A 572,998-nucleotide genomic window follows, 5' to 3' on the forward strand; every position below is an offset into this window, starting at 1 on the left:
CTAGGTTTGAGCCCCTCATTGGGCTCCTTGCTCAGCGGGGAGCCTACTTCTCCCTCTTCCTATATCCCTCCCCCTGCTTGTGCTTTCTCTCTCTCTCTCTCTGTCAAATAAATAAAATATTTTTTAAAATGGGGCTATCTGATCAAGGATTGGGAAAATGCTTCCTCTTGGAGATTCCTATTGCATCTTTGTCATTTAAAGGCTCTGAAAAGTCCTGTGGTAAAGGAACATTTTGATTTTGCTTTAACAGCATCTCCCAGATTTACTTGACTGCCAAGCTGTCCTCTCACTTAAAATTTCTTTCCTCTTTCCTTTTATTACCTAATGCCTACTAACGACACATTTTGGGAAAATGCTGCCAAGGTACTTAAGAAAGGATGTGATATATTGCCTGCCGTGTATTGTATGCCTACCAGGTGCAAAGCACTTGACATGAATTATTTCTAACCACCAAAACAACTTGGCAAATGTTATTATCCCTATTTCACAGATGAGAACAACGAGGATAAGAGTGGGTAAATAACCTGTCCAAGGCCCCTGGGTTAAGTAGTGGCTCAGCCAAGAGTCTCATCATGCAGGCTATTCTGATTCCCAACTCCACATTTTCCAATATGCCACATGCCTCTCTACATGGAATAGAGACTTCTCTTTTTGCCAAAGCGAAGATAAGTTGCTCTTCTTTGGAGACCCTTGTCTCAGAATCCATTCATTCTTCTTCAAGCCTTGCCTGATTCATCTTTCAGCCTGGCACTAGCCCATATCTCCTTCCTTGTGGCTCATGGGAATTCCCATTAGAAAGCAGAACCCAAATCTAAGTAGCCATGGGCAGGAGTCCCAGTTTTGCCATTTACTATTTATGTGACTTTAGGCAATTTACCTAACCCCTCTATACCTCAGTTTTCTTATCTATAAAATTTTAAGTATGCGCAGAACATCTGGCCCGGAATGCTTAATAAATGGCGGCTGTTAAGTTTACTGTTAATAATCAACAGCAAGTCTTCGTGGGGGGCGGGGGGAAGGCTCATTAGGAAAATTTTAGGAATCCCTATTTTAGATCCCCCAAGTATCCTGGTGTGGTAAGATACAGACATTTTTGTGTTGAAGATGAAAAAACTGAAACTTTTTCCAGTGTACAGGTAGCGAATAGCAGAACTGGGACCTGGGCTCCCAGTTCACAGAAATTTAAGACACCCCGATGTATCGAACAGCTAAATGCACCTTAAAAGGCAGAGACATTTAGATTTAAAGCTTTGGGAGCTATTTCCAACTGAAGTCCAATCAGCAATGAGTATGAAATGTCTCTGAAATTGTGAAGTTTGATAAAATTAAATATGAGAAACTTTAATTTTAAAAATTTGATCCAAAATTAGATGGGAAGGAGAGCCCACTTGTCTTACCTACTATCATCTTTTTTTTTTTTTTTTTTTTTTTTTCTGGTTACATACAATTACTCTGGCCAAACCATTTTTTTTCTTTAAAACAACATTTTTGTAAATTGACTGAGGTTTGGATAACAGATGAACACAAGAGCTCCGTGTTAATGTTGTCATACTCTCAGTTGCTTTGCTCTGTGATCTTCTTGGTTTTGTCTAGGCTGCTGAGGCGAGGACACTCTAGGATGAAATGAGCTGTCTTTAGGCACAGTTAGTCACAAAGCTTAAGTTGGAGCATTTCAGCTCGGAATGGGTCTGTTCCCATCAACCCACTGACGTTTATCAAAGGAAATGTAATATTCATCCAGATTGGAATTGGAATGAGTTTTTCTTTTCTATTAGATGAACAGCGACAACACAATGTACTTGGAAAAATAATAAGTTTGAGCTTATGCTAATTGAGGAAGTAGTATTAAAATAAATTGTTTGTGGTTCTGAGACTCACGCCCTGCACTTTTGGGGAGTCAAAAGTCCCCAAGTGACTACTGGAAAATGCTTCTTGTTTTGTTTTGTTTTGTTTTGTTTTTTAAAGATTTTATTTATTTATTCATGAGAGACACAGAGAGAGAGAGAGAGAGAGGCAGAGACATAGGCAGAGGGAGAGGAAGGCTCCATGCAGGGAGCCCAAAGTGGGACTCGATCCCAGAACTCCAGGATCACGCCCTGAGCCAAAGGCAGACAGACGCTCAACCACTGAGCCACCCAGGCATCCCGCTTCTTGTTTTTTTAATTCTCACTCTCAACATATTAGGAGAACGTAATGTTTTAGGTCCCTACTTCTCTGTGTTAGCTCCATATTTACCAAGGCAATTCGTAGCCCAAAGCCCCTAACCCACTGCTTCCCCTACTTGTTTTCCTTAACCCAGATTCTGGGATGGTAGAAGTGAAGTTCTTTTAAATTTAATTAATTCCTCTTTCTTTCACTTACAGTACCAGTTTTCAGCAAATTCAAATCTTTTGCAATTTCTTTTTTTTTAAAGAAAAAAAAATTTAAGTTTATTCATTTGAGAGTGAAAGAGTGAGTGTGAGCAAGAGCACCAGCAGGGGAGAGGGGCAGAGAGAGAGGGAGAAGTAGACTCCCCCCTGAGCAAGGAGCCCGACTCTGGGCTCAACTTGGGGCTCCATGCCAGGATCCTGAGATCATGTCCTGAACTGTAGGCAGATGCTTAACTGACTGAGCTACCGAGGAGCCCCTCTTTTGCAACTTCTATCTAATTGGTTCTCTGTAGGCAAAGAGGGAAATGAGCAGTGTGGTGTGTCTATTTCACAGATGGGAATACAGACTATACCCAAAAGCTGTAGGCAACTTTTCTCCCATCTCATAGTGTAGAAGGGTTCTGGCTTATTGATGTAATAAAGTGTAAAACACAAATAATCAGCCTCTGTTTAGCCCTCAGAGAGGGCTACATCTACAGAAATAATGCTTAAAAAAAACTCTAAAGTTTTTGAATTCTGAGAGCCTTCAAAACATTTTTTTTATTTTAATAGATCCCTTAACATTTCTACCTATGGGAAAATAATATCTCATGTTAGAGACGAAGCTAAAAGGAAAGGAAATTGGCTGGACTTAAAAGGAGGGAATACTATTTAAGCCTTCTTTCTATTCCCACCACTTTGGGGTGTGGTTCTCCATGTGTTCTAGCTTGGATGCACACAGTTGATGAGTTTAACACTAATGGGTGTCAGGTTCATCCAGAGAGCATGACCTCAGTATGTAAATTATTCAGCAATGAGGTTGATGTGACTATTTATAGGTCATAAATCAGTAATAAACTCAGAAATATGAGAACAGGTCCCTAAATAGGCAATTGTTACCTACCTATCCAGGGCTTAATTTAAATATGCAGTGTTGAAACCAGGCAAATTTCAAATCCAATACCCTTTAAATTGGGATTTGGGAGAAGCGAATAGAATAGGTGCATTACTTATAACAAGAAATGAGGGGTAAGTCCAGGTATGACAGAGTAGATTTCTATCTTAAGCAAGCCCCAAACATTTGGTAATGCCTGCCTGATGCCCTGGGTTGAGAAGGATTCTGAGGCCAAGATCAGCCTCTGGGAAACCCACAGGCCACATTGGTTATCCCGAGCTTGGTCATTTCATACCCTTTAGTCATTTGTGACAGATGTTTCATGAGCGTGAGGACACTGGGTCACGTTTGCTCACCAGAATGGTCCTGCTAAATTTTATTTATTGATGCATCCCCTGCAACCAGTCAAGGAAAAAGAAAGCAAATTGCTTCCTCTTAAAGACTTGTAGACCCTTATAAGCTATTTTCAAGATTGAGATAAGGAAGAAGAAATAAGGACACTCTAAGGTCTGGCTGTGACCAGTTAGGTTTCTGGCTGGATTTGGGGCAACTCCTTGTTGTCATCATCTAGAGGGGAGATTCTCCTGCCATGTCTAGTGTCTGAGACTCCATTCTACTTTAGTAGCACCTCTTTCTCTCATTCAGGATCCAAGTCGATTCAAGTGCACAATTACAACTTATTTCAGTGTGAAGGAATGCCAGGCCTGACAGTATCCACTTGAGGTCATTCCTAAGCTATAAGTAGCTCCAGTCCCTTAGTCTTGGATAAAGCCCTAAACGAGTCCCTTCCTTCAGTGCACTGGCCTTTCAAGGCTCTGACCCCTGGGATTAGGGTTCCTATGGCTGCTGCTTCTCTCCTTTCTCTCTCTAGACCCACATCAAACAAACAATCACTCCTAGACCTTACTCTGGTCTCTGAAAAATCAGGTCATGTCCTGTTTGGATGCCAGGCACACCCCTGTGGCTTTCTGTTCATAACTGCACTATCTTTACAGCCCCTTGGTTCATCACCCTGCCTGCTGCCTCTGGCTACTCTCTTCTCAGGTTTCGTGTTCTAGCATTTGCTGGTGCCAGGGTTCAGTGATAGCAACCCTTAGCTGTTCTGATCCAGTTCCCCTTCTGAGCAAAATCACCCCTTTTTCTAAAAGAATTCTTGTAATCTCCTTAACTTCCTTCATATTGTCCCTTGGGAAATCATCCTGAATGGAGAATCATTTACATGTAGGAAGAGCATGTGTTCCAGCATTCCCCCAAAGTTTTACAAGCATTATTTCATCTATTCCTAAAAATAATTCTGTTACTATTCCCATTTAACACATAAAAAGACTGATGCCCTTGAAGTTAATTGTCTAGAATCATACATCAAGTGATAGATGATATCAAAGAACTTTGGCAATCTGATTCCAGTGTGTTATTTTGCAATATTGCCATTTGACAATTCAGAATCACATTTGCAAGGCAAAGTCAGTTGCTGTCTAGTCTGGGAAATCTTAGATATTTTCTTTCAGATTCATAGTGATCTTTTTGGGGGCACCTGGGTGGCTCAGTTAAGCATCTGACTCTTGGTTTCAGCTCAGGTCATGATCTCATGGGTCATGAGATCCACCCCTGTATCCTGGTTCCATGCTCAGGGGGAGTCTGCTTGAAGATGCTCTCCCTCTGCCCTTCCCCTCTCTCCCTCTTTCTCCCTAATAAATAAATAAATATTTATAAAAAATAATTCATAGGAACCTTTTTTAAATCCCTTAATGATAAAACTAATGTTTATTACAGGATTCTCTAACCTTTAAAAACACCCAACAATTACCTAAGTGTGTTTGCTTGTAAAAATTTACTGATACGTACAACTTGTGATTTGTGCACTTCTCTGTATGAATGTTATACCTTAATTTAAAAAGTTTATATAAAGGAGGGGTGCCTAGGTGGTTCAGTCAGTTAAGCGTCTGCCTTTGGCTCAGGTCATGATTGCAGGGTCCTGGGATGGAGCCCGGAGAGGGAGGGAGCCTGCTTCTCCCTTTGCCTATGCTCCTCCCCCTGCTCATGCAAGCTCTCTCTCTGTCAAATAAATTAATTAATTAAGTCTTTTTAAAAAAGTGTACATAAAAGACATTCCCAAATCTCTTTATTTATATTTGAACTTAGGAAACACCTCCCCTGCTCCCCATTTTGGAACTGCAATGCAGTTTGTCAACATTTTTGGGGAAGGTACAACAGTCAGATTTTATGTTCAGCACTGGACATACATTGTGCAAGGTGGATATGCTTGCCTGATCCCATGTGTTTTATGTGATAGGTTGTAAAAAACTTATTAGAACGTTACTTCAATAAGGGGAAGAGAACCTTATGTTATTGCAACAAACCCATGCCCTAACTGATTTAACATGAAAGATGGAAGGTTGCACGCTAGTTTAATGCTGCTTTCACCTGGTTGGAATTGGGGATGCTACTTACTTCTAACAGGGTCTCACTCGTATAGGAATATTAATTGGTTCTTTAGATTTCAAGGTTTCAATGCTCATAGAAAAGAAGTTACAAAAAAAAAAAAGAAGTTACAATAAAACGATATGTAACTTTTGTACAATTTGCCTTATTTGTACAATTTGATGCAATTTACCAAGGCCAGTAATAATATTTATTCAGCACATATGACACATTATCTCATTTAAACTCCATAACAACCCTACGAAATCATATGATTATTTCTGCATTTTGCTTGCAACAGTGCATCATTTGCTCAAGGTCAACCCAGGACTCTATGATTCTAGCGTTCCTAATTCCTCAAGAATAAGCCCTGCTACTTCTCACTAACAGCTTGGACCCTCACAACAATCCAGTAGATTAAGTATTATTGTTTTCCCCATTTTGGACAAGGAAATAGGCCCGGAGGAATAAAGTGATTAACTAGACATTTGCAGAGCTCAGACCCAAACTCAGGTTCTCTGACTCCAAATCTGGGATACCTTCTACTAGATAATGTCATTGCTCAGGCCCACAATACAATTTACTTATGTTGATAATGGATAATCTAAAGGTGGGAATAATAAGGTGATAAAATTCTTTTAACATCCCCAGTCTTAGAGGATCTCCCCTGTGATATTTTTAGCAGCTCAGCAGCTTTAAGGCAGACATTTCTACAGTTCTAATTGCAACCATTTTTGTTTTTAACAACAGGTCCAGCATAGGCCCCCTGATCTATATCAGTTACTTCTGGAAAAGGAATTGGGATCTGCTTCTGTGTGGAAGTCAGAGTCACATGCACACACATACACACCTAAATTTGTGCACGGTGTTTGGTCTAGTTTAGTCGTTTTTACCTTCCCCCGCCCCCCATATCCTCTGCAACTCCCGGTGTGATTTTACCCTCCTTTCCCCTGCCCCATACTCACACGCAGGGGACATCTGGAAATGTCTGGAGATATATTTGGTTGTCATCACTGTCAGGGAGACGCTATCTGCATCTAGTGGGTAGAGGCTAGGGATGCTGTTAAACATCCTACAATGCCACCCATAACAAAAAATTATCTGGCCCCCAAATGTCAATAGTGCCAAAGTTCAGGAGCTCTGGTCTAGTTAATTCTATTAAGCGCGCACACACCTGATATTGCTTAGGATTAAATTGACCTTGGCGATTATGGCAAAGTAATGAAATTGAAGGCATTCTCTAGAGAGTCAACTGCTTATCCACCAATATTTATTTATTTACAAGTTATACCTCATCCATTTATAATTATGATTTTGGCTTTCTGTAAATGCACACACAAGATAGTTAAAGAGATTTTAAAAGATCAGAAACCATTGAGACAGTGGGGAGAAAAGAACATACATTCAACTTCTGCTAGTCACCAGGGATTTTCTGTCATAATTATTTAAAAATCACATTGATAGATTTCCTCTACTTATTTAAGCACCTTGTTGGTACAACCCAGGTTTTCATTTATTCCAGTCCAAGAGGAATTAGAAAAGACCTGGCGAACTTCAGTAGTTACCTCCCTGCTTCAGTGAAGGAGGACCCTCAGGTTTTCAGACAGTTTAAATTTCCTTTAGGCTGACCTTTTAAGAGACAATGGGGTTACTTTTCAGCCTAAGAAAAAAAAGGATGATAGTTGAGCGAGCGAAGGACAGGCAAGGGGAGTTGGATGAGAAAGCTTGTTCACTTAGTCCTTTGTGGTGGTGGTGGTGGGGAGTTTATTACCTTGTTTGAAATACTCTCAAATACTGTCAGAACATCAGAAACTATCAGGTACAAGTACAAAACATCTTACTATCCATGGGTGCAGTGTGTACCAAACTACTACAAAACTGTAAATAAGAAAGTTTAGAAGAGACTGTTTTCTATTATAACACATAATACTCCATATAATACTGTAATATATAAGCTTCTGTTATATTTTTGCTATATTTACAGTATCTCTACATTAGACTGATAATGCTTATGGGGGACTAGCTGTTTTTATCATTTTGAAAGACATTTTATATTATCCAATAGAATCCCAATAGCAAATATTTTCTGTCAAACAGAAGTTATTTAGATTCCTACCTCCTTTATTTTTTTAAAATATTTTATTTACTATGAGAGAGAGAAAGAGAGAGTGAGAGTGCAGGGAAGGGCAGAGGGAGAGAATCTTAAGCAGACTCTCCACTGAATGCAAAGCCTGACGAGGAGCTAGATCCTAAGACCCTGAGGTCAGCACCTGAGCTGAAACCAAGAGTCGGACATTTAACTGACTAGCCACCCAGGTGTCCCTCCTACCTCCTTTCTTACACACACACACACACACACACACACACACAAGCACAAAAATTATATGTAATAACAACGTAAATGTAAAAAAATAGAAACTATAAAAATACAAGAAAAAAATTATATTTTTCTAATCTTGAACTTTGGATGACCTCTTGAAGCATGGACAGAAGGCAAGAATATATAGGAAACCACAGATAAATTTGACTACTTTTATAAAAATGAAAAACTGTACTCCAGTATACAATAACATTCAAAATTTGAGTTTACTTTTGTTCAACAGTGTTTTGATGGCTATTAAATAGCTTTGGAGGAGTAAACAGGTTGTGGGAGAGCAAATTCTAAGTTACTATGCACCTGCTTTTATTGTTGTCATTCATGTCTAAAAGTTGAACAATTTACTTCAAAGGAGCTTCTGATGTAAACTTTCAGTTACAACTTATTTCTGTGATTTTCACTAACTTATACAAACTTTTAGCTTTTTTCCTTTTAGATTTTATTTATTTATTCATGAGAGACACAGCAGGCTCCATGCAGGGAACCCTCTGTGGGACTGGATCCTGGGACTCCAGGATCACGCCCTGGGCTGAAGGCAGACGCTTAACTGCTGAGCCACCTAGGCGTCCCAGCTTTTTTCTTTAGTATTTATGCTATATAACCTTTTAAAAAATCCAATAAAGATTATCTTTAATTTGTGCATGAGAAACACAGGATTCAGAAGGCTTAAGTGTCTGCCTAAGGCCATACAGCTAGTGTGGGTCTACCAAGTGCCTATAACCGGCATGCTTAGAAATTGAGAAACACCCACCAAAATATAAAAATACCAACCCCACCACCTTGACTGAAACAAGAATCCTTGGACTTCATATGCCACATCAGTGGTAGTGTAGACAAGATATTGGGACTCTACTTGTTCATCCTCTCCAGAGTTATGTTAACTCAGTAAATGAATTTGAGGGCAAAGGGAAAAAAGTGTATTATACAGTCCCAGGTACCAGGCATTGTAGTTAGCACTTGATATGGATTATTTTATTCAATCTTCTTGATAGCCCTACAAATAAATATTAATAGCTACATTTTACAGGATATGAAAACTGAGGCATTGAGAGGTTAAGTAACTTGCCCAAGGGGTCTTAGTTGAGAAGGAGTGGTACTACCCAGGTGCCGGAAATCTGGGTCAGTTTGGGTCCACTCCTCCTTATCATCTTAGAGTGGGAAAGAGTATGTAAATGGAAACATCATCTATCAGTGAATCACAGCCATTCTTTTCCATAGGTAGTTATAGGAACGTCAAGAAAATTAGTCAAAATATTTTAATTAAATGTAAATATCTAAAATGCAATTTTTCATGACATTGATGTTTGATTGATACCCAAATATCTTAACGTTTGTCAGCTTGAGTCTTCTTAAAGCCAGGGTTGGTAAGCCATAGCCCCTGGGCCCAGTCCTGCTCACTCCCCTGGTTTAGCCCATAAGCTAAAAATGCTTCAACATTTTTCTGTAGTGGTTGAAAAAAATTAAAAGAATATTTTGTGATACACGAGAAGTAGATGAATGTCAAGGCCCATAAATAAAAGCTTTATTAAAAAGAACACAGCCGGGCTCATAGGTTTACATATTTTCTATGGCTGCTTTTGTGCTACAACTACATAGAGTTGAGAAGTTGTGACTTCTGTGGAGATTCTATGATCTACAAAGTCTAAATATTTACTATCTGGGCTTCTATAGAAAAAAGTTTACTTACTCCTCTTCTATAGCATTTACACACTCAGGCACAATTTAAGTTTCTGGATTTTTTTTCCCATGACATTCTGAAACATTTTTAAGTTCGTTTGTTTGTTTTCCAGAATGTACACTAGAGCAGTCTTGCTCTGAAAAAATTTTGACAGCCCGGGCTGATCTGAAATGACCCTATTAGGTTGCCGTTCCAGTGCCTAGTGGTCCAGTTTGAGGCCCTGCCTTAATTCATCTCTTAAATACATTAGTGTTATCTCTAGGTGGCAAAGCTGGGTCTTACTACCCAACCTGTCCTTCCGTTACTCATCTTGACTGTGTTATGGGTTCAGTTTCACAACATTATGAGTTCATCCAGGCTTCTTGAATCATTTATAGGGATTTTCATTTTTGCTCTCAAACTCTTACTTTCTCCGCTGTGAAATTTTTTAAATATAAAGTTCAGAGTACTAAATGGCCTACACATGTAAAATAAAGCCCATACTTTTTATTTATTGTTTTTTTAGCTTTAAGAAATCAGAATTTTTAAAAATTTCTTTTTCTTGAGAAACTAAACTTAATTTTGCAGGTCACAGAAGTAATAAAACACCTTCATATCCAAGGATCTCAAAGCACCCCTGGTGGAAATGCATAACAAGGTAAAGAACGTCTATTTATTTTTAAACATTGTTTATTTCTTGGAGGAAATACTATTTAATGGGAAAGAGGTGACTAGTAACAAATGCGACTCTAAGACTATTTCTGGTTTTGTCAATGACTCACTTTGACTTTGGGCAAATCATCTCACCACTGTTGCTCTTTATCTGCAAAAACTGGACTTCATGCCTATGGGAGTTGCATGGCTAATCAATGCCTGGAAAATGCGTAGTGGCAGATGCTACAAAAGTGCTGAGCCTTAAAAACAAAACCACCCCCACCCCCCATTTGTATTCAGTTGAGGTTGGGGTTTATTGTTATTTAACATTCGAAGGCCAACACTATGTTAAGTCCAGCGTGCTGCACAGACCAGATAATATCACACTGTCCAGTAGGGATTGTTTTTTTTCTTTAATCTAGGATTTTGGACTTTTTTTCTTTATTGTGGTTGGGGGTTATTTTAGAATCTAGTAGTATGTCCATACAAAGACATTAAGCTTTAAGTTGAAAACTATCGATTTGAAAATCTAAATAAACCTCCTCCTCCAAAAAAAAAAAAAAAAAAAAAAAAAAGGGCCCTCCCCTCCCCGCCAAGAAATCTCTCAAAACAAGAATTCCTCTGATGTGTTTTTTTTTTTTTTCCCCCTCTCCCTGCAGTTCTCCATGTTACAGTCCTTGGAGGTAGAATAGGCATAAAATACTTTCACTAATAAAATATGACAAACCGCCGGATTATACGTGGCCGATTCCCAGTGATTGCCCTGCTACACAAAGCAGAAAAGTAAATGCCATCATCCCCCTTAGAACAAAAGAACTTAGGAATAAAAAACATGGAGAGGGGGGGAGAAAGCAGCAATAAATAAAGGTGAGGGAAGGACCCCGTCCCCCGCCCCTCCCCGACGCGAGTGTGGGACTAAGTGTGGCTAATAAAGTGGTTCAAGGGTAGTTATTTGGAAAGGGGGCGGGGTGGCGAGGGGAGGGAGCGGGCGAGCGGCGGCCGGGGATTGCATGTTGCATTCGACTTGAGGTTGCATCTTTCTCCTGTTGCCTGGACCACGCTCCCCCATTGCAGTGCTTCCCCGTTGCTTCTCTCCGCTCCTGCCCTCGCGGCTTTTTCTTTTTTTTCCCCCCTTAAAACTGCTGTTGCACTGGAGGGAGTTGGGGCCGCTCCGGAGCCCCTTTGCAGCTCCTGCCGGCGGGAGGGGGGAGTTGGGCTCGGGCCGCGGAGTTGGGGGGGCCGCAGCGGGCTCCGGCCTCGCCTCGGCTGCAGCTACACGGGAGCCGAGCTGCGGCGCGGCTCGGGCCCATCATTGCGGCGGCCCCGGAGTTTGGCCGCCGCCGCTCCGAGCTCAGCCCCATCACCGCCGCCGCCGCCGCCGCCGCCGCTGCACTGGAGTTTGGCTGCTGCTGCCCTACTTCACTCTAGTTTAGTTTCACTCACTTTACATCCGGGTTTTTTCCCTAGGCAATGGGGGCCGCAGCACACCCCGTTCCTTAGGCAAAGTGAAATAAATTCGCCGCACCGACACGTCAAGTAGTCCGCCCGCCCGAGCGCCGCCGCGGGCCCCCGCCGCCCCCCCCGCCGCCGCCCCGCCGCCCCCGGGGGGGCCCGCGCGGCCCGGGAGCCGCCGGCGGAGGCGAGGGGGCCCGGGCCGGCCGCCGTACAACTCCGCCCGGCCGCCCCCTCCCTCCCCGCCGTGCCCCTCTACCCCGGCGCCTCCTCTCCCCCCCGCCCTCGTCCCCGCTTTCCCAGCCCCAGTCCCTTTCGCCCGGCTCTCGGGAGCGGCGGGGGCGCGCACGGCGGCGGCGGCGGCGGGCCGGCGGGGCCGCGCGGCGGGCTCCCGCGCGGGCGAGTGTGTCTGGGCCTGGGCGGAGGGATCCCCGGGCTGAGGCGGCGGAGGTGCTGCGGCCCGGGGCCGGGTGGTGAATGGGCTGGTGGTGCTCGCTGCTGCTGCTGAGAGGAGGAGGAGGAGGATGAAGAGTTGGGCTTGTTTGTCTCCCACAGTTTCTCTCCTGCTGCTCTGATTCCCCCCCACCCCGATTCCGGCCCGGGGCCTGTGTGTGTCTCTCCTGGAGGAGGAGGAGGATCCAGTTCCTCCCCCCACCCCCTCCTCCCCACCCCCCCTTGCCTGGGGAAGAGGAGGAAAGAAACAGCCCAGAGAGAGAGAGAGAGAGAGAGAGAGAGAGAGAGAGAGAGAGAGGGAGAGTGAGTGAGTGAGTGAGAGAGAGGAGAGGAGAGGAGAGGAGAGGAGGAGGAGGAGGAGGGAGAAGGGAACAACCTACCATCTTAACACACTAATATCTAAAAAGTGCGAGAGGCCCAGAGCAGCAGCAGAAGCAGCAGCAGCAGCTCCAGCTTCTTCCCTCCCTCCCCATGAAGAAGAGTTCCCTCCTCCTCCTCCTCCTGCTTCTCCTGCTCAGAGTTCCTGCCTCCAGCTGCCAGGGGGGACAACCAGCCAGCAGCAGGAGGGTGCAGTATCCCAGCTTTTCCATTCTCTCTTCTCCTCACTCTCCTCTTTTTTTCTTGAGTAGCTCTATTTCCCCTCCCTCCCCCCTTCCCCCTCTCCCCCTCTCCCTGTCTCCCTGTCTTGTCTCTGGTGTTTGTCTCTGGGAGGAACTGGGGCTGCCTGCTTGGAGTTTGTTGTGGGGGGGGGGAGGGAGGGGGAGGGGAGGGGTGTGTGGGAGGGAGGAGGGAAAGGGGGGTGTTCTCGTCAGGACCCCTCAGTCAACTTGAGATTTGAGCAATAACTTCCCCTTCGGGGCGCCCCCCTGCGTGCCCTTCCTATTCCTCCCCCCCTAAAAAAAAGACAATGGAAAAACCTTGTCTCCCCCTTCCTTCCCTCTGCCCTCCACCCCTCCCCAGGATAAATTGGAAGTAAGTTTATGAGCAGCCTCGGGAGCCTGGGCGCTGAGTGCAGGGCCGGAGCGGGTGACAGAGGCGGCGCGCCGGGGGTGGCGGGGAGGGGGCGTCACATTGTCCCGGCGGGGGGCCGGGGAGGGGGGCCGCCGGCGGGGGCGGGGGGCGCGGAGCCTCGTCCGCCCCCTCGGCTGTCCCTCAGCCCGGGGATGGTCGCCTCGGCTCCCTCACCACCCTGCCCCCGCCCCCCCCCCCCCCGAGATGCTGTCGGGGGGAAGTTTTTATTATGATTATTTAATTAATTTTTTTTTTTTTTTTTTTTTTTTTTTTTTGGAAAACCATCTTGTTTGGTGACTGAGGGATCTGGTTTAAAAAAAAAAAAAAAAAAGCTGCGGCTGCTGACGCTGCCGGGCCCGAGTGTGTGTGTGTGTGTGTGTGTGTGTGTGTGTGTTGGTGCATTTGTCTTGGGTGGCCGGAGCAGCGTTGGGGAAATTCCGCTTATTCTTCTTCTTCTGCAACTTGTTATTCCGGAGAGTCTGCCTGCACCCCTCACCCCGGGGCCGGCCCTCCCGCACTCGCCCCCGCCGCCCGCGGCCGCCGGGGCGCCCCCGGGACCCCGCGCGGGCCGAGGCCGGCAGGCCGCTCCGAGAGGGGCCGCGGCCGCCCCTCCCCCGCCCGCGCCCCCGCCGGGGGGAGGGGCGCGCGGAGTGGGACTCTTTCCGTTTGGTCCAGCCCCGTCGTGCACGCAGTTCCCAACACTTCTCGTCATCCTCTCTCTTTGGTCTCTTTATTCTGCTGAGCGGTGCTGTTAGGATTTCTTTTTTTTCCCCTGACCACGTTCGCGATGGTGGGTAGCAGCAAGGTGGCCCCGGTAGGGGAGGGGTTGATATCGAGATTGGGCACCGGGGGGAGGAATGTCTCGTTTCAACTTTGTCTGTGGCTTGCACCCCCGGAGAAGGCCACACGCCGGTTGTAGGGTGCAGATGTGCTGAGAGTGATTTCTAAGTAGTTGAGTTGTTGAGATGAGGGTATGACTGCTAATGGCAGGCAGGTTTTGTTTTCATTGGTGAATCTGGTGTCATCATATTCGGGGCATATGTTGAAATATTCTTTGTTTAGGTCTTGAAGTAGAGGATCTCACTCCGCACGTCCACATTGTGTTGTTTTTAAATGATGTCTGCAAGTGTGGCTTTCTAGAATTTCAAATGGGAGTTAAGGTCCGGGCGTGTGTGGGCCTCAGCATTGGCCTTGACAGTGAACTTTGTGGCTGTGTTTTTGGATTTCAGAGATTTGCCCCATAGCTGGGGTGTGAGCTGTGCATTTTTTGTTAATAGTAAGTGTCAGGAATGTAGATGCTTAAGCTGGGGACGTTAAAGAGAGAACATTCCTGTATTAATAATTGATAGCTGAATATTAGAATCAGATTAATTTGGGTTGATGAAAGTTGTTTCTTTTTTTTTTTTAAAGCAGCTGTGCACTCTAGGAAGGAAGCCTTTACATAGGCATACTTTATAGGGGTTCTTTAGGGCAGGGTGCTGGAATATCTCCTTTGAGAGAGGATACTCATCAACATCTCTGGCTTCATTGAAGGCCTGGTAAAGGGCCTGAAATTGGGGCTAAGACATCCAAGTGTACTTTTCACTGTTTATGTTGTTTGTTTACATCTGGTGTTTCTCACATTTGGTCACTAGAAATAAATAGGTCAATTTTTCTTTTGGTTTTTGAAGAGTAGCCCCCCCCCCCCTTTTTTTTTTAAGTTTCTTGATTTACTTGGTTTCACAGCATTGTAGGAAACTGTTACTACATTTTTACTGGAAATACTATTTTTCATTTTGATTTTGGTAAGTTCCTTTCTATTTTTTTCTATCTTCACTTGTATATGGAATCTACATTGTGGGATTAAAACTAGCTAATTAGGGGCTATTTAAAATGTCTGAAGAATACATTTTAATATATCAGGACATATTTGATGGCAAAGAGGAAATTTTTGTGTGCAGTTTGCTCTTGTTTATCAAAAAATTTCTATACTTAAAACTTCTGTAGATAGACAACTATCCTTAAAAGGAGCATAGTAATAGTGCAGAAAATTCTCTAACACAAACTTCTGACTAATATGTTAAAAATATTCCAGGTGCTTTTCTTTATGTTAGACTTTTGCTTTTGTTAACATAATGGTATTTGCAATATGACTGGCATTGCTTGGCTGGCCGTAATAAAGTCTTTTGCTCGAGTGCTTTTGAAGGCTTTTTAAAGTAGTTTTTAGATAATTTTGCAAGCTTTATTTAAGCATGTTGTACTTTGGACTCAGGCAGGTCTTATGGAACCAGAATAGTAATAGATTAAAAAGATTCCTACCTACGCCAGATTTTATTTTTAAGAGGTATAAGTGATGGATGGGGCCCTATTTCTTTTAGCTTTGAAGGGTCCATCCTTTTTCCCATTCAATCATCCAGAAGGAGCTGCCTCAGAAATACTCTTCTTCTGCTTACATGAAGAACTCTAAATGCTATCCAGCAGGAGGTGCTACAGCAAGATAAAGCAAATCTCTGAATTTTGAGGGTCTTGCTACTTATTACAGCTCTATTAGCTTCGACTAAGCAACAGGATTAACGCCTTAAAGTTCCAGAAAGATTTTGAGTAAGTCCATTTAAAAGTCCATTAATAAATTACATTTGCTATTTGAAACTGAAATCTTTGATTGCTTTTTACCTGCTTACCGTATTTACCTGAAGTAGATTTGTTATTGTGGATAGTTTAAGAATGCTACGCTTAGGCACAGAGTGCTGTTAGAATTATTTTATTTTGATGAAGAGTTAGTCTTGTATTGGTGAGTGGGGTGTTGAACAGATTATGCGTAATGGCTATAAACAAAAGAAGTTGGTATGATTTGGGGCTTTAGATTTTGTGTCATCCCTATAATATTAAGACAGATAGGATATGGAGATACGAGACTTTGGAAAGGAAGATACTGTATGGGAAAAAATTTAATTTCTTGGGTTTTTTTCCCTCACAATTATGGTCAGTGACCCTAATAGATAAATTCTTATGCACTTAGCTTTATAAATACGTATGGTTGATATATTTGAGTTGGTCTCCAAAGACTGAGATTCTTGAACTGTAAGTAAAGTTGTATCTGTGAGTACAGGTCATTGTTGATATGTCTGTTAGTAACACTTAACAATAACTGCATAAAGATGAAAGTTTCATAGCATTTGCAGCACATGCCCCTTTGAAGCTCTATTAGTGTTAGGTGAATTGATTCATCCCTGGGAATATCATGCTACTGTGGTGGCTTGTAAAGTTTTATATCAAAGTTTTAGGAACTTAGGAATGTGTAGAAAATTTGAAGAAGCTGCTTTGAATTTTGTCGGTTTTCTAGGCATAATACTATACTTTTTTCTCAGTAAGATCGACTGAGATAATACATGTGAAGGTTCTTTGTAAATTGTTAGAAGCCGTGCAGATGTTGAGATAGGTAACTAAATACATGGACAGAAATTTCTATCTTTAAAATACTAACTTTCTCCACATCGTTTTGGAAGTGAGCACCTTACAAGTGTACCCCCAACAAGTGATGAATTTTTTTTTTTAAATGCTACTGTGGTTACCAAAAAGCTCTTTGTTACAGTGTTGAAGCTTTGTTTAAAAAATGCTGTGGAGGCAGTTTCTCATAATTCAAAAAAAATTTTTTTTGTGTGTGTGTGTAGATCCTATGAAATGTGTATCCCCCATTAAAATTTTTTTTCATTTCTTCATTGATGTGATAGTAGCTGATTTTAGTGAATACTTAAGTTTCAGGATTCTTCTATAGACTCTCATTAACACACAGAGTAACAGATGTCACAGTTAAGGTTTTGATTGTTTTGAGTGATTCTGTTAACTTTCTGAAAAATTCTTACAAACTAAAGCTTTCAAGCTTGTTTCAAAGTGAAAAAGATGTATAACTGTATTAGTATTAGGTACACGTGTATGTCATTTTATTTTATTTTTTTTTAGAGGGATGCATGAGGAAATGACTACTCAAATCTAGAGGAGTGCACTGAAACATTTTTGTGTAAAAATAACGCAAAAGTTTAAAACTCAGAGCCTTGATTTGGGGCTTTTCTGATAGACTCTGCTCACAAATTTGGACTAAAACAAAATAAAATAGAGTTAATTGGGAGTCCCTGTGTTTATGAGCATATCAAAAGGTTTAGTATCTTAATATTTTAGAAGCTAATGCTCTTTATGAAATAGCCCCTTTAATTAGAAATTAAATATAGAAACTTATTTCTGTGTGAAGTGAGAAAAACATTTAACTGTTTAAATAAAAATGAAACCTCTTAGGGTAGTATTAACTTTTTCATCCTTCAGATATTGAATACTAAGGTTTTTTGTTTTGTATTGTTTTGTTTTTTGAGGAAATACGGAAGTTAAGGTTATAGTAATGTGCCTTTAAGTTTTGTATTCTTGGTATTTTATTGCTGAAAGCTTTTGTATTTAATTGCTATTCCAAGGGAGAAAAGGAAGGGATTAAAGTTTTAGGGCTCTAACCTTTGACAGAATTCCTTTATTTCTGTATTTGGACCTGATTTCTTGAAATATGTTTGAATCTTCATGTTACTTTGTGCTGGGAAATATTCACAATTTTTGTTGACTTCTCAGGAACTTTTGTACATGGCTTTTTTGTAGGCCCTAAGTATTCTTTAAGAGCACAGCAATATATTTTGATCAGTTTAACTTTACCAGGTGTGTATTTTTGCTGCTTTAAGATTTTTTTTTAAGACAGTAATATGCTAACACTGCTTTAAGTTTATTGTATATAATTACTTTTTAAATAGCATATGTTTTCTTGTTTGTATGTGTATGTGGCTGTGTTATTTTGTAGGCTTTCGTAAAATTTTTGTGCATTAAATTTCTGGAGTTATCTTTTGTGAGAATGTTGACGTAGACTTTTAAGAATAACTTTTATATTACTTGTCTATTGGCTCAGTGTTAAACTGGGGTGGTGGTGAACTCTTCCACCACATTTAGAGATAATATGTGAGATTCAGTCAACCTTTGGGTTTTCTATAGCAACTTTCTCACACTGGAAACTTGTGTGGCAGTTTGAATACCCCTCCACTTCTCTCCTTCCAATACATTGCAAGGCCTCCCCCGTTTAAAAAAAAAAATAGCGTGCAGGTCTCTGTTGAAGGAAACTATTCCTATCTATATTTTGGAATCATGTATAGAAATGTTTTCTGCTTTTTTAAATAGACAAAAAAGTGAACCAGTAATACGGAGATAGGAAGGGGATGGGGCCTAACAGGTTGGTGATCTAGGCTTTATTTTGACTCTGTTTGTAGGCCTAGGGGACAAAAAATAACTTAAACACAGAAGCCAAAAAGATGGGTTTTGTTTTATTGTTTTGGCTGCATTGAGAATACAAACTGTCAGTACTTGAGGAGAAGGAGCAGCAGAAAGGAATTGATTTTTTTCTGCTGCAGATCCAAGTATTGTTAACCATGTGCATCTCTAAAGCAGCATGCTTACAAATGAAATAGTAGTTGATTCTTTCACTCAATTAACAGTCAGACCCTAGATTGTTTTTTTCCAGATTTTAAATAAGTACCAAAAACTTCAGAGTAATGACAATAATTTCCTGATAAAAGTGGGTGATAGTAACCATGGCAACTGCTATCTGGCCTTATGGACAGTATGTTGTATTGATGAAGCTTCAGATCCTGTAGTAGCCTGTCACTTTTATGGTGAAATGTAGTAACATGTGTTGCAGGTGATTTTTAGCTGGATTGTGTTAAATTTGTGTGCCAGCTTATCTTTCCTTGTTAGGAATTTCTTGGACTGTATTCCACAGCATGTTTGTGAAGGTGCTGTTGCCTGAAAATAACCCACCACCTGTGTTAGGCCTCCTGATGCAGATTGCACTTAGTTCTTTCCCAGCCTCCTTCCTTAGTCTTGCAGAAGTAGGGGTGTGTGTAGAAACTGTATATACATAAATAACAGCTCAAAGTTATCTATTTGGACATGTTATTGATAGTTTAAAAAATTTCTTTGTTTTTAGAGGAGGTCAATGGATGAGAGAAATGGATCTCATTTCTATTTTTTTGTAAGTCTTCTTTCTGGCAACGTGTGTGTGTGTGTGTGTGTGTGTGAGAGAGAGAGAGAGAGAGAGAGAGAGAAATGAGGGGTTAGGAGTAGAGGGCATAAATATTGAGTAAGGACTTGACAAAAGAGAAACTTAAGTATTACTGTTTTTGTGTGTGTGATGGTGTTATGTGTGTAAAAATACAAGAATATTTTTCCTAGTAGACATTATTAGAGTATGGGAAATGTTTTTGTATGAGAATTTCCAGGAAGAAAAATTATTTATAAAATATAACTTGAAAGACTGTCAAGAGAAAATCTGGTAAAACAATTAAAACTTTCTTGGGGAAGGGAATAGGGAGCTTTGAAATTGATCCAACCAAACTTTAAATATATGGCTCTAGAAATGATGTTTTAAAAAATAATTTTAAAATTTTATAAAACTTTTTGCTTTTTAAGCATTTCTTTTATATACTTATCCTGTGTCAGGTTTTTCTGACGTGAAAATGTTGATGTAAATATTCATTGATACTTTTTCCAATATGTGCTAAGGAAATTGCCAGAGCAGAAAGCAAACAGATTCGATCTGAATTTTACTAGGCCCTGATAATAAGATCTAGTCAAATTGTGCTTAGATAGTTCAGACTTTCTTAAAACTTGCTGTGATAGGGTGAAGTGGTTTACTTACTACAATTCCCAGGATGCATTTCGGGCTTTTGCTTAACTCCGGATTAGAGCGTTGCATGCTGGGACCTGTAGTTGATTTAAACAGCACAGAGAACCCTTTCCTCTTGTCTACTCCATTTTATACAAACAGCTTCCCAAGCCTCTTAAGAACTTTCTGCTAAGTAAAATTTGATTGCTAATATTATGATTATCATGGTGCTGGTATTCTAAAGTGAGTCTTCAGAAACACCCTAGTGTTTTAGTTTACCTTGGAATAGTTTTTTTTTTTTTAATCAGCTACTATAAGATTTATATGTAAAGTAACTGATACATGTGTATATATGTTTGTGTTTATATATTTAAAACTTGGCAATTGTAAGTTTTTTTTGTCTGTGCTGCTATAGATCACTTTATAATTATAGCATATAGATTGCCAATATGGGCATTAGGAGCTTATTATGGTAGGGCCTGATATATGTGCTATTCTCTTTTCTTTGAATGGGGCCAGTTACTCAGTGCCCATATTTAAATTTAAAGGTTTTTAAAAAATTATTTTGTAATAATTGTCAAAATCTTGAATCTTAGTATTTTTTAAATGGAAGACAGATTCCTGAAAGTAGATGTAGTTTCAGTGTAAATTTAATACTCAAAGATGTCATCTGAAAGGTAGAGGGGGAAAAAAATGAAAGGTAGAGGGAGAGGTAAGGTTTCTTTAATAATTTGTTTATATTTTCCTTTGTAAAATTTAAATTTCTGTTTCTATTCTTTAAAGTTCTGATACTTTATTAATGAATGTCAGAATGTTGTTGCAGGGATTAAATGTCGAAATCTGTGAAAGTACTTAGCACGGTGCCTGGCACATAATAAAGCCTCAGTAAATGTTTAGAATTAGCAGCAGCAGTAGTAATAGTGGTTCCTGTCATTAAATAAATAGCGTGCTTCACATTTTTCCTCTCTTTTTGCATTATTATTTGATCAGAAGCCCAGCCTGTTCTGACAAGACCTTGAAATTTTTGGCTTAAGATCATGATGTGGCAGTTCCTTAGAATTTTTTGCTGTATATAAGATGTCTTTGCACCTCAGTTTCTCCCTGAATGATATATGCCTGAAGTTAGATACTACCCACCAACAGCAGAATTTTGACCAGAATTCAGCCCTCTCTATTCAGTACTCTCTGTCGCTATACCACGGCCCTTGGTTGACTTTGGAAAGTTCAAAATGTGAAAATTTCTTTGTTCATAATATTTGCACTGGTAAAGTATGCAAACTAGTTGATTAAGGAAAATGAGATGCTGCAAAAATGTTCCTCATGTCACAGTGTATGTAACCTTGGAAAGATTCTATTTTGTTTAGAAGCATGAACCAGTCTATCACTACAGTTCACGGTGTTAAGAGAATTGATGTATTGGAGGCCAGTGAGCAGCCCCAGAAAGAAAATAGTTTCAGGTCTGTGGGTTGTACTTAAAATGTTAGCTTCAAAAAAATCTTAAGTCTTTACATTATTTTTCTCTTTTAGGACACTCTTAACTTCTTTTAGGCTCTTGAACTTATAGGATATTTTTATCTCATGGCTGGTCTCTTTTAGCTTTTTGAGAAGGAAAAGGGACATCTGGGAATATTGAAAAATGTAAGCATAAGTTGTGATGTATGTGCCTTAGTTTGAGGGTATACAGAATCAAGACAGTGTCTTTCTTACCTGCTTGCCTGTATCTTATTCCAGCTTTTTTCCTTGTGTAGAGTTCCTAGAATAATATTGCTGATGGCTGCTGTGTTTATTTAAGAGAATCCTGCCTTTAGTAGTGATTATTTAAGTATTTGTTCACACAACAAACCAACCCACTGTAATAATACTAACCTTTTTTTCTCTTATATATATGAATTGAAATTTGTTAATATTTGTGTATTAGGCATTAAATAGATTCTTTAGATGTGTCAGAAATTTGTGAGATGTGATCTGATAATGCTGCCACATTATGAGTGGCTTTATTTATCTTATATTAACTTGACTTTTTAAGACTTAACATTAAAATAAAATAAATTCAGTGGTTACAAAGAAGTTAAATACAGAGGGCTAAGTAGAAGGGGTAAAATCGTCTCTAGTGTTAATTGGCCAATGCTGGAAAGATCAGATTTGGAGGAATTCTCCTTATAGGCGTTATATAATTACACATGTGTAATTCTTGAAACACTAAAGTTGGAAATAAGGAGAGTAAAACTGGGCAGCCATAGTAATCCCTATAGAATCCTCTAATACACCTAAAGTATCGAGCACAGTTTTCTGTCTTTTTTTTTTTTTTTTTTTTTAATGAAATATCCCAGGACAATGGAAATGAAACAATTGTGATGGTGTCAGAGGACTTGGCCTTAAGACCAGTCCTGTCACTACCTGTATGCTCTTGGGAAATTCAGCCTTGCTGGACTTTAGTTTTTGCAGCATTAAGATGGGGATAATGAAGAAAAAAAAAAAAAAAAAGATGGGGATAATGGTAAAAGCCTGCTTCACAATGCTGTTTTAAAGGACTGGGAGAGATAATACTGATGAATATACTTCATAGACTAAAGTAGTATATATAAATTGAGTTTGTAATCACTAGTAAATGCCTGAACTTTAAGATATTTGTCTATATTGTGTTAACAATGTTGATATCTAAAAAATTTAAATAATATGAGTTAGAATCATACTTGGTGATCTGAATACCCCCTGCCCATGGATAACAGACAAGTTCTTAACATGTTTACAGCATAGTCAGTGACAATATACACTGATGCATTTGTGTGTGTGTGTGTATATATGTAGTATATATAAATATCATAAATGTACTAGGGTGTTGTTATGGTAATAAAAACTTTGAATTACGGGCTTTTATGTTGAAAACTACTTTTATGTGTTAATATACAAACTTCCACAAATATATATATTTGTTCTTGGAGAAGTGGCATTGATATAAGAAAGGTTTGGCAAATTATGAACAGTTCTTGTACTCGGGTTGTTATTTTAATAACAATAACAATAAAAGTAATTTAACATTTACTGAGTACTTACTATATATAGTGCTAAGCTTTTTTACATGTAGGATCTCATTTAAATGTAATCCTCCCAGCAATATTCTGAGGATTTACTATTAATATCCTACCCCCATTTTATAGATGAGGAAATGTAGGCCTCCCTGGTATCACATAGGTGTAGCAAATGCTACAACCTGAATTTAAGCCCACGTTTGATTCCAGAGCCTCTCGTGTCCATAGTATTGTACTAAAAACTATGTAATTCCTCTAGAAACCTAGAAAATGAATTACTAAAAAAATTTTCAATTTACTAAAATGGCCACAGCTATAATGTATCATTTTGAGAATGTTTCATGTTGGTTTTGGTTGGGTTAGATTGAATATTTTGGAAATAGTGAGCATTGAAATGGAACGGAAACGAAGGTATTTGGGATAGTGCCTATCTTGTTCATTATTGTATGTTAGTTGTGAAGCATAGTGCCTAGCATGGAGTGGGGACTGATAACTTTCTTAAGGTTGGAATTTGGGCACTTTAGCATGGTAGGTTATTTTATACATTTTCTTAGTAAGTGCAAATATTTTACATTTGCTGTTTTAATTATTATGTAACGATCAACATTTTAGAGGGTTTGATGAGAAATGTCCTTTTTTTAAAAAAGAAACATTACAGAGGCAGTTCATCTGAATAATTCTAGGCATATAGATATGTATAAAGTAGAAAATGAAAGTCGTTCCATTCTACTTTTAAATTTTCCTGTGCATTAAATATATACTATATCCATTTCAAAAATAAATAGAATTATACCATAATACTGTCTTGAAGTTTACTTTTTTCAAGTGGCTATTTAAAAAAGCCTTATTTTTGAAAATAAGGCTCAGGTGAGAAGTGGGAGTGAGGTTGGAAGGAGAGAGGTAAGATTTTATACATTAAGATTATAAACATGTACTCTTTACTGGTTATTACGTATGGGGCAAAAAGCATTTTTAAGTTCTTTTACTTGCGCCTAATGGCTTAGAGATGATCATTGTTATTTTTAAAACTTTAAAAAATGTTAACCAGTATACAATGGCTATACCATTTTCTGTCCTGTGCAAGTGATTTAGGAGGCATCATTTCAGAATTAAGTTCTACTAGTTTATTCTGGTAGCTACTATTTATAAAGAGATCAATTATGGCTTCACATAACTTTTTTTTAAACTGGTGGGCTCTCTTGTTAGGAGGCATTCATTCAACACTTACAAATTAAAATACATTTTAAAGCTGAGAAAATAATTGTAATATTTTAATGGAAATGCAAACCAAGTACTGCTTAATCAGCATACAGATAGATACCCTGCATAGGAATTAGTCCTGGTATTCACATCTTTATGTCAGTAGTGTTGGCTGACCTCACACTCCCATCCCTATCCCTACTCACTCAATCAGTACTAAATGCTATACTGATAGCCCATTGTTTTTTAAAGCAATGAAAAAAGAAAGGAAAATTATTTGAGTGCCATTTGTTTTTCTGGCATTGTGTAAAATAAGACATCCTAAAGGCCTTATAATCTACGTTAAATATAATCTTTTTATTCTGGCTTTGAAAGTGTTATCTTGTTGCTAAGGTTGTTGGTCATAATTCACCTTTGTAATTTTTAAATTAAAAAATTTTATTTCATAGGTAATAAATTTTTCATTACACAAGAAGTTTTATTTGTTTAAAAAGTCTTCCTGGTCCTAGAACGCACTCCTTGTGTCTAAGGTGCCTTAATGTTTCTTTAGACTCATATTTAGTGAAGTGCTGAAGCCTGGCCTTAAAATTCTAAGAACTGGGTCTGACGGGGCATAGCAGTTTATTTGAATTACAGTATAGTCAGTTTATTTATTTATTTGAGAGCGAGAGAGGGAGGGCACACAGGAGTGGGAGTAGGGGGTAAGTGGTAGGGATGGCAGAGGGAGAGGGAGAGAGAATCCCAGGCTGACATCATACTCAGAGTGGAGCCCCTTTTCAGAACCTCGAGATCATGAAATCAGGAGTTGGATGCTTAACCAACTGAGCCACCTAGGCACCCCCAGTATAATCAGTTTTAACAAGCCAATTCAAGGGATTTCTCATTGGCAGCATTCATATGTGCTTTTCATCTTGGTGGCTCAGACCATGCCCTAGGACATATTTTCTTATTTCTCGAAATAGTCCTAAAAGTGTGTAGAGGGCTCAGTTCATGTCATGGATGGTCAAACTGAGGCAGAGACAAGAATTCAAAAAGTGAATGGTAGAGCCTAATTTTCCTCTATTCTACTTTTGGCCTTAGCTTCTTGTCTCCAAACTTTAAAAAAGTACTGCTACCAATAAATATGTTTATATGTAATTTTCTGAATTAGTGTTTTATGCATGTTACAAAATATACAGGGAAGCTGAAATTTTTAAAAGGGTGATATTTAAAAATATAAATTGCAATAATTCTTTCCATGGCCCCCTTCCTTCTCCAGGGTGGGTGCACCCACTTGGAGCTGACAACTTTAGATAGGCCATTCTTCTGCAGAAGAGGCAGTCGTGAGGACACCTGGAGGACAGTTGGCACTAGGTGTGGGCCTTTTAGGTTGGAGTGGTCTTTTGTAGCTTTTTAGTTTTAAAGAAACAGGCTTTCTTTCTGTGAAAGGCTGAAAGATTGAGAGTAAAGGCCTTGAGAGAGGTGAGCTTAAAAGACAGAAATATAAGCCTTATTTGTTTTCTTCAGAGTTGACCAAAGGCAAAAGGCTGCCTACCCCAACAGCTCTTACTCCCACCATAGAGATGGCAGTGCCTTTTTCTGTTGTTGTTAGGCAGTTTATAGAACGCAGGATAGCTTGGTAAGCGTCTTCTCTGTGCCTGATATGACGTAACAGTGTGGAGTATGCAGCATGCATGTTAAGTACAAGTGGTTGTATTTGGCTTGTTGCTGCAGCATTTTTGAGGATGTCTTAAAAAGCAGTTCTCATTCGATAGAGTTGGATATGTACAAATAATTGAAATCATCATTTCATGAAGACCAAACTTTGTAACTCAGATTACTCTATTTAGTATTTGTTTATTTCTCTCCTCTCCTTCTCCTCCCCCCCCCCCCCCCCCCCCCCCAGTACTTCAGAGCTGAATTCTTTTTCTGAAAGGAACAGATGCTGTTAACTTATCAGGACCTGATACTAAAAAGCCTACAAAAGTCTTTGTGCTGCTTATTTTCTTTATTTAATCTATATGCAAAGCATATTGTAATTATTGCTGTTAGAAGGTTTTAAACTGATGGTTCCCCACCCTTTTTGTGCACAGGGGAGATAGATTAGGAATGCCAAATGGACAACTTGGTATAAAGAAATAATGACCACTGAAATAAAACAGGAGTTCAAATAAAAAGCAAACCACATACAAATGTAGAATGAAAATATCTTTTAGTAAAATGTTAGCATGCTGTACTTGGAACAGATGCCACATTAATTCAAAAGAGAGCCCAGAAAATGTGGCAACTTTACGATGTCAATGGAGGGAGCTGCAATAGTTCCTTTTCTCATTGTGTCAAGTTCTTAGTACCTCCAGGTCCAGTTCTGTTCTTCTGTATTTATTTTTCTGTGTATATTACATGTTAGCATAGGAATATTAAATCTATGCTCTTTATTTTTATTTATGTAATTAAATATATTGTCATACTAATAGATATTAGGGTGGAAAGCCCAATGACTTGTAACTAATGATTTTTGTTTTAAATATGTATATCAAAATATTCAGGATCTGAGGTAAAAATTTATTTTTCTCTCACCTTTCAAGGGACATTTATAATAATAAGGTAGTATAAGGATTGAGACTTTCAAAGAGGTCTGTGCCTTTTTTTTTTTTTTTTTTTTTTTGAGGCCCATCCTTTTTTGAATGTAGAATTTGGACAAGTTACAAAACTATGAGAATTTTGCATTTTTTTCTCATTTAAATTTGTAGTTATCATTGGACATTTGTTATGGTTTTTAAGTAGCTTAGATTCATTCATTCCTTTTGCGGTGTTCTTTATGGTGTTTGGGAAGAAGAAGAAAGGGTGTTGGAAGGGTACTACCATACACACTTGGATACTTCCAGACTGACGTTCATTTTATAGAAGATTGCACTGGGACATCTCTGAATTGCCTGCTTCTTGCAGTGCATGGTTAGTGTGATTCTGAGTGTGGAGAGATATGGGCTGGGGGCTCTTAACCAGATTTACAGTGTGCCACTTCCTGAACAGTGCAATGATCTAATCACCGAGGGCATACCCTTTGTGCCTGCAAAGAAGTCTGGTATGCATGCTTAGAAGAGTACTACTAGTTTTTCTATTAGTCAAAGCACGAAGGCTTACAATCTAGTAATTTTGTTGAAAAGGTTAAAAGTTTTGTTTTCATGCAGTTCAGATGAAGGGAAGTTTTTAGCAAGGGAGTAAATAAAAGCTCAATGGTTGAGTATCAGGACTGGAGCTGGTGCCAGTTTGCATGGGCTCAAATCCTGCTTTGCCACATATTAGCTCTGTAATAATGGTCAAATCACTTCACCCCTCTGTGCTTTTGCCTCTGTTTCTTCATATGTGAAATATGAATAAATAATGGTACCCATAGCCTCAGATTGTTAGGAGGAATTAATAATTTAAGGTATAAACTTCAGTGAGTTCTTGACACATAGTATGCACTAAATAAATGGAAACTGTTGTTAGGTATCACTACTTAACCTTAATTCTCAAATCCTTTCTTCTTTTAAGGCTTGAGACAAATGTTGCATAGTGGGAAAAGAGCCTGAGCTTTGTGGTCTGACCCCTGGGTTGAAATCTCTGTACAGCCACTTAAAGTTGAGTGTGTGATCTTAGACTAATTATTTAAGTTCCCTTCAGCGAAGATGTCTCTTATATGTGCTGTATACCAAGCCCTGCGCTGTTCATTTGGATTTCAATTTCTTCATCTGTGATGTAGGGCTGATAACACCAACCTTCTGGGATTGATGTAATGATAAAATGAGGAAATCTTAAGACACTTGATAAGCAATAACTGCTGTTACCATTGTTACGGTAAAAGAGTAAATATGGGAAAAGAGTAAATATGGAACAGCTTAGCTGGAAAGGAGGGTTTTTTCCTGAAATGTCATGGTGAGAAAAGGTATGGATGGGAAAAGTGTATCTAATGAGTTCTTGTTTGTGAAAGTTCTGGGAGAAATAGAAAATATGTGGGAATATGCCAGTTTTAACAGACTTTTTAAAATATTATAAGGCACTTTAAAAAAAAAGCTCTTGGTGATAGAAGTCTCTTCTTATTACCAACATGGTGATGTGGTTTACAGTAGGTCACCTAGCATGGAGTCAGTAGTAGACCAGGCATTATAACTCAAAAGTCTAAAATCCAAAAAAAAAAAAAAAAAAAAAAAAAGTCTAAAATCCTTATCAGCTGGTCAGTCACTTGGGTCAGCTGCTCAGGACAAAGTGTGTGCTTAACCCCTGAGAACACATGCTTGAGTAGAATAACTAGTGGAAACAATTGTAGAGGCACACAAATGCTTTCTAGTAACAATGGACATTATTTATTTGCCTTCTGATTTTGGGCATTTTGCCTTTGTGAAATTTCCTCTCATCTGGTGCTTGGTCTTTTCTTATGGTAATTTTAATTTTCTTTCTATATTTAACTGTTGTATGTTACCTATATTGAGCCTAGAAAGGCCTGAGAACAAGTTGGTTATGAGAAAAGCCACTCTTTTTTTTTTTTTTTAAAGATTTTATTTATTTATTCATGAGAGACAGAGAGAGAGAGAGAGAGGCGCACAGACACAGGGAGAGGGAGAAGCAGGCTCCCTGCAAGGAGCCTGACATGGGACTCAATCCTGAGTCTCCAGGATCACATCCTGGACTGAAGGCGGCACTAAACCGCTGAGCCACCTGGGCTGCCCCAAAAAGCCACTCTTTAAGTTTCTGCCTTACAATGACCTCAGACTTAAGATTTTTTTGTAAAATATCTGAGTTTTTAATATGTCCATTAGTGTGCATGAGTGTGTATGTTTGTGTGTATGTATCTTTCTGTAAGTGAAATCAGTAATTGAGGGAGGGGGAATGATCATTTAGTGTGAAATAGAGTTAATTTTATTCATTCACTACCAATTTGGATTTGAAACTTTTTTGGTCTTTCATCTGTATAGTTTTTTTTTTTTTTCCCTAGGATTCGTCAAATGTATTTGTAATAGCTTACACATGAATATGGCATGTGTAACCACTGATGAGCATTTGAGTTAAAGTAGAATAATAGCTTCCATTAACTTTTTGTTCTTACTTACCCAACTGTACCAGTTCATAAAGGCCTAGAAGGTAGATAGAAGCATTTGCTAGATTTTATTTTGTCAGTGTTCCTAAAACCTTTCTGCTTTCTGAGCAGAAATTCTAGGAAGTTTGTGTTGATAAAGTGCTGTACTTTAGCTCAACAAATATTTAAAAAATTAAGGAGTTTTGTAGTAGACCATATAGTGGGGCTTGAACTCAAGACCCTGAGATCAAGACCTGAGCTGTGACCCAAGAGTTGGATGCTTAACTGACTGAGCCATGCAGGCACCCCTGTATAGTTCCAGTTAAAAAAAATTTAAGGTTACTTTACAATTGCTAAAGTGATCAGTAAGTGAAGCTTTGTAGTTTTAGAATTAGCATAGTGTATGTACAGTATTTTTTTTTAAGATTTTATTTATTTATTCATGAGAATGCACAGAGAGGAGAGAGAGAGAGGCAGAGACACAGGCAGAGGGAGAAGCAGGCTTCATGCAGGGAGCCCGACGTGGGACTGGATCCAGGGTCTCCAGGATCACACCCTGGGCTGCAGGCGGCGCTAAACCACTGAGCCACCAGGGCTGCCCATGTATGTACAGTATTACGTTTTCTTTATGTAGGGCTTACAAAAAATTGCTTCTTTTGGGTGAATGGAATTAAAGAATGTTAAAAGTATACTTCATTTTAATAAATATAGGAGTTAGACCCTATGAGGTCTTTGGGGTTGATTTAAAGAATTGTACGATTTTGAAAATCAGTCTGTCTCTGCCCAGTTTGTAAAAGTTGGGCCATTCATGTCAGGGCTGCACTCCTATCATACTTATGCGGGAACCTGTCTGGTTCAGTGGTACATTAGCTGCTTCGTAGAGAGATGCACATTGATTGCACATACTCCCTCCATGGCCTTTCCTTTCCCCTCTCCTTTACTATCCCTTTGCCATCTCTTCTGTATATATGCTGTCCTGTCTGCTGTGCATCACTCCCTCCAAGGCCACCACCATCTTATTCTCTGTCTTTTAAAAACAAAACACAACACCATTGTAATCATTAGTTTTTAAACAGAGCTGTTATCAAGACCTTAAGGCTTTAACAGTTTGTGGACCTCCTTATTTTGGGCTGTCAGCCAGAAGTTGGATAATAGATAGCTTAAAATCACTTGTGAAGTAACTGAGTATTTGTGAAACATTTTTTTATTTGGACTAAGGAAGGGAATAGAAAAAGACCTGTTTACCTCAGAAGTTGCTATATTTTCTGGTAGGGGGTGAGGTGGGGGCATAGTGGGGAAAGGGGGAGCTTTGTTACTTAAACTAAGGTAAGGGAAATAGGAAGCATTAATTAATTCGATTGTTCTCTGTAGTCCTGTGGACCTAACTGGAGAAGGAATTGGAAATTCTGGTGTTGCTGATTCTAAAAGTATTTTGACTGAATAATAGAGAAGGCTAGTAGAATTTCTTTAATTTGTAAAATGTAAAATACGGCTATAATGCTTTGTTTTTAGGCATTGATTGCATTTCATTAATTGGTAGTTGCAAAATAGCAGATCTTTTCCTTTCCAGATTTCTCCTAGTGGTTTTGAACTGTTAACTGAATTGTTTTGGTAAGAAAAGTGAAACTTGGAAATTAGCTGTGGTTAAATGTTAAGTTAATGGCTATATTGGATTTAAATTCAGTAGCTTCTAAGATCTATATGTAATACATTTCATCTATTATATAGTTATACATATTGAAAAACATTTGAGATGAGAATTTTAACTTTATAAGATTTTAAAAAACTTTTTATAGAAATTTAAAAACATATGCAAAAGCAGAGTGAGTAATATTAGCAAAAGCCACATACCTCTTAACCCAACTTCATGTTATCATTTTGCCAATGTTTACAGTGTGTGAAACATACAAGGAAAGTACTTTTATGTTTTTAAAACATGCAGTACAAAGAGATCTGTTAATATACTCAAAGGAAAAAATGTGTGTGAGAATGTTAACTCTTTTCATACATTGTAAATTTAATACTGGTAATCACCCTTTAGGAGAATACTGCTTTCATTTGTCTTTTAACTTATTGAAGATATCTGAGCCATCAGTAACTTAATGGAGAACCACATCCGCTGGTTTTTTTTAGTTTTCTTACCCCTTTCTGTCTTTGGAAACTCACGATTATTAGTTTTTTGAATTTACTATCCTTCTTACTTGCATCTTATTTTATGTACACTTGTCTATTGGCAACTTTTGTATGGTCTTTTCTAGAGTAGTATGTAGAGCAACTTCTTAAATCTTGTTCTGCATTTTCTCCTTTGAATGTTCTGTGTCTATGTCACATATGTGTATATAACAATTGACTAATAACACATGTTATAACTTGTAAGATAGTTTGTCGAGGAGGGAATTTTGACTATCTGCTATCCCTGGACCTGGTAATAGTGATTAGGAACTTAAGTTATTTGCTCCCTTGTTCACTCCTCTTTGGAGGAGTAGTAAGTTGTATATGTGCCTACGGTTGTGGGGCTTTTCATTACTAATCACTACAAGGTGATGGTAACCTTATTTCTGAATTTCCTTGCTTTTATTAGTTTAAATTAGACCCATAGGGGTAATTATTCCACCCCAATGCATGAGGAAGCATGGTCATTGGGTGTTGTGCATCTAAACCCCTGTGCAATGCATTGAAAAGGTATCTTTAATGTTATGATGCTGTTTGGCATATTTAGTTTAGTGCAAGGAGTGTACTTACTTAACAGGACCGCTAATAAGCTTCCTCTACACCAAAGATATATTTTTAAAAATTATACTTAAGACAACTTTGTAGTATTCCCCAGTAGAGTTCATCTAGAGCAGCAAAGTCTTTCTAAAATAAAACTTATTCCTTTAACCGGTATTCATTTAAGTGGGTTTCTCTGTACTTGGTTTCCATGGAAATAGCGAATAGCTAACGTTATTTATAAGGTGGAAGTAAAATAGGGTGCCTAATGGGACCCCATGCTGCTCTGATGAAGAGACTTAGGAAAAAAAATCCATGCTCATGGGATTTTTTTTTTTTTAACAAGGTTAATGGAAGCCCTGATTTCAGTCTTCTGTAACAGAACATATTTTTGGTTTTAAAGGCTAGCATTAATATCAAACAAACTTCTTTTTTTTTTTTTTTTTTTGGTGTATATTGCTTTCACTTTCAACTTTTAGGACCACTTACTTATCAGCATGTTTGAGGCTTTATGCTTCAGACTCGTGTTTCTTTGTGGTTTTTGTTTCAAAAGTTAAAATCCCCAGCATATTGTAGCTTTTTCAATTTCTCATTGACATTTGAAAGTACAGATAAAATGCTAAATGTTCATTAATGATAGCAGCAATGATAAAGAATCAATATGTTGAACTACATAGCTTTATGTTTTGTTTTTAATGTGAGTATTATGGAACCATGTTTAGTTTTCAGGCCTTAAGTCAGGATTCTCTTTTGCTAAACCTGTGTAGAGAGAAAAGATTCTGATTTTCTCTTGGGGTTAGGAACGGGGAAAATCTTAATTTCTCCTTTTTTTTTTTTTTTTAAGGATTGTTGTCAAAGCATTTTAATTGAGATAAATGTTAATTCTTTTAGTCTTTGAATGTGGATTTGGAGTAAATCTTGGCTCTTTCCTCATTTCTTCGGTAAGGCCTACTCTTAGTTTTCTAGGCCTACAGCAAAGCCTTGCATTTCTTAAGCCCCTTCAAGTGAAAGAATATCATTCCCTTTGTGTTTGTGTTTGTGACTGGGCTGTGTGTGTGTCTCAGTAATTTCTCTATAGCCTGAAAGGCACCTGCTCATTTTCTAGCCTGGTGAGTACAGCAGTGCTATATTGAGAAGTGAGGCGGTATGGGAAGACAATAAGGTGCTATAATTTTTATTTAGTTAGTTTGGTCGTCCTTAACAGCTTGTGATTGTTATCCGTTTTTCTGGAAGTACTCTGTGATTATTCTGGCTATCAATGCAGCAGGAGTTTTCTTCTGTGTTTTAAAAGCAAGGGTTGTAGTGTACTTAGGGCTCCATCAGGGGAGGAGTTTTTGTTTTGTTTTGTTTGTGTGTGTTTCTTTGGACAAGCTTCTGGCTATACTTGGGTTTACTGTGCTCTAATTTTTAAAAATTTGATTAACTTAGTCTTGTTGAATTTTTGTGTGAATTTTTATCTCCAGCAATTCACTAGTTTCTTCTGTGCATGTTGGTTGGTGCTATTTTATAAAATTTCTTCAGTGTGTCAGGTGTTTTAGTTTAGCTTTTTCTTGTATATTTTTAAAATCAGCTGTTTACTAGTGACCTTCCTTAGTGACTTTTACTTGAATTATCTTTGTGCTTTAGAGACATAGGAATTTGGGTCTATAATCCCATTTCTGAGAGAACAAGTCCCAGTAGTTGCAGTTAGTGCAATAGAAAGGGTTTTCACTGATGCAGTGCTGGGCATTGATCCTCCTCCTTGGTGCTTATGGTTTACACCCAGAACTCCCATTAGTGTTAATAGGAGACACTTGCTTAAATCCCTATACACCAGGATAAACCCAAACTCTTTTGTAATGCCTTATAGGTACTGAGTTGTTTTTTTGTTATTGATGGCAAGACAAGATGGACCTGGGTTAACTGATTATTAAGATAAGAATTTGAGTTATCTTGGGATATGGGGTGATTTACTAAGTCTGATCTGTAATTAAGTTTATGTTATGATTAGACTCAGAAAACATTTACAGCTTTGTGAGCTGTGGAAGCTTTTGAATAAAGGATTTTTGTACTTTATAGCATGATGAAGGAAGATTTCTTCTTTCTGTCTATTTCTCCTAATACTTCTCATTTATAAAATAAATGATTTTATAAGTTTTTATACATATTGCAAGAGGACGTGGTAAAAATTATTTTTTAATTGTTAGCCTTCTCACAATTACTCTCTGGCCTTTTAAGTCTTTTGTCAGCTAATGTTGCTCACATTTTCAAACATATAGAAGCTAATAATGCACACTGTCTTAGAACTTGGACATTGTAGGGGATCCCTGGGTGGCGCAGCGGTTTGGCGCCTGCCTTTGGCCCAGGGCGCGATCCTGGAGACCCAGGATCGAATCCCACGTCGGGCTCCCGGTGCATGGAGCCTGCTTCTCCCTCTGCCTATGTCTCTGCCTCTCTCTCTCTCTCTCTCTCTCTCTCTCTGTGTGACTATCATAAATAAATAAAAATTAAAAAAAAAAAGAACTTGGACATTGTAATAACTGGTCAAGTATAAAAAAAAATCACTGTTTACTGTGCCTGTCTGTGAATTGTGGATTTTTATTACTTTCATTTATTTATGCACAGCCTAATGGAAGAATTCCTAGATTGAGAGCAGTAAATCTGGGTTTTAGGTTGGGCTTTACCTCTTACTAACCTTTGTAGAATTTGGCTAGTCATGTAGACTTCTTGGATTGCTGTTCCCCTGTGGAATGAAGGAATGGATTTGGTTCTCTGGGGTGTCCATTCTAGCTGTAGGCTCTTTGAGGGCTTACTTTCATAGGTACTGAAGGACGTAGAGGACTGTAAGGCAATGATTCCCAGTCCCTATCCTTCAGAATCTTCTGGGGGGAATTAAAAAAAAATAGAGATATCTGAGCTCTAAATCAAACATCATGAGTGCAGAATCATTAAGGGTAGGCTGTGAATTTATGTATTTTTTGAAGTTTTACAGGTTTGAGAACTACTTGTGCAAGGCATTATTTGTATTCTACATGTGTGTTTGCGCGCGTGTGCACACATAGGGAGATAAGACATATAAGTTACAATGTGAGACAGTGTGGTTAAATTTTAAGATGAATGTGAGAGATGATAAACTATCTGAGAATTCAAAGAAGGGAAGATCTGGGAGTTGCAATGGTTAGGGAAGGTCTCCATTTATCACTGAATCTTTATCTGGACCTGAATGACTGGCTGAGATTTGGCTAGGTGGGGAGAAGGTAAAAAGGGTATTGTTGGCATAAGAAAGAAGATCCTCACAGTAAGTTTGGGAAGAGAAACAATTCTGAGGACAGTTGTAGTCTTTATTTCAGTATTCTTCTCTCGCAACTGCTGTATGTAGATTTCCTAAACATTTTGAGGGAGTGAACTGTGAAGATATTTTATGGAAAAGACTATTCCAGTCAGAGGGAAAAGCAAATAGAAGAGCCCTGAGAGGGGAACTTGTTTTGAGTTTTTGAAGTACAAAAAAGAGGTGAGTATGGCTGGAGCAGATTAAGCAGTGGGGAGAGGGGAGGAGAGGAGATCTGAGACTAACAGAGGCCCAAATCACTTAGAATCTCTTGAGCTGTTTTAAAGGACGGCTTTTTTTCTGAGTATGGTGGGATACCATTGGAGGAGATTTTGAATAGAGGAGTAACTGGATCTGTCTTGAAATTTGAAAAGGCACTCTGGCTGCTGAGAGAATAGACTGTAGCAAGACAAAGATGGAAAGGAGGGAGGGCAATTAGGAGGCTATTGTAATAATCTAAGTGAAAGATGAGGGTGGCTTGGACCAAGGAGGTTGTAGTGGAGTTGATGCAAGTGGTCCAAGTCTGTATTTTAATGGTGGAGGCAGGGTGGTTGGCTATTAGATTGGATATAAGGTGTGGAAAAAAGAGGAAAAGAGCCATGACTAAGGTTTTGGTCCAAAGGGATAAAGCTGCTACTTACTGAGGTAGGGATGACTCTGAGGAGGAAGTTGGGGGATAGGTGATCAAGAGTAATCAAACCTATTTGACAAGTGTTGAGTGGGCAGTTGGCTATATGAGTTTGGAATTCAGGGGAAAAGTCTGAGCTGGAGATAAAAGTTTGGGAGTCACCAGTGTACGGATCCTTTTATAGCCATGAGAGTGGGTGAGATTACCTAATGGGAAGAGTTCCAAGAACTGAGCCCTGGGGCAGTTCAGCTTTTTGAGGTCTTGAGAGATGAGAAGAAACCAGCATAAGAAATCCAGAACAGTGGCCAGAGAGATTAGGAGGAAAATCAAGATCGAGTGGTGTCCTGGGGGAGAAAGGATTTCAAGAAGGAAGGAATGATCATCTGGGTCAAATACTACTGATCAAAGATGGAAGTGAGGGCTGAGACTTTTCTATTGGCTTTAGCAACAGGGAGGTCATTGGTGATCCTAAGAATAGAAGACCAAAGCCCTAATGGAGTGAATCCAGTAGAGAATGAGAAGGAACTAGGGACAGTGATAATGGAGTTTTCCTATAAACAGGAGCATAGATGTGGGGTAGTAACTAGAGAAGGATATGGAGTTAAGGGAGGCTTTTTTTTTTTTTTTTTTTTTTTTAAGGTGAAAGAAACAGCGGTGCTTGGCTGGCTCCAGTCAGTGGAATGTACAACTCTTGATCTTAGGGTTGTGAGTTCGAGCCTCATGTTGGGTGTAGTAAAATCTTAAAAAAAAAAAGATGGAAGAAACAAACAAAATGATCCAGTAATGAGGGGAAAAATTGATGCTTCTTGAAACTGAGGGGAGAAATGCTAGAGGGATGTCCATGAGAGGGTAAGAAGACAGATGGGGGACACAGGAATGATTATGATATTGGGGCCTAAAGGACTAACTCTTTTCTTCTGAACAGTTATTTGCATTTAAATTTATTTCAAACTTATTATGCTTTCTCTTAGAAGTTAGGAAGGGCAGATAAAAAACAGTAAAACTTATTGTGTATCAAATTAGTGTATCAGCTTGGTGTAGTAGAAGAGCAGAGATTGAATCTTCTGTGTAAGGTGACATTTTAAAGTGTCTTTGAATGACAATTATCTGTGCTATTCTAGTCCCTTATCAAAATTTATGATTGAGCACAGACTATAAACTTAATTGTTCGAATTTGTAGTGGGATGAATTTTAGCTTAATTTAAAACATGATCTAATGTTAAACCTTTTCTCTGCAAAATTTGTTTATTATTTAATATATGTTCTTCATATACAAAGGTTTTAGGTATTTTACAAAGGGTACTTAAGTTGTTATTAATCACCTTTGATTTATTGATGGTATTTTCAATTTTACAACCATATTAGAAATCTGAATGATTCATTTCTTTACCAATTCTAATTAAAGCAACTACCTGTGAAGTTCTGGAGAGGTGAACCATCTTCGGTTGGCAAAAAATCATGGGAAATTATGTTAGCAAGATAATATTCATTTCTAAAAGCAAAAATAATTTTATTTAGTTCACCATATGTGTTTTGAGTGTATTTTTAAAGAATAAATCTGTAGAGGGCAGCGTCGGTGGCTCAGCAGTTTAGCGCCGCCTTCAGCCCAGGTTGTGATCCTTGGAGACCTGGGCTCCCTGTATGGAGCCTACTTCTCCCTCTGCCTGTGTCTCTACCTCTCTCTCTCTGTCTCTCATGAATAGATAAATAAAATCTTAAAAAAAAGAATAAGTCTGTATTTGAAACATTTAAGCAAATACGGTTAAAATTTTTAACCACCTTAGCTCTGAGCGTGAAGAGTATGTGAGAAACAAGTGGACTTTAATCAGCTTAACATGAAGAAATCAAACTTGCATTTCAGACTTAAATACATTTTACATGTAGATAGTGTTAAAATACACATTTATATATACATTTTATTGCTAATTCTTACTAAATTATATAAATAAAATATTTTTTATCAGTTTCCAAATGGTAGTCAAATAGTCATCATCTAATTAATAATCTTTGGTAGTTGTGACACACAGTGTTTAAAAATCATTAGTCTAAAAATAATTGACTCTTTTTTTGGTATCTGAACTTCTTTGCAAATCTTATTAAAGGTATGGGTCCTCTTCCCAGAATTCTTATACATATAGAATTTAGCCAGTAGTATTGTAGGGTTGGCAAATCCCTCTGAAGTCCATTCATGAGGCTCCCTTAGGCATAAAAGGATCTCAAGTTTTAAAACTTGCCCTATATAGCTTACTTATAATGATTTTTCTTTTTTTTTTTTTTTTTTGATTTTTCTTTAAAACTTTGTATGGGGACTTTTTCCAAAAATACTTTGCCAGTATTTATTGTAGTTTGTTTTTTTAGAAATGTTACTAGTGTGCCTGGTTGAGAGGAGGTGAGATTAGTGGAAAGGCCAGCTTGGTCAAAGGAATCTCAGGGTCCGGTCCGTAAGCTTTCTCCAGCTTTACAACCAATTGGTGTGTGACCTTTGGGGAAGTAATTTAACCTCTCAGGCTTTGATTTCCTATGTAATATCTACAGTCCCTGCAAGCAGTTTTATGAATAGTTTTATAATATCATGATTTCATGGTAAAATTCTTTATCAATTTGGGATTAACTCTGCTATTGAGTTTTGGAGAAAATGCCCTAGAGTTAAGATACACATCCATTGTATCTCCTTACTGAATATGACTTTTCAGAAGAGTTAATGTGACTTCACTTTGTCAGATGCCATATATGTGGAAGTAAAAATCCCAATTCTGTCCCGATCACTTTGAGTTTCAACATATTTCATATGTTATGGTTATAAACCATTGTTGTATGTGTTGGAATTGTCATCTCCAATTCTGTGGCTTGTTTTTTCATTCTCTCAATGGTGTTTTTAGGTGAATAGAGGTTCTTAATTTAGTACAATATATCAGTCTTTTTCTTTTCATTACATTTTAAAATGGCAGTATCTTTCTTTCTTTGGATAAAAAACTACTGTTTTTTATCCAAAGTGATTCGTTTAACAAATAATGCTGTGGGGGATTGATGCATAAGACATTATCACGAGGGATCCCTGAGTGGCTCAGCGGTTTAGCGCCTCCCTTTGGCCCAGGGCACGATCCTGGAGTCCTGGGATTGAGTCCCGCGTCGGGCTCCCGGCATGGAGCCTGCTTCTCCCTCCTCCTGTGTGTGTCTCTGCCTCTCTCTCTCTCTGTGTCTATCATAAATAAATAAATCTTTAAAAAAAAAAGACATTATCACCAGCATGAAAAAGCTAACAAGAAATGTCTCATAGGGAAAGTAAGTCATCAGCAGAGTTAAGGGTCCACTCAGTCAATTCATTCATTTAACAAATATTTACTGAACATTTAATCTGTGCCTGATACTGTTCTGAGTGGTACAGAATCCTGTAGGTGCTATCTATAATGTTAAGAATTCACTTTTTAAAAATTGAGATATTACTGACCTATGACATTATATTAGTTTTGGGTGTGCAGCATGATGATTCACTATCTGCATATATTGCAAAATGATTATCACAGTAGGTTCAGTAAGCATACATCACCACACAGTTATAAATTTTTTCCTTGTGAGGATCCACTTTTAAATAATCACATCACTTTATAGACCTTTGCATGATTTTTTTTCTTTTGGTTGGAAGTCATTCTAATCTTGGTGACTAAAATAGCCATTTATATGGACTTGAGAACTTTCAGAAGTACTGCTGCTAAAGAAAAGACAGGATAAAACAGCAAATTTAATTTCTTTTGAAATGTTAACTGCATGAATTGAGGCCCTTTTAAATTATTTTACTTCATGTTTGTTATGACTGTACTTGATTAAATAAAAATTTATAATCTGGATGACATGATTTTTTGAAATAATCCCTTGAAATGAGAACACTACTGAAGTAACATCACTCAACAAATATACTATGTTTAAAACATAAGTTTAGAGCATTGAATGTAGAGTTTAAATACTTAATACTAAAATATTAAGAGAAAAGCCTTGTTTCCTAATGTTTTTTAACTGAAAAAGAAGTTTGGGGTGAGGCAGAGTTAAACGATATTGGGATGTCTGGCTGGCTTCATCAGTAGAGCATGTAACTCTTGATCTCAGAGTCATGAGTTCAAGCCACACTTTGAGTGTAGAGATTACTTAAAAATAAAATTAAAAAACAAAACAAAAACAAAAACAAAAAACAAAACCAGCATAGCCTGACTTGACTTTTCTAACTTTGAAGTCAACTTAATGGAGTTTAGTTAATCTTAAAAAATGCAATTGATAAAAGCATCATTGAGCATTAGATCGAGATCCCAAAATCTTAATTTTCTTTCTGGCTCTATCACTGATTAAATATGTGGCAGAGAGAAAGGCACCCTTGTGTATGTATTACAGTCTGAAGTGGTGAGACTTGAAGAATGTGAATGAAAAGTTTAATTGAAATTACAGTGATACATATAAAATGCTGTGAATTTTAAAGCCTTGTAGAAGTCCATTTCAAGATTAATCGAAAAAAGACACTTTAAATAGACAGAACTAAGTGTCAGTGACGTTACCTTGTTACTATAAAGCAATGAACAATGAGACCCATTTGTTGGGGATGAGCCTGTATTTGTGTGTTACTTAGATAAGGTGCATTTTATTTTTGTGTGTCTCTTAGGAAAGGGAAACCATCATCTTACTTTCCTTGTCTTGGAAAAACTGGAATAGTGAAAAATGGAAAATTAGAGATTTAACTGCCTTTGAATTTTTTCCTTGCTGTGAAAACTACCTCTCTTTCCTTTTTTGAGAGGGTGGGGTGGCGGTTAAAGCTTTGGAGATTTTTGTGTTTTGTTTTTTCATAAAGTCAGAAATCTTTAAGTCTTCAGCTTTTGATGACATGTCGTAAATCTGTGTTTGTAGTCTAATTCTATTTTCCCCTTCTTCTGCTGTAGGGAGCAAGAGAGCTGAAGGAGAGCCTGTTTCCCCAAAATTGGTAAGTACTTTCATGAGGCAGGCGTAGTGTGCCTGATGCTAGTTGGGTAATAATTCAAATGTTCAGTGATTTTTTTTTTTTTCAAAAAAACTCTCTCCCAGAAATGAAGCTTTACTGTTTGCATTGAGTGAAAGTGAATTTTTGTCTAATTTCACGTAACCGTATCTCAAATGCATTTGTGTTTCTAATAATACTGCTAGGCTTGCATGTTCCTACATTTGATAACCTGTTAAAATGTAAAGGTCCCCTTTGCCAAAAATGCCCTTAATGCAGTGGTTAGAGCTGAAAATTCTAAAGTCAGGAATTTCAAAAGTTCAGGTTCCTATTGTGTTTTGTATTACTTAATATGCTGTTAAATTTGATGGCCTTAGTATATGTGCAAAATGGCTAGGTTAATGTAACTATGGGAACCTTGACTTTGAAATTTGGGACTCTTAAGCATTTATATCCTTAAATGTAATGCTGGATTGGCTTCATTTCTGATACTACATTTTTAGTGTGTGTTTGTATAATTCTAAAAGAGGAAAAAATAAGAGAGACAGTGAAATGTAGCAGTGTGGGGGCATATAGGCAAACATATTTTTTTTCCTATTATCTACTTTAGTATCTACTCTAACAGCTTATAAATTGTCACACTTTAATCATTTTTTTGAATGTCTAATTCAAGATCACAGATTGCACAGGGCAGTCTAGTGACTAAGGATCAAACAAATATTAACCTTATTTGGAGAGCATGTATTATGAAAAAAAAAAAAATGAAACCAGAGCTGGAATAGTATCATTCCCTAATACAAGGCTACTTCTTTTTGTTTTTGTTTTTTAAATTCTCTCTCTCAATTTTTAATTAATTTAGTGGCTGGAGTAGATATTTGGTTAGGGCTTCTTTTTGATAATTTACTGTCCTTGAGGTGTCTCTCTTATCTTTTAGGGATTGGGCTTTGAACATGAAAGGGAGGCATTTGAACCAGTTAACCTTGCATTTTACTACCTTTTTATTCTACTTGCTTGTCTCTCATGGAACCTTTTTAAATAAATAATCAAGACCCTATAGCCCTTTTCTTTGAGATGTGATAGAATCACAGAATTTTAGAGAAGAGACCTTAAGGGCTTTTTCTCTTCCAGTCTTTTACCGGTATGGCAATTTCTTCTCCTATATCCCAGACAGATTGTTATTCAGGTACATATTGAATACTACATTAAAAAAAATGTAGCTCATTATTTTCTGTAATGTTTTCTGAGGAATTCTAGTTCCACAGAAGTGAGTAAATATTATTGAGGTGGGGTGGGGGTGGGAAAAATGTTCTGTGGTCAAATAATTTGGGAAATGCTGCGTTAAAGTTAAACAGGTTTCTTTACTGCAGGACTTCTCAGAACCTTTAATATGCTAATGTGCATTGTGAATCTCCAAGAGGGGGATATGATATGCAGCATTCTTGAATACTTCTAATGACAGGGAGCCCACTACCTCATAAGGTAACCCATTCCTTTTTTGTACAGCTCTAATCCTTAGTTTTTCCTTAAATTGATCTGAAATCTATCTTCCCATAACTTCCACTTCTATTAAAGTACTTATTTTGGTTATGCCAAGACCACCACACCTTCTTGTGTTACCCTTTGTGTAGTAAATATTTATATGATTCTGCCCAGGCTTATCTGGACAGTTTTTTTTTTTAATCATTAAATAGCATTCTATAGGAAATGTGGCAATCAACTCTAAAATCTTCTCATTGTCACTGTGCTCTTATACACTACTCTCCAGACTCCATTCCGAATTTCTGTAAGTTTTTAAATTTACTCTCAATGTTCTTGTTGGATATAGTTAGGCTGATTTTAGTAGACGTGCTTGATTTCTGTAAAAACAGGTAGGAAACAGAAAAATGTGTATGTCAGCTAGGCCTGTCCCGGGAAGCTGAGGTAGAAACTACATTATCAGAATGAACATTGGTAGTAGGGTGAGATGCAAGACAGTGCAGCAGACCATGAAGGAAGAGGGTGCTGTCAGGGAGACCCTGACTTGACATTGTGTGGCAATGGTATAACTTCTATTGGTATTCCTTTTCTTTTTCTAAATAAGGATCTGGCCCCTCCCTCCAAAAACAAAACACAGAGGAGAGATACATATTTTATATTCAAACACATTCAGACATTATCATAAATCTAATTGTGTGTGTGTGTGTGTGTGTATGTTTAAATCTAATCTAATGGCTGAGAAACATCAGTCTCACTAGCTCGGGTGATATTTGTCAACAGCTGTTAGTACCAAGATGTGAGCATAGTAGCCTTCCCAGTGTCAGAAGGTAGTCGTCTGAAATCAGGATTGGTAAGTTCTTTGTGTAGTAGCATTTTCTGTTGACATGTGGAGTGTCACCAAAGAGATACCACTATGAAAACAAACATTATATATTTTTTAATGTCATTTTTATTCATGTTAGTAAATATTAGTTTTCAATAAACGCTACTAAAGAGCTTTATTATTTTTAGCATCTATGATTGTTTTTTAGCACTTAATAGCTAGTTAAGTTAAAATTTAAAGATATTGTTATATCTCTTAGCATTTTTGTACAAATTGAAACCTGATATTTTAGTACTTGACATGTGACAAGTAAGGACACATGGATCTAGCAAGACTTTCTACTTTTTTTTTTTAAGGATTTTATTTTTTTTATTCACAGAGAGAGAGAGGCAGAGACACAGGTAGAGGGAGAACCAGGCTCCCCACAGGAGCCTGATAAGGGACTCGATCCCAGACCCAGGGGTCATGCCCTGAGCTGAAGGTAGATGCTCAACCGCTGAGCCACCCAGGCGTCTCTCTACTTTTTTTTTTTTTTTTTTTTTTTTTTTAATTTTAAAGTGATCTCTATACCATTGTGGGGCTTGAACTTACATCCCCAAGACCAAGAATTGCACATTCCATTGACTGAGCCAGCCAGGCACCCCTCTATTTTTTTTTTTTTTAATTGAACATACTCTAAACGTATTCTGTATAACATGTAAGTCAAAAGTAGAGTCTTGAAGCACCTGGCTGGTTCAGTCAGTAGAGCATGAGACTGGATCTCAGGGCCATGAGTTCAAGCCCCACATTGGGTGTGGAGTTTACTTAATTAATAGAAAACAACAACTGGAGTCTTACACCAAATAAATGTTTGGTATAGAGAATACTGAGCTGTCCATTTTTAGAGAATTCAGTCTGAGGGCACAGTGTTTTATGGACTTACTGTTAGTTAAAGAAACTTGGTAGATAACTTGAGTTTTGATGGGAAAAAATGTTTATGCCAATTCAGGAACAGAGCAGTGTTTCTTAGCAGTAAATTCGGAGGTACAGCGTTACTACATTATTAGAATCATAATGAAAGACCTGGAGGTTACATATCTCTAAGCAGAACCTACCCACCAAAATAGTTAAAAGCCCCTTGTTTAGAGAATTTGAAAGTAGGAGTCTTCTCAGCAATATACTGTGGTGAGAAGTTTATTAAAAAGTTTGTTTGTATGAATAAAAGAGTTAAGTATGTTAACAATAGCATAGAACTTTGTAGTTTACAAAGAGCTTTTTGTGTAACTTCATCTCTTTTAAACCTCATAACAGTTTTATGAGTAGATGATACTGTTCCCATTTTTCTGATTTATAAGCAAACAACAAATTAAAAACCCTGAGGCTAAGAGTGGTTGCATAGCAAGTAAATGGAATCCATTTTTTTCGTGTTTTAGGGGGATAGTGAGTGTGCTTTCCAGACATCACAGCTGTTTTTTTTAGTGGGATTTGATTATTATTTTTGTTTTGTTGGTTTGTGGAATTTTTATTTGTTCATGTTTTTGGTTTTATGTTATTTGAAGGTGAGAAGCCATTAGGTGTCCTAGTAGTTTGGCATGTACAGTTCTGAAGATAACAAATGTTGGTATTTTGTACTAGGCCATTGTCCTCTCTGATGGTAGCATTTAGAGCTGTTGGGTAGTAAAAGGCATTGTACCTCAGTAAAGTGTGTCCATTATTGCTTCGTGAGTCTGTTTATATTTACCTTGTAGCAACTGATTTGTTAGTTATAACTTACTGGAATTGGTCAAAATATGATAAATCATCCTTCTACAAATTTAGCAAATAAAACCTTTTTTATGATGCTGTAAACTGCCCCCAAATAGTCATTGTATGATAGCTGCATAAGCTGTCTAAACCCCCAAAATATTTCTTAAAAGGATTCAACATGTGCTTGCCTTGTTTTTATAAGCTGTAAATATACATATATAATGTGTTCCTTTAGGTAGAGATCAATCTCTTAAAACTGCTATCCAGAAAGAGAACTTTTGGAAGAAGTAGGATATAAAATGAATCTTCTAATCCTTCATAAGTTTTTTTTATAACAAGTCACTAACTTTTTTAACCCTTTAGTTTTATTTTGAAATAAAATGAATAATTGGCATTTAGTCATCGCCAAATAAAATTTTGTGTCTCTCTGTGTCTCTAATAAGACAACAATCTGATGAAGGAATAAAAGCTGTCAGCTCCTCATTAAGTTGAGTTACAGGCTTCTTATCGTGCAAGGCACTCTTTGACATTTAGAGCCTCCAGGTTAAGTTCTGGTTTTACTTTTTCTTTTCCTGAACATTTTGTTTCATCAGTATCGAATTTTCTGAGGCTTTAGCAATCCTCAGTTAATTTTTTTACATTTAAAAATAAGTACATATTTTCTGTGGAAAAATGTCAAAACATCAATACTCTGAAAAATTGAAAGTAAATAATCCTTATTGCTACCACCCAGAGATAACCAGTAGCAAATTATGAAAGTGCCACCTGCCCCAAACTTTTGACAGCTCTCAGAGTATTCTTATTTCTACAAATCTTTGTCAGATTGATAGACCAAACTTACCTTCTTAAAATTTACAGTTCTATGACTATTGAAGATGGATGTTTTCCGTGTTTGTTGGTCATGCTTATTCTTCTGTGAGTTGCTTTTTCATATTTTTAAAATTAATTTGTGAGCACTCCAATGTATAAATTGTTAACCCTTTGTTGTATATGTTGTAAGTTCTATATTCTAAGTTCTCTGTTTTTAACTTGCTCTTTATTTCCAGAGTTTATATGTTGAGTTGAACTATGATGTGCTATGTTGCTACCAGTAAAATCAAATATGGCCTTTCTGTTGTTAAAAATGCTTGTTTAACTTCAAGATGATTCTTAATTTGACAAAAATGATAAGGAATCATTTTTGGACATGTTTTCTGATAGAATCTTTCAAAAATGAAAACTAATTCAACTGAGTCAAGTACTGTTTTCAGGAATAACTCTAATATATGTAAGTTACAAATTTGAGTAGGATTATTTTAGTTCTTAAAATTAAGGGAGGAGCGCCTGGCTGGCTCAGCTGGTGGAGCATGCAGCTCTTGATCTCAGGGTTGTAAGATCCAACTGCCCATTGGATATAGGGATTACTTAAAAATGAAACCTAAAAAAGAAAATAAAATAAAAATGAAAGCAATGCTATAGTTTTTTTTTTTTTTTTTTTTTTTTTTTTTTTATGATAGTCACACACAGAGAGGGAGAGAGAGGCAGAGACACAGGCAGAGGGAGAAGCAGGCTCCATGCACCGGGAGCCCGACGTGGGATTCGATCCTGGGTCTCCAGGATCGCGCCCTGGGCCAAAGGCAGGCGCTAAACCGCTGCGCCACCCAGGGATCCCCAATGCTATAGTTTTAACATTTGCTTTTGTATATAGAGTAAACTTATGTGACAACAAAAACCTTAGTCTTGCTAATTTCATGATTCTGATATTTATTACAGTCCATAGATTTTCTGAGATAATAAGTAGCTGAAAAACTGCTTTTGTAGTTTGTTCCTCAAAATATGGTTCCTTTTCAAAATTGTCTCCCTTAAACATACTGCCTTTTTTGTTGATAGTATCATTATATAGTAATCCTTTCCTAACCTCCATAAATGTTAACTTTGAATGAATTTTACATTTTTGAAGTTTGATGTTTTTTGAGTATTTTTATATAATATTTCATAGTATATAAATCCTAGGGGAGAGATTGCCAGTGATGTTTTAAGTCTAGTGAGATTAAGCAAATATAATGAAAAATAAATTCATAGGAATATATTCTATAGTTAATGATTCCATTATAACTGTTAAATATGGTTTTAAAGACATTTTTAAGAAACTTAGGTTGATTATGGACTTGATCCATGGATAAATAATTTTTGGAAATGTAAAGATTATGAATTTCATTTGGTTTAAGGAGTACTGGTTCTTTTATTTATTTATTTATTTATTTATTTATTTATTTATTTATTTTTTAATTTTTTTTTACTGGTTCTTTTAGATTCATGATGGCTCCCTTCCTCAGTTGTTACGAATATTGAAAAGCTGCTCTAGCTACAAGTTTTATAGGTACAAAGAGGAAAAAGAACAGAAGTAAAGTTTAGATTTATTTTGGCAAAAGCAAACTTTTGCTTTGGGAGGGTACCTCAAATCATGTCTGAGGCCACACTCGAGAAAAAAAAAATTAAAAGAGAAATTAGCCATTGAGTTCATCTAAATATTAGTGTTAAGCAGATCAGAATAGGAAGGCTCACATTCACAAATCTAGACTTTTGACATTATTGCCACTTGCAGTTATACATATAGCCAAAAGAGATGGGCTGGCAGGCTTGAAGAAGATGGTGTTCATTATCAAGCTGGAAATTGATAGATTTCCATTGCTAGACTGCCACCTCTATTATACAGGATAGGATTATTATTTAACATTCCTGTCGTAACTTTATGAAAGTTACATTGCATTGTATCTATATAAAGTATTAATTTGTTAAATGTAAACCTTTAAATAATACCAGAATTTTCCTGTTTCGAGGTTTATTTTTAAAATAGAGTAAGAGTCCATCCAAATGAAAGTACTCTGGCCTTCTTTAACCTCTGAGAGACCCTGAACTTTCCAGTTCACTCTGTGTGATGTTTAAAAATGTATGACTCTGTTGTTATGTGTCTCTAAGGACAGTGTGTCCTGGATGGTTGTAGTCTCGGCCTCTAGATTCCCAGCTCATTTAGGAAGGAAGTGGTCTTGTTCAGCTCTGTATCCTCAGAATGTAGTATGTACTATAGTGCTGAGCATCTAAGTGTGCTTATATGTTTTCATGACCAGATTAAACACCTCCCTTCTCCCATTTCTTACTTATTTGAAGTGTTCTGTGGAGGAATGAATGTTCAGAGAATAAAACCCAGAAAATTTTGGTACTAATTCAGTGAAAAATACTCATTTTGGAAAGAAATCTGTTTGGGACATTTCATGCTCTGTGTTAGAGCATCAAATAATTTTCAACTAATGTAATTTCTTTTATTTAACAAGAATATTTCCTTTATGATCCAAAACATTTTATGATCTCCACAGCTGCAGTGAGAAGAGGAGTTTGTTATTTTAAACGGAGGCTGAAGAAACTGTAGAATTAGCAGACAGAAAGTGGAGAAGGTGGAGGATGGAGTTGCAGACTCTACAGGAGGCTCTTAAAGTGGAAATTCAGGTTCACCAGGTACGTTCCATTATTGGTTTCTCCTATGTTGTATTATTAAGTAATGGCTAAGATTAGTAAACTCGCCTATCTCTGAATTTCAGTACACTTTTTAATTGTCTTTCAGACAGTTGTCCAAGAATCATATCTTTTGCCTTTTATTGATAAGTAACAAATTCACTGACAGTACTTTTAAGAACCTTAATAGCATATTCCTGACTTTCTTTCCAGAGAAAAGAATGGAAAATATTTTTTTCAAATACTAAAGGTGTTAAAAAAAAATAACCCACACTCTTTTTTTCTTTTTTTGGTTCATCTGAAAAACTTTGTTCATGTGACGTAACTTGTGTATTTTAAGTAATGAGCCATGTTTTAGTTGACTACCATTTATACTGAAGTTTTTACATGTAACTCAGCTTTATGCCTTGATTATAATCTTTAGTAAAGAAAACATCACTGCTAGAGTGCCTGGTGGCTCAGTCAGTTAAACCTATGATTCTTGATTTCCTCTCAGGTCATGGTCTCAGGATCATGAGATGTAGCCTCGAATTGGGCTCTTCAGTCTCAGCAGGCAGCATGCTTGGGATTCTCTCTCTCTCTCTCCTTCTGCCCCTCCCCCTGTTCTCTCTCTGTCTTCAATAAGTAAATCTAAAAAAAAGAAAAGAAAATGTTACTACCTTCACAGATGTTTACATTTAAAATTTCACAATTTTTTTTTAAAGATTTTATTTATTTATTCATGAGAGACAGAGAGATACAGGCAGAGGGAGAAGCAGGCTCCATGCAGGGAGCCTGCCGTGGAACTCGATCCCAGGTCTCCAGGATCACACCCTGGACTGAAGGTGGCGCTAAACCGCTGAGCCACCCGGGCTGCCCAAATTTCACAATTTTTAATATTTACCTCAGGTGTATAGGCTAACAAACCTTAAAAAATATAAATAAAAGGGATCCCTGGGTGGCGCAGTGGTTTAGTGCCTGCCTTTGGCCCAGGGCGTGATCCTGGAGACCCGGGATCGAATCCCACGTCGGGCTCCCGGTGCATGGAGCCTGCTTCTCCCTCTGCCTATGTCTCTGCCACTCTCTCTCTCTGTGTGTGACTATCATAAATAAATAAAAATTTAAAAAAATATATATAAATAAAAATATGTTAACAATTTATATAATATCGATAAAATATTAAATATGTAGTATATTTTATATGTATAATACATCTTATTTAATATAATTTACCCAGAAATAAAGCTATTCTTAAATAACTGGATCATTAACATATATTTCATAAACAGAGTATCACTGTTTCTATCCCTTTCCTAGACATTAGCCGGAATGTGGTCCCAGGTTCAAGATAAACACATACATACAATCAAAAGTGATAAATGATGATGAATTGACTGCTTTTGAATGTTTGGGGTGTGGAAGTAGAAAGGAGAAGGGAACAAGTTTCTCTTGTTTTATCTGAATAGTTTAAGGTTAATTTCTGAAATTGTTGGAAGCACCCTGTGGGCTTTTGATAACTACTAAATTTGCAAGTTGCTTAGAATTAGGGTGGATGACAGCTAACAAGAAAGCTTCAAAGACATACACACATAGTTTTAATTTTTCAAATCTCTGTATTCAGAAATCCCTGCTTCTGCTTTGGATCTGTTAAACTCTTGCTCAGCAGTAGTCTTATAGTTTGCTGTGTACAGGTGGACTTCTCTATGTGAAGTGTTTTGTTTTATGGTAATTTTAAGAAATTTAGTATATAATAAGTTATGCACATTTTATTTTATTTGGCCTTGCTTCTGTTACTAATTGAAGAGAGTAAAAATCTGTTTATAAAATCAAGCAGTCTTTTTCCCAGATGTAAGTATTTTAACCTAGAGTTGTGTTGAATACTTAATTTGGCTGAATGGCAAATGACAACAGTTAAATTCATAATTTGTTCGAAGTTGACATCATCATAAAAGGAATTTCTGGAAAACAATAATCCATCTGAAATTTGTATGGATCGAAGATATTTAATGAAGTTGTATGTGATTTTAGGAGATATTCCTTCTCTCAAGAAATTTGGAGATGGCAGCATTGACATTCTGCTTTTAGTTCATCCTCACAAGATATGAACAAGTCCCAAATAAGACTTACTGGAAGACTCATCTCCTAAATTGAACTAAATTACTAAAAATGATAATTTTTTTTTTTTTTTTTTTCAGAAAGGTAGATTCAGGGTAGAAGAGGAGAGGGAGATAAAGAGAATCACAAGCAGACTCCACACCTAGTGTGGAGCCCGACATGGGGCTGTATCTCAAAACCCTGAGATCATGACCTGAGCCAAAATTAAGAGTTGGACACCTAACCAACTGAGCCATCTAGGCACCCCTAAAAATGAGAATTCTTAAATATTAATTTGCTTTATATTTTTAATTCAAGCATACCAATTTTATGGAAATTATAATTATGAAAAAATTTAATGTTTATTCTGTTTTAAAATCTAATTTAATTTTTTAAATTACATTTTTTGACTCAAAAGGGATATAATGTTCTTCTGAAAGTTATCCCAGTCTCTTAATATTTACGTTGTTTATTTCCCTATATATTTAACTATTTTTTTAGGATAAAGAGCTTTTATATTCATCCTGGATTATTACATATTTCATTTGTGCAATATCATTTATATGTTGATTTATAATATTTCAACTTATAAAACACATGTAAGAATTTTCACTGTAATTACATTTAGAATACTTTCCTATTTGGGGAAGAATGTTAAATATTAACAGTAAATACAAATGATAAACCTTGTTTATAAATCTGATGTTATTCTGGTTGGATGTGTGGTAATCTACATGATCATTGATTGTGACAAGTTCAGGAATGCCAGAAATGATATCAAAGTAGGCACTGGGTGTTAGGTTGAAGCCAAAGCCAGACCGTACATTTGACTAAATATTGGATCAAAAGCCTCCCTTTTGCATTTTGTTAGGGATGGAATTACGGCTAAAATTGAGCTTGCTGGATAGAAGCGTGTTAAGAAAGTATGCTGTGGTGGAAGTATATTTCTGTTCTTTATGGACAGAGAGATGGCTAAGAAAGTTGCGATGTACACATGGTTGATGTTGAGTAAATGTTAAATAATAATGGCCTGTGATGAGTATCTCCCCCTTTTTGAGAAATTGCCTTTTTTATTATTTTTATACAGATTTGATGGAAGCCATATTTAAACTTTAGGAGTATTTACATGGAACAGAGGATAGTATAAAGCAGAGGTTAGCAAACTTTTTCTGTAAAGAGCCAGATAGTAAAATGTTTTGCACCTTTTGAGTCATTTATGGTCTTTGTCACTAGTACGTTGCTGCCATATAGACAAAGCAGCCAGAGATAATATATAAATGAATGGGTGTGGCTGTGTCCCAATAAAACTTTATAAAAACAGGTGGTAGGCTGGATTTGCCAATAGGCTATAGTTTATGCCAACACTTGGCATAAAGTATATCTTTATAAAAAATGGCTCTATTCTTGCAAAAGAAAGTAGTTTAATTTTGATAACACAGTGTTAGCTTAAAGTCATTAGGGATATGGATGGTCTAGTTAGGTTGTCCAGCTTCTCCTATTCTGCCTCTGCTTGTCTAAAATGCAGCTTGACTACTTATAGATAGGAAAGGTGGTTTATTTCCTCCAGGAGTGGAGGCTTAATGTGGTTATCAGTCAGTTTTTAAGTTCCAGTATCATGGAAGAAAACCTTTTTTTTTGGCTTTAAAAAGGCACCTGGGTGGCTCCATTTGTTGAACATCTGTCTTCAGCTCAGGTCATGATCTTCGCGGTCGCTAAATTGAACCCTGAGTCAGGCTCCCTGCTCAGTGGGGACTCTGCTTCTCCCTTACCCTTTGCCCTTTCTCTGTGCTTGTGCTCGCACTCTCTCGCTCCCCCCCCCCACCAAATAAATAAATAAATAAATAAATAAATAAATAAATAAATAAATAAATAAATAAATAAATAAAATTTTAAAGGCAACTTTAGTGTTGTAGCCAACTCTCTAGTAACTAAATTAAAAAAGAAGGACTTTTTTCATTGAAGAATGAGGCTAACCTTTAGGCTGCACTTGTAAGAATGTCTATGTATAAAGTCGCGTTTCAGTTTCACTGAGCTCTTGGAATGTCTTATTACTGTTTTGTAGATTAAGGCCAGGATACAGAAGAGTTACTACTGTCACATATGAAGTAGAATATAGTTCATATATACCTTGTGTAGATGGAAGTTACATGGTTGGCAACCTCAGCGGTGCATAATGTATCTAAGCACCTGAAGTAAGACTCTTGACCAACTACAATAAATATCAGAAATCTTTCACCAAAGAGTGTACATTTTACTCAAGGGACATTTCTTAAGCTATTATAACCTATTTGTTCATCTTAGAATTAGTTCACTGTGCATATCACACAGTAGATCAGAAGCTGCAAATTTGAGTTGGGGTTCAGGGGCTGTTGGAGGAGACATAATAATAGTAACAAAATTTGCTAGCTGATTCCTTGGCATTAAGAAGTAGATTGAAAAATTAAAATGCAAGGGGACCTGGGTGGTCAGTTGGTTAAGCATCTGCCTACAGCTCAGGTCATGATCCCAGGGTTCTGGGATCTGAGCCCTGCATCAGGCTCCCTGCTCAGGAGAGTCTCCTGCTTCCCCTGCTTGTGCGTGTGTGCTCTCTCTCTCTCTGTGTCAAATAAATAAAGTCTTTAAAAAAAAAAAAGAAAAACTAAAATGCAGACATGAGAACTCTTTAAATCAAAGCAGTTTGGGGCCTTTATTGTAAGGACCTATTGTGCTGTTTATAGAATAGTATATTAATTGATGTAATCGTACCTCTGAGTATCAATCAAAGCTGATTTTTTTTTTGTTTGTTTAAGAAGGCAGGTAAGTATATAAGAAGTATTTTATGACTAAAAATTTTTAAAGTACTTCAACATTCAAAGAGAGGGACAGATTTTTTAGTTATATGAAAAATTCTTTTGGGGAACAGCTTATTCCCAGATGCTTTTAGGAATCAGCCTTCTGATATTTTTTATCCTTCAAATTTTTCTGTCCTAGTTATTATCATCTTTGGGCAGTGATGCTTTTAGAAGTTGAGCTAAGTTAGAATATGTCCATTTTTCTTTCTTTTTCATTTATTTGGACTTCTCTTTTCCCTGGTAAAGGATTTATTAAGTATTCTGGTAGCACTCTCTTTCCCAGAGGAACCCAGGTAGGTAGAGTTTGTGTTGTTGTTTCTTCATTTCCTTACTTTCAAATACTAAGCATCACTGTCCCACTGAGTACACCCTCCTGCAGAGAAGGCAGTGGCAGAGTCAGTAGCTGATACTAGCTTCCTTTTGTGGTAAGAACCAAACCAACAGACTTACCAAATCTGTACTTTGCTGTATACAAACAGGCCTGTTTTGTTATGGGAGCAGCTTCTTTCAAGGCCTTTTGGGACTCTATAAACGATGATAACATTTTAGAGGGATGTTTGGCTTTTAGAGCATCCAGCTTGTTTAAATTGCTTTTTTAAAAGCTCCCATCCCCATCCCATCTCCAGATTTGTTAAAAAGCAGGAGTTATTAATTTCAAACACAAAGTGCTAGTTTGATTTATATATATACACACACACACACACACACACACACACACACATATATTATATGGACCAAATAAGTAATCCATATATATTATATGGATCACAGAAGCTTTTGATCTCTTCTCATTGTGTGGTGGTCCTTTTTTTAGGGTGGACTTAAAACTTTAGATTTTGGGGGACAAGTCTGATTAGCCATAGTGGATTAATATGTAAGACTGATGGCTCTTTTTCTCTCTTTATTACCAGAAACTGGTTGCTCAAATGAAGCAGGATCCACAGGTAAAATACTACTTTTACTTATTTAATTTTTAAATTAAAATAATTTAAAATAAAATACCTGTTAGATACTAAAATACAAACCAGGAACTTAAGTTTTGAAAACTATGTTATTTCTAACAGCAATTATTTTTAGCATATTGATTTTCATGTTACAAAGGTTTAGAAAAATCCAGTAACTCTGTTATAGTGTAGTTACTATTTCATCTTTGTTTCTGTTATTTTATGTTAATTTTTTTGAGTATTTTGGGGAACAAATTGAGTTATTACTCTTCATATAGCTTAAATTTCATTTCTGTAAGCCTGCTTATCCAGAATCAGAGTTTTTGAGGCTTCCTGTAGTCTCCAAATTAATGTATATGGCCCCAAATGATTCTTCTCATAGCTTACACAGTACAGATATAGTACAGAACACTTAAATACTTAATTCCACTATGATTAAATAATTTCAGAATAATTTTCAAAGAACTTTTAAAAAATTATCTTTGAAAGAACTCTTAAAGAGGGTTTAAAACTACCTTATATAATAATCCAACAGATGCTACCTTCTGTTCAAATTCTCATAGGAGTTTTTGACTTAGGTTCATCTCTATCCCTGAAGAGGAATCTTCCTAAAAAGTTATCTTGTCTTTGATGATTACATTTATTGTTCAGGTGGTGTCTCTTTTGTAGCCATTAGACAGTGGGTCCTAAGTTTGAAGAGTGTTTATCAGACTTTCAGGATCTGTGTGCCCACAAATCTGTTCACAGAACACTTAGACTTATTATATATGTGGAAATATATATATATATATATATATATGTTTAATACATATATATATATATTTAACTTTGTTAAACATACCATATACACCTCATTGTAAAGTTAAGAAAATTAATTCTTGGATTAAAGAATGGTACTGAAGCAGATTGATTTTTTGGAAGTGGGAAGCATATTCATTTCTTCAAAAACTTAGTACCCAGCGACCTGTTGGGTTTTAACACAGTCCATGGATTCTGAGGGTTGGCATTGATGGCCCACATTGAACTCCTGTTTGACAGTCCTATTTCTTTGAGAAGCTTCTCTATTTTTATTTTTTAAAGTGTATTAAAATTTAAATTATATTTAGGGAACCAAGAGGCAGTAGACCTTAGATTAGTAGACTCTTATATTTAATTTGGTAACCTACATTGTCAGCAACTGAAATATTATTAGAAAATTTTAGCATTTCTGATAGAGCTGGTAGTCATGTAACAGAGCATCTTAACTCAAAAGAATCTGAAGGGGCAGTAGGTTGTTGGACAATCTTGTGAGTGATCTCATTACGGAAGCTTTATATCAAATATAAGAAAGACAATGTAGAGTAAACATGAAGGGGAGGATGTGTGTCCCAATCCTGGCAGAAGACCAAACAGGGTGAATCGAAAGAAATGCATGTGAAACAATGAAGAAAAAGTAGTCTTTTATTGGAATGGTGCTCAGTCTGTTAGTAGGCTGTCCTGCTACATTAAGCATTTGAAAATTTTAATTTTGGATTTTTTTCCCCACTTGAGTATAAAGCAAGCACGCTCAGTGTATCTCATCTAAAATAGTATTCTTTTTTGATTCCTAGAATTTTAGAACTGAGAAAATACCCTGGTAGTCAGTGTGTTAATTTGAATGATGTAGTGTTAAGGCAGTTGCAGCACTGACAGCTTTTCAAATCTAGGCTAAAATAACAAATGTACTCTACTAAATAAGGGAGAGGGCAAGTGGAGAAAAAACTCTTATCTTTATTGATAATGCCATTAAGCAGTGTATGCATACTTATAACTTCCATTTTCTTGCTTTTGTCTGATTAGTGGAGCTTTAGGTTTTCTGTCAATTGATACTTTCTATAAAGAATAACAATATTTCAATAAGAAGGAATACTACTACAGTATAAGATGCTAAAATATAAAACTTGTAATTTGAAACAATTGCAAAGGAACTGCCCCTATTCTAGTGGTAGGAGCTACATTTAGGACCTGTGTATTAGGTGATGATAATATAACTATAGTTTAATGCATGACAAATTTGATTGGCTAAATGCTTAAGATTGCTTCATCATTTGTAATACAGTATGCATAAAGTCTTCTTGCTACTATTCTGTTAACAAATGAAATATCTTTCTCACAGATATTTTTTCTTTCCAATCAGAATGCTGATTTAAAGAAACAGCTTCATGAACTCCAAGCCAAAATCACAGCTTTGAGTGAGAAACAGGTAGGGGCAAAAGGGGGGGGGGCATATTTTTAACATTGTGTTCTAAAGATATGTCTGCTTGAGGCTTCTAGGAGAACTGCTATTTTTCCTTATGTGTGAAAATAAGTGTGGGCAGCCAGACTCAGTTTTAATTTTGTTGGAGCTCTGTTTATCTATTTTTATTTTTGGTTGAAATCAGTGTCTAGAGTATCCCATGGGTATATGTTACTGGCAAATATCTAAAAGCAATGTGGCGGGCTGCTGTTAACTGTGTTAATTAAACTCTGTAGTTTACCCATAGGGGAAAGAGGTAAAGAAAGTTAGTGGGAGTATGTGATAGAGAATCTTGTAGTTGCTGGATGTGTCTTGTTAACCTGTTTTAAGGACTTGAGATGACATTTAATTTATCGTGGAGATTGGTTGTAAATAAATTGCTGTAAATGTAGGTCTCCCATTCTGATTACTGTCAAACCTGTATGTTATTCTTTATTACATAGTGACCTATTATGTGAAAAAACTTTGGTGAAACCTTGTTAGATTTATTTGTATAGAGCAAGAGAAAAGCATCTTGCTTTTTCCCCAAAGACATCTGGAAAGTATTCTTTGGAATTTCTTGTATAATGACCGCTACTTCCCCAATTCAGGCAGCTCCTGCCACCAGGTGGAGTGTGACAATTGACAGAGCTCTAAGTAAATGTCTATGGTAATCTGACAAAGCATTTGTTTTCTTGTTCCTTCCCTACCACTCTCCCTCTGGTTAAAAGGAGCAGCTTTCTATCTTGGCGTAGATGAATGTTTGAACCAAAAGCATAAGGTGATTTACAATTGATAGTTCCTGCTGGTGACGTATTATTGAAGATTTTTGACTAAATAGTTCTTAATAATTGATTTTCGTGTGGTTTAAAAATTTTTTTTTATTGTGTGCTTTTTAAAAACTTTTATTTAGTGAAATAATAATAACGAGTAATTTGTTTCTGGAGATTTCTGATTGTGTTTGTATTGTGTATTCTATTGTGTTTTCATTTAACTAGGGGGAGAAATAAATTTTGAGAACTGTATGGAATGGATACGAGTTGCTAATTGTTCAGAATAGGATCTTTTTCCAGGCTGAGTGAACAACTGCTTTTTTTTTCTCCCCACTCCTGTTCTTTTGTTTCTGTGTTCCCCATCTTGTCTTCTCTAGAGACAGGAGATACTTTAGATTAGGGAATTGCCAAACTAAAATTGGGAGGAGGTAGCATGGTGGAGAACAATTAGTAAGGAAAAATATAAACAGAGTTCATTAGTATGTATTTGGATCTGAAAGTGATTCAGTTCTCTAAAGTCAAAATGATGTGTGTTAGTGAAAGTATTCTAGCTTTAGAATTCTGTTAGCGCCAAGCTTCCTTATAGTTTCAGGGTTAGTTTGACAAGATGCCAATGAATGAGTCACTTTTGCTGAAAAATTCACGTGTTCCAGCAGGGAAAGAAGGTGAGAACTGATTAGTGGAGTTAGGGGGTGGGGGATGCTGTCACAAAGTGACGACAACCTAAAGCTACATTTGGGGAAAATGGGGCAATTGAAAAAATTTACATTTATTTGAAAATTTTGTTTGTGAGAACTGATGTAAAGATTCATTTATTTCTATAATTTTTTATTCTTTAATTTAGTTTTTCTGCTAGGGACCTCACTTAATAGAAAATTGCATCCATTTATGTTTAGTAGTAAGACATTTCATCAAATGGTAAACTCTGTCATCTGAACTAAGTTTGGATTTTAGAAACCAGAATTTTGGGGTGCCTGGGTGGCTCAGCGCTTAAGTGTCTGCCTTTGGCTCAGGGCATGATCCTGGAGTCCCAGGATCGAGTCCTGCATCGAGCTCCCTGCATGGAGCCTGCTTCTCCCTCTGTCTGTGTCTCTGCTTCTCTCTCTGTGTGTGTCTCATGAATAAATAAATAAAATCTTTAAAAAAAAAAAAAGAAACCAGAATATTAAAAAATGGGCTTGGCATCAGGAAAACCTTAGGTATACAAAGTTAACAGAATAGTCAGAAACTGAAATGCAGTCTTGCAATTTTTAAAATACTTGCTAACTGCTTAAAACAACCTTTTTGATAGAACAGAAAATATATCATTTTTAGGTAGTCTAGTACTTGAAGAAAGCTCAGCGGTAAAGTTCAAAAGCTAGGCCTTCCTCAGGCTTATTTCCAACATAAAACATTGATATTCAGTTTAAAATAGTTTTATTTTACAACAAATGCCTAATGCTAAATGCCTAGAATTTTGTTTTTCTTTCTCAAAAGATTTTCTTAGCCTCTGGCAAAACACTGATTTCCTTCTATTTTGATAGCTGAAATCTGAATTACTTTACTCACATGACAAATATTTTAATTTAACATTAATTTTTTTGGTTGTGAGAAAAATGCTAAATATAGCAAAGTTCAAAGAATATCATATTCCACAATTAACAACTTCTAATCCTTTGTTATTTGTTTCTATTCTTTTTATATTATGTGTACTTTTCTGTTGTTACTTTTTTCTATATCTACTTGAAAACTTACACCAGTAATAAATGCATACATTCTCTTTTTTTGCTTTATTAAAAAAAGAACATTGTAGATAGTCATTAATTCTTACAGTGGGCACTCAGTAGTTCTTATTTTTTATTACTACCTCAGTCTTTGATACTTAATCAGTTTCTTCCTCAAGACTATGAAATGTTATGCTCCATTTGGGAAAATACAGTCTTTAGTGAGCATCTTTTATGGCTAAAACTCAGTGAATTTCATTGAATTCTTGGTTAGAAGGTTCCAATGTTTTCTCTCTTTTTTTTTAATTTTATTTTTTATTAAAGATTTTATTTATTCATAGACACAGAGAGAGAGAGGCAGAGGGAGAAGCAGGCTCCATGCAGGGAGCCCGATGTGAGACTCGATCCTGGGTCTCCAGGATCACACCCCAGGCTGCAGGCAGCGCCAAACCGCTGCGCCACCGGGGCTGCCCGGTTCCAATGTTTTCAAACTGTAACTTGAGATTTTTGAATAAACTCTCCATTGCAGATTTTGAAGTTAGCTTCCTGACTCAAAGGGCTTTAATTTGTGGTTGACAGTTTTAACTCAGGAATCCCCAGATTTGATTGGCTAAACAAATTATATGTTATGGAGCCATTAAAAATCATAGTTTTAAAAATATTTTAATGATATGGAATGTGTTCATGATAAAGCAATTGAAAAAGCACATGCAGCTTTTATGCATTATAGTCCCATTTTTGAGTGTGTCTTATGTATCTATGTATGTGGGCATGTAAATACGTATAGAAACAGTTTCATTATGAAATGTTGGAAGGGGATGAATTTACATATGATTTATTTTTTAATGTCTTATGTACATATTTGCTTTAATCCCTACAATAAATTTGTTTCCCTTTTATAATAAGAAATAGACAAGAAACATTATTTCAAAAATTTTTAACAAACTTTTGTTTGTTCCAGGGAGAATTAGCATTTAAATATCCAGTGACGTTCTCATGGTATATGAAACACTCCAATCAGAGAATCCATCTATTTTAAACACTAGTAATACCGAAGTTTGGAAGCAGCTATTAATTTCTTTAACGGGATTCATTCTCGTTCTGCACCCCTCCCTCCTCATTTTGGCATAATTTTTGCTTGTTGGAATAGATATTACGATATTGGAGCCAACCCACCTATTTGCTTTACTGCTCTGCTTTTATTCTAATTCACTGTATAAACAATCAGTCTTAACATCTCCAAATTTGTTACCTGTTCCTGTGATGATTTACGCTTAAGTTACAGCAGTTGCTTCTTTGATTTCCCCTCTGTGAAGAGTTTGCCACCTCACCTTTCTTCACCTGGTACTCTCCTGGCCAGGTGTGTCAGGTCACAGAATAAATGTTACTTCTTCAGGGGACCTTTCTCCTGTCAAAATGGAACAGTTTCTGTTATGATCTCTTATTGAATCCTTCATTTTTCTTTTATAGCTGTGCCAGTTATGATTAGGTTCAGCTGTGAATGACTGAAAACTAAAAATGAAAATGACTTAAATAAAGTAGAATTTTGTTTCTCTCTCATGTGAAAGGCCTGTAGGTATACAGTTAGTAGTTCCACAGTGTTAGGGAACTCAGGCTCCTCCTGTTCTGTTGCTCTGCCACTCTCAGCATGAAGCTTTCACATTATAGTCCAAAATACCTGCTCCATCTGGTAAGAAGGGGGAAAAGCAACAAAAAGCAAGTCCTTTATTTTTAAGGATGCTTACTAGAAGTTGTATGTACCACTTCTAATTAGATCCCATTGGTCAGAACTTAGTTATGTGGCCCCTCCTAACAGCAAGGAAGGCTGGAAGTGTAGTCCATTTCAGGTGGCCATGGGCAGATAAAATTCGGAGACTCTGGTTCCATGTAAGAAGGGGGAAATAAATGCTGAGGATAATTAGCAATTTCTGCCTCAATAGCTTATTGCAATTTGTAATTACACATATGTGATAACTGATTTTTAATATATATCTTCCTGAATAGATCGTTAGTTTCAGGAAGTTTTAGGGAAGATGCTTGTCTTAATTTACTTCTTTATTCTGAGTATAGTATTTGGTATAATATTTAGCATAAAATAATATTTGGTACAGAAAAGCATTTGTGTTTCTTCAGGGAATTATTTTATTCACCTGATCTTTTTCTCTGTTTGTAAATAATTTTTTTAAAAATAGTCTAGTCATCTTTCTTTTGATGCTTTTTAAACTGAGAGTACTATGAACATCTTACATTTTTGAGTGTTTTTTTTTAATTTTTTTTTCTTTAATTATTTATGATAGTCACACACACACACACACACAGAGAGAGGCAGAGACACAGGCAGAGGGAGAAGCAGGCTCCATGCACCGGGAGCCCAACGTGGGATTCGATCCCGGGTCTCCGGGATCGTGCCCTGGGCCAAAGGCAGGTGCCAAACCGCTGCGCCACCCAGGGATCCCAGTTTTTTTTTTTTTTTTTTTTTTTTTTTAAAGATTCTATTCATTTATTCATGAGAGACACAGAGAGAGAGGCAGAGACACAGGCAGAGGGAGAAGCAGGCTCCATTCAGGGAGCCTGACGTGGGACTTGATTCCAGGTCTCCAGGATCAGGCCCTGAGCTGAAGGCGGTGCTAAACTGCTGAGCCACCCAAGCTGCCTTTTTTTTTTTTTTTTTTAAAGATTTATTTATTCATTCATTCAGAGAGAGCGAAGAGAGAGGCAGAGACACAGGCAGAGGGAGAAGCAGGCTCCACGCAGGAAGCCCGACGTGGGACTCAATCCCAGGTGGCCAGGATCACACCCCAGGCCGCAGGCGGCGCTAAACCGCTGCGCCACCAGGGCTGCCCCAGGCTGCCCTTTTGAGTGTTTTTTAAAAATATGTACATAGGTTCAAATATTTAGTGGCCTAGCTAGGTTATAATTAATTATTCCTCTAATATTTGACAATAGGATGTTTCCAGTTTTTTGCTGTTAGAAATATTGCTATGATAAAATGCACATATGAATCTGTTTCTCTCTGATTACTTTAGGATACATTTTTAGGTGTAAGAATCCTGGGTGTACTGGTCAGATATTGCTGTAATAGTTCTGCATAACAAACCAGTGTTTTATTGAGTGGCTTATGGTGTTCATTTTCATATTGGGTCTGTACATCACCTGGGGTTTTCCTGAATCTAGGCCGGACACATCTACTTTCATGACTTAGGCCCACACACATCTACTTCAGTCTGTGGTGACTGGTCCTGCCTTCAGGCTACATGTTGCGTTAGATCTGCTCTGAACCTGTTTACCCTGAGGCCTACCATGAAGGGGCAGCAGCTACCTAGGGCATACCCATTTCATGGTTTATCACCAGAATACCAGAAACAGGCAAAACTACCAAAATACATTTTAAGCCTCTGCTGGCACCGAGTCTTTTAATATCTCATCGGCAAAAACAAATCATGTGGCCAAGCCCTGCAATGTTACATGACAGAGAGTGTGGATGTATAATTTTATAACAGAATATAAAGAATTGAGAACAATAATCTGTCTACCTTACTTGGTTAAGGTTATATAAAGGAAATTTAGTATGTGTATATATATATATATATATATTTTTTAAACTTTTACTACTTATTTCCAAAAAGCCTCCAGAAAATGCTGTTATCAGATTAACAGCGTATATGACAGTACTTAGTTTTTCCCAGGAGATACCCTGTGGGGGGGGCGGGGCGGGGGAAGCATTTTACTAATGTGGAAGATGGATTAATAAGTATCTAATGCTTTTCTGGAGGTATAGTTTTCAGATAATCCATAGATAATCCTTATAATATACAGATAATCCATAGTATTCCTTAGAATTCCTTAGAAACATATCAGTTTTAGGTTTTATTTTCTTTTACCCTTTCTCCTATTTTTCTTAATCTTTTTTAGAGAGGTAGATACCTTCATAGTCTTTGGTCTTTGCTACTGGTTTGCTTTTCCAACTCTGTGTTTAAAAATTACAGTCTCTATTCTTTACAGATTGCTTAACCTAATATTAAGATGAAATACTTTACTGGGTTTAATAAATAGTTGCCATTTATAAAACCATTCTCATTTTAAGTTTGAACATATTTTACTAAAATGGATTTGAAGCCTTTGGAAGAGAAGTTTCTGTTCCTATCATAACTAATTATGTTTCTGATCCATAGAACAACGTAATTTAAGCTAGGAAAGTGACTTAAACAATGGACTGTGGATGGGGGAGGGGAAACTCAGAGTTTGGGTCTATTCCTGATTCTGTAACAGAATTTTTGATAGATTCTGAATTAATTTAATATGTCTATTTCCTTATTTATGGAATGTTTGGACAATGCCTTTTAGGAGTTAATGAACATGTATCTATTGAGTGCACTGAGTATTTTGGAGGTAAGTTCTATTTAAGTGGAAATGGTTAACTTTAGTCACAGTGATTAACATCTCATTTGGAACACCTTCATCTTACATGTCAAGTGCTACTTTTTTGAAGGACTTAGAACATTTAACACAGTCATGAGTAAGTACATTATTGTGATACATAAATTGGGATGTGGACTGTTTGTGATTTAGCCATGATTATATATATAATGAATCGGTATCTGATTTAAGACTAGAATCCAGATCACTGTATTCTTCATTCAGTTTTATTTAATAAATTCTATTCTGTGGACCTTTATCAAATATTTTTTGAAATAGGACATTAGGCACAATAATTACATTGCCTTTAGGCTTCATTGCTTTGGAGTCAAATAAGTAAATTAGTTCTTGTAGTCTAATAATGGTAACCTGATACATGACTATCTCCAGTCTCTGATGCCAGTGACCAGAGAATGTTACCCTTTTCCATTCATAATCAAACTAGTGTGATTGGCTCATCACATTAGAATTTAGAATTGTTATTTTCTTAGAGTAGAGATTCCTAAATTATGGTGGGAATCTGACCTCATCTTTGTCCAGAGTTTAGTAGTTCCCTAGGATTTAGTCAAGTTCATCCCTACTGCACAATATTTATGGGAAACCTTTGGTCTAGTTGTTTCTTGAGTTTACTACCTCTTGTGTACATAGGGCATCAGTTTCTTCTCCCTTTTTTTTAACCTTTATTCTCAGAGTACAGTTGTCACTATTGCCAGTAGTTGTACCTAACTAATCAAAGATTGATAAAGAAGCTTGATAAAGGGAGATCCCTGGGTGGCTCAGTGGTTTGGCACCTGCCTTTGGCCCAGGGCGTGATCCTGGAATCTCGGGATCGAGTCCCACATCGGGCTCCCGGCGTGGGGCCTGCTTCTCCCTCTGCCTGTATCTCTGCCTCTCTCTCTCTATGTCTATCATGAATGAATAAATAAATCTTTAGAAAAAAAAAAGAAGATTGATAAAGGAACTCATATTTTAATAATGGGTACCATGTTATTGTAGGATGTTTTAACGAGTGTGGTGGAGGAAATCAAATAAGTTGGTGATTTCTGCCAAACGCAGCAATCTACTTCTCTTAGTAGGTTTGGGCAGTCTTCTTAGTTCATTCTAATCATTTATTTTTGATGCTAGCACATGGGATGACTTTTTATTTTATTTTTACTCTTTCTGAGAGGCAGAGAGAGATGGTGGGGGAGGGGAAGCAGGAAGGTTGCAGAGAGGATCTTAAGCAGGCTCCATGCCCAGCACAGCCCACAACACAGGGCTCGATCCCACAACCCTGAGATCATGAGCTCAGCCAAAAATCAAGAGTTGGACACTTAACTTACTGAGTCACCCAGGCACCCCATGGAATGACTTTAAATTCAATTTGAAATTCTTAATGCTCATTATCAGATGTTACATGTCTTGACACTGAACTATTAGAATCTACTGTATTTTTTCTTTCTATGCTCATCTCTACTTATCAAAGAGAATTTGCCTCAAGCAATGAAAATCTAGTCAAAGTCTAAGTTTTTGGAACTTTTTTCAAGCATGTAGGGACTCTTCACTTTGACACTTTGGAGAACGTTAATCTTAACTTTTGACGGGTAGATGATGCATACAACAAACACTTTTTTAAACAGGGCCTTAGCCAGTATAACTGTGACTTCATTAGTAAATTAGTTTGTGCTTTAAATACTCCGTTCCCTTCAATTCCCTTCTCCTTAGGATCTGTGTTTTTTCAAATATTTTTATCATTCTAAGATTCTGACTCTTCTGTTTATTCCACATATATTTATTGTGAGTTTTCTATAGTGAAAGGCCTGCCTGGTACTAGGTCCATGGAAGGTGCAAAGAATGAAAATCTTGCAAATGATGTATCCGATAAAGGGTTGGTATCCAAAATGTATAAAAAACTTATAAGACTCAACACCAAAACCCAAATAATTCAATTAAGAAATGGGCAGAAAACGTGGACAGACTTTTTTTTCTAAGATACCAACAGACACATGAAAAGATGCTTGACATCACTCATCATCAGGGAAATGCAAATCAGAATCACAATGAGATAGCACTTCACATCTGTCAGAATGTCTAAAATCGATTAAACTCAAGAAACAAGTGTTGGTGGCAATATGAAGAGAAAGGAACCCTCATGCACTGTTGATGGGGATAGAGGCTGGCACAGCCACTGTGGAAGACAGTATGGAGATTCCTCAAAAAATTAAAAATGGAACTACCCTGTGACCCAGTAATCTCACTACTGGCTATTTTCCCAAAAATATGAAAACAGTAATTTGAAGGGATATATGTGCCCCTGTGTTTATTGCAGCGTTATTTAGCCAAATTATGGAAGCAGCCCAAGTGTTCATCAGTAGATGAATAGATAAAGGTATGGTATTCATATACAATGGAATATTATTCAGCCATTAAAAAGAACAAAATCTTGCCATTTGCAGTAACATGGATGGATCTAGAAAGCATTACGCTAAGCGAAATAAGCCAGTCAGAGAAAGACAAATATCATGTGATTTCCCTCATATATGGAATTTAAGAAAGGAAACAGATAAACAAAGGGGAAAAAAAAGAGACAAACCAAGAAACAGACTCTTAACTATAGAGAACAGATGGTTACCAGAGGTGACATGGGTAGGGTGACTGGTGAAATAGGTGAAAGGGATTAAGAGTACACTTACCTTGATGAGCATGGGGTAATATATGGAAGCATTGAATCACTGTATTGTATATCTGAAACTAATATAACACTTGAATGTTAACTACACTAGGAATGAAATTTAAAAAAAAAGTAGCATGGCATGTCATGCACAAGGATGACATGCAAATTCATGAAGCAATCCATATATTTAGGGCGCTTGAGTGGCTCAGTCATTTAAGTGTCTACCTTTAGCTCAGGTCATGATCCCAAGGTCCTGGGGCCGAGCCCCGTGTGTGTGTGTGGGGGGGTGGAGGTGGGGATGGGGGGGGTCCCTACTCAGCAGGGAGTCTGCTTCTCCCTCTCCCTCTCCCTCCCGCTCCTGTGCTCGCTCGCGCTCTCTCTCTCTCTCTCTCTCTGAAATAAATAAAATCTTAAAAAAAAAAAGAGAGAGAATCTTGCAGTGTTACTTCCCTGTGACTGGTCATCACCTTCAAGATGTTCAAGCTCATTAGCACTGATGGTTTTAGCAGCTCACTCTTGATTGCTCTCTTGTGTCCTTTCCTGCCTTACATACCCCAGAAGTTCCCTGGTGTCGCTTCTTTATACTAGGCTCTCTCATTTCTCTGTGCCTTTACATATGCTGTTCTCTACAGCAGGAGTTTTCTTTCCCTTTACTTGGTAAATTCCTACTTACTCTTTGAAGACCCAGGGTAAGCAGAGATCCTTGACTTCTTTCCACTCTCCAGGCAAAGCTATATAGCCCTCTTCTGTGTACTCATGGTGTTTGTGCCCACCTCTCTTACTTGTTTTCATTGCACTGTGTTGTAATTATTTGTAAGCTCCTTGAGAATAGAGAATGTGTCTTGCTTGTATTTGTACCCCTCGAGCCTAGTATAGTAGTTATGTAGCAAGTGTTTTTGAATATATAAATTCATTATGCTTTCAAGGAGCTAGTAGTCTGGTAAGGTGGCCTATGATGTCCACGCTAAGGCATTTTACCACTAAAAGATTTCCCATTCAGATAGGGAAAAAATATTCTCAATATTGTTTCCTACTTGAATATTTTAAGAAAGTTCAATAACATTTTTAACTGTTTCAGTTCAGAGCAGCTTTATCTTAATTTCAGAAAAGGAAAACTTTTATGAAGTGAAGTAGTATAAACCAGTAAATGAGTTGAGCCAGCAGTCTGGAAACCTGGTATATCTAGAAACAATCTCCTTTGTGATGTTTCTACATCACTTATTTCTGTCTGTTTTATCTTCTTTGGGTTCTCTTTAAACTTATTCTGACCTCATAAAACAGGCTTACATTTCTTTTATGCTTTAAAAATATTTTTATAAAGATTGTATTTATTTGAGAGAGAGAGACTGTGTGCACGCACAAGCAGGGCTGGAAAGGGGCAGAGGGAGAGGGAGAAGCAGACTCCTAGCTGAGCAGGAAAGCCCGATTTGGGGCTTTGGGGATCATGACCTGAGCTAAAGGCAGCCACTGAACTTAACTGGCACCCAGGTGCCCCTTATCCTTTTAAATAATAAGAATTTCTTTGTTTCTTAATTTCTTTCTGCCATTGCCCTCTTTGTCTCTTCATCATTAAACTTCTTAAAAAGCTTAATCTTTGGTTAGTCTCTATTTGATGTTATTTTTCCTTACTTATATCCCTTTATCAACCAAGTGCAGTCATTTTCCATCTACGTTCTACTCTAGTGAGCTCACTGAAAGTTTTAGTAATATAATTGCCAAATCTAAAGTAAATTTTCAACTTCATTTTACTTGAACTAACTCTAGCATTTCAGATTAATGACCATTTCCTTAAGGTTTTCTTCTTCAGAGAACCAAGAACCTTCCTTTCTTTGTTCTTTGACCTTTTTGAATGCACCTACTCACTTCTCTTCCTCAGCCTACCCTTTAAAAATTAATATTCTGTGGTGTTTTATGTTTGTCTTCCTTCTCATCTTGCTTTGTTTTTTTCCCCCGGGAGTGGCATACAGCCTCAAATCATCCCTAAATGTCAGTGACCTCCAAATCTTTATTTCCTCCTCCCCTCTCTCCTGAGTTCTAGACAGATGTGCATTTTCAGCTTTTGCCTGTTGGATGTTCCAGAGCTCCATATTCTCCAGATAGAACACCAAATCCACCCCCCTTCAAATCCTACTTCTTCTATCCCTTTTTGGTTAATGACACTCGCATTTATCCAGTGACCAAGTGAGACATGGAAGTCATCATGAACCTTTAGTCTCACTCTGAGTCTCTTATCCAGTCCTGTTTATTCAAGCTCCTTAACATGGCTCATGCTCACCTGCTCCCTTGGATGCAGTTCTGTCTTTATCATCCAGCCTTTCACTATTAACAGGAAGATATAAAAGACCCCCCTTATATGTTGGCTTTCCTGGTTGTGACTCTTCAGTAGCTCCTTTTGCTTTGGATTCTAGGAAAAAATCCAAATTCCTTACAGTGGCTCAGAAAACCCCTTATTATCTTTAACCATGAGCCTCTCCGTTGAACTCATACACACCTTGTCCTTCAGATTTGACACATACTTAAGTTTTCTTGGTTATGCTCTATCATTTCTTCGACCAGAAATATTCTTTCCTATCTTCTCTTTTTAGTATCAAACCTGACTTAATCGTCTGCCCTTTGACCCACAGGCTCATTTACAGGACACTACAGTACTGAAATAGCCACACATGAAAAGTTGAAAATAACTACAAATATATCAGCGTGCATTGGCAAGTAATACATAAGAGTTAACAATACATGCATATTATGAAGTAGTTAACTGAGTAGAAAGATGAATGTAAGGTAAAAAATCAAATTGTAAAACAGATATAAAATATGATTTATTATTTAAAATAAAATGTTTTAAAAAAATGTGTATATGCATCCATGGCCATTTATACTCGAAAATACATGGAGGGGTTACTGGGTGGCTTAGTTGGTTAAGTGGCAGCCTTCTGCTCAGGTCATGATCTCAGGGTCCTGGGGTTGAGCCCAGTGACTGACTTGCTGCTCAGTGGGGCGTCTGCTTCTCCCTCTGCTTCTCCTGCTCCCCCCATGCTGTCTCTCTCTCTTCATCTCTCTCTCTCAGATAAATGAATAGAATCTTAGAGTGAGAGAGAAAATATGTGGGGAAAGTTGTAGATTATTTAGAATTATTTACATGGAACTGTTAATAGTGATTTCCTCTCAGAAATGTGGGATTCCTGAGAGATGACCAAGGAATTTGGCACTTTTAATTTTTTTGTACTCTTTCTATCTATATTTTTTATAAGAACATAGTTTTTTTAAACTACTGAAGTGTAGTATAAATACAGAAAATTACACATGTGTATATATTTATGTGTATGTATATATGGCTCAGATACATTTTTGCAAGCTGAAACACCTGGATAACTAGCACCCATGTCAGTATCAGATTTTACTATAGAAACTACAGAAACTTTTTTGTGCTTTCTTCATTTCATTATGATTCTCTTCTACCAGAGAAACCACTATTGTGACTTCTAATAACATAAATTAATTTTGCCTATAAATGAATTCACATAAGATGTATTTTTTTTGTCTTAATTTATTCAACATTATGTTTAGAAGATTACATCTGTTTCTTTGGAAGTTTTTAAAAATTTATTTTGAAATGTAACAGTCATAGGAAGTTGTCTTTTGAAATTTTAAGTCACTAAAGAAAAGAATTTGCTATCTCTCAGATATACTTATCCCTAACATCTTTTGGGATAGTTAAATGTTTTCTCTTGTGAATTGATAGCTTCTTGCTCTGTTTCTCTTTATCACATTTCTTTCCTTTTTTTTTAAGATTTTATTTATTTATTCATGAGAGACACAGAGAGAGACAGGCAGAGACACAGGCAGAGGGAGAAGCAGGCTCCATGCAGGGAGCCTGATGTGGAACTCGATCCCGGGACTCTAGGATCATGCCCTGGGCCGAAGGCAGGCGCTAAACCGCTGAGCCACCCAGGGATCCCTCTTTATCACATTTCTTTAACTACTTTTTTGTATGTTTATATCCCTTCTAGATTGTGAGTCTCTAAGATCTGTGTTCCCTTCACACTTAAAACCCATTGTATACCTAGTGCTTCATGCACAGTGTTATTTAGAGATTTGTTAAAGAAAAGCAAGAAGTTCTAATCGTGACTGCCATTTACTGACTGGCCTTGTGTCTGTTGAATTTCTCTGAACTGGTTTCCTCATCTGTAATATGGGCATTGTAATTGCCAGTTCAGATGCTTTTGACTGTATGTAACTGAAAGGCTAACTAAAAGTAGCTAAAACAATAAATAGCTTTATTCACCTAATGAGTTCCTAGAGTCGTCAAGTTCAGCTCAGCAACACCATCAGAAACCATGTTCTAGTCCTCTTCCTGCTCTGCTGCCCTCCACGTGTCAGCAAACGTTGCTCATGGTCATTGCTGTAACTCGAGGCTTTATATCCTCACCTATGAACATTCTGGGGCAAAAAAAAAAAAAAAAAAAAAAAAGGACCAGTTATTCTTAAATGTCTCTTTTTAAGAGCAGGGGAAACCTTAGAGGCCTTTCAACAGACTGCATCTCATTGACCGACCATTTTTGTCACATGCCAATGCTTAAAGTAGTCACCAGCAAGAAGAATGGATCCAAGACTGATTGAGGTTCAGGAGCTGAGGATTTGCCTCGCAAACATTTGGAGGCTAGTTACCCAAACAAAATTGGTTTTTGTTAGCATGGGAAGCAGAAGGGATAGAGAATAATGGATGTTATAGAAGCAATCAACAGTGTCTGTCTCCATGTATAACTATAAGTTTTTTCTACTAATGTAAGTTAATTATAATGTATATCTGAAGATGTGTGAATCCTAAAATATTATAAAGTTAAAATATCCATTAGTACTTATTACTAGTTTTAGAAAAGTTTCCCTTTGCCACCTCAGCTAGCAACCTTCTTTAGGGCAAGGAATGCAAAAATAATTTTACTATTTGCCAAAGCAATTTATTATAAGAAGATAAATCTATTATAGAAGATTATGTAATTTATTTCAAATGTGAACTATAAATTGTTTTTAAAATTGATATTTAAAATCTTTGTTTATAAACTATATTGTCACCATTGTTATTAATATTCCATGCCTTTGAAGCATAGCAGCCTTGATGTCCCTTTGTTATAATACTTTCATACCTACATCATTCAGGAAAACCAAGTTTACCAAAACCCAGTGGTATTTAAGGATTTCAATTTTTTAAAATGTTGAACACCGTGACAGGCCAAATCACAGATTCCTGCATTTCTTTCTCCCAACAGATGAGGGTGAGAGAACCAGACAGGAAAAAGAAGTTGACTGTTGGGCTGCTGTCTTCACATGGTAGCTGGTTAGAGAGGTTGCCCTATAAAATTATCTTCACAGAAGACATGTTCCCCAAAATTGATTTACTCTGAGTTCAGGAAGCAAATGTTTGTGTGAATCAGCAGGGATTGGCGAACCTCTCTCTGACTAGCTCTGTCTGAAAATGACAAGAGTGATTATTAGTTTCTGTCAGGTACACCAGACATTCCTTTGCTCTGAAAAATGAGGCCCTAGAAATCTTCAACTAATATGTTTAATTTGTCACCTTTTCTCCCACTCCCACCTCAATCACCTTTTAAAAAAACCTTTCCACCTTTTGTCAAAAAAATTTGTATCATTTTGACCAAGAAGAAAACGAAAGATAATCAATTCCAAACTTAGTTCTTTTTATGAACAGTCAATGATTATTGCTGATCTCATTTTATCTAGTGCTTCTGTCATCTCATATCATAATTGGAAAAGAAATCAGGACTCCTGTTCCTGTGGAGTCAGGAGGCACAGATAAACTTATCCTGAAAAGTTACAGTGCCTGAAGGAAAAGAATTTAGTGAAATTGGGGGAATGTGTTCATTGATATAACTTGAGTTTTATTTTCTTGAGTGTGTATCTCATTGTAGATTGTGAATGTGAGACAATAGAAGTGTAAGTTAATTCACCTTTTAATTATGAAGGAGATTGCAGCCTTTATTTTTAAAAAAGTATATTACTTTACAGTTCACCTTTTTCATGGAATGTTTATTTGACTTTTAAAATAATCTGGAGTGACTTCAGGCAACCGAAACAAAAGCAAAAGTAAGCTATTGGGACTACACTGAAATAAAAAGCTTCTGCACAGCAAAAGAAACCATCAACAAAACGAAAAGGCAACCTAGTGAATGGGAGAAGATACTTGCAAATTATATATCTAATAAGGAGCTAATATCCAAAGTATGTAAAGAATTTATACAACTCATCACCAAAAAAAAAAAAAAAAAAAAAAAAAAAAAACACACAAAAAAACCCAAAACCAAAAATCCCATTAAAAAATTGGCAACGAACCTGGATAGACATTTTCTCAAAGATATGCAGATGTCCATCAGACAAATGAAAGGAGGTTCAATATCACTAACCATCAGGGAAATGCAAATCAGAACCACAATGAGATACCACCTGATATCTGTCAAAATGGCTAGAATCAGAAAGACAAGAAATAAGTCTTAGAGAACATGTAGAGTGAAAAAGAACTTTTGTCTACTGTTGGTGGGAATGTAAATTGGTGCAGCCACTGTGGAAAATAGTATGGAGGTTCCTCAAAAAACAAAAATATGCTCCCGTAATTCCACTACTGGATATTTACCCAAAGAAAACAAAAACACAGGATGCTTAGGTGGCTCAGTGGTTGAGCATCTGCCTTTGACTCATATCATGATTCTGGGGTCCTGGGATTGAGTCCTGAATCAGGCCGCTGGCAAGGAGCATGCTTCTCCCTCTGCCTGTGTCTCTGTCTCTTTCTGTGTGTCTCCCATGAATAAATAAATAAAATCATTTAAAAAAATAAAACAAAAACAGTAATTCAAAAAGATATGTGCACCTCTTTGATTATTGCAGCATTATTTACAATAGGCAAAATATGGAAGCACCCCCAAGTGTCTATTGACTGAGGAATGGAACACACACACACACAGGAATATTACTTGGCCATAAAAAGGTGAGATCTTGCCATTTGTGACAGTGTGGCTAGACCTAGAGGGTATAATGCTAAGTGCTGATCTCATTTTATCTAGTGCTTTTGTCATCTCATATCATAATTGGAAAAGAAATCAGACAGTATAGCAGTCTAGGGCAGAAGGAAGCACCACACTGAAAGACAAATACATGTGATTTCACTTATATGTGACATCTAAAATGCCACATGAACAAACAAGCAGAAACAGAGCCATAAATACAGAGAACAAACTGATGGTTGCTAGAGGGGAGAGAGGTGGGAGGCTGGTCAAAATTGGTGAAGGGGAGTAGGAGGTATAGGTTTCCAGATATAGAAAAAAGTCCCAGTAATAAAACATAGAACATAGGGAATATAGTCAACAGTATTGTAATAGTGTTGTATGGTGACAGATGGTAGCTACACTGGTAGTGAGCATAGTGTAACATATAGACTTATTAACTCACTGTTTAGAATACCTGGAACTCAATGTTACATTGTATGTCAGTTATACTTCAATTGAAAAAAAAAATCTGAAGCAAAATCTCCCAGAGTATTATTCACATCTTAAAACCTCCAACTAAAGTCAAGGTAGGCAAAATAACAGTTGGAAGCCATTTATAAACACCTGTCACAGAAAGTTCTGAAGACATACTTTTCCTGCTCTGATGATATCTGTTTGTCCTGCATATGAGTTCGTCAGATGGAAACAGTTTTTGCAAGCTATCCGAAGTATTGCCCCTGCTGCTAATAGCTGATAAGATTATATAGAACTCTTTTTAGATTTTCAGTATCCTTTTTCATGACTTCCCTTTCCCTTTTTATTTGCTTATTTATCTTCTTTAGGTATAAAGCATTTTATAGCCATCACTTTTGAAGAGAAATTGATTAGTTCTCCCAAAATGGAAAGACTAGTATGATTCTCTAGAGCAGGGATTGGCAAACTATGGCCTGCACCTGGGCCAAATCTGGCCTGCTGCCTATTTTTATAAATAAAGTTATTGGAACACAACCACGTCTTTCATTTACATATTGTCTATTGCCGTTTTCCTGCTACAATGGCAGAATTGAGTGGTTGTGGCAAAGACCTGGCTGTTTATAGAAAAAATATGCCAGCCATTACTCTAGAGAAATTTACCCAGGTTGACGCTTGACTCAGATATGTTAGGCACAGTATAGCAGTCTAGGGCAGAAGGAAGCACCACGCTGAAAATAGGGTATATACTGAATAATGAGAAGACCTTCTTGTATACACATCAGCCCTGTGGTTTTCAGTTCATTTTCAGTACCTCATTTTCTAAAAGCCTCTTTTATTTTGGATACTTTTTCTCTGCTCATTTCTGTTCTTCTCTCTTCTAGATTTTTTGAGGTATAATTAATATGAAACTCATTTTTAAAAGGGTTTTATTTTGGGGGCAACACCATCAAATCAAGATAATGAACTATCCATCTCCTCTAAAAGTTTCCTTGTGTTCCTTCCTTCCTCCACCCCCTAACCCTGTCCCCAGGCAGACATTGGTCTGCTTTTTGTCACTATAGATTAAGTTTATGTATTTTAGAATTTTTAAAAAACAGGCTTGTACAGGATCTACTCTTTGGATTGTTTCTAGTTTCCAAATTTTAGTAAAGCTAATATGAACATTCATATGTAAGCCTTTGTGTGGAGATATTGTTTTCATTTCTCTTAGGTAAATACCTACATGTGGGTGGGTGGTATGATATGTATATTTTTAACTTTAATGGAACTACCAAAATATGTACCGTTTACATTCCCACCAACAGCATCTGAGAGTTTTAGTTGTTCCACATCCTTAGTCCTTTGTTCTTAAATATGAACATAACAGCCAAGAATCTCAGATATATAAGGGAAGGCACTAAAATGAAAATCAAAACAGACCCAGAAAATTGGAAGGGACAATTCAAAATAACTACAACTTTAGGTCCTCAGATCAGTAAGAGAAGGCATTGCATCTGTGGAACAAGAACAGGATGCTAGGAATAAGAGAACAATTAGAAAACAAAAAAGAATTCTTGATAATAAAAAGGTTTTGAAGATAAAATTGGAATACTCTCTTAATAAAGGGAAGAATGAAGGGATCAATGGTGGAAGAGAGAAAAATTTTAGGGGATCACACCAGAAGGTCTACTGCCTGACAATAGAAATTCTGAGACAAGAGAACTAAAAATGGAGAGGAGAAAATCATCCAGTAACTAATATAAGGACGTTTCTCAGAACTGAAGACCATACATTACAGATTAATAGAATTTATTGAGTACCAAACACTGCAAATGAAAAAAGACATAACATCCCCATACTGGGAGCCACATTATTGCTAAACTTCGGAACAATAGGAGTAAGAGATGTTAAAAGCTTCCTCAGAGGAAAAGCAATTGCAAACAAGGTTTGGGAATCAGATGGCATCAAACTTGTCATCAGCAGCACGGGAAGCTAGAATGGAGAATGATGCCTTTGAAATTCTGGAAAACAGTAATTTGCAATGTGGAATTCTGTTCCCAATCCAACTCTTGATCCAACTCTTGATCAAGTCTGAGGACAGAACAGAGACATTGTAGACCTGCAAAGTTGTAAGACTTAACCTCCCATACACCGTTTTTGAGGAAGCTACTGGAGGATGTTCCAGTAAAGATTAAGATATGAATCCAGAAGATAGGGAATCCAAAACAAAAGAGAGATGAAGAAAATCCCATTTGATAAAGAAAAAACCCAGATGACTGTTGTACAACAGATTTAGAGACCAACCAGTTTAGTTTGGACAAGAGTGTGGAGGACACTAAGAAAGATGTAGCCAAGGGGAAAAAAATATATTCTGTGATGTGTTTTGAGCCATTTAGAGGGATTGTGTAGCTTCTTTGGAAAGTATGAGGAAGAATTAATGATGGGAATATAGAAAACCAAGCAAATAACAAAGCAAGGCATTTTTAGTTCCAGGAACAACAAAATGTACAAAAGAAGTATAATTGCTGTATATTAATTGTTTCATCAATTAATGTTTTTTATTTTTTTTTAAATCTATTTCTTTTTTTTTTAAGATTTTATTTATTTATTCATAGAGACACAGCTAGAGAGAGAGAGGCAGAGACACAGGCAGAGGGAGAAGCAGGCACCATGCAGGGAGCCTGATGTGGGACTCGATCCCAGGTCTCCAGGATCACACCCTGGGCTGCAGGCGGTGCTAAACCACTGCGCCACTGGGGCTGCCAATTAATGTTTTTTAGCTGAGTGAAGTAAGTCAATCGAAGGACAAACATTATATGTTCTCATTCATTTGGGGAATATAAATAATAGTGAAAGGGAATATAAGGGAAGGGAGAAGAAATGTGTGGGAAATATCAGAAAGGGAGACGGAACATAAGGACTCCTAACTCTGGGAAATGAACTAGGGGTGGTGGAAGGGGAGGAGGGTGGGGAGTGGGGGTGAATGGGTGACGGGCACTGAGGGGGGCACTTGACGGGATGAGCACTGGGTGTTATTCTGTATGTTGGTAAATTGAACACCAATAAAAAATAAATTTATTAAAAAAAAACAAAAAAATTAATGTTATTTACATGGCTCTAATAATACAAACCTTAAATACAGATTTAACTAAAAATTGTGGATGACGTAATGGTAGTAGGGATGGGATGAGAGAAAGTAGTATAAGAACTAAATTTCAGTTATCTTTAGTAAGAATTTAGTAGGTAATGATTAAGGTGAAAAGTTGGGAAATCACAATGAGCATATATTTTAAAATAAGATACAAAAATACCTTCCTCAGAGAAGAAATCTCTAACAGACTTGCAAGTGGTTTCCTGAGAGGAACAGAACTAGAGATTTGGAAAGAGTTGGTACAAGGAACTGCTATTTGTATTGTAAGCCTTGTATTACTACTGTCTTTTAAAGCTATGTGTGTATATTACTTCAGCTTAAAAATTAGAAAAATGAAAGTCGGGACTTAGCATTAGATAGGATCTTTAGTCTTTGTGTAGTATCCTGGACTCCTGAGACATGTCACCGGCTGACTAAGTCTTTGGACTTCCAGCCATCCCCAGACTGTGCTAGGAACTCTTTTTTGGGCCTCTCTAATTCTCCCTTGTTATTTTTCTTAGTACAAGCCACATGCAGCTCTCTACAGTTTGGTTAAGACATTCTTTAGGAGTCTACCAGAGAGGTGAACATATTCTTTGGTTGCACTTCTTTTCTGGGTGGAAAAAAGATGTAGGCCCTGATAATTATAATATAAAATATGATAAATGCCTATTACTAATGAGTTTAGTCCCATGGGATATTATGTCTCTTCTCCCCTTAAACTGATACTTTCTGGTACCACACTCAGCTCAGAAACTCTACACTCTATGAGGCCAGGAATTTTTTACTTGTTTCTGTCTGTAAACGTTTGTTGAATAAATAAGTACTCCCTGAATTATTTAAGTTCCAACAAATGTATATCTGGACAGTTGCTGAGCTTAGGCTTTTATAGGGAATATGAACATGAAACCAATTACAAAAAATTTGAAGTCAATATACATGGTACCCAGAGAAGAGATTCTCTCGGTGAGAATAACTTAATGGAAACCTTCACAAATGAGCTGATACTGGAGTTGAGTATGGAAGGATGCATAACAGTTTGGTAGGTAGACAGAGGCTTTCCAGGCAGAAAGAACAGTGTGTACAAAGGTATAGGAATAAGATACAACAAAGATATTCAGGGACTACAGGTAGTTAGGATTGCTAGAGCAGAGGTTCTGTCGGGTGAAGATTAGAAGGTAAGCTTGTATGATTTGAAAACAAAGCAGTTTGGACTATTATTTTTCCTTTTAATGCTCAATAATATAGTATTAGTACTGTTATATAGCACTTCCTATTTGCCAGATACTTCTCTCTGTGCTTGAAGCATACTAATTTAATTATTTAATCATCACAGTAACCCTAGGAGATAAGTACTGTTATCCTCATTTTAAGAAGGAGAGGTTACGTCACTTGCCCAAGGTCACAGAGCCAGTAAGTGGTAGAGCTCTGTATGAATCCAGGCCATGTGGCTCAAACTGTTTTGAATTTCAAATAACATCAAGGAAAAATACGAGATTTACATTTATTTAAAGGGGTAGATGGATCATACTAGTTGAGAACACTATTAGATTGTCAAGAGAGAGGGAAAGCATTGGAAAGTATATAAGTAAGACAAAGCTAAGGGCAGCCCTGGTGGCTCAGTGGTTTAGCGCCGCCTACAGCTCAGGGCGTGATCCTGGAGACCCAGGATCGAGTCCCACGTCAGGCTCCCTGCATGGAGCCTGCTTCTCCCTCTGCCTGTGTCTCTGCCTCTCTCTCTCCTCTCTGTGTATTCTCATGAATAAATAAATAAAATCTTACAAAAACTAAAATTAAAAAAAAAAAAGCTAAATCGCAGGGGGGCCTTGTGTACCCATTTCTTTGACTTTTGTTTGCTCTTTCTGCTTTGGTTTCAGGACAGCTTCATATCTGAGGCTCTATCTCCCTGAATTTTTACTAAATTCTAAATAATGGCTGAGACGTCATCTTTTCACCTCAGGGGAATGAGGACCTTCCTCCTCAACTCCATCTACTTAAAAATAGTCTCTTTTGTTTAATATCAATGAGTTCATTTTTAAATAAAATTTGTTACTACAGCATAACTTTGTGTATGTATGTGTATATTCCTACACCTTAGCTTTAAAAGGAGACTAGCAGGGAACCCTGGGTGGCGCAGCGGTTTGGCGCCTGCCTTTGGCCCAGGGCGCGATCCTGGAGACCGGGGATCGAATCCCACATCGGGCTCCTGGTGCATGGAGCCTGCTTCTCCCTCTGCCTATGTCTCTGCCTCTCTCTCTCTGTGTGACTATCATAAATAAATGAAAAACAAAAACAAAAAAAATGTAAAAGGAGACTAGAATATTGGCACTGGGCAGTTGCAGTCTAGCATTTCTGTAAACATTTTTTTTTTTTCATTTTTAGAAAAGTCATGAATGTTCATTTGGAAAATTCAGGGGCAAAAAGTCAAATTTTGCTGTGATCTCACTTGCATGTTTTAGATCCTTTTCTTCTTTTTTTCTATGCTGTATATTTGTATTAAAAATAAAATTCAGAGTGGTATTATGCTTATTATTTTGGAAATACCTGTTTTGTAATGTGTCTGGCACATTCTTTTACATTTTAAAATATTCTTACGTTTTAGAATATTAACTTTTAGTGACTTGATGGTATCCTATCATATGGGACAGGTTTTCTCTGCTAATTGAAAATAAAGCATTCCTGTGAAACCTTTCATAAGCCAAAATGATGGCATAAAGTGAAGCATATCCCCCGCTTGTAGCATATCCCCCGCTTCGTGAAAGTTTGCAATTTACCATCTTGCTTTTATGAAAGACCACATTAATATGGTAATGGCTTTTTTCTTTGGATTTGTTTCAGTTAGTGAAAACAGATAATAATGTAGGTCTTTTGTGACAGCAAAGTGGCATAACTCAGACTTTCGGAGCATAGGAGATACCTGTATAGGGTTAATTTAGTCCAGTCACTATTTTTAGACATTTGGGTTTTCAGTTCTTTACTGTTTCATATCTAGCTCTGACAGTATTTATCCTTGAACATCAATTTTTGCACATAATTTGATTATTTCTTGGAAGTAAAAAAAATGACAAGATCGGGAGAAAATAAATGTTTTTAACATGTTTTTGTGAAGATTTTGATCTGCATAAAGGAATCTACCTCAAAAGCTTACACATAAAGGAAAACTTGTTGGAACCATGTTAGAATAACTCAGGAACCCAGGAGCACCTTTTGGGACTAGAACTGGAGAGTTTTTGTCTCTTGTCTCTTTCTGTGCATCTGCTTCATTTCCCCCCTCCATAGACCAGATTTCTCAGCTTCTCTGTACACTTAGCAGACAGAAGTCTTCTGGGCACCATACAGCCTTGAAGAGACCATCCTAAGCTTGCTGACATGTTCTCATTCCAGATATTTACAAAGACTAGACCAGATATCTAGTCCTTGTCCAGTCAGCTTTGGCCAGGGGGACCCTGTCACTAGTACAGACGTGGTTAGATGAGGGAGCCACCTCTCAGAGAAAGGGAGTTGTATCAGGCCAACATCCCCAAGTTTCTGAAGCCTTGTATATTGCCTCCGTGCTCTGTGGAAAGATTGTGCCCATTTTTAGGATCATTTTCTTAAAGGATAAGCTATTTCACATGCCAGATGGACTTCTACCTTGAATGTAATGAAAAGCTTTAACAATTAATTGATTTGGCAAATATTTATTATGTTTCTATATACCAGGTATCCTTTTAGATGCTGAGAATATAGCAGCCCAGCAAGACCAAGTCAAAGCCTTTCTTTTAGTCATGTATGACAAGTTTGATATCTCTTTAAAAAAAAAATATATATATATATGTTTTAATTTATTCATGAGAGACACAGGCAGAGGGAGAAGCAGGCTCCCTGCAGGGAGCCCAATGCAGGACTCGATCCCAGGACCCCAGGATCACGACCTGAGCGGAAGGCAGATGCTCAACCACTGAGCCACTCAGGTGTCCCAAGTTTGACATGCTTTGAACTGACCTTCAAAATAGCCTTTTAAGTCAGATTTCATTTTACCAAGAGTATAGTATAATTAAGCATACTTTACAAAGGAATCACCCATGATGTTTCATTTCTTTCTTTTTTTTTTTTTTAAGATTTTATTTATTTATTCATGATAGTCACAGAGAGAGAGAGAGAGAGAGAGAGAGAGAGAGAGAGAGAGAGAGGCAGAGACATAGGCAGAGAGAGAAGCAGGCTCCATGCACCGGGAGCCCGATGTGGGACTCGATCCCAGGTCTCCAGGATCGCGCCCTGGGCCAAAGGCAGGCGCTAAACCACTGCGCCACCCAGGGATCCCTGATGTTTCATTTCTTGGAGATATCCCTAACTTTTTTTCTAAGTAAGTGGAAGTTGTGAGGTTCTGCTACTTGACATCTTAGAATTTTAACAGTTAACCTTCCTCCTTTCCTTACCCCTGTGAGAGGATAGAGATGGAGTGCAGGGTGGCTTTCAGCCTCTTCAGTTTCTGTTCTCTGCAGATTTTAGTGAGATCTTTATGTTTAACTAGACTTTCTTATAGGTGAGTTATTAGAGGACTAGAGTTCTTTGTGTTGGAAAAATAACTGACAGAATAAAACCTCTGCAAAGTAGGAAAAGTGGTATGTTTGGAATTTCCATCAAAAACAGATTAGACTTTTTGAAAGATAGTGCTTTGTACCTATCAGTCAGGTTAGCAGTTAAGTCATCCAGTGACAAACTTGAAAATGTGCAGTTTAAGTCTGGAGTTTTAGAGGAAAAGCCCCTTAAGAATCATATTTTTATATTTTTTGTGCTGTGAGTTGGGTTTCACCAGAGTTAGTGGGTGCTGCCTTCTCTGAGACCTGATTTCATTTTGGCTGGGGCAAGTTCTAGAACAACCTACTGACTGACGGCACTTGTGAGACCCCCTTGCTGCTGTTGGAGTTAGTGTTAGTTGGTTTTCCTTATTTCACCTTGAGCCATATTATATTTGACATTTTTAAGGACACACCAATTTTTCTTTTTTTCTCTATTTAGAAAGCAAAATATGGAGAGAAGTGTTAAATTTTCCTGTGTAATTTGAGAAATTTCATTCTTTTCTACAGTTTCTAAATAAGACTAGGTTTGGTGGGAGAAGTAAGCCCTAATGCTGTCGGCATCTGTTATGTGTATTGAATTATATTTCAATGGGTTTAGAATGATACTAGTTACATACTATACTTGTGGTAATTGAGAAAATAGTCACTGAAACAAGTTTTTGTGTTCTATGGTTCAAATGAGGAATCTTGGTTGAGAAAGGCTATTCTAAAAACGATAAGGAAACCCTGGCCTGTAAAACTCGGAGACCCTCAAAAGATTATACCTGTGTGAATTGTACAGTGATACGGTAACTGCTTATATTGTTCTAAGAAGGGAAACAAAAAGGTCTGAAGCATTAATAGCCCTCTGGACATGATCTAGTGAAAAGAACTATTCTTTTCCTTAAACAAGCACAATATGAACTCAGGAAAAATCCTTAGTTATGTTTTTTATGTAAACCAAAACAGATTAATACCCATAATATTTTTATTTATTTTTGGTGCTAACCTTTGGAGGTTTTTTTTTTCCTAACACTTTATCCATCTTGATTTTTTTTACTCTGTTTAAAGCAAATAAAATCAGTTCTCTTTATAAGATGTGGCACTTGATTAGATTTTTAAAAATAGATAAGTAAAAAGCCCATCAGCTTAGCAGAAAGACTAAACTATTTGTGCTTGTAAGTAATGTAACTGCTTTATGGAACTAAGCCCTGAGGGTTAGGGACAGCACAGGATTTGCTTACTAACACAAAGCACAAAGATTCTATAGCTAATCTTAAAATTTCCGTGTCTAAAGGTCTTTTAAACAGGAGCATCTATGAAATCTATGCTACATGTTTACAGCCGATTCCTGATTCATTGATTGGGAGAGCTGTTGTGGCGAAATAAACAGACACGCTAAAAAATGTTTCATGGACAATGGAAGTGACATGTCCATCTTGAACAAGTTTAGATTCCTCGAAATTGACAGTTGTGACATGTAGCCATTATCTTTTTTTTTTTTTTAAGACTTTTATTTATTTAATCATGAGAGACACAGAGAGAGGCAGAGACATAGGCAGAGGGAGAAGCAGGCTTCCTGTGGGGAGCCCAATGTGGGACTCGATCCTGGACCCAAGGATTACGCCCTGGGCCGAAGGCAGATCCCCAACCCCTGAGCCACCCAGGCACCCCTATCCATTATCTTTTTTAAAAGTATGTAAACAGGGACCTATTTTTTTTTAATTATTGTCTTTTTTTTTTCTTTTTTTTGAAGTTTAGACTGTGATACTAGCTGAGAGTAATTTGAAAACAGTCAAGGTTTACAAACCCTTAAAGTCCTCCTTTTGCCATTGTCATCACTTCCATATTAACCTAGAAATAATTTAAATTAATTTTTTGCGAATGCTGGCCCACACAGCCCCAGCCGGTGTAAATGCAGTTTATTTTGCTTTTGGAGTCTTCTGCCAGATGTCCCATGGAATAAGGTTAGAGTTGTCGGCTTTGTTGGAAAAGGCTGAAATAAAAACAAAATTGCTGCCTACTCTAAAAACATTTCTAATAGTTCTGTTTTCTTCTTATAAGATAAAATTCAAAATCTGAGGCTTTATCACTTAGGAGTAGGGAGCAGAAATGCTGTAACTACTAAAAACAACTTTCCATGGAAAACTTGTGTATTTGAAAAGGTATCACATTAGCTATAGAGAAGCAAGACTATTTTAAATTTTAAGACTTTCAATAAAAGGTACATTGTAGAGCCTCCTGGTGGCAGCAGTTCTTTGTTGCCAGAATGTCCTCATTTGAGACACCTGCCGAATGGGAGCTGATTGTGAATTAGCAAAACAGACCTATTATACTTGTCTATATCCTTTTGAGGCTTTTACTCCAAAGACTCTAAGTAAAATAATGTGTTGAGCATTTAAAAAATTCTGATTTTAGGCTCATTTTCCATTACATTTTAAATGGATCCCCCAATAGTTAACTTATAAATGCCTTACATCTGAATTAGAGAGTCTGGATATACATTAAGGGGTTTTGTATTAAGAGATTCCATGACTACTGCTGCCTCTATACTTGAGGATCCTCTGATGGTGCAATATATAGACCTGGTGATACTTTTTCATTGCATTTCAGTTCAGATGATCTGCTAGTGAAGAGATGAACTCACTGCTCTAGGGAATTGGAAAGGTCAATGGGAAGAAACTTGTGGCTATCATTTGTATAACAATAAAAGCTCTATGCAGAGAAAGGTCTTAACTGACTCATTGGCTTAACTGTCTCTTGTCACTCCCTCTGAATGCCTGTGGCCAATAGGTTGCTGTCTGAGGTGCTCACATACATCTCCCATCAGTTGTAGAATGCTTATCAAGAATGAGTGGTGTTTGTTCCCAAGCCTGTTTATGCTACTTGTTCTTGTTACTGTAATTATGTAATTGAACTGTTACATAAACCAGTGACTTACGAAAAAGCAAGTTGTTCCCATGAAAACCAAGTTAAATGCTTTGGAAAGAGCTGATAAAGAGTTAGTAAAAAAATTTCTGCCCAATATATTTGGGTAAGACAACTGTAAAAGAATGGGGTAAATTATTAATTTTAGAAGGATTCTACATTTAGATTACTTCAAAGCATCTTAAATCCTCACCATAATTTAAAAGTCACAAAAAAAATAAATAAATAAAAGTCCAAGTGGAGTTGGTGGCAATGCAAGCTGGTGCAGCCACTCTGGAAAACAGTATTGGAGATTCCTCTAAAAATTAAAAATAGAGCTATCTTACGACCCAGCAATTGCACTACTGAGTATTTACCTAAAGGATACAAAAATACTGACTCGAAGGGGTACATATACCCCAATGTTTATAGAAGTATTATCCACAATAGCCAAATTATGAAAAGAGCCCAAAATGTCTATCAGTTGATGAATGGATAAAGAAGTTTGGGTGTATGTATACACACACACATATATACATATATACATACATATGCATATACATACACATATACACATACATATACATACATACACAATGGAATATTACTCAGCCATCAAAAGAATGAATCTTGCTATTCGCAGTGATGTGTGGGTGGAGCTAGGGAGTATCATGCTATTTGAAAAAAATCAGAGACAAATATGATTTCACTCATGTGGAAATAAAAAACAAAACAGATGAACATAGGGGGGTAAAAAAAGAAAGGCAAACCATAACAGAGACTCTTAACTGTAGAGAACACACTGAGGGTTGCTGGAGGGATGGGTAAAATAGGTAATGGGTATTAAGGAGGGCACTTGTTATGAGCACTGGGTGTTGTATATAAATGATGAATCACTAAATTCTACTCCTGAAACTAATATTACATTGTATGTTAACTAACTGGAATTTAAATAAAAACTTGAAACTACAAAAAAAAAGTCACAAGTGGAAATGGTAGAGGATGCATTATGATTATAATTTAGGAAAGAGGGATCCCTGGGTGGCGCAGCTGTTTGGCGCCTCCCTTTGGCCCAGGGCACGATCCTGGAGACCCGGGATCGAATCCCACGTCGGGCTCCTGCATGAGCCTGCTTCCCCCTCTGCCTGTGTCTCGGGCTCTCTCTCTCTCACTGTGTGCCTATCATAAATAAATAAAAATTAAAAAAAAATTTAGGAAAGACGTTTTGACATTCTTTAAGGTGTAGATCCATACAAACAAAGACCTAGTCTTATCTTACAACATTAGCAAATGAATGTTCATTTAAGTTAAAATACTTAGATATGTTTATAAATTTTTATGGTTTACTGATTTAGAGACCCTCTTTTTTTTTTTTATTGATCCTGACCTGATCATTATTGATTTAAGAGAGCCTCTACTGTATTTCTTCAAGCTACTAAAACTGAAGTGTACTTTTTAGCTTTTAATTCATTCACAGATATTTATGGAGTAACTATTCATGTGCCAGGCATTCCACTTGGCTTCAGTGCTGAACAAGGCTGATAGGGATTTCTCTTTTTAAGGATCTTATCTTCTGGCATATTAGTGAAAGTATAGTGATTTAAATAGTAATGATTTTCTCAGGAGTTATAGAATAGATATTAAAATAAAATCTAGTTTTTGTATTGAAGGCCAGACCCACATCTACCTATTGACTAGTGATTCTCAACCCTAGCTTGTACCCTAGGATAACCTGAAAAATGCTAGGATAATTTGAAAAGTGCTACATCTGGGGCCCCATCTTAGACCAATTAAGTTAGAATCTCTGTGAGTGGAGCCCATACGTACAAAGACATATAGGAAAAAGCAAGTCGAGTTTAGTTAAAAGCTGTTTGATATTGTCCTAACTAAATCTGATAACCTCAGGCCAATTTGACATAGCATTTTTATTCCTGAATCATCTAGGAACAAATGTATATGGTGTTGGTTTGTCAGAGTTAATGATTTGTTTGAATCTTGCTAGAGAAGGAACTTTATATAATTTAGTTCATAAGAATAACTATTATATTAATACCCGGGCTTTCAGCTTTTCCTTTTGGAAAAAAATTTTTAAGGAAGATGAGTTGACTGAAATTATCTTTTGACTCTTCTCTATAGTTGGAAGTGTACAACATTTACCAATATATTTTAGCTTTCAGAAACATTTTGGTGAATTAGAAACCTGAAGAAAAGCGTCGTATCTTTTATTTGCTTTAAAATATTAATGTTTAGCTTACATGAAACACTGATTAAGGTTAGGAAATGCTGAGCCATGGGGTTCTTTTTTTGCCAGGCATAGCATGTAGTTATAATTTCATGTGTAATGAAAAAGCTAATTGATGTCAAAGGTACTGAAAATATCTTGAAATAAAACCTCCTTTTAAGAATGAATTCATTCATGCCTAATCTTTAGGCCCAGAAACTTTGAAAGTTGAAAGTGTAGTGCTTTCATTATTTTTCTTCCTAGTTCTTGGAAGTATAGTTGAAAAATATAGTTGTGCTCTTTTGGTTTATCTTCCCACTTACATCACTCAAAAGAGGACTAGATGTTAGTTAGTACTTTTACATTTAAGTGTTTGTTTCACTAATAATCGTTCTTTTCCTATAGATGTTTTATACACCAGGTACATTTTTACAGAAAGTTTTTAATTCTGTTATTCATGGGAGATGTGATCTAGTTTTCTGTGAAACCAAATGTTTATCAGAACACTATAACAAATTCCAAATACACATTAAATTACGAATTTTGACTTGAAAATGTAATCTTAAATAGTTCAGTTCTGCTCTTAGAATACCTATGCCTTGGGGAAGGGGATCATTTAACATATTAGTTGAGGCACTTAGATTTTCATCTTGTGTAGGGGTAGCTCCTTTTCATCCTTAATTATCTTCATGTGAGAATTATTACTTTACCTCTTCTCCCATTGACACTACTCTCTCTCTTTCTCTCTCACTCACACACTTTCTCTCTCTCTCTCTCTCTCTCTCTCTCACACACACACCCATGATACTGTTATTTTCCTTTACTATGATCCCTTTGCCTATCCGTAATGGTAAACTATTTAGGTAGTTTGGTCAGAGAGGTCCAGGAAGGTGGAAAAGTCTTGTCAACTGAAAGTCAAAGAGAAAATACTTAAAGATTTACTAGGTGATTAACAGGTTTGATAAAGATTCCACGGGTCCCACTAGGGCAAATGATGAGAAAACTAATAGAAGTAGAATGTTATCTTATCAGCACTAGCAGCTAGGAGCAATTTAGCCCCATGAATATCTTATTTCTTCTATCTCTCCCTTCTGTTTTAGTTAAAATATCAATGCCTCCTGTGTAGTACTTAGCAGTTTTCAATTCTATAAGGTAAACATGGTTTTTTGCCTCCTCTTTTGAGTTCAGAAAACTGATATACAATGAGATTGAACAATTTGTCCAAGGTTATTTGGCTGGTTTAGTAATGTGAGGACTTTTAGTTTCAAATGATGGAAATTAAACTCAAAGTTATTGATGCAAAAAAGATACTTTATTGGCTTGTATAACTAGTAAGTTTAGGTATGTAGCTGGTTTCAGACATGGCTGGATTTAGGGGCATCAACTATGTTTTAGTTTCTCCTTCTTTTGGCTTCATTTGCATATAGGCTGTTTAGTACCAGCAGTGGTTCCCTCTAGCAGCTTTTGACTATAGCCTACCATTTTGTCAACATCAATGAAGAGGGAAAGTTTTCTTTTTCTCTGGAAGTACCAGCACAGATATGGGTATGATTTTCAGTCCATGAACCAGTCATCCTTCATGTGACCAGGGAGCCAGAGTTGTCTCATTGGCCAAACCAAACCTCATTGACCAAACAACCATGCCACCTCTGAAGCAGGATTGAGATCATCCCTCTACGAGCTACATTTACTGAGAGCAGGGAAAGAGTAGTTCTCTAAAAAGGTACAGGGAGGCAAAAAATAACTGGTACGTTATTGAGTTTGGACTTCTGATTCTAACTAAAGCTGATGTTACTTTCTATTTTCTACTATTAAAAATGGTAAGAGGACAGCCCTGGTGGCTCAGCGGTTTAGCGCCACCTTCAGTCCAGGGCGTGATCCTGGAGACCGGGGATCGAGTCCCGCATCAGGCTCCCTGCATGGAGCCTGCTTCTCCCCATCTCTGCCTGTGTCTCTGCCTCTCTCTTTCTCTCTCTCTCTGTCTCTGTGTCTCTCATGAATAAATAAATAAATAATATTTTAAAAAATGGTAAGAAAATTACAATCACAAAAATATAGTTGTCTAAAGATGGAACATATAATCTTGAAATTTGTAAATTTTTTAATATCAAAATCCGTTTTCCTTCTTCCTGGCAAGTTGAGTATTATCACCTTATAACATCTTAGAGTTCAGATACTATTAAATAATCTGATCTCATTTGACTATATCATAGGAAGAAACTTTCAGAGACTCAGTTCTTTAATTCTACTACTACTATGAATATATAGGGGGAAAGGAGGCTGGATAGAAGAGCTGTTGGATTGTTTGAATGTTCTAGCATTGCAAGAGGCTCACCTTTCTGGATAGAAGGATTTTTCTCCCAGTTCACCCTGTCTTCTGCCTGTCTCTCCATTCCCATCATTCTTTTTTTGTGTTTGTTTCTTGGCTTGTGTCCACTCCTTCCTCCAATCCTCCCTACTCCCAGAACAAAGACTGGAAGGTTTCCTCACCCCCTTGAGTAGAGGCATATGGCTCTTCTCTTCTTTCAGGGAAAGTGCTATAGAATGCACATTGATGTGCTTAAAAATGATTAAAGAGAGTTCACTTTGTGTGGAAAAGAAGCTTTGTGTCTCTTAGGACCAAAGTCCCAGTATCCTGTCCCAGCTATCTTGGGCAGCTTCAACCTGGGTGTCTTCGAAGGCCCTAGAAGCAGCCTAGATGCTGGATATGTAGGCTTAGGGGCTTCTGTCAACTCTTCTATGAGAGTAGAGGCGGGAGGTAATGTTAAATGCTCTGGTTTTCATTCCTGCTGTCACCAGAATAAAAATGACCTAACTGTATTTTGGGCCCCCAGGCAGCCCTGAAATGACATGCCACCTGCTGACCTAATCCATTTCATTTCTGGTGCTAGGATAGCCAAAGCAATTTGCTCAATTTGCAATTGACTATTTACTCTTAAAGCAGCAACGATTAGAATCTAGTGTAAGAAATCACAGACTCCATTTGTCAAGAATTAAAACTTTAAAGATGGAAAGTTACCTTTTTTTGGAAGAAGTCATTTGCTTTTAGAAAACTACGTTTTGCTGTTGTTCCCTAGGAAGAAGTACAATCCGATAATGAAACTTACAGAAGTGGTTCTCAGTAGTAACTGAATGGAACAGAGAACTAGGAGACTGCTGTATTTATTTTTAGGTAAAATTTGCAGTTTACTAGGGAAAAAAATCTAAATAGCATATAAGCAGATTAATTTCTGTTACTCTAACAGCTGTTTCTTTGGCAGATAGGAGAGATATGCTTCTGTAGTCCTGCACAGACACACACACACACACACTCAGGTGCTGGACATACTTCCTTTGTCTCAAAAACTACGCTGATGAGTTCCTGGTTTTGTGGGGGTTTTTGTTTTTTTTGTTTTTTTTTTCAAATTTAATTTAAAAAAACTTAATTCCTTTTTTTCCTCCCCCTGCCCCCAATCAAGACAAAATGATTAAAATGTTTCAGAATGATGGTTTCAGGAGCTTGGAATCTGGTCTTGAATATGGTGTTGAACAGTTATGTATAGTACTACAACTGATGAATTAGAGTCAGAATTAGAGATTTAGAAGCACCTACTTCATTGCCCTCCTAGAGATCCTTATATCCGTAAGTAACATGCTGGCAGAATTAAGGTGTCTGCTTCCAGTTCAGCCCTCTTTTATTTTTTGTTGCTTTCTGTGATTCGGCAGCTATGGAATTTGCTTCCCTGCATGGGCCTCTCAGAAGCCAGCTCTCCTGCTCTCCCCAACACGCTCACAGTCAGCAGAACAGGGAAATCACACTGATCAGCACACCACTCAGTTGATCAAAGGAAGCCAGCTACTTTTCTTCAACAAGACCCAGCGGTATTAGTCACTACGCCTTCTCCTGCAGTGAGCAAGGCCACTGGAACTCTGCTGGCAACATTAGTCTGTGTGTAAAAAGCTGCTTATATTCCCTTTGCCTCAGCTTTGGCTTAGGCCTTGGAAAGTTGGGGAGAAAGAGAAAAAAATGCCCCCAAGAGCCAGTGTCTCTCCTTTCTAAAATTTGGTGTGAAGCATTTCCCTCCACTGGCAATCTTTAGTGGCAATCCCTAACTCTGCTGGGGAAAGATTTGCTAATTTTCCTTTAATTGTAAAAGAGTGGAGCCCCATAGCATACTGAACATGTGGTGTCTATGTGAAATATATGACACAATGCCATCTTATGCTGATTGAGTTAATCATAAGGTCTGACAAATCTACAAAATTAAAATAAGCTGCATCTTTAAGCGCTTAATCTTTTGATTCTGTTGCTTTTTAATGTTTTCTGGGTAGTCTTATGTTATTTTGTAGGGAACCTGTGGGTCTCAATGCTAATTTTTTGGCTATAGGCAGCAGTTTGCTGCTCGTGGCTTTAATGGGTGTGTAATTCCCTTTCTTGTAAGCTGTTGGCATTTCAGTACAGTTTACAGTATGGAACATGGAAGGGACCCCCTGAGTAGGACAGTGGCTGCTCTTTGTCACTTGCAGCTGTGTTTGCAAGGGAGCATGCTGGCAACCAGCAAGGAGAGTGCTGTGACAGGTGGGAAGAGCAAAACCAGAAAATATGCTTCTCCTTTCTCTTATCCTCTTTCCAGTCCCTTCTTTCCCCCACCCTTTCCTACCTGACCTTCTGTTTTTCTTCTCTTCCCCTTTTAGAAGCCATCTGTTTCCCTCTACCAGTTCTGTTTGGCTTGCAGATGCCACTGTACAGGAATACACTGTGCTGGAGCTAGCGTATGCTTGACCTGTGTTGAACGTATGTATTTGGGCTGGGCTTAGCCTGGTGCACTGAAGGGAATGGTGAGGGCCTGGCATACCAAATTTCATAAATTTTGCATACCGATCCTAGAGACTCAAAAGGGCAACATTATCTTACCACCTGGATCTGAGAGATGATAGAGGGTTTTTTAAAGCCTTGTTCTGCAAGTTCTGTACTACTTTCTATTACTTTCTAGTAGAGATAGGAGCAGCATTAGTCTGCATGTAAAAAGCTGTTTATGTACTCTTGGCCTTAGCCTGGGCTTACGCAAAGAGGGGAAAAAAGGAGGACGATATCCCAACAGCTAATTTCTTCCTTCTGAAACTTGATATGAAGCATTTTCATTCCTGTTGTCAGGAATACAAATTGTCACCATGTAGGGCTAGTTTAACTGCTCCCTGAGCAGGCACCAGTTCATGGTCTCCCTGCTGTGGTCCCCCTTCAGTTTCTTTCTCCTCAAGCACTTCTTGGGGGGGGGGATGTGTGATGGTGCAGCCACTTCAGGAAACAGCCTGGCAGTCCTTCAGAATCTTAAATATACATAGAGTTACCACGTGACTCAGGGTTTTTACTCCTAGGTATATATTCAAGAGCAGCAAAGACCTATGTCCAGGGCAGCCCCGGTGGCGCAGCGGTTTGGCACCACTTGCAGCCTGGGATGTGATCCTGGAGACCCAGGATCGAGTCTCATCTCGGGCTCCCTGCATGGAGCCTGCTTCTCCCTCTGCCTGTGTGTGTCTCTGCCTCTCAGTCTCTCTCTCTCTCTCTGAATAAAATAAATAAATCTTTTTAAAAAAAAGACATATGTCCAAACCAAACTTTTACACAGATATTCATAGCAGCACTGTTCATGATAGCCAAAAAGTGGAAAGAACCCATTGACTGATAGATGGTTAAATGATATGTGATATACCCATACAATGGATTATTGTTTGGCAGTAAAAGGAATGAAGTGCCGGTACATGCTACCACATGCATGAATCCCAAAAGCATTTTGCTAAGTGAAAGAAGTTAGTCACAGAAGGCCACGTATTTTATGATTCCACTTAGATTAAATGTCTGGAATATACAAATCTATAGAGATAGAAAGCAGATTAATGGCTGCCTAGGGTGGAGAGGTGCATGTGCATATGAGTGAGAGAGGGTGATGGGGTAATGGGAATGGGTAGTGGCTGCTGATGTGTTTGGAGTTTCTTTTTGGGGTGACGAAATGTTCTAAAATTGATTATGGTGATGGTTGCACAAATCTATGAATATGCTGAAAGCCATTGAACTGTATACTTTAAATGAGTGAATTGTATGATGTATGAATTATATCTCAATAAAACTATTTTTAAAATTATTATCACATATTTCATTTAGTCTGAGGGCACTGAATTGTCTTTCCTAAAGTTGTGGAGGTTAGGAGAACACATATTCTCCAGAATATTGAGATGTAATAAAGGTAATAACTTATTTGCACTGTGTGTCATTGCTTGCCCATACTTTATGTAATTTAATCCCCACTGAACCCCAGATGGAAGTGACACACATAAAGGAAAAGTAACTTCTTTTAAGATTATACGAGTAAATGGTAGAGCACAGTTTTCCTAGTCACTGCACTCTTGTCAGAACAATGTCAGGGTTTCAAAGAACACAGTAGTGACCCTTGATGTTTTCCAGATTCTTAATTATGCTTAACTCTCTCACCTTTTGAATGTGACTGGAAAAGCCACTCACCTTCCTGACTTGCTTTCCATATCTAGAAAATGGAGATAAGAACGCCTCCCAACTCAAAAGTCACTGTCTTGGTTTCTTTATGTAGAAGAGGGAACTAGGAATGTTTCCTATCTCCTGGGCATGTAATAAAGACTAATAAAAGACGATTATAAAGTGTCTTGTCAGGCTATAAAAATTCTTCATAAACTATCTAAACTATCAAAGAGTTGTTTTTCTCTTTTTTTAATGTTGCACAACCTCACAACCTGAGTGGGATGTAATAACCACTTGTATCACTTTTCTCTAAGGAGCTCAAAGCACTTTACAGACATTATCAAATTAAACTTCCTGCCATCCCTATGAGTTACATAGGGACCTGGTATTAGAGGAGCTAGAACACAGAGAGGTGGAGTAACTTGCCTGAAGCCTTCATCTCAGGCTGGGTTTATGCTATACTGATGGCTCATTTATTTGCCCCTGGTGATATTTATTTGGCCAATTACATTTATTCTCTATGGGTTTGTCACTTGTTAAACATGAAAAAATGCTTGTATAGCCCTCCTGAATCACTGTAGATCAGCTTAAACTTTATTGAGGATAAAGTTGTTTATTTTGATCTATGTCATCCTTGATCTAGACTAGAAAACAGTTCAACATTCCTGAATATACACTTTTGACTTCAGTATTCACTATGGGAGCAGTGCCAACTGTGTGTCCTGCTGTGTAGACAGGAGAAATCTTTGATGAGTCTTTGGAAACTACTCTCATTTGTCCAGACACTCTTCACAGAGTGAAGGCAGACTTCCTTCCAAGTCGTTGAGTTTTACAGTGTGTCTACATGTAGAAAGCTCATTTACCATCTGGATTACAACCTAGATCTTTACCACTGCCATCATAATTTAATATTGTTTTGGTCTTATGGCTTAATCCCATTACCAACCCTCCTGACAAAGAATATTATATGAAGGGAACGTGTAAGATGATTAGAAAGGTCTGTGTGAGACTGCCTTAGAGTGGTTTCTAATAACCCATTAGAAAGCAGAGTAAACCTGACCCATCCACTGGAAAACACTGAATTCTGGCTTTTCTCTTTGTGTTCAAAGAAACTGGTTTTCCTGTTGAGACTGTCCTGGCAAAGTTTTTGAGTTTGAGTGTGTTGCGGGGTTTTTTGTTTTTTTTTTGGTTATTCATATTTTGTTGTATTGGTATCCTCCTTGATGGGGACACTCCCCCCCACCCCAGCAGAAGTGGATTTTCCTTGCATATTAGCCTTGTTGGTGTGCTACCTCAGGGGAGTTGGCCCCAGTACTGTGGGCACTGCCCTGTGTACAGTTAATTAAACCTCCTGCTGTGGACCTTAGTTTCTGCTGCCGCTGTTCACTGAAGTGTGTGAATTGGGTGAAGCAAATGTACACAAGCTCAGGCGTATTCGTGGAAACAAACCCTGAAAATAGCAAAAGATGAAGTTGGGGCAAAGCCTTCAGCTTTTAAATAAGCTTGGTAATCTGGCTAAACTGAATGCCAGAGCTCACAAAGCTGAGAATTGCATTTCTGAAGATAAGACAGACCCTTTTTGTGTTTTTATCTTTTCTTCCCCAAATATATTGAGTTTTAATATGGTGTTTTATCTTTCTGAGCAAGAGAACAGTCAGTGGTGCACTCATGGATCATTGAGTCCAGTCCAAAGAGGAATTTCTCCTTATTTCTGTGGTGACCACATTCCAAGAAGGTAAACCTTGACCAGAGTCTTCTTCCCAAGACATGTGGCTGCCATATCCTCTGCAGCATGAAGGGATCAAGCAAGTGACAGAAGGTGAGAGTAGGGCTTTCTAAAAGTCTAGTAATCTGTACATTGTAGAGAATAACAGAGATTTCCTTTGAAGTTGGGCCTGTGCCCTTTTTCATTAAACGTGCAGAGAGAGAATCTTGATTTCCAACTATTCTTTTTAAAAATGCTTTGTAGTGCTTTGGCTCTTTCTTGTAATTCTGTTTACTAGGACCTAAAATGGTTATTTAAGAAGCTCTGAATAAATTTTGTCTAATTCTTGGCTTGTTTAGTTGGGTACAATATAGCAAGTAATCAAGCCAGGGTAATAATGGACTTTTAAAAACGTACCAGGCAATCTCTCTTGTTTTTTTCTCCACCCGTCCTGACTCCCCTCAACAAATTTTAACTGGGTATATTTAATATAAAAAATCTATCAACCAGAAAATGTTTTTTCAGCCTTTCCTTTGTGTTAATGTCTAATATGTGTGCTAATGCTTATGATCTTTAGTAGGAAGAAGGGAATAAACACATGGCAGAACAGGACACCATATAATAAAAGTCAGTATGTGGTATAGATAATGAGAAGAGAGAGGGCAGGGGAAGGCTTGGGAACCCAGGTGGGACTTGGGTCCAGAAAGGCAGAGAGAATGGAAGTATTCTCAGTCAGAGGAATCCTGTGAACCAGGGCAAGGATAGAGCAATGAACATGATTGATACATAAGAGCAAACATAAGAACTTTGCTGCATGCTAAAAATTTTTCATAAGTGTTGGGAAACAAACCAACCAGATTGAGATTCAGTTGTTATGCTAGAGCCTGGTACTCAGAGGCTTTGATTGACTACAGTGTTCCTTGCCTGCAACTAGACTTGATCAGTACCTGCCTTTGTGATCTTTGATTAGCACCTATAAAATGCTTTAGCATTTGAGGGGTGGAATGTGTTTGTATTTGGAGAAAATAAGATTTCATTGGCCTGTTTGCTTTTTTTTGTTTGCTTGTGTTGCTAAAACAACATAGGGAACTAAATCAATTCTCTATCTCGTAGAAAGGAGTAATGTCTATAGTTAAGAGAGCAGGGTTTTCTTCCTTAAAAGGAATTTTGTTCCTAATTGTGAAATCTTGGCCTGTTTGTTTACAAATGAAAATGTTTGTGAGTGAAAGGGCAGGTTTAATGTTTAAAAGAGTTTGGATAGCTGTTGCAGAAGCAAAATTGATTTATAGCATTGCTTCTTCATCTGGGGTTGCCTGAAGGAATAAAAATCCTACATTTACTTAGGATAAGTTGCACAGGCTGTTACTTAGAAAAACTCTGTTTGAAAGATAAATGAGATCCAAATGGGAGTGGTGAGGGTTGGGGAGGTAGTAGTCCAGGAGGCCATGGCAGTGTAAAGATTGGGAGTTTCTGTTGTAAATTATAATTATAGATTTGAGTAGGAACAGATGACCCTAAAATTTCCAGTTATATCTTTTACCTTAATATGAGTTTCTGATAGTTATTTTTCCACCTATTTAAATTATATTTCATTTAATAATGTCTTCTCAGTAAAACCAAAGAGAACCTATAGCTGTAATGTAGGTAGGCTTTTGAATAGCAGTTTGATTTATTTTCCAGTTCATTTTTCTGTATCTTGTGTTATATTGATAGTTGCTATTATTTATCTCATTTAAACAGTAGTACTTAGGTTGAAACTTGATTCTAGTCAATTTTATTATGATGGGTTTACCATTGTCTCAAATGGAGTACTCCTCTTATGTATTGTTACTATATCATGAAGGTAAAAACAGATTTACAGCTGTTATAACCACAAACCTAACCTTTCATCAGTTTGCTTGATTTACTACAAATTAAATTATATTATGCCTGATATAAATCATTAAGTATATAATTTAAAGGAGTTGCTGTGATCCATCTTTTACTGTTTTCTGCCCTCACATCCAAATCTGGAATTTGAAGTCTGAAAGGCAGTAAAATGATTAGAAAGCTGCCCTTCTGGAGCCCTAAGTGAGCATTCATTTCCATGTTGGTATATGACAGTGGGATTCTTTCAGCTCTGAACTGGAGTTGCACGCATTGCATTCAGGATGGAATGTTTGCTCCTTGACTTGTCTGCCTGATTTAAATATTCATACTTCACCAGAAGGAAAAAGCTGCTGACTTCTAAAAGTGGGTCACTTTTTTTTTTTTTAATGGCCCTTTTGGCACTTTGTAACGTGTTAATACTGCTTTAGAGCTGGGGAATAGTTTGGCAGAGCTCATCTTTATCACTTCAGGGGCCAAGGCTTCACTAGGCCATTGGAAGGAGAGAGCGTTGCAGATATTAATAGCTAATAGACTATGATATGGGCTTTATTTGCCTTTCCATTTGCTTTTATGGATGTAGAATATAATATGTTAACCAGAAAGGATTAATTTGAGAAAAATCTTCTATGTGTAGATGAATGATAAAAGTGATAATATAAGTAAACAGTAGTAGCCTGTCTTCAGATGCACAGTATTTCAGAATAAATTCCACAATTGCATAAATTTGTTTTTTTCCCTTGATTTAAATATGCTAACTTTCAAAAGAAGTCTTTGGATAAAATGGGATCATTGGTAGGTTTTGACTCTTACTCTTATTTCAGCTTAATGATTATATAAAGTGTACTTTATATTGATTTGGGTAACTTACGTCTAAGGGACCCAAATAGCATTTTAAACTTGAGTGTTCTGTTTTTCCTCACAAAATTAAGAATGTAAATATCTTTTATGGAAAGGAGGAAGAGCAGGAGGTAGGATGAGAACGGGAGAATTAGAATAATAGGAGGTACTAGAAGAAGGGGAAATTTCTGGAGATCCTGATTACCATGTCTTAGTTATAGGACATAGGTGAGATTGAAAGAGTTCAAATTACTTGGTCAGGAGAAATGTTATACATTACACTAGTTTCCTCCTTCAGTTCCTCAGGATTTGCAAAACTGAATCAATGGTTTCAGTCTAATCTTACAATGTATCCATGGCCTGTTCTGTACCTTACCCTAGACCAGCTAGGTGGTGATGGATTTTTGTAGATTGTGCTGATCACACAGACTAATGTGGCTTCTTCTAGGATCTTCTTGATCACCGTCAAATTCTGACTCTTGCTTTAAAATGTCCAAAGACTTGTTTAGGTCATTACCTGAAAGCTTTTTAGGTATCTCTCAAAATCTGGAATATGCCCTGTTGAGGGATATGGCCGGTTGTGTGGCTCTCCCACAGGCCCAAGATGTATTTGCTTTTATCATAATGATATGGACTACATTTAGTTGCCTGGCATCCTGAAAAATACCAAAATATTATTGAACTGGCAGTTCTGAGGAATTATTGTTTACCCTCCATAGACACTAATTATGTTCCAGAAGATTGTTCTGTAAATCTCAAAACATATTAAATATAGTAGGGTAAATTGCTATTTTTAATAAATAGACTTACAGGATTTAAAAAATAAATTGGATGAATCCTGTTATCAGAGATCTCTTAGTACAGAAATTTAAAGAATTCCAGGGTACATCTTTACTATTAGGCACAGAAGCCTTTTTGTAATAGAGATGCCTGCTACTGAAATATGTTAAGGATTAAAGTCCTCTTGACTACTTTCAGGTTGTTCATGAGGAAAAAAGATACATGATGATTCAGAGGAAGGTGGAAGGATATATAGGTATTTGAAGGGATCATTGTACTATTTGAATAATACTATATGTATGTTTGAAATTTTACAAAATAAAAGGTTATAAAAATAAAAACAAATTCTTCCCAATTTATTTTAAATCTGGATCTTCATGTATTAGATATGCTTATAAAGCAGCAAATTGAGCAGAATCTGTACCTTTGGAATCCTGACATGCGTGCTTCACTAAGTAGATCACACTTCCCCTGAAAGAAGCAGGTGATCTTGGCCCTGCCTATAATTGGAACCAAAGAAAAGAGACTTGTAACTTTCAGATTAACCCTTTGGTTGATGTTTCCAAGATAAATTTGACCCAGATGACTAAAAAATAATATGTGTTTAGTAGTGTGCAGCAAAAATGTTATTGCTCAAAAGAAGTAACCACAACATTCAAATCATTGTTAACAGTACTTTCTCTGTACATGCCAGATGTTTCTAAGATCTCATTTATTACCGACTTCTCTTTCCATCCTCCTGACTTTTTTTCTTTCTTAGTGACTTTTACTGTGTGTTCTAAAAACCATATGTGTGTGTTGAGAAAATTGAGGGTTTTTTTTTTTAAGATTTTATTTATTCATGAGAGATACAGAGAGAGGCAGAGACACAGGCAGAGGGAGAAGCAGGCTCCATGCAGGGAGCCCAATGTGGGTCTCAATCCCAGGACTCCAGGATACAGCCTGGGCCAAAAGAAGGTGTTCAACCACTGAGCCACCCAGGCATCCTGAGAAAATGGAGTTTTTAAGCATATGACCAGTTCTGCTTCTGTGTTTGAAACTATTTTGCGGGATCCCTGGGTGGCGCAGTGGTTTAGCGCCTGCCTTTGGCCCAGGGTGCGATCCTGGATACCCGGGATCGAATCCCACGTTGGGCTCCCGGTGCATGGAGCCTGCTTCTCCCTCTGCCTGTGTCTCTGCACCCCCCTCCTGTGACTATCATAAATAAAAAAATTTAAATAAATAAATAAATAAATAAATAGGACTACTTAAAAAATAAAAAGGACTATATAAAAAAATGAGACTATTTTGCGGGGTGGTTGGTGAAGAAAGACATGATGGAGAAAAGAGGGAGAGTAGGAGGTTGGATCTTTGTACATGTTTCAAGGAGAGAGAAAGAGAGAGATAAGTTCATGTGTCTAGTGCTCACTGTATCATCTTCAGCATGAGAAGTCGGCAAGAATGACCTATTTACTGTGTATAGTCATGTTCAAATCTAGTACACTGACAAAAGATGGGACCAACCTAGGAAATTCTTACTCTGGCTAGATCAAAAACCTTCATCTTTTGAATGGGCGTGTGTGTGCGCGCGTGTGTGTGTTTTGTGTGTGTGTGTGTGTGTGTAGTGTCCTATAAGCTCTGTCAGTGTACTTCTAAGGGTGAATAGATTAAATTTAACTCAGGAGGAAAGGGGGAGATATTCCTGAGTTTTTATTATTTAAATGATCAATTCATGAGAGAGAATCAGCTAAAAGAAAAACCACAGTGGTGTTTAAACTTGAACATACACAAAACCTTCCACTCCCCAGCATGGTATGTAGTTTTGTATAAGATACTTCAGGACTGAACTGTAAGCAAGTATTTGTTTACAGCAGGACCTCTTAATGCAGTCCTTCAGCATATATACTTATTTTTCATATATTAGATCGTGTTAGTTGCTAAACCCTAATTTTCTATACCACAATGAATAATCCAACTATTTTGCTCTCAAAGTCCTCTTAGATTGGACAAGGCTGCAGAGCTCCAAACCTTTACTTCTCCCTAGTTTTTAAAAATCAATATTCAGACATCGTCTCTTCTATTTATAGGCTGCTAAATTATTTTGGGATTAAAGAATCCCTAAAACATTTATTTTATAGTCTGCATAACATAGTATTTTTCTTTGTTTGTAACTATAAGTAGTATTATCACTCTGTAGTGTAGATCTTTCCTTCCACCACCACCTCACCCTGCCTCCATTCTTCCACTGAGGTGGGACCACTGTATTTAATGAAATTCCATTTCCTATGTGACTTGTATTATGTTCTACCCACTAAAATACAAGAGTCTAGTGAAAAGTCACTTGGGATTACTGCCAGAGGTTGTTCAGAAGAAACCACGTCTAGTAACCCTGTTATATCTGGCAGAGTTCATACTCAGAAGCCAGCACAAAAAGACTTGGAAGGTTAAATTCTCCTACTGGAACATTTTCAGTTACATGTGCTTTAGGCTTATAAAAGACCTAATCTCTTTTCCAAAAAAAAAAAAAATGCTGTTCATATCAAATAATAGTAAACTTATTTGAGGGCTTTTTTTTTTTTTCCCATAGATGTGTTGCTTGAAAGTCTTGGGAAGCGGCAGAAAAGGAAACAGATTGATAAGCACTCGGTATTTTTCATTCATGCAGATATTTTTAATCACAGGAAAATTTTAAAATTATTTTCTCTGACTTTAGTCAAGGACTCTAGAAAGCTGCAGATTGTGCAGTTTTGACTGAGATCTTGATAGTGATCTGTAATTTTAGTTTGCTCTTTATAATCTTGACCTTTTGTCTTTACTACTGAGGAATGAAACACAGAACTGAATTCGGTCTTTGAGATCTGTGTTGAGCCTGGTACCTACCCTGATTTTTAAGATATTGACTCAGATGATGAGTGTGATGATTAGCATATAGGTCTCTAAGTTTAAGTTAGAACTCTCCATGCTAACCGTGCATGCTTCCTAAGAATTAATATCTAATAAAAATTAGAGTGAACTGCTTCCTTCAAGATGGGCCTTGTAACTTATCTGTTCTCAGACTTACCCACACCTTCATTTTGCCTGGGACAAAGCCCTTTGGACTTTCATGGCCAAAAATTAGTTGGTTTTAGCTAAAACTTGATTTGGAAGTATAAGCAGATAAGAAGAAATGACCAGTTATATGAAATCAGCAGCTTGAAAATGGGGAATGAAGCTGAGCAATCAAAACAAAACAAATTTCCCCACCCCACCCCTACTTAAACAGCCAATGCAAGAAAATGGGAGATAAGTTTTTAAATTTTTCATTAGAATTCTCAGTGAGGTTTGAGAAGATATTATTTCATTGGTAAAACAAAAACAGGCTATCCTTCTTACCCCCAGAATAAAAAGTCAGGTGTCTGCAGTGGTCCAGTAAAACCTCAGGGCTTGTCTGCATTTTCTACTCTATCTACTCCAGCCACCTTGTTGTTTTTTGAATGTGTTGGGGCTGCTCCCAACCTCCAGGCTTTATAATGGCCATTCTCTCCCTGTGGTAAATTCTTTATATAGTCACAAAGCTAACTCCTTTACCTCCTTCAAGAACCTAGAATGGTATCTTGCACATGGTAGGCACTCAATAAATAGTTTTTGAAAGAATTAAATAGGAATATTCTACAGTAAACTCAGCAGAGAGATGAATAACAAAATGGATTTCTGCAAGGGACACCTGAGTGGCTCAGCGGTTAAGCGTCTGCCTTCGGCTCAGGGCATGATCCTGGGATCCTGGGATCGAGCTCCACATCGGGTTTCCTGGGAGCCTGCTTCTCCCTCTGCCTGTGTCTCTGCTTCTCTGTCTCTCATGAGTAAATAAAGAAAATCTTTAAAAGAAGAACAAGAAGAAGAGGAAGAGGAAGAAGAAATTGTATAACATAGTGAAGAGCTAGAGAGATGGAAAATATAAAAAAATAAACATGGAGATCAGGTTGAAGAGATTTAATATATAAATAATAGGAGTTTCAAAAGAAAACCGAAGATTAAATTACAGAAGAAAAAATTACTGAGCTGCAAAATAAAGCCCTAGATCTTGGGATCAAGCTCTTAGCATCAGGTAAGATTATTTGGGGGGAGAAAAGATCATCTTATCACTAAAAATTTTAAGTTCTTAAATAAGGAGAAAAATAACCCAAACTTCTCAGTGTTTAATAACAACAACCAGAAAAGTTACTTATAAAGGAATGAGACTCAGATAAGGGTGACATTTTTTTATCAACAGCTCTGAATGCTAGGAGATAGTGGCACTTAATAGCATTCTGAGGGAACAGGATTGTGACACTAGAACTTTATATTTAGGAAAGGAATAATGTGAGTGAGAGGGTAAAAGACGCTTTTGGTCTCACAAAGTGTACTGTTCACATACCCTTTCTGAGAAATTGTATGTTTGAAAAATTTCGGTTGGATGCACTCCAACTGAATTAAGTCAGAATTAAAGAATCAGTAAACAAAAGTTGATTCTTTGAAAAAGATAGACAGAATTAACAATCTAATAGTGATACTGACCAAGGAACAAGAGATTATTCTGGATATTTTAGATAATACAACATAGGAAAAGAAAATGAAAAGCCCTATTGGAACAATAGAGGTTTATTGTCATTATTTGCAGAGGATTTGATTGTCTACCTAGAGAAACTAGGGAAAGTCAGTGAATGTTGTTACATGTAATAACAGTTAGGAGGGTGGCCATATACAAGGTAAAGTCAAAATCAAGAACTTTCGTTTATATCAGTCGTATCCTTTGAGAAAACAATAATGGGAAAAGTTAGTCACAAAAGCAAGTAATCTTTCAAAACAAATAAATTTAATAAGAAAATGTATAATACCCATACCTTTATTTTTACTTTGAGATATAAAAGAATTTGAATAAATGAAGATCTACACCTTCTTTCTGGATGGAAAGATTCGAAGTTTTTTTAAAGAAGCTAATTCTCCTGAAATCTGTGAATTTAGTATTCTTCCATTCAAAATTCCAATGGATATTTTGGGGAATGTGACAGATTGATTCTAAAGTTCACCCAAATATAGCCAGGGAAACTTTGGAAAAGATAGGGAATGCTACATTTCTGGCCCAGACCTGTAATCCAGCTGCTACTGAACAACTTCACTGGAATGTCCTACAGGCTAGTCAAATTCAGTGTGTGTCCCAAGCTTGAACTCATTTTCTTCACCTGTTTTCCATGATGTTCCTTATTGTAAATGTTACTACTATCTGCTGTAATAATCAAGCCTGAAGCCTGAAAGTTCTTTTTGACTCTGAGAGGCAGCCTTAGTTGTTCTCTTTCACTCATTCCCAAAATTTAGTCATTAGGTCCTGCCAGGACCTAATATCCTAAGTATCCTCTTTCCATAATCACTGCTTTAGTCCATGCCATCATCTCTTGGCTGGCTTATTGAGAGCCTCTGTGTGGCTATCCTTGCTTCCAGTCTTCATCCCTTCCAATTACTGTAGCTAGGGGTAGGTCTTCAAAAATGCAAATCAGAATCATGGCTTAAGATGCCTCAATGTCTTTGCTCTTAGGGCCAAGTACAAAAATCCCAGAATGTCTTAAAAACCTGTATGATACTCACTTTTTCCAACCTCTTTTCATTCACTCTCTTTCATTTCAAACAGCAGCCATTTTGGGGCATCTCCACGCCTTTGAACTTACTAAGGCACTTTTTCTTCCCAGCTTGATGAATTCATATGTATCTTTCATGTCTCTTTGAAAAAAGCATATCATCCTGGAGGCCTTCCCTGACCTCTAGATCAGGTCAGGTCCAACTGTTGGATATTCACCTACTGCATACTATTCCTTTTAACCTAACATTCATTATATTTTAATGTCACTATTCATCCTTTCTTACTTCTAGTTTTAAACTCCATGAGAGTCAGGACATCATCTGTTTATTCAAGGGGATATTCTCTGTGTCTAGCACAATGTAATGTATTCAGCAAATATGTGTAGTGAATGAATTAGTTGCCAGAGTCAAAACATACTAGAAAGTTTTAATAGGTGAAACAGTGTGATGCTGGCAAGAACAAACAGATCAGCAGAACAAAACAAACTCAAAAATGAAACTTTCATATAAATTGGAATTTAATGAGATAGAGGAAGATGGATTATTTGATAAGTGGTATTAGAACACTTGACCCTCTACTTTAAGGAAAATATCAGGTGAGATCCTTAAACTGGTCAGAACTGTTTTGATTGCAAATTACAAACTCAACTCAAACTAGCTTAAGCCAAAAAGAGGATTTATTGTAAGAATTTTAAAGTATCGGTGAATGGGAGGAATGGCTGAGCAACTAAGCTTCAGGAATGCAATAAGCAGCAAACTTTTTCAGTCCTTACAGACTCAAAGGCTGCTAAAATATTCTTCTTATTACATCTTATGTCTCAGCTTCATTTTCTCCTACTGTAGACTGTGTGTGGCAGAGAATGTAACCTATAGCAGTTTTCAGGCTCAGAACTGTCACTTTTTGAAGAAAAGCGTTCTCCACCTTTACCTCCATGTTGAAAATCCCTCAGGAAGTACTTTGATTGGTGTGGCTGGAGTCGCATGTTTGCCCACCATCAAAGGAGACAAGGTAGTATAAGCTCCTGCATTGACTACATCTTGGTTTCTGTGGATGAGTGTGGGTGTGCGCACACGTGCATTGTGGGGAGGATAATGGTGAGAAGGCTTCCTTAAGAAAAGGAGGTGGGTAACACAGCCTAGCCACAGAGGGACTTGTGATAAATTGATTAGTCAGTGTAATTTTTGCCTGTTCTTATTTCATATGATACTCAAAAAAATACATTTAAAGTAGATTAATCCCTGAACTCTGCCACAGAAATCAATAATACACTATGTTAATTAATTGAATTTAAATAAAAATAAAGTGGATTAGAGATAAAATATAAAATTACAAAAATATTAGAAGAAAGCCAAGTTTTATTTTTTTAAAAAAATCTTAAACTATAAAAAACCTTCTTTAGCATGATAAGACCAGAAACTACATGGGGAAAGACTTAACATAAAGGAACAAAAGAAGAAAAACCTTCTTTAAGGCAAAAGCAGTAAAACAAAATTGACAAAATTTCAAGAACAACAGTAAAAAACCCAAGAAAAAATATTTTCAACACGTGTCTGACAAAGGGTTTTTAGTCTTTATATGAAGAGTTCTTAGGAATCTCCAAGAAAAGGACAAGCATCCCAAGAGAAAAGTAGGCAGTGGGCATTAACAGTTCACAAAAATAAAAATGTTAGTGTATGTCACAGAGAAGGAAACATGAATGAACAAATATATGAAACTTCATCAACCCTATTAGTATTTAGGGAAATGATATTCAAAAACTAGAGAGATACCATTTAGCTTCTGCCAGATTGGCAAAAATCATAATATCCAACAACAACAACAACTGTTGGCAAGAATAGAGCAGCAAGAAACTGTTGGATGAAATGTAAAATGGTTTGACTGCTTTGGTAAACAATTTTGTATTTCTACCAAATTGGAAGATAAATGTACATTATAACCCAAAAGTTCTCCTAAATGTATACTTTAGAGCAACACTGTCCAATAGAAATAGAACAGAAGCTGTATATGTAATTTAAAAATTTCTAGTAGCTGTATTACAAAAAAGTGAGCAGATGAAATTAATTTTAATTATTTCATAATTTTAATTATGTTTTTATTAACTATATGTTAACTAATTAACTAATTTTTATTAACTATATGTTTTATTTAGGTATAAATATATCTAAAATATTATCATTTCAACATGTAATCAATATTAAAACTTACCAGAGATATTTTATATTCCTTTGAAATCTAGTGTTTATATTTTACACTTAGAACATATCTCAGTTTGGAATAGCCACATTTCAAGTACTCAATAGCCAAATGTGGCTAGCAGGCGCTGTATTGGACAGTGCATCTGTAGAGACACTCTTAGACTAGAATATTCAGAGCAGGCTTGTTAATCATAACATAAATTTAGGAACCCATTTAAGTGTCCTTTGACAAGATAGATGAATTATAGTGAATTCCCACAGTGGAATACTATATTTCTTTTATTTATTTTTTTTACTCTCTGCTACTTTTTAAAAAATGAATGAAGTACAGAAAAATGTTTCAATGTGGAGGATTTCACAATATTGGGCAAAAAAATACAAGTCATGGAAGATACAAAAAAACTAATAAAACATTGTGTATAGATAATTACATAAATGGTAAAGGTATAAAGGGGAAAAAAAGAGTGGCAAAAAATAGTTCGGAACAGTAACTACCTTTTGCACAGAAGGAAAGGGATGCAATGAGAGAAGGGCTCACAGGAATGCAAAGATGTGGATAATGGCCTGTTTCTTAGAGATACATGTATGTACATACACATATGTATATATTCATATATATATTCATACATAGACACATGTATAAATACCCATATAAATCACACCCATATAAATCATTGGCCATATTAAAAAACCATTACTGGCTAGTATATATGAAGTGATATTTTCACTGATCAAAAAAATTATGTTAGTACAATAATGAAATATTTTTTGCTTATCAAACTGGTAAAAATTTCTAAAGTTGTCAAGTCCATGTATTTGTGAGGGATAGACTAGTAGGCAGTTCACACACTGTGGATGATAATACATAGCTTCTCTGGAAAACAGTTTAGAAATAGGAATACAAGTTCTAAATTGGATTATCTTTTAACCTAGCAACTTCTAAAAATTTATTCTTAATAGAGATTCAGTAACGAATAAAGATATAAGAATATTCATTAAAGCTTTTAAAAATAATATTGGAGGGGCACCTGGATGGCTCATTTGGTTAAGGGTCTGTCTTTGGCTCAGGTCATGATCTTGGGGTCCTGGGATTGAGCCCCACTTCAGGTTCCCTGCTCAGTGGGGATTCTGCTTCTCTCTCTGTCCCTTCCTCCCCACTCATGCTGTTTCTCTCTCTTTCAAATAAATAAGATCTTTTAAAAAAATAATACTGGAAAATTGAAAACATTCATTGTAGAGGATTGGTTAGAGTGGTGTATTCATGAGTGTAGTTGTTAAGATAAAGAAGTGGATGATGCATGTACTGATGTAGAAACATGTCCATGACACATTGTTAAATAAACAAAATAAGGGCAAAACAATGTTCAATATATAAACCTAGTATTGTTACATAAAATCAGAAAAACATCAGAAAGAATAAAACCTCGGTGCTTATCTCTGAGGCCGTTGAATAATTACACAATATTTTGAATTCTTTAAAAAGTCCAAGTGAAATTTATTACATTTACAAATAGGAAGTCAAAGGATATTTCCCCCTTGTCTTATGAAATTGGCATCATTTGGCGTAGTAGGATTCTAAGGATACTGGATATTGCTCTAGACTTACTTAAGTCAAACGTTGATGCCTTTCAAGAAATTTATAGATTAGGACAATTTTCTTTCTTTTCAAAAAATTTTATTTTTTAATTGAAGTATAGTTGATATATGATGTTACATTAGTATCAGGTGTACAACATAGAGATTGGATGGTTGTATAGGTTTAGGATACACCATGCTCACCATAAGTGTGGTTACCATCTATCGCCATACAAGGCTATTATAATACCATTGACTGTATATTCTATAATGCTATACCTTTCAGTCCTGTGACTTACTCATTCCATAACTAGAAGCCTGTACCTCCTACTCCCTTTCCCCATATTGCATATCCTCCAACCCTCTTCTCCTCTGGTAACCGTCAGTTTGTTCTCTGTATTTAAAGCTGTTTCTTTGTCACTTTTTTCTTTGTTTGTTCATTTGTTTTGTTTCTTAAATTCCACATGAGTGAAATCATATGGTATTTGTCTTCATTTGTCTGACGTCAATTAGCATTATATCCTCTAGGTCCATCCATGTTCTCACAAATGGCAAGAACTTATGTGGTTTTTCTTTTTTTTTGTGACTGAGTAATATTCCATTGTGTATATATACCACATCCATATGTTGCCTATTCTAGGTAACGCTGCAGTAAACATATGGGTACATATATCTTTCTGAATTAGTGTTTTCATTTTCTTCCTTATTTTTTTTAAAGATTTTATTTATTTGAGATAGAGAAAGTGAGAGACAGAACACGAGCAGAGGAGGAGGAGCAGAGGGAGAGGGAGAAGCAGGGAGCTGGATGCAGAGCTCAGTCCAGGGCCCTGGGATCATGACCTGAGCCAAAGGCAAATGCTTAACCAACTGAGCCACCCAGGCACCTCAGTGTTTTCATTTTCTTTGGATAAATACCCGCTACTGAAATTACTGGATTGTGTGGTATTTCTGTTTTTAACTTTTTGAAGAAAATCCATACCCTTTCCGCAGTGACTGAACCAATTTATATTCTCACCAACAGCACATGAGGGTTCCTTTTTCTCACATTCTCACCAATGCTTGTTATTGTTTCTTGTCCTTTAAAAAAAAAATTAGAACAAGTGTGGATGTGAACATGTGTGTGGGGGGAGGGTCAGAGGGAGAGAATCTTCCAGCAGACTCTCCCGTGAGCATGGAGCCCCCCATGGGGTTTGATCTCATGACCCGTGAGATCATGACCTGAGCAGAAACCAAGAGTCAGACATTTAACGACTGAGCCACCCAGGTGTCCCTCTTGTCCTTTTGTTTTTAGCCATTATGACAGGTGTAAGGTCATATCTCACTGTGGTTTTGATTTGCATTTCCTTGATGATTAGTGATGTTGAACATCTTTTCATATGTACCTGTATGTCTCCTTTGGGAGAACGTCTATTCAGGTCTTCTGCCTCCCCCTTTTTAAAATTGAGATAGAACTCTATTTCTTCTTCTTTTTATTTATTTACTTTAAAAAAAAAAATTTTAGGAGGGAGGAGAGATGTGGGGGAGGGGAAGAGGGGGAGGGGAGAGAGAATCTTAAGCAGGCTCAATGCTCAGCTTGGAGCCCAATGCAGGGCTTCATTTCACAAGCCTGAGATTGTGACCAGAGTCCAAATGAAAAGTCCTGTGCTTAACCGACTGAGCTACCTAGGCACCTTTGCCCATTTTTAAATCAGATTTGTTTTCATATTGAGTAATGTAAGTTCTTTATATATTTTCTTTCGCTGTGCAAAAACTTTTATTTTTGATGTAGTCCCAAAACTTTGTCTTTGCTTTTGTTTCCCTTCTGAGGAGATTTAGATAGAAAAATGTTGCTAAGGCTGATATCAAGGACATTACTGCCTCTGTTTTCTTCTAGAAGTTTTATGGTTTTTCAGGTCTCACATTGAGGTTTTTAATCCATTTTGAGTTTATTTTTGTGTGTGGTGTAAGAAAGTGGTTCAGTTTTACTCTTAACATGTAGCTGTCCAATTTTCTAGACCTTTTATTGAAGAGACTATCCTTTCCCCATTGTATATTTTTGCCTCCTTTGTTATAGATTAATTGACCATATAAGTATGGGTTTATTTCTACACTCTCTATTCTGTTCATTGATCTATGTTTTTATTTTGTGCCGGCACCACACTGTTTTGATTATTATAACTTTTTATGGTATATCTTGAAATCTGGGATTGTCATATCTCCAACTTTGTTCTTTCTCAAGATTGGTTTGGCTATTTGGGGTCTTTTGTGGTTTTCTTTTTTTGTGTGTGGTTTTCTATATAAATTTTAGGCTTATTCTAGTTCTGTGAAAAATACTACTGGCATTTTGAATAGGGATTGTTTTGAATCTTTATTTTGCTTTGGGTAGAAGAGCACTTCAACGACAATAAATATTCTAGTCCATGAGCATGGTATATATTTCCATTTGTGTTGTCTTCGATTTCTTTCATCAGTGTTTTATAGTTTTAAGAGTCCAGGTCTTTTATTTCGTTGGTTAAGTTTATTCCTAGGTTATTTTATTCATTTTAGTACAATTATAAATGGAATTGTTTTCTTAATTTTCTGCTACTTCGCTATTATTAATGAATAGAAATACAATAGATTTCTGTATATTAATTTTGTATCCTATACCTTTGCTGAATTCATTTCTTAGTTCTAATAGTTTTATGATGGAGGACAGTTTTCTTTTTAAAGCAGCATTTAACATTTGGGTTGTGTCTTTGATTTAAACTATCAGCCATTAGAACTATGATTTTCGTTTTGGTGTGGAAGAGGATAGAAAAAGATGTGCATTGGGAGAAATTGTGGTAATTCTGTGACCCAATCCAGTTTAGGACCTTGGACCTATAATGGTATCCCTAACTTTAATCAAGCATTTATGTCTCACCCCATTTCCACAGTCTCTGAGCAAGTGTCACTCCTTAATACTTAAGGATAATTTCAGCTTTTGAGTATGGTGTTAATAAAGTCTCTGGGAAAAAAAAATAAGATTATTGCTTTCTTTTCCAGACACCGTTAAGCCTTATATATTTTTTTTAATTTTTATTTATTTATGATAGTCACACAGAGAGAGAGAGGCAGAGACATAGGCAGAGGGAGAAGCAGGCTCCATGCACCTGGAGCCCGATGTGGGATTCGATCCCGGTCTCCAGGATCGCGCCCTGGGCCAAAGGCAGGCGCTAAACCGCTGTGCCACCCAGGGATCCCAGTTAAGCCTTATAGACAAAATCAGAGGAAGAATCACAGCCAAACCCTTTTGATTTGACCTGCCTCAGAGGGCTTGTTAATCTAAAGAGAAAAGAATCTGCTAACTAAACAATTTAAAGTGTATACTGCCTTGTTATGAATGTTTTTTATAAACTTTTTAAGAAAGATGATGAATCTGTGCAGTCTGTGTGAACAGTTAGGTTAAATACAACCAGGCCTCTATCTTCATTGGGTTCTGTGGACTGTCTCTGGGTTCCTGTTTCTAGGCTCCAGCTCCATTACCTTCCCTTCCCCCTCTCTCTCAGCAGATGGTTTCAAGGACCACTAGGGCCCTTTCCAACTGTAACAGCCTATGATTCTTGTGTGTTTTTTTTTTTTTAGCCAAGGATGTGATATAATCAATCTGAGTTATGCTTTCTTGAAATTAATTTGGCAACCATGTATGTAAAGGGAGAAATGGGGTCCCAAAGTATAGTTAGAATCATGTTATTGCAGTTTGGGGGTAAGGAAATTATTTCTGACACAGTCAAGTAAGGGGCAAAAGGTAGGAGGAAAGATTGGAATGAACAGTACTCCAGATACAGAACAAGAATCAACAGGATTAGGAATTGATTGAAACTGGGCCACAAGGCAGAGGGAGAAAGACTGAGATGATTCTGGGACTTTGAGCTCGGGGAGCTAAAAATGTATGGCACAAGAGCACTTGGTTTAAGTGCTCCCTTATATATAAATTTCTTGTAGAACTTCACTCACTGGTACAGTCTCTAGCCCCTATAGTTCTGCATTATTTGCTATTTAAAACATTTATTTACTTGTGAGCTAATAGGGATACATGCTGCTGTTCTTTTTCTGGTTGGTCCTCCCATTCCACCTCAAAATAGAAATTGCTAACAGAAACACACATGCATACACACACACACACACACACGCACAAAATGTGATTCAAAAAAATAATAAAAGTCTGAAAATTGCAGGTATAAAAAATGTAAGCAAAATAGTTGAATGAGAGCATAAAATATTACTTGAGTGCAAATGTGGGATTTGCTGAAAAAGTGGTTTATTATGTTTATGATGCAATTGTTTCTTTAAAAGATCTAAAAAGAATGCATCTTAGGGTTAAAAGATCTTTCTGGGTTTTGTGTCCAGTGTCATTTAAAATTTAAATTTTAGTGACACCCAGAGAGTAGACTAATGAAAAGTAGCCTTTTGATACATTTTGGGATGAAATAAAGAGTACTCTTCCCATTGTTTGGTTTTTTGCAGATTTTTTTTTTAAGTGCTAGTATTGAAATCAGAGTTTAGTCCCCACTGGTTGGTTCAAGGAAGCATCTCATGATCGTAATGTTAGACAAATGTTTAAAATCTGGGCAAATCATATAATTAGAATAAAAGACTGTGCAATTGTCCTCTTATAATGAAAGAAGCATTCTTGATTGAAGCAAGAGAGCTTACAGAGAGAAGACTAATTTTTGGTTGTTTGACACGCAAGTCAGAGAATAAAAAAAAAGAGAGAATGAAAACCAAAATATAGCTTGGTCATATTTTCTGGATAGTTCTTTTCAGAGGCTGGGATTTTAACCTGCAGTAGCTTTTAATGTATTAGCAAGATGTTCTCCAGATAGAGTCAGCACTTTGCTCCATTGTTTAGTAGTTGATTCTTTTTCTAAAGCCTGTAATGAGTAACAGCCTACTGTATTAGTTATATGTGTCAGAGCTTTCTTCTTGTAGCAGAAGGGGTAGTGCATTAAAATTTCGGTTTTGAGAGCAAATTTCAGCAAGAAGGATGATTACCAAATCAAGTTATAAAACACCATCCAAAGGATAAGTCTTTTATACTTTCATTAAAAATTTGTATTTTATCTGCCTCTCCCTCCCAATTTGGGGATTCACATTCCTATTTTCTTATATGCCTTTGTTGTTATTTTTGCTGTAACTGCAAGATAGGTAAAGTGAGTAAAGTTGAAATACTTTTAACTAAAAAAAGCATTCCAGTAGTGATTTGTTGTTTTTATTTCAGGTACATTATTGGAAAAGACATGGAATTTATTGCTAGATTTCTAGGTTATACTTAAGGAAATATAGTTTAACAGTGAAGACAGTGAAAACCTTTTGAACCTTAAGCTCAAAGGGAACAGTCTGTTTTCAGAAGTTACTTAGTTGGGCATCTAAACAGAATAGAATATTGTTTGGGAACCTATTATGTGAGGAAAAATTCAACTCAAGTAATGTTAGACTTTATGAAACTCGGTATCAAGTAGAATTAATCAGTGAAAGAGAATCTCAGTGCAAAAAAATTTGCTGAAGATTATGGGACAAGAGGTTAACTTCTTGAGTTAATGCCTTAATTTCCCTAAAGTTTAGTCTGTCATGGCAGACACCACTCCTTTAGGAGCTACATTTTGCTTTGAAAGGATAAGGTTCAGATTAATAAACCATGGTCACATCAACAATGGACTTTGACTCAATTTGGATATCCCTTAGGATTGAAAGTGCATTGAACAGTCTTCAGTCATCCTGTGTTCGTGTGTCCTTCAGGGGTGTAGTAATACACACTTAAAGCTAGTGACTAGGGATCCCTGGGTGGCGCAGCGGTTTGGCGCCTGCCTTTGGCCCAGGGCGCGATCCTGGAGACCCGGGATCAAATCCCACATCGGGCTCCCGGTGCATGGAGCCTGCTTCTCCCTCTGCCTGTGTCTCTGCCTCTCTCTCTCTCTCTCTGTGACTATCATAAAATAAAAAAAAAAAAAAAAAAAAAAAAAAAATAAAGCTAGTGACTAATTTAAAACACTTTTAAAAAGATAAGCTTTTAAAGTATAAAGTATTTTAGCATATAGACTTTAGCATTACAGGAAGCCTTAAAGTGTAAGGAGGGAAAAATATTTTTTTTACCAAAAATAAATAATGGGGATCCCTGGGTGGCGCAGCGGTTTAGCGCCTGCCTTTGGCCCAGGGCGTGATCCTGGAGACCCGGGATCGAATCCCACATCGGGCTCCCAATGCATGGAGCCTGCTCCTCCCTCTGCCTGTGTCTCTGCCCCCCCCCCCCCTCTCTGTGACTATCATAAATAAATAAAAATTAAAAAAAATAATGTAATTACTATTCTAATTATGAAAATTATATATAGGGGGTGGGGGAGGAGCAGAGGAAGAGAGGGAAAGATAGAATCTCAAACAGGCCCCATGCCCAGCATGGAGCCTGACACAGGGCTCTATCCCACAACTGCAAGACCATGACCTGAGCCAAAATCCAGAGTCTCATGCCTGACTAAGTCACCCAGGTGCCCCCAAAACAATGTATTTTTATTGTAAACCTTCAAGTAATTTAGCAAATCAAAAATTGCCTACAGGCTCAGCACTCAGCTGTTAATATTTCATTGTGTGCAGTATTACTATTTTTGTAGAAATTAATGTGAGATTGTTCCAAAAGAACCAAGACTTTCCAGTTAAAAGGTCAGGGACAATTGTATGTGCATGTACTTGAAAATAGAAATAATTTTGCATCCTGATGCCAAACAAATACTGGAAAGTATGTTTTCTTGATAATTACAAGTGTAGCTTTCAGATAGAACTTTTTCAAATACTTTTTTTTTTTTAAGATTTTATTTGTTTATTCATGACAGACATACACAGAGAGAGAGGCAGAGACACAGGCAGAGGGAGAAGCAGGCTCCATGCAGGGAGCCTGACGTGGGACTCGATCCCGGGTCTCCAGGATCACGCCCTGGGCTGAAGGCAGGCGCTAAACCACTGAGCCACCGGGGCTACCCTCAAATACTTTTTTGTTAACCCCCACAACCTACCCTTTATACATGTATACCTTCAAAAAATTTGTTCCCTGATATTCTCAACTCAGGTATTTAGAGAATTAACTACCAGCCTATTAAATAGTTGCAGCTGTAGTAAACGTTATCCTGTTTGTGTTATTAGGCTGAAGTGAACTGAATTCCTTATTGACAAATAAAATGGTAGTGTAGGCTCCTTTCCTCTGGCATAATATAGAGTCTATCATGAATAGGGATTGACGTTTCTGTGGTAGCCAAATAAGATTTCTTAATGTACTTACTACAAGCAAGAAAGTAATATATTGGCCACTTTGCTTATTAAGTATCTTCCCAATGTGAATTATATACTGAAAGCAGGATAGAGAGAAGATAGGAATCATTTTTGAAAAAGTGTCCCCTGAATACTGATTTCTGAGAAGGTAGCTTTTCCATCTGGGAACAAAGGATGTCTCCTCATACCTTTGGCTGTTAGTCCTTATGTGATGCAAGATGAATTGGGAATGTCTTTAGCACTTGGGTATTTTAAAGATCTTAAGCAGTACATTTACTTGATTGGTTTGCTTCATTCTTGAAAGAGTTGTATGCATTAAGGACTTCATCAAATTGCATTGTATTTTGTGTGTTTCCTGTGCAGGCGTCTGCATTCAGGTGTAGGTAGTACTGTTTTCCAAGCCTAGAAAGGGCAGGGTACTCAGTTGCCTTTATAAAGGCAATTTCTTGGTTGACTGCGATTGAGTACAGAATTGTAATACTGAGGGCCTAATTTATAACAGAAAATGCAGGAGTGCAAACCTGTTAAACCTCTTATACATGTATAAATAAGGTAAACAATGGCAGATTAGCATGGAATATCATTTGATGTGAATAATCTTAAAAACAAATTTCCTTGGCCTGTGTCTGTTGTACCTGTTAACATAGAGAAAACTTGTAGAAATCTATGCATCATCTTTGAAATACAATAAAATCAGAGAGAAAAAGCAGAACGATGTGAGGCAGCTGCTGCTTGGATTGGCAGCCTATTTATAATCTGGGAGGCTCGTAGCTAGATTGCTGTGCTGTGTGCTGTGCTCTCACACATCAGATAGGAATGATGATTTGCGTGCATATGTGCGTGTGTTCCTACTCTCAGACTTTTAATTTTTCAGAAAAGGATTCCTTTTCCTGCATAGAAATGGAGCATGCTACAAAAAGCAGATTTTCTGAGTTCCAAATACTCAACAGTCTCTCCCCAAGACCTCTTGGGCACTTATCAGTACTGAGGGGAAAGACCTTTGGTGGGCTAGGTATTTAAAGATGTAAGGCCTTCTCAGCATTCTTCATGAGGCTGCCTCTGCTGAGTGAGTGAGTCATGTGGGACAGAATGTCGCATTTCACTACCTTTTGGCTATCTGTGCACGTTAGACAATAACGATTGCCAAGCCAACGCATCTCAGGTTTTTTAATTACGGATTTAAATGCCCACAGGAGCTCTGCTCATATGTTAATTCCACTGTTTGACTTTAAAGGATTCTTTTTTTTTTTTTTTTTTGCATTTTCTAATTCTGATTGTAAAAGGCAATCAGCCATTCAGTATGGAGACAGTTTACCACACAAACTTGTTTGAGGGGCAGGTAGGTATAGAAGAGGTAACTAAAGCTTATCCCTATTTTTATTCTGAAACGGGGAAAAATCCTCCTCAGTACTCTTCCTCAGTTTTTATTTTAAAAGGCCAAAATGAGGTATATTAATAAAAATAACCTTGACATTGTTTCTGCAAAGGATCGTAAAGCGTTGGGATGGCATTCTTAAGTACACGTATTGTCAGCTTTCAGGCACCTTGTGCTATGTACATCATAGATTGTCTGCAACTGAATTTTCTACCCAGGGCAGTTTTCCCCGAGGCATACTTTACTACAAAAACACTTCCTATGCCACAGAGCCTTGGGTGTTTCAGAACATTCTAATGGAATTTTAATTTTAAAACTCCGTCAAAACACAATTATAAAGATATATCGAACCTCAACAGCACTGACAATTTAAAAGCCAAATATAAAAGAATTTTGAATATTCTGATATTTTGATTTATCCTTAGTCCAGTTTGCTCACATAATCATGAATAATCACAAAGCTGACTTCCTCTGATGCCCCATCAGAGAAATAGAGAAAACAGGATACATTTAAATAAGTAACAAGGCATCATCTGGGATTTTCTTTGGCTTAAAGAACATTATTGGTGCCATGGCAAAATCTACTTTTGAATAAGGTCTGTAGATAATAGTATTGTATCAACGTTGATTTTCTGATTTTTTTCTTAACATTTTATTATGAAAAGATTCCAAACATAAAGTTGAAAGAAGTTTATAATGAACATCTGAACAGTCGTATACCCATTACCTATACTTGTTCCATCACACATCCGTCTTTTAATCTATCTTACTTATTAACAAAACAGTAGTAAAAACATATCATACCTGCAGTTTACTTGAAAATGGCTCAGGGAAAAAGTGTGTGTGTGTGTGTGTGTGTGTGTGTTTAGGGAGAGAGAAGAGAATAAAACAAATGTGGTAGAGTTGATATTTGAGAAGTCTGGGTGAAAGGTATACAGGTACTCTGTGCCATTAAACTTTTTTTATAAGCCAGAAATTATGTCAAAATGAAAATTTTAGAGAAAAATTAGATTATAAGAAAAACATAATTAATTGAATCAAAATGTCCTCGGATACCAAAGAATTGATTACTCCTCAGATAAAAGGATTTTTGTAGCTCAGAACTATAAATGGTTAGAGTTTTATTGTTGCCTTACCAGGAGGATGATATCACTACTAACTTAACCTGTTATGGAAGGTGTGGAGTTAGTGCTAAAATAGGAATAAAGGGGATATCTATTTCAATAGTAAGAATTTGACTTTTACCTAAAAACCAGCTGTAATGTTCACCTGCCAGTTGGTCATGTCTGAATGAGGAGGACACAGTAAGTTTGGGCAAAGAAAAAACTCAGTGGTGATAAGCCATAAAAACTCCTCCCATTTTTTTTTTAAGATTTTATTTATTTATTCATGAGAGACACAGCGAGAGAGAGAGAGAGAGAGGGAGAGAAAGAGAGAGAGAGAGGCAGAGACACAGGCAGAGAGAGAAGCAGGCTCCATGCAGGGAGCCTGACGTGGGACTCGATCCCGGGTCTCCAGGATCATGCCCCAGGTTACAGGCAGCGCTAAACCGCTGAGCTACCGGGGCTGCCCACTCCTCCCATTTTTAATCTATGGTATAATATTGTACTCTATTGGGAGATGGAGAAAGTTTTAAAAAATAAACTTTATGGGATCCCTGGGTGGCGCAGCGGTTTAGCACCTGCCTTTGGCCCAGGGCGCGATCCTGGAGACCCGGGATCAAGTCCCACGTCGGGCTCCCGGTGCATGGAGCCTGCTTCTCCTTCTGCCTATGTCTCTGCCTCTTTCTCTCTCTCTCTCTCTCTCTCTCTGTGTGTGACTATCATAAATAAATAAAAATTAAAAAAAAATAAACTTTATATGTGTGCCTGAGAGAAAATTCTTACCCTTCAGCATACCCACATCCGTGTTCTGTCTTTCAGAGAAAACTCCTTTTGGGTAGGCAAGGTGTGCTTATATCCATAAAACGTTTATAACACCACTACATAGTTGATGAGTGTTATCTAATAATGACAGGATAAAAAAGCAAGAATGGAACAGCACAGCCTAATACTCATCTTGAACAGCTTCCTGTGAGGAATTATTTATTGGAAAGGATGGATGTTCAATAATAAGAGATGGCGGCTTTATAAACTAGCCTAAAAGTATAGGGAGTCATGGTGGTAGAGAACAGGGAGATTAAAGAATCATCAGAGCAGCAGGTTCAGTCTCCGAGAAGTCCCCAAGTCTTATACACGTAAATTAAAGCAGAGAGTAAAAAAATAGAGGCAAATCAGAACTGAGAGAGTTACATCAGAGAGAAATTTAATATTAAGTGAAAAGCAATGACAGGGCACCTGGGTGGCTCAGTGGTTGAGCATCTACCTTTGTCTCAGGTCATGATCCTGGGGTCCTGGGATCAAGTCCCGCATTAAGCTCCCTGCAGGGAGCCTGCTTCTCCCTCTGCCTGTCTCTGCCTCTCTGTGTGTCTCATGAATAAATAAAAATAAGTTCTTAAAAAAAAACAATGACTGGGGATCCCTGGGTGGCACAGCAGCTTAGCGCCTGCCTTTGGCCCAGGGCGCGATCCTGGAGACCCGGGATTGAATCCCACGTTGGGCTCCTGGTGCATGGAGCCTCCTTCTCCCTCTGCCTGTGTCTCTGCCTCCCTCTCTCTCTCTCTCTCTCTATGTGACTATCATAAATAAATAAATTAAAAAAAAAAACAATGACAAACATTTTTTAATGGAAGAAAAGTGATGTTGCTTATTGATAAGTGGAAAGCACTTTAATGGGAGAAAGAGGTCTACTAATTAAAAGGAGAAAGAGAAAGGAAGAAAGGGATGTAGGGAGAGAGGAAGGAAGGGAGGGAAGATTCTGATAGTATAGATGAATAAGTGAAAGAATTAGAAAAACAAGAGAAGATAATTTAGTGGTAGGTAGATTTAAAGTGTTTATGTCTGGATCAAGGCATAAATTGGAAGGAAGAGAAAAAAAGCAGTCAGTATCCCAGTTGGCCCAATATATATAAAATCATGAAATTGGAAGGTATCCTCAGACACCACCTTGTCCTTGCTTTCACATTCAGTTGCACCTGAACCAGCATTTCCCAAACTGTGTTCCTTGGAACATTAGTGTTGTAACAGTGTTTAACAGATTTTCCATGCAAAAGGCATTCTGTAATAAGAAAATTTTAAGAAATGTTATATACTCTTTGCCTCTCAGATATTCTTAATGCACATTATCCATTGAAGATTCTGGAATTCTATAAGAAATTGTTTAACTGCATTTAACTTGATATTTAGCAAACTCCTTTCTAGGAACACACCTTCTCATACCTCAAGGGATACCACTGTTCCTGATTACACCGTTTGGGAATGCTGACCTAACCCTTGAGAGCAAGAGCGAGAGCGAGAGTGAGAACAGTTTTCCTCAATTTCCTCACCTGTTTTTGGAAATGGATTTTGGCACTTCCCAAATGTTAGTCTGGTTTCTGACATGTTGCCCAAATCCCTTCTGCTTAGGTCCTCTGCCTCTGTGCAGAATAGCCTTGTGCAGGACAGACTCACACGCTGTTCAGAGTGGGAAGGATCTGAGTATCAGCCCCTCTGTTGCCCCCCACCCCCATCCCCGTGAAGGCTAGGAAACCGGCAACGCTCACGCTTACACTGGGGCCTTTCTACCTCACTTTTTTCTTTCCCAGACCAAATACTACAAATTCTTTTAATTTCTCCTCTGTTTATTTTCTCATCTTTTCTCTCATTTTTGTTACACTCAGCCTAGGTAAACTGTAGTAGAAACTAACAATGTGGTTTTAGTGTAAACTGTAGTAGAAACTAACAATGTGGTTTTGTTGTGCAATAGAAACATTATAGAATCATCTGCGTATGATGAATTTTTACTTTTTATGTCATTCTCTCATTTATTCCTCTTCTTTACAGCATTTGTGTCTCTTTAAAGAGCACATTGACTTCTGATTGTCTGTTTCACTAGCACACCTCACATGCACATGAGGGTCTTTTCCATTCCCAGTTAGCATGGTGCCTGCATTTTCTATTCTTGTGCTGTTTTTTTTTTTTTTTTTTTCTTTTTTTTCCTCTCCTGAAGAATTCTTGAAATGTGAGCTCAAAGAAGATAGAGGTCTCTGCCTCTTGACTATTTTCTGTAGCACCTTCTGTGATGTGTGGCCCAGCATGATACCATTCACAGATTAACAACACTGATGGAGGTAGTGGTGTATGCTTGCTAATAGTTAAAATTTTAGTGGAGGTATTGCAAAAATCTAATGGTTCTTTCCATGTATTTGAAATGCTTAGTTTAGGGATCATCTTTTTAAATTATGATTATCATGGATTTGGTACATCAGCATTCAAAGCAGGTTACCTTTGGTTTTAGAGTCTGTACACTTGATGCAAGTCCTAAAAGCTTAAGATACAGGGAACTTGGAGTCATGTTCATATTAGAAATTTCATAACTTGTGGAGATAAATAGGACCAAAGAGAATATTATTTTATATTCTAGATCATCAAATGGTGTTAGAAACACAGGGAACAGAAAAAGTGAAAGTGGAGCCAGTTGTGTTGAGGGCCCGCTTTAAAAGACATGGCGGTAATACACACGCCCCGTGAGACTCTCGCCCACTGCATATGTACAAGGTGCTTCCTTCCTGCTGCTGCATGAAGACCAATCGAACAATGTCAGAGCCACCTCTCCTGCTCCTTGGTGGCAGTTCTAATGAAAAATTGGTTTGCTGCAGGATATCAACAGCCACTTAAGGGAATTCTAGTATTGTCCCCAAACATGTCACAGGATCTTACTCTGCAGATGCAATATGTGTGAATGAAATGCCATGTCTGGGAATGTCAACAGGGAACAAAAGGAGACATTAGGAAATGACTCCTCTGATGCCACAGAATAGGGATCAGATCCAAGAAAAAGTAATCCTGTTGGCAATTAGAGTATTTTTGAAGGGCAGAGTTGCCTATTTACTGGTAGTAAATAGCCAGGATGAATAAAATGGAGTCATGGAAAACCTGCTTTCACTAGAGTCTCTTTGCTTTTTGGAGTTGGCCTGAGTTCCTATTATTCATGTCAAGCCATGTCTTCAAACTGATGACCAAATAAAGGGAGTTAAAACATTGAAAATGCTGGTCTTCCCTTGAAGGACAAGGATTTAAGAGGCTGTGACGAGAGCTAAGATTATTAGGAACTCCGGAAGTCAAGTGTGTGCTGGGTTTCCCACTGCTGCTGGTTACGGGGTCCTTTTCTGCTTTGGAGGTGTAACTTACAGTATACTTGCTTCTATAGTTCAGTGTTGTGCTATCTGTTTTAGAGCATAGCTGCTGTTTAACTCTCAAGCAGAAATACAGAAACAAAGGAGCCAGTCAAATCCAGACTTACGGGACTCCATTTCATTGCTAAGACTGGAATGTAGTCTAACTGCCTAAGAAGTTAATTCAAAAGCAAAGCATTTAGATCTTGAAAAAAATTTGTTTCAAGTGGATTGAGTACAATTTATAGCATCAGTAAGAGCATGATACTTTGTAATACCAACTCCAGAACTTATTCAGGAGTATGACAGTGTCTTTAAATTTCTCTGATCCCTACTTTAGGCAGACTTTGCCTGGATTGGCTATATATGGGTGCTGTGTGGGCCTGGTTTAATTCTACTTAGTTTATAAAGGTCATCTTACTTTTTTGGCATGGCATGCATATTTACCAATAAAAGCTTCTAGGCTAATTTAGATCTCAAATGAAAAAAAATTAAGATTGATTTGATGTGATGCTTAATTTTGGTATGACTTTATTTGAAACTCAGAGCACAAACTCATCAAAAAGTGCCTTTACTGCCAAGTTCAAAAGCTGACAGTCTTTTCTCCTGTCTCCTGGAAAGCATTAAAAAGCAGATCTCTCTTTTCCTCTTCAAAGAAGATAAAGCAAAAACCGATAACTGAGAAGTTAGCATCCACAAAAGTTCAAAAATAGAGTATGCGAGTTTCAAAGGCTCCAAATTAAAAACAAAAACAAAACAAAATACCCAAGTAGATTAAATTTCCAGAATGAGAAGGGCTTATTTTATTCTTTCTTTTTCTTGCCTTATTTTTGACCAACTGAGTTTGTCTTTAAATACCATTTTAGCTTCTTACATGATTTGTGTGTTCTTGCTGCTTACAGTGATGATACATTGATTTTGTCATAAAGTCTTGCACTGGGTTGCATTGCTCTGAGATGTTATTTTAGAAATTGGTGATGTGCATCTGTGAGATCGTGTCATGGTATGCAGTAAGCAGTGCCATTAAGCGGGTTATTACCATCTGCTCCTACCTGCAGTCATTCTCAGTACAGCATCATCATTTTTTTCCCTACAAACATCAATTGTTGTCTGTTTTCTTTTTCTAATATAATTTGGTGTCCATTTCAGGATTTTACTCATATTTGCCAAATTGTCTATTGCCAAGTCATGTGATACATATTTATAATTGTACGGAATCCCTTCCATAAGAAAATGAGTCAAATAGGTTAGTGAGATTTTAAAGGCATTTGAATGGACACATAAATTAAATTATGCACAGACAGCTATTTCAGGATAGCTGTTTTCTCTGAATTGACAAGAGATGAAGTCCTCGAACAATTTTCTTTCAATTTTAGGAAGGTTCCTTTCTTTTCCGCTATAGGTTGCCCAGCTGTCCCAGTACATCAGAGGCTAAATGGTAATAGTATGTGTTCTTCTGAAGGTGGTGATGTACTTGAAGCCAGATCTTGAGGATGCCCAACCATCAGGTCATAGGGCATTCTGGAAAAGTACATTTTGATTCTCTTATAAGGGAGCTTTTGAAGCATAGGATTCATTTTTTTAATCCCTACACTTAGAGTTATGAATTTAACTAACCAGAGTAGTGAATTTTCCTTTTTTTACCAGTTGAGATTACAAAATTGAAAACGAAAAGTATAATAACATGCAATTTGGACAGCCGATTGCATTGTACTTTGCTATTTGATAGTCTTTTCTATTGAATCCTGCCTTATTTTTAAGGAAAAGATTAGTTTTTCCTGTCAGTCTGCATATTTATAATTAACAGTTTTGAGGGACAAAACCATTGGCATTTTGATTTGTGTAATCTTTGTTAATATTATAGAAATTAGAAAGAAAACATTGTAGTGAATAAAGATAATGATCTCTTTCTCAGTTTGTGTGTGTGTGTGTGTGTGTGTGTGTGTGTGTGTGTGTGTGTTTTAGAGAAAATCCTGAAGTGTTTCTTATTAATTTAGAGTTCTTCATTGTCAGGGATTTTAGCTTACCAAATAGCTTCATGGAGCCCCTCCACCACTGCAGGTAAACAGAATATCCTCTGTCCATATGCACAGGCAAGAAAAGAGTATGTCCAACTACTGTCAGCAGTAGTGGTCTGCACTCTTGTTAGCTTTAGTATATACTCTGATATCTCCTATATCTTGACTCATTCTGAGTTTTGCTAAAATCTCATTTTTCATTGTACTAGAGGTATGAGAAGATAGCAGATGTATCCTGTAAAAATCAACAGGTATACATTTTCATGAATTGAAATTTTAGTTTCTTTTTCTCTACATGTTTATTTAATTTTATTTTTGCTGACTTTTGTAGGCAACATGATATTTCAACTCTAAATACTTTAGGACTTATCTCCAACATGGCCACAGTATTGCACTTAGGACATTTAACATTGCTACAGGGGCTCCTGGATGGCTTAGTTGTGAGTTCAAGCCCCATATTGGGCCTGGAGCCTACTTAAAAAAATTTCCAATCCATTGTTTATACTTTTGTAAAATTTGATAAAATGAATCCACTAGAGAAAAGAAACTTTAAAAATAGTTTATATAATACAAAGTATCTTATTAGAGTTAACAGACACAAGGTTATTTTGTCACATTTTTATAGACATTTATAAATGTTTACTATCAGTTTTTGTTCTTAATTACCTTACCACATATCAATAACAGTTTACAGATGAGCAGGAGTCATGGACTGTACTTTTGGGTAGCTCTAATCTCTGTATTTACATTTCCCTAGGAGGCAACCATTATGTTCTCTAAAAGCCTTTTTACTTTTAATCCAGGATCTAATCAAGAATCACACATTGCATTTGATTGCTGTTTCTCTTAGATATTTAACCTACAACAGTTCCATGGCCTTTTGCGGGGGGCAGGAGGTGGGGGCAATAGATGGGAATGTTTCATTTGTTGACATTTATGAAGAGTCCAGGCCAGTTGCAATGCTGGTCGTTTCTTCATGATTAAATCCTTATTATTATTATTATTATTAGTAGTAGTAGTAGTAGTAGTAGTAGTAGTAGTAGTAGTAGGAGTACTGCTTAGAATACATTGTGCCTTCATCACAGCGGGCACATCATGTCCATTTGCCATTAGTCATTCGTGATCATTGGTTGGAATAGTGTCTGTTTAGTTATTTAAGTGCTCTAGATCTGCATTCTAGATGATAGAATCATATAATTGCTCTGTTCAGTTTAACAAGCATCTGTGAGAGCTACCAGCTTCCAAGCAATGGACTGCAAAAGTAAAACCTAGACTTCCTTGTTCCCAAGGCACAGACAGCATTGAGGAGACAGATGTTTAAACTACAAACTGAAGGATCATGATACATATCATCGTAGAGTTATAAGCAGGGTGTTCTGCACATACAGAGAAAGGAGATAGTAATCCTGAGTAGGGGATTAGGAAAGGGCTTGTGTTAAAAATGGTGTTTGTTCTGGGTCTTCAAGAATGGATAAGGTTTGGACAGGTAGAGAAGGTGCTGGGTGGAAGGGAGGGAATAATTTAAGCAAAAGTGCAGAGGCAAGAAAAAGCAATTCAGGTTCCAGAAATAATGAATAGTTCAGAGTAGTTGAAGGAATGGATATAGTGGGAGATGAAATACAATTGTTAGGGGCCTTTAATGCTTCACCTAGGAGTTTAGGCTTTATTTCATAGTTACTAGGGAGAAGACATGGGAAATTTTAAGCAGAGAAATGACATGGTGTGAGATCTCCTTTTTGAGAAAGACTGTTCTATCAGCAAAGGGATCTATCTGCTTTTAGATGGGACAGATACCGTTTAGGAAGATGTTATAAATTGTCCTGGTAAGAGGCCTGAATTACAGTAGTGGGACAGAAGTACAAAACTGTGCAAGAACTAATTAAATGTAAAGATTGAGGGGGAGGATGGAGTGAACATGCCTAGGACTCCCAGCTTGAGCTCTTAGGGGGTTTATATTAAGATAGGAAACTGCAAGAGGGGGAAAACAATGATATGTTTCATCTTGCGCTGTCAGTGAGGCATTAAGATAGAAATGTCTGTCATACAATTAGAAGAGGGTTCCAAGAGAGACCAGAGCTAGAGATAGATTTGACTCCTTCTATGTCCCAGGCACTGTGGTAGGTACTTTATATAGTGTTATATCATTTAATTATCACAACAGCTGTGAAACACATACTATTAGCCCCATTTAAGAGGTGAGTAAACTGAGACTGAAGTTAATTAATTTGCCTGAAGCCAGCTAGTCATACAGGCCAGAATTCTTTCCATGTGGTCTTCCATTGTTCATGGAGATAATTGCAGCATTGAGATGGACTGTAGTTACCCAGTGAATAAGTATAGAGAAGGAAAGAAGGGGACCTGGGCTAGGAACTTAAAAAGCATCTGAATATAAGATCTAAATTTAAAAGAGCTTTAAGTGCCTTGGGAAAGAGAATCAAGACAATAATGACAGATGAGCAGAGGGTTCCAGGAAGAGCATGGTTCATTGTATAGTTGCACAGAGGTCAAGAAAGACAGAGGTAGCATTTGAGGGAAATTGATAGATGATCACATAAGGGTAAATAGAAGGTGGAGGTAAACACAGCATAAACTCAGGCTCCAGTGTAATGAGCAGCTCAGGATTAGGGATTGTCAGGGTTAAAGGGAAGAGGAGGTCTAATGCAAGGGAGGGAACATAATACAGTTAGTTTACAATGGATCCCAAGATGCATAGGAAGTGCTGAAGCCATGATTGGCTGATAGTCTGGAAGGCTGTACAAAGTGAAGGACCTAGACTGTGCACCTTTCTTCTAATTTTTGTGTATAAAGTTTAAAAATTAATGTTATACTACGGGCACCTGGGTGGCTCAGTCGGTTAAGTGTCTGACTCTTGGTTTAGGCTCAGGTCATGATCTTAGGGTGCTGGGATCAAGCCCCACCTGGGGCTCTGTGCTGGGCGTGGAGTTGGTTTAGGATTCTCCTTCTCACTCTGCCCTTCCCCCTGCTTGTGTGCGCATGCTCACATGGGCACGTGTGTGTGTGTGTGTGTGTGTGTGTGCGCGCGCGCGCGCACGCTTTCTCAAATGAATAAATTAATAAATAAATCTTTTAAAAAATTAATGTTATACTAGAGAAGCTTTTGGTCTTCCTGTTTTGATGGGTTGCTTTAAAATTAAAAGAAGGCAAGAATTAATAGTAATTCCTTTATTTTTGAAGTCAGTAAATAAAACTGCTCTAAAACTGCTCTAAAACTCCCCTCTGCCAAACTCATGGACATCCACATTTTTTGCTTTGGGGAAATTTTGTTAGCTAAAGACATTGCCTGAAATAACATCTTTATTCTGCAGAAGTCAGAAAAGAAAGAGGCTCTCAGCCAAAACTCTTTCATGAATTTAGAAATGAAAAGCAATGTTTAGTACCAAGTGAGAGATGTCATGAAATACTAGACTTTAAGAGCCAGAAGATATCTTAGAAATCTCCAGTCTTCTTATTTCAACAATGGGTTCATTGAATGTGTCTTGAACACCCTATCACTAGCTAGGCTGAAAAGTGAAGTTACCAGTTAAAACAGTCCATTCTTGTCCTCAAGGAGCTCCAAGTCCAGTGGGAAGTTCAAAGCACCCAGTAACTCCGTTAAGAAATTTAGTGAAGCTGCTTAAATATTTGTTAAATGAATGAAAAGATCCATATTTTAATTGATTTCTTCAGGCCACATGGTTTTCAAATTAAGTGATTATATAATCTAATATAGCTATCACATGCTTTCCTAATGAAATTAATATTTAAAAAACAAAAATTTAGCAATGAGGGGGAAAGAGAACAATAATTTAGTGGATACCCATTTTTTTAGGTGCTCTACTTATTGCACACTTCACTTTCACCTCTCACAAAAGAGAAGGAGAGAGTTTTTTTATACAGAAAAGACTTGAACATGCTTATTTATAGTTGGAGGGGAAAGGAGCCAGTGAAGAGAGAGATACTGTACACTGTCTGGTTACTTTCACTGCTCCAGCACTAGCAGGTCAGCCTTACAAATCAACTAATCGTTATAAACCACCCCCCACCCTGCCCTGGGTTAGGGTGGGAAGCTAGTTAAGGGAGGGAGATGGTAAACTTCCAAGATAAAGGGAAGAGAGAGATACAAACATACATTTATTTTGATTTCTTGTTCTCTAATTCCATGGGCCAAGGCTTTGCACGCTGGCTTAAGAAATCTGCTATTTGTTCTTCCAGTGCCAAGAGTATTTTTATTTTTGTTTTACGATTATTGCTGACTTGCAGTATTATAAATTACCGAAAGATGAGACCCCCCCAAAAAAATACTCCAAAGTCAAATATAATTTAATTTTGAGTTATCTACCCCACTATTCCCAGCACTGTTGTAAAGCAGAAAAGAATGTAGATATTAGAGTAGAAAACAAAGATTTGAGTCCTGTTTCTGTCATGTAGCAGTGTAATTTTGGACAAATCATTAAATCTCCTTGAGCTTCACTTTAGTCTTCTTTAAAATAAATAGCTTCCCAGGATTTTTGTGAGGTACAAATAACATGTATTTAAAAGAAAAGGTTTTGTAAACTATAATGTCAGTTATATTTACAGGATGCTGACATTTTTTAAATAGCTGTATATCTGGGACTGGTACTATACCTGTTCCCAGATGACTTAATCACTGAATTATTAAATCTCCATTATTAATTTTCCTTACAAATACTCAAGAGTCTGCTTTATGGATATGGGTATAAATCTCAAGAAAGCATAGTTTTTGTTTTAAAAGGTTATTCTTATTCCTGGAACTAACTCTCAAATCAGATGTAATTTTTTCCATGTTAGTAAGTAATTTATTGTTAAGTGACTAAATGAATGTTCCTCATACATCTCCAGATTTTTTGATTCTGGACTAGAAGTAGGAATGATCTCTTATTGAAAGCTGACCAAATTAGGATATTTATTTAGTGAGAATGCTGAAGTCTAAAATGACTCATTGTAAAACTGAACTTCTTTCCCCAGATTATAGTGACTGATGGTCCATCTCTACTTTCAAAGAAACCCTGAGTAGCTAATTGTATAGCCCAGAAAAATGCAAGGTGGTAGAAGAGTTACACTAGATGAAATACGCTTATCATCAGGGGTCACACATTCTGGGTCAAAAGACAAACACATGCATTTAAAACATTTAATAAGGAGAATCCTTACTGTATGGTGGATAAGAGCATGGCCTCTGGGGGCACTGGGTAGCTCAGTGGTTGAGCATCTGCTTTTGACTCAGGTCGTGATCCCGGGGTCCTGGAATTGAGGACCCTCTGCCTACGTCTCTGCCTCTCTCTCTGTGTCTCTCATGAATAAATAAAAATTTAAAAATCTCTTAAAAAAAAAAAAAAAAGCCTGGGCTCTGGAACCAGACTGCATGGAGTTAGAATACTGCTTTCTGGCTCTGCCACTTACTACCTTTGGAACCTGGGAAAGTTACTTAACTTTTCTGTGCTTCAGTTACTCCATCTGTAAAATTATATACTAACAGTACTATCTTACAAGAATAGCTTTGCAGATTAAATTATATAATACATAGCTAATGTGCTTAGAACTGTGCCTGCTAGTAAGCACTCTATAAATGTTTCAGCTCCTTTTACTGTTAAATGCTTAGATGTTAAATTGTCAGATTCATATTCAGACATTTGGTTCCACAGATCATTCTAGGCAGGTAAAGTGAAGGAAAGTTTGATGGAGGAGGTGGGACTAATTAGAACCCTCAACGGAATAAACAGAGACAGAGGAGTGAAAGAGAAGGGTACTTTAGGCCCAGGAACCATCATCAACAAAAGCTTCAGAATGGGAGCCAGTTTGTTAAGTTCACTGAGCTGGGAAGAGATGGATCTTATTGAATGATCTAATTAAGATGGAGGGAAAATATTAGTCAAATCAGTGATGGAATGAGAGTGGATAAGGTAGATAAGATTATTAGGCTGAAAGTAGCATTTTCCACTTTGCATTCACATTTATTCACTTAAAATTCACTCTTGTTTATATATTTATGTAAGAGAAATAAACACTATGTTATTATTGTTACTATTCATAGTTTCCTTTTACAAATAGGTATCCTGGAACTCAGAGAGGTGTAACTTGTCCAGCAGCATAAGGTTTTCATACTCCAAACCCAGCCCCATTTCATCATATCTTACTGTTTCTTTTCCTTTACTAGATACACAGGTAGATTTGACAGTCAACCTTGCCAGTCAAGGGAAGATCTTTCCCCATCTTCTACCTTTTGACCCATGGAGTATCTTTTAGGCCATTGACATTTTTCTAGTGAAGCAAATCTGGGTCAAGATAGGATATATCACCCAATTCCTGACTCCATCAGGAAAGAAAGAGAGGAGTTTAGATTAAATTTAGCTAATCTTTTCAGAACACAGGCTATATAAATAAGATTCATAGTGACCCAGGCATGCTTTACAATATGGAATTCTGTATACTTTCTTTACTAAGGCCACACATGCATACACAGACACATACATACAAAGGAGAATTTCCATGTCCTTGAAGATCCCACAAATCCTGCTAAATTTGATTGGATTATCGTCTAAGCATTATTATGTATTATTAGTCTAATATTGGCATGGTAGAGTATAAGGAGGAGATGTGTAAACAAATACACAATGCAAGGGAAGATGCCAAAATCTTTAAAAAATTAACATTTTCACTTTGAAGATGGAATACTTTGCAGGCTACTTTTCTGAACTTCACTTTATGTTAATTCCTACCTACCAATGAGTAGATGAACAGTGAACACATTTTACTGGAAGTTCCTGTATGCTCTTACCTAGAGGATGATAATTCTAAGTGCAAAAGAAGTAGTTGAAGCAGATGTGCTATTAGGCAGGTAAATAACATAGTAACACTGATCACTGTGCTAGGACCTGTACCTTATGAGAGAGTCTGATGTTCCACTGAGGAACAAAGTGGAGAAACCCATTATGCTGAGATTTGCAAATAATAAAAATAAGTCACATTTGTGGAAATTAAAGATTATTTCCATTGTTAGGTTATGGGAAGGGTACACATTTTTTCCTCATCAATTTTTGGTTTAAATTATTTAACTAAATCAAAATTGTGATGGATTTAATATGTTAGTGGTTTATTTTTAATGTGAAGAAAATTTACAGTAAACTATGATAAAAAGTAGTTGTAAGTATCTTCTGCAAGGTGCCACCAATTCCTGAATTCAGAGCTCTGCCTGGGCTCCTTGAAAGCCCAGGTCCCTTCATCTCTTAGAATCTCATCATGTTACTTGACATGTTCTTGATAGATAAGACATTCACATTACATAGTAATAAGGAGAGAAATCACTCTTGATTAGTTACTCCATATGTAAGTGTTTTTGTAACAGAAAATCATCTGTAGATCATTGCAAGATAGCTTTAAAGATTAAAACTTTAAATAACTTTAAATAAACCTATTAAATAAATAATAGGTATTATTTTTTAAAAATTGTTATTGACTGGATGTTGTTTTGAATTTGACTGCTTTTTTCTGAGATCTGAAAATAAATTATTAGTTTACATTGATTAATATTTTATGTCTTTGAAGGAAAGAATAGAAATATTATTCCCTTCTAAGTGAGGATCGCTCATCTTAAAATATTTTTTGTGTCATTTTTATTGTAGACAAGTTTACCACAACCTCTTATAATGGGCATTCAAGATAGTACACTTATTAATACAACTGTATATTTTATTTATTTTATTTTTTAACTGTATATTTTAAAACAAGGTATTTGAGCAATTGAATAGATTATAGTAACCTGTAGTCAACTAGATTCAGTTGAAATCTCACTGATCCCACTAGATGGCGTTAATTCATTAAGTGATAACTCCATCCTCTTAACAGGCAGACAGTTGCCTCTGGTTGAACTGATCATGAGTATCTTTAGAGGTTTAGTGTTAGGGGTACGTTCTTAGACTCCTTGCTATTTATATAGAGTGATTTGTTGAGGTAATTTGCATATATCAGGAAGAACAGAAGGCTAAGGGCAGATTTATTCAAACTAAAAAACTGTAATCTACAGTATTTTATTAGGTGCTTGTTAATTCTAGCTTTGACTTAGCTTTTGCCCTAATTGTATATATCCTGCTGAAAGATTATGAACTTACTATTCTCTCATAGTTTATTACCCTGTTATCATACTTCTTATTTGGGCTTCAGTGTTGGAAAACTGCAAGTGGGAAGCAGCTGCTTCTTAAAGCTCAGAGTTTAAACATTTAATTTTAAAATCATTTGGTTCTTATTTATAGGAAAAGGATCAACAATGATCCATTGTAGGTCATTCTGGTTTTTTAGTCATAAATGTAAAATAAAATGAACATCCCAATTCTTTAATTCTTTCTTGTCTGAACTTGAATTATTTATTATCTATAAAGACCTTTTTATGCTATATATTAGTCCATTTTCAACGTTTAAAAATTGTGCTCTACTGCAGTCATTTGTAGGCTCTAAATTATTAAGCTGTTTTATGTTTTATTTCTTTCTCAAGAGTTCTGAAGTGAAAATTTTTAAAGAAATGATGAATATATTTCACATGCAAAAAAGTCGTTCCACATTTCATTAGAAGTGATTTTTTTTCTTTATGATCAGATTCATACAGCTAGAGTAAAATTGTTTGAAAATTGATGGGATGATCTATCTTGAGCCATAGAGGCTTAATTGTGCTACAAATATTATTATTTTATTCATTGCCCATGGGGAGTAAGTGGTTGGTGCTGATGGTTCCCTTAATGTTTATTTAACTATTGCAGTGTGAGACAGTTCACATTTCTTAGTTAAAAAGATTGCCGATAGTTTCATTCACTAGATGTAATAAAAAGCCAAGAACAATCAAGGTCTTTTGCCAGTACAGACAGAATGACCAGTTTTTTTTTTAATTTATTTTTTTTTAAATTTTTATTTATTTATGATAGTCACAGAGAGAGAGAGAGGCAGAGACATAGGCAGAGGGAGAAGCAAGCTCCATGCACCCGGAGCCCGACGTGGGACTCGATCCCGGGTCTCCAGGATTGCGCCCTGGGCCAAAGGCAGGCGCCAAACCGCTGCGCCGCCCAGGGATCCCAGAATGACAGTTTTATAAGTCAGAACAGGGAAGTCTGAATATTTGGTGCCCATTAATCAAATTAATATCTCAAATGAAGGCAGCCTGGGTGGTTCAGGTTTAGCGCCCTCTTTGGTCTGGGGCATGATCCTCGAGACCAGGGATCGAGTCCTGCGTCTGGTTCCGCCCCCCCCCCCCCCCCCCCCCCGTGGAGCCTGCTTTTCTCTCTGCCTGTGTCTCTGCACCTCTCTCTCTCTCTGTGTGTCTTTCATGAATAAATAAATATTTAAAAAATACATATCTCAAGTGAGGATTTTGCTTTTTTTTTTAGGATCTGAGAAAGCTTAAACCAAAAAATAGCAACAGCTTAAAGTTATCTTAGGAATGTAGTATAAACAAGACATAACTTTTTGTGACTTACGAAAATAAGCTCATTTCTTTCTAATCATACCTTATGCACATATTTGTACTTAGGCAGGTCATACACGCATGTATTAAAATTTAGCTGCATAATCTCATTTTCCATATTCAGAGAAGTTTCTGATGACAGAGATATCCTGTTGTAAAGGGGCAAAGTAGGCATTGTTGCATAGCACTTTAGTTCATCTACTTGCCTGTGTTTCTTTTTGGAAGTAGACATAAAAAGAAGAAATTTTGAGTGTATGCAGGTGTATGAGAATAGTGAAAGAGAGGGAGAGGTCTTTTTTAGGAGACATTAATTCTGTTTTACAAACAGATCTCTGAGTGAGAAGTCCCATAGTCTTGAGGAGTTTAATGGAATGCTCTCCAATCCTGGCAGGATATAGCACTCATCCACAGTAGAACTTAAGTACTCTAACAAAATAAATACTTCTGTGTCCTGCAAACCAATATGAAGGAAAATGAGCTTCTGTTGGATAAGAGGTCAAATGAGCACAATTCTTTAAAACTGTTGTGTTGAAGAAAATGATCTAAGATTTCTGTTGTTTTCAAAAAAAAAAAAAAAAAAAAAAATAAGATTTCTGTTGTAGCCATGGATCAAATATTTTAGTTTATGAAATGTCATCACTTACGTGTTTTAAGTAGCTTTTAATATAATCTTGTAACAAGGATTTCTTTCTCCTCTGTCCCTCACCCCCAATATCTCTTCTTTCTTTTTTCTGTTTATTGAGGTACAGTTGACAAATGGCACTAAATTAATTTCTTTTTTCTTGCCTATTAAAAGTGAAATCCTTTTTTCTTAAGTCAAAAATAGAGGGGTTTTTTGCTGTGTCCGAGACACCTCAGCTTGAAACAGTCTGTTGTACAGCAGCACCATCTACAAAGTCAGACTGAGAACATTGACTGTTGTTAAGATTTCTTTTGCATTGAGGTATTTGATTTTTATGAAGATAAAATCTGATGAAATTTCTTACCATATAAGTCATTTGGTGATATTAAGAATGTAAGGAAGATAAATTTTTTAAAATTTACGTGAAACGGTAAGAAAAAGGGAGGGGAGAACTTTAATCATTGGTATGTCTTTTTAATTTTCTACTTTGTGACTCCATTAAAAAAAGAAACCAACTCTGTAATTTTGAAGCAGAGATTCTGAAATTACCACTTTTCTAAAAATACCACTTACAGCTGAAACTTAATATATCTAAGCATTTTAGTTCTGGGGATGATACATATTTTCATAAAGATGTATTTCCAAATGGAAATAGCACTGAGGCTTCTGAAATAGGGAACCTTTCCAAAACAGGCTTGTGGTTGCCTGGGTGAGGAATATTAGGTTGCAACACTCAAAAAGGAAATCCTGGCATAGGAAGCAATTGATGAAGGGCAAATATCCAGAGTCTAATGAAGCTTTTAAAGGGGCTTGTGTGGGCCTGCATGCCAGCCCTCGCCAGTACCTCTCAAATTGAAAACCATGTACTCCGTAGTGTGCTGAGCCATGCTTGTGCTTCCATCTTTGCTTCTGTTCTACATAATATATCATTCTTATTTTTAATCTTCTATAAGTACTAGTCATCATCCTAGTGAGAATTGCAGCCTTTCCTCACTCTGCCCTTCGTGAACATGTCATTATAATAAGGGCAGCAGGGCAGCTTTATGGTGTTTTAAAAATCAAGTTCGTCAGCATCTTCAGACCCTCAGTTTATTATTTAGTGTCATTATCAGGACTAGGAATACTGAATATTTTATCACTCTAATTTTATGAAAGATTTTCTCCTTTTTCTTTGAGCACAGTCAGGGGCAGAGAGGTATATTATCCTCATTTTGTAACAGAGAAAACTAATACTGAAAAGAGGCTGAGTGAAGAAGACTGGAGTCACATAGATGGGGTGAAAGGAAAACCAGCATCCTGGTTTGTAAATTTTTTTGCTTTTAGTGCAAGCTTTTTCATTGTATGATGGCGGAAGTACAATGGAGGTACCGTGTGTTCTGGGCTATTCTTGTTTAAATGGAACTCTTTATATACAGATTTTCTTTTCAAAACAAAAAACATCTGAGTTATAAAAACATTCGACCAAGGAAATTATTCTGGCCGTTTTTACAACCTTCTCCTATCTCAGAATCTTTCAAAATAACTTTTAATTGGGTTTATGCCATTTGGGGGAAGAAGAAAAAGTCACAGGAACAAACTTACCTAATTGTGCAAATCCAAGAGTTGAAACTCATAGTATCCAAGTTTTAGTAAAATTTCTGTAGCAGATACATATTTATTAAACTAATTCATTTTAATGAATTTAACTTGACCTGTGTTTTATTTTATTTTTATTTTTTTATGATAGTCACACAGAGAGAGAGACAGAGACAGAGACACAGGCAGAGGGAGAAACAGGCTCCATGCACCAGGAGCCTGACGTGGGATTCGATCCCGGGTCTCTAGGATCGCGCCCTGGGCCAAAGGCAGGCGCTAAACCGCTGCGCCACCCAGGGGTCCCCTTGACCTGTGTTTTAAATCAAAAGATACTATCAATCTACTTAATGTCAAGAGTATTAAGGAGTTTTGTTTTGGGGACTTCCATGTTTATAAGTATGGAAATTTGACTTTTGGGGAAGAAGAGACCTCTCTTCTGAAGTAGGAACTCTGCTAAGGGCATTCAGAGGAGGGCTGTAAACTCCTTGAAGTATTTGCAAAACATAAGTATGTGCTCATGCACATATGGCATTTTGGGGGGTAGGCTCCATAGTTCTTCATTATAACCTTAAAATACCCCTCTCCCCAGTAGTAAGATCCATGATCTAAATCAATTCTTTTGTAAGGTTTGAATAATGAAACATTTTATTTTTCCTCTAAGATATAGAGTACATTTTTTCAAAATAGTGCTTTAATAGCCGGGAGTGTTTGCTGGGGATTGTTCTCAAATAAATCATAATTTATAAATGGTAAGAGATATGGTGGTTTACTCTTGCATTCCATTGGAAAGTTAATAAATTTCACAAGTTGTAGTAAGTACAGATTACAAATTAGTTCCTTTCTGAAACATTATCCATTTCACAATTATTTTGAGGACTAAGCACTCTAGTTATAAAAGCCAAATATAGAAATGAATCTTGAGGATGGAGCAAAGGAAAAAGTCGCTCAAAGGAGCTCAACTCACCATTAAAACCCAGCCAGTGTGCCAGATTGTAATGATTTAAATCACTAATGAAATTCATGTTATTTGAGAAGGATTTTTTTTAACATTAAGTGAGGTAGTAATTTTCCAGTAGTCAAATTTAATGAAAACATTTACTCATGTAAATTGGAGCTTTATTTTTATATATTAGTTTTACTGTTTTATTTGTTTTTACTAAAAATAGTCACTCTTTTCTTTATATTTGCTCATGAAATCTTTCAGAACCACTTCTAGAAATGGCATCATTTTGCCATAAGTATTTTGTTTTCTCCCCCATCTAGTTTTTATGAAGTAGTGCTAACTCTGCCTTAATTTGATTTGGCATCCCTGCAATTGAACATTTGTAAGTATCGTGTATTATGGCCCATCTGGGTTGTCATAGAAACCAAAGACCTCCATCCTCTTCCCTCTAGTTAAAAATGGAATGCAAACAGGGCTTCAAAGTGACGTTTTTCTAGTACGAGTGACAGCCCTGTGAAGTGCAGAACAGAAAGGTTTCTTATTGGTTTTATTCTCCCATGGCCTATCGTACCAGTTAACTCTGATGCGCAGCTTTTCTCTTGAAAACCTGGCAAGATACTAATGGAATTTTTAAAATGTAAGCATCAGGGGGGAAAAAAGAATGCAGTTAATCCTCTTCCTGCTCTTTTCTTACACAAAAATGCGGTGTTGGCTAGCAGTGTTTTTGTTTTCTTCTCTGTGTTATTAGCTGGTCTGTTGAAGCTGTGGGACACGTGGCAGAAGCATGGATTAGTCACCACAACTGTGGCTTTCATTATTAGTCTTGTTATTTATTTCTCAGGTCAGGTAAATGGGTTTTCTCTCATTAGAACTTATAGGCACATTGGTAAAGTACATGGCAATAATTTATTAGAGTAGAAATTTGATGAAATGGCAAATCTAAGGGCCTATCATTGGACCTGATCATAGAGCCCATTTCTACCACCTGGGTAGTGCCAGAATCCTTGCTTTTGATGGGTTTTCAAACTCTACATTCCCTTCAGGTTTTCTATCAGAGCAGTACATGACTTCTGTGATGTTTCTGCTCCTAAACAGCTGTATTAATAAGTTCTGGTATGTGATTTCAGTTGTGTTAGCAAAATATCTGGGTTTGATGGCTAAAGATATGTCGAACTGTTGGTGTAGCATTACTCAGAATTTAGAGTGTCAAATTCTCATTTTAACATAGGTTTTGAATTTAGGAAATGACACAAATAGTGACCTTTGTGAAACAAATAATGAAAAACTGACATACAAATGTATATCCTAGTAGGATTGTTTCAGAAGGGTTGGATTAAAATGATTAGATAGTTGCACTGGATAAGTTTTTGGTCAGTTTTAAGTCTACTAGTTTTCAAAAGGAAAATATTAAAATCTTTAACATCTATAATTTGACTGTTTGCTTAGTTTCTGGTAATTGTGTACTTTCATCACTTTAGCCCCACATCTCAACTTGGTCATTTTTAGCAGTGAACTCAGAAGTGTTATGAGTAGGGCAGCCCTGGTGGCTCAGTGGTTTAGTGTCGCCTTCAGCCCAGGGCCTGATCCTGGAGACCCGGGGTCGAGTCCCATGTCGGGCTCCCTGCATGGAGCCTGCTTCTCCCTCTGCCTATGTCTCTGCCTCTCTCTGTGTCTCTCATGAATAAATAAATAAAAACTTTAAAAAAAAAAGAAGTGTTATGAGTGCTCTTGGCACCAGGGGGGCTCACTCGGTTGAGCGTCCGACTCTTGATTTCAGCCTCAGGTCATGATCTCAGGGTTGTGGGACCAAACCCCATGTCAGGCTCAGTGCTCAGCGCAGAGTCTGCTTGTCCCTTTTCGTCTGCCCTTCCTTATTCATTCTCTCTCTCTCTCTCTCTCTCTCTCCCCCCCCACTATCTCTAAAATAAATAAAATCTTTTAAAGAAAGAATTGTTATGAGTATTCTCATATATTGATGAGAGACCCAGCAACTCCTAGTAGAGTAAAAGCAAAGGGTAGGGTTTCACTGCTGTCCTATCTGATAAGGTAAGAGAATTCAGTTCCCAAGTAAAACTATATTCCTTGGCATGTAGTGTAGAAGTGAATAATTTGTTTTCATAGCAAAGTGTGGAAAATGAGGTAGCAGTTTCTTCTCGCTAAACATGTTGCTTTCTTCTTTAAAGTATGCTGTCTTTGCTCATGACTTGATGGTGCTGTTTGTTTTTTTTGGTTTTGGTTTTTTTTGCAAGTATCAAGCAGTTGAAAGGGTTAACATGCTGGCCTCAACCCTCCAGTCAGTTTAAACATTAGAATCTTCCCTTGATCGTTATTTCCATTTATCAGTATCTGTTAAAAAAAAAAAAAAAAAAAAAAAAAAGGGATCCCTGGGTGGCGCAGCGGTTTGGCTCCTGCCTTTGGCCCAGGGCGCGATCCTGGAGACCCGGGATCGAATCCCACGTCGGGCTCCTGGTGCATGGAGCCTGCTTCTCCCTCTGCCTGTGTCTCTGCCTCTCTCTCTCTCTCTGTGTGACTATCATAAATAATAAAAAAAATAAAAATTAAAAAAAAAAAAAGACAGGATGCCTGGGTGGTTCAGTGGTTGAACGCCTGCTTTCAGCTCAGGATGTGATCCCAGAGTCCTGAGATTGAGTCCCACATCTCTCTGTCTCTGTCTCTTCCCGTGTCTGTCTATGTCTCTGTCTCTTTTGTGTCTGTCTATGTCTCTGTCTCTCATGAATAAATAAATAAAATCTTAAAAAAAAAAAAAAGACTAGGGATGTTGCTGGTTTAGTAAATGTCATATTGCCACCAGCCTTGCAGAAGGTTGTGACTTTGCCTTTGCACAGAGGAACAGGACAAGCATTTCTATTCACCACGACTATGACGCATCCTCAGGAGAAAAGTTAAGATGTTTGTGTACAGAGGAAACAGTAGGGCCTTGAACAACAAAATGCAGTATGATCAATTTCTCACCCACTAAGAGAAAGAAGTTCTCATATAGCTATCAGTCTTTCTTTCCTCCTTCTGTGTTGGTTGTTAATAAGCAACATAATATTTGCATTTCTCTGACCTGTGTTTTTAGGTATATTTCTGCACAATTCTTCCTCCTCTAAACACCAACCTAGAAGCTGTTCAGCTCCTTTTAAAGTATATATTTTTTTGCGTCCTCTACAGATTTTAAAATTTCCTTTCTAAAAATAGATATGCATTTTTTTTTAAGTATATGTGTTAGAAGCAAGATAGGTTAATTCTGCATTCGGTTCTCAAAGAACAGTCTTCTTAAATGTAAAAAATAAACCCCACTGGAAGTATATATATGTCTTTCATTGGGTACATATTTATTTGAATTAAGGGACCTATAATCAGTCACTGACATCTAAATTTGCCTTATTCCATTTCTCCAAAGTAATAATTTAAAATGATTATTGATAGCTTATCTTTAATTGTTTTCTCCCCCCAAAATTTCCTTGGATGTAGCATTGCTCAAAATGTGCACTCTCCCAGGGTTGATCTTATATTCTATATGTGGCTCCACTTTCTCTATTGCTTGCTTGCTGTCTGTTTACATATTTTTAAAAAATCTTACAATAATTTTGTTTATTAATACTCCACAGGAAATATTACAGTTCTTTTGCATATGCATCTTCTATTTCCTGAAATAGCTATATACACCTCTTAAAGAAATTAACTTTTTATGTTATAACCCCAACAGTTAATACAACACTATATACTCTCTAGGTATGTTCAATAAGTATTGTCTTCAAACCTTATTCTGCTCTCCATCCTATTCATGGCCCTAGTATCCTTTAAAATCTAAGATGAGGGATCCCTGGGTGGCGCAGCTGTTTGGCGCCTGCCTTTGGCCCAGGGCGCGATCCTGGAGACCCGGGATCGAATCCCACGTCGGGCTCCCGGTGCATGGAGCCTGCTTCTCCCTCTGCCTGTGTCTCTGCCTCTCTCTCTCTCTCTGTGTGTGTGACTATCATAAATAAATAAAGAAAAAAAATATTAAAAATAAAATAAAATCTAAGATGAGAGAGTGATCAGCAAAGTACATGCAAAACAGCAAGCAAATTTCAAAGGATGTCCCGAGAACCTTTTCTAATCCTGCTTTAAATTTCTGTGCTAATCACACAGATGGAAACCCATCTATGAATAAGTTGCCAGTCTTTAAAACAAGGCCAGAATGGTTTGTATTTGTAGTTCATGCCCTTGTCTTCTGGGATTCAGTAATCTTTTTAGCCTCTCACCACAGTAGTACATGTATATTCCTGAGTAGCAGGCTGATTGCCACTGATGGTACTAAAATGTTTTGATAGGAGCAGAAATATGCTGCCACCTTCCTCACAAGCCCAGCATTCAGAGATGACCTGTTTGCACGTGGGCCTGTGGTGTATCATTTTTTTGTACAAGAGCAGTAGAATAAGGTCTGACTCTGGTTGATTGAAGTGGTAGTTTTAGATTCCGATAAGAGGACCTATTGCTGGTGAGGGAGGTTGAAATTGCAGAATGAGTTTGCAGCGTGAGGCAGGTCTGCGCAGCAGCAGGTTGATTTGCACTGTGAGACAAGCAGCACACATAAACAGATGGCCCAACAATGAGTCAGAACGACAGATCCTGAACAGGTAGATTGGCTTTTGCCTGATTCTTACCAGGTTATAGAGAGTAGAATTTTAATTTGTCTGCCACTCTTAAAACTAAAAAACAAGTACTTAGTGAATGAAATTCTATTCATTGGGAAATGAAAAATATTCATGATTAGGCAGAGGAGAAATCTGATTGTCACACAGATCTGGACATTGAAAGGCCCAACATTTTCAGGAGCTGCTTCCTTAGGCATAGGTTGGTTTTATCTTTTGGCATATAGTCATTCAACATCATCATGCTAAATACTTTAGCATGTAATATGTAGCAAAAAATATTAAAATTTTATCGTTGATACTGGTGTTTTTTTTTTTTTTTTTGATACTGGGTTTTAAAGAATTACAAAATTTTAGTTGGAAGCCCAGATCTGATACTTGGGTTAAGAAAAGCATTTTTTAAAAGGATACTGTGGTGGTAAGTATCATAAAAACACACAGTAATGTAAGTTTGTAATGGTATTAAGCTAAAGAAAAATATTAATGGAAAAAATCCTTCCGTTTCATACATAAGGCATAGAAAAAAGGAAGAATATAGAATTCCCAGATCTAATCATCCATCTTCAAAATGTAAACAGTCGTTTCTCTGCCAAATGCTTTCAGAAGTACTAAGCATCTCATTAATTTTCAAAAACAAGATTTTGCTGTAGTTTTATAGCTCTAGAACAGTGTTTTAAATATAACATTTGATAAAGGAAATACTGTGCCGCTTGAGTTCCTATGCTTTAATTCTCTGTCAGGTTACATTTTTCATAGACAAACATCTTTAGTATATACATTTGACAAAGAAAGTGAGGTGGTAGTGAGTATCATTGTTAGGATACCTGTTGACCTTCCCTTAGGTCACCATTAGGAGATGTACCCAGAAGCACAAATTAGCATGACCGAAAACTTATTCTGAGATGTGTGAAGACTGTGAATGCCATTAGTTAAGGCAGAAGTATAAATATAGCTACCTTTTGTTTCCCAAATAATTGGGAGCCTATTCAAGATTAATTGTGCCAGCACCTACTTCCCAAATTGGCTTTCGTTTTATCTGCTCAAGCATGTAAAACCTAGTCTTTGCTCAGGGTAGAGAAAAGTACTAATCTACTCTTGGGCATATGGAAAGCGTTCTGGGTGCTACATTAAAAACTCCAGGAGAATGCATTATTAATGGAATAGGTCTCTTTCTCTCTCATAAAGGAAGTCATTTATGTGGCCACTGTCAAGAAGGGTAGAAATAGACTCAGTGCTAGTTCTTAACCATTTTTTTAAAATGAGTTACTGAGAGATGGGTAAGGAGAAATACTTTAGCATGTAAATTACTTTTACACCATGCAGCTTGTAGAAACCAGTGTGATCTAATTGTAATATAGATCACCCCGTATTGTGTCACCCTGTAAGCTTTAGTATCTTGAGTACATTTCTTACAGGATACCACATTATCAAAGGTTAGAAAAATAATAATAAATTTGGGGTCTTAGTACTGTAAAGATTATCAGAAGATTTTCAGATCAACTTCTGGGTTAAGTAAGTGGCCATCATCTGTTTGCTCATTGCAGGCTTTACGTTTTCTGTTTGTTTTTGTCCATACATGTATAATTGAGTTGAGGACGTGTGCCAGTAAGTAAAGGGGCTGTGGGGTTGTGTTGAGCTTCTGCTTAAGTCTGCAGTATTAAAGTGTTCCTTTTGTTGCGTGTGCTGGTCTTGCAGCCTCTGTAGAGCCTTATCAAATGCAGCCAGTTGGTGCTGCTGGTATGAAAGCACAGGGGAGCTCTCATGTGGAAGGTTAATGGAGTGTAATTATAAAGAAAAATGAACTGCTCAACCACTCTATCTCACTCTACCTGCACCAAGAGTGACAAGTGCTCTGATCTTTTATAAACCCTGGAGCAGAGGTTTAACTATCTAAAATTATGACAGTATAACTGTCAGACAAACAAACACCCTGTGAAGTATAGGTATGCACCCCTGTGTAGGAATGATTCCTTCCTGTTACAGGAAAGGAGCACCTTCAACCACCAAGAAAAGCTGCATGTTGAACATTGTACTTCTGCGCCACTTCTTCTTTTCTAGTCAATTTGTTCCATTTTCTCTTCCTAAATATACTTTCTCCCCTCTGATTAGTGGCAAGGCTGACAGCCTGCACAGGGGCAGGTCTATTCCAACGTATCCATCAGACGACAGGTATCCTTGCTTTCTCCAGGAAGATCCCAACCATCCTTAAATCAACTGGGTTCTTTCAAAGGGAATGGAGACAGTCATCTCTCCTCATGCTCAGCACCTGAACACAGTCGACTGTAGGAGGCCCAAGTACCACCTGACAGGTCTTTCTCTTAGGATCTACATGTAGCATAAAGATTACACACATTTCTGCGGGCTCAAGATAAAGTTCAATCCTTACGTCCTTCAGTTGAAAATATCACAGGAAATATTTAGTAAGGAAATTTGTGAAAATTGCAGCTGGGAGAGACAAGGACAGAGAAGGACCAAGGAGACGTTCAAAGGGTGTGATGACTAGACAAATCTGTGTTACTCGTGTGTCACATTGCCAGTGAATGTTGCAAAGTCGTCCTGCTACTGGAACAGCTGAAGGGTAAGCGGAGCTGGGTTGATTTAGTGCTTTTGCCAGCTCAGCAGAGAGTTGAAATAAGGTGTTGTGGAACCATGCAACAACAACAAAACCCATGGCACCTTGTTCTTACTAAGTTTGAAACACAACCACTCTTGGTGAGGCCATGCTGCCTACTGAGATAAGTAAATGCAGCACCACATCCATGAGGCCTGTGGAGACTAAACAGAAATGATGGCCGTGTCACTTGCACAGCAGTCTTATTGATACTGAGCCCTGGTCTTGCATGACGGGTCAGGGAGGAGCAGCCAGGATTTCTAGTAGAAGCTCTGGAAGTGAGGAGGCAGATTTAAAACCTCTCTTTGGGGCAGCCCTGGTGGCGCAGCGGTTTGGCGCCGCCTGCAGCCTGGGTTGTGATCCTGGAGACCCGGGATCGAGTCCCACATTGGGCTCCCTGCATGGAGCCTGCTTCTCCCTCTCCCTGTGTCTCTGCCTCTCTCCCTCTGTGTCTATGAATAAATAAATAAAATCTTTAAAAAAAAAAAAATAAATAAAATAAATAAAACCTCTCTTTGTAGTTTATAATGTTATTTCCCCGGCCCCTTTGCATATGACTTTTGATCATTTGTGCTCTATTTTAAAAGCAGAATAGCTGTATGGTTTTTATGGCAGTAGGATAAATCTGTTAATGAACAAAAATTTTAAATCCAGCTTTGTATTAGTGGCTGATACGTAATTTGCTGTGATATACACCTTTAAAAACCCACTGGAATCCAATAATTTACCAGTTTAAATGTTGCCAACATCCATTCCATTTATTAAATAGAAGTCATTGTTCCAGAAATGAAGTTTTGGCTTGAGATAGAAGGTTAGCAATAGAATCTTAACGTTGTCCATCACACTCCATAGATGGAGATGCATATCGTTCTTGTTGGTTTGGCTGCTAGAAAGGGTATCTTTGGTGACAGAAATATAGTCTCTGGCATTTTGGACCAAGTCATCTAGCACTGTCCAATCCCTTAAAGAACTTTCCCAGTCCTTTTAAGTGCTGAGAGCTGTTTATAGGAAGCGTGCCTCAGAGTGGACATAGTCAGTACAATTTGCTCCAGACTGATCTCTTGAGCTGTTCATGCCTCACCTCTGGCTGTCACATTTCCAACCCTGACCACATCCTCTGGCTTCTTTCCTGCTTGGTCCCTTCAGTTTGTTGCACAGCTTACTTCCTTGGTTTTCAACAGCCTGTCATTGTTTCCTGGCAGTTTACTGTATCTAGAGACTGATGTCCAGCAAAGGACATCTCTCCCCCTTGGCTCATCTCCCCACTCCAGTATATTTTACATTCAGTCAGTCCACTTGGATATCACCCAACCTCCTGTCAGCCCCAGAAGTGTTGGCTCAGACAAATGAGCTCCAGCTCTTTGTTCAGTGAACAGAGCTTCATTCAGACTAGTTTCTAGAGGATGAGGATTCCATATTCTAGTGCCTGTTTTACTGTCAGGTAACTATGCAACTTCTGGTTGGCCATTGGTCACAATATGCCTCACTTTCCCTGTCTGAATCAATGACACTTGCTCTAATCCACCCTACACAGTTGTGAAAATCTTATTTTCTAAGAGGGTATGAAAATTTACATGTGTAAAGTGCTACGTACATGTATGAATGATTACTTAAGCTAAAAATATCACACCATTAGGAAAATTGTGGACAGCAGTACCATCATTTTTCATCTAGGGTTCACTCAGAAAGTAGAATTCTTGAAAGTTTATTAAATAATCCATATTTTTGTAACATGAATTCCTTTTTTTCTTAATCATATAAGTTAAATGATTTTGAAAAGTCTCAGTACTCAAAAACGAGAACCGGTTAAATGTAGGAGATGTTGCTCATGTCCTGGTTGGGTTCCAAGTCTGATGATCACATTTTGCTTACTGTAATTCCCTGGACAGCTTCAACAAGGCAGTTTTCATTTTTCTGACCTCTACAATGCGGCTGTTTAAGCAGCTGCTTTCTCCAGCCCTAGAGGCAGCCACAGTTCAGTGCTTAGATAAACTGATTCCAATTCATTCTTCTTTGGTATGATGTGACAAGGAGGGGGTTAAATTATCTGTGAGGTATTTTAAGCTATTTTGATAAAGTCAGCACATTTCTGGAACACATTATTAATTTTTTCACTCTTCTATATTTTGTATGTAGCTGTTTGTCTCTCTCCTATCTTTGGATATTTTATCCTAACCATACTCTTCTCAGTACCCATTGATTACTTGCTTTGTATGTCTGCACTTCTTCCCACAAAAGTCACATCCCCACCCTTTTACAATAGTAAATTTTAATTAACCAGAAAGCCATATTATTTTTCTGGTTATCTGAAGTCCTTTTTGACTCACCTCCTATTGTTGAAAATATTTCTAAGTAATGGCTGATTTCTCTCCCAGGAACTACACTTCACTGAATGTAATTATTGCCTAGGGATTGAAGACTGGTAGCCCCTGGACTTAATCTAACTGGCAGAGATACTTTGTTTGCCTTGTAGTGTTAAAAGCAGTTCTTACATTAGTGCCTTTAGACAGGGCCCTCCCTCTTGAGTTGACCTTAGTCCTTATCACTCCTTATTATCTCATGGCTGGCCTGTTTCATTCATGTCCATTACCTGCCTGTGAGTTTTCAGTCCCAGAATGAAACATTTTTAATGATTTAGCTTCTTTGTAGTGTGTCAAGATCATCATTATGAGCATTAGTTTTCTGTGTATAGCACTTATAAAAAAGTATAGATCAAGAGATTGTATTCTTGCCATTCAGAGATTCATAGAATTTTAAGCAGAAGAGAATTTTGGAGACTGAGAAAAGCTGAGCCCAAGAATAGGTAGATAATATACCCAAAGTCACAAATGTAGCTTAGTGACAAATACGAGACTAGGTTTTTTTTTTTTTTTTAGCCTTTATATTATTTTTGCTGCATGATACTGCCTCTCTACGTATTTTTCCTAAGGGTGGAGGATATATATATATATATATATATATATATATATATATATATTACAATAGAAATAACAATTTTATCATATATATCTTAAATTTATATATCTTAAATATATATCATATATATCTTAAATATATATTTTTATGAGTTGCTTTTGTGACTTGCTATATTATGTAGTATATAGATGTGAGGGCTCATAGTCCCTTACCAGCAAGTAAAGTAATTAAGGGGGATCAAAGGGGTGGATTTGGAATTAGATATGAGGAACTAGAAGTATTAATTCAGTCTGACTCTACCCCTGGTTTGAGACTTAGGTCAAGTCATGCAGATACTCCAGGGCCGCAGTGTCCTACCTGGCAGGCAATATCTATCTGATAAAATTGCTGTTTCTATTGTAACCATTATAGAATTCACCACTGCCACATTAGACTGTGTCTAAAAGTCAAGAAACTGCTGTGGTACATCCAGACAATGGAATATTGCCCAGTGCTTAAAAGAACGAGCTATCAAGCCATGAAAAGACATGGAGAAACTTGAGATGCATATTACTAAAAGAAACCAGTCTGAAAAGGCTACCTGCTACATGATTTCAACTGTAGGACATTCTGGAAAAGGCAAAATTATGGAGATAATAAAATGGTCACTGGTTGCCCCAGAGGTTGGTGGGAGGGAGGTTTTAGGGCACAGACAGGTTTTAGGGCAATAAAACTATTCCATATACTGTAATAGTGTATACACGTCATTATACGTTGGTCAAAATGCATAGAATATACAGCATTGGGAGTGAATCCTAGTGTAAACTGGATTTTAGGGCCGCCTGAGTGGCTCAGCAGTTGAACGTCTGCCTTCAGTTCAGGGTGTGATCCTGGGATCTGGGATCGAGTTCCGCATCAGTCTCCCTGTGAGGAGCCTGCTTCTCCCTCTGCCTGTGTCTCTGCCTCTCTCTCTGTGTGTCTCTCATGAATGAATGAATGAATGAATGAATGAATGAATGAATAAATAAATAAATAAATCTATCTTTAAAAAAATAAAAAACAAACTGGATTTTATGTGATAATGAGGTGTCAATGTGTAGGTTTATCAGTTTTAATAAATATACTATTCTGATGGGGATGTTGATAGGGAGGGAGGGGAGTGCAGAGGACATATGGGAATTATCTGTACTCTCCACTCAACTTTACTATGAATTTAAAGCTACTCTAAAAAATAAAGTCTAATTTTAAAAATCAAGGGACTGATCTTATGTTCAGTACAGTGCACTCTCTTCTGACCCTGAACCTCGGTAATTTTGTTGGATATGGAAACTGAAGAATAGAGGTGTAAAAAGCATGAGCTCCACCTTTAGTTCTAAGAAGTATGCTGAAAGGAGATAAAAGCAACAAATCATTTTTACTGCAGCCGCAGCCATACCATCTTTTCTAAGCCTTGGAGGGTGTGTGTGTGTGTGTGTGTGTGTGCACGTGTGTGTGTAAAAACTAAATATTCACATAGAGATTCATGGGCTGGATTTAGTGGTTTTCATAGCCTGTGAAAAATGTTTTTCTTCACCCTTAAGATTTAATAAATTACTTAAATTTTTAACCAAATGCTTTTTATTCATTAGATTATTCATGCTTTTCTTCTATGTTGCTGAATCTCTAGCTCTCTACTAAAATTTCTAGTACTGACAAGTTAAAACAAAAAAGCAAACCCGCTCTGAAATTCTGAAAGATGAGTTCAAATTTCTTCTGTCTCTGATGCAGAAAACTCAGACTAAACACAGAGTAGTGCAAATCATCCTTTGTCACGTGTCTTGGAAGATCCAGTCCCTTGAAGTTAACCATCTCTCATCTTGGCAGTGTACATAGGTGATGGAATTGCTTCCTCTGGGTTGTTTTATGTAGAGTCTTGTCAGAAAGCAAATTTGTAACACTGATCATTTTTCTCTTTAAGTGATTGTAACAAATATTTGGTGATAAACTACTGAAATAGCAGATATTTGTGAAATTAAGAGACATTCATTTGGTAGCCTTGGAATCTCTTTTAAATCTATGTGTTTATGATGTTATGGGAGATGATAACAATTATGTTTTTATTTTTATTTTTTTTACAATTATGTTTTTAAACACCAAGAGTGTTGTTCAGAATGTACTTTTGTTAAGATACTTCCCAATTCAACATGTCAATGTTTAGTGATTTGTAAGACTTATTTTTTCACATGCAAGGAAAATACTACATTTCATCATAGAATATTTTCTACTTGATGTAGTCTGCCTGATGTAGTATATTATTCTAATAGTGTTGTCTTTTTCTCTCTTTTAAGGTAAAACTGCAGAATTAAGGATGGTCAAAAGATCCTCACGATTTAGACATGATTGATTCACGTCCATGTATTTTGCATGGAATTTAGTTACCTATTATGTTTACCTCTTCCAGCATCTTACTCTGCCTTGTGTTTTTGTGAAAAGAGGGCATCCTATGTTCTTTCATTGTACCTAGAGCTTGGAATAGGCAAAGCCATCTTTTATCTGAACAGTATCCCATAAAATGATAGAGGTTTTTGGTTTTGTTCCACCTTTTCCCTCCTGTTTTAGGATCATTACTGTGCTCAAATTGTATTTTCATATCCAACTTGTCAGGGACAGCTACTGCACAGCAACCTCCAATCATAATTCTTTTGTGAAGAAAACCAACCACAGCAGCTTCAGTACAGAGCAAAGAGAGAATTTCTATAGTGTATGGGACAACTCTGACATTAACAAGGCAATGCTGCCTTTTAAGTTGTGGAATAGAGCCATGGAATGATGAATGACAGCCTGGTGGTGTGTGCAGGTCTGTAACACATAGTTATAGAGGGGCATGCATTTTGATGAACTGGAGCTTAATTTACAAATTAATAGCCTCTGTGTCATATCTCATTGTGGTACAAACACAAAGATTCAGGCACTTTTTAATATTAGCAAGCAGCTAAATTGTGCAGATTATAAATGATTCTTATGTTTTTTTTTCTGCTGTTCTCATTACTGTGTTTGCTGGGTCAGGTTACATTTAAATTGGACATCTATTTCATGCATTCAGAATATGGCCCTGAATCACTATAGCAGTATAAGAAATCTGGACCATACCTAGATTTCTGTACAGGGAAATACTCCCTAATGTGTTTGATTTTTGAGATAGTCAACACGTAGCATTCTCTTTCTTAATCCTGTACTATTTTTGGTGATTCCCATTTGAAAAACTAACACAAAACTATTTGATGTTAAAAATCAAGTGATTGGGCAGCCCCGGTGGCACCGTGATTTAACGCCGCCTGCAGCCTGGGGAGTGATCCTGGAGACCCGGGATCGAGTCCCGCATCGGGCTTCCTGCATGGAGCCTGCTTCTCCCTCTGCCTGTGTCTCTGCCTCTCTCTTGCTCTCTCTGAATGAATAAATAAATAAATCTTTAAAAAAAATCAAGTGATTGAAATATAACCAACATTGGAAGTAAAAGTCACATTTAAGTAGCTGTTGCTCTCAGTTAAAATTCCTATTAGACAAATTGTATTATTCATTCATTATCATTCCTTATTTTCACATTGCCCTCAACAGTTTTCTAAAGAACTCTTCCATTAGTGCAGTGACCCTCAATATTTTTCTGAAACAGGCAGGACAGTGTAGCTTAGTGCTTCAAAGAAACACAGAGAACTTAATTGTAAGCCAAATAGGTTCTTATTTTGATTTCCTTCATCTTTTATTGTACAGAAATATCTTAAAACCATCATTCCCAGCACACATTGCTCTTTTTAAGACTTGTGTTTATACTATTTTGCCCTTACATCCAGGTATGTTACATGCCAGAGAACCTTAGTGCTCCAAGGGCCACATCTCTCCCGAGTACAACAGCTACACCCTTTCTTGTTGGATGCAAAAAATGGCAGTTCCCAGGTTCTTAGAAGGGTCCCTAGGTTTAGGCAGAGTCTAACTGAGGCAGTCTTAACAGTCTTTCATAGGGGTGGAGTTTATCTTTTAGGGCATGAATGAACTAAGAACCACATTTCAATCAGGTTATCAAATAAAGGATTTAATCCTCTATGGACATGGAATATAAAGCCCATTGTTATGAATAAAACATCTAATTTCCTGTGGAGACAGGATGTGAAACCTATTGATTTAAATACCATTGTGTGTGTGTGTGTGTGTGTGTGTGTGTGTGTGTTGAAGGAAGAGTAAACCCCAACAAATATTTTTTTAATTAAAAAAGTAAGCCAAAGTCTAATCAGTAACATGACATGTGTATTCTCCACCATCTGTTAAGCATCCATGTAGAGAATTTTGAACTTTATTTTTAAAAAACTATGATAATTCCAACTGCTGCTGTCTTTAATTCGTTTATATTGTACTGTAGAAATTCCATGACACTTTGCAGAACTCTAAAGTAAGTACCAGTGTTCCCAACTCTCTAAGATCAAGCAAATCCTCCTTAGTAGACAGCATAAACAGTTCACCACTGTATAAGATGAGGTGGTTGTAGATAATGCTTCTATCAAATGGGTGGTATGTTTAAAGGGTATATTCCTTTTTAAAAGGTTTTATAGGTTAGAAAGTATTTGTCTAATACTAACCCTGAAACTAAGTATCAGAGAGTCTGGGAAAAACTTTCCTAGTGCCTTATAAAACAAATAAAATGCAGTTATTTTTAGCTAAGTATATTTTTATATCTGCTGCTGCCAATATTCCTCCTCCTTCTTCTCTGTCAAAATTCTGTCCTGTTTGTCTCTCCTAGAACATTCATTCTCTAATAACTTCAGTGCATGTTCTTTCCTTGAATTTTACTTACTGCATTAGAAAGGGACTTATTTTGAATTTATTGTCTTTTCCTTGTGTTCTTGTTCATGAAATGATAGAATTTTCACTCAATTTTTGATTTCCCTTTAATAGTACATACCTTTTACCCAAGATTTAATTTTGTCACTAATTTTATGTCAGTAACACATCCCCTGTTCTTTAGAGGATAATTTTGTAGTAGCATTCTGCACACTGATATCATATCTCTTTCTAGTGTCTTCAGTGTTGATGAATATTGGTTTTACTTATGAATGCAGTGGTTGAATTTCACTCAGACAGTAAAGTTTGTTTTTTTTTAATCTGTGAGTAAATTTTGACTACAACAAATATACATTTTTTTTGAGATTTTGTTTATTTATTCATGAGAGACCTAGAGAGAGGCAGAGATATAGGCAGAGGGAGAAGCAGGCTCCATGTAGGAAGCCCAATGTAGGACTCGATCCTGGTTTCCAGGGTCATGCCCTGAGCCAAAGGCAGATGCTCAACCACTGAGTCACTCAGGCATCCCAACAAATATAAATTTCTCTGTGTTAGTTTTCTGCATAACAAAATTTAGTGTCACTTGTTTCATTTGAGCAATTGGTGAGTCTGAAGACCTGGAAATTTTTTTCACTGCATTTTAGGGAGGAAGACAGGTAAGATTTGTTCTTGTCTTGCTGGATTTGTGAAAAGTTACAGTCGTTTTCAGTCTCTGGTATGAAGGGTGCAGATTCTATTTTCAGATTATATGATTGATTCATGGAGGGGACAAAGGATGAATTTTTAAGGCAGTACCATGTAAGAAGATGTTTGAGTGGGTGTTGCCTTATCATAATTGATATAAAACAGATAATGCAGAGTGGAACACAAATAGGTTGAGTGACTGACTGAATCACTGACATGCAATTATAGAGGGCAAGGCCTTGTACCTGGAGCTCCTTTTGAGAGAAGCTTTTTAAAATTTGTGTGAGAATTTGATGAAAATAAAGTGGTGGCTTGATTGGAGGGAGGGAGGAGCTGTCCCACCAGCTCCCCATCTCCGTTCTTTATTGACTAGTGCCATGGAGCTTGGAATGATCGACTTATATAGCTGAAAAACGAACCCAATTTTCTGTTGAGTTGAACCTATAAACTTCTGTATTTTTCCTTGGGATCTATCTTGCTGTCGTGTGAACATGTTGATAGTATCGCTGAATGTCACAATATTGATCACCATGACTACCTGTCTCAGAAACTGTGACTTGAAGTGTTACAGGCTCTGTGAACTCTTCTGCCTGAACAAGTCCTGATAAAACCTAGTGATGTGAATGTCAGAGGAATCTGAAGCTTGGAATTACATGCTGGGTTTATGGAACAGTTCTTGACAGATGAATTGATCGGAGGGGGCGGTACTAGCCATTCGGGACACCAGGCCCAGTGGCCTATTGTTACAGAAAATATATTAAAGATGATAAGTTACTGACCTTTTCTCCCTCCCTTCTGCCTTCATTCTCTACAGCTTTTTCGTTTCTCATCTCCTTTCTCCCTGCTTCCTTTACTTTTTTACTTTCATTAACTTATTAGTCAGTGACAAATGGCCAGTATGTGACACTTAGCCTTTTCTCAAAGCTAAGGTTAATGTTCCAAGGTAATTAGCTCCATTGCAAGATCTCCTTTATATGTGAATAACATTGAAAATACCAGATTGTTTATTTTGTATAACCTTCTTTAATGACCAGCCAAAGTCATGATTTCTTTGTTTAAAACACATACTAATAAAAAATATAGGCTCACTTCCTGTGAAAATGAGAGAATACTTAAGAACTTTGCTTGATAGCACGTAGCTAAAATTTATGAAATTTGATAGCTATGTTCTCTTACTGCCACTTAACTGGTACTGATCCGATGGCCTGCTGGAGTTAAAGTAACTGGTATGTTTGCCAGAGCTGCAGGACTAAAGCTCTAGAACAAGACTGGGTGGTGGGACTTAGAAAAGCCAGCTAAAGCACACGGCAGCTCCTGTATTAGCCAGCCCTTTTTAAAAGAGGGCTGCTGGACACCTAAGGCAGGCTTCCACTGTGGAGCTCACTTAACTTCAAATTGTTGGTTTTAAAAACACAGCGATAGATATTTAAGTGACAGAAGGTATCAATGCTTCCCTCAGACCTTGATTTTTTTAATTTCATAGACATGCACAGCTACACGCTTGGCATTCTTCTAATGTGAATGTAGCAAGGAGGGCAGGGGCAGTGCATTTCTGGGTGGTGCTCAGAAATACACCAAAGCCTTCTTTCAAAGAAAATTTTATCCAGCTCATATGATCTAACCTGTGTCCTATATGCATGGCTTTCTTCTCTTACCCTCCCCTTCTCTCAATGGCTAATATAAGTTTGTAAGTATTTTGATCCCTGTGCCTCCCCACAGGTTCTACAGGCTTTGTTTCAGGCCCTGGGGGAGGAACAGTTGTGAATGCAGTGTGACTCACTGACTCCCACTTTCCTGATCCTGTTTCTGATTGGTCGTCACCTTGTTCTAGCCATATGGCTGCAGAGTACTCTAGCCTGCATCCCTTCCTCGTTTTTTCCCCTACTGTTCCCTTCTGTTGTACGCAACGCTGGGAGTGGGTTCCGGGCTTTGTTTCTTGCTTCTAGTTTACCCCGGTTAGACAGTAAGTAGGAGAGCACTCTGTATTTCCCAGGGATGGCTGTAAAGGAAAAAAAAAAAAAATCTCTTCCTTTTGTGTCTGGTAGAGTAATTATTTCGTTTCCTATGCTGCTTTTGTTCAAAGTTTATTTTTTGGCAGGTGTCACATTGGCATTCTATTATTTCCTCATGATTTCAAATAATCTCTCCCTGATTTGAGCTGGGGTTTTTTGTAGAGGCTCTAGGAGTTCCTTTCTTGGGCTACTGATGGTACACTTCAGTTGATTTGTTACTATGTTTGTTTAATGCAGTTACATGTTAGGGAGGGGGACTGAAAGCAACTCTCAACAATGATTTAATTGTTAAATGTCATAATGTTCTGGCAGTCACCAAGCAATAAAACCTGCCTGTGATACTCAAAATTTTATCTGTAGCACCACTGCCACTACTTGCCCTTCTCCTAAACTGTATCAGTTCAATTACTCTATCTTTTATCCTTGAGAAATAGGATTTTGAAGACTTGAAAGTTAATTTTTTATAAAAATGTGATATTTTTATTAATTTGCATTTTTATTATTCTGCAGATGGTTTCTGCAAAGACTTTGGACTCTGCATCCTTTTTTCTTTTCTTTGTAATATTTAACTATTCAACTATTCAATATTAACTATTCAAAGAGACAGTGCTAGCAGAGTATAAAGTTTAGCAGACTTCTCTCCCTGCCCCAAATTAGCCTTTATATGAAATTTTTATTGCCTAAAAAGAATCAATAAAGGCATAAAAATTCTCTTAATAATATATTTTGTACTGACAAGTCCATTTTATAAATGTTTTAATATTCAGATATGTTAAGCAAGTAACCTTACGTGTTTGGATTCTTTAGAGGATATGTGCAATGAAGTTGGTTAGAATCATAAAGGGGAATTTGAAAATCAACCTGGCCATATGGTTCCACTTAACTCTTTAATAATCTTCATTTACTTCTTTTTCTTCATTCATGATCTATATTAGAAAATGGCCGTCTATTTTATCAGAAATAACAAACCTCAGCTGGTGAACTCACTTGAAAGTATATGAGTGTTGCTTATACTTGCTTTCAGCTATCAGGCCAAGAAAGGCAGCCCAAGTCTAGCCTCAGATGATTTTATATAGCATATTCCCTGAGTCATTTCCTGGTCCCTGGTCCCGGTCACTTTATACGTCCTGTGAAGAGACATTTACTTAGCTGCATATTTCTAGCCCAGAGTATAATTGTGGACAAAATAGGTCCTTGCCCTCATGGAGCTTACATTGTGTTGAAATATATTATAGTAATGGAAGTATCCAAATACACATTTTTCTTAGATTTGAATAAGATCTAGAAAATTCAAGAAAGTTTGGTTTTTAAATTTTTATCCTATGTAACTAAATCCCTACTCAGCCTAAACAGATAGGGTCTGTGTGCATTCCCACAGACCCTATCCCAGCAAAGAGGTCCTGCTCCTGAGTTATATATTTGAGTGGTTTAGAATAAATATTGTTTGGCATATTTCTGAGATCAGATCTATATAAAAGTCTGTTTAACGTTTGAAACCGATATATGATGTTTGTTTAAATAATGAAAATTAGGGATCCCTGGGTGGCGCAGCAGTTTGGCGCCTGCCTTTGGCCCAGGGCGCAATCCTGGAGACCCGTGATCGAGTCCCACGCCGGGCTCCCGGTGCATGGAGCCTGCTTCTCCCTCTGCCTATGTCTCTGCCTCTCTCTCTGTGTGTGTGTGACTATCATAAATAAATAAAAATTTAAAAAAATGATGAAAATTAGTATGGCCAGTGTCTGTAACCAGATACAAAAAGTTAAATGACCAACAATGTACCAGTAACAGTTGTGAGTACTTAACATCCAGCAGCTTTGTACTCATAAAAACCCCAAGGATATGTTAATTTCCTCACTTTACAGAACAGGAAATAGAGACACAGATAGGTTAAGTAACTTGACAAAAACATCAGAGAGCTAGTAAGTAGCAAAACTGAAATTTGTGTCTCCAGAGTCATTCTCATGGCTACACTCTTCTTGCCCTTCCACCACCAAGCTAATAATAGTTAAGAAATCTGAGCTTGACTGTGTGAGCTCCATGATCTTTTCTTTTCCTCTGTATGGCTCAGTTTCCCTTGATATATAAAATGTTTCTAATGCTATTGATTTCTCCTTAGAGGTGGAGTCTGTACCTTTTAGATATAACAAGTTTTAGATTAAGCTGGTTACAGAAAGATGTCAGAGGTACAGAGCTCTGCTGCATATTTCACAAAGTGGATAGAGCAATGTTCTAATAGATATTATTTCTTTTTGTCTTCATGGGGTAGAAAAGAGTAGTTGAACAGCTCCGGAAGAACCTGATAGTAAAGCAAGAACAACCAGACAAGTTCCAAATACAGCCATTACCACAATCTGAAAACAAACTACAAACAGCACAGCAGCAACCACTGCAGCAGCTACAGCAACAACAGCAGTACCACCACCACCACGCCCAGTCGGCTGCACCCTCTCCCAACCTGACTGCTTCACAGGTAAAAGTATGGAGAGAGCCCTGTAGGCTTCCTGCTCTAGGTTGACTTATTATTGGTCATGTAGACTACGGCTTGTTTCAGACCATACTGAGCTCAACTAGCACTAGACAAAAGTTATGTTGATTACTTTTTTATACTATACACTGGGGTAAAAATCACTTGAAATTCATTGGCAAAAGGAAATGATATTACTAAGGAGCAAAAGTTAAATGATTTCCCACCTGTCCAAAGAGGGGAAAGGTAGTCAGTGACAAAGAAAAATCACTACTCTGTGTTAGAACAGAACTAACGTCTTAATTTGAATTTCTGGAAGTATTTGCATTTGTTCTAAAAGTCTGTGTGACTCTGCCTCCTCTGGAATTGTTTTGCTGGAAATTAGCAATTAGGTATGGAGATATTCCAGGAGCAGTACCCTTGGAACCAGGTAGAAAGACATTCAGAAGAAGGGTGATATATTTCCATTATTCAGGGAAACAGAATATTTGCTTCTAAGTCCATATTCATGAGCAGATGAATTTGTTCTAATATACTGAATGAAATCTGAAATGGAACCTACAGGTCCAAACTAGAACTAAGAACTGAAGACTTAATGACATCCTAACTTGGTATAGCTGTGTGGATGTTTTTACTGAAAGGGCCATTGAAACTAGCATTTAAGGATCATAAGGCAATCAAGATGTACAATAAGGACATATTTGGGAATAACATCCAGTTAAGAATACTGTTCAGCCTTGGTCTCCAGACACCTACATGTAATATGGGCATACCTTTTTAAATGGGATGACTGAGCAGTGCTTCCTGTTCCTTAGGGATCACAACCCTTTTAAGACTTGGGTAAGAGCTATGGATCCTCTCCCCAGAGTAATACACATTCACACCTAGTAACACTCATTTTTGTGTATGATTTCAAGGATGTTGAGATCTTCTAAAACTCAAGCATAGGCATCTTTCACCCACAAATATCAAGTCTTCAGTATATCTTTATAACATAGAGGAGATATTATAATTTACTTGTTATTCACTGTTTATGGACAATGGGCTGGTTCACATATAAAATTGTTCAAGTTAAGAATACATTAATTGTAAAAAATGCTAACGATTACTAAAGGTAGTTGACATTTAGTAAAGGTTGCTATATACTGCTACTCTCCTGAGTGCTTTACGTATGGAACATACACAGTCCTTACCCCAACCCTAATAAGGAAGGTATTATTATTATTATTCTATTTTATAAAAAAGAAAACTAAGGTACAGAGAGATTAAGTAATTATCTAAAATCATATAGGTAGTATGTGTGGTAGAGCCAAGATTTGAACCCAGATGTTCTGGTGAAAAAGTCTGTCCATTCACTGCTCTTTTGTACTGCCATACAATACCAAAAAAGAAAATGCCAACATTATGTCAAATGCCAAAGTAGGAAAAAGAGTAATTCCTGTTGTAAATCAGATAGCTAGAGCATAAATTTTACCATAATCTCCAAGGCTATTTGAAAATTAAGCATTCAAACTGACTTCTAAAACCCCCTGACTAGGACTTGTGTTTCTTCTGAAGGATTGCTTATCAGATTACTTTTGTTAGAGTTGATTAGTTTGTTCTCATTGCAAAGTACACTTTCATTAGAAAGTATTTACATGGAAGAATTCATTCTTTCCTGGTTGTTAGGAGTCTTTCTCTTAACCCATGGAAGCTTCCTGTTCAAGTAACATTACATGTCCCACAAATCAGAGGAAATGCTTATATAATTCTTATAATAGCTGTTCCCTTCCCTAATAATCTTGAGTTCTGTGCTGCTTTGGGATGGTGAATGACAGTAAGGGGCCAAGGGCTGTCCCCAAAACAGTGTTGTATGGCATCTCTCCACCTGGTGGCCCACCTGATATATTTAATTGTTGTATCTAAGCTTGTTTTATACTATTTTGTTTTGTTAAATGCAGATGTGTAATGTTAAAAGCTAAAAGACCATCCAAGTTTTTGGTTTCTGTCTTTCAATAAACTGTCCGTATTTATTGGGTGTTCTCAGTGTGCTCGATTCTAGTATACAAAGAGGTAGTGATCCCTGCCTAGAAGCTGGTATATTATCATTGTTTTCATTCATTCTGTAAATATGTATTGGGTCTCTATTATATGCAGACTCTGTGTGCTAGACAACGTGGGGGGTAGATTCACGAATAAGACAGAATTCTAAAAATTTAGAGGAGGAGAGGAAAATGTAAACAGCCAACAAAAAAGAATAAAAGGAAAGTACCAGTGAAGAGCTGTGAAAAGACCAGAGGACAGAGTAATTTTAACTAGAGGGATCAGAAGTGCTTTGTGAATGAGGTGACGCTTGAGGAGGATGTGGACAGATCGGTGGAATTTCAGTGATGGAGCTGAGGGAGAGAGCATCACAGATGTAGAGAACTATGTGAACAAAAGTATGCAGTCACAGAAGTAAATGTGTGCCCTAGGATAGCAAAGAGGCTGATGTGGCTGTAATGTGGATTCTGGGAAATAATGGAGAGGGAGAGAAAGCCAGAGAGGTAGAAAGAGGCTAGCTTGTAGAAGCCCTCCCAATGCATGACAGAACCGTTGGGGTTTTGGACAGTCAACAGGAGTCATTAAAGGTTCATGAGGTCAAGGACAAATGGGAGGTTGTATATGGCATTTATTAAATATCAAAGTTGAGAAAGGAATAACTATTAAGTAGCAATCAGCATGGTCAAAGAGAAGGTGGTAGGAAGAGAACATTTTTTATTCTAAGTTGGATGGCTAGTAGGGACCAAGGCATGGGGAATGGAGGGACCAGTCCCCTTTACTTAGTTAACTCAAAAACTCATCCTTATATGTAGATTTGGAAATTTTTCAATCTACATAAAAGAATGAAAGACTAGAAGAGTTGAATGCAAGTATACCTTTCAACTTATATTCACAATCTTGCCCTTTTTAATGATGTAATACAAATATAAAGAGGCATGTTAATAAGACCAAATAGAAAATAAATCCTTATGGGGCAGCCTGGGTGGCTCAGCGGTTTAGCGCCACCTTCAGCCCAGAGCCTGATCTTGGCGACCTGGAATTGAGTTCCACATCGGGCTCCCTGCATGGAGCCTGCTTCTCCCTCTGCCTGTATCTCTGACTCTCTCTCTCTCTCTCTGTGTCTCTCATGAATAAATAAATAAAATCTTAAAAAAAAAAAAAACTTATGGACAAAAAGAGGAGTAGAGTGTTTCTATTTGTAGTCACCTGAATGTGCAACAGTTACCTGCCATTCAAAATTAAACAAAAATAGTCTAAAATAGATAATGGAAGTTCACTAGAGCCCAAAGTAATAATCCCTCTAAGTTCTGATTTGTTCATCGGAGTCTGTTTTAAATCAACACCTCATGCTCTGCAAGTAAACAATAATAATTTGGCAAAAAAGTAAAAAAGATTTTGCTATGCCATATATTTCTGCATTAACTTCTAGTTGGTATAGTTTAGGTTTTGTCAAAATTAAAAAACCTCTTGATGACATTGTGGCGAAACTGCTCTCTTATCTTGAAGCCAGGGACAATTGAACAGCATCAGCCAGCCAGGGACTAATCATAGCTTCCAGAAAAATAACTTTCTTTTTTGTTGGTTACCTTTCCTCTCCTATGTCTTCTCTTCTTCCTGCCAAACAGGTCAGAGATTTTCATTAGGTTTGGATTTCAAAATTCTAGATTCTCTTTGTCATTTAAACTCTAACACTCCCAAGAGTTTGGTTTATATTCCCAAGCACCTAGAATAGAATAAGCACCAGACCAGAGGTAAAGATTTAAGTAATGCCTATTGATACCTGCTGCAAATAGTCAATGTATTTTTCAAAAGGTTTTCATCAGTGAATACAGTACTAGGCCTATGCCTGTATATACAGAGAATTATATAGATCCTAGAATACATGTTGTGAAATTAGCCGTAAAGAAATATTTATAAAGTAGAATAAAATGCTAACCTAAGATGTCAACAAACTTGTTAGGTTTCGGTTTTTTTTTTTAAGTGTCGCGGGTAATGGTAAGTATATATTCAGGTGAGTTTGAGGTTTCACTGACTTTTTTAGAATAATCACTTTAGGGTGATTCAAAATATTGATAGTGATTTACCTGAACCAAGGATGTTTCAAACAAAAGTACACAACCTCTTTCAAAGCAGTAATAGCATGCACAATAGTTTTTAAAATCCGTGTCAGTGAATTCTGCTGATTAGAGCTTTTATTTCCATGACCTGTGTTGGCACCAAGATTGAATGCCATCTGGTGTGACTTGCTCACCACTTGAAAAGGTCTTTGTATTTTAATGTCTTAAACTGAAAGATAGGGCTAATATCACACTGGGTTAAAAATACTTATTACAAATAGCTGGCAATGCAAAGTCAGTCCTTCCTGCTACACTACTGTAATATTTCTAATGATAAATAGCATTTAGCTTTTATTTAGTTTTCATCATGGGTAGATAGTAGATGACTTGCCACCCCCCAGAATAAATACCAGTGTTCCACTTTTATACTCCCATTTCACATTTGAAAAGGCACTGGCAAAGAGAATGAGACCACACCTGCATTGTTGATTAGAAAAGAGGAGACGAAGATTTGGGTGATTTTAATTACAAGTGTTAATAAGGATTGCTCCTAGGTTATGATCATTAATTGTTTTCATTGAAAGAAAATAAAGATGTTAGAAGATTAGATGATGTATGTGTGTGTTTAAGGCAGAAGATAGAAATAAAGAATTGCCTACAAAAATACAGCTTAGTACATAAGTACCGACACTGTCACTAAAATAGCAATACACAAGGGGATTTGTCCAGATATGTTTCAGGGAGAGTGAGGCCTTGTCACTGGTCTAGAGCAATGCTGTCCAGCAGAACTTTCTGCGTTGGAAATCTTTGCTGTCCAATTTGGTAGCCACTAGCCACAGGTGGCTTTTGAACACTTGAAATGTAGACTGTGTGACTGGGGAACTGATGTTTTAATATTTTTGTTTTAATTAATTTGAATTTAAATAGCCATGTGTGGCTGGTAGCTACCAAATCGGACAGCGCCAGTATAAAATAAGAAGAAAAAGATGGAATAGTATCAAAATCAGAATCAGCATGTTGGAGCAAATCTCTGTGTTCCTGAAACGTTTGGATCTTGAGTGAGTAGTGGCACAGGATAGGTGTGTGTGCCGTGTAAGAAGGTTGTTTGCATTTTTCTTGTTTTGTAACTGGCCCCTTTACTCTAGTAAGAAATCTAGAAACTGCAGCTACAGAGCAGCAGCACTTGTGGAGGATCAGTCAAATCCTATCACCTCTGTTCATCCTCTGAACTATAAGGCCTTTTATAAGGGGGTGGTAAGGAGGGGAGGGAGGGGGAGAGAGAATCTCAAGCAGACCCCACACCCAGCCCAGAGCCTGACTGTCACAACCCCTAGATCATGACCTGAGCCAAAACCAAGAGTCGGACACTTAACCAACTGAGCTGCCAGGTGCCTCTGATCTATAAAGCTTTTTGAAACACAGGTTTTTGTTTCCACCTTGTCATGTTTCACTGGATCTTTGATTGTTTCTGTGGCAGTTCTCCAGAGAAAAGATTTTAGTTAGTGACTCACAGCCTTTTGATATCAAGAGCTGGTATTTACTATACTAGTTGGTTAATGGGTTTTATTATCTAGAGTTTGGGATTTACTGCCTTGAGGCAACAATTGTGCTAATCCTCATGTGAGTTTCCCTTCTTCCTCTCAAGGGTGACACTCAAAAGAATGAAAAGACACTGTCCTTTCATCATAGCTTTTGTGTCACTGGAGGCAGATAACCAGAATTATATGATGGCTTTCTTCATATTGATGAGGTTGTAGCAATTAAAGATAGAGATGGTGTATACTCCATTGATTTCATCTTCTACAGAGTTTAAATTAATTGAGAGCAAGCAGAGAAGAAAAAACACAGATAAATAGGTACACTCATATTCTATATCTGTAAACCCACCCTATTTATTGTTGAAAATCCTGTGCCCATATTTGTCTGCAGTTATTACTATGAACTTGAAGCTAAATTTGAAAACTCTGGCACAAACTAATCTTTCCCTTTAGTAAGAAGTGTGCTGTATGTACACAAAAGAAATGTTGTTATATCGAGAAACTTGATTATAAGAATCACTGCTTTGTTTTCTTCTGGGGATTAGCAGCATATTGTTTAGTGGGATCACACTTCAGTGTCCTAATATCTGTTCTCCATGTCTCCTAGAAGACTGTAACTACAGCTTCTATGATTACCACAAAGACACTACCTCTCGTCTTGAAAGCAGCAACTGCGACCATGCCTGCCTCTGTTGTGGGCCAGAGACCTACCATTGCTATGGTGACCGCCATCAACAGTCAGAAGGCTGTGCTCAGCACTGATGTGCAGAACACACCAGTCAACCTGCAGACGTCTAGTAAGGTCACTGGGCCTGGGGCAGAGGCTGTCCAAATTGTGGCAAAAAACACAGTCACTCTGGTAAGCCAGCAGCTGCTACTCATGTGTGCCCACATGAGAGGGTTCAGGATATGCATTTGTAGAGTATATCCATTTTATGCTCCTGCTGGATTTTTTAGTCTCCATCATTCAGCTGTACCAAGTTTTCCTTCGGGGCTGACAAGGGAATATGGCATTCCTGCTATCTGCTCAAATAATTATAGAGGTGTCCCTTGACACCAAGGACCAAAACCCATTCAGTGCATTATCTGCAATCAAAGTATGACTTGGAGAGGAATGTCCTTCATAGTGGCATGCACACTTTTTCATGTAGCTCTCTCCATCCTATTTGCAGACCTTCCTGTGAAGCTTGAATGCTTACACTCTCTGGTTCTGTATTACCTATTTAGGGAAAACTTCCCACTGAACTCCTGTAGTTCACTATCCCTTGAAATTGGCTGCACCCAGAAAGTACTAGGACAAGCTGAGGCACTTAAAAAATATTTAAGAAACTCACAAATTAGCAGTGTCTGTGTCCAAGGTCTATCAGAAAAAAACAGATCCCTTGAAGAATTACTTGAACAAAAACTGTTAGTGAGATTCTAGGGCAAAACCAGTTAGACTTTGATGCTCTCTGAAGCTTGGGGGAAATATAGCCAAATTGTGGTTTTAAAGTCAGTTCTTAAAATTTCAGCTAAGAGCTCTTGGTGGCTTTTGAATGACAACCAGTGACAAATAAAACTAGATAGCAGTAAAGTGAAGCTTCAGCACTTACTAGGAATCTTGAGAGAAGCAACCAGCTATCTCAGCCAAATGCTGAGAGTTAGAAAATTCTCTACAAGAATAAAGCCATTCACTGCTAGATAAAGCCCTTATATTAGGAAAAAGCCCATTTGGCCAGGCAGCAAGTTTGATTTGACTTTGGGTCCAGTCTTGACTTTTAAAATATGTACATGCAAGAGTTCTTGAATGTCTAAGGAAATTGTCTAAGATTGCCAAGCCTGCTGCTGTGTTTTACATTAGGCATGTAAGGACACAGAAATGCAGTTGGTTCACTTTTGTAGGGCAAAACATGTAGGTGGGAGAGTAAAAAAGTTTTCTTCAGGAAATGTTAATTCAGATGGTTAATTCTACCATGAAAACTTTTAGAAAATATTGTCTGATCCAGAGAATAGTGATGCTAAAAATACTTTAAGAATGCCTAGGTTTGATACCGAACAGTTACTGTCCTCTGTGGTTTATTTATTTTTCCCGTTTTTTAGCAGGTTCAAGCAACACCTCCTCAGCCCATCAAAGTACCACAATTTATCCCCCCTCCTCGACTCACTCCACGTCCAAACTTTCTTCCACAGGTGAGTAAACCAGTGACAAGCCCAATAATGGGTCAGATGAGACAGAAGTGCTCAGGGGCCCTTTCTAAGTAGCCTGAAGTATGCTTATCAGCTCAGCTCTCTACAGATCTTATTAGTTAGCTAAAGGTTGTAGTTGCTGATTCTTATACCAAGAAGAAGCTTATTTGAACACCAGGGTTTCTTAGCAATGACCAAAGGCAGTAGCAAGGGGATGTGACAAAAAAAAAAAAAAAATTAAGATAGCACCATTTTAAACCTTAGGATGTTAACTTACTTGAAGTTTAGCCAAACCTGCTTGCCAGTGGGGAAGGCATGCAATTACTACTTTTTTCTATGTGCCAGAGAGTAGAGAAGGAAACAATAGCCAAACTAACCAGTTGAAACCGAGAAGTTTAGTTTTATTCTGGAAAGTAATGGCATTAAGCATCATACTTAAATGCAAAGCCTTGCCTGTAAAAGCTTAGACTAGCAGTCTATACATAGAACTTTCTACCTAGGCCCAAGCAGCTCTGCTTGCCTGTATTGTCCTGGCAGTATTCTTCTAGCAATTGCAGTGAACTCACCATTCTTACTGCAAGATGTCAGGATTGCCTCAGTCTGGCTTTAGAGGAGTCTTGACTTGCCTAGTAGAAAGGCTAGGAGTTCCCATCTGAGGCCCTATGTTAAAAGAGAAAGGAATTTTGTGGTCATTGGCCATAGGTGATTTCCAAATTGCCTATGCAGTAGGATTGGGCATTGATAACATGAGATAAGGTGATTTCAATCATTTGTCTAGTAGATCCTTAATAAATACCTTGGGTATCAATAAAGGCATTGTATATTGACCAGTTTTCAAGATAGACAGTTCTTTGCCCTCAGAGAGCTTCAGAACTTTGTACAGGCAATTACAGTGTCCATTATGGGAAGTACAGGGTAGTCGGATCACACATAGGGACACTCATTCTTAATAGTATTCTGGAAAGTTCCCTGGAATTGTTGACATTCTATCTGAGACCTAAAATCCTAGTAAAGTTAGGTAGTTTAGGGGGAAGAAGAAAAACATCCCAGGCAGAGGGTAGAGCATATATGCCAATCCAGTATGGAGAGATGCACGTAAGCCTAAAGAACCAAAGGCGATTTGGTGTAGCTGACCTTAGAAGACATATGGCTAACTCAAGCTAGGGAATGCGGTGAGGCTGGAGAAGCCCATTGTGCCAGAGCCTGTGGAGCCTTCTAGACTATGTAGGAATTCAGCCCTTATCCCAGGAATGACAGGGATCCATGAAAACATTTCTACTTGAAATGATGAGGTTTTTGTTTTAGAACATTCCTCTTGTCATTGTGTAGAGAAAGAGAATAGATTGGATATGATCAAGACTGTGGGCAAGAAGAATAGTTAGGACATTATCAACAATAGCAGCTAATGTTTAAAAACTCCTGCAAGGTGCCACTTACAGCACTAGGCACTTTCTGTGGGTATCTATTTTAATCCTCAAAACAGCCCTGTGAAAGTAGGTATTACTTTTTTTTAGATAGGGAACCTAGGGCTTAGTCCATGTTTTCCAAACAATGGGTCATGACATATCAGTGCTCTGTATGAAATCAATTTAATGGATGATAACCAGAATTTCTAAACAAAATGAACAAAACAGAATATGAAACATTAGAGTACATAGCATTTGTGTAATGTTTTGTGAAATTTTTGTTTTATAGAGATACAGATCTATGTCTATATGCATGTACTGGTTACAGTAAGAAATGTATTCCCTACTGTGTGTCTGTAGCAGCCACCACAGGGTCATCTTAAATTCAGTTCAATATTCAGACTCGGAAGACCCTCAGGGCCCACACTTGGTACTAGTCTGCTTGGAACAACACAAGACAGAAACCAGAGCTTACTAGCAAGATAGCATCAGACATTTTTCGTCAGCCTGTATAGCAGTCTCTACAACTGTCTAGTGATAGCTTAGGTGTAGGGAAATGAGATCTTGATCAGGACGATGGGAGAGCCATCCTGGCAGAGTCTTATGCCTCACAGGAACCAGTGTATCTTGTACCAATTCCATAGCTGTGGCTTTCAAGGTCCCCCCAGTGGACATACTCAGTTAAAAGAGTCACCTTACTTCATGAAGCCCAAAGCATGGTGTCCCATCAGGTATTTATAATTCTCCCCATTCAGATTCAGTTTAGCAGTAAGGGATCATTTTTTACCATAAACAATGTTGCCTGGTAACATAGTTGACATTCTTACCCTTAATCAGGTTTCCAGGGGAACAGAGCTGGGGAGTTACCTGCAGGTCAAACTTTCATGCATAAGGGGAAAAGATTTTGCCCACAGGGTCACAGTACAGAAAGTTCGAAAAATGCTGGCTTAAATCAGGTATGTTACTTGAGATTACCTGGCTAGTAAGGGGTAGGAACCAGGATTTGAACCCGGGCAAGGCTGACCCCATGTTTTTAATCATAATTTTTTGTCACTGTTCCAGTAAGCCAAACGTAAGGTAGAACGATGGCACTGATAGAAAGTAGCCATATTTGAGAAGGATTTAGGAAGCAGAGGTGGAGTAGGAAGCATCAAGAATGGTTCTGAAGTTTATGTAGTAAGAAAAGACCATTTACTGAGGTGATGATAATAGGAAGAAGGGAAAGGTTGGAGGAAGAAATAGAAGAATTTTAGACATGTTGATTTTTTATTGTTGTTCTTAAAGATTTTATTTATTTATTTATTTTAAGATGTTATTTTTAAGTAATCTTTACACCCAACATGGGGCTCAAACTTAACAACCCCGAGATCAGGAGTCGTGCTCTTCACTGACTAAGCCAGGAGCTCCTAGACATGTTGGTTTTTAATTTCTTGTGAGCCATCCAAGTAGAGATACATGACAGGCAGTTAAGTGTATGCTTCTGAAGTTCAGGAAATGTGTGGTTCTGAGATACAAGTATGGACATCTTTAGTACACAGGTATTTGAAGCCGTGGGATGGCTGAGAACTCCCAGGAAGATTGAGGAGGTTGGGAAGAAAAGAGGTTCCAGGACGAAACTCTAAGAAATAGTTATGTTTAGGACTGAGCAGAGGAAAAGAAAGCCCACAAAGGTGACTTAAAGAAGGGGTGGCCAAGAACAGGAAGTTAGAGAACAAGAAACAGGGCTGACTTGAAGCCTTGGACATCAAGAAATTTAGAATGTGAATTAAGACCAGCAGAAGCATTATTACCATACTGGGCACAAATTCTGAGTGGGACCAGTCTCTGGATTAGGCATTTGACCTCAGCCCTGAAGAGGCTGCTTGGTATAGAAGAGGGAGCTAAGGTTTGGATTCAGAAGAACCACATTGTAAGGTGACATTTGGGCCCTCTTAAGAGCTGATGCATCTTTTATAAGGTTATATATCCTCATAGCTGTAGAGTTAATGATTCCAAAATGAGTATTAATAAGTATTGGTACTAAATACCATTTCACATCTAAAGTATGAAAGATTTGGCAATGTCTTAGACTTATAAGATTTGAGACATTTAAGTAATATAATAATTATCCTTTCTTTCCCCATAGGTTCGACCCAAGCCTGTGGCCCAGAATAACATTCCTATTGCCCCAGCACCTCCTCCAATGCTTGCAGCTCCTCAACTTATCCAGAGGCCCGTCATGCTGACCAAGTTCACCCCCACAACCCTCCCTACCTCCCAGAATTCCATCCACCCCGTCCGTGTCGTCAATGGACAGACCGCAACCATAGCCAAAACGTTCCCCATGGCCCAGCTCACCAGCATTGTGATAGCTACTCCAGGGACCAGACTCGCTGGACCTCAGACTGTACAGCTTAGCAAGCCAAGCCTTGAAAAACAGGTACAGGCAGAGAGTATGCATCTGCTTTGGGTAGGAGCCTTGCCATTGAGGCCGGCTGTCTCTAACCACATTCTCGCAGGAATGCTGTATCTCAGCACCATTGTCAGTAACCTGTTGCTTATCATGTGATCATTCATCCATAGTGCAAAAGGGCAATTCCTACTGAAAAAAGTTGGGTTGCTTTCCCACCATCCCCTTATGGATGGATTCAGATTCCTGTGGAAGTGAGCTCCCCCTGCTGGTTCTGAGCAGAAATTCACAGATGGGTTCTACTGCTCTCAGGAAGCAGGGAGATACAATACACAGAAAATGGCATATTAGTTTTGGCTCAATAAGAATCCAGATGAGGATATAGCTGTGAAAGTCAGGAAGAGTAAACAAAACAGAGAAAGGGATTTCATTTGAAGGATTTCCGCTGGTTATTACAGATAATGAAGAACCAGATTAAAACATTAAAATTTCTAAAAAGCATTTTTTTTTTAAACTCTAGGGAATAGAGCAGTTTTAGCTCAAATACTGAAGTCTCTCGTTTATATTTCTAAAGTCCGGTTTTCTCTTAGAAATACAAGGCTAGAGAAATACAAGTACCTCCAAAAATACTTAAAGGAAAAAAATACTTCAGGGTTCTGTGACAGAAGACTTAAAAACAAGAAAAAGGATTTATAGGCAGTCACCATATTCTATTTAAAGACCAGTGATGAGAAAGAATTTTGCAAAGAAAAGCATCCTCTTTCAAGAAAGTTGCTTTAAAAAGTCATTGACCTATTTCTAATTGCTCAGGCTTGAGTTCTCATTCATCTGAAAATAGTCTCTCTCTGGTGATCCTGAATCTTCTGCTTCTGGATGGCTGAACATGATTCAGAGAGGCTGGCCAGATGGTAGGGAATGAGAGGCTTCCTGCTGCCTTGGCCTTCTTGAACAGAGGATCCTTATGCATAGAGCACCCGGCTTTCTACCCAGACAGCTCATAAATGCATCAGACCTTGCACTAAAAAGCTCAGTACTAAAATCTCATGCTCAGAAAACACAAGGGAAAACAGATCTCTTTTCCTGGGGAGCCCACTCAAACCCCAGAAAGTGCTTTGAGGAACATTCAGAAATAAATTAGTTACATATGTTTTATGTCCTAAGTTTTCAAACTTAGTATTAGCAGAACTTCATTATTAAAATATGAAAGTAAAATGCTCAAGCTGAGTGAGAAGTTTGGGTAGGGACATGTTTAGAGATCAGGTGCCCTCATGCCCCGTGCTGGCTCTCAGAGAACTGGTGAAGAGTTCCAAAGAATGTGATTTCAAAACACTCTTAGATTGCTAAATATTTTTTTCCCTGACTTCTTTTTGGATAAAGAGACATAGTTTTTTCAGTTTCATTTTATTTTTACATTCCTTATTTTGTCTGATTACATCTAAGATAATACATATTCCTTATGCAAGAAAACTCAAACATTACAGAAATGTATAATGTAAAAAGTACATCTACCCCATAGTCTATGGGAAGAATAAACTTCCTCCATAATTCTAACCCCTGACACTTAAACAGTATAAACAGTTTAGATTATATTCCTCCTTGTATCTTTCTATGCACATACTAACATTTTTAAGCCAAAACCAAAATCAAATAATATATATTTTTAACTTGCTTTTTTTCATATTAGATCTTGAATATCTTTTCATGTTCTGGCCTTACATGTTCATGGAGCTTTTGATTTTAATTATAATACCATAAAAAGGTACCCAGGAATTCTTAATTTTTTAAAAAAAAATTTCTTTTCTGGCAGTAAACTCCACAATCTCTCTTGTCATTGATCAATTAGCAATAATCATGCCTCGGATAAACCTCATTGGCTACGATACTGCCACTGCGCAAAGCTTCTTGTTGTTGATCTAATGGAGGAATCCAGTTGTTGCTATTTTAGTTTAGCAGACCACCTGGCATAACAGCTTTGCAGGTTCCTAAGCTGAGTCAGCAGGGGTGCTCTTTAGACCAGACCCCATTCTCAGAATACTCTGACTTCAGATCTTTCTGCTATCCATCTTTTCTGTATTTTATTTCCAATAGCAATTAGGAGATCTCATAGTTGGGCTAAGAGTGAAGCAATATAAATATTGTGGCCATAGAAGTACTACTTACAGTCTGCTCATAGTTATCAAAACCTGTATCCAACATTCTCTGTGTGACCAGGCTAGATGTGTTCCTTTCTGTTTTCTTCTGTTTCCTTTAGGGTGATAACATTTATTTAATAAAAATATTATGTGCCAGCTGCTATGCTGAATGTGATCCCTGAATATAAGGGTAGATAAAGCCTAAACCCTCACAGACTTCAATGTGTAGAATAGGTGTGGAGGCTGTGCCTCCAGAAGAGGAAGCATGACAAGTTGTGTGCTTTCAAAGGCCTCCCACTTTGGCATAGAAAAGGAGGCAGTGTCAGTTCTAACAACGGTTTCTCACTTCTTCCCCTGTCAGACATTACCAACTTCCTTATCCATCCCAGATAAAAAGCTCCCCTCTCTTACCCTAATAAGAAGCCACATTCCCTTGTGGCTCTGAGAAAGTGAGTGCTAGAGTTTAAAGAGCTTTGAGGTTGGAAACATGTTTTGGGCAGAAAAGTAGAACCAGACAAACTTATATTCTCCATACCATTGCCTTTTACGCCCCTGTCTCTCCAGAGCTCTATGAAATGGGGCCAAACACCTGTTAATGATGCACTGAGCTAAGGTATTTAAATTTAAAGTCTATTAGACTGATGAAGTTAGTTCTCAGGAATTAATGTTTATATCTTACCCACCCCACCTTCCCCCTGCAACAAAGACTTCTATGTATGTCTCCAAGGTAAGCTACTGAAAAAAAATACTGGGTTCTTTGGGAAAAACTGCCAGATTGCTACCCATTCCCTACTTCTATATATATATATATATATATGTATCTTGCATAGGCACTTAAACTACATCTCCTGAAAAAGGAGTGCTTCCAAGATAAGAGTATTATCTTCAAATCCCAGTCTTCTCTCTTAGTAAACATGAGCTGGTGACTCTTCACCTTTCATTTTAGTACTGGTGCACTAGCAGGGAGAATAGATCTAAGTGACCAGAGATAGATTTTGCTTTACCTTCAATCCAAATTCATTTAACCTTGATTGATGAAACTATTTGGGCATGTATTTATTTGCAGGTGACTAACTTTGATTATTCATGCAGCCAAGTTTCAGAAGGTGAATTTGGAATTCAAGGTATACGTGGTTATCTTAGTTTTTCTAATCTTGTTCAGAGTGTTTGATTTCTATCTTTATCCTACCAAGATGAACAGGATTTCTAAATTCAAATAATCATGGGTGCAAAGCAATAAATATAAATGAGTAAAGCAGGCTGGAAGTAAACACTTTTTATTTTTCAATTTTCAATGGAAGCTTGAATACAAGAGCTATCCCACTTTTATTCTTAATCTCTCTCTGAAATAGACAAGCATAAAATCGACAATTTGGTTTTGGTGTCAAGAAGAACATAGAAGGGGCAGCCCGGGTGACTTAGCTGTTTAGCGCCACCTTCAGCCCAGGGCATGATCCTGTGGACCCAGGATCGAGTCCCACGTCAGGCTCCCTGTGTGGAGCCTGCTTCTCCCTCTGCCTCTGCCTCTCTCTCTCTCTCTGTGTCTCTCATGATTAAATACTAAAATCTTTTTTAAAAAAAGAAGAACATAGAAGGTAGAAGAGACTATGATAAGCCAGAAAGTAAATATGCCATCTCAAGGAAGCAACTACTTCTTGACAGTAGCCAATTTTTTTATCGTATGGAAACTTTTCCTTTAAGATAAAGGCCAGAAGCCCAGATATTTTCAGAAATCACCTAGTTTTAAAAATACTGATAACTGTTTAAACACACCAGGTAGGCAAAAAATAACATCTGCAGGGCAGTTTCACCTCTAGATAATGGTTTATAATCTCTAACAAAGACCAAACTTTTAGCTTACTGTGGGTTTTTTTGTTTCCCTTTTTTTTTTCACTTGGGTGAAATTCATGCCACATAAAACTAACCATGTTGAAATGAACAATTCGGTGGCATTTAGTACATTCGCAATGTTTTGCAACCACCCTCTTAATCTGGTTGCCAAACATTTTCATTACTCCCAAAATAAAACCCAATATCTCTTAAATAATTATTCCATTTGCTCCTCTCCCTGCTTTTGGCAGCCACCAATCTGCTTTCTGTATCCATAGATTTACCCAATCTGGGTATTGCATATAAATGGAATCATATAATATGTTACCTTTTGTGTCTGGCTGCTTTTACTTAACATAATATTTTCCAGATTCATCCACGTTGTAACATGTATCAGTACTTCATTTCTTTTAATAATAATAGTCCACTGTATTTATATATCACAACTTATTTATCCATTCATCCACTGTTGGACATGTAGGTTATTTCTACCTTTTAACTATTGGAAATTGTGCTGCTATGAATATTCATGCACAAATATTTGTTCGAATGTCTGTTTTCCATTCTTTGGGAGTTTATACCTAAGAGTGGACTTGCTGGATCATGTAGCAATTCCATTTTTAACTTTTTGAGGAACTGCCAAACTGTTTCCAAAGCAGCTGAATCTTATTCTTATTCCATACTTATTACTTATTTTCCCACAATCATTATTTATTAATAATAATAGCTATTTCATACTTATTATTATTTTCCCTTTTAAAAAATTACAGCCATCCCAGTGAATATGAAGTGGTTTTGTATTGTGGTTTTGATTTGCACTTCATTAATGATTAAAATTGTTGGACATCTTTCCTGTGCTTCTTTGGCCATTTGTATATTTTCTTTAGAGAAATATCCAAGTTCTTTGCCACTTCCTATATTGGATTGTTTGTCTTTTTGTTGTTGAGTTGTAAGAGTTCTTTGTATAATCTGAATACTAGACTCTTATCAGATATATGATTTGTAAGTATTTTCTCCCATTTTGTAGGTTGTCTTTTCACTTTTTATTTTCTGGAAGCCTGTATTTTCCAAATTTTATGAGTAGTGTCCTTTGATAAACAAAACTGTTTAATTTTGATGAAGTCTAGAGTATCTCTTTTTTCTTTGTTGTGTTGTTGTGTCCTATCTAGGAATCCATGGCCACATTAAGAAAATGAAGATTTACTCTTAATTTTTCTTCTAAGAAGTCGTATGGTTTTGGCTTATATTTAGGTTAGTAGTTCATTTTGACTTAATTTTTGTCTAGAGTGTGAGATAAGGGCCCAACTTCATTCTTTTGCATGTGGATATCCGATTCTTCTGGCACCATTTGTTGAAGAGACTTTGCCCATTTGAATGATCATGGCACTATTGTTGAAAACCAGTTGGCCATTGATGTACGGATTTATTTCTGGACTCTCAATCCTGTTCTGTTGGTCTGTAGATCTATCTTTGTGCCAGTACCAACCACACTCTCTTCATTACTGTAATTTTGTAGTAAGTTTTGAAATTGGGAAGGGTGAGTCCTCCAACGTTTTTATTATTCAATATTGCTTTGGCTATTCAGGGTTCCTTGCAATTCTTACATGAATTTGAGAATTGACCTTCTCAATTCTTCTGCCAAGAAAAGGCTGTTGGAATTTTAATAGGAATTATATTGAATCCGTAGATTGCTTTGCATTGTATTGTTACTTTCACAGTATTAAATCTTCCAGTTCTTGAACATGGATGTCTTTCCATTTATTTAGGTTTTCTTTATTTCTTTCAGCATTGTTTTAGAGTTTGCAGTGCACAAGTCTTTTATCTCCTTAAATGTATTCCTAGGTATTTTATTCTTTTGGATGCTATTATAAATATAATTGTTTTCTTAATTTCCAATTACAGTTGTTCATTACTGTTATATAGAAATCAGCTGATTCTTTGTTCATCTTGTACCTTGCAACTTTGCTGAGTTTTCTTACTAGTTCTAGTAGTTGTTTGTGGATTCTTTGGGATTTCTATATATATAAGATTGTCCTTTGATTTGGATGCCACTTATGTCTTTTCTTGTCTCATTGCTCTGGCTAGAACTTCCACTACAATGTTAAGTAGCACTGATGAAAATGGGCATACTTCTCTTGTTCTCTATCTCAGAGGGCAAGCTTTCAGTCTTTCGCCATTGAGTATGATATTAGCTGCGGCTTCTCATTAATGCCCTTTATAAAGTTGAGGAAGTTTCCTTCTATTCCTAGATTTCTGAGTATTTTATCATGAGTGAGTGTTCAGTTGCTTTTTCTTCATTAATTGAGATGATTGTTGTGTGTTTGGGGGTTGCCCTCATTTATTAATGTGGTGTATTCCATTCCTTTCATTCCTAGGATAAGTTCTACTTTATCATGGTGTATCATCCTTTTATTTTCTTAAGATTTTATTTACTTAGTAGAGGGATCCCTGGGTGGCGCAGCGGTTTGGCGCCTGCCTTTGGCCCAGGGCGTGATCCTGGAGACCCGGGATCGAATCCCACATCAGGCTCGCGGTGCATGGAGCCTGCTTCTCCCTCTGCCTGTGTCTCTGCCTCTCTCTCTCTCTCTCTCTGTGACTCTCATAAATAAATAAAAATTAAAAAAATTTAAAAAAAAAGATTTTATTTACTTAGTAGAGAGGGCATGCACACACGGGGATGTGGGGGGAGAGGCAAAGGGGGCAGGAGATGAAGAGGGAAAAAATCCCAAGTAGAGTCCGCACTGAACACAGAGCCTGTCAAGGGGCTCAGTCTCACTATCCTGAGATCACAACTGAAGACAAACCAAGAGTAGGACACTCAACTGACTGAGCCACCCAGGCGCCCTTGTATCATCCGTTTAATACGCTATTAGATTCAGTTTGCTAGTATTTTATTAAGAATTTTTCACTATAGGGACACCTGGGTGGCTCTGGGATGCCTGAGTGAGTCCGCAATTGAGTGTCTGCTTTCAGCTCAGGGCGTGATCCCAGCGTCCTGGGATCGAATCCCACATTGGGCTCCCTTGGAGAAGCAAGGAGCCTGCTTCTCCCTCTGCCTATGTCTTTGCTTCTCTCTCAGTCTCTCATGAATAAATAAATAAAATCTTTAAAAAAAAAAAGAATTTTTCACTATATTCATAAGAGACATTGGTCTGTAATTTTCTTTTTTTGTGATGTCTTTGGTTGGTTTTGGTATCAATGTAATGCTGGCTTCATAGAACAAGTTAGGAAGTGTTAGTACTTTTAAATGTTTGGTAGAATTCACCAGTGAAGCTGTCTGGTTCTGGACTTTTTGGGGGGATTTTAATTACTGTTTCAATTTCTTTTTTTTTTTTCTTTTTCTTTTTTTCTGTTTCAATTTCTTTAGATATTACAGGTTTGTTGAGATTTTCCATTTCTTCTTGAATCAGTTTTGGTAATTTGTGTGTTCATAGGAATTTGCTCATTACACCTACATTATTTAATTTGTTGGTAATTCCTCAGTGTACTCTCTTTTAATCCTTTTTATTTCTATAAGATTGGTAGTAACGTCCCCACTTCTATTTATGATTTTTATGATTTTTGTCTCCTTTCTCTTTTTTTTTTTCTTAGTCTGTCCAACTAAAGGTTTCTCAATTTTGTTGATCTTTTCAAAGAATCAACTTTTGGTTTCATTAATTCTGTTGTTTTTGTGTTCTCCATTTCATTTATTTACTCTGTAACTTTTATTATTTTCTTTCTTCTTCTAGCTTTGGGCTTAGTTCTTTTTCTAGTTCCTTAAGGTTTTTCTAATTGTTTAAGGTTTAAAATGAGGTTATTGGTCTGAGAGCTTTCTTATTTTTTAATATAAACTGTTAGAGTTATAAGTTTCCTCCTGAGCACTACTTTCACTGCATCACATCAGTTAGGATATATTGAGTTTTCATTTTCATTCCTCTCAAAGTATTTTCCAATTTCTCTGGCTATTTCTTCTTTGACCCATTGGTTGTTTTAGGAGTGTGTTATTTAGTTTCCACATATTTTTAGGTTTGATAATTTTCCTTTATCATTGATTTCTAGCTTGTTGATGTTGTGGTCAGAGAAGATACTTTCTGTCTTTTAAATTTTATTAGGATTTGTTTGTGGCCTAAAACATTGTCCTGGAGAATGTTTCATGTGTACTTGAAGAGAATGTGTACTCTGTATTACACATTACATTGTTGAATGAACTGGCCTTTTTGTACATCAGTTAGATCTAGTTGATTTACAGTGTTTTTTAAGTCCTCTGTTTCCTTACTGACTTTCTTTTTTAAAGATTTTATTTATTTATTCATTCATGAAAGACACAGAGAGAGAGGCAGAGACACAGGCAGAGGGAGAAGCAGGCCCCATGCCAGGAGCCGGATATGGGACTTGATCCTGGGTCTCCAGGATCACACCCTGGGCCAAAGGCAGGCGCTAAACCGCTGAGCCACCCGGGGATTCCTGACTTTATTTTTTAAAAGATTTTATTTAATTTCTTGAAAAACAGTAGGAGCTCTCAGTTGGGGGCAGGGAGCAAAGGAAGAGGGAGAAACAGACTCCCCACTGAGTGGAGAGCCCAATGCTGGGCTCAGTCCCAGGACTCTGAGATCATGACCTGAGTGGAAGTCAGATGCATAACCGACTGAGACACCCATGTACCCCTCCTTACTGATCTTTTATACATGTTCTTTCCATTCTTTAAAAGCAAAGTATTAAAGTCTCCAATTATTATTATAGAACTTTTATTTCTTCATTCAGTTCTGTCAATATTTGCTTCATATATTTGAGACTGTTGTTTGGTGCATATATATTTAAAATTGTCATATCTGCTTCATGACTTGACCCTTTTATTAATGTATAATGACTTTCCTTGTCTCCTGTAACAATTTTTGACCTAAAGCGGATTTTGTTTTATATTAGCATAGCCATCCCTGTACTCTTTTGGTTACTATTTGCATGGAATATCTTTTTTCATTCTTTGACTTTCAGCCTTTTTGTATATTTGGCTCTAAGATGAGTCTATTCGAGAAGGCATGTATATCGGATCATGATTATTTGGTTTTTGTCTTTTTATCCATTCTGCCACTCTCTGTCTTTTAATTAGTAGGTTTAACCCAGTTACATTTCAAGTGATTGCTGATGTGACACCTCGGGGGCTCAGTGTTGAGTGTCTGCCTTTGGCTCAGGTTGTGATCCCAGAGTCCCGGGATTGAGTCCCACATCGGACTTCCCAAAGGGAGCCTGCTTCTCTTTCTGCCTCTGTCTCTGCCTCTCTCTGTGTTTCTCATGAATAAATAAATAAAATCTTTAAAAAGAATAAAATAAAGTGATTGCTGATAAGAAAGGACACCATTTTGCTGTTTGTTTTCTACCTGGCTTATGTCTTATGTCTTCTTTGTTCTTCAGTTCCTCTGCCTTCTCTTATGTTTGGTTTTTCTTTCTAATGCACACTTTTGATGCCCTCATTGCCTTTTCTGTGTATATTTTAGTTATTTTCTTAGTGGTTACCATGGGGATTATAGTTAACATTCATAAATTTTTAACAATTAAGTTGATACCACCTCAACTTTAATAGTATACAAAAACTCTGTTCCTATATAGTTCTGCCCCCCCTTATGTTATTGTCACAAATTACATCTTTATACATTGTAATGCCCACTAATATAGATTTATAATTATTATTCTATGCATTTCTCTTTTAAATCTCATAGGAAAAAAAAGAGAAGTTACAAATCAGAGATAAAATAATACTGGGTTCTATTTTTATCTGTATAGTTTTTATACAGATTTTTTTATCTGTATAGTTTCCTTTACTGTAATTCTTATTTCTTTGCTTTAAGTTACCGTCTAGTGTCTTTTCACTTCAGCCTAAAGAACTCCCTTCAGGATTTCCTTTATGTCAGATCTACTAGTAGTTAACTTTCTTAGCTTTTTGCAGGATATAGCATTCTTGGTTGATAGTGATTTTCTTTTAGCATTTTAAATATGCAGTCCCACTGTCTCTGGTCTCTGATTTTGAGGAAAAGTTCGCTGCTAACGATTTTGAGGACCTCTTCTATGTGATCCATCACTTATGTCTTACTGCTCTCAAGATTTTCTCTTTGCCTTTGGCTTTCAACGGTATGACTACAAAGTGTCTCACTGTGGATCTTTTATTTATTTTTAATTTCTTTTTTACGGCAACAGATTTTATTTTTAAAATTTTATTATTTTTGTTTTAATTTTGTTAATATACAGCGTTATATTAGTTTTAGGAGTACGATATAATGATTCAACAGTTCCGTACATCACCTGGTGCTCATCACAACAAGTGCACTCCTTAATCCCCTTCATTTATTTAACTTATCTGCCACCCTCTGTCCTCTGGTAACCATAAATTTGTTCTCTATAATTAAGAATTTATTTCTTCATTTCTCTTTCTCTCTCCTTTGTTCATTTGTTTTATTTTTTTAATTCCACATATGAATGAAATCATATGTTATTTGTCTTTCTCTGACTTATTTCATGTAGCATTATATTCTCTAGTTCCATCCATATCATTGAAAATGCCAAGATTCTTTTTATGGCTGAATAATATTCCATTGTGAATACACACACACACACACACACACCACACTCCTTTTATCCATTCATCCAACGTAGGGATGCATGTTAGTTACCCTTTGAATTCATGTCTTTGTGTTATTTAGATAAATACACAGCAGTGAGATTGCTGGATTATAGGGTAGTTCTGCTTTTAACTTTCTGAGAAACCTCTATACTATTTTCTAGAGTGGCCATACCAGTTTGCATTCCCACCAATGGTGCAAGAAGTTTCCTTTTTCTCCACTTCCTCGTCAACTGTTGTTGTCTCTTGTGTTTTTAATTTTAGCCATTCTAATAGGTGTGAGGTGTATCCTATTGTAGTTTTGATTTATAGGTGATGATGAACATCTTTTCATGTGTCTGTTGGCCATCTAGATGTCTTCTTTGGTGAAATGTCTGTTCATATCTTCTGCCCATTTTTAAATTGGATTATTTGTTTTTTGGATGTTGAGTTTTATAAGTTCTTTATATATTTTGGATACTAACCCTTTATCGGATATGTCATTTGCAAATAGTGAAATTTTTACTTTTTCCTTACCAATTTGAATGACACTTATTTCTTTTTCTTGTCTGATTGCTGTGGCTAGGACTTCCAATACTATGTTGAATAAAAGTGGTGAGAGTAGACATCCTTATCTTGTTCCTGATTATCTTGAAAAAGCTCTCATTTTTTTCCCCATTGAGGGTGATGTTAGCTGTGGGTTTTTCATATACGGCCTTTATTATGTTGAGGTATGTTCCCTCTAAGCCTACTTTGTTGAGGGTTTTTATCGTGAATGGATGTTGTTGTACTTTGTCAAATGCTTTTTCTGAGCATATTCTTAAAAAAAAAAAAAAGCTTTTTCTGCATATGTTGAAATGATCATATGGTTCTTATCCTTTCTTTTATTGATGTGATGTATCACGTTGATTGATTTGTGAATATTGGCCCACCCTTGCAACCCAGGAATAAGTCCCACTTGGTCATGGTGGTGAATTATTTTTTTAAAGATTTTATTTCTTTATTTGATAGGGAGCACAAGTAGGTGGAGCAGTAGGCAGAGAGAGAGAGGGAGAAGCAGGCTCTGTGCTGAGCAGAGTCCAGTGAGGGTCTTGATCCCAGGACGCTGGGATTACAAATTCAGCCAAAGGCAGATGCTCAACCAGCTGAGCCACGTAGGCACCCCATGAATGATTTTTTTAATGTATTGTTGAAATTGGTTTGCTAGTATATTGTGGAGGATTTTTACATCCATGTTCGTCATGGATAGTGGTCTGTAGTTCTCTTTTTAAGTGATGTCCTTATTCAGTTTTGGTATCAGGATAATGTGGATGTCATAGAATGAATCTGCAAGTTTTCCTTCTTTTTCTACTTTTTGGAATAGAGAAGAAGAGTTATTAAATCTTCTTTAAATGTTTGATAGAATTCGCCTGTGAAGTCATCTGGTCCTAGACTTTTGTTTATTGGGAGTTTTTTCATTACTGATTCAGTTTCTTTGCTGATTATTGGTCTGTTCAAACTTTCTGTTTCTTCCTGTTTCAATTTTGGTAGTTAATATAGTTTCTAGGAATTTATCTACTTCACATATAGTTTTTCATAATATTACCTTTAATTGTTTGTATTTCTGTGGTTTTGGTGGTTATTTCTCCTATTTCATTTGTGATTTCATTTACTTGGGTCCTTTATGTTTTTTTCTTGATAAGTCTGGCTAAGGGTTTATCAATTTTATTGATTTTTTTTCAAAGAACCAGCTCCTGGTATCATTGATCTATTCTAATCGTTTTTTGTTTTTTGTTTTTAGTTTCTATATCATTTATATCTGCTATGATCTTTATTATTTCTTTCCTTCTGCTGGTGCTAGGTTTTGTTTACTGTTCTTTTTCTAGCTCCTTTAGGTGTAAGCTTAGGTTTTTTTATTTGAGTTTTTTCTTACTCTTTGAGGTAGACCTGTATTGCTATATACTTCCCTCTTAGAACTGCTTTTGCTGCATCCCAAAGGTTTTGGACTGTTACATTTTCATTTTAATATGTTTCTATGTACGTTTTCATTTCTTCCTTTATTTCCTGGTTGACTCATTCTTTGTTTAGTTGCATGTTATTTAACCTCCCAGGATTCTGTGGTCTTTCCAGATTGTGGTTGACTTCTAGTTTCATAGTGTTGTAGTCAGAAAATATGCATGGTAGAACTACAGTCTTGAATTTGTAGAGGCTTGTTTTGTGGGCTCATATATGATCTATTCTGGAGAATTTTTTGTGTGCACTTGAAAAAAATGTGTATTCTTCTGTTTTAGGATGAAATGTTCTGAATATGTCTGTTAAAATCCATCTGTTCCAGTGTGTTACTCAAATCCACTGTTTCCTTGTTGATTTTCTGCTTGGATGATCTGTCCATCAATGTTAAGTGGGGTATTAAAGTTCCCTACTGCTATTATATTATATGGATTTTATCAATTAGTTCCTTTATGTTTGTTATAAACTTGTGGTATTTGAGTGCTCCTATGTTGGGTACATAAAAAATTACAGTTGTCCTGTCCTTGTTAGATTGTCCCCTTTATTATTATAGAGTGTCCTTCTTTGTCTCTTGTTACAGCTTTGTTTTAAAGTCTTTTATCTGACTCCTGGGTGGCTCAGTCAGTTAAACATCTGATTCTTGGTTTTGGGTCAGGTCATGATCTCAGGGTTGTGAGATTGAGCCCTACATTGGGTTCTGTACTGAGCATGGAGCCTGCTTAAGATTCTCACTCTCCCTCTCCTTCTGCCCCTCCCCTCACTCAATGCACCCAGTCTCTCTCTCTGTCATTCAAATAAGTAAAGAATCTTTAAAGTCTTTCATCTGATGTAAGTATTGCTACTCTGGCTTTCTTTGACATCCATTTCTTTTGCATGATAGATATTTCCTCATCCCCTCATTTTCAATCTGGTGGTATCTTTAGTTCTAAAATGAGTCTCTGGTAGGCAGCATATAGATGGGTCCTTTTTTTTTTTAATCCACTCTGTCACCCTGTGTCTTTTGATTGGAGGATTTTATCCATTTATAAAGTAATTATTAATAGATTACATTAATTATCCATTTATTCCTTGTTTAGTGGTTGTTTCTGAGAATTGTCTCTGATGCCCTCTTGTCTTTCTTTCATGTTCTGCTGATTTCTTTTAGTGTTATATTTGGATTTCTTTCTCTTTATTCTTAGCATATTTATTAGTGGTTTTTGATACATGGTTACCATTAGGTTTGCATACAACATCTTCTGCATATAGCAGTATATATATTAGGTTGACAGGCATTTAAATTTGAACCCATTTTTTTCTCTTCTCCCCATGTTGTAGTTACATGTTATTATATTTTATATCCTTTTTTATGAGTTCCTTGACTGACTTCTTTTACAGAAATACTGTTCCTGTTTTTGCATTTCTTACCTCTATACTGTCACTTTTTATCTCTCCTTTCCACTCAAAGAGTCTCCTTTAATACCTCTTGCAGGGCTGGTTTAGTGATCGTGAACTCTTTCTTTTAGTTTTTGTTTGTCTGGGAAACTCTTTATCTTCCTTCTATTCTGAATGGTAATCTTGCAGGATAGAGTATTCTTGGCTGCAGATTTTTCCCATTCAGCACTTTGAATATATCATGCCACTCTCCCCTGGCTTGCAAAGTTTCTGTTGAAAATCTCCGGCTAGCTTTATGGGTTTTCCTGTGTAAGTTACTGACTCCTTTTTGTCTTGCTGCTTTTAATTTTTTTTCATTGTCACTGTATCTTGCCAATTTAAATATGTCTTAGTGTGAATCTGCTTTTGTTATTTTGATGGGAGTTCTCTGTGCCTCTTGGGAACATTCCATCCCTAGATTAGGGATGTTTTCAAATATTTTTTCTTCAAATAAATTTTCTGCCTCCTTTTCTCTCTTTTTCTGGGACCCCTATAATACAAATGTATTATATTTGATGAAGTCACTGAGTTCCCTAGGTGTATTCTCATTTTGCATAATTCTTTTATCTCTCTTTTGTTGAGCTTGATTACTTTCCATTACTCTATGTTATAGGTCACTGATTTGTTCCCTTGCTTCTTCCATCCCGCTATTCATTACATCAAACCTGTTTCTCATTTCATTTAGTGAACTGTTTGTCTCTGCTATGTTGTTCCTTATCTCTATGTTAAGGGTCTCATTCATATCTTCCATTCTTTTCTCCAGTCCAGTGTGTATCCTTGTGATCGTTGCTTTAAATTCTCTCTCAGGCATATTACTTACATCTGTTTTGCTTAGATCTCTGGCTGTGGCCTTGTCTTATTCCTTCATTTGGGATGGGTAAATGCCTGTCTCCTCATTTTGTCCGTTCCTGTGTGTTAAGAAAGTCAGCTCTGCCTTCTGTTCTTGAAAGTCATGACTTTATGAAGAAGAGGTTCTAGAATGCCCTGCAGTGCAGTATCCCCTGTTTCCCAGAACCGGCACTTCAGAAGAGTATCCTATGTGTTGCTTATGCCCTGCTGTTGAGTCTGAAGTCACTTTTCTTTTCAGTGCAGTCATCTGCCCTGTCTCTCTAGGCTGTGCTTGCTCCCTAAGGTGTCAGTGGGATCCAGGCAGGCTAGTCCTGAGGGGTTGTGCCCACTGGGGAACTTGTGAGGGTGATGGTGGTGGTAGTGCAATTTTCACTGGGCCACTAGTTCTGTGATGAATCTCCCAAAGTGCTGCAGGGCCTGCATGCTGGGGTGGCCAGTGGAGTGAGGCTGGGTGTGGGTGGGCCTGGTGCATGACCGTGGAGCATGCTGCACACAGTGGCTGGGTGGGGCATATACACTAACAAAATCTGTCTCTAGCCTAGGGTCAAGGCTAGCAGGCTTGCAAGTGGGCCAGTCACCTGGAGAACTTTTGGGGTATTGTGCCTTGCTAGCTGATTAGGTAGCATCTGTGTAGCACTGCCTCCTGCAGCTTTGGGGGGGCGGGTGTGGAGAGGTGGAAAAGGCACACCTGCCAACTCCTTTGTTTTTGGAGAAGTCCGCTAACATCTTCCACAATCAGTATGAACAGATATGTCTCCCGTTTGTCCCCTGTATTGTGCAAATTGCCATTTTTATGTTGCCTCTTGGCTCAGGCTTCTGTCTCTTTAAGGGTGTTGACTTAGCTTTCACTCACCCTTCTGGCTTTCTCAGTGCTAAGCCAGCCAATTTCTAAAGCTCCAGGCCCCAAGTCCCACTGGTTTAAAAAACTTAGGGAATTCAGTCCCGTTTTTGAATCCAAACATTGTGGGGATCAGCCTTCCCACATGTGAGCTCCCTGATGCGAGGGCCCATTTCCCTGCCATCTCCACATGCCATCTCCCTCCCTCCTGCAGGCAGCCTACTTCCACCCTTCTGAACCTCCTAACCTTTCAGATCCAGCTGCTTCTGTTTATTTAGTTGTGGACTCTGTTCTTCCAGTCTTCAGATTGTTCTCCAGTTTATTGACTTGGATGTGGTTGGTATCTAGTTGTAAATGTAGGGACAGAGAGAGCTCAGGGTCCTTCTACTCTACTATTGTTCCCCAGACTGCAAATCTCTTTTAGGTTATTCTGTATGGATGTCACTGAGTTTCTTGGATGTGTAGATTCTTATCTTTCATCAAATTGGGACATTTTGAGCTGTTATTCCTTCAAGTATTATTTATGCTGCTTTCTCTGTCTCTTCTCTCCCCCCGGGAGCCCATAACACATATGTTGATAACGTCCCACAGGTCTCATAGGCTCTGTTCATTTTTCTTCATGTTTTTCCTTTCTGTTCCTCAAACTGGATAATTTCCATTGTCCTGTCTTGAAGTTCACTAATTCTTTTGTCTGAACCCATCTAGTGAATTTTTCATTTCAGCTTTTATATGTTTCAGCTCCAGAGTTTCTATTTAGTTCCTTTCACTACTTTCTGTCTCTGTATTGATAGTCTCTTTTTGGTGAGAAATTGTTCTCCTGGGTTCCTTCAGTTCTTTGTCCATGGTATCCATTAGCTTTTTGAGCATATTTAAGACATTTAGTCTTTCTCTAGAGAGTCCAACGTCTGGGTTTCATGAAGGCCAGTTTCTCTTGATTTCTTTTTTCCTACAAATGGGCCATACTTTCCAGTTTCTTTGCATGCCTTCCAATTTTTTGTTAAACTGTTCATTTTGAAATTACAGTGTGATAACTCTGGAAATTAAATTATCCTCCCACCCCAGAGTTTGCTGTTATTGATTGTTGAGGTCTCTTTAGTGCCTTTTCCAAACTGTTTTTGCAAAAAGTGTATTTCTTGTCACATACAGTCTCTGAGATCTCTGTTCTGTTGTCTCAGATCAGCTAGTAACCAACAGATTTCCTTAAACAACTGGAGCCAAAAAGACCAAATAATAATAACTAAATTACAAAAAAAAAAAAAAAAGAAAGAAAGAAAAGGAAAAAACACCTTTCCCAATCTTTGTAGATTGGCTCTGAGCAGGGGTACTTCTTAATGGTAAGCCAGGCCATCTATCACTCTGCCTTAGCCTTCACCTGTTTCTTGGACAGATCTCAAAGAGCAGCCAGAATTGTAAGCCTAGAGTTCTCTCATATCTTTCCTGGGCATACATCTAGCCCTGGGAACGTGCAGTACGCTCTCGATTCCCTGGTATATGTGACATCCCTTCAAAGAATCTTCTTCCTCAACCTCCTCCTTTCTGGGGTTTGGATCTATCTCCTGTATACTCCATCTACCATCCTATGTACTAGATGACTATGGGTAACATATGTCTTCAGATGCTTTTATCAGAGGCCACCCCAAAAGCCACTTTCTAAGGTGGGCAAAACAAAAGTCAGCCTCTGACCAAAATGGGTCAAAATACACAACCACAGGTTGTTGAGAACAAGGTCCATGTTGCTTCCCTTGGCACCAACAATCCACACTAGGAACACAAGTTGCCATCCCCAAAGCCTCTGCCCAAGCTATGGAATAGAGGTTTGTAGGTAGGTAAGGAAAATGCTTTCTTAGTGAAATTTAGCAGCCTCTTTCTTCAGTAAGTATCCCCCTGGTTGCTGTAAGGTTTTTATTAGATTCCAGAATTCTGAAAAATTGATTCTGTTTTTGCCAGCTTAATGATTGCTTCAGTGGAAGGACTAATTCTTAGAGCTCCCTGTTCTGCCATTTCTCACTCCTCAACCCTAATGTTTTTGGTTTAAGCAGCTTAAAACAACAAATATTACTATCCTATATAGCTTGCTAGGGTCAGGAATCAGCTTGCATCCTAACTGGGTGCTTCTGGCTCAAGGTCCCCCACAAGTTTGCATTCAAACAAGTTAGCCAGGGCTGTAGTCATCTCAAGGCTCAACTGGGACTGATTAACTCACTTCTAAACTCAAGTCACATAGTTGTTGGAAGACCTCACTTCACACTGGCTGCTGGCACAGGAGATTCAGTTCCTCACCACATGGACCTCTGCATAGTACTGATCACACAATGGCCTGGTTTCCCCAGAGCAACAGCTCCATGAGAGAAAGACCTCTCTCCAGTGTTTTAATTGTTTTATTTGGGGGAGGGGAGCTGCTTTTGGTGCTCTTTTTCCAACTCTGAGACAATTGTACTCTTATTGAGTGATAGAGAAATTTTGAACCGAGTAATTTCTTAGTAGAGAGGAGTTGGTTTGCCTTTCCTCAGAGACGTCATACATGTGTCACTCAGCCATAGAGATGGAACCAAGAGACCTCAAGGAACTTCATATAGCCTAGGAGTGGAGCAGCAACCCTTCCAGTTGACCTCTTATCCCTCCCTCTCTCAGACTCCTGCCCTTCCTCACTCAGAAAGCCGTGAAAATAAGCTTTCTGGACATCCAGGACCTTAAAGATGACACTAGAAACTACTTTCCCATTGTGTCCCCTTGTAGGTGTGTTTGGTGGTTTGTTTTATGGAGAAATGTGTCCTTTTTGGTTAAAAAACCATATGTGTGTGAGAGGTGAAGTGAATGCTTGTTCTAGAAGGCATTGCAGTAGCACAGAGGACTGCAAATGTGTGTAGAACAATGTGTACTCTCAAGTAGCTTATCGTATAGAGGAGGAAATAGGACAAGGCATTGGTGAAAAATAGATTACCAGGCAGCATTTGTGTCTCAGAACAGTGGCTGCCATAGTACTGATAAGGCAGATGCTGACATAAGGCAGGAGGAAAATATGGAAGTGGCTAGGAAAGAAAGTGAAAGATCTTTATGATTGTATTTGTTTTTCAGATCTGGTAGCATATTTCACAACATGATAATTTTTGAGAACTTTTGATGTCCTGCTTATAGAACCGAAGCTTCCTTCATCAATAATCAGACAGTTTCATTCTCCTTTATTTAATTGCTTGCTGCCATACAGAAAGACAATTAGCATCCACATTTTTTTTAATTTGAAAAAGTAAATTAGGTTCATGTTCACAATTTTATATCCACTGTTCTAATATCATTTCAGTATTTACTGAGGGCTTCATAAAATGAATTACCCATTAGGTCATAATAAGAATAGTAATGCAAGCTCAATTTGCTAGCTGCCATTTGTGCTTAGAGATGATAATGCTATGGGTGTTCTTTTGTTTGAATGGATGCATCTGGAAGACAAGGTTAGGGGTAATCAGAGTGTCAGCCTCTTGTAAGATGACCTTTCCTGGACAAATGCATCTCTCCTCTAACGAATGATACAGGCAGGTGTTAAATATCCCAGGTGAGGGTAGTTCTGCATCTTCTCTTAGGTTATGAATGGAATTAGAAATAGAAGAAAGTGTATGTCCAATTTTTTGTTTACATTATTCAGATCTTAAGCATGCTTGCTGTGGACTGAAGTTTAACCCAAATGTAACAAGAGTGAGTTTGCTTCTGGAAAACTGACCCTATATCCTAAAATACAGTGAAATCAGAGCAACCTATAGTCATTTTTATACATAGGAATTAAACTGTGGACTTTTCTTTTTGTATAATTTCGACTTGTAGTTATAAATTCACATCTACTCTAGTTTTACAGTTATTTCAACTGGGGCCTTACATTTTATTTTTCCCCTTCCAAATTGTAATCCATATTACCTCCTCTATTAATGTTTCCAGTTTGAGTATGTTTTTTTCTTCCTTGTTGGGTACAGTTAAACTGTGTTTTCATTTTTTTTTAATAAAAAGTGAATTCTGAATTTTCGTTTAATTTTCCTTCCCTAGACAATTAAATCCCACACAGAAACAGATGAGAAACAAACAGAGAGCCGTACCATCACTCCACCTGCTGCACCCAAACCAAAACGGGAGGAGAACCCTCAGGTAGGCTTAGACCTCCAAAGGAATGGGTCAGCCTATAAGATGTGACTTATTCTTATAAATCGGGGGGAAGGGGATACTTAACTCTGAATTTCTTGATTTTCCTTTTCTTGTGCTTCCTCACTATTCAATAATATATTGCCAAGTCAGTTTGGCCTAAGGCAGATTAAGAGTGTGACCTGGAGTGAGTATTCATGAGCTGGCATATAGGCATTTCATGAAATGTTACAAATTTGAAATGTAAGATTAATGATCATTTTCCCAGATATCCCATTACATTCCACATGATAATTATGTTTTGTTTGTTTCAGCCAACATTTCTAAGAAGTCCATCCTGTTGACTCAGCTAAGGGCTATTTATGTTATAGGTTATTGTTATTATATGTGCATTTTTGTTACTACCATTGCATTGCACCAGATTCCCAAATGAATCATTAGCCCAAAAGTTGTTCATTGAAGCATAAAAGTAGGGATGAAAATAGTAACATCTATACTACAACTTAGGATAGAATTACAAACTTATGAAGCAAACAGGACTGGTACAAATACAGAATGTGAATTTGTGTGTCCCCCCTTAGACGAGAATTTTTTAGTTTGGCTTTCGCATAAGCAGCTCTAAAAGGAAAATGTGGACAGGTAGTTAATATGATGATGAAGATCTGAAAGTTGGATTTTATTAGACCAGCAATTTGTTTCTTTCTGCCTTCAGTGCATTCTTTTTAATGAAACCATGTCAAATAGTGGCATGAAGCCATCAAAACTTCATGTCATTTTTTTTAAAGCAGTGACTTGTTAAGTTAAACCAGCTCATGTTTTTCTTTTTCCTTTTTCTTTCTTTCTTTCTTTCTTTTTTTTTATTTATTCATGAGAGACACAGAGAGAGAGGCAGAGTAGGCAGAGGGAGAAGTAGGCTCCATGTAGTCCATGTAGGGAGCCCGATGTGGGACTCAATCCCGGGACTCTGGGATCACTCCCTGAGCCAAAGTCAGATGCTCAACCACTGAGCCACCCAGGTATCCCTAGCCCATGTTTTTCCAAAACAAATACAAATTATAATTCTTTCTGATATGAAATGGATTCATTTTAATTTATCTTCAAAGAAGGGACCAAAACTTGAACCAGAAAGAGGTACCAGTATTGCAGATCGCTGAGGAACTAATGAAGTCATCCACAAAATTACCAGAGGAAACCAAAGGATATCTTATATTGGTGGCCCAGTGTGGGCAAGCAAGTACTGCTACCTGTAGGGTGGTGTATATTTCACTTTCTAATTGGGCAAAATCACTGCCATAAAGAAAATAAATTAGTTTTTGGTACATATGTGATGCATAGATGAGGCAAAAGTTCTTGACAACTCTTTATTCTCCTTATCACTAAAAGACTATTCCAGAGAAGAGGAGATTTTTTTTTTCATTTAATAATTGTTTTGTGAGCTCAGTCTAGACTGGCAAAGATGTGTTGGATGTAACTGGCCAAGAAGAGTACTGTCACTTGATTAAAAGAAGGTGCATCTGAATGTCAGTCCACACACTGCTTTATAAACAGAAAAGATTTAGTAGACAGCCTTCTAATCTTGATTAAGTTGTGGAGAATAGGGGATCCCTGGGTGGCTCAGTGGTTTAGCGCCTGCCTTTGGCCCAGGGCACGATCCTGGAGTCCTGGGATCGAGTCCCGCGTCAGGCTCCTGGCATGGAGCCTGTTTCTCCCTCTGCCTGTGTCTCTGCCTCTCTCTCTCTCTCTCTCTCTCTCTCTCTCTCTCTGTCTATCATGAATAAATAAATAAAATCTTAAAAAAAAAAAAGTTGTAGAGAATAGTGAAAGTAGGAATATAATTAATTGGCAGTCACAAAATATATGCCATTTCAATGTGCAGTATGGCAGCAAGTCTAAGAGTAAGAGTGCCTTTTCTTACTAAAGTACCCTGGCTGTCAGGAGGATGGGCTCCTACCTAAGTTTTTGAAATAAGAAATAAAATAAAAACATTTATTCAGAACTTTGAGGATACCAGAAAAGGACACTTCTGTGTTCTCAAGTGGCTTGTTCAGGGACTGTTTCTTTCCAAAACACTCAGTATCTTAAATAGTGTGACCCTATCACTTCAGGCCAAAATATCATAGTATTGGGGACACCTGGGTGGCTCAGCAGTTGAGCATCTGCCTTTGGCTCAGGGCATGATCCCCGAGTCCTGGGATCAAGTCCCACATCGGGCTTCCTGCATGGAGCCTGCTTCTCCCTCTGCCTGTGTCTCTGCCTCCCTCTCTCTCTGTGTCTCTCATGAGAAATAAATAAATCTTTAAAAAAAATATATCATAGTAAAGAAAAAAAAATATATATATATATCATAGTATTGAATGTTGAGGGTAAGCTGTCAAGATTTTTTTTTTTTTCTGTCAGGATTTTTAAAGACCAGACAGTGATATAAACAATTCTGCAAGAATACATCTGCTAATAATTGATGATGTTCCTTATTATCAGAGAAATTGATGATCCATTATTTGGCATATTTAGCAACCACATGCAAATGAGAACATACTTTCCAGACCACGTGCAACCACAGAGCAAAACAGGAATCAGTTTGTTGCTGTCTCCAACTTTAAGCATCTAATGTTCCAACTTTGGGGTTCAGTATTCTAATCAGTTTAACTTATGATGGAGCCCTGAGAGTGGTCTCCAAAGAGAGATTGCTCCATAATTTTTAGGTCCATGTTTGATTTAAAAATCATAGAATTAAACAGAACTATCTGCTGTTATTCTTTTTTTTTTTTGGTATCATTATTTAATCTATTACAAATTTGTCAAATTCTTCTTGAATGCCATTCACATTTCTACATTTTGTCCATGGTACCATGAGACTGTCCAGTGTCTTACTGAAATTACTGAAATTAAGATACTTTATTTCTAGTCCCTACCACAGTGCCAGACATAGTCTGGCACACTGCAGGTACTCAGGTGAGACTTATATTAAAAGATATATCATAGCATTTCAGGACCACTAAGTGTATTCTGAAACATTTTACGCATTCTCTGCTTCCATGTTCTTGCCTCTAAAAAGGGGTGCCTGGGTGGCTCAGATGGTTAAGGCATCTATTTTCAGCTCAGGTCATGATCCCAGGGTCCTGCTGTTATTCTTAAAACTCACTTAGTTCTGAGTTAGCATTGTCCAGTCATTGGTAGTAAAAATGTAAGAAATCATGACCCGTTATGACAAATGAAAAACTTAGAATTTGAAGCTTGTTGTATGGGAGGCTCTTTGCAACCCTCTGCATGTTTTTTGAGTGTGAAATTCTTTTTCCTGTAAGAGGATTTTTCTGGGGAAAAAAAAAAAAAAAAAAACCTAGGCCACTCAAAGATGCTGATTTCTTTCATTGAGAAAGTAGAAGATACAGGCCCCAATCCTTCTCTTTTAATCACTGTAAGTCCAGAAAGCCTCCAGAGTGGCTCTGAAAGATGTCTCTTCTTTGGTCAGCTGAAGCTGACCTTCAAGCAACCAGCCTGTTGGATTTGCTTTGCCAGGGAGTCTAACTAGGATCATCCCATTGGCTTTGTGAGAACACAAACTGAAGTACATTCTTGTTTCTCTGGCACAGAAACTTGCCTTCATGGTGTCTCTAGGATTGGTAACACATGACCATCTAGAAGGTAAGAGAAGATATTCATGGTGCTACCTTGCTTCTGGCCCAGAGTTTTGTTCTTGAAAATGGTGTTGAACTTATTGCTAGACTGTAAAACACTGGAATGCCCATAGAACACCAGAATGCCAGCTAGTATGGACTTTGTTTCCTTTGGACTCAAACTTGTCTTTCCTCTGTTTAACATTCATCTCCTCCCCTTCCTGTTGTCATCCACACTGCTGTCCAGGGGAGACTCCCCAGTTGCCTGGACTAAACTGATTTCCATTCACTTTAGAGGAACTCTTTTTATTTTTCCCCTGACAGCACAAAGTATCAAATGCCCCTCTAACAAGTCTGTGTCTGTATTTCTCAATCACTCTGGGTTATCAGAATCTTAAGAACAGTTATAAAGCTATACCTGTCCTAGTTATTTAACTCCAGAATTGTGAACTATGGTTACTCAGTCTAGGTCTGTGGATAAAGTTCATCCACACCTATATTCTAGTAACCTGAAAAGAGAGGGGGACAGCTCTTTTATACGTATTGTCAGCTCTTGGTCACAGAGAGCTACCCTGTGAAAAAAGCATCGTCTTGCTTTCTGAGAGGTGAGAATAGATGGGCCGTCATATTTGCTCCCAGCGGTGTGCTTGCCTCTGCTGAGGCTGCAGGGGAAAAAAGAGATATGCCCCCATTTCCACCTTGTCATGGGAAAAGCAAAAGATAAACAATGAAGTTCCATTTTTGTGGTTCTCTGTTCCTTCCTTCTAATTCAAACCTTTTACTTTCCCAAGAAATCCAAAGCAAGAGGCAAGAGCGCAAAAGAAGAACAACAGCAAATCCAGTATACAGTGGAGCAGTCTTCGAGCCAGAGGTATTCCTGGTCAGAACTTGGCCCTTCCCTCACTATTCTAGGTTTATTTATGATTTTCATCTCTTTCCATTTGAAAACCTATGGAAGAACAGTACCTTAATTATATTTGGCCAGCTTTGCGAAATGATGGTTTTTTTTTGTCTGGCTAATCATACTGTTTCATTTTTATTATTCACTGCTTTCCCCTTAGTTTTTTCCCTAAGTTTGAGCAAATACAAACCTACCTTAAAAATTTAAGTCCTCTTGGCTTCAACAGAGCTGTCATCTGAAGCAGAGGCAGACCTCTCTGGAATATCATATTCTCTCAGAGCCAAGTATATATAATAAATCCCATTAGCACTGAGACCTTGAGGTGACTGGCACTCACTCATTGGCATGTTGACAGGCATGCTGTGCTTGGTCTATAGCTTGTGCCAATATTCGTAGTAACCGTGCTATTCAACTAGTTAACCTTTCCTTCTTCAATCCTCAAAGCGCAAGAAGAGTGCAGTCACATACCTGAACAGTACCATGCATCCTGGGACCCGGAAGAGAGGTGAGTACTTTTTTGTAGCTCTCCCTTGCTGTTGCTTCTGCTTTCTATGTCGTGTTTCTCCCCCCTCCTTTCTCCCATTGTCCTAGAGCCTAACTCCTAAATCCCTTGAAAATAGTTTTGTTGTTGCTGTTTTGTGAAAATAGAGGGAGAAGAGAGTGAGATTTCTTATTAGAGTCCTGTATACTGAATCACAAGCTGCTTTGCCTCAGATTCTGGCAAAGCTGACTCAAGAAAATGGCTTACTACAGCAGTTCTGCCCCAGGCCCACCAGGCTGTCCGTGAATAGCACAGTGAACAGAACATTGTGTGAAAGGAAGCATTTTAGCATCATTGAGCAGAACAGAGCACTGCTGTTGCCAAGGTGTTCTTAAGTAGTGTCTGAGTCGTCCTGCTGCCAGAGAAACCAGAGCGCGACTCAAGTTTCTGTGAGCTGCAGACTTTCCAGGAATGAGAGAGGTAGCCACACTGAGAACTTAGAATCTATGGAGTTGAAGGTATCTCCAGCTAGGGAAGAGAAGAAGGTCATTGTCAAAACAGGCTCCCTGAAATAGAAGTTCTGAAGAGTACCATCACCATATTTTGGGCCTCCCCAGGTGGGTGGTGCACCTTACTTGTGGGCGGGTCAGAGGCAGCAGCCCTCCATGCAGGACTGAGTAGGTCTTAATAGCTCTGAATTTGAGCTCATGAACAAGGTTCTGAAATTGTTCTTTGATGTCAGTAATACATCCCAGGGTCCCTTTCTCCACATGATAATGTGTCCCTGAATTATAGTTCCAGGCTAGAAAGGTTGCAGAGTGAGTGGAGTAGCATAATAATTTTTGCATAAGCACACACTGTCTCAGAGCTATTGGAAGCCTAGGAGGTCATCCTGACCCTTTTCTTTTGTCTACTTTAGGCAGGGCTGCACCCGTACCATTACTACCTCCTCACCTGAAAGAGATAGCATAACCACCCTCAGTGATCCATCTAATGTTTCATTAGCCCTGTCCTTTAAGTAGTCAAAAATATTTCCTTGGGAAACCCTGAGTCATTGCTTCCTATTGATTCCTGGGCCACAGTAACCAGTGTCATGGGTTATTTTTTGTTTTATTTTTGGTAATTTTTAGTAACTTCTGACCCAGTTCTCAGAAAGGAGTCCCCAGTCATAAGCCACAGTTAATTTGTCTGCTGGTGGGGAGTATTTGCTAAGAGGACAGGGGTTGAATGAGCCAGAAAGACCTTGGCATCAGTGCCAAGGTCAGAGGATGAAAGCCTATATCTACAATGCCTAGGATGTACCTTCTGCGGGTAAACAAAGAGCATTCATCTTTCACATCCCCTTTTGGCAGCACTAAATTCCCCAGAAAAGACAAACCTGTATGATCTGTCTTTGTACCGCAGACATTGCCAGTTTAACACAGGTAATATTTGTGTAATGTCTGACAGAATCATGACTCTGTGCATAATCCTGATATAAATTATAACTGTTGGCAAAGTTGTGATCTCTGTACCATTTACCAGTGCTCGTAGGCAGTTGTGTGCCTCTCTGGCTTTTATTTTTTCCCTTTGGTATGCTGGATATATACTTTTGATCACTGAAAGCTTAGAAGCTTTAATCCTGGCTCTTCTAACAAGGACCCTGGCTTGGATGTATCATAAGGCAGGAGTGGTTGACCAATCTTGCCATGCCCATCAGGGTCCATTTATAGATTCTCTGTACCATGAGGCTTGATTCCCAGGGCTCTTGCTCCAATCAGCCCTTCAGCAGTGTTGCTGATGGCAGGGCCTTTTTGGAGATTTTGTAGCAGACCCTAGTCCTTAGACATGTAGTTCACTAGAGTGTGACAGAAGTGGGGAGACAGTTCTTTTTTTTTTTTTTTTTTAAAGATTTTATTTATTCATGAGAGACACGGAGAGAAAGAGGCAGAGACACAGACAGAGGGAGAAGCAGGCTCCATGCAGGGAGCCCGATGCGGGACTTGATCCCGGGACTCTGGGATCACGCCCTGGGCCGAAGGCAGACACTCAACCCCTGAGCCACCCAGATATCCTGGGGAGACAGTTCTTGAACAGCGGGGAGGGTCTCTGACTCTAGACATACTGAAAATCATTGTTAAGCTCAGAACATCTTTTTAGCTCTTAGGTTCCAGCTAGTCCCAGAACATATTTCTCACCAGCTCTATCGGCAAGGGATAAGAATAGTTAACTTGAATTTTGCCTCCTCGGTTTGCCTTTCTCCATGCTCACAAGCAGTGAAACGACCAATATATAGATAGAGAAAAGGAAAAACAGAAATCCTAAATAAATCCATTTGTGGGAACTGGGAATTATTGATTGTAAGGATGATGGTTACAGAGAAACCTTAGAGAACAACATGTAGAAGTGGAAAAATAAACTCTTTTTTTTTTTTTTTTTTTTTTTTTGGAAAAATAAACTCTATTCCTAGCTGTGGCCCCCCCTTGAGCTTTGACATCTTAATTTCATGCTAGAAGTCTCAAATTGTAATAATCCAGGAGCATCACCAGAATCCACCCAAGGCAAGGCCCTTTAACATGACGTAGCCCTCCTGTCATTCTCCAAGGCTGTCTTATCCTCCTTTCTTTTGAGACTCGTGTAGTTGTTTCTAATGACATTTAAATCTTTGCTTTTCTTCCTCTCTTTGGGACTGTTGTATTAACCTTCTGTCTGCTACCTCACTTCCTTTTCCATGCTAGCCAATGAGGAACACTGGCCAAAGGTATGTAAGATCATTTTTCCCCCTTTCTTTCCCTCCCCCTTTTTTCCTTTTTGTTCCCTTCTCTTGGTATATAGGTCGTCCTCCAAAATACAATGCAGTGCTGGGGTTTGGAGCCCTTACCCCAACATCCCCCCCATCCAGTCATCCTGACTCCCCCGAAAATGAAAAGACAGAGACCACATTCACTTTCCCTGCACCTGTTCAGCCTGTGTCCCTGCCCAGCCCCACCTCCACAGACGTAAGTAACTTGGGAAAAGCGCGCTCTCTTTTCTGAGAGCTTACATTGGGGAAACCGTTATCATGTGTTGTCTCCTTGCCAGCTGCATCTCCTTGACTCACCCTGGAACAGCAGTAACCCCTACAAGACACAGTATACCATGTAAGGCAGCTTTCTACCGGGGCCCCAGGTCCTGCCATGTCCTTGAGAATCATGTACCACATCAGGAGGCTCAGTCAGAGTGTTTAAAATCTGGATTTGATCTGCTGTGAATGAGTTAATTCTCAGGAACAGGGAGGGACAGGAAGTCACCTCCTGTAATTGAAAGGTGCTCAGGTTTCTGTCCTTGTTTTGGGGTTAGGAAAAAGGAACAAGGCACACATTCCCCTGGCAGTCCTTGTTTCCTGCTTCAGGTAGAATTCAGGAAGTGGAAAACGTTTCTTTCAAGCAACTTTATTTAGCAGAATTGATTAAACAGGTTCCTAAAAAAGTGTGTCATATATTTAGTAACCCTGCATGTAGAAACTGCAGGATTACAAACTAGTACCCTGAGATTATGGGTTTTTATTTTTTGTTTTTTACTTTACTTATTTTTATATTTTTCATTTTAATTCTAGTAGAGTTAGGATGCAGTGCTATGTGAGTTTCAGGTGTACACTACAGTAACGCAGCAGTCGTATATGTGATTCCGTGCTTGTCACCCGTTTCACCCAGCCCACCTCCCCTCTGGTCACAATCAGTGTGTTCTCTCTAGTGCCCTAAGATTTTTAAATGAGCAAATACTTACTGAGCACTACTCTGCTGAACAAGTGCTATTCTTAAGGCTGGGGATAGAACAGGGAACAAAAGCAACTCCTTGCCCTCAAGGAGCTCCTATTACATGGCCAGAGGCAGGTGATAAGCAAATGAACATGTAAAAGGTAGTAATAAGTTCTGTAAAGAAAATTGGGACAGAATAAGGGGGATACGAAGCCTTTTATTTTGTGAAGAGAGGGAAGAGAGAGCATCTGTGGTAGAAAGTGGAATGTGTGAGAATGTGTCGGGGGAGAGCATTCCATGCAGAGGGCAGAGCAGTGCAGAAGCCCTGAGATGGGCATATACATGGTGTGGAGGAAAAGCAAGAAGGCCAGGACAGTGGGGGCATAGGGAGTGGTGAGATGGTGGGAAAGGACACCCCAGAGCGGGGCCCAAGGTGCAGGGCCTTGGGCTTTTACTTGGAAGGAGATAGGGGACCACTGGAGGGCTCTGAGGAGAGGAGTGACATAATTTTTCAACTTTTTATTTAGATAATTTTCAAACAGAGAAGTTGCAAGAAAATACAAAGAACAAATATATATACCTTTCACCTAGATTCACTGATTGTTACCATTTTGCCACATGTGCTCCCCCCTACACACATGCGTGCACACACGCACACACACACATAAACATATTTTGCTGAACTAGTTAAAAAGTTGCAGACATCATTAATCTTCACCCAAAACCTTTCAGTATATATTTTCTAAGAACAGATACTCTGATATAGACACAATGTAGTTATCAAATTGAGGACATGTAATATTGAGTAAATAATATTATATAGCGTTATTCCATATTCAGGTTTCTCCAGTTGTCTCAATAATTGCCTTAGTAGCACTTTGTTTTTTCTGCTCCAGAATCCAGATTAAGATCACTCTTGATATTCGTTGTCATGGTACTGTCTCTTTTGCCTTCTTACTCTGAAACAGTTTCTCAGCCTTTCTTTGTCTTTCATGGCATGGACATTTCTTAAAACATAAGCCAGTTGCTGCGTAGAGTGCCCCTCCATTTGGATAATCTGATTGTTTCCTCAGGAGGAGATTCAGGGTATGCATTTTTGTAGGAACACTAAACACGTGATGGCGAGTCCTTTTCTGTGCATCACATGTCGTCCGCTGGTCTGTCCTGTTGTTGGTGATGTTAGCTTTCATCTCTTAAGAGAACACATCAAATCTCTCCACTTGTAAAGGTGCCTCAAAGCAGAGAGCTTTGAGTCTGTATAAATATCCAGTTCCCCCACAAACTGTTACCCAGTGGTTTTAGAATCCTTTGATGGTTCTTCCCTGTGTTTACTATTTTTAAGGTGTTTCCAAAATCAACTTGGATTTTAAAAGGATCGGAAACCTGGATAAGAGACTGTGGAGAGGATAGGATGGGAGCAGGAAGACCAGTTAGGAGGGAAGAGCTGAGGACAGCTTGGCCTGATAGGGTGGTAGACATAGAGATGGAGGAAAGTGACCGAGTCTGCATATATTTTTAAGAGCCAACAGGATTAGATATGGAGTATGAGAAAAAGAGATGATAGTCAAGGATGAATCCAGAGTTTTCAGCCTAAGCAGTTACCAGGATAAAATTCATTTACTCAAGATGGCAAGAAGGATAGGTTTGAGGAGGGAAACCAAGAGTTTGATTTTGTACATGTCCCTTTTTTTGTGTCAATTACAGAGCTTGTCTTTAGGATCATCTTTAGGTAAAATATCTCTTGAACTGGAAGGTTCTTAGTGCTTTATAATAGTCTACCCTTTTCCAAAGAACAAAAGAATACCATATGCACACACTAAGTTAAAATTCTAGAAGTAGCAAAGGAAGTGTTCTCTTTGGAGGACAGGTCACAGTGAAGTTCTGTTCTCTGGCAGCCTTTCCTTCCATGGACATAACTGGTGACTACAGCAAGACTCAGACTTGCTCTTGGAATTCAGCATTTCATCCAGCCTTTCTGACTTCCGGCATTAGTAATTGATAAAGGTTTTCAACCTGTCCTGAGTACTGAGTACCAGGAGTCCTTGTCAGAAACCTTGTTTGCTGGTACCAGAGATGGTCCCAACTTTTCTGCGTGTGAGTCTCTTTCTCCTAAAGATTGTTTTTGGTTTTTGTGCTTTTGGGCTGATAGGGGTCTATGGGTTTCTTTGAGGGACTGAACCCAAAGGATCTACGCAAAGTAAAAAATCCTGCCAGATTTCATCTTAAAATGTAAACACTGCTCTTCTCAGAAATCCAAAGGTAAAAGAAGGCTCTTCTAAAACCACTAAATAGGGATCCCTGGGTGGCGCAGCGGTTTGGCGCCTGCCTTTGGCCCAGGGCGCGATCCTGGAGACCCGGGATCGAATCCCACATCAGGCTCCTGGTGCATGGAGCCTGCTTCTCCCTCTGCCTGTGTCTCTGCCTCTCTCTCTCTCTCTGTAACTATCATAAATAAATAAAATAAAATAAAATAAAAAAAAAAATAAAACCACTAAATATGTTAGAACTTAAGTTTTTAACCTAGTGGAATAGATTTTTTTTTTTTTTAAGATAATTGACTTCTACTTTTACAGTATCCTAACAGTGGCAGTGATTAAAATCAGCACACAGGACTCTCTGTGTTTGCTGCTGGGTAGGACAAGCCCCAACAACATTAATTAAACAATCACAGCTGAAAGGCAAGCATTTCCTGGGGATCAGTAACCGTCTAGAAGGACTTGGTAATACAAAACCCAGCCAGACACTAATCCTCAGGATATACCTTGTTGCCATTATCATTTTATGAGAAGGGAAGATATGTTGACATACTTATAAAATTCTTTTAGCAAATGATGAAATTGCAGTTGATATAGCCAGGATTTTTGCAAAAAACACATGTGGTCAGCTCCTAGCGAAGAATCATGGGTCACCATCTTTCAATTTAACATTTGGCTTATGGTAGCAATTCAGTCACCAAAGCCTGAGCCTTTTGACCCGGAGCAGCACCTCCAAGGGATTTTCTCTGCTCTCTTTAAGCTAATCAGAGAATCCATTCTGGGTAGATAAAATCTATACCTTGGCATTTTATTATTCATTTCTATGGGCAGTTCTCCAAATTTGGTCCTTGAGACTCTTTTTGGGGGTCTATAAAATCAAAACTATCTTCATGATAATACTAGAATATTATTTGCCATTTTTTAAAAAGATATTTATTCATTCATGAGAGAGAGAGACAGGCAGAGACAGGCAGGGGGAGAAGCAGGCTCTATGCAGGGAACCCGATGTGAGACTCAATCCCAGGACTCCAGGATCATGCCCTGAGCCGAAGGCAAACACTCAACTGCTGAGCCACACAGGCATCCCTTCTTTACCATTTTCATTCTCTTTTTCTGAAGAGTAACCAGTGGAGTTTTCCAGATATTACATGACATAAAATGATGTCATAACTCTGATGACACATGGAATATGCACGTGTGCTGGGATTTTACAGGTTTTCAGTACACTGTTTTTGTAACTTCCTATGATTCTGTAATTATTTCAAAATTGAAAACTTCTAAAATTTCTAATACAGTAAATATCAATAAACGTAATTTACATAAACGAAAACTCTTTGAGGTCCTTGGTAATATGGGGTCCTGACACCGAGCAGACTGGGAACTGTTGCTGTCGAACGTGGAAATAGGATAGGAAGTCATCTTTCCTTTAGAAACTTGAAAGAACTGTCCGCCCCCCACTTCTTGATCTGCTCCTACTCAGGAGCAAAGGAAAGTGAGCAGAACTCATCTCCAGTAATTTATCTAGGATTCATGTGAACCAGTCTCTGAAACCTTTAAATTTTTATAAACTTATTAAAGATGCAGACTCACACAGGACTCAGGTTTAAGAAAGATTGTTTCTCTAGGGAAGAGTGCCCTTCAGCCTGATTTTAAGAATGAAAGGGAAAGTTATAGTTAATCAAGGGATGAAACCTTAACCTCTTTAGGTGCCTCGAAGCTGAACTTTGAGGCGGCACACTTATGCAGTATTTTTGCTCGTATACTGAGTATCTTCTTTATTGTCCAGAGATAACATTTTCTTACTAAATGTAAGAAATTATCTGATTATCTTAACAACATTTTGCAGCAGTTTTCTAGGCTCTAGATACCCTAGTGAATTATAGACTTTCCTTTTCTTTAGAGAGAAATTACAGGTCTGGGAAGATACATTCCTTCCACAGTGGTGGCTGAAAAGAATTGAACATTGCTGTCTATGTCATTGCTTCCTGTGCAGAGTTTCTGTATTAGGCCTTCTGGCAAAATAGCCTGGAAATCTAAAACAACACACTGGAAGTGAAGAGGGGGCCTAAGTGGCAGTGCTGCCTTGCTGGCTAACCTCTTGTGTGTCTTCGGTCTTCTTTCCCATGTGTCTTTATCAATCCTATTTCTGGAAAAAGCCAGGGATTGACCTGCTGAAAAATACCTTTTTTTTTTTTTCTCCTCTTCAGCGTTCTCCTCTCCATATTAAGTAGATCTGCTTTTTTTTTTTTTTTTTTTTTCTGCTGTTGCCTTCTGTTCAGAGGGCTCCTGCAGACTTACCTGAGTACCAGAACTTTCAGTGATGGGGGCGGAAACAGAGTACACTGGGGTTGTTCATCTCTTTCCATCTGGTGGTATATTTTATGGGGAGGAATAAAGCCTCCCAGCATAGAATGGTCCATTGAACAGCAAATGCCAAATAGTGGTTTTAAGAGAACCTTGTCAGCTGTTGCTTTGGCTTTTTAAATTCTTCATGTTAGAAAGCTGATGGGAGTTTCATTTGTTCCTGACTTAATCTTTTTCCCAATTGAATGTGCACTCTATTTTTTTCTCCCTGAGAAAAAATTTAGTAAAATTCCATATTTTGTCTGTCTTCTTTTCCCAATCCTAAACTCTGCTAAAAAATAGTGGGTAATGAGAATTGTTTGTATCATATTGTGGAACACTTTGATGAATGGAATTCAGTATCTTCAAACTTTATGATTTGTGGGTTGGACTCTACCAAAACATAAGTGCTGAGCTATCACCTGTAAAGTTAATTTGGGCCTAGGTGATTACATGGCTTTTCTTTAAACTCTAAGGATACTGTCCCTGCCCAGGGAACCTCAGCTGTATGGAGCAAGTGGGGGCTGTGCCATTGGCAATTCCTACTTTCCTTGAATACTTCTGTAACATGTTGGAGGGGGCACAGCTGATTGTCCTGAAACATACATATCCAGAATGTGCATGTTAACATTCACATTTTACCTTTTTTGTCCTTTCTCTTACCTTTCCTCTCAATTTCCTAGGGTGATATCCATGAGGATTTTTGCAGCGTTTGCAGGAAAAGTGGCCAGTTGCTTATGTGTGACACATGTTCCCGTGTGTATCATCTGGACTGCTTAGACCCTCCTCTGAAAACGATTCCCAAGGGCATGTGGATCTGTCCCAGATGTCAGGACCAGGTACTAAGGAGCGGGTCAGACAGTGATGGGCTGAGGAAGAAAAAGTGTGGTCAGGAGGACCTCCTTTCCCCTTAGACTTGGGGGAATGGTGGAGTCTCTTCCCTCTCCTATCTGTTCATGGCACTGCACTCACCCACATAGCGTCCATCCTCTCGAGCTTCTCTGTCCTTTTACTGAGATGGGGAGTATGTGTAGGTGGGAAGGCTCTAACTGCTTCCCTTTATTTAAAATGACTTATCTTCTCATGACCTTGCCCTTTCAAAGCCATAAGACTTTCTGCCTCTTTCTCTAAGAATGGTCCAAACCCAGTATGTGGTTTTGAGACTCTTCTTTTAGAAATAAAACTCTTAAAGGAAAGTGCGCAATTGATTGTTTAATTCAAATAACAACAGTATCACCTTTAACCTGTGTTGTCACTGGGATCAGAGAACTAACTGTAAAGTAGCTGTCTTACTATTTCATGGACTTGAAAGGCAAACATTAACTGTCCTAGCCTCTTCCCTTCTTATTGTGCAGTTTCTGGTCTCTTTTTCTCAACTATCTATGTACCTTTATGTTTTCATGATAAGCTGTTTCAGTCTTTTTTGGAAATAGGCAAAGTATAAATAATAGGTCCAATAGTTCAGCAAGCTTTGGGATGCTGCTCAGTTTTTGGAATCCTGTTTGAGAGAATTCTGGTTTTCCCCAAAATTTAATCCTGGTTTTTATCCTACTATCTTCGTAAAGTAGTGGAGACCATTCTCTCTGTATTCTCTCCTGATGCTGCTCTGTAACTCTGGTAATTTTCTACACAAGGTCTAAATTATACTTTGATATTTGGAACTGATACTTAATTTCTTTGGTTAGGCTATCTTTGAGGGATGTAAAAAACTAAAATTGAGATAGGCAGGTCAGGGATGAAACTGCCAGCAGCTGCTGCCATCGTGCAGGCATGTAGCTTGTATGCCAGTGGGTCTGGCTGTCAGAGTAGTTGGGCATCATATGTGGCATGTATGAGAAGCCAGGAATGCCCCGGCAAGTCCTAGCCTCTTTGTAAGCTGGGGCTTAAGTGGCTTGACTTTCCTTGTTACCGAACTTCATTCTGTTAAAGAGTTTCTGGAACTTCATAGTCTAGAAAAGTGTAGACCAGGGTTTAAATCTTCCTGGATTTTGTCTGCCAATAGCTATAGACACGTTGCTTGTCACTACACAGGGGAGGTGTGTTTATACCAAGGTAAAACTTCTAAACCTCGTTTCAGATGCTGAAAAAGGAAGAAGCAATTCCATGGCCTGGAACTTTAGCAATTGTTCATTCCTATATCGCCTACAAAGCAGGTAAATAATCATCCACACCCCCTTTTGTGTGATCCTACCCTTGCTTAAAAAGAAAAGTGCTATATGGCAGCACTTGTTTTGTTTTCAAAAGGAAATTTAAAGTTAAAAATGAAAAGCTTTTATTGAACAAGATGAAAAGTTTGTGTAGAATTTTCTTGGAGAGGAAAAATGAGAAGTGGTATCTTAGAGTCAGGCCCACACCACTGACAGCTTTCTTAGCATAGGTGTCTATACATGTAATAAGGGAAGGTCTGGGTGGACACATTCTCCACCCACACTGGAGGTCAGAGGAACTTTGGGCAAAATATCTTCTTTGGCCAGCATTCTGAACACAGTGGAGTTTTCAAACAAATCATTGATAAAAACAGTTCCTTTTTTTTTTTTTTCCCAGCAAAAGAAGAAGAGAAACAGAAATTACTTAAATGGAGTTCAGATTTAAAACAAGAACGAGAACAACTAGAGCAGAAGGTGAAACAGCTCAGCAATTCTATAAGTGTAAGTAAATCCTATGCCTTCAGTGATAGATATGGATAGGGACACTCTCACATGTAGAATAGTACATGTGGCTCCCAAGGGCCCATGCCAGTCCTTCAGCTTATTAACAGTTAATTTGGGCGGACGCAGTGTGCCTCCAAGTTACAGTTCGGCCCTCAGGACAGGTGGCCAGTCGGTACGTGGTACCTCTCCAAGCTCTGGAACCTCCTGTTGGCTTTCATCTGAGAGAGGATTTTCAGTGTCCAGGCTGAAGAGATGAAGTAGCAGCTGCAGCAGTATAGCCACCACCTCTGTGTGTGCCTGAGTGGGTGTAGGAGGAGACTGGAGCCTCTCCCGACGCCCGGTAGACACAGATCAGGTCCCTGTATAGAAGCCTTTCTAGTCATCCCAGTTAGTGGTCTGTCTGCACAGCGCTTTGCTCCCGTCCTTTCTTCCACACCCTGCTGATTGCATCTCCAGGTTTTCCTGACCAGCTTAAGGAAGAGAGGTTTCTGGAGACAAGTATTGGAAGTAAATACTGCCCAGCCTGGCCTGTCCAGGTGTTGTATACAATCCAACAGCCTGGCCTTTCCAGGGTTGTATTTGCAGCAGAGATTCTGAGGCCCTGCCAGAGCAAATTTTATTTCTCACTGGGTAGGCACCCCTCCCCTTTTTGGAGCCAGGTGGCCTCAGCCCTCATGGGCAGCGGGCAGTACCCTGGACTTGGTGGCAGTTGAGCTGTCCCACTTGGCGCCTTTCTCCTCATCACCGTAGTACCCATGGCATGCAGGTTTCACATTCTTTTTGCTTAGACCAGAAGTCAACAGCTGTGGGAGACCTTGGGCAAAAGGGCAAAAGACAAGTGCAGGACCGAGCAGAAGGGTTTCTGTCAACTGCAGTGTTTGATTCTCCCACATATCACAGTGCTGCTACCCCCAGCCTGCCTCTAAATTCTTGCCGACCAACTGATCGGTAGCCCTCGGTAGCCCTCAAATTGGATCCACATACCACTGGCTCCTTTTCTGCCCTCCAAAGCTCAGTCCGGTCCTGAGCACATTAGCACCCATTTGCAAGGCAAAAGCATGCCAAAACCTGCCCAAACCAGCTTCAGCGCAGCTCTGGGAATGTTTTTAAGATACCTTTATTTTGCAGCATTAGAATGGTAATTCACGTTTGGTTTTAAGTCCTGGTATCCAGCAGGGTTGGCATTTAAACCACTCACTTGCACTCTCCCTCCTGCCTGTTGGGCTGCCTCCTCCTGTTGGGCAGTGGTGCCACCTCCAGTGCAGAGCTGAACAAAGTTTAGGGGCACACACCAGCCAACAGGGTTCTTTTACCTGGAGAGAGCTGCCAGGCCTGTCAGAAAAGCCACGGAGGCTCAGTGCCACTGCCCTTCTCATTTGCTGCAGAAATGCATGGAAATGAAGAATACCATCTTGGCCCGGCAGAAGGAGATGCACAGCTCCCTGGAGAAGGTAAAACAGCTGATCCGCCTCATCCACGGCATCGACCTCTCCAAACCTGTAGACTCTGAGGCCACTGTGGGGGCCATCTCCAACGGCCCGGACTGCACCCCCCCTGCCAACGCCGCCACCTCTACGCCGGCCCACTCCCCCTCCTCCCAGAGCTGCACAGCGAACTGTACCCAGGGGGACGAGACTAAATAACAGAGCCCCGAGAGGAGAAGCCACAGGATCCCGGCGGCGAGGAGAGCAAAAACACTGAAGACTCTAGAAAAGCAAAGCCGGATTTCTTCTGGAAAGTACAGAATTCTTTTGGTTCTTTGGTTCCAGAGAGAGAGAAGATGCTTGTGCCAGGTGGCACCAGAGTTTGCCAATTGATCCTTCTTATTCTGTGTGTACATGCAAAGATTGGACCATGTTACATGAAATAGTGCCAGCTGGAGGTTCTTTGCCAGCACCATGCCAAGTGAAATAATATATTTACTCTCTCTATTATACACCAGTGTGTGCCTGCAGCAGCCTCCACAGCCACCATGGGTTTGTTTTTGTTTTGTTGGGTGGGGAGCAGGGACGGGCGGAGGGAGGAGAGCAGGTTTCAGATCCTTATTTGCCGAGCCGTTTGTTTAGGTAGAGAAGACAAGTCCAAAGAGTGTGTGGGCTTTCCTGTTTCTAAACTTTCACTACTATAAAACCAAAAAAAAGGAAATCGAGATTTAACCAACCCCAGTGCCCAGAGGAGGGATGGGAGGGAAGGGGAGGGAGCCGGGGTGGGAAAAGTCTATCAAATAAGCAGTATTTCCTATTGTCTGGTGTGGGGCACAGTGCACGGAGGAGGACAGCCCTGAGGTCCTTCTGCGCATTCCACTTCCCGCCGCGGGCGCCCCCACCACTCCCCCGAGTTCCTTCCCTGCTTTGGCAAATTGGCGCGCATCCCCGCGGATGATCCGGTTACCTTCCCTCTCAGGCAACAGGCAGAGGCCACCCCCCCTGGCCGTTGCCAGAGCAGGGAAGAAGGGTGTGTGTGTGTCCAGGAAGGAAAAAAAGGTGGATCAGTGATTTTTACTTGAAAACAAGCTCCATCCCTTTTCTATATTTATAAGAAGAGAAGATTCTGAGCGAAGCAGCACGCGACCCAGGTGTGTGTGAATTGAATGGAGATGTTTCTTTTCTCTCTTTTTTTTAATTTTTGTTGTTTTGTTTTGTTTTTTTCTTTAAGAAAAAGTTTTATTTTGTTTCTTTTACTTTTTTGGTAACAAAAACTAAAATAAGGAATAGAAAAGCTGTTTTTCAGGCTGACAGTCAATTAAGGGTAGTCGAGGCCGTGCATGGTAGACTAGGAATCATAGTGTCAGTGAGGTCCAGTGAGTCTGTGTGAGTCCTTGTGTCATCGTTTGGGGCACTGTTTTTTATGCAAGGGCAAAAATCTTTGTATCTGGGGAAAACAACAACAACAACTTTTTTTTAAATTAAAAAGGAAAATAAAAGATATTGAGGTCTTCCTAGTGTTACTTAAATTAAGATCAAGGTAAGAAACATTGTAAAAAAAATTACAAAAGTGCTATTTGTTTCCTAAAAACAGTGATTTCTATTAAAAAGGTGTCAGAACTGGAGAAAATGCTGTGTAGTTATAATTTTTTAGCACAGAACCTGCTGATCATGATGACATTTTGCTGTGTTTGTGTCTCAAGACTGGTGGGCTAGTCTCCATGATTTCTGTCCTCTGGACGACTGCAGCCCTGACGGGCAGCAGCCAAGCCCTCCCACCACTCTCCCCTCCTCGGAAAGGACTGTCCTCTCTTCTTGGCGCAGGGATCTGGGCTTCTGTTCTTGAAGCCTGAGTGGAGTGTGGATGGTATCAGGACCCTACCCTACCCATTGTCTCCTCGGATTTTGCTAGAGCAAAAGGCTGGTGCCTAAATAAGATCCCTTCCTTTGGTGCTGCTCTCCGTCTTTCAGCCACCAGCATTGTGAGTGCCTGCGGGACAACTCTGAAGGACATGGCCTGTAACACTCATTGGTGCCCATGCACCCTGGCCTTGGCGGGGGGGGGGGGGGAAGGGGGGTGCAGGGGGCAGGCTGGCTGCATCAGCCCTTGGCACTGAGAAAGAATGCAGGAGTGAGATGTCTTGAGGGTACATGGTGTCTCTGAGACAAAGAGCCCCAGGGTGGCCTTTGTGTCTGTCTTGCCTTTGAAGAGGTCTGACTCTCCAGCTGCTTTCTCTGCCTGCTGGCTCCAGGTACCAGACGTGGCTGTCTATTGCCCTTTGCCCATCCTCAGGCTTCCTGGGCGACCTTTGGCTAGAATCGCTGTGCTTGCCTTGGCCTGGCCTGTCTCCTTCATGAGAAAACCAGGGTTCTGAAAGACTCGGACCATTTCTATCATCTTGCCTCATGGGAGGTCAATTTTGTCAGGCATGTTCTCCCATTGGAGACCATGGCCCATTGCTTGCCTGGCCCCCAGAAGGGAGGCAGGCCCTGGGGACCCCAGCGCTCCTGGGACATCTCTCCCAAGCCCACCCCATTCTCTCTAATGGCCAGAGTCTAGGAGTGGCAGAAAAGGTCCCGTTAGTTTCCCCCCTTTTCCAATTAAACCCTGAGAGCAAATGCAAGAGAAAGGAAAACTTCTTAGGTCAGATATGCCTCATCTCTACTGGCCATTTCATCTTCCCAGGAATGTTAGGGGATTAAGAGTGGCTAAACAGGCCTCAGAGTCAGGCCCTGGCAGTGTGAGGTTGCCTGGCAGGGGGACAGAGGAGCTCCCTTTTCTCCTGCAGAAACCAAGGTGCTACGTCTAGTCAGGGAGCTGTGGAGATGCCTAGACTAGTTGGAGGAATCGTTGGCAAAGGTTCAGAGCCCAGCATCAGGCTGTATGCCCGGTCTTGAGCTCTCCCATTTGACTTGTCTGGGCCCAGAGGCTGCGAGTTGCCACATAGTACAAATCTTTTCTTGAAAGAAGTTAGGGAAACGATCATCACTAGAGGCTCAGAAAGCTGCCTGAGAATTCCCGGGGTGTCTGGGGAGGCTTGGGGGGCGGGTAGAGCTAGGAATCCACCAGTATTTTGCCTGCTGCTGTGAGTACGCACGCTCTGGCCTTGCCTGGGGTTGGGATATGATCTTCCTAAAGTGCAGATACGAACCATTTCGTGAGTCAGCTGGTGTGGGGTACAAAATGTAACTCTGGCCCCAAACCCACATTCTGGATTCAAATTCCAAAACTACTTACTGCCAAGAAAAGGCCCTGGTCACCCCCGTCTCCTTTTCCTTTACCGTCCTGCCAAGAAAAGACCCTCTCTCTGTGCCCTAGACCTGTGGGTGCTTGTGACCCCCTGAGACACACTTCCGTGACTGCTTCACCTGGGCCATCTTCACCTCTTCCTCCTCCCCCCGCTGCTACTCTTTCGCCATGCTCAGGCCTAGCTGCTCACAGACACATCTCAGACCAGCTGGCTTTGCAGTCACTTCAGAGTCCAGGGAGTGGCTGCCAGTGGGCCCTTGAACAGGAGGCCAGCGGCGCAGGCACTGCACCCTGAAGCCGGTGAGGTCACGTTGCTGTCATCTTCCCGCCTCGCGTTCTTGCCAGTGCCAGTGCCGCCTGCAGGTCCTTTTTCTTCCCTGGAGCCTGCTGGGTCTTGTCTCCCCTCTGCTGAGCTCATCCAGAGTTCTGCTTCCTCCCTTCCTTATCAGGCCCTTGGGGCAACCGGGCTCTGGGCAGCCTCTGGTGGGGCCTTTCCTGCGTGGGGCTGCACCGCTGGCATCATGTGAGTGCCCGGGTTCCCTGCGGGGCCCGCCCGTCCCTTCTTCCTGGCTCAGGCTCAACAGGCAGTGCGAACGGGCACAAGTGCTGCCCTCACGTCTCTCCACATGAGTGAGGGGGACTGTTTCCAGCTCATGAAGTCTGCATGTACAGTTGCCCCTCCAGCCATCTCTGATACTTCCTCTTGGGGCCAGCAGAGCCTCTCTGGGCTCTCACTCCCAAGTCACACATCATGCGCTCTAAGCGGTTTTCTCCCTTCACTCCCTTTTAGGGTGTGGTCTTTCTTATCCAAAGGGCTTAATTTAGGAGACTTTTACCCCAGAGGTAAAAGGCTCCTCTGGGTAGTAGGATGGATGGTGGCTCAGGTATTCTCCAGGCCCTGGGTTCTCCAGATTCCATGGCTTCTGCTGGATAGGGGCAACTTTGCTCTGTGTAGATGACTGTGGGCCTCACCCCCACCCCTCAGCTGGGCACCCTCCGCAGGAAACAGGAGACCCACTCTCACCCTGACTTACAGCCGTCCTCAGTGTCTGCTCCTCTCTAAGGGAGGGGGCGGCCCTTGGGAAGAGTCCCCTGGCCCTGCGGCAATCGGCAATCGGCAAATCGGCAATCGTGAAGGGGAGGAAGCCGGGGGTTGCCCCCTCCAGAGAGAGAGCCAGGGTGGAACTCTTGAAAAATGGCCCTGGGAGAGGAAGGGCAGGGCTCCCAATTCCACTTTGTCCCTCCTCCCACAAGGCCCTTCCTCCCTGAGGACTCCACCATCCCCCACAGTGGCTTGTGGCCTCTGCACCTCTGTGTCGTCGGGTCCTCAGCCCAGGGTGAGCCGCAGTCAGGCAGGACAGGACGGGCAGCCAGAGGTCAGCACGCTCCAAGCAGAAAAGAGCCAGCCAGCCCCCAATCCTGTCTCTTGTCCACGCCCTCTGTGATTTCAGTCTTGATAGAACTTGTATTTGGAGTTTTGTGCTTCAAAGTTTTTGTTTTTGTTTGTTTCATTTTTGTTTTGAGGGGGTGGGGGGGGATCCAGAGCAGCTGATCAATTTGTATTTATTTATTTTAACATTTTACTAAATAAAGCCAAATAAAGTCTCTCAGCCTCATGGTGTCGGGTTTGGGGCAGGGGAGGGTGGGCAAGGTACACTCTGGTTCGGGCCTCCAGGGGAGGGTCCGGGGCCCTCCTGCAGCTCCTGGGAGACTGAGCACCTTCCCCGCTGACCCACACCCTCATGCCCCAAACCAGACGGAACACGAAAAGGAGCTTGAAGAACTTTGATTATGAAAAAGAGATGTACAGAGGAAGATGGGGGGAACCAGCTCCAAAACGGTAGCAGAGGGAGCCTAGACCCCAGCCATAGATAGCAGCAAGGGGAGGCCCCCAGGCCCCACCACACAGGTGCTCCAACTGAAGCCCTTTCCACTGAGACCTTAAATAATTTAGATAGCAGGGAGGGGGGTTAGGGTGGCAGGGTTGCTCCGGTGTCCTCAGGAGTGTGTGAGAGCCAAGGTGGAGGGCAGGGGTGAGCCATACAGGCCCAGCCTCCGGAGTTCAGGCGCCTCGGGGCTGCTGCAGGGCAGTGAGGTATTTGAGAGCAGCAGCCCCGTAGCGACGGGACAAGTCCTGGTGGAACTCATCCTTGAGGGCCTGGAGGCAGTCACGGTAGGTGGGGCTAGAGCGGAAGCGAGAGATGTCAAGGCTTGGGGCATGTGGCAGGTGGATGGTGAAGGCCTCTGGCAGCACCAGGAGCTCGTATTCCTGCAGGGGTAGAGGCAGAGGGACATTCATTGCCTGGGCTGGGGGGAGGATTGCAGCTCGGCGGGGTGGGGGCAGGTTTATTTGGTAGCCCCTAATAGCCAAAGTAAGGGTCAAGGGCAGATTGTAGTTCTACACAGAGGTGAAATTTCTAACAGTCCTGCCTAACGGAGCAGTGTGCCATGCTGAGGTGTAGTGAGCTCTCTGGCCCTGGAGGTATTCAAATGGAAACTGGAGGTAGCAAGGCATGTCCTCACCTGTGCATCCAGCTCCACGATGTGGGCCACTTTGTTCCAACCGAAGCCCACGAATCGGGGGTCATAGCGGGGACAATCACGAGGCACCACCACGTAGGGCTCGTAGTCAGCTGCCCACTGCACACGGTATGGGGTCCGAGCTTGCCGCCAGCGGACATAGTCTGTGGCCGCGTGACCCCGGGGCCACTCGTGGAACCTGTGGTACAGGATGGGGCAGGGTGCCCAGCTAAGGCGGGGAGCTCGGTGAGCGGGCGGGGGCCGCGTGGGGAGCGGAGCAGCGGCCTCCCCTACCTGAAGGTATAGAGAGCGCCGGAGTCCAGCAGGGCCAGCAGTTCGGCCTTGGAACTGGGGAAGCTGAAGCGGTAGTGGAGGGTCTCGAACGCTGGCACCACCAGAGCCGCTTTCTGCTCGCTGCCCAGCTGCAGCTGCTCGATGGAGGCCCTGAGCGGGGAGCACCCATCAACAGGGGAGAAGAGGGGAGTCGACTCCCCAGGCCAGGGGCCCTCACAGACACAGTGGGGCGTCTGCGGGGAGCAGGGCTCCCTCCCTGCGGCAGCCCAGAGAACCGACATGGGCGCCCCCCGCCCCAATACAAACCCATCTTACAGAGGAAACCGAGGCCCTGGAAGGCGCAGCCACACGCTTGCGAGGGTCCTGGGGTGCCCACCCCCGGCCTCAGGCACCCAGAGGCCGTCCCTCCCCGCCCTCCTCAGGCCCACCTGAGGTAGTCGTAGAGGGAGAAGGCAGGCAGGAAGTCGATGTCGCTGAGGAAGACGTAAGGCGTGAGGGCCTGGGCCAAGGCCACGTTTCGCAGCTGGTTGACGGGGTAGAGGGGGCCCTCACGGTACACCACGTGGTAGGCCACGTCCTGCCGGGCGGAGAGCACTGCCGAGGCCTCGACGAACCGCAGGAACTGCTGGGCCTCTGCGTCTGTGAGGTACAAGGCCAGGCTCATGGGGCCCGGCCAGTGCCTGCACAGGGCTTCTAGCATCTGCAGCCTGGGGCGAGGGGGGTGGTCAGCCCAAGGCCAGCTGGAATACCTCCCCGGGGTCCTGCCATAGACACCCTTCCGGTGACTTCCTGCGCACCTGCCACAGGCTTTTTATAGGGTCTTACTGAATCCTCCCACGTACCCCCCCGGGTGGGCCCTTTCTCATGGAACAAATAAGAACACCAAAGGCCAGAGACCTCAAGACTTGCCCGTGGTCCCAGGGCTACGGACGGGCAGTTCCAGGCACCTGCGAGATTCCCCAAACCCAAGCCCTTAACCGCAGCCAGTGTCTCCACATTCTGGAAGTCCTCAAGCATGAGGCAGCGTGAGCTCTTCCTTCCGCCCACTGAAACCATCCTCTTGGAGATTCCCGGTCCCAGCCCTGCCTCACTCCCTGCCGCCGTCCTCGGCCCTCTCACCGGTCCATAGAGAGCTGGGCCACCAGGGTGACGTCGTGAGGCCGGCCGGGCGGCGGCACGTGGGGCAGGAAGGTGACGTGCACGCGGTGTACCATGAGCTGCTGCTGCCGGAACTCGAAGCAGGCATCTTCCTCGTCCAGGTGTGCCAGGGCCTGCTGCAACTGGGGGGAAGGGGGGGTGTCCCAGGGACATGAGTCCCCAGACAAGGCCCGGGCCCACCAAAGCAGTGGGGGGAGCGTCCCCGGAGCCAAGGGTAGGCGGCTCCCTCCCACCTGCTTGGCCCCAGACGGCGGCGGGCTGGGGCACCCGAAGAGCTCCCTCCGCAGCAGGTTCCCATCATACTCCAGGAAAGTCAGGTAGAGGTTGCGGAAGTAGGCCACGTGCTTGTTCTTCACACGCAGCTTCTTTGGTGAGTTCCAGTGGATCACCTGGGACCCAGGAGGGTGTTGTTCAGGGGATGGGAGCAGGGAACAAGAGCCCCCCACTCAGCAGCCCCCACCCCACTCACCTTGAGATCAGCTGCCTCCGAGTAGCAGCGCTCGGCCAGCGTGTGGTCTGACAGCTGAACGTTCCAGACGCAGGGCAGGGGCTGCACCAACCCCGGGTGCTCCTTGATAACGGCATTGAAGATATCCTGGGCAGAGACAGCTGTCGTGCCTCGGCCCAGAGCCTGCTCCCTGCCCGCCCCCCCCCCCAACCCGGGGCAAAGGCTGCCCCTGACCTGGTCCGCCAGCGAGGTGGAGGGCAGGGTGAGGAGCTCCTGCCCGGCTGTCAGCTTCCACATCTGCTCCCAGCCAGCCTGCCGGAGCCGGTCCAGCCACAGGAGGATCACACCTACCCAGGGGAAGGGGCGTCATACTCACCTGGGCTAACCCTGCTCCTGGGGTCAGGGGTCATGAAGCTGTCTTTTGAATGTTTACTCTTTGACTTAGTGGCATTTTCTGACTGTTCAGACAGGAGCGTGGACCAGTTTGGCCAATGATCACTCCTCTTGGGGGTGAAGGAGGACACTGCACAGCTTACAGAGCACCTCCACAGGCATCTTCTCACACTCAGTGACCCCGGGACTGGCAACGTCATCCCCATTTAATGGATGAGAAAACAGAGGCCCAGGTGGACCAAGTGGCTTGGCCAAAGTCATTCAGCACAAATAGCCAAGGCTGGAACTGTTTCTGGCTCTTCTCCTGGTGTTCTTTCGACAGCACTATTCTTCTGGGGGTGGGGTGGGGGCTCCTAGCATTCTGTGCCCTGCCCAGTCCCTGGGGCCTGAGGACCAGTGGCCACCCCTCCTGCCTCCCCCAACCACTGGCCCACCTGTGTTAAATCCCCGGCCCAAGGCAGGCCAGGGCCTGTGGTTCCTCCAGAGGTTGCCCAGGTACCAGTCGCTCTGGTTCTCCACAAGACCGATCACCTGCTCGTCTGGGGAGGGAGGGCACGAGGGAGCTGCCTGAGGCCCCCACTGGACCTCGGATCAGCACTAGGCCACAGCGGGGCCTGGACAGGCCAGGGAGGGGGACTGGCTGGGGCTGGGTCCCAGGTCGTCTCTCACCAGAAAAGTGAGCAAAGAGTGCCCAGAGCTCTGCAATATCAGAGGCGAAGGTAACGTCGGTGTCCAGGACAATGACACGGGCCAGGTCAGGGGGCAGGACACCAGGCAGCACTAGCTTCATTAGCCCGTACAGGCCAGAGTAGTGCTTGTTGGGAATCCAGGAGATCTGGGGCTGTAGGGTGGGGAGGACAGGGCATGAACCTGGCAGAGAAGGGCCCATGAGTGCCAGAACCTGCTCAGGGTGACACGGGGAAGAAGGCATAGGCCCAGGGAGGCTGAGGGATTGGTGCTTCTGTAGGTGTGATGAGACTGGGGGTCCCAGGCAGCTCTAGCCTCTCTGCCACGCCCCCACCCCATGCCCTGCGAGGAAGGAAAGAGCTGGGCACCGCCAGAAAGAGGTGCAAAAGGGCCAGGGCTCCTGCCTTGAGCTCCTCCGCGTCATAGAAGCTGACCCGGACTGCGGGCACCATCCACGTGTGGAAGAGCATCTCCAGAATGTTCCTGGCCGTGGCATCAGTCACCAGATGGAAGTGCAGTGGATTTTTCCTTTGGGAAGGACAGGTGAGGAAAGCCGCTAGGCCCAAGAAGGAGAAACAGGGGACAAGACCCTCTGGAGGGACTCAGAAGTCGAAGCACCAACTTTGACAAAGAGCTTTTCTGTACCGGGACCTTCAAGGGAGGAAGGGACACTGTCCCTGTGGGGCAGATGGGGTAACTGGAGCTCCCATATGTTCCCCGAGGCTTTGTTCCCTTCCCCACTCCTGACTCCCCGCCCTCTCCCTGACACCTGGTTATACCTGTAGAAGAGCACAGATTTCACCAGGGTGACGAGGTCTCGGCTGGAGTTATGTCCCGCACACACGACGGCCACGTGCAAGAGCTGGGGAGGGGACGTGCAGGTGGGCAGCGGCCCCTCCCCCGCCAGCCGCTAAGACCTAGGACTGGGCAGGCCGGGCCGCGGGCAGCGAAGCCCCGCCCCGCAACAGAGCTAAGGAAGAGGCGGGGGCGTGCGGAGCAGGGGTCCAGCCCTATTTCACAGATGGAGAAACTGAGGCCGGGAGCGGGGGAGGCGTCCCCCACCAGCGGTCAGTCCGGAGCCACCTGGCGGAGCGTCGCCAGGTGCAGGGATTCCCACGGGGGCCCGGGGGCCCGGCGGGGGGGCGCCCCCGAGATTCCCGCCGCCAGGGGCCGCGCGCACCCACCTCGCACTTGGGCAGCGGCGGCCGCGGCGGGACGCAGTCGGAGCGGCTGTGCCCCCCGCGGTGCGCAGGCGGGTCCCCGTCGACGGCAGCGGCGCCCCGCGGCCGCCCGCCCGGGGAGACACACGGCGTCGGCGCGCAGGGGACGGAGCCCGGGTCCCTCCGCGCGCCGCCTGGGCCGCCGCACTCGCACTTCCCGTCTCGGCCAAACTGGAAGAATCCGACCAGGAGCAGCAGGAGCAGCAGCAGCAGCAGCAGCAGCGCGGCGGCCCCCAGCGCCCGGGCGCGCCCTCGGGGCAGCATGGTCGCGGGCGGGGGCTCAGGGCGGGGCGCGACCCCGGGCCGGGGGCTCCATCGCTGTCCCTGTGGATCGCGGGCGGAGGTTGGAGGCTCAGCCTGGGGCGGCGGGCCCGACGGCCGCCCCGTCCTCCCTCTCGCCCTGAGTCGCCGCCGCACCTGCTCCAGGGGCTCGGGGACGCCGACGACCCGCTTCCAGAAGCCGGCCGGGGTGCAGGGCCCGGGTGGAGGCGCAGGCCAGCCCCGTCCGAGCAGGAGCCAGCCCCGCCCCCAACCTGGGTTCAGGTTTCACCTCCGCTCGGCTGAGCCCAAAGGGGCGGGGACCCCCCCGGGGGTCCAGCCCCTGCTCCGGCATCCGAAGGTCCACCCCTGAACTCCCGCAATCCCGGGAGGTACCCGGAGAACCCCCCCGGATGCCTGGAGGGAGCGGGGGCAGCCACCCGGGAAGGCCCAGTCCCCGCCACCTGCCCCGAGCCCATCCCCCTCTTCCCAGCTCTGAGGCCCCATCTCCTCCCCTCAACCTCCCACCGGGGGAGGGGCCCGTGACCCCGGCCCGGGATCAAAGGGACGGCCCGGGCTAAGGAGGAAGGAGTGGAATGCGCGGCCTCGGGGGTCAGGGACACCTGCTCCGGGCCCTGGAGGCGGGGCACCTGGAGCTCCCGGCCGCTCCGCCCCGTGCGTTTCTGGCCGGCGGGCCTGGCGGCGCGGCCGGGACAAAGCCGCCTTGCGAAGGTCGTCTCCTGCCCCCCCCCGAGCTGGCCTGGGGCCTCACCGACGCGGGAACCAGAACCCCCCACCCTTGCCTGGACCTGCGCATCGTGCCTGGTGCCGGGGCTGTATTTCTAACCGTGCCCCACCTCGCACCCCACAGCAGGCCGCAGCCTGGCCTCGGCGCTGGAGGGAGAGGTGGGCGCTCTGGCCCGGAACAACGACAGTCACGGTTGACCGAGCACACACTGAGCCAGGCCCGGAGCTGAGCTTTGAGAAGCCTCAAGTCTCAGTCCCCTCCCAAGAAGGGACCTGTTAGAACACCCACCCCTTCCCCCAGGCCCCTTCCCTGAAGGCAAAGTGTCCAGTTGCTCTTCTGGAAAGCCTTCCTGGGCCTGGACTTGCCCTGGATGTTCCTTCTGCCTGGATTCTTCCAGAATCTCACAAGGCCAGCTCCTCCTTCCATATCTCTTGGTTTATTTTATTCCTAGCAGTCCTCTGAAGTCCACCTTGTGGACTTGTGTGTAGCAGGTCTCCCTCTCGGGAAGGCTGCTCATGGGACTGGAGCCTTGTCCATCTTGCGCTGCCCTAGGCCCCAGAGCCCCCCCAGGGTCCAGCAGCACCAAGCGGGAAGTATGTGCTGCAAGTGGCCGAGTCGCAAGAGGTCTCTCGGTGACCCGGGTCCCTTTAGCCCAACTTCACCTATAAAAAGTGAGGGCCAGGGGCGCCTGGGTGGCTCGGTCGGTGTCTACTTGCAGCTCAGATCGGGATCTCAGGGTCCCGGGATGGGGGGACGGAGCCCTTCGTCCAGCTCCCTGCCCAGCAGGGACTCTGCTTCTCCCTCTCCCTCTGCTGCTCCCCCTGCTTGTGCTCTCAATCTCTCTCTCAAATAAAGAAAATCTTTTAAAAATTTTTTTGTAAAAAGCGAGGGTCTGAGAGACCCTAACCCCCAAAGCAGCTGTGGGAAGCAGTCCAGCATGAGACCCCTCAAGCCTCCTCCTCCAAGATGCCGGGATGCCTTTCTCAGGGAGATGGGGGTTTCCAGGAAGGTCCAGTTTTGGAGGCCAGGGGTAGTGGTTGCCATGGAGACCAATGGTGGCTCCCTGAACATCTGGGAATTAAGAGGAGATGAGGGGATGCAGGGGCCCTCCTGGCCTCTGGAGCTTTGAGCTTCCAGCCCCCTTGACCCTCACCTCTAGCCTGGAGCTGGAGTGGGGGGTGGGAATGATTACCTCCCCAAGACTCTCAACAGAGACGGGGGACGGGGGTGGTGTAAGGAAGGTGAGGAAGAGGGTAGAGACAGGAGCCGGGGGATCCCTGGGTGGCGCAGCGGTTTGGCGCCTGCCTTTGGCCCAGGGCGCGATCCTGGAGACCCGGGATCGAATCCCACGTCAGGCTCCCGGTGCATGGAGCCTGCTTCTCCCTCTGCCTCTCTCTCTCTCTCTCTCTCTCTCTCTGTGTGACTATCATAAATAAATAAATAAAAAATATTAAAAAAAAAAAGGAATAGAGACAGGAGCTGGGGGGGGGGGGCGGGCCACAGAACTTGCTGTAGCTACTCACAATGCCGGCCCCACCCCTGGCTTAACCTTACCACTCAGGGGCAGTTCCCTGCTGAGATGCTTGGTGTAGGTCCTCCAGAGGTTATTCTGGAGCAGGGGGAGTGGGAGACAGGTGTGGGCACATGAAAGGGTGCTGGTCTTCTAGGACGGAGACCTGGTTTGACCCAGCTTTGTCCAGGACTTTGCTGTGTGACTTGAGCCCAGTCAGGCCCCCTCTCTGGGTCTCTGGGTCTCAGTTCCCTCATCCCGGCTGGTCTAGCTCTCTTCTTCTGTGGCTCAGGGCGGACTGAAGGAGGGAAGTTCTGGCCCAACTTGCCCAGAGGCCGTTCTAGCCCAGCCAGGTGATCAATTCCAGGCAGGGACCCGGCAGGGAGGGGCTGCCCTGGGTGCCTCCTGCACACACGGCCACTCTTTGTTTCTGGGACCTAATCAGGCCTGAGATCTGGGGAGGAAATTCAGGCAGCTGTGCTGCTGCCAAACTGGCTGGGCCCGTGCTCCCCTCCCAGTCCTGAAGGGAAGAGGAGAAACAGATGCTAGTGCTCCTCATTCTGTGTGTGTGTGGGGGGGGGGGTGCTGCTGCTCTGTCCTACACACATTTTCTCCCCAGAACCATGGGACCATCAGCCCTGGGAATGTCAAAGAAACCTCATACTCCCAGTCCTCACTCTCTCCATTGCTGCAGAGGCTGCAGAATGAAGGACTGGAGGAGTGCCCCCTGGTGAGGTTTGGGAACATGTTCATTAAGATGGGGTACAGGGCAGCCCGGGTGGCTCGGCTGTTTAGCGCCGCCTTCAGCCCAAGGCCTGATCCTGGAGACCCGGAATCGAGTCCCACGTCGGGCTCCCTGCATGGAGCCTACTTCTCCCTCTGCCTGTGTCTCCGCCTCTCTCTCGCCTTGTGTCTCTCATGAATAAATAAATAAAATCTTTAAAAAAAAAAAAAGATGGTGGGGGTATAAGGAGGAAAGGAGAAAGCCTCACATGGAATGTGCTGAGTCCTGGTCTTTAACCCCAGCTGCTAACTCGACTCAGGACCAAGTAGCCTCAATGTGTCACTGCCCTTGCTGGGCTGTGGGCAGTAGGAGAGAGGGCACTGCTGTGGGAGACACACATTGTGGTCCACTTGGCCAGTGCCATGCTATGTGACCTGGGACAAGTCCTTTCAACTACTTGGGCCTCTTATTCCCCATCTGTGAGAAAGAGTGCATACCTAGCTGGCAACGTTGCCAGGAGTGGTGTAGGAGTGGGCCTGGCACCCACGAGGTGGTGAGAAACGATGTTGCCCGCCACCACCTCCTGTGTTCTCCAAGACCTTTAGCCTCTCCTGAGGCCCCGGGACACAACCCCCTGGGTCATAGTGCTTGGCATGAGTGAGGAGGGCAGCTAGGATTCCCCTCCCAATATAGAAGAAAACTAAGCTGGAGAGGAGGGGGAGGGAGGGGGAGTGCAAGGAGGGGCTGTGGCTTTCTAGCAAGGTGCGTTGCTTAAAACCGCCTAGATTCTGTGGTCAGGCTAGACCAAGATTCGTTCGTAAGCAGCTCTTTCCCCTTCACCTGCAGATGATGACCCGTAGAGAGAATTGGGCAAAATAATGTACTACTACTTTCAGGGTACCAAGGCCCCGAGGGCCACGTCCCCGCGGGCTCAGCCCCGCGACCCCACCCAGGCCCCGCCCCTTTGCGCACAGCCAATCAGGGGCGGCCTCACCGGAGCGTCAGCTCCCTACCTCCCGCCGCTCCTCTCCCGCCACAGCCCCTTCTAGGGAGGCCGCCCGGTTTGGGAAGATTCCCAGGAGTCTCCCCCCCGTCCCTTGGGGAGCAGCTGAGGACCGGGAGGTGCACCCGTGGGCCGAAAAGCGCTTTGAGATTGAGGCCGACTTCGAGGACCAAGCCTCCCCTCAAACCATTTTACAGATGGGAAAACTCGAGACCCAGAGAAGGGAAACACTCGACCAGGTCACCCCTCGGCTAAGAGCGGAAGCCCGAAACGGAGTTTATTCCGGGAAGATGGGAGTGCACGTCCGCACAGTCCATGCGGGAGCTGTGGCCGAAGCCCTGCACTAACAGTGCTGACCAGGGGATCGAGACTGCGTGGAAGCCTGGACTCTTCCTTGCCTCAGTTTCCCCAGCACTCCCTCTGGTGGGGGACGGGAGACGAGGCAACTGGCCAAACGGGCTCCTGCCAAGACCCTCCTCGCGCCTCCCCAAGTCTGATCGAGGTTCCTTTAGCGAGCTGCCTCCCGGCCCTTTAAAATCCGGCCCTCCCGTTCGAGCCTCTCGGCGTTCCATTGGAGAGACTCCAGGGTCCTGGTCCCTGCTCTGGCATGAACTGCTCAGACTACCGCGGGAGCGGCCTGGAACTGCTAACTGCGCAGGCGCAAGAGCAGCCCACCCGGAAGGCGGAAAAGCCCGGTTCCAGCAGCGCCGGGAGGGTGGGGGGCGGAGAGCGTGTCAGCCAATGACCTGAAGGAGCAAGGAGGGCGGGATCAGGCCCGCAGTTGCTAAGCGCTACCCCGGTGGGAGGTGATCTAAGATGTGGGGTGAAGGGTGGCTCAATGGCCCTTCACGTCACCACCCTTCTGGCCCTCGGAAGTTGAGCAACGGTGAGGCGGGCCTAGGACCGGAAGCAGGAAGGAGGGCGCAGGAAGCAGGGTGCTGCAGCCCGTCGTACAGTCGGTCCGTGTGTCTGTCGGTCCCGAGGGCAGGATGGAGAAACTGCGGCTTCTGAGCCTCCGCTACCAGGAGTACGTGACTCGTCACCCGGCCGCCACGGCCCAGCTGGAGACGGCAGTGCGGGGCCTCAGTTACCTGCTGGCAGGTGCTAGCCCGACCTTTGCCCCACCCCTTCGGGGCTCTGACCCCTGACCCCGCCGGCCCCTTCCCTTCAGAGTCGGGGTAGTGACCGCTGTGCTTGAGAACTACCTTGCAGGTTCCCGTAGGGCATAGGGAGGGGCCGTCGGGGCCCGAAGCCGCAGGCTGAGGCAAATGCTCACCGCCCCCTCGTGTGCCTTCCCCCAGGTCGCTTCGCCGATTCGCACGAGCTGTCGGAGCTGGGTGAGCGGGGCCCTGGGCTGGGCGGGGGGCGACCGCCGGGGTCGCAGTCCTAGGTTTTCCGTTCGATCGTCCTGTGCTGTGACTGAATCGGACAAGGCCCAGCGGCCACTGTCTTGGGCCCTCCGTGTCCCCATGGTCGGGAGACCAATCTGGGGGCCTTGACTGGTCGGGCAGCTGGCCAAGTACCTCTCCTGCCTTTGCCCGGTTAATCCTCCCTATAGTCCTATGAGGTAGGTTCTGTTACTGTCTTCAGTGTCCGGTTGAGGGGACAGAAGTTCGGTGAGGTTAGGGGACAGCTACTGATGATCCCGGAGCCAGGATTCCAACTCGGATTTCTCACATTCAAGGAGCCCCACACTGTAACTGCCTCAGGAGTGTTTGCCCAGGGAGCCCTGGAGGTAGTGAAGGGAGAGATGGAGCCGCCAGGTGACCGGTGCCCAACAGCAGGGCGGCAGCTGCTTTGTCACCGAGATCAAACCATCCTTTCTTGTTCCAGCCACCCACACGAGATCCTCCTGGGGAGTGTGGAGCTCGGAGGGGGTGGGTGGGGAGGCAGGTTGGTTTCCACACAGTCTGCGGCGGGCGGAGTAAAGCAAGTGACAGGCGATCCCTGCGGCCCTGGGGAGAGGGGGAGGGTGTCGAGGCTGCAGAACCAGCCCTTCAAGGCCACACCGTCCCCCTCAGTGTACTCTGCCTCTAACCTGCTCGTGCTGCTCAACGATGGCATCCTGCGGAAAGAGCTTCGGAAAAAGTTACCTGTGGTGAGAATTCCATCGGGAGCTGCGGGCGGGAAGCACAGGGACTAAGAGTGAAGGAGTAACCAGCAGCCCACGTATGTAGCATGGGCTGTGGTCTCAGAGCGTGAGACGTGCCTCCGTCCGTCTGAGTTTCAAGCCATCTCGTTAGGTGAAGGAGCGAGTTGTCAGTGCCCCTCAGATGAAGAGACTGAGTTTCAGAGACCTGGAGTAGCAGGTCCCACCTGGAGAACTCAGGCCTGCACTTATAGTTGTAGGGGAAAATCCACTCCTCCTGTCAGGCTTCCTAGGGGGGAGGGCCTGGGGCAGCCCCCCACCCCCGAACCCTGACCTCTGGGCCTGGGGTCCTTGCAGCCTCTGTCCCAGCAGAAGCTGCTGACATGGCTGAGTGTGCTGGAGTGCGTGGAGGTGTTCATGGAGATGGGGGCCGCCAAGGTGTGGGGTGAAGTGGGCCGCTGGCTCGTCATCGCCCTCATCCAGCTGGCCAAGTATGTCGGGACCGAGGAGGGCAGGTCCTGGGTGGGGGTGTCTCGGGACCAGCAGTTCATATGGGGTTCACAAGAGCACCCCTGACCCCCTGGGGCTAGCTGCCTCCCCTGCACTCCCCACCCAGGGCTGTCCTGCGGATGTTCCTGCTGATCTGGTTCAAGGCTGGCCTCCAGACCTCACCCCCCATCGTTCCGCTGGACAGGGAGACCCAGGCACAGTCCCCAGGTAAGCTGCTTCTATACTCTGGGGTGGCCTGGGACATGGAACTAATTTGTGGGTTCAGAGCGGGCCAGCAGGAGTGGCGTATTGTCTGTTTATGGAGCACATCTGTCCCTATCAGCTCAGTTTGCTCTCATCACCCTGTAACGTACAGAGAAAAAAAAAGAAAAATTAGGCGAGGGGCAAAATCAGAACTTGGACTCAGAACTACTGGCACCAGAGTCCTCATTCCTTTTTGTGGGTGGCAGGAATAGGGGGCAAAGCATGAATAGGACACAGAGGTCTTGCCAACCATGTCTTTGGGACTCGTTCTGTATTTCAAGAGTTGCATGAGGCAGGGTACTTGACATATCTGTCCCTTCAGGGCTTTGGACTCCTCACCAATTGGCCACCGGGCCTGGCGCTTCTGGCCTTCAGTGGGGACCGTTCTTTGTTTCTCTACCTGGTCATATTGCAAGCAGGGGACTGAGAAGACCTGGCCCTTCTGGTGCTGTGGTCCACACAGTTATGGTTGGGCTGGGCCTTCCTGGCCTCACTCCAGTCCCTGGGAAGCCTGGGTTTGGGGCAGCTCCCCTGCCTTGGGTGATGCTGGGCTTTGCCCAGGCCAGGGGGAGTGCTGACCAGAGCACCTCAGCTGCCACCTTAGTGCAGGCTTTTCCATGTCCTTCCATTCTCCCCTTAGCCTGTGAGCATTCTCTGCATGCAGGTTCTCTGCAGGTTCTGCTGGAAATATGTCCCTTTGACAGAATCTCTGTCCTTGCTCTTAGATGGTGACCAGAGCAGTGGCAGCCAGGAGCAGTCATACGTGGGGAAGCGGTCAAATCGAGTGGTACGAACCCTCCAGAATAGTAAGTGTAGGATGTAGTGGCCTGGGCACCTCAGTGCTGAGGTCAGCCGCGGCCTGACTGCTCATCAGCTGCCTTTGTGTTCTAGCTCCCTCCCTGCACACGAGGCACTGGGGAGCCCCCCAGCAGCGGGAGGGACGACAGCAGCAACAGCGTGAGGAGCTGAATGTTCCCCCCACCCCACTGGGGCTGCAGGAGACCATCGCCGAGTCCTTGTATATTGCCCGGCCCCTGCTGCACCGTATCCTCTGCCTGCGGCTGCCTGGCACTACAGGGCGGGCCAGGAGTGGGGCGGGCGGGTGGGCCACGTGCTGGAGACATCCTTGACACCTTGGCCGTCAGTGCTCAGTCTGGGCCTGTGGGGTCAGCGGTCGTGGACACCCTGGCTCCTGTCCGGCGTCGTGGATGTGACCAGGTGAGCCTGGGTCTGCCCGGGGAGTGCACTCCTTCTGCCGGGCTTCGTGCTGCAGGCCTGTGCAAGGGGGGCACCTGAGCAGACCGGGCCCCCATTGCTAGCCCTGACTGGTGCCCCTTCCGGCCTCCAGCCTGAGCCTTCTGAGCGACAGGAAGGGCTTGACCCGGAGGGAGCGGCTGGAGCTACGGCGCCGGACCATCCTGCTACTCTACTACCTGCTGCGCTCCCCATTCTACGACCGCTTCTCCGAGTGAGGACAGGCCCCTACAAGTGGCGAGGCCCACTCTCGGCTCCAGCCCCTGTGCATGCCTTCCCTTCCTCCCAACTTCCTCCATCCTTGGGCACTGAGCACCCACTGTGTGCTGTCCTGGGTGTAACCATTTCCCTGGCCTGGCCCAGCCCTGCCCCAGAGCTGGCAGGCCGTGGGCACATACATGCAGGAGTTAAGCAGCATCAGCTCACAGAGGGCAGGGCTACCAGGATGGTGGCGGGTGCGGACTTTCTTCCTGTGAGGTAGTCCGGATCCCCACTTCACAGAGGAGGCCCTCGAGGTTCAGGGAAGTTTAAACAGAGCCACCCAGCCAGCCAGTGGCAGAGCCAGGTGCCACGTCTGTGCTCTCCCTTGGCCTGTCCCTACCATGCCCAGCACCTGCTCTGTCACCTTCGAGGGTCCAGAGCTTCCAGCTTCAGCCAGACACAGAGGGCCTACTGGTAGCAAGTAAGGGGGACTTGGGGGCAAGTTCCCCAAGGCCTGCCAGGTGACTGCCTGAGGGCAGACAGATCTGAGGAGGGGTCCCTCTGGACAATGCCAGGGGCCATGAGATAGACTGGGGGCTCCTGGAACCCCCTCCATCTCTGTCTTAACTAGTCCTCTGCTAGAAGAATAGTAACTGGAATTACATACATACATACATTTATTTATTTATACTTTATTTTTGAAGATTTTTTAAAAAACATTTTATTGATTTATTCATGAGAGCCACAGAGAGAGAGGCAGAGACATAGGCAGTGGGAGAAGCAGGCTCCCTGCGGGGAGCCCGATGTGGGACTCAATCCCGAGACTGCAGGATCACGACCTGAGCCAAAGGCAGATCCTCAACCACTGAGCCACCCAGGCGTTCCTAGAATTACAATTTAATATTAAGACCACATGACCTCTGTTTTGCTTTGGTTTGATTTGCTTTGTTTTTGAGGCAGTAGGAAATAGGTTTACACCACATTGGTGAAAATAAGCCTGGCCTAGCAATTCTTATTTTTCAGATAAGTGCAAGCTCACAAGGTACTGAAGCCAAATCCTATTCCTAGCGCTAAAGGAATATTCCAGAGACATACAGGGACCATATGACCTCTCCCCACAGACAGCCTGCATTTTGCAGAGGAAGTGTAGCCCCAGGATCTTGGAACTGAGGCATTTTGAGGCAACAGTACATGCAGAGATGGCTCTGCAGGCAGCAGGCCTCTAGTGGGGCATGCGCACCTGCCGACCTGAGCAGCCTAGCACCCTTACAGCAGTGACCCAGACTGAGAAAGTTCTAGAAACCTGTCAAGAGAAATTCCTGGTCCCCCCCAGAGGACAGGAAGCCCCCTTTCCTTACTGTTGGAGACCGAGTATGTCTCTGGAGCTGGGCTGCCCGCCTGTCGTGTGACCTTGGGCAAGTGGTTGAACCATACTGTCCCTCATCTGTAAAATGAGGACATGAGAGTGCCCACCTCATTGGGTTTTTGGAGGTCTTAACTGACCTCATCCTACAGTAGCACTTAATGCAGAAACACTTAACAAATGCTCAATCTAACCATTGCTTCTCTCGTTACGATCCCGAACGCCATTGTCTTACCCACGTTCTCCCGGGGGAAAGCCCTGTCTCTGAAACAAATAGGGCCTTGGGCCTGCCCCTTCCGCTGAGGGTGCCCCCCTCAGACTGCTCCCCTGCGACCTGGTCACTCAACATTGACTTGTGAGCTTTCAGGGTGGCTCGGCTCTTCTGACTGTCCTTCCCTCGGGGCCCTCATCGACCCTGTGCTGGGATTGTCCCGCACGTGGAGCATGTTGACTCAGGGGGAGAGCAGTGGGAGGAGGGTCTGGGGTGCCGTGAGTAAGCCACCTGCCCAAAGCTGAGCTGTGGGCGGCCCGGGCCTGTGGCCCAGAGCTCTCCTCCTCTTGTACCAAGGTCTGCAGGCACCCAGGCCACCCTACTCAGCCTGCTCCCTGTTTATCTTCTCTCTGCAGGGCAAGGATCCTCTTCCTGCTCCAGCTGCTGACAGACCACGTCCCGGGCATTGGCGTGGTCGCAAGTGAGTATGGGATAGGGTGTGACGGTTACCGAAAATCATGAATCTTTTGAGTGGCCCCGGGTCTTCTGTTTTATCTCCTTGAAACTTGATTCTTAACACCATCAGGAGAGGGAGCCCAGATGTCAGGTTGGGTGGGTGACAGCTTCTGGGCAGGCCCCAGGCCTGAGCCATAGAGCCTCAGGGGTGGCTGGAAGAGGGTGTCCTGTCTTGGGACACCCTGGGCTGTCAGCCTTTGCCCTGCGCCGGGATCCTGGAGCTGTACACTCCTGGCTTCTCTGGGGATTCTCTGGCAGAGCTGGAGCCCACCAGGCGTTTGGAGCTCTTACCTCAGCAGAGGAGGTCTTTGCAAAGGGAGACCGAGGTTGCTACCCATGGCGCCTCCCTAGGGGCGGCCAGGCGGGGCAGTCACTTGGGCTTCTGGCTGGGCAGATGTGAGCAGCTGTACTGGGCAGCTGTGGCTCAGAAGGGCCTTTGGTAGAGCAGAGTCAGATTGGAGTCTGGCCCTCAGCCCCGAACTCTTTCATTGCAGGGCCGCTCATGGATTACTTGCCCACCTGGCAGAAGATTTATTTCTACAGTTGGGGCTGACACATCCCGGGAGTGGGTGCAGGGAGGGGCAGGGCGGCACGTTCTGCTGCTGTGGGCAGGGGGTGCCTGGGCCGTTCAGTTCCCCGGGGCCCCTTTGCCCTAATAAAACTGACTGGCAGCGCCCGAGCATGTGGCCTCTCCATGCCCGCCGCCCAGGGCTCCCAGCACCCCGCCTGGCCAGCAGAGCACCCCCCTGACAACCTCGACTTTTCACCCTCGGGTGATGGAGCCGCTACTGCTCGCACTTGTCCCTGGGCCGAGAAGCCTCTATCAAGACTGGGACCTGGACTCCTCTGGCCACAGAAACGTGGGATTTAGCCTCATCAAACGTGGGAAGCTACAGACGTAAACTCAGCTCCTCTCACCGGTCCCTGGTGACAAAAGACAAGGCCGAATGGGCAGTGGGCGACAGCTGCCTGTTGTCCTCTGGCCAGAGCCTCTGCCCCTTTCTCCAGGACCCTGTGGATCCCGCCGCCCTAGGTGGTGGCTGCAGGCCAGCCTCTCTGGGTGGAGCCTGGTGAAAGGTGGGCCCGGTGTGGCTCGGGGACACGGCAAGCCCTGAGCCCTCACTTGACAGCAAGAGGTCTTCTCCCTGAGCAGAGGAGATCAGGCACCAGCCAGCCCTGGGGCCAATGCTGGGGGTGGGCTTGGAGGGTCCGGGAGCCCAAGAGGCTCTGGGGAGAAGCGGGTGCAGGTTCAGGGCTTATGAGCTGGGGTCTCGGCCAGCTTCCCGGTGGCCACATCTCCTGGAGCCACACACGCTGCTGGGGAGGGTGCAAGGGCCCAGGCAGAGCAGCTGCAGCCCAGCCCTTCCGCCCGGACTATCACCTTCCTCAGCCTCCGCCCCGTCCCCTTTGCCCTCTGGACAGACCCTACTCTCCTGCTAGAGTCTCTAGCCCGGTGAGCGGCCCTTCAGTTCTGAGGGCTCCATCTGCACCAGCCTCTGCCCTGCCTCACGTCCTCTGACACCCTGCAGGGAGCCCTGGGAGGGGGTGCCACCTCCCTCTGCTCCCCTCAGGTACCTCTGGGGAAGGCTCACCCAGCTCCTGGGCCGGAAGGTGAAGGGACAAGCCTTCCAGTGCTCACAGCTTGAGGCCTGACCTTCCATTGAGCGCAGTGACTCGCTGGGCACCTGCCCTGTAGCGGGCGCTGGGCCTGGTGCTGCGCATGCGGCGAGGAGGAAGCAGGCCTCCTTGCTGTCGGGCTCTCGCCCAGATCGGGGGACACATAAGCGCCGGGGTGTGGGCAATAGCTTGAAGCGTGTACCTGCGGGAGTCCGGGCAGAGGTGGGCCAGCAGGGGTGCTGGCTGCCTAGCTGACACCCGCGGAGGGCGCGCCGGCCGGGAGGCCTCCGGTCAAGAGGCTTTCCAACGGGTGACCCTGCGTCCACCCTGCATCCGCGTTGGGCGGGGAGGGGAGGTTGTGTGCAGCACAGCGGGCACGTGATGTCACAGCAGTGGGGGCCGCGGCAGGGGCAGGAGGGGTGAGGCGGGAGGCCATGGGCCAAATCCGACGGGGGCATGACGGGGGCATCGCAGGCCTGGCGAGAAACAGACCTGCCTCCAGAGGGCAGGGAGAAGGGGCCCTTTCAACCTCCTCCCAGCGGCCTGGTGCCGGGGCTGTGGCGGACCTTGCCAGAAGCTGAGCAGCGGCGGGCGGGCAGGGGCCCTAACAGAGGATGGAGCCTGCTGAAGGCCATGGCAGGGGGAGTGTGACAGGGTGGAGGTGGAACCCTGGCAGGTCCCGGGACTGGTCGTGGAGAGAGGGAGGGAGACGGTGGCATCTCAGAGGCACAGTCTGCAGTGAAAGAGATGCCAGCGCTCGTGAGCCTCGGGGTTCCTGAGGACAGGAGCCAGGGAGGCCCCTCTGGGCCTCGGGCACCTTGGCGGTGACAGGACTGGGCCGGACCCGGGAGGTCTGCGGTCTTCGGAGCCACGGGGTTTCCGAAGCAGAGCCCTGCTCGGCCCTCAGGCTCGGATTCCATAGGTGTGTGTGGATGGGGCCTGGGGGGTGTGTGAAGGCCCCGGCTCCTGACGTGAGCTGGCCCATGTGGCCCGAACCCGGCTGGGCAGGAATCAAAGGCAGGGCCCCACAGCTTTGCCTCAGCCTGAGACGAGACTGTCTCCATGCTATCGTTTATTCATTCGACAAATATTGAGCATCCACCAGGAGTGGCTGGGGCTCCCGCGGTGAACAAAACCAGTCCCAACCTCGGGAAGCTTCCACTCCAGGCAGCAAGTTGCAGGCTTTGCCACCTAATTCCAGATCGCTCTGTCCAGCCTCGGGGGTGGTGGCAGGGCCTGTGGAGCCCCGGGGCCAGGCTGCTGGAAGGTCGGGGAACAGTGGGGAAGTCTCTTAGGCTCCCCCCACAGCGGCATCTCCGAGTGGGCCCATGGCCTGCTCTGGGCCCTTCGGCTGGCAGGACGCCCCCGGCGTCACCCAGGAGAGACGGTGGTGGCAGCAGGATGGGCAGGGGCGAGCGGCAGAGTGGGAATGGTTGGGGCTCTCCGTGTGACCTCCCCTGTGGGCCACACCTCGGGCCCGCACGTGTGTACCTTACCTCACATAGACGAGAAAACGGGGGCGCACAACTGTGACACGTCCACCTCGCAAGAGGCAAGGTTGGGATGAGAACTGAGATCAGACTCCAAAGGTCTGTGCCCTTAGTCCTTGGGCAAGGACACTAGAGCCAGATGTGGTTTGGCACCTGTTGGCCGACGGGGTCAATAAAATCAAACCAAACCAAACCCCGCCTGGAGGTTTCGGGCCTAGCCGCGGGGCTGGCGCTGCCACCGAGCCCTGGAACCAGCGGCCTTTGTGAGGTGGCCCTGGGGGTTGGCAGCAGTTCCATCCTTGGGGGGGGAGGGGCTGCAGAAGCCCGGGACAGGGACCCGGGTAGGAGATGGTTCTCACCATGCTGGGGGCTCTGTACCCCAGGGCCGGGCTGAGCCTCTTCCTCCTCTACCTCATCCTGGCAGCTGCACTCCTCCACCCCCAGCCACTGAGGTAACTCCGGGAGGGCGGGAGGGAGGGGGGGGGCCGAGGGTCAGGGGCCCCCAGGGGCTGGGGCCTGGCAGGTGGGGGGCTCTGTTGTGCTGCCTCCCGCTCCCCTCCCCGCAGAGGGGGGCTGGCTGGCACCACGATCCTGGGTGTCGAGGCTCACCAGTCCCCCACCCTGAGCCTTCACAGGGAGGTGGTAGTGGCCTCCAGAGCCAGGGCTGAGCACCCCAACATCTCCCACAGGCCTCAGCAATCTGTTCCTGAAGAATTCTCAGCCCCTCTGGAACTCTCGCAGCCACTTTCCGGCCTGGTGGATGGTAGGATCTCAGCCCTGCCCGGGGCCCTGATGGGGACACGTGCCCTAGGGGAGGGCGCCCACGACCAGCCCCGGGGTCTTGTCATCCCAAACGGCACCGTTCTGGGGTGACCTCGGCCGATTCCCCCAGCCACCCACACCCTCTTCTCTCCCTAGACTATGGGGTTCGACCCAAGCACCCCTGGCCACGAGGCCCTCGCCCCCTCCTCTCCCGGGCCCAGCAGCGCAAGCGGGACGGGCCAGACATGGCTGAGTATTACTACGACGCACACCTGTGACGGGAGCCCCTTATAAAGCTATTCTGTGCAGCAAAGGCTTGGGCTTTCCTGGCACAGACACCAGCGGGGGGCGGGGGGCGGGGGCCAGGGGGCACGAGACACACCCACTGCGGTCCAGACAGGAAATGGCACTTTAATAGTTGTGGCCAGGGTGGCAGGACCAAGCTGGGGCTACGGCCAAAGCAGCCAAGAGGCCCTGGCTGGCCCGGGCCAGTCGAGAAGCCTCCTTTTCCTGCCGGGACGGGGCCCTGCCGCAGCTTTCTTCTTCCCTGGCGAGGTCCCACCCGTGCCAGGGGCCAGCGTGACGGCCACCCGGAGGCCACACAAGTGACAGAGCTGGGAACAGGGACCGCACCCCCACCTGCTGCGAAGTCCTGGGGAGGTGGCTGGGCTCAGCCTGAGCTCAGGGCCTCCGGCTGGGGTTGGGAGCTGGGGGTGGGGTGGGCACTGGCGGGCGGCACGGGCTTCGTCAAAGTAGGAGCCTTTGCCAGAAAGCCGGAGGCCCAGCAGGGGAAGTGAGGCCCAGGATGCGACAACAGGGCCCTCTGCTCCTGCAGTGGACATCCTTCCTGGCCAGAGGCCTGACACCCCTCAGCCCAGCAACCCCCCAATCCCCAGGCAGCCTGCTCTGTCTTCCATAGATGAATCTAGTCCCATATATTACAATAAACTGCATTTGCCTCTCCCCATAAACCCCGCCCTCCCCCACCCTCGGCCAGAGGCCCCCACTTCCCCATCCTCTGGTGGTGACGGGTGCCCCTCCTCAAGCGGTGCTGTGTCCTGTCAGCAGCCAGCTGTCCTGGCCGCGGGCCCGAGGGCCCGGGGGATGTAGAGGGCCGGGCAGCGCTGCTACTCCAGGTAGATGTCTTCCGTGGGGCACGTGTACTCCACGAACTGCTTGTAGAACTGCTGGAAAGCTCTCCTAGGAAGCAGGCAGACACACGTGACGGGAAGAACGGGCTCTCCACCCAAGGCTTTTAAACTGGAGCCTCGGGGTCCCTGGGTAGGGCTCAGGGTCCCCCCAACCGAGCTGCTTGGCTCTGTTCTCTACACACTGTGCCTCCCGGGGAAGACTTCAGTCGAAGGAAGGGCCCAACCACCAAAACGTTTGGGGGCTCCTCCAGACCCCGCAGCCCTGACACCAGGCCACGAGGCGTGGAGAGCTGTGAGGAGGACTAGGGTGCACTCCAGGGCTGGGTGCTCGGCAGGACACACACACGGACATACCCCACGGATTCTGCGAGGGCTTTGGTGGATTCCTCGGACACAAAGACATGGCAGGCAAACCGGTGGTCAGCGGGGTGCTTGGTGATGAACCCAAAGTACCTGCGGGAGGGCAGCCGTCTGTGTGAGGGCGGGACGAGGGTCCAGACCCCTCCAGGCATACCCGCAGACCCGCACCCTACCGTAATGGCTCCGGGCCGCCCCCCTAGGCCTCACTCTCTGTCCCCTCCCTCTTACTTGTTGTTCTTTGGATGGTATCCACAGAAAGAGATGTTTTTCAACTGGAAAAAGTGGCTACATTTATTCCCCTACGGGAGGGAGAAGAGAGGCAGGGCATCATCAGCCCGCAGGGGCCACGGGTGGGAGATCTGGTGGCGGGGCTGGGGGCCGGGGCCAGGGCGGTCACCTTGGCCTCCTGGGAATCATCAGCCTTGACGCCGATCTTCACGCCCCGCACGCTGATCTCCAGGACGCAGCTGGATGGCGGGTTAAAGTGCACGGTGAGCCGGCGGGTGGTGGCGATCTGGGGGGGAGGGACAGGAATCAGGCGCTGGGCGACCCTCTCCCCGGAAGAGGAGGGGGACTGGGCTGGGGGTGGGCGCCCCTCCAAGGGGACAGGGAACAGGCACCTTTTGCATAGCGGCACAGAGCACGTCGTTGCCCTTGTGGTAGGGGACCTGGACCGAGCCCAAGAACTTCACCCGGAACTGGTCCACCCAGTCACTGTTTTTGGTCAGGGCTGGAAGGCAAGCGCGAAGTGAGGAGTGGAAGTGCCAGCGGAGGGGCCACCAACCCCAGATGTCCCAACTTGGCTGGGCCTAATGTCATCTCTGCGAGGGCCCTTCCTGACGGTGTGAAGTCTCCTGGCAGCGAGTCAGGGAAGGGCAGACGGGGGCCCAATGGCGAGGAGGGGAAGGACACTACCTGCCATATGTTCAGGCTCCTTGGTGACCTCGATGGCATAGTAGGCAGGAAAGACGCCCCGGGCGCCCGTGCGCATGTTGTAGGCTTCGTACCAGTAGTCCTCGGCCTGGAGCTCCACCAGCAGGGGGTCGTCCACCTCCAGCTCAAGTTCGTCTTCGTGTCGAGGCACAAACCTGTCCCCCACCAAGGGCACGTGAGGAATTCAGCACCAGGGCCTCCCGAGCCATCTGCTCGCCACGCTACTCTGAGGTCAGGTGGCCACAACAGCAGCACTAGTTCAATAAACCCCCTCGAAGTCTCCCGAGCCTGTGATAACGTTAGTTCCTGGGCGAGAGTAAGATCACACAGACGTGCACCTGCCACTGAGCTGGCGGGCTAAGGGAGGAAGTGCCCACAGCCACTCAGGGGAACCAGAGGTAACCGGGAGGGAGCACTTCCCCGGGAGGGAGGTGAGGAGTGTGCCTTGGTGTGGTCGGGCAACATCTCTGCTGGGTGCCCTCTGGGGCTCCGGCCCCCAGCCACACTACGTGCTCCATCCCAGACCCTGGCAACGCAGGAAAGGCCACACTGCACTGACCCATCCCCTCCCATCACCCTGCTCTGAGTTCCACCACGATGGATGCCATCCCCCTGGAACCAAGTGGAGGGAGGAATGCCAGTGCTGGGGGCTGCGTCCAGGCCACGCAGAGATGGCAGGGGCATGGGGGTGGGGGCAGGTGGCCCCAGTGTTGCCTGGGCACCCCAACCCTGCTGCTCTTACCTGAATATGGCCCGGTGTGTCTGCTCCTGCTCCTCCCCGTTGATGACACAGGAGAAGAGCCCGAAGGACTCCGCACCTGTACGAGGGGGGTGAGCTGGAGAAGAACCGTCCCACTTCCGGCTGAGGTTGCGGTGGGGGGCAGTAGCAAGTGCTCAGTCCCAATGCCCTGAGGTAGGCGGGCCAGGCCACCTTCCAGGGACACCCTCGGTCTGGCTCTCCCTCATCCCAGGTCCCCTACCGCGCCTGCTGCAGACTCACTGGAGGAGCGAGAGCGGCCACTCATGAAGACGTTCAGGAACTTCTTGGAGAAGTGGACGTCGGGCTCGTCGGGCGTGGAGTCCTCGGAGAGGCAGGCTGAGGGCCGTGGCCGGGGGGCCTCCTCGTATTCCTCCCCAATGGCCGACTCATAGGGTGACGAGGCAGAGGCGCAGTTGTCATAGACGGTGGCCGAGTCGCTCTCGTCGCTGTAGTCCCCGAAGCACGGCCGCAGGCTCACCAGCTCCAGCTGTGCGTGCTCATCCACCACCAGCGTGTACTTGACCGAGTCGTAGGACAGGGCGCTGGTGTCCGAGCTCAGCGAGGCCCGTGGAGGTGGCGGCGGCTCCCCAAGGCTCCCCCGCCACCCTCCGCCCGGCGGCTCGGCCCGCTCCGGGGACGACAAGCAGTCGAAGCCCTCGTCCTCCTCGCTGATGGAGGGGTGCGGCCGCCCCGCGGTGGAGGGGTAGGTGGCAGGGTCTGGATCGGAGCTGACGGACATACGGCTCTCGGCCGGTGGCAGGAAGGCGGAGGTGGGCTCCGCAGGGTCCGGGGGCCTCTGCACCGGTGTCAGGTAGATCTCCTCGGTGGCCTCTAGCCGCACGTCCGCCTGATAGTGGATGCGATCTCGATGCGAGTGGCCGCGGCTACTCGGCGGGGCGGCGGGGGGGCCGCCGGGAGGGGCCATCTGCGTGGCGGTGCTGCGGCGGCAAGGGCTGTCGGTGGAGGTGCCTCGGTCCTTGGTGGTGGTGGGGCTGCTCAGGGGCGGCAGCTCATCGCTCAGGCAGATGTGCTCATGTGGAGGCGTCTGCTCCCCTGGAGAGCAGGCAGGTCAGTGCTAAAGGCAGGTGGACTCGTCCCTGACTCCCAGGCCACCTGCCCCCTCCACTCAGCATGTGGGACACAGAAACCAGGGGAAGGCTCCGGGGCCAGTGCTCTCACTCCCACCCCAGCTGACTTCAGATGGGCCTGCTCCAGGCTATGGGACGGGCAGTTTACCTCAACTCGGCAAGATGGAGAGATTGCCCAGGTTTGCTCTCTGCAGGGGAAACTGAGTCAGGGCAGGTAGAGGTCCGGGTAAGGGAAGGAAGACTTACCGGTCTTCAGGGGTGATGATGACCGAGACACCCGATCCTGCCAACTGTGCTTCTTGCCCAGAGAATTATTATTCAGTGTGTCCTGTGCAGAAAACAAAAGGCCCTTGTGACAGAAGCAGTCAACAGTGCCCGGCACAGGGAGGCCCTGGCCCTGCCCCCATCAGGCCATCCCTAGGGCGTTTGCTGCACCCCCCGCCACACACACACATACACACTGGCCAAGGGCCTCACCCCCAACCCTCTTCAAACAGGCAGGAGGGGTGGCAAGTCATGGCCCTCCTGGCCAGACCTGCTGGCTCTGGGAAGCTGGCCAACCCTTGGGGAGATGCTCTTATCAGCCTCAGCAAAGGTGCTGATGGCCAATATGTGTGCTGGGGAGGGGGGAGGAGTGAGGGAGAAGCAAGAGCCATCTGGGGACAGAGCCAGACCCCCAGTCCCAGACATGGAGGCTTTCCGTGGTAGATGCTCACTTCCAGCCAAGTCCTGGAACTCAGGAAGCTATGATCTAGGGAAGGGGCAGGGACATTCTAGGAAAAGTTGAAAAAAGGGCAAGGAAGGGTCTCCTAGCAGGTGGCCTGGGGGACCGGGATGAATCATCCACATGATGAATCAATAACATGGTTCCCCCACCCCTCCAGGAGCACATGACTGAGAAATGACAGATGTAGTTGTCAGCGGCCTGCCTTCCTGGATCTCTCGGGCTGCCCACCCCACGCGGTTGGTGTCCTGGGTCCCCTCTCCACCATGCCTCCAGGCAAGGCTCCCACACACACTATTTAGGCCCCCTCCCCTGGGAACACTCATAGGCTCTCACATGCAGGAGTTTGGCTGCCAGAATCCACCCCAGAGACTTGTGGGAAAGGGGCCAATCCTCTCCCTGCAGCCCCTGCACCCTTCACCCGCAGCCCCACCTCCCGAGCCCCTCGTCTGTACCTCTCTTGACTGGGCCTGGAAGACAAAGGGCCACAGCCGGCTCTCCCCCACCCTATTCAACCCTCCTTGGCATCCAGCCACCCAGCCCAGGGGCCCTGGGCCCCCAACTCGGCCAGGCAGCTCCACCTCCCTTGTCTCTCCCCTGCCTCCGGGAACTCCCAGCTGCCCACATCTCACTCTGGCGGCGGCCTCCGAGGTCCCCATCTCCTCCTCTTACCAACCCTCCATGACCTCCCCCCGCCCGCAAGGACCACTTCAGGTGCTCTCCTCTTGGGGCCCCACACCCCTGGGGGAAACCGCGCCCCAGCCTGAGGCCCGAGCTCCAAACTCCTGCAACTAGCCCTCAAAGGCCTGCCCTGTGCTCCCGAGCCCCCTGCTCGCCTACTACCCAGGTCCCCCCACTGTCCGTCCCGTCCCTTCACCCCTTCAGCCTCCCCGAGGCTCCAAAGCCCGTCGGCCCGCCCCGGCCGCTCGCAGGGCAGATCCCACCCGCCCGCCTGGGGTCCCGCGCGCCCGGCAGGCCCCTCTCCCGCGGCCCCTCGCGCCTCCCCGACGTGCTCCCCGCCCCCGCGCCGCCCCGGGGCGCCGCCCCTCCAGCCCCGCCCCGCGCCGCTCGCCTCACCTGAGACCGCGGCACCTGCGGGAAGAGGTTGAGCGTGGTGGGCCGCTTGGGCCGGTACGTGTCCCCGCCGCCCTGGCCCTGGCCCTGGCCCTGGCCCTGGCCCTGGCCCTGGCCGCGGGGCGCCGGCTCCTGGCGGGGCTCGGCCTCGGGCGGCCCCGCTCCCGGCCGCCGCGCCGCGCGCTCCTCCTCCTCGTCGTCGTCGTCCTCGGCGCCGGGAGTGTCGCCCGCCGCGTCGATCAGGTCCATCTGCAGCATCTCGGCCTGCAGCCGGCTCCCCGCGCCGCCGCCGCCCCCAGACAGCAGCCCGGCGCGCGGGGGCTGCGCGGCGCGGGCGGAGGGGCGTCAGGGGGCGGGGCCGCGCCGGGGGCGGGGCGGGGCGGGGGCGGGGCCGAGGCCGCCGCGCACCGCCCCCCGCGCGGGCGAGTCCATTCCGCCGCCGCCGGGGGGGCCGGGAGGGCGCGGGGGGCCCGGCGGGGGGGGGCGCGAGGACGCGCGGGACCAATCCGCGGGCGCCTTCGGTAGGCCGCAGCGCCCCCTCCCGCGGTGCCCCCCTCCGACTCTCGGCACCCTCCGGTTCCCTTGGCAACGGCCGGTGACCTCACCGGGGTTGTAAGCCGAGCCCAGAGTGAGGTCACCGCTGTTGCCATGGGGACGCAGGGTCGCCTAGGAGTTCGGGCCCCACAAGGGATGGAGGGAGGGCGGCGGGGCGAACAGGAGCAGCGAAGCGCGGCCGGAAGAGGGGTGCTGGGGGGAGGGGCACCCGCCCCGCGGAGGGTCCTCCGACCTGAGGTGCGCCCTCGGGCCGTCCCAAACCTCCGTAATTCCCGTCTAGTTTCCGCTCTGCCTCTGACTCCCCGGCACCCTGGACAGATCCCGGGCCTCCAATTCCCTCCCAGCTCCCTGCCTCCCCGCTTCCCGGGGCGGTGAGCGCTCGCCGGCAGGAGCGTGTGAAAGCCCCCCCCCGCCCCCCGAGCTTGTCTGAGGCCCACAGGGTACCCCTCTGGCTAGTACTGCCGCCGGGACCCCGCTGGTTGCAGGGACCAGCCCTTCCCAAACTCTGCTGGTGCACGTGGGATGAAAGGGTGCGGGATTCCCAAACAGGTGTGCGGCCTTACAGAAGCTAGTCAGCGCCCTGGGACCATTCCCCACCCTTGCTGGCTGGGCCAGAGCAGGGAGGATTGGGGGCGGGGGGGGGGGGGATTGCAGCGTTATCCCCACCCCTTGGTTTCCTCTTGCCTGGCAGGGCTTATAGGATCTCTGTAACAGGCAGCAGGGGGTCACCCAGAGACAGGCACCCCACCCCACCTCACACTGCAGCTCTCCTTTGCGGACTGATACCATGTCTGCGGTGGCCACACTCCCTCCAGGGGGCTCCCAGGAGCTCCGGGCTCTGCAATCTGGCCTGGTGCTTTGCCTCCCATTTCCTGGCCAGTGGCCCCTTCTTCCAAGAAGACACAGGGGGATCCCTATCCGACCCGAGCTACCTAGATGCTGAGGACCTCCTGGCAGGACTCACAACTTAGGGAACAGAGAGCCATTTGTCCTATGACAAAGCCAGAGGCCGAAAGCAGTGGCAACACCGCGTTAACCCTCCAGAGGAGCCTTTAGAACGGAGGCCCAGGGAGGGTCTGCGGGGCGGTCTGCGGGGCGACGTGGTGTGGTTTGGTGCAATGGCAGCTGAGGGAGTGCCTTGGCTCTTTATTGCCATCCCAAAGCACTGCAGATTCCACCCGCCTCCACCCTGCTCTGCCTCAGGCCCTCTGCCAAGGCCCTCTGGGAAGGGTTGAGGGTAGTCCTGGATCCTTTAACCCTGGCCCTAATGGCTACCGCCCTACATCTGAAGACCTCCTGCCCTCTCCCTTCTTGTGAGCAGTTGAGGGAACTGCCTCTTGCCTTAGCGCCTGGCAAAAAATACCAAAACATCCTGGTCGAGCACCCAAGATGTGTCAAGCGTTATACTGGGATGTGTTTCCTGGATGTCATTTCATTTAATGAGGACGCCATACAGACTCTGAAAGCCCTTTTGTAGATCTGGGGATGCCTTCACTCGTGTCCCGAGCCACCCTGCCCCCCGCACCCCCCAGGGCTCCTGAGAGCCCGCTCTTACCCGCAAGGACAGAGTATCTTTGCACTGCAGACTGATGCCACACTCCTCGGTGATCTCTGAGAGGTCTTCATCCTCAAACTCCTCCAAGCTGATGTCATGGGTGAGCCTGGTGAGGACAGGAAGCCAAAGTTACCAACCCAGGAGGACTATTTAGCCCACTGAAGTCTCCTAGTACTTCTTCCAAGGGGAAGGCCCCTTGAAGGCAGGTCACAGCCCCCAGAGGGAGGGAAAGGGGGAGGTTCCAGGTTACTTCAGCTCCTCCCGGCTGGGAGCTCTCCATTCTGTTGCCAACCAGGAGGCAGTGCCTAGAAGGCCCAGCTGGTCAGAGCCTCGGCTTTGCCAGAGAAGTGCCTCCCAGGGTCAAGGCAGGTGCTGAGGCCAGTTCACCCACGGAGAATGCAGAGTTGAGAAGGGACTCCAAGGGATGCCTGGAGCAGGGGGTTCCCTCATGCAATCCCTGCAGCGACAAAACCCTGAGATGCTGGCAGAGGCCCCTCCCCAGCCTCAGGAGAGTGCTCCATGCCCCCAGCCCAGGAAGGCCAATGCCTCATAAGCCCTGGGAGCAAGTGAAGGGAAATCTGGTGTCAATGTGGCGAGTTTCAGCCTGTTCCACCAGACTACACCTCCATTCTGTGTTCTCTGTTTCACCTCTTCAACCACAAAATCACTTGCCCAGCGCACGGACCCTGAACAGAAGGTTGCGGAGGGGTTGAAGAAGACCCGGGGTTGGGGCTAGGGGTGTCATGAGTTCAGGAGACAGACCAAAGCACATCAACACAACTCTAACTGGCTGTGCTAGAACCCTCTCTGCCCCAGCCCCTGGGCCAGCCCTGTGCCCCCACCCTACTGCAGCAACTGTCTGCTTGTCCCCTATACCTGGCTCACCCCCAGCCCTGGGCACTCCACCTGGTTTGGTGTGGGTGGGACATTTAGGAGAATTCTGTTGGGGAAGTTGGGGCAAATTCTGAGCCTTTTCCCAAACATGAATAGGAGACTGAGGCACAGAACAACGGAGACCCAGGAGTCCAAGGTCACCCAGGATAGGTGGTGGCCCAACCCCCGGGGAGCTTAGGAGGCCCACACTCACGGCCTCTTGCCTCAGTCAGACCAAACAGAGCCCCAGAGCTCCATGGAGCTGCCCCCCAAGTGACCCCCCTCCCCCACCGACCCCTATGCCCCCTACCAGCGCTCCCACTGATCCTCCAACCAGCTGTCATTGTCTGGGCTGGAATCCATCTTCAGCACCAGCTTCATGGAGAGCCCTGCCCGGCTGGGGGGCTGCAGGGCCCCAGGGCCACCCTCTCATGCCCAGAAGGGTTGGGAGGCCAGGGCTCAGGGCAGGGCTGGGGCCTCGGGCCTCCACCGCCTGGGCCTGCCTTTCCGCGTCCTGCCCGCTGCAGAAGCCCCGGGAGCTCATTAAAAATAGATGGGCCGGGAGGAGAGGCAGGGCCGCCGCGACCGCGACCCGGGCCCCAGCCCCAGCACTTCCCAGCCCAGCCCTCGGCTGCAGGCCGCTTCCCTCCCAGCCCGGCTGTGGCTGTGGCGCTGAAGCCACCGTGTCGTTGCCACCTCCCCCTCGGGATCGGGTTACTGCAATCGATGCCACTGGCTCCACCTGCCCTTCCAATGCCCCTGTGGGGGCTGCGGTGGCCCCCCTCCCTGGCCCAGGCTTGTAAGCAGATGGCAGAAATCTGGGATGTCTCCCCCCAAAAGCCAGCCCTGATCTGCTTTAAAGGGCCAGCGCCACATTCAGGGTGCCTGGTGGGAAGGTGGGGGGGCTTCGGAAATTCTCCAGGGCTGGACGCCCCCACCCACACGGCCGCGCGCGCTCTGCCCTCACACCTCCTGGGGAGGCTTCTGTGGGCCCAGGCGGCGGCGGAAGAGCAGTGGTGGGTGACCACGCCAGGGGTAGCGGGATGCAGGACCCTCCCCTCCCCAGAGCCGGCACAGCCAGGGCGAGGGGTGGGTGGCCCAGGTGCGGACCCCTCAGGCCAGGGCTGGAAGGCCAAGGCTTTTGTCCCCGCCGAGTGCCAGCCACAGAAGCTCAGCGCCAGCGGGATCCGACCAGGACCAGGGAGCTGCACAGACCAGGTGCTCCTTGAGGCCGCTTCTGACCTGGAGCCCGGGGCCTGGCAGCCTCCGGCTGGGGAAGGTGCGGTGTGGAAGCGGGGGCAGGCGGGGGGCGGGGGGCGGGTGGTGGCGCTGGGCCGGCCCAGAAGCCAGAGCGGCCCAGCTGCCTGACCAGTGCCGCACAGCATCTCGGGCCCGGGGAGGAGAATCGGGCCCCACGGAAGTGGTCACTACACCCCGGCTGCCTGGACAGGGTCTCCGCCGGCACCAGAGAGCCGCAGGGCCACTGGCATCCCACCCGGAGGTGCCCTCTGGTGCCCCCTACTCTGCCACTAGTCCTTGCACACCTCCTCTTCCTCCTCTTCCTCTGCCGGTCCAGCCCAGCTCCTGCCTCCGCAGCCCCAGGCCTCCCCGATGGCCCGCTCAGCTCCGTGTCCCCACGCCGGAAGCACCCCACCCATCCACCATCAGGCAAAGCTGCCAGAAACAACACCCTTCTGCCTCCCACTCCAAACTCCCTAAGGTTCCCTGCTAGTGGCAGACTCCTTGGCCTGGCATTCAAGGCCTCCAGCTGTGTGTGACGGCCTGCCCCTCCTGCACCCGCCTCCCCGGCTGTCCAGTGTTCCGTTGGGGCACCTGGCAGGCTGCTCAACCCAGGCTTGCTGGAAGAAGGCCTGGTTAAGCCCACTCCTCCAGAAAGCCCTCCTGGCTTCCCTGTGCCAGTGCCTTACAGCCCTGGCAACACTCCCCGGTCCCCATCATTCCGGCCTTGGGTGTCACCATCTGCATGGATGCAAGGCAGTGCGGTGGGACAGACAGGCCCGGGCCTCCATCAGACACCCCATCAAGATACCAAGCCGCTCCAAAGGTGGATGGGGCTCCCGTCACCCGCCCTTGTACCCAGCGGGTGATGCGTGCATGTCCCCACCCTCCCAGCTCCACGTGGACTGTATGCTCCTGGAGGCTAGAGCTGGTGAGATCGTCTTGCACACACGAGGCACGCGGTACACGCCTGCTAGACGTTTGTCAGGGGACATCCTTAGCGTGTCGACCTGCTCCTCTCAAACCGAGGTGTTCAGGGCAGGCCTGCATGCAGGGGAGCTTTCTCCGCTCATCTCTACGCGCTCCGCAGTGCCCCGCATCCCACGTCCCAGGATGGCAGGGGTGGGGGCAGGTGGGGACAGCTGTAGCCTCTTCGCAGCTAAGGGCATCGAGGTTAACCGGGCAGTGGGGGGAAAGCGCGGAGCTGGGCTGCAAAGCCTGCACTGGTTTCCAGATCCAGCGGGGTGGGTGAAGGCACTTTCTTTTAACTGACTTTTTTTCTCATAAGTGAGGCAGGATGGCACGAGTTGCGGGTTCAAATCCTGACTCCTTCACTGAGGAGGAGCGGCCTCTCCATCTCCTAAGCAGCTGCCTCGCCCCGGCCGCCAACCTCTCCATGCTCTGCATCTCCTTCAATCCTCACTACAATCTGGCGAGACGGTCTTGTTTTGCCCATTTTCCAGATGAGGAACCCTAAGGCTCAGACGGCAGCTGCCATGGGTCTGTGGCTCCCCTATATATAACATGAGGCGACCTACACCTGCCCACCCACCTCGAGGGCGCCTCGGGGATTAACAGGGTGGGCCGGTTGTGAACTGCAGAGTGCTGTGAGGGGGTCACGGCCAAGGAACAAGGGGATGGACTGGTCAAGCGGTCCCCTTTGCAAGTCACCCCCCAACCCGCCCTGGCTCTGCCCTGAGCTCCTGTTTCTCTAGGCACTGGATGTTCTGGGTCTGGGGGGGGGGGGTGGAGCGGGAGGGAGGCTTGTTGGGGGGAAAGTTTCATAGACCATGGGGCCCTCTAGGCTCAAGGAAGGCAAGTGCAGGTAGGAAGGGAGGAGGGAGGAAAAGCTGGAGGGGAGGAGGGAGAGAGGTCCTCTTCTGATCCCACAGGCCCACCTGTGCCCCGAGACTGGAGCCCTGAGCACCGGGAGGCCACCTCAAGCTGAGTCACGCCGCCTGTGCAGGTCGGCATCCCTGACCTCCAGATCGGGAGGCCTCAGCGGCTTCGCCTTCAGAGGCAGCCTGTCCGTCCGTCAGACCTGCCTGCCCGCTCGGGTCTCATCCGTGTTAACATTTGGTGGCTCTGTGTCGTGTGTCTACTCTCCTGAGACCTCCCTCACCTTTGGGGTCTATTTGAGACCCCCTCTCCCTGCATGAACCTTCGGGAGCCCCAGTCCTTCCTTCTGGCCAGGCTGGCTCCTCCCGGCGCTCTGAACACGCTGCCCCCGCCCACCGCCCCGTGCTCCCCACCTCTTCCTGCCACGAGCTCTCCAAAATAAATACGCCTTCATGCTCTCATGCTTATTACGTGTCCTCTTCCCTTCCACATGCTGTCACGTCTCCCTGCTGTCCCCGGGCCACCGACGGCAGCCCAGCCCTCTCCAATCTGCCGTTTCAGCCCCGGAGCGGGCTGAGTTAGGAGTGTGTGCAAAGTAAGGGTTAAGTGGCGAAGTGCTGAGGCTTTAGCTGAGCAAGGCCAAACCTGAGCCAGGCATTTGGCTGTCCAGAGGCCGCTCTGGCCTTCCCGTTCCCGGCTCTCTGGGAGGGAGGTAAGGAGGCCAGCTGAGTGACCTTGGGTCCTGGCCGTGGTGCCCCACGGGCCCCTCTCATGACAGAGAGCATCTGGGGTTCAAGTGTCCAGCTTGTCCCTCTGCCACCCTGAGAGTGCCGAGCAAAGAGGTGGCTCCCATGGGTTCTCCGCTAGGCCAGGCTCCCCATTTCCCTCTGGCCCCACTACAGGACGTCCTCCCTTGGGCAGCCAACAGCAACACCTAACACGCAAATCTGGTTTGGTCACCCCCGCCCAGCTCAGAATCCTAAGAGTAGCTCCCCCTGGCCCTGAGGGAAATTCCCTGTGGCCTGAAGGCTCAGTAGGCCCTCCGCTACCCTGGGGTGTCATCGCCCCCCTGCCCTGCCTACCCCCCTCCAGCTCTCTCGGCTCCAGCCCCACGGCTCTCCCAAAGCCTTCCATGACTTCCCTGCCCAGGCCAGACAGCCCTGCTACGGGCTCTCTTCGGCCCACCTGCTGGTGTTTCTGGATCACTGTGATTGTACCTCTGGGTTCTGCGACCAGTGAGGGCTCCCAGTAGAGGCCGTGGGGCCATGTCTGTCTTGATCAACGTGGTGCCTGGTAGGTACTTCATAAATGCTGACAGAATGAACCACTGGTCTTTCTAGATTTTCCCCGTGGAATTCTCTAGGTCAGCTGCCCTTCCAGCCCCACCCGTGTCAGAACCTGGGGTAGAACGTACAGAGGCCTGGGAAGCTGGTGCCGGTGGGGACCAGGGTCGCCGGGGTTGGGGGAGCCCTCAGACCTCCCTCTGCATCCAGCCCTCAGCTCTGAGTGGACGCTGGGTCAGGCCAGGGCGATCCCTCCAGTCTCTACCTCTCCTTCCCTGGCCGTGTCCACACTGGAGTCCTTGCTGGTGAAAAACGGAGTCCAAGCCCGGAAACAAGTCCTGAGGGCCCATCCCTACTTGGGGTTATAATGGGTCTGGTGTGTTGAAAGCGCTCGGAGCTGTGGGATCCAGTGATTTTGGTTTTTGAAAAGCTGCCCTGAGAAAACAATCCCACGTGGGGAACCTTTATGCACAACGTCGCGTCTTCCACGTAACCACAGACGACACAGAACAACCAAACAGCTCAGCGTGGGGCTGGCCGGCCGGGCTGTGCAGGGACGGAAGGTTACAGGGTCTCTCTGGCGACAGGATGCGGCCTGGGCGCGAACACGTGAGGGGGCAACTCGCCGATGGAGCAATCGCGGGCCCGTGGGTGGAATCGCGTGCAGGACGCCGTGGGCTCTGGGGAGATCTGCCTCCTCTGCTGCCCGAGAACCTGGCAGGACAGGTCGTACCAGCCTGGCGCAAGGCTGCCACTGGGCCCGGGCTGCTGGCCTGGCGTGGGCTCTCCTGAGGGCCGGGCCCTCGCTGTCCCCTGGGCAACGACTCCCAACCCTGGTTCTGATCATGCACAGGGCCCGAGCCGGGGGACCCCCCGGGAACCACCACCCCCAGATACCCAAGGCAGGAAGGAGGGCGGAAGGCGCAGGAGTGAAGCACTGTGCTGGCAGCTCCCTGGGCCACAGTGGGCAGGCCCACGTCGGGGCTGCTGGAGACTTTGTCAATGAAAATACAAGAGGGGGGCCGGGGACAGAGATCACATCCTAGAATGGGTAAGAGCCCCTAAGCAGGGCTGGTGGCGGTGACCCCATTTTGTAGGATCCATGGTGCGGGGAGCCCAAGCCAAGAACCCTGAGACCGACTTCAAGGCTCAGACATCAAAGAGGTGGTGGTGGTGGGGGGGCACCCTGCCGTGGCCCTGTCCCAGCAAGTGAGGCAGGTCAACGCCGCGCCCCCACACTGGGGGTTCGCTGGGTTGGGGGGCTGCCCAGAGCCTAGGGTGGGGGAGGGCAGCTCCAGCAGCAATAGCTTTGCAGTCACCCGGCGGAAACGGGGCTGCTGGAACCTGCGGCCGGCTCCCTGCTCTCTGCTGCCCCCTGGGTAGGAATGTTCTGAGGCCCCAGTGGGGCTCTCTAAGCTGGGCCGCCCCGCATCTGTGGTCTGGCCCCACCCTCTCCAGGCGCCCCAGGCGCCTCCCCCAATGCCCTGCCCCGAACGCTCCAGTGGGTCCCCAGGGAAGGGTCACCCTCTGCAAACTCAGGAGGTCTCCTCCTAATTTTGCCTCCGTGCCCACCAAGCCTCTCATGGCCCACAGGGTGTCCCATCCCCAAGGGGCCCAGCACCCGGACCCCTGGCGCCCCAACCCCTCAGGGCACATACCTCAGCAAGTGGGTGAAGCCAGCCCCCCAGTCTTCCTCCTGTCCCCTCCTGCCCCCCCCCCCCGCCAGGTCCCAGGCAGGAGGGCCCAGCGACCCTCCTGAGACAGCCATCCAGGGCTGCCCTTCCTGCTGAAGCCCTGCCGCCTCCGACGGGGCGGGGCCCTGGGCCTCTGACCGCCCCTGCTGGCCGCTCTGGCCAGCCCTCGTCTGTCTGTCCATGTCCCCTCTACACGGCCACCTGCATGATGGTCGGGCAGTGCCTGCGCCTGCGGAGCAGCTGACCAGGGAGGCCGCCAAAGTGCAAAGTCAAGTGAGCAAAGGAACAGCCACGTGTGTACCGTCCTGGGGGGAGAATGAGGAGCTCTCTGCGCCCCCCTCGGTGGCCACAGCTCCATCCGCAAGGCAGCAGGGCGACGTAAAAGCCACACCATCCGGCAGCCAGGAGGCCCAGGGTCTGCCACTCGCCATCTCCTGCGCCCCCCTCAGTAAACGGGGAGGGGTGGCGGGGAGGAGGAGGTTTCTGAGGTCCCCTCATCCACGGCTCTCCTCCCACGTGTCCAGGGCGGGCTGCCCGCTGGACTGCCCATGGGCACCCGGCGTCGCCCCACAGGCACCGTCCCACTGTCCCTCCCCTTTATCCCACCTACCCAGCTCAGTGTATGCGTTGGGTACGTTTCTAAAGTCTCTTTTCTGGAGTTTTCCTTACAATGAACAGGTATCACTTGAGTTTTAAATTCGCTTGTCTAATTTTGGAAGTTACAGAAGTGACCTATGCTCCTTGCAGAAGTAAGATGTCAAATGATCATAGAAGTGCGTAAAATAAGTGAAATCCCTCCCCCGATACCACATCTGGAGGTAACTGCAGGTAACTGGATGGAGCATTTCTACAATCAGAAGGGGGAGCAAAGAAGGAACACCTGTCTATTTAAACCAACCAGCAGCAAACAAATGCTCCCTCTCCGGCTTCCACGTCCACCCCGTGCTTACTCCCTGCACACCACCCCCCGCTATTCCAGAGCTCCCCCTTTTCAGGGTGGCCCTGAAGCCAGACTGCCTGCATTCAGACCCCACCTCTGCCACCCTAGCCTCTGTCTGCCTCCGTTTCTTCATCTGCAAAGTGGGGATAATAGTAACGCTCTGTTTATACAGCCCTGGTGAGGATGCTCTTGCGTAGAAAGCCCTTGGGAGGGTGCTGGGCAAAGTGAGCGCCTCCCCGGGGCCAGCGTCCCCCCCACCCCCTTATCCTCTGACAACACGCACTGTTATGCTCTGAGCTCCAGGAGGACAGCGCACAACTGATCCTTCATAATAACCCAGTACAGCATTACTGAGCGCCTACTCTGTGCCGGGCACTGGGCAGGCCGAAGTCTAGGGACTGCCTCCTATGCCTTCTGGAAGCTGACAGCAGTGCTGGGGGCACACACACAGTAACAACCACAGCCCTGCGTGAACGCAGCTCTCCGCAGCCCTTGAAACACTCAACACGTGTCCCATCCAAGTCCCAGGACCGTCCTGAGCAGGAGCCAACAGTCTTGGGGCACACAGCTAAGGAGGCTGAGCCAGCCTGCACACCCAGGCCAGTCGGATCCATGACCACGAGAGAGCGGCAACACCCAGGGTTATCCCGAGCTGGGTGAGGGGCCAGGCGAGGCAGGACAAGGGAAAGGTCAGCGGGGGCTGCTGGAGCAGGCAGGGCAGGCCACGTGGGGCCGGAGACACTGCCCTTATTATTTCCAGAAGCTGCCCTTGTCCCCACGGCCAGGCCATGGTGTCCTGGAGGGCTGGCCCACGCCTTGGCCGTGGCGCACTGCTGTTCTCACCCACCTGGCCCAGAGTGCATACTCACTGGCTGGCGTCCACCTCATCAGTCCCTCTCACTAAAGCATCCAGGATAACCTGCCTGCCAGGGGAGGGCACTGTCACCTGGGGGTCTGGAAGCAGGTGGAGGGAGGCAAAGCTGTCCTCCGGGCCACAGACAGGGCCTGGCGACCGAGTGGACTGAACACCCAGAGACGGCCCGAGGCTCTGACTTCTGCGGGGTCCTCAGGCAAACCACTGCCTGCTGAACCTCGATCTTGTCATCTATAAAATGGGCAGACCGACCCCCACGGCCATGAGGGTAAACGAGCCTGCCCCTGGGAAAGCTCCGAGCAGTGATGAGCTATATAAATGCTCACCAGCATGGAGGGCAGACACTTGTTGAGCACCGACTTGATGCACACGAAGGAATCAATATTAGCTCACCTGTCAGATGGGACTGTCAGGTCGCTCAGCTAGCAAGTGGTGGAGCTCGAATTTGAACCCAGGTCCCTCTCAGCTGTTCCACTGCAGAGGGGCCTCCCAGCAGGAAGGCAATATTTGCCTCTTGGCAGCTTGGCCAGGGGAAACTGGTCTCAGACCTCAGCCTCATTATTCAAGAGGCACCAATCACAAAGGCCCCGGCCCTGGAGCCCTCACACTTGGCCTCCTCCATCTGGTCCCCTCCCTCTGGTCTTCCCAGCTTCTCAGCTCAGGGCCTCAAGGGAAGTTTCTACTGCTGCTGATGCCATTAGAGATCCTCAGGGGTTCCTACCCACCTGAGGGCCAGGGAGCCAGCAACCCCTTGGTCAGAGAGGGGCTGGCGCCAGAGCCCAGCTGGGGCCCGGCTGGGGTGGGGGGCCCAGGAGAGGGGAAGGCGCCGGCTCATTAGATGGAGAAACAATGGGGTACGTCTAGGCCTCCTCCTAGGCTCTGGAGCAGTTACACTGTCTTCTTCCTCCTCTCCAAATGGGGCCAGGATTATGGTGGAGGGATATCCATCCCTTGCCCACAACACCCACTGCCCACTTCCCTAAAATCCACCTCCCAATTGCCTAATAGCAGATAACCGGCAGAGAGGGGGGAGAAAGGGAGCTCAGACCACGGTCCTGGGGACCTGCTCCAGCAGGGAAACCTTCCACCCAGTGTCCTTGGCTACTCCTGGGCTGTCCAAACCAGACTCCCTCAACCAAAGCTGGGCGTAGTGTCTCCTGAATGGGTCGGAGCCTTCCGTGCCTGCACACACCTGACCAGGTCAGTGCTTGCCCACCCAAGTCCACAGGGGTCCTGACCATGCCAGTCCTGGGAGTTAGGCCCCTCTGACCAGACAGGGCTGGGGGAGGGGCCCACGACTTCCTCCTTCCGGCACCAAGGTTGTCAGTTGCCCCAAGAAACTGGGAGCCACGAGGCACCCCATCCCCGCACCCATGTCTATTCAGAATCCTGTGGACTGGGCAGAAGCAGAGCATTAGCCTGCCTGCCTCCTCCGCTGTCTCAATCCGGACCCCAGGCCCTGCCGCAGTCCCAAAGTGGGGGAGAAGGCGGCCTCTGCGCCCCCCCCTCCAGTTCCCTCTAGAATCTCCTAGCCTGGGGCATGGAATGGCGGAGGGAGCCGCACCGTTGGCTCTGCAGCGGCTATCCGGCGGGACGGGGGGCTGAGGGGGTTTCTGGGGACCCTGCCCAGGGAGGAGACCCCCTCCCCGCGCAGCCCCTGCGTTCCCCAGGTCGGTGTGTGCGTGTTGGGGGCGGGGGGCGGCGGGCGGCGGGGGCCGGCGCAGATTACCCGGGCCGAAGGGCGGGGCGCGGCGGCCGGGGACTCTCACCTGAAATTGGGCGGCGACGCGATGTGCAGCCCCAGGAACGGGGAGGCGGCAGGCGGGGACGCGGCCCCCCCGCCCAGGCCGCCGCTCTCTCGCTCCGCCATTCCCCGGCACAGCCCTGGCCATCCGGGCGGAGCGCGGCGCAGAGGCGGCGGCGGCGAAGGCGGCGGCGGCGGAGGGGACGGAGGCGGGCGCGCGGAGAGGCCGCCGCCGCCGCGGGGCTCGGGCTGGGGCGGGCGCGGCGGGCGCACCTGCGCAGGGCAGGGCGCGGCTCCGGACCGCGCGCCGCTCCCGGGACTGGCGCGAGCGCCGCCGCGCGTCCCCGGGCCCTCGCCGGGGTCTCGTGCGCCCCGCCCCGGCCCCGCCCCGGCCCCGCCCCGGCCCCGCCCCGGCCCCGCCCCGGCGCTCTCCGAGGTGCTGAAGCGGCGGCCCCCGCGGCCCCCGCGCCCACGCGGATCCCTCCGCCCTCCTCCCCCTCCCGCAAAGCCCTCGCGCGGTGCGGGCTCTGCGCCCTCGGGGGGGCCTGGCGCCCGGGCATGAGGGAGCTAATGGCGGGACCCGGTCCCCTGGGCCCTAGTGGCCCCCAGCAGCAGACAAAGAAGGCGGGCAGGACCGGAGGGCCATGGAGGAAGGAGGAGGAAGGCGACATGGTGTCGGCGTGGGCTCCCAGGGCAAGCCGGGGTTGGAGTCAGGTGGTGTGAAGTCACAGCCTGGCTTCCCAAGTGAATAGGTGGTGTGGCCTTGCATTAGTGACTTCACGGATCCTAAGTTTTCTCATCTGTGAAATGAGGACAGTAATGGTCCCTCTCGTGGTTGTGAGGATGAAAAGTAATACAAATATGTTGTCACCGGCGGCAGGGAATACCCCACCTCTGCCTAGAACCCAGGTCTCACCCAGTCCTGTCCCCTTGAGGAGACCCTCTCATGGACTCTCCCTAGAAGATTTTCTCTCTAAAGATTGACCCAGTTATTAATGGGGAACTGAACCTTTCTCTAGGCTTCTCTGTTTCTCCTCCCTCACACCAGGACTTTCCCAGATTTCTCTCAATTGCATTTCCTGCAGAGAACTTCTCATTTGCACCCACAGACACCCCATAGCTGGTTTCCCACATTCTAAGAGTAGGAGCCACTTTTCCTCCTGCTGCCATGGTTGACTTCTTGGGATTCTTCTTATGGTTTTTCTGTTCCTTCCAGCACCTCTACCCCTGCTAGTTTGGGGCCACAGTTCCTTTCTGGTCTCTCCCCTACGAGGGCTAAGCCTGTGAGTTCTTTTACAGAACACAGACTGCTGGACACTCAAACTGCTGGCAAGGCTAGGGCCCCAGCTTTGGTGGGTCAAGAGCCTCTGACCAAACCTCATTGGTCTCTCTGGCCTCCTGAGAACTGCGGAGGCTCTGTCCTTACTTCTTTCCGAAGAAGGGGCAAACTGTTTCACAGCTTGTGGGATCCTATTTGCAAATCTGGACTGCCTACTGGTCACACCACTCCCTTTTCCTTCAATGTAGCACCCAGAAAGGAGCTGCAGTCACGTGCCCTGCAGGAAACAACTCCCCACCTCCAGCCCCAAGAACATCCCATTACCTACTGCCAAAGGCTCTTCTCCCTGCCTGTGGGCCCAGAGGAGTGGCCACTTTACCTTTCTTGCTATCTTGGCTCAGCCTCCTTTCACTAGGACCAAACAGTAGCCACCTTCTGCTCAGATGCCTGGCTTTTGCTTCCAGGAAGTGGTCTTGGCCTAGAGGTTAATAATTGTTGCTTAAGAGTGTGTGCTTGCCTCAGCTGGGAGCATCTTCAGGTCAGGAGTGTGTGTGTAAGACAACTTCATTCTCCAGAATCTTCTGCTGGAGAACAAAGCTATTGTAGCTCCTGAGGCCAAGCCAAAGTCACATTAGAGAGAAGCCAGGAGAAGGGAGGGGGGACGGGCAGGTCCAGGTCTTGGTGGGAAGGAGCTTCAAAGCAGATCTAAGAATGAAATGAATCCCAAGCTCCTCCCGTTTCCCCCTTTCTCATTCTGTGCAGGGCATTTTGTGTATCCTTGGGCCCTCTCTGAGCCCCTGCCCACACGAAGTTGGGGTGTGGTGTATTAACAAAAGTCTTTCTGTGGCCCAAGGCTAGAGACCATCATAGAAAAGCCCACATATGCTGCAGAGAGAGGCCGCTCTCTGGCCAGATGGCATGAGGCAAAGCCAGCATCCAGGCCCTGGGCCTGGCTGCGGGCAGATCTCAACCACCCAGCCAGAGTCCGTGCTTGCCGCCTGCATCCCCTGCACACCACACGGTGCTTAAGTGGCTGAATCAAGATAAAGGATGGATTGAGGGCCTGGAGAGAGCCCTGCTGCCACTGACTGATCCTCAGCCCTGGAACTTTAGGTGGCCTGAGAGGCAGAGGCACTGCAGGATAGCACTCGGGAACCTCATCTTAGGCCTGGAGTACTCTGTACCATTCTGGCTGACTGACTCCCCAACTCTGGCCAAGCTCTGGAGCTGCCACTAGTCTGCTCTGGTTGCTCCCAGAGGTCTCCTGCTTCCTCCATCTCTACCCATCCCTCTCCTCCCTGCCAACTCTGAGGAGGGGTGAGAAGCTCGGCCTTACTGACCCCTGGTTCCCAGACCTCCCACAAGATTGATGACAACACAGCTTTGCTCAGACAGGATCAGATGTTTATGAAACAAGTGAATATTCACAAACTGTGGGAGAAACACACCTTCCCAGTAATAAGAAAATCTCTGTATAAAGTGCATTTTGCCTGCGACCATCTCTTCCCCATGCTGGCCCTTGGATCAGGATTTGGGTCAATGCTCTATGGCAGCCCCGAGGACACCTGGGCCAGAAGAGGGGAGGCATGAAGCAATCGTGGAGCTCTGGGCCACGGGATGCACTGTCCTCTTGCCCTGCCCCATCCCAGAGTAGACCCCTCTATTCCACTGGGAATGGGCCAGCTTGCCAGGGATGGTGAAGTAGGGGGAGGTGGTCCTGCCAACTTGTACCTCAGGGAAGTGGGCCATCATCTAATAGGCAGGAAAAGGGAATCATCCTTGTATTTGAAGGTGCTGCTAAACAAATACTGACTCTGGCCCCAAGCCTTCTGGCAATCGCAATTCCTCAAAATAGCCCTTCCAGACTCATTCTACTCCCCTTCTGGCAACAGACCCCAATTCTCTTTCCTCCTGGCTGGAACTAAGGGAACAGAGAAGACCCCAACCATCCCACTGCTCTGAGTATATACCATCACCTGTGCCCTGCTTCCCCCACAATATTGTGGGACATTTTTAGTGAGGGTGACATACATACAACAGTTGGACTCTAAAGGCAGCTCTCTGGCTGAGAAAACCTGAGGACATCTCAGGAAGAAGCCTGTCAATGTGCTGGACAGCTGTAGGAGACAGAGGCCTGACCCCAGGGTTCTGGTCTGAGGACAGAGGAGGACAATGAAGGACAGGGCAGGGGCCAAGGGAGTTAACAGCTATGAGGCTGGGAAAGGTCACAGGGGAGGTAGAGAGGAAAAGGCCCAGAGGCCAGCTTAGTGTTACATGTGAGGACAAAAATTCAAAGAGGAATTAGCCTCTCAGTTACGCACACATCTGTACACACACACACACACACACACTCTTTGTGGCTCAAGTGCAGGCCACAGGGTGGAAGGAAGACTTGCTCTAGCTGACCATACAGTCCTTTTCATTATGTCTTTCTCAACACAGGCGTTCAACAGTGGGAGGACTGAGGTGGGAGGCCAGGCCACTCCTGGAATGCAAGGCCTTGGCTTCTCTGGGTCAAACCTCCCACCTGCTGCTTCTGGAAGGGTTGGCGGGCTGGGTGAGATCTCTACTTAGACATTTCCCTACTGTCCCTGGCAGTTCCCACCCAAGTCTGTCTGCCAGGGTCCTGGTATCCAGCTATTGGGAGAGCTGACACAGCAGCTTGGATGCTGACCAGTCCCAGGCAGGCCCCAGAAGCCTACAGACCACAGGACAGAATGGCTTTCCTGGCTGAGTGTCAGCTGACCTCAATGGCAGCACTATGGTGTGGCCAGGGGAGCCAGGGGGCTTTCTACCACCAGGAACCTGGCTTCTTCCTAGTGGAGGCACTGAGTCTCCACAGTTTGCACTGAGGCTGGCTCTCAGCTTCTGAGGAAGGAACAGTAAAAGCTGGGATTCAGTTCCTAACTTTAGGTTTTCAGTCCCAGAAAGGTAGATGCACTTTTTAGGCTAGCGTCTACAGTACTGTGTATATGGCACACTAGTCAGGTATTGGGGTGTACCTCCCTATGATGGTGGTAAGTTTTCAGATCTGTTTATAGCCTCATGTTCAGTCCCAGATGCCTGAGGAGGGGTCTGGAGGACCCAGTGGCAGGAGATTTTAAAATCAGAAAGAAGCCAGACCTGGTGACTGTGTCTGGACAGCATGTGTCTCCTCCAGCCTGCCCAGCCTCCAGGGTCTAAAGCAGGACCTCAGCAGGGCTCCAGCCGCTAGAATCCCACGCTCTGGACAAGAGCCAGCAATGTTGCCCTCCTGCTCCTCAGTCTGATGCGATGAGAGAGGGAAGGAGGGGGGCTCAGGGTCAGAGTAGGGTGGAGCAGATGCCAGAAACCCAGTGAGGGTCCTACTACTCTTCGATTCAGACAAGGCAGCTAGTCACAGGGACAGGTTTGGCTGAAAGTCACTGCCATGACCTCTAGCCTGGTGTCTGGAGGCTGAGGTGAGCTGCTACATGTGTCCCTCCAGCCCAAACAGTGTTCAGAATCACAAGAGTGTAAACAGATGCATGCACACGCAAACAGGCACACCACTTCTTCCTCCGCACACGCGTACACACATGCACACATGTTCGCTCAGTCTCTGTCGATGACCAGCTTTCCTGCAGGCTGCACTCTGCTGCCATGGTGGCTGTTCGGGCTCCCAGGCTTTGCTCACGGAGCTACAGTGCTGCAGCTGAAAGAGAAAAACAAGTGCAAACAGAAGCATTCAGAAGGCTGCTTGGTTGCCGAGGGACACAAACTCCTCTGGCTGCTTCCCTGGGGACACTCAGGCTGAAAACTAGGAAGAGCCTCATGTGAACTGCACCAGCCACAGCACCTGGGGAGCCAGCGGGGGCCTGAACACAGTCCCTCTGAGGCAGTGACACAGGACAGGCTGTTCCCTGCACACCTTCTGAGCCTCCTGGCGCCAGGCCTCAGGGCAGGAGAGGAGGGAGAGGAGGCCATACACCAGACTCACCTGGGGCCCTGGGTGATACTCCCTGATAGGACAAGGGCAGTTTTCAAATCAAGACATAGTGGCCAGAGACACTCAGAAAACAAATGAAAGAAGCCAGCTGGGACGTGAAGATGAAGGCAATGACTGAGTTTAGAATCAGCAGGTGAGCAAATGTCCACATACAGAAAAAAGAACCCTGGCACTGTGTGAGAAGATGGGGGGGGGGGGGGGAGCAGTCACGGAGACACAAGGAGAAGTCATTTTAAATATTTATAACATCCTGAATTTGGGGCAGAGGGAAGAAATGGCTCGTGTCTGATAACAAAGGACAGGGTAAGCCAGTCATAATGCTGGGTTGCCTGTTTAAAAAGGTCTAGTGTCTCTGAGAGTGTACAGACATGTGGAGTTTCATTTAAGGTTTGTGCAGTTTAAATTATGGTGAGGCAGATAATAATAAGGCTCAGTATACTTTGTGGGTCAGGCACTATACACTTGTGTTATGGCTGACTTGTGTCCCTCCCTCGCCAAATTTGTATGTTGAAGGCCACATAATGTGACTGGATTTGGAGAAAGGGTTTTTAATGAGGTAATTAAGTTAAAATGAAGTGATTAGGGTAGGCCCCAATCCCATATGACTGGTAGCCTTATAAGAAGAGATTATGACACAGGCACACACAGAAGACCATGTGGGAATATAGGAAGAAGGCAGCCATCTATAAGCCAAGAAGGTCTCAGAGGAGACCAACCTGCCAGCACCTTGATCTCAGATGTTGAACTCCCAGAATTGTGAGAGCATAAATTCCTGTTGCTGAAATTCCCCCAGTCTGTGACACCTTGTTATGGCTGCCCTAGCAAACTAATACAGCTTGTGATTCTGTTAATCTTGAAGATAAGGCCTCTATTTTTACAGATGAGAAAACAGGAGGTAGAGAGGATAAGTTGCCCAGGATGACAGCATCAAAAGTGGCAAAGCCAAGTCAGGAAACCCAGGTCTGACACCAACACCCAGATTTTTACCATTAAGTAATCTATCATAGCATTGCTCATCAAGACTTACAGAATAGAAAAGGAAACTCAATGTGGTGGCACGAAGACCAAAACACATCTGAGCAACATAAATGGAGGGTAAATGCTCTGAAGAGTCAAAGACACTGGAGTTACAGATTCAGACAGTGTTCTGACACATGCAACCCTTTAAAGACAAATGTGAAATTTGAAGATTTTATCCAGATTATACTAAGTTATCTAGAAGCTAGGTAAAATAAGGAGCAAATGTAAGAGCGGGTACCGGAATGGGTCAGTACAGTCTCGTTCTTTAAAATACCTATTATTTTCAGTAATTGTTTCCTTTAGGCTTGTACCATAATAACTTAGCCATGTTTTTCCTATAAATAAATATTTTAGTTTCTTTTCTTTTCTTTCTTTTTTTTTTTTTTTAAGATTTATTTGAGAGAGAGAGCACAAGCTGAGGGGTTGGGGCAGAGGGAGAGGGAGAAGTAGACTCCCCGCTGAGCAGGGAGTCTGATGTGGGGCTTGTTCCCAGGACCCTAAGATTACAACCTAAGCTGAAGGCAGATGCTAATCTACTGAGCCACCTGGGCGCCCCAATGTATTAGTTTTTAATACATTCTATACACACACACACACACACGTTATTTGAAACATGCTGTGATATATATTTTACCCACAGGTCTCTCTCTCTGGCCCCTTTTAAGCCAGAGCTGACTTTTCTTCTGAAACTGAAAATTTCAGTATTGGAGAGCATCCCATAACAGGTCCCCTTACCGAATACCTGTATTTATCATGTTTTCTTTTTTTAAGATTTATTTATTTATTCATAGAGATGCAGAGGGAGAGAGAGAGAGGCAGAGACACAGGCAGAGGGAGACGCAGGCTCCATGCAGAGAGCCCGACATGGGACTCGATCCCGGGACTCCAGGATCATGCCCTGGGCTGCAGGCGGCGCTAAACCGCTGCGCCACCCGGGCTGCCCTATCATGTTTTCTCCACCTTTAGGGATGAGGGAAGATAAAGAACACATAAAAATTCTTTAGAACACAGAGTATTACTCTGGGGTTCTTGAACTCTTTCGTGGTCCAAGGATAGGTTGAGGGGGCAATCCATGAGGACCTTGAAGTTCTGTGTACATTTTTCTGTATGTGTGAATAGCTACAACTTCCTGGGGAGGGCTCCACCCTTTATCAGACTCTCCAAAGCATGGGCAACCCCAACAAAGTTTGAGAACCAATACCTAGATATGGCTGGAAAAAATGTATTATGAAATGAATTTCACTTGTTGCAGAAAGGGTTTTTAATGAGGTAATTAAGTTAAAATGAGGTGATTAGGGTAGGCCCCAATCCCATATGACTGGTAGCCTTATAAGAAGAGGTTACTAGGTTACTAGGAATTTAAAATTTTACTTGTGGCATGCATTGTACGTCTGACAGGACTGAGGTAGAATTCAAAGCAATGAAACCTTTATACCTGGGGAAAGAGAAAGCTGCCTCTTTTCTAGATTCTCTGATCAAATTCCTGGCAGCCTAATTGTATAAGCAAATTGTTTATTTGTAACCAGTGCTCTTCATAGCTTCTGGCAAACTTGCCTCTAAGTGCTTCTGATTGTTGCTTATAGAGCTAGGGCTTAGCAACAGAAAGTGAGTGGCTCAGAGGATACTGGGTATGCGTTAATGGACAAAGGATTTTCAGGTTCCCTCTCCATCTTAACCCTACAAGGGAAGAGACGCACGCTTACTTCATTGGGCCATGGCACCCCACAGTGGCTGTCCAGGGGCTAGGGGGGCCTCTATGGAAGAGTGGACGAGTGCTCTGCCTTCACTCCTGAGATCATGGGAATAATGGATCCATGTACTTGCTAACAACATTGGCTTGCTTTGGGTTCAAAATGCCCTTTTCAGGGACAAGCTTATTTCAGATACTTAGACTGTCTTTTGCTACAAAGATTCAAAATCCTTTTTTCTCTCTCTTTTCCTTTTTTTTTTTTTTTTTAGCTGCTCATCTTCATTATGTTTTCTCAGGGGATGGCCTAAGACTTTCCAGGTCACCATATGTAAAGAAAACACTATTTTTCAATCAGGTGACTTTGTGAGCATCTTTAATCGAATTTCAAAGATGATTTTCTAAAATGCTTTGCCTGTCAACTTTCTTTAGTGATTCTTTTACACCCCACAGTGAAAATGACCCATCATACAATCTGTCAATGGCATTCACTGAATTCAAATTGGGCTATAATAAATCTCATGTACTTTAAAGTATGATAATCAAGAGGCTATGTTCTTTAACGTGTAACAGTTTCTTTTTCCATCTGGCACACACTGGTAATGAGTGGGTATCCCAGTCTACTACAAGAACCTAAGATGTACCCTGTTGCCTCCACCTCTAAAATCCCAGCAATGTATTTGTCAGCTCCTCAATTATTCTACATTACAATTAAACGTTTTCCAAAGGAAAACGACAACAAAAAGAACCAATGCCTAAACTTAGAGTAGTGTAAGCAGTCAGGTGGCTCTAGGGCTAACACTTCAGACCCATGTTGACTTGGGCATGATTGTGCTATGGGACAGGCTCAGGAAGGGAGCTGGCAGTGTCTGGGCCACAGATTTGCCCCAGTGACCCAAGTCCATCTATGGCAGGTTCAAAGACACAAACACAGAGAACCATGGTTTGGAAGAACCATCTTGTTCTTGTCCACAAAGTTAGTCAGAGGCCCGGTCAACTAGTTCCTCAAGCTGCTTGATCAGCAGATGACTAGATAGTTCCTGTGCTCTTGTTCTCAAGCCAGAGCATAAGTCTTCAGATAAAAAGGGGCTGGGGAAATCAAATGATACCCCACAGAAGTGATGACAGCAGCACTAAAAGAAATAGGAGGAATGGCTTGCAGGAGGCACCAAGGAAAAAATCAACTCCTAAAACATGCACTGCAAAATCAGTCTCTCAGTTGTCTGACTCTTCCAACCTGTCGCTGAACACAAGAACCACAGAGGCAGCTGCTGGAGCACAGAGTGAGTTGACGATTACCTCCTTCAGCGCACCTAGTGTTAGGGTCACCCCTGGGGGTACCTGTGGATGCTAACAAGAAATCCCCATCTGTGAGTCCACCATTCCCCTGATCCTACCCAGGAGGGTGTGTGGATGAAGTATATGCGTGAGCTCGGTCAGCAGAGGATATCTCAATGGCTCAAAGTTGCTAGAAACTTCGTTTGGAGCCCATAACCAAGTCTTAGTGCCCAGGAGCTTGAAAGAGGTGGAGGGCTTGCTACCAGCTCCCAGGTTAGGAATGGGGAAGTACAGAGGTACGGCTGGGCCAGGCTGGGGTACAAAGCTGGGCTCTCAGCTCCGTCTCATTCCTCGTGTCAATGGAACCCTTTCCCTTCCTGCACTACACAAATCCTACAGCAACAGTAAGAGGATGTCAGTCAGCCAAATGCATCCAAATTCTCATTTCCAGGGTGAGAAGTACAGAGAGGCGACAACTCAGCAGGCAAAGGCTCCCAGGCAGAGTGCAGAAGGACCGCGGCATGCTCACTGGTCTGAGCAGAAAGCCGGAACACCACACTGAATCCACTTCCACTATGAGGTGTTTGAGATTGCCCAGTGCCTATCACACACGTTTCATGCAAGGAGAGATATACAACTGAAGAAGTGCCAAAATGATGATGAGGAGATTCCAGACATCTGGTTTTCTGCAGTGAAGCCCCAGGGCTAACCCAGCTCTGGTGAACTGTGGGCAGGGGAGGGGAGGAGAGGGGCGATACATGGCCAGAAGCCTTTTGTATTCAATGGGGCTTCTCAACAGATCCCTATGTACCAGCCCAGCGACAGGCAAGTGGATCACGTGAGCTGGTTCCCCATGGTAAAATGATTGGACCAATAAGAAAAATCTGTACACAATTGGAGGCTAATAGAATCCTGAGCAGTCAGCAGCTTTGGGGATTATGGGGAAGCCTCTGAAATGATAGCTATTTGGGGGCTGGCTTATTTTTCAGTTTAGTGAACATTGTACAATAAAACCAGATGCAGAATAGACATGGGTGTGGGTTTTAGGTGAGCATGAAACCTACTGGTATCAGGGCGTGTTTTACTGTAAGTCACTGCCCTACAAACTGCCACAAGTCTGAGACATTGGAATAACAGAATCACAAAACTATAGAGCTCAGGGCGTAAGGGGGCCTCCAAAGGTACAGGATGGAGCCTTTGGGCTGGTAAAGAATGATTAGTCACACCTTACACATACAAAATCTCAGAAAGGCTAAGTATCCTGTTCCAAGGCACACATCTAAAACTGACCAAGGGAAGAGGGGAAAAGGGACAAGTCTGCTTCTCAGTAGAATACTGTGTCAACTTAGGCCACATCATCACAGCGCTGTGGTCCATTTAGCCCAGAGTGCTGCTTCTAACGTAACAACAACACAATCCAAGATGCCCAGAGAAGTGTATGCAAGATGATAACGTGACTTCATCTCTGTGGTGCATTTAGCTTGTTCAAAACCTTTGTGTATACGGTTTTACATTTTCTTCCCTAATGTGTATGCTCAATGGGCAGAGCAGGTGACAAGATGCTAATATCGCTATTTTACTGAAGGAGATGCTGAATGTTGTGAGGGCCAGGCACTACCACCAGACTACAGTGAAAGATAAGTATACTCTCTTCTCTCAGGGTTTCCAAACAATGCCTTCTTCCCCAGTCTGTCTGGCCTCCTGGCCTTCACCTCTGAGCAAGTAGCCATGATGAAGGGCATAGTAAACCCAGAGCCCTTAAGATCCCAAGAGGGCAAGACCAGAGACAGGCTGACTTCTTCACCCTTGTAAGGTTTTCACTTGGGGTCATGGCTATCACCTCTCAGCTGACTCCCCCACACCACCATTTCCTCTGCAGGGCCCTAGCCCAATGCTTCCAAAAATGCCAGTTTGTTTATTTCACTCTCCTGTTCCAAAATGCTCCTTGGCGTCCAGAGTACACCAAGGATTCACCTGCCTGACATTTAAGACTCTTCATGATCCAACTCAACAGCAGCCTTCTGTTCTTCTAAAATTATTATGATAACAATATCTGTAATAATAATACTGGATATTCATGAACTTATGAGCCAGGCATTGGGCTAATTGCCTTGCATATTACCTAGACACTGTTAATGGTCTACCAGTAACCAACACTTCCTAGCTACCAAGACCTATAATTTGTTCAGGGGCTCAATGGCCTGACACAATGAATCATGACTAGTTTAAGTCAGTGATTCTCAAAGTACAGTCCCAGAAAGGCAGAATCATCAGCTGCTGGGAACTTCTTAGAAATGCAAATTCTCGGGCTCCACCCCAGGACTGAATCAGAAGCTCTGGGGGTGGGGCCCAGCAAGCTGTGGTTTAATCCTCTAGGGGATTCTATTGCTCACTGAAGTTGGAAAACCAATGGTCTCAACCAATCCTAAGCCAGGATTGGATCCTGGATCCCCACTTCCCATGGCTGGGGGTGGCTTTGTGATTTGGTGTGGGCTCATGAGACCAATGTGAAAAGCTGGGAGAGGGGTATTCTGGGAAAGCTTCTATTTTCTTGATAAAAAGGAAGAGATGCATCCCCTGACAATTTTCTTTTTTTTTTTTTTCAATTTTCTTAATATAAAATTGCAACCTCCTCTATGCCCCAACCTTTACTTTCTATCTTCTTACCAACTTAATTTTTTCTTCATACCACTCAGAGCCTCTTGACTCTATTTGTTTATTGTCTGTCTCCCCCAAAGATGCACTCAAGAGGGAAGGGCCTTTGTCAATCTTGTTCAGCACCTCCCAATATTCCAGTGAGCACAACAGTATCCAGCAAACTGTGGCCCAAAACTTGGCGTGTGTTTACTGACAAAGGAGTAATGATGGCTGAGGCTGTGGCAGCCACTTTGACACCATGAAGCAAGAGAGTCTCAGAAAAACTGGCTCTGACATTGCTGAGTCACCAGGCAATGCCCACCTCAGCGCCTCTTGGTAGGTAAGAAAAATAAATCCCTATTTGCTTGAGCCACAGAAGTCAGCTCTCCTACTTCTAACAGCCGCACATATTCCTACCTGACAGATGGATTTAATAATTTAGTCTTTGCAACAACCAAATTTAGGGGTGAGAAAATGAAGTCTTAGAGCCGTTAAATAATTTGTACAAGACCATGTAAACCTGAAGCTATTTTTCTTGTCCAAGATGCCCTCCTTGTGGCCTAAATCCAACTCACCTTTCAGTCCCCAGTATAAACGTCTGTGTCACATTCCCTGATCACCCCAGCCCACCAACAGCTGGCTTATGATAAGCATGGGCAGCCTAAATCATCAGTGTAGGATTTACAAATTATTTCTTTTTCTAAGAAGACTGTTAAATGCTTGTGGATGGGCACCACAACACATCTTATATGCTTATGCTCCCCTCCCTCACACACCTGGTGACAACACTTTCATGATGAATTGGATGCCATTAGCTTACTGAGCAACCTTGACCCAGACGTTTAACCTCTCTATTCTTTGATCTTCTCAACTGAAGAGTCAGATTATCAGCCTGGCAAGCTCCAGATTTGTAAGACAGAATGAACTTTGCTTAGTATCAAAGAACTAAGAGATAACTAAGAGCATAGTATCTAAGGCTGCCAGTGCTTCTAGAATAAGCTAGCCCAAATCTATCAGCAACATTTATGACAATGAGCCTAGTAGGGTAAAGGGCACAAGTATCAAACACTTGCTGTCTCACCCAGTACTGGGCACAGACACTCAAACCAGACGGCCCCGCCTGGCCCTGAAATGGAAGGATTGGGATAAAATCAACTGGCTCCACAGAGGAAAAGAAAATCACTCTCCAGTCTAATGACACAGACATGACACATAAAGAACACCTGAGATAATGACTTAAAGAGAAGAGTAATTTATATTTCCCTAAGAAAGCCATGAAAATCCCTTCCTGCTCTGTGGAAGGAACCACTTTTTATTTTGTTTCTTTAATGATATTCAAGGGACTTCCAAGAAAGCTGAGTGCTGACAGGGAAGTGCAGAGCCAAGGCCACAAGGAAGGTGAGAATGGAGGAGCAGCTTTAAGAGGCACAGATGACGGGCAGCCAGATTCTACTGGTCCTCAGCGGGGGCTGGGGCTAGCGGCCAGCGCACATCCCTGCGCTTTCTTTTGAAGGACAGTGCTGCCCTCCGCTGGCCTGCCTATGGGACAAGGCCTGTCCGCAGTGGCAGAGGGTCCTGGAGCCTCCTCATACCTGGCCATGGGGTCATTTCTCCCACAGCTTCACCTCTGGGGCTCTGCTTTATTTTTATTGGATTTGACTCATTTTGACAAGTAGAAAGAGCCAAAAAAATTTTTTTTCCCTAGTTGGTAAAGAAAGAAAAAGGCTTGACTTTTAAATTTCCTTTTAAAATTCAAAAGGTATGGAGATCAGAAGAAATTTAGAGTTGAAATCCTAAAAAGAATCATGCGATACCCACCAGGTTTTTATCTAGTTTGTGGAGTTTTAACCTTTGGCTCCAAACCCACTCCCACCTCTCCCAACTTTCTCCCTAAAGATGAATCTAAGCTGCTGTCACTCACTCTCAGACATCCCTGCATGGCAGCTCTGGGGTGGGCAACTCTGCCACCCTGGCCCGTTTGCTGAGTTCTTCACCCGGTGGCTCCTCGGCTGCTTCCAACTTGCGTTTGGGGGATGCTGGGCCACTGGGTAGTGGTCTTGGGCCTGTAGGGAACAGGTCAAAGCATCACACAGACTGTGCAGAAAGCCAAGATGACCCAAAACTGGGCAGTGGCAGCTCTTTAAGGGGTCAGGGAGCCTGCATCAGCTCCTTAGGCTTGCCCCTCAGCTTTCCTTGCAGCAGTGACTTTGTCTGGAAATGTCTAAGGAGAGCACGCCCAGGCCTGCTAGCAGCCCCAAACTCTGGGGGCTCCAGGCCAGAGACTAATTTGGCGTGTCTGCTGCTCTTGCTCTGAAGGTCAGGCATTCCCTCCGTGATGCTGGATCAGCCTCCTGAAGCAGGAATAAGCAGCACCCTCATCTGTGGAGCCAGTCTGGCTGGGCAAGCTAGAAAAACTCCTGGGGTTCTTGCCGGTCTCATCTTACTGCTATTCATCCCATTGCTGAGGGGAGGAGGTCAAGAATTTGGCACCACCACCAGGCTGTGCTGCCTCCTTGCCCTTGCTCCTGTTCACACTGTCCCCTCCACATAGCAGGCAGAGTGAGCTTTTAAAAACACAGACCAGCTCCCACACCTCCCGCCGGTGCCTTCTCAGTGCACTGGGGACAAAATCCCACTCCCCACCGAGGGTGCGGAGCCTCAGAGGCTACTCCTGCCACAGCTCATCCCCATCTCATTCTAGCTCCTCCCTCGGGATATGCCAGCCACACTGGCTTCCCCTTCTCTGCTCCTTGCATGAGATGCGCTCACTCATTCTATCTCTGGGTCTTTTCTTGCTATTCCCTTTGCCAGGAAGGCTCTTCGGCCAGTTCACAGAAAGGTGGGTTGTGCTTGTGACTTGGGTCACTGCCGAGAGGGGCATTCCCTGACTGCTCCAATCTAAAGTATGGGAAGGAATCCCTCTTCCCCAACCCCTCTCAAATGAGGTCATTCACCTTTATTTTCCCCAAAAGCACTTGTTAACTGAAATAATCTTGCACAGTTCCTATCTGAGTCTCCCAAGTGGAACATAAGCTCTATGTAAGGGGCACAAACTCATTTTGGCCTTTGTCCTCAGCCCTCAATGACTCAAGTGGCAGTAGTTCTGCAGTGTCCTCTGGATGGACACAGGCCATAGGAGGCCAGCTGCTACTCACCTGCACTGCTCATGCTCCCAGTCTGGCTTGAGCTGGGCTCTGCCACGGGGTTGCTGAGGTCTTCCACGCAGGAAGGGACAGATGCCAGCAGACCTGGGAGAGAGGCAAGGGAGCAATCAGGATGTAATCTCACAGGACTGCAGAGGGCCATAGGGCAGTTAAAGACAAGCCAAAATGACAGGGGCCATAGGGTGCTGGGCCATGACACTGAAGCTTTATCTCTTCCCACTAGCCACAATTAAGAGAGGCGTAATCCAGCCTAGCGTGTAGTGCCGTGCCCTGGGAAATCAAGTCAACTTAACAGCTTAGAAGAGAACACTTGGCCTCTCTTTACAAATATCTGAAAATTCCCTCTGAGCCTACAGATGCTGTCCTTCCTGCTAGAGGATGGCGGTGGGAGTAGTGGCTCCTTACAGAGTCCCCGGTAACGGGAGAGCTGCTGGTAAATCTGCTTCATTCGCTCAATGTTGAGCCGGCTCGTCTCAGCATGGTTGACAATGGGCCGGGGGTAGTCCACACCAATGATGCACTTGGCTGCCTTCTGAATGGACTCTGGAGCATTCCAGGGCTCATAGATGTATCGAGAGGGGAATCCTTTCAATATAGGCAGGTATCGCCTGAAACACACACATCGGACAGCCAGTCAGCACACTGTGACTCTCCTTTAAAGGGCCAAGGGTACCTTATCTTAGAATCAGGCTACAGCAGCCAGGAGCCAGAGAGCCTGGACTGCATCCTTACCTGATATAGTCTCCACTGGGGTCTGTGCGGCGGCCAAAGCCCACAGGGCAGTAGCAGTGGAAGAACTGCTGGAAGAAAGCACTGCAGGACAGCCACATCCAGCTGCCCGCATTCACGCTGAAATCCGCATCCAGGAGCAGCTCATCAAATACCTAGATGGGGAGGGGGTGGGACAGTCAGCCTTGATGGGGACCTACTGCCATGGTTCTCCCCAGGTTACCACAGGGCCCATGGAGAAGAGAGAGCCAAAGCCCTTCTGCTGAGGGCAAGCCAAGAAGGATTTGGAGGGGATCCCCTGGACCTAGGGACCCTATCCCATCCCCCAACCCAGAAGGCTGCCCTTGCTGGGCCTGATGAGGGTACAGGCCAGCTTCCCCTGTGTGAGCACTCACCCTGACCCCGCTCTCCCAGCTGACCCAGAGGTCCCCGCGGGTGAGGAAGCAGGCCACGGCATGCCGGGCCAGATGGTGGATCCAGCCCTCCTGCCTCAGCTGGGTCATGATGGCGTCAATCCAAGGGAAGCCTGTCTTGCCCTCGGCCCACTTGGCCAGGGCCTCAGGGTTGCGGTCCCAGGGGATCTGGATGCAGATGGGGTTCCCTTCCATGCGGTCAAACCTGGGGTTGTTGGTGGCTGCTGTGTAGAAGAACTCTCGCCACAGGAGTTGCCCAAACAGGGAGAGTGGGGGTGTGCTGTTCCGCTTCACCTGGGGGTGGGGGAACAGCACATGGATACATCACCTGCCCAGCTCTCAACACTGTATCACTCAGATCTTTCCCACAAAGGAATCTGGAGCTGCTACCAATATGGTAGCTCCAAACCCCTAGATACATAGAAGGACTATGCCCTAGCAGTGGCCCAGTGTACCCGCAGACTGAAACCCCAGGCCAGCCTGGCTCATGATCCTTGTCCTCAAGGGTCCTTGCTTGGCTCCACTTTCTAGAGTCGATGGGAGTCTTCTCATCAGCACACATAGAAAATGCTCAGTCTCGATTCTGGTTAAATAAGTTTTATACAACAGCCTGGATCTGGGACTTTGAGGGAATTAAAAGATCAGACCAGACCTCCAGGCAATTAATGACTTTCCTAAAATCACAAGATTCCCACTGGCAAAGCCACCCTATGCCACAAAAGCCTGCTATTGGCAAGGACAGGGAAACAACATGAAACAACAGAGACATAAGGATGACCTGTGGAATGTGGATAGTTGGATGTGTCGCCCTCTTTCCTTCTGGGGGCGGGTGCACTACAGTAGGGTTATTTGCTCTAGTTCATACGGCACAGCCCTGCATTCAGCCCAAGTCATCTTCTGACTGGTAGGCAACAGCTGTTCCTGGACTCCCCCGTTACATGCTCTGGACCAGCCCTCAGAGGGCTGCTGTGCTCTTCCCCTTAGGACTGGTTCCACCCTTGCCCTCTTGAGTACTTGCCTCCATCCACTTGCTGCCAGTGGATCTGCCTCCTCAAGAGTCATACACCGAGTCAGCCTTTCTGCCCATCCTGCTCTGATAACCTGGATTTTCTTTAGATCAGCAGTTTGGGTTGTGCTGGGCTTTGCCGCCTCCTGGATGTGGACTCCCCCCTCCTTTCTCTGGATTGTACACAAACTTAAGGACCACGCTCCACAACCCAGTCCCTGCCCCCAGGGTCGGAGGGAGGGGCCCCTTTTCAGGGTGTCTGACTAGCCCAGAAGGCCTGGTCTGCTCAGCTGTGACTGGGGGTAAGGTGTGCCACCCCCGATCACCCCTCACCTTTTTATACAGGTCCCACAGACGGTAGTAGAAGAGGCGGCATGAGAGGCAACCAAAGCGCAGGTAGGGGCTAAGGCCTGTGGGGCTGGCCAGCAGGGAGTTGGCGTTCATTCGGGGTCTCTCATAGTTGGCAACCCAAGCCTGCAGTGGGAAAAGAAGGCAAAGAAAGGAAAGGCCTGGATGTTGCAGAGGAAAAACCCTGAGGCACTGGTGTAGGGCTTTCCTTCATGGCTCATTGTCACGTGGATTCTCCCGTGTGGTCTGAGCAATCCTCTGGGGCAGCATCTATCAGTACCTCTTTTTGAAAATGAACAATGAAGCTCAAAGGGTTATGTGGCTCTTCTGGGATTACTGAGGTGGTAAAAGACAGGGCTAGGGGGAGGACTTAGCTTCTGCCTCCAGATTCCATCTATATCTGATAAAGACTTTCTCTTCCTCAACTCCTTGCACCCTCTTTCTCTTTCTGATGTCTCTTTCACAAACTTTACACCCTCTGCAGACCTCCTCCTCCACACCTCCCCACCACCCCTCAGCAAGTGACTGTCCTTCCTTCCTGTAAGGAAATGGGAGCCCTTGGCTGAAAAATTCTCAACTCTTAGCTACCAAATCTACAAACTCACCTGTGTCTACACCTTCCCCTTACCTCCCCCTGCCCCTCCAGTGACCCTATCCAAAGCCAAGGCCTCCCCTGGCTCTGGAGCCCTCCCCTCTTCCTTCTCCTGCACCTTCCATCTTTGCCTCTCCAGTTTCCACTGCAAGAATATTGGGGACATCATCTCATTTCTCTGCAAACAAAAGGAAAAAAAAAAATAAAGGACCTCTGGTAAGCCTGTGGACCTTTACCCTCAGGTCCTCTTTCCTCTCTGCATAGCCCATGTCCCCACAGCCTGCACCTCTTGGCCCACCCCAGCATGGCTTCTGCCTACACTGCTTCACTGTTTTCACTGCTCCCCCCAAGCTGGCTCCCACCAGAGTCCCTGTGATCTCCATGCCACTGAGTCCCACAGGCATAGCCTGTTATATTTTTGGACCTCTCAGCACACCTCACCCTGCTCCCGTCTCCATACTCTCTGTTCCCTTGGCCTCTGGACTCCACACACTCCTGGCTGCCTCCCATGTGGCTGGCTGTGTCCCATCCCAACCCCCTCAACGTTGGCATCTCAGGACTCTGTGCTGGGCCCCTACTCAACTGTGTTCCTGGGGAAGCACATTCAGTCCCAAGGCTCCCAACACTACCTCTCTGCAGATGATCAATCCATGGCTCCAGCTCAGACTGCTCAGCTACCATTTAGCTAGACTCCCAGATTACTCTATCCAAGTCCCAGCCAGGATCTCCACCTGATTGCCATCCAGGCCCCTCAAAGTGTAACAGCTCTTTTCTTCAGACCACCCTTCCATCGGCATTCCTAGCTCAGAAAGTGCCCAGTCATCCACCTGGTTGCCCATGCCAAAGGCCTGGCCATCACCTTTGACTTCCTTGTCACCAAGTTCTGTCAATTCTACTGTTCAAATAATCCTCAAATTTGTTCTTTTCTTCCCATCCCTCTTACTACCAACCTGGTTCAGACTAAGATGTAGACTAGACAACTGTGACCCACAGGTCAAACTGACCTCCCTGCATCTTTTCTCATTCCCTTCTAATCCCGTCTCTACACTGGGAGCAGAGTGATTGCTTAAGCACGCCATCCTGCAGAAAAACAAAGGTGCACTGGGCTTCCTGTTGCTCTTAGGATAAAGTCCCAATCTTAAACATGACTTACAAGTACCCCATTGTCTGGGTGAGCCTGTCTTTCTAGCTTCATCTCTAGCCACTCGGCTATAAGTGCTATACTTTCGTGGGACTTTGTACACACAGCTTCCTTGGCCTGGAGTGTTGTCCCCCTTTTTACTCACCTTCCTTTGGTTAACTTTGACTCTTCCTTCAAATCTCAACCTAACACTCACCTCCTCTGCAGTAACCCCTCAAGCATTAGGTTAAGTGCTTCTGACAAATGCTAAGTATATTTGCCTGCCCATACCCTTACTTATCTCCCTCTGAAAGCCTTTGTATTCTTTTTTTAAAAGATTTTCTTTTTTTATGTATTTGACAGAGAGCGCTCCAGAGAGCACAAGCAGAGGAACTGTAGAGGAGAGGGAGAAGTAGGCCCCCTGCTGAGCAGGGAGCCTGACACAAGGCTCAATCCCAGGACCCCAGGACCCAAGGAGCATGACCCAAACTGAGGGCAGATGCCTAACCAAATGAGCCACCCAGGTGCCCCAAGCCTTTAAATACAGATATAGAAGTAAAAGGAATGCGTGGCTTAATGAATTACTCTAAGGCAAACATTTGTGCAACCATCACTGAAGTTCAAGAACTGAAACTTTGCCAGCCACCCCAGAAACCCATCCCAGTCATAGTTCCCTTCCGGCTCCACAAGTAAGCACTCACTCAGCTTTTATAATAATCACCTCTTTGCATTTAAAAATGCTGACATTTTTCTATTTTTGCAAAGCAAATTTGGAGGGGGGGCTTTATCTTTTCAGTCATTTCTTACATTTCTTAGTGGGGGAGGAACAGAGGGAGAGGAAGAATACAAGGCATGGAGCCAGACTTGGGGCTTGATCTCAAGACCCCAAGATCATGATCTGAGTTGAAATCAAGAGTCTGACATTTAACTGACTGAGCCACCCAGGCAACCCTATTCCTTACATTTTTAAGGTTTTTTTTTTATTTTATTTTTTTCAACCACACGTGCATCCCAAGGCACTATATGGTTTAGCCCTGGCCATTTACAGGTCTTTGAGATGCTAATTTAAGTTTCCTTTTTTTTTTTTTAAGATTTTATTTATGTATATCAGAGAGAGGAGAGGCAGAGACACACAGGCAGAGGGAGAAGCAAGCTCCATGCTGGGAGCCTGATGTGGGACTCAATCCTGGGACTCCAGGATCGCCCTGGGCCAAAGGCAGGTGCCAAACCGCTGAGCCACCCAAGGATCCCCTCCTTTTTTTTTTTTTTTTAAAGATTTATTTATTTATGAGAAAAAGAAAGAAAGCAGGGGGAGGGGCGAGAGGGAGAGGGAGAGAATCCTGAAGCAGACTCCACGCTGAGCAGGGAGCCTGATGCGGGGCTCGATTTCAGGACTCAGATCATGACCTGAGCCAAAGGCAGACACTTAACTGACTGAGCCACTTAGGCGCCCCTCAGTTTCTTTTAGTCTACACATGTTCAGTCATTTCTTTCCTTTTCAGTTTTTCTATGGAAGAATCCAGGCCATTTGACTTGTACTGATTCTCACAGCCTGCATTTTGCTTATTGCAGACTCATGGTATACTTACTGACTGCAAATTAGCAGCTGGTACCAGAGACTGGATTGGACTCAGGTTTGATTTCTTTGGCAAGACTGTGGGGGGACATAATGCCTGCCTATCTCTCTTCATGGGGTTAGCAGTCAGTAATGTACAATGCGTCATCACTGAAGGCCACAAAATGGTGGTATTCTAATTCTATCATTCCGTTTTCATTTAAAAATAGGGATACTTTTATTTTTATTTAGTTTTTTAATTTTTTTAAAGATTTTTTTTTTTTTTACATTTTTTTTTTATTTATTTGTGATAGTCACAGAGAGAGAGAGAGAGGCAGAGACACAGGCAGAGGGAGAAGCAGGCTCCATGCACTGGGAGCCCGACGTGGGATTCGATCCCGGGTCTCCAGGATCGCGCCCTGGGCCAAAGGCAGGCGCCAAACCGCTGCGCCATCCAGGGATCCCTTTTTAAAGATTTTTTATTTATTTATTCATAGAGATGCAGAGAGAGAGAGAGAGGCAGAGACACAGGCTGAGGGAGGAGCAGGCTCCATGCAGAGAGCCTGACGTGGGACTCGATCCAGGGTCTCCAGATCACGCCCTGGGCTGCAGGCGGCGCCAAACCGCCACGCCACCGGGGCTGCCCAGGGATACTTTTAAAAAGAGATGGTTGTCCTCATCTACTATTTTGGGTAACTCAGTGGCAAAGATCATACAGTGTGTCTCCCCTTTTTGGTGACAGCATCTAATTTTCTTGTGGTGATCCAGCCTTTCCTAATCTCAGTCCCTGTGGGTGAAGAGGAGCTAAGTTCACTTTTGACTCAGGGAGTAGGCTTAATATGCAAGTTGGGCCAGGGAGAGCGCCCTTTCTTCAAACATGGTGATTAAGTCAAGGACTGTCACGTGACCCAAAACAGGCCAATGAAAACACTCCTTGGGATTTTTGGAAATGAAAACTCCTGGAATTTTTGGAAATGAGGCATGCCTATTCCTCTGGTGTGCTAAGCAACTGAAAATGAGCTGCTGGTGACCACTCCGCCACTGTTCAAGGAAAGCCCACCTGAGAATGAACTAGTAGGGAGGAAAGCAAAGCTCAGAGACAGAGAATATATTCCTGGTAGCATTGTTTGGACACCTGATTCCAGCTATGCCTAAAGGCTACGCCTTAGACTCTTAGTTACTTGAGTTCAAAAATTCCTTCTCAAAAGCCAGCTTGCAAATACAAGCTAATTAATAAAATTCTCTCTTCTTTGTTCTAGTAACCTTCTGAACCACTTTTTCCTGATCCTCAGTACAAACAAAATTCCTTGTTTCATGCCTATCTACAATCAACTACTCTTCTGGAGACAGACTCCATACTTGCTACATTGGGCAGTCTTTCTAGCGCTAAGCCATCTTGATGTGAGTAGATAGATGTTTATTCCAGAGTTAGAAAACTGAAGATTGAAATAAACCTCCTCAGAGCCGGCCCCTTTTCTTCTCCCAGTCATGCATGACACAGTGTTCCCACTGATCACCATGGAGTCTGAAGGATCCTGACACAAGATCCCATGACAGACCAGACCCTCCAGGGGTATGTGGAAAAGGATCCCCTGACTTGGTGACCTAAGGGATAGCCCTGCACAGCATGATTTTAAGGTAATGCTAATCCACAGGCTATAAGTTAGCTCTTTACACTTGTCAGTCTTCTTCTACTCCTGCCATCCCATCTATCATCTCTACCACTCTGCCCCTTGGCCTGGCCTATGTTCCCAAACTGACCCCAAGAATTTTTGGGTAAAGCTCTTGATGCAGACAGGGACAGCTAGTCCTCCCCATAGCCCTTGGACATCAGTCTCATCCTTTTCAGGCAGTGAGTGGCTTCAAGTTAACACCCAGATACAGACATCAAGGCCTCTCTGAGGGAGGTTGGGCCTCTGGCCCATTTTCTCTGCTGCTGAGGCATCTTCAGGGCTGGGAAGCATTTTTCCTATGTAGGTCTGCTTGTTCCATAGTTATCACCTGGCTGCTGGGCCCAATGCCTATCCATCTGAGAATACAAAAAGTTCTGAACTGGTCTACAAACCAGCAACAGCGGGCAGAAAACCAGAGGGTGACTCAGTCCTAAGAACTTTCTCTGCTCCTCTAGCCCCAGAGTCATGGAAGCCATGTGACATTGTTAAGGAGTGCCTTTAGGGCCTCAGGGTTTTTCCTTCCCCTGTCTAATTCCTACTTCATTGGGAGATGGGTCATTTGTTCTCTGTGTCCAAACAAATGGAAATTGAAGCCTTGGAGAGGACCCAGCAAAAAGTGAGGAGGGGACACATAAACACAAAGAAATTAATCTTAGGGACTTCATCAACCAGATACCTTCTCAGTAAAGGGAACCTGCATAGATAGAGATGAAAGAAAAGCAATTGAATATAAGTTTTGAAATCACATAGAACAAAATCTCAGTCTACTACTTCCTAACCGTGTGACCTCAGGCAAGTTACTTATCCTCTCTAAACCTTAATTTCATAATCTGTCAAATGGAGAGCTTAACACCTACTTTGCAGGGATGTTGAAAAGACAATAGGAAATCATGCAAGTAGGTATTTCATCCAGAAATGCTTAGTCCAGTGAGCAGCATGTGGTAAGCATGCTCACTAAATAGCAGCAACTATTACCACTCTTACTGTCATCAGGAAGACTTTTCATTTTTTTTTAAATTTTTATTTATTTATGATAGTCACAGAGAGAGAGAGAGAGGCAGAGACACAGGCAGAGGGAGAAGCAGGCTCCATGCACCGGGAGCCTGATGTGGGATTCGATCCCGGGTCTCCAGGATCGTGCCCTGGGCCAAAGGCAGGCGCCAAACCGCTGCGCCACCCAGGGATCCCAAGACTTTTCATTTTCAACCACTCTGAGCTAAGAGGCACTAAAGGACATGAAGGCTGACCCTCATATCCCTTGCTGCTTGCGCTTTGTGACCCAGAAACAGGGACCATACCTTCCGTTCCAAATGCTTATCCAGCCGGGCCAGAGCTTCCGTCTCTCCTCCTTGCCAAACAGCTGGGCCAAGTCCTTCAGTGGGGAACCCTATAAGAGGAGGAGGTCACAGGACCAGAGGTCAGGCCATTTCAGTGATAGCTCAGCAAGTCTTGACACATCGGTGTGTTCTCTGAGCTTCATGGGAACTAAACCATGTTTTTGGTGCTGCTGGGGCTGAGATCATCCAAACATTTCAGCATTTCCCAGGTTGTCCCAGTTCTCTTTCCACTGTGACTTTTTTCTCTCCTTTCCCTTGCCTTCCCTATCCCAGCCACTCCTCATTCCAGGCACATGAGAACAATCCTGCACTGCTCACCCTATCGGGTTGGCTGGCAGTAATAGCAGTTTTCAGGTGAGGAAGGCTAACTTTATTCAGGTCAAGAAATGGGGGCTGAGAGAGGAAGGGGAGAAAGGGTATAAGTCAGTAACCTGAGGGGCTGACCAACCCCCTTTTAATGGGAGCAATACTTGTTATCTTGGTATTGAGGAGTCCACGGAGACTGGGAGGCCTATATTGAGGCCTATATCTTCTGAGACAGAGAAGCAGAAAAACGGGAGCAGGAATTAGAAACATAACATTATGTATGTGAGTAAGCACAGAAAAAAGATTGGAAAGACATGCTCCAAAATCAGGAGTGCTTGGGGTCACTGTGATTGTTATTTTCATTCCTGTTTCACTGTGTCTTCTACACTGTCTATAATAACATGTATCACTTTGACAAAGAAGATAAAGCCTACTTATCTTACAAAACATGGGCCCTGGCAGGAAGTACGCACCCAGCTCCTCAAGGGAGGGCACGCCATAGGTGTCGTCATGGTTGTCCTGGATGTCGGCCCTGCAGCTCTCCATCTGCTGGCTCGTCACAGAGCCCACGGGCTTCTTGGGCAGTTCCATGCGGCTGATGATGGCTTGAAAGCGCTTATAGGTAAGGGGTGGCTTCTGCCCATTCAGCTCAATAATCCTGGGAATCCCAAAGCACACCTAACGTCATGCACAAGGCGCTTCATTTTAGGTCCCTGCCCACCCAGAAAAGAACCCAGACTTTGAAGGCTTAGAGGGTGGCTTTCCTCATCCACTCATGGGTCCCACCCCTAAGTGGAAAGGAAGGGGCAAGGGAGGCTACATCTCCATTTTACCGAGAGGGAAAATGAAGCCCAGAGAGCTGGAGCAGGTGCCTCAGGTAATGGAGCAAGGCAGGGCCAAAGCTGGGACTCAATTCCAGGTTCCCTGGTGTCGACGTGGAGCCTCCTAAAGACAGAGACTGACCATATCTCTCTAATCATAGAAAAATCCCCACTAGTCTTCTTGGTACTCTGCCTGTGTCCAAGCTATGGGAATCCTCACAGCACCTTCCTTTCTCTCCCAACATAAACCTTCATGAGGTTCTTTGATAAGAACGGCAAGCATGTTCTTTTGTCAAAAAATCATTCCCTTCTTGGCCCCAATTTATCAGAACAGAGAGGTGGAGAACAGTTTATTCTTCCTATATCAGAGACTGGGGCTGGGGTTAACAGCAACAACTATTTAAAGGGTGTTTGGCAGTTCACATTTTTTTTTTTTTTTTTTTATGACCAAAGGAAACAGACCTGCATTCAGGTAAGAAAAGAATATACAGGACTGAAAGGAGAAGTGAGGCTGTTTCTATAAAATGCACTGGGGTGGTCAGGAGCCAGATTCCCAGGGTTCTTCCTGTTGGCCAAGAGGCAGTTTACGCAAGACCTGGCTGGCTGGGTGAGTTCATTGTGGGGATATAAGGTTGGCTACAGCCCCTTGCAGTACCTCGCCCTGTCCTCTGGCACGTGGCAGGAGGAGGAGCTCCACACCCAGGGGCTCCTCCTGAGAGCTAGCTCACGTGCAGAGATGTGTGACCTGGCCTCCTGGCAGCCATCACCATGTTGGGAAAGGGGGGCAGGGAGCAGGGAAGGCTGCTGGCTTGGCAGCAACAGCAGCAGCAGCAAGAGGTTGACAGCTCTGCCAGGGAAGGGGAAGAAAGGGTTTCCTCCTAGATGCTCTGAAAGCAGAGGCTTGTCCCTAGGGAAGGAGGCTGCTCTGTAGTTATCAGCCCCCTGCAGGGAACTCTAGAGACTCCCACACAACATCTAAATGCATGGCCTGGAAACCCAGATAGCCAGGGGAGCCCAGGGAACTCATATAATTACAGAAATTGGACCTATGAGAACAGAGCTCTGTCAGGAGGGGTAACAGGCAGGGTCCACTGAGGTCAGAGGACAGCCTTTCAGTAGCAGGACAAGTGGGAGTGTGAAGAGCAGTTGGGACAGCAGATTAGGAGCAGATCTATAGAGATCTTGTGTGGGGATACTCATTGCTTTTATCCCTCAGCCCTAGTAAGCTTCTTTGCACCCAAACTGGTTAAAGCTCTTTGTGATTTGTTCCAAAGGCCCCAACTCTAGCTCATTCCCCTCCAGCTCCTAGAAAATGCCATACTTCATGTGCTAGGTGGCTCCATTGGTAAACCTCCCAGAGTTCTGCTCAGCAGGGGACCAAAACACTGACTCCCACAATTGGCAACCTGACCCCTGGGACCCATGTCTTACTTGTCCAGGTCATAGAGAGTATGAGAGTTCTCAGTCACCACCTCCACACCGGCCTCCTTAGCCATCTTCATGATGGCTGCATCCCGTTCTTTCCCAAAGGGTTCGGAGTCATATTCAAAGGTCAAGCGGGTCACCCCCCATTCCTGTGGGGAGAGAATCTGTTAAGCTAAACACTAGGGGAGGAGAATGAAGCTGAGGACTCAGCTCCTTCCTGGGAAGAAATTAGCCTAGAGATCTGTGGCTCATGGGCCAAAATGGGCTGTAGAACAAACTAGGGACAAAGATTTAACTGGAAAGCAAATAATCTGAGGTTCCTAAAGTTTGGGAAGAGCCGCAGGCCTTTGAGGTGAGGCCATTAGCATGCCAACAGTGGAGCCTGAGGCTAGCGGAATCAAGAGAGAGGTGGGTAGTCCTGTACATTTGCTGTGTCCTTGGTAGGAGAATGAAGTAGGAGGCTATAAATACAATGCTCTCAGGGGAGCCCCTAGTTCCAGAAAGAAGCACTGACTCACTGATGGAGACAGTGGAGACAGGATCACTGCCTCCTTCCTGCCCAGCATGCCTTTCCCAGAGCTCCTCAGGGCCCTGAAAACTTCTGGCTTAGTTTTCTTGGCAGACTTGTGCTATGTGAATTGTCTTAATGGTTTCCACGGCAACACTCCTGGGGCTAGGAGCAAACAGAGCTAACAGGCTCTAGCTCTCAGAAGGCTGGGGAAGGAGGAGCAATCCTTAGTCCAGAGGTCAGAGAAATCAGACCAGAGGGGCCACATGTTAAAAAAGAAGGGAATTCTTTTTCAAGCCTTTAGTCTTTTCTAGTAGAATTTTCTAGATTTCCTTGCAATGCTGGAAGAAAGCTGGCCCAGTGAAAGGTTGTACAGATAACCCACAGAAAGCCCTAAAACAGAACTAGCAAGAAGAAAACCACATTCCAACCAAAGTCTCTGGTCTTGGTCCCTTAATACTCTAAGCCCCTAGGGCAAATGTCCTGGCTATGCAGGACCTAACTGAGTCCTGCCTGTGGTGAGGATCTTGAGCAGGGCTGGCTATCCCTCATCCAGGATAATGGGACTAAACGTTTATTGAGCCCTTACTATGAGCTGGGTACCGTGCTTAGCAACTCATATAGATGACATTGGTAAAAAAGCATAACTCTGAATAATATTAAAAATATTGTTAAAAAAATAAAGAAATAAAAATATTGTTAGATGCCACTTTCTTCAAAAAGCTTTCCTTCTTGAGAAGAAGGATCTCCTCTTTCAATAGGATTTTCCTGTACCTTGCCCTTTACCCATCATCACAGCATTTATCATATGGCAGTGAAATTGTCCAGTACTTGCCTCTTTCCTCCATTAAGAGTGTGAACTCTCTGAGCAGAAACCGTGCTATCTCATCATTACCCTAGTACCTCGTCAGGAGCCTGGGACATAGTAGAAGCTCAATAAATACATAGTAGTAAACTCCTATCTGCAGGGAATGTGTTCCAAGACAACCAGTGGATGCCTGCAACTGCAGATAGTACTGAACCCTATGTATAGTATTTTGTTTTTTCCTATATATACTTATGATGAACTTTAATTTATAAATTAGGCACAATAGATTAACAAGAGTAACTAATAATAAAATAGAACAATTATAAAATATAGTGTTATTTTAGTGTATATAGAACAATTATAAAATAAAAGTTACATGAATGTGGTCTCTCTCTTAAAATACCTATTACTATACTTACCTTTCTTCTTGTGATGATGTGAGATGAGTACTTTTGCCTGTTTGGGCCATAAAATGTGCTTTATAAAGAAAGGGGTTGGGGGGGAGGGTGGGGGAAGTGGGCTGGCTACTTGATAGAAGGGACAGAGGTCTACATGGTACCCAAGTGAAGATTTTATCAACCATTTGCCCCAAGAGAAGCAGGGAGCTCCCTCAAAAAGGCTGATTTTTTTCCCCCAATAAGCAGCACACACCAAGACAGGAAACGCCCTGTGCTAAAAAAGGAAAACTTGTCTTCAAACCCCTGGCATAGAGAAGAGCCCTAATAAATCTTGTTGGCATGAGCTAAGAAAACATCTGAGGAAGCCAGTGGCATCCGGGGTGGAATAACTTGCTACATCCCTTGTCTGGACTGAGCTGGGAACCTTCCAACAAGACACTGGTTTCACAGAATTTTTTTCCTTAACACAGTTTCCATTCTGTTGGCAAGTTGATAGGGTTAACTCCCCACTTCCCTACAGGCTAGCGCTGACTGGTTCCATTTTCTTAGTCAGAATATCACCTCATTTAGTCTGCAGGGAAAGTCCAGACAAGAGAATCTCACCGTCTTCTCTAGGACTCAGCACACTCACCTTGAATAGCCTTGGGAATACGTCAGCGGGTTGTCCCCGGACAACGAATAGGCGGGAGTTCAGTTTCCTTAAACTTGTATCCAAATCTTCCAGAGACTGAAGTAGGAACCTGCAATGCAAGAGCCCACACAGGCCTTTTAGTGGTAACATTCAAAAGAGGCACTCTTTTGCCTGACAAAGCAGGGAGACCCTGGTACACTGTTTACGCTAAACAAATAGCATCACTAGTCCTCTGCTCCAGCTATGACACGGGAGGTGGGGGGAGGCGGGAGGGGGTAACATGGCCTCCACTGAAATCCTGACTTAGCCACTCACTAGCTCTGTGACTTTAAGCAGTTACTTAATTTGTTTAGCTTTTCTTTTTTTCCCCCCTGATCGGTAACACAGAGCTGATGTTCGTACCCATCTTCTAGAATTGCTACGGAAAGAAAATGAAATAATGCATGAAAAACTTGAGTACAGTGCCCGGCATAGAGAAAACCTAGGACAAATGTGAGCTGCTCCTACTCTGTGGCTTTTCTGTGAGCTGAGGCAAGGCACTTGCTCCTTCTCAGTCACAAGGCTGTTGTGAAAATCAAAAGGGAAAACAGGGGAGAAAGCCATCTGACAAACAAGAACAAAACTGTAGTCCTACTAGAGAGGAACAAGGCTGCAACTGCCCTGGCAAATCCTACCTACCTGGTCCAACAGACCCCCTGCCTTTCTGTCGGCATGCTTTAGGCTGTACACATGTCTACTGCCACAGCTCCACAGCCTGGGCTGGGGCCCAAGTTCCCAGGGTTTCATCAGGCAGGTGGCTCATTCTCCGGGGCTCTGGCCACCAGATTCTCATCCCGAGAGAGGTCTTAGGAGGTACTTCTCCATAGGATACCCTTACATGCTTTTGGGGCTAGGGGGCTGGGGTAGGGACCCTCAGATACTCAAGAGACCTACCCTTGAGAGCCAGATTACTATGCAGAAGAGCATATGCTGAGCGCCTTTGGTGATTCACTTATTTTTATTTGACTACAAACATTTATTTACTGTTCAGTTAGGCATAACCACCTTTCTGAGAAATCTATCAATACGTTTTTGTGACATGTGTTTTATTTAAAAAAATTTTTTTAAGTTTATTCATTTATTTTTTTTTTTAGTAATCTCTACACCCAACGTGGGGCTCAGACTTACAACCCTGAGATCGAGAATCATATGTTCTACCGTGATGGCTAACCAGGTGCCCATGACATGTGTTTGTTTATTTCTTTATTTTTAAAGATTTTATTTTTAAATAATCTCTATAACCAATGCGGGCTCGAACTTACAGTCCTGAAATTAAGAGTTGTATGCTCAGGGTGCCTAGGTGGCTCAGTCAAGTGTCTGACTCTTGATTTTGGCTCAGGTCATGATCTCAGGGTGCCCCAAGTCAGGCTCTGCATGCAGCCTGCTTAAGATTCTCTCTCCTCTCTCTCCCTTCCTCTGCCCCTTCCCCAGCTCCTTCCCTCTTAAAAAAGAAAAAGAAAGAAAGAAAGAAAGAAAGAAAGAAAGAAAGAAAGAAAGAAAGAAAGAAAGGAGAGAGAGAGAGAGAGAGAGAGAGGGAGGGAGGGAGGGAGGGAGGGAGGGAGGGAAAAAAAGAAAGAAAAGAAAAAAAAGAAAAGAAAAGAAAAGAAAAGAAAAGAAAAGAAAAGAAAAAGAATTGCATGCTCTATCCACTGAACCAGCCAAGCGCACTAACATGTGTTATATGTTTAAGTTAAATGAAATTAACATTTTTAAAAAAGATTTTATTTATTTATTTGAGAGAGAGAGAGAGACAGAGATAGCAACAGAGAAAGCAGGAGCAGGGAGGATAGGAGAAGCAGGCTCCCCACTGAGCAGGGAGTCAGGAGGTGGGGCTCTATCCCAGGACCCTGGGATCATGACCCGAGCCTGAAGGCAGATGCTTAATCAACTGAGCCACCCAAGTCCCCCCAAAATTAACATTTTAAACAGATAACTATATATTGTAAAATTCATGTTATAAAAAGGTACATGGTAAAAAGCCTCCCCTTGGGATGTCTGGGTGGTTCATCAGTTGAACATCTGCCTTCCTCTCAGGGAGTGATCCTGGGCCAGGGATCAAGTCCCACATCTGGCTCCCTGCAAGAAGCCTACTTTTCCCTCTATGTCTCTGCCTCTCTCTGTGTCTCTCATGAATAAACAAATAAATCTTAAAAAAAAAAAAAGCCTCTCCTTTATCCATCAGGAATTTAATTCCCTTCCCCAGAGGCAAACAATGTCAATGATGTTACATATCTGTTTATGCTTTTAAAGCATATTTTCTTTTTAATTCTTTCAATACATTTTAAATGGAAATACTGTCTTCATTTTATACATGAGGAAAATGAAATACAGAGAGGATAATTAATTTGCTTAAGATCATAATTATTAAGCGACAAAGCTGGGATAGGAACTTGTGCCCCATTTCTAAAGCCTTTTAGTGGTACCCCGGGGCTGAGATTCTGCTGGACCTCAAGTGTTTGGAATCAGCCACCTCTCTGACAAACACAAACCTGACTATATAGGTAATCCATTGACATTCTGAACTTCTGGAGGAGCTAAGCCCCAACAGGTCAGCCTGGTTCTACCATCTACATGTTATCATCTCCCACCCATCTCTGTCAATGATGGAAATCACTCAATTTTATTTTGAACACAATGGAGCCCTGTGCCATCTCTGCAGCACATCACATCCCCCGACTGCTGCAGGCTTACAGGAGCAGCCTCTGTTCCCAGGCTGCCAGCTAGAACCAGTCCCCGTTGCTGCCTCTGACGTCTGCATCATGACACTCCCATGGCAGTGGCAGCAAATGCCACAGACCCACATTCCAGCATGAGCTGAGTGAGTCCCAGGCTCAGCCCAGAGCGTTATGCAGGCCTGCAGAGACTCTCCCAGAAGTGGGGATGGGAAACTGCTGCTTTCTGCAAATCCTAAGCTCCGCCTCTGTGAATTTCTGTTTTTGAGAAACTGACACCCTCAGAAAAGGAAAGCTAAACCCAGAGTGACGCACTTGCACTTGTGTCCGCCTCCTCCCAGGCCACGCTGTTCCTCTCAAGAGATGAAGAAGAGAGACCCATGTGAACAGTCTCGGACCACGGAAACCTGGGTCCGGCCGGGGAGAATGCCGGGTGTAACTGGCAACTTAGATTCTATCACCTCTGGGCACAGGGTCCTCCATCTGTGGCTCTCAGGAATGTCCCTGCCATGCACGTTGGTGGCCTCCTCCCTCACAGTCCACCAGGCTGCACAGGCTTTCAGTTTGAAGCTATAAATAAGGCTGACGTGCACATGAAAGCTAGGCTCCGGCTGCCTCCCCAGAGCTTCATTTCTAGACCTCATTTACTAAAAGGAGAAATTCTGGAGTAAGCATCTCTGAAGTAAGATAAGTAAGATAACCCCACGACAGCCCTTTTCTTTGACAAGAGAAATCTCTACAGTTGAAGCAGGAAGTAGAAGGCCCGACTCTGAACTCTACAACCAAATGATAATAATGATAACAGCAACAACTTACATTTAATGAGCATCTGCAGTGAACCCAGCACCAGTCTATTTAGTTTACATACATTATCTCATTTCATTTTCATACAGATCTGTGAAGCAGGTACCATGATTATTCTCATTTTACAGATCTGGAAACAGAGCCTAATAAGTGGCCAGAATTCAAACCAGGCAGTGTGGCTCAGCGTCTGCATTCTTAACCACTAGGCTCCACTGCCTCTTGACCAGGACTTACCGCCTGAGCACTGAGGCTGCGCTGCCCAGGACGCAACTGTCAAGAACTGCAGCCAACTCCTCTGAGGCTCAACAGCTGTAAACCACCCAGAAGCTTGTTGAAATGCAGGATCTCAGACCTCTAGGATTAGAATCTGCATTTTAGCAAGAGCCCCTGGTGATTCCTCTGCAGGATAAAGGTTCGCAAGCACTGTTCTAGAAAACTGAACCTCACTTTAGCTTCTGTTTACAAGTTGCCTTTCTTTGCTTCTAACTTGTTCCTACTAAACTCTCTCTCTTTGATTTCCTGGTTTCTGCTTCCTTTTTGGTGCTCTAGAGATGCTGTTACTTCCAACTTCCCTCCTGAATCTAGCCCTAAAGGGCTTCTCCAGGAAGGAGGCTTAAGGATGGCCCCCATAAAAGGCAACAGGCCCCCAGGAGCCCAAGCCTCCAGGCAGCCAGAGAAAGAGAAGCCACTGCTATGGTACTTTACCTGCCAGGTGACAGTTTTGCATAACACCAAAGAAAAGAGGAACAGGAACAGCGCTGCTACTGAGCAAATGCTCACTGGGGCAGGTGTGTGCATTCTTTCACTGGAGAGAATTTGGGGCCTTTTGCCATTCTTTAGAGCCCTCCTCTCTACATGGCCAGTTTCTCTTCACTCCAATGGGGTGAACTCTAAAGAAAACTGGCTTGGGCATTGGAGATGGTGGTGCTTGAGGCTGGCAGCTCACCCTTGGCAGCTCCAAGCTGAGCTCACATGGCCAAAATTCAGAGCACACGGTCCTGTGCAAGCAGTTGAAGCTCACCCTTAGGATTAAACAACATGTGCAATTGAATTACATTATGTAAGTGCTCTGGAGCTAGAGGCAGATGGTACTGGAGAAGACCAAACAGGGATTTCCAAAAATACAGAAAGGATTCTGTAATTCAGGCACTCCATGGCGCTAGCCCTTTAGAATAAGATAGGCAGATCTTTAGAGAAGACCTTCCCTAAAGATGGCAAATTCTGCGTTGAGGAATATTTTATTTGTTGTTCATAGGAGGAGGGAGAATGATAGTGAACTCTTTTTTGGGGTCCAGATTGCCCTTGACGAAGTTTTTCTGCTTCAAGCCAAAGTTATCTAACTATATGATGATATCATAGGCTGGCCCAGACTGGCACATACAATATTAATAGAAATTAATTTATCCTAAGTAAGAGAGCATAAGCCCCATGGAAAAGGGTAACTCAAATCTACAATCCATAGCAGGAATTGATTTCTAAGTACTGCTCAGTTAAAAATATATTTATTCTTCCCTAATTTTGAAGACAAAGATGAAGGTTTTCATCCCTTTTTGGCACATGGAAACGTTTCCTCAGTAGTAGAACAGTAAAGTGACTCTCTTGGGTACCAGTGTGAACAGCTCAGAGAAATTCGGGTTTCTCCCCCAACAGACTACAGCTGTCAATGCCCTGCTTGTGGACCAAGTCCTAGGGAAGAACCAACCAAACTGACAGTCTCATAGTGATTAGCTTCCAGCAGTGGGATGAGAGACACACTTGGTCTTTACCAGATATCCTGGAGGTCCCAGTTCATGTCATTTATTAATTCTGAGCTATATGGGCTGATATTTTCTTTTTACCAATTCCCCCTGTCCAGCAGCTCCTGGATACAGGTGCAGCACAGGGTCAGGAAGAAAATGAATTAAATAAAGGGTGCAGTGAATTGTTGCCAATAGCGATCTAGGTTGCAGGAGCAAGAGGAAGGCAATAAAAACCTATTTTGAGTCCCCTTTTTTAAATCTAGAAGATGATCACCCCCTTTCTGGGGTGGTTCTCATTGCAGTACCTCCTTCCACATGTAGCAATTTTGGGGAAGGTGGGGCTGGGAAAAAAATGGCAAAGGGCTTAGCCAAGTAGTGCTTGACAAAAAATAAATAAATAAATAAATAAATAAATAAATAAATAAATAAATAAATAAATAAAAAAAAAAAGTCCTGAGGCTCACTGAGCTACAATTAGCCCATTAGCTTCCCACTACCACCAAGGCAAGGAGTAGGCTAGCCCTTCTGCTATGCTAATATACATATTTCTTGGCTGCTTTTCTTTGTCCTCTTTTACTCATAGAAAGTGCCATTCATAGTTATTTTAATCTGATTCATCTGCTGAAAAATTCTGTGCAGGAGTTAGTGTAAGAAATGCAAGAGAACAGACATCTCAGATCTTGATTTTCCCCCCACCTCTTGCAGATGGCCCATGGCCCACCCTTTTTAGGGAGGCTTCTCAGAGGCAGCAACTGAAGTAGCTGCAGTACTAGGACATTATGCTGCAGCAGAGTTGTCTCAGATCACTCCCAGATCCAGAAACAGCCACCGGAAGATTACACAGACCGTAGTTATGCCAAAGTACAGCTGGCTCCATCACTCCTCCAACCCCCACCTGAGTGTGTAAAACAATCTGCTGCTCTACCCTGGATCTGATCATGGAAGCAAAGAGTATGGTGAGAGTTCCCTAGGTCTGATTATGGGAGCAAAGAGTATGGTGAGGGTGTCCTGGATCTGATCGTGGGAGCAGAGTGTGGTGACGGTTGTCCTGGATCTGATCATGGGAACAAAGAGTGTGGTGAGGGTGTTCTGGATCTGATCATGGGAGCAAAGAGTATGGTGAGGGTGCCCTGGATCTGATCGTGGGAGCAGAGTGTGGTGACGGTTGTCCTGGATCTGATCATGGGAACAAAGAGTGTGGTGAGGGTGCCCTGGATCTGACCATGGTAACAAGAGTATGGTGGGAATGGCACCTGCCTATCAGTTTCCAGGCCTGAGAGCAGTTATCATATTCGATCCATTTTGTGTTTTTTCATCTCTTTCTTCTGAATGCCAAAGCTAATTAGCCTCCCTGACAATGCACTGCAACACATTCCTCAAGCTGTGAGGCTCAAGTCTGTGGTTCTCCAGTCCGGTGCTTCTTAGGCCTCATTGCACACGAAAGCTTTAAAAATCCTAATTCCCAGACCAGAACCTAGAATCATTAAATTGGAATTGGGGGAAGATGGAGTCCAAGCATCTGTTAAAGGCCCTTTAGTGATTCCCATATGCAGCAAGATTGATACTGCTCTAGTCTGTCCCCCTATTTTATTTATTTCATGGCACTTAGTTCTACTAAAGTATGGTTGTTTACTTGTCTCCCTCCACTAAAATGTAGGCTCCAGGAGCTCTGGACACCACAACTGCTTGTTCACTTCTGTGTCCCTACCAACATCCAGGTCAGTGCCTGGAAGATATTAGGAACGCATCAATCATTGTTCAATTAATTTCTACATTCCTACATGGCCTCTGACTTCAGGATTTCACTCAGGCATCCGAGCCACCACATTTCCTTTTCTCCTTCACTTGCTCAAAAGCACAATCACACAAGAGTGACCATAAACACCTAGTTCCTGGCAAATCTGAGTTTAATCAGCAACAGAGGTTTTCTTGTTGATTTTTAATCTCTCCTACCACAAAGGAGTAGGCAGCTCTATGCAATGTCCCCCCAAACCTGGTAAAAACAAAACAAAACCTCTTTCATGACAACGTAACAAGCAAGTGCTCAGATTCTATTTACTCTGCTCTAATTGGCACACTGCCACAGACAGAGGGCAAAGTCTGAGGCTTGGTTAAATGTCTAGGCTAGGGATGGTCATTTGAGTATGTTTGTCAAACCCAACCTCCTATCTATAGAAACTAGAGCAGAGGCAGAGCAATAGAGCAGCCTGAAAACTGTGTGGGCAGGCTCTCCACAGGACTATCTTTAATTGTTCTCTCTATATAAATGGGGCAGGAGGGGGCATTTAATAGACCCACTGCTAGGGGCACTCACTCTCCTAGCAGGACACACACCTTGGAGAGGAAAAGAATGGTGTACTGACAGCCACTGTATCCTGGGAATAACGCTGCCCATCAGTGGCACATGGCCACAAGCAAACATCCCTCAGAACACTGCAAACAAACCAAAGGACAGCTGTGGGGTGTTTAAAAGAGAGATGGGTACAGGATGTTTCAAAACTCCTTGGTTTTAAACACTGATTACAGAGAAAAGACATCAGCTACCTATCTGTTTGTTAATCCTTTCCCATGATTCTGTCAACTGCATCTCTGGGAATCATCATAGAGGGATCTCCTTGATATCATAGCTATCCTGCTCCCTAACCTCAGCACATCAGTCGATAAAAGTCTAATCCACAGTGTCTCAAGTGTCCTTTAAAATCAGTCTCATGAGATGCCCGGGTGGCTCAGCGGTTGAGCGTCTGCCTTCGGCTCAGGGCCTGATCCTGGATTCCCGGGATCGAGTCCCATGTTGGGCTCCCTGCGGGGAGCCCGCTTCTCCCTCTGCCTGTGTCTCTGCCTCTCTGTCTCTCTGTCTCTGTGTGTGTGTGTCTCATGAGTAAATGAACAAAATCTTTAAAAAAAATAAAAAACAAAAATCAGTCTCATGAGAAGAGGAGGAAGAAAGTGATACTTTGGTTCCTCTTTCCTTTTTCTTTCTTTGTTGGGTTCCTCTTTCTTTCTCTCTTTTCCTAGCAGGCTCACAGATAGTGGCTGAGGGAATCTTCAAAATAGGTCTAAGTACTCCTCTGTAGCTCAGGACACACAGTGCCTTTAACTGGACAAGCCCTTGGGGTCTTCATGATAAAGGGCGACGGCACCTGCCTTATCTAATGCTAAGCCAGGGTCTCTAGACACCTCCAGAGGCAGGAAGGCCTTTACAGAGGGAAACCAGGATGGGTGAAAGAATGGACTCAACAAGCCAGAAGCTGAGAGAGAGATGGCCTTCAGGAGCCCAGTACTAGGCTCTTTACTGGAAGAACGCCAGGAGCACCTGCTGTGCTCACATCACGTACCTCCTTTCTTCCTCTCCCTGAGCACGCCTCTAAAAGCCCTAGGCCAGGAGTCCCTGCTCTGCCACCCTGGCTGCAAGTCCCCTCGGCAGCCCAACTCTGCGTCTCTAGGCCTCAGGAGTCCCACCTGTAAAACCGGGAGCAGGATCCCAGTTCGGCAGGAACGCTGTGAGGCCCCCAGGGGCTAAGATGCGAACGCGCTCCGTGGAGGTCGAGCCGCCCGCCCCGGGCCGTACTAAGATGACTAACCGCTTCCCCTGTCCCGGCCTCTCCCGCTGGAGGCCCGGCTCCGTCGGCCTGTCCCACCTCCCTGAGGCCGGGGGTCTTCCGGCCGTGGGCGCAGGGGGGCAGAACCTCCCGCCCTGTAGGGCGGCGGGACCCGGGCTCTTCGCCGGCGCCCTGGAGGCCGGCCGCTTGCCCCCGGCCCGCGACCCCGCTCTGGCCTCCTTACCGCCATCGGTTGATCCCCACCGAGGAGGAGGCCGCGAACCAGGGGTCCAGGATGTAAACGCAGCGTACGCAGCGCGCCCCGCGCACGGCCGCCAGCAGCGCGGGGTTGTCGTGGAGCCGCAACCCTTTGCGGAACCAGTGCACCGAGGAGGCGCCATCCACTCCGGCTGTCGGCACCGGGGCCGCCGCTGCCGCCGCCACCACAGCCGCCGCCATCACCGCTCCGACTGCTCAGGCCTCCGCCGCTCCGCCGCTCCGCCGCTCCGCCCCCGCCGGCGCCGCGGGCCCCGCCCCCGGCCCGCCCAGTGACCTATGACGACGCCGCTCCTCCCCGTGGCCCCGCCCCCCGGGGCCCCGGAGCGCCCCTGCCATTGGCTGGGCGCCTCCCGCCGGGCGATTGGCCCAGCGACGCGGAGCCCGGCTCCGCCCCCTCACGTTCCCACCATGTGTGTGTCTAGGGGGAGAGGAGGCGGCGGGCTGGGCTGGTGACGCAAGCCGCGGGTCGCGGCGGAGGCCTGGGCGTGGAGCGAGTCTCCAGGGACCGCGGATCTCTTACAGGCGTCCTGTTCTCAGCCTGTGGCTGGAAGCTGTCTGGGCTTGTGGGGGTTGCTGTGCCTCCAGCCGGTGACTTAACCTGGCATCATCCACTTCTGCCTCTACTCTATGACCTCATCTGCAACATTCTGCTACAGCTCCTGTTTATTCAGTGCATTTTATATACCAAGCAACGTGATAATATCCTCACATAGACTGTCTTATTCACTGTTCTTAACCCGGTTACGTTCACTCAACAGATCCCAGTGAAAGAGCTGTTATTATTCTCATCCTAGAGACAGAGAAATCTGAGGCTGCCACAGCTTGAGTGACTTGCTCTGTATCATAAAGCTAATAAAAGGATCCCACCCAGATTATTCTGAGTCTGAAGCTTCTACTTTTATCCACAAAGCTACACTTTTATCTGGGTAGAGCTCCTTGGCATTTGCAAGTGGCAAAGTCTAAGGAGGGAGGAGGAGTGCCCTGATGTGCAGCAGTGAAGGGGTTGGGAGTAGGCTCCGGCAATGCAGAGGATGTGGGTCGAGATAGTAATTATGCCATCAGATCAACTTTTCTTTTTGTTCTGTGTTTAGTAGAATATAGAACAGTGGTACCTCTGTGTTCCCAAAGCACTGAACTGGATTCTGTGTGGGATTCAAAGATACGGAAGACACTGTCCCCACTACTCCCCTGGGGAGCCAAGTGGAGCCCTCTTCTTCTTCTGGAGTCTAGCACTGGCCTTGCTGATAGACTGAATGGCAAGAGAAGCATATGAACACCTGCAATGAAGTGTTGATGGTGGGCTAAGGTAGCCTAATTAGATTGGAGCGCTGTGGTTATCAACCAAAGAGCTTGTTTGAATTTGGCCCTAGCTTGTGCCCATACTCACAACCCTTCCTGAATTCGGGAATGAGCAATGAAGGAATTTAGCAATTTAGTGGCATTAATTGGCATTACTCTATAAACCACAGAATCTTTTTCAATCCTAGGTTCTCTCTCATTTGCATAACTTATTCCTTCAAACCTGAATCACACTCCTCACCCTGTCGCCTCTTTAACTCCAGTTTGTTCTGTGTCACTGCTCTGTATGGATGTCACTTTCTTGCTGTCTGGTCCCAGCCTGCATAATGCCCATCTCATTCTGTGCTGCTTCTTATCACTGGCTTTGGTACATGGTACTGGAATTTCTTGCTTGTCTCTCTGTGCCACTAGACTATAAACTCCTGGAGGGCAGGGGCCATGGCTTATTTATAGTTGAATTTTCAGGGTTTAGCACAGTGCTTGGCACTTACTGACTGAGGATTACTTGAGTACAAGTTGAACAGAGGGGGCATCTGGGTGGCTCAGTCGATTAAGCTTCATCTGCCTTCTGTTCAGGTCATGATCCTGGGGTCCTGGGATCCATCCCCAAATCAGGCTCCCTGCTCAGCAAGGGAGTCTGTTTCTCCCTCTCCCTCTCCTTCTCCCTCTTCCCCTGCTCGTGCTCTCTCTCAAATAAATAAAGAAAATATAGTTTTAAAAGCTGAACAGTAACTAGTCTCAGGTTGGCAGGAACCTTAGAAGTCTATCCAGTCCTGACTCTGTCCTTGTTTTTGAATCCCAAATGCTTACTAAATGCATAGATTCCACCTCTCATTTCCCTTCTGAAACTTTGTATTTCCTCTCTCCTATCCCCTTGTCTCTCCACAAGGTGGAGGAGGAATGAAACAGAGTGTAAGGAGATAGTTATTTGCCCTTGCCTCAAAGATGGGTGCTCTTTCTCCTGAATTCCTGTAATGCTTTCTGTGTAGACTATGGGTCCATAAGGGCGGGGACTGTGCTGATCTTGCTCATCACTTATATTCCCAGCACTAGTTTGGTACTTGACGCATAGTAGTTGTTCAATAAATATTTGATGAATGATTGAATGTCTTTTATCTCTATCTTATTAAGGTATCATGAGAGGCAGTGTCATATAATGGTTAAAAAGCCTAACGTGCACAACTGGAGTGGCTGAATTCAGATTCTGGTTCTGCTTTTACTCTGTGTGACCTTGGTGAACTAGTTGACCTCCTTGCTCCCCATGTCCTTAAGCTATACAATAGGGATGACAATAGTAGCAAGGATAGTAAGCATTTAATAAGAGTCAGCTACTGTTATTCTGAACAGCAGGATCTGTGTCTGCCTTTGTCTCCCTTGCAACACCTCGTTCTTGGTCTTACACATAACGAGCACTCCATGAGTGGCTGAGTGAATAAAAGATTTTTGTCAGTTTTTAAAAGACCTCAAAATTATACCAATAATGAAAAACAACAGCAATCCCCCAAACCAACGCAGTGTTGCATGCATTTCTATACAAAATATTAAGTATATTCTATATTGCTGTGTCATTGTGTCTGTTATTTTAATGACTATATAATCTGTCATCATATTGATAAGGATGAATTATTTTATTGAATGATTGCATATAGTTTGAGTATAATAACAGGGTTAACACTCAAGAATGAACCAGGAAGTAAATCTGACACTGGATGGAATACTGGAGTGCAAAGTTCACTTTTGAACTTTACATTTTACAAGGGACCTAGAGAGGGGTGCCTGGGTGGACTCAGTTGGATAAGCAGCCAACTCTTGGGCTTGGTTCAGATTATGATCTCAGGGTCATGAGATCCAGCCTGGCTTGGGATCCAGTTTGCTTCTCTCCCTATGCCCCAACTCTCTCTCTTAATAAATAAATAAATCTTAAAAAAAAATGAAATAAAAAGGACATAGAGAAATTGAAGAGAGACCAAAGAAACCTATAAATTGCTAGGGAGGTGAAATGTAATCAGTACTATTGTATCTTCGAGAGAAATAAAAAGGTTTGACCTCATAGCCATATATCTCGGAATTTACAAGCATCTCTGAAGGGTGGTTGCCATGAGGATGCTAAACAGTTGCTCTTTGTTTCCATTGGGAGTAGAATGAAAGAATCTGGGTTTAAAAAAAAAAATCCAGTTTACGCTAGAAAGAGTAAGAGATTTAAGGACAGACTTAGTATATAGTGGTTTAGGAATGCGACAAATTAGGTAGTGGGAGGTTTCTTTCTTCGCTGAAGATATTAAGAAGACCTCAGTCCTGCGTTTTTTGTTGTTGTAGTCTTGCATGGAGACTGGATTGGGCAACTTCTTGCGTTCCCTTCGAGTTGCGCTTTCGGTAAATATTTGATGATTGGTTGAAAGGTAACTAGGGGCGCGAGGAGGGACGTCCCTGGCGAATTTAAGTGACCCGCGCCCTCTAGTGGTGGGACTGGGAAAGAAGCGGCCGGTACGAGTGGGACTGAGCACCCAGCTCTGCTCCATTTATTTATTTATTTATTTATTTATTTATTTATTTATTTATTTATTTATTTATTTATTTATTTATTTATTTATTTATAATATTTAATTTATTTATTCATGAGGGACACACAGAGAGGCAGAGACACAGGCAGAGAGAGGAGAAGCAGGCTCCGTGCAGGAAGCCCAATGTGGGACTCGATCCCAGGACTCTGGGATCACACCCTGAGCCAAAGGCAGACAGACACTCAAACGCTGGGCCACCCAGGCGTCCCTGCTCTGCTCCCTTTAGCTATGCAGGCCCGTGGTGTGCAGCGGCGGCGTTCCTATCCCCGAGATTTCCCACAAAGCCTACTTAGATGTTCTTTGAACTCTTCAGTCTGGGAACCTGTAAAACTTAGAGGGACTTAGAGACCGAGAAGCCAGACTCCTTGTTCCATCTCCAGCTCCGCCACAAACTAGCAAATTACTGCTTAGCTTCTCTGTGTTTCAGTTTCCCCATCTGGAAAATGGGGATGATGATGATGATAATACACGTACAGCAAGGACTTGGAACAAGATAAATAGACTCTCAGAATTGAGGGCCCAGGAACCGACTCTCACATATCTAGGTATTTATTCAGGGCAAAGATGTCTTTGTACGGAAGTGGGGTAAGGTGGTTTTTCTTGTAATGACAATGAGTCAAACAGATATCTCAATGTAAACAAAAAAATAAATAAGATAAATTTGACCCCTATCTCAGAACATACACATAAATCAATTCTAGGTAGATTATATGCTTAAATGTGAAAGGTAAAACAGTAAAGAAAGTTTTGGGAAGATTATATGGGAGAAAATATGTTTTTTTTTAAGATTTTATTTATTTACTCATGAGAGACAGAGAGAGAGAGAGAGAGAGAGGCAGAGACACAGGCAGAGGAGAAGCTGGCTCCATGCAGGGAGCCTGATGTGGGACTTGATCCTGGGACTCCAGGATCACGCCCTGGGCCCAAGGCAGGCGCTAAACCGCTGAGCCACCCAGGGATTCCCCTGGAGAAAATCTTTATGACTTTGAGGGGAGACAAAGAATTCTTAAATAAAACATGGGACGTGTTAACCACAAATGAAAAGACTGATAAATTGAACTACATTAAAATTATGAAATTTAAAAATTTTTTTTGGTTGAAGTATAGTTGACATACAATATTGTATTAGTTTCAGGTGCATGGTATAGTGTTCCAACAATTTTCTACATCATGCGGTGCTCACCCTAGTAAGTGTCATCACCATCTGCCACCATACAAAGTTATTATAGTATTATTGACTATATCCCCCCACGCTGTACTTTTCATTTTCATGACTGATTTATTTTATAACTGAAAATGTGTATGTCTTAATTCCCTTCACCTGTTTTGTCCACACACACCCCTCCGCACTCTGGTAACCAGAGTTTGTTCTCTGTATTTAGGAGTCTGTTTCCAGTTTTGCTTGTTTGCTTTATTATGAACTTTTGTTTATCAAAAAACATTATTTAGAAAGTGAAAAAGCAAACCACAGAATGACACAAGATCACTGTAACACTTCCAATTCTAAGAGAGCTCAAATCCATGGGGTGCCTGGGTGGCTCAGTCAGTTAAACAGCTGCCTTTGGCTGGGGTCATGATCTCAGGGTCCTGGGATGGAGCCTCACATTGGGCTCCCTGCTCAGTGGGGAGCCTACTTCTCCCTCTGCCCTTTCCCCTGCTCATGGTCTCTCTCTCTGTCTCAAATATATAGATAAAATCTTAAAAAAAAGATGGGGATCCCTGGGTGGCTCAGTGGTTTAGCGCCTGCCTTCAGCCCAGGGTATGATCCTGGAGACCAGGGATCAAGTCCCACATCCGGCTCCTTGCATGGAGCCTGCTTCTGCCTCTGCCTGTGTCTCTGCCTCTCTCTCTCTCTCTCTCTCTCTCTCTGTGTCTATTATGAATAAATAAAATCTAAAAAAAAAAAAAAAGAGCTCAGATCCAGAATAAAAAAGAAAAAAAAGACAGGCTACCCAATATGAAACTAAGTCAGGCTTGAACAGGCACCTTCTCCCCCATGAGGGACAGTATGCAAGATGCCAATGAGCACAGAAAAAGGTGCCCACCTACATTAGTTCATGGAGAGAAATAAAAACCATAAGCTACCACTATAAACCCACTAATATGGATAAAGTTAAAAGAATGGACAAAACTGAGCTTTGGGGAAAATGTGGGCAATTGAGTCTGGTGTTGTATACTAGATTTGAAAAATCCTACAGATGGCAAACAATATACCCTCTCATCTAGAAACTTAATGCCTAGCATATACGTAGCAGAAATTTGTGCACACGTACACCAAAAGACATTGTCAAAGGTTCAAAATAGCCAAAGTAAAATGAATTAATCACTGAAATAGTAATTAGTAAACATTTATTGTGCACCACAAAGGCAGCTTGCAAACCAGAGCAATGAAAACAGAACAGGGAAGGAGGCTTAGGGGTATATTGTTATAAAGCAGTTTATACAGCCAGAAAGCAGTGACTGTTTATTCTTGGTGTTTGGTTATAATATTACAATTTTCAGTGGTTACCCCATATTAACCTTGGAAACAGTCCAAGTTTTGCTTATCATTTCCAGAGGCAGAAGCAAGAAACGATCCAGGTCAAGTTAGTGCAAAAAAGGTAAATTAAGCTTTGTCTGCATAACTAAAACTGGTGCTGTCTGCTCAGGGAGACTTCAAGCCTGTCCTTGACTTTATGTACGGAAATATTCATGGTAGTGATGTTCTTAGTAATAATCATAAGCCAGAAACACCTCAAATGTCTCTAAGCAGTAGAATGGATACATAAATTATGGTGGGTTCAAACAAAGGAATACTATACAACAATTAAAATGAGGAAAAAAACCCAAAAATTTTTAAAGATTTTATTTTTTTATTCACAGGCAGAGGGAGAAGCAGGCTCCATGCAGGGAGCCCGATGCGGAACTCGATCCCAGGATTCCAGGATCAGGCCCTGGGCTGAAGGCAGGTGCCAAACGGCTGAGCCACCCGGCATCCCCCCAATTTTTGTGAAAGATTTTATTTTTAAGTCATCTCTATACCCAGTGTAAGGCTGGAGTTTATAATTCCGGGATCCAGAGTTGCATGCTCCACTGACTGAGCCAACCAGGGGCCCTCAATCTCACAAATTTAATATTGAACAAAGAAGTTGGACACAAAAGGAAACATTTATATATGTATGTATCCACCATATGAGGTTCACAACCAGGCAGAACTAACATTTGGTATTAATAGCCAAAGAAGTAGAAACAACCCATGTGTCCATCATCTGATGGATGGATAAACAAAAGTGGTATATCCACACAATGGAATATCACTTGGCGATAAATGAGAAGGGAGTACCAATAGACGCTTCACCATCCACGAACCTTGAAAACCTCTTGCTAAGTGAAAGATGCCAGTTGTGAGGCACCTGAGTGGCTCAGTTGGTTGGATATTTGCCTTCAGCTCAGGTCATGATCCCAGGGTCCTGGGATCAAGCCCCTCATGGAGTTCTCTTCTTAGCAGGGAGCCTGCTTCTCCCTCTCCCTCTGCATGCCGTTTTGCCTATTTGCTCTCTCTCTCTCTCTCAAATAAATAAATAAATAAATAAAATCTTATAAAAAAGAAAAAGAAAAAGAAAGATGCCAGTTGCAAAGTACCACATATGGTAGGATTCCATTTATATGAAATGCCCAGAATAGGCAAATCCATATAGACAGAAAATGGCTTTCTAGGACAGGGAGGGCTGGGGAGAAAGGGAGAGTAACAGGCAATGGATACTGAATTTGGGGGGGTTGGGTATGAAAATGTCCTAAAACTGATTATGATGATGGTCGCACCACTCTGAATTCAACATTGGGTGAAATGTATGGCATGTGAAATGTATCTCCATAAAGCTTTTATTTATAAAAAGAAGTATAGGGGCAGCCCGGGTGGCTCAGAGGTTTAGCGCCGCCTTCGGCCCAGGGTGTGATCCTGGAGACAGGGGATTGAATCCCATGTCAGGCTTCCTGCATGGAGCCTGCTTCTCCCTCTGCCTCTGTCTGTGCCTCTCTCTGTGTTTCTCATGAATAAATAAATAAAAATCTTTAAAAAATAAAAAGAAGTATAGCGCATTGTAAATAAAAAGTAAAATAAGCCTCAGCACCAGAGTGGGACTTTATTTTTTTAATTTTTATATATATTTAAAGATTTTATTCACTTGCCAAGGGACAAGTTGGGCCTAGCTTCCTGCTAGCAGCCCCAGAAGCTTATAGCCTTGAGCAAAGGACCAAGGAAATGGGCAGGTGAGTGCTTTTCTGATCTTTGCCACAACAGACTGAGAGCACACAGGCTGTTCCTTTCCAGACGAGCTGTGGCCATCAGACCTTGGGCCAGGGGCCCATGGCCCGTGGAGGATGGGCAGGTGGCTCTGCTCAGATCTCCCAGGACTGAGACCTCAGTCACCCCTCAACCCTCAGGACAGCTGCCCTCCATTCTCTCAAAGAATGGCAAGACCCTGAAAGGCAAGGTCTCAACCTAGATGTCAGACCACCCAGTAAGAAGGAGCAAACTTGAGAAAGAAAAACCAGAAGGAAGGGCTTCCCTAAGAGAAGAGGGTATGTAACTTGGTTTAATTTCAAAGCTAAAATTTCAAGGTTCTTGTTTAAAAGAACAGCAGCTACTCACTGGGCTCGAGGGAGGGAAGTGTGGGGTATGTGTCTGCAGATCTGTGTGTGGCGGGGATGAGAGTGACAAAGGGCATGCATGACATGTGCCTCTCGAACCACCAGGGAAAGGCCCTCACTGCTGAGCCTTTTCCTGCTCATCTGTCTCCAAGGCCCAGGGAAAGGTTATGTGTTTGAGGTCAGGTTGGTGATAGAGATGCCTCAGTCTGCCCTTGATTATAGGCCTCTGCTGGAGGAGTGGAGCTTCCAAGCACAGCCACCCCCAAGAGTGGGCTTTGGCCACTAATATACAATCATGGTCTTCTCTGAGATATTAGCACTTGCTCACCCTCCCTTCCATTCTGGTTAGTCCTTTTTTTTTAATTTAGAAGAACAAAGTGCTAGAAATGGAACCTTCCTTCTCAAGGACATAAGAGATTGACACCTTCTGTGAAGGAAGCTTCTGGTGACTGCTTGCCTTATGTGTGGTGGGATTTACCTTCCAAAGAGGTGGTGGGGGGCCGCAGGGTGTGGAAGGAGCCACATAGCTGCCACCTTGTGCCCCAGACTCCTCGGGTCTGTGAGTCAAGGTGGAAACTATGTATATATGACCTTGGTCCAAATCCTTCTGGTGCCAGGTAGCCAAAACCTTCAAGCTAGCTGAAGCAAAAAGCAAGCATACATTAGGAGGACACAGGAAAATCTCAGGGGACCCCAGGGCCTAACACACATCTTGCTTTACCAGAACTGAAGGCAGGAATCACTAAAGCCACTGGATACAGGGCGGCCATCCTCCCTCCATTTCTCTCTTTCTCTGGTATCCCATGGTCTCCTGTTTGCTTCTTTTTGCAACTTTCTCCATTTTCTATCTCTGAGGACCTGTTCCCTCTGCGGCTCTGTGTACAAGGCCAAACATAGCTGCCCGGTGACTTCTGGCTACTGCTAGGAGAGTACCAGCATCTTTCAGATCCGGATTCAGGAATGATGAGCAGCCTAGGACATTGGTCCGGTCAGCAGGTGTAGGGGACAGAAGCCTGTGGTCCTAAACATGGAGTGAGGGCACACCCCCACGATCGAGGGAGGCATTGGAGGTGGAGGTTTGTGTGCTGAGCAGACATTAGTTCTCATTGCTCTTGCTTATGAGGGTATTAATCATTCACTGGGCAAACTTGACCAAGCGCCTGCTGGGCCAGGCTACAAGAAGGTTCTCGAAGGTACAGGGTTGAGTTCGACCTAATTCTTGCCCTTTGAGAAACTTACAGTGAAGGAAATAAGCGTATTAACATTTTTTCTTGTTATATGTTTCATGAGAAGTAGAATAATAGAGTTTTGTGCAAATTAAAATCATAAGATCACAGAAGAATATTAATAGTGAACATTTGTTGAGCTTTGCTCTAAGCCAGCCACTCTTCACTTAACCCTTGACATAATCCTATAAAGCAAGGTCTGTTACTGTCAACCTTTACTTAGCAATGACCTCCATTTGCTGATGAGGACACAGGCTTGGAGTGGCTGAGCATCCTCTAAGTGACAGCTAGGAAGCAGGGAGCAGGGATTCCAGTGCAGGTCTGTAAATCCCAAGGTCTCCCACTCCAGCAGCAGAGATTTTAGAAAATACCAAGGAATTGTATGTCAATTATATTTCAATAAAAAAATAAAGAGGATGGGGCACCTGGGCAGCTCAGTCAGTTAAGTGGCCTACTCTTGGTTTCAGTTCAGGTCATGATCTCAGGGTCCTGGGATTGAGTCCCATGTGGGACTCTGTGCTCAGTTGGGGAATCTGCTTCAAATTCTCTCTCCTTCTCCCTTTGCCCCTCGCCCTGCTTGTGCGCACTCTATCTCTAAAATAAATAATCCTAAAAAAAGAGGATGAAATTTAATTTAAATTGTATAAAAAAGGGACACATGGGTGGCTCAGTGGTTGAGCATCTGCCTTTGGCTCAGGGCATGATCCCGGGGTCTTGGGATTGAGTCCCACATCAGGTTCCTCACAGGGAGCTTCTCCTTTTGCCAGTTATGAAATAGTATGTATAGGATGATCCTATCTCACTTACATGTTTCTTTTGAAAAAAGGTTACATTTGTCTCTAAATTTGTTATAAAAACAGAGAGATAATGATTCAGAAACACATATTAAAATGTAATAGGAGACTGGGGCACCTGGGTGACACAGTTGGTTAAGTGTCCAATTCTGGGTTTTGGCTCAGGTCATGATCTCAGGGTCCTGAGATTAAGCCCCCGTGGGTCTCTGTGCTCAGCACAGAGTCTACTTGGGCTTCTTTCTTCCTTGCCCCTACCCCCCCCACCTCTCTCTCTCTTTCAAATGAATAAATAAATCTTTACTTATTTATTTTAATTTTATTTAAATTCAATTAAGTAACATATAATGTATTATTGGTTTTAGAGGTAGTGGTCAATGATTCATTAATCTTATATAACACTTAGTGCTCATCACATCACATGCCTTCCTAATGTCCATCGCCTAGTTACCCCATCCCTCTACCCGCCCTCCCCTCCAGAAGCCCTCAGTTTGTTTCCTTTGATGAAAGAGTCTCTTGTGGTTTACCTCCCTCTCTGATTTTGTCTTATTTTATTTAATAGATCTTTGAAAAAAAAAAAGGCAAATCGAGTCAACAACGGGGAGGGTAACATAACTGTTTTCAGGGTCGGGTTATTGAGGTGGGGAAGGGATGAAGTAAAGGGAAAATTGACCCTATAGGTTTCTGTACCATTTGAATTTTTAAAATAAGCATTGTTCGATTTGTGGTTAATTAAAACATTTTTTTCAAAAGATATCAGGCTAACAATTAGCTCAAAAAAAGGAAGAAAGAAAATACCAAAGACAATGATCTTGCTTAGTCCTCATGCAAAGTTAACATGTCCCCATCCAGGTGAGTGACTTTTTATCGAAGGACAAGGAATTTGCCTTCCTCTGCTTCCCACTACCTCACTCCCAGGAGCCCTGTGGCCCTGCATCCTTTTCAGAGGGAGAAGAAAGAGGGAGCTGATAAGGCTCTTCCCCTGCCTGCCAGCAACTGAGTGAGGTTGAGGAACAAGATTCCAGCCTCTCTAGTGGAGCTTCTCAAATGCAGGTGTTCCTAGGTGTTCAAAATGCAGGTTCCCTGCAAAGTCTAACTCAGGAGGTCTGGGGCAAGGCCTGGGAATTTGTGCCTACCAGGATGCAGGTGGTTCTGCACGGACACACTCTGGAAAATACTGCTTTAAGCCACAGGTGGGGCACTCTGGGTCTCCAAGCTCTGAGGCCCCTCAGTCAGGTCAAGGGGGACAAGCAAATCACACTGAGCTGGGACTAGACCTGCCACTATTGTGTTTCTCAGAGTCTCTCTTTATTTTATTTTTTTTTAAAAAATTTATTTATTTATTTATTTGAGAGAGAGAAAGAATGAATATGAGCAGGGCAGAGGAAGAAACAGACTCCCTGCTGAGCAGGAAACCCAATGTGAGGCCTGATCCCAGGACCCTGGGATTATGACCTTAGCCAAAGGCAGACTGAGCCACCCAGGCACCCCTCCTAGAGCCTCTTTAAATCCCACTGCCACCCTTGGCCCCACCACTACCCTGAGACTCAGGCGGAGACACACTGGGACTTTGGAAACACTAACTAGGGGAGGGAGAGGAAGCCAGCACCCAGGGGAGCCCTCTCACTCTGGCTTGGTGCATGGCTGGGGGAGATGACTGTAGTAATGAGAACTCATAATAACATATGGAGCTTGTTCTATGCCAGTTCCTCTACTAAGAAACATATGTGAATATATTTAAGATCTTATTTATTCTTAGAAAACAACAACAAAGTTGGTGTTACTGTCTTTTCCTTACAGAAGAGGAGATTGGGGCTCAGAACAGTTGAATAATTTGCCCAGGGTCACCTCGTGGCAGAGCCAGGATTTGAACCTGAATCTGGCTGACCCAGAGAAATGAACCACAGGTGCTGAGCTGGTCCACACAGGGGTAGCTCAATGGGTCAATGTGGTTTTCAGAGAGGCTCGCCAAGCATGAACGTAAGGGAGCATTGGAGAAGCTTGGTTACAAGGCAGAGAGTACTGCAGAAGCCCAGGCTGTAGGGCCTCCCATGGTCTCCCAGCAGCTGGGGTTCCAGGCTTTGATCTATCCATGATAGTAGGATTCTAAACCCTGAGGAAGATGTTATACACATGTTGGTGATCCTTATTATAAACTGTCTTCTCCCGATGCCAGAGAGATCCTAGCCCAACCAGAGTGTGATGTGATCATTTTCTGGCAGGGAAGTCTCATGGGATGGGTCTGCATCCCTCAGGGACTTTAATGGGATTTGGAGTCAGGTAGACCTGGATTCAAATCCTGGCTCTGATACTTGCTGTGTAACCTGGGGCAAGTTACCTAACTTCTCTGGGCTGCAGCTTCCTTATCTAGAAAACATAATAATCTTCCCTCCCTCTCAGGGTGCTTGCAAGGATTATGTCTGCTAAATCTTGTAATGTATCCTGCACAGTGCCTTGCACTGAGAAGACTCTCACCAAATGATGGTTTGGACTGCTGATTTTATCATTATTGGCTCAGGCACAGGCTTGTCTCAAGCTTGGCATTTGGATCAGATAATTTTTTTGATATGGGAGCCTTCCTAAACACTGTAGGATGTTTAGCACCATCTCTGGCTGCTGCCCTCTAGTTGCTATAACAATCCCTCAGTCGTGACAGCCAAATGCCCATGAGAGGCAATATCCCCCCCACCAGCTGAGGACCAGTGAACAAGGGGTAAAGGCATGAGAATGTCTTCAAAGGGAGCTATCATGGAAGTTGATACAAAACATCTGGCCCAAATGAGGGGCCTGACGTGGTGGGGGGTGGAAATAGAGGGAAATGATATGTGCTCAAGGTTAAGGAGCAGAGCCAAGCTGGGAGACCCCCAGCTGAACAGAGAAGGGGTGCACTCCAAGCAGAAGGGGCCAGAAACCCCTGGAGATGGTACAGCCAACAGCTGCATCTGGGCTTTTATTTCTTTGTTTAATTGAATTTTGTTCGTCCAGTTGCAAAAGTAGTACAAGTTCATTTTAAACAATTCAGAAAGTCTGCTTTTCCAGAACATGAAGATCTTGTGTCAATTCCAGCATTTCACAACAGTCTGAAGTACTCATTCATTTTCTTCATTCAGAAACATTTATTGAGCGCTCACAGTATGCAGGCCCTGAGCAGGTGCTGGAGGTTCTGGGATGTCTGTGTGCGCTGATGGGGCCTGCTGGCCTCTTCCAGCGGTATCTGTTTGAGGACCTGTGCAGCATTCTGACCCTTGCTCCTTCACCTGGATCTTTCTGGAATCTGCCCACTTCTTTCCATCTTAGAGGCCTGACTTGCATCGCCCCCACCCCTTGCCCTCCTTTTACTATGCTCTTGCTTGCCACCAGCCATTCTAGTGTTCTTTTTTCTGTTCCTGTTTCTTTCTTTTGTTTCAAAAAAAAAAATCAGGGTAAAATATACTTAACATAAATATACCATTTTTTAATCTTTAAATATACAATTCAGAGAGCCAAGTGTACAATTCAGGTACATTCACAATGCCGTGTGACCATCACCATTATCCCTTTCCAGAACTTTTAAAATCATCCCAAACAGAAACCCTGTATCCATAAGCAATAACTCCCATGCCCTGTTACCAGTCCCTGGTTACCCGTATTACATTCTCTGTCTATAAATTTGCCCTTTCTTTCTTCCTTCCTTCCTCCCTTCCTTTCTCTCTCTTTCTTTTCTTTCTTTCTTTTTTTCTTTCTTTCTTTCTTTCTTTCTTTCTTTCTTTCTTTCTTTCTTTCTTTCTTTCTTTCTTTCTTTCTTTCTTTCTTTTTCTTTCTTTCTCTCTTTCTCTCTTTCTTTTCTTTCTTCCAGACTTTCATTTATTTATTCATGAGAGACACAGAGACATAGGCAGAGGGAGAAGCAGGCTTCCCGCAGGGAGTCTGATGTGGGACTCATCCCAGGACCCCAGGATCATGACCTGACTTGAAGGCAGATGCTCAACCACTGAGTCACTCAGGTGCCCCTAAATTTGTCTTTTCTAACAACCTCATTCCCTGCCCCCCAAGAGTCTCACTTAAGTGGAATCATGCAATATTCGTGCTTTTGTGTCTGGTTTATTTCACTTAGCATAAGGTTTTCAAGGCTCATCCATGTTGAAGCATATATCAGAGTTTTATTCCTGTTTAAGGGTGAATAATATTCTGTTGCATGCATATACACCACATTTGTCTAACCATTCACTTGTTCATGGACACTTGGGTTGTTTCTTCTACCTTTCGGCTGTTGTGAATGATGCTGCTCTGAACATTGGTATCCTCTTCTTTTCAAACAATTTTATTGAGATATAATTTACATACCAGAAAATGCGCCCATTTAAGGGTGCGATTCAATGCTTTTTAATACATTCACAGAGCTGAGCAACTACTACCACAGACTGACCATAGAATATTTTATCTGATTGATTCCAAAAAGAAACCCCAAAACCCATTAGCAGTCACTCCCCATGACCTTACCCTGGACCCAAACCCCAAGCAGTCACTAATCTCTTTTCTATCTCTAGAGATTTGCCTATTCTGGACATTTCATATAAATGGAATCACATATTATGTGGCCTCTTGTGCCTGACTTCCTTCATTTAGCAAAATTATTTTAAAGATTTATTTATTTGAGAGAGAGAGAGAAAGAAAAAATATGGGGGAGGGGCAGAGGGAAAGAGAGAGAGAGGATCTTAAGCAGACGCAGAGCCTGACTTGGGGCTCAATCTTATGACCCTGAGATCATGACCCAAGCCGAAATCAAGAGTTGGATGCCCAACCGAGTCACCCAGGTGCCCCCCACTCAGCATAATGTGTTTAAGCTTCCTCCATGGCTACCTGTTTTGTAAGTAAAACTTTATTAGAACACAGCCCTGCTCACCTATTTACACATGGTCAATGACTGCTTTGAGCCACAAAGGCAGAGTTGCCAAAGACACAATAACCAGAAAAGCCCCAGTTATTATCCAGCCCTTCATAAAAAAAAGTTTGCGGACTCCTGACTTACACCCTTTGAGTTGTGATTTGGCTTTTTGTTGTTGTTGTTTGTTATTTTTTGGCATCTAAACTGATAAAGGCACTAAAAGAGGAACAAGGAGAAATTGATGCCAAGAACCCAGGTCAACAAAAGCTACCACTCTTGGGCCCCACTTAGAGCAGGTTCCCAACCAGCCAGGCAGAGAAACACAACACAGGCAAACCCTTATGGGTTTGGGAGAAGTCATTTTTCTACCAGGTGAGGATCACTTGGGGCCCTGAACAATATGGCAAAAGCTACAAGGGAGAGACTTTTTATGGGAACTGCATTGACCTTTCCCATAGGATAAGAAATGGAAAAGTGAAGGTTCTGTTAGAGGCAAAATCTTCTTCAGGCCCCAGATGTTGGAACCGGAGAAGCAGTTCTCTGGAGAACCAGCTCAACATCTAGGCAAAACTTGCAACATCCTGAGGCAGCAAACAATTCCCCAAGACTCTGCCTCATACTCTCTTAGCTTCTTCCTCGATGCTATCAGCTGCTTGCAGGCTGGGGGTCATTTACACAATACTTACTAAGGGCCTTCTATGCTGTTGTCGCTTTGCCAGGACTGGGGATTCAGACATGAATAAGAGATGCTCCCTTACTGCTATGGAGGACCTTACAGTCCCATGGGGGAGACGCTTTCCTCCCTATGGAGGAAGGGCATAGGGGTTCAGAGATCAGGTCACAATAGCTAACTGTATCCCAGGGATCTGCTCAATTCACTTGATCCTCAAGACAATTTGTGAGATTGATCATTTTATTATCGCTACTCTATAGATGAGGAAAACAATGCACAGAAAGGTTAAGGAACTCACGTAAGGTCACACAGCTGGGCAGAGCTGGGCATATCCAGGTAGTCTGGTTCCAGCATCCAAGTTGGGTGGATAAAGGAGGGGTTCTCTGAGGAACTCATGTCGACCAAATGGTCATAGTTGCCCATTTCTCAACCTCTGCTTCGTCTTTTTTTTTTTTAAGATAGATTTTTTAAAAGACTTTATGTATTTATTCATGAGAGATACAGAGATAGGTAGAAACATAGGCAGAGGGAGAAGCAGGCTCCCTTCAGGGACCGGGATCACGACCTGAGCTGAAGGCAGATGCTCAACCACTGCATCACCCAGGCATCCGCTCTGCTTTGTCTTAACCAAACTTTAGTCAGGCTTCTTTCTTGCCTACAGGTGCGTGAACTCTGCTTTTCCCAAGCCTGAGCAAGCACAAAAAAGTAGAATGTGTCTCCCCTTAACAGGCTTCTGGAAATTTGCTGACCACAGCCAAGACCCTGTTCCTATCAGACCCCGCTGGTCATTTCCCATGGCCTGTCTGGTTTCCCTTCCAGAGATTCTGCTTGCCTCCTCCTTTATCCTATGAAAGAAAAAACATTTTCTGCAGGATATTGAGATGCTCACAGATTTCTGAGACAGAATCATTCTCTCTTTTGCAATAGTGTCTTTCTAATAAAAGTGTCTCCCTATTGATGTCCAGGTTTGTTTTTATTGAACAATGTTTGAGCTGAGATCAGAGGGGGTAGCAGGTACAACTCTGAAGAAAGGAACCCTTCCTCTTATTCCTTTGTAACAGAGAGAAAAGTCTTTAGGGAAGCGCCCCGTTGGACGTGCCCCCAGATCTCACTGGTCAAAATTGCATACATGCTCTTGCCCAGACCAGTCTATCACTAGTGTGATTTAGATCAATCACAATTAGTCCTTGGGGCAAGGACTCGGGGAGGCCAAAGGTCACTGGACACTTGAACGAAATGAGGGCTCTTTTGGCCAGAAAGAGCAGGTTATTGGCTGCCATTTGCACCTACTGTGAACATGACTATAAACCCTGAAGAGTTTTTGGAGGAAGCCCATGGAAAGAATTGACTTTTGCAATCTCTCAAAATAAACTATGAAGCCTCATGCAAATATTCCAATATTTGGAATAATATTTCAAATATTTTCTAATATTCCAATAGTAGAAGGCTTTGTTAGTAATATGACTGGTATGTAACCATTCTTATTTGTAGCAGCAAAAGCAACCACAGAGCCCACTAGGTGCACTCCTGCTTCCTTGTCCCTTGGCAAAGACACCGTGGTGTGGGGTGGGCGGTGAAACCTTTCATAGACTCTAAGGCCCCTAAATGTTTCTGGTACTCATTGCTGCTGGAAAGTGGTAGAAACAGCCAGAGAGACTCCTTTCAGGAATCGTCTCTTGGGGGAGGTGAAGAAAGGAGGATGCTTTAACCAGGACAGGTTAAGGGGCAATGCCATTAGCTCTGGTTCACAGGGATACCAACCACCGTCTAGGCCCGTGCATTCCGTGTCCTATCAACCTGTCACGGTTGTGACAGGCTGCTTAGAGTTATACTCTAAGAAAGAGGTGAGAGACATGGCCTGAGGCCGAATTCAATCCATGGAACCACAATGCCACCGTGGTAGTTTATAAATCTGAGCCATTGTTTAAAAATCAGGAGATTGCATACAAAGGTTCAGATTTCCAGCTTCTTTGGTACAATCAGACATTCTAGCAAGACAAGCCTACATTCCCAAAGGGCAAAAAGTGTTGGGAACTTGAGTTGTGAATCCCTGTTTACGATTGTCCAGTTCACCAGAGTACCCCCCCCCCCCACACACACACACCAGCTCACCTTCCCCATTTATGTTCTTGATTGTCCCTATTGGTGTTTGCACGAGAAGTTTGCTCCTGTGATTTTAAAAGAAAAAAAAAGTTTTCATCTTCCCTGCAAAATGCGGCTGGAGGGAAGGAGCAGAGATCCACTTAGCAGATGAGGGCCACAAGGATGCAGGCAGCACAGATGTCTGGCCTCTCAGGGATGAATCCACAGGCCCATGTGGCAGAGGGGACAATGTCACACCCTTCTTTCTTCTGGTAGCTTCCTTCTAGCGATCACACCTGCTGCATGTGTACTAGAGAGTGTGCTCAGCATGCACAATGCACTACTCATCCAATTACCGTAGTGCCCTTTGGAGTTGCAAGTATTGCTGCCCTCACTCCACAATTTAGGCCAGCAAGACTCAGAGACTTCAAGTCATTTGCCTAGAGTCACACAGCAAGGAAGTGGATTGGAAACTGAGACAAGGCAAGTTACTCAGCTGAAGACACCCAGCCAACAGATGGCAGAGCTGGGGTTCTGGCTCAGGTCCAGTTGACTCCAAACCCTAGAAGTTGAAAGCTGATGGCCAGAGGGGCATGCTGGTTTGGCCAGCAATATTTTTGGAAATTGGGTATTTTTTGCCCTTTGCTGAGTTTCCAGTTTGCCACAGGTCCCACCAATACCTGGTGATCCACATCCTGGCCTCTTCCCTCATCCCTTGTTTCTAGCCTGGCCTCTGGAGAAGGTGACAACCTTCATGTCCCTTCTATGTCCTCTCACCTCCCTGCAGAGGCCACCTCAGATGACTCTGAGCTCTTAGTTCGAGGACAGAGCTGGAAGTTCATGTTGCCTTTGCTGACTCCACCCCACCAGGCATGGGCAGTCAAGGGCAGAGATCAATGACATACGGTTAGGATTCAGGTTCAGAACCACGACTATGATGCTCCATGCCTCGGTTTTCCCATCTGTGAAATGGGGATGCTAATAGGACCTGTCTCAGATGTTAATACACAGGAAGTGTTTAGAAGAGGACCTGGCACGTGGTGCGTATCCAACAAATGTCAGTAATAATAGTATAATAATAGTAATTTTTTTTTAAGATTTCATTTATTCATTCGTGAGAGACACAGACTGAGAGAGAGAGGCAGAGACACAGGCAGAGGGAGAAGCAGGCTTCTCGCAGGGAGCCGGATGCGGTACTCGATCCCAGATCCCAGGATCACGCCCTGAGCCGAAGGGAGGCGCCCAACCACTGAGCCACCCAGGCGTCCCAATTATAGTAATTCTTATTGAAAATTATTATGGTGGTGCTCTGTGGAAGGGCTTCTCCCCCCTCCATACCTCCCCTCCACCCCCACCCTGTGCCCAGGGCCTCCCCTCCCCCACACCCACGCAGCCTTCCTCCTAGCACACCTGGGCCAGGTGCTCCAGCACAGGGGATTCCGCTGGCCCCAGTGCAGCAGGTTTCAGACCCTAATTTTGGCCCTTTCACGGAAGCCACCGTTTGTGGTGGGGGCAGGGCTGGAGTGAGGGCTGTGTCTGGGGAGGCAGCTTCCCCACCTGACTGGTGCTGTGGGAAACAAGCAGGGTCAGGAGGGCTGAGAGCCCCGCTTCACCTTCTCATTGGTGTGCGCAAGTCATTTAACCCTCAGTTTTCTTTTCTTTTTTTTTTTTTTTAAGATTTTATTTATTTATTTATTCATGAGAGACACACAGAGAGTGGCAGAGACACAGGAGGAGGGAGAAGCAGGCTCCCTGTGGGGAGCCCAATGGGGGCCTCAATCCCTGGACCCCAGGATCACCACTTGAGCCAAAGGCAGATGCTCAACCACTGAGCCATCCAGGCATCCCGGGGCCTCAGTTTTCTTATCTAGCAACTACGTTTGCGTATATTGACTCCTTAAATCATCACATATCTCTTAAATTAAAACAGCTTTCTTTTCTATCATATGAGGAGAAAAGCTCAGAGAGGTTAAGTGATTTAGCTGAGTCCACACAACTAGTGTGTGATTTGAGTCGTCTTTTAACCCCAAGATCTAGTCTCTTTTTATCTTTATTTTTTTCCCCCTTCTATCTTTAGATGGAAGGCAAAAGCCATGGTTTTATGGTTGAGGGACAGACTGCCTGGGTTTGAACCCTAGTGCTGCTGCTCATTAGCTTTGTGACCTCAGACAAATTGCTTAATCTCTCTGTACCTCAGCTTTTCTCATCTGTGAGATGGGAGATGGTATTTGGATCCACATAGAGTTGTTCTGAGTTTTAAATAAATTAATATGTGTAAAGCACGGTGCCTGACAGATTTATTTGAGTATTGCTGAATTAATAAAATTAGCTCCCTTGCCAATCAGGTGCAAAATCTCAAGCATGTAAAAAAACAAAACAAAAACAAAACAAAACAAAACAAAAACAACCACTCTGGATCAGGGCCAGGAGACTCGTGTTCCACTTTGGGCTCAGCCACTAAATTTACTCTGTGGCCTCAGAGACCTCCTGTAAGCCTTTTTTTTTTTTTTTAATTATCCTTTAATTTAATTATCCTTTTTTTAAAAAATTTTTTATTGGTATTCAATTTACTAACATACAGAATAACCCCCAGTGCCCGTCACCCATTCACTCCCACCCCCCGCCCTCCTCCCCTTCCACCACCCCTAGTTCGTTTCCCAGAGTTAGCAGTCTTTACGTTCTGTCTCCCTTTCTGATATTTCCCACACATTTCTTCTCCCTTCCCTTATATTCCCTTTCACTATTATTATATGTTCTCATTCATTTGGGGAATATAAAAAATAAATAAATAAATAAATAAATAAATAAATAAATAAATAAATAAATTTAATTATCCTTTAGGGGATCCCTGGATGGCTCAGTGGTTTAGCGCCTGTCTTCGGCCCAGGGCATGGTCCTGGAGTCTCGGGATCGAGTCCCACATCGGGCTCCCTGCATGGAGCCTGCTTCTCTCTCTGCCTGTGTCTCTGCCTCTCTCTCTCTCTCTCTGTGTGTGTCTCTCATGAATAAATAAATAAAATCTTTAAAGTAAATAAATAAATAAATAAATAATCCTTTAAACTTTCTGTGCCTTGGTTTCCTTAGCTATAAAATCAGGGGCTTGGACAAGTTCGTCGATGAGCAGCCTTTTCTGAACAAAGCCCAAGTCAGGAAAAACATCAAAACTGTTTTTGATCACATTTTCTTATCTATTTCAGTCTATTGGGGAGACTATTCCAATGTTGTAGGTGGTGCCTGGGTTGCTGTCTCAGCACCTTGGGGCCCACCTGTGGGTCCCATAGCAATGGTCTGGGTGATGTATGTGATTTTACTAACCCAATCATACCTTCCTCCCAGAAATTGGGAAGTGGACCACTAAGGGAAACTGAGCCATATTACAGGGAGCGCTCAGGCAGGAAGGGCATGAACTCCTGCTCACATAGCCATAGGTTCTGGTTCCTGCTCTTTCTGAGGCTTGGCTTCTCTCAAATTCCTGAAAATCCTTTAGAAGCTCTAGTTTCCAGGGCAACTGGAAACTAGAGCTCAGTGGTTGAGTGTCTGCCTTTGGCTCAGGGCATGATTCCGGGGTCCTGGGATCGAATCCCACATCAGGCTCCCCACAGGGATCCTGCTTCTCCCTCTGCTTGTGTCTCTCCCTCTCTCTCTGTATGTCTCATCAATAAATAAGGAAAATCTTTTAAAAAGAAGAAAAGAGACTCTAATTTCCCCTCCCTCATTTACTTACATTAATGTATCAGTTATCTATTGCCACGTAGTCAATCACCCCATAATGTAGAGGCTTAAAACATAAATTTCCTGTTTCTCTTGATTCTGTGGGTTGACTGGGTGGCCCTTTGGCTGGCCTTCTTTAGAGTGGCTCGTGTGACGCACTCATCTGGTTAGTAGGCAGAGACTGTTGGCTGGAGTGTCTTAGTTCTCCTCCCTGTGGCCTTCCTATGTGGCTAGCTTAGGCTTCCTGAGGGTGATCTCAGGATTGCCAGGGGGGGAAACAGAAGTCCAGCTAAGGCCTGGCCTCAGAAGCCCCAGAATATTGCCTTTTCTGTATTCTCTTAGTCAGAGCAAGTCACAAGGTTGACCCTGATTCAGGATTCAATAGACTCCCCCTCTGTTGGGAGATGCAGTGTGTGCATTGGGGGTGGGAGGAATGGAGGTGCTGGGTGTTCAGCAACTAGCCGCAGTGGATTTCTTAGTCACAGACAAAAGAAATGCAAGTAATATATCTTATGACTTGCTTATTCCCAACTAGCACACTCTGATTTCATTTCTCACCACCTCTCAGCCACCTGGGCCTTGCCTTTCCTCATTCACACCAACTATACTCCTACCCCAGGGCCTTTGCACTTGCTGATCCCTCTGCCTGTTACATTCTGACCCCAGATCTTCTTCTCACTGCTCCTTTGTTACTTTTAGATCTTTACTCAGAGAGGTCTTTTCTGATCGCCGAACTAGTGACACCCCCAACATTATCGGTGCCCTAATTAGGCCTTATCTTCTTGGTGACCCTTACTATGTATTATTTATTTTTTGTCTTCTTGTTTACTGCTGTTCATTCCTCAGTGGGCTCCAAGAATGCCAGGACTGTGGTCTGTCTGGATCTCTGATGTATGCCTGGCTCATGGTAAATACTCAAACATTTACCGAAAGAAAGAAGGAATTTCATGCCTTTTAGATATTATATTATTAATATTCAAAAAGTTGTGATTAGATGCAGCTTAAATGACATCACAGATGATTCCAGGAGGTGATGCTCATACCAAGGCTGGATAATCTCAATGCCTCTCACCCTTTCTAGTTCTGCTAGTCCATGACTAGAAGCACTATTCAAAGTGCTTTGAAGATCTAAAGGCACGATATCAACACCGAGTTATTACTACTGAGAGGGCACGTGGGAGTTCTGTGAAGGATGGGGCTTGGGTGTTTGTTATATCTGTGACCGAATGGGGTTCCTCACTGAGCTGCAGGAATAAACCCAGATGTGTGTCATCTGTATTCCCTACACCTCATGGGTTACCAAGGGACTGTTCTCAATGGACAGCCATAAGAAGGGCTGCATAGTGGTAATGAATATCCCCAGTGGCCTTGGCCTCTGTCCTCCCATGGGAAGTGTGGACTCAGTCTCCTACCCTCCTTTCTGGTGGGCTTGTAATTACTTCAATCAATAGAGAAAGGCAGAAGTGACTTTGTGACTTTCAAGGCTTGGTCAGAAAAGGCCAGCTAACATCTACCCTCTCTTCTTGGGACATGAACTCTGGTGGAAGCCAATGACAGGAAAGGGATCTGACCGCTCTGAGACCACCATGCTGGAGAGGCCATGTGCAGATCAATAGTAAGTGGAAAAGGCTGTTTCTTTAGTGTTTTCTCCTTCACAGAGACTTCTAGAGTCCTAATGTCCCACACTCTACTTGACATCCCCACTGGATGATGTCTTGTTCCAACCAACCATCTGATATATCAGACTTGACATGCCCCCTAATAAACTTTTGGTCCCGAGCCCACCTCTGACCTCTTAGTCTTCTATGTCCCGATAAATGGCACCTCCTTCCCCAGTTCTGTAAGCCAGGGTCTGGGCAGGGCTCTTGAATTCTCCCTTTCTCTCAACCCCACATCCAACTCCTCTGAGACGTCTATGGCTTTACCTCCGAAATGTAGCTCAGATCTGTCTCCTCCCACCCTCGAGGGCCACCACCCTGGTCTAAGTCAGCATCGTTTCTTGCCTGGCCACCACTGCAGGCTCCCGACTGGTCACCCTGACTGTGAGGCCCTTGCCTTCTGTGCCCATCCATTCTCCTCATAACAGCCAGAGGGAATTTTTTAAAGTTTTATTTGTTTGTTGAGTATGTTATTACGTTTTTAATTTTAATTGCAGTGTAGTTAGCAACAGTGTTATATTAGTTTCAGGTGTATGATATAGTGATTCAACAATTCTATAGATTGCTGGGTGCTCATCATGATATGTATACTCTTTAATCCCTTCCACTTATTTCTCCCACCCCCACCCCACCTGGGATTGTTTTAAGATATAAGTCAAGTCATGGCACCCCTAGTGGCTGCCCATGGCCTTGAGAGTAATTCTAACCTCCTGGCTGTCACCAGTATAGATGCTCCTTGGCTGGAACTTGGCCTCTGACTCCTCTATTTCTACTCCTCCCGGTGGTGAGGGGAACCAAAAGGAGCCAGCATTTCCAAGTAATGTCAGGAAGTTGCTAAATCTACCTCTACCCCCTTTTCTATTTCTGGGATTTTGTCTTCCTCTGTGAGTCCAGTGGGAAAGAATGACCAGCTGGGCTCCCCGGCTCTACTGCCACCCTGGCCTTCACTGTCATTCTCGACCATGCCCAGCTCTTTGCCCTCCTCAGGGCCTTTGCATGGGCTGTAAGCTCTGCCTGAACAGCATTTCTCTAGCCCTTCCTATGGCTGGCTCCTTCTTATCATTTCAGTCTGAGGTGAAAAGTTGTACTCACAGGAGGTGCTGGGTGGCGGGGTTGGCTGAAGCAGCCAACACTTGATTACTGCTCTGGTCATGATCTCAGGGACTCATGAGATGCAGCCCAGCATCGGGCTCCTTGCTTAGCACAGAGTCTGCTTAAGTCTCTCCCTTTACCCCTCTCCACTGCTCTCTCTCTCTCTGTCTCTCTCAAATAAATAAATCTTTTAAAAAATAATGTGTTCACAGAGAGGCCTTCTTTGACTATTCTATCTAGAAGTTTCCCCTGTGATATTCTCCATGTTGGTTCTTTGTTTGCATTCTTCATTATTTTTACCACACTGCATGTGTCTGATTGTTCACAGTGTCTTGTCCTCTAGTGAGTGGGGGGGCATGGTTAGTACTCAATGAAGAGATGGTCATTTGTCAATGTTGATAATAGTGTTAAAAAAAAGAAAACGGTGGCCCCAAATGGTGTCCCAAACTAACTGCAGTTTCACCCCCCAAGAGATGTAGCCTTGGGACGCCTGGGTGGCTCAGTGGTTGAGCATCTGCCTCAGCTCAGGGCATGATCCTGGAGTGCTGGAATCGAGTCCCACATCAGGCTCCCCGCAGGGAACCTGCTTCTCCCTCTGCCTATGTCTCTGCCTCTTTCTCTGTGTCTCTCATGAATAAATAAATAAAATCTTAAAAAAAAAAGGAGAGAGAGAGAGAGAGAGAGAGAGAGAGAGAGAGATGTAGCATTAACCTGTCATTCAGGAAATTTTTCTTTCCATCCTTGCCAGTTAGTATTTGGGTCTTCTCTATATTCCAGAGAAAGATGAGGTAATCTGCATGATAGGACACTTTGCTTTTCCCCTAGCAAAGAACTTCCTCTGGAATAATCCTTTTCTTTTGCTAATAACTCTCTTGCCCCCACCCTCCATCTACATAAACTTTCCATTTTGTACAAGTCCTTGGAGTGCCTCTCGGCTTGCTGGGGATGGGGTGCTGCCCAATTTATGGATCATTTCATATAGCCAATGAAATCTTCACATTTACTTGATTTAATTTTGTTATTTAACAAGAGCAATAATTCACTGTAGCCCCAGGATGATGCTGAGCACTAATTCGCCACCATGTTGCATGGCAAGAAGGATAGGATTATTCCTATATCTCAGATAGGAAAAGGGAGGCCTGGAAGCATCGGGCCAGGTCACTGTTTTTCATTTCTTCATCTTCATCCCCCACTTTTTTACTGGGAGGTCGGATTTCCTCAGCCCAGTCTTCAGAAAGGGAGGAGAGAGAAGGAGGACGGTCTGGGCTCTGGAATAGTGGTGGGGGGAAGCACTACTTCTGCCTTCTTGGAGGGGAAACTTTCCTGGATGCAGTCTTGTTCCCTTTAAATTCAATAGGGCTGGGTGTGTGGGTGGCTCAGTGGTTGAGCATCTGCCTTTGGCTCAGGTCATGGTCCTTGAGTCCTGGGATCGAGTCCCACTTCGGGCTCCCCTCAGGGAGCCTGCTTCTCCCTCTGCCTGTATCTCTGCCTCTCTCTCTCTCATGAATGAATAAATAAAATAAATAAATAAATAAATAAATAAAATATTTTTTAAAAATTCTATAGAGCTGAGCTGGGGGTGTTGATGCTGACTGTGGGAGCAGGCTGGGGTGCTGGTAGGCTGTTCCCTGGGCTTCATCTGCATCCAAAATTGGGGTCTGTGGCAGCGTGTGGATCCAAACCCAACCACACATGCTTCTAGTTGTTTGTGCCTGTGTGTGTGGGGTGTGTCACAGTGAGGTAGACTGTCCAATTGTGATCTGAGAGTTGGGGCTCCCCTGAAAATTTTTTTAAGCTTACGAATTAGTGGGGCGCCTGAGTGGCTCAGTTGGTTAAGTGTCTGCCTTCGGCTCAGGTCACAGAGAGTAGGGCAAGGGGTGTTCCCGGGATCCAGCCCCACACAGGGCTCCCTGCTCAGCGGGGAGTCGGCTTCTTCCTCTCCCTTGGCTGCTCCCCCTGCTCATCTCTCTCTGACAAATAAATAAATAAAACCTTCAAAAGAAAAGCAACTTATGAATTAGTTTGATATTTGAGATGAAGCTGGAAGCCATGCACCTCTTTTTCTGCACTGTAAAATTTCTGGTAAAAGTTAAAAGTAAAACTTCTCTTGATTCTTGTCCGAGAAAGTACAAATAACGTTAAAAATGTCTCAATTTTCTGATCATACAAAGGATGCAGAAATGACTACAACCTTTCTGTTGAAAGAACCTGGCAACAGCTTAAAAACTGATAGGATCAAGTTTAAATTGACCACTGCTTTCAAGACCAAAAAGACTTCATTCAGAATATGAGTTAGGGAAGTTTGTCTAAAATATCAAAAGGTTTTGGACACTTGACTAAATAGGATCACAGATTATTATGAACCGATATTTATTTATTTCAACAAAGTAACAATAAAAGATTTTATTTTATTTTTTTAAAGATTTTATTTATTTATTCATGATAGACATAGAGGGAGAGAGAGAGAGGCAGAGACACAGGCAGAGAGAGAAGCAGGCTCCATGCAGGGAGACCGATGCGGGACTCGATCCCGGAACTCCAGGATCTCACCCTGGGCCAAAGGCAGGCGCTAAACCACTGAGCCACCCAGGGATCCCCCAATAAAAGATTTTAAAGGCAAGTACAGAAGGTTATAAAGTTGTGAGTAAAATTTAGATATTTAATATATATTTTTAAAGATTTTATTTATTCATTCATGAGAGATGCAGAGAGAGAGGCAGAGACACAGGCAGAGAGAGAAGTCTCCCTTCAGGGAGCCTGATGGAGGACTCGATCCCAGGACCCCAGGATCACAACATGAGCCAAAGGCAACTGCTCAGCCACTGAGCCACCCAGGTGCCCCTTGACTCACATTTTTCTTCATCATTAGGAGCCTTAATTTCCAGTAAAAATTAAGAAAAAAGCAATCATGAACTGTTACACCAGTGTTCTTTAGATTATACATTTCAAAATTTCTAGAAACCCACATTTCCCTGTGACACAGGTTTTCAATGTGGCACAAGACATCTTTACTAACAAACCCAAATACTTTCAGTTCCTCTGTAATAATAGGTCAAAAGCAGGTAAACTTAGGCTTGTTTGGGAATTAATAATTAATATGTCAGTATTTTATATTGTTTGGAAATGATCTAGACATTAAATGAATTTCCATCATTTAATTGAACTTGGCAAAATTCTAAGGGTGAAAGCTACCAAAGATTTGGGAGACGTTTTAAATAAACATACCATAATACGTAACTGTTGTTGGTAAGTTTACCTAAAAATCATATCCCACTCACAACGTATCCCACTCGTATCCCTCTCCCAACAACTATGTTTAGATTACCTGCAGAAACTTCATTAGACACCAGACAAAGTCAGACATAATCCCAAGCTACTTTTCTTGCTGACAAATTCTGCAACAGAGATAATGTGAATTTATTTGATCGTTAGTAAACCTTTAGTAAACCTAGTTGGGATACAATTATTGTATTTAATGCTGATCACTCTAAATGTGTGTGTGTGTGTGTGTATTTTAAATAGGCTTCATGCGTAGAGTGGAGTCCAATGATCACTCTAAAGACATATCTGTTTTACTTAAATAAAAAAAAAAAAACTTGAAAAAACCCTTGAACTAGCTTTTATTTACCAAATATTATTCTAGATCACAAGAGCTTGAAAAACATTTGGCTTAATTTCTCTTATATTTCTGAGAGTTTTCAGAATTCTTAATTTATATACGCACTTGTTTTTTAGCCAACTGAACAGAGGTCTTTACAAATTAATTTCAGTAAAACCATGCAGAAGTAGAAATATCTCACATATACCTATATGTTGCAAATGGAAGATACTGACACACACAAACATATGGATAGACACAGAGACCTTACAGCTTTTGTTTTAAACTTTTAGCTGTGAGATGGGTATGACACTGCAAAAGTCATGAATTTATAAAAGGGCAATTGGATCCAAAGTTTGTTTGGCGGTTGGAGTGTGAGAAGTTCACTTGCTCAGATGGCTAAAGGTGTGTGTGTGTTTTAATTTTTTTATTGGGAGTAGGGGCAGAAGGAAAGGGAGAGAGAATCTTAAGCAGGCTCATGCCCAGCATGGAGCATGACATGGGGCTCAACATGGGGCTCGATCTCACGACCCTGAGATCATGACCTGAGCTGAAATCAAGAGTCGGATGCTTAATTGACTGAGCCACCCAGGCGCCCCAGATAGCTACAGATTTTTACTAATATTTGTGGGGAGGACATTTAAGATTTGTATTTGTCCTTGAGAAGTAATCTCTAATTACCTCCTAGGCTCAGGATCTGTGGGGTCTCCTTCAAGGATATAGCCAAGATGGATCTTTAAGAAAGTTAAGGATTTGGGGTTTTTTAGGGATACCAGCCAGTTGACACCTTTTTGGCAGCTCTAATAATTCAGAGCCTATTCCAAAGAAATAAGAAAACCCACAATAGCCAACTAGTTCTACTCTCATCTTGTGCATACAATCTTTAGGAAAGGTTTGAATTTTAGTTCAGGTATAGTTTTCAATCTCAGTTTCTGCTTCTTGCTTTTATCCTGTTGTTACTGGGAAATTCTGAATGACATCACAGTGAACCCTCTTGGTACGTGGCCACTTTCTCTTCCAGGGTGTCCCAAGAGACCTCTGCAGGGTAAAGAGCTACCTCCACTAGCACAATATATACTGTGTCTTTGGGAAAAGCTCCCCGGGTCCCCAGAGTCTTGGCTTATTGGTATGCATGGCACCGAAAAACACCTAGATTAACATCTAGCACCCACAAGGGTCTGCATCTGTCAAGGAGCTGGTTCTTAGGAGGCATTGGAACCAGAGGTTGAGGACATTTATAGATATTATTATTATTATTATTGTTATTATTATTATTATTTTAGTAACATCATAGCAGGGATTGGACCCAAAATATCCCATCAGGTCAGGAGATGAAGAGTGACAAGTTGAGTGAACTGATGACACAGAAAGCATAGATGTCAACTGTATTTTCCCTCAGGTGGCACCACTGATTTTAACCCTCTTCTGGGTTAGAGCACTTGGTGGTCACCCGTCCTCCTCACCTGAGGGAATCTTTTCCTAGTGTCCAGCCCAGAGCCACTCCTCAGGTAGAGACAACAGCCTGGCTATCTAACCCACCCTCCTTAGCTCTCCTTGGCCTTGAGTATACAGGACCCTTATGCAGATTAACAGTCAATTAAAGCCTTTGTAATTAGTGGTCTAATTGTCTCATTAGACCATATGGCCTTGGACATGGTGCTCTGGGGAGATTGTTGGATAATCATGGCAGCTGTGAACTTCTGGGTGGGGATACCTCAGGCAACACCACAGAGGCAGTGTGAGAAAGCACGTGGCAGTGCGACAGACCCCCAGCAAGTCCGTGTTCCTTATCCAGATGGTGTCATCCACCTGACTTAGGTGGTTAGTAAGCAAATCCCAGGTAACAAGGGCATTCCTCTCGGTTCATTGCAAGGGCAATCGTGCAATCCTGCCAACTACACTGATTGTTTTGTGCTGGTCTCAGCCTGTCACCAAGAAATGCTGCAGTGGGACCCGGCCTTGTGGTTCTTAAGATTCCAAGATACCCTCCAGCAATAACCATCAGAAAACATTGAAAAAAATAAAGGTTTATTCCTTACAGGATCTGGAAACTACACAGCACACCTGGGGCCACACAGTGATGCAGGGGTGGGGGGGTGGGGGGGGAAGGGAGAGAGACTGAGAGAGCACACACAGGCCTGGGGCTCTGCTTTTATTGGGGTTGAGGATTTTGTGGGCTCACACTTTATTGGTGGATTCAGAACATCAGAGTGGAAATTTAAAGTGTAGGAAGAGGAAAACAACAACAACAACAACAAAACAAATGACCCAACCGATCAGTTACTGAAATCAACTAAAATCTTTAAAACACAGGCCCCCTTCCCACTTGGCTCTCTGTCCTGTCCTGTGGCCGGCAATCTCTGAAGTGGATGCTTTAGCCATCAGAGCTAAGTCAGGCACCTAATTTGCAGAAAAGAACACCAACGGTCAGGGTTTACATTACAATGTCTTACTCCCACCTTTAATGAAATTCACTCACTTCAGAGCATCAGACCCTACTAACCTCATTAGAAACCTCGGTGAATTAGAAGACCATGCCCTCCGGCCTTTCCCTATGAGGGGCTAAAAACATCAGGGATTACCTCCAGGATATGGAACAGAATGTGCAACAGAAGGGATGGGGGCATGAGGGCCATCCTGCGGCCACAGGGGATTGGTGAGGGGAGGAGCAGTTTCTTTCAGTCCTAACTTCAGGGATAAAGCAGAATGGTCAGTTGATGGCCTTTGTCATAGTCAGCTTACAATACCTGCACAGGGATCAGATTGGGGATGGCACAGCACCACTGAGGTGGGAAGTTCAGAGCCAGGGCCCTGGCTCCACCAGCCCCCTGGGGATGAAGCTCTGAGAAGGTGGAGCTGGGAGGGCTACTTGGCTCCACCCCCCGGAGGGCTTACCTGAGTCAGGTGCTCCTTGGGATATGAGGAATGACACTGCTCAGTATCAGGGATTGGGGTGGGTGTTAACGACCCTGCCCAACCTGTAAAAGCTGTATGGCTCCCCCGTGTTCAAAAGCTGGGAACACAGGGTGCGGACGGTGGGGAGAGGGTGCTTTCCTATGATGTGCCCCATTCCCAGGCCTATTCCCAGAGGTCCCTGGGGTTCCTGGGCCAGGGGGCACGCATGATCCTTTGTGCCCTTCCATGGGGCCTGCTGGTCTCGACACAGAGAAGAGACAACATGGGTCTGTCTTGTTTCCTCCCTTAGCCCAGCCCACACTCTCCTCTAGAAGGCTGATTTGTGGGGTCAAAGCTTCACTGCATCCTGGGACCCAGAGATATGAGGTTTCCCAAATCCCTTCAGTTGGCCTGTGGTGGGGTCACACCCCCATCTCCCCTGAGTATAAGGGAAGACTTACTGGTGTCCCGTAAAGATTGTGGCCCATCCCAACTCCAAAGGTCACGTGGAGGTAGAAGCCCTTGGAAGGGGAACAGGAGGGGGTGCCGCGCTCTCTCTTACTCCCTGAAAGCTAGTGTTCTTCTAGAGAACCTAACTGGCTGTTCCCCTGGGGTCCCTCCTCCCTAAGGGAGGACAAAACCCAGAAACAGGAAAGGGGGTTGAGATAGGTTTGGCAACTTTCTGACATCACTTGAAAACACTGGTTCCATTTCAACCACCTGATTGTGATCACGTTTGTAAACAGTAGAAACAGTACTCCCTCCAGATGACATTCTCAGGGTCCAGAGAGCCTTCATGGCTCTTCTGGCCTTACCCTGGGCATTCTCCCTTATTGGGCCATCCCCAGGTCTCTGGAGGAGCTCACACCCCCATGCTGCTCTTCTCATCCTCTTTGGGGCTGGGCTCCTCCTGAATCTTCTTCATCTCCCAGCCCCTGACCCAGGTGTAGGCAGAGGAACCCCCCAGCACCATCATGTTGCTTGTCCACCAGAGGAAGCTCTTGGTCTCCTCGTAGTAGAGCACAGCCAGCACCGTTTGGGCACAGGCTTTGGCCGTGCCAGACACATTATGGGTCAGGGGGCTGGTGAACTTGATCTGTAGACCTGTCACGTAGCCGATGGCAAAGCCAAACAGCCCGCCCAGCGTCATCATGCCCCAGAAGTGGGCGCTGCCCAGCTGGGAAAAGTTGAGGAGGGTCTGAAGCTCCCCCAGCAGCAGGAGCAGGGGCAGGAAGAGGACACAGGCGTTGACATTGTTGTAGAAGGTCAGGCGCCAGATGCTGCCATCCACTGCTGGGAGCACCTTCTTGGTGTAGATGGCGTTGAGAGAGACGCAAAGGCTGGCTAGCACGCCAAAGAGGGTGCCCGTCCAAGACAGGGTACCCTCAGCCCCCTCCTGGTCCACACCAAGCCAGAAGCCACCTGCAGTGGGGAGAGAGTAGGGTAAGCGGTGTGAAGATGGGGAAGAGAAAGAGAATTTTGCTACCAGAGTTCACAGACTAATGCTGCCCTCGCCGTCCCATCCTCCAGCCCTCTCTGCAATAAACGCTCTCTGACGTGCAGAGCACCACACAAGGGCTGGGAAGTGGCCCTGGACATGAACGCTTTCTCAGGAGCTTACATTCTAGGAGAGGAAGACATTAAAACGATTCATTTCCCAATTATTTCTTTAATTACAATTGTAATGAGGGTCATAAAACAGTGCAGTGTGCTCAGAGAACCCATAACCCGCGACTGTGCTGGCCTGAGGCATCTGGAAAGTTGTATCAGAAATGAGCTCCCAAGGGCTGAGTGCTTCATGGTTAAGGTGACCTTGGGTCAGTGATTTAAGGTCTCAGAGCCGTGGCTTCCTTGTCTGTAAAATGGGAGCCTACAATGGGTTAGAATCACCTGTGGCCTGACTCTCTTTGGGACATTCTCGTCTTGTGTCACCTCCTGCTCACACCGCTTCCATGGCTCCCCATTGCCCACCATCAAGTCTATGCTCTTCAGCCTGGCACACTGGGCTTCCCGCACCCTTCCTTGCCTGTCTCTGTCCTACGATTGTCTCATGTTGTCTCTCTCATCTCCCTGCTCCTCACGTGGGGACTCAGTGTCCTCGTTCATTTCCTGCACCAGAAACACCCTCCTCCTCCTTCCTGGGAAATTCTATGCATTCTTCAAGGTCAAAGCTGGCCTCTCCAGGGAGTAAGTCTTTCTTGATACCTCCAGCCCCCAGACCTCCTCGTGGCCTCTCCCTGCCTGGGCTTCCCTGCAAGACTCCTTGCCTGCCCTAGGCTGTTAGGCACCTGCCCATCTCTTTAGCGAGGCACCACCTTCCCAGGAGCCAGGGGCTGAATCTTACACGGGCTGTATCTTACACGGGCTGTATCTTACACGGGCTGTATCTTACACGGGCTGTATCCCCTGCCACAGCATCTGGAACGTGGGGGAGGGCGAAAAGTTTTGGCATCAGAGAGATTTGGGTTCCGATCTGGTGCTGCCATTTAGAGCCTGGGTGGCCTGAGGAAGTTGGCTTAACTTTTCAGAGCTCCCATTTCCTTCATCTAAGATGACAGGATAACTTTCTTGACCCTCCCCCCCCCCCCCCCAAGCAAACTACTTCCCACCTCGTAACCAGGTCTTCCTAAGGTACAGATAGATCTGCTCAGGTCCTGTCCTGGCTTAAAGCCCCTCCTCACCTACTACCCCAGGAAACATACCAACTCCCTTAACTTAGGCAGCCTCCTGTCTGGCGATTCCTGCTCTGGCCCAAACAGGAAGAAACGCACAGGTACTTAATTCTGCCTAGAACATTCTCTCCTCACCCCTTCCTTATACCCCTCTAGTACTTTCAGAACGCCTGCTTAGATTACCCCATTCCCAACCCCCTCTTCCTCTCCACCCCCACTTGGGTTTCCTCTTCTCCACCCCTCACTTGGGTTCACTCTTCCCCATCCCCCACCAGGTTCCTTTCTACACTCCAGTCACAGCCTCACCCCTGTAGCATAACTCACTGCCATACATCACCACCATGCCCTCGGGAGCATAGGCACCCCATCAGCCTTTGCCAAATTCGCATCCCCAAAGTTTAGCATGGTCTCTGGCTTGTGCCTGGCCATATTTGTTGAATGAATGAATGATGTGAATGGAGGTTGTTCAGGAGGTGGTTTTAAAGGTTGAAGGAGAAAAGGCACTTACTACGGTGTAGGCACTCATGCATGGTATTTTCTTTCTTGGCAGAACCTTTGCCAACAGGTATCTATAGGCCTACTCTGGGGATGGGGAAGATTAGCCAGGGCACCCTCTGTCCCCTGGCTCCTTGCTTTCCAAGTCCAGAGGGGACATCCACCATGAGGTTCTGCATCTTAGAGGGGCTTGCACCCAGAAGGAGCTCTGAAAGGTACAATGAAAGGAGCAGTGACCCAGGAATCGTCACCAGAGACCCATCTTGAGGGGAAGCACAGCAGAGAGGGGGGCTGGGTCTGGGGCAGGCAGAGAGCACCAGCCTCCCCGGCCCCTGGGCCCCATCAGTAGGGCCAGCGAATGCCCTTTCTCAGAGCTATCACACCATCAGCTACTTTGATTACTTTTAGGACTTGGGCCTAGTTTCCCTAGTAACTTCACTTTTCCGCATGCAAATTCTCCCTGCCCCCCAACCAGGCTCCCCTTTCCCTCTGCCCCCTACTCCCAGGGTCTTCATGGCCGAAGTGGAGATCCAGTGGGCATTTGCTAAGTGAGCCCTGGGACTCTGAGGGACAAGCAAAAATCTGCCAGAGGTCTCAGCTGCTCCTTCTACCCTAACCTCAGCCTTGTTCCCTCTCCCTTCCTGGACCTGGACTGAGTAGTCTGAGATCCAGCAGCTGGTCAATGAGGGTAACATTTTCTAGGACGGGTGGCAGGGGAAGGGCCCCTCTCCTGCCACCTGTGTGCCTCAGCCTGGGGACTCTGAGACACCAGTGAAGAATATGTAGGTCAATCAACATGAGCTTGACAGCACCAGGAAAAACAGGTTTGAAGAAAGACCACGTTCCTGGATATCAGAGTCCTGGGAGGATTCAGAAGGAAGTGGGTGCACTCTTACCCAGAGTGCTGCAAAAAACCATTCTGTGAGGATGGAAATGTTCCGTAATCTGCGCTTCCAAGACAGTAGCCATTGGCCACTTGTGGAAATGTGGCCACAGATTCACACTGTAACACCTGCAGCTGAATGTTAAACATGTCACTGAAGTTGAATTAAACTGAAATAGACACATGTGGTCATGTACTGCCTTGGAGGGCACAGCTGCAATCTCTAGGGCACAGGAGCAGAGTCGGGGGGTTAAAAGCATAGGCCTGGGAGTCTGGCCAATCTGGGTTTGTGCCCCAGCCTGGCTACTTTCTAGCTGTGTGGCCCTGGCCAAGTACCTTAACCTCTCTGATCTTCAGTTTCCTTGTTTGTATGGAGTTGATTAGGGAGATACTACCACTCAGGTGATCTCCAGGGGAACAAAGAAGATGCCATATGTGAATGATTGGCACAATGTCCCCATCAGTAATTCTTCTAGGGGTCAACTGTGGAAAGACAGCTAAAACCTCACCAAGCTTATTTCTCTTCACTCTCTTAGCCATGACTATGAGCCTGCAGGCCCAGACGGTGATGTATACTTATTATAAGATGTATTTTCCTCTGGAAATAGCACTGGATAGGGAGTCAGGGCCCTTGAACCCCTGAGAAGCAATACAGTGGACAAGCATATGGAGCCAGCCTGCTTGAGATCAGACTCCAGCTCTGCCACTTATCAGCTGTGTGATCTTCAACAAATTACTCAACTTCTCTCTATCTTGGGTTTTTTTTTCCCCTTTGTGAAATTTAGATTATAATGCCATCTTGTTATGAGAGGCCCTGGCTAGGCCTCTAACTTCTTGTCTCTGGGCCCAGACTCTTCCTTATCTGACTCTGTGAAAGGGAGCAGGGACAAACAAAGCCCAAAGATGCTTGGCAGGGTCGCTCCTTGGGGTTTTGGCCCCCGTTCCCTCCCCTGCCCCACTCCCCATGGTCCTGGCTGGCCACTCACCAATGATGATGCCGCAGGTGAGCAAGGCATAGAAGGAGGTGGTCTGCTTGAGCAGCAGGTAGGATAGCAGTACATTGAAGACGGTGGTGAGTGAGCGGCCCACGTTGTAGAATGCCACCCCGACATACTTGAGGCAGAGGTTATTGAAGGTGATCATGCCGATGAAGACCACTGACAGGGGCAGGACACTGCGGGCCACCCTGAGGTCCAGGCGCAGGGTGGGAAAGTCCATGGCACCAGGGCAGAAGGCAGCCAGTGTGCTGAGGCTCTTGCACAGCAGCGTGGTCACCAGGCACTGGTAGAAGGTGACGAAGATGGGGGTGTCCAGCTGTAGGGAGGGGCTGTCCAGCAGGTACTTGTTAAGGAACACCATGGAGATGGAGGTGACCCAGTAGAGGGACACCACCAGTGTGATCTGCAATGCCCGCAGCAAAAAGGGCTTCTCCTTGATGGCTTCTGCCTCTCCCAAGGGGTCGGAAGCCCCCATCAGTGCCATGTGCAGGATCCTGGACCGCTTCAGGGGAGCCCTGTTCATGGTAGCAGAGGAACCGGGTCACCCTACCAGAACTGGAGTACAGGGCTGTCAGCTCCCGTCTGCCTTCTGCAAGCCGCAGCCCTCAACTGTCAGGGGGAGGATGGCCTAGAGGCCTCCCCATCCACAGGCTCTGCTTTGGCGGGAGCCCCACCACCTGCCCCCACCCGGAGGGGCTCATGAGACAAGACACGGGGTGGGCGGGGGGGAGAGGAAGAGGCTCACGTTAGACGGAAGACCTGTCAGGGGAGAGGGGGCCGGAGCCCGGTAGGGACGGGTCTCAGGAAGGAGGGGGCGGGGGCGGGGGCGGAGGAAGGCCGGGCGAAGGTGCCGGAGCGGGCGCAGGGCGGCGTGGGGAAGACAGGGAGGCAGGGGCGTTTGCAGGGAGCAAGGGGAGGCGTGCAGGAAGCTGATTGGAGGGGGCCGTGCGAGGGGTTCGGGAGAGGGGTGCAGGGAAGGTCAGAGGGGCCCGGGCGGGGTCCGAGGGACGCGGGAGGAGGCCGGGCCGGCAGCAGCCCGCAGCGCGCCGCCCCCCGAGCCCCAGCCCGCGCGCAGCCCCGAGCCCCCGGACGTCCGAGGCCGCCCTCCCGGGAGAGGCGGGCCCAGGACTCATTTCCTGACACGCCCCCGACCCCTCCTTAAAGGGCCCGCACGCCCGGCGTCGTCCTTAAAGCCACAGCCGGCGAGACACCACCTTCCGAGTCCGGCTCGCGTCCGGATCCACTGCGTTGCCCGCTCGGGGATGGTGGGGGGTGGGGGTGGGGGTGGGGGGTGGGGTGGGGATCGGCCGCCGCGGAAGGTTTCTATAGGTGCTCGAGCCTCGGCCCCTTTGCTGCAAGCCCCGCCCCCCGCCCAGCTGCATCCCCTCCAGAAGCTCACTCCCCCTGACTCCGCTCACGTGAAGGTCCCCGGCGGCCCCCAACCCGGGCCCGACCGCCTCCCCAGGGCCTCCGCAGCGCCTCGCGTCCCTGGGCGTCGAGGCCCCATACCAGCCCCCCCAACCCCCGCCCCGTTCCTCTACTATCCCCAGCTCACTCCCGTCGCATTCCCTTCCTTTCTCCCACTTTTACTTCCCCCATCCCTCTTACAGGCCTTGAGACCCCCTCCCCCTGCCCCGTGGCGCTCCGTGAGGCCGGAGGCCACAATATCCCTGCAGGACTTCAATCAGTCTGCGCTTCCCACCCCCCCTCCCCTGCCCCATTTGAGAAGACCTCCCATGCAAGCATCAAGGCAACATCCCCTCCTCCACCCCCCAGGCTCCCTTCCCCTTCTAGAAACCCCTTCCGCAAGCCGGGCCCAGCCGCCAGCTCTGGCCCCGGGGCCTGCGTTCCCCGGTCTCTACGGCGACCCCAGGCTCACCTCCTCCTCGGTACTGGCCGCCCGCCCGGCTCCCGAGCGCTGCACCTGCAGCGCCGCACCTGCAGCACCGCGCCCAGGGCCGCGCCCGCTGGAGACGACTTCCTGCTCCCAGCCCCGGGGCGTGGGCGCCAAGCCAGCCTCGGCCGCCTGCTCCCCACGTGGGCCCCGGGGCGGCGGCCTGACGACCCCGGCCCTAGCCCACCTTGGTCCCGGGTTTCCCGCCAGTCGTGGGAGCGAACCTCCTCTTGTCTCCATAGGCCACCCCAACCCCAGTACCCCGGCCACCCGGGATACCCCACTCCAATCACCGCAGCTTGCACATCCTGGGACCCGGCTTCATCCCTGGCCAGCTGCTCACCCGGGGCCTGCGCTTCCAGAAGTGTGTGCTGGAACCGCTTCCTGCCAGGAGTGAGTGGGGGGGTCCTTTGCCCTCCCCCAGGACCCCGGGCCTGGGAAATCGCTCCTCAGCCATGGGTCCGTCACTCACCAGGCAGCCTGAGGGCCGACTTCTCCCTGGTTCTTGCTTTGGCACCAACATCGCCGGGTGGCTCACTTGTGAGTTCTCTTTGTTGTAAAAAGAAGGCGGCTGGCAGGACTAAACCAAGGTGTCTCGATCTCCTTGCTCATTACTCTGGCTGGTACGGTTGAAAGTAGGGGCTACCGTCTGTTTGTAGTATTTCAAACACCATTTAATTAGTACGATATAATTTACAGGTGAGATGTTTTAGATTTGCTTTAAAGTACTCAGAATACTCACCAAAGGGTGGGGGGGAAGAGGTGGATAGGCAGGTAAAACAAGATAGGCAAAATGTTGATAATTGTTGAAGCTGGGCAGAGGTACAGGGGGGTTTTAAGGGTCATTTTACTTTTGTGTACATTTGAAAATTTCCATAATAAAAGGGTAAAACCTATGGGGTACATTTAAAGTCTCATATGCTGGGCAGCCCGGGTGGCTCAGTGGTTTAGCGCTGCCTTCAGCCCAGGGTGTGATCCTGGAGACCCAGGATCGAGTCCCAGGTCGGGCTCCCTGCGTTGAGCCTGCTTCTCCCTCTGCCTGTGTCTCTGACTCTCTCTCTGTGTCTCTCATGAATAAGTAAAATATAATAATTATTTTTTTATAAATAAAAAAAAAAGTCTCATATGCTGACTGCATAAATCCTGCGCCCAGCTTAACACAGACCTCGGTGGGCTATGTGGAGGCTGTAGGGTTACAGGGAAATAAGCACTGTCCAGCAGCCCCATGGCAGGTGCAAACGCCCCAGAGTGAGCCTGCCTCTGGCCTATTCTCTTCCATCAGACCTCTGTCGGACCTGCACTACTCTCCCTTCTGGGCCTTTCTGCTTCCTACTTATGGGCTGGTGTCCTGGTGGAGAATGCCTCCTGGTCATCTTGTCACCTTTGGGATCAAATTACCCTTTTGGGGACTAAAGGACTGTAAGGGCCTGAGCCGGTCCCCAGAATCCTACTTGGAGGGTCTCATTCCAGAGCCAAATTTTAAAGGCTGTGGGTTCCATTTGTTCAGAAGCATTGCCTTTTTGCTCTTCCCTCTTAGGCCTGATGTTTCACTATGACAAATATTTTAATAGCAAACAGGGCCAACACATCTATGAGAGGACCTGGTTTCCTGGAAGGGCCCTTCTCCTTGGCACATTAACAGAATTAATTTATCTGATGAATGTGCTGCCACATTGAACCCCTAGGGAAGAGATACATACTGTATATAGGCCAGATAATCTTCACTGGGAGAGACCGGGGGCAGTCCATGCTAGGTATGTGGGGCACAGCCTGGGATCTCTGCAAGCCAGCTGACCAATGTGTATCCCTGCCTCCAATCTCTGTCCTTACATTTTACCTGAAATTTCCCCATCAGCGTCACTCCCCTGCATGAAGGTTATAATAGGCCCGTACAGCCAGTTTCTCAAGGTTCTAATTCTTTTTGTTCCTCCTGAGGGAAAGGGGGGAGGGGTGTGTTTCTTAGGGGTCTGAGGCCTCAGGAGGTGTGCACTTTGCACAATACATTTGTTTTTGAACTTTTCTTAAGGATTCTTAATTGTCTAAACCATTCATCAAGGGTGAGGTTTTAGGTCTTGTCCAGAGTAATTACCTAGTGTGTGAACTTGGTGGGAGGCAGAGCATAAGGTCATCAACGTGGCAGGCGAAATGCTGTAATAATCCAGGAAGGAGGGCCCTTTACGGGTGTAGTTCTATTCTTGCCTTGGCTGGGAGCCAGTGATGACGTCAGAAGGCGATCTTTGCAGGAAAGACGGAGTGGCTGGAAGTAACCTCCAGGTGTAGGGGACAGTGGATCTGCACCAGTAGGACCTGAGAGTTTCTGGGAACACACAGATGTCAACTATCTCATCCCTGAGTTCAACAAGGACTCATTGAGCCTGCTTTGTGTAGTGGACGCTACTAGTTGTCTACCAAAATTAGAAGGCATGACATAATTTTTTAAAAAGATTTTATTTATTTATTCATGACAGAGAGAGACAGAGACACAGGCAGAGGGAGAAGCAGGCTCCACGCAAGGAGCCGGATGTGGGACTCGATCGCGGGACTCTGGGATCATGCCCTGAGCCAAAGGCAGGTGCTCAACCACTGAGCCACCCAGGTGTCCCTGAAGGCATGATATAATTATAATGATCTCTGATTCTCTCTCTTGCTCTCAGTTTATCTATCTATCTATCTATCTATCTATCTATCTATCTATCTATCTATCTATCATCTATTCATCCATTCATCTATACTGTCCTTGTCCAGGACCTAGCACCACCCTGCCATAGTAGATGCTCAGTACCTATTTGTGGAATGAATGGAAGTCAGACCACCAGAAGAAGTGCTTGAAAATCAAGGCCAATTTAAGACCTTTATCATCCCTAAGCCTTGAAAGTTTATGAGGTTCTTCATTTATCCCATATGTAATTCAAAATTAAAAATTAATACTAAACTCTAAAATAAATGTAAGCAGAACAAAAAGTGTTCTGATTTTTCCTTACATTTTTTAAAATTTAAATTCAATTTAGTTAACATATAGTGTATTAATAGTTTCAGGGGTAGAATTTGGTGGTTCATCAGTTGCATGTAACACCCAGTGCTCATTGCATCAGTGCCCTCCTTAACACCCATCACCCATTACTCCATCCCCCAACCCCCTCCCCTCGGGCAATCCTCAGTGTGTTCCCTGTAGTTAAGAGTCTCTTATGGTTTGCTTCGCTTTCTGATTTTATCTTATTTTATTTTTAAATTCCACATTTGAGTGAAATTATACGGTATTTGTCTTTCTCTGACTTACTTCGCTTAGCATAATACCCTCTAGTTCCACCCATGTCATTGCAAGTGGCAAAATTTCATTCTTTTTGATGGCTGAGAATAAGTATTCCATTTTATATATAGACCACATCTTCATTATCCATTCATCTGTTGGTGGACATCTGGTTCTTTTCATATCTGATTTTTTTTATGAAGATTGGGATGTTCTTCTGAAAATAATATATTCTTTCCAGAAAAAAAAATTATGTCTTTCCTTTGCTGGTACATGTGGTAGACATTGCTAATTGTCTGCCTTAGGAATTGACAAACTTTTTCTGTAAATGACCAGAAAGTAAATATTTTAGATTCTGTGAGCCATTAGGTCTCTGTAGCAACTACTCAACACTGCTGTTGTAATGTTACAAACAAATGGGTACAGCTGTGTTTCAATAAAACTTTATAAGATAGCCATGGGCCAGATGTGGTTCACTGCTTAGAGTTTGCTGACCCCTATTAAACTCTATATTACTTTATCCTTTTTCCTTACTAACATTACCCATATTTTATTTGTATGTCAGTGTTTCCACCTAAGAATACCTATTCCCCAGACTCCTTTGTAGCTGGATGTGACCATGCGACATACTTTTAGCCAGTGAGTCATAAGCTGAGGATTTCTGGGGAAGCTTTGCTTTTTTTGATATAAGTATATTCTTTGTTGCTTCTTTTTTCTTATATGTTCTGTCTTTAATGCACACCCGAGGTCTGGAAGGATGGTAGCTATCTTGTAACCATGAGACAAAAGATCTGAGGAAGAAAGCTAAGGATGGCAGAGCAGAAGCATGGAGATGAGCTGTCATCCATCCCTTGGCTGCTTGTTCCTTATTGTAGGAGATGAATAAACCCCTATCAGAGTGAGCCATTGCAGCACGATATTCTGTTTTTGGCAGGCAACCATGGTCCCAATTGCAATAGTGCTCTAATGGGTAATTCATGGTTGCTGGAACTCATATGTAAGGTTCCAGGAAGGCTTGGGATTGGCTGGCACTGGGTCTGAGCCAGCAATGTAGGAGATACAATTATCAAGGAGGGAAGCCAAGCTGCAGAGCTGGCCGTGGGATGGTGCATTCCAAAGGCAGGGCCCATTTACCAGATAAGGATAAGGAATGGAAGAGCCAATCTCAGGATAGGCAAATCCCAAGGCAGGGGGTGCATGGCCAGGGATGAGGGTTTGTCAGCAAAAAGGAGGTCCCCACATGGGAAAAGAATGGGGAAAATTGCAGAGGATTAGCAAAGAGCTAGCTGCTCTGTAACAAAAAACATTTACCAGATACGTCACCTTTATTTCCTGGTCTGGCTTCTGGAAAGCACCTAGCTTTGGAACACGCAGATCTTTTTGTTCTTGTCGGATCTAGAGTAGCCAAAAATATAACTCTCTAAAGCCCCTGTAATATGCATCTGGGTAATCTAGGAGCAAGCTCGCGGTTTCCCCCAGATTAGCAGTTCATCTGTGGGAATTGAGCACCAGTGTCAGTCCCTCTTGGCAGAGGGTGTTTTACTAACAGCTAACACATGTTAGAGGGTGGCTTCAGGCCAGATGTTTTATGTGCAACCTGTCAGTCCTTGCAGTGATGCTATGAGGGCAATCTCATTATCATCCCTATTTTATAGATGAGGAAATTTAGACCCAGAGATGTCAAGTCACTAGCCCAAGGCCACCCAGGGAAGAGGTGAGAACCACATTTGAACCCAGGCCAATTTGGCTGCTGAGCAAAAGTTTGTCCTGTTGCATGAGCTCAGCTCATCCTGAGCCCAGGTTTTCCAGTTGGTTTCCTGGGTCTCTGGGCCTTTGGAGTGACCCTGCTCTCAGATGTAAAAGGCTCTGATTCTCATTCCAGATGATATAGGGAGTGGTGGGAGAGAGCTTGTTGAAGCAAAATGGAATTTGCTGGCTTAGGTCACTGAAAAAAAAAAAAAAAAAAAGTCCAGAGGCACCTGGGTGGCTCAGTGGTTGAGTGTCTGCCTTCTGCTCAGGTTGTGATCCCAGGGTCCGGAGATCAAATCCTACATCAGGCTCCTCACACGCTGCCTGCTTCTCCCTCTTCCCATGTCTCTGCCTCTCTCTCCGAGTCCCTCATGAATAACTAAATAAAATCTTTTAAAAAAGGTCCAGGGAGAGTCCTGGGTTTAGATGCAGCTTGACCCAGTAGCTCAAAACATGTCATCAAACAAATCCTGGTCTGGGTTCTTCTCTAGGTATTGGCTTTGTTCTCAGGCTCCCTGTGATGGCATCATGGATGGCTTCAAGCTTTCCAGACCTTACACCATTCAGAGTTTTGCTGTTGTTATTTGTTTGTTTTTAAATAGATTATTTTTTAAAGAGCACTTTTAAGTTCACAGCAAAATTGAGCAAAAGGTACAGAGATTACCCATTCCCCCGACATTTAGGTGTTTTAGTCTGGTGGGAAAAAAAAATATCACCATTTCTCAGAAGGCTTTAGGTTTACTCTGAGTGGTCTGGCTCAGGTCTTGACTCATCATGGTGATCAGTTGGATAAACCTGGCCACTGGCTTAAGCCCTGCATTGCAAGTTCCACCCCTCGACCCAGGAGGTGGTGTGAGGGTGGATGGGGGGAGGGTGGCTCTGGAACTGAAATTTAGGAGGTGTCACTAGAAGAAGAGGGATGGATGCTGGCAAATGACAAATGTCCACTGTGAGGGGCCAGTGTTGGATGGTGGAGAGAGTATCTGGAAGGTTGCATGGACCTCTTCCCTCCTTTGCTCCTGTGGTTCTGCTTTGTTCAGTGCTCTCCCACATTCACCCCCAAATCTCACTAACTTCTTGTCCTGTGGGACCCAGTGCAGACATGAGTTCTGCAGGGGACCCTCCATTAGATCAGGTCTCCTGGTACGCACTCCTGCTGTTTCCCTTTTTTGACAAGATGCGAAGAGAGTGTATGCAGGAGACATCCATTCTCTTTTTGAGTCAGAACTTCCCAGTCTCATCTTAGGGTGCCCCTCTCCCCCATGGCTTTGGCAGTCTTTGGAGGACCATCAATCTGCATGCTTGCTTTCCTCCAGCCAAAGGTTTTTTTTTTTTTTTTTTTTTTTTTAATGGAATCTGGAGCAGAAACAACAGCCACTGCCACAACAAAACCTAAAGTTGGTTATGACTGATTTATGGTGGCAGCCACATCAGAAAGCCTGCTCACCGCTTTCTGCCCCAGAGCTGCCCTACTTGCTGTTCTTTCCCATCCCTGTTGTGCTTTTTTCTCAGTTCTGCACGCAACAGTGAACTCTTCCAATGACCTTTTTACATAAATTGGCTGGAGTCTGTTGCTGGCAATCAGAAAACTCTAGGTTGCTACTGTGGGCATTTCCTTCTGTTCAAGAAGAGGGGTCAGGGTAGAAAACAGCCGACTCCAAGGAATGAATCTAGTTTCCATAGCCCGTTTCTCCCCATGCCCTGGTTCCAAGAGCAGGGTAGAGAAAGGAAAAGGCAGCAGGAAGTGTAGACCAGAATGTGTAAATACTGGTGTGTTTGCAGAAGGGCTGCCAGCAGGCGGATGTAGTCAAGGTTGGCTTCTTCCTTTGTGCCTTTGCTCTAAACTTGGCAGGGGGTAGGTTCATAGCCAGCGGGGAAGTGGGCTGGTGTGGGTACCTTGGAATTTGAAATTGGTTTATTTAACAAATATCTTCTGAATCATCTTTGTGTAGGAGCCCTTTCTTTGTTCCCCCTCCTCTCTGTTGGGCTCACTCTTCAGTTCATAGGATTTATGGGACTCCTTATGCTGGTATGCTAATGGCATAATTGGGGCCATGATGCAACCCTATCTCTCTGGCACACTGCAGAGTTACAGGTTACTTCTCTCTCCAACCAGAGTCTCTTGTTTGCCACTATATCCCTAGCATAGAGCTCAGCACATGGTGGCATTCAATAAAGATTTGTTGCTGGGCTGTAGAGTTGTTTCTGGTGTTCTGGGAAGCCAACTTCCCTCTGGACGTCCCATAAGAGACATCCCAGTACAGATGAAAACCATGACCCGAGTTTGGTTTCAGCCTTCCAACTCAGCCAAGCCCTCCTATTGAATCTGGGCTTCAGCCTTTGGAAGGTCAACTTAGTCAAGTGCCTATTTCAGTGTCATTCCTGAGATCTCTGAGATTGTCCACTTCTTTCTTTCTTTATTTTTTTTAAGATTTCATTTATTTATTCATGAGAGACACACAGAGAGAGGCAGAGACATAGGCAGAGGGAGAAGCAGGCTCCCTGTGGGGAGCCCGATGTGGGACTTGATCTCAGGACCCCCGGATCAGGCCCTGAGTCAAAGGCAGATGCTCAACTGCTGAGCCACCCAAGTGTCCCGATTGTCCACTCTCAATGTTCCTGTGATTAGGAGACAGACATCATGTTTAACCAATGTAATTGCATCAGGATTACAAACAAGGCTGTGTCATTTGAATTTATTATTAATATTTGAACATTTTCAAACATAGGTAGGCATTTCGGAAGTAACTCAAACTGAAAAATCTTTTGTGCTTTATATATTGAAATATTTCAATTAATTCGTGAATATACATATATGTATTATTCTAGGGTAAAATAGTATGATGACTAATGATAATTGAAAGATGTTAATTTTATGTGCAAAATAATTGCTAAGTTTCAAATATTTAAATAAATAGGAAAATAGACTGATAGGAAAATAGACTCATGCATGTTAAGAGAGAATGTGTTAGCTAGATAACTTTAGGAAGCTTTTATTCTTTTGGAACTGGTAAATGTTTATACAAATTTAAATAAGAGTAGTAGGCAGAATAATAGAGTTTCAATTATCTTTTATAATTCCAGTCTTTATGGAATTGTTTGGCAGGATAGCATTTTTAACATTAAATAATGTAACTTCTAATAACTGTATTTAATTTGTAGTTACTTGATTCCATTTAGACTATTAATCTTTCAGGAAAATGTCGATTTGGGAATTATTCATATTTTGTGGTATCAATTAAAATCAAAATGTCTGTTTTACAAGAAAAATTATAATATCAAGTACAATAAAATCAGTGATAAATTAATTTCCATTTAGACATGATAAAGAACATAAAAAGTATGAAGGAAAAAGGAAGGTGGTTAAAAATAAGGTGGTATCTTCCCTCTTTTATAAATATAAATATCCTGCTCCTCCATTAACCTCAGTTGAAAATAAGAGACTACTTAGTGCGGCAAATGTGCAGCGTATAATAGGGAGAGCAATGTAACTGCTGATGGTATCAAGTTGGACTCTGCAGATAATACTGAATTTCTCGGAAGTTGGATTTATAGAGGTGTACATTACATTCAGGAAAATGTATCATTTTAGGTATACCATTCTTTGAATTTGACAGATGTATACACTTGGGTAACCACCACAATAATCAAGATAGAGAACAGTTCTATCATTCCAGAAAGCTCCTTCTGGTCATTGGTGAATTGATATCTGTCCCTATCATTTTATTTTTTTTCAGAATGTCATACAAATGAAATAATATAGTAAAAACCCTTTTGTGTCTGACTTCTTCCACTTAGCATAATGCTTTTAAGATCCCTCCATATTATTCATATCAGTTTGTTCCTTTTACTGTGTGCCATAATTTGGTCATCCAGTCACCAGTTGTTGGACTTCTGGGTTGTTTCTAGTTTGGAGGGGCCTAGTAATAAAACTTCTGTAAATATTTGTGTATAGGTCTTTGTTGGAGGTTGGAGGTCTGTTTTCTTTTCTCTTGGGGGAATACATAGGAGTGGGATTATTAGGTCTTATGGCAAGTATATGTTTAACTTTTTAAAGAGACTGTCAGTTTGTTCTCCAAAATGACTGTATCTGCCAAAGAGATATGAGAATTCCAAATGTTTTTACGTCTTTATTAGTACTTGTTATTGTCAGTTAAAATATTTTATGCATTCTGGTAAATGTGTTGTGATTTCTTACTGTGGTTTTGAATTGCATTCCTCCATGGCAAGTGATATTTTCTTTTTATGTACCTATTTACGTACCACTCACATTCCATTTTTGGTGTCTGTTCTCATGTTTTGCTCATTTTTTAATTGGTTGCTTTGCATTACTGTGTTGTGAGAGTTCTTTATATTTCTGGATAAAAATCCCTTATCAGATATGTACATAACAAGTGTTTCCTCCGCATCTTAGACTTGTCTTTACATTCTCTTAAATTTGATGGTCCAACTGATTTTTTCTTTTGTGATTTGTGCTTTTGTATCCCATTAAATGTTTTTTTTTTTTTGCCTTCTCCAAAATCACATGTATTCCGTCCCACGTTTTCTTTTAGAAGTTTCATGATTTAAAGTTTTCCATTTAGATCTATGACCCATTTTGACTTAATTTTGTATATGCGATGAGGTGTGAGTCAAGGTTCTTTTGGGTTTTTCTGTTTTCTGTTTTTTACATAGGTATGTTGAAATGTTTTAGTATCATTTATTGAAAATACATTCTTCTTTGAATTACATGTTTGTTGAAAATCAACTGACCATGTAAATGTGTGTGTATTTCTGAACTCTCTTCTGTTCCATTGATCTACATATCTATCCTTCCACCACAAATAATAATAATGTAATTATATTTATAATAAGTAATGTAAAGTTGATTTCTGTAGCTTTATATTAAATCTTGAAGTCAGGTACTGTGAACTTTCCAATTTTGTCTTTCTTTTAAATGATGCTTGACTAGCCTACATCCTTTATTTTCTCATATAAATTTTAGAATCAGCTTGCCAATTTTTATTAAAAAAATTTGCTGGGGCTCTATTCAGATTGTATTCAATACATAGATCAATTTGGGGTGAATTAACATCTTAACAGTTCTAAGTCTTTTAATCTACGAACATTCATATATCTTTTCATTTATTTACGTCTTGGTCTTATCAGTGTTTTATAGTTTTTAGCATAGAAGCCTTGCACATGTTTTGTTAAATTTATCTCTGATTGTTTCAGGTTTTCTGTTATTATTGTAAATGATACTTTAAAAAACTCCATTTTTGCTCATTTATTTCTATATATAGAATACAATTGATTTTTATGTATTGATCTTGTATTCTGCAACCTTGCTTAACTCCCTTATAAGTTTTAATAGCTTTTAAAAAAAGCTTTATTGAGATATAAATCACACACTATAACATTTACCTACTTAGAGAGTACAATTCAATGGTTTTTAATATATTCACAAAGTTGTGCAACTATCACCATGATCATTTTCAATGATTTTCATCACCCCAGCAAGAGCCCCTCACATCCCTTAACAGTCACTTCACATTTCCCCCAACCCCCTCAATCCTAAGTAGATAATAATCTACTTTCTGTCTGTATAGACTTGCTTATTCTGGGCATTTCATATAAATGGATTCATACACTATGTGGTCTTTTGTGATCGGCTCCCTTTATTGAACATAATGTTTTCAAAGTTTATTCAAGTTGTAGCATGTATCAGTACTTCATTTTCATTTTTTTATGGCTGTGTATTAGTCAGAGTTCTCCAGAGAAACAGAACCAATAGGATATATATATATGGAAGGAAACTTATTATGGGGAATTGGTTCATTGTGGAAGCTGAGAAGTCCCATGATTTGCCATCTGCAAGCTGGAGACCCAGGAAAACTGGTGGTGTAATTCAGTCTGAATGTGAAGGCCTGAGAATCAGAGAAGTTGATGGTGTAAATCCCAGTCTGAGGGCAGAAGATGACTGTGGAAATGTACAGTATGGAGGTTCCTCAAAAAATTAAAAATAAAAATACCATAAAATTCAGTAATTCTACTACTGGGTGTTTACCCAAAGAAAACAAAAATGCTAACAAAAAGATGTATGCACCCTTATGTTCAATGCAGCATTATTTACAGTAGCCAAGATACAGAAGCAACCTGGGTTTTCATCATAAATGGATGGATAAAAAAGATTTCTCACAGGGGAACATTACTTAGCCATAAAAAGTAATGAGATCTCTCCATTTATGACAATATGGATGGACCTAGAGGGTATTGTGCTAAGTGAAATAAGTCAGACAGAGAAAGACAGGTGTCATATGATTTTACCTATATGTGGAATTGAAAAAAACAAAACAAATGAACAAACAAACCAACAAACCAACAGATTCATAAATACAAAGAACAAGCTGGTGGTTGTCAGAGGTGGGCGTGGAGGGATGGGCAAAATAGATGAAGGGAATTACGATTATATATTAAATTATTAAGATTATATATAACTTCTAGTTATATAATAAATAGGTCAGAGACAGGAAAGTACAGCATAGAAACTATAGTCAATAATATTGTAATAATGTTATGGTGATGGATTACACTTTTCATAGCAAGTATTACATTATATATAGAATTTTCCAGTGACTATGTTGTGCAACTAGTAGAACAATTGTATGACACTATGCTTTAGTAACAAAAATTTTAAAAGGGGGACAAAGTCCTCCTTTCTCTATCTTTTGTTATATGCCCTCAATGGATTAGATGATGCCCATCCACACTGGGGAGAGCGATCTACTTTACTGAGTCTGCCAATTCAAATGCTAATCTCATTTGGAAACACCTTCAGAAACACACCTAGAAATAATGTCTAATTTGAACACCTTGTGGTTGGTCAAATTGATGTAGTTGGCCATCAGAAGCTGAATAATATTTCGATGTGTAGATATATCACATTTTATTTGTCCACTTACCAGTGAATGCACTTTGTATCGTTTCCACTTCTTGATATTATAAATAAGGTTGCTATGAATGTTTGTGTTCAAATTTTTGTGTGGACATATGCTTCAATTTCTGCAGTTGTTGGATAGAATGTTCTACATAATTTGGTTTATATCTAGTTGGTATACAGTGTTGGGTAAGTATTGATTTCCTTATTGGCCTCTGTCCAGTTGCTCTATCCATTTTTGATAGTGGGATATTGAAGTCTTCAACTATTATTCTACATATTTAAAAAATATTTTATATATTTATTCATGAGAGACACAGAGAGAGAGAGGCAGAGACATAGGCAGAGGGAGAAGCAGGCTCCATGGAGGGAGCCCGATGTGGGGCTCCATCTCGGGACTCTGGAATCATGCCCTGAGCAGAAGGCAGACCCTCAACCACTGAGCCACCCAGGCATCCCCATCAACTACTATTCTAAAACTGATATTATGGACTGAATGTTTGTGTCCTCCCCTCCAAATCCATATTTTTTTTTTTTTAGGTTTTATTTATTTATTCATGATAGTCACACAGAGAGAGACAGAGAGGCAGAGACACAGGCAGAGGGAGAAACAGGCTCCATGCAGGGAGCCCGACGTGGGATTCGATCCCGGGTCTCCAGGATCGCGCCCCGGGCCAAAGGCAGGCGCCAAACCGCTGCGCCACCCAGGGATCCCCAAATCCATATTTTGAAGTCCTCCACAGTATGAGTATATTTGAAGATGGGACACCAAAAGAAGTAATATAGGTTAAAGAAGGTGATAAGGTAGGGCTCTGATCTGGTAGGATTAGCGTCCTTTTAAGAAGGGACACCAGAGAGCTCTCTCTCTCTCTCTGAATGTACACAAATCATGGGAATGTATAATGAGAGCCTATGAGCCACAAGAAGAAGCCTCAGAATGAAACCTACTTTGCTGGCACCTTGATCTTAGACTTTCCAGCCTCCATTATTGTGAGAAATAAATTTCTGTGGTTTAAATCATGCAATCTGGGGCATTTTGTTCTAGTGGCCTCTGCGGACTTATACAAATGTTTCTCCCTTTAATCCACTCGGTTTTGCTTCATATATCTGGGGCCCTGTTGTTAGACACATATATGTTTATAATCACCATATCTTCATGATAGATTGACTCTTTTATCAACATATAAAGTCCTTCTCTGTCACTTGTAACAGTTTTTGTCTTAAAGTCTATTTTGTATAATAATATAGCCTCCTGAGTTGAATTTTAGTTACTATTTGCATGAGATTTCTTTTTCCAAATATTTTTTCCAATCTATTTGTGTCTTTGGATCCAAAGTGTCTTCTCTTAAATATAGGAAGGAAACTGAGGGTTGCTGGAGGTGAGGGGGGTGGAGGGATGGAGTAATTGGGGGGTGGGCATTAAGGAATACACTTGATGTAATGAGCACTACTATGCAACTGATGAATCACTAAATTCTATCCCTGAAACTAATAATACAGTATATGTTAACTAAATAGAATTTAAAAAAAAATTTTAAAAAGATTTTATTTATTCATTCATGACAGAGAGAGAGAGAGAAAGAGTGAGAGAGGGAAAGACACAGGCAGAGGGAGAAGCAGGCTCTGTGCAGGGAGCCTGATGTGGGACTCGATCCCAGGTCTTCAGGATCATATCCTGGGCTGAAGGCAGCGCCAAACTGCTGGGCCATCGGGGCTGCCCAACTAAATAGAATTTAAATAAAAAATGTAAAGTGAGTCTCTCACAGTCAGAATATAGTTGGATATTGTGTGTGTGTGTGTGCACGTGCGCATCTGTTTTGCCAGTAGATTTCCATTTGTTTTTCAATTGGAGAACTTAATCTATTTACGTTAAAGTTATTACTGGAAGGAAAGAATTGTCTCATTTTGCTGTTTTTTTTATATGTTTTATGTCATTTTTGTTTTTCAATTCTTCTACTATTGCCATCTTTTGTAATTAGTTTTTTGTTGTAGTGTGCTATTTTGCTTCCCTTCTCTTTTCTTTTTCTGTATATATTTTAGTTTTTTTCTTTAGTGATTACCCTCAGGATTACAATTAAAATTGTATTAAAGCTACACTAAATCTAAACATCTAAACTAAATACCAATTTGGTTTCAACAGTATAAAAAATTCTGCTCCTCTGTAGATCCATCCCCTTCTCTTTATGTTGTTATTGTCACTAGTTATATCTTTATATATTGAGTGCCCATTAATATAATTTATACTTATTGTTTTATCCATTTGTCTTTTGAATCTTTAGGAAAAGAGAAATTATGAATGAAAAATGGAGAAATACTGGCTTTCATATTTACTTTTGTAGCTATTTTTACTGTTGTTTTAAAGTTTCTTCAGACAGTGTTAAGTCTGATATCCTTTCATTTTAGCCTGAGTGACTTCCTTTAGCGTTTATTTCAGGACAGGCCTACTAGTGATTAACTGAAAAAACAAAAAGGGAAAAGTTTTTGTTTATCTGGGAGTGCCTTAATTTCTTCTTCATTTTTTTGAGGGATAGGTTGGCTGGATAAAGAATTCTTGGTTGACACTTTTTTCTTTCAGCACTTCAAATGTCATCCTACTGCCTTCTGGCCATCATAGTTTCTCAAGAAAAACCAGCTGCTAATTTTATTGCAAATCCTTGTATGTAATGAGTCACTTCTCTTTTGCTGCTTTCAAGAGTCTCTTTGTCTTTGTTTTTTGACAACTTGACTATGGTGTATCTTGATGTGGATGTCTTTGATTTTTTGCTTGGAATTCATTGAGATTCTAGGGTTTGTAGATTCATGTATTTCATCAAATTTGGAAAGTTATCAGCCATTATTTCTTCAAATATTATCTCGGCTCCTTTCTGTCTCTCTTTTTCTTAGGACTTCCATTATGCATATATTGATATGCTTGATGGAGTCCCAAATGTCTTAGACTGTTCATTTCTCTTGATTCTTTTCTTTTTCTGCTTCTCAGACTGAATAGTTTCAATTGACCTATCTTCAAGCTCATTGATTCTCTTCTTCTGCCTTTTCAAATCTACTCTTGAATCTCTCTAATGGGTTCTTCATCTTAGTTATTGTATTTTTTCAGCCTCTCAATTGCTATTTGATTCCTTTTGTAATTTCTGCCTCTTTATTGGTATTATCTCTTTGGTGATGCATGATTCTGGTTTCCTTTTGTTCTTTGTCTATGGTTTCCATTAGCTGTTTGAGGATTTTTTAAAAGATTTTATTTATTTATTCATGAAAGACACAAGAGAGAGAGAGAGAGAGAGAGAGGCAGAGACGCAGGCAGAGAGAGAAGCAGGCTCCATGCAGGGAGCCCGATGTGGGACTCAATCCCAGGACTCCAGGATCATGCCCTGGGACAAAGGCAGGCGCTAAACTACTGAGCCACCCAGGGTCCTGTCTGAGGATGTTTAAGACAATTGATTGAAAGTCTTTTTCTATTGGTTGGATTTTCTCAGGAATAGTTTCTATTAATTTCTTAGTTTCCTATGAATGGGTCATAGTTTCTTGTTTCTCTGCATGTTTCACACTTTTTTTTTGTTGTTGTTGAAAGTAGATATTTTGAATAGTATATAATGTGGCAACTCTGGATGTCACATTCTTGCTCTCCCTGGAGTTCATTGTTTCTGCTTGTTGTAATTGTGGTATCTCATTGTTGTTTCAATTTGCAGTTCCCTAATGACATATGATGCTGAGTATTTTTTTTTCATATGCTTAGTTGCCATCTGTCTTTGGTGGAGTATCTGTTTAAATGTTTTACTCATTTTTAGGTTGGGTTGCTTGTTCTTTATTGACTTTTAATAATTCTTTGTATATTTTGGGCAGAAGTCTTTTATCAGATGGGTGTTTTGCAAATATTTCCTTACAGTCTACGGCTTATCATTTTATTCTCTTAACATCTATTTGGCAGAGCAGAAGTTTTAAGTTTCAGTGAAGTTCAAGTTATCAATCTTTCTTTCATGGGTTGTGCTTTTGGATATTCTGGTTTTGGTGAGCAGGGATTACTGTCCACATTTGATTGTTGAAAAAAAAAAAAAAACAGGTTTCAGGTACCTGCACAGGATCAGTCAGTGCCTGTGCAGGAGCCAAACTCCACCCCAGTTTCCTCATTCATGGCATTCTTCACACCAGAGATGGCAGGAGTGGTGCACACATGCATGTGTGTGCTTGCAAATATACAGGTGTGCACATATTTGTGGGCTGTTGGATAGACAGCAATTTAGTTGAACAATGATCTACAACTTCTTACCTCTCAGAATAATAAAAATTAAAAAGCTGACACTAGGAAATGTTTACCAGAAGGGGGAGCAAGTGGGATTCTTATACACTGCTGGGAGAAAGTAAAATGGACACAATTACTTTGGAAAATAGTTTGGAAATTTCTTATATAGTTAAACATACATTTCTCACATGATCCAGGAATTCATTGTTAGGTATTTACTTGAGAGAAATTAATAATTACATTTAGACTAAGACCTATGCAAAAATCTTCATAGAAGCTTTATTTGTAATAGCAAAAGATTGGAGATAGTCCAAATATCCATCAAGAGATGAATGATTGGGCAGCCCAGGTGGCTCTGTGGTTTAATGCCACCTTCAGCCCAGGGCGTGATCCTGGAGACCCAGGATCGAGTCCCACATCGGGCTCCCTGCATGGAGCCTGATTCTCCCTCTGCTTGTGTCTCTGCCTCTCTTTCTCTCTCTCTTTGTATCTCTCATGAATAAATAAATAAAATCTTTTTAAAAAAGAGAGATGAATGTATAAACACAGTGTGATAGTTTCATACAATGGAATACTATTCAGTAAAAATGAAAAAACTACTTACTTCAAGCAACAAAGTGGGTAACTCTCAAAAACATTTCACTGAGTGAAAGAAGATAGACACAGCAGGGTACATATCATAGAGTGCATTTATATGAAATTCCAGAATAGACACATATAAAACTCTGATTATAGAGAGCAGATCATTGGTTGACTGGGGGTGGGTGGATTGGTTATAAAGAGGCACAAGGGAACTTTCCAGGGTGATGGGTATGTTCAGTCTCTTATCAATGTCAATATCAATCAATGCCTTGATTGTATGGTTGTTAAATGGGAATATATATTTGTCAGAACTTAAACTCTTGCACTTAAAAAACTTGTGCATTTTATTTTTAAAAAAAATTTAAAAATATTTTATTTATTTGACACAGAGAGATAGATAGTGAGAGACAGCACAAGTAGGGAGGAGAGGGAGAGGCCTAGCAGAGAGCTTGATGCAGGGCTCCATCCCAGGACCCTTGGATCATGATCTGAGCCAAACGCAGATGCTTAACCGACTGAGCCACCCTGGTGCCCCAAACTGTGCATTCTATTGTATGCAATTACACTTCAATAAAGCTGATACAAAAAAGGTTGGTTGAAACAGTATTATTTCAGGTCTGTTTTTTAGGTATTAATTTGTATGCACCATGGGGTGGCCCTGAAATTTTAAAAGTGTTTTTTGGCTTTTACTCACATCTCTTCATGCTCCATCTCCACCTCCAGACTTTTGGGCTTTTAATTTCTAAGTAATTTTCCAGCTATTATGCATTTGTCTGACAAAGTTATAACAAATTGTAAAGTTTTCTCCCCAGGTTCGAGTGAATCAACTGAAAGGAATTTGGTTGGAAATGAATGTTTACAGCCATTAGATCATGTCTTGATAAGTTCGTTGCACCCTGGAGAGATTTTGCAATTTTCATATGCATTTTGAAAGCAATTCTATCTGCTTTCTAGGTTGTTTCGTTCAAAAAATTTATTTCCAGTCATCCATGTCCACTTTACCTATTTAGCTATGTTTTCCCAAATTCCACAGAATATTTCTCCTCTCTTTGAGAGGCAGACAGAATTGACAGTTCATAGAAACATTGCCAAACAAGCAGAGCAGTCATAATGAAGTGAAAGGAGATTAGGACATTAAATTAACAAACAAAAATCCAAGGTCTGAAAGAGAACTATAAAAAAATGTGAGAATATTGTGACACAAATGCATAAAAGATAATTTCATAAATTTCCCAAATTCTGTCCCTAGCTTGCTTTGTGACCTTGAGCAAGTTCAAACTCTTTCAGCTTCCTCTCCTAGCCTGAAGAGTGGAGGCCAATAATAGAGCCCGCCTCATGGGGATGCCTGGGTGGCTCAGTGGTTGAGCGTCTGCCTTCAGCTCAGGGCATGATCCCGGGGTCCTGGGATCGAGTTCCACACTGGGCTTCCTGCATGGAGCCTGCTTCTCCCTCTGCCTGTGTCTCTGCCTCTCTCTCTGTGTCTCTCATGAATAAATGAATAAAATCTAAAAAAGAAAAAAAAGAACCCATCTCATGGATTGTCACGAGGATAAAATGAGATCGTTTGTGGGAAAGCCTGGAGCCCAGTACCAGACAGAAGAGTCATTTAATAAGTATTTGCAATTATTATTATTGTTATTACCTCCATGGTGTCTGATTACATTGGGGGACAAAAGTGAGTGGACATATTATTAATCTTTTTTGTTTTTTCACCCAGGGTCATGCTGAGGGTGTGGCTGGCTGGCTGGTGGTGGCTTAGAAGGTGATTTTGTTACTGGCCTCATGAAGGAAGAGGAAAGGCAGTTGCAGCACAGAGGAGAGTCAGAGGCTTAATGCTGAGAGTCATTTAGTCACTCAACAAATACACTGATTCCTGAGTGTCCCACAAATATAGGTCTGGGGTCTTGCTCATAGGCCAGCGAGGAGATGACACTCAGGGTGAGTTAGTGTTGATGGCCTCTAAGCTCCTCTCCACCCCTCAAGTGAAGAGGAGGTCCCAAAGCTGAAAGTCACTTGAGAGACACTTGAGCAAAAGCAGGCTGGGAGCTGCCACTGACCCCAGGCTGACCCATGCCTCCCGTGATCGGAGTAGCTCACGGTAGAAAGTACTCAGGACAGTTCTGATAGGGAACAGACACTTTCACTGGGGAAGCAGTGACATTGAGACTTGGCAGTGATAGACAGGGAGCATTTGGACACATAGGAAGGAAGGACTTTTCAGCTGGCAGAGTGCAGAGGCAGGAGAACAAAAGATGTATCTGGGAAACTTCCAGTACTGTTTCTTGCATCATGGGACTTAACCACTCCCAGCCCAGAAGGGCTTCCTGCAGGAGGAGACATTTGGGGGCTGACACCAGGATCTGGGTTTAAGGAAATGACCACACTGCATCGTCACAGTCATCCCGCCTAGAAGTGGGTGATATTATTATTACTTTTTTAAAGATTTATTTATTTATTTATTTATTTATTTATTTATTTATTTATGATAGACATAGAGAGAGAGAGAGGCAGAGACACAGGAGGAGGGAGAAGCAGGCTCCATGCTGGGAACCTGACATGGGACTTGATTCCGGGACTCCAGGATCGCGCCCTGGGCCAAAGGCAGGAGCTAAACAGCTGAGCCACCCAGGGATCCCTATTATTACTTTTTTTAAAAAAGATGTATTTATTTTGGAGTGAAGGGTGGAGGAGGGGCAGAGGGAAAAGGAGAGAGAGAATCTCAAGCCAACCCCATGTTGACGAATCCCTTGCAGGGCTTGATCCCATGACCCTGAGATCACAATCTGGTTGAAACCAAGAGTCTGACGGTCAACCAACTCTGCCACCCAGGAGCCTTGGGAGTGGGCAGTATTATCCCCAATGCAGAAAGTCTGACTGTCTTACAAATGCTTGAAACCGAGAACCAGCTCTTCTTTACCTCCCACCTAACAATGGATCTAAACCCCTTTAGGCTCCATGTAGGGGAGAGGTAGCTGGGCCAGAATGATGAACAACTTGGACCAAATGCTGATGGAAAGAGGGAGCAGGAGGAGACAGGAGGACTCCTCCGAGGGAACTCCCCCCTTTTCCAGACTTCAGGAGAAGTGGACACAGTGGGTGGGTGGGTGGGGGCACCCAACCAGGCCTCTGCTGTGGCTGCCTCCAAAGGGTCCCCACCTGCAGTGGCTGGAATTCTCCGAAGTCCACATCTGTGGATGGTTGGGTGGGGTCATTCATTTCCACCCTTCTGGGGTTCAGGACTTAGCCAGGGAGATCACGGAGGGTGAGGTCACAGTTATGAGGATTTTCACTATGTGGCTTGGGAGACATGCAACATAAAAATGCTAATACATGTTTGTGCAGTGAAGTTGGGAATCATGCGAAGCCCCTTTAAAACAGATTGTCAGAATTGCACGGTTTCCCGGAGTTGGAGGAGCTAAGTGAGTTGTTAAGTGGAAACTGTAAACCTGCCACACGGCAATGTTGGCTTTGGCTATGAAATGGAATCTATATGCATGCACTTTTGTTTGCATGCATCCGAATTTCTTCCACTTTCTGGCGGGGATTCTGGAGACAACCGTGCATTTCCCCAACATTCACAGTTATTACAACTTTAAATCTTTTATCTGTATCCTGTAACAATGTCACCCAAGCGTTCTTTAAGTGGTGGTGCTGAAAAATGCACCTGAGAATCAATAGCATTGGAGAGGAAGTGAGATGTGATAAAACGTTATGAAGAAGGCCAAACCACCGGCAGGAAATGCTGCGCTGTTAATTTAGCAGAGAGCGCTCTGTGAAATATTAGAGATAATGCCGGGAAAATAAAAAGCAGCATTAAAGCAAAAATATGCCACAATGGGGGTAGATTTATGCAACGCATCCTTTCTTACTTTGCATTCATTTCCACGGCAAAATTAGTCTGGAAAATATGCATGTTTTGAATTATGCAGGGTCTTCAGGAACACATGCTTTTGCACAAGGTAAAACCGCCCTGCTGCTTATCAGTGGGTGGTGTAATGGGCCAGTCGCTCTAGGGCTGTCTTAGGCCAGGCAGTCTTATCTTCCGGTCCTGGCTTGTGCCTCAGTGACTGCATCTTTAAAATGGAACAGTCGGACTGGCTTATCTGGCTCCATGAGGTGTGGTAGAGACAGACACCACCGTATGTCTGTCCTGGAGGTGTCTTTTCCAGGATGGAGTCCGCAGTCCACCCTGAGCTCATCTCTATTAATTACGAGGCTGGCTGGAGCCGAGCTCGCTTTACCTCCACTCCCCAGAGTTCAAAGACAGGGGTCCTGGTGAGGACGGGTGGAAGGGGGGAAGGCTCAGGGTCCTGGTGAGGATGGGTGGAAGGGGTGAAGGCTCAAGGCTCCTGGTGAGGACAGGTGGAAGGGGGGAAGGTTCAAGGGTCCTGGTGAGGACAGGTGGAAGGGGGGAAGGCTCAGGGTCCTGGTGAGGGCAGGTGGAAGGGGGGAAGGCTCAGGGGTCCTGGTGAGGACGGGCGGAAGGGGGGAAGGCTCAGGGTCCTGGGGAGGACCGGCGGAAGGGGGGAAGGCTCAGGGGCGAGCAGGAGCAAGCCGGGTGCGATGGGGACCAGCGCCACCGGAGGGCAGCACCAGCACACAGCTGAGGCCGACTCTTCCCCACTTGGTGTCCCGAGGGGATCGCCCCACTCGCTCGGTGCAGCCCGCCAGGTGCCAGGCTCCTTGCCGGGTGCCGGGTCCGGGGGTGGGGGTTGGGGAACAGGACACCCCGGGTCCCTGTCTCTTCCTCCTCTTCGGAGGAGACCTAATGAACCCTTAACGCACAGTAATAAAGGAGGCAGTTTTAGGCAGCGATAGCAGCGGGGTCGTGGTGCAGACAACCCAGTGAGCGGCGGGCACCAGAGGGGAGGCCTGCTTGGGGAAGGGGCAGGTGGCAGGAGATCTGGATGGGCAGCAAGGGCAGAGACCTCGAGGTCTAGTGCAGGCGGGTACAGGAAGGGTCTGTCTGGGGTCTCCAGAGGGACTGGCGAAGCGTGGGTCCGGGAAGCAGCTTTCTCACCGAGGAGAAAAAGGAAGGACAGGGCGGCCTTATTTGGGGGTCACAGAACACGAAGGACAGTGTCTGACAAAAGCGGGAGAGAACTTGCCTTCAACATCCCTAATTTTCCTGGACCCTTCCTCTCCAATCAGCTTGGTGACAACAGGTACCCCCCCATCCCCCCATTCCTGACCGTCCTCCCCACATCGCGACCAGGCAGGGCTCGTCGGCTGTGAGCGGCACAGGTCCTCTCCCACCCCGGCCTCCGCTCTCTCAGTTAGAAAATGCAGGGAGGGCAGCCCGGGGGCTAAGGTTTAGCACCGCCTTCGGCCCAGGGTGCGATCCTGGAGACCTGGGATCGAGTCCCATGTCGGGCTCCTGCGTGGAACCTGCTTCTCCCTCCGCCTGTGTCTCTGCTTCTCTCTCTCTCTCTCTCTGTGTGTGTCTCTCATGAATAAATAAATAAAATCTAAAAAAAAAAAAAGGAAAGAAAGAAAATGCAGGGTCGCTCAAAGCTCTGGATTCTAGGCAGCCTCCTGCCCGGGACGCCTGCAGTCTGGCTCCCGAGCGCCCTCCTGTGGACAGCCTTGGAAGCACTGCTCCGCCGGAGCGGGCGGTGGGGAACCCGTCAGGGCCAATTTCCCCCCAGGCGGGTGGATTCTAAGATACGGAGTCGCTGCGTGAGGCTGCGGAGGCCCGGGTCTTTCTACGTGTGTGCTGTGTTTGTGTGTGCACGCGCGCACGCATCTGTGCTCGCGTCTGTGTGTGCCGGTCGCGGAGGGTGTATATTTCACCAGCGGGGACCCAACGGGATGATGTGGAAAGTCCTCGGCCTTTCCCAGAAGCCCTAACCACTGTCCCTGCAGCCAGCTGCCTCCTCCCCCTGCTGCTGTCGGTCCCACCATCTGACTTCTCCGCTCTGGGCTCTTGGTCTCTCCTCCCGCACGTCCCCCCTGCACCATTTCAGTAAACGTCTTTGACCGGTTTTCTCTCCTTTGCGTCGCTTGAGGCTCATTTGACTGTCGCAGATCGCGGCTCAAGGACTGATCCTTCTCTGTCCTACCCGCTCGGAGCAGCAGATCTGCACCCCTTGAGTGGGGTCGGTCACCCACTGCCCCGTGGTGGGGTAGCAGACACGCGGGGACTTGTACACGGTGATGCCCCGGAGGGTTGAGCAGGAAGCCTGGGGCGTGCTGGCGAAGACACGGTGGCCTGTTAACAAAATGCTTTGGATTTCCGCACACGTGCATCATCTCATCTGAGTTCTAGGAGGATCCTCCAAGTCTAGGCCAGGCGGGACTTATCCCCATTTTACAGACGAGGATGTTGCGACCCCGATGGGGAGGTGATACAGAGAGCCCTGGAGTAACTCTCCAAGCAATAGGCAAACTCTTATCCGGTGTTCATCACCCTCTAGGAGGTGCTTATTACCAATTCCCTCCTTAGCGGGCAGGGAAATTGAGGCTCTATTTAGCATTAGCTGGGTGCCTGGCGGGAAGGCGGGTGGGTAGCAGAGGCAGGATTTGAACACCACCTGGAGGTTAAAGTCCAACCACTCAAGCACCAAGACCCTGGGGAGGCAGGGCGTCCCCCCAGTCCCTGGGCTCAAACTCTTTCCCCTGCACACTGTCCCCTCCCCATGCCTCCCTGGCTTCTTTTCTAAGAACCTTCTCTGGGAGGCCGGGGGGCAGGTGGGGGCAGCCTCTGTCTGGCCTCCCTCTGGCCTCCCTCCGTCCTCCCCCCCTCCTCCCCAGTGGAGGTAGGAGAGTTGGCTTACCTGCATTGCTTTCTGAAGCTGCTGGAGGGGGGCTGAGCATTAATTATGCACTAACCTCTCTGTGGTGTGCCTAATTGCCTGATAACCATAATTGAATCTTATGGATTACACCAACATTATTGCAGGAGGCTGTTAAGGCAGTTAATGGGAAGCTGTACCTGCATTGTGATATTTGCTTCTTATCTCCCAGCTGGCCCTATCGTGAGCCCTTTCATGGGGGCTGGGGGAAGCCTGGGGGTGAAAGGGCCATCAGAGGGTGAGAAATTGTGCAAATATCACATCTCCTTACTCCCAGAGGGCACCGTGTTCTTAGCCAAGAGAACTGGGCATGGCAGGTGGAATTGTCATTTTATCAATGAGGAGGCAGGCGTAGGGAGGTTGAGATTTTCCATTTCATTCTTGACATTACTACTGGGCCTTTCCAGCATCACCTGGAACCTTTTAGAAAGGTGAGCTCTCAGACCCCACCCTAGACCTCCCAAATCAGGATCCACATTTTAATAAGATTCCCAGGTGATTCATATGCACGTCCTAGTTTGGGAACAACCCAGGGTTGGTTTGTTTACTTATTTATTTCTTCTGCCTACAGGGGATCCATAGCTCCTTATTGTGGTAACAGTACCTTGATTTCTCTTCAGGAAAGAAGCACCACCCCCCTCCCCAGGCCACAGTAGTCGCTTCAGGGGAGTGCAGAGACCCCAAACCAGGCCAGTGAGTCAGTTCCAAGCTTTTTGAGACACTGTTGGGGAAGATATATCCAACCATCTTTCTTCCCTTCCTATGGCTCGCTGTGGGGGAGTTTCTTCCTATCCAGGGGATGGTGACCTCGGCCATCTGACTTGCTTTGGTTGATGGATGATGAGTAGAAGTGACGATGAAGCTACCTTGAAGAGGTAGCTCATGTTTCCAGTCGTTGCTCTTGAGCATCTGACCCTTCACCATGAGAAGACTTGACCTTCATCTGGAGTGCCATGGGGGAGAACGTGGAGCAAATGGAACCCAACCTGAGGACTTGAGTCCAGCCTAACCCGGCTGATACGAGCGACTTCCCTCCACCCCCCGGCCAACTAACCTATAGACTCGCCGGTTCGAAATGAATGATTGCTACTGTAAGCAATTGCGATTTTCAGGGCTGCTTGTTAGCATCATTGCAGCAGATGCTTGACTCATAGAAAGGAGATGCTTTCTTTCCAGAGTTGCTGAGCTGAATCTGGACCAGGAGGGCACAGCCTGACTGAGGGTGAAACCAGCACAGGGGGAAACAAAGCTAAACCAGAAAGAGAATCCTGATGGCGATGACTGTTTTTGTGGCTCTGGTCTTACTTGAGTTAGTCAAGACTTTTTAGTCTACTGGTCTAAACCAGAAAGGGAATTAGTGGCTCACATAACACAAAAGTTCAGATATGCTAGTTTCAGGTGAGGCTTGATCCAGTAGTCCACAGATGGACCCGTGCCTTTGTCTCTCCATTCTGCTTCCTGTTGTATTCCTTTCATCTGGATGCTGGTTCCCCTTGTTATGTAGCATGATGGCTTCCTCATTCAGGCCTAATAGGAGAGAGGGTTCCTTCTGGAAGCCAGGAAGCTTCTTTCCTAGAGACTGGACGCAAAGGTCTCCTCCAGTCTCCCCGCCTCACATTGGGTCACACACTCAACCCCTCAACTATTCTTAGAGGCTGGGGAGCCATATGCTCATGGGCCTGAGCCAACTGGGATGGGAACAAGTCAGCTTTATAGAACCACATGGATCCTTGAAAGAATGAAGACTTTTGGACCGCGGAGCAGGTGGGGAACACCAGTTAGGAAGAGGCATTAGTTTCCTAGGCTGCCATTAAAAAATAACCACAAATGTGGGGGCTTAAAGCAACAGATATTTATTCCATCACAGTTTGGGAGTTTGGAAGTCTGAAATCAAGATGTCAGCAAGGTTGGTTTCTTCTGGAGCTTCTGAGGGACAATCTGTTGTATGCTTCTCTCTTAGCTTCTGGTGGTGGCTGGAAACGGCATGGCTCGTGGATGCATTAGTCCAATTGCTGCCCCTAGTCATCCCAGCGTCCACCCTGTGGTCCCTGCAGGGCCTTCTTATAAAGACGCTAACCTGTCACCGGACATTAACCACCCTAACTAATCCAGGACGCCCTCACTTAACTAACCACATTTGCAAAGAACCTATTTCCAAAGTCCCCTTCTGAGGTTCCAGATGGATATGAATTTTTGAGGAACACTATTCAGCTCAGTACAGAAGACAATCGGCAAATGCTCACAAGATTATAATTCTTTTATACAAAAATAGGATTTATAGGATCCATTCTGTTAAATTTTTTTTTATTTTGAAATAATTATAGACTTACAGAAAAGTTGCAAAAATAGTACAGAGTATCCTTAATATCGTTTGCTTCGCTTTCCTTCATGTTAACATCTTGCATAACCGTAATGCAATTATCAAAACTAAGAAAGTAACATTGGTATAATACTATTAGGTAACCCATACTCTGGATTCAGATTTCACCGGTTTTTCTATTAATAACCTTTTTTTTTTTTTTTTTTTTCTGTTCCGGGACCCAATCCAGGTTTCACACCACATTTAGTCGTCAGGTATCCTTAGACTCCTCTGGTTGGTCTGGCAAGGTGTATCCTTAACACCTTTGAAGAGTACCCATCACTTGTTTTCTAGAACATTCCTCCATTTGGTTTTGTCTGCTGTTTTTTTTTTTTTCATGACAAGATCGAGATTGTGCCTTTTAGGCAAAAATAGAAATAATGTGGCCCTTCCGCAGGGTGGGGGTGGGGGACACGATATCCATGGGTTGTATCCCAGGTGTTGTTAACCTTGGTCACTTGGTTTCAGTGGCATCTGGTGGGTTTCTCTCCTGTGAACTTACTATCTTCCACTTTGTAATTAGTAAACAGCTTGGCAGTGGTTGGAATTCTTCTGTCATAAAAAAAGCTGTGTTTTCTCTTCCATTCATGCTGTTTTTACAACTTTATCCCCCCTTAATACTAACTCTTTGATCGCCTACATTTGCCCAGAATTCCATGTACGACTTTATCATGATTATTACTGAATCATTTCTCAATTGCTAGGCATTATTTACTCATTTTCTCTCAATTATTGTGAATAATGTTGCGGTGGATAAACTTGTATTTATTGTGCCCCCCCCTTCTGGGAGGATTTTTCGGAGGGGTCTCAAACCCCAAAATAGGAAGTATGAGGTCAGGGGTATGAGCATTTTTAGTTTTTAATAAATATTGCCAAATTGCCCCTCAAAGAGACTGTACCAGGTAATAATACCAGTCACAGTGTATGAACATCATTCATTCAATCAAGGGGCTTGCCACTGCTCAGACTCCCAGAAGGCACACAGCAGGTCCCTGAAGCCCCTCGGCAACTCCCAGACCTGTTACAATCTTAGCTCCCTCTTCTTGGGCTCTTTATTCCCTTTCCTGTCTCATCTTCTTTGGCATGAATAAATTCCATGTGTACAATGCTTAAGAAGAACATTTTTTTTTTGAGATGGAAAGCATACAAAATTCACTCTTTTAAAGAGTACAGTTTAGCGTTTTTTTTGCTGTATTTACGAGGTTATGCAACCATCACCACTATTTAGTTCCAGAACATTTTCCCACTACCCAAAAAAGAAACACCATCCCCATTAGTAGTTACTCCCCATGACATCCTGCTTTGAGCCCATGGCCAACACTAAACTATTTTCTGCCTCTATGAATTTGCCTGTTCTCAACATGTAAATGGAGTCATAGAATATGTGGTTTCTTTTCATTTAGCAGAATATTTGGCAGGTTCACTCAGATTATAGCATGAATCAGAATCTCCTTCCTTTTAACGATAATATTCCCCGTCATGGCTATCCCACATTTTGTTTATCTCTTCATCAGTTGATGGGCATTGGATTATTTACACCTTTTGGCTGTTGTGAATAATGCTGCTATGAACATTCACATGTAAATGTCGCACAAAATGGTATTTTAAAAAAGTGTAGCTTTCTCCACTTCTAGACAACTAGGACTTCATATATTTTAATGTCTCATGGGTATACATACCGTGGAGAAAAAGTGCTGGGTCTTATGGTAATTTTGTTTTTAACTTTTTGAGGAACTGCCAAACTGTTTCCAAAGTGGCTGCACCATTTTCTTTTCCTTAAAAAAAAAAAAAAAAAAAAAAAAAAAAAAGACTTATTTATTTATTTGAGAGAGAGGTGGGGGTAGGACTGAGGGAGAGTCTTTTAAGAGAGTCTCCTAAGCAGACTTGGTGCTGAGGGCAGAGCCCGACGCAGGGCTCCTATCTCCCTACCCTGAGAGACCCTGAGACCACGACCTGAGCAGAAACCAAGAGTCAGACGCCCCACTACCTGCACCACCCAGGAGCCCCTTGTTGTTTGCCTTTTTGATTATAGCCATCCTAGGGGGTGAGAAGTGATAGCTCACTGCGTTTTGATGTGCATTTCCCTGATGATGTTGAGCATCTTTTCATACGCTTGCTGGCCATTTGAATATCTTCTCTGGAGAAATGTCTGTACGAGACCTCTGCCCATTTTTAAATCGGGCTTTTTATTGTTGGGTTGTAACAACAGTTCCTTATATATTCGGGAAACTGGACTGTTGTCAGATGTAAGATTTGCAAATATTTTCTCCAGTTCTGGGGCTTGCCTTTTCACTTTCTTAATAATGCCCTTTGAAGCACAAATGTTTTAAAACTCGATGGAGTCCAGTTTATCTATTTTTTCTTTTGTTGCCTCTGCTTTCAGCGTCATAGCTAAGAAAATATTGCCTTATGCAAGGTCATGAAGATTTACAACTCTATCTAGAGCAGTGTACTTTCTTTTTAAAGTTTTTATTTAAATTCCAGTGTAGGGATCCCTGGGTGGCGCAGCGGTTTGGTGCCTGCCTTTGGCCCAGGGCGCAATCCTGGAGACCCGGGATCGAATCCCACGTCAGGCTCCCGGTGCATGGAGCCTGCTTCTCCCTCTGCCTATGTCTCTGCCTCTCTCTCTCTCTCTCTCTGTGTGACTATCATAAATAAATAAAAATTAAAAAAAAAATTCCGGTGTAGTTAACATACAATGTAATGTTAGTTTCAGGTGTACGATGTAGTGATTCAACACTTGCATACAACACCTGGTGCTCATCACGACAGGTGCATTCCTTAATCCTCGTCACTTATTTCACCCATCCCCCTGCCCACCTCCTCTCTGGTCACCATCAGCGTGTTCTCTATAGTTAAGAGTCTGTTTCCTGGTTTGCCTCTTAGAGCAGTGTACTTTTTAATACAACTTTTTTTGACCACTACATATAGGAAGAAAACAGCATGTATTTTGATCCGAAATTCCCATAAGTGGATATATTCCCATACATGTATCTATATTTCATGTTTTATAAAAATTTCATAAAACAGTATTCTTCCTATTTTCTATCCCATTCTCTCTTGTTAAAAATAATACTGGTCAAGACCCACTAAATTGATCTTGCGACCCATTTATTAGCTGAGACCTGAAGTTTGAAACCCTACTGTTCAATAAGAGTTTACAAAGTGCTCTTACTGTACCTGACTTCATTTTCTCCTCAAGGCAGATGGATGAGGCGGGCGATATTGTGTCTGTTTTACAGATGAGGAAACTGAGGCTCGGAGGGGCTAAGTTCCTTCCAATCATGTCGCTGATCCAGGGCAGAGCTAGAATTCTAATGCATGCTTGCTCATGTCCATCTTTGCACTCAGTCTCCCCGGGCGGGGGTGGGGGTGAGGTTGCCACACATGAGTGTGCTTCAGAGTTCCCTGGGCTAAAAATGCAGATTGTTAAAAAATGCAGATTTCCAACTTCTAACACACAGAGATTCTGACTGTGTCTCCTGGAACAGAAGACGATGACCATAACTGGGAGTTTGTGGAAGGGACACTGAACTAGGACCCAGGACACCTGGTGCTCCCCTTGCTGGCACCGGTTTGGGTTTCCATGAATGTTCCCTACCACTGATTGAGCACTTCCTGTGCTGGCCTGGGGAGATGGCAAGGGACAAGAATGCAGCCAGTCCTGGAGCTCAGGAGCTCACACGCCAGTGAGCACATTTATGAGGCGATGGGATTGGATTTTTAGAGGTTGCTGACTACGGTCAGTGGGCTAGAGCCAAGAAGCAGTGATGTTTTGTTTGCCTGAATAGTGTTTGTTCATTCTCTTGAAAGTCGAGCCAACGTATACAAATAGGAAAATTTCCTGCGATCACTTGATTTCTGGCATTTCTTTGGAAAGTCAGATGATCCGGTGAGCCTGGACGGGTGCTGCTGCTTGCCCATGATGGGCCAGGGGAGCTGGGTCCACGGCTGTGCGGTCATCACGGGGGCCCCCCTCCACTGCCTACTGTTTCTTCCCCCCAACAACTTCATGGGCCCCTCCCTCCTCGGGGCATGTCCCTGAGTGCGGTTCCTGACCTGCACAGCGACCCTCCCTGCTCTCGCCCCGAGACAGTAGATTTTCTCCAGTTGCACTTGACCCACATTTGGACACCCTTCAGCTTTTCCTCTGTTCTCCTCCCCATGCTCGTTCTCCCTCTCTCTCTCCGTTCCCCTTTCCCTCAGCTGTGTGCTTTTCTCAAAGAGATGACTGTGGTGATGTAGAAAACCCACAGCCTCTGGCATCAGACAGCCCTGGGTTTCAGTGCCAACCCCACTGTTTCCTCATCAATTGACCTTGGGCGAGTCACAAAACCTCTCCGTTGAGTAACCTCTGTTTTCACATCTGTAAAATAGGGAGGACACTTCCTACCCACTCCTGATGTTTCTTTCCTTCCGTGTAGAGAAAGCATCCATTAGGGCAACATCCTGGGCTCCTCCCACCCCACCCCAGTCCTTCCCAGGAAGGAGGGGTGACATGTAATGGGTGCACTGGGGACCAAGTTGCTGCTGCGTGTAGCACCTCCTTCTCTCTTTGGGGGTCTGCCCATCTGCAGAAAAGCATGCTTTTTCTGTGCCTCAAGTATTATAGGGCTCTGTCCCCGCTAGGGGGAGGCTGGGTGGTGGGGTGTCCACAGTCCAGGAATGAGTATATTTATCTAATCCTTGAGTTCAGAATTAGGAAACCATAGACCTAAGACATATTATCCCAGATCAGCTTTGCTGGATAGTCAAGAGGCTGTTTGAAATTCATCTGCCTCTGTCCATCTTTTTGTTGGTTCTGAACACGGTCTGGGAAAGGGGGGGTCCTCTTCACTGAGTCCCCTCAGACCCCCTCACATAGTAGTTTCTGTGGAAGTTACTGGGAGGAGCCGGGCAGGGCACATAGAAGGTGCTCAGTAAATGGCAATTGTCATTTTAAAAAATATTAGTCATCCTGCTTTAGTCCCTACATTCAGAAATCGGAAAGCAGGGCCAGTGCCTGGGGGTGGGTTCAAAGGCAAGGGAAGAAACAGAGATAAGGAGAGGAAAGCTGGCTTGCTAATACCTCACTTGAAAACTGCCTTCCAGGTCCTTATAAGTGTATGCAAATTGCATGCAAATCGCACGCATATTTATTAGCAGTCCTCCTGGGGAAGTCTGACTGGATGTAGCTTTGGGGGAAATTTGGGTGGAGGTCACTGAATTCCAGGGAGTTTGTGGTCAGAGCCTGGGGAGCAGTTGCCTGGGAATGGTGTGGGAGGAGGGCAGGGGGGGAAGGGAAGGATGAGGAGGGTGGTGTGGGGAGCTCTGGAGTGGGGTGGGGGTGGAGGTGGGGGGCATGGGAAGAGGCCACTCACGATGGGGACAGAATCCTGTGGGAGGAGGAGACCTGAGTGAAGGCACCAGCCACTGCTGGTGGGGGCCTTGCAGTCTCGGATCCTGCACCCTCCATCGGCCAGCAGCGGTGGGACTACTCCTGGGTCCCAGGGCCCCTCCTTCGCTGTTTTCCTGAAGCTTGGAAAGACAGTGTGGGATACTGGGACAGCCCCGGAGCTGGCGTGGGACAAACCTGGTTTACTGCTGCGTGTCACTTCCAGCTGTGCGACGGTGGGCCAGTCACCCAGCCTCAGTTTCCTCTTCTGTAAGATGGGTTCCTAACAGTGTCTCCCAGAGAGCACTCACTCACAGGGGTTGCGTAAGATGAGGAGCAGTGAGGCCTGGGAGGGAAGGTAAGCAGCAAGCGCACCTCCTTACAGTTGCTCTAGAACCTTCACAGCTCAGCTTGGGAATCCATGCTTTGCCTGCTCTCTCCCCATTTCACCCCATGAACTCCCTGCAGGCAGACACCGCAGTGCTCCCATTGTACAGATGAGGGTGCCAGCGTCCTGTGAGGTTGAGAGCAAGGGCAGAGTCAGCTCTGCTCTCTCACAATGCTCTGTTGCCTCCTCCCCCAGGGCCAGATCTGGGGGGCATCGGAGTCGGGCAATGAAGAGATGTCAGCCCAGCCTGACAGTGTGGGGGGGCTCTGGTTCCTCTTCTCTGAGCACAAGAGGACTGGGGCACATGTTGTGGCACCAGGTACATGCGTGGATGCTGGGTGCCTCCGGGACCACAGTCTTGTCTCTCTGGGGAGTAGGGGGAGGGCAGATTGTGGGTCCTAATGGCCCAGCTGGGGGGCCCGGTGGAGGGCAGCTGGGAGCTTTTGGGGGCTTTCCACTCAACTTTCTCTTCCTCTCCCCCTGGGTCTCTCTGCCCCCACTCATCAGCTGTCCCTTCCCCTTTCCCAGCTCTGTGGCTGTCAGTGTTTGGGGGAGATTATGCAGTGTTGACATTGGAATATGAATTAGGCGGGAACGGCAGCCAAATATTGGAATTAGGGAAAGCAGGAGCCCAGGCTGGGATCCAAGAGTGGCTGGAACATCTGTGTCTTGGCTGTTCCAGATGCCTGACCCTGCCGCCCACCTAAAAACGGCTGGTCCCAGAGCTACAGACAAGCTCTGCTGCAGCCAAGGTTTGTCCCTCCAGTTACCAGCCAGGAGTCCCACAGACCTTGGCCTCATCAGCATTCTCTGTTCTGAGGCCCCGGAGGAGGCAGATGCTTCTGTTGTGGTTTGAGGGACAGACGGAAGCCTGCCCAAGGAAGTATCCTTCATTTAGGTGTCTGAAATCTCACCTTTAGCGTTATTTCTATTGGTCGGGTCAGTATTTGTCAAAGTGTGTTCCACGGACCCCAAGTTCTGCAGACTGTTAATAAGTTTTCCGTAAAAGGGGGTTTCATGGCCACGTTTAGGGAACTCTATATTAAACAGAATTACTGCAGGACTTCTCAGGGCCTTTGATAATTTAGGAAGCATTGTGATCTTTCAAAAAGAGGATAGAGTTTGTAGTATTTCCCAGACTTGTCTGACGTAACCCTTTCCTCATGCAGAAATGTCTGGGCTAGTGCTAAGAGATCTTACTCTAGCCCACAGCTGCTGGTACCACTATCCAGGGGCTGGTAGGAGGTAGGCGCTCAACGCATATGGGTTGAATTAGAATGTCTCTGAGGCTGTTCCTTGCATCTGTAAAATGGAATAGCTGCACCTGCCCTGGGTGTTTATTTTTTTTAGGTCAAGTGAGAGGACATCATGTGTAGAAGTGCGTTTTGAACTGCATACTTACACACATTTCAGGCAACGATCAAACAATGATCAGCACTGTTTCTTCTTTTAACTAATCTAATAAATGTAGACACACTGGCAGTTTGGTGATAATCCTTCCCTGGGGGCTTCCACTTGCGTCTCCAGGAAGAGGGCCACGTTTAACGCAGCAGTTGTCAGTGTGAGTTCTGTGCCTGCATTAGCCTTCTCACATGGTTCAGTTCCACGATGGGCTCCAGCCAGCTTGCCGAGCGAGCGGCAGGACAGGAAGGCACTAGATTCCAGGGCTTGACTCTTGAGTCCAGAGCCCTGTTGGAGCCACTGTGATGATGCCTGGCTGCTGGCAGGGGGCAGGATGCCAGAGAGCCAGGTGACAGAGGCACTTCCTGGACCAGCTCTTGGGGTCACCATGCCCACTAACGACCCACCCTCCCCAGTGCCCCAGCACTGCCTAGGCCCCCCTGCAGGCCATCCATGCTTGAGTCTGTTGCCCTGAACACTCCCACTAAGGAGGCCCAGGTCTCTGAGGGTGACCCTTGCGGCCCAGAGATCAAAGGGGGTTGTCTTCTTCCTCCCTCTCTTCTTGCCCATCCCCCTCAATGGGTAGTATCTGAATCAGAAGCTAAAAAAAGGCCACCTTCTAGAAGGACTGAGCCATGTCATCCAAGAGGCTCAGAGGATACTCAAAGTCATAAAACCAGTGGCCTGGAATCCCTCATTTAGCCTATCCAGGCCTCAGTTTCCCCATCTGTAAATTGAGGAGTCCCATCTAGCTCTGACAGGATGTAGGTCTATGGATTGATAAACATCATAACCTCCTGCCCTCCTTACTTATGAAATGTCTCCTGTCATTCCCTTTCCTCCCGTCTGCCCTCTGCTGGGTCCTCATCATCTCTACCCTGTGGGATTCCAGCAGCCTCACTGGGGTGTCTCCCTGCCTCTGGTGCTGGTCCACCCACCACGCTGGAGCCAGAGAGATCTGTCTGGGTGCTGTTCTCCTCATGTCCTTCTCCTGCTTTCAATATTGGGATGACTTCCTAGGGCCCCAGGGAAAAGTGGGTTGCCCCAACTCGTCTCTGCCACTTCTGCACGGAGACCACTCGGGATTACTCCAAGCCACCTGAACTCCCACACTTCCCAGGCTTTGCTCTGTCTGTCCCTTCTGCACCAGCTGCCTTCTTCCTTCCTTGCGATGAAATTGTAGGCGACCTCCAAGACCTCACTTCTTCCCACCCTCTTTTCCTTTCTCCATCTCCCTAGTACTCCTGCTGTAAATGCCTCTCTGGTGTGGTTGCACCGTATTCTAACCAGCCACGTACATGCTTTTCTTTTTTCTTTCTTTTTTTTTTAATTTTTATTTATTTATGATAGTCACAGAGAGAGAGAGAGAGAGAGAGGCAGAGACACAGGCAGATGGAGAAGCAGGCTCCATGCACTGGGAGCCCGATGTGGGATTCGATCCTGGGTCTCCAGGATCGTGCCCTGGGCCAAAGGCAGGCGCCAAACCGCTGCGCCACCCAGGGATCCCAACGTACATGCTTTTCAACTCCATAAATCTCATTACAGAGTCAGCCATCCTATATAGTCCCCAGTAGTTAGAGTTTTTTTTTTTTTTTTTTAAGTTATAAAGATAATACACGCTCATGGAACATACGCCAATGGTTCAGAAGCAAAAGTGACATTTCCCCCCTTTCTGTTCCTGTTGGTCAATCCTGCCACTACTGCCAACATTTCTTGTGGTTATTCCCCACACCTTCGTGTGTGTATTCAGCATATATGGATGCACCCAAATCTATTCAACTGCTACAAATATCACTGCAATGACCATCTTCAGATGCAAATATTTTTGAAGGAATAGTCTTAAAAATGAGATTGCTGGATCACAGAGTATGAATACTTGGAATTGTAATAGGTACTGCCAACTGTCTTCAGAACAGGTTGAGCTATTTACCCCTCCTGGCAACAGTCTTGCACTGATATTTCAATGTCTGTTTCCTTCACTTGAGAACAAAGCCTGGGTCTTATTTATTACAGTGTCCCTGGCACATAGTAGGCCCAGTAAATTCTTGAGTCAGTTGATGGGTTGCCAAGCCCTGGCCCTCTTTTCAAAGAAAGGTGGATGCCCATCTATGTCTAAAAAGTCTATGAAGTCAACTGTTGGACCAGGAGACCTTGACCATTTCATACGGCTCTCTGGATGGCAAAGAATCCTAAGGAGTCCCGGGTACTTCTACCAAAGTGTGGAATGTGTGGTTTTTGTCTTCATAGCTGGCCTCAAGGATCTGGGTTGCTATGGCAACTCTGGAGCAGGGCCCCCTTTTCCTTTCCCTCCATCTTGGGAGCCCTGGTTGCCATAACAACCACTGGTTCAATCCTCTTCCCCCAACCCTGCCACAGGGCCTCCCTCTACCCTATGTGATTGCCACTGTTCATAGGTCTGGAGCAACCTCGAGGCCACTTGACCCATGCACATTGGGGCCTACTTGAGAGGAGATCTGAGGGGGATTCCTCCTTGGGGGGAGGGTGGCAGGCAGAAAGTAGCATGGCCACTGTGGAGGGGAGAGGGCCCAGGTGAGGCAAGAGTGAGGATCTTGCTCCTCCCAAGCCCAGTAGGGTCACTGTTGCCTGGTGACCAGAAGATGGGGTTCAGGGGTGATTTCAGGGATCAGCAAACTATAGGGGCTGTGCGGCTATATGTGGCAGAGCAGACAGAGTGATGCCACCAACTGGTCCCTCGGGAGGTCAGTCCTTAGCCTTGAAGGAAGCAGGAGGCCTGGGGCTTGGGGCCACTCACAGGCCCTGCCAAGAGCACCTTGCAGTTTTTTGGGGTCCTTTTTCGAATGCTTGGAATAGAGGCCTGAGGAAGTGAAATGTGGTGTATTTATTAACACGATGGAATACTTGACGTCCAAATTAAAGGACTTTTGAGGATTTCGTTGACACTTGGAAAGTACTGCTAAGAGAAGAAAAAGCAGGACCCAAATTGCTATGTGGATAGTGACTGCAACTACATAATACCAGTGTGGACTTCTCAGAGACTGGAATTTGTAGGAATGCAATATAAATGCAAATATAGTTTCCCCACACCTGCTTCTCCTCTAGCATTCCTCCCTGTCTGTGAACAGTCTTGCCACCTGCTCTTTGACCAAACTAGAAACTTGGGATTCAAACTAGGCTCCTCCCACTGTGCTCATGCCCAATTTCTGTTAGTCACAAGTCCTGGTGATTTTCTCTCTTTGCGTAGTTTTCATGTTTATTCCCCCTTACCTGGCAAATGCCTTGAGCTTACATCCTTGCCATTTCTTATGTGGAAACCATTGTCCTATTCCCCAGTGGGTCTCTCTCCTCTCAGATATGCCTGCCCTCTGGTCTCTCAGCACACCTACTTTGCTGCTCCGTGAATGGCAGATCTGGTCATGTGACTCCTCTCCCTTATGCTTCCCATTTGCTCCAGGATCAAAGACAAAATTCTTGGCACACAAGGCCCTTCACTTCCTTAGTGCCCACTGAGCCTCTTCTCCCCTGAACCTTGCTTCCAGCCAGCAATACTGTAGGCAGATCTCTTTATTCTTCTAGCCTGTGAACACACAATTCTCTCTGCCAGGAATACTTTTCCCTGCCTCATGTGCCTGGTCAGCTCCGACCCACTTTTGAGATTTAGCTCAAGACTTTTTCAAGATAATGCAACTAAGGTGTTTTCACTCCGTGTTCCTCCTAAAAACTACAGAAACCATCAGGAAAATAGGAACAGAAGGCTGAAATCTGTCTTTGATGGAACTATACTCCCAAATCTCAATACATGGAGGGGAAAAGCTGCTAGGGGAGGGATAAGTGACTAAGCAGAGAGGCGGAAGGTCAGACCTCTGGGTTTATGGGTAGGAAAAGCAAGTTGATTTCTTCTACAGTAACCCAAGAGGTCCAGAGATTAGAGGTACCAGGTACCACAGGAAGTGGAATAAAGGTATGGGCTGACCAACAGGGGGGCAGTTTGAAAGTCTGTTAAATCTTTTTTTTTTTTTTTTAAGTCTGTTAAGTCTTATAAAAAATATTTATAAGGCGAAGGGGTAAATAGTCCCTTCAAAAGCAAGGGGATTGAGTCTGCAGATAAACTGAGAGACTCCTAGTCCCCTCTCCCACCCAACCACAGAGTACCAGAATCAGGCTTATATTTGTATTTCACCCCCCACCCCATACAGAGAGAGAAAGATATTTTCTTGGAGGAACTAAACAGTCTCCAAGGTAATTTCCAGTAGGTGCTCACATTTAGGGCTCTATAACAGATAAGCTGGTGGGGGCAATTGAATGTCCTAGAGTAAAGTTTATTTAATCAACATGTCAAATTTAAGCACTTAAAGTCTCTGACTGACCTTTTGGTGGTGTGATTTTAACTGTGAACACACAGCCAAGGATCACTGACATCCAAAGGAAGCTTTCCCTCATTTTGCCTGAGGAAAACATGAACCAAGAAGAAATGGAGATTACACAGTGAGCAGAACATGAGGTCAAAGAAATCATAATTAATATCTTTAGAGAGACAAAAGAATATACTACATTCATGGAAAAATAATGAAGTGGAATTAAAAGGAATAATGAGAGAGTAAGAAAGAACTCTTGGAAATAAAAACTCTGATAGCAAACTTTAAAAAAATATCAAGAGTTGGAAGATGAAGTAAAAATACTTTCTCTGGAAATATATAGATATGGGCTAGAGAGGAAGCATAAGAAATTAGGGGATCAATTCAGGGGGCTAACATTCAGTTAATGGGAGTTCTAGAAATAGAGAAAGGAGGGAATGAGCTTGTCAAAGAAATAACACAAAAAAATTTCCAGAATTAAAGGACATGAATTTCCAAATGGTATGGTCTATTGAGTATCCAATTTTTTTTGAATGAAAAAAAAAAAAAAAAAAAACAACCCACATCCAGGCTCATTACATTGCAAATATAGAGATCAAGTGTAGGTATTCAAAGTTCCTGGAGAGGAAAATGGGATTAGGGTGAAGTAAGTGAGCTGCTTGCCTTGTGTGCAAAATTTAAGGGGCACCAAAAAGCTCAATGATCAAGATGAAAAAAAAATGATGCACTACTTTAAAAAAAAGCAAAATAAATAATGGGAACAAAATTCACCATTTAAATAGCAAAATTTAAGCTAAAGTCAAGATCCAACAGGGTAGGGATTTGGGTGAGACAAGTGAGGTTTCTGTTTTTATTTCAATTGACATTTTGTTCATCATGATTTTTTGCATTAGTTTTGGTTTTTAAAAATATGCATATCTTGATCATCAAATTTTGGTGCTCCTAAAATATGATGTTCCCTTAAATTTTCCACTGGAGGTGAGTGCTTCTCAGCTCACCCTGGGCCCTGCCTTGCACAGGAAGTGTTTGGGAATAACAGTGGTATCAAACTTCTCAACAGCAACATTGAAAGTTTGAAGGCAATGGAACCAATGCCTTTAAAAATTCTGATTGAAATTATGCTGAGTGAAGTAAATCAATCAGAGAAGGATAATCATCATATAGTTTCACTCATATGGGGAATATAAGGAATATGAAAGGGATTATAAGGAGAAGGAGGGGAACTGAGTGGGAAATTAGAGAGGGAGACAAACCATGAGAGACTCCTAACTCTGGGAAATGAACAAAGGGTTGTGGAAGGAGAGGTGGGCAGGGGGTTGGGGTGACTGGGTGATGGGCACTGAGGGGGGCACTTGATGGGATGAGCACTGGGTATTATACTATATGTTGGCAAATCGAACTTCAATAAAAACAAATGGAAAAAAAAAGAATGTTTTTTGACCTAGCATTTTATACCAACCCAACTCTCCATTAGATATGAATAAGATATGAAACAAAGACCTTTCTAGACATACAATGTCTTAAAAACTTGCCTTCTCATGTACCTTTTCTTACAAAACTACCAAAGGGTGAACTCAATTAAAACCAGGGAGTGAAGGAAGAAAGTGTAGGATCCAGGAATAGGGACCTGAGCACAGGAGTCAGGAAGAAAGGGAATTGCTTAGGTAATGGCTAACAGAATGTCAGGAGGACAGCTGTGCCTTGGCCCAGAGAGCAGCCAGGACCGATCAGCAGGAAGTCAGAAGGCTTTAGGGGGTGAGGGAGTTTGTCCTCAGGAAAACAAATGAGACTGACAAATTATCCGACAGGTTTGGTCATGTGGAAAATTATACTGAAGGCATGGAAAGATTTAGTCAATTGTTTTTTTTTTTAAAAAACAAACCTAAGTTGATGAAAAATGAGGTAGTTATTAACAAGATAAACAAAAAAGAAAGGAAAAGGATCATAGTCTACTACTTGATCTAGGAATAAAATCTATGTTCGTGGTCATAATAGTGAAGACGTAGTACAAGAATTAAGTAAAATCAAGATGTAAGTATTCTGGGAGGGGAAGAAAACTTCTTGTCTACCACACTGAGACAATGTCGATTGGTGTTGAGGAGAACGATGACTCAAGCTATCTAAGAATACTCGTGTTGTTTACAAATAGGTAAAGACAAGAAGAAACAGCTTCAAGAGAAGGTGAGGAAGACAGTGTGGGGGGTGGAGAACAAGAAACTGCTATTTTACTTGCAAGTCGTTTACACTTATTTGGCTTTTCAAAAGGTTTACAAGTAATACTTTGAAACAAAAAATTTTTGAAAAGTAGATTTGGATCATGTTATTCCTCTGCGAGGCCTTCCTAACCTCTTCCTTCTGGGAGCTGCTGGAGCATTAGGGCTTGTGTCCCCGGCACTGAACACACAGCAGGGGCTTACAAAGGATTCCTGAAGGATAAGTGAATGAATTCCTTAAAATATATTGCTTAACTTCAGGGGAATTAACAAAAGAAAACCTTTAGAAGAGGTTGCACTGGGAAAGCCGCACTAACAGTAAGGGAGGTTTGTCTTTCGTTGGCTGTCACACATGGTAGTGACACATTTTTTTTTCCTTTCATTTCTATGGGTGGCGTGGGGTTGGTTGAAGTCATAGGCCAGATGGGAACAGATTGGGATTTAGAGATAGACACACCTGGGTCCCAACATTATCTCCACCATTCACTTGCTGTGAGGTCAAGGCAAGTTCCTTTATCTCCCTGAACCTCCGTTTTCATATCTGAACAGTGGAGAGAATAATGGAGAAGAAAACACTTGTTCTTGGGCTGTCTGGGTGGCTCAGTGGTTGAGCATCTGCTCAGATCGTGATCCCAGGGTCCTGGGATTGAGTCCCATACTGGGCTCCCCACAGGGAGCCTGCTTCTCCCTCTGCTTATGTCTCTGCCTCTTTCTCTCTGTGTCTTCATGAATAAATAAATAAAATCTTAAAAACATTATTCTTAAGGATGGGGGGAAGTATAGGTAAAGTGCCTAGCCTACCTTAGTTGCTGGCTGAATGGTGGAAAATTTTCTTAAGCTTCAGGAACAGTGGCTTTTCTCTTGACCCCACTTCCTGAGTTCCTGTCTGGATAGAACTTCCCGGAAACTCCAGCCTTGGCCTTACAGCCCTGCATGCTGGGCTGTGGGTGGGCAGACCATATACTAGCAGAGTGGTTAAGAGCATCTACACGTTTTTGGGGACATCTGAATCTTTCCATTTTGGGAGCTGTGCTGAGACGGTTTCAGTGGTTTTGTCTGGTTTCTAAACAAAAGTTATTTAGGTGGGAACAGATTCAATTTGAGGTTTCCATGATTTTCACATGACCTCCAAATACCCTGGCTTTGCAGTTTCCCTCTTTCTTTAATGAAAATCTGGATCATCTTGGAAAAAAAGAAACTGAATTCAATGCCGTTGCCCTGCATGCCTCCTAGCTTTCCTCTCTCCATTTCCTTGGCTCCAACGGTCTCCGGCCTCCCTCGCTGTTCCACCCACCCACTCACCAGGCAGTCAGCGTCCATCCCTCCCCCCTTCCCTCCGTGGGAACTGCTGGCTAAGAGTCCCCAAGCTCCTCCCACTGGCCACAGCGAGGGAGCTGGCGCAAGATCCTTCTTCATGCTGCCTTTAACCCCCTTCTCCAAACGCTCTCCTACGCGGGCTCAAGAATAGGGAAAGAGTCTCCTTCTTTATTTTTTTTAAAACATCTTTATCTTCACTCTTGATTCAGGGATCATTACCGAAGGTCTCATCCTGTCTCTTCTTTTACTTAATGGCCTTTATTCTTGAGGGGCTAATGATCACCTGTAAGCATGTGGATTGTTCCCTTAGCTTTCCCCTTTCCGTTCCAGTCCCTCCCTGGAATTGTACTCTTTTTATATATATGTATATAAATTTATTTTTTATTGGTGTTCAATTTGACAACATATAGAATAACACCCAGTGCTCATCCCGTCAAGTGTCCCCTCAGTGCCCGTCACCCAGTCACCCCCCCCACCCCCCCCACCCCCCGGCCTCCCACCTCCCCTTCCACCACCCCTAGTTCGTTTCCCAGAGTTAGGAGTCTTTCATGTTCTGTCTCCCTTTCAGATATTTCCCACTCATTTTTTCTCCTTTCCCCTTTATTCCCTTTCACTATTTTTTATATTCCCCAAATGAATGAGACCATATAATGTTTGTCCTTCTCCGATTGACTTATTTCACTCAGCATAATACCCTCCAGTTCCATCCACGTGGAAGCAAATGGTGGTTATTTGTCGTTTCTAATGGCTGAGTAATTGGAATTGTACTCGTGAGTCTCCAGTGGCCTCATGGACATTTTCCCTCAGATGTCACCTCCTAGACAGACCCTCTCATCTGTCCCAACTTCTCACTTCCCTGTCAGAAGTTCTTGGAATCCTGGAGTCTTTCTCTGCTTCTCTCTCTTTCATTCTTCCCTGGCAACTGCCCCCTTCAGCTTAACTTCTTAAGCCAGCCCTCTGATCTAATCGGGGTGGCCTCTACACTGTCCCCAAACGTGTAGTCACTTCTCTGTTATGCCTGTGACATCTGGCAGGGTGCATGATCACAGCTGCATTTTTCTATTAGTCTTAATGTTAGCCGATTACACATTCCCTCAGAGTCCAAGGATGGTGCAAAGCATCTTGTCCCTATGACGGAGTACACTTCAGTGCCCCAAACCTAGCCACCGACAGAATGTGGCCTCACCGCTGTCCAGAGTCTCTATCCCCGAGGGGCAGGCTGGTGGCCTCTCTTTGGCATTTAGTGGACTAGGGATGTGTATGGGGGAAGCGGTTCTGTGAGGCTGGAGGTTAGAGGTTCAGAGTTCAGCTCTGTCTTCAGTCCTGGCTCCACCCACCCTGCAGGGGAGATGTTAGATATTTCAGAATTTAAATTCTCCAAATTCTTAGACCAAGTCTAAGGCAAATCGGTTATTCTCTCACTTCCCTGATGCATTATTATGCTAACAAAGTCTCTGCCTTTTTACTTAATCTTGCCAAGGAGACTCTCTCCTCAAGGATGGGGAGGGGATGCACATCCCAGCCTGCCTGGCATCCCAGATTCATCCCCACTCTATCTTTGTTTATGTGTTTCATTTGTTTGGGATAGCTGTCTACTTCTGTTACATTTATGTAGGCACAATCTACCTATTCTCCAAGGTAAGGAGGGGATCTTAGCTATTTTTGTGCCGTGGACCCCATCGGCGATCTTATGAATACAATAGACTCTCAAAAATATGATTTAAAATTTTTTTAAAGATTTATTTATTTATTTTACAGAGAGAGGGAGAGAGAGAGAGCACAAGCACATGAGTGGGGGGGGGGGGCGAGGGGGAGGGAGAAGGAGAGAGAAAAATCTCAAGCAGATTCCCCCCTGAGCGTGGAGCCTGATTGGGGCTCCATTTCATGACCCTGAGATTATGACCTGAGCTGAAACCAAGAGTCAGATGCTTACCTGACTGAGCCACCCAGGCACCCCAAGAATTTGATTTTAAATACATAGAAAGGATTATAAAGGCAACTGATTATGATGTGGTCATGAAAATATTAAAACAAAATTGTGATATAGTAGTACTCTGATTTTTTACTAACATTAAATAACCATTATAATTTCAAAGTAGTGATAAAAATGGTATTTTGAGATGTCTGTAATATTAGATGTGATAGGAAAATATCTCTTATGTCTACTTCTGGTGGTTTGTAGCCTACATTTATAATGTAAGGAAATGCTAAGTTTCAGTTAGAGATTAGTGAACACAAAGATTTAATTTTTCCTAATCCAAGTTCACAGGCCCCCTGTATTCTGTCCATGGATTCCATGAGTTCTTATTGTGAGTTCATATTTTGGGCCCCAGCTGAGAAGCTCAACTCTTATTTCCCTTATGAAACCCTCCTTGACTACCACACTGCCATTTGAGTTTTCCCTCACGTTGAAGTCTTTCAACATTTGTTCATTTAACTAACATTTATCAAGATTGCGCATATCCATGCAAGCCATGTAACTGGTGTTAGAGGTCTGTAGAAAGATAAGCAAGACCTAGCTTTACAATCAGTAGGAACAATGTACATATTCTCATCCAACTATAACCCCAAATGTAAGACGAAAAGTGTCACGGGAGAGCTTTGAACAAAGGTCTGAAGTATCCCAGAAGAGACAGAAGTTAAAAGTTCAGTTTGGCAAGGAGGCGGGGAAGGAAATGTTACGAGAGGAAGACGGCATTTGAGCTTGGCCTTGTAGAGGGAATAGGATGGAAGCGATTTCCACATGGTTTTGTGGAGGCCGAGAAAAATTAAGGCCATCCCACCTAAAGTTTAGCATTAGCACAAGTACAGCCATCTTAGGTCCCTGTGAATAAGAGCTGAACTTTACAGGAAAAACTGCAGAATGTCCTCGGCAGGTAATCCCATATCAGAAAGACAACAGAGCTCAGAATTGCCCTCGGCAGAGAATCCCATATCAGAAAGACAACAGAGCCCACCCCCGTGGTAGAAAGTCCCATCTTAGAATGAGAACAGAGCTCAATGCCCTTGAAAGCCCCATATCAAAATGTAAACAGAACTTGAGAAATTCTTCCATCCCTTCTGAAAATCTCCTAGACCAGCCTATAAAAAACCCAGCTGTAACCTGCTTCGGGGTCCAAGTCCCTGCTCCGCTCTGTATACTTGGGCCCAAGCTCGAGCTTGTAAATAAACCCACGTGTGTTTGCATCGGTGTCGGCTCCTTGGTGGTTTCTTGGATTCGCAATCTTGGGTACAATAGTTTAAGCAGATCTTGCTGGTATTTTTCCTTTATCTGTCTTTCACAAGTAAATATGAAGTTCCAAGCAGGTAGGTACTGTGTTTTATGTATTTTTTATATTTCTCAGAACCTAGGACAGGACTGAGAATGGGCACTCAATATATGCTTGTTGATTAATTAATGGTGTTTCTTTTTACTCTCCATATCAGTTAGTTACTGCTGTGTAACAAACTTCCCCAAACTCAATGGCTTTAAACAACAATCTGTTCTTTCTCATGGGTCTATGGGCCATTCTGCTGATCTGGACCAGAGCCAACTGTTCTCAGGTGGGCTCTGTGGTCACTTGCAAATCAGCGAGGGCTGGCTGGCCTAGAATGGCCTGGGCTGGGTGACTTGGCTCTCTTCTGCATGATTTTTAAGCTGTGCTTGCATTGAGTTTGCTGCTGTTCCATTGGCCAAAGCAAGTCATAGGGCCAAGCCCAGAGTCGATGTGGAGGATGCTACAAGAGGGGTAAGGATACAAGGAGGCATAAAAAAAATCTTGGTCATTAATGTAATGAGGCTACCATAGTTTTCACAATTAAACAATCCATGTCACATCCTTTGTGGATTCACACGGATCTAAATCAATAGATAAATACATAAACAAAGACTAGAGCAGCAATTTATAAATTCAACTAGTGATGTGGTCTCTCCCATGGCTATATCTTAAGTGTTTGAAGAATGTTATCCACAGAGGCTGGCTGGGCTATCCTTTTATTAGTATTATTTTAACCGAGATGTAAACTCACTGAGTTGTCCTTTCATGTTGGATGTTCCATCAGTTAAGCATCCCACACAATTTTTCATAGAGATGTTTTCTTTCCCCCTGAGGACATCTGCAACAATCCAGAACACACTTTCCTTGGTACTTGACTCTGAGTTGCTATAAATATCAGACATTCTGTCGGCAGCTCAGGGTCACAGCTCAGGTCTTCTGGACCAATATCACTTGCCCCTCTGCCTTGAGTTGTGTCTGTAGAGGCAGCAGCTGGGTAGGCAAAGTGAAGTGGAAAATACAAGTCAGAAAATGTGTTCTCTGAATAACTGAGGCAAAAGTGTGTGCGTGTGTGTGTATGTGTGGGTAGGCAGGTTTATCCACACAACTGTTTTTACTTCCCTAACCTTTAATGAGAGTGACCGTCACTCAATTTGGAAGAAAAACAAAAACAAAAAACAAGGGCAGTGTAGAACATGGTTGGGGGGTGGGCGTTGTACAGACCTGAGTGTGAATCATCTCACCACCTATGGGCTAGGTAGCCTCTGGCAAGTGGTCTCCATCTCTGAGCTCCAGATTATCTGTAAAATGGAACCCTTCACATTCTGACCTCTTGGTTTGTGGGGAGGAGGAAAGGAGCCGCCTTGCTTACAAGCACTCAATAAATATTCGATGTCGTTTCTTACAGATAAAACAAAACAAAACCTCTGAACTCAGGTCCCCGTAGGAGGAAGTCAGTTCTCTGTAACTTGGGGAGCGAGCATGCAGGAGGCCTACACTCTGATCCTGGCCTTGTCACCAGCCAGAGGGCCACGCGACCCTCCGCCACCTCATTTCTTGGGCAGAGCAGTTAGTCCTGTCTTGCACGGAACCCACAGCCTTGTTTTGGCAAGCAAAGGGCATATTGTACAGGGAGTTCTGCAAAAGTAATTTGAAATCCCCTTGAATACATTTGAAGTAATGCTGCAGCGATGGGTCCCTCCCATGTGGGATTTTATGGAGCGCCTATTCGGCGCCCAGCACTCAGCCTTGCCCCCGTCGTTTGCGGTGATGCTGAGGAGAAATTAAAATTACAAGCGTGTTCCCTTCCAGATGTTGCTACAGGCTCAAGGTGCTCTTTTAACTGGGACATCAGGCTTTCTGGAAATAGTCAAGAATTCTAGAAACATGACATTGTGCCTGATTCATCGCTTAAACTTGTCACTGACTCATTCCCTCCTTGATAGTTTTCTTCAACAGTAACTTTAATTACATCATTTACTTATTGTTTTTTTTTTCCCCCTTGATTTATTCTCTTCCTCATGATTCTTGTTTATGGTCTCAGTGATTGGGCTGTCTCACCTCTGAGCCTTGTGGAAAACTTCCGAACTCTTGAAATGGGAATAGAGTTTCTCATGTCCCTCTTCTAAGGGGTACATGAACCCCCAGGCTGGTATCCTTGAAATGCATCAGGAGAAAGAACACTTTTGACTTTGTTAGTGTTTCATGGAAATTACTTACTGAATGCTCTTAGCTGTCCCACACAATAGATCTAATCCAGTTAAAAAAATATATAGGAACAGAGGTTCTAAGAGGGCACTGTAACTTGCCCAAGGTCAGTGTGGTAGATTGCAGAAGTGTGGTCACAGATCTTTGTCTTTCCCTGTACCCACACCCTTTACCATGTCATCTGCAGTGTCCTCCTCCTCTGACGCTGGGCTTGGCAATGTGACTCGCTCTGGCCCCTGGGGTAATGGCTAATGTGATGTAAGCAAAATCTGCTTAGTACTTGGGCCATCAATCTGGTTTGCCTTCTTGTACCTCTGCCGCTGCCATGAGTACATGCCTGGGCTGGCCTGAGGGAGAACGAGGGCCATGTGGAGCCAAGCTGAGTGGCCCCAACTGTCCCAAGCTCAGACAGCCGCCGTCACTCAATGGCCAGCCAAAGGGTAGGCATGTTAGTGAGCTTGGCAGTAATCAGCAGAACCACCTAGCTAACCATCCCAGATGCGTAAGCAACACATACTTATTATTGTGTATCGCTGAGGTTTTGTGGTTGTTTCACCGTGTTATCGTAGCGATATATAACTGATCGAATCAGTACAGGGGGAAAAAGCAGATCCTACGAATCGGGCAGGCCTATATGTGAATTCCAGCTCTGCTATTTGGAGTGAATTCCTTTTTGAAACTAAGTTTTCTTACCCTTAAAGTGAATTACTAGTCCTTCCCTCATAGGGTTACTGGAAGATTAAACACACGAAATGAAGGAAGCCCTTGGTTCCTCACTTGGGGTGGAACCTGCTTAAGATTCTCTCTGTCCCTCTCCCTTTGCCTCTAAAAAAATAAATAAATAAAGCCCGTGGGACACAGTGTGGATTGTAGATGATGGCCAAAAAATGGTGGCTTCTCACAGCAACGCTCCAAAGCAATCAACTCTGGGGCTCCCGAGCTCAGACCAAGCAATGTCCAAATGTGAAGCCAATACCTTTCACATCAGCTCCAAGGTAAAAGTGAAGGCCAGATGGCTTGGTTCCATCCTTATGATGATAGGCATCTTCCCTGAATCCTCCACTGCGGTTATATCAAGCAGGAAGGGCCTTAAAAATGTTGCTTAAATTGAGGGGACTGAAAATGAAAGATTTTCCTCTGGGGCTGTGGCTTAGCCAAATAGACAGAAGTGAAATGGGAAAGGGGTGTTGCTCTTTGCCCTGGGTATAGGTTTGGTTCAGATCAACCACACTCAAAGCACTACTGGGTGCAGAAGCCATTCTGGGAACGCTTGCTCCGATGCTCACCCGTGCCCTCCTGCCTGCACACGCAAGTTTTGATGACAGATCATTCAGGAAACGTGGATATTTCCCTAGGAGGTTTTGAGGTTTTGCTTTGTCACTTGGTCTTCTTTTCTGGGCCCTTTCCCTTCCTGTGAAGCCATTGTCTTCCTGACATGACAAATGTACTCAGGTAGGCTTATGACTAATTATCTAAAGGGGGAAGGAAAAAATAAAACAACCCAAGGCTGAAATTCAGGGCAATTAACTGTAAACTCTCAGAACATGTGAGATGCTCTTTGAAAACTACCCCCCCTCCCCCAACATACACATTCAAGGAATGTTTTTTTCCTAAACAGGATGTTTTATCCCTTAACTTGGGATGTTTTCTATAAAATTCAGCTTTTTCCCTTCCTCCCTCTTCAATCTTGCCCCAAAGAGTTCACTCCTCTTTATCTTCCCTGATGCTGGCGATAGGGTGGCAACAGTTAAATGCACCGGGCTCTGCCTCCTTGTGAGACCTTGGATACATTGCATGGAATTTCCGAGCTTCTGCTTCTCGCCCATAAGATGACATTTCTATATGATTTCTTTACAAAAAGTTGTTTTTTTGTTTTTGTTTTTTTTTAGAAATATGAAACAAGAATTTATTATTATTTCTTATGGTTCCTTGGGTGGATTGGGGCTGGGCTGGGAGATTCTTTCTTGGGATTTCTCATGTGGATGCATCAGATAGTGGTTGGGTCTGAAGTCACCTGCAGGCTCCCTGGAGCTCTCCAAGACAGCTCACTCTCAGGGCTGGCTGATTCTCACAGTGAGCTGGGGACTCAGCTGGGCCTGGCAGATGAAGAATCTAGACCTGGATTCTTCACGTGGCTTGGGCCTCGTGGTGTCTGAGTTCTGAGACGGAACATTCCACAGTGTGGTGTTCCAAGACACCCAAGTGGAAGCTGCAAGGCTTCTTAAGATTTAGACTTGGAGATGCCAGGATATCACTTTCGCTACATGATTCTGTTTCTTTTGATGCTAAAATCTTATAATTTCATGACCTCGATCCTCCATCCTCTGCCACTAAGTCAGATGTAAGCTCACAAAACTGAGCAGAGTGCCAAATTGGGCCTGCACATAGAGGGGGCCATGTCTCATGCTAAAAGATGTACAAATATAATGGCTGCATCATCCCAATTATCTGGGAAGGAAGCTCAGGGTAGATTGTCGTCTACCAGCACCTGCTGTGTTCTTTCTGTGCCCACCTCTGGGCTCTGAATCTCTGTCCCTCGCTCCACCTTGCCACTCCTCCCCTAGGTACAATTATAATGTTAGGCATGTGACAGGCATGTAAGGGTGAGAAAGAGAAGATCCAGTTCCTGCTCATTATTTAGATGAGAAGACAAACTACAAGAGGGAAAAAAATTGCTAAGCAGACAACGAGTGTTGCATGCCAAGTGGGTATCGAAGTTAGAAAGTGCTAAAGGCGTTCAGGGGAAGGAGATGTGGGGGATGAAGGAGGGAAGGCTTCCTGGAGAAGTTGACCCTTTAAGGTGCATCTTGAAAGGTGAGCTGGAATTACCAGGGGAAGAGATGGGAAGGGTATTCAGGAAGAGGGACCGCGTGAGGTGTGGTGTGTCAGGGAATAGCAAGCTTTGTGGGGTGAGTACAGTGTAAGACAGGGGTGGGAGGCAGTAGGAAATGGGGCAGGAGGTGAAGGCAGGACCGAGGGTCGTGCAGGGACTTGGAGGACAGGCACCAACAGCCCCCTTTTCTGGAATAGGATACAGAATCTCAGGAAGATAAAGGGACTTTATTAAGGGTGCACCACTTGCAAGTGACCCAGTCAGAATTTGAACCCAGGACTACCTGACTTCTCAGTCCAGTCCCTTCTCCGCCACAGCGACTATGAGCTACCTTCAGTTGCTGCTGCTGGGTTTCCCAGCATGCCCCCCCGCCCCACTTCTCTGAGCCTCCTGGCTGACTAAGGGTGTTGCTTTTCTGCACCATTTATTGTAATGACTTCAATTAAACCATCTTGTGCTGGATCAGTGAGCAGCTCTAGGGAATCGATGAGCAAGGCTGGCTACCACAGAAGCAGAGTCTCCTCCCCTTGTCCCTGCCAATCCCAGGGCTGTGCTTCTGTCCCCACACCTGGGGAGGACTCAAGAGAGGAAAATGAGGGCCAAGGGGCAGGTACAAATAGACAAGGAAGCAGGTGTCTATTACCTTCCAGACATGGAGGGTGCATGGCCAGCTCTCGGGTGCTCATCCTCCCTGGCACTGCCTGCCGCTGTCCTTCCTCTGGTTAATTTGGATTTGCGGCTGCAGCTCTGGGACGATGGGCTGTCCTCACTTGGCTGCCTTTGGTGCAGGCGCAGTAGGCAATGAACCCTGACTCCAAAGGAGAGGGGCTTTCCTGAACTTGCTACTTGACCTTGGCCAATTTGTCCCCTCTCTCTGAGACTTCTGGGAAAAACAGTGCAAATGGAGAGCCATCAGGCTGTTATCCTCTGTTTGTCTCTTGATTTAGGGTCTCCCCTTTTTTGACCTCCTCTGTGCCTCTGACTTCCATGAAACAAATTGATTGGTGCCCTTGCCAGTTGGCTCCACTTTGGTTTGGCCGTTGGCGGGAGATTGGAAGGTGGGAGGAGAGAGGGCGGAGTGCTTCTTCCCCATGAGCTCCTTCCTCTCTGGCTCTTCCTTTCTTCTCTGGCTCAGCCCTCGCAGGGTGCCAGCAGCATTCTTTCCTCTCTGATCCTTCCAGCGGTTTCCAGCTGCAGGAGTTCCTAGAGCCCCTTCCTGGTTCCCTTCATTCTGCCCATCTCTCTGTAAGTTGTCCCTCCTCGGTAGAGTCTCTTCAGGTGACCCAGCTGAGTGGAGCTCTGTTTCCTGGGGAGACACTGACGCAGCATCTGAAGTGCCCTTTCCACTCCAAGTCTGTCCGGCTCGCGAGGGAGAAGATGCAAGGAACTGCTGGCTCTCCGGGCCCCTCAGCTGGGGTCATCCTGTGATGGGAGAGTCCGGGCTGTGGCATCCCAGCTCCTCTCAAGCTTTTCCTTCTGTTCTCCAGTCCTCAGCTCCCAGGGCCTCAGCTCAGATCCCCAGCATTTGGTTTTTACCTTAAAACAGCTTTATTGTGGTGTAAGCTGCATGCAGCCTGCTGCATCCACTAGAAGCAGTTAGATGGGTGCCCATCCTTTTGGCTCAGGTCTGTTCTAACAGCTTTCTAACTGGCCTCCAGCCTTCATTCTCATCCCTGCAAAATCACAATCTTCAGATCACATATGTCACTCCCCGGCTCATGGACCTTGGTTGGTACTCCTGTGCCTTGAGGCCAAAGCCCAATCTCCTTTGAGTAATACACGAGGCCTTCATGCTCCAGGCTCGACCACCACCACTTCCCATGGATGTTCCAGCCACCATGAACTTCTTAAGTCACTCCTGCCAAGCTCTCCGCCTTTGCATGATCTGTTCCTGGACCCGAAGCACCTTGCATCCTTATATCATTGACCCTCAGCATCCCTCTGGGCCTCCCGAATCCCCTCTGCCCTCGAGCATCAAGTTGAAGCATGGTCCTCCCTTCCCCCAAGAGGTCTTCTTACCTGATGGTGGCCACAGTGAGCAGGGCCCCTCTCCTGTGCTTCTAGCACATTGCAGCTATTTCTGCCATTATACTCATCCTGAACCATGAACGTTGTCTGTCTTCTTAGAGTGTGATCAGAGTCTGCCCTGCATCTCTGTACCCCTAGCTACTAACACTGTCCATGGGGCACCATCCATCATTTGTTCATTCATCTATTCAATAAATATTGAGTGCTGGCTATATGCCAAACACTCCTCCAGCGTACAGGAAAGGTGTTCCAGTCATTCGGCTGCTACCTCCCAGGTCCAAACCTGTTACACTCTGCTTGTGATGCTGGGTAGGGACACTACAGATGCTTTCTCCTTTGTCGTGGGACTTCTTGTGTCTGCCAGCGGTGGCACTAGAGGGAGGCTGGAGGCGGGAGGAGGAACCTTGCCTGCTAGCTGGGTCGCATCGATTCCAGCAGGTTCTGGCCTCCAGTACAGCCTCACCTGCCTCCTTAGAGGTGAGCAGCAGCTGGATGGTGCCTTGCTGGTGGGCCCCCACTCCGCCAGCTTCTCCTCCTCTGAGTCCCCAGAGTCCTACAATCCCACTGTTTCTCGTAGTTGTTACTTCTGTCTTCAGTGCTCCCTTTCAAATTTTCCTTTCCTTCTAATTTGTTGTAGATGGATTCCTTTCATTGAATTCTCACTGTTGAAATATCTAGTGCAATTCCTGTTTTCCTAACTGGATTTTGACTGATGCAATGAGAAAGGTCTCTGGTCTATAGGCCTCAAGTTCAAGTTGGGCAAGAGAGAGAGAGAATAAAGCAGTGAAAAGGTCAACAGTAAAAGGTATTCTGATGAAAAGCAAGGCAGGGTGATGCAGGAAGCCTGGGTTAAAACTGGATAGAGAAGTCAGGGAAGGTCTCTCCAAGGTGACATGCAAGCAGGGAGAGACGTATTTAAGTTTCCACCATGCAAAGACCTGGGGAAGAATGTTCCAGGGAAAGGTGCCAGTGGATACGAGGGCCTTATGCAGTGAGGGAAGGGTGCTACAGACGATGAGGTCAAGGCAGGCAGGAGCTAGATCCTATGGGCCTTCTTAGCCATCAGATTTTTTTTTTTTAATTTCTGAATGTGTTGGAAAGCCTAATTTAGAGGGTTTTAAAGCATGAGAAATGACAAGATCTGACTTACATTTAAGAAAGATCTCTATGGCTGCTGAAGATGGGGGGGCAGTCTATAGGGTGCAAGAACAGAAGCTCAGTTCTCCCAGAGAAGAAGGTAGGAGCTTTTCAAGGATGAGGGGACTGGGAGATTGAGTTTACAAGCCTTGTCCTAGGTGGCCGGTTTTGGACTTTGGGGCCCCAGATCAGTGCTCTTCTGTGGCTATCCACTCTCTAAGTGAGGTGTACTGGCATCTTGGTCTCATCTGGGAAGAGAATGAAGCTCCTTGGGCAGCCAAACACATGCTTTTAACCATGTTTCTCCTTTACAAAAAGTCCAGTGGTGCCCAATGCATGGTTCATCATGGTGGTGCTATCCTGGTCAGTCATAAGAGGGGTGAGTAAGTCCTAAGGGACTCTTCTCCTTTCCTCTCCTGGCCCGTTGACAGACCCTTTTGACTCCCCCCCTTTTGACTCTGACCACTTTTCTCCAGGGCTGCCAGAATGCACACCTTCAGGAAACACCATCCCTGTCTCTACCCTAAACGGCACCATCTGCATAGACCGTAATGTGAACGATGCCCCCTGCAGCTGTACAGAGATCCTGCTTCTCTCCACCCCCACTGCTGTCCCTTGGTCTGGCCACCAGCCTCTCACCATATTATTACAGCCAAGACCTAGGTTGTATGCAAGGGAAGGTCCAGGCCAGAGGGACCTCACAGCAAGAGTGAAAGATGTCGGTGGGGCTTAGGGGTTCACCTTCCAACAGGCAGCAGGGGCATTTTGGGTAGAAGGGAGGGGTCTCTAAGAGGTGGAAGCAAGAGAAATATTTCTATATGCTTCAAGCCTATAGTAGGTCTGTGCTTTATTGAAAGAATCCTTCCTCCTGTGAATAATATAATCTGACATTTAGGGGGATGGGAGGACATGGCTGGATGGGTCCCAGGAGTGCTGCAGAGGTGATTACAGCTGTTAGCATTTTTTTCTTCACAGCTTGGACAAAAGAGGAGGAGGGAAGACTGGATGAGTCTTCACGAGAGGCTCTTCCATGCCCAGGAGCTGGAGAGGCATGAACTTTGGGAGGCCCAAACCAGCACCGTATTCTGACCGGTTGTCTCTGTCAGCCTCAGTTTACTCTTCCTACTGACTGGCCACGGCCTTCCACCCAGGTCAGGACCCTGTTCCAACCAGGCCAGTCCTTCCACCTGCCGCAGTGTCACCTGGGAAGGGCCAGCTCGCCTCTCGCCACCATCAGATTCTTCCTCATTAAACAAATGAATCACAATCCTAATTAATTTGAGCAACAGAATTTATGTAACTACTCCCAGCAGGACGTCTGCTCTCAGTAGGTAGCAAGATTAATTCCTCTCTCTGGGAAATTCCAGCCGTGCTGGTCAATAAACCTTAATGATGACTGAAATCTCCCATCTGTCTCTGCTCAGGGCAGGTAACCCCTGCTAACCAGACACCCGGTGCACTTGATGTGGCACCCCAGACTCCCAAGAGGACAAGGATGAGAATCTCTCAGCCTGGATGGGTTCTGAGCCACGGGGAGCACACACAGTAGGTGTTCAATTAAGGACAGGGACTGTCCATTCTAGGGATGTTCTGAATCTCTGAAAGCCCACAGGAGGTGTTCAATTTCTGTTTATGGAATGAACAAGAGAGACTCTGTGTTGCTCAGCTACTTATAAAGCAGTCTCAAGCTCCCGAATCCCAACCAGGACCCCTCTGGCTCTTTCCATTTACTCCCACTACTTCCCACGACTATACCCAATTCCGTCTTTTCATTATTTTGAACTTTCTGGACTCAGAGACTTGGCTCTTGATGTTCCCTGCCCTTGAACTGTGCCAACCCCCTCTTTCCAAAACAGCCCCCACGCTGGCTGCACGGGAGGGAAGGGCAGTGAAGTGGAAAGTCTTCTGGAATTAGTTCTAATTCTGGCTCTGCCACTTACTCATTGTACTTCACCTCTCTGTTCATCACCTTTCCCTCCTGTGTAAATGACACGAGGTACTTAGGAAGAATAACACAGTGAAAACGTATCGCCTGGTGCTTGACTCATGTAGTGATAGACAACATTTTAGGCAAATGTAATATAGCAGTGCTCGACAAAAGTCCTGCTCCCAAGGAATTTAATTTCTAGGAAATGATAAACAATAAAGCACAAATTTAAGTTTAATTAGGTGCTCAGAGAAAATAAATTAGAAAAAATGTTATAGAAAGTGACTGGAGGAAATCTTTGAGGAGACGCCGTTTTTTGGGGGGAAACCCAAATGCCAGGATGGAATGCACATGAAGATCTGGGGGCATGGCATTCCAGAAGCAGAGAAAAGCAACTGCAAAGGCTCTGAGGTGCAAGTGACCTTTGCTTTGCTTGATCAGTGGGCCGAGGCTCTGCAGGATTAAGTCATTTGCCCAGTTGCCCAGTTAGGACGTGCTAGGGTTGGGATCTGAACCCACGTCTTTTGCCCTTAAGGATGGAGCACATATCATTCCAGCACTGAAAAAGGAACAGTAGTTGAAGATGAGATGAACGCCTCCTGTCTTGTCCTCCACCAGATCTAAATCCATCCGTGTCTTCCTGATAACTTGCAGAATTATAGATAGGATCCTGATTCCCATTAGGGCCTTTTCACCTCCACTGGCCCAAGCAGTCATGCAGGGACCACCAGCCCTAACAGCTCCCTGAATGGGCCAGCTCCAATTCCTTCTACATTTATGAACAGGAAGAACCAACTCCTTTTGCAATTTTTTTCTCCCTTGATGATAATACATGTTCATGGCTGAAAATCAGAAATGGCTAACAAAGTAAAAATCAGCCATAATTTCAACCTCTTTGGGAATGTTTGGTATGTATCTTTCTGGTCAATGCACACAGCTGCTTGACAAGGTTATGAACATTCTGCACATAGTTTTGGAATACCCTTTTTCCTCTTGTCATGAAAATAATGTTTTCAAATGTATTTCTAACAGCTGACTGCAAAGACCAATTCAAATGTAACTATGTTAGGGCTTTTATTATGATGAGTAACACAAAGATCCTTTTTTACCCATAAATCTTTGTTACATGATGTCCTACAAAGCAGGGGAAGTGTCGGCCTCCCCGCATGCTGCGTCCTGTGCTCACTGAAACCGTCTTCTATTGCGGAGGGAGCAGGGTCTTGTGCCCATGAGTGTGGAGCAGAGTTCATGATTGCTCTCTACTGAGAAATGGACCTGGTCACACCTTCCCTAACTTTCCCTTTCCTCTCAACCTCTCCCTATCATTTTGGTCCCAGGACAGATACAATGGGGAAGAGGAAGAGAAGGAAGGGAGAATGCAACTTGATGTTGTATTTTGAAATAGGAAATATCGTAAAGAAGATGTGGTTTATGTATACAATGGAATATTACTCAGCTATTAGAAATGACAAATACCCACCATTTGCTTCAACGTGGATGGAACTGGAGGGTATTATGCTGAGTGAAGTAAGTCAGTTGGAGAAGGACAAACATTATATGTTCTCATTCATTTGGGGAATATAAATAATAGTGAAAGGGAATATAAGGGAAGGGAGAAGAAATGTGTGGGAAATATCAGAAAGGGAGACAGAACGTAAAGACTGCTAACTCTGGGAAACGAACTAGGGGTGGTAGAAGGGGAGGAGGGCGGGGGGTGGGAGTGAATGGGTGACGGGCACTGGGTGTTATTCTGTATGTTAGTAAATTGAACACCAATAAAAAATAAATTAAAAAAAATGAAATAGGAAATATCGAAATGGTACTTTAGACACAGGAATACTATTTAACAGTATTTTTATTGAGTGATCAACTGGCAGGAAGTTGAGGCTGATGGGATCAGGGGCTGCCTCAGTACGGCAGAGTCTATGGTGACTGTGTTTTGCTTCTGTGTGGGCCTGCCACGTGGGCAGGCACAGGAAACAGGAGTCCAGGGTTCTAGTCCCTGGGGATATTGGATTAGTGTGGGGGGTACCCGTCTGTGGTAGGTCTGGAGAACAAACCTGGTACCAAGGTGGTGCCTGAGAGAGCATCTGAGGACCCAGGTTGTGGGGGGCTTCTTCCCGCTATGGCAGGGAGGGAGGGTCTGCCTCCTCGGCAGGTGCTCAGGTTAAGGCTCCTCCTCTGGATGACCACCATCCCACATTTTCTCCAGGTTCCTGTGTGGCCTCAGACAACAAAAGTGAGAAAAAGACTGAACCAGAGAGAAAGACATGAGAGAAGAGACAGTAAAGGTAACAGAGTGAAATCGAGAAAAATGGGACAGAGGGAAAATGAGACACCCTCTGTGAGGAGGCTGATGGTTTGAAAAGTAGAAACCTTCTGGGTAGAAGTTTAAGCATCAAGAGTTACTTTGGGTCTGGACAGGCTCATTATACTTCCACAGCTGCCAGCTCCTAATTCACAAGGGCCAATGTCAAGTACTCCTACCCCATGGGTCAGAAATATTTCTTTGACAACTGTACTCACTACAGACCATCTCCCTAAACTCACCGGGGGTGCCCTCTTGCTGAAAAGCAATTTCTCAGACTTTCTGGAAGCTGACTACTTCTCGGTGGAGCAGACAATGGAGAGTCCGTGCCAGGGAACAGCCCTTCCTTGAACATGTCTGAAGACCTTCTGAGTTTCTTGGGGAGGGAGTAAAAAGTGGAAGCTGGAGTGGGCTAGAGTTCAGCAGGTGGGAGGAGTGAAGGGCTAGAGAGAAGGATACCAGGGGGAAGAGGAGGGGGAGGAGGAGGGGGAGGAGAGGAGAGAGGAGGGTGGCTGGAGGAGGACTTCTACTTTCCTTGCTCACACTCACCTCTTGGTGCCCAACAAGGACTCTGTCTTCCTGCCAGGCTGCAGGAAATGGCTTTTTGGCATCTACTGGAAAGGCCCAACAGTCACTGTCAGCTTCTGCAGGTGGTGTTGGTTGAGAAAACAAGAGGAGACAGCAAATGAAGGGAGCTCACTCTAAGGGGGGGTACTGATGCTTGTTCACTTTGGCGCATGGGAACTTTTGAAAAGGCACCTCTTAGAGGAAACGGCAGGAAAAGAAACAAAACTACTCATAGGCGGGCTTAGAGGAGATCCTTCAAACTTCATTAGATTCATCACCAACCCTGCTGGAGACACTGGCCTCAAATGCATCCTTTCTTTTGAGTCCAAATTCAGAAGACCTTGTGTAAGCAACTGCCACTGACCCTGATCCTCCCCCCCCACCCCCCCCACACCTGCTGTGCTAGGGCCCAAAGTTGTCCCTGGCCCAGAGGGCATCCCTCCTTAGTTTGAGCATTCCCTTGGCTCGGGATGGTTGAAGTGCTTCTTCATTTCTAGCCTGCTGCCTTCCCTTATGTTCAGTTAACTGGACTGTGGTTAAGATGGGCTCTCCCTCTCTGGAGGCAAGGTGTCTTCCAAAACATCAAAAAGAAAAAAAGGGATTTGAGAGATGATGCGGAATCAACCAACTCTACAAAATAGCAGCTGAGGCCCAGGATCGCACAAGGCGGTGGCGGGGGTGGAGCAAAATCCACCCAGTGCAGCCCCTCTATTGCTGTCACTGTTGCTAAACCCCAACTTTGGTGCGAAGCTTTTCCCCCTTCTTCCCCCAAGGCCCTAACCTGCGAAGGTCTAGGCGGGCTTGACTGTCCCCTGTCTCCTCCCCACTGCCCGCTTGCCCCCGTCGCCCAGGTCCCAGCAGCAAGGGCAGCAGACACTAAAGGAGCTGGACTGTCGGCTGGTTCAAAGAGCCAGGGAAGGGGGATCCCTGGTTGGCTCAGCGGTTTAGCACCTGCCTTTGGCCCAGGGCCCAATCCTGGAGTCCCGGGATTGAGTCCCACGTCGGGCTCCCTGCACGGTGCCTGCTTCTCCCTCCTCCTGTGTCTCTGCCGCTCTCTATGTCTATCATCAATCAATCAATCAATCAATCAATCTTAAAAACAACAACAACAACAACAACAACAAACCCAAAGAGCCAGGGAAGGCATTCGCCTGTCCTCCGACTTCCGTTTCCTGGGAGGCCGTGCTGCTCATTGGCCCAGCAGAGGTGATTGACAGGTCAGTGACGCAATGAATGATGAGTCTGGGAAGGTTGGTGGCCGTTACCGGCCTGTTCTCTCATCGCGAGAATTTAGGGTAACGGTCACCACTATATCCCTTTGGCCGTTTCCCGCGCTCAAAACCCAGCGTCGTTTCAGTAGAGAGTGGAAGGCACTTTTCTCTCTCAAAAGGAGGAACGCGTTGGTTTTTTTTTTTTTTTTTTTTTTTTGTGGGGGCGGGGTCGGAGGGGATGGAGGTTGTCTAAAAGTACAAAATGAATCCTCAGAAAGAATACAGTTTTGTCGTTCTAAATGAGTCACTGTAATAAACGGGCTTGATTTGTAAAGAAGTTGTGGGAACGTGAGAGGGCCCGAGGGAGGGAGGAGAGGTGGCTGGGAGAGGGGACTCAGGCAGCCCTCAGGAGGCCAGAGTTGCGTTTGTTTTCTGCAGTTGTTGAAGATCTTGTGAGGCTGTTCCTGAGGCCTGGATGTGTGACCTGGGTGGTGGTGGTGGGGAAATGATGGGCCCACTGTTAGGGACTCTATAAAAAAAGGCCCAGGGGGTGGGGGTGAGGGTGGGGGGCAGGCTGGCAGGCAGGCGAGGCAGTGTTTGCAGTGCTCTTGCACGTGGAAATTGGTCTCTCTGCAAAGGCCTCTCAAGTAAGAGCTGGCTTGGATGGTAGAAGGGAGGCCTGAGTTGTGCAGTGCTTCCTAAGGGATGGTTGGAGCGCAGAGCTGGAGGGCCCCCACCTCCGAGGGCATGACCACAGGAGACGTGGCCTCTGGAAGAATGGCGGTGGATCACCACATAGCTTTTTAGAAGGAGGGAGCCAGAGGTGGAGAGACCTGAGAGAGACAGGGAGTTAAAAGAGATGGGAAGGATGGCAAAGGAAAGAGAATCTGTCATGGGGACTTAGAGCTGGTGTCCCAGAAAAGCCAGGCAAATGCGTGCTTGCCGTATAGTTGTCACTCAGTAAGTGCTAGCTATTATTACTGCTCCTCTTGGAGGGGTGGGCGAGGGGCTGCTTGAGTCTGGTGGTTCACGTGGACTAGGTACTGAGTGCAGATAAAGAGAAGCCAGGACAACAGGCCATTATTCCAGCTGTTTTCTCTGTCTCCCCTGTAATTTTGAGAATCACAGAAGCTACCCCTCCGCTGGGGAATGGGGAGGGAGGATTGAACTAAAGAGTAAGGGTGTTGGTGAGTGCTGGAGCTGGGAGCCCAAAGGATGGGATGTAGGACTGAGGAGCCACTGTCCTTCCCAAATTGATTGTAGCTAAGGCCAGGTGGATGTGAGGTTGGGGGGGGGGTGGGGCGGGGAGCGGTGGTGTAGCTGAGGAGGAGAATGGGAAGTGGTGTGGGCAGGCACTGGGTGAACTATGTCATCTCATGCATTACAGCTGTCATGGTTGCTGGGGTGGGGCCGAGAGGGGAGCAGCCCACCTTGTCGTCTCCTGGGCAAAGGGGATGAATGGTGGTGAGATTCAAGACTCCATTGGAAGTTCCCATCAATCATTGGCAGAAGTGTTGACTTTCTCAGGGACCAGTGGCCTTTGAGGCCTGAGAGGGCAAGGCTCCCCCAGGAGGTCCTGAGACAAGAAAACCACTTTCCATTTGACAGGAAGGGTGTATCAATGGAGGCTCCTGAATACTCTGGAGAGTACATAGTACCATTCCTAAAGGTTCTGAACAAAGAAAAGGAAACTGCCCACATCCTATATTCCATTTCCCTTGGCTTTGCTTTCCCTATCTTCACAAGTTTCCATGTTCCCCTTTAGTGAGTCACTGAATCAGCGGCATTTGCTGGGGGGTGCATCATGGGCAGTGCTGAGCTAGCCAAGAGGAGGTGATGTTGAAAGAAGAGTGAAGAATGCTCCTGAGTCCCCAAATTACCCTTAGTGTGCCCAAGGTTGGGCAACCGGGTGGCCCACAACTGGTGCACAAAGCCACCTGGATGACTTACACAAGTGGAGGGGCTCTGGTCCCTAATGTCTGGGGAGAAAAAAGGGTCTCAGGGGGACCTAGAAGGCCAGAGAGATACAGGAGGCCATGTGAGGGGCTAGACAAAAGAAGACAAAGATGAGGATGGAAGGGACTGAGGCAAAATGGAGACCAGTGGCAATAGGTCCTGAGCCAGGACTGGGAGAGCTAAGTGAGGTAGCCCTGAAAAGAGCTAACTTAGCTGCCTAGTTAGTCTTCACAGTCTTTTCTATCTCTACTTCCACTGAAATGACTCTACTAAGTTTCAAAGAAAATTTAGAGTTCTCAGAGTCTTCCCAGATTCCAGGAAGCATTACATATACAGTTATGCTAACTTATACTCATTTTATAGAAACCCTTCGGAATCTTACTGGGGTGCATAGGCAGCTCCCAATGATCTTATCATGGGGTTCAAATCCGGGCAAATGAGCTAGGCAATGGGGTACTTGTAAGAGCCAAATCTAGGAAAGTCAGCTTCTGGAAGCTGCTTTTTTACCTTTCACCTCCATGGACCAAGGGTCGAAACAAGCAGTGGGAGAAAGGGCAAAATGAGCTGCTTTGGAGCAGCGGTGTTTATCATGCTGGGATGTGACAAGATAGTGGCATCACAGTTGGGGCACTGTCGCAGTGGTCTAGCACCCATTGTGAGAGGGCCAGTTAGCCTGGGCGTGGAGCCGTGGAGGTGATGGCCCTTGGTCAAGCGTGGTCACTGCTGATCTTGGGAGGTTTGCCCGCTGTCAGTGACTAGAAATGCCTCTGATGAACTGAGTTGGGACCCAGGCAGGAGGCTAGGCTGGAAGCAGGGCCGGGGCAAGGAGGACACAACACAGCTACTAATAAATGGCCTGGAAGCCGGCCACTGGTGGTGGGGGAGAGTACTCACCCCTCCCCTCCGAGGGAAACCAGATAGGCAGAAAGGGTCATGAATGGATCAGGGGTAAAGAAGAGGACATAAACAGAGGTGAGACAGGCAAACGAATGTGCTAGAGAATCCCGAGAGGGATGGAATCCAGTCGGGCTGATTCTTCTTTGGGTCATCAAAGGAGGCTTCTCTTGGCTCCTTTTCCTTAGATGATGCTAATGCAACACCAAGGATGTTTAGAATGGGCCCAGGTTTCCAGAAAATGACCTTCATCCTCTATAGTACTACTGTCAGCTAACCCCTCTCAATGTGTGGGAAGTATGTCCATAAAGGAAATGGGGTTTTCTGTGTGGGGATGGGGGGCGAATGCCTTCCCTGGGCAGTGGCCTGGTGTGTTCCCAAATGTGGCAAATGCTCAGGAGGAAGGGGGCTGCTTGGCTGGCTGGGAGCTCAGCATCCCTGATCTCACGTATCTTATAACCAAGGCCTTTCCTCCTGCTACCAGAAGGAGCAGTCAGGTCTGATGGGCACGAGGGGGGTGTGAGGAGCTGAGAAGGAATGTCAAGTAGGCAGAACTTCTGAAGGGAGAAACACAGTCTGTGGGAGAAGGGCAGGCAGACACACAAATCCCCTCCCTTCCCCAGGTTGCGACCTGCCGCTGGCCTGTCCAGGAGACCTGATTTCCTATCCTTCTCAGCCTCTGCCTATCATCCTGTGTCTTACAGTAAAATGAGGAGCAGAGAGGGAGGGCAGGGAGGAAAGAACAGGGGAGACAGGGCTAGAGGGAGCCCGAGCCACGATAATACCATACATAGAGATGGAAAGACAGATACACTGAAACAGTAACAGAGCCTCTGCATCTCTGCGGCTGCTTTTCATCATAGTGATTATGCTCGTTCTCAAGGGATATTTACCTCCTCAATCAAGAATTTAGAGCCCTGTGCTCCGACCATAATACTCCCTGAGCGAAATTTGCAGTGGATGCCTCTACTTGCTAAATATAATGGCTCCTCCACTTAATGAGGAGTTGAAGTGATTCAGAGACAGTGGCTGGTACTAGCTTCCTGGCAATGAAGAGCATTTCTGGGGAACAAATCATGCCAACTGCCCCCTTTCCCCTCCACATGGGCAACTATGGAGAAAGACACAATGGGGGCTAAAATGCAGAGTAAGGAGCGGGAAGGGGTTGCGAGTCCTTATCCCCTAAATCAGCTGAAATAATCTGGTTGGGAGAGGAGGGGAGTGTTGGGGGGTGGACAAGGTTGGATAAGAGGTGATCAAAAGCAGCTGGGAATGCAAACAGGGTAAGGGCAAAGAGCTGTCTCAGGGTCCTTCCACTCTTTTCTTTGGGTGGTTGTGCTAAAAAAAATCGAGAAATCGAGTCTGTCCAGAGGCCACAGACACGGAGATGGGTACTGGATGCTTTTAGCAGCCAGGAAAATTGTTTTCCTGTTTGAAGACGGGAGGAATACCATGTAATGTGGTTTAAGTCTCAAAGGAAATAAAAACTCCCCATCCTCGGGGTTCACTTTCTTACTATTGTCCTTCTCTGTCCAGCTCTCCTTTCCTCCTTCAAAGCCCCTCTTCTGAGAAGTGCAGGCCAGGCAGGAGAAGGGGGTGCGGGACTCCCTATGATGCCAATTTGGCTGCCGTGTTATTGTTGCCACGGGAGTGAGTAGAGCTCTTTCTTTCACCATACCAGCCTATGAAAGGACTGGGCTTTTTCAAAGGAACTTTATCAGGGAAATATAAAGTAAAACAACCAGTTCAACTAAGAAAATGTGAAAGATGGAAGCCAAGAGATCTTTTTGACTGGTTTGTAACCCGCCGTGATCCTACACTTTGCTATTAGCTGTTTGGCTCTATTGGATTCCAAACCTGTTCTCAGTTTGGTTTTTGTGGGAAATGGATTCTTTCCAGACTCTGGGGCTTATCTATCTCCCCCACTGTAGCGTCTTCTTTGCCCTTCTTGGGTGGGGCCAGCCTTTCCCATTCTGCCCCGGAAAGCTCATCTTTTTAGTTTTTTTACTTCCAGTCTCCTTCATCCTCTAGATGGCTTCTCTGCTTTTCAGGGTCTCGTGCTTTAGCTTAGACTTCTTTTTGTCAGCTAGTTGGGGTGCAGAGCCCTGTGATTCTTCCATTCTAACCTGTGGAGGGGCTGTTTTGGGGGTGGGGAGGAGAGTTCGACTTGTCACTGTGGTGGGCAGAGAGCTCAGATGTCCGGTCATTAGCAAAGAAAAAGCAAATGCTGTCCAAAGTTCACATGTCCATCTTTTGTTCCCTTTTTGAAGACTGCTAGGCCCCCTCGCCCCCCAACATGCATTCCCAGCCTCTCAGTCTCCACAGTTTTCCAAAATTAATACTGAAAATACAAGTACAGTTGAAGGAATTTTTTCTCAAAGGAAAAGAATGGTCATTTCTTCCCAAGGAAGATGGGTTTGGAGTCTAATAACACAAACTAAATCTCAAAGAAAACATGAACATACTCCATATTTAATCTAAAAGCATACAGTATTTGTTAATAGTATATACAAATGAAAGAACAGCTAAAATGGTAGGCAAGCAGCGGGGGGAAGAGAAGAGTGTGGGCAGGGCAGGGGCTGCCTTCAGCAAGAACTGAAGTCTAGTGGTCTGTTCAGGAGTCTTCCTGGATGTTGGAAGGCTTATGGGCATGTGGCCAGCGCCTCAGGGCATCATCCTTCCAGGGCAGTGAGTGCAGAATGTGGGTAGCAGAGCACAAGTTCTGAGTGTCTCCAAGGTAACTAAGATACTCTGACTGAGGTGACTCATGAGGATCAGTTGGCTGGAGGAGTCTTCAGCAAAAGGGTCTCAGTTGGTGTGAGCAAATGGGCTTCCAAGGAACCTTCTGGCCAGGGAGAGGAGAAAGCTCTCCAGAGAACGGCATATCCCTTGAAGTAGCCTGAGTGTGTCCTGGGCCCCAGTGACAGGCCACGGGTCCCCCAGTTACAGCACTGTGGGGCAGAAACTTCTAGGCCAAGACAGTTTCTTGTCAAGTCACTATACCATGACAGTCATGATTGCAGTTTGGGGTAATTTACTGAAGAACTCTATCACATTCCTAGATACAAGGTACCTTTTTAGGGAGGACGAGCAAGCAAGAGGACTAGCGTCTTTGTTCCCTTGACATGCTTGAGGAAGTGGGTGCTTTCTGCTTCTCATCTTCTCGATTTCTCTAGACTCCAGAGTTTCCAGTTCCTCCCTTCCATACCCTGGCTTCTCCATTATTGGGCGAGGTGAGGTCAAGTGGCCAGCAAGGGAATTGGTGAGGAAAGGGACAGCTTCACTGACGGATGATAAAAGAAGGTTTCTAGTCTAGAATTGTAAATGGAACCAATGATAATGTCAACAGAATAGATAACAGTAAGGCAGCAGGAAGGGCAGGATCATGGTGCCGTCAGCAGGCTGGAGTCGAACGTGCCTGTGGCTGGTTGGCTGCCGCAATGGGCCTGATAGGCTCCTAGAGTTTGTTAAGAGAGTGTTGGAAGGGCCCACCGGAGAAGGCCTCTGGCCAGGGTGGAGGCGGCTCTGAGTGCTGTGACTGGTCTCCGTTTGGATAACAGGGAAGTGGATGAGGTGGAGCGACGCAATGGTAGGAAATGCTAGGGATCATCTCTTCGCTGCACCTCCCATGGGCCACACCATGCATGGACTCCAGAGGTTCAGGGATTTGGTAAAGCTCTTCTGAATCCCTACTGCCATCCGCAATCCCAGCTACTATTGCCTACTGCAATCCCGGCTCTCATGAGGGGGGAAAATGCCAGATGGGAGATAAAGAGTAGGGAAAGAAAAACAGTGAGACCAGAGGAGAGAGACAGAAGCACAGCATGAAGTTAACATAGGTAAAGAGAGAGGCAGACAGTCTAGAAAAAAGTACCCACCACATTTTTGTGTTCCACCAACAATAGTTCAGCTAATTGGCAGAGCACAGGTTAGAGCCTTCCCAGAGTGTCACGGGTTTCAGGAAGAACTGTTTATTTACACTGTGCATCTCGGGTAAATCTTTCCAGCTCAGAGGCCTTCACTTTCACAGAAACAGACCTGAACTTGGTCAGGATTCATTACTCGTGATTTCCAGTCTGTTGGGGGGACGTGGAAGGGGCAATGGGGCATGTAGTGGATGGAGGTAGAGCTCTCCCACCAGCTGCCTCCTTTGTCTCTCTTCCTCGGGTCTAATGTAACAAAGACAGTGCTTTTTGTGGATAGCCCAGAAGAGAAGGATGTGAAGGGCAAAGCGCTTGAGTGTGTGTGGGGAGGGCTGGCTTAGGAGTTGAGTGAGGAGAGAGGAAGTAAGGGAATCATAGTACCCTTCTGAGTCAGCCCTAGTCAGACTATGGGTGTAGGGGAGGACGTTGGTTCAGAGCGGGGAGGACAAGGGTTGGGAGATGAGCAGAGGGAGGGGGAGCGCTAGATTCCTCCCATGCCACTTAGAACTCATTCTTGATTTGAGTTTTCTCCACTGTGCCTTAATCCCAATGGGAACGTCGGGCTGCAGTGTCTGGGGACATGGTGGACACAATCACAAGGGAGTTGCCCATGACAGGTGCTCAAGTATAGTGTGCCTGGTCCCTTTTCTTAGTTCTAAGAGATACTCACTCCTTCCTGGTCTCTTTGCTATCCCAGCTCTGCTTTTCTCTCTTTAGCCCTCTCTTTAGATCAGTGTGGTGTTGGAAGAATGGTAGGTTTAATTTAGCAAAACAAATGCAGATGACAGCAAAGGGCAGAGGTGGCTTTTATTGGGAGAGGAGAGCTTTGGGGTATGAAGCTTCTAATTTGACCTGAGTTTGTATCTCCTGACTACATTGGTGAAAAAATATGCCAGAGAGGGGCTGGAGGAAGAATGGCAAATACTGACCTTGGGCAGGTCAGAATCTCGGGTGAACGTACTAGGAAATGGTAGGTCCTTGGCTTAGTTAAGTGAGGTCATGGGTGAGGACATTATGAAGATTGCGTGACATGAGTGGGCCTGGGTCCCTCCTCCAGAGATGCTACGTGGGAAGTTTCTAATGAATGGGAAAAGTCTCTTCTGAAAGGTGTAGATTCAGAACCAGGGTCTCCACCTGAAGCATGACACGGTCAGGGTGGCTCCTCCTGCTTTCTCAAGCTTGCTCTTACAGCTGAGTGGCGGCAGAGGCCTGTGTGTTTTGGAGCTTTTCTATCTTGAAGGGGAAGAAATCAGGTGAGCTGAAGGAGGGACACAGAGAAAACCAGATGATGACTGAAAAGCAGAAACCCAGAAAAGACTATATCTACTGAACTGTCAAGTCCTCCAAGTTACCCCTCCTATACCAGCTGCCAATCAAAAGGATTCTGCTGATCCAAAGTTATATTTACCATGTCTTCAGAGCTTTTAAAAGGTGGGAAGGGGGAAAAACAACTAGAACCATATAAATCCCCTTCTGCTAAACTTTCTAAGCTTGCAGAAGGCACCATCTTGGTGAAAATCTATTCCTCATCCTGTCAATTACCCATGGGGACTCAGCTTTATGCACAGGGAGAGAGGTGGAGAATGGAGAGAATTTGAGTCAGAGCCAAGCAGAAGACTGCTTCTTCCCTTGCCTGCCTCCCTGAGAGCAGAGAGCAGACTCTTTTTATCTCTGTATCCTGAATGTCCAGCATATTGCAAGAGCTCAATAAATAGGTATTTATTGAATTGAAATAAATCGTTTGTTGAATTACCATGTGGGTAAATACACAAAGTTAGGTCCTACTGCGGAACAAGGACCACAGAGGTAGAGGGTAGAGTATAAGATGGTCTGAATTTGTGGAGATTTAAAGGAGAGAAGCAGAATATATCCCAAATTACCACTATGTAGAATAGGGATAGGATAGGTATTGAAAAGGGAAAGGGAAAGGAGGCAGAAGAAAGAAGAAAAGTGAAGGGTATAGCCGAGGTAGCCTAGTGCAAGGGCTGTGTTGCTTTGGAACCCATGTGTACTTCTTCCTCAGAAAGTCCTTAAGTCTTGAGTCTTTAAGTTGTAGTTCTGGCAAGTAGGATTCCTGACCCCTCGCTAGAGAATACAGCATAGTTAGAGACTACCGTTCCATTGCACTTGGAAGGGAGAGGGAGAGGACGACTTCCCAGGGTTGGGGGAGAATTGAGGTGGGTGTAGTGGTGGGCCTGGGAAGAGTGTTAAAGTTAGGGGCGCAACAGAGGAGAGTTAGAACCTAAATGAAGGAAAACTAGCACTCCTGGCAGCAGATGAGATTCGCCATCTGTAAAATCTCTTCTGATTGACCTCTTTGCTCTGAGCTGATTTGTTACATGTTGTAAGTGTCATGAAGAGGCCTCTTGAGTTCAGCAGGGACCCAACAGCCTCCAAGTTACTCCACAGCAATCTGTCATCTGGGATGTGCCGCGGATTGGTGGGAGGAGGTTGAACTCAGGCAGAAGAAGGTTGAACTCAGTTCAGAAGGTTTCCTGAACTTGGCCAGGAAACCCTGCATCTGACCCATGAAGGAGGGGACTGGGAGTCTGGAATGCAGGTCCCGGTTCTTGGAAACGTAGGTGTTGGAAAGTACCTCAAAGGCTTTCACTCTTGGTGGTTCCTGGGCTTGGATTCACAAATAGCAAAATTTCCCCTCTATAATTTGGGGGACTAACAATTTCTTAGGTCAGAATATTAAAAATCTAAACATGATCTATTATAAGTCATTTTGCAAAAGGCTTTTTAAAAAGGCTCTTTTAACTCCACAAAAATGGAAAGAATATAATCTCAGAACAAACCCTGTTCCTCAGATGCATTTCTAGGGGCAGACTGGCCACCACTGGTGCTGAGGAGTCTTGAGCCATTTAACTTCTCCACTGTGTTGCTCTTCTTTCTGACAGGGTGGGCCAACTTGAACGGCTTTGTACCTGGGACAAAATGGGCTCCTGGAGGCTGGGCAGCTGCTAGAGACGCCAGCCACAGCCACTGTTGCTCTAATCACTGTGGACTACTTAGTCCCAACTTCCTGAGTATGTCGGGGAGTTTTATGCCTCCGGCTGTGTTTCAAGCTCTTTTGTCAGCAGGGAATGCAGTACCTTCCTCTCCTTCACATTTTCCAAGTGGCAAAATTTGACTCCTCCTTCAAAACTAGCTCAAGAGCCATATCCTCTGAAGTCTGTCCTGAGAGCCTTCTCTACTGCCACATCAGGAAGGAATTTTTGATGACTTCTATTTCGGTAGTACTGTGTATTCTAATTTTTCATTCATATGCCTCTATTCATGGCATGAACAGTGTGCTAAGATGATGATTTCCTTGCTAGATTGGGTTTTTTTTTGGGGGGTGGGGCTAGGACTGTTTATTTTTTGTATAGTGGGTGACTTGAAGTCCAATTCATCAGGAGCTAACGATAGGAAGTTTCGTTAGTCGCCCTAAAATTGATGGCCAGGCCTGGTATCAAGTCTCTTGGCAGTGGATAACAGGCATTCATGCAGGCCGGCAGCTGTTTGATTTGATACCTTGGGGGTTTGGACAGCCTTACCCTTGAGAGTGGTCTTGGAAACCTACTTATAGACACTGAGGTTCACAGATAAGATTCCAGCTTAAGAAATATAGTGGACAGAATGAAAACCAAGATACCAGCTTGCTCTTGAGGACCACCAAGAAAAAGTGGCTTTAGCTATTGACACTAGTGTTTGTGGAAATGACCTGTTTATCAGAAAGACTGTCAAAGGCCCAGATGCAAGAACCCAGGTTCCCAGGGCAGAGCAGGACCACCAGCAATTTGACTTAGTTACACCACTGGGTGGTTCTTAATAGACTTGTTACAAAGCTGGTCCCTTGGTCTCTGAATTGAGATGGGGGACTGGTGTGCTTCTTGGCAGGTGGTAACAGTCATTCAACCTGTATTTCAAAGTCTTGTGATGGAGAACTCTCAGCTTCACAGGGTAGTTTATTTTGTTGCATGACAATTGCAATTATTTTAACAGTTATTTGTACTGAACTGAAATCTGCTTTGCTTAGAACGAGGACCCACTGGTTTTGGTTCAGTGGTTCAGTACCCTGTGAAAGTCCAAAATCTCATGTTCACATAAATAGATGAAGAAAGCAAGCAAATGTCCCCACTGTTTATTATAAACCTTATTGGCTACTTTATTCTCTCCCCTTCCCCCAGCCTCCCTACAGTTCTTCCTAGAATATATTTTTAAGTCCTGCTCATCCTTCTCTGGATTTGCTCTTGGTCATCAATGTCCCTCATAAGTGTGGGGCAGGGGCAGCCCAGGTGGCTCAGCGGTTTAGCGCTGCCTTTGGCCCAGGGTGTGATCCTGGAGACCCAGGATTGAGTCCCATATTGGGCCCCCTGCATGGAATGGAGCCTGTTTCTCCCTCTGCCTGTATCTCTGCCTCTCTCTCTCTCTCTCTGTGTGTCTCTCATGAATGAATAAATCTTTATATATATATATATATAAAGACAACCAACTGCACAAATTCCACCCCACCCCACTACTATTATTAATGTTCAGTAGTGACCACCTGAATCTAAGCCCAGGGAGCCTCAAGGATTCCTTCTTTGGTACTACCATTTGTCTTCAGAGTTGTTCATGTCATTATTGACAGGATTTACCCTGCACACTAGTGTTGTGGGATAATAGGGAAATATCAGGTGCGATCCCCTTCTTTCTCTACCATCAACATCCAGAGTGTTTTGCTGGGGACACTAAATGCCATTGGGCAGCTGACAGTCTTGTAAGTCTTACTTGCAAGACTAAAGCCTCTTAAAAGTTGAATAGAATACAAGTTCAATAACTCTTAGGTTGTGTCACAGCCTATGTTTAAAGATTTGCTGATTTTCACAGAAAACAGAAGGATTCCAACTATTGTCTTGTAGCTTTAACTTTCTTTTTCAATTGGTCTGTGTTCTGGTTTTTTTTCTGGTGTTTCCATAGTTGGATCAGAAGCTGTACTGCCAAGAAATGAAATTTAAATTTCCCATTCTCTGGGCGTCACGACACCCTGAGTCCACTAGAGTTCCTTGCCATGTCTTGTCTATCACTATGATCCCAGTGCCTGGCCCAGGACTTTCAGCACTGATGGTGTGGAGGGCTGGATGGTCATTAAACATGAGTTGGCACCTCCTCCTTTTTGCCTTCGTTGGCACTACCCTCTTCTGTTTTCTTTCTGGCCCACTAGCCACTTCTCAGTGACCACTATGGGCTGAGGCTAGGTCCTGGGTTATTTTTTTTTTTTCCTTTCTATACTCTTCTAACCTCAACCAGACTTATGATTTTAGATTATATGTCAATGACTCCCCAAGTTTATATCTCATAAAGTCCAGACTGAATTTTAGACTGCTTGAGTATCTAGCAGGAATTTCATATATGTCATTGCTAGAACAAAACCCTTGATTTTCCTTTCGAATTCCACCCTTGAAATGTTCCTACTGGATGTCCTCTGTAGTAATAATGGGACCTATGTTTCTTCAGAGCCCTAAAACTGGGCTTGATTTGTCTACTTTCTTTACACTTCCACACCCAAGTCATTATCAAGGAAGTTCATGCTTCTTCCCAAATACATTCCCAGATTGTCTGCTTCTTCATCAGCTCCACTATTACTACCCTCAGGCAAGGCCACCATCATGGCCAGCCTAGATGATTGATCAGAATAGCCTCCTCGCTGCTTTTGCTCTTGCTTCTATATTTACACTATACATAACAGCTGAGTGATCGTTTGCAAATGTAAATCCAATTCTGCCTTGCTTAAAACCCTTCTCTGGTTGTCCTTTGAGCCTGGAATAAAATCCAACCTCTTTGCCATTGCCTACAAGATGCAGAGTTGACTCATCCCAGCTTACCTCTTTGGCGTCACCCATCTGTCTGCACACTCTGCTCCATGCATTCTAGTCTCTAAATACTCCAAATGTATTGTTCTCAGAATCTTTGCCTAGCTGTTGCTTCTGTCTGGAACATTCTTTCCTCTGATCTTTGACCTGAGTTTTCTCAACATTAAGGTTAGTTTCAAATGTTTGCATTTTCAGAGAAACTTTCCCTGTGTCCTCTACTTAATACTGCCTCTGCTGTAGGAGTCAGGCCTTCCACCTTGTTTTCATAGCACACATCACTATCTGAAATTATTTATTTCCTTGATTACTGTCCACCTTCCCACTGATGAACAGGCTCCATGAAAGCAGGAACATGGTCTTTCAAATATTCCATTGTATCTCCGCATCTGGCACCTAGTAAGTGCTCAGTCAATAGCTGGATGAATTCACTGAATGTGGAGCGTTGGATGACTGACCATTGAATGCTTTGGCAACGCCTATGCAAACAATGCCTTTGTAGAGGTCCCCTTATCTTCTTTCACAACTCAAGGTCATGAGACATCGACATTTTCTCAGTAACAAAGTCTCCATCAAGGAGACCACCATCTCTACTTTTCGGGGTATGGGGGGAGAATTAATTCATACTCATTTAAATGATAAGGATGAACTGACCCTCACTCATGAGCTGAACATGCTAAGTTGTTAATAGCCTCCCTGGGGTTTTACTTCTTACTCCGATGCCTTTAATTATTTTTACATGTTAACCATATCATAACAGTCTAAGGATACAGAAAAGCTAAAAATTAGGCATCCTTAGTTTTGTTGTGCCTGGGTCTGGTTTGATAGGGGTGAAAAATGTGTGGAAAGATATTCAGATCAATGTCATCAGTGTTGCTGTAAAGATCATAGGGCTTAAAATGTGCTAATAGCATAATGAATGATACTGACTGGGATTTATTAGGCAGTTTATGTCACTGTGGCTCTTGGGGGTGGTTCCCGACTTCATTCAAACTGCCTCACTTCAGCTCAAAGTTCTTTGAGAACCTAAATTTTTCCCATCGGCTATGGAGTCTTCCTCACTCATGCATGTCACTTCATTCACGTGTGTCCTTATCTGTATCCTTACCTTTCCAGGCGGGCCTCTGTACCCAGACCTGCCTGCATTTGCACGGATGGGAAAGAACTTAAATATCTACGGAAAACTTTGTTTAAACTGTGTTTTGTATGTTCTATAAGAAGAAAAAAGATTTATTAAGTACGCTTTATACCTTAGCAATGTTTTCACATGATGTTATCTCACATAAGAGCTCTAGGACCGTTAATAAAATAATTCTAAAAAACTCTTGCTCTCCCCAATGTTGTGTTCCCTGATAGGATTCCTGGTAGTAACAGGCTATCAGAGAAGTAGACTGGCATTGCAGATAACGTTGCTTCTGGTTGCATAGCAGATTAAAAGGGGCTGGTTATTCTAATCAGCGAAAAGTCTTTTTTTAAAAAAAATATTAGAGAGGGAGGGAGGGAGAGAAACATGAGCAGAAGGGAGGGGCAGAGGGAGAGGGAGAAGCAGACTCCCCACTGAGTAGGGAGCCTGATGCAGGGCTTGATCCCAGGACCCTGAGATCATGACCTGAATTGAAGGCAGATGCTAAACCAAGCTGCCAAGGCACCCTGAAAAAAGCATCTTATCAGAAATCTGCTGCTAGTCATGGGGATGGGAGTATGAGATCCTAGAAGATTAGCCCTGACACAGGTTGAGGGTGATGAATCATTTTAGGAAATCCTGATCTGGAGACATCATTTATGAAACATACTTACTGAGAGCCTCTCTGAAGAAGACTCTCTGCCAGTGGCTGGAGATGTCTGTGAATAAAACACAATGGTCCTTGTCCTCATGAGGTTTACTCTCAGAGAAGAATCCTTCTTAGGGGGATGCTCAACGCTGAATATGGGAAATCTGTAAAAGATACAAGGCTGCCTTGTTAAGACTGAGCCTAGAGGGACACTGGGGTGGCTCACTCAGTTAAGCATCTGCCTTCGGCTCAGGGCATGAGCCCAGGGGTCCTGGGATAGAGCCCTGCATTGGGCTATCTGCTCAGTGGGGAGCCTGCCTCTCCTCCCTCTGCCGCTCCCCTTGCTTGTGCTCTCTCGCTCTCTGTCAGATTAAAAAAAAAATCTTAAAAAAAAAAAAAAAAAAAAAGACTGAACCTGGAGAGCACATCTGACGTTCTTCCAGGATAGACTTAGGTCTTGCCCTTAAAGAGTTTGCAGTCTGGGAGAAAGGACAGACAATGTCCATACTGTAGGGCAAAAGTGCTAATAGGCTCTGCTAATGCCACAGTAATTCAGGGAAAACAGTTTCTTCAGATTTGGGATTGAGGCAGTGGGAAGATCCAAGAAGACATTTTGGACAAGGTGGCATTTAGTTAAGCTTGGTCCTGTGCAAGGGACAATGTTTGGGGGTGTGGAGATTGTGGAGGGGGGTGGCCCTGCCTGGCATAGGCAAAGACTAGTAAGTGAGGAGAAGGATTGTCTCTAAACAGCTAAATGGAGACAGCCTGGTAGGTGAACTTTCATGGTTGGAGGGTCATATCCAGACTGCTCCCATGCTTGTTACTGTCTCCTGCTCTTCAAGGGGAAAGAATTCAGGGGTTCTGAAAATCTGAAGGTTTAAGGGCACATTAAAACTTCCCCTCTGCCTGACTTGAACGGCCTCTGCAGGGGGTACTAAATGGTTGAAGTCAGAGAAGGGTTGTGGGGAATAGCTGCCACTGAGAGAGAAGGAGCCTGGAGGAGGGTGCGGTGGGTGGCTTTTTTGAAGGTCAAGGTCAAGACAATGGCACCAGCTTATGTCTCCACAAACAAAAATTCAGGGTGGAGCTGATGAAAAATTTAGGGTTCTTGAGAAACGTACTGAATTTTGTAACCTAGGCATTTAAACACGTAAAACATGTGTTTATATAGTTTTTAAAAAAAGGGTTATGGGCAGCCCTGGTGGCTCAGCGGTTTAGTGCCACCTTCAGCCCAGGGCCTGACCCTGGAGACCCAGGATTGAGTCCCACTCGGGCTCACTGCATGGAGCCTGCTTCTCCCTCTGCATGTGTCTCTGCCTCTCTCTCTCTCTCTCTCAGGAATAAATAAATAAATAAAAGTAAATAAAAATAAAAACAAAAAAGGGTTATGTGATATCTACTCTTGCATTTAAGTATTTTGATAACATGTTTTTGTTTTTTTTGTTTAAACAAGAAGTGGGAAACCCATGGATAAGAGCAAAGGGCTAAAGAAGAGAGAACCAGTATCAAACAGAAGGGGAAAAGTCTCCATGCTGGGTCACATAGCTGTGCAATTCTTCTTTACCAAGTGTTGGAGTATTGGAATAGCAAAATTGGGGTTGTTGCCTTGTTTAAAAGCTAATGGAGAAAAAAAAGGTTAATGGAGCAAGTAATGCAATGGCTCAAATCTCCTGATCCTCATCCGTGAAATGGTGAGATGGTGACAAAAGTTCTGGCCCTGACAAGGACAGTGTGAAGTTAAGATGAAATAATATCTGTAAAGCACCTAGTACAGCACCCAGCATAAAGCAAGTGCTTAAGAAATGTTATTGCCCTTCTTTTCTGGTCTGCCTTTATGCATGCAATCAGGAACAGCTACCTTTCAGTTTTGACTCCCACTGGATTTTTTCCTTTTACTGTCCCTCTTTCCTCTGGGCTTCCCCATCTGCTAAAAGTGTTGTCAATCTATTCCAGGCTGTTCCCCCTTCTCATCCTTCCTCCCTTCCTCTCCTCGTCAAGTTCTGCCTTGAGATCCCTGAGGCTATGACTGCTACTCCCCAACTGTCCCACTGAGGTGAACGCCCCGAATCATGGTGACCATCTTTTAGGATTACTGGAGTCAACAATTTTCATTCCTGAGAATTGGAATGAGAATTTCCAGGAATCCAATTTCATTGGAACCTGGAAATCCCAGATTGTGACGCTTCTAGTTTTGGAAATGGCCGAGCCTGAGTTTCTTGAGCATTTCATCCTGGGCTGGAAAGGAGTGTTCAGAGGGCTTACAGAACTTGCCTGTAGGGACATAGCCAGTTGGCTTTTTGGGCCTGAGCATTAGCTTTCCTGCTATCCTTCCTCTCTCCACCTGTTTTTCTGACCTGCCATCCCCACAGCAACAAGGGAGACCTTTCTTTCCTAGTTAGAGCCTCATTAGCATTCAACTGGACACATAAATATTCTTGCTCAATTTCATGCTTAGTGAGCTTGTTGAGGGCCCACTGGCTGCCTATTGTAAGGTGGATTGTGGATTTCTCATTAATAGCCATTCAGTGCTGCCTCCTCCCTCACCTTTAGGGATGAGGCAGCAGCAAAGGGGGAATTATTATTAACTACCATTTCTGCCAAGCACTTTACATACGTTATCTAACATAATCCTTACAAATTTGCCATAACTCTATAAATTAGGTATCTTGTCCCCATTTTCTATACAAGAAAATAGAGGCTCTACAAAGTCAAAAAGCTAAGGAAGTGGCATAAGACCTTAAGTATTTGTCTTCAGAGCTCATGCATTTTCAAGGCCTACCGCTTATTCTTCTGGTAGTACTGATGGGTGGGCTGGCCCTATTTGCATATAACCTCACCAGTGTCGAAGCATGCAATTTGGAATATCACTTCCCCCTACACTGGCACCTCTGCCCTCAGGCACAGTCAGTAGCCTATACATTTTCAGAATGAATACTACCTGGCAAGATTGGAGGGGCACCACATGGTCTTGCCTGGGGTCAAATATGACCTCTATTGATTTATATATCCTGCCGCTTTCCTCCTCTCCATCTTCCTCTCCCAACATGCAAAGCATTTTTGTGTCTAAGATCTCACTGGATCCTCAAAATAACCCTGTAAGGTAGGCCGGGCTGAGATTATTATTTTGAGTGTATGTATGAGGAATTTAAGGCTCAGTCGACCTAAATGGCTGCCCCATTTTACATAGCAGCATTTTGGAGATAGTGCCTCTTTCTGGTTGCCAAGCCAAGTCATTCATTCTCTAAGGGGGCTGACTTGCTTGGGGCTTTCGACTGGGGGACAGTTTTCTATGGGAAAAGTTATTGTGTAATTAACTGGCTCAGCAGGTCCTGGGGAAAGGGCTCCTGAGGATTTGGGGGGACTTCTAGACCAGTGAAACCTCTGGGCTTCCCTCTCTTGGTCACTCCATCTATAGATTTCTTTTGTGTGTGTGTGTGTGTGTGTTTGTGTGTGTGTGTGTGTGAGAGAGAGAGAGTCTGTGCATATGTGATTTCCTTTTGTCTTGTGCCACTGGGTGATGGTCTTCCTCTCCATTGCTAGGGTAACGAATAGGGTTAATTCATAATAGAAAACTGTAGATGGGAGAACAAACCAGGATCTCTTGTAGGAATACTGGTGTGAAAGGAGATCAGTGTCCTGCCAGGGTTCGTTGTGTAGCTCAGCTTGGGCTTGGAACAGAGGCTGCTGTGGGAGCAGATGGAGTCATTGTTTTCTTTGTAGTTGGAGGTGCAGCTGGGAGTGGCAGGTGGGGAGGTGGTTCTCAGGGACAGCTCCAGATTGGTCTGGTTGAAGGAACAGAGCCGATCTGAGAAAACAGACTTTTAAGAGTCTGCAGGGGAAGGTGCGGGGAGGATGGACTTGGGTCCAAAATTGGGCAGAACTCAAAGGCTGGGCAGAGGCATTCAGAATGAAGAGCTCTAACATAAAACTAAGCACACAGAAAGGCTAGGACAATGTTTTGGCATGAGGGAGTAACTCAAGAAATGCTAATTTCCTTTTTTCCTTTTTGGTGGAGCAGTACCATACAGTGAATTCAAAATCGACTATACTTCTCATCCAGAATAGAGTTTGCACCATCGCTGTGCCTTAACGTCCCAACTAAGGTAGACATTCAGACAAAGGCATCCGGTGTCTGACCTTAGAGTCACTCCAATTGGGGCTGGAGCCCTTTGTGCTGCTATGTGACACTGGCCAAAGTCATTTCACTTCTCTGAGCCTGCTTCTTCATTTGAAAAATGGGGATCATACTTTCCTTGCAGGGTTAGAGCTACATTAGCTGTGAAATAAGGTCTTGGATGCTTAGTAATGGAGTGATAAAGCAGTTAAGCTGCACTCAAATGGACTGGCCTAAATTGCTGTTGAGACTGGAGGAAGACTGGTTTTTGAGCAGCTACAACCCTGACTCCAGGGCCTTATGTTGAAGGCTGCGTCTCAGCCTGGATATCCTGGGGTAGGGTCAAGAATCCTTAAAATCAAAGTCTAGCATCAGTTCTTAAAGGATGCTAGACTTCCACCGTGGGGAATATTTCCGAGTCCATAGTCCTGAATCCCTAGAACATGATGACCCTCCAAGCCGGGAGGAGGCTGTTCAGACCCGGAGAGTTTTGGCTGCCAAGACATCAGAATCTCCCACACTAGCTACTTTGGAGGAGACCTCCTAGATGTTATGTCTGCAGGCTTCTGGGGCATCTGCCCCATCAACTGTAGTCCTTAGGCTGTCTTGCTACCCTCCATGCTTCTCAGACACTTCATCCTCAAGATACTTCTTCACCCAAGTCCAGGTGCCTGAGACCAGCCTGCTGGATTATGCTTCTTTAATCTGTCATGATTGGGATTAGGGGGTTCGAGAAACTTCGTTCTCCCTTGGAAGGTGATTATTATGGTGGCCCTTGGGGAAGCAACTCTCCTATTTGTACTTTTCTGAGACAAAGCAACAGCGGATGAGGACTCTGGATATTTGGGGGCTTTGTAGTTTGTTTTGTGGGGGTTTTCTACTGGTCCTTTTTTCCAGATTCTTCCCCAAATCTTTTCCTCCCCAGGAATGATCCCGGCATCCTCCCTGTAACCAGGGTCAGGGATCTCTGCTTGGGTTTTCCCCCCTCTGTCTTGTCTGCCTGCAGAAATATTGCGATAGCTTCCTCAATGGCCCACCCTGCCCTAGTCCATCTGCTGCAATCCATTGTCCACACTGCTACTGGAATTTGTTTATCCCAGCAAATATCCATCATCAAATAACCATTGAGTGCACACACAGTCTGCCAGCCCTGGTCTCCTGGAGCTTACAGCCTCCCTCATTTCTGATTCTGCTTTTCTTCTTGCCCTCAAGCTAAATATCTCCAACCATTGCTCCTGTGGTCAGAAGCCTAGTGGGTGCCCTCGAGCCTCCAGGAGCAGGAGTATATATAGCAGGAGGAACCACTGCTCTACCCACTGCCACTTCAGACCTGAGCTTCTCAGCACATCCCACCCTTACTCCCCCCTACAGTTCATGCTCTTGGACTTGTCTTCACCTTTCCTGATCCCCAGACATTTGCTGGGGCTCATCTCCTGGGACTTCCCAGGAATATGTTCATCTCACTGCCCTTCCCCCTTTCCACTATTTGCTCTTTGGCCATTTTCTCTTGTGTCTTAGAGCTGCTTCTGGAATGCCTTTCTCCGGCTTGCTCACCTTGAAAGCAGCTGCCCCTCCTTCCACGCCCAGCTCAAATGCTACCTCCTCTGGAAGCCTTCCTTGCTTGGCTCTCTCAGGCAGAGCTCTGAGCTCCTTCTTAGGGGCTGCCTGCTGCCGTAGCTTCTGTTAACTCCCATCGTTGCTACTGCCTAAGCCTTGTGCTTTCTGCTAGATTATAAGCTCCCTGAGCACAGGAACTGGGGGATCCATGCCTTCCTATTACCTAACTCAGGGCCTAGAAGCTAGGTGTTAACCACACACTTGGAGAGCGAGTTCTTCCTCTCTTCCACCTGGGTCTGGGAAACCAGAAGGAGCAGGAGATGTGGGAGGTAGGGAGGGGGAGCCGAGCAGAAAATGAAAATAAATAGCTAATTCCTCCTAATAATGCCTGATTTCCTGATTTGATATTCTGCATTAATTATAATTACTTGCTAGGAGATAGGGTATTAATCACTGTGTGTGGCACTTCTCCAGAGTCGCAACACAGTGCCGGGCTGTCTGGCAGCTAGTATGCTCAGAAAACCCCAATGAAGATGGAGCAAGGGCTGGTCAGAATTCCTAGGCAGTCCCCTTCGCTTAAGCTAGGTTCTGTGAGCTACCCAGACTGGTGGGGAACGAGCCTCCCTGGGGAGCTGACTTGCATGTATTCTGAATAAGAAGAACAAGGCTGGTTATAAAGCCTCACCAGGAATCCAGAGGACAGGTTCTTGTTCTGACTTCACCACTAACTGATGGTGCGACTTTAGCCCTTCTGTGGGCTTCAGGTTTCCTTTCTCATGAACTCAAGGGCAAGGAGAAGCCCTCTGCCTGGAGACCCCCTTCCCCCATCTGCACCTGTCAAAATACTACCCATTCTTGAAAGTCAATCTCTAGGCCTTGGTCTCCGTGAACCTCTGGTTGTCCTCTCTGATGGATAAGGGTGCTCCTTCTTAACTCATTCCATCAGTAGTTGGTGTCTGCTTCCCTCACCTGGACATGCTACCGCCCCCAGGCCTTTGTGCTCACTGTTTTCTCTATGGGATGCTCTTCTTCCAGATAATCACACAACTGGCTGCTTCACTTCTTCAGATGCCTGTGTCTCAGTGGAATGTGTCAGAGATGCTGAGATGCCTGCTTTGACCATTCTATGTAAAACAGCCATTCTTTCTCTGCACACCATGCTTTATTTATTTTTAATAGCACTTATACCTGCTTGGCGTTTTGTATATTCACCGGTTTGTTTTCTCTCCTCCACAGTTAGAATGGGGGCAGCTACCTTGTTTTGTTCCACGGCATGCTCTATAGGGGGCACTCAATGAAGAGTGGTTGAGGAAATGACTTACTGAATGAGTGAGTGAATTAACTGTCCTCATAACCCCTTTGTCTGTTGGGAACATTTTGTTTTAATTAAAGGGAAGCCAGATCCATGGCCCGAGAAGATCCTGTATTTTATGTGATTTAAGGAGAACCCACTACTTTGAATTGGACATTTGTGCCAGGCCAGGAAGTATTTCAGGGTTTGACTTACATTTTCTCTCTTTTGGCTTTCATAAAACACTTGGAGGTGTCCGTCCCTCCTCTTGATAGATGCAAAACTGATGAGGCTCAGAAAACTGAAGTAATTTGCAAAAGATCACACAGCTAGGAAGAAATGGAGTTGGGATGGGAGCCCAGGTCCATCTGGATCTAAAGCTCTTTCCGTTTTCCATGCTGCTGCCTCCCTGAGGGTGGGGGGAGAGGGAGCTTCCCTTGGGAGCCTCGGGCTGATACGGCCATCGTGCCATCACATGTGACGTGACAAATGGCAAACTCGCTCTGGGAATGGCCCAGTCCTATTTTCCATCTTGCTCATCTTCCTTCTCTTTATCCTCCTCTTCCTGATTTTTACCTTGTCTTCAAGCCTGGAGGGACTTCAAACTCCCTCCTGTTTTTCTAGGATAGGTATTTCAAATTCCCAGCAATCCATTGGAGTCCTGTAGGCCTGTTTTTCTCAGTCATCAATGTTGAACTGCTGGGTTGCCAGTGAGGGATGGTAGGACCTGGGTTTAACTATAGCGACAGCCTGTCTCAGTGATGCCAGGATTGCCCTTCCTTACAGCCACACACAGGCTGGAGAGCCAAGAAAACATGACCAAGTCTTCTCGTTAGGTTCATTGGGCCACTTAAACTGAGGTCCCATCAGTGGCGATGCTCCTCAGGACAAAGCAGAGGAAGGGTGGGGAGGAGCTAGACGTCCTTGTGGGGGTGGAGAGATGGAAGAGGCAGTACTAGGAAGACACTCTTGAGCCCCTGTCCTCTCTAAGACCTGTCTCCTTCCTTGGGATTCCTACTCCTTTACTGGGATTCTAGGTGGTCTGCTGAGCAGGAAGATATAAGAGGCAAGCAGCAGTAACCTTGCCTAAAAGTAGGTTTGGTCATATCACTTGCGATCATCTTGAGTTTGAGGATTTTCTAGGACCCTCAAACATTTGTAGTGCAACTGTCCTTTAGAGAGTCAGCTAAGGAGTTAGCTTAGAGTCTGAGTTAAGCTTTCTTAGTTCTTTGGGAGGGGTGATGGGCTTCAAAGGGGAGTAATGGGAGAGGATAAGAGCTTCAGGTGGGCTCTGATGACTCGGGGTTGAAGACCTGTCTGCAGGGAGGTGGGGGGTGGCTTATGGGTCAAGCTGACAACTTGAGTCTTGTCCTGGGCTCTAGGACAGGTATAACCCTCTGTGGCAATCCTTGTGACTTATCTGTGCAGAGTGGATGGTCCTGTCTGCCCTCCCAGCACACCCTGGACTTTTTAGATCTTGTATACAGAGATTGGTTTGGATCCTGTGGGGGCAGGAGGAGGGCTATGGTTGCTGTCTCTGCCCCAGGGTCTTGGTGGAACAGGACTGGGGGGGGGCAGGCCAAGGGGGCTGGCCTAGATGTCTACTGGGGTCTCTTCTGGCTGTAACATTTTCGGGGTTTATAGAAAGAGGCTGGAGAGAAGGGCAAAGTCTACACCCTCTGTCTCTTCAGTTCCTGCTTTCCAAAGACAGGCACTGGACGGACACAGTGTGATAAGAAGCCTGGGCCCCGGAGACTTCAAGAAATTGAAAGGGGACATTGGTGGAAGCCAGAATGGGCAGCAGGTGGTGCTGAGAGATAGCAGATCCACTAGACTGGGAATGGCCTGCTGGGAACTGGGAAAAAAAAGAAAAAAAAAGAAACCAGACCCAACAACCTGAGGATAGAGATACAGGCAGAGGAGGAGGAAGAGGGGAGAGGGAGTGGCGAGGTTGGGAGCTTCCTGGACCAGAGGCTGTTTACAGATAGCAAGCTGTCTTAACTGCCTAGCCAGTCTCCCCTTTTGCTGCCTGTGAGGGAGGACCTTGAGATGAGACCACCGGGCTGCAAGATGAGTGTGTGTGTGTGTGTGTGTGTGTGTGTGTGCATGAGAGAGAGAGAGAGAGAGAGAGAGAGAGAGAGAGAGAGAGAGAGAGAAGAGCCAGGACTTCTTAGAGATGTGCTCTGCACAGCTGGGCACTGGCTCCCGGGGATGGATGGCATTCTGTCCCAGCATGCGGCATGCTGCACTAGTGGGGTCCAATCTCCTGTTGCTCCCTTCAGCTCCCCTCAAGACTTGAGCATAGGCCCTAGCTTCTGTCTCTCACCCCCCACCTATGATCCAGCATGTCCCTGTTCCCAGCTAGGTAGTCCAGTCTCCAGTCCCCCACCCCCTGAGCTGAGCGGGGCCATGAAGGTGTCTGTTCTTCCTCGGCCTGGCACTGTACTTCCTGTTGCCCATTCTTCCCTTCTAACAATGACCCTCTCCTCCCTACTTTTCTCCTTTGCTCCCTTTTTCTATGATTCCTATGTTATAAAAGGAATATATATTCTTATAGGAAGCTTGGAAAAGCGTTCACAGAAAAGTGCATAAGAGAATAAACTCAGAGCCTCACTGTGCAGAGATAACACAGCACTTTGATCTGGCTTCTTTTTCCCCATCTGGTGCTTCACACAGTTAAGCCTGTACCTACTATACATATGGTAGTATGTCAAGTTTTTTTCTTTATAGCATATGTATTTCCCTGTGCCATTAAAGATTCTCCAAATATTATCAATAATAATCTATGCTAAGGAGTTGCCACTAATTGATTTGATCATTCAACTTTTATCAGAGTTACTACACTTTTACCGTTTTTTTTTAATCGTGGTAAATTATGTTGTAATGAACCTCATAGTACACAACTCTCTGTATTTTGGATAATTATTTCCTCCCATTCGTTTCTGCCTGGGAAGTGCTTCTACCTAACTGATGGTAAAGTCTAATCCAGACCCCACATACAAGGCTAGCTCTGGACAAAACTGTAACAAATCTGCACATTCCCTTTTGTGCCTGAAGGACCCAGTGCTTTCTTGGGACTTGTTCTTCCTTTAGCAAGGAGCCAAGGAGACTCCTTTGAGAGGAGGTCTGTAAAAGCTGTAAAAGCACCCATTATTGCCCCCCTCCCACCAAAAAAAACCCCAACAACACCTCAACTCAACAAACTCGAAAGCTATCTGAGTTTTGGTTGAGATAGATTCTCTTAGATTCTGTTCAAGGTGCGTTGGTTAATATTCTCTATTACCCATCTGCCTCAGGCCTGACAGGCACAAAACTCTCCTATCTATTGGAACAGATGAACCAAAGGCCACATTCTTCACTCCCATCCCATGCCACAGTTCGAGGCTATTTCCTTGTTCTCCCGAGGAGCTGCTGATGGAGTAAAGCCCCATACTTATCTCAAGCCGACCTGGTTACAGGTCAATAGGGAGGGGCCTGTTGGGGCGAGACATGTACATTGGGAACTAGAGGCTTGGGATCCAGATCAAAGAACAGGATAAACACAGCCCTGTCCTGTGTTTGCAGAAAGGTCCAGGAGTCCTTGGTTCAGAGAAATACCTGGTCCAGGTTCACCAGGGAAAGAAGCCTTTGCCCTTTGCTATTTCTGTGTTGCTTGACTAGAGCACATCAGTGTGCTTGTTCTTTTGTTGTTTCTCATTTATCAAACATATATTGAGTGACTACTGTGTGTCCAGGCCCAGGGATAAATTATGAGCAGGTTTAGGAAAAGAATAGGACATGGTTTCTCTTGAAGAAGCAGATAATTTGAGGGGAGGGGGGACTAGTAGGCATGCAGATTCTTCAGATAGAACCATGAGATAATCATGGGAGTTTACAGGAGCAGGTGTTCTTTCCAGTTGTGGGGTGGAAGTTCTTTCCATGAGGAAGCATGATTCCACCAGGGTCTGGAAGTAGGAGCAGGGGTTTGAGTTGAAGAGGTATGAGAATAGGCATTTTGGGGTGGTATGGGCCAAGGTGGGAGTAGAGAGGATGGCAGGGTGCTGTGGGAGGAGAGGGACCCCGGGGCCTTTCTGGAGTTTGTGTCCTTGGTTATTAGCTTCTCTGAAAGCTCCACTTTCTCATAATATAGGAGTCTGCTATCATAAGGTTGAGGGAGGAAGAGGCCAGAAGGAGATGTGGGAAATGGATTTAAGCCTTAGCGAGTAAATCCCTGGCAGCTGGCAGCTGGCCTTACGAAGCACTTTCTCCGGCTGAGGCCCCTTTGACGTCTGGCACCAAGTCCCACCTTGGGAGGAGGAGGTTTCATCCATAAACAGCAAGCACTCAAATAGTGTGCCGACTCTGGTGCCAGGCTCTGTACCAGAAGCTTTGCGGGTGTCACCCTGGGTCCTCCCGACAACCCACCTGAGCTGCTACTTCATGTGTGGGGAAGCCACCAGGGCTTGAGTGTCTGACACAGTCTCACAGAAGGACCCAGGTGGCGGCTCAGGCTCAAGACCTAGTCATTTGGCTAGAATGCCTCTTGATACAGATGTGAAAAACTGATGCTCAGAGAAGCTAGGAGAATTAAAGTCATAGGAGATGACTTCTGTCTCTGAATCCAGTGCTTTTTACACCCAGGGCGGGTGGGGGTGGGTGGGAGTGAGAGGTGAGAGCAGGGTGCCAGGAAGAAAGGGGAAGCGAGAGAAGGGAAAGGACAGCAGAACGCTTTTTCTGGGCATGACAATGTTGCCAAGGGCTAAGGCCCTATGGTATATTCGTTCTCGAAATATGTGCGATTCAACATTCAGTCTCATCAAACGAAGGCCATTTGATTCTGGACCTCAAAGTCATGACAGTCTTATTGTGCTTTCCCATGGAAATAGTATCGTTTGCCTCTAGTCCCCTGTGAGGAAAGCAGGGCAGGGCGGGTGGCACTGTCTGGGAGGGTGTCTCTGCTGGGGTGACAGGGTTGAACAATGGCGGCTGAGGGCATGGATTCATGCACTTGGCTTGGGTTCGAATCCTGGCTCGGCCACCCGCCAGCTCTGTGACTGTGGGCAAATTATTTCACCTCCCAGCACCTATTTCCTCATCTGTAAAATGGGGAGAATAATGCCTGTCAGATGTGTTGCAAAGATTAAATGAGTTAATGTGTGTAAAGTGCTCAGAATGCTGTGAGCGGCTGCCCTGGAGAAAACGCAGTGTGAGTGTTGCTATGATTTCTCCACTCTGGTTGAGTGCTTGCTTCTCGTGGAAATACCCTCAGGTTTTTCCAGCCGTCTGTGAAGCTGAGATCTGATAGCCACCATCAAGGTGACTCCTCTGAGCTTTGGGGACCCTGCCCTTGTTGCTGGAGCCCTTCTCACCCTGCAGCCCTCTGCTTTGAACTAATATATCACAGAGTGTTAAAGTACTCTTAATCCTAGACTCTTCGATCCAAAGGGTTCTCTGAGATCGTCTGTCCAAATCTTTTGTTCTTCAGAGACCGGGAGATGGGGAGGGAACATGACTTCCCTGGACATGCCTAATCAGCTCTAGGGCTTTTGCTGCTCTAAGCCTTTGGGTTCTTAGCCCTGTAATGGTGTCCCCACAACAACCACAGTCACTGGGCTTCAGAGGTTCTCTGGAGTCCCAAGGGTCAGAAGCCTCAGGATGGAGGGGAGGCTGCCTGGGTAAGCAGCAGAGGTTTAATTAGGTAAAACATGCCTGAAAGTGTTCCTCACGTTGATTTTATAAAACACATTAGCATGCTGGTGGGCAGGGCAAAGAGGAGGAAGAGAGTCCCTTCTTTCTTTGTCTGGGGAGGAAGAAGCTGTTTAAGTCAGTGGAAGAAGAGATATGGCACCTTAGGGAGGAAGGGAGAGGCTGACTGCTGGGCCGGCTGGGTGGGAGAAGGGGCAAAAAGGTGTGCCAGGTGGTGGGCGCCAGGATGGGACAGGGAGGAGAGCGGCTGGCTCCTCTGACATCATGATGTGTTTATAAGAATATGAAGATGAGTGCCAGGGACTGGCAGGGATGGTCAGCAGGTACTGTTAACAGTCCCCCCACCCCCGCCTGTCTCCACCCCAGGCTGCTTAAGGAAGCACCCGAAATACTCTTGTGGCAAAAGGGCCCTCTGCTCCAGAGTCTGTCGAACTCAGAGCTCCGGCCAGGACGTGGGAGGCCCCTGGGATTAGAAGCAACCAGAGGTTTGATTCCATAGGTCTGGGGTGGAGTCTGGAAACCTGCATCTTTAACAAGCTTGCTGGGTGTTTCTGCTGCCAGTGGGTCCATGGACCACATTTGAGAAGCCTGCTTCTAGAATCGGTAGTGTGGAACAGACTGTCGGTTGGGGGGTGGGTGGGTAGGGCAGCAGGCAGCCACTTGGAAGGAATGACGGGTGCTTATTTGACATCTCATTGATGATCTAACATTTGTTGACCTGTGTTTCATGCCCTGTGCCAGGCCCGCTAGGAGCTGTGGAGGTGCTTGCCCCCAAAGAGTTTGGATATAAGCTGGGAGGACAGACCAGGACCAAATTACCCGAGTGTGACCCGGAATGGGACGAGTGCTGTAAGAGATGGCTCACAACCTCTGGGTTCAGGGCTAAGTGTCACGGAGGGCAGGCTGGAAGGCCTGGTGGCATTGGCTTGGGGGCGGCCCTGGCTGCTGGGCTGAGGAATTTAGGCGTCGTTCTGCAGGAGGCTCTGAGAGGTCAGACTAAGCCCCATGGAGGTCAAGTGATTTGCCCAAGGTCACATAGCTAGTTAGCAGCAGCAAGACCAGACTCCAAGCCCACTCATGAGAAATCTCTCAAGGAATTTTGGTAGGGAGGGAGATGACATGATTAAAAGTGCTTTGGGGACCTTTGTCTTCATGTAAGATGGATCAGGTGTGAGGGTTTGTTTTATCATGAAGGATGGGCTAGGGTGGGGGTTGGTGACTACTTTAGGGAACAATTATAAGTGCCCATGTTCTAGGGCCTTCGGCTGCAGTGGAGGAATTCCAGTGGTGGTCTACTTCTTTGAACCTCCCACAGCACCTGGTATAGGATGAGTGCCACCAGGCCTTTGCCGAATGACTTTTTAGTAGAATCTGAAGAGAGATCTTGGTCTCCCTTGTTTATTGGTGGTGAGGAGAACAGGTGGCCTGGGACAGGCGAGGCCCTCGAGCCGCTTGTGACTCCGAGGTCAAAAGTAGCTTTCAGCTCTGCCTGGGACATCCATCCCTCCTGCACCTGCTCTCTCCTTAATTCATCCTCAGGGATTCACTAGGAGCTCTAGAAAACTCATGCCTCACGGTTCACCCCCGGGAATCCACAGTCTGTGAGTGGAATCTGCGTGAGAGAGGGAGAGTAAGAGTGAGAGCCAGCGATGAAAAACTGGACTGCTAACTCTCCCTCCTTTCCATAGTCTGGGACAGCTCTGTGGGTGTATGTAGGGGAGGGGATGATGAAGTTCTCCTCTTGGGTATCCGGAGCCTCTTGCTCACTTTCCAGAAGAGCCTTGGTCATTCAGTCAGTACCTTATTAGGATAAGGGAAATAACGAACATTTTGCACCTATCATCCCTAGAGGCAGGTGAACCCGTTAGGGGTGGTTGGGGCAAGGCAGGCAGGAGCCTGGGCACGGGGCAGACCCCACAGCAACCAGAGAAATCATCTCTTCCTCCAGTCCTGAGCTGAGTATAGAGTAAGAGCCCTAATAGATGATTTGGGTTTGAAGTTTGATCTGGGCTGCTAACTAGCAGTGTAACCTTGGGCAAGTCATTTGACCTCTATGGGACTTAGTTTCTTTAACTGAAGTATTTGAACAAAATGTAGGGAAGCTTGGTCTCATTTTCTTCTTTCTGAAGAGGATGGGCCCCACACATGAGCTTCGAGATGTGCTTAGGAAGCTTGGTTGTGAGGGGCTCTGCCCATTGGCTTGGGAGGGTTGGAAAGGTGGGTCGGTTTCTCCCAGGAGTCTCACCTCCTGATCAGGGACCTAAAGAGGAAAAAGAAAAGGAAAAAAAGAACTTGCAGAGTTTACTTCTGACATGCCCAACCTGGAGCAAGGGCTTACCCACCCCAGCCTTGTGCTACATGCTCCCTGCCCCGGAGGCTTCTTTCTGGCTTGGAGCTCTGGTGGGGGTGCTCACGAGGAGATAATGGGAAGAAGGAAGGTCAAGGTATGGAGTGGGGGTGGGGTCAGGAGTAGAGTGGCCTGCAACCTTCTCAAAAGCATAAAGAATACTTTTTTTTCTTACCCAAGACATGTGTTGGTGCAACACCTAACCTTCCAGCTGCTTCCTAAATTTCCTCTTCAAGTCCATCCCTTGTACCACTTCCAGATTAATCTCAAAGCACTGCTTTTATGGTGGACCTCCCCCTCTCCGCCATGTAAGCCAAAACATTTTCGATTCCTTATAAAAGCAAAACAAAAATAACCTGTTCTGGTTCATAGTGCCTGACACTGAACTTCTAAAACACTTATCATCTGTCTCACTGGTTTGGCACCTTTCTACTCTGTAATCTATAATTGTCTCTTCAAGTTTTCCAAGTAAGCTGTAAACCCATTGATTCATTTTCTTATTCATTGCCTTGATGAACATGTATCGAGTCTTTATTGAGTGCCAGGCAGTGTGTTCTGAGAAAAATGCCTCCTAGTGTGCAAGGAGTATGTTTCATCTAGAAACAATGACAGATACACAGGGACTTACAAAGTAGGGTGATTAACAAATGCTCTGCTAAGGGGTGCACAGGATGGGAGTAGAGCCAGGGGCCGAGGTATGAGATGTTGGAGCAGGGCTCACCTTGAAAAATGCTTGGGGATTGACCAGGTGGGGCAGCAAGCGCGGGGGGGGGGGGGGGTGTCTTGGGGACCAAATTGAATATTTAAAGGCATGGGGGAGGGGGTGAGAGAGAGGGAGGGCATCAAAAGGGAATGGCACATATCTGGAGCATGACATCTTAAGTGAGCGCAGCAAGCTATGAACGTGGGGTGACAAGGGGGCCATATCCTTAATGGTGTATCTTCCTTTCCTAGAGCTCAGGTTCTCAAGGCAGTGGGAGCTCCTGAAGGCGCCCTCAGTTGGGTGTTGGGGTGGGGGTGGGGATGGTGGAGGTTCATATGGTACAGGCTTCTTAGGGGGCCACTTTAGCCATCTAGGCCAGATATGATGAAGGTTTGAACTACCTTCAGCTGTGAGCAGAGAGGGGTCAGGGGGGGCCTAAATGGGTGGAGTCTATCTGACAGAAAGGCTCTCCAGCAGCTTTTCCTCTCTTGAGCTTCTCATCCTGCCTCTTAATCCAAGTCATAGTATTATAGAGACAGAAGAGAACCTGGAGATCCTGTGGATCAATTCCTCTTCCATTACACAGTCGGGACATGCTTTGGCCAAGGTAAAGAAGAGAAATGGCTGCCGCGTGGGGCCCGTGATGATGCGCTGGTTCAGTCTGAAGGTTGAATCTGCCTGCTGGTGACTTTGCATCTGACGGCTGTCTCCTCTCCAGTTCCTGAAAAAGAGTGAGGTTCCATCCTATTAAGTGGAAAGAGTCCAAGTTTGGCCTGGTTAACGGGTAGCAGGGGAGTTAGATAATGCTGAAGCGGTTCACCTTGAGATGTTATGAAGGCGCCATCTTGCTTCACTAAGAGTGAGGCCGAAACTCAATTTTAAAAGGTACCTGTAACAGAAAGTCCCTATAGCCCTTTAGCTCTGTCTAATACGAGGAAGAGCAATAAAAAAGTCCAAGTGTGAGCTTTTGAAACTACCATCTAGAATTGCAATCTGAGGTCTGTTGGATACTTCCTGAAAAACAATAAGGGAATGAAACCAAGATGGTTCTCCAACTATCCTCTTCTTCCTAGAAGAGTCAGGAATTTCTGCTATAGTCAGAGTGCGCTTTGGAAGATACACTTTGAAAGCTAGGTGGTCCATTGCTATCGAAGACTGCTGAAATAGAGCTGTGGTGTGAGAAAAATCCAGGCTGGTGTGTAGCTTATGAGGGTTTTTAGTGCCTGTAAGGCATGAATGAACAGAACTCTCAGAATCCCTAGAGAAGGGCTCTGGCCCACCCAATGATTTAGTTTCTTGATTACCGTAATTACGTATCCATAATGCATGTTATAGGAAGGGGAAATGGCAGTCGGGTCCTGGACTATAATAGTCTAGGTCGGGGTAAGCCGTGTGCAGCTTCTGACATGTTTCTTAATAGCAAAGGCATTGGGCACCCTGTAGACTGCTTACCTAGGCTGTCACATATGGTGTTTTTTGTTGTTGTTGTTGTTGTTGTTGTTTTACCCAGCATTTTCCAACCATGCTATCACATGGTTGAGCATAAGGGGAGCACGTCCCAATCTAGGCCATCCAGGCTTTGGAAGCCATAGCAGAGTTAATGTGATTGAAACAAACACATAAACGATGGATTTGGAGTTAAATATCCCAGACTGGATATTCCTTCCAGTTGTGGTCAGCTGGGTCTCAGCACTCGGCCTCAGTTTCCTCATTTGTAAAATAAGTCTTTGTAAGATGAGTGCTCCTTCTGCTTCAAGGTCATTGGACAATTAAGTGCAAGAGCGCTTTGGTACAGTGCTGGTATTTGGTGTTTGGCAGGGTGAAGGTGAAGGCCAGAAGGAATGTTAGGGAGGATGTCTCAGCAAATGAGTCTGATTAGGCCTTGTGGTCCTGTGTGTTCAATGAGTGGTGGTGTTTGTGTCTTTCTGAAGGGGACAGTTTTTTGTCTGGTTGATTTTGATTTGTTCTCTGGGCACCACGGAAGGCATTATTTCCCCTAAACTGTGTTCTGCCATTTTCTCAATGTTCCCCCTTCTCTTCAATATGCCCCTGCATGCTTTTGGTAACCTGTTACTTACTGCTTAGGGAGCATGGAGCCCTGCAGCCTTATTCCCCATCACACCCTGTGCCGGGTTGGAGGGTGGGGTGCAGTGTCCTTTCTCTGGTGGCATCAAGGGGCAGAGGAACAATCAAAAAGGCAGATGGGGTGCTACACCCATTTGCAAGATGAGCTAGCTGATACAAGGGGACGGATCAGACCACTGAGGGTGTAGAAGGGCAATCCTGCTTGGGACCGAGCTTCCTGAGCTCTCAAGCTCAACACGCTCTTTCTTATCTGTATGACCCAAACCCCTCCCCACCAAGGGATCCCAGGCTTTGCCCTCTGCCCAGACTCCTTCCAAACACTGTCCCCGGCTCCTTCTCACTCTGTGGCCAGTCCAGGAATGCCCACACTAACAATGTCTTCCTCTTCCTCCTGCCTGGGTCCCTAATTATCTTGCTGAACAAGAGATGTTTCCTTGGCGGTCTGAATCGTGCTCAGGTAGTGCAGTCTGGTCTTCTGCTTCTAAAAAACAAAACAAAACAAAACAAAACAGAAAGCAGCCTCCTCCTGCCCTGACACGAGTGATCATATCCAGAGACGCCTACAAGACAGCTTTCTCATGCACAGCACTTAATGATTCCTCTCTATTTTACTAACACTTCCCCTCCAGCGAAGCTGTGTCTCATAGCATGTCTCACCTCCTCCTGCCTCTTGTCGAGTCGCTTATATATGTGTCAATGCGTAAACGCACCTCTGGTTACACAAACTTGGTTTATCGACTCACTGCAACAAAGGAGAAAGGCACCTTATCATGCAGAGTAAGGGCAGTTTCAGTAGGATGTTAGAAAGGACTTCTTATGGGACTTGGGCTCATTTAAGTGATTTGGGGAGGAGGGTTCAAAGAAGTGGGGCTTCGCTTTGGACTTGATGCCATCAGAAGAAATGTTAATTCTATGATTGGTATCTTAATGGATCTTCTCAAAGGCAAGGGGAATGAAGTGAGACTCCGCTTATGATTGGCAAAGAAGCAGCAGTCGCTCCGATTAATATTAGCCAGAATAGGATGGCTGGTCAAGGCTGTGGTTTGGAGAATACGAAGGGCCAATTGAGAGTGCCAAGTCAGGACCTGTCAGGGGCTGCTTTTCCCTTCCTTAGTCCTTCCTGTCTTTTGGCCAAGGGCAAAGTAAGTCTGCGAGACATTCATCTATGATATTCAGGTCTTCACCACTGCCTCAATTCTGCTGATTAGGAGGCTGCTTAGAGAATGTAGTCTGTAGTAGGACCAGAGTTAGTCTCTCCTGCTCCTTTGTGGCAGGGAGAGTTTCTTAATCTTCTGATGTGACATGGGCTACACAGTAGCTTTTAAGATTCCAAACAGAATACACCAGGCAGCTGTAACACAGACAGTGACCAGAAACAAAACTTGTTGCTGGTTCTTGTAATTGCCCCTGAGGACAGGCGCCCGGATTATCCAATCCAGGCAACGAAAATGTGTCCCAAACCCCATCTAGAGATGTGGGTGACTTTTCCCGTTCAGCCTACTTATAGATTTTTCTACTTGAGCCTGTAGCATTTTTATAGGTGCAGCCAGAGGGTTTGCTGTAGTGTAGATTCCCCTGGGCTATCTAAGAAGAAATTAAGGGCTATGTGATCATCCGTGACAACTCTGGCTAATACATTTCCATTTAAAATGGTTGGTTTGGCTTCCAGAGCAGCAATTGTATCACTGATGACATCTTACTAGGGTCGGGGGAGGCTTTGGACCATCTTTTCCAGCTGAACTATCCCTTCTGTGGGAATTGCAGTTTGCATAGTATGCATGAAGAGTGAGTCCGCTGTCCCCTCTGGCAGGTCTCCCAGGTGGTTTGTGTTTGTCTCTTTTTGGAAGTTTCTGGTCATTCTTTTCAGGGAAACATGATCCACTGGAAGGCTGGTAATTTTTAGCATCTGAAAAATCTCTAAAATTTGTCCGCAAACAGGATAACTTAGTGTGTGGCAGGTGGTATAAGCCTGATGTCCACATAAAAAGTAATATCCCAGTGGGGCACAGACCATATTGGCAATGCCATTTATCCCAACAGGAGAGAGCCAGGGTTCCACCCCCCCCTCAGAGTGGGAAGCTTCCTTGAGTGGAATTAAACAGCATTTGCAAAGCAGAATGGAGTGTCTCTGGAGAGAACGAATGATTGCAGCAAGAATATGCTCAATATTAGCTTCCATTTCTAATGGGCTAAATTTTGCTGATAGGGTTATAACGACCTAAACAGATGTGTATTCCCGACCGAGGTCCAGGTCCACTTTTTTTTTTTTGTTTTGTTTTACACATTTAAGTTTGGGATTAATTATATGAGGATCACAAGGACTTGGAGGAGGAGATCTACCTTCTGTAGCACTGAGAGGAACAGTTGTTAAATGGCTGTTGCTTCCAGGCCGCAGTAGTTCTGGGCTGAGGAAAACACGAGTTTTATTTTTTTTCTTCAGGGCCAGAAGACCTCAGGAGGTCAAAAAGAACAGGATTTAGATCGGGGAGGTCATGTTGAGAAGTCTTTTAGTTACTTAATAGTGTCGGAGTACAGTCCTTTACGAGATTAGAGGGAGAGGGAAAGAAAAATGGCACCGAAGAATCAGAATTAATCTTGTTTGGTGTCTCAGGTGGCAGTTATCCACTTCTCTGGTCAGCAGCCTGGCTGTCGTCTCAGGCAGAAGCTCTCCTTCTCCACAGGCAGCTTTGTCTTGAGGTTTCATAAGAACCCTCCATGTGGCGTTCTCCAGTGGAATGGCTGTCTAGTGGTTTGGGGATGTCTGTCTTTGTGGTGGGGGAAACCCAAGGATTTGGGGATGTCTGTCTCTGTGGTTGGGAAACCCAAAGCCAGTGGCCCACAGCTTGGCACTTTCTTGCTGTGTTAGTTGTTAACAGTACTTGATAAGGTCTCTCAAGGCTCCAAGGCTGTTTTTGTCCAGCTTCTTCAGAATACCAGCACCCCGGACCTGCTTTCAGGTCACACACAGCTTTCTTCAGGGGGGGATGCTCACTGAGGGGGAGACCCAGGAGTCCTCGGTGTGTGCCCCATTATGGAGTCCAGGGTCCAGGGTCCTGGGCCAAGGCAGTGGGAGCTTGAGCTGAATCTCATTAGAACCTCCATTTCTGTCAATACCCCGTTGCCAACATACAAAGTTGGGCTTATTGACTCATGGCAGTGAAAGAGAACACACATCATGGACTGTGGTGGCGCCTCTCAGTGAGCTTTTTAAAAATTTTCTTTCCCGTAAGTCCTCCTTGATTGCTCTGGAAACTTCGGGAGGACAGAACGTGTGTGTGCTGTTCCTCAGCGTGTCTACTCCATGTATGCTCGCAGGTGCGATTTAAATTAGCAGCTGGGGAAGAAAATGAAGAGACTTAAGCCTCTTAAAGAGAGGCCTGTCACCCGGCAGAGCCGAAAAATGACAGTCACTCCTCTTTCTCTGAGGCCAAAGGGGCCGAAAGGAAGACAACAGAATCATCTGCGAGGAGGATGAAGCTAGCACTCCAGAGACAGCAAATTCCAAACTAGGACTCTCCTTCCGGTTGTCTTCTAAGAATGGAAAGTTGAACTTCTACTCTTGGACTGAACTGGGACCATGGAGACTGTGCAGGGTGTGGGACTCTTACGGGACAAGACTGGCAGTGCCCAAGAAGGAAGGGAACTCACAGAGCTGCCTTTCTGGAAGAATTGATGTGTTAACAACAGCAAGCATAATTACAATATTTCTCACCTGTTTGTCTTGCTTTTGTTTGCTCCTCCTTCCTTTCCCTCTTCTGCTCTTGAAAGTCAAGAGGGCTGTAAAACACTTGTGCCACTTATGTGCCAGGCACTGGGCTTGGGTTATAAAGATGAGCAAGGCATGATGCCCAAGCCTCACTCGTCAGTGATTTATGGGGCTGGGGGCAATGGCAGAGAAGTGGTAATCAAATTATAACTTCCTGTTCCAGATCCTCTGAGCTCCAGATGACTTTTGGCTTCTTCTTCTTTGGTTCTATGCAAGTACACAGAGAAAGAGGCATCATTTAGGTCCTTGAAAGCCAAGGTAAGAGGATCCTGATGGTTACTTGTGGCCATATGGAGGAAGAGGAGGGGTTAACATACTGGAGGTGTGGCCTCAGTTGGCAATTTCTAATGGTCCAGCACCCAGGGTTCTGGAGGAAGGAGGATGGAGACAGGGTTGGAACAAGGAGTAGAGTGGCTCAGTGGTGGTTCAGGTGGAGTCAAAGCCAAGGTAATTAGGCTGGGAGTGAAAAATGGGGCAGTGAGAGTGGTCTGGCAGCTAATGGAACAGGGCCCTGTCCCCCAACAACCTTCAGGACCCCTGAGCCTGTCCTGATCCTCCCCCATCCTGAAATCTGGAGAAGTAGAGCCTGGGTGCAAGGGGAGGGAGGCACACTCCCATGGACTGAGATGACTACTCTTCTGCCTGCCCTGCAAGACCCTCACGAGGCCCCAGGGCATCACTTTTCTCCCAGGGCAGTCATGTCCCTCCTCTCCACCTTCTCCCCCTCCAAATCCATCTTCATTAGTAACTATAAACGTCAGAGTCAGAGCCGTTAGAAGGCTGTTCCTAGATAAATAATGCTTTTCATATTTAATTTACGAGTAGTTCTGCAGCCTCTTTGGGGTGCTCTGGGTTAATTAAGAGCTGAATTAGATGGAGCTGCATCTCCCTAAGGAGACTCAATTAAACTCTTTCTGACCAAGAAAGAGAGGGAGAAAGGGAGAGAGAAAGAGAGAGAAAGGTAGTTGAAGAGAAGAGTCCCTTGGAGGATACCACCTTCATCATGGCCTCAACAGAGGGCTGGTTGGAGGGGAGCTCAGGATGCTCTAAGTTCAGCCTTTTATAGTGCGGAGCCACCTTCACCCCCCCAAGGCAGGTGGTCCAGTGTGTGGGTGGTGCAGGGAACTCAGCATGGTGAGCCAGGTCAGCTTTTCTGGCTGCCATGGGGTTAATGCCCTGTAGCCGGGAAACCAGCTTGGAACTGGGCCAGTTGCCTACTGGACGCTGCCAGGAGCTGGATGGATGTGGTGCAGGGGAAGCTGATCCCAGGTCTTGGGCCAGGATTGTGGTTCTGAAATTTCAACCCCCCTTCTCAGCCCTTCCACAGCCCTCCTGGACCACAGTCTCCTTTGCTGGACCTGAGCACATGAGGGCCATGTATGGCCAGTCGACGGAATCTCACAGCTCCACCCTCCACTGGGAGGGCTGGGGGTCTCACCACTGGGGGAGGCTGCTGTGGCAGGGGGTGGGTGTCAAAGTGTTTATCTGGTGGCTCTGCATCCTCCACCTCCAGCCCTACCTGCATCGTGGGATCAGACCGCAGAGCTCCAGCAGTTTTGTCCACCCCTCCCACGTAAGAGAAAGCAATAAGACTATACTCTTGGAGTGAGTTGGTACAGAGTTGGACTCAGAATCCTAGGCTGCTGCCACCAACATACATATGTGTGTGCATGTGTATATGCACATTCACATGCACATACTCCCCTTTCGTGGGCTCATAGAGCCATGGAGGGCTCTTACACACCACCAGCCTGGTAGCCCTCAGGTACTTGGAGGGCTGTGTCAGACAGAGGTACACCCTGGGATCACAAGCAGACCCTCCCAGTCTCCTGTTCACACTTGCCGTACAGAGAAGAGTGTCCCCACACTCCTGGAGACCCTGTCATGTAGCATGTGGTCAGAGAGTTTGCACACTTTCAGAGTGATAGACACTGCCAGCACCTCCTGTGTCTGCACACGTGGTCACTAAGTGTCAGACAATCACAGCCTGTCTTCTGAACTCCCTTGCCCCATGCTCACATTCCTGGTATAGGCCTCAGGCCGCAGAATCAGTCTCTCTACCACACACGCTTGTACATGCGTGTGCATAGGTGTGCATGCATGCACGTGCACACACATTTTAGCACAGGGCTCAAGTCCAGACTGCTGCTTTGTTATGTAAAACAGATGGAGCGCTCTTTATGACCATCCCTCAGCCTCCTGAGCAGTTCATTGTAGGATTTGCAGCAAATGGAAAATGAACCTTCTCGTGAAGAATAGAAAAAGCAGAACGAGCGGGGCTGAAGGGAGCCCCCTGTGCAAGCAGGCGTGCAACATCCCTCTACCCTGCAGACTCTGAGAGCACGCCATTTGCTCCCCCATCCATCACACCTGGTGCTACGACATCTTGTACTCTTAAGGACCTGTTTCCCTCAAAGGGTGGCTCCAGCAAACCGGGCTAAAACCTGCCCCATATCTTTGCCAGACCTCCATCCTGTGGGAAGATGCTAACGCTTGAACAGGGTGGGAATTGCAGAGATGGGCAGAGGGGCCGCTCTGGCTCTCCCCGCACTTATCTGGTTTCTGATTTGTAGCTTCCCTTCCAGCTTCACGGCCAGGTTCATACCTGGGGACAGATTTGGGCTTCTCTGGCTAGTCCTGTGGGGCTTCTGCTTGGGCACAGTTTTGTCCTCCCTCCACCCCCTGCCATGCCTTGCTGGGACTTCCCTGGAGATGGACTCCCCAAAGCAGCATTGAGGACTTCAGTTCTGCCCTGAGGGCGGGGAGGGCCTCAGAGATCGTCTCTCTCCAACCCCCCTCCCCCGTGTACAGAGGAAGAGGAGGGACCTGACCGTGGCCGCACAGCCCATCTGGGGCAGACCGACTCCAGACCCCAGGGCTCCTGGCTCTTGTCAGCCTTCTTCCCTGTCCTGGCAGCACACGCCACAGCCTTTTTTCACTTTTGCTTTTCTTATTTTGTCTCATGTTTATCTTATACAGATATATCCTGCTTTATTCAACAGATAAGTTCTTTTAAATGTTGTCTGTGAAGAGGGATTTCCACATCAAATCACACTGTAAAGTGCATCTTTCCTCCCTGGGGGAGTTTTGTCTTTAGGTCCCTAAGTTAATAGAGCTGTAGTTGAAAAGGGGCTTTTACGTGTTACCTTTGATCCTCACAAGAGCCCTGGTGATGGCCCGGTGGGCTGAGAAGCCACCCCAGAGAGGGTGGCGGAGCTAACGTCTTCCGCCTCTTGTCAGCCTTTCGGCTGGAAGTCTCTGCCTGTCTCACCTGATTGCTGGATTCCTTGTGAGCTGAAACACTCAGCTTGGAAACTGGGTTGCTCAGTTCCATCCTGTGTTTCCCAAAGCACTTTCCATGCAACACCGGTCCTGAGAAATCTCTGTGATGAAAGGGTTCCTCGGCCAACACAGTTTGAGAAATGCTGCAGACTATCTCTCCCTCTGGGGAGCCTCACCATGCATAGGAGCCCCTTAAAGGCTCTGAGAAGTCCCGCCAGAAAAACCTGCTTAATTCTGCCTTTCTGAAACTTCTTTGGCCACGGGATCCTTTATTTCTGCTAGTAATGTGTGTGGAGTGCACGGTGGGAAACACTGGTCTAGTTTATTTTCTGTGTTATTCTGGATTTTTCCTCTCAAGTTTAAATGAGGCCTCTTGCTGGACTCCTCTCCCTCTCTCCCTCAGGCATCCACATCTACCTCAGGGCAGAAGCTGTAGCTGTTTCCTCTGACTCCTTTAGAGGGGACAAGAGGAGAGAGGGCTCACGGTGGGGCTGGGCTGTGTGACCTGGAAAAGCTCGGGAGAACTAAGACAATCTGCAGGCCGATGGAGGTGAGATCAAGCCATCCTAGGGCAGTGGAGGTCACTGGCCTGTCTGTGGAGCGCACACTGTCATCATCCATCATTCTCTCAGGAGCTGTGAGATGTGTCCTCTCCTCCTTTCCTTGTCTTTATCACTCCAGCCATAGCTTGGATTTCTTTTCTTTCACCTCCTACCGGGACCCTTGGCTGGCGGGCTGTGAGAAGTCAGGCTTTCCTGTCACCAACTTTCCCTTGATCATACTGTCTGGCCCCTGCCCCACAACGACCCACCCACTATGTCTTGTCCTTCTAGCCCCTGACCCAGGCACCTGTTGGATGACAGGCCCCGTGAGTGAATCCAGTGCTGGTGATGCGATCTGCCCCTAGAGAGAAGAAGGGGATGGTCTCTCATCTTTCCTGATGCATGCTCTTTGAGTGCCCCTTATCGACCCATCAGCACTTAAAGCCAACCCGGGCACAAGGGTAATGTCTGCTGGCCTTCCCCAGGGCGCCTGAGGTTGGCTTTTTGAATCAAGGGCAGGAGCCCACTCTCCCCCGGTGACTTACAGTGCCCACTGTTTCTTCCCCACCTGGCACCTGCACCACCTGGCCATTCGTCACAGCGTACAGAGGGCAGCAAAGCGTCCGGGATCTGACACCAGACAGTTTGGTCTTGGAGGAGCTGCATTAGTCTTCACAGAGCCCCAGTTTATAAATCCTGAAAATAAGGGAGCTGGGGCCTTCCTCACAGAGATCTAGTGAGAGTGAGTGTGGTGTTAGGTACGAATAACTCTTTACAAACTTTTGATAAAGGAAGCTTGGGAACAGAGGGTTTCCATGCAGATGAACTGCGGATGCTTGGCCATTATAGGTGTTTGGGAAAAGTGAACTTCTTTCTATTGCTCTTATGGAACCTTCCTCCTGCTTGACGTCAGTCCCTGGAAAACCCCGGTCTCAGCCTCTGCCCGGAGTCAACCTTCAGTGTCTGTCTTTGCCAAACGCATAGCAAGATGCCTGTCCCCGCTTCTGCTCTCCTGCAACACAGGCTGGTTACCTCTAGGACAGTGCCTTCCCCTTGGACGATTACCCTCCCCCTGCCCCACCCCGCCCGGGGCTGGGGTTGGGACCCCTCCCTAGGCATCTCCTCTGTGTCCAATATGTGAATGATCCATCTGGAAAAAGACAGTGCCCACTTCCTGCCTGAACACCAGGTCCTTCTCACTTTTTCGCCCCTGGGAATCCCAGAGCCTCAGCTGAGGCTCTTCTCGGGGAAGCCATCTGTGAATGTGTGGGGCATGCTTGGGTTTTCTGTTGGGTTTTACCCTAGCTAGCCTCCTTCCCACATCTTGCACTTGGAAACCCCCCCTCCTCGGAGGAGTCTTGTCCTCTCTCCCTTCCTGCCTTTTCCTGCTGGTTTCTGTTTCTGGGCAGAGCATACCGCGCCAGGGCAGCACAGGGCAGCTCAGAGGCCAGCCCAGCAGGCCCAGCCCTGGGGGGTGGGGGGCAGTGTGGGTGAGTGAGTGCCGTTTGGAGAACTGTAGTCTTGTGGGTGCAGCTGGAGCCCGGGAGGACAGTAACACAAATGCTAGCATTTGGGGCTGAGTCTTTCCTCTCTCCCTGAAGTGGAGGGGGCAGTGGTTGTCTGGGTGACCAATCAGACCGACTCGTCTGTAGTTCTGTGTGCAGGGTCTGCTCCCAGGACTGGAGGCTTTCTCCCCCTCCAAGGGTCATGGTTGGGATTATCCGTACACCAAAGGCTGGACAGATGGGAGGCTGTGCTGGTTCAGACCAGGGTTTGAGTCCCATCGACTGGCCCTAAGGTCCCAGTGCTGTCCCAGAGCCCCAGAATGAGGGCCAGCCAGACAGCAGGCAGCTTGCCCTGCCTTAAGGAGCGTGCCCTGAGAGCTCACCTCCACCCCTGCCTCCTGCAGGAAGGGTCTGGAATGGAAAGGCCAGAGGCTGTTGGCAGCAGGATGAGAGCTGGAATCGGCCAAGAGGCTCCAGGAAGGTCCTTCCAGGTTGCACTTTTGTCACGAGGCCCCCCGTTCTCTGGCCCCACGCAGAAGGTGCTCACGATTCTCTCTGCATGACCTCAACATTTTCCCTGCTAGTCATGGTTCACTTCCTCTCATTTCCCCTCCCCGTAGGACAGCCTCGGACCGACGGCCTCCATCTGCGGTGCCTTAGCTGCCTTCATGCACACCTCCCTCCAACCTGGCCTTGACTCTCTCTCTCTCTCTCCACAGACTCTCTTGCAGACACCTGTCCGAGCCCCGCACTGCTGGCTCAGCTCCGCTGTGCCTGACTCTGGCCCTTATCTGCTGCCTGCAGCCATCCCTGGGGACCCAGGCTCCGCTCCCTCTGTCCTCACCCCCTTCTTCTCGAACCCTCTCCACTTCTGGCTCTAATGGCTTTGCACATCTCCAAGCAAGGCCGGAAGTCCCCATTCCAGAAGCCCAGAATGTCTGCTTGTTTGTTTGTTTTCCAAGGTTGAGCGGACATGTCCTTGGTCGGGGAGCCAATCATTGGGGGGGGAAGAGAGGAAGGAGATGGCAGAGGGACATTTTTCAGGCAGCCTTCAAGTCAAATAGGAACACTAATAAGGATAATAACTGGCATTTATTGAGTATCTGCTATGTGCTTGCTACTTTGTGACATGCTTTAACACTTATTTCCCTTACTCCTCTCAACAACCCAACGAAGTATTTACTATTACTCTCCCCATTTAAAATGGAGGCCGGACAGGGGGTGAGAAGAACCAGCTGTTGACCTGCTTCTCTGTGGGGAGGGCTTCCTTGCCAGAGGGACCACTCTCTAAAGGCCAGCTAGGGCATCCCTCTGCCTCCAGCCGGGATGGCCTCGTAACACCTGCCGAGGAGAGGGTGCTGGACCAGGCCGAGGGCTCTCGGGGGTGGGGGGGGAGGGAAAGTCACTTCTTCACTACTTCTTGGTGTCTCCTTCTGGGTCTCAGTCAGACAGTTGTTCCCGTGGCCTCACGGGCACCCTTCCCACCCCGCAGCACATCCCCGTACTCTGGACTATAGGGAGTGTCAACAGGGGCCTGCTCTCCTAACGTTGCCCAGTGGAAGAAGGGACAACACTTTTTCTGTTAGTAGGTCCTTGACTTAGGTTCCCACCTGCTCAGTGGGGTGAAGCAGGCGTCAGCACCTCAGGCACCTTTCCCAGGGACCCTCTTTCAATGTTCTTTCTGTGGGTCTCCCCTTTGCCTCAATATGCCTTTCCTCTGTGGCAGGGGCTGGATCCCTGGCCTGGGGCGCACCCCCGTCCCCCCCCCCCACACACACACACTCATGTGCCACCCAGGAGGCCAGTAGGAACCGCTTTCTGACAGCCCTTGCTTATCCTCTGACCCTAGGATCTGGGTGGGGAGCTGCTGGAGTGCTCTGTACCTCACAGCATATGTCTTTGCTGTTTCCACAGCCCAGCTCCAGGCCCTGCAGGCTGCGGGTGGAAGATTTTGCCCTTTAAAAAGATGTCTTTCTTTGAGAGGATGAGGAGCTAATCATTAATGTGAAGAGACCCTTCTAGGACAGATGTATTCTGGGCTTGCTTGGAGAATGGCTGAGCAATACCAGTTGATCCACTTCAGAGAGAGACAGAGATAACTCACCACCAGGAGGAGATTTTTTTTTTTTTTTTCCTCTAGAATGCCCAGGAAACCAGATGGGCTGGTTGCAATAACTCTGGGTGTTCCCCTAACTGCCTCTTGGGCTCAAGGGGGATGCTTAGGTCTAGTGAGAGCCTCCCAGGGGTTAGGAGCCCTGAGTCTGGAGCCCAAGTAGTGATGCTTGATGATAATCATACCACAGGGCTGGTATGTGGAGATAGCACTGCTGATGTGGATTTGAGCAGGGGTGTGGGTGAGGGTGAGAAGTAGTGCTGTTTTAGGTTCTAGGGAGCCTCTCTCACCCCAGAGAAGGGACTGCCTCCAGCTCTCACCTACCAAGGAATGACCTCTGGTCATGGAAGGTTTCTTACCCATACAAAGGAGGCAGGGCCTGCCTAGCAACAGGGGAGCTGGGTGTACTGAGTGGCCACAGTAGTGTTGGGGAGCAGCCTGCCCTGGGAGCGGGGGCTCTGGGCACCCATCTCTGTGATGAGCTGACTGTCCTCTAGGAGCCACAGCATGCTTACCTACAAAACAGAGGGGTCACTATTTGTCCCATCCTTTTGGCTCCACCAAGGATGATGTGAGCCATTGATGTGGTGCTCAGAGCAGAGGTGCCCCAGGGAACCGGGGACCCCCTTTTGAGGCACCATGAACCCTTCCTCTATGTTCCAGGGTATTTAGTCAATCCCCCTCCCCTTATTATTTTCACCCTTTATCATATTATTTTCACCCTAGTGCTTCCCTTTCCGGCTCGTCTCTGCCCCACCTCCACCACACTGGACTGCGAGCTCCGTCAGGACGGGGCTGCTGCCTGTCGCTACTGCTCCTGCGCCTAGCAGAAGGCCTGGACCTGGTGGTGGTCCCTAAATGCTGCCAAGCGGAGGCTGCAGAGGCCGTGGACTCTGCTGCTTACACGTATGAGACCAAGGAGACAGGGAGGCAGGGCATCTGTGTGATCCTCACCGGTAAGAAAAATGGGGCTCCGCGATCCAATGCAGTGACTTGCCCAGAGCCCCTCAACACTCAGGCTACACCTGCCCAGGTCAGTCCCAGCCTCAGGGGTCCAATATGGGGTGGCGGGTGTGTGTGGGTCCTGGAGGCCCAGAATGCAAAGCACCTGCTAAGATAGAGAAAACCAGGCAGGTGACCCTGCTGAGACACTGGTCCCGACACATGTCCTGCCCAGACTTGCACTATTTTGTCTGTTTTCTTTCCTGTGGTAACTCTCAGAGACCTGAAGATGGCCCCAGTGGCCCATGAGCCTTCCTGCCTCTCGGCCCAAGATCTAGAAAGCAGGTTTCTAAGCCCCATGACATCCTGGGGCACCCCCCTGACCATCCCTTTCCACTTCTCAGACAACCCTGTGTGCAGGGAGGAACCCTGGGAGGGACCCAGAGCCCCAGCAGGGAGGGGTAGGTGTTCCCTCTTGGCCACCCCCTCTGGGGAGCACTTTCTCAATTTTTATATGGCTCTGCTCAGAGGATGCTTCTCAGTGGGAGTGAGCAGTTCTTTTTAAGACACACCTACCTTGCCCCAGGCTCAGGGCTTAGGCTCCTCAGCATCTTATTCTTCTAGAGTCATCCTGACGGGCCAGATGCATCATTGTTTTTCATTTTGTAGATGAGGAAACTGAGGCACAAAGGGATGAAGTGACTGGCCTGGGAGCCCCTGGCCAGGAGATGGTGAAGCTGGGATTTGAACCCAGGTACCTTTTGAGAAGCACATGCTCCACTGCAGTGACCTACAGCCTTGTATTTCCCTGAGGACGGCTGCCTCTCGCTGCCCTCCCCCAGCCCTGCCAGGCAGGCATTCTGGCTGCACCTGTCGGCCTCCTTGGGGCCTGGGCCTTCCTGGAGACGCCGTTTAGGGGAGCCCACGAGGCCGTGACAGCAGAGTGAGGGGAAAGGGTTGTGTGGGGACTTGGACAGTTGCCCTCAGCTGGAGGGAGAGCCTGCAGCACCCAGCTTCCTTCAGGGGCCAGTGGGGGGCTGGGCTCTGTGACATCAGCTGCTCCTCCGCAGCCCCAGCTTGGCCGCCCTCCTGACTCTCAAGCCACCGTTCTGGATGGTTCATGGTGGAGCCCAGCCACGAGCTTTTCCTAGCCAGCCAGCCACAGCCAGATGCAGTCTGGCAGGGTTTGAGGAGGGGAGACAGGCTGGACACGAGAGGGAGAAGTGGAGGGGAGCTGTTGGACTTTGGAATTAAATGCACTGAAGCAATGGCCATAGTGGCTTGGGAATCGGCAACTCTGGAGCTCTTACACCGTTTGCTTTAATTGCACTCAGTGTTTGAATTTGAATAAGTAATACACTCCCACGGGTTAAGGAAAGGATTTATTGTGGAAGGTCCTCCTCCAGCCTGTGTGTCCAGCAGCGTGGCTCCTCTTCCCAGAGGCAATCATGGTTTCTGTGTGTCTCTCCAGAGATGATCTGAGCACACATGAGCAGATATGTATAGAGGGTATTTATTTATTTTATTTATTTTTATTTTTATTTTTTATTTTTATTATTTTTTTAGAGGGTATTTTAAAACATTTGCATACTATGCAGAAAATAATGTTTTGCGCATTGCTCTTTTTCATTTAACAGTGTATCTTGGGGGCAGCTCAGGTGGCTCAGCGGGTTAGTGCTGCCTTCAGCCCAGGGTGTGATTCTGGAGACCCGGGATTGAGTCCCGCGTCCGGCTCCCTGCATGGAGCCTGCTTCTCCCTCTGCCTGTGTCTCTGCCTCTCTCTGTGTGTGTCTCTCATTAATAAATAAATAAAATCTTTAAAAAAAAACTGTATCTCTGCAATCTCTATTTGTCTACAAAGAGCTTCCTTCGTCTTTCATTATGGCTGGGTAATACTCCATTCTGTGGATGTACTATCACTTAAAAAAAGCGAAATATAATTTCCATACAGCAAACTGCATAAATCTTCGGTGGAGTATAATGAATGTTTGCGTAAGTGTATACCCAGGTGACCGCCACCCAGAGTACCTTCTATTATCCGCAAAAGTTCCTTTGTGTCGCTTCCCAGGCAATACTACTGCCTAGAAGTTCTCATTATTCTATTTAACTTCTCAACCTCACTTCAGCTTCCTTGTCTCTAAAATGGGTGCAGTGTTGGAACTGACTCACTTGCCGGGCACGTAGTAATCATCCAACAAAGGATGGATGTCAGGTTTATTTAAGTCTCTAGCTGGTATTCTTTCTCCTACCTCTGTCTGGGCCCTCCAGGTACCTTTGGATTCTCTCTACCTCTGCCTCCCCACCACACTCACACACTCACACTCACTCATACACCCTCCTCCTCACTCACACACCGTCTAGCCTCGGAGATAGACCAAGAGGATCATTGTGCAAAGCCTGGGCTGTATGAATGGCTCCATTGTTCCAGGGCTGAGTCCCCAGAGCCAGCCGGTACGGCACTGACCAGGGCTGGGCTGTCCAGTGGGAGGTGCCCATGGGCCCCTGACCAAGGGCTGACCACACCTGGCAGGATACCCACTTCCCCTCCTTCCCCAGAGGGAGGAGGGAAAGAGCCTCGGTTTGACCCAGGCCTGAGCAGAGGGGAGCCTGGAGGATGCCTCCCACTCTCCAGTTGGCCTCCTGGCTCTGGAATGCTCTGGAATGCCAGGGCCTGGGGCACCTGCAGATGTACACTGTGAGCTGGCGCTTTGGCTCTGAGAGGCTGGGGTTCAGATGAGGAGTGGTGGCAAAGTGAGAAAAGGGAAGTAGACACATCAAATGCTTACTTATCCCTTCCCCACCTCCTGGTGTGCACAAATGTGGGTAGCCCGAGGGTCTGGGGGATGCACTGGGCCATACGGAACCACCTAGAAGCAGGCCTCCCCTGCCAAGTGGCTCACACCCCAGGAACAGGTCCAGGAAGCAGGACTTGCGGTTGCCTTTGGGCCGGATTCCCCAGTGCGTGACTTCTGTGTGCTGGCACGCGAGATGAATCTGTACACCTACCTGCCCAGCTTCTCTGGGACTCCTCAGAAGTGACAGTCTTGCCTTAGAGATAGTCTTGGCACCTCTCTCTTGACCTTATGCCCTTTAATGCTGCCTGTGAGATCCGGTGCAGGGCCCACTCTCTTCCTGCTCATCACCATCTGCCAGCAGGGAATGTGCCAGAAGGGCTTCCTACTTTCTCAGCACCAGCCAGAGCTGGGGAAGGGGTTGCCCTGGGGGCCAAATGAGATAAGCCCCCATGAGTGAGAGGTAATGAGGGGTGCAGGACGAGTGCAGGTGAGGGGTAAAAGGACAGGAGGCAGAACAGGGAGGGACTGGCCTGGAGGAAAGTGAGGGGATGAGGGGAAGCGAGTGTTTACCAGACAAGGATCCAGAGGCTTCTCTGGGGCTTGATTTCCTCCTGTCTCAGTTAAAAGAGACCAGATCTGGGGTTCCTGGCTGTTCTAGGCAGCCCATCTCCCTAGAGTCTGAGCCAGGTTCCTGACAGCCTCCCAAAGTCCCAGCACACACCATTAGTTGTTCCCTGGGCCTAGATGCCGCCCCTCCTTCCTGTCCCTGCCACCTTGGTCTCTACCTGGGCCTTGCCAGTGCTCAGCTGGACTATGCACCCTGGTCTGAACCATCCGATCCAGGGGCCGAGGCTTCTGTGGGCAGGAGCAGAGGAGGGAGCCCAGCCCTCCCAGGATCCTGTCTTCTCTTGGCCACCCTCCCTTGCCATGGAAACAGCCCAACAGAGGCCTGGGAATTTTAATTGCAGCCCACAATCCTGTTCTATCTGCCCCCAATTCCAACCACCTTCCCAGTCCTGGTGCCTGTAAGAGATTACCTGTACCCTATTTTTAGATCAGAGGTCTTTAGCCCTCCTCAGGCCTTGTTTGCCTTTGGTCAATCTGTCCATCTCCTCAAAGCTCTGTGGCTGGGTGTCCCAGGTGGGATGCCCTGTGGGGGTAGGGGTAGCCTGAAGCAGAAGTTTCCAGATGAACACAGGCCCTGTGGCCATGTCTCTGCTCCCACAGCAGGCAGGTTCTGGGAAGCACTGGGGCAAGCACTGGATCCTGAGAGCACCACCTGATTCTTCTCAGCCTGGGTCTCTGGGGTCAGTGTGGTAATGACCAGCAGAGCGGCATGAGGAAGGTCAACATCTATGCTGGACCTCTTCCTCGGAGGGCAGCTCGGGAGTAGGCTCCTCCCTCAGGAGGAAGTGGACATCTGGATTTCTCTGACTTCTTCCTCCCAGAAACTTTGGGGGACTTGGATAAGACCGGCCTCTGCAAGACCTGAGCTGGACCACTCGAGGCCAGAGGAAGGATGATGGAGCCCGAGGGATTGGCTGAGGACCAACGCAGACTGCTCCTGCTTCCCAACCACGAGGCCCAGGAGGGCCAGAGCCCTGTGCTGGCCAGGGTGGTCTGGGCAGCAGGTGTGTTGTGGCTTGGCTACTTACCAGAAGCAAATCACTTGGTTGCTTTGTTTCCTCCCCTCCACCAAGATTTGTTGACATCCTCTAATTTACTTGGGGCATTTTGTTCTGTAACTGGAGAAGGAGAGGGACTGTCTGTTGGGAGTGGTGCCAAGAAGAGGACTAAGGAGGGAATGGTGTCCTCCTCTTTGGCTCTTTGGCCTGCACTCAAGGCCCTGTGGTTAGATGGTGCAGCCACCAGCAGGACAGCATCTTTGTCCAGAGGTCCTGGGGCCTAAGTAGCTGTGCTTCACAGCCCTGGGGACCTTGGACCCTTGTGTTGGGAAGATGCTGCTCTCTTAGCCTCTGGCAGCCCATGGTCTGAGGCTCTGGGGGCATCAGGAGTCACCCCTTTGCCTGGACGTTAGCCTCCCCACCAGGGTTCTAATCAGGCATAGCAGGGGCATAGCAGGAGGTGGGAGTCCTCCTTCAAGTAGCCTCATGGCCTTAAGCAAGTTCTAGAGCAAGAGCAGACAAATATGACAAGAGACAGCCTGCAGCACATGGGCTGGCCTGGGAGCAACACAAATTCCCTCGGAGGGATTCACAGAAACCCCGGAAGGTGGGGCAGTGGGGTGACTTTTCAAGGGGCTTTGGCTGAGGACTGGACTAGGCCAGAAAGGGCAAGAACGGGAATTGTGAACTTTTGCCAAAATGATACAGTTTTCTGACTCCAGGAGCTAGCAAGGGCCTGGTGACGTCTGCGCCCAGTGACGCACGGCAGTCTTCTGAAGAAGACGTGGAATTGTATACATCTGAGGGAAGAGTGCAGCGTCTGGCCCGAGGTAAGGCCCTCAAATATTTGTTTTATTTCAACCACAAACAAGTTCAGGTCCCTCGATTTATCTGGAAGAGGAATTCATCCAGAATGTTGGGGAGAAGTGGCAGACAAGAGGTATGGAAGAGACCTTTCCTTCAAAAAGTAGGAGACCGGGCTGAAAGCTCAACTCACTTCCTGAGTGGCCATCCGAAGTTAGGGTAAGTCACTTACCTGCTCTGGGTCTCGCTTTGCTCACCTGTGAAACGAGGGAGTGGGGTCGGCAGGCCTCTGGCGGCTCCTCCAGCCCTCTCGTGCACGGGCCTGGGCAGCAGCAGGCTTTCCACTTCATCTGTGGGAAACCAGGCTCTAGAGGACGGGTCTACTCGGCCTGCCTGCCTCTACCCAGATTTTCTGATCAGAACTTTCTCCACAGGTGCTGCGGGCCCGCAGGCCTGCAGTCTGGGAAGAGCCAGGAGCCACCCTCCCAGGGGTTCGCTGCCTTGTCAGCATCCCCAGTGAGACAGGGGAAATTGAGGACCGCGACGGCACATCTTAAATCAGAGCCTGGGCCATCCATCTCCCAGAATAGACTGAAATCACAAGGTGGGTGGCACACACTGCCACTGGATGGACAGGCAAGAGATATTAAAAAACTGAAGTCTGGAGCCCCCAAGTCCCTTAACCAATTTCCAAGCACCCAGGGGCCTGCGTGCCGGGGAGAGGGAAGGGCATGCTTCATATTAGAGTCCTCCAGGAGGGTCTGGGGGCTCTATTTCAGGAAAGCCCTTGGGCGTCTGGGGCCCTACCCCTGGCATCGTGCTCCCCTGGCCCACTGGACCTCCTGCTCTCCCCCGCAGGCACCCCAACTGGCCAGGCTGACTGAATGTGGCCCGGCAGAGCTGTGAGGGTGTGCGGCCAGGCTGCTGGCTCCAGTACTGGCTCCGTGGCTGAGCAGCTCTGTGAACCTGGGCGAGCTGCTTCAAGTCTTTGGCCCTCAGTTTCCTCATCTGTAAAATGGGAATGGGAACACCTCCTTCCTAGGGTTGTTTTGGAGGAGAAACAAAATGATCCGCACAAAGCAAATAGCACAGTGCCTGGCACGAGGTAAGACCGCAAACATTAGCCACGAATATGAACCTTTTTAATATCCCACAAATAAGCCCAATCTGACTACTGTTGCTTCTCCCAGGCTTCTCTGCTCTTTTGCCTTTTTTTTTTTAATTTTTTTTTATTTTTTTTATTTATTTATGATAGTCACAGAGAGAGAGAGAGAGGCAGAGACACAGGCAGAGGGAGAAGCAGGCTCCATGCACCGAGAGCCCGACGTGGGATTCGATCCCGGGTCTCCAGGATCGCGCCCTGGGCCAAAGGCAGGCGCCAAACCGCTGCGCCACCCAGGGATCCCTCTTTTGCCTTTTTATATCTTGCCCATCCCTCAAGCCTCGGTTGAACTGCTGCCTCCTCCAGGAAGCCCTCCTTGAACAACTCTCCAAGGCTGCATCTTCCTGACTTTCAAGGCTACCTGTTTTGCACTTGATCACATTTGTGGCAATGGCTCTTTCCCACTTCACTGCCTGGGATCCAAATTCCCCAAGCAAAGCCCTGTACCTTTGTTTTCTGCTTCTTCTCTTTCCCTCCAAGTCACTTGCACAGTAGGTGCTCATGAACCACTCATGCTTTTTATCAATTGGGAGATTTCTGGAAACCAGAACCAGAATCCTGGTGTTCCTGAGACCAGGGCCTATGTCTATTTTTAGACTTTAAATATTCTTTTTTTTTTTAAATCCAAATTCCACTCTGTCTTTACATTACAACCACACCAATCTTTTCATGTCAGCCAGATGTACATTTCCCTCTTTTCCACCCCGAAATACACCAGAATTTGAAAAATGAGGTGCTGGATCTGAGAGTGTGAGATAGAGAAGGTGTTCTCTAAACCCTGAGTATTCTTGTCAGGCCAAAGTCTCAGGGAGGGATTAGCTCTGGGTGAAAGAGAAGGTTCTGATGGCTCAGCTCTGGGCTGTTAGAGGTTGGTTTTCTACGGAGGGACAAATGGAATTTTGAAACATGAAGTCCTTGCTTCTGGAAGGTCAGCACTCTTGTTAGCCATCCCAGAGCACTGCCACTCTGCGGGGGGCAGGCTGGGAAACGGATCTAGTCACCTTGAGATCAGGTTGGAGGACCAGCACTGCCATCTGCGGTGGGTGGAGGGCAGGCAGGGCCGCACACTAGAGGTGATCTTGGATCACACTGGGTCACACTGGGTCCTGCTTGATGGGGATCCACTGCCAGGCTTGAGGTGGGTGGGTGGGGGGATTGGGGGGAGTTCACAATTAAGATTTTGCAATTGTGACCAAGACAAATGATCACTGGTCTGGTGGGACCTTGGGAGCAGGGGCCTCCCTACCATCTAGTTCTAGGCGGAGAGAGTTTTTTGATGGTCTGAGTCCTGAGTCCCCTGGAGAAGTACAGGGCCCACGTTATCCTCTGGGGGAGTGAGGGACGGCTACCCTGGACACCCACCAGCCGATGGCAGCACCACCACGGTGGGATTATTAAGCACTTGCCATGTGCCAGACATTGTGCTGAGGGCTTACATGCATCTTATCATCTGGTGTTTCAGAGCAGCCCCACGAGGTGAGGACCGGTATCTCCATCTTCTGGCCGAGGAAACAGGCACAAAGGCTTTCCCAGGGTCCCTGGAGTTTTCAAGCCCTCCATGCCTGGGGCCAGTCTGGGAGTGATGGAGAGGCCACAACTGGAAGTCAGAGATTCAGATATGGGTGCAGATGGAAGCTGGCTGCCTCTCCCTGCCTGAGAAGAGAATTGTTTGGTCAGAGCTGAGGAGCAGCAGGGCTTCAGGCCGCCACGCAACCACCCAGCCTTCTGCAGACGAGGAAAAAGGCCTCCGCGGTGGCCAGCCCTGGCACGGGCAGACCCGGTGGCGGAGCTGGGATTCTCTGCCACGCTCGCCAGCTCGGGGGCCGCTGATCACATGGCACTCTGCCTGCTTCTCCATTCCACTCTTGAGAGGTCCAGGGGTCCGTTTGTCTTGTCACCAATGAGTCCCTGGTGCCCATGTAGGCCTGGCCTGCGGGAGATGCTCAGTCAATATTTGTGCAAAGAATGAAGAACTGAGGTGCTCAGCCTACTGGCTCTGGCTGTGATGGCAGATCTGCCCTCCAGAAGGGCAGCAGTGGCTGCACATTTCCACCTAGGAGTGCCAGGGGCAGTCTGGTGGGAAGGGGTGGGGCTGGCCTGGAGACTGTCCCCAGCAAATCCACCTAGGGGTGCCCCCACCCCAAGGCAGCCCCAGACCCTGCCCAGGAGGCACAACTGGAGCAGGGCAAATGATTCAGGTGCGCATCTGAGAGATAAAGGTTGGGGGTTGGGGGGGTAACAGGCTAGGGGTGTGTGTTGGGGTACTGGCACCAAGAGGTGGATGGCTCCCGTTCTGGGTTCTGGAGGCCCTCGGTGGTGCTGGCCTGGGGCGGGGTAGAGGACATCAGGGCCGGGGGCCCGGTTGGGGCTCCAGCTGCACTTCTTGGGGGACGCTCGGTGAGTGCCCTCGCTGGGAGGGCCCGGAGGGTATGGGAAGAGGTGCCAGGGGGTAGCCCGTGCCCTCGCCGGCCGGCGAGCCCCCAAGCCGGGGGTGTGGGTGTGGGTGTGGGTGTGGGTGTGGCCCCCTCCGGGCAGCTGGGGGCAGGGTGCGGGGAGGGGAGGGCCGGCGCGGGAGCCCGCCTGCGGTGGGGGCATCCGGAGCTGGAGGCCGGGGCGCGGGGCGGCGCGGGGCGCGGGAGGGCGCGGGGGAGGGGCGGGACGAGGAGGGGGCGGGCGGCTCGGGGGTGGAGCCGGGGCCGCAGCGCCCGCCGCTCGCTCGGCGCTATAGCGGCCGCGGTAGCCAGCGCCGCCGCTCGGGGCTCGGGGCTCGGGGCTCGGGGCTCGGGGCTCGGGGCTCGGGTCGCAGGCGGGCGGGCGGGCGCTCGGCGAGGCTCCGGCGGCTGCGGCGGCTGCTCTCCTCCGGCCCCGGGGCTGCGGCGCGCTGGGTCCCGGCTCCGGCCCCGGCCCCGGCCCGCGCCCCTCGGGCCCTCGCGCCCCGGTCCCCGGCCCCGCGCCCCGCCCGGGGAACGCTGTGCGCCGCCGGGCCGCCCCGGGCTCGCGCCCCCGGGCCATGAAGAGGGGCCCGTGAGGGGCGCGCGGAGGCGGTGGGAGAGGAGGGAGCGGGGAGGCCGAGCAGGAGGGCGCGGAAGGCGGAGGATGCCGCCGCCGATGCCGCCGCCGCCGCCCGCCGGCCCCGGGCGAGCCTGACTCCGGACCCGAGGATGGAGCCGGCGCTGGGCGCTGCCGCGGCTCCCGGGGCGCCCCCCACCAGGTACCGGCCGGGCCGGGCGGGCGGGAGCGGAGCGCGGCCGCAGCGGCGGGGGGCGCGGGCGGGGGAGACGCCCCTCCGCCCGAGGACGGTCGGCGGCGGCGCGGGCCGGGGTGCGGGGGTTCCCGGGCCGGGGCCGGGGCGGGGGCCGGGGCCGGGGCCCGGGGCCGGGGGCGGGGGCGGGGGCGCGGCGACCGCCCCAGCCTCCCCGCCCCCACTCGGCGGGGGCAGCAAACTTGAGAGCGCGGCGGCCCCGAGGCGCCCGGCTCCCCGCGGCCACGGCGCGCACTCGGGGGCCGCTCGGGGCTCTCGCCGCCCCACAGCCCGCCCGGCTCGGGGCTGCCGAGGCGCCTCGCGACCCTGAGCTCCTACGCCTGCACCAACTTTCCAAACCGGGGCTGCGCCGGGAGGCCGGGGGGCCGCCCCCGGCTTCCTGTCCCCCCGGCCGGGCTCCGAACCCGCACCAATCACTCTGCGACGAGCCGGGTCTCCCGGGGGGCGCGGGCCGCCGGAGGGATGGTGCAGAGCCCCCCTCGGGAAGGCAGAACCCCCCCACCCTCTTCCCAGGGTAGGACCCCGGGAGCAGCCCCTCCCGGGCTCCGGGAACCCAGTGCTTGCTTTCACAGTAACAGCCCAGAGTGGCCCGGCTGGGATGCTAGGGGTTAAAAGGTAAGACCTGAGGATCGTCCTAGGGTGGCACCTTGGCCTGATGTGCTGTGCCACAGGGTGCCCCCCACCCAGGCTGGCCGTTTCCCAGGATTAGGTTCCTCACCTCGGGTGCAGGTTTCTTTCCCATGACTTAAAACACTGCTCCTAAGCAGGAGGCTCCTGAGAAGGACAGCCTGGAGCCCAGCGTCTTTTGGAGGACTGGTAGGGCAGGGAGCAGAGGGGATTTAGGAGTAGGGGCCGGAGGCAGGCACCGAGGCTGGCAAAGTGCCAGCTGTGGCAAGCCAAAGGAACTGTAGGTATTAAGAGGTGAGCAGGTGGGGGCTAAGGGCCCACGTACCCACCTTCAGGGCTTTCTCATTTCCTTCCGAAGGGGCTGGCTGTCTTAGGCAGAGACCTTACCTGGGCAGGCAGTTCCAAGGCTCCAGTCCTCAGCAACTGGGGACACTCACAGGCATCACCATGACCCTGTTTCTTTTTCCAAGTGTTCTCACCGTCATGACTCACACATTGGATTCACCAGGGAGGTATCAAGCCTCCAGCCTACCTGTTCTCTACTCCTCCCCTCTGAGTCTTCAGGGAGCTAGTGGGGGAAAGGAGGGGGTGGATTTGCCCTTGGGCCTGAGCCCCCTGTGGGAGGCCTGGAGCCTGGCACTGCAAACTTTCATTTCCCTGCTAGGTCTCCACTGGGGCAGGTGAGCTGCCCTAGGCCAGGCCAGGGTAGGGGCAACTGGGAGGAAGTCTCTACTAATGATCCCCCCCCAAGCCTGCTGGGGCTTTGAAATCACAGTCACGCCCCCCCCTCCTGGCACACCTACTCAACACAACCTCCTCATCTCAAAGCAGAAACAGATTTCCCCCTCCCCCCTAAAATCCAAATTTCCCTCTTTGCTAAATATTGCAGTGCTTTTGGCCAGAGGTTCCCTCCTCGGCATCAGAAGTCGAGCTCCTCTCCCAGACAGCTTTCCTCCTCCCTTGCCTCTTGGCCACCTCTGCCATGTTCAGGCCCCAAGTAGGAAGGATGCAGATCCCCTTACCTCCCTGCCCCCCACCCACAGGAGGGTCCTAGTTCCAGAGGAAGGGTGGTGCTCATGGAGCTGATATAGGCGTTGTGTGTGTGCAGGCTTCAGACACAGAGGTGTGCATCTGTGCTCCCCTGAGGCTGCAGGGGGGGCCAGAAGCCAGGCTCTCATGGCATGGGGCGGGGGCGGGGGGAGGGCGGTGGTGGCCGCTGTACCCCTCGAGGATCCCTTTGCCCACGCCCCTATCTCCTTTCCTTGCCCACTGTGGCTCTCTCTTTACTTTTCTAACTCACTCTGCATTGGTGTGGGGAGGGAGCATTTGATATTCATAATCTGGTTCAGAGAAGGTCCCGAAGCCCTGAGTCACTGTATGGTTTCCATGGAAACAGACTTGTTCTGAGGACTCAGTGTAGCGCGGCAGCGGTGGGGGAGAAGGGAAACATATAGTAAAATCGCTCCACAAGTGTGGCAGGAGTTGGGCTGACTCCCTTTGATGGGGGCAGGGAGAGGCTGGGCAAGGCTCTGGGGTCCTTGCAGGAGGGGCTGCCTCTCCCACCCACTGGGGTCCCCCTGATCCGGAGCTGTTGAGCTTTACTTGTGGCTCTTGGCCGACTGCTACTTCTCCCATGGGCCTCCTGGCTAGGTGTCCAGGTGCATCTCTGCTGCCCTATGCCTCAATTTCTTCATCTGTGAAATGGGGAGGAAAGGGCACCTAACCTCTTGGGTGGCTATGAAGGTCAAATATGTTAATATGAGGAATGCACTCATAATGGAGCCATAGTAAACGTTCAGTAAGTGTTATGATTATTAATTCAGGGGGTTGGAAGGAGCCCGCCACCCCCACCCTGTGCTGTCACCTGGGCAGCCTCCGTGCAGGTGGTCCTGACATCGGGCAGGGCTGGCCTCTTGCTTTGGGAGAGCTTCTCCCAGCTCCCCCAGCTGGGAACCAGCCATCCATTTCTTCCTCCCACAAAGCATTTATTTAGGTTGTGGAGGGCCCGTCACCGTGCTAGGGAGCCCTGGCTCCTGTTCAAACCCCACCTGTCTAGGAGCCTTGTGGGAACAAATCCTCCAAGTCCAGATGGATGGGCAGCTTTCTGCCTCAGCCTCCTTGGGATCGGGCCAGAGGGAGAGGGACAGGACAGGTCCAGGCTCTGAGGATAGAGAGAAGGCATTGGGGTGGGGCAGCTCTTGCTGATCCTGGAGAGGCCTCTCCTTCCTGATGAAAGAGAGAACAGGAACTCTCCAGAAAGAAAACAGACCCTGCCCTCCCCTTGCCACCCCCCCAGGTTAGAACTTCTGTTGCTGAAGTGTTCCCAGCACAGCCTACCAGTCTGGACAGCTCGGGGCTCCAGCCAACTGGGAGAGGGGCCTGCCCCCTTACCCCACAGCACCTGCCTCGGCAGGGTCACAGCGGTGCCCCGGGGACTCTGTGTGCACTGGGGATGGCTCAGCCAGTCTCCCTCGCCCCCTCGCCCTTCTGGGGCCTCCAGACGACCCCTCCTCCCCTCCTGTAGGGTGGCTTTTCAGCTCCACACTCGCTCCCTCACCCCCCCCATCACTACCAGCGCTCCACAGCTACCAGCCTTTCCTTCTATTTTACAGGTGAGAAAACTGAGATTCTGGTTTGCTCGTGCAGGGAACCGGGCTGTGGCTGCTCCCAGCTCCGCCCAAGCCCTGGGGATGCCCTTCCCACTTCCCTGGCTCTCCAGGTAGCCCCAGGTGCTGCCCGGACACTCCCCCCACCCCTCCCCAATAGCAATCTCCTGCCAAGGTTCTCCACCCCCCCCCCCCTCCCCCGGGTCTCTCTGGACCGCTTTGCTGTCCTCATTGGTGTTCACAACACCTTCCAATTTAATATCCTCTGCAAATTTCATTAACGGACTGTTTACTCCCTCTCTCAGGATCATTAATGAAGATGTCAGATAAGATCTGACCCCCTGCTGGGGCTGGGCAGCCCTGCCCCCACTCCCGGACTCTGCCCCTCAGCCCCTTCCCCCTGGACTCTGCTCCCCAACTCAGGACCCTTGGGACCTGCTCCCTCCTGCCTTTGGCCCCATGACAAGTGCTGAGGGCCAAGTCTGTTTGAATTAATTTCGTAAGATTACTTGAGGCGCTGTATCAAATGCTTTGCTAAAAATCAAGATATATTACCCTGCCTGCATTTCCTTCATCTACCGGTCTTGTAATTCTATCAAGAAAGCTATCAAGTTTGTCAGGCATGATTTGTTCTTTATAAATCCCCACGGTGCCACGTGGGGCACAGAGTTCCCGCGTTTTCTAAATGTTTAGAGATTCCCTTTTCGTGTTTGCTCCTTGATTAGAGCTGGAAGGCTGTGGGCTGAGAATTGTGGGGAGAGCTCATCTCCTCCTCTGGGATGGGGAGTGGGGCCCGGCTCTCCCCTTCTCTGGGTCTCCGTTTTTGGGCAGTGAGTTTAGTGGCCATCGTGTCCTGGCAGCGTGCTGCAGGCCCCAGGCTGGGTACCCAGGCATGGGGGGTGTGGATGAGGGCCTGTTGTTCTCTCTTGGGGTTCGGCAGGCAGATGAGGAAGACAGGCAGGTGTGAAGCCAGCATTCTGAAAGTATCATCATTTGAGTGATTGCCTCCAACCAGGCACGATGCTCAGATCATTTAAGCCCCTCCACTGCCCTGGGAGGGGGGTGCGGGTGGGCTCCCTCACCTGGGAGAGGTGAGGACCTCACACTCAATGCCCTATAGCCTGAGTCCAGTTCCCCGCCCCTGCTACTTCTGAGCTGTAGGAGCAAGTCATTTCTGTGAGCCTCTGTCGGTCGCCTGTGTCGAGTCTGGCTGTAGTCCTTCCTCCCAAGCTTGGAGAGAGGCTCCAAGAAAGTGGTGCATGAAAGGCTCTTAAGATGGTGCTAGGCCCTCAGCGAGCAGCCATTATGTCATATCGAGGTCCCTGTTGGTGTGGGGGCAGAGGTACTCATCTGAGTTCCTGTTCGCAGTGGGTGGCTCTCCCTGACAGGTTGCACCACACCAGCATCCTGGCACAGGGGCAACCAGCTGTGGGCTGGTGGCAAGTTCCAGGCTTGGGAAGCAGGGAGACCTTATCCTGGTCTTGAGCCCAAACCTTAAACCCCATTCCAGACCATGTCAGGCCAGGTGGTAATAAAGACATTCTTGGGTATCCTCTTGGCTGAATAGGATTTGGACATTCCTGAGCTTTTTGGCCAAGAAAATACACTTCCCTCTCCTTGCCTAGCCAGAGGGTTTTGACTGCTGTCTGTCAGGTGTGATGCTGCACCAGGCATGTCCACACCCATCACCTCTTCCAGTCTTCATGATAATCTTCCTTTTTGGCATTCAGCTGGGGAGGGAGAGCCCCCTGGGAAGTGGTGAAGTGGCATAGACCTGCTTGGTGTGCCAGGGAATCAGTCAGGCCACAGGCAGCCCCCCATCCCTCCAGCTGACACCCCGGGGACCTGATCCTTAGAGATGGTCAACTGGTGTTGGATGAGCCCATGTGTAGGTCAGGGTGGATGCCTGGGACCCCGGTGGCCAGCTTGGCCCCAGCACACCCTGTCCCTGCCCTGGTCTCTGGGTTGCAGGGTGATGCTCTTACTCTCGGGCATGGCCTGGGGGCTTATGTTTTGCAGTTAGGGCCAGGGATCGGGGGTCCTCAGAGCTGAGCTCGAATCCTGACCTCACCACAGACCAGCTGCACACACCTGGATAACCCCCCCTCATTGGTTTCTGCCTCACTGCTCATCTGTGAAGGATGGCAGTGGTACCTGCGGGTAGCACCCACTTGCTGTGAGCCAGGACTGGGGTCATCTCTGGGTATCAGGTCCCGCAGCCCCCTCCGTCCAGTGTGAGAGGCTCAGGTGAGCCTCTCCCATGCCCAGGCCTCATCCCCAGGGGCCAGCCTGGGTAGAGGCTGGAGACTCCAGCATCTGGGGACAGATGGCCCCCCTCCCAGCCCCCCCAGCAACGGCTGCTGGTGCTTCAGCTCCTGTTGGAGCTTTTCCATCCTTGAAGCTGGGAGGATGGGCCGAAGCCCGGGTATCCAGGGGGTGGAGCCTGGGTGCTATTCCGACTCTGGCTGTGGCTGCTGGGGAGGGCTGGGATGGGGGGGGGGGGCGGACAGGAAACCGGGGCCTTTCCGCCCAGTGTCGGGGCAGAAGGGTCCGCCTACCACAGGCCAGGCTGTGGTAGGACCGGCCTGAGGGAACCAGGCCCTTCTGACTCATCCCTCCTCCGTGAGGCGCCGGGCACACTGGGGCCTTGTGCCAGGAGGTCAGTCACTCTCCCCACTGCTGGAGAAAACTTTCCTCGGGCCGGGCCAGGACCCCGCCATCTGTTGGGCCCACAGCAGGATCGCGGGGCAGTCTCTGCCGCCCTGACAGCAAGTGCCTCCAACCACACAGGCTGTGGGAGCTTCGGGGGAGGGGGCTGTGGCATCTGTTTTAACTTCTTAAACATCTTCAGGCCATTACAGCTGGTCTGTGGGTTTGAGGAGCCCCTGAAAATCACACTCTTTGTCCTTACTTAGTGAGGACTTGCTCGGTGGCCGGCACTGGGCTGGGCTCTTGATGTTTATTGGCTTTCTGCCTCACAACCCCAATATTTGGAAGGTCCTGTGAGTGTCTTTCCCATTTCACAGACGAGGACAACCGAGGTCTGCAGGGGGTTAGGTGCCTTGCTCAAAGTCTCCCAGCTATAAAGCCATAGCAGTGGGGTTCAGACCCAGGCCTGTCTGGCCCCACAGCCAGGATGCCCAACTACCACCCAGTTACACCTGTGGGTAACTTTTCAGGCCCCCCTGGGTGTCTCCAATGTCATGATGTGTGGACATCGGAGTGACCTGCTCTGGAGCTACCAGAGCTCCTGAGGCAGCTGAGTGTCTCTACTGAGGGTGAAAAGTTGGTGGACAGTCACTCTCTGGAACCATGACTGTGTGAACTTGCCCTGCCCCAGGTGCCTGGAGGAGGTACTGGTTCTGCCCTTGGGGTCCGTGGATGGATACGGGGCCTGGGGACTCTAAAGGCTGTGTTGGTGCAGATCCTGGGGAGAAGGTCCACAGTCCTCACAGTGTTTCAACTTGTAAGGGTATCACCCCAAAGGGAAGTATTACTGCCTCCCATCTCCCCTGAGCTGACCCAGACCACAGAGGCTGATTCTGGACCCCATGGGTTCCCTGGAAGCTTGCACTGGCTGAATTATGTGTTGGCATACTGCTCACCTTGAAGGAGTTCTGGAACAGGACCCCATGAAACTTGTCTTCAGGCTTCTTAGATATGAGGTCTTGAGAATGGCAGGCTGTGCTCAGGGCTCTCTAGGGGACCCCTCGGGGGAAATCTGGTGCTGGATTCGATACCAGGAATAGTCAGGCATCTCTGGAGCAGATGTAATTCTCACCTCATGGATCCTCTGAAGCGTGAAATATTTCCCTTTTCCCATTGGCTGCTGGGTAGCTCTGATCCATATGCAAAGCCCAGAAGTATCTTGGCTTCTTGTCTGCTAACCTGGCTTCTAGTTCTTTCGGACTTTCATACCCTTGTTTTTCATTTGCCTCAGTTCATGACCTCACTTGAAGGAAAAAAAAAAAAAAAAAACCAATCTCACTTTAAGGAAGAAAAAAAAAAAACACCCAACCTTGCTGTTTTATGTTTTAGCCTTAACTAAACAAACATCTCTGGTGGGTCAGGCCTGGCTACCTCCCCTACCCAGGGATTAAGCACTTCCTTTCTGCAGTCTCAGAGGCCTGTTTGCCAGCTCCTTCCTCCCTGCCTGTTCCCCCCTGCCCCTTGCTCCAGATCTTGGGGCTCTGAACTGGCTCCTGAGGCTGGTCAGAATTATAGTGTTCGGGATGTTTGTTCTATACCACCCCCCCCCCCCCCCCATCTCCTCAGGGCTTCACAAACTTTTTCGGAAGAAAAAGTAGAAGAGTCACTTCCGCAACTCAGGCTTCGCTGCTCCCCACAGCCCCACGTCCCCTGAGGGTCTCCCTCTGTTTCAGCTCCTGCCTCCCCTCTCTGACTGCTGTCCTTAGTGCCCTGCCTGAGCCCACAGAGTCCAGTTCTGGCGGCAAGGTAGTGACTTTGACCCTGGTGCCTTGGAAGTGGAGGAGGGGAGAGCTGGCTGGCAGTTCTTGCATGGGGTGGGGTGGCTTTGCTCTATCCCAGAAAATTAATCAACTCAAATGGGACTGAGGCTCAGTGTAGAAACACCCCCCACCCCACCCTCTCAGCCCTCCCACTGGGGCAGCTGGGGTTACCAGTTCAGTGCGAGTTCTCTCTGTGGTTGTGTATGCATGTGTATAAATACTACCCCCCCATGCATCCCCTTTTTAAAAACAAGAAGTAGTAATACACTATTGCACATGTGTTTTCTGGCTCTAATTTTTTCATTCTTGGGTGATGGCTCCACATCACTGACCACAGTTGAAAAGAAAGTCCTCGGGCCGGAGAGAATACTTGGAAAGTAGAGGTGAAGCCTCTAAAGTGCCCATGGATGGGCTTTGGGGGGGTCCAGGGGCCTTCTGATTGTGTGTATAAAGTTGTGGATACAGATGAAGCTTTCTGGAAAGAGGGACCGTGTGTCTCCAAGGGGCCTGTGGCCCAGAAAAGGCCAACGGCACAGCTCCGGGGTTGAATGGGATTTCATAGAGCAGGAGGTGGGGGGCGGGGGGCTAACTCAGCAGGAGGCGGAGCCCCTTGGGGGCTGCCATGGACTATGGTGGCTGTAGGGATGCGGCCCAGCTGCCAGCCTGATATCTTCTTGGAAGATGACTGGGGCTTTCCCACTCCCAAAGGAGCATGCCCCTGCCAGCAACGAGGGTGGCCCTGACGCTGAAAATGGAGCATGAGGCCTTTCTGGGATCAGGACTCCAGTGGTTGGAGCTTGGAGGCCCTTAGAGTCACTGGATCTATGGAGAAGTCGAGGCACAGAGAGGCCAGGGAATGTGTCCAAGGCAGCCAGAGAAAGCAGAGGCTGTTCCTGCCTGTGACATTAAATTCAGTGTTCCTTCCCCTGCCAGAGAGGAATGAGACTGGGAGGAGGGGCCCTGTGGATGAGCCGAGGCTGCCCCTTGCTGCTTGCCTCTGTGTGTGGGTGAGGAAGGGAGGGTGCACAGAGCAGAGGCCACAGCCCGGGTCGGGGTGTCATCATCACACCTCAGGGCAGCCTGCAACGTCACCTCCCTCTGGCTGGATCCTCACCCGAGGAGGATCGAGGATCGAGGATCCTCAGCGGAGGCCGCAGCCAGCCGGCCAGGAATTCTGAACGCAGCAAAGCCGCGGGGCGAGAGGCCGCACTGCAGGACGCGGCCACGAGGGGGCAGCACGCAAGCCGCTGCGGTGCCCCCGCCGGCTGGGAGAGGAGCCCAAGGAAGAAGGGGCAGTGGGCAGAGGCCTGCCTGGCAGAGGTGTGGGCACCGCAGCCGCGGAGAGGGTCTGCCTCGCCGTCAGAGGCAGTGAGAGCTGTCCTCGGCTGCTTACCCGAGGGACAAAGCACACAAGACATTTAATGATGCTAATAGTCACACACATTTATCGAGCGCTTCCTTTCTGCCAGGCACCGTGTTAACGGATTAGTCCTCGCAACAGCCTTGTTAAAATGATCCCCATTTTCCAGGTGAGAAAACAGAGGCCCAGGGAGATTAAGACACCTGGCCATCAGTGGGGCTCGTCCCAGAGCCGGTGTCCCTAGCACGAAGGCTGTGCCATATTCTGTGCCTGACATCGACTAAATGCTTTAATTCTTTCAATTCTTGCAAATGCTACTGTGGTTTTACCCCCTTTATGGGTAGGGAAGCCGAGGCTCAGAGACAGCAAGTGAATCCAGGTCTACACAGCTGCTGAGTGGTATCCAGGTGGGTCTGGTTCCATGGCTTGAGCTCTGAGCTCTGAATTCCAGTTCTCCGGCGTAGAGGTGTTTTTCACTCCCACCCTGTGCCCTAATCTGAAGGCGGCTGACACTGACACCTGAGCTTTCTGCTGGGGGTTCACCAACTCCACTGCCTTCCCACAGAAGTTCCAGATCCTGGGCTCCTGTGTCTAAGGCTTGTCTGGATTTTGGCTGCCCAGGGGTGGAGAAAGGTCATGCCAAAGGCTGCTCAGAGCCCAGGGAGGGGCCGCGGGGCTCACAGTCTGGCTTGGAGGACACGGGGATTGAACAGTTCCTTGCAGTGGCCAGAGCTCCCCTGGGAACAGCAGGACCTGGCCCCGGGGCCTCTGGTTTCCAGGGCAGATGCCTCCAGCATACCAAGGAAGCTTGGCCAGTCCCAAGCCCGGCTCTGCCAGGCTGGCAGGAGAGCAGGGGCATTTCTAGGAGGGTCTGACTCTCTTCATCTTCCTGTTCCCATGCCCTAGCTTTGCCCTCCTGGGAGGTAGCGGGATGGCCTGTGGCTGGGCCTTTGAACACACTCCCCTTGTTGGGGCTCAGGCTATAACTTGTGAACCTGAGTCCCACTTTCCTAGGGATTCATAACATCGACATCCTTCAGTTACTTCTGATTTATTAGCCAAGGCAGCAGTTTCTAATCCTGGCCTTGAGTTTCTCTGGGTTGGGGTGGGGAGAGGTGGTAGAGAGAGAACCTTCAATGCTCCCCTCTATGGGTGAATCTTTGAGTTCAGTGAAAGCTCTTCCAGCCTTCTGTTTCCTGTCTTGGTGGGGACCCCAGGGGGTTAAATGTAGGGGGTCAAGGAGAAGGATTGGAGCACACTGCCTGGGCTGGAATCCTGGCCCTACCCCTTACTAGGATTGTGAGCTGGGGAAATTCATCTAACCTTGCAGAGCCTCAGCTTCCTCATCTGTAAAATGAGGGTATGACGACATCAACCACACAGGGTTAGTGTGAGGGCGAGAGGTGTTTTTCACTCCTCCCCCGTGCCCTGATCTGTGACCCCCCCTGGGATAAGCATCATGAATGCCCAGTAAGTGCTCACCTTCCTTCATGCTTCCCCCCACTCCCCATAATTCCTAGAACAGTGCCTGGGTCATGCTGGCTGTCTGACAGATCTTTCTGAATAACTACCCAATGAAACGGCATTGCAACTGGAGACTCTTCCTTAAATAACTTAAAAATATTACCTGGCACTGTTATTAGTGGTATTCCCTACCTGTTCTTTAGAGGCATCTGTCTTCGGGCACTTAGGCAGGATGGGCCTGCATTTTGCAGGAAAATCTAATTTAGTGCACAGAGGTGGTTCTCTGCGGGCACCTCATCCAACCCTGTTGATGGAGTCAGTGTTGTCTGCTGCCCTGGGTGAGACAGGGGTGGGATGCGGTGTGGTCAAGTTGTGGTTTTCTCTGATCACGTTGGAGGTTCCTAAGAATTAGACTGCATCCTTCCCGTATTTACTGCCACTTGGTGACATGGTACTCTTCCCTGTAGGTACTAAATGGAGTTTCAAACTTAAAATAGGACTCCGAGGGACGCCTGGGTGGCTCAGTGGTTGAGCAGTCTGCCTTTTTGACTCAGGGCATGATCCCGGGATCAGGTCCCACATTGGGCTCCTGCGGAGGAGGGCCTGCTTCTCCCTTTGCCTGTGTCTCTGCCTCTTTCTCTCTGTTTCTCATGAATAAATAAATAAAATCTTAAAAAAAAAAATAGGACTCTGAGGCCCCAGCTGGCCCCAGAGCCCCAGCTGGCCCATTGTCATCTCAGCCCAGCCTCTGTACCCCTCCCCAAGGGAACCAGACTGCTTCAACTCTGTGTTTTCTCCACTAAGCTAATTGTAAAGGGGCCAGAGCACTGGCCTCAGAGTCCGACGCAGAGGGAGTTGAGGCTCTGCTGCTCCTTATTTGCTTATGCATGTCTGCTTAGTCTTTGAGCCTCAATTTCCCCACCTGAACAATGAGATGAGGCCTCTGACTTCCCAGAGGGGGCTGTAAGGAATAGATAGTGTGACGTTCTGACTTGGCCAAGCCAGGCAGCACTGCAGGTTTGGGAAGTGAGAATCCACTAACCCCTCCCCCAAAGGAGTCACACCAAATAGCGGGATATGGGAAGACTATTCACAAACCACAAGTTCACCCCCTTAGTCATGGGCCTTGATCAACAAGACCTGGACAGCAAAGGGAAGGAATATAAGTCTTGCATTGCAGATCGTCTCTACCCTTGTAATGCCGGGTCTCTCTGTTGCCAGTTAACAAATGGGCTGGGGACAATCGGATGCAGGTATGGGGGCCAAGTACGTGTAAGCTGGAGGAGCAAGGCCAGGTCTCCTCAGAGGGAAAGAGTGTGGGCTCTGGGGAACCTGCTAGACTAGTGCGGTAAGCCAGGCATATGAACTCAGGCTGCTCACTCCACCTCTCCGTGCCTCAGCTTTCTCGCCTGTGAAATGGAGCTCATCCTGGCTTCCCGTGAAGAATAAATGAGTGAATGCAGGTAAAGGGCTTAGGAAGGACTTGCCAGACGCTAACCGAAATAATGCCACAGTCTTGGTGTTTTAACTTAGAATCCGCGGACAGCATCAAGGTCAGGAACGCTCCCTGGTCCACTTTTGCTTGGAGTTTTAGGTAGCTGGTCTCCTCTCCCGTGCGGTTGAAGAAGAGCCTCCCTCCCCGCCTGTCCCTTCCGTGCGGGTGTCAGCGTCCAGGCTGTGTAGACGGAGCTGCCATTGCCACCTGGAGGTCTGGGGTGAGCTCCCCTGCCTTGTTGACTTCCACTAAACCCCTCTTGAGGAGTCACTGAAAAAGTCCAATTTTGAAGGGTCAGCCTGTTCTGTTGATTTAAAATGCAGAACCAGTCAGGGCTGTGCTCTGGCCTAATTTTCTAGAATAGCTTTGACTCTGATACTGTTCCATTGTTGGGGGCTGAGCACGGTGTCTGGTCGGGTCGGTCTGGTCACCAGAACTGAACGGAGCTAGCTAGGGCTCGGGGAACTTGTGGCCAGTGGATTACTTTGCAGCTCCTTTGGATGGTGGGGGTGTGTGTGGGTCCTCCCTGGGGTGGCTGCTGTGTGGGGTGCCAACTCTTGGTCAGGTGTGGGTGCAGGCTTGCTAGCATCCTGCCCACTGGGTCCTGGTGTGAGGGACTCTGACTTGCGATGGGGGGATAGGTAAGGGGTGGGGGAAGTGGGTGGAGGGCTCAGGAGTCAGGGGGCCAGATCAGGGGATAAAAGGTGGCACTGGGGTCCTTGTCACCTGGCCCTGGGGGCAGTCTGTGGGGCACAGGACACAGGACAGAAGGGGTGGGAAGGGCAGTGTTGACAGGCCAACACCCCCTCAGAACCCCTCCCTTCCCTCTCTCTCTGCAGTCTGTTGGCCACAGGGCAGCTGCACACGCTGGGACTGCCGGCTAGGCCAGGACGCCTGGCAGCTGCGGACTCCCTAGCTCGGAGCAGCCCCTCTTTGGTGAGTGGTGGGGTCCTTCCCGCATTGGCTCTTGGAGCAGCCCCAGCCCTCCCCCAGGTAGCTGAGCCGGCCTCTCTTGGGGGCGACTTCCCTGATGCTCGGGCTGGCACCTTGCTCTGGACCTTTGGCACACCCTTCATTTCCCTGCTCTCCTGCCCCCACCCCCTCCCCCGCCCATGCTTTCTCCATTCCTTGAGATGCCATTTCTGGCCCACTCGCTCCTCTTCTCTCCATCCTGCCTGGTTCCCTGGGGCCATTGCTGGGTCACAGTGGGGTCTCCGTGGGGTCTCTGAGCACTCCCTGTTGGCAGAGAGCTGAGAGCCTCATGGGGGAGGCCCTTGAGGACTGGCTGGGATGGGGGTCCGGAGGAGGCAGTCCCTCTGCTGTCTGTGGGGGTCATCTGCCCCACACCTAGACCTCTGACCCCAGTGGCCAGGAGTGAACTTGGAGGGTGCTAGAGCCTGGGAAAGGATGCTATTCAGCAGCCTCTGGATCTGTCTCTGCTCTGGGCCAATTGACCCTCATTGACCCTGGGAGCCCAGGAGTCCTCCTCTGGAGTAAACTGGTCACCTGCATCCCAAAGTTGGGGGCTTGACACAGTTGTCCCCATCTCCTGGCCCAGTGGGCATCGGTAAGCTGGTACTCAGTGTGTGCAGGGGTCCTTCCTGCAGGGGGCTATGGTAGGAAGGTGGCATCTGACATGAGCTCTTTTTTCCTCTAGGGGTGGGCAGGAGATGGAGGAAATATGACCACATGGGGAACTGGGTGGCTGTTGTGGGGATAGAAGATGCAGGCGGGCCCAGAGATGCTGGCAGGGGTGACAGACAGTGGCAGGGCAGTGTCTTGGGACAGGAACTGGTGGGCCTCTGAGTGTGTGAACTGGGGAAGTTAGCTCCTTGCCCAGTGGGGCCACACTGAGGAACTCGAGGTTCATGATGGGAGTCCCCTGCAGCATTTGTGAAACTGCATGTGGGGAGTCCATTTGTTCGGTCCCCAGAAGCTCCCAGGAGTCCCCCGAGGATGTAAAGTGTAGCCTAGAAGCTGCTCAGTCCTTGGGTGCATGTGTGAGCATCGTGCAGGGAAGTGGGTATGTCCCTGGCCCCCCTGGAGGCCAGGCCTTCTAAGGGAGCAGGCTGGGGCCCCCAGCCCCCACCCCACAGCTGCGGAGGGCAGGCTGCGCCTGACGGCCGCCCGCCTTTGCCCACAGACCTCGCATGGTGGAGAAGCAGCCCCATGAAGGTGCCCAGCCATGCAATGTTCCTGGAAGGCCGTCCTCCTCCTCGCCCTGGCCTCAATCGCCATACAGTACACGGCCATCCGCACCTTCACCGCCAAGTCCTTCCACACCTGCCCGGGGCTGGCGGAGGCGGGGCTGGCCGAGCGGCTGTGCGAGGAGGGCCCCACCTTCGCCTACAACCTCTCGCGCAAGACCCACATCCTCATCCTGGCCACCACGCGCAGCGGCTCCTCCTTCGTGGGCCAGCTCTTCAACCAGCACCTGGACGTCTTCTACCTGTTCGAGCCCCTCTACCACGTCCAGAACACGCTCATCCCCCGCTTCACCCAGGGCAAGAGCCCCGCGGACCGGCGGGTCATGCTGGGCGCCAGCCGCGACCTCCTGAGGAGCCTCTATGACTGTGACCTCTACTTCCTGGAGAACTACATCAAACCGCCGCCCGTCAACCACACCACCGACAGGATCTTCCGCCGCGGGGCCAGCAGGGTGCTGTGCTCTCGCCCCGTGTGCGACCCCCCGGGCTCCGCCGACCTGGTGCTGGAGGAGGGGGACTGCGTGCGCAAGTGCGGCCTGCTGAACCTGACCGTGGCCGCCGAGGCCTGTCGGGAGCGCAGCCACGTGGCCATCAAGACGGTGCGGGTGCCCGAGGTCAACGACCTCCGGGCCCTGGTTGAAGACCCAAGGTTAAACCTCAAGGTCATCCAGCTGGTCCGAGACCCGCGGGGCATCCTGGCCTCCCGCAGCGAGACCTTCCGCGACACGTACCGGCTCTGGCGGCTCTGGTACGGCACCGGGCGGAAGCCCTACAACCTGGACGTGACGCAGCTGACCACGGTGTGCGAGGACTTCTCCAACTCGGTGTCCACCGGGCTCACGCGGCCACCGTGGCTCAAGGGCAAGTACATGCTGGTGCGCTACGAGGACCTGGCCAGGAACCCCATGAAGAAGACCGAGGAGATCTACGGCTTCCTGGGCATCCCCCTGGACAGCCACGTGGCCCGCTGGATCCAGAACAACACGCGGGGCGACCCCACCCTGGGCAAGCACAAGTACGGCACCGTGCGCAACTCGGCGGCCACGGCCGAGAAGTGGCGCTTCCGCCTCTCCTACGACATCGTGGCCTTCGCCCAGAACGCCTGCCAGCGGGTGCTGGCGCAGCTGGGCTACAAGCTGGCCACGTCGGAGGAGGAGCTCAAGAACCCCTCCATCAGCCTGGTGGAGGAGCGGGACTTCCGCCCTTTCTCGTGACCAGGGCTCCGCGGGTGGGGGTGAGGGGCACATGGTGTCGGTTTTGATAAAATGGACCGTTTTTAACTGTTGCCTTATCTCCCCCTCCCTCTCCGACCCTGTCTTTGTGTCCTTCTGGCCCCTCCCAGCCCCCACCCCCGGCCCACCCTCCACTTCCTTCTGCCTCTATTTTGTCTCTGAAATTTGCACTATGTCTTGGACAGGAATCACTGGGGCAGAGGGGGCGAGAAGCGGGGTACAGCCCCCAGCCCACCCCATTCAGACACACGGATGTTGGGTCTCTGCGTGGATGGTGACAATGTTTACAAGCACCACACTCACACATTCACATACGCACACATGCACACACCCGGGCGCCCGTGAGGAGAGATTCCCCAAACCATGGAACTTCTGCAGCTTTTCCAGTGGCCCAGTGGTCAGGGTATGGTAGTTTTTGCACTGTCTTACTTCCACAAGGTAAGAGGTTAAAAGCAAAAAGGCCACCCCTCTCTAATTTATGAATGGTGTCTAAGCCCTCCCCATCCTGCTACCTGCCCTCAATGCCCATCGCCCCCCCGCCTTGGAGCAGAGAACCTGCCCCCTCTCCGCCCCCTGCCCCTGCCTGCCAGTGAGCAGGTTTTTACTGTGAGGTGAATGTGGACCTTGTTTATTTTTTCCAGTCTGTGGCGATGCTGTCTGTCTGTCTGTCTGTCTGTGTCTTGTGGCTGCCCCTGGACCAGTGATGGCTGATAAATCTTATGGGTTTCTGATTGATCTTGGGGTCCATCTGTGATATTTCTTTGTGCCAAAAAGAAAAAAAAAAGAGTGGATCAGTTTGCTAAATGAACATTGAAATGCTTTATCTGTGTTTTCTGTAAATAAAAGAGTGCAATAATATCTGAGTGTGATTGTGGGACGTTCTGAACAGGCAAGGGCAGGCATCGGTGGGGCCCACCGTTTCTGCTTTTGGGGATGAGAGAGAGAGAAGGAGGTGGAGGTGGGGATTCGGTGGCCAGTCTGGCTTTCAGAACACATGTCACCCTATCACTGTCGACACCAAGTTCAGTGATTCATTTCCTTTTTTTTTTTTAATATTTTATTTATTTATTCATGAGAGACACACAGAGAGAAGCAGAGACATAGGCAGAGGGAGAAGTGGGCTCCAGTGGGGGGCCCGATGTGGGACTCGATCCGAGCCAAGGGCAGACCCTCAACCACTGAGCCACCCAGGTGCCCCTCAGTGATTCATTTCCATTCAGTTGGTGGAGACCAGGCACCTTAGAGCCAAGGATGATGTTCGAAACATTTAACAAGTGCTATGGCTGGCTGAATCAGTGTCCAGAGGTCAGGCTGAGATCTAGGTGTTGCCCCTTTATTTGCTGGGAGGGGGACTGTTCCCAGGGTGGGGTGGCTCAGGGCCATGGCTGGTGTCAACTGGCCTGGAAGTATTTCTGCATCATGACAAGTGGTGCAGGTGTACCGGTATCTACCCTGCTGGAGTATCAGCTGTGCTTACTTCCCTTCCCATCCTTGGCAGTCTAGCAGCTTCCTCCAAGCATGCAACTTCCCCAGCTATTTCAAGAGAACAGCTGGGCCCTGGGGTGGAGGTCACAGCTCTGTTGTCCTGGGACAATGAGCACCCCTGGGATCAAGCCGTCCCAGTGGTCCGGGGCTTCCTGAGGAAACTCACTGCTGGGCTATATGAGTTGGGAGGATATGGATTCAGCAGCCATAGCAAGTAGCTCAGATAAAAGTAGGGTCATCAAGATAGGCTATTTTGTTTCCTCCTCCCTTAACAGCGTGTGCTGGCTTAAACCCGTCAGGGCTGATACGGTGGCCCTGAATGGTGTGCCCGGATATGAGGGGTCCAGGCTCTTTCCGTCTCGTTGCTGCTCCATTATTCTGAGGTGTTGCCCTTGGCTATGTTGTCCAAGATGGCGCACTAGGCAGTGGGGAGGAGAAGAACAAGAAAGGAGGGCATAGCCCTTCCATTTGTGAGCAAATCCCCAGAGTTATGCACCTCACTTCCACTCATGTCTCATTGGCTAGAACCTGGTCAGCTGGGCCACATGTAATCACAAGGGAGGCTGGGAAATGTAGTGCGCTTTCTGGGTGGCCATGACATCTGAAGGGGCCCCGAAGAGTCAAAGGCTTATCTCTCTGGGCTTCTGGGTTTCTCTCAGTGAGAGGGAGACAGTGTAGTTTATACCTTTGTGCTTCAAGAACTATAGGCTGGCTTGGAAAAGTCTGTCAAGACTGGTAGGTAGGGCCTGGAGCTGCTGGGGCCCTCTTCTCAGCCCCTGGTTCATGGGCTCTGCTCCTCCAACCTATGAATTGGCTTCCTGGCATCAGTGCTCAGGTGATCAGTGGCTCCCTCAGTGCCCCTGGCCAGCGGTTTGAGCACCTGGGGAAGGCCTGCTCCAACGGAGGCCACGGCTGCTCGGTTCTTTCCCTGTCATAGTAAATGGTGCTGTGGCACTTGCCTTGTAAAGAGGTCCCTTCTCTTTCCTTGGATTGTCCTGGAGCTGGGAGGCTCCTCTCCTCTGGGTGAGTGGCTCCATGGTGGAACTGGGAGACACTGGAACTGCTGGCCTAGTCGGAGAACCTCTCCCCTCAACTGCCATGACAGAAGACATTAATAACATTGACTGAGGCTCTAGAGGAGAGTCCTGTTGAGGGATAGAATCACTCATTCATTTACTGTTTCTGATTCTTCTGTGTACTGGCCCTGGGGTTATGGATCCTCGTTCAAGAAAGTCTAGTGGGAGGCAAACATATAAAAAAGATGGTTGCAGCATTGGTGAAGCACTGTGCCCACAGGTGTGTGCCACACGGGCAGGGCTGGGCCCCATACAAACCTGGTACTAGAAAGCATAAGGCCATTGTAATAAGTCACAGGCTTTTCCACTAGGCCTCACTGTGTTGTTTAATGTGTCTTCTCTGGTCTCGGGGGTCTAGAGAAGTCAGGGAGGGCTTCTTTGAGGTGGTGCTACCTGAAATGAGTCTTGGAGAGGCAGGCACTGACTCTCCACGGGGTGTGAGAAGTTTGTCACCCGCTGAGGGGGGAACAGGTGTAAAGGCACAGAGGTGAGAAGGTATGAGGCCTTTATAGTAGTGTAGGCTACAGGGAGGATTGTGGGGGTAGACCATGCTCCCCATCCTGTCCTCAGCTTGGAAATCCAGGGTAAGTCAGTCTTCGAGGGATTTATTTATGAGGATCAACTACACATGATAGAGATCAGAAGCCAGAGGGCTTGCCTGCTTTCAGGGTAAAGACCAAATTCCTACAGGGCTCTTGGAGGCCCACCGTGTCCTGGCTCCCCTGCCCCCAGCTTCACCCACACCATGCTCTCTCTCCTCACTCTTCACTCTCTGGTCTTTCTTTCTTTCAATTCCTTGAGCACACTGAGGTAGATCTTTGCAGTTATAACCCCTAATTTGTTCACACCTGACTCTAGGCTTAGCCCCCATTGCCTTGCTTTGGCCAATGAGACGACAGCAAGTGTGATGGGTACGGAGACACAAAACATACCTTTAGAGGTTGTTCTTTTTGGCTACCTGGTGGAAGCCTTTCCCTGAATGTGAAGGAAGCCCAGCCTAGCTTGCTGGGGAATGCAGACCCGAAAGTGAAGAACTGAAGCTCCCCGGGCAAGGTCAGCCAGTTCTTGCCTGACTTGGCAACTAACTGGGATGCAGGAGTGAGTCCCAGCCAAGATGAGCCACAGTATGACCTGAATTGTTGGAAGTACTCGGCTGAATCGGGAAGAATCAGACGTAAGAACGCCTCACAGACATACTCCGTGGCAAGAAGGAAGGAAGGAGGAAGGACGGAGGAAGGAAGGAGGAAGGAAGGGGAGGAGGGAGTGGCGGGGGGAGGGAGGGGGGAGGTGAGGGGGCGGAGGCTGGAGGGAGGTAGGGGCGGAGGCGTGGAGGGAGTTTCTTCGTCTTTCTTTCTTCTGCTTTTTTTTTTGGGCTTTCTCTTTTCTTTCTTTTTCTTCGTTCTTTTTTCTGTTCTTTCTGGTTCTTCTTTCTTCTTTCTCTTTCTTCTTTTTCTTTCCTTTTCTTTCTTTCCTTCTTTCTTTCTTTAATTTTATTAATTTCTTTGAGAGAGACAGCACAAGCAGGGGGAGCAAAGAGGGAGACGGAAAAGCAGACTCCCCAAGGAGCAGGGAGCCCAATGTGGGACTCAACGCCAGGACCTTGAGATCATGACCTGAGCTGAAGGCAGGTGCTTAACCAACTGAGCCACCCAGGCGCCCCTCAGCCCAAATTTCTGACTCACAAAATAGTGGGTTCAAAAAAAGTGGTTGTGGGGCACCTGGGTGGTTCAGTGGTTGAGTGTCTGCCTTCAGCTCAGGGTGTGATGCTGGGGTTCTGGGATTGAGTCTGGCATTAGGCTCCCCTCAGGGAGCCTACTTCTCCCTCTACCTGTGTCTCTGCCTCTCTCTGCATCTCTCATGAATAAACGAATAAAATCTTTTAAAAAATAAGTGGTTGTTGCTTTAAGCCACTGAGTTTTGGAGTGACTTGTTCTATAACCAAAGCCAATGCCATTCTCTGTCCCACTGTGGCATTAGCACAGACCGTTCTTTGTGCTTGGGTCAGTCCTACTCCCCTCTTTACCTAATTAATACCCGCTGATCGTTTGGACCTCAGCTTCATTATCAACACTTCCTTGGTTTTACCAGATTAGTTCTGTTGTCCTGAGAATAGGCCCGCATGTAACTGATTATATATCTCATATTTGTATATCCTGATTATAGCCTTGATGGCACTGTATACATCTCCTTTACAGTGCTCACCACAGTTGTACCTACACCTTCTTTTACAGGACCTGGCACATGATAAGGTGTTGAATAAAACACTGGTTGAATGGATAAAAGAGTGAATGAAATAGGTACTGCCCACTTACTGGCTGGCCTGGGACCTTCATCGAGAAGTGGGCAAGGCCTATTAGGGAATGAGACCTGAGGCAGCTCATGCCCTCCCAGGCTGTTCTGAAAAGTTATAGGGAGTTGAGAGGTGCCTGGGTGAATCAGTTGCTTGGGCGTCCGACTTGGGCGTCTTGATTTTAGCTCAGGGGGCATGAGATTGAGGCCCACATTGGGGCTCAACATGGAGGCTGCTTAAGATTCTCTCTCTATCCCTCTCTCTGCCTCACCACACTCTCCCTCTAGCCAAAAAAAAAAAAAAAAAAAAAAAAAAAAGAAAAAAAAGAAAAGAAAAGAAAAGAAAAGAAAAGAAAAGAAAAGAAAAATCTATGGGTGGTTGAGCTGAATTTTGTTCCAAGAGTCCATGTCCACCATTTCTCCCCCACCCCCCAACCATAGTCAAAAACTCTAACTCCACAGTGACTTTCCTGTTTCCTTATTGCGATGCCTCACCTGCCTGGCCACTTGTTACAATTTCCAAGGTAAAGGCTCCGAAGGAGAATAACAGTGAACAGACATGTGTACAGAATTTTACAGTTTACAAAGCACGCTTCCCTTCCTATTAGTCACCCCTCTCCAGCGGCTGTTTCCTGCTGACACAGACGCACCTTTCCCCAGCCAGGAAATGGTGATCAGAGTACCACGTAGGCAAGACCTGCCCTGCCCCACTTCTTCTGTGTGTAGCACTTTGATGACTTAGATCCTGAGGAGTTACTTCCTAGTTACTTCCTAGTCTTGTCTCCATGCTCAGGGCCCCTCTCCCCTGGGGCTCTAGGGGCCCTGTCCTGTCAATGCTTTTCATCACAGGTTTCCTCTGTTTGTGTGTTCTCACCTGCTCACTCGTTTCTCTTCTTGCCAACAGCACTCCAGGCTCCATCCCCCACCCCATCTCACTTCCCTGGTACTCTTGGGAGCTCCCTGGGCTCCACTTCTTATCATTCCAGAGAGTACTGTCTGGGACAAACCTGGATCCTTCCCTGGGGAAGAATTTTTCCCTGCTGAATGCATCTCCTTCTTGGGAAGGAAAAGATGGGGGAGAAGCATCTTCACAGACATATTGAGAAGACACATGCATTCCTGTTTCCTGACAGCTGGAAAACAACTTGAATCAGATCCTCACAGGCAGGTGGTCAAGGTTGGGACCCATCAGGGAATCTGGCTGAAGCCATGGGCTAAGAGGTCACTGGGGACTGCTTCCTGTGTGTATGTGTGTGTGTGTACTAATAATGCCCAAGCTGAGGACCTGGCTGGGCTGGGGCCAGCAGCCTGCCTGCTCAGGGCACACATGGACAACCAGCAAGCCTTCACAGAGCCCCCAGGTGTGCCATCGAAACCTCAGATCTGCCCCCCAGCCCGTCTCCCCCCCTACTTGTGCTGTTCACGTCCAGGAGTTGACACTTGCAGATGACTTGTATTTACAGTTGGGTCATATGCATCTTGGGAACCATTGTGATAAAAAGCGTGGTTCTAGGTTCCAGGTCCGTCTTTGCCCCTGCTTGCTGTGTGATCTTGTGCACATCACTTAACCTTTTGGAGCCTTCATGTCCTTATCTATATAGAGATCATTATTATAATGCCCACCTCAGAAGGCTGCTCTAAAGACTGCATAAGGTAAGACATTTATGTGCATAGCATGGTGCCTGACACACAGCGAGTGCTCAAGAAATGCTGGCTGTTATGGCATTGAGTCATCATCATCATCGCTGTTATCATCATTACCATTTTACCCCCAGTTTCCAGCGAGGAACTGAGATATGCCTGGAATATGATAGCTGCTCAATGAACATTTGATTTGTTGAACAAATCCTTTTTTTGGGTAAGCTGTTCTAATTTGAACTGCTACCAATGCACAAAGTTACCCCTGAATGACATGGCACAGCAGCCAATGCTGTCCTCTTATTAACCGAGGCCCGCTGAGAGCTAATTAGAGGAAGGCAAGTGGGGGACCATCAGAAATGCCCACGGAATGGCCAGAAGCATAGGGACAACTGGCCATCCCATAGGACGGTACCTGTTGGTGACTCCAGGTACCCTTAGAGAAGTAACTCTCAGGAGTAGAAGTTGGATGAGTTGTTGACCTGCTATCTTGGGCCCTTTTCCCAAGATCATCTCACTTCCTGAGGAAATGGCTTCCTGGGGTGGCCCCAAGCCAGCTGCTCAGCCACTACCTCTAGGTAGACGGACTTGGCCTTTCTACTCCCTTTAAGATACCCACATTCATGCTCTTTTTCTATTCACAAAAGATCATTTTTAGCATGCGGGTCCAGAACATCTTCTTCCTCTTGAAGAGGAAGCCCACTGTCTCCAGTGATAAAAGTTACAGAGTTTTCTTAAGTCTGAATTTTCGGGCTTCCTGGAGTGTATCTGGGGAACAGCCAGCCGAACCCCACCCAACCAACTGTTGAAGGCTTCCTCCTTTGGCAAACTTTAGCATCACAGCCGCAGGCAACAATGCCTTCTTCCGGCATTGCTTCCTGCTTTCTTCCTTCTTTGGTAACACCTCAGCCTTCAGTAATGTTACCCTGGCCTTGAGCTGGCTTTGGGAAGCCGGATATGGCTTTGGGACAAGGCCCTCGCTCCGAGGGAGCAGGAGGCATTTAGAACCATCCAGGAAAAGCAGAAAATTAGGGATTTAGGTGACAGGAGACTCAACTGGAGACCTTGTTCCATTGCATCTTCCTGGACAAATCAGAAATTTACCTCGAGCCTCAGTGTCCCAGCTATTGTCTGGGGGCAATGATCCCAGAGAATGTGTCTTCTTCAGTAATTGACAACGTGGGTTACATATGCTCATCCAGTCAAGTTAAACAGATGGGCCAAATACTTTTCTTGATTAAAAAAAAAATTCTGTTTATTCTAGTGATTACTGAGAAAGGTTTGTTAATGATTTCACTCTGTGGATTTGTCTATTTCCACATAAGTTCTGTCATTTTTTCTTTATGATTTCAAGACTTTATTTTTAAAAGCATACAATTCTAAGATTTTATTTATTTACTTATTTAGAGCAAGCATGTGCACAGGCAGGGGGAGGGGCAGAGAATCTCAAGCTGGCTCTTCACTGAATGCAGAGCCCCGAGCAGGGCTCAATCTCATGACACTGAGATCATGACCCGAGCCAAAATCAAGAGTTGGATACTTAACTGACTGAGCTACCCAGGCATCCTTAAATGCATACAATTCTAAAATTGTTATGCGTTTTTGGTGATCTGGATCCTTTACCATCATAAAGTGTTCCTGTTTACCAGGTAATGTTTTTACCTTAAAGTCCATTTTGTCTGATGTCAATATAGCAACACCCACCTTCTTTGGCTAGAATTTGTTTATCATTCCAGCTTTTAGCCCACATATATGTCTTGTAATTGGCGATATTTGAATTTATAGCTACCGCTGTATTTCATGCTTCCTGTTTATCTCACCCATTATGTGCTTTTTACCCCTATTTTTAAGTAGTATAAATATATATAAATATAAACAAAATATATTATTGTGATGCATTTTGAAAACAAAGCACTATATATGGTCTTCAGTAGTTTTTTTTCTAAATAATCAACTTCTGGGGTGCCTGGGTGGCCCAGTGGTGGAGCGCCTGCCTTTGGCTCAGGGTGTGATCCCAGGGTCCTGGGATCGAGTCCCACATCGGGCTTCCTGCAAGGAGCCTGCTTCTCCCTCTGCCTATGTCTCTGCCTCTTTCTCTCTGTGTCTCTCATGAGTAAATAAAATCTTTAAAAAAAATAATCAACTTAAAAAATAATGATAATAAATAATCAACTTTATTAGGTTATCATTTACACACAATAAACCTCACTCATTTTAAGTATACTGTTTGATAAGTTTTTTTTAATTAGGAAAGATTTTATTTCATTAAACTAGTGTGCATGACAGTCCATACATTCATTCCAGTGGAAAAACCATTTGATAAGTTTTGACAAACGTGTAGTTAGGTAACCACTATCACACTCAAGATAGAAAACCTCTCTATCAACCCAAAAGTTCCCTTGTGCCCTCTTGTAGCCAATCTACTTTCTCTGTTCCAAGCCCTTGGCAACCATTGAACTATTGCTGTCATTATACTTTTACCTTTTATTGCATTTTGTGTAAATGGGATCATATAATATGTAGCCTTTTGTGTCTAGCTTCTTTCACTTAGGAGATGGTTGAGATTCATTCATGGTAAATGTACCAGTAGTCTGTTTCTCTTTATTGTTGAAGGTTCTTCTTTTCCTTGTACAAATCCAGATTTCCATGTGGTAGCATTTTCCTTGGGCCTGAAGAACTATTTATTTATTTATTTATAAAGATTTTATTTATATATTTGAAAGAGAGAGAGAGTACTAGCAGGGGGAGAGGCAGGGGGAGAAAGAGAAGCAGACTTGCCGCTGAACAGGGAGCCAAAACAGGGCTCAATCCCAGGACCCTGAGATCATGGCCTGAGCCAAATGCAGACACTTAACCAACTGAGCCACCCAATTGCCCCAGTGAAAAGCTTTTTATGTAATATTTTTCTTTCTTTCTTTCTTTCTTTCTTTCTTTCTTTCTTTCTTTCTTTCTTTCTTTCTTTCTTTCTTTTTTTCTTTCTCTTTCTTTCTTTCTTTCTTTCTTTCTTTCTTTCTTTCTTTCTTTTTTTTTTTTTGCAGTGGAGGCTGACTGAGGGCAAATTCTCCCAGATTGTGTCTGAAAGTCTTTATTTTTGCCTTCATTTTTGAGAGATTTCCACTGGCTTTAGAATGCTAAATGGGTAGTTTTCAAAGGTTTTGATTGATTGTCTTTGGCCTTGCATTGCTTCTGTGAGAAGTCTTCCATAATTCTTAATTTTTTCCCCTTTGTATTCAATTATCTCTTTTCTGTGGTCACTTTTATGATTTTCTCTTTATCACTTCTTTTATTGTTTTTTAAGATTTTATTTATTTATTCATGAGAGACACAGAGAAAGAGGTAGAGAAACAGCCAGAAGGAGAAGCAGCCTCCCTTTGGGGAGTCTGAAGAGAAGTTGATCTTAGGACCCTGGGATCATGACTTGAGCCAAAGGCAGATGCTCGACCACTGAGCCACCCAGGTGCCCCTATCACTTCTTTCCAGCAGCCTTGATCATGATGTGCTTTGGTATGTTTTTCTTCATCTTTATTCTGCTTGGGATTCATGGAGCTTCTTGATTTGTGGCTGTATAATTTTCATCAAACCGGGAAAAGTTTCAGCCACTTTTTTTCTTCAAATATTTTTTTTTTGTCTTCTCCTTTCCAAGACTCTGATGATACATATGTCAGATACCCTGATATTGTTCCCAGGATGGCTGATATTTTGTCATTTCTTTCCCCTGGACTTTTCCCTCTCTGTGCCTAATTTGGATGGTTTCTAATGCTACATCCTCAAGCTGTCTAATCTTGTTTCCTGCAGTATCTAATTTACTGTTAATCCCATCCAGCATATTTTTTTTTTGATTTAAGATTTGTCTTTTTCATCTCTATATGGCCCTTGGGTCCTTTTATTTATAAATTCCATTCTATATCCTCATTTTATCCATGTTCTCCTTTAAATCTTTGAACATTTGTATAAGATGTATAATATTCTAAAGTCCTTGATGACTAATTCTACACTCTCAGCCATTTCTACATTGTTTTTATTAATAAATTTCTTTTTCTTCTGGTTATGATCATATTTACTCAATGCTAGCTTTTCTATTTCTATGCTCAGTAATTTTTGATTGGATACTGGATGTATCAGTCAAGGGCCGGGTAAAGACAGAAATCTCATCAGTAATTTGAACAGGGACAATTTAATATAAGTGATTAGTAACTAGCTCAATGTGGTTAATTACTAAAAGGGGTAAAGGAAGACTCTAAGGAATACAGAAATAACGAATGCAGGAAGCCCTTCTTTTAGGGCTGAGGGGGAGTAGACAGGAAGAAATTAAGAATTTGAGAGATATCCCCACCCCTGCCTCTTTGGTCAGACCTTGTTGGAGAGGGTGTCACTGCCATATGAACACACAGCCTGCTGGTGAAGAAGAAACTTGCTAGACGGTTGTTCCAAAGATATCCATTTTAGCAATCTACTCGATGGCTGAAACACTTATTAGAGGATGTGATGGGTTCTAACTGGTCTGTAGGATCTACCTGTCAGGGAGTCAGTAGGCCAGGGTCCCTGTGGGTCAATGCTGGTTCAGGAATTGGTCTTTTGGGTTTTTGGAAAACTTGTTGAAGAACGAGTGCCACTAGGCCTCTTAAACAGCATTGAGAGCTGTGGAGATAAAATATACTAGAACTAGGAAGAGAAACTTCTTCCTCAGTGGTGATCTTGTAGTGATACCTTCCCTCCTGCCTCAACATCTTTTAAAGACAAAATCTAACACAGCACCAAGCTTTCGGGGTCCAGCTCCAGTATCACAAAGCAAGGCAAAGAAGGGTGCATTTAGAGGTGAGCAATAAACTGGCAAATGGACATAATGCATTTTCTGTTGTCAAATGCTGGATTTTGGTGGATTCCTTTACAGAGTATTGAATTTTGTTCTGGCACACAGTTAAGTTACTGGGGATCCTTCTGAACCCTTCAAAATGTAATTTTAAGCTTTGTTATGGTGGCTCCAAAGCAGAACTACTTTAGTGCCATTACTAACTTGTGACCCTTATAGGGACCCTATCCAATGTTCCATGTACTGTGAGGTGTCCCCATTCTGCATAGTGGGGACATGAACTACTCTTCTTTCTGTGTGGGATCCTGGACTTTTTAGGTCTGCTACCTTCCAGTGGTTCATTCTTGACCTCATCGAGTTTCAGTCTACGCATTTGCAGATCAATACCCATTCAAAGATTGAAAGAGACCCCCTCTGCAGCTCTCTGGGTCTCTTTTTCTCTCTTTCTTTCTCTCTCTGTGAATGTCCCTTTTCTTTGGCAGCCTGCTTCACAAATTTTAGCACACTGATCTCTTTAAAGCCTGATATCCATCTATTCAACTCCGTGAGACCACTGAGCTTTGTTTGCATGACCTGTCCCTGAGCTACAGTCTGGAAACTGTCTCTAGGCAGTTTGCTGGGACAATCATAGGGCACATCTCATTTTTTTTCTTTTCTTTCAGGGCAGTTTTGTGCTGTTTGTTTTCCAATGTCTGAAAACATTTGTTTTTCTCTCTCCCCACCCCCACCTCCCACCTTTTGGTATAATTTCCTAATTGTTTAAGGTGATAGGGAAAATCCTGAAGCAGTTTCATCCCTCATGAGCAGAAACCCGTGTCATGTATTTTAATTCTTTTTTTTTTTAAACTGTTGGTGTATATGTCTTTTTAAAAAATTTTTTTTTTCATTTATTTATGATAGTCACACACAGAGAGAGAGAGAGGCAGAGACGTAGGCAGAGGGAGAAGCAGGCTCCATGCACCGGGAGCCTGATGTGGGATTCGATCCCGGGTCTCCAGGATCGCGCCCTGGGCCAAAGGCAGGCGCTAAACTGCTGCGCCACCCAGGGATCCCTGTATTTTAATTCTATATTTAAAGAATTCTCTTAGCACATTACTTTTTATATCATTTAAGCTAGTCCATATTTTATTATATTTATCTATCCCATTTCTTCTTTCCTCTCAGAACTTCTTTCTGGAATTTCTTTTTTTTTTTTCCCCTGTTATACAACTTTCATTGAGGATCTCTTAGTGACAAACTCAATTTTGGTAATTTGATAACATCTTTATCTAACACTTGATCTTTCAAGATATCTTCTTGGGGTATGGAATTTCAAGTTGACATTTATTTATTTCCTCAGCATGTTACAAAAAAATAACATTCCATTTTCTTCTGGTTTCCTTGGCTGCAGATGAGAACCATCCACCATTTAGTGGTGCTCCTCTTAAGGACAATCAGTATTTTTTTTTCTGGCTTAAAAAAAAAAAACAACTTTCTCATTAACTTTGGAGTTTGAATCTAAGTGTAGGCTTCTTTCGATTTAATCAGCTTGGATTCATTGGGCCTTTGAACCTGATGTCTTTCATCAAGTCTGAAAAGTTTTCAGCTATTAGTTTTAAAAATATTGCCTCTGCTTTGTTTTTTTCTTGCATTCCTCCTTCTGGAAGTCTAATTATCCATATATTACATGTACTTACTCTATCCTTCATTCTTTTCTTCTCCCCTTTAACGCTTTCCGTCTTTTTGCATTTTGTGCTTAATCGTGGGTAGTTTTTTAAATAATTATTTTCCAGTTCACCAATTCCCTCTTCAGCTGTGTCTAATTTGTAGTTAAGTGTGCACACCCAGTGTTTGATTTCAGTTGTAGTACTTTTCATTTCTAGATGTCAGTTTTGTTTCTTCTTTAAATCTGCTTAGTTATTCCTTACTGTTTCTTGGTCCCTACACACATTTTCAAGATTATTTTTTATTTCTTTAAAAAATAACACACATAATTATTTTACAAGTTGCATGATAAGTCCAGTACTTGAAACCCTTGCAGTTTTGTTCTGTTGCGAGTTGTTTCTATTGGTTCTCAGTCAGAACCTTGTATATTTGGTTAGTTTTGTACTGTGGTCTGCTCATTTTCCTTGGATTTCTATTTATGGAAATTTGTGAGACCTGGGATTGCAGAGCATTAGTCCAAAGAATATTTGTTTTCCTTTTTTTCTTGCATCTGCCAGGCCACTGGGGGCACCTACTGGCAACAACCATGATAAATAAAATTCTTGGCTTGTGGAGTTTGGGGACCACCCAGGTTGTGTGAATTCAGGTTACAAACTTGTGTAAGGCATGCCTGCGGCTTCCAAATTCTCAGTAGTACTTTTTCTACTTGCTACTTGGTGCTCAGTTTTAAGACAATCCATTCTTCTCCCAGTCCCCATGAAGGAGAGGATTGTTGGTATTTCTAGTTTGACCTTAACCTGAGAGGGTAGCCCTTGGAAGTGTCAAATATTGGAGTGAAGAAACTTCTATCAGACTCCCCACCTTGGCAGACTCTGGGCTGTCCCTCAGCTTAGGCCCAGGACACCAGAGAAACAAAAGTCCTGTTTCTCAGGGTTCAGTGAATGCCCTCTGGACAAACACAGCTGTCACTCTCCTTACCTTTTTGGTTCTTGCCTTCACTCCATGCATCTTTTGCCTTGTGCACTGTTTACTTTCTTGCCAGCTTATTTTACATTGAAGATTTTTCCTATCTTATAATGGATATTTTAGTTGTTTTCAATGGGAGGGTCATCCCATGTATCTAGTGCTTTGTATTATACCAAACAGCAGTACTAGGATCACATTTAGCATACTTCTTAAGTACCTAGAAATAGGTTTCTCAGGCATTATTTGGCAAATAAATGAGTGAAGATGGGAATGAATGAAGACATGTGCACACAGCTTTGGTTGCACAAACTGTTCATTAGCCAGTTTGGAAACACCATGAGGTCAGGGATCTTGCCTGATGAGTTCACCATTGCCTGAAACTCTCTGCAATGACCCATGCCAGGGTCTGGCTGATGTCAACTGATCTTGCTCAGGGAGGCTTGGGGTAATGGGAAATCTGTCCTTAAAAGTGACACTTGTCTAATGCAGAGAGCAATTTTCTGAATCTGTGGGTCTTTGGGAATGGTTGGTTTTCAAATGGTGGGGAAGGGTTTCAGTGGCCCTTTTCTACACTCTGACTGGTTCTTCTGGGGTTACAGGCTGCAAATATCCTCTCACAATGATGAAGTTTTATCATTGATTTTAGTGTTGTGATCTAAGCCCTTGCAGCTCAAAGTATGGTCCATGCACCAGGGCATTTACAACATTTGGCTACTTGTTTGAAATCAGACCTTGGGCTCCTGGCTGGCTTAGTTGGTGAAGTATGCAACTCTTGGTCTTGGAGTTATGAGTTTGGGCCCCACATGGGTATAGAGATTACTTAAAAATAAAATCTTAAAAAAAAAGGAAACATAGATCTTGGGCCACACCCAGACCACTGATTCAGGATCTTTATTTTTAATAAGATTCCTAAGTTATTCATATGCACTTGAATGTCTGAGAAATACTGCTCTAACCCAGAGCTCTCAAATGTGCATGTGTGTGTGGGCGTGTGTGTATGTGTGCTATAGGTTTGCAGTGAGAATCTGATTTTTACAGCCTTCAGGTGGCCCTGCAGGATGACCAACTCATTTCAGTTTGCTTGGGGCTTTTTCAACTTTTGCACTGAAAAAAACAAACAAACAAACCACATCCCTGGAAACCTCTCAGTCCTAGGCAAACCAGGATGGTTGGTCCCCTTACCAGATGAAGCCCAGGCATCCTGGTCTCCCAGAGGGAAGCAGAGCAGGCACTGTGGTTCTAGTAGGCTTCATACCAAGGAACAACATCTGGCACCATGTTGGGCTGGGCATAACTAAGGAGGTGTTTTGTCAGGTGGACACCCATGTCGGCAGCCAGCTGCAAAGCACTGATCCCCACTATGGACGAGAGGTCCTCAGACTTACAAGAGAAGTTCACATTGCTGGTGTCCTGGAAGCCCAGTGCCCAGTTCAATGTGGGCCATGTTACAAAGGGGATGATAAAGAAGTTGGGCAGGATCTCCAGAGTAGAGCCGCTCTAGGAGAAGGCTCCAACCTCCTGTCTTTGTGGAAGGCAGTGACTTAAACCCCTTTGCAGGTGATCTGCCCTTTTAGTGGCATCCATGTTAGCTGTGAGGAGAGAGTTCTAACAATGCATGCACACTCTGCAAATTAAAACATCATTATTTTGAAATACTTGGTATGAAATGTTTGATTGTATTCACAATCTATTCATATTATCACAAGAAATTTCAACATTACATTTGTCAAAGAAAGAAAAAGAAGAGCTCTTAGATTCTTTTAATATAATTTCAAGTGTTGTACATTTTTGAATGGTTCTAAAATGCTTTTACACTTTTTATCATGTACTGTGTGAACAAAAGTTTCCTGTCAATAGCGACTTCCAAGAATTTCAAGAGATCCTCATTAAAAAGCCCCATCAAGAATTACATATGGCCATTTCACGCCTAAAGCCCGATATTAAAAAACAAAACAAAACAAAACTATGTTCATGGAAGAAAACTCAAGGTTCTCATTAAATTTTTTGAAAAGATTTTATTGGAAAGTTTTATACATATTCAATATTTAATGTTCTCCCTATCCCATCATACTTTGATCAAAATTATATTATATAAAGAAAACGGAATAGTTTTTCCACCTAGTTCCCTATAGATGCTCCCAAGTTATCTCCAGTTCACCCCAATGCACTGTGCAAATTTGACCGCTTTCTCCGTGTGCCGAAGTGTGAGGTACCTGGGAAGTCTTGTGGTAACCCTCCGTGCTCTTAATTCTCTGAACTGACTGTGGGGAGAGAACAGGGCAAATTACAACACCCTCCAAGACTTTCCTTCCTCCCCTCCCCCTCCTTCCATCTTCCTCCCCCTTCTTTAGTGAAAATCCAGCTGCCTCAAAAGGTTGCTATGGCAACCCTAGTGCTGGCAGGAGCAGGGCTGTCCTGACTTGGGGATGGGCTTCCATGACAGAGCTGCGCCTCATTTGGGGGCAAAATTATGATGGTGGGCAGATGGGATTGGAACAACTCAGGGGCTGACCCAGACTTCTGGATCATGGGACCTCTGCACTCAGAGCAGCTGGGGACACATCTTTACCCTGGGGTCCCTCAGACACCTGGCTCCCAAGCTTCACAAGAAGCCTTGGGGTCTCTCCAAAGGTGAATTCATCAGAAGACCACACTCTCTGATCACAGTTGGTTTCAACTGGCCTTTCTTCAAGGCCCCCAGGTTACATCATCTTACCTCATCTCTTGCACAATTAGCAGCTAGAACCTGAGTTGGGCCTCCAGAGTTTTGTAGTCTAACTTGACAGGTGCGAGTGGTCTGGACCTTATGTCTGGGCTTTGGAGTCAGAAGGATTTGGGTTCAAGTCTTGGTCCTGCCACTTTCTGGCTGGCAGCTTGGGCAAGTCATTTAACTATACTGAGCCTCAGTCTTGCATGCATACGGTGGGATTATTAAAGACCCATCTTATAGGATTGCCACTTGTGGCTTCCAGGAATCAGGAATGGGAATTTCTCTTGTAAGTCCAAGGACCCCTTGTCCGCAGTGGGAGTCACAGTGCTCTGCAACTGGCTGCCAACACAGATGTCCATGTGACAAAACATCTCCTTAGCCCTGTCCGGCCCAACATGGTGCCAGATGTCGTTCCTCAACATCTGGATATTATAGTGGCTCCTCAGGTGCATCCATGGAACCTCACAATGTGGCAACTCCTCCCTCCCCCACTCCCCACCAGTTTAGAGCTCAATCTTCTCCTTCCATCTAATGGTAATAGGTGGAGGTATTTATGAATTCCTACTTTGTCAAGCTCTCAGCAACTCCTGGCATGCAGTAAGTGCTCAATTAGTAAGGATTGATGCTACTATTTCCCCTCACTTTCCTGACTTGTTTCCCTTCTTTTCCTTTTTTCTTTCTTTTATTTATTTCTTTTTTGCAACAAATCCTGGCAGGCACTGGGGGTTCAGGGACCATGACCTCTTTAGTTTTTTTGTGTAAACCTGACTCTCATAGAAAACAATATCCCGAAGCAGAAAAAAATCAAACTGTGCACATAAATCAATAATTCTGCACCAAGTGAGAGTAATTAAGAAATGAAACCACTAGGAAATGCCCAAGAGAGCTTATTATAGAAAATAACACTAAGACTATTATCTAGTGTTCAGAAACACCTACTCCGGGTGGTACTCAGCTCAGCGTTTTGCAACTGTGGCCCTCTTGGGCAGGGGCATGTGATGATAGACTTCCTGGCTGTTCTCACTGACCATGGTGGCTGGGGTGGGGGGTGGTTGTCTACTGGTTCTGATGTTTGTTATTTTTTTGGCAGTGGACTAATAATACCTGACTGATAACAAATGACATTGATATTATTGTTTTTGGTACTCTCCCAGTAGATTTTAATACATCAAATAGCGCTGCAGGGTGGCTTCTCCAGGAAGCAGGCTCTGAGACAAGTTTAGTGTGTGGGGTGTTTATTGGGGAAGACCTGTGGGATGAGAACCATTTGGAAGGGGGGCAGGAAGCAGGATGGGGCAGAGGGAGAAGTCAGGCTGGGACAGCTCAGGTTCACCCCAAGGGGCTCTGCAGCTGATGGTGGTCCAGCAGAGCTCTCTGAAGGGGCCAGGTCAGCTGAGCCTTTTCTCCACCAGCCTCCTTGGAGGCGGGGAGGCCCTGCTGGAGGGGAGCCATCCTGGGAAGGGCGAAGGGTGTGTCCTCTGATGAAGGCTCTTTGCAACTGAGGTAGATGCTGAAGGGGCATTGTTGGCAGCAGGGGCACCACACTTTCCTTGAAGGGGAACCTGGACCGCACATATCTGTGATCATCACAAAAAGTAAACTGAGCCTGGGATGGGGGCCTGGAGCCTTGCTGGGTCACACTAGATATTAATTATAGTGGCTCCTCAGGTACCTCCATGGAACCCCACAATTTAGCACCCCCAGCCCCCACCAATTTTGAGCTCAACCTTCTTCTTGCATTGATTAGCAGACGAGCTCAGATTGGGAAGGGGCCTGCCAAAAGTCCCTCGGAGCAAGTCACAGAATTGCTCAGCCGGCCTACATCCTTCATTCAGGTCTGCTGGGATGTCGCCTCCCCCAGCCAGCCTTGCTGACTCTCTGGGCTGTGTTAGATGCTCTTGAACGTACACCCCAAAGCCTGGTCACTTTCAAGACTCCCCATCAGGCCATGAGCTTGCCAAAAGCAGGGACGATGAATAAGACAGCTGTGAGGTGAATCCTGTCCTTAGGAGGGAGGGAAGGAACAGACCCAAGGAAGGTCCTCAACAGCATCGTTGGCCCCTCCTGTGGAGGAGTATTAAGGCCTTTCCTCTTTCACTCTTTAGTTCTCCTACCCTGGCCCCTAAGTCATGAACCTCCGGGCTTAATGGGGTTCAATCTCAGGAAACTCAGCAGTGATTTAAACTCATTTCTCAGTTCCTGACCTGCATCTTTGGCCCATGCGGAGAGATCTGAGTGGATTTCTCTATTACTTCCCTGCTCCACTGCTGGCTCCTTCCTCTGCACTGGATATGCTTGATATCCTTGCTTTTATTTTTATGATTTTATGAAACCTATATTATTTTATATGCTTGGATTTTAATTTATGTAGATAGTATTGTGCTAAAAACCTAATTCTATTTTTCCTCCCCTGTCAGCATTTTATGTTCTTAGAGATCTATCCAGGCTACTGTGTACACCTCAAGACTGTTGCCTCTAATGGCTGTGTCTACCACATTTATTCATCCCTAGTTTGTTACAAACCTCCCCTCTCTCCCCGTCCCCTGCCTCAAACAGCCCCAGAGCAGAGATCCTCATCCTCTCCTTCCAGATCTGCGTGACAATTTCTCTTGAATCTCTGTCCAGGAGAGAGTTTCTGGTCAAGGTGTATATGCATGCTTACATTGCCTAAGTAGACTCACACTTCTCACTCCTAGAGAACCAAGTACTCATCAAGCCCCAAGGCTGGCTAGACCTTGAAATCTCTTAATTAGAAGATGCTAGAAAATAATTTAAAGACATTTTTTTTCGGGGGGGGGGAAGCACTTTGCCAGCCAAACAAAGCACAGAAGATGGATCAAGCCCACAGTCTCCAGTTTACAAACCTGAAAGAGCTTTAACCTTGGCCTTTGCATACGGGGGGCACACACTCCTGACACCATCTTTGTGTCTCTCCAGGGCTCAGTCTATGTTCACACTAACAAGCCTTGAGCAAGGCTTCGCCCTCTCCTCAAATAGTCCCTGTATGAGAGATCCCAACACGGGTTCTGCATGTCATGAGAAGAACATTCGCAGCCTCGCTGGCCTTACATGTCTCTCCAGCCCCATCTCCTGGGATCACCACCTGTCAGAACAGATGAGATTTGTCTAGTGAGAGGCGCTCCCTACCTGTGTCAACCTTTCTGCTGCTACAGCGTCCTGCCAGCAGCCCTCCCTGGAAGATGAAGGTCATGGAGAGAAGGCCTGGGGATAGGGGGGCTATCTTAGTTTGAGCTGCTGTAACAAAATGTCATAAATGCTTATAAATAACAGAAATGTGTTCCTTGTGGCTCTGAGTTCAGGGTGCCAGCATGGTGAGGTTCTGGTGAGACTACCCTCTTCTGAGTGCATTTTCCATGGGACAGAGAAAGTGGTGAGCTAGCTCTCTGGTCTCTTCTTACAAGGGCACTCATCCCGTTCGTGATGGCTTCACTCTCATGACTTAATCACCCCCAAAGATCCAACCTCCACATACCACCACACTGGGGATTCCATTTCAATCTACGCAGTTTTGTGGGACACAGTCAGTCCATAATGGGGACCAGTGGTGCCGGCTCCAGCTCCTCCAGCAAAAACATAGATTGCCGTTGCTGCTCTGAGCCTCTTGAGTTTGAGAGAGCCCTCGATGGTAGGGAATGTCTAAACCATTGTGTGGCCTCAGACAGGAGCCGCAGGTGGTCGGAAGTTCTTTATAACATTTGCTTTTAAGAGAGAAAAGAATATTAGCTTTAAGTCTTCCTGTTTTAAATCAGAGCATCTGGGGCTCCGGCCTGTGCAGCTGTTAATCCTCATAATCACCAGTCGGGCTTACAGGAGTTGGCCATGTTCCCCTGCTGGCACCTGGACTTCCCAAGGCCGGATGCCCACCCCTCCCCTCAGCCACCCTTGGCACGCAGAGTGGAGTGGGTAGCATGTTCAAGTTCTGGAGTCAGACAGTCTTGGATACAAGCCTGACCCTGCTGCTTCAGACTGTGACCTTGGATAAGCCGCTTCCCGTCACCAAGCCTCAGTTTATTCATCTGCAAGATGCTAACTAATGATATTACCTACCTTACAAGGCAGGCTCTGAAGATTAGATGAGCTGAAGGTTCTAAAGCCCTCTAGCAGAGCCTGGCACATGAAAAGAATTCAATGGATGGGAATTTTGAAAAAGCAGCTCAAGGGATCCTGGGTTGCAAGAGAGTAGGAGCAATATGACAATCAATAGCGATTTCCTTGGGCCTAACATGTGCCAGGCACCATGCCAGTGCCACAGTGCCATGGGCTGTGTCCTGCTTGCGGCAGTGCAGGCGCCGAGGGCCCTGGGCATCTAGCAAGGAGGCAGTCTCTGAGACTCCTCTGAGAGGAGGAAGGGCCAACCCACTGTGCAGAGCAGAGGAGCCTCCTCTCTAGCCTCTAGTGTGAGGGGTGGTTTTTATATAATTTTTATTTTTTATTAAAGATACTTATTAATTGATTTGGGAGAGAGAGCAGAGGGAGAGGGAGAAGCAGACTCCCACTGAGCAGGGAGCAACATGCGGGGCTCGATCCCAGGACCCGGGAATCATGAGCAAGGCAGATGCTCAACCAACTGAGCCACCCAGGCTCCCAGAGGAGTGGTTTTTAAATGCTTCTTTGCCTCTTTGCCAAGCAATTACTGAGTTGCAGATGTTGGAACTCACTAGGGCTGGTTGAAGCAGAAGAGGGATTTACAAAACGGTGTGGGATCCTGCACAGAGTCACTGGGCGGGCAGGAGCGCGAGGCTTGAGGTAAGGCTACCAGAGAGACTCAGGCCTGTGCTCCCCAACAGGCTCCACGGGAAATGAGGGCAGCCACAGGCCAGAGCCGATTTCACTGCAACCACGGTCCCTTCGGCCACCGGAAGCTGGCCTTGTAACTGAGGCCACCCAGAAAGCCGGACCACAGCACAGAATCTGTGCCTGCTGCTGCCCGGGCTTCAGTTCTGAACTGGGGACTATCAGGGCAGAGCTGAGGCCCCGCAACTGCACCCCTGCCGCAAGGGAGCCTGGGCACTGAGTTCTGAAGTAGACTCAGGATGGCAAAACTGACAGGGAATTCCTCTAAGTGAGAAGCTTTTCCCAGGATGGACCTTGCTCCGTCATAAATATGTCCCTACTGGAAGCCCCGTGTAGGGAATGTGAGGGCATATGACAAGAGGGGGGCAGACCCGGCTCCTAGAGGTGCTCACTGTCTAGTGGGGCAGACCGACATCTACACAGGTGACACTGCAGGTGAACGGAGGGGCTTATGGGGCATGACCATCCGCCCATCCACCGCCTGTCTGTGCCTGGCTCCAGTGGCCTAGTCACCATGTGAGTACATTTGGGATCTCTCCAGTGGACCAGTGGAAAGGGAAGGGTCGGCCAATCTGGAACCAAGTCCCGACTTTCCTATTGACCATCCATATGCTTTTGAATCTCTTAATTTCCCTGAGCCTCGGTTTCTTCATATGTAAAGTGAGGGCAGTCCCACCCACCACTGCCTGGTATGAGAGATGCCCAACAGAAGGTGGTAGTTTTATGGTTCTTGGCATGAGTGTGACAAGAGAGGCTTCTTTTGGTGGGGGCCTGGATGCAGTGTTTCAGGAGGTCGAGGAGAGGTTGGGACAGACAGGAGGGTCCAGGGCCCTTCTGCCTTGGGCTTTCTGGGATGTGTTGCCCTTGGCTGACAAAGGCATCCTTGGGACTAACGGAACAAATGTTCATTGTCAAGCTTCAACTTTGTCATTAAAGAAAACAAGCAGCCCTGTCACTCTAACAAGTGAACACTCCCCTCTGCACAAAGGAGGAGGGGAGGGGAGTCTCAGAGTCTCTATTTGAACAGGGCAGTGAAGAGCCAGACTCTGGGTTCTGGGCCACTGGCTGGAAGGTGATTTCTGTCCTGCATCTGGGGATGCCCAGCTGAGGGCTTTGGCTCTCTGGTGGGAAAGGAAGTAAGGGAGTGATATTCACCCAGGGTGGGCAGTTTGTCACATGGTCAGGTCCCAGGTGTGGAGACAGATAGGCGTGGGGGTAAAGCAGGCAGCAGCCACATTTGACCCCCTTTCTCTGGTCTCCTCCACATTCCTGTATGGTACCAGTCATAGGCTCTGCGTCCTTCACCTTGTCCGACACTGACAGCTGTCTGGAGGATGCCACAGAGGCAGGGCAGGGACAGTGCACGTACCCAGAGGTGTACGTCCAGGGCATCTGGATCCCAAATTATTTGCTTCTTCCCTGGAGAAACTGAGTCAATGCATCCTACCCTTTCCTCAAGCTTCCACCTGCTTACATGGACTGCTTCTCAGAACTTGACCCTGAGAGGTGCCCCAGAGAGTCTTCCTGAGGAACTAGCCCAGAGGGGGCAGTTTGGGGTGGTGGAAAGAATGGAAAGGCTCTGGAGTCAGGCAGACTTGCTTTTGACCTCTGGCTTCCTCTCTTACCTTTGGAGTGATCTTGGGGAAGTGACTTGCTGTGTTAACCTGTAAGACGAACATTTAAGTATTTCTCTGATGGAGTTATTGTAAGGTCAAGTGTGATGACATATGTACCCAGCAGAATTTCCTGCCTCAGAAAAGGTTGGAAAACTATTTGTATTCTGATCTATTCTCTGTCTGTCTGTCTCGCAGAGCAACTGAACAGCTGCAGAAGAGTCCACCAGAGTCAATTTACAGGTGAAAAGCACTGACTTAGAGATTCTTTAAATGTTCTAAAAAAGATGGGAATTATATACAAATTTGGTGAATGATACAAATGTTTCATGGTATAAGACTCTAAAGGGGAAGACTGCTTTTAAAAAGGTTAGGAAGTTCAAAAACTAAACAAAACACAGTTTAGACCGTTCAATTTTGCATACTTCAATGAATATTAAAATAACGATACTTAAAGACATCAGGCTTAAAAGGTCAGGTTCAAAGAAGGAAGAGAAGACAAAAACAGAAAATCCTATTCAAGCTGATTGAAACTAAAAGGGACCTTTTCAACCCATGTAGGGATATGCTGGTTTCAGGTATGGCTTGATTCAGGAGGTCAAATGATGTCATGGGGCACAGCATAGAAGTCCATGCTGGCTCCATTCTCACCTAAGAGCCCCTCCTATGATAGCCAGATGGCAGCAACAATTCCAGACTTGCACGCTCCCAGGCTCAAGCTTAGCAGGAGATAGAGGCCAGGAGTCCTAGCAAATGTCTCATTGGCTGGATTGGTTTATGTGGTCATTCCTGAATGAATCACTGTGGTCAGTGATTTTATTGCAATGCTTTTATTGACCAGGTTGACATCACATGCCCACCAGTGGGGGTAGGGACAGGGTGAAGTCAACACCAGCTTTCTCCATGAACTGAGAGTGGCTCCCCAGGAGGAAATTAAGCACCATTACCAAAAGAAGACAAAATGGATACAGGGTGGTCTAAAAAGCATATGCCCACTCTAGTAGGATTGAGCAGACATTTGCAGGAGACAGAAGGCCAAATGAGCTAAGTCTTTCTAAAACATCAAGGATAAAAGAAAGGAATTTTTGTGCAACTTACAGCAAGAAAGAAAACCAGGAATAAAAGATCCACTACTTGAATAAAATGATATGTTTAGTAGTATTTCCAAATGGTGATTTTTAAAATATGTTTTGTAAACTTTTATTATTTGTTTCTAGTTTTATACATGAAGGTAGTTTGTATGCTTCCGGCTATTTGGAATTTACTAGAGTTTGATCTGTGACTGGTAAATGATCAATTTTGTAAATATTGCACAGACACTTGACAAAAAGCTACAGTTTCTGTTTGCAGGACAGTAAGTTCAATGTAGACATTACCTATTAATTAGACATTCAGCTATTAATGATGCAGTTTGAATCTCCTATTGCTTTATTAAGCTTGCCTTCTCAATCTTACATGAACTGAGACAAGTAGGCTAAACTCTTCCACTGCAATTGAGCTTCTGTCAATGTCTATTCACACTTCTAAGAGTTTATGCTTAATATATTTCAATACTATGTTCTCCGGTCCATTAAAGTTCATGGACCGGACTATGATTTCATTATTGATCATAACTCTTATCAATATCAAATGACTCTCTTTGCCCTATTTAATGCACTTTGCCTTGACTTTTACACTATCCATGTTCTATATTGTCTTTTTCATTCTTTGGGTTCCCATTTTTCTGATATATTTGTGCTCTAGGTTCAGTGGAGCTTGGGGAAGATGGCATAATGTCTTTCGGGGATGGGCGGAACAGAGTTCTTTTTCTTCTATTTGCTCCTGTCCCTTCTCTTTGGCAATACAAACATGGACTGGCGGCATGAGACAGGTGAAAAAGTTACTCAGACTCATCTGGCTGCTCTGGTTCCCTGCTCTAGGCTGAACAGAAAACTCTCAATCCTGGACCACTTGCAGAGGAGATCTCCAGGCCACTGTCTCTTGTCCTTGAGAAATCACAGAGTAGCAAGAGTTCCTGAAGATAGGTGAGGGGTGTACACCATTCCACTTTTCAAAAGGGGGAAGAAATGACAGACCAGCATCCTTTGCTTCATGGGAGATAGGAAGAAGGATTATTACATTTGTGGTTTATATCTAGAAAAGGAAGTGAGCATCATTGGGACCCAACATGGGTTCACCAAGAACAAATCTCGTCAAATAATATAATTTCTTTCTTTCTTTCTTTCTTTCTTTCTTTCTTTCTTTCTTTCTTTCTTTCTTTCTTTCTTTCTTTCTTTCTTTCTTTCTTTCCTTTCTTTCTTTCTTTCTTTCTTTCTTTCCTTTCTTTCTTTCTTTCTTTCTCTTTCTTTCAAGATTTTATTTATCCATTCATGAGAGACACACACACACACAGAGGCAGAGACATAGGCAGAGGGAGAAGCAGGCTCCACGCAGGGAGACTGATGTGGGACTCGATACCGGGACTGCAGGATCACGCCTTGAGTTGAAGGCAGCCACTCAACAGCTGAGCCACCTACGTGTCCCTCAAATAATATAATTTCTCCCTCTGACAACTCTATAGAACTTGAGCAAATTTTTTAAACTTTAATTTTTAAAATCAGAAAACACAAAAAGAAAGAATAGCATAAGGAACCTAACATACTCATTCTACAGCTTCAACAATTTTCAACATGTGGCTTGTCTTACTTCACTCTCTGCCATACTCCCTCCCTCCACCTCCCATTATCTTGAAGCAAATCCTAGACATTATATAAATATTTCACCGTGCCCCAGAAAACCATAACCATTGCGCTATTATCACACCTGTATTAGTTGTCTGTTGTTGCATAACAAATTACCATGAAATGTAGTGGCTTAAATGATGGTTAGACATGGAGATTTGATCAGATTCAGGTTCAATTTACCCTTTTTTTTTTTTTAAGATTGATTTTTGGCAAAGTCCTGTACCATTTAGGGGTCTTTAGGGAAAACAGAAACCACACTGGGCATTTCAGCATAAGTAATAATTATGAGATCCAGTCACCATGCCTAGGGATGGAGAGCAAGGAGAAGAGGTTGGGATAACAGAATCTAGAACTGCGGAGTTGGGGCTTGGATTTCCTGGTGGCTACCACCCAGCTGCTGCTGTGGGGTCCTGTGAGGGGAGACAATGAAGGTCAGTGCTGGAGCAGGGGTGTTAGAATCCAGCAAGGCAGCAGGAAGAAGTAAGTCCCTTATCCCTTCTCCTGCATCCCAGTCTCTTTTAGTGTCTGCATGGGCAGAGCTGAACATAAAGTCAACGTGTAAGGAAGAAAGGTGATTCTCAGAGATCCAGAGCCGAGAGGGGAAGGGGCTTGATGCTGAGAGACAGTAGCTGAGTTACTGGCATCCCTCTGCATAGGCAGTGTTATATATTCATCAAGAGGTACATATTGCTTGGATAACTCTCATTTTATGTCATCAGTCATTGATCATGATGACCTTAATCCATTAATTCATTTGGGATTACAGAGTCAGCAAAGTATTTGACAAGATATGTCATGATATCCCTCCCTGCAGACCAGATGGAGAGATAGGGAATATAGATGGAAAACTCTCTAGGTGGGGTTGTCTTCAGTTGAACACTTGCAGTGTTGATGAATGGCTCAATGTCCACCTGGAGGGAAGTTTCTGGTAGTTGCATTTTTGTCCTTGACCCTGCACTATTTAGCATTTTTTTTTTTTTTTTACCAATAACTTGAATGAAGACAGAGTATGTAGGGAGGTCATTCAAAGATATTTGTTGAGGGCAGCATTGCAGACCTTTTTTCCCCCACATCATGGCAGTGATGGAAATTGTTAATATTTGTACAGTCTACTGGGGAAACCCTGAGAGATTGCTCACAGCCTAAGGTGACTGGCCTGGAATCTGGCTATCCCGGGCTCTGCTTGACTACTCCAAGGACTGAGGGGGATCAATACCCCAAGGCCTGAGGGGATCAATATCTGAGACACATCTAAAACTTACTCACAGCGCACCAGCTTGGAAGCTCTGGTCTAAAGAGATGCTTACAGCCAGAAATATGCCTCACATCACAAGTAGCCCTCCGTATGCGGGTCCCAAGGGAGGAAAGCAAATGAGTAGTCAAATGACCACTTTATATATGCTGTGTTGATGTCTGAACTTTCAGTGAAGAGCTCTCTGGCAACCTGAGCTGGGGCTCAAGTTATCATGGAGTAAGCTCAAAGCCTAAGAGGGGTGGGGAAGAAGGTTTACCTGTTTTTAAACCCCAGACTAGATAGTCACCTGAAACCAGATCCAAAATGCGCCTGAGTCCTAAGACATCAGGGAATAGAACTCCTGCTATGAAAGAGAGAATTATAATTTCTAGTTTCTGTAGTACAAATGGGAGGAGAGGTGAGCCCCTAAGACAAGCTAGAGGGTCTGGTCTCCTCCCATGGTGGGGTTAGGGTGACAGCAGGCAGGAGGGGAAAGCCCTAGGTTAACTGAGCAGATGACATGGATTGAAAAGGAAGAGAAAGGTGCTAATCCCATGTGAGTAATCTTTTAAAATGCATTGTGCTCATCGTTTTGGGACCTGCAACCTGATTATCAACTCCTCCTCCCTGTATGCACGTGTATTAGTTATCCATTGCGACACAACAAATTACCCCAAATGTAGTGGCTTAAAACAAAAACAACAAACATTTATTATTTCACAGTTTCTGAGGATCAGGAACCCAGGAGTGGCTTGGCTGGATAGTCTGGTTCTTTCACTAAGTTATGGTCAGCTGCGTCTGCCATCACTTGAGGCTTGACTGGGACTGAGGGTCTACTCCCTTCCATGCTCACCCACTTGAGTGTTGATCAAAGCTTTGGTTTCTTGCAATGTGGGCCTTTTCATGGGGCTGACATGGCTTTCTTCTGAGAGAGAGAGAAAGAAAGAGCAAGAGAGAGAACCCCAGATGGAATCTTGGAAATGAAATATCGTCACTTCTGTTGTGTTCTATTGGTCACACAGACCAATCTTGATACAACATAGGAAGGGACTATACAAGGGTGTGGATACTAAGAGGAGGGGATTACTGGGGGCTTTTTTGGAGATTGGTTACAATGGGTAGTTGGTAGGCAAATGGGGAGATAATATACTTCCTCTAGAGCCCTTAAAGGATATGGCAGGAGCATCAAATTGACAGAAGACTGAGTGCTGGGAGGCACAATCAATTCCTCTCATGACAGAACCAGGATCTGAAAAGACCTTTATGGGATTAAGCTTAACAAGATAAAATTGAGCAGAAACAATGAGGGGTCCTGTAATTGCATCCTCAGCACCCACAGCAATACTCAATCGGAGGACAGATAGATCATCAGTAGCAACTATAAAAATGACCTAGGGTTTTAGCTGTCAGCAGGGTCATAATGAATCAATAGTATGATGTGCCTGACAAAACTGTCACCATGGACTGGGCCTGGATTAATAGCAGGATAGGGAGAGAGAGTTGTGCTTGCTTCCAGTCTGGTCTGGTGCTCAGGTAGTACCGAGTTCTACTGGTTCCAGAAAGGAAATAAACTGGAATGTATTCAAAAGGAGAGGCCTAGGATGGCCAGGAGACAGGAAACATTGTCTTAGGGAACAAGAGGGTGTATGAGCCATGTGGCTCAGAGAGAAGGTCATTGGGGATACTAGAGCTGCTTCTGTTTTAAAGAGGAAGCCAGCTTGTTCCTTCTGCTCACAAGTTCCAGAGATAAGAGATGAGGGCTAGGGTGGCAGTGATCAAAGGAAGAATTGCTAAGCAATTAAAGTGGCTCGAGGATGGAAAGCTCAGCCAGGTACGTTTTGGGTGTCTGGTCCCTGGGGCTGTGTGGGAGCTGAGGCTGCCCGGCCGTGTACGGGGCTCATACATGTACGGGGAATTTAGCGAGGTGGCTTCTATGCTTCCTTCTGACCCTCACTTGCCATCATCTTTAACCTCCTCTTGAGACCAGAGAAGACCCAGACTCACAGCCCTGCAAGGGAGGACCACTAGCTTTGGAAGGGTATCCTACAGGGGCAGAAAAGAATCTTAAGCTAGAGGGAGCATGGCCCAAGGAGAGGGGAAAGAGAACCAGGGCTCCCTACAACCTGACACGTGAGTCTCCCCTACTCCAAATACCCATAGGCTGTGTTCTGCTGTGCATGAAAGCTGTCCCCCTTTCCACTCTTGGCCCCCACGCCCCCCAAAATGGAGCAGCCAGCTTCCTGGTCAATGTCTTGTCACTAATTCTCAATAGATGCTCCTATCTTTGGTCCCCAATTGCTATTTTGAGGCCTAAGTCTACCATGAGAGTGTCCCTCACTGACAGGGTCACAGACAAGGGCTTTATGCTGCAATTGACTGAAGCCAGTTCTGTCCCTGTAGGTGAAATTGTGACAGAGCCCGAGGAGATATTTGGGCCTGGCTTTCAGTGGAAGGAGGAAACCCCAGACACCTCCCTCCCCCAAACCCTCCTTCAATTAGTCAGGCTTGTCTTTCCTCTTGGCAGTGCAGGGACTCTTGCTATCCACAGCAGACCCATGGTGTCCGTGTTGCTGCTGACTGCTCGCTTGCTGATCTCACCACCTTCATTCTTGTCATGGGCCAGTGGTCACATCTGTCTTAATGAATTACAGGCATTGTCTGTAGATCCAGGCAAAAGTCCCCAACCCCCCCCCCCCCCATGTTGTGTGGCAATGCTGGAGAGTTCTCCTTCACCCTCTCCATCATGTCATTTGCTAAGATTGCTATTTGGGCTCCCTCTTTAAATCCACACAAGGGAAAAAGAAGAAGCAGGTGAATAACTGGGAGGGTCTAGTTACTTAAAGGATATGAAATGTTGAGAAAACATCATCTATTCATGCATCCATTGCCAATCACCCACCCAACTATTTATCATCCACAAGTTCATGTATTTATGAATTCTTCCATCCATCATCCATGCATCTGTGTATCCACCCATCCACTTATCTATCCATCCATCATCCAGATACCCATTCACCCAACCATCCATCCATCCATCCATCCATCCATCCATCTGTCCATCATTTAGGTGTTTGTTCATCCAGTCATCCATTCACATGTCATCTATGAATCCATCCTCTATCCATCCAATTGTCAACCTAGCCAACTATGCATTTACCCGTCATCCATCATGTCCATCTGTGGTGGACGTGTGATGTGCTGCCCAGATCTCCTCACAGGAGAAGGTCTTGTTACCTCAACTGCTAGCCATGCTGGTGTCAAGAAGCCTTCAGAGGTCAGTTCCTCCAAGGATTGTCTCAGCTGCAGACAGCTGCCTTGCCCAAGGTTATGCCCCCTCCCAGGGCAGCTCACATCCAGTGACTGATGTATGTATGCATGGGTGTAAAAACCTCACCATCCTCGCCCATCAGAAGAACTCTGAAGGTCTGTTCTTGCCTCAGAGTTCCCCATGGGTTGGCCAAAGATACTTTGGAGATTGCATTGTGGCTTGATTTCCTTTCTGCCCATTCTTGCTTCCCTCACCTCCTTCCCATAGGCATTGATCTCGAAGGCATGTCTTAATAAACATCCTGCATCTCCTCCTTCATGGAGAAGATAGCACCTGAGATGGCCCATGAAGGATGGGGGGGAGCGGGCAGCAGCAGGAAATTGAATTTGGTTATTTGGAATTGAAACAAAAGTGGCTTTTTATGTAATAAGAATAGTTTGTGCAAGGCACGTAGAGTGCAAAATGAGAATTAGCTCCCTGGAGGGAATAGGCAGGTATGACAGCTGGGTGCAGCTGGACCTTGGGTGACCTCATGACATCCACTTCCTCTGCTCCCCACCATGCCTCTCCCCCACAGAGCCCTTCCTTTGCTCCCAGCTCTTCCTCCCACCTGCCTCCCCTCTGTACCCACAGGAAGCATGGGTTGGTCACCAGCCAAAGCTTTGTGGTCTGGCCATGGGGGAAGGGTTTAGAGGCCATAGCCAAGAGGAGGGCAGGACACTTTCCTGGCTGCAGGCAAGAGGAGGTGATGACATGCTGGGTAGGCTGTTTTATCCAAAGCTGCTCACTCCCCAGAAGGCTGCTTGCTCCATCTCACTCTTGGATTAATAAGAAACCAGATGGGCTCAGCTGGTTGGTGAGAGTTGCGTGCTAATGAGGCCAAGGTTGCAGCATGACCCCTGAAAAGGCCTGGAAGCTTTACACACAGAAAGTCTGTTCACAGATCTCTGACCCAGGTTCAGATGGCAACCTTGACCTTGGCCAGGTACACAGCCTCTGGCCCCTGCCATCACCTGAGCTGTGACCCTGAGCACAAACTGAGCCTTGTATCTGGCTGCAGAATGAGCCCCAAATACCAATCAATCAATTAATCAGCCATCTCGATAGCTCTGTGTAGAGGGACTTCTAGAACTGCTGAGCGCTGCTCTAGGATGATGGGGGATGAAGGCATTGCCTTGGGACTATGGCTCGGCAGGCCCAGTACCAGGCTCCATGAAGTCCCAGGTTTGGCACACTTGGGTCTGGGAGAGACATACTCAGGGATGCTGGCTTCTGCTTACTGTCAGAACAGACTTCCTGTCTTTTGGTTTCTCCACAATGCAAAGAGCTGCTTTTCCAGGTAGTGAGCTCCCCATCAGAGAATGAGTCTAGTAGTAGCTGTTGGATGAACATCCATCAGTGGCTTTTAAAGAAGATGCTTACACTGAGTGGGGCCCTCCTTGGACACACCATTTGCTGACTGTGTGGCCTGGGCAGTGATCTACCTTCTCAAAGCCTTGATCTTCACATCTGTATAATGAGGATAAAGAAGTATGTACTTCCCTGGCCCTGGGGTAGGTGCTCAGTGAGACTGTGCATAAGAGGCACCAAACACAGTGCACAGTGAGTGGTCAGTCCATTGTAGGCATCTTTATTATTGCTCTGAGTTTATCGACAGAAGGAAGGCTATCGAGTATGTATCTCAGGCCTTTGAGAAGGGTCACAGCGAATGCTGCCCCCTTTAGCAGATGGCCATGGTTAGAGGTTAGCCTGTGACCTAGAGAAGGGGCAGGGCCATGGACCCAACAGAGCCATTCTCCACACCCCAACCTCTAGGCCATCGCACTTGTAAAAACCCCATGGCCCCTTGGCTTTATGTCCTGAGAAGTGAGTGGGGTCAGGGACTCTCCATCCACATGAGGAATGCCAGCATACACTCCCACCCTCCCACTCATGCTCAAGCAGGATTAATGCCATTTTGCAGGCTCAGCGAGAATCACAGGCGCCTCTAATGGTTACCATGACAACACTGCACAGGGAGGAGCAGGGCGGGCCTGACTTGGAGATGGGAAGCAAGTTTCCAAGGCAGCGCTGCTATCTGGTTTGCTGCACAGTGAGCCAACTGTGGGGTGAGGGCGACACAAAGGGAAAGGGTGCTCAGGCACGACCCAGCCTTCCTGAGACCCGAGATCTCTGTCCTCAGAGCTGCTGGAGACGTACCCTGGGTCAAAGTCCTCCAGCTGCCAGGTCTCTCACCAGAAGCCTGGCTGCCACCTGTCCTTCATCCTGGATCCCACCTCTGTTCTTAGACCCCACGGTGATTTCCCTACGTCCTCTGACTCAGAATGCACCCAAGGCTTTTCTGAGTTGTACCTTGTGTCCCAGATGCTGTCAGGGGAAGAATGTGAGAGGACAGAACGAGTTTACTAAAATTCAAATTTGATCAGGTTTCTCCTCTATTAAAAACCTTCAATGGCTCCCTAGTGCCCTCGGGATAATAGCCAATCCTTTATCACTGCTTACAGACTCTTGGCACCTGCTCCTGTCTACCTCCTCATCTCCTTTCCTGCCATTTCTCACCTCTCTACCCTGGATTCCATCCATATAAGGAGATTTTGTGCCTCTGGAGGGGTGCAAACTCTCTCACTCCAGGGCTTTGGCTTGTGTTAGTTCTCTCTTTCTGGACATCTCTGCCTACTTACCTGGCTGCCTTCCACTCACTCCTCTTTTCTTAGCCTAGATGGTGTGACCCTTGGGAAGTTTGTGGAAGGATGAGGAGCCAGTCCCTCTTTGCTCCCCAAACATTGTCCTCTCATGAAAGCATGAATCATCCTAGATTAGAATCACCCCTTTACTTGTCTTCTTCCTCTGGACTCCGCACCTGCAGTGTGTGGCCTGGGTCTGTGCCCAGAAGGTGCTTGGTGACAGTTATGGAATGAAGGAGGCCCCCACCTGTCCTAGGCTGACTCTCCTGGGGGAGGTGGTGAACTGGGTAGAGGCTGGTACCCCTGGGGGTGGAGGAGAGGCTGGAAAGTGGTTGCTGTAAGAGTGTTAGCTCATCAAGCCTTAGAGAAAAACTCAAACAAGACCCTAGACATCTGGTTCCCCCTATACCAGTGAGAACTGGAAACCATTTAAACATCGGGCCTTTGGGAATTGGGTCAGCCAGCTGGGTCTGTCCTCTCCATGGAGTATTATACAATGATTGTGCAAAAGGGCCACTGCCAGAGGAAAAAGGAGCTGAGGAGATCATAGCAACGACTATGCAGACACATGGCAAAATGTGGGGGGAATGTGTTAGATGTGAAAAAGCACCTGGGCAGGTGACATCTGGGAGAGGGAATCAAGAGCCCATGAACATTCCACCCATGTTAGAGGCTGGTAGAGATAGGGGCCTGCCTGGGGTAGGGGGCAAAAGTGAGACAATAAAGGCAGCTTCCCAGCTCTTGGAGGAAGGGGATTCACCCCTAAGAGCCTAAGAAACAGAGAGAGAGACAGAGAGGCAAAGTGTCTTGTTTCCCATGTCTTCTGACCCTCCCCTTTGACTATGTAGGGCTCTGCTGGGAAGGGCAGCCTACATATCCTGTGGGCCACCTGGAGAAGACATTGTGGGTAGGCCTGGGGAGTTCTGGGGTAGGGCATGGACCTACCTTCAATCCAGGCTTTGTCCCTGCTGTCCCCAGCTCCCTGGCCCTGAGGAAGATGTGCCAGGTGGTCTTTACTCCCTGTCCGTGGCCCTCCCTGGAGCTGGTTGGCTTTGCCAGGCCTTCTCTCCTTCCTGTGCCAGACCCGTCTGCACTCTGACTATCCCCCTCTCCTCCAAATGCTTCTGCCATCTACCCACAGAGGGCCATTTCGAGGCTCATTTTCTCTCAAGACCTGCCTGTTCCCCTTCCATTCCTGCCCCCAGCCCATATTGTCCTGACACTGTCACCAGACCTTCTTCCTTCCCTGGGGACCTAGGAAGGAGCTCAATTTCACCCCCATCCCAAGGAAGAGCCTTGCTTCCTGCACCTCTTCTCCCTCCCTGAGCCTCACCTGAGATATTTCCTCTTTCCCTCTGGACCCTTGTGAATCTTAGGCAGGGGTCTGCCCTCATCACAGGTCCCAGTGAGCTGTTCTCAGACTAGAATATGAAGCCATTGTGTTAGAAGAAAGGTTAAAATGGGCTCTGTGGTGGTGGAATAATCACCGAGGGAAAACTGAAGTCTTGGTGGCAGGTTGGTGGGGAGGTATTTGGGGGCGTAGGGTCAGCTCTATGCTCCCAACATCAACCCACAGAGGGGGGTTTGAGGTTACCTTCACTTTCTCCTTCGTATTCTGTATTTTCTCAGGCATCTAAAATAAACATGTTTACTTTAAGAATCAGGAAAAAAGAGCACCTGGGTGACTCAGATGGCTAAACATATACCTTCAGCTCAGGTCATTATCCTGGGATTGTAGGATCCTGGGATCAAGCCTGGCATTGGGCTCCTTGCTCAGCAGGGAGTCTGCTTCTTCCTCTCCCTTTGCCTTCCACTCCCCCTACTTGTGCTCTCTCTTTCTCTCTCTGTCAAATAAAAAAAAATATTTTTTAAAAATCAGAAAAAAAGCTAATAACAAGTTTCTTCCTTCTCCACCTTGGACTGCTTCTATTTTGCCTCCCCCCCCCTTATAATTACCCCTAAGCCAGGGAAGGGCCCAGCACAGACAGCAGGTTGGAGAGCAGAGCCTTCACTCATCCCTCCAAGAGCCAAGTAATAGGGATTATGAGTTTGCAGTCAGATAGTTCTGGATTTGAGTTCAGACTCCACTGTTTACCTGCTGCATGACCTTAGAGGAGTTGCTTCACCTGAACCCAGTTTCTTCCTCTATGTTAGGTAGTTCATAATACTTATGTCAGGATTCTTCTGGGAATTAAACATGTTACCAGTTTTCTGTGCCTAGCCCATTGGTCCAAAGTTAGCATGCCATAAGAGATGTCTTCTTTTTATAAGGGGAGAAAGAAAAGTTGTTTTGTAAAAGCAACTTCATAAAGCCCTACATGGAAACTTTTATTCAGATCTGTGTTGTGAACCTCAAAGTTTGACTTGAAGGATGTTCCAGATCAGTCTTCCTACCTTGGTGTCTGGAGATGGATGGAACTCTGACCAGGCTGCAAATGTGGGTATTGTTGGCATGTGGTTGGTCTCTGTGAAGGCTCTGCTGATGCCTACCATTCCACCTGCCAAAAGGACCCACAGTGCTATGGGTAGGAAGTCTTGATGGAATGGGTGAGGTGGGGTGGCTGAGAATGTCCACATTTCATTTGAATCCAGAGGATGGGGAGGAACAGAAAAAAGTATTGGAGGAAACAATGGCCAAAAGCCTTCCAAATGTGATGAAAAGTACATATGCACACATCCAGGCAGTACAATGAGTCCCAAACAGGACACACACACACACACACACACACACACACACACTTACTGGTCTGTCATGATCAAATTTGTAAAACCCAATGCTAAAGAGAAAATCTCAAAAATAGCCAGAGAACAAAAAACAGAGGAACATGATAAAATGATCATAGACTTCTTGCCAGAAACTATGTAAGTAAGAAGATAATGGGAATTGTATTAACTAAGAATTGTACCTCCATTGAAAATATTCTTCAAAAATGATGGCACAACAAAATCTTTTCCAGACATAAAAAAGCTGAGGGAATTTGTCTCTGGAAAACCTACACAATAAGAAACATTACAGGAAGTTCTTTGGGTGGAACAAAAATCATACAGATGGCAAAGTGGAGCCACATAAAGGAACGAAGAGTGTCAGAAGTGGTAAAAATATGGGTAAATATAAGTTTTTTTTTTCTCATTTTAAAATTCCTTTAAAGGATAATTTATATTGTGATGTTTATGATACAGAGGGGAATAAAATGTTTTCAGTAATAGTATAAAGGACAGACGGAGAAATGAAAACGTATTGTTTTCAGCTTTCGTAAACAAGTTAAAGCTACATATTTTAAATCTTAGAACGATCACTAAAAATAAAACAAAGAGGTATAACTAATAAGCCAATTGAGATAAAATGGAATGATTAAAAAAGAATACCTAATCTGAAAGAAGATAAGAAAAGAGCAAAAAGGAACAAAGAACAGATGAGCATTTCACTTAGCATTTCAGAGATTGTCAGACTGGGTAAGAAAGCAAGACCAAACAATATGCTGTTTACAAAAAACTTATTTTAAATATAAAGACACAGATAGGAAAAAAGTCAAAGGATGGAAGAAGATACACCATGCAAAACTAATTATAAGACTGTTGGAATGGGGGACTCCTGAGTGGCTCAATGGCTGAGCATCTACCTTTGGCTCAGGTCGTGTTCCTGGGGTCCTGGAATTGAGTCCTGCATCAGGCTCCCTTTGGGGAGCCTGCTTCTCCCTCTGCCTGTGTCTCTGCCTCTCTCTCGGTGTCTCTCATGAATAAATAAATAAAATCTGAAAAAAAAAAGAATGTTGGAGTGGCTATATTAATAACAGACAAAGTAGATGTTTGTTCAAAGTCAGAATGGAGAATATTACCAGGGATAAAAGAGGGACATTTTATAATGTTAACGATTTGATTCTCACCTCTGCTACTCTCCAGCTGAACGATGTTGACCCTGCCTCTCAGCCTCTTTGAGCCTCAGTTTCCTCTTCTGTAAAATTGGTTGCCTGCCTTGTAAGGTCAACGTTGGTGTAAAGCTCCAAGCACGGTGCCCTGGCTTTGTGTGATCTTCAGGGTTCTTACTATTATGAATGAGCCCCAGATGCTGCATGTCCCTTCCCCCAGGGCACAGTCTTTCCAGGCCTCCCACCCTAGGCTGCTTGACAGTTATGTACACCTGCAATCACCCTCTGGCACATAACAGAGGGCTGCTGACTTTATCATTGACTTTTATAAGGAAGCTCTTTGACATCTACTGGGAGCCCAGGCTGGTGAGTTATGATCCAGCCAATTCCTGGCAGTGTGGGGTAGGCTCACTAGTAGATGGTCATGGGAAAAGTTTTGTGGATAAGTCATTTACTTTTTCCAAGGTGCTTGCAAAGGCCGTGGCCAAAGGACATCAATGATTGTCTCTGGACTTGGATTTTTTTTCATTTGAGTAAGAATTTCTCATCTGCAATAGCCCAAATATGCTATAAGAAACAAAACCCCAAATAACTAAATTTCAAAGACAGCCTCAAAGGACTTTTCTATCAAGAAATTATTTGCCAATAATAATTTAAAAAATAGGGGAAGAAGACATTTCTGGTGCAATGGCAAGATTTCTGGGCTTTGGAGTTGTGTAGACTTGGATTTAAATCCCAGGTTTGCTACTGTGTTCATTTGTCCTACAAGTGTTTCCTGAGGATCCCAGGTCCCATAGGGGTTGGAGATCTGTGGGAAACAACGGATATATCCCAGTCTTCATGAAGCCTCTGTTCTAGCAGGGGAGACAGTAAATAAATAAACAATAAACTAAATAAATAATTGCACATAGTGACAAGTGTTATGAAGGAAATAAAGTTAAATAGTGGAATGGAAGGTGTGTGGATGGTCGGGAGAGTGGGACCCCTTGGGAGTTATGCGTGATACCTGAATGAAGGGAATCCAGCCAGGCCAAAACAAGAGAGAGAGCAGAAGGCCCTGGGGGTATGGTTTGAGGACAAAAAGGGGGCCAGTGAGGTTGGAGGGGTGTGAGTGGAAGGCTGGGTCATGCAGACCCCTCCCCCCAGGTCATAGTGGGGTAGGCAGTGGAAATCTCTGTAGGATTTGAAGCCACTTACCAGCTGGGTGTCCCTGTGTCACATTAATCTACCCAAGCCTTCGTTTCTTCATTTGTAAAGTGGGTGAAACAAGGCCCATTTCACGGTATTGGAGCACTGGAAAATTGGGCACCATGACACCCATAAAGATCTTTAAAAAATGATACATGAAACCTTGTAGGCACTTAACAAATGCTAGTCTTCTTCCCTCCTTGGGCCTCAGTTTCCCGGAAATTGAAAGGATGAGACTTGGTGGTTTCTGCGATGCCATCTAACTGGAACATTCTCAGTGCTCATAAAAGGAAGGGGAGTTCTAAAGCTAAAACGTTAGGAACATTACTTCAAAATGAAGATAAAGTATCTCAGAAATTGTGTTGTAAATCATTGCTGAAATAGGATTCCATTTATAAAAATTCAATTTGAGTGCAATTTTCTCAGGAACACACACTTACCGTACAGAGTAAGGTCAACCTGTGAGTAACACTCTCCCCTTCAGACTCCCCTGCATCTCGGCACGGGGCCTGGGGCAGCTTTGGGGATCATCTACAGGTGACTGTCTGAGGCCCCTCCACTCAAGAGCTCACTATCCTTATGCTCTGATCGGATGACCCTTAAGCTCTGGGTCAGGCAGAGGGGGAGAAAAATCTGTAGGGAAGAGAGAGGGCCTCTGGGACGTCCTGGAATTCCAGGGCTTCCCTTGAATCCCCAGATGCAGTGCCGCTGGTTCCTAGAGTACAAGGAACTCTACATGCTACCTGACTGGACTCCTCGATCTGGGCAAAGGTGTGTCCATGTCACCTTCCCGCGGAGCTCAGATGTAGTACCAGTATCGTTTCCAGCAATCTCTCCAGCAGCCTCTGCCAATCATCTGCGGTTAGCAGGTGAGTAAACCTCTTTGCCATTCCTGATCTAGCCTTACTTCCTAGATTGGGCAAACTGAAGCCCAGAGAGGTGAAGTGACTCGCCCAAAGCCACACAGCTAAGTGGGAGAGCCTGGTCTCCTGGCTTTCCTCTGCCCTCTGCTGACTGCAGGGAGTGAGAGGCTGTGGAGAGGATCTGCTTCCAGGGACAGAAATGTGTCTTTTCCACATTGCAGATATGGCCGTGGAGACATAGGGACAGTGGTCCAATAGAGCTAGCAGGACTTCTAAGACCGTCTCTCCCTCTAGTGCTTTCTTACTCTTTCATAACCAACAATCCACTGACATTCTGGTACATGTGATTTAGGGAGACTCACCAAGCCACAGCTTCAAGGGTGGGCCCTGATGGACTTTAAACGATCAGCAGATCCCCCTACCCCCACCCAACCCATGGCCACAACAATTTGTTTGCAATGGGCAGTCAAGTCAGTCAAAACCAAGGAGAGGCCATTCTGGGGCAAGTTCTGGCTGTGATCTGGTTTGGCTGCCAATTTATTATGTGATCTTGAGCCCATTGTTTCAATCTGAGGCTCCAAATTTGAAAAAATGTCTGCTTGAGGGACAGAGTGAGAGCAAGCTTACAATTTTCACACTGGAGGTCATGGGATCCCCAGGGCAGCTCTCAGGGTGTGGGGGCACGCCTGCTTCCTCTCCCCTCCTCAAATGTACCCTGACCTACTCTCCTCTCTGGGCTTCTGTGGAAAGTTTAGTTTGGAGAAACTAAAGGCTTTCCATCTGAAAGAAGTGTGGTGGTTCTAGGGACAGGTGCCCTCACAGACTCCTCCCCCACTTGCCCTGCCCACCTCTGGCATTCCAAAATCCAGGGGCCTGCACAGGAGCTGAGAATCTGGGCGTATTGAGACCCCCATTTTCAAAAAAGATCAACAAATATTTATTGAGTATTTACTGAAATTCTATTGAGGAACTGTGCCAGGCCAATTGAGTCTGTCTGAAATAGTACATCTGTTTAAGAGGAACATGGACACATGCTCAATGAAGAAACTTTGGAAAACAGAAAATCACTGAGAAATAAGTAAAATTCATAGATAATCCCATCTGAGCACATCCATTTCAGCGAGCCATTCTTTTTTCCTCTCTTCCTCTTTGTCTCTCAGTGTTTCTGGCTGTAAGCCTAGTTTTTCATTTGGACCCTATTCCTGCCCTTGGCCCTCTTCCCCTTCCAGTGTTCCAAACAGAGACTCAACTTACAGACACAAAAACACCCCTGATCTCCTCTTCAGTTCTTGCTGAAGCCATTCTCAGTGTTTCAGGGCATAGGCAGGTAGGGCTCATTCATCCCTCCTTCTGCAGAGTCAGTGACCTGAACCCAGGCTAAGAGAGGCTGCTTCCTCTAATGCCATGATCCATCCTAGTAGGAGTTGGCAGGAAAGAGAACATCACATTGGTGAAGCAGGCGATTGCCAACATAAAATACCTTAAAAGGTACTGGAAAGATCGCATGGTGTGTGTGTGTGTGTGTGTGTGTGTGTGTGTGTGTGTGTGATTCCAGCTCTCTCCAAGGACCAATGCAGACAAAGCCACACATCTTTGCAGAAAGTTAAGTATCCCAGAAGATATTAGTCTTTTACATGTTAGTATGAATGAGGTCCTTTAGATCTTCCTGGGGGATGAAGTCTCAGGCAGCAGGCTATCCCATGTCCCAGAATGGTGATCCTTCCTCTGTTCTTCTGTGCCATCCTCCTCTACTATTGCTTCTTTCACAGCGCGTTAGGATTTAAACGTCTGCCACCTTCATGAAACTGAGCTGCTGAGTCTTAAATCCCCAGCGGCTGGGCCAAAGTGAGCATCAGTAAAACCTCCTGAATTAGCTCTCCTCACCTCACACTGTGTCGCACCACTGTTTTTCCACTTCGTATCTGGAATTACAATTTGAGATCATACATCTGTGAACTCAGGTGTTCATTTCTTGTTGCCTCTGCCACCAGCCTGGAAGATCTATGAGCGTAAGGGCCGTCTTAGTTTGGGTTTCTCCAAAAGCAGAGCCTAAGAGACAAGGACTTTTATGCAAATATTTTTATTTGGGAGGTGAGCCCAGAATGACTGTACTGTGAGGGAGCAGGGAAGGGAGGAAAGCCAGCAAGGGTTTGCTAGTCAGGGGGTTACTGCTGTGGGCAGCTGGAACTCACTCTTGTTGGGGAGCCTCTGAGAGTTTGCGGAACACACCTCCAAATTTTCTCTCTAAAGGGCAAGGCAGCTGGGATGTTTGTGCATCAACTTTCAGGCCTTGTTTGTTTAGGGTTCCTCCTGGGATATTAATTCTGGCCCCCGGCTGGCTGGGGGGAATGTGTTCCCACAACTGGAAAATGCAGGCAGGGGGAGGTGGGAATCATCAGAGATGAATGGGAACTGAGGGCATAGGTTGGGGACGCTCAGCATCTGTGTTGTGTGCACCTCTGTATCCTCAGCCCGCAGCCCAGTGGCACAGACGTGGGCAGCGGTCCTGGATGACCTGTGGACCGACTCAGTGAGCAGGGGACTGTCTTCAGATAATACGGGTTCTCGGAGCAGAGAGCGCTGGAGCCAAGCAAGCCCTTAAAACACTTTCACCTCCAGTGTTTCCCAAAATGTACCAGGCCCCTTGGGAAAAAGGGCTTCATGGACACTCAGCCTACTGTGTATTATTGCCACCTTTGGAGAATTACAATCCATGCTAACATAGCTAATGTTCTGAGAGATCCTGCAATAAATAAATCTGTTTAACTCGGTGGTCCCAATCATTTTGGTTGCTAAAACTGTTTTTTTTAACTGGAAACTCCCTCCCCTTTCCCCTTTAACCCATTTTTGGAGCTGTGGCTGCCCTCAAATCGAAGGCTGAGGTGCAGGGGGTAGTGGCGGGGGGGGACTTCCCCAAGCCCTGGCATCCAGGCCTGCTGACTCCCACCCACTGACCGCTGCTCTGTGTATGGGGCATTCTTCCATCTCTCTCTACCTGCTTCTTGACCTCCTAAGCTTCAGCTTCCAGAGCAACATTGGGGTGACCCAGAGTTCTGGGGTGTGTCCTAGCAGACCGTTACTCATCTTCCAACCTACCACACCTGGACTTCTGGATTTTCCCAGGTGCTATGGGGTAGACTTGCCTTCATGGTGGGGTGGGGCTAGGTTCAGGCCTGAAGGAGGGTGCTGAGAGACTTGAAGCAGGCCAGAAATTTCCGATATGTTTACCCAACGCTTAGGCTGAGTCTCCATTTATTTACATTGAACATTTCGGTAACCATCTGCTCTTAAACTAAACGGAAAATTATCCTTCTCCTACTGTGATGGCAGCTCCCTCGGATGTTTTTAATAAAAAAAAATCTATCATTTTAATGCAGACAGCTCAGCTAATAAAAATGATCTGTGTCATTAGTAATTATCCCACAAATACAATGCAAACTAGCAGAGAAGACTGTAGGAGCCCCCACTGCCCGGGTCCTCCTTGGGCCTGGGGCAGGGTGGGGTGGCCCAGCACCTATGGGAGAACAGGTGAGTAAGAGGACGGAGGACCCCTGGAATTCGTAAAGACCAGTTCTGGGCAGGCCAACAGAGGGTCTGGGCACAGCTCTGGTCCGATTCTGCAGAGTATGAGAGCAAGAAGGGGCAACAGAAATAACATATCCCACTGAGGGTGAAGGATATGAATGATTAATTACTAGCTTTCCCCCCATTTTTTGCCATGTAGCCCTGCAAACCAGAAACTACAACCATATCAACCAGTCTGTCTGCAGGAAAGGCAGCTGGGTCTCAACCAGGGGTTGTAGGTTCAAATGACTTTGGGACCCCACATGTAATATAAACATGTGGAGCTTCAGAGGTGTAGGAAAAACAGAATCGTGGTCCCTTGGTAAACGAGAAGATGCATTTTTTCACCTAATAATATTTGAATAAAAAAACATTAAACACAGACTTGGGGAAGTTAAATATGTTACAGGTTGGATCTGACTGTGAGTCATTGGTTTGGGACCTCCCCCTCCAGAGCCAGGGAGTGTCTGCACCCCTGTATCCCAGCTACGTGCTGAGAAGCAGATGGAGCTGACACCAGGCTGGAGCCTGGGGACAGACAATGAATGCATCTTGGAAACAGAGCTTGAGGTTTCCCAAATCCTGAGTCTTTCCAAACAACTAGATCCTGGAGTTGGGTAGATGGTAGGAGGAGGAGGGAAGGAAAGGGATGTTTGTTAAGTCTCAAGTTCAAGTTGAGGAGTAGTCCCAATCCCATGTAGCTGGATGGGTTGGTTCGAAGTCATTCAGTTGCAAGGGACACAAATCCAAACTGGCTTAAAGGACAAAAGGAATATTCGGCTTGTGTAACAACAACAACAAAATCTAGGAGGTAGTTCCAGGTCCAGGCACAGCTATATTGAGGGTCTCAAATGAAACCTTCAGAAATCCTTTTTTTTTTTTTTTTTTTTACCAATTTTCCAGCCAAGCTTTCTCCTAGAAGGGTGTCTTCTCCAGAGGCCACCTGTCTCCTGGGGCAAGATGGCTGAGAGCAGCAATCTTAAAGGAAGAAAGCAGGACCCCTCCAAAAACATGAACTGATGTCCCAAAGTTAAGTTCCATTGGCTCTGATTAGCTCAGTCGGGACACACTCCCAGCCCTGAACCAATCACTGTGGCCAGGTGATACCACACCCTGATTGACCAAGGCCTTGCTCATAGGCCCACCCCAGGGGGTGGGGTCAATTCCTGAGAGAGAGAGAGAGAGAGAAGAAAAAGAAGGAGGAGGAGGAAGAGGAGGAGGAAGAGGAAGAGGAGAAAGAGAAGGAAGAAGAAGAAGAAGAAGAAGAAGAAGAAGAAGAAGAAGAAGAAGAAGAAGAAGAAGAAGAAGAAGAAGAAGAAGAAAAGAGAGAAGAGAGAAGAAACTGAAAGCTCTGAAAGCTGCAGAGGAGCCATTCAGAGGGAGGGGTGAATAGATGCTGGGCAGACCCCACCCCACAAAGGAAGATCAAGAAAGGAAAAAACTAGGTATGTATTGGGTGCCACTCTATATGCCAGAGTGGTCTGCACACTGTGCCGACTGGGATAATTCCGTAATCCCAGGAGTAGGGGTGCTACAACCAGGTTACAGAAGAGGAAGCGGTGGAGCTCTGAGGAGCTCATCACTCACCTGAGATTGCCCGGCTGGTGTAGAAAAGGTTGTGCTTTGTAGCTGGATGGAACAAAAGGGCCCCTGGGTTCAGTGTGCGTAGCTGCCCGTGCACTGGACCGTCCCTCCAGGCCTGCTCTGACCCTGCAGGCCAACTGCTCTGGCCGTTATCCCTTTTCCTTTCTTTTCTTTTTTTTTTTTTCTTTTCGTTATCCCTTTTCCTATTGGGGTCTGTGCCTTTTCATTATTGACCAGTAGGAGAAAAAATGCATGGCCATAGTCAGCTAGGGGGGATCTGTAATGAGAAGTGCATGGGACTGAACCTCTGCCTTCCCCATCTGAGAGTTCCTAGCAGGGCAAAGAGTGTGTCTTATTTACCATTGGGTCCCTAGGTTCTATCGAAGCTTTGGATTGGGCTCAGGATAGGGTCAGGATATCTGAATTCCTGTTTTGAATCTGCAACCCCATGCCCAGCCTTCTTGGCCTCTCTGCTGTCCCATGGGGGCACCTGAGGTGCCTCTCCTGACCCCTAGAGCTCCCCAGCACGTAGTTTTGGAACTGTAGGTGGGGGGTAGGGGGACTCGCTGAGTTTTTTTTTGGATTTTTCACATCCTCTGGGAGGTGCTAGGTCAGCTCCTGGTTGACTATTCATGTTGGTCTCCCTGTGATTCCAGAGCCCGGGGTCTTCCATGTTGGAAGCTGCCCTAGACAAGTGTTGGTTCAGGAGAGAGTCCAAGAGGGAAGCTTGTCTCACCTGAGAAGTCCAGGAGTAGGAGAGGGAGCGCCCAAGTTCCTTCTCAGACACCTCGCTGTGTCCCCTTCCAAACTGACATCCGACTGGTCCACATGGATCTGGAGAAGGGAGTCCGAGCTCTGAAATCGGGCTCAGTTGTCCCTTCCCGGTCATCACACTGATCACTTTCGATCTATCTGTGACAGCCATGCAGACCTCTCACTTCCAGGCAGCTCTAGAGGGACAGACAGGGGCAGGAGGGAAGGGAGGCCGCTCCAGCCCCACGGCCTCCTCCCAGCTTCCCAATCACATCAAAAATTTCTCTCGGCATTGTTTCCAGTCCCATTAATATTCATAAGCGACTTTTCTATTGTGTTTGCAATTTTCCAGCAGACAGACAGGCCCGCATTCCCCGTGTTAATAGGATGCAAAGCTCACCAACTCAGATCTTATTAGCAAATCTCCATTAGATACCACGGCCCTTCTGGGCTGCATGATAGGCGAGCTTTCCACCACGGGTGACAGCTGGAGCAGGTCTTAATCCAATATGACTTTGCAATCCCCACTGCAGAGACAAACCCGAGGAGGAGCCAGAGCCAGGAGTGAATCCGTTGGAGCTGGGCATCCTATTCAGGGGTGGAAATGGAGTAACTGGGGTAGCCAGAACGGAGAGGCTGGGATGGGTGGGCTGCCTCGCCTTCCAGAAAGAGGCACTTTATTAGTCCCTTCTTTCAATCACTTGGACTTTAATTTATTCAACAGTACAATCACTGAGCACGTCCCTTGTGCCTGGCCCTGCGCTGGGCGGTGGGATGTGTGACCATGAACTGCTTTCTCTTGCCAGGGGCATTCTGGATAGTTGGGAGGTAGCTGTGTTTATGCCCCATAGCAGGTGCCAAGAAGAGGGATGCTCAAAGTGCTTTGGCCTCCAGAGTGGGGGGAGCCAGATACACAGGGCTTAGCAACATCTGGGAACAGGTGAGCAGCATCTAGGAAATGTGGGTGGGGAACATGGAGGCCGAGAGTCATTCGCAGCTCTGCCCTGAACTTGACGCTCTTACTAGCCTCATGACCTTGACCAGGTCTCTTTACTTCTCTGTGCTGCAGCCCATCTGTAAACTAGGAATAGCAGTAGTACCTTCCTCCTAGAGTTGCTATCTGGACTAAATGCTGCTTGACACATAGGAAGCAATATGTAAGTATAGCTATGATTCCTATTATTATGTATTTGAGGAACTCTGAGGTTGCTCCCAGTTTTAACTTACTTCAACTGAGCCTTATATTTTGTGTTGTGGGGAATAAGCCTGATGTGTAGGAGAGTGTCCAGCTCTGTCTGGGTACACAGAGGCCCGCATTAGCTCTGTGGCTGCTTGTGTAAAGCTGGGCATTCAGCGGGCACCCAGAGAGGGTGGTATGTGGCTTCAGCCCTAAACCTATCAGCCACGGGAGCGACCTGGGTGTGGATGAGGAAAGCCCAGGTCCTGGAAAACAGGTGGTCAGAATCTGTGAAATCACGGAATTGAAGTAGATGGCACGGAGGGAGTCGTACATGGTCTGAAACAGATTTAGGTGACCATGTGGCCCTAAAGGCTCTAGGAATTGCCCTGAGAGTCTGGGCCCTGGGGGAAGCTTTGCTGTCCTGGGCCTAAGGCTCCTGCACTGGCCCTGCTTTCATCCCCCCCACGCCCACCAATAAGGGAGCTGTGACTCCTAATTCCCAGCCCCACTTCGGGGGTCAGGAGAGGCACCTCCTAATTTTTTGGAGTTAATTTTAGTCTTACAGAACAGTTATAAATGGAGTACAAAGAGTTCCCAGAATGCCTGGATGCCCCTCCTAATGGAAGGGGAATTTCTGGCTAACGGGTGGCCCATGCATTCTGGAGTCCAGAATGATCTGGAGCAGTTCTCTGCTCATTCCGAGCCTCGGGCCTGTCCCTTGCCCCCCCTTCTCGGCTTGCTGCAGCCGCTATAGTGGATGTTGCCAGCTGTCTCCGAATGCCTGGGGATAAAGAATGGGGCTAATAACACACCTGTGGGAAGTGAGAAGTTCTCTAAGCTCCCTCAGTTGGTTTCAAGGCTGATGATTTTTCTCACCCACAAATCGGGCTGTGTTCTTAAAGGCACCTGAAGCCTGGATGCTTTGCAGTCAAGGGGCCCAGGAAGGACAACTCTGGATTTCCTTCTGTGGCTGAGGTTTGTCAAGGAGAGGGCACAGCCGAAGAGGTGGGGGTAGCAGATGCTGGATGGGCAGGGTGACCTGCTTGTTGGGGACGTGGGCTTTCTGAGTCACAGACACCTGGGTTGGAACTCTGAGTCAGCTGCTGGATGGCTGTGTGACCTTGAGCATGCCCCATCACCTCTCTGAGCCACCCGTGGGGTGGTTATGGAGACTAAGTGAGTTGGTGCATGGAAAATGCCCAGTAATGAGCCTGCCATATAATAGGCCCTCAATAAAGGAGAGCTGTAATGATTGTTTCTGTTATTTTGGGACTAGCCTCATGGGGTCCTCAGCTGGTGGACAGCTGAGCTGTTCCATCTTTGGGAGAGTAAGTGGAGCATGGCTCTGCCCTTTGACCTCAGGCTGGACAGCCTCAAAGGATGTTAGGGGGGAGTCTTGAGCCTGCTGAGAAAGAGCAACACAGCCTCCATAGAGAGTGGCATGAGATGGGCAGCTCCCAGCAGGCTCCGGTGCGGGTACACGGGGGCTCTCTCAGGGGCTCCTGGGTCATGAAGTCCTACCACAAAGAACTGAAGCATCGACAAGGTCACAGCTGGCAGGAGGCTTGGGGGTTGTGTAGGCCAACCTCATTAATTTTTTTTTTTACTATTTTATTAGTTTTTTTTATTGCTGCCAACAAATTACTGCAAGCTTGGTATTTTATACCAATACAGATTTATTCTCTCATGAATTTGGAGGCCAGAGGTCCAAAATCAGTATCCTTGGCAGAAATCAAGATGTCAGCAAGGCTGTTCTCCTTTTGGAGGCTCCAGGGGAAGAGTCTGGTCCCTGCTCTTTCAACTTCTGGAGGGGCTGCCGGCCTTCCTTGGCTTGTAGCTGCATCTCTCCAATTTCTGCCTCCATGTCACATGACCTCCTCCTCTTCTGTCCTCACCCTCTGCCTCCATCTTATAAGGACACGTGATTGCATTGAGAGCCCACCTGGATAATCTAGGATAATCTCTCCACGTCAAGATACTTAAGCATATTTACAAAGTCTTTTTCTTTTTTCTTTCTTTTTTCTTTTTCTTTTTTGCCATATACAGAGTAATATTCACAGGTTCCAGGGACTGGGGCATGGATGGGGGGGGGGACATTATTTAGCCTACCATATTATTAAAAAAATTTTTTTGGAGTTAATTTTAGTCTTACAGAACAGTTATAAATGGAGTACAAAGAGTTCCCAGATGCCCTTTACCCAGTTTCCCCTTATGATTATCTTAATAATCATAGAACATGTATCAAAATTAAGAGACTCACTTCATTACAGTATTATTCACTAAATTTCTTCTTTTTAAGATTTTATTTATTTATTCATGAGAGACGCAGAGAGAGAGGGAGCCTGATGCGGGACTCGATCCCAGGACCCCAGGATCACGACCTGAGCTGAAGGCAGACGCTCAACCACTGAGCCACCCAGGTGCCCCTATTCACTAAACTTCTGAACTTGTTTGGATTTGATGGATTTTTCCACTAACACACTTTTTTTTCATTCAGGACTCAGCCCAGGATCCCACACTGCATTCAGTTGTCATGCTTCCTTAGTCTCCGATTGGTGACATTTCCTGTCTTTCATCATCCCTGATGACCTTGACACTCTCGAAGGGTCCTGCTCAGCTATTTTGTGAATATTCTTCCATGTGTGTTTGTCTCCTGCTTTCTCCTGATTAGATGGAGGTTATGCCTTGCTGGGAGGGATGCCACAGCAGGATATGCTTCCCCTGGGATCACCCAGAGGGGACATGATGTTGGTGTGTGTTGGTGATTTATAACCAGGGAGGAGGTGGTAACCACATACCTTCAACATTTGGTTAACGTGTCTGCTGAGACTCTTCGCCCTAAACTTAACTATTTTTCTCTTTATAATTGCTAATTATTTGAGAAGAGATACTTGGAGACTATGCCCATACCCTGTTTCTGCTTAAACTTTTGCCTGCTAATTTTAGCATCCGTGGATGGATCTTGTCTGTGGCAATTATTACTGCAATGTTCCATTTCCCTCATTCCTTCTACACGTATTACTCGGAATTCTTCTGTGAGGCAGAGTTGTATCTTTCCCTCTATTTATTTATATCTGGATGGACTCATGGGTAGGTTCTTTATTCTTTGGGTTAGAATCCAGTGCTATCGTGACTTATCATTTTGCTTAATTTGTTCCAACTTCGGTCATTGGGATCTCTTTCAAGTGGACTCCTAAGCCTTTTTTATAAGCTCCAGTCCTGTCTATTTTCTTCCTTTCATTCCTTACTTCTATGGATGGGTCCCCACTCTGAGAATATAACATGTAGCCTCACATGGGCTTAGAGATGAGTCCCAGCCTTTCTGAAGATAGCCTGAAGGTTTCTGGTAGAAAGGGCTAGCTACATTTCTACTTTAGATTTTCCAGCACTTAGGACTGGCCTAAGACATGAGAAACACTCAAACATGTAAAATTTTCTTCATTCTCTTTCCCCTTTAGTACCTTCCGCTGGTCCTGGGCACTGAAGTTCTGGCCTTCTTTCCCAGAGCTCTGTCCTGGGAGGCAGGGGGATGTTTTGTTAGGAATGCAGGCTTTGGAATCACATCTGGGTTCAAATCCTGTTTCTACTGCTTCTTCACTCTGTGACATTGGGCAGCTGACCTAGCCTCTCTGTGCCCCTATAAAATGAAGACGATGAACTCCACCTCACACGGCTCATGCAAGGATCGTGCGGATAATAGATGCTGGAGAGCTAGGGCTGGGATTGCTGAACCTCCATGATTAGCTGGAGAAGAAAAACCAGACAAACTTGGCGGGGGTAAGGGGGTGGGAGGGGTGGGATCTAAGGTGGCGGGCCCTGTTTCAGGAGTACCCCAAGTTTATGTATTCATTTTATATAGAGGAGATTTTTCTAAATCCGTAACAATAGGTGATTTAAAATATATAAGCTTGTGAGCCTTTGCCTATAAACATTTTTACAGATAAGGATAAAAAGATCCTTCATCAGACCATATGTCTTCTTCTTCTGTTTGCAAGTTGGGTTCCCCTGTTTTTCATGTTGTCATGCACAGCATTCTCTGGTTCCTGGGGTTCAGAGACACCGCCCCCCCCCCCCCCCCCCGCCCCCGTGGGTCTTGCTGAGCACCCCTCCCCCTTCCCCCTTGGCCTTCTCAGCCCAGGGAAGGCAAGCAGAGGGCAGACCAGAATAGCTTCCTTCCCAATTGGAAGAAAAAGCCTGATGTATTAACGACCACACTTAACATGCCTCAATTTTAATCCCTGCTTTAAATTTGGTACAATTGTTTTTACAATAAAGCCTGATTTTTTCCACAATAGGGCGCTGAGGGTATGTGCTTTCCATTCAAACACAAAGAAAGCCCACTTTACTTTCTAAAAAAGAAGAAAAAAAAAAAAAGGAAAAGAAAGAAAGAAAGAAGAATCAGCTTTTGTTGTACTAGAAACTCACAGATTCAAGCCAGATGCCAGGCTGTTCAATAACCGCCTCCTCTCCCTTCCCCCCACATCCCCGTCAGCCTCACCCTACTCCACGGGCATTCCCGAGCGCCCCCTGTATCCCAGGTGGGAGATCAGGGATGATCCAGGCACATGGCTGTCTTCTAGGAGGGGAAAGGGACCGTGTCAATGAGCTGCTGGCTGAACATGAGTAAACTAGACCCAGACCCTGGAAACCCGATCCTTGGAATCAGTGTTTCCCAAAGTGTGGGTTCCCTGGAAGGTTTCACGTGCCCATAGACCTGGCATCAAGTCTCACTGAATTGTGAATGAGAAGATTACTCTCTTTTGAAATCATTTTCAAGGTTGATCCTGGCAGGAGAAAGTCTGGTGAGGGCTGGTGTGTCATTGATGACACCTTAGCCTTTATCCATCTCCTGCCTTAACGAAGAGAGGGGAGCTCAGGCTCGCCATGGACGCTTTAACACCAGTGCCTTGCTGGTACTATATTTGTAGCTATAGCATTATATTTGCGGACGGTGATTCTGGATTTCCCATGCGGGAGAGAGAAAAGGCCCCTTTTAGATCTGCATTTTAAAAAGCCAGTCAATGTAAAGAAACATATTAAGTAAATAATTATGTGGGTGGTACGCAGATATAACACAATTCTGAGGGTGATGGGGCTCCAATGCCTGAAGAGTAGGAGGACAGGATGCCTCTTTGTGTCTCTTCCTAGGTGCCATCCTGACCTCAAGTCCAAAAGTCCCAGCTCTTATGTGCCAGGGGGCATGGGTTGGGGCATTTGCCCATGACTGGTCCAAAGTGCTATGAGACATGAGTGTCCTTCAAGGTCAGCATGGCAGTGGCAACAATGACCAAATAGAGTCCTCAAAGGGAGGTACAACATGGGGCAGAGCAATGTCTAAGGTGGGGCTCACCTCTGTGGGGAGAATTTCTTCCAACCTGTCCTTGGAAGCCCTGAGCTTGTCTTTTTAGGGAAAATGGTCTTCCTGGTCCCTCTGGGGCACTAAATTAGTGTTTGTAGTCTAGGGCTCAAGGGATTCCCATGCTAGTTGGAGAGGAACTGGAGAAACTCCTTAATCTTACCAAGGGTGGAATGAAATAGGGGCCAAATCAAAGCCCATGTGATGCATCCAGAAGGAAACATGATGAATTCTGATGGGTAAGCAGGGAGGGCTACCTGGATGAGGTGGCATTTTAATAGCACCTTGAAAAGTGAGATGGGCAAAGCATGTGGCTCAGGGCAGTCTTTCAAGGTGCCCAGAGACCCCTTCCAGGGAAAAACCTAGGATTTGGATTTGATTCCTGGCTCTCCCTTAGGCTAGCTACATGACCTTAGATAAGTCACTCCATCTTTGTTTCCTTGTCTGTAAAATGGGCAGTGAGGTGAGGGGCAATCTGTCCTGCTGCCTTTTGCAGACTCAAGGGGAAGAACCTTCCCACAGTCTAATTGTGAGCATCATTCCGTTTTCATGCATCGAGTGAGAAGTTTTTCGGGAGACCAGTTCTAAGTTGCAATGTAAGAAGCCATGGGGCTTAAAGCCTTGTTTTGGGTGGTTTCCCTAGAGCTAGAGCTGAAGATGGAGATTCTTATGCCTGTGTTTTTATTGAAGGAAGACCAAGGAGAAACCTGTAAGGAAGAGAGAGAAGCAGGATAGAGCAGAAGAAGCCAGCAGAGGTGTGGTTTGGGGAGGAGTTGTAGTCTGATCCCACTAGAAACTCTGGAGTGGGAGTTGTGTCACAGAGTCTGTCCCATTTAGTGGCCCTGTTAGACTTCCACATCAGTTGGTCATTGGCTATGGGCTGCCCGGGGGGTAAAGGGAGGCAGCTTGAATGGCCAGGATAATCCTTCAGAGAAGGGTGCAGGTATGAGCATCCAGCCCCCTGTGGGGGGGGGGGGGGCGTGGAGGGTACCAACAGTGTCTACTGCAGGCCTTCTGCTTTTGGAAAATAGCAATTTTCTCCCACACTGTGGCTTCCAATCTTATGGCTTGGTGAAGGAATAGACATGAGAACGGGCTCAGGGCCTTTCCCTGGGGGTAGGGGAGCACAAATGGGGTGACATCCTCCCATCCAGTGGGCTGTGAGCAGAGAGTAGAAGAAGGGCATTGGCACACTCAGGCAAGCATGTGGCTGGCAGGATCTGGTGGGCCCAAGTTTTCAGTAGCCCATAAACCAGACAAATGAATATTTGATAGAAGTATAATTCCAGAGAATGAGGGCCCTTGTTGGCCCACTGGTAAAATACAGTGGCTGTCTGACCTCTTACAGGAATAAATCTGCCCAGCGGTGCTTTCCAGCCTGAGACATGGAAGCCCCTCTGACGCAGCTTTTTCTGGAAGAGCTTAAACACTTAGCATGAGGATATTTACTGCCTGGTGGGACAATGGGATTTCAAGGTCATCCTGGCCACAGCTCCTCACCCTGCCCTGGTGTGCCTCTTGCTGTCCTGGTTCCTGCCATTGTGGGGCTGGAGTGAGCAGAACTCAGCACTGAGGAGGAGGGGAAGAGGCACCTGCCTCCACCTCCTGGGCTTTGTTGAAGGAAAGGGGCCTCCAGCATGGGGAGGGATTGGGCAGACCTGGGTGAGAATCTTGACACAGCTAGTTGGGACCATCTAACGTGTGACCTTGGCTAGGTTGCTTATGTTCTTTGGACTAGTTTCTTCAACCACAGAATGGGGTTAATAATAGTGCTCACAAGGATGATTAAGTGGGCCAATGAACAGGAAGTCCTTTGCAGGGTCTCTGGGAAAGAGTCAGTGCTCAGTGAAGCTCAGTTAACTTGACAGGATAGCAATAATCTGACTCTAGCCCTGCCGCTGTCTAGCTGTGTGTTCTTGAGTAAACCATGTAAGCTCTCTGGGCCTCAATTTCCCCATCTGTAAAATAGGTCTAAGCATACCTATTTCATAGATGTAAGGATTGCAGAGGCTGAACACAAAACTCTTGGGCTATGTAAGATCTCAATAAATAATAATGGTGGTGGTGGTGGTGATGATGATGAAGCCGAAGATAGATTTTAACAATATGGGGTTAAGCCCCTACCTGTGTAAGGCCCAGGTTAACCTCCCTCATGCTTCCTGGATCACCCTGGTGCCCAGGACAATAGGAGAGAGGAGAGGGGGCTATAGGAAGCTATCCTACCTTATGTCTACCTACCCTTCAAGTGAATATTTCTGCTGAGACATGAGACTGAGCCCTAGGTTCTGGTTTACAGGTGCTGGGATGGCCGTGGTGTAAGAATGGGGTGAACTGTCTTCCTTTGTCCATACCACCTGCCCCACCCATTGCTTCATGCCGCAGTCCTTGCCTGGAATATTCTCTCTCCAGTCTTCTTCTGACTCACTCCTAATTATCTCTAATATTATACACTGGTCCCCATGGGCCCCCTCCTTCGTACTACCTTTAGGAACCAGGGAATTCTCTAGGATCACCTATCACACTGTATTAATGAGCAGTTTATGTGCCCAGCACCAGGTTAAGTGTGTCTCATGCTAAGCACCCCCTCCAGTCCATGAGGGCAGGGGCTATGTCTGCCTCTGATTCCCTGCTCAGGACATGGAAGATTCTCAATGATTATTTATTGAGTGAAGGAATGAATAGACCTGGCATTGGAGTGTTCAGTCAGCAGTAGAGACTGATATCACCCTGGCTCATTAACTCCTCCAGGCTAGGAAACCATAGATGAGGAAGGGAAAGAGACTGTGTCCTTTGCTTCCAAGGGGCACCGAAAGCCCAGTTACCTCGAAGGATATAGCTGTCTGATGCTTTCCTGTCATAAAGCATCCCCAGTGCCATATAGTCCTCTTTACTTTACCAAGTACTTCCCCATCTCACTGGAGCCTCCTATGACACCAAGAGATGGGAAAGACAATGGTATCATTCTAACTTTATAGATGAGGTTCAGAGATATTAAGATCTGGCCTAGGGTAACACAGCTTATGGTGGCAGAACTAGGAGCCAGGACTCCTGACTCCCTGCGGAAGGTTCTTTCTCCTCCATTCCGCTTTATCACCTCCTGGGCACACGTAATCACGAAATCTGGGTGTCAAAGTTGGTTGGAGTCTTAGAGATTGTGTCACACAGATGGGAAAAACTGAGGCCCAGAAAGGGGGAGGTAAGCTGCTCAGTTCTTCTTGACTAGCAAGTAGTGAGCTTGGGCTGAAACCCAGATATCTTGGCTTGAAGCCAGGTCCTAGAGGGGGTGGGTTCATAGTTAGCAATTAGCCCTCTGGTGTGGCCAATTTGGGACCTAGCGCAAGAAGGTTCATTGTCATAGCCTGGGGGTTATTTTCACAGACAACTGTTATGATATGTTCTTGGCTTAAACACTTTCCAAAAAATCTTGGCCAGCTGAGCAGACGGGCATCTGTCACGGCTATAATGAGGAGGCTGTGGGACTCACTCATCAGGCATCCCACTTAGAAATGGCTTAGAACACCCAGGCAAGGGGAAAAAAAGTGCTGGTGGAGGCGCAGAGCTCTCAAGCAAAGGAACAGGGAACCCAAGACGTAGGCTGAACCAGACACCATTTCAGCACTCAGGACAGTTCCACAGCGGCCGAGAACTCCTGCCCGGAGCCCAGGATCTGTGGAATGTTATGATCACAAGCCTGGTCTCCAGTGAGGTGGGCAGTTGTTTAAAAAAAAAAAAAAAAAAAAAAAATTAGTGGAGAGTCACTGATTTTCTGGAGAAAAAAAAAAAAAAGAATCCACAGAAGCATGATGTGACTTAATTTTGTAGAATTCTGTGGCCATTTGGGTTTACAGAAACCAAAATGCTTTTAAGATTAAGAAGCATAATAACAGTTGAAGAGATGAAATTATTTTTGAGCAATGGCCTTTCACACCCCCTCCTCTCCACATTACAGCCGGTAGGGGAAAGGAAAGTGGAAGATGGAAGGAGGCAGGATGAGGAAAAGGAAAACTAACAGGTCTACAGAGAGGGAGATGTAGACGCACACAGAGAGGAAGGGGGATGAGAGAGCCCAGGGAGGGACCCCAGTTCTGCAGGCCCTAGGGTATCACTACCTTTCTCATCCTCTTCCTGACATTTGCACGGACCCCCGGCAGCTTGGTACGATTCCTTCTTATACATTCCTACTAGATTAACCACTTTTTGAAGTTCTCCAACTTCTCATGATGCTCAAAGCTTCAGCAACTCTACTCTGATTAGAAGCATTGTAACAGTCTGTGACGATGATGGCTTCTCTGGTGCCACTATCAGCAAAGATTCCAGTGAGTGCCACAAATACTCAGGACATGTGGTGGATTTAGCCTGAATCTGTGATCCCTTATTTCTGATGATGAGAAGCTGACCCATAGGGGACTAATGTCTAAGGGAGACATCAGAGGCGGGAGAACCATCCTTTTGGGCCATTCAGCAGAGGGACAAACAGCCCAAACATCTCCATGGCTCGAGCTCTGTGCTGGTGCTCATCTCAGAGGTCCCAATGTATCAATCTTATGGATTAAATGGCATCAATAGTCTCTGTTTAAGAAGGTAGGAAGGTATGAAACAACCTCTAGAAACATTCCCATTAAAATAATTAAAATAAAAAGGCTTAAAGGTGTATATTTCTGTTGTGTGGAGAATGCACTCATAGGGAATACCTGACTGCCCACTTATGTTGGACAAGAAGGTATGTACTCTTAGCCAGAAAGACTCATCCTATTATAATGAATTATAATGAATTAATCTGAGTGGTAAAATATAATAATAATGCAACATGCTATGAAAGGGAATTAATATTCTGAGTTTCTATCACATGCCAGGCACAGTGCCAAGGGCTTTACATGCTGTAGTAGATTGGATTATGTCTCATCAACTATGCACTCCCCTCTCCTTTGAGGCAGTGCTGTTCCCTCGCTCTCTTAAGTTGGCCTTGGTCTTGTGATTTGGTTTGGCCAATAGGAGCTAGGCAGAAGTGACTGTGGTTCTGTTCCAAGCCAAGGCCTTAAGAAGTATCATGTGTTCCTACTTGTCACCTGGAACAGCAGTGAATCCACCAAGAAGAGAGCAGGCCCTGTCAGCTTGGGCCTCAGTGTGAACATACAGAGAACAGACCCAGGTCCAAACCACAGTCTGAAGCAGGGCCACCCAGCAGAACCCCATCGGGATTCCTGAACCGTGGTCACCCTGCAGACCTGTGAGTCCAAGTTGCCAAATGCTTGTTGGCAACGACTGAATTTGGGGGTCATCTGATTTTTGGTGTCGCTCTGTCAGAACTGACTAATACAGCACACAGTGTCTCATTTGGTCTTTGCAACAACTCTATGAAGTAGATACCCTGATTTTTCCCATTGTATAGGAAACCATGGCCCAAAGACAGGAAACACCAGAGAGTGAGTTACCTAGTGATGGGCCCACATTTAACTCATCCTTATTTGATAAGGTAAGGAGAAACTTGCCTGCCCTTCCCTGCTACCTCGAGCATGCCTTTCCCACTCACCAATCCTCCAACTGGCTAAGAGCTTCAGGGTGGGTGTGGGGTGCTGGGCAAGCTGCAGGGGGACCTTCTGAAGCTCCTTTCAATGAGCCAGCAGGGGTTCCCCCGCCCCATGGCTAATGGAAAAGGTCACATTTGGCGATTCAACCCACAGAACAATGACATTTCAAGGATCAAAGAAAAGGTTAAAATATTCCTATAAATCTATTCTTGGGACTTTTAAGTATTTCCAATGTAAAGGGAAAATGTCATTTCTTTTTCCCCCAAGAGTGGTGGAGGACGGGTTGCTGGTAATGGGTCTGCTCTCATTTTTCTGGCCAGGATGAGCAGGGAGGAAAGACTCTACATCCCTCCGCATGCAACTAAAGGTGCAATTAACCCCAAACCTCATTTATTTATGGAAATTGAATCCCAATTGACCCCAGTGGAGCTTCTTCAAGGGGAGAGGTAGAGAGAGCCAGATTCCAGTACTCTCCCATTCCCTCTGCACAGAGAGGAGACCTCCAGGCTCTGAGGGCAGGAGCCCAGTGAGGAGGTGGGGAGAAGTGTAGATGACCCAGCAGATCTCCTCCTGGGGCTTCCAGTCCTTCTGTCCAGCTGCCTTGTGCATCCGTGTGGATGTGCCTCGGGCTCCTCAAACCCAGCGGAGCCCAGACTGACTCACTACTTTCTCTCTCTGGATCTTGGCCGGCGGCCCCACCCTCCTTCACTCATTCATTCAGCAAATGTGTGTGGAGTGCCCTCCGAGTGCCAGGCACTGTACTGGGCAGAAAGGATGACAAGGGAGGGGACATCTCCACTTGGATAAAATAAGAAAGGGACAAGGACTCTGTCCCCCTACCCCCCCGGGGGGGGGGGCGACTAACACATCTGTGAATTGGATACTGGTGAAACCCACAAGACAGAGGGACTAATTCTTGGGGGGGGGGGGGGGAGTCAAGGAAGGCTTCCCAGAGGTGTCCGTAGTGAACTGAGGCCAGTCCCAAGGAGCACTCCAGGCAGAGGGAGTGCACACCAAGGCATGGAATCCAGGAAGCCGTGCTTGTTAGAGACTTGGGAAGTGCTGTGTAGCACAGGGCAGCCGGGGTCTTCCCCGTGGCTTATGAAGCCAGTCTCCACCCAGGGCCAGGGTTGCTGGCATGGTGGGCTGCACCCCACGCAGTCCGCGAGAAGACACCGTTATTCATAGTCCTCAAGCCATTACTCGCCTCCCACGTCCCATCAGTCACCAAGCCTTGTTCTCATCTGCCTTCCAAACACCTCTCCTCGTGGCCCCTCTTTCGCTCTGCCTGCAGTCCCGGGGCCTCAGCATCTCCGTGGGCTTGTGCCACAGCCTTGAGTGTGGACTGCTCTGCGGGGAAGGCCCCCCTCGCACCCCTAGCCTGTGCAGCAGCCAAAACACACCTTCGGATACACCAACCTTAGTATTTGACTTCCTTGTTGAGGTCCCTTTGACAGCTCCTTGATGATGCTGGGGGGGGGAGGGGAGGGGTAAGTTTCTAGATCCTGAGCTCTGCATCCACTGCCCTCCGTGACCAGAATCCCCACCTCTCCAGCCTCGCTGGCAGCCTCTGAACCACCAGCTGCAGGAACTCCTCAATCCTTCCCTTCATCTGAAATTCTCTTCCCTTGTGCTTATCTGCCTAACGACTCCCATCTGGCTCTTGAGACTCAGATGAACAAATAATATAATAGTAATGAAAACAATAAGGACTATGGTTTACTGACCACTCCCTCCAGTCCTTATCTCATTACACTGCTTATTTTTACGTTCCCTACAATAGTATGTATATGTATATATAAATTTTTTTTTAATCTATGGCTTTACCTCCTACCAGGGTGAAGGGTCCATGAGGATAGAACTTGATTTTCCTGTGTCCTTAGTATCTGGGGTCCTGGCACTGAGTAGGAGATCCAAAAGGGTTTGTGGAATAAACTAAGAAATCAACTGTGACAACAACTCTCTCCCCAGAGAGAATATTGAATTGTTGAATATTCTTATCCTCATTTTAAAGATGAGGAAACTGAGTCTTTGGCAATAAAGGCTTTGGCAGCTACCTCAGTGATCTGTTTCCAGGTCTCTTCCTGGGATTCCCCTGAGGCCAGGGGCCACATCTAATTCCCATCCCAGTCCCTTGGGTCCCTAGAAAAGTTCTGGAACTGTGTGTGTGGATGGCTCCTGTCAGTGGTGGGAGGCTCAGTGATTAAAATTAAAAAAAGAGAGTGTCTGGGGTAGCTTTGGGTGGGGCAACTTGGTTACTTGACGCTTGGCTTCCCGGAGCCTGTTTCCAGCTGGGAACTAAATACAGTGATGGTTCCCACTCATTCCTAATTGGCACAGGATTACGTGGAGCAGGCTGGCTGTGCTGCTAGCTCGGCTCAGCCGGGGGCCCAGGCAGCAAATGGCATCAATAAAAGAGCTCACATCGGGGTGGTGGGCGGTCAGCCTCAAGAAGGCAGTGTGGGGTTGTAGAGGGAGTACTGGGCTGGGAGTCCTTAGTCCTTAATCTGGGGCAGTGGTGGGAACCCAGGTTTGGGGTTAGGAATAGCCCAGCTGTATGGCCATTCATCTTTCTGACCCTCAGTTGCCTCATCTCTGAAATGGGAATGGCCCCCACCCCCTACTTCCGGGGGCTGTTGGAAGGCCAAGACTTGCCAGTCTATGGGCCCCATGCCTGCGCCCAGTGTTGCAATGTCAGGGAGGGGAGGCGGCTGGCTAGGGGAGGGAGCCCTGCTGACCTGGAGGGGAAGGTAGGCAGGGTCAACCGCCTTCCTGGGTCTTATCTTGCCTGCCCAAAGCCTCCAAGCTCAAGAGCACATTCTTTGCCAAGACCTTGGAGTGCTGGCGCCTCTCCCTAGAGGGAGCGTCTGGGGATGGGGTGAACGGATCCCTCTTCCTAATGAAGCCGCTTGGCCAGTCTGAAGAGGAACCGTGGCACACGGTGAGGAGCATGCTGTCAGAGTCACAGACCCAAGTGTGAGTCCTTAGTCTCCTTGTGCAATCTTGGGTCACCCCTTGCTCTGGGGCTCAGCTTCCTCACACGTGAAATGAAGGGCCTGGATGGGATGATCGCCGTGGGACCACCCAACTCTGATTGAAGTTAATTCTTTATTTCTGTCCAGATTAAACTTTCATTTCCTGCAAGTGGGCCTCTGGGAGGGGCAGAGATTGAGCAAAGGAAAGCTCAGGAGGAGTGTTTGTCTGGTAGCATCTTTTAGGGGCATCGCTTCTGTTTTATTTAAGAATGGGGAATTCCTAAGCGAGGAATAGTGAGTTAATAGTGAGACTTTATGTGGTGGGCACAGTGAAGAATTTCAGACAGATGGAAACAGAGGGACATGGAGGGAAGTGGGGCCATGTGGGCTGGGTCAGCTACAGCCACGGGCGGAGAAGGACAGTGACAGCTGGTGATGGCAATGAGCATGGTCCCTGCGGAAGGTGCTGGAAGGTGCACAAAGTACCAATGTCCAGGCAAAAAGCTGGGATCATAGCCCAGGAGAGTGGGCTTGGCCGGAAGAGTGCCCTCAGATAAGTCTTGGGAGCTATTTTGCTATTAAAGGGTCAGGGCCAGGGATTTAGAGTCCATTGCTTTCAGCTTTGCCACTGACTGCTGTGTGATTTTGGGTAAGATACTTAACCTCTCTGAGCCTCAGTGTCCTTGGGTTATACTGGGGATAACCAACCCCCCTCATAGCGTTGCCATGAGATATCAATGAAGTAACCAATGTGAAATGCTCGGTACTGGCTCTAACCATTGTAGGCCCCCACTAAGGGGTGGCAGGGGTTGTCCTTGTATTTTTAGGGAGCTACAACCTTATATAGAGGCTGTTTCTGGGGGTTCTGCAGGGACTGTGCTGCAGCCCTTGTGTCTCTAAGGCCCCTCAGAGGGCCTGGCACCCTAGACAGAGCAGTGAGATGCCTTGGGAGCTGGAGACCATCCTGGGGACCCAGGCTCCAGTGTGAAGAGAGCTGTCCTGCCTGCCTGGCAGGATGTTATCGTGTGCATAGCGGGTAAAAGCGTGGGCTCTGCAGCCAACCTGGCTTCCCAGTCCTGCCACCTACCTGCTGTTTGACCTTAGGCCAGTCACCTCCCCTCTCTGAGTCTCTCAGGTGTTTCATGCTTAAAAGGGGCCGATGATAATAAGGGCAGCCCCCTCACGGTGTTAACAAAGAAGGAATGGATGAATGAAAGCACATGGAGCATCGAGACTTGCACTGATAGGGCGACCACTTGGTACGTGTGGCTGTTGAGCACTTGAAATGTGGCTAATCCAAATTGAGATGTGCCATAAGAGGAAAATAGCCCCTAGATTTAGAAGGCTTAGTACAAGAAGAATGGGGTGGGTATCCGACAATTTTTATATTGATTACACGTTGGAATGATAATATTGTGGATATATTGGGTTTTGCTAAATATATTAAAAACAATTTCAGAGGCTCCTGGGCGGCTCAGTTGGTTAAGCGTCTGACTTGTGATTTCAGCTCAGGTCATGATCTTATGCATCATAGGATGGAGCCCTGGGCAGGAATTCTCTCTCTCCTTCTCCCTCTGTCCCAACCCCCACTTGCTCATTCTGTCTCTTTAAAATAAATATAAAAATAATATCACCTCTTTCTGTTTCCTGTCTTTAAAGTGGCTGCTAGAAAATGAAAGTTTACATATATGGCTTGCGTTATACTTCTATTGGTCGGTGTTGATCTAGAATGATGCCAGTAGGCATGATATGGGCATGACGGCATTATCTGCTGTTCTTAGCAGTGGCTGCTGGGTTTGAGCATATCCTGCATGATCTTGTGAAGGTTATTTAACTCCTCCAAACCTCAGTTTTCCTCTCCATAAAATGGAACTAAGGGGCTTAAATGAAATCATGCCTGTAAAGTGCTTAGCAGAGTGCCTGGTAGATAGGAAGCACTCAATCAATGTTAGCTGTTATATGGCTGGCCTGTGGGATGAGAAGTGAGGGTTTCCACTCTCATAGATAGGAGAGGGGCTCATCTGTTACCCCTCAGGCAGTGGGAATGGGGCCGAGCCAATAGAGCCGCTTTCCCCACAAATGGGACCTGAGTTCTGAGTAAACTCTGCCTTGAGCCAGAGGTTGAGCTGTTTGGCCGATTATATTAAGGGAAGGGTCAATAACACATTAATGGGATCAGTGGCCCCATTAATCTTCCTCTAATGAACAGCCGTCCAAGCCAACCTGTCTTCCCCAGATCCTGGAAGACATTTTGTATTGGCAGGAAATTCGCCGGGTAGAAAGAACCTCGAATCCTATAAAAGTGATTTAGTGGCTTTGCTGGGGAAAGGCGTGCTGCAGACACAGGAGACGGGAGAGTGGGAACAGCAAAGTCATAGCAAACCTCTCCCTCTGGGGCTCCAGATCGAAATCCCAGAGCCGGTTGGGGTCAGGGGGAGGGCGATGGGGGGGACTTTGATGAGGGTCTGGGGTGGGGTGGGGGTTTAGCTCGCCATGTCTGGCTCAGACACCCTCACCCCTGAATCAATTAACTGTTGGGCCGGCCTGGAGGACCCAGAGGGATGGGGATGGACAGTGGGGGAGCCATGATGGGCACCAGAAGTCCAGGTTTCTGGTTCTTTCACCGGCAGGGTGACGTGGACAGGTCACTCCACCTCATCATCCGTTGGGGTAGGGAGGAGTCTCATTAATGATGTCAGAGCAGAGCAGCCTTGCTGGCAGGTGAAGTGACAGTGGGACCCGAGAAGGTGCTGAGCTGGGGTGGGGGATGGGAGGAGGAAATGGGCAGAGGCCAAGGAGGACTGTGTGCAGGTGGTTTGACTTTGGATCCTCTTTCTCGACTGCCCTATATCTCACCACTTGCCATTAGCACTTCATTCCTTGTGGGCAAAAGAGTCCTCCTCTGGGCTCTGGGGATCTGTTGGAAGACACAGATGGGCCTGGGTGGCTGCCCAATTCTGCTTCTCCATCAGCCCATCTACCTGTCCATCTACCCCCCATCAAAGGGAAATAGAAATAAATGTAACACGAAGCCCACCTGCCCTCGAGAAACAGCACCTAGATCCCATGTTGCCATGAGTCGGGGCAGTAAGCCATCTGTGCCATTAGAAGGTTTGCACAAAGCACTGTGGGGTTTCAGAGGGCAGGTGACCACTTCCATCTGGGTGGCTTCCCAGAGGAGGTGGAATTTAAATCAGGCCTTGGAAAAAAACCTTGGAGATCAACGAGTCCAGCTCTCTCTTGTTACAGATGAGGAGATAAAGACCCAGAAGGGTTTGTTCAGTGTGGCTGCTCTAACCAGGCTGTACAGGATTTGGAAAATCGGGGATGGGGAAAGGCATTCCAGGTGATGGAACAGCTTCAGCAAAGTCCTGGGGGAAGGAAGCTGTCACATGCGGAAAAGGCACCAGGCTGTTCCTGGTGACTGGAGGCTGGTGCAGGGGACACTAAATCAGATGCAGCTCCCAAGACCTTGGCCGCCAGGTGGGGTGGGAGTGGAGGTCCCAGGCTCATGGAGAGCTGTGCCCATGCTCCACGCCCCAGAGTGTGGGCTATTCTTCCTCTCATTTATCCCATAGACTCTGGCAGACTCCACGGAGGTGGCTCACCCACCTGAGATGCTCAGCACAGGAGGGAGGGAATCCAGTTTGTTTCAGGTCCCTGGGGGTCCCTGGAGTGGTTTGTGGCCCTGGAAATAGCAAAGTGACTCTCTGAGTGGGCCTACTTGCAGCAGAGACACTCCATCTCCCCGAGCCTCTGTTCCCTTCTTGCAAAACAGGACCCCCAGCCTGCCTCCCAGGGTTCTCTTGGGCTCTGGGTGCACCGGGCACAGTCATAGCCATGAGGGGGCGGCGGACTGGATGCTCATCTGACTCTAATTGCAGCTCATGTTTATGCAGCAGGTCCTGAGCGCTGGGCACTGTCCCCAGCACTTACCGTGCAGCTCCTCCTCCAGCCTTCAGATGCCTCTGGGACATGCCCACCATTGGTGTCTCTGTTTTGCAAGAGGCAAAAACAAGAGCACAGAGAAGCGAAGTGACTTGCCTCGGGTCACACAGCCAGGCCGGGTGCGGGCAGCCCAGGCTCGTGCTGTCACCTCGCAGACACATGCTGGGGTTCCATGAGTGTGCGCATGGCTGGCTTCTACACAGTGGTCCTTGCTGAGCCCGGGTCTGCACGATCCTCCCGAGAGGCTCCTGGGCAGCCTCGGGGCCGGAATGGCACCCCCATATTCAGGGGTCGGAGTGACCTCTTCAGTGTGTTCCTTGGGAAATTATGAGCTAATGGCTTAATGAACAGGTCCTAGAATCTGTTTGGAATGAGTCCAAATCAAGCCTCGCCCTCACTCCCGTCTTTTGATCCCGTCAAGGTCATCCATCCTGTGCCTGGACTGCCTCCCATGAAGGGGATTATTTCTTAGGTAGCCCTTTCTTGAACAAGCTTGGAGTCTTATGAAATTCTTCCTTCTGTGGACTTGGAATCATCCATTGGTCCCTCCCGCCTCAGAGTTGGTGTTGTCTCCTGGGTCCACACGATCAGATGGTCCCAACAGACCTGCGGCTGGCCGCAGACAGTCATCACGGCCCCCTTGCCCTGTCCTCTGTTGCCCTCTGGACAGAGCAGCCTCAGGCCTGTCACATCTCCACTTGCTGGGCTTGCACCCCTGGCCCGCCTGTCGTGCTCATCTGAAGAGCTCCAGGCTGGGGTGGCAGCCAAGTCGGGGGGAGGTGGCTTCTTGACCTCCTTCCCCGCCCTGGGCCAGTACATCCTGAAGCTAGAACAACTGGGCTCAAGGCAGAGGAGGTAAATGCTCTTTCATTTAAAAAAAAATTTTTTTTATTGGAGTTCAATTTGCCAATATATAGCATAACACCCAGTGCTCATCCCACCAAGTGCCCCTCTCAGTGCCCATCACCCAGTCACCCCAACCCCCCTCCCACTTCCCTTTCCACTACCCCTTGTTCATTTCCCAGAGTTAAGTATCTCTCATGTTTTGTTCACCCTCACTGATATTTTCACTCATTTTCTCTCCTTTCCCTTTATCCCCTTTCACTAATTTTTATAAATGCTCTTTCAGCAGGATGACAGGAAAGACCGACAGGAGGCTGAAGCCAGGCCTCTGGGAGGGAATCTCCTGATTCTCCCTCACTGCCCCCCCAGGACTTCGGGAACTCTTCCCCCCCAATCCCCTCACCCCCAGCCAAGAGTGAAAGCAGAAGCCACTGAACGACAAACTGCAGGAAAGTCTCCAAAAAGAGGTGGAGAGGTGCAAAGTGGGGTGGTGAATAGGGTCAAGTTAGAGGACAGACAATTTGAACATGCATCAGGATCTGCACCGTGTGTGTGCACATCTTCATGTATCTGTATTCAACTGACCGAGAGGTTATGGACAAACCAGTCTCCCTTTTGTGATAGAGAAGGTGGCAGGGGTCAGACCTGGACACACTGTCAGGTTTGTTCCAATGGGAGCAGGAAGGGACAATCCCCTCCCCTCTTTTGAAACTCATACTTCTATCAAGCAACCTAAGAACACATTGGCTTTTTAGTAGCTGCACCATCCTATTGATTCCATTTATACTTAATGTTGGATAAAAACCCTAAGATGTTTTGTGTTTCTTATTCCTGAGCCATAATTTCTGCCCATCTAGCTCCCCTTTACCTTAATCGTACCCTGTTGCATTTGTCTGTTGGGCTATCCAAATCTGCTGTGAAAGACCCGGCCCTGTAGCTCACCTCCTGGGACTTCTCTTGAGCTCAGGTGACAGTCATCCTGCTAGAAGCTCTTGCCACCACCTCCCTCTTCCTCCTGCCCAGCCCAACCCTATCCGTTCTTCCTCAGTGGGCCACCTGGAAGAGAGCACCCAACCTCCTCCTCTTCCCACCATCATCCATCTGGGCCTGAGCACAAGCTCCACAGCGCAGAGGCAGGAGGTGAGACTGGCAACATTGCTATTTTCACTCTGACATTTTCTGTTCCTGAAAAATCTCTCTTGAAGCTCATTCTGACGTTTGCCATCCCTTTGAAGGAGAAGGGCTGAGGTGCCTTCCACCCTAGGCCGGATTCCTTATGAAATTCCCCCACCGGGCCCCACACCAGCCCCTTCTTTCTCAACTCCAGGAGAGGAGAAGTTATGGGGGGAAAATAAAATAAAATAAAAAGCACAATTCACCTTAGATTAGACCCACCTGGAAGAGTGGGGCCAAGAGAGGGGGAGTTGGAAAGAGTCCCTGGAGCGATCAGTGGGTTCCACGTGGAGATGGGACTGGACCCGGGCTGGGTGGGTCCTCTGGGATCTGCGCTTCTCCAGAGTCCTCAAGGTCTGGAGCTTCATGTGGTGGCATCTCACACCTCCCAGTCCCAAGCAAGGAAAGAGGCTGCTTTGAGCAGGGGCGCTGGGCCAGGAGACTGCAGCCTTAGAGACTTTAATTAGGGCCTTGGCATTTTATTGGAAGGTTAGAATGATTTCCACTCCTGGGGACATAAGGAGGCCCCACAAATTCTGTCACTGTTTTATAGTTTGGAAATACAATATAGATGTGATTGCATCTTCCTTTCAGCAAGTGCATGACCCGAGAAAGCAGAAGCTACTAGAGCAGTACTGCGGGGAAGCAGATGCGTCTTTATCTATGAACACGGGGCTGTCCAGGAAGGTGTGGCCTTCCCTGCGAGAAGAAACCAGGCACCTGGTTCACCTGTTGGGCCACACAGGTCATTGGGAGTGTGTTTCTGAAAAGGCCTTTCCGATTCAGGGGACATCGAGGAGGGTCCCCTTTCCTTTGAGGGTTTATTTTGATTTAGTTCAACAGCTCTTTACTGAGCATCTACCTTGTGCCGGGCCTGCAGGAGGGGTTGCGGTGAATTGAGCCCCATCCCTGTCCCCACACAGCTCACAGCTCACAGTCTGGAACGGAGGGGGGGGGGGGATAAGCTGGGAAACAATGAGTGAGGATGTTGGACACCAGCAGGGTGCCAAAAAGGTCTCAAGGGGTAACAAGGGTAGCGGAAAGAGGAGGGAATTCTGACCAGGGAGCATCTAGGATGGTATCACAGAGGGCGTGACACCTCGTAAGGGCCGGAAGGGCAGAGAGGGGTCCGATCTCCCCTCTGAGGCTGCAAATTTGCTTCACCTTCCACCTTCCTCATCTTAACTCAGTGGCTCTGCCCCCTGAGGTGTGTCAGCCAGAAACCTGATGGACTCATCACCCACATCCCACCCGGCACCACATCCTGTTGATCCTACCACCAAAGTCTAAGTCGACTCTGTCCCCTTCTCCTCACCTCTGCTGCTACTGCCTGAATGCTGCAGTATTTTCTCTAGTGGATATTGGTCACGTAGGGCCCCTGACTCCCTCTCACCACATTTTCCATAAAAGACCCTGGTTTTCATCCGGGGGGATGTGCCTCTTGCCCTCCAGGGCACGTAGTTCCAAGGAAGCCAGCTCCGTCTCTGGTGGCATGGGCACAACCTGTGGCCCAGGTCAGGCCAGTTGCTCTTTCCATTCCTCTGGCTATGGTGATTGGTTCGGGGTTGGGCACAAGACCGAGGTCAGACCGATAAGAGCCAATGAGACTCGATTCCAGGACTTGATTGTGTTATTAGGAAAAGAGACTCCACTCTTGCCTGGCTGAGCCTGGACGAGAGCAAATGTGGGACTGGAGCTAGTCCAGCCGTCTTGCCCCTATGTCATGTGATCCTAGGGAAAACAGAGCTGGCAAGAGGAAGTAGAGGAGATGGAAGGAAACAAACTGGGCCATGGCAGCATTGTTTGAACCTTGATCAAGCCTTGCCTGAATCCCTTCCCTATCCCTGGGCTTTCAACTACACTCGTTAATAAATTCTGTGTTTACTTGAACTGCTCAGGGTTGGGTTTTCTGACATTTGCAATAAAAAGAATGATGTAGCTTCTTAGACTCTCCCACACTCTTTCTGGAATCCCCCAAATGTCTTTTGTGCTGTAGACTGTGAAACACTTTTGTGACTGCCCACTGTGCTAAGGATACATCTCCAAAACCTTAATATGGCCCACAAGACCCAGCATGATCCGGACTCAGCCTCTTCATCAGTCTTATTCACTATAATCCAATCATGCTGAATTCTACTCAGTTTTTCCGATACGCCAGGTGTTTCCCAGTTCAGAGCCTTCCCATATACCGTAACCTCTGCCTGGAACTCTCTCTGTCCTCGTTCTCTGCCTGATGGCTTCCTACTCATCCTCCATATCTCAGCTCAAAGAGGACTGCTCTCAATGCAAGAAGTCCCCATTATGCTCCTTCATCGTGCCCTGCTTTCATTCTTCATAGCACCCAAGCCAATCTGCAGTCAGGTACGTGCACATGGGTGTGCATGTGTGTGAATGTTTGTACACTCCATAAGGCCGGGAGCCCTGTCTGTCTCGTTCACCATGTTCTCATTTCTGCCTGGATGAGTTCTGGTATATTCTAGAGGTTCAATAAATAATATTTGGCTAATGGAGTGAAGAATAGGTAAGGATTAAGTCAGGTTGGATTGTCCTGCCTGGAATTATAACAGGAGGAGAAGTTCCGGACCGGAATAGGTGGTGTGTCGTGAAGGAAGCGTAAGAACCCCAGAACAGAAACTGGATTAGGAAAATTGGGCCAGGGCCAGATCACGAGGGCCTTGATTATCTAGCTGAGGCATCTGATATTGTTTCCAAAGTGTTTTCTAGGGAACACCAGTCTTAACAGAAGCTCTGCCAAAAGAAAAGATCAAATGGATCAGAGGTTAAATAGAAAATAGATGGATTATATTTTATTCTAATAGATGGTTGGAAAATAGATTTTTTAAGAACCTCTGGGAGAAGCACAGTATATGTGATCATTCCAAGGCTCTGACAAGTCCTGCAGTGGCAGACTCTTAAGTTAACTAAGTGTTGACCATGCAACCCCTCCCCCTTAATAGTTACAATTGTAGGATGAATATTTCCATATTTATGAGATAGGGAATGTCTTACAGTCGATAATGCATATGTAATATAGGGTTTATTTAAATTCTCTGAAAGCTCACTTGATGGGATGAGCACTGGGTGTTATACTGTATGTTGGTAAATTGAATTTAAATTAAAAAATTTCAAAAAAATTTTCAAAAAAATATAATGTAGGATTTTACCTTCCTTTAAAAAAAATTCCCTGAAAGTTGTTTTTTTGTTTGTTTGTTTGTTTGTTTTTTAATCAATAGGGCTTCCTTCTTACAATTGACTGCCTTATATTGAGGCCATATGGCATATTTTGCAGAAGTGATGATCTATGGAAGCCACTTGTGAAGAAGAGAGGGACACATTGTGACTTGCATTTGGGGGCAACCATTCCCACAAAAAGGTGAGTGGATTGGCGGGTGCTGAGCGAGGATTAGTTAGAAGCCTGAAATCTGGACCTCCCACTCCTACTAGGGCTCCCGCTGACAGGTCTTGGTGAGGGAGGTGCTGACTTTGGTACCTGTGAATAGGAGAATTTAATTAGGACGCTGGGGTATTGTTGAAAGGTTGGATCAATTCCCCCTCCCACCCCCTGAGGAGGTCTCCTGTCTTTTAATGTGAAAAGACAATCTAGAAGGTACCTGCTGCTTTCGTACAACTGTCCGGGGACACCTCTCAAGGGTGTCCGGGGGCCGACGCTCTGCACGGAGCCTGGGGGTAGCACCACGCTGTCCTCCCACAGCACATCCTGATCTGTCAGGAGATCCTGTGGGCTCTGCCTTCAGAACATCCCCAGGGCTGAGCCACCACGGCTCTACCCCTGGGTAATGGCAAGGGCCTCCTAATTGGTCTCCCTGCTTTGCCCTTGCCCTGTGCAATCCAGTCTCAACCCCACAGCCCAAGAGATTTTTTAGAAATTAAGTTGAATCATGTCACTCCACTGCTCAAAATCCTGTGATGACCCCCCACGTCACTCAGCAGAGAGCCTGTGTCCTCACCATGGCCTACCAGGCCCTGCGCAGTCTGACCCCATCCCCTATGACTCTTGCTGGTCCCCTGCTGTCACCAGAGAGCCCTAAGGACGACTCCCTCATCTTTTGTGTCTCTGCTCGGATGCCACTTCTCGGTGCCACTTTCCCAGACCACCCACTGAAGATGATCCTCCCCACCCGCCACCCCTGCCATCATTCTAGGTCCCTCCATCCTGCTCAATTTCTTTGTATCACCCGGCACCTTCCAACATCCTGTGGTGGGCAGCGCTGAAAACCCCCGCAAACTCCAGCCCCCTGGCCAACCCTCCTCTTCTCCCGGTTCTTCAATCAAACACAAACCTAGATGCTGCTGCAAAGGGATTTTGCAGATGGAATTAAGGTCCCAAATCATTAGTCGACTTTATTAAAAGGAAGATCATCCTCCAGGGGCCTAACCTGATTAAATGAGCCCTTCAAAGGGACTGGGCTTCCCCTGGCGAGGCAGATTCAGAACCAAGAGGGGATTTCTACGCGTGAGAAGTTGCCAGTTTTCAAGACGGAGCCGGGGGCACACGGCTAGGACCTGGGAGTGACCTCTAAGAGCGAAGAGTGACCCCCACCAGCAGGCCAGCGAGAGACTCGGTTCCTCCAGCATCCACATAAACTTGCAAGGCGACTCTGAACTCCAGAGGGAAACATAGCCTGGCCACCGCCTTGATTTCAGCCACAAGAGACTGAGCAGAGGACTCAGCTCACTTGTCCTGGACTCCTCGTGCGTGCAAATTCTGATACTCAGTGTGTGTTGTTTGGAGCCACAGCAAAAGAACAACAAGCTACGTATTTCTTTTATCATCTCTCTCCCTGTTAAGAACATAAGGAAGGGGATTTTGATCTGTTTCGCTTGCTGCCCTATCTTCAGGGCCTAGCACAGTGCCTGCCTTCTAGTAGGTGCTCAATAAATATCGGTTGAACTCATGAAGGAGCGTGGCCCCAGCCTCAGCACAGCCTTGGCCTCCAGGGACATCAGAGGAGATGCGCCCCATCCATACACAACAAGGTGGGAAATGCTAATGGAGCAGGAGAGGCGGAGAGCTGCTTGTCTGCTATAAATCCAGGCTGGCGCCCAGCAGCCGTATTTTCACAGCCCCAACAAAGCCCTGTCCTCTGAGGGGAGCATCTTTGGGATATTAGTGCACGCCCCAGGTAATTAAAGCCAGCCTGGCCACCTCCCCCTGTGCTCACTGTGAGCTTGCTTGGAAAAGCCTGGTCACCCCGCGATGGCCCTGTGCTGAGAAGGATGGCTTTCGGACACCTACCTGTCTACGTAATTAACCTATTAAAATGAAAGCGATAAATTCTGGTGCCAAGGTGAGGCATGGGGGTGGGGTCTCTGTTGTGTGTCTTTCATTTAGATTTCAAAGCCCTGTGTCACGGTTGCTTCACAGCCGCAATGGCAAGGAGTCTGTGCCCTGGTTGGCTATTGAGGATCAGCCACTGCGTTGGGGTCTGTGATGGGGTTGCTGCTCCCCCAAACCCAGCAGCATGGTTTGGGACTAATGCATGTTGCCTGTTGGATGAGGTGGGTCAGGGTTTCTGGGGCTGGGGGGGAGATACTGATCCCTCCTCTGAGATTTCCTGGTTTCCTCCCAACCTCCCACTAGGCAGGGGTTGGAACCCGAAGCCCAGGATCTTAAGATTTTAGAGCCAGAAGGGACCATAGAGATCCTTTGTGTTACATGGAGAACCCCGAGACCCAGAGAGGGTGAGAGATCTGCCTGAGTCACACAGCAAGTCAAAGCAGAGTCATGATTGGAATCCAGGCTCTCCCCACATGACCACTTGCCTGTCTGCCTCCTTGAGGGCCTCTGGGTTTAACCTCACCCCCCCGGGGCAGGCGGGGTGGGGGGAAGATCTCCACTTCCAGCCCGAGGATCTGTTTACAGTCTCCGAGACCAGGCCTACAGAAGGAGGCAGGCTGGCGTGAGAAATCCACGGAGGGGCGTAGATATCGTGAGCACTGCAGACTCAGGCTGCAGAAGAGGAGCAGGCCTGCTGGGAAGCAGCGGAGGCCCCAGGCCGCCTGGCAAGTCAGTGGTGAGAAGCCAGGTGTCCAGCTCCTGGCTGGTGCTACCTCTTCTGATTCCTTCCAAATGATCTCTTCTAACAGGAAGAACATGGCCTGTGAATCAGGAAACTTTGAGGAGCTGTCGGGGAGGGAACTCCAGGTGGAGGGGATGGTGTGAATTAACACCTCGGGAAAAGCCTTCTTAGCTTGCAGAGCCTCAGTTTCCCCATCTGTAAGGTGGGGATGGGGCTAACTTTCCTTAGGGGAGCTCATTAAATACCATCTTTATGCTGGTGACACCCAGAGTTGTGTCACCAGCTCTGACCCTTCTGTCCACCCCCCCCCCCCCCCCCACTGGATCAACTATATAACCGTGGAGGCTGGTGCAGGATAAAACCTGATTGAGAATTTCGAGATGGCAAGAACAGAACAGGAAGCCGCCTCCATTTGTCTTGAATCTGTCCAGTGCTTTGCATTTCCATCGACGGCCCCAGCACTTCCCCCCTTCCCTCCCCCTGATAGTATCCCACGCTCAACCAGAGTCATCTTTTCAAAACAAACCAGGCCATGTTACTTCTCTGCTTAACACCCGTGGTGGTTCTTTTTTACATTTAGAATAAAATCTACTCTCCAAAGAGGCCTTGCCTGAGCCGGCTGAGGCCTTCTGCTGCTCGCTGCCCTCCAGCTGCGCTGGCCTCTTCCCAGTTCTTCAAACCCTCAGGCTCGGTCCTGCCTCAGGGCCTTTGCATCTGTGTTGTTCCCTTTGCCTGGAGCACTCTAAAATCTGATTTTTAATATTCTCGCCCAGACCCTCTTCCTCCTTCCTGACTTGACTGTACAAAGCCCTGTGGACTTATAGACAAGAGAGTGGCAATAAAAGTGCGAATGGTGTTAGTGACTGTCACCGTTTCCTGAATGCTCACTGCCTCCCGGGCACTGTTATAAGCACTTTATGCATAATTAGCATAGTTGATCCAGGTGAGGAAACAGGCACAGGGAGCTGATGCTCACCTGCTTCCATCACATGGTCAGGCAGGTCAGGTACGGGGTGGCTGAGAGAGCTTCTCAGGCAGGGACTTGAGTGAGGTTGCTTTCTGGGGAGGTGATCCCAGAAGCAAGAGGTGGGAGAGTGGGCATGGGATAGGGGAGGACGGACATCCGATTCCAGGATGAGCGATGGAGCTGGTTGGTCCTGCTTTGAACAACCAACACTCGGTCCTGCTGGGGCCCTTTGAAGAAGGGTGTAGAACACACCTCAGGGTTTCCCTCCTAGAGGGCAGGTGGCTGGGCATTTATCTAGTGACTCCTGTCCCCCTTTGGCTGAACGTTGTATCGGAGACATCCTTCCTGCTGCATTTGTGCTTGGGTTGGGTGGTCTTGGGGAGAGAGGGTACTGAGGTGGGGAACGCAGAGGCACCCGGGGTTCTCGGGGCAGGACCCCAGAGATAAGCATGGAGTGTCTCCCACAGCTACGCTGAAGTAAGGAGTTCTGGGGGCGGTGACATGGGGCACCTCTGGTCTCTCCTGAAGGTCTTTTTTTTATTATTATTTATTCATTAGAGACAGACAGGGGGCGGGGGGCAGAGATACAGGCAGAGGGCGAAGCAGGCTCCCTGCAGGAGGACCAATGCGGGACTGGATCCCGGGTCTCCAGGATCACGCCCTGGGCCCAAGGCAGATGCTCAGACGCTCAACAGCTGAGCCACCCAGGCGTCCCTCTCCTGCAGGTCTTGAAGGGTGCGTAGAGGCTTGCCCAGTGACAAGGATAAAGTGCATTCTAGACGGAGGGATAGTGTGAGCAAAGGCATGGGGTGGGGGTGCTCTCAGGCCCCTGCCCCTGCCGTCCCTGCGTGACTGTCCTGTGTGGGTCCAGCCATGTGGCGTGTTTGTCCCTTAGGGGCCTTGACAGCGGCCTGGGGAGCGAGCCCACCCTCTCCACACTGGGGCTGGACACATCACCTCTGGCCATAAGGCGCATCCATACGCCCGCAGCTCACAGGCTTCACAGCAGCAGACCCCATCGTGGCACCCGCTAGTCCACCCTCCCTTCCCACGGCCACAGCGGTCGTAATTTAAAATCCATCGATTGAGAAAATATCCAGTGCCTAAAGCTTCTAGGAATTGACCCACATTTGAAAAGAAGTTCGTGTTTCTTTGTCCTAACTGCATCTGTGGCACTGGGCGGGGGGGAAGCGCAGCTCATGGGCGTGAGGGGTGTGCTCGTGTCTGGACACTAGTGGGGGGCACGGGGGTGGTGGGGAGGTTCACAGTCCCCCTGCCTCTGCGTGCCCCCCTGCCTTGGGGATTTTATGGAGCTTTGCCTTCTCCTCCCCTGGGAGTGCTCACAGCAAGCAGTGTCAGGGGCAGGCGAGACGTTAGTGTCCCCATTATGAAGACTAGAAGACGGAGGTCAGTTCCTCGGAATGCCCTGACCTCCTCTGGGCCCCCAGGCAATGGTGAGGGACAAGTGAGAAATCCCAGGCCCCTGGTCCTTGTCCCAGCCGCCCCCAGCCCCCAGCTTCCTGCCTTTCAGAATGTTCCTAACCTCCCTGACCTCAGTTTCCCTATGTTTATAAACAGGATAACAATAACCTTGTAGGGTATGAGCTAGCCTATGTAGGTGTCCAAGAAGTGCCAGCTCCCGCCGATGTCATCATCGTGACTCAACGGGCCCCAGAGGGGATCCCTGCCTCGCAGGACCAGGGCGGCCCCGCTGGGTGCTGGGGGCCCCCCTCCCCGGATCCCTGGGTCCAGCTGAATCTGAAGACAATGAACCAGTCTCTGTGTTTCCAATAGTGACAATCAGAGAAAGGTAAGAAAATTAAAAAAAATAAATAAAGAAAAGGAAAGAAAGAGAGTGAGACCAAATTGTTTTCTTCAGGGAGAAAGCAATCTCACTGGGAGGCGGGCTCCGTGCAGGGAGGCTGGGGTGCGCGGTGTTAACCCAGGATCCGTCCACCTCCTCGCAGCTCCTGAACTGCTGCTGGCGTTTCTAGCAAGAAGCCGCCACCGGCCCCACTTCCTCTAATATACTAATTAGAGGGCGGTTGTTCATATGGGAGGCACTGGGGTCCAGTGACAGGCTGGTGGCTGAAGATGTCCCGGGCCCGGGGGCCGAGGGTGGGGGCCAGGAGGGGTTGGCTGCCCGCTGCCCCCTGCGCCTGCCCGCCCTAGGCTAGAGCTGCACAGAGCAGAGGAAGGGGAAGAAGAGACGCAGAGGCTGAGCCCCCACCAGGTGCCGGACCTGCCCACCCATCTTTGGAAACAGGTTCTGTAGTGAATTGGCTTCCCGGAGCCTCAGTTTCCCCACGTGCAAAGTGAGAGGTGGGTGGGAGTGGATTCTGGGGGACAGAGGAGGTGCAAGAGTGACGGAATGAGCAATGGGGAGGAGAGGAGGGGTGGGCAGAGGGAAAGGGTGAGGCAGGTGGGGGTAGGGGGTGGTGGGGGCGTGGGGGGGGGACGCCGCTGCAGCTGGGCTACTGGTCTTAAGGGAGCAGGGGCTTCTGAAGGAGAGACCTCAGGGACCCCCGGGAATTCTGCGTGCTTTCCCACAGCCAGGAAGTGGGGGAGGGAGGCTGCTGAGTCCCCCAGCGGCAATTTTGGCAGAATGTTCCAGATGTTCTGGGGGGAGAGCAAAGTCCTTGGGATGTGGAAGCAGCTGTTGGTGCAAGTTGGGCTTTAGGCTGGGGTGGGGGTGGGGATGCATCCTGGAGGACCAGTGTGTGTGTGTGTGTACATGCATGTGCGTGTTTATAAACCTGGTAGCAGGTGATTGGTACGGGCCGTCTCCTTACCCTTGCGAACTTTCTAGCCGACATAGATTTGGCACCTTGGTGAGCGCCTACTGTGTGCCAGAGCCTGAAAGTGTGCTCAGCACTTTGCATGGCTCATTTATATCATTTCATCTTCTCCATCCTCTGTGGAGGAAGGGGTGGCATGCCCTGACATGGCAGGGAAACTGAGGCTCAGAGAGGTTAAGCTCCCTGTGAAGATCACCCCATGGGTGACAAGCAGCCCAGTGGGGGCGCTCACCTGGGTGGTCTGCTTCAAAGGCAGCCTCCTAATCATGGCCAGGTTGCCAGCTCGGAGCCCAGCTCTGGTGCTCAGGGGAAGGGCCACGCTGCCTGCCCTTCAGACATTCTCACACTGATGGGGGAGGCAGATTCAGGGCCAGGCATCCTGCTAAAAAGAGGGATGGAGTCATGCCCTGGTACCCAGCACAGCTAGTGTGGGAGAGGTTTTCTGGTTTTGTTTTTGTTTGTTTGTTTGTGTGGAGGGGCAGAGGGAGAGGGAGAGAGAGAATCTTAAGCAGACTCCACGCTCAGAGCAGAGCCCGATGCGGGGCTCAATCTCATGACCCTGAGATCACGACCTGAATCAAAATCAAGAGTTGGACACTTAACCAACCGAGCCGCTCACGTGCCCCCAGAGGAGGTTTTGGCTCACCCCTCCAACTTGTAAGGCCGCTTGACAGCACTTGCATCTGCAGTATCCCCAGTGTTTGCCACAGCAACCCCAGAGCTAGGGTTTATTGCTCCCATTTTATAGATGTGGAAGTTGAGGCCCTGAAGGATTCCAAAACATGCTTAAGGTCACACGATGGACTCGTGACAGAGCCAGGATTCAACTCCGCCCAACATTGCCTAGATTCTAATTTCTTTTCTCTCATAGTCAGTTGCCCCCAAAGATGGCAACACCTGCCAAGGGGCTCCTCCCAGCCCTTGATTTCTACCTCCAGATCCTCTACTGTGTCTAGACACAGAGGTTAGAAGGGAGCAGGTTTGGGAATTCATCTTGCTGGGAAAAGGCACCAGAGAAGAGACACAATGGGGACGGTGTGAGGGTGTGGGGGGGAAGGACAGGGAAGGCGAAGCAGGGAAATGCCTCTGAGTCAATATTCGCCAAGGACCATCCACTGGGGTCCCTTTGAGTTGCCGTTCTCATCCCATCAGCCTCTGGTTAATTCCTAGAACAAAACTGAAGAGATGAAGGAGGAGGCCTTGAGGGGACTAAGCTGGGGGTCGTGAGCACCCAAGGCGTCTCTCTTTTACCCTTCTGGAAATATCAGAGGGACCCCTGAGAACTGCTTCCTCCCAGGCAGCCCCTCCCAAGATTCAGGCTTTGGGTCTGAGGTTGGTGCCCCACATCGTGATCAAGGATGGAAGGAGGGTCTGGGGGATGCTACTGGGCTCTCTTTGGCCTTCAAATCTGGGGCCTCAGTTTTCTCATCTGCAGATGGGGCTTATAGTTCTGCTCTCTTGGCCTCAAACAACGGCTGTGAGGTCCCCAGGAAGTGATGGCTAGAAGAAGGACCAGGGACATAATGTGCAGGACCCAGTGCAAAATGAAAATTCAAGACTCTTGGTAAAGAATTATTAAAGCCTATCAAGACCGCAATAGCAGAGCATTAAGCAAGCATGGTTCCCAGGTGACTTTGTGGTCACATGCCCATAAAGCTGGATCTGTCTAGAAAAGATGTGGAAGGGCAGGAGACCCCTGTACCCACATGATGCCTGGGCTCAGGGCCAGGTGCCCATGGGCCTTCAGCAGTGGATTCCAGGTGGGACCTGCGGGTACAAAGAATGATGGGTAGTTGGTGGGAGGTGGGGGCCAGTGCAGGCCTCAGAAGGGCTGAGCAAGGAGACAGTGCAGCTGTGAGCACAAGCCCGGAGTCCCCACAATTCCCTGGAAAGACCCTATCCCTTTGTCCCAGGGCTTCCTCTGAGCTGAGCAGAGCCAGATCTCTGTGGGTACCCCAGGTCTCGTTCCAATGGAGCCTCGAGAAGACTGTAGCCCAGGGGACGGACCTTGCCTTGAGCCAAGGAGAGCCCTGAGCTACAGGACCCACTTAGGCCGTGTCTGGACTCCCATTTCATCAAAACTGTGTGATAGTCAATGTGTGCAGTTTTAACCTGCTAAGTTTTGGGGTAATTATGAATACACCCCATAATAGTAATAACAACAGGGCTCACTCATTTATTCATTCATGACCTAGTGCTTATCCATCCACGCATCTACTCATTCATTTATGCGTTCATTCACGGAGCCAGCAACTATCCATTAAGCACCCGGATGGGGTATATGGGGTACCAGGGTCATGTTACCATGAACTCTAGACAGGTGACTAGCATTTCACAAAGAACCCTTTGTGTGCTATTTATTTGCACACTTCAGCAGAAGGGTCTCGTGAGGCCCCTCAGGCCCACAGTCTGATGGGGCCAGCCCTTGGTGGTGTCTCGCCTCCCCCAGCAGCCAAGGATGGTGAGAGTCCAGCTGGTACATCCCCACTCCCCTCCTGATGTGTTTGGTCCCCATGCGCTGGGGCATGGTCACTTGGAGCCCAGCATGACTGTGTGGTTGCAATGGGTTGGTGTCTGAGCCTCAAGTCTCTAGGGACTCAAGGGGAGAGGATCAGAACCTTCTAGGCCACTGGACCAAAGAAGGATCTGTATCAGTCTCTGGCTCAGGGGAGTGATTTTCCTAGACACCACACCCCTCCTGCGTTCATTCTGGGCATCTGGGGTCTTGGCGGGGTGCTGGACTTCCCACCTGCTTGTAGCCCCTTGGCTGTGGAGGAGAGAGCCCTGGTGTGGTCCAGCCCCATCCCTGACCCATGTCTGCCCAAGCCCGGGAGACTAAGTCAGGCTAAGATGCTGAGTCACCTGGGACCCTTTTGTTAATGAGCAGCAGAGGAACCAACTATGAGCATGAACCATAAGGAAAATAGGTTAGGAGATAAGATGTTCAGAGCTGAGTCGCTTACTTCTGTGACTCAGCAATATCACCCAAGGCCATGATTCTTTCCCTTTTCTCACTCTGCCTTCCTCGAAGTGGGCCATTCCCTCGTGGTCCTGCGGTGGCTGCGTCTGCTCTGAGCATCGCCACCTCACACGGTGCAACCAGAGGCAGCAAATGACCTGCTTCCTGTTGCTCATTTCTTCTTAAGAGCAAGGGAACCTTTCCCAGAAGTCCTGCCACATTCCTTTCTTGCTTTGCTGGCCAGAATTGCACCACATGCCCTCTGTTCCCCAGCAGAGCATAGTCACTGGGGTTACTGGGACTGGCTTAGACCAGTAGTGATTCACTCCCTGGGGCTAGGAGGGGCGCAGCCTTTCCTGGCCTCTGAACAACACTGGGCTCTGTTAGCAGGGACGCTCCACGCTGCCCCCACCCGGCTCTCCCCGCCCCTCCCCTTCTCCCCAGGCTGGGCCCCGGCCACTGGGAACCCTCTCCTAGCACCGCACCCAGGCACCTCCCCTCTGGTCAGCCAAGGACAGGCGAGGATCAGAGTTCTCCTGAGACAGAGGACCCAGTGTGGGCTGGCGTCCTGCACTGACGCATGAGCTTGTCACCTCCCAGCCCCAAATCCCTGGACTGCTGAACTCAGGGCAGCCCTGGTCCCCACCCATCGTAGAACTCACTCCTGCTAAGGCTTCTATCACATTTATCAGGCCCTGTCCTAAAACCCTTACCTTGGTTAATTATTCGTTACGATAACTGTAGCAGTAGTACTATTATCACCCTCATTTATCAGAGCAGGGCGTGGAGACCGAGACCACACAGCTAGAACTTGGTGGAGCTGAGCTATGGATGAAGGCAGTCTGGCTCCAGAATCTTCCCTCCTAATGACAGCCCTACTGCTACCTAGTCCTCTCAGTGCAGGTCCCTGGATTCCAGACTCTCTGGGCTGGTTGGGGCCCTCGAGGCCTCTTGAAGCAGTGAGGCAGGAGAAGGGAGGCCAGGAGCCCCAGATGGATGGGTCTGGGCTGCTTATCTTCCGGTAGCCTTCGGAAAGTCATGTGGCCTCTCTGAGCCTCTGTTTTTCAAGCTTGAAAGGGAAATCCTAGATACCTACATCAAGAGAGATGAGAGAATTAGAGAATAATAGAGATAGAGAATTAGAGATAATATTTATTCTTAGATAGTAGTGGATGTCCAACTAGCCGATGCTCCGTGAATAGTAGCCATCATTATGTGAAGCCAAATAGAGCCGAGCTTAAATTCCAGCTCAAAGATTTATAAGCTGTGTGACCTTGGGCAAGTCACTTTACCTCTCTGATCCTTTAGTGTCTTCATCTGTAAGTTGGAGATAATAGTGTTGCCCTAACAGGGCCGTGTTGAGGATTAAATGAGGTAATAGTGGGGATCCCTGGGTGGCTCAGCAGTTTGGTGCCTGCCTTTGGCCCAGGGCATGATCCTGGAGTCCCAGGATCGAGTCCCATGTCGGGCTCCCGGCATGGAGCCTGCTTCTCCCTCTGCCTGTGTCTCTGCCTCTCTCTCTCTCTGTGTCTCTCATAAATAAATAAATAAATAAATAAATAAATAAATAAATAAATAAATAAATCTTTAAACTAAATAAATAAATAAATAAATAAATAATAAAGTAATAGCAATGAAGGGTGTAAAGTTTTCCTCCAGTGTGTAGTGTTGTAAAGCTCTACACTGGTCACCTACTGGTGACCTACTGGCCACCTCTTTTCTGCTTTGGCCCCTCCAGGGTCACTTTCTCTCAAGGCAGGGAACTGCTTGTCTATCTCTTTCCTTGCTGCTCCCTGCAGGTGCTTGCTGAGGGTCCCAGTACCAGCTACCGCCATCTGTCCAGGTGTCCATTCATGACTCATTCAACAAACACGTATTAAGCTGCTGCTGTGCTAGATGGAGGTTCGATAGAGCAAATGTGGGGTCTCACAGTTTGCAGCACAGGAGAGATGGGTGCTGACCCAGTCCCCACACAGATCTATGAAGTAGTGCAACAAGCTAGGGGATGCTGTTCAGGTAGAAACATCACGGCTGGCCTCCCTGAGGAGGTGACACTCGAGCTGAGACACCATGCTTGCTGTGGTGAGAATGGGGATGTAGGCTGGATCCAGGATCCCGTCTTGTCCCTATAGACCAAGGGCTGTGTTCCAGCCAACCTGGGCGCTGCCAGCATGGGGCTGACCACAGCTTCCCCAGGCTCCCAGCAGGGTCTGTACCCTCACCTCTCTGCTCCGGCACCACGGACCCTCCCACAATGGCCAGGCCAAGGAAGACTCCAAGCCTCTCTGGTCCCTGCAACCCCAAGTCTGGGATGGGTCTTAGGCTCCCCCGGACCTCCCCTGAGAAAGCTGGAATCTCAACTCATGAATCCTCTTGCTCCAAGAGGACATTTCTACCTTCATATGAAGGTAGAAAACCCTCACCCCCTTTCTTTCTTTCACTTCCCAAACCCCTAGCTTTATAGAACAGAGAGTGGGGGTGCAGGGGATTAAGCCCAGGGCCCCACCGTTGGTGGAGGAGTCGGGGCTGTCTGACCCCAGAATTTAGGTCCTCACCCCGAGCCTTTCCCAGAGCTGGGGCTCCAGGGCAACTTCTCGAGAGTGGGAGGGGTGGGAGAAGGGTGATGGACAGACAGATGAGGGGGACAAGGGGTAGTGCCCCCTCTGCCTGGAACCCTCCTCCTCTGATAGGCACATGACCCCCCACTTTCTCTGCTCAGATGCTGCCTTTGGCAAGTTTTCCGTTGAACACGGATAGGAGACAGGAGACGGAACACCCTCCCTGGCACATTCTCTCCCTCTTACCTGTTCCATAAAGAAAGAAATACTGACTCATTAATGGGCTCTTTGTCGGTCTTCCCTGATTGGAATGTAAATTCCAGGAGAGGCGGGCTTTTCATCTGTGCTGTTCACTACTGTGTCTCTGCTGCCCGAATATCACCCGGCACACAGTAGGTGTTCAATAAATAAAGGTTGGATGAATGAGTGAACGAATGAACGAACAATTGGATAAAGAGAAGGATAGAATGACTCATTCTGGGATTTGGACTCTGGTCTTGCTGAGGGAAGGAGGAGACCCAGCCCGGGGACCAGTCCCCATCCCACAGCGGCAGCGCCTGGCAGGTCAGTGGGCTGGTCTGGGTGGGACAGGAGCTCCGACTCCACCTTCCCTCTTCCCAGTCTCCTGCCCTGGACCCCTGCCCTTCCTGGGCACAAGGGCTTATTCTGGAGCCCGAATACCTTTCCCCATACATGGTCCATGCAGTTTTTAAGCTTCAGGGGCACTGGGTCAGGAGCCAGCCAGACCTGGTGTCCGCTCCCACCTCTGTGGCTTCCTCGATGAGTGGCTTTGGGTAGAGTGACCTCACTCTTGAGCATCCAGTGTCTCGTTTGTGAAATGGGTACCGTCTCCAGTCTGACCTGCTAGTGCTGTTGTGCAGATGGTTAGTGCAGAGTGCTCAGCCTGGCTTGTGAGGAGGGCTTACTAAAAAAAATAAAACAAAACAAACAAATAAATAAATAAATAAATAAATAAATAAATAAATAAAACAAACGCTTTACTGATCCGTACCCTGGGCCATGCGTGGTGCTTAGTGCCTCTTGGGCACTTAGTTCTGTCACCTACCCTCTGGGGCAGGTGCTAGCATCATTCCCATTTTAAAGATGGGAAAAATGAGGCACTGGGGTGTTGAGTTATTCACCGGAGAGCACAGAGGGAGTGAATGGCAGAGCCAGGACTTTGACACTAAAACAAAACAAAAAGGAGGCAGCCCAGAACGGGTTTGAGATGATAGAGACGGGAAGGGTGCTCCGGCCTGGGGCGGGGCAGCTGGTGCTGGGTCCCTAAGTTCCTGGGTGACCTGAGCTACTCACGTGGCCAGGTGCTGAGGAAGCCCAGGGGAGGACAGGCTCTCAGCGAGGGGGTCTGGGGAGCAGGGCCGTGAGTCAAGAGAAGTTCTGTCTTGTTCTGTTTTTAGGAACTTTTTTGGGGGAGGGAGCTTCTGGTTATGAAATCAACACATGCTCATTCTAGAAAACATAGAAATGACTTACAAGTATAAAGGAAAAAATAAAAATGATCTGAAAGTTCCCTACCCTGAATATCTGCGGCTGCCAGTTCAGTGCATTTAATTTATTTGTTCAACAAATGTTTATTGTGTGCCTCCCATCAGCCAGACGCTTGTTCTGGGCTCCGGGAACAGCAAGAGAACAAGACGGACATGGTCCCTGCCCTCTCGCATCTGACACTTAGCAGCAAAACTGACTTGGAGCAGCATTAGGAGGGCGGTGCCGTGAAGGGGAGGATGGGGTCTGGACGTGTGGCTGGGGCTGGATGGGGATACACAAAATCAGGACCCTAATGATGGGAAGATTTTGTAGTCTGCATTCTCGACTATTAAGAGTCAGTGTTTTTAATCAGGTGATTTGAAAATTCAGCTGTGGGTGGAGAGCGTACACCAGGCAGAGGGACCGGACCGATGGGAGTGTGGCGTGGCAAGCCCTTGCACTCTGGGCCAGGCCCCGGAACGAAGGCCTGATTCTCCTACAGGAACCCTCTGGCCTAGTTTCTTGTCCTTCCTGAGTGTTTGCATCCATCAGATCCTGGACTCTGGCTTCACCCCATCCCCGTGTTCCAAATCCTGGGGTGGCATGAGTCATCGCAGGGGACATCCTGAAGGGCAGCCTTCAAAGTCGTCCGCCCCTCCAGCCTCACCTAGCTCAGAGGGGGCAGAGGCTCTTCTGAGGCTACACAGCGAGGCCGGGCTTGGCCGTAGCCAGGGTTAGAAGTCAGGCCTCTTATGTCCCGTGTCCTCTTTTTGCTGCCACCCAGGTCCAGCTGAAGCAACAGGGTCTGGAGATGAGCACTCTTCTCCATCCCCTGTCCCTCCCTTTTATTCCTCTACCTGGTCAAGCTAGAGGAGTGGCATCTTGGCCAACAGCCCCTCCTGATGCCACTTGAGTGTCATGGTGGTCTTGGAATCCACACAAGAGGATGATGGCTCTGCTTTGGCTTCCATTTGCTTTGAGAGGCCAGCAGGACACCACCAGGCCTGCCTGTCCCTTAGGCCTGTCCCTCAGCCCTTAAAAGTCTTCTATGTCCCTTGCCCATGGAGGAGTCACCTTGGCTGACCCATGGGTCGTGCTCACAGATGAGACACGGTCCCGGCCAGGGTGAGGATGATGAGGTCACCTGGTACCTAGTGTTCTCACACCCCACAGGTGAGATAGGCCAGGCATACTGTGGGGTGAGGAGCCTGATGAGATCAGAGGAGGGCACAACCCCTCCGGGTGAGGCCATATGCATATATGCACATATGTTAGCACCTGGGCCACACGTGTGCACGCCCACCGATGGGCATAGGCACCCACCAGACCATGTGCTGCATGGAAGCAGCACTTCGTTTTGTTCACTGCTATGTTCCCAGAGCTTGACCAGTGCCTGGTGCAGAGAAGGTGCTAGCTAAACATCTGTCCAATGGTAAGTAAGTGGGTGATTAAATGAATGGATTTTTGTGCACATGTGCGTGGGGACGGACCAGTGTCTGTTTCCAAGCGTGTTTTAGACTCATACCCATGGACACCACACCAGCACACAAACGTGCACAAAAAGAAGGGCACACAGGTGTGTGTGGTCACTCGGGTTGATGTGCACATCTATGTGTGTGTGTGCGTTTGAACCCGTGAGTACATAGCAGGGGCCAGCACACACAGGGAGATTCATATGTGCTAGCCACACCCTGCTGCACGTATGTGCATTTGCATGTGTGCACACGCACATTTGCAAAATTTAGGAATATTTAACAACATTGAGCATGTCCCTCATGCCGATTCCGATGCTGAGTGCTGGGTAGGACTCAGGGTGGAGGATGTGCAGAAGGGCTGGACCGGGCTCTGTCCTCAAGATGCTCATAATCCATGAGGATGATGGACATTTATTCAAGCAGATTGTACGAGGGAGTGAAGGAAGCATGGGTACGGATGTGTTTGTGCACGAGTTCAAGGGATCCTTGAGCCATCAGAATGCACAGTTGGATTCCCAACTGTGTCTCCAGGGCGCTGGCTGACTTGAGTGGAAGCCTGGGAGCAGGGATGAGATGGACAGGCTGCTTTGAAAATCACTCATGGCACATATAGTTGACCCTTGAACAATAGTGGGGTAGGGACACCGAAAATCCATGTACAACTCTTGATTCCTCAAAAACTGAACTACTAATAGCCTGCTGTTGACTGGAAGCCTTACTGATAACATGAAAAGTTGTTTAGACATATTTTGTATGTTATATGTATGGTACACTGTATTCTTACAGTAAAGTAAACTAAAAAAAAGAAAATGTTACTAAGAAAATCATAAGGAAGAGAAAATACATCTACAGTTTTGTACTATAAAAAAATCCATGTTCAAACCCGTGTTGCTCAAGGGTCAGCCGTATCCCTCTGCCTGTGCATGCACGCGTGGACACTCTGCAGACATCTGACTCCTCCTTAGCATTGAGGAGAGGGTGCATTTAGAGACCCCCTACGAGTCTGGAGCTGAGGAGCTCCTCTAAAGAGTCTATGACCTACATGGCCCAGCTAACCCAGTGAGGACGCAGGTGACTGATGTGGGCTGCATGCTGGGGGTAGGACGAGGTCTGAAGTGTGGCTGGATCTTAAAAATGGCCCCAAAGGAGAGAGCTTGCTTTAGGCTGATGAGTCCTTGCTCTTGTCCCTTTAACCACAAGGGGCTCCCCATCTGGGTGGAGAAGCCTGGGATGAGGAATCCCTGAGGTGAGGACGGGAGGTTGATGACAGCTGCTGGGGGGGTGGGGGTCACCCATGAATATCAAGGTGGACGGAACAAGTTGAAGATCTATTACTTGAGGGGAAAATGAGGCTCAGAGAAAGGAACAGACTTTTCTGAGTTACGGAGAGAGGCACCAGAGAGTTTGAGACTAGAACCCAGGTCTCTGGGGCACTTGGTATGTACAACCCTTGGAATGCCTGAGGAAGGGGCTGTAGGGCTACTCACTTAGGGTCTGCAGTCCTCAGCAGTCCCTCCTGTCTTCCCAACATAGAAATCAAGGTCTTCCCCACCAGATCCTGGGCCTTGGGCTCCTAGCTCCACTCTGTCTGCCCCAGCCCCTTCAAGCTGAAGCATTTCATGCCAAAGCAGGGGGCTGCACTTCATGACCTCCCGATGTTCCATGGGGTACCACTGCTGGATACTGAGCCTAAATCTCACACCAAGATGCTTGTTCTATAGGCCAAGGAAGGAGGGGGATCTTGAACCTATACTTGGGGGCCCTGATTTCAATCCCTGAACAGCAACTTCTAGATGTGTGACTTTAAGCACATCATTTAAACCTTTCTGTGCCTTGGTTTTCTCATCTGTATAATTGGGATAATGTTCTTTCCCTCAAAGCCTCGTCTGTAGATTCAATGAGCAAATGCATAGAAAATTCTCAAGTTTGTCAGTGAAGTAGTAAACGTCCACTCAAAACATGGTAGCAATTATTTTTTTGGTTAAAGACAGCACTTATTAGATTTATCTGGATGGCCCACAGCCTGCATAGGCCCTGCGTGTGGCAGGTGCTCTACAAAACAACTGGTTACTGATCAAAGGGCTGGGACTTTACAGCTGTCAGCTTCCTACCTGAGGTGGGAATTTGGGAACGGTTCTGTCCTGGTGCACGCGTGGTGCATGTCTGAGTGTGGGTGCAGGCCTGACAAGTGCCCAGTGCACTGCGACTTTGCCCAAATCAGATGACTGATCCCACCAGTAAATTGGCTTGAGAAACAAGTTTCGATTTCTACCTGCCTGTGATGTATGGGTGTGCTGGCTCGGGGCTGTGGGCTGGAAGCTCCTAAGCCTGGTGCTTAGGGATGCATGGCTGCTGGCTCAGTGGGCCCAGCGCCTCACCCAAGGGTTCTGGGAGAGACTATTGGGGTGGAATCTCAGAGATTTTCCAGTGATGGTTGTAGCATGGGGAGGTCCTACAGGCTGTTGGGAGGTGGGATATCAGTGCTGAGAGCAGCCTGGGGAAACCTCAGCCCCATCCTTCTGGGTTTGGGGAGCTGGGCTCATCCCAGGAGACTGAGGAAGTTGGCCTTCGCTGGGGCAGATTTTCCCCTGGGCCTAGGGTTGCCAGATTCAACAAATAATAATATAGAATGCCCAGCTTGATTTGAATTTGAGATGAAGAACAAATACTTTTAAAGTATAAGTATATCCCAAATATTGAATGAGACATACTTGTACTAAAAAGTACTGTTTATCTGAGATTAAAATTTAACTGGGCATCCTGCCCTTTATCTGGCAACACTATCTAGGCCTTACTGGCACCAGCTATGTGACCTTGCGCAGCTCGCCTCCCATCTTAGATCTGTGCTCCCTCTGTACAGTGGAGATAAACTGCTACCCTCACAGGGTTGTCGAGATTGACAAGATTGTGTAGATGCAACATATGGCAGTGGTTCAGACACTGAGCTCCTGAGTCAGACTGGATGAGTTCAAATCCTGAGTTGGCCATGTCCTGGCTGTGTAACCCTGGGCCTCAGTGTTCTCTTCTGTAAAAAAACAAAACAAAACAAAACAACCACAACTGGTAATATCACTTCCTCAAGGAGTTATGGGTAGGATTCAACAATAAAACACACACATAAAGTGCTTATTACAGTGCCTGGCACATAGTAAGTGATATACAAGCATTAGATACTGTATTATTATCAACATTAGTATTTATTAGTCTTACTCTTGTCATTATTGACTGTTCCCTGTTACTCAGCGGCCTCTAAGGCTCTCCCTTCTCACTGGTCATTTTTACATTAGTATGAATTATGCGATAGAGCACTTTCCAATAGATAAGTCATGAGTGCTGTCTTGAGGAGGGGTCACTGGGAGACAGAACGAGGGCATGTGTCCAGAAGGAAAGGGCACAGAAGACCACCAACCCCCACCTCATGCCTGGCCTTTTGAAGAGGCCAGATGGGGAAGAAGTGAGAGCACTAGACTAGGAGTCAGAGAATCTGACTCCGCTCTGTGATCCCTGGTTCTCTTGACACCACCACCCTGAAGGCCGGGTGAAATGCACAGAGATGGAAGTGGCTGGTCTGCCTCCCGTGCTCAGAGGGGAGGATTGTACGGACCTCAGACATCTCAAACCTGACATGTCCACTGCCCCAAACCTGTCCCTCCCGTAGCCATCCCCATCTCAAAGGCAAATCTACCTCTCCAGGGGCTCAGGTCCCAAACCCTTGCCCTCCCCTCAACTCTGCTCTTTCTTCCATACTCCACATACAAATCCATCAGGAAATCTTGCAGCTCTGTTTCCTCCTAGAAGTCTTCCCTGACCATCAAGTGCTGGTCTGGTCTAAGGCTGTACTCCGAAAATGCATGTGGAATGAAGCAAAACTTTGCAGGGGAGGTGGGGTTGGGGTTCGGGTGCCGAAGTGCAGTCAGGCTCAGGTCGGACTTGGGCTCTGTGAAGCCATGAATGGAAACAAGCCACCAGCCTCTCCAAGATTGTCCTGTCCCTTCTTCTTCCCCACTCCAGGCGCATTGTATCCACACTACACGTAGGCTAGAAGCTTACTGAGAAGGGCTGGGGCTGATTTTAATATAAATGGATCTCTCCTCATTGCTCTCCAGCAGCCTGAACTGCTCTAAAAGGATAATTAATTGGAATGAAAAGCCAGCTCTGGCTCCTTGGAGCAGCTCCTCTCGGGGAATTCACAATTCTCATCCTCCAGCCCACCCCGCTTCCCACCCTTGCCCCTCAGGCTCCCTGTCAACCACCTCAGCATCTCAGCTACAGAGGGATGCCCCTGGCCAAGTCCCCACCCTCCCTCCGTGGGGAAGGCCATGGCACTGAGGGCTTCTTATTGAGTGGCCACAGGCAGGTCAAGGTCAGGAGAGGATGCCAGCGGTGGTTGCAGAGGATGAGAGGGAAGAGCATTTGGCCCCATCCATGCCACAGAAACTTGGTGGCCGTTTCTGACAGAGGCAGAGGCATCTCTCCTGGCCCAGCCTATTTGCCTACTTCTTGAGAGTTAGGCTATAGTAAAGTTGGGACATGGGTGCTAACAAATCCTTCACAACTGACTCTCATCAAGTGCTTGAGTACCAAGCACTCTGTGTGAATATTGATTCTTCACAATAAGCAGTGAGCTGGGTACTATTTTAATTCCATTTTACAGAGGCAGAGACTGGAGCACAGAGAGGTTACGCCACTTGCTCAAAGTCACGCAGGCTGTGTGTGGTAGACTCAGAACTCAAACCGGAATATGTGACTCCAGAGTCCTTGTCCTGATGCCCAGCTTGAAGGTAGAGGAGAGACAGAGCTCACATACCCAGTTCCCGACCCATCAGCCAGTCCCTCTCTCCCAGTGATTCCCCCTCCCCCCCCCACACACACAAGGCTATTTCCTCGCATTATCACCTCCTCTCTCTCTGCTCCATCCCTCTCCCATGCCTGCTTTTTCCCACCAGGGGCCCTAATCATGGCTGATCAGCTCAGTTGTGAGGATATAAAGGAGACCCTATGTTCTGATGTGAAATTAGACATAATAAAGAAGGAGAGTGCTCAGCCTCAAAAGCCCTTGAGAAATCCCAGAAGTCCCCTTCAGATTTGCCACCACGGACTCCATTTACTTCCTGGGCTTCCCCTAACCCGTCTGCTTTCCCCCAGCACTGCTTTCCCAAAGGAAAATACTACCCCCTCACTTCGTGGTGGACGTCATTGTCTTTATGTAGGGTTTAAACAATATTTTTGAGGCAGTGTTGCACTTTCCTCTAGGACAAAAAGAGAGAATGAGTATCAGAGCTCCAGGATTGCCCAAACAAGCTTTTGAGGGCTAGCTTGGGAACCAGTCTGCCTTTACAAATACTGTTTCTGTGGAAAATGCTTGCTGGGTTCCAGAACCCTGGCTTCCACACGGATTGAGGTAGATGTGGCTTATCAGTTTAGCTTCTTGTAATCTCAAAATGCCTTTGGCAACAGAGAGATGAGCTGCTTGGAGAAGAAAGGCCTCTTCATGATTGAGATGTGACGAGTATTGGTTCCTTCTGAGGCCTCCCTCCTTGGCTTGCAGGTGGCCGCCTTCCTGCCTTCATGCTGTGTCCTCACATGGCCTTCCCTCCGTGTGTGTCTATGTCCATACGTCTTCTTCTTATAAGGACAATAGTCATCCTGGGTTAGGATGACTAACCCCACCCCAATCACCTCATTTTTAACTTACTTACTTCCTTAAAGACCCTATTGCTGAATACAGTCACACTCTGAGGTACTGGGGATTAGGGTTTCAACATGTGAATTTGGGGAAGGGGTGGATAATTCAGCCCATATTGGTAGCCACTTGCCCATGTGAAATTTCAAGCACCCTGTGTGGATTGATAGGGGGTGTTTTAGCTAGGTATGAGTGGTCCCCACACAGATCAACCATAATGGAGGGTGGGATGATCACCTGCTGTTCCCCCCACCTTCTGTAACAGATTATTTGGGACCCTGGAGCAATGAACTACAGCTAGAGACTGATTCAGTTCATGGTATCTATAGACATTCGATTGACACCAAGATACTGCTGGCATCTTGGGAGCAGACCAGGGGTGTTTCAAATCTAGTGCAGAGGAATTTCTCAAAAATCTAAAGTTTAGATTTAGGCCACTGTCAGTCAAAAAGCCCACTGCAATATTTCTCAACCCTGGTCACCACAAAGGCCATGACAAGTGGCAAGTGCTTTATTAGTAGGAGCAGGATGAGCAAGAAAGTGCTCTTTCCATATCCACCTTGGAGAGATTTGCCTTTTGTGTCTCACCTCACAATCTCATCTCCCTCTGGTGACTGGTCCCTGTGTCCTGAAACATTTCTGGGTATATCTCGGATTGACTTGACGTCTTGAATGTAAGGATATTGATTGGATCTTTTTATACCAATAGATTATAGGACACCCAAAATGGCAAAAAGTGTCCCTGTCACCTATGGGAAAGATGAGACCTCTAACCCAACAGAGAGCAGGTTACACCCAAGGAGGCCTTTTTTATTTTCATTAGATGAAACTGAGTTCCTGATCTCAGGGGACAAGTCAGGAAGAATAGGGAACAAAGTAGATTGACTCCAGGCATTTGCTGCATAAGAGAGGAGCCTACTATAACCCCCTTCAATAGGAAGAGCCCAAGATTTGGAGTCTAGAAGATCTAGGTCCACATCCTGGCTGTGTGACCCTGAGTAAGTCACTTAATCTCTCTGGATCCTCAGTTTTCACATCTGTAAGATGGGGATGACCAAATGACATAATCTATAAAAGTGATGAGCCCAGTGACTAGCACATAATAGTACTTCGTCCATCACAGCTCCTTTTTTTCCCATTCTCTCTCCTCCCAGTCCGTATCTTTGGGTCTTCTCACACTCACCTTGCCAGGCAAGGTGACTGTCACATCTCCTATTGCCACTTCTCTGCAAGATTAGTCCTATTATAAGACAAAAAGACCTGATGTACACAGTATAACTTGACAATTCCTTGGTTTTCCAACGTATAAATGGGTTGGATATGGTAATTATCTGAGTTTCTTCTCATCTCTGACTTTCAGAAATGTGATACTCTAAGGGGCTGCAGGAACTTGGGGCTTTGGAAATTCAATTTGGGGCCGGTTGGGACCCAACTCATCCTAATGAAGCAAGACTGGACTGGGTCCTTGGGGGGGCAGGTCACATAGGCCACTCCCAATCTTACCATGAGGGCAGGATAAGTGGGGCTGGCACCAGTGACAGAGCTAGGGGATGTTACTATAATTAAAACACCAAGTCTACATTGATTCCATGCTGACACTTTTCTACAGAGTCTGGCTGACATCCGTGGCTTATAAGAATGCTTTGTCAAAATATTTTTTTTTCTTTAAAAAAAGAAAAATTCTTGCCAAAGTAGCACAGCCATATCATCCAGGACTCTCTGAGAATGAACTGGCTCAGAATGAGGTCTGAGCAGGGAGATCTGCCTGTTGGCCCTGAGAGACCTGGGACTGGAGTGGGCTTGAGGTCTGAAGGGTTCCTGGCTCCAATTCTGGTACTTCAAGGTCAAGGTTCCTCAGAGGGGTGTGGAATATAGATGCTTAGAGCTCTGGTCCAACCCAGAGGGAGATAGGGATTTGCCCAAGGTCTTGCTGCCTTCTGGGGGTGTGGCAGTACTGGAGCTGTCTTACTCATGACTGAGGCACTATAGAGTGGAAAAGGCAACAGGCTCCTTGACGCTTGTTTCTTAGACTCAGTTTTCTTGTTTGAAAAGTAGGGGTAACAATGTGTAAGCTAGAGGTTTGTAATGGGGATTAGATAAGATGGTGTATGGCAAGGTGCCTGGCTTAGTGAAGATATGAGAATAAGTTCCTGCTAGTATTCTATGGGAGGGCAGAGAACTTGGATTCAGGAGACCCGGCTGGATTTTGGGCCCATCACTTATGTTCTCTGGGTCTCAGTGTCCTCATTTACATAATGAGGGTAATAGCACCTTCCGTGCTGTCCTCACAGAGCATTATAAAGACTATTGAGGAGCTTCCCTTCTGAACAGTATAACACTGTAGCCTACCAGACAGGAGTAACAATAAGAACTGGGGTTTTCAGAATACTCATTAGGAAGCAAACAATGGTCTTTACATTTTATAGATGAGGAAACAGACGCAAAGAGGTTGAGTGACTTGTCTGAGATGGGTTAGCACAAGCAGCCTGGTTCCAATCTCTGTGCTCTTGATTATCATACCACATTGCCTCTCTAAAAGGACCATCAGTGTTTATAATAAAAATAATATAATAATAATAAAATATAAAATAATATAATATAAAAATAAAATAATAATACAATATAATAATAACCCAAAGGCCTTCTGAAAAACAAATGTGTCTTAAAGATTCAGTTCTTTTTTTTTTTTTTTTTTTTTTAAAAGACTCAGTTCTAAGGGGACATCCTACTCACAAAGGAGGTGCTAGGGCCCACGAGCAGCCAATGGTGTGATCCTCCATTCCCAGCACTACCTCGGGAGTGAGGATGTGGAACTTCTGGGGAGCTGTCTGGGTAGAGGAGCCACACTCTGGGCTCCAGGCGGATGGATTTCTCCCTCCTCAGGTATTGATCTTTTTGCCTAACTGCCTATGAAACAGCTTTGCCCTCCTTGACCCTGAATCAGGCTGAAAATCAAAATGGTGGCTCTCCCACTGTCCCCTGAAGCCCATGATAAAATGGCATATTTCTTCTCCTGGGAAATCTCCAAGACCTCAGTGTCTGGGCCACAAACCCCTAGGAGCTCTAGATCGTCTTCCCAATGCCATGTGAGGGGCTTTGGAGGCCAGACTGGGTGTCTGTGGGTGACAACTCAGATAGAATTCAGGATGAATCTAGATAAGCAAGCTGTAGGCTGGGCTGGGTGCGGAGGAGCCGATGGCAACTTGAGTCCCCATTGCAGCCACAGTACAGACCCAAGGGGGAGGCATGTAGACTTCTTAGCAGCCCCAGAGAGCTCCTCAATTTTGAAGATGGAAACTGCTCTGCAGTCCAGAGATAGGAAGGGAATCAGCCAAAGTCACCCAGCAAATTGTTTGCCAAGTCAGGACTAGACTAGATCTTTGCAAACCTTGTAGCCTGCACATCTGCACCCCCTACCCCAGTCAACAACTAAAAGTGAATAGGACAGAGGCCTGGAATAGAAAGAAGGGGGATTGTCCTCATCTCTGAGCTCTAGCTGCCCTCCCAGTGCCTCTATTATTTAGCACTGTACTACTTGACCAGCCAGGGCTCCAGGTTTTGGAGGTCAACCTAAGACCCTGTCAAAGGGGTCTTAATCAGAACTCAGCTTTTTGGGGATATGAGCCATTGCCCTTGAAAAACAGCATACTAAGCAGCACTAAATAGCACCTGGCCCCTTACCCACTGCCTTTCTTGTGCCAAGTGACCCAATCAAAGATGTCCCAGCTAGAGGTTTCCTAAAGCAAGAGAGACCACAATTCAGAAAGGGAGGGTGGCTGAGGAACTGGCTTTAATTTAACACTTACTGTGGGACAGGCATATACTGAAGGCTATACATAAACCTTCATTTAAATTCTTATTTAATAAAATCTTTAAAAAGGGGGGCACCTGGGTGGCTCAGTGGTTGAGTGTCTGTCTTGGCTCAGGACGTGATCCTGGGGCACTGGGATTGAGTCCTGCATTGGGCTCCTCACAGGGAGTCTGCTTCTCCCTCTGCCTGTGTGTCTGCCTCTCTCTCTCTATGGAATTTATTCATGAATAAATAAATAAAATATTTTCTAAACCTCATATTTAAATCTCATACAAGTTGTGTTAAGCAGGTATTATTTAATTCCCATATTACCAAGGCAAAACTGAGGCTCAGGGAGAAGAATTTGTTTGCCCAAGGACGCACAGCTAATGGGCATCAGAGTCAGGATTCACAACCAAAGCTGTTCAACTCTGAACACTTTTATCACATCAAATTGTTCTTTTAAGGGAACAAGGAATATGGGAGACTTGTTCCATCAGGACAAGAACTTGGATGACATACCTCTGAAACCTGAGATTCAGAGGAGCAGGGACACATGGATCTTAAGAGAAACAGTCATCTTGTCAGTGGTGCTTTGGATTTCAGACCCAGCATGCTACACTGAGCCCTACTTGTGATGTGGTCATGATACTCATCTCAGTGAGTCCATAGGGACAAATGTACAGATGGCGACACTGAGGCTCAGAGAGGCCTGTATGTCAGGTCAAGGTAACACTGTGTTTGGGCCAGAGTCAGAACTCGAACCCGGGTCTCTGATGACTCAGAGTTCTGTTGGGTTTCCTGGTTCTGGGGAGCTGTCCCTGGTGCTGACCCCCCAATCCACACTCTCTAACTTGACTTGGTCACTTATCTGGCTTGGATTCCTGCACTATAGGGCCCTTTAAAAGCTTCTTTTGGTACAGGAAGACAAAGCCTTGAGAGGACAAGTGACTTGTCCAATGTCACATAGCAGGTCCCTGTGCAACCTGAGTTACCTTATCACTCACACGATTGCTTGAGGACTTTGCATTTCTAAATTGACATTTGAACTTTTCTTGTCTCCTAGGTTCACCTAAAATGCTGTTTGAGACCAGATTTGAAGCTTGTACTGTTCACTAACTCTGCCAAAGTAATAGAAAGAAATATCTTACAGGTTTGTATTATTTGATAACTTGCAAAATGTTTTCACCTTGAATTTTTAAAATAACCTTTTGGAGCAAGACAGGGTGGATAATGGAGGTAAAATAGAAGAGATTCAGAAAGATTAAGTGACTTTCTTAAGGTCACCCAGCTAGTGAGTTGTAGAACCAGGACTTGAATCTGGTTCTTTTTCCTCCCTATCCTGATGTCCCTCCCCGGCATTGAGGAACAAAATAAGAGAGGAATTTTGTTGGCTTGAGCTCTTCCTGACTGGACATGCCTCCATCTGAGCTTGTGGCCCTACCCTATGCCTCAGCCAGCTTCCTAGCACCTGTTTGGGGTACTGGCTCACCTGGCTTTGGGTAGATGCTCTCTTTACAGCCATGCCATACAGGAAATGGAGATAGGCCATTCACTGCCCATTTTCACCTTCCACTTAATCCCAGGGGTGTCAGCCTCAGGGATGCTGGCCAGGAAGTCGTAAGCAAACTGGCGGGGGTGGGGGGGGCACAATCTGGACCAAAGAACCCTTCAAAGACTGGAGAATGAGCAAGAAGGAACCTTGGGGGGGGGCGCTGAGAGAAAGAAGACTGTGGAGGCAAATAGGAGTCAGAATGAAAGATGAGTATCCACCCACACTTCATTCAGCCAGGTGTTCACTGTCATCATAGGGCATCGTGACCACAATGCTCTTTCAAGGTGTATACAGATCTCTTTTGGGCTGGAAGATTGTGAGGATATCTGCAAGGTGGTTGTAGCATATAGATTCAATTTCAATGATGGACCCAGCTGGGTTACACTGGTCTCCACTTCTAATACTCTGCTCTTCCCTGTTAATGAGTATCGCTTCCCAAAGTGGAATTAGTGACGATAGCCACTGTCTTTGTGAATGTGTGTATGCATGTGATTAGGAATGTATCAGTCCACCCTTTCTCTCTTTAATGTCTTTCTTCTTTTACCCTCACCCATTCCATCCTCTCATCCAAGCAGAAATGGGTGAGACCTAGGACCCCAGGGGATGATGGTGGGCAATGAGAGTGAGGAATTTCTCATCCAATCAGGTGATGAAAGAAAGAACTGCTTCTTCCTTCTTTGCCCCTTACCCCACCCTTTATCTGTAATAAGCTCCCTTTTCCCGGATTGCCACGGAGGAGGAGGAGAGGGTGGAAAATTATTCTTGTTCTGCTCCTCGAAAACTTTAAAATGCTATCACCATGGCAACTGCTCTTGAGCAGTCATGGAGCATGCTTGTGGGAGAGGGTGAGGCGAGAGGAGGGAAGTGGGGGGGAGGATGAGGATGGTGTTGGAGTGAGATGCACAAAGGGGTCTCCGTACCACCTCAGCTCTGTTACTTCTTTTGGTTTAGTTGATGCATAATGGAATGAGGCTATCTGGGCTGAAAAGTCTCCCTTAGAGCTGAGTGGGCACAGAGCCTTCTCTGGACTGAAGGGGTCTGGGGTAGCTGGGGATCTATTCCTGTGTGTGTGTGTGTGTGTGTGTGTGTGTGCACAGCTTTGTGTGTGTGTGTGTGTGTGTGTGTGTGTGAGAGAGAGAGAGAGAGAGAGAGAGAGAGTAGGGGGAGGGGTACAAAGATAAAATACACACTCTGCCCTCAAAGGAATTTGATAATTACAGGGGGAAGAAGAACTGTGTTCTCTGGAATTTAGTACATGCCGTGTAGTTTATTATATATTTCTTCTTTAAAATCCTTGTACTGACCCTGTCAAAATAATCATTCTCACTCCCATTTTACAGAGAAGGAAACTAAGGCTCAGAAAGCCAAGTGACTTTTCCAAGGACACACTGCCAGACAATAGCAGAGCTGGATTTGACAGCTGGTCCTCTAGCTCCAAATGATAATGATCAGTTATTGCTTATTCCATGTCTACCATGTGTCAGGCACTGTGCTAGACACTTAATATATTTATAATTCTCACAGCCATGTGGACAGGGAATTTTTACTTCCAATGCACTGAGAAGGAAGCTGGGGCTCAGTGAAGCTAAAGAAATTTCCCAAGGTCACACAGTTAAGAGAGGACAGCCAGCATTAAAACGGCAAATGGGAAAGTCAGGATTTGAACCCAGGTGTGCCTGATGCTGAAAAGAGCAGTTCCTTTTCCACCATGTTTTGTAGCCAGATAATAGAGCTGAAGGGGGTGAGAGAATGCTTGAATGCAGGCTGGGGCTAGCCTACCTCACCTCAAGAGTCCCTCGTGAGGATGGGTGTCACAACGTGGCCACCTTGCACATATTATCTCCAAGGCCCTGGAGAGCCCTGGAGAGTTTGGTCCAAATGTGGGAGGTCAAGAGAAGGCTCCATGATGGGCCCAGGGACTAACCCACCCTAGGGCATGGATAATGGTAGGAGACCCCACCTCAGAAGAGGTAGACCATGGGCTTAGTGGAAGGAAATGGTTGAACAGGGGGGAAACTATGAAAGGCAAAGCCTCTCACAACTCTCTTGGGAAGTTCTTCCTTTTCTAGATGGAAAGGGAAGGAAATGTATCCATCAAAATGGGTTAAGTTATGCTGCGGTAATAAACATCCCAGAGATCAGTGGCTTAATACTCTGAGCTTTATTTCTCTTCCATGCTACACGGTATCAGTTAGCCTTTGCTGAATGGCAAGCCACTCCAAACATTGGTGGCTCAAAACAAGACACATTGTATATGTTCCCTGATTCTCAGGACTGGCTGGGTGACTCTTGGGAGTCTGGCAGTTTCGATGGGGGCTGGATATAAACCACTCACATGTTTGGAGCTTCAACTGGGACAGCTGAGGCCTTTCTCTGTGTGGTCTCTCTTCCTCCAGAAGGCTAGCCCTGACTCATTCACACAGCGGCTGAGTTCCAAGCCACAAAAGAAGGCAAGCTTCAATGTGCAAGCACTTTGCAGGTCTCTGCAACACATCTTCTAATATTCCATTGGCCAAAGCAGGTCACACAGCTGAGCAGGTTTAAGGGGTGCAGAAATGGACTTAGTCTCTGGATGACGGGTGGGGGGGTAGCAAAGTCATGTTGTAAAGGGGAGTACACAGGGATGGGAGGGATATTGCAGCCATCTTTACAATCTGCCACATGCTGCTCATCACATCAGCTGGAGAAAATCTGCCCATGTCATCCTCATACCAGGACCTAGGCTGTGTGACTTGATCTCACTGTGGCTCGATCTCACTGTGACTTCTAGTAACTACCACAGGCATCATTTCTTGAGTGCCTACTGTATGCCAGGCAACTTAAGAATGTCTCAGAGTGTTGTCCTGGCATCTTTCTAAAGTAAAGGTTATTATCACTGTTTTGAAGCTAATGAAGCAGAGTGGTTGGGGAACCTACCCAAGGTCACACATCTGATAAGAGGCAGAGCCAGCACTAGGACCCAGGTAGTCTGACCCCAGACGTGATGTGCCTTCCAGAATGTTATGTTCTTCCTTCAGCTCCTCAGAGAGAGGACAGAGGGAATAGTCCATAGGTGACTCTGGTTTCCTGCAAGAAAGGTGGCTGAGGTGACCTTTATATCATTTGTTCACTTAGTCATTTATTCATTCGATCCATAATTATTTAAGTGCCTCCATGGACAGGAAGACCAGTGAACAATACAGACTGGATCCCTGCTATCATGGAGCTTATGATTTGAAACTCCCACTTCTTATCCCAAAGTCAAGAACTCTGTAAATTCTCAGCTTTAGAAAATGGGGAGTTTCCAAGGTTGAGGAGGCCCACAGGATCTCTACTCTAGCAGAGTTTGCCCAGGAATCAGAGGAGCTGGAGGGCAGAGTTCCAGAACTTGGGCTGCTTGGGAAGCCCGGGAAGCTGGCAGCCTCAATGATGCATCTTACAGGAGCCACATGTTTGCTCAATGAGGAGCAAAGTTACTGAGAAACGCATTCCACGCTGTGGGCAGAGCTTTCCTGGCTGCTTCCTGCATCCAGAGAAGTTGGGCTGAGGGGCTGAGAGGGAGAGGAGTGTTCCTGGATCCCATGCAGATGAGCTCCCTGGCAAATGAGAGCTAAGGACAGGGGTCGTGGTCTTGTTCAGCCACCGTGGTCCTAAGAGCTCCCAGTCTGTGTCACCCCAGATGTACACTTGGGATCACCTGACCCAGCCTTCTCTCTCTGCCCCCACCATGCTTCAGAGCGCACAGCTTGGCTGTTGCATGCTTGTCACATGGTCATTTAGCTCCCTCTGGAACCCCTCCAGGGATGAGGAACTCACTACCTCCAGAAGCAGTCTGTTCCAAAGTCCTTCTGATTCTTTGGCTACTTTGCCCAAAAGCCCACACAACCCACATGCCATCAGCTATGTAAAGCCAGCACATGCCAGGATGCTGTTGTGTCCTGGGTGCAATGACATTCTCCTGGCGGGTGGGCTGCTGGGGGGTGGGGGGGATGTTATGTGAGCATGCATGGCCCCAGGCAGATGGGCCTGGCTCTGCCTGGCTGTCACTCAGATATGCCGGAGCCTCCACTCACTCTGGCTCCCCGCGAGTACAACTATTTATAAAAGATGAGGCCTGCCAGGGAACAGGGAGAGGCTGAGGCATCTGCTCCCTCTGCCCGGGGGGCCAGCACTCACCAGGCCCTTCCCTGATTGAAGGACCCCCAAAGGTCCTAGTCCATCAGCTCCCAGTGAGCGCCACCGCCTCTCTGCTTGCCCTGCACTCAGATGGACCATCTCAGGGATGGGGCTGGGAGTGGGGGATGTGCTCTACTCAGAGTGGCAGTCCCCTTGTCCTGCCCCCATCCAAAATCAGCTTCTGGAGAGGAGAGGGCAGCTCCTCTTGCAGGGGCGAGGCTGTGCCCCCCTTTCTGAACATGCCGTGCTGTTTCTCTTACGGAGCTAACCCCTAGCCTCCGGGGCTGACTCTGCTGAGACTGGAAGCCTCTTGAGGGCAGGGACCACAGAGTGTTCTTTGATGCCAACCCTGAGGCCCTTAGGGTCCTGCAGGAGCAGGTACTTGCAGCAGGCAGTGTAGCAAGGGGGGCATGGAGCTGGCTTGGGGGCAGTTTGGAGCAGGCCCAGAGATGTGGGTTCAAATCTTGACTGTACCTCCATTTTCTCATTCGTCAGGGAAGGACGAAAGAATATCTACCTCTCACGGTTGTGATCATGTTGCATATTACCTGTCATTACATTTTTCACTACTTAATGAATGGAAGGAGCGCTGAATTACAGTCAGAAGGCCTGAGTTCTGCTGCCCCTGGTGCAAAGCAGCATGATGTTGGGCACTAAATCCCTCCTTTGTGAGCCCCGGTTTTATCACGGGCACGAGGGGTGTGCTAATGACGGTGACATCTGTCCTCTTTCTCAGGGCTTGTTGTGAGGCTGAGATGGGGGAAAGCCAAACTGTAAAGTGCTTGGAGTGTTTGTGCCAATGGCAGCCACGTTGGGCTGTGACCCAGGGCCCCAACAAGCCTGTGAAGAGGATGAGAGAGTGGAAGGATTCAGGATAGATAGATTTCACAAAATGAACGAGCCCCAGGCCTGGGGAGCTTAAATCAGCCCCTTCATTTACAGTTGGTCGCCTTTGGGGCAAACTGGGTCACCTCTCGTGAGTGTGTTTTCTTCTCTGGAAAATGGGAATAACACTGTTTCCCTCATGAGATGCTATGAGGAAAGCAAGTTTCCTGACTGGAGACGGAGGGGAAGGCTGGAGTGTCCTCATGGGGGGATTCCCTGGGAGTAAGAGAGTGATGGAAGGGTGCGGTCATAGTTACTGGTTCTGGAGTACCCACTGCAAGCCCTGCCAGGGCTCTTACTATATTACTTCGAATACAATAATCCCACCATGAGGACATTGTCTTCTTTGTTTTACAGATGGGGAAATGGAGGCACAGAGCATCATCTAATGTCACAGGTTTAGCAAATGACAGAACCAAGAATTGGAGAGACTGTGGAGAAGGGGGAACCCTCTTGTATTGCTGGTGGGCAGTGTGGAGGTTCCTTAAAAAGTTAAAATAAAGCTACCCTATGACCCAGCAATTGCACTACTGGGTATTTACCCCAAAGATACAGATGCAGTGAAACAGCAGGACACCTGCACCCCAATGTTTATAGCAGCAATGTCCCCAATAGCCAAACTGTGGAAGGAGCCTCGGTGTCCATCGAAAGATGAATGGATGAAGAAGATGTGGATATGTATACAGTGGAATATTCCTCAGCCATTAGAAACGACAAATACCCACCATTTGCTTCGACGTGGATGGAACTGGAGGGTATTATGCTGAGTGAAGTAAGTCAATCGGAGAAGAACATCATCATATGGTTTTACTCATACCGGGAATACAAGAAATAGTGAAAGGGATTATAGGGGAAAGGAGGGGAACTGAGAGGGAAAAATTAGAGAGGGAGACAAACCATGAGAGACTCCTAACTCTGGGAAACAAATAAAGGGTTGCAGAAGGGGAGGCGGGAGGGGGATGGGGTGACTGGGTGACAGGCGCTGAAGGGGGCACTTGATGGGATGAGCACTGGGTGTTATATGTTGGCAAATAGAACTTCAGTAAAAACAAATGAAAAAAAAATGTTAAAATGGAAAACAAAACAAAACAAAAAACAGAGCCAAGAATTGAACCCCATGTTTCTGGCACCAGGGCTTGGCTTCTGCAGTCACATCATGCTTCACCCACAGAAAATTTCCAAGCCCTTCTAAATTCATCATGGAGGGATTGAGGGTAGCCAGGCCACTTTCTAGAGGGTCAGAGGGCTGGGGTGAGTGGGCAACTCCCCAGGCTCTGGCTGCTAAAAATCCCTTCAGGCAAAACCTAAAAGAGTCTGTCCTGGAGGCAGTTCAGCTTGGGGTGTGGTCGGCAGACCTGTGTGGTACAGGGGATTAAATTGTGTCCCCCAAAGGATATGTCCACATTCTAGTTCCCAGTACCTGTGAATGTGATTTTATTTGAAGTAGAGTCTTTGCAGATGTAATTAAGTTCTGGAGCTCGAGATGAGATCATCCTGGATTTAGGGTGGGCCCTAAATCCAATTACTGGTGCTTAATAAGATAAAGGAAAGAGAAATCTGAGATACACAGACCCAAAGGGAAGGCCAGGTGAAGGCAGAGGCGGAGATTAGAGTTAGCATTCAAGAGCCAAGGATCATCAAGAGCCACTGGAAGCTGGAAGAGACAGGGGAGGATTCTCCTTTAGATCCTTCAGAGGGAGCGTGGCCCTTTTGACTCGTGGATTTGGGCCTGCTGGCCTCCAGAGCTGTGAGACAGCACGCATCTGTGGTTGTAAGCCACTTGGTGGTGATTTGATACTGGAGACCTAGGAAAAGTAATACAGGAGGCAGGATGTTGGCTGGAATGTGGCAGCTGGCCTGGGGCTCAGGGAAGGGAGCTGGTGGTCTTTGGGGTGAAAGGAGGGGGTGGGAGGAGTACAGGGCCAGGGTGACCATGCCAAGCTTCCTGCTATAAGATGCTGGGTTGTGGGACCAGCCCTGGGCTGCAAGAAGAGAGGAGGGGGTGCCGATGCCTGGCCAGGCCCCTGTGAAACATGACTGCAGGTGCATGGTCGATTGTGCTGGTCCTCCCTGCAGCTCTGGAGCCTCGCTGGTCAGGGCTCCCAAGCGGAAGGTAAGGTAGCAATACCTTCTGTTTGATATCCCGGTGTAACAGTTCTCTCCGGGACCATAGGTGAGCATTTTGTGCCATCAAGGATCCAGTTGGCCTATCAGTGAGTGGAAGGGTCAGCTTTCTTGCACAGGTATGGAATGGAAAGGAGAGTAGGGGGCAGGAGGTGGCCCCTCGGAGCATCTGTGGATCTTGGGATTAGACTAAGGTGGAATGTTCTTGGCAGGAGGAAGTGGCTCCTGAGGTTTCAGGAAGACACAACTTTTATCTAGAAGAAATAAAGGGTGTGGTGTGCTTCATGCCCAAAGAGACACATCCTAGGATGATTTTCTAAAGAGCAGTTGCTTCTCTCACAGAAGACGGAAAGAGAAGGGATACTTGTGGACACGGGGAGGAGGGATGCTGGAGGGTGTCACCAAGTGTTGGGTGGGTGGGAGGCTCTAAGCCTGAGCCTGATGCTCAGACATTCTCGCTGGTGGGGAATTCCTTATCCCTACCCCGGGAGAGTGGAATTGGGCTCCACATCTTGGGAGAGTTTTATGCCGAACCCTACTTACAGATGGCAAAGGACTCTGTGTCTTGTGCCTGGTCCTCGCTTTAATCATAAAGTGGTGAGGGCGGGGGAACAAGCTCGAGTTGGCCTTGAAGGATGTGCAGGCAGAGGGAACAGTGTGAACAAAGGTGTGGAGGTAGGAATAAAAAGAAAGGGTTTCTAGAGAAGTGAAGTGCCCGGATCCCGGGTAGAGTTGAGAATGCGTGTGTAGCCCAGTGGGAGGCAAGGCTGGAGGGCTAGGGGTTGTGGATGAGGTGGGCACTCATGTTTCCTGTGGTTCCTGTGACACCAGGCTTCACATGTCTCTTCTCGTTGTATCCTTGTCATAGACTTGCAAGATACAGACTGCGATGCCTATTTTACAGAAGAGAAAATGGAGACTCAAAAGAGGTAAGTAAATTTCCCCCAGAGTGTGTTGTGAGGAGCTGCCCCACCCACGTGGAGGCAGGTTTGGAAGGATCTGGAGAGCCAGAAAGAGATGTTTGGACTTGAGGCTACAGCTAATAGGGAGCCATTGTAGATGTTTGAGCAGGAGCATGGCGCGATGAAAGCGATGCTGACAGAGACCCGACAGCTAAGTGGAAGATTGGTAAGAAAATGACAGTACAAAATAATAATCATAAGAGGAAGAATGGAAGACTCAGGAGTATCTTGGCTGTCTTGGCATCCTTGTCTCTTAGTCAGGGGGCACCTGGAGGTCAGGCTGAAACAAAGGCATAGCTGGGATGGAGAGAGGCTAAGAGACAAGGTTGGGTAGAGTTACAGGAAGGGAGAGGATATTGGGGGATTAAGGGAGAGAGGGGACTGATGGGATCTAGTGGCTCTGGACAGAGAGAAGACGGGAGGATGAGCTTTAAGGGGACTTTCGGGATGGGTTTTTGTACCAACACCCAGGCAGGACCAGAAGGGCAGCCACATAAGCCGAGGGTTAGCTGTGGCTTGGCTACTACCCCACTGTGTGATCATGGGAAATGAACTTCATGTCTCTGGGTCCCTGTTTTCTCATCTTTAATATCCAGGGAATATATACCCCTCCCCTACCAAAAAAAAAAGTTCTGTTCCACTGTTCCTCTCTCTGGCCCTACTCCTTGGAGAGCAACTGCAGGAAGAACATCTCAGTCCCTCCAGCCCTTTCTGTGGAGCACCGGGATAGCTTTCCTCTAAGGGGACATTTGAACAGGCCTTGAGGGCAGGGATGAGACATCTGGAAAATGGTAAGGAAAAGGTATTCCTGGCTGAGGGCATGACAGGGGTAAAGGCACAAAGACATGGGTAGACCTTGCTCCTGAGGTCTTGGCTACTGTCTTATTATTCATGTCTCTACTGGCTCTGTTACTGCACACACTCCAAGCATCGGTGGACTCCAGTACATAGAAATCACTTACAGGTGGATTTTGCACCCTTTTTTTGGTTGAGACAAGTTGAGGCAGAAAGAATATTGCTGCTAAGAAGAGAGAACATAATGCTGAAGCCCTGTCGGCGCTGTGGGTGGTAACAAAGCTGTCAAGGAGCAGGCCGGGAGGAGAGGGTGTGATTGTAGTCACATTATTTTTGCTCCTAAATTGAAATTAAAGATCATTTCAACTCCAGATGCTAGAAAGGCCTGGGTTCATTACTTTCCAGGATTTTGTCCGTGCTCTCGTTCTACATTCAATTAGAGCAATTTAAGGTAATTAATTAAATTTGTTATTTGATTAATAAAGATAGAAATTCAGCTAAGTCGCTGTGAAGGAGGAAGTCATGTTGGGATTTGGTAGCAGAGGTTTGGGGAAACTCCTTCCTGCCTCCTGCTCTGCCTGCTGCTCCCCCCAGTTACCCACCATATCGTTCATGGACCCCCTATCATTCCAGCTTGGGCTGAGGAGTGAGAGCTTCAGGGTCAGGGTCCTATGTGTGGTTGTGTTCTGGATGAAACAAGGAGGCTGGGGTGGCTGAACTAGTGTGGTCCACAGTGGAGAGGCAGGAAATGAGGAAGGAGTGGTTAAGGCGTTGCTTCATCTGGAAGAGGCAGGGTGCTGAAGAGGGACCAGACGCACAGCTTGGAGCAGGCTGGGAAGAAGCTGGACTGACACAGAGGTGGGGGCCGCAGAAACCAAGGCCAAACTGCAGGGGTATGGGGAAGGGAGGAGGGAAGGAGCCAAGCCAGGTAGAGCTGTGCAGCAGAGGCTGGATGCAGATGACAGGTGCCAGCCCTGGCAGTGGGTCAAACCAGGAGGAAAAGGTCAGGCCACACACTAACATGAGGAGTTAGTGTGGGTCGAAGTTTGAAATCCAGAGGGCTTCGAAAGTATGACACAAACTCCAAAAACTCCATATCGATAAATTCAATGACTTTTAAAAAATGTACTTGGAAATAAGCAAATGAAAATTTGTCAAGAAACAAATGAAAAAAAAAAAAAACCTGGGGAAAATGCTGATGCTCATATCACAGAGTCTAAATCTTTAATATATAAAGAGTTCCTATAAATCAATGAGGAAAAGAAAAACATGAGAAAATTTTGGAAAGGTCAGAAATGGATAGTTTGTAGGAAAAGAACTAAAAACAGCTCGTAGGCATATGCAAAGTTGCTCATCCTCCCCATAATAAGAAAATGCAAATTAAAAGTGGGCAGAGATATCATTTTTGTCTGTCAGATTGGGCAAGTTTCAAAAATCTAATATACTGAGTGGAAATTGGTGCGGAGAAATAGGTGCTCTCAAACCACGCTGGTCCTCCCTCCATGGAGGGCAGTTGGGCATTACGGTTCAAAATTATAAATATACATATTGTTTGAGGTAGAGATTCAGCTTCCCAGAATTTATCCTACAGATAACATGAGGATTTATTGTTGCACTATTACAGCTTGTTGGGAAACAGCAGGAGAGCCCATGACTAGGAGGCTGGGAGATAATGAAGGTATAACCAGGCAGTGAAATACTACGCAGCCACGAAAAAGAAAGCAGCAGCTCCTCATGGCTTAATGAGCGAAGATTGTTGTTGGGTGAAAACAAAGCAAGGTCCAGAACAACGTGCATAGGATACTACTACTGAGGTAAAATAGTACATACTATTTTATACTATGTGTGCATTTTTGCTTATAAAGTAGAAGACTGTCCCTGGATCCTTAGATCACTTGCGTCTGGGAGCAGCGACTGCCCTTTGGAGAGGGGAATGACCAGGAGACAGGAAAGGGAGGGACTTCCTTTCTCCTGTATTTTCCCCTTCATGCCTTTTGAATTTTGTACCAAGTGTATGTGTTTCTTATTTAAGAGAATAATTTAAACCACAACAAAAAAACTAACACAGCAGACATTGGCACGGAAGGATGTCACGAAGTCAGGGTCAGAGATGCAGGGAGAGGTCAGGGCCAAGGTGATCTTCAGGCTCAAGGAAGGGAGGAAGGAGCCTCATCAAGCCCATCTCTGGAACGCAGACCTCATCTCTCCATCCTTATTCTGTGGTTGCTCAGTCAGGGAGGGCCTCAGTGGGTTCTCCAGGGGCCACTCCCACACCCTGGCATTCCACGCAGGGGCATGACGTTCCTTCCCTGCTTCCTTACTGATAGACCTGGAGGGTGGAGGTGACCGACTTGCCTCCCCCCTACACCAACCCCTCCCTTTTTCCTCCTGGGGATCTTATGATGACCTGGGGTCTCCTCAGCTGGCTGGACCATGCCCTCTTCTCTCACTCCAGGCAGGGTGAAAGGGTGCAGTGTGTTTGGGAAGCCATTTCTCCCTGTCCACAGCCTCGCCCAGTTCCCACTGTGACCTCACCTGCCATCCTTTCCCATCGCCTGCTGTATCCAAGACAACCGACAGCAATTAGTGGGCAGTGAGGGGAGAATGGGGGGGCAGGCAGGGTCAGTTCAGCAGTCACAGCTTCCCGACTGAGGAGCCACCTGTTCTGTCTGAGGATCTCATGGCAAGAGGGAGAAGATCAGGCCTTTCATGAAATGCAAGGAGGCTGTGGGCGACTGCAGGGGCACTGATGGAGAGGCTAATTCATAGACCGGGGCCCCAGGCTCTGGCTGTTGTCCAGTCTTCATGGAGTGATGGGAACAGCATGAACGTGGAATCAGAAGAACTGGACTGGATGCCCTCCTCCAGCTCTGACTAGCTGTGTGACCTTGGGTAGGTTCCTTGACATCTCTGAACTTCTGTTCCTATTGGTTCATGGGCTCACTAGGGGCCTGCAGTAAAACTGTGCTTTGTAAACCCTGAAGCTTTAGTGATTCAGACTTTGTGCTCTATAGCCAGAGAAGTTGAATTTGAATCCTAGCCCTACCGTTTGACCTTGGCCAAATGACTCCTTCACCTCTGTGTCAGGTGCTTTTGCCATGTAACAAACACCCCACAACTCAGTAGTTCAGTGCAACAACCATTTGTTTAGCTCATGGTTAAGTGGGTCAGCAGTTGTGGTAGGGATCAGCTGAGCTGTCCTGGTTGGGGCAGGGCTCAGCTGATCTTGGCTGGGCACTCTCATGTGTCTGCTCTAAGTTGGTGGATCCCCTGGGACTGGCTGTTTAATTTGGCCTCAGCTGGGATGACTAGAACTACAGGGCCTCTCTCCACGAGGTCTCAGCCTCAGCAGGCTGACTCGGGCCTATTCCCAGGATGGTTAAAAGGCTTGGAAAGCAGCAAGAGAGCAAGCTCCAATGGACAAGCACTCCTCAGGTCTCTGCATTGTGTTTGCTTCCGTCTCATTGGCCAAAGCAAGCCACATGGGTAAGCCCTGTGTCAGGTAGGAGGGCATAACCCAAGGTAATGCCTTAATTCTCTCAGTTGAGGGAAAATGCTGCCTTTTGCATCTCCAGATGCAGATCTGGAGTCCTCCCCTGGACTGCAGGATGCATTTTTTGTTTCCACTTCTGAGTTGGGAAGAAAGTGGCCTGGGCATGTGTGTAATGGTTGGTTCTGGGAGAGACCTCAAGCAGCTATTAAGTTGGGATCCTAAACTTTCCCATCAAAGTTCACATGGATCAGCAGGCAACCCTATGCATCATGCACTTTGAAATATTTTCTCTGCACAACCCACATTTGCAGCAGAGCAAATGACCTTCACATGCCTGTTTAATGCAATGTAGAGACTGGAAGTACTGAGTATGTGATCTGGAAATGGGGTTGGGGATCTCTGATGCTACCAACAGTCAACCAAAGTACAGCTGTTATGACTTTGGACAAAATCAAAGGGGCTGTCGTTTTGACTTGTGCAAGCTCTCCATAGATGGGAAGAGGGGGACTGATTTTATTAGACTTTTCTAAATCTTGAAAACAGGATTTACACAACTGTCTTCACAGATCCCAGGTTGGCAACCACAAATCTGGTTCACTCCATGATTCTAGGGGTCCTTTCTGAGCTCATCCAGGGACTCCCAGGAAGGTGAAAGGCCATTCCTCATTCATCTCATCTTTGTTCTCCCCTATGTGTCAGGTCCCATTCCAGACACTGAAGATAGGACAGTGAGCCAAATCAGATGTGGGTCCTGCCCTCATGGAATTTATGGTCTAAGGGAGACAGAGATTAATTGATTGCAAGGATAAATGTAAAATTATATGGCCAGATGGTTTTCTTTCTGAAATATTAATCTTGCTTCCTTCCCTGGCATTTTTTCCTTTATGGGGCAGTTGGACTCAGAACATTCACTGCCATAGGGGAAGGATGACCTAGAGGAAGTCAGAAGTCAGTTCTTGCCTTTTGAGTGTCAAAAAATGAAGCTTGGGTCTGTGTGTGTGTGGGGGGGGGGTGCAGAGGAGGATGGAAAGAACCAAAGATTTGGAAGGTACAGGATGCTCCAAGTCCTCAGCCCAGATGCTGTGGAATGGAGAGTGTTGGGAGGAGCCATGCTGGGTGGGCTCTGGAGATGGACCAGATGCATTGCTCTGACTCCTCCCTGCTCCCCACCCAAACAGGTTTGGAGGACCTGAGAACAGAGAGGACCTGTGTCACCATCCCCAGGGTAGAGCTTGGGGAGGTGGAAAGATCCCAGACTATTCCCTGAGCCAGTATAGCCCAGATTGCACGGTGATTCAGAGTATAGAGTCTTAAGGCAGCCTTGAGTCTCCTGGGGCAGGGTTACCTCTCCCACTCCCCAGTTGAAGCTCATCCTGGGGGCAGAGGTAACCAGCCCTCCCACCTCCTCCCACTACTGGGCTCATACCTGCATTACTAGATGAGTTGTGTTTCTTTTGTTTTGGGATGGAAAATATTCCTCTGAGTTTCACTTTTTTTTTTTTGACACAAGTATATTTGTCACCCTGGTTCCTTGAGCTGGGCAGCACCTGGTATTGTTTCTGACCTCCTGACCTACCCACGCTCACCCTCTGAAAGAAAAACCCGTATGTGGGGTCTGGGGATCCTTATGGGGAGAAGGCAGAGGAATCATTGAGTCTCAGCCACAGGATCTCCCCTGTCCCTGGAGCCCTTCTGGCTGGGCCACCCACTGGGGCCTGCCTTCTGGAGGCAGAGAGCACTAGAGTGGAAGAGAGAGGTAGGGATAAGCCTGGCCATGCCCCTAAGCTGGCCATGTGACCTGCACCCCTCAAGTTCTCTTCTGCACCTGTTTCCCCATTGGAAAGATGGAATGTGGGCAATCTGGCCAGATGAGGTAAAGGCTAGAAGACCAAGAATGAACATCACAGCAAGGCAAAGAGATTACTGAGCAATTCTGGAGCTGGGAGCCAGGCACTGTGCTAACAGCCAGCCTGGATCATCTCATTTATTCCTCCTATGTCCCCACGAGGCGGACATTACTGTTATTCCCACCATGTAGATAAGGAAACTGAGGCCAGAGAGCTCAAGGAAGGTGCTGAAGGTCTCATGGTATTTAGCAAAGCTGGGATTCCAGTGTTGGCTGTTATATTTCAGAGCACAAGCTCCACACACTCTCCATATTGTAGGGCACTTACAGAGCTTTGCCTAGGAGTGGGGGTCCAAAGGACATCTGAGACCATCGTGTACATACATTGTACACAAAAGGAGATTGGAGCTCAGAGAGAGAAATGGACTTGCTTAAGATCTTATGGCATCCTAAATGCCACACTGAGTTGTGTAAAATGATAAACGCTATATGTAGCTTTTGGACAGATGTATTTGAATCTACAAAAAGGGCTTTCTAAGCAGGCTAAAACGTCTCAAAATGGAATATCCTAACTCTGAAAAGTGCAGGTCCTAGGGAAGGCCTGTGTGGAGAACAGGGGAACATTTCTGGTGCCTGTGAAGACCCTCCTTCTATGCTGCTTGGAGCTAAAGGAACAAAATGGGGCCACCATCTCCTTCACCTGCCTGGACTTGACTAGAGAGGCAACAATCAGAGGGGTGCTGGGACGTAGGACTAGGTATGCTTACTGCAGCAGGGTTTCCAAGAAGGAAAACTCTGAAGCCACCTAAATGTCCAACAAAAGGGGACTGGTTAATGGGGTATCATAGAAATATATTGGGTCTTTGTCCCTGCTTCCTGACACAGCTCTGAAGACCCTTGTGATTTCCTGAGTGATAAGGTTTTTGGGGCATCTTTTGTTCTAATGAAGCAACTCTTGGCAGGTCCCTAGACAGCTTCAGGGTGAGGGCTGGTCATCAGAAAGACCAAGCCTTGATTAGAAGCCTGGAACTCTTAGCCCCAAGTCCAACCACTGGGGAGGGGAGACAGGCTAGAGATTGATTGAGTCAGTCACCAATGGCCAATGATTTAATCAATCGTGCCTGTGTAATGAAACCTCCATAAAGACATTTAAATGATGGTGTCTAGAGAGCTTCCTGGTTGGTGAGCATGTCCAGGTTCTGGGAAGACGGCTCTCCTAAAGAGGGCGTGGAAACTCGGCACCCTCTTTGCCACCCCCCCTCCCCATACCTTGCCCTGTGCATCTCTTCCATTTGGCTATTCATGAGTTTTACCCTTTACAATGAACCAGTAAATGTGTTTTCCTGAGCCCTGTGAGCCATTCTAGCAAATTACTAGACGAGGGGGTCAGGGGAACCCCTGATTTATAGTTAGCTGATCAGAAGTATGGGTGGCCTAGGACTTGCAGCTGGTGTCCGAGGTGGAGGCAGTCTTGTGGAACTGAGCCCTTTAACTTATGGGATCTGATGCTAACTCCATATGGAGTGAATGTCAGAACTGAATTCAATCATTGGATATCCAGGGTGTCAGGGATTTGGAAGGGTGGGTTGGAAGAGGCACCATGTATTTTGCTGGTGTCAAGGAGGAAAAGCCAAACTGTTTAATATACTACAGTGGTTTTGTTTGATTCTGGAATACAAGACAATGAGAACTGTTTAAAATGGTATTATAGAAAAAAAAAAGTCTAATGGCATGGGAATATTTTCCGGTATAAAGTTAAGAATAAAGTGGGTTACAATCTAGGATGTACCATCTGATCTCAATTTTGTAAAACAAAACAAAAGTGATATGTATAGGTGGTTATAACTTATTTCCACTTCGTTATGCTTTCTTGCAGTCCTCCAATTTTCTGAGAATGTATCTGGCTCTTGTAATCAGATCACCCTCACATTCTACCATTCATGGTATTTCTGTAAAACAAGAAGGGAGTGCCTCAGCAGGGAGGGGTCTGTCCCTGCAGGGGGCTCAGAGGGCCTGGCCAGCCACCTGCCAGGAAAGCAGGGAGGTACTGGAGCAGCAGAAGGAGGCAGGGTAGTGTCTACAGCCCTTCCCAGGGCCTCTGAACCTTTAGCCAGTATCAGTGGTGTTTTCCCAGATTGAGGACTGAGACCCCAGACCCCAGGCATCTGCTCTGTGCCAGGCTACGCTGCCAGCAAGGAGAGCTCCCTGGGGAACTTGTCAGTGCCCACTCACACTAAATAAGCCACTGGCTTATTTGTTCATTCACTCAACAAAAATTCACTGAGCACCTACTATGTACCTGGCAGGACAAACTCATGGTGCTTCATGTTTACTTCGGAAAGTACGCAGCGTCTGCTGTCTCCAGTTCGGGTATGTTAGCAGCTGTGGATGTTCAGCATCCAGATCCATTAATCCATTAGGGTTTGCGAAATGGTGAGATTCTAATCCTATCATCCCTTCCTCATTTATTAGCTGAAATACTTCCAAAAAGGGGAATGTCCCTCATCTACAATTTTGGTACCCAGTGGCACAGTTTGTAAGGGAAAGATGGTATAAATGCTTGATTCTTTCCTCTTATTTACCAGCTAATTTCCTTTTAATGGAGTGGTGCTAACAGTTAACACTTGCAGAGCACTTACAGATCACCGAATGTTTTTATCAACACTATCTCATTTAATTATCACAACAACCCTTTGAGATAGACAGGACAGATGGTGTTATTTTTTTAATCTTTTATTTATTCTTTTGCCGACAAGAGAACTGAGGTCCAGAGTAGTTAAGTGACTTGCTCCAGCTCAGAGAGCTACTAGAAAAACCATCACCCACCGACAGGGAATCCAAACTCTGTGCCAGATGCTATTCTCTAAATGTGGATTTCTGCATTTGCTTCCCACAGCTTTAAGAGATAAGAAGGGGCGGTGACTGGCCCCATTTTACAGATGGGGAAAATCCAAGGCCCAGAGAATTAGCTAACTCTCTGGAGGTTAAATAATAACAGTGCTTATTATTTATTGAGCTCTTCCTGTGTGCCAGGTGCCTCGCTAAGTGCTGAAAACAACACAACACAGCATTCTGCTGTCTATCCGCTGTGTGACGACTCCTTGCCACGTGTCAGGCACATTGACTCTTCATAGCAACCTTATGTTAACCCTATGGGACGATAAGGACACCGAGGCTCAGGGTGGCCGGATCCAAATCCCCAAATCACAGGGCTTGTATGTGACTGAGCTGTGTTCCAGTCCAGTTCTCTGCATCAAACTGTTTCAAGCCAGTAGACAGCCAGGACTGGAGCTTAGATCTTTGTATCGGTGTCCCTGCCGCCTCCTCTTTCCCTTTCCAGCCTTCAGGGAATGTCTAACAGCGAAGAGAGAACTTTTCCCCATGGGTGAGTAGCTGCCTCCTGCCTTCTCCACCCTCCGATCACCCACCAGGGAGAAGCCAGAGACAGGCTGCCGCGTTTGGCGTTAATTGACAAGGAGAGGGAGAGCCAACAAGAAGAAGGGGAAAGAACCTCATTACCTGCCACAGAATGAGCGATTTTAGTGCCTACACGATGTCTTCAGACGTAGCTGGCTCGGCCTCTAATTGTTCTTTACCACTTTTCTTCCAGAGGCGGGATAGTAAACCCATTCAGCCCCACAGGGATGGAAGGGACAGGGAAGCCACTTGGGCTCGCAGGGGGCGGGGCTGCCCAGAGGGGAAGCCCCCTTGGTCTCAGGGGCGCTCTGGGTTCCCACCAGACAGCATCTCGAGGCCCTACATCATGATGGCCTCAATAACAGGTGTGATCCCGGCCTGGCAGGGACCTGTCAAGAATGCGCATCCTTAAAGGGACGCTCTCCGGCTTAATGAGGTGCTGTGGCCTGTTTCCTGCACACAGAGAGAGGCTCTTTGGAAGGCAAAGGAGAAGGGGGAGAAGACGGGAGGAGGAAAAACAAGAATCCAATTAAACCCTCAATTCGAGCAGAGTAAATGAATTTGACTTTAGGTGATCAAGAGGGAGAAAACTTCTAATTAGACACCCGGCAATCCTGGGGCTGAGCACGCTCACGACCCGCCCTCATGCCCGCCCCAGTCACTTTTTAGATAAATGTTAAGGATTAGAATGAGATGTAATTAAAATCCGTCAATGCCATACACTTGCTGCTGATGGGGTTTGAGGACCGCTCACCCACTTTCTTCCTTGTCGGGAGCCCCCGCCCCGCTCCCAGCTTCCGTGCTCTGATTGGCTCTTGCAGCCAGCCGATCCCTTTCGAGGAGGAGGAAGCTCGGGGCAGGAGGGAGGGGGTGCGCGGGCAGGAGGGGCAGCCTCTGGGGGGCCTTCTTCAAAGGCCCAGAGAGGACAGGGCTTATCTGGACACCGGTGGGTTGGCCAGAGGTTGCAAAGTGGAGGCCCTCGGGCAGTGTCTGGCGCACACGTGAGCCTCACGGATTTGAAATGCATTTCTGCCCTGGCCAAATCTGGATATTTCACATAAATATTTAGGTTTTCCGTTTTCTTTTGAAACATCAAAGATCTGGCCGTACTGGGCCTGTATTCTTGCACAGTGACAGTTGGCTCAAGCTGAAGAGCAGCCACCATTTGGACAGGATGTTTGTGCCGCAGCTCAGGACATCCCTGTGGCCTGACTCACCCATCGGTGAGGCCATTCAGCTCCCCGGGGCACTGGGGTGTGTGAGCTCTGACCTAGGTCTTTTATTTTTTTAAGCTTTTATTTACTTATTTGAGAGAGAGAAGGATAGTGAGAAAGAGAGAGCATGAGCGGGGGTTGCAGGGGTGGGGTGGGGGGGTGGGGAGAGAGAGAAGCAGACTCTCCCCTGAGCAGGGAGCCGAATGGGATGTGAGACTCAATCCCAGGACCCCAGGAGCATGACCTGAGCTGAAGGTAGATGCTTAACCGACTGAGCCACCCAGGTGCCCCTCTGACCTAGGTCTTCTCTCTAGGGGAAGGGAGATGTCTAAAGATCAACTCCGAATCCCCCCCTCCCCTCCCCACACACCTTTGCTCTGGCTGAGCCCTCTGCTTGGAAAGCCCTTCCTTACCTGCATTCCCAAGCACCATTCAAGGCTTCATCCCAATGTCACCTCATCCAGGAAGAATTTCCTGTCTCCCTAACAGGCTTTAGGAGCTCTCCGTGTCTACCCCTAGATAGCGCCTGCCCAGTGTTGTGATGGTGACTGTGCTTGCCTCAAAGCAGGGTCTGGTCTGATTTGCCCAGCCTCCCTCTCCATGCCCAGCACAGGGCCTGGCCCAGGATTGACATCCAGTGGATGCGGATGGATGAACCGAATCCATCTGGGGGCAAGACCAGCTTGGGTACACACGGTGGGACCAAGGTAATCCTAGAGTCCTTTCCTGGCCCTCGTTACCCATTTCTTGTCTCCCTTTCCTCTTCCTTCTGCAGACCCCCAGCTCACAGGCTGGGGATCATTTACAGGAAGGTTCTGGGGATGAACACATCACCAAGGCCAGAGAATTCACTTTGCAAATGAGAGTGAAGAGAAGCAACGCTTAACAAGGCCGCGGAAAGACGGGCTCGAGGTAGAATTGCAGGCATGGGCCTTAGGTCCGTGGGAAAGGTCCTTTTTGAAAGCGAGGTCTACGCAGTGACACATCCAGCTCCTGATTTGTGTTTCAGTCAATCTACTTCCCCTGCTCGGCTACAGCCCAGTGTCACAGGGCAATCCCCTTGACCTATCTGAACTCCAGGGCCGTCGTCTGAAAAATGATGATTAGCGGTGCAGCCAGAGGATGTGCCCGGCCATTGGTTTTTCCTGACTGTAATGTAAGTGTCTGCCATTGAGCTTTTGATTGCAGAGGCAATGATTTCGGAGACATCTATCTAGAGTAAACACAACTAGCTAAAGATCCAGGCCACCCCACCCGTGAAGTCCCCCTTCTGGAAAGCCCTGGGGAACCCTAGAGGGCTGACCGCTGGAGAGAACTTGTGTTTCCCTTCCCACGCTTTAATTTCTGCTCTTAGGTCTTAGATTCACCAATAAAGAGTGAACCCACAAAGCCCTAGGCACCCCACCCTCAACCCCGATAAAGGTCAGGGCTCTGCGCTTGCGCTCTGCCTCTCCCCGGGTCTTCCCTGTGTGGTCCTGGGGAACACGGTATACCCTAAACTTTGTTTTCAGAAATTCCTGGTGCTGGTTGCTGAGGTGAGTCTGGCAATCCTAGTAAGAACCGCAAGGGCTGGTATCACTGTGGATCAGCGGACTCCCTCCCCCTCAAATACCCTGAGCACGTTTCTTAAAAAGTTAAATTCTCCACACAGCCCAACAATTCCACTCCTGCATATCTATCCAAGAGGGATGAAAACCCATGTCACACAAGGTCTTACTCTGCAATGTTCATAGCAACATTACTCAATATTCGTAACAACCCCAAATTAAACCCCGAAAAGTCCATCAACTGGTAAATAGATAAACAAAACATGGTATATCCATACCATGGAATACTATTTAAGCCTTAAAAAGAAACAAACTACTGATACGGATTAGTACACGGATGACCCTAAAATCTGTGTGAAAGAAGCTAGAAACAAGAGACTGCAGAGTGTATGATGCGATTTATACGAAATGTCCAGAAAAAGCAAATCTATAGAGGCAGAAAGTAGGTTAGCCGTTGTCTGGGGGCAGGCAGGGGGTAGGACAGGGACTAATATAAATGGGGTGCTGAAAATATCCTCAAACTGATGATGGCAGTTGCAGTATTTGCTAAGTTTACTAAAAATCATCGCATTGTCAACTTGAAGTGGGTAGATTTTAGACTATGTAGAATGTTCCTCCGTAAAGTTGTAGAAGAATCACCTTTTGCAGAGGAAGGTGGCAAGATGGCCCAGTGGCAGGTGCCCACCTAGGCACACCCCAGGTGCTTCAGAGGTGTTAGTTCTGTGTTTTTTTTCCTTTTTGATGGCCTTACACCTGCTTCCTAGGCCATGCGGGGAGCCTCTGGCCAGGCCTCCTTCTTGCCAGGGCTTCTCCTTTTTCTCTTTCCAGCACTAGCTGCCGGGCTGCTCTTCATGAGCCCCTGTGCCCACGGACCTTTCCTGGCTCCCAAGTACCTGAAGGAGAAACCAGAAACCACCAGCCTGCAGGCTCTGCTGTGGATTTCCTCAGACTCTGGGAGGTCCCTTTCTTCCACTCCACCTTCAAATCACTTTCTCCCTGGCCCTGGAACTGACTCCCTAGGTTCCAATTCTGTACTTTTGCCTGGGCCATTCCTGCTGCCTTCCTGCTGTCCCAATCCTGAGGGCTGCACCTTCCTCGGAGCACACTTTTGGGAGGAGGAAGGGAGTTTGGAACCAGGCTGACCCAGCTGGTTCCAGACCTGGCTCTGCCACCTAGCAGCCAAGATGCCCAAATATCCCGAGCCTTGGTTTTCCTCATCTGAGAAATGGGTATGGTATTGCTGTCTAACATATCGAGTGAGTTAATGTCTTTCTTGCTCACGAGATTGTGATGTCCAAGAGTACAGGGATCATGAACTACTTGCCTTCCTGCCCCCTCCAGAGTGTAAGCTCCTGGAGACCTAAGACAGTGCCTGGCACAGGGCTGTGTTCAACGGCTCATCTGTGAATGAGTGAACGAGTGAATGAATGACTATCTTGGTTGATTTTTTTCTAGTGCCTGGTGCATGTTAGGTAAATGCCCCTAACTCCCTCTTTCATGCCATTTTTTTTGAAGATTTTATTTATTTATTCATGAGACACAGAGAGAGGCAGAGACACAGGCAGAGGGAGAAGCAGGCTCCCTGTGAGGACCCCAATGCGAGACTTGATCCCGGGACCCGGGATCATAACCTGAGCCAAAGGCAGATGCTCAATCATTGAGCCACCCAGGCGCCTCCCTGCCATTCTTCCAACAAGCATTTCTTGGGTTTCACCATGCGCTGGGTCTTGAATGCAAGGTTCAGGCTGCAGGGCAAGAGCTGTGAGGGGTGTCTCTCTACCTCTCTGTCCCGTGTTGCTTTGCCCTGACCTCCTGGCTCTGCTGCCCTCCAAGCCCGCCTCTAGGCCCTTGGGACTTGGTCTCCTTGGTATTTGATTCCTTGGTTCTCAAGTGTGGAGGCAGACAGAGGTATTCACTCACTCATTCATTCATTCATTCATTCATGTATTGAACCCATGTTTCTTGGAGTCCTGCTTTGTGCCAGCCAGTGTTCCAAACTGGAGACACAGCAGGGTGTGGGACAAACATCCCTGCCTATAATCCAATGTGTGGAGAAAGGTGACATAGTACTAATAATAACTAAGTAAATAAGCTAACTATTTTGGGGGGGCGTCTGGTGGCAATGAATGCTACAGAGAAGATCAAGCAGGGAAGTGGGTGGTGGTGATAATGGTGAGAAGAGTTTCAGGGCAGACCTCCCAGAGAAGATGACATTGGGGCAGGTGCTTGAAGGAAGAGCTGTGCTAATATCTGGGGGCAGAGTGTTTCATGTAAAGGGCAGAACAAGTGCCCTGAGGTAGGAGACTGCTGTGTCCGGAGTGGGTGGAATGGGGGGAGGTGAGGACAGGGAGGGTGACAGAGGCCAATCAGAGCCCATGGTTAGGTCTTGAGCCTTCGTTCTGAGTGGAAGGGAAGCCATTGGATTGTTTGAAACAGGAGAGTGAAATGATCAGACTTGGTATTTTCAAAGGATTCCCCTGGCTGTTGTGTTGAGAACAGACGAGTGATAACGGCAGCTCACGTTATCAAGTCCTGTACCCATTTCAACTCGTTTAATCTTCAGAATACCACGAGGTGGGTATTATTACCCTCATTTTATTATTTATTTTTTTAAAAAAATATTTGATTAATTCATTTGAGAGAGAGAAAGAGAGCACAAGGATGGGGAGCGGCAGGCAGAGGGAGAGGAGAAGCAGGCTCCCCGCTGAGCAGGGAGCCCAGCGTGGGGCCCGATCCCAGGACCCCGGGATCATGACCTGAGCCAAAGGCAGACACTTCACCCACTGAGCCACCCGGGCGCCCTATTATCCCCATTTTAAAGAGGGGGATAAGTGAGTCTCAAGACTATTTGCCCAAGTTCACACAGCCCGTGAGTGACGGAGCTGAGTTTGAATCCAGACAGCAAGTCCAGCCCTAGCACTCACGTGCGTGCCTCCCACCGCTCGGCTTTGCCTCTTGTGTGGGTAAGAGCAAAGCTGTGAATTCAGTGAGGGACTTGAATGCAAAGCCTTGTTCTCCCTGAGAGCTGTGCGGCCTGGGGCCAGTTACTTAGCCTCTCTCTGTGTCCTCATGTCCTCATCAGGACGCTGGAGATCCTGATGTCAACCTTAGAGGGTGCCAAGATAGGACATGCCCCTGTGGGTGGAGGTCTGTGTGGGTAGGATTTCCCTAGGGGCTGAGAGCTAAGCTGTTCTGCTTGACCCTCCCAGGGCCCCCCTTCCCCCGTGTCCAGCAAGGGATGACATGACCTCTGAAGCTGGTGTCTCGTTGGGAGGCCTCGGCCGGTGCTCTCCCTTTCCCTGGGCCTCAGCCCCTGTGCAGATGCGGTGCTGGCCCACGTCTCCCTCGTCTCTGCAGTTGGGTGATCTCTCTGGGGAACCCCTACCCACCCACCAACTGCATCCCTCCAGCTCTGCCCCAGCCCTCTAAGAAAGCATGCAGGCGTGGAAATAGAGACCTGACCGAGTCCCCAGCCCCTCACCCCAGGCCCTGCTGCTGGGGAGACGGCTTTCTCATGGCCAGAAGACATTTAAACCCTTTGCACGTAGGTACTGCACTGTGAGAGCAGCCTTCGCGGTCGGGTCGGGAGCAGCTGCACTGCCTCGGCCTGCCCAGGACCCCCGGGGGCCTGAAGCAGATGGCTTCTCTCAGAGTCTAATTATCCACCCGCCCGGAGCCCCAGACAGGCTCTCGTGCGACAGTCGTCGTCCGTCTCCCTTGCCCTGGAGAGGGCGCAGAGGAAGGAAGGAGGGCAGCGTGCAAGCTGACCCACAGAGGTGGCTGGGAGAGAGACAGGCCCGGGGTGCTGCTGCTGGGCAGGATCATCCACTGCTTGAGCGTGTCCTTCTCTCACGGCACCAGTCACACCGGCTCATGTCCATGACTCCCGTGTCTCTCTGGATGCCCGAGAGGGCCGGAGCTGTGTCCAGGTCATCTAGAGTCCTCAGTGCCTGGCACACAGCCCCGTACATAGTCGTTACTCCGTAGCTGGTGGCTGAACTGAATGTGTAATGGCAGCATTTTGCCACCGAGTATTTATTTTTCTTTCCTCTCAGGTTGCTGTCGGGCTACTCCTTGGCCAAATTGAGATTAGCCAAGTTGGCCTTAGAGCCCTGCCCACTTTACTCTCCACATTCTTCTCGCTTTTTATTTGGTATCTTCTGTCTTTTTCTATCATCGGTCAGCTGTCACGGAGAAAATATGCCATGTATCTAATTTATACTAAAGTGAAAGTGACTGATAGGACTATCTGTCATTCTTTACATTTCTATAATGGATAATCTGTAATCTGAAAAAGGATGAAGCTTAATGGCCACCTGCAGGTAAGCAGTTCAGTGCCTGCCTCTAGCCCGATATCCTAGTTCTCAGTTTTTAGCTTCTCCCTGTTTCCCCACCTTGTGCATTTCTGGTTCCACCACACCAGTAGCTCAGTGGCTCACTGGAACTTCAGAGATGATCCCAGCCATGCATAGTAGGATGGATGGTCCTCCAGCCTCTGCTTGAAACCCCAAAAACAGAAAGTACAGGTGACGGGGGAGCTCACTACCTTTAAGGTAGTCCATTCCATTGTTCTGCCGAAGGCTAGTAACTTCTCTCCAATAGTCCATTTTGCCCTCATCTGGCTTCTGGAGCAAGAGTCAAGTGGGATATTTCTGTTCCCTTTTACATCACAGCCCTTCCCCTAAAGACCTTTAGACTTGCTGCTTCCTGGCGACGCCCTGACTGTACTTTCCTCCCTCTGAGCCTTTGCTCTCTCTGTGCTCTCTGCTTCCTGAGGTCACTTTGCAGTCTGGGGTCCTACCTTGCTCTTGGTTCATTGGCAGAGCAGCTATGATGGTCAGCACCCTGAGCCTCCTGACCTCGCGATTCTTTCCCAGCTCAGGTTCTCAGAAATCCCATGAGGAGTGGGCTTGGGCAGTGCTAGCTGTTGGCATTAGCGAGTAATGACTGTCACGGTTTGTGGAGTGCTCCCTCGATGCCAGTACCTCTGGAAGGAGCCGTCTCCGACTGCCTAAGAAAACCCTCACAGCAGCGCCTCGGAATAGGCACTGTCACTACCCCCACTTCCAGATGGGAAAACTGAGGCAGAGGGACGTTTGGGATGTCCCCAACATCAAAGAGCTAAAAGCAATGCAGCGAGGAACCCGGGTGACTCAATCAGCTAAACGTCTGACTCTTAATTTCAGCTCAGGTCATGATGTCAGGGTCGGGAGATGGAGCCCTGCATCGGGCTCTGCACTCAGCAGGGAGTCTGCTCCTCCCTCTCCCTTTGCCCCTCCTCCCCAACTTGTGCTCTCTCTCTCTGTCTCTAAAATAAGTAAATTAGTGATCTCTGGGTGACTCAGCGGTTTAGTGCCTGCCTTCAGCCCAGGGTGTGATCCTGGAGACCCGGGATCGAGTCCCACATTGGGCTCCCTGCATGGAGCCTGCTTCTCCCTCTGCCTGTGTCTCTGCCTCTGTGTGTGTCTCTCATGAATAAATAAATAAAATATTAAAAAAAGCAAAAACACAATAAAAAAAGTAAATTAATCTTTATATTTAAAAAAAGGTAAAAATATATAAAAAGCAGTGGAGGCAGGATTTAAGCCTGAGTTGTCTGATTTCATAGACTAGAATCTGCCCACCGTGATCTGCTAAACATCTGATGCTGCCAGCGCACAGTCTGCAGGGTGTGCACACACCACACCACATGTGTCACACACACGGCACATCACATACCACACATACCACCACTATGCATACATACACACACACCACACTCTGCACTACACCACATACCACACACACACACCACACACATACACCTGTGTGTGCTTGAGGAGGTCCTTTCCAGCCCACTGCAGTGGACCAGGCAATAGCCGAGTCAGGAGACTGGTCTCCAAAGTGTCTATTCTAGAACTACTAACTACCCAGGGCACCCATGCAACTTGGACTCATGCTCTGCGCTCACCTCAGGCTTACTTTTCAGTTCTGAATGTCCAAATGTTCTTCCCACTTTCACTTACCTGGTCAGTTCCTCCTCATCCTTTAAGATTCAGCTCAGATGCCACCTCTCCCAGGAATCCTTCCCAGAGCCCCCTCCTCTATGTGCCGCCCCAGAGTCCTCTGAACACCCACCCTCGTGACACCTACCACACTGTCCCCAAATTAGCTTCTCAAGGGTAGGGAGCCTTGTCTGGTTCTCTTTTGTTTCCCAAGACCTAGAAAAGGGACTGACACAC

General features: G+C 45.8%; 8 protein-coding genes, 6 long non-coding RNA genes, 1 other non-coding gene and 1 pseudogene across 45 annotated transcripts; 7 read left to right on the plus strand and 9 right to left on the minus strand.

Moving 5' to 3' along the window:
- The first annotated feature begins 12,528 nt into the window (after positions 1-12,528).
- On the plus strand, positions 12,529-206,126 carry PHF21A (PHD finger protein 21A). 19 transcript variants are annotated; one of them, XM_038563465.1, is made up of 21 exons: positions 13,967-14,058; positions 14,994-15,052; positions 15,665-15,848; positions 40,757-40,797; positions 42,159-42,270; positions 48,169-48,307; positions 54,120-54,152; positions 56,287-56,373; positions 155,598-155,801; positions 162,020-162,271; positions 163,492-163,581; positions 167,110-167,403; positions 187,019-187,117; positions 190,702-190,753; positions 191,517-191,596; positions 192,071-192,131; positions 194,922-195,085; positions 201,105-201,260; positions 202,499-202,574; positions 202,966-203,069; positions 204,458-206,126. In XM_038563465.1, exons 6-21 carry the CDS (start codon positions 48,254-48,256, stop codon positions 204,713-204,715), a joined length of 2,064 nt encoding a protein of 687 aa, XP_038419393.1. In that variant the 5' UTR covers positions 13,967-14,058; positions 14,994-15,052; positions 15,665-15,848; positions 40,757-40,797; positions 42,159-42,270; positions 48,169-48,253; the 3' UTR covers positions 204,716-206,126. The 19 variants fall into 19 exon arrangements, with proteins under 19 accessions (XP_038419394.1, XP_038419397.1, XP_038419405.1 ...); XM_038563463.1 differs by having other exon boundaries at positions 13,974-14,058; positions 15,626-15,848; XM_038563477.1 differs by lacking the exons at positions 14,994-15,052; positions 194,922-195,085 and adding an exon at positions 194,825-194,847 and having other exon boundaries at positions 13,911-14,058.
- Positions 42,907-45,816, minus strand: LOC111090971. The gene is made up of 2 exons (XR_005373479.1): positions 45,657-45,816; positions 42,907-43,178 (listed from the first exon to the last, which is right to left on the minus strand). It is a non-coding gene; the product is annotated as an uncharacterized LOC111090971 (long non-coding RNA).
- LOC119864231 lies at positions 48,151-98,336 on the minus strand. The gene is made up of 4 exons (XR_005373480.1): positions 98,259-98,336; positions 70,213-70,367; positions 60,114-60,269; positions 48,151-48,934 (listed from the first exon to the last, which is right to left on the minus strand). It is a non-coding gene; the product is annotated as an uncharacterized LOC119864231 (long non-coding RNA).
- Positions 76,403-78,565, plus strand: LOC119877244. Its single transcript, XR_005373481.1, has 2 exons — positions 76,403-77,088; positions 78,383-78,565. It is a non-coding gene; the product is annotated as an uncharacterized LOC119877244 (long non-coding RNA).
- LOC102155341 lies at positions 159,202-165,788 on the minus strand. 2 transcript variants are annotated; one of them, XR_005373478.1, is made up of 3 exons: positions 165,679-165,788; positions 164,145-164,238; positions 159,202-159,431 (listed from the first exon to the last, which is right to left on the minus strand). It is a non-coding gene; the product is annotated as an uncharacterized LOC102155341 (long non-coding RNA). The 2 variants fall into 2 exon arrangements; XR_005373477.1 differs by having other exon boundaries at positions 165,684-165,787.
- LOC119864325 lies at positions 169,123-169,273 on the minus strand (annotated as a pseudogene).
- Positions 206,127-209,517: 3,391 nt separating the features above from the next.
- LARGE2 (LARGE xylosyl- and glucuronyltransferase 2) lies at positions 209,518-215,324 on the minus strand. Of its 3 annotated transcripts, XM_038563458.1 has the most exons (14): positions 214,884-215,324; positions 214,431-214,790; positions 214,026-214,108; positions 213,651-213,774; positions 213,229-213,400; positions 212,994-213,098; positions 212,401-212,513; positions 212,188-212,313; positions 211,952-212,107; positions 211,680-211,840; positions 210,989-211,267; positions 210,561-210,710; positions 210,270-210,465; positions 209,518-210,015 (listed from the first exon to the last, which is right to left on the minus strand). In XM_038563458.1, exons 2-14 carry the CDS (start codon positions 214,728-214,730, stop codon positions 209,809-209,811), a joined length of 2,172 nt encoding a protein of 723 aa, XP_038419386.1. In that variant the 5' UTR covers positions 214,731-214,790; positions 214,884-215,324; the 3' UTR covers positions 209,518-209,808. The 3 variants fall into 3 exon arrangements, with proteins under 3 accessions (XP_038419386.1, XP_038419388.1, XP_038419389.1); XM_038563460.1 differs by lacking the exons at positions 214,431-214,790; positions 214,884-215,324 and having other exon boundaries at positions 211,680-211,834; positions 214,026-214,230; XM_038563461.1 differs by lacking the exons at positions 214,431-214,790; positions 214,884-215,324 and having other exon boundaries at positions 213,681-213,774; positions 214,026-214,219.
- Positions 215,325-218,712: 3,388 nt separating this feature from the next.
- Positions 218,713-225,861, plus strand: PEX16 (peroxisomal biogenesis factor 16). 3 transcript variants are annotated; one of them, XM_038563484.1, is made up of 11 exons: positions 218,713-219,810; positions 220,011-220,046; positions 220,731-220,807; positions 221,156-221,289; positions 221,415-221,515; positions 222,277-222,357; positions 222,443-222,595; positions 222,690-222,769; positions 222,900-223,019; positions 224,997-225,061; positions 225,591-225,861. In XM_038563484.1, the coding sequence occupies exons 1-11, from the start codon at positions 219,699-219,701 to the stop codon at positions 225,844-225,846; spliced, it is 1,215 nt and encodes a 404-aa protein (XP_038419412.1). In that variant the 5' UTR covers positions 218,713-219,698; the 3' UTR covers positions 225,847-225,861. The 3 variants fall into 3 exon arrangements, with proteins under 3 accessions (XP_038419412.1, XP_038419413.1, XP_038419414.1); XM_038563485.1 differs by having other exon boundaries at positions 222,693-222,769; XM_038563486.1 differs by having other exon boundaries at positions 218,716-219,810; positions 222,697-222,769; positions 225,591-225,776.
- Positions 225,862-227,773: 1,912 nt separating this feature from the next.
- Positions 227,774-229,278, plus strand: C18H11orf94 (chromosome 18 C11orf94 homolog). The gene is made up of 3 exons (XM_038563487.1): positions 227,774-228,655; positions 228,893-228,966; positions 229,122-229,278. Exons 1-3 carry the CDS (start codon positions 228,552-228,554, stop codon positions 229,241-229,243), a joined length of 300 nt encoding a protein of 99 aa, XP_038419415.1. The 5' UTR covers positions 227,774-228,551; the 3' UTR covers positions 229,244-229,278.
- Positions 229,279-229,356: 78 nt separating this feature from the next.
- On the minus strand, positions 229,357-247,827 carry MAPK8IP1 (mitogen-activated protein kinase 8 interacting protein 1). Of its 3 annotated transcripts, none has more exons than XM_038563481.1 (12): positions 247,677-247,827; positions 237,166-237,271; positions 235,059-235,376; positions 233,504-233,585; positions 232,410-233,222; positions 232,152-232,227; positions 231,392-231,564; positions 231,097-231,206; positions 230,874-230,990; positions 230,705-230,775; positions 230,471-230,569; positions 229,357-230,165 (listed from the first exon to the last, which is right to left on the minus strand). In XM_038563481.1, the coding sequence occupies exons 1-12, from the start codon at positions 247,775-247,777 to the stop codon at positions 230,093-230,095; spliced, it is 2,139 nt and encodes a 712-aa protein (XP_038419409.1). In that variant the 5' UTR covers positions 247,778-247,827; the 3' UTR covers positions 229,357-230,092. The 3 variants fall into 3 exon arrangements, with proteins under 3 accessions (XP_038419409.1, XP_038419410.1, XP_038419411.1); XM_038563482.1 differs by lacking the exon at positions 247,677-247,827 and adding an exon at positions 238,349-238,828; XM_038563483.1 differs by lacking the exons at positions 235,059-235,376; positions 237,166-237,271; positions 247,677-247,827 and adding an exon at positions 234,437-234,693.
- On the plus strand, positions 235,697-241,574 carry LOC102156140. Of its 2 annotated transcripts, none has more exons than XR_005373482.1 (4): positions 235,697-235,847; positions 237,196-237,265; positions 240,566-240,777; positions 241,170-241,574. It is a non-coding gene; the product is annotated as an uncharacterized LOC102156140 (long non-coding RNA). The 2 variants fall into 2 exon arrangements; XR_005373483.1 differs by lacking the exon at positions 235,697-235,847 and adding an exon at positions 235,854-236,159.
- Positions 247,828-250,312: 2,485 nt separating the features above from the next.
- Positions 250,313-285,642, minus strand: CRY2 (cryptochrome circadian regulator 2). 2 transcript variants are annotated; one of them, XM_038563488.1, is made up of 12 exons: positions 285,391-285,642; positions 276,354-276,462; positions 274,015-274,157; positions 272,236-272,420; positions 271,418-271,506; positions 265,165-265,305; positions 263,808-264,119; positions 263,416-263,567; positions 263,089-263,291; positions 262,675-262,767; positions 261,441-261,582; positions 250,313-252,603 (listed from the first exon to the last, which is right to left on the minus strand). In XM_038563488.1, the coding sequence occupies exons 1-11, from the start codon at positions 285,603-285,605 to the stop codon at positions 261,443-261,445; spliced, it is 1,782 nt and encodes a 593-aa protein (XP_038419416.1). In that variant the 5' UTR covers positions 285,606-285,642; the 3' UTR covers positions 250,313-252,603; positions 261,441-261,442. The 2 variants fall into 2 exon arrangements, with proteins under 2 accessions (XP_038419416.1, XP_038419417.1); XM_038563489.1 differs by lacking the exons at positions 276,354-276,462; positions 285,391-285,642 and adding an exon at positions 272,596-272,707 and having other exon boundaries at positions 274,015-274,154.
- A 31,724-nt stretch (positions 285,643-317,366) lies between these two features.
- Positions 317,367-322,075, minus strand: SLC35C1 (solute carrier family 35 member C1). The gene is given in 2 exon segments (NM_001197189.1): positions 317,367-317,926; positions 321,541-322,075. Coding segments are annotated over 2 exon segments (1,095 nt in total).
- Positions 322,076-381,412: 59,337 nt separating this feature from the next.
- MIR8861 (microRNA mir-8861) lies at positions 381,413-381,521 on the minus strand. The gene has a single exon (NR_128812.1). It is a non-coding gene; the product is annotated as a microRNA mir-8861 (primary transcript).
- A 30,521-nt stretch (positions 381,522-412,042) lies between these two features.
- Positions 412,043-427,762, plus strand: LOC102156491. Its single transcript, XR_005373484.1, has 3 exons — positions 412,043-412,637; positions 417,921-418,015; positions 425,926-427,762. It is a non-coding gene; the product is annotated as an uncharacterized LOC102156491 (long non-coding RNA).
- Positions 427,763-435,601: 7,839 nt separating this feature from the next.
- Positions 435,602-452,107, plus strand: CHST1 (carbohydrate sulfotransferase 1). 4 transcript variants are annotated; one of them, XM_038563491.1, is made up of 4 exons: positions 435,602-435,738; positions 447,849-448,030; positions 448,650-448,746; positions 449,954-452,107. In XM_038563491.1, exon 4 carries the CDS (start codon positions 449,996-449,998, stop codon positions 451,229-451,231), a length of 1,236 nt encoding a protein of 411 aa, XP_038419419.1. In that variant the 5' UTR covers positions 435,602-435,738; positions 447,849-448,030; positions 448,650-448,746; positions 449,954-449,995; the 3' UTR covers positions 451,232-452,107. The 4 variants fall into 4 exon arrangements, with proteins under 4 accessions (XP_038419419.1, XP_038419421.1, XP_038419420.1 ...); XM_038563493.1 differs by having other exon boundaries at positions 435,646-435,738; positions 447,910-448,030; XM_038563492.1 differs by having other exon boundaries at positions 435,651-435,738; positions 447,830-448,030.
- Positions 452,108-572,998: the final 120,891 nt, after the last annotated feature.

The sequence above is a fragment of the Canis lupus genome, chromosome 18 (assembly GCF_011100685.1).
Source record: "Canis lupus familiaris isolate Mischka breed German Shepherd chromosome 18, alternate assembly UU_Cfam_GSD_1.0, whole genome shotgun sequence".
NCBI classification, from domain to species: Eukaryota; Metazoa; Chordata; class Mammalia; order Carnivora; family Canidae; genus Canis; species Canis lupus.

Coding starts and splice junctions, on each gene's coding strand:
- CHST1 (XM_038563491.1), top strand. CDS start 449,996: ATGCAATGTTCCTGGAAGGCCGTCCTCCTCCTCGCCCTGGCCTCAATC.
- CRY2 (XM_038563488.1), bottom strand. CDS start 285,605: ATGGCGGCGGCTGTGGTGGCGGCGGCAGCGGCGGCCCCGGTGCCGACA. Junction 276,463..285,390: donor GTGGGGATCAACCGATGGCG/GTAAGGAGGCCA, acceptor CTTGCATTGCAG/GTTCCTACTTCAGTCTCTGG. Junction 272,421..274,014: donor ACTCTCTATGACCTGGACAA/GTAAGACATGGG, acceptor TGGGATTCCCAG/GATTATTGAGCTGAATGGGC.
- PEX16 (XM_038563484.1), top strand. CDS start 219,699: ATGGAGAAACTGCGGCTTCTGAGCCTCCGCTACCAGGAGTACGTGACT. Junction 221,290..221,414: donor GCCCTCATCCAGCTGGCCAA/GTATGTCGGGAC, acceptor CTCCCCACCCAG/GGCTGTCCTGCGGATGTTCC. Junction 221,516..222,276: donor GACCCAGGCACAGTCCCCAG/GTAAGCTGCTTC, acceptor CCTTGCTCTTAG/ATGGTGACCAGAGCAGTGGC.
- MAPK8IP1 (XM_038563481.1), bottom strand. CDS start 247,777: ATGGCGGAGCGAGAGAGCGGCGGCCTGGGCGGGGGGGCCGCGTCCCCG. Junction 232,228..232,409: donor TGGCCGCTCTCGCTCCTCCA/GTGAGTCTGCAG, acceptor CCCCTCGTACAG/GTGCGGAGTCCTTCGGGCTC. Junction 230,570..230,704: donor TACCATCCAAAGAACAACAA/GTAAGAGGGAGG, acceptor GCCCTCCCGCAG/GTACTTTGGGTTCATCACCA.
- C18H11orf94 (XM_038563487.1), top strand. CDS start 228,552: ATGGTTCTCACCATGCTGGGGGCTCTGTACCCCAGGGCCGGGCTGAGC. Junction 228,656..228,892: donor CTCCACCCCCAGCCACTGAG/GTAACTCCGGGA, acceptor CATCTCCCACAG/GCCTCAGCAATCTGTTCCTG. Junction 228,967..229,121: donor ACTTTCCGGCCTGGTGGATG/GTAGGATCTCAG, acceptor TTCTCTCCCTAG/ACTATGGGGTTCGACCCAAG.
- PHF21A (XM_038563466.1), top strand. CDS start 48,254: ATGGAGTTGCAGACTCTACAGGAGGCTCTTAAAGTGGAAATTCAGGTT. Junction 48,308..54,119: donor TGGAAATTCAGGTTCACCAG/GTACGTTCCATT, acceptor CTTTATTACCAG/AAACTGGTTGCTCAAATGAA. Junction 192,132..194,921: donor TCCTGGGACCCGGAAGAGAG/GTGAGTACTTTT, acceptor CTTGGTATATAG/GTCGTCCTCCAAAATACAAT.
- LARGE2 (XM_038563458.1), bottom strand. CDS start 214,730: ATGCTGCCCCGAGGGCGCGCCCGGGCGCTGGGGGCCGCCGCGCTGCTG. Junction 214,109..214,430: donor CGCCGCTGCCCAAGTGCGAG/GTGGGTGCGCGC, acceptor TCCCCTCCCCAG/CTCTTGCACGTGGCCGTCGT. Junction 212,314..212,400: donor CCACCTCGCTGGCGGACCAG/GTCAGGGGCAGC, acceptor GTCTCTGCCCAG/GATATCTTCAATGCCGTTAT.